The following is a 560,836-nucleotide window of genomic DNA, read 5'->3' on the forward strand; positions in this document are numbered from 1 at the left end:
TGCATGGAAGGTGTGGTTAGGCCACAATTTTCTCCAGAGCAGAAGCGTGCTGCTACACAGGGAATGGAAGATGCAGATAACGGAGAAGCCAACCCTCGACTGACAGATGTTGAAGCGACCGACCGAGGAAAGGGCAGTGAAACCGTGCATCACGTGGCAGCAGAAGAAAAGATGGACCGCATGGAACCGAAGGGCTCAGAACCCATTATGCCACCGTCTAAACCCAATGTCCCTACAGAGAACCCAAAGGAAGTCGAGAAGGTTGAAGCCCAGTCTAAGGAAGAGAGGCCTGGAAGTGAGTATGAGTACACAACGATTTCAAGTGAAAAATTCCTATTCTTGATGCAACAGGCCATCAACAGGTCCAAGAAAAGGCAGAGAGAGGAAGCACGTGCTCATTGCCGACCGCACGCAGTGATTTAAGGTGCCGTCGAAGAACACTGCGGAAGAACAGGAGAAAAGACTTGCCTGAGGCGGAGGAGCAGGGAACCCAGGGGGGACATGCCTCTGCACAACCCAGGCCCCAGAGTTAACAGGTTTTTACCAGGCTTAGGTAACCCGCCCTGAATGTAATTGTAAATGCTTTAATGTATAGATGTAAGGCAGAAATGTAGAAATGTTTTACAGTTTACAGGTAATGTTACCTTTTAATGCTTTGTTTCTAAATGAGAGACTGTACCAGGACTTTTGTTGTCTCCGACATAATGCCCGCGGACTGGCATTCTTCCAACGGGGAAGCATGTGGCATCCCAGAATTGGAGTACCACCTTTTGTGCCACAGAATCATTGGTGGCCAGGGCTGCCTAAAAATGCACAGGATTTCAGGGGGTTGCTAGGCAACCAACCTGCAGCAGCAAGGAGGACAGGAGGGACTTTAGGACCTAGCAAGGTGCTGGGAGAAGCAGGAAGTTAGAGGCCTGCCTGTTGCTGGGCAGATTGGAATGTAACAAGTGTTCTGTGTGCAGTCAGAGGAGCCAGGAAGGAGAGAGTAGTGTGCACCCAGGGAGAGTAAGGAGTAAGCAGTGCGCAGGGTGCTGCAGAGAGAGATCCCCAGCAAAGCCGCTGACGAGGAGAGACACAGTGTGGGGAGCGGCAAGCGAGAGCCGCTGAGAGCGTGCCTGGTGGTGAGCGACAGCTGGCGGAAAGGCGCCCCCACGAAAAGACAGAGAGCCCAGCAGGGGAGACGCCATCCACACAGCAGCAGTGATTGACAACAGGCAGACCGGCCTGCAGGGAGACGTGACTGACAGGAGTCAGCAACAGCACCCGGTGTGCAGGTACCATACTACCACTCCACACTGACACTGTCCTCCATTTCACGCCACAAGTTAACCCAGCACAACGCCATTTTTAGCCTGAGGCACAGTCCACCTTGCAGTGACTGCCTTTACCATTACCCTTTCAGTTATTAGAAACCTTTTGAGAAGTAACCCCAGTGTTGGCATTGTGCCAGAGCTCAGGACATAACTTGCCTTGGATTACAACTCCTTGTATTAGCTGTTACTTCAATTACGGTGCACCTAGGCCAAAAGGTACCTAGGACCAACAATAGAACTGCAGTTCAGGGACTTATTGTTTTTAGCCTGGACATTTATGGTTCTTTATGCAAGGTATGAGTGCTGCATACTATGTTCATTCATGTGAAAGCTATTGCATGTCTTGTTTGATGGTTTGAATTGTTTACACTATAATCCCATTGCAGAGTGATATTGGTGATGCAGTATATCGTGCGAACTGCGGCCTGCAGGTGTTACAGGTGGCCCCATTGCGCACGATATCTTCTGTATAGAACATCTTTATTCCTTCATCTTTACTTGAATTTATTGTAGAGACCAGGGTATTGTATTGGTTGTAGTGTATTGTGCGAAGTGCGGCCTACCAGTGCCACAGTGACCTCATTGCGCACAATATAAAAAGGGAGAATTGTCTTCATATTATCTGCCAATTATTGCATTCCAGCGTTATTGTCATTTCATTGTTAACTTCTTTCATAGCGGTGATCCGTGAATCTTTCAGCAGCTAAATAAATTATTTTGATCACCGTCCTCACGTGTGGTGACCATTCTGTGTGGTTGTGTTGGGGTATTGTCTTCCCGTGGTGCCTTTGTCCCTCCGCCCTCTGAATTGCAGGCAAGTGAAGCAGTCAGGTAGCAGTCAAGCAGTGCCGAAAGGAGAAGAGGAACACCAGGTAACGGTCACACACCTGCACGTAGTCTGACAACATCACAACTCTCTGACCTATATTATTGACTAGGATGTATTTTGATTTATGTACCTTTTAATACAGAAATCCCTACTAGAGGCGCACAGGCTGATAGTGTGAGGACAGCCTCACGTCTGTCACTGTGCAGTGGCAGAGAATCCCTCGAGTCACTAGGCAGTAACTCACGCTGGGGGTATCATAGTAAAAGTATTACTGCACCCCTCTGACATCTATTATTGGTGTGCGGGGCATTACTCCTATTGTTAACACGAGAGCATTTGAAATACCCCCCTTGCATAGCATTGGAGATATGTTCATTTATATGTGAGCCAGCCTGGACAGAGACCTTGCCAATCACGGCACATTACATTACCTGCCGCTGGAGCTCAATATTTGGTGCATATGTTATTTGTCTTGATGCCAATAAAATTAACTGTGCATTAATCACATTACTCTAATGGGGCTCGGGACAAAAAACGCCATTATTATATGTCTGCCTGCCAACTACTGCTGACACATAGTGTCGATATCATACTTACTGTATCCACCACTGACCTCCAGATTTAACCACACTCCGCAGGGATGAAATTCGGTTCATTCCCATGAGTGGTTACCACACTATTAATTATCTCCATATTATTCCCGTTTTCTTGGGTAATTAAGAGATTGAGCAAGCACCGTTGGTTTGTGGAAAATTATCAGCTATTTCTTAAGGTGTTCCGAGCAAACTGCAAATTATTATTGACAGCTCACACCTTGGTTTGTCATCTCAAACTAGGCTTATTGGTGGCAAGCGCATTTATTTAGCGCATCATAAAAACCACCAGCCTCTACATATTCATTTGAGAATCGACATTCCCAAGGTGACGGCTTCATTGTCGACACTTGTTAGGATCACAGTTTGTGATACACAGCAGCCCAGGCAGTCTTTATTCCTCATTTATTGAGACTTCCAGTACTATCTATCAGTCAACATATCCAATTTGATTGAGGATAACTACACAGTACGCCTCTATATTGGGAACGTGGCCAAACATACAGTGATATTACACTGATACTTTTTACTACATTGTAAAGATTTTGCGGCCCCCCATTCTGTATTTGTATTCATGGTTAATTAGTACCGTTTATAGGATCAGAGAGCCACCGTTTTTTAACACAGTGTGTATTTGTTGTATGTGTGTTTTTATATTTCGCTTTCTTAAATAAATCAGTAATAAAAGTTACATTTTATTCGTGTAAGTTCAAGCAGGTGCATCACACACGGACATACTTTCTCTTTTCTGTATATGCCCCCAAAAATTAGTTAACGCCACCCCACGATCAACGGGAACCCGAAGCGTGGCGAGCGCAGCGAGGCCGCGAGGGGCGGCGGTACGCGTCCTCCGATCTTTTCATACCCCCACTATCCACGTCGGCGTGGAGTATAGAACAGAATAGTGTGGCGAGCGAAGCGAGCCACCGAGCCCGAAGCGTGGCGAGCGTAGCGAGCCCCGCGAGGGGACGCGGATACCTTCACAGGTAAACGCGTCCCCTCGCGGGCTTCACAGGTGTCCGCGTCGCCACGGACACCTGTGAAGCCCGCGAGGGGACGCGTATAACTGTGAAGGTATCCGCGTCCCCTCGCGGGGCTCGCTGCGCTCGCCACACTATTCTATTCTCAACTCCACGCCGACGTGGATAGTGGGGGTATGAAAAGGTCGGAGGACGCGTACCGCTGCGCTCGCCACGCTTCGGTTCACGTTGATCGTGGGGTGGCGTTAACTAATTTTGGGGGGCCATTTCACTGTTCTGGGGTGTTTTTGGGGGTTTCTGGACCATTTAACATTGTTCCCTGTTCATTTGGATAAATTGAGCCATTTAACATTGTTCCCTATGGGAAATCGGGGGCATCGCGTCGGGACCATCGCATGCGATTTTTTAGCACGCATGCGATGCGACCGATTAGATTTTTTTACCTGCGATGCCCCCGATTAGAATCGGTGTGGCCGTGCTAGGAAACAAGTACCGAAAAATGAAATATATAAAAATCAGGGAGAAAGCAGTTCTCCATCCTAGCATTGAATACACTCTCGGCGAATCCCAGTGAAAACCCCATTGAAAAACACCAGCGAATTGCAGCGAGCATGAAACAGAGAACTGGCCGACAATCACTGTTCGCTTTCGGTGAACAGTGAACATTGAATAGGGTGAATCAGATTTTCAGTGAAAAAGATTCACTGCAAGGAGTGAAAACAGCCCGATTCACCGAAAAAAATGGTGAATCGGGAGCATTGAATACTGGCCTGTGAGTTGAACCAATAAATATGAAAATGCAGCCCATCCTATTACCCAGATCAAGTGACATGACATCATGGAGGCACGGTACAGTATGCCTCAGTGATGGTACTAATTAAAAAATATATATATTTCCTGAGATCAGGTTCATTAAAAACAACAACTGACTCCCAGATCTGCACCTAAAGCAGTGATGTGCAGTGAGTTCAGTGCATGGTGATGCACAGCAGTGCCATTTTTGAAATGGGAATGAGTCCTGCCGCCATCATCAAAGCTGGATACAATGGGGGGCATTCAATCCCACCAGGAATAGTCTGATTAGTCGAGTTTTGCATTTTTCGTTTTGCTCAACATCCAAAATGCAGCTTGACAATTTGAATTTCCACCTATTCAAAGTGGTAATCATCACTGACTCCTCCTGTCGACGTTTGACCAATGAGTTGAGCTGTAGGTATGACGATCTCACCTTCCCACCTCGACAGATACTTAATAAACCCATGTACCTCGTGGGTTCGTAGCATTTCCTTGTTTTGCCTGGGATGTTAGTAGCTTGTCAGCGGACCACGACAGGGCTTGGAAGTGTGACGCAGGGAATTATCCCACACAGACAATATTTTCAAAGGAAAGAAACAAATTTTAAAAAGCACCATTTAAGCGAGCAGCAAACGGTCATATGAACTGTTCAGTACAGTAGTTAAATAGTATATCCCCATTACAATAACGTTGCAATGTATAAGGGGTAAAAGGAATTTAATCTATTCTAGAGATACATATTTATTTATTTATTTACAGTGTCTTATACAGCGCAGCAGATTCCGTTGTGCTTTACAATAGTAGACAGTGATAAAACAAACTGGGTAACAGCAGACAGACTTGGAGGTAGGAGGGCCCTGCTGCAAGCTTACAATCTATAGGGGTATAGGAGGGAAACACAAGGACAGGCATCATTATTAGCATAGCAGTCCCACCAAGTCCAGAAGGGAAGCTATATAATACATAAGTGCTGCAGAGGGTTATGCGTGTAGAACTTAAATATGATATGCTTGCCTAAAGAGGTGAGTTTTCAGGGAACGTTTGAAAGTTTGGAGGTTAGCAGAGAGTCTTATTGTGTACTGTGCCATTTACCCTGTTTATTAGCTATGTTTCATAACATCCAGTAATCTTCAAGCATGCTTCTAGAAGGCTGCTGAAATAGATGCTGCAGCAACAAACTTTGGAAATCTGAAGTACAGTATGCATTGCAATTACACAACATTCAAATCACTTTTGTAAAGTTACATGGAATGAAAGTATTAAAAAATCTAAAAATATGACCTGAGAAGAGTTGCATAAACAAAAAATCTTGTGGTTTTGGAATGGACATGCTTTTGGGTCAGATTTGAAAATCAAAAGTAACCTATCACGACTCCTAAAAGAGGCAAGTTAAAAAAGGTGAGAAACTGAACAATAATCCACATTGATTAGGCAGAGAAAATATCCAGAGAAATCTCACCCAAATATGCTCGACAATTCGAATATTGGTCATCTCGACAAGCGAGCAAAACAAAACCACAAATCAGGCGATGCTCACCTCGAAAATCCAGAAAAAGTCAGAATGAAAAGACGAGCTCTGAAAAATGGAATTTCCAGTCGAACAAATTAAAAAGCTTGACAAAATTACATGTTGAATGCCCCCCAATGCTTCCAATGCCAGAGTGGACAGTATTCCCACTACCACCGGCGCCACTACCAACAATTCTCGTTACGGTCACTAATGCCTGATACTGCCGCCACCAATGCCCGCTACCAATTCCACCTGCTACAGCCAGTGCCCACCAGATTTGAGTGAGGTATTTTGTTTCTGTACAGGGTAAATACTGACTAATTTATTTTTACACTGCAATACAGATCTCACTTTGAAGTAAAACCCCACCCAAACCTAATTCTCTCTGCACATGTTACATCTGCCCCCCCCCCTTTGGCAAACATCAGAGATGTACGTGAGCCATCGGTATTGCGTACATCTATAAATTAGGTTCTTTGTTTTAAAGAAGTAAATTTAGTTTTTAAACAGGCAATACATTTTGTTGCAATACTGATCCAATAAATGTGCTGTAGATTCTAGGGAATCACAAGAGTAGTGTCTAGATCCCCTTCAGTTTTGTCAATTTTCCCATCATGCACTGGGTCGACGTATACCTGGAGGGGCATATCAATCGGTGGCAAGCGAATAGAGCCACTGTGCCCGAAGCGTGAAAGCGTAGCTAGCCCGCAAGGGTACAATGCAGCTAAAAGTTTAAAAAATAACCTACACCTATGTGAATTAGACATGAAATACAAAACGTTGTGAGGGCATCTAACAACTTCCGTCACATCCTGTAAACAAAACTGAAGGGGATCTAGTCTCTACTAAATCACAAGTGTTAATAATGTAGTTCTGTTCTCATAACTGTTTCCACCTCATGGCTTGAAAGCCCCTTTATTTTAGACCCACAAAAGCAAGCCCTTTAGTTTTTCTACATATTAACGTGCGTCCATTTTGTTTCTTGGCATGTGTGCTGTAATATAAAGTGCACGGCATATGCCTGCCCATAAATCCTGTTTACGAGTTCACGTATGCCTTTTGCTACTTAGTTTTTTCCTACAACAACAAAAACATTATTCTAGATAAATAATCTTTAGCCTTACAATAAATAAATGTTGCTATTAATCTTGCGGTTGATATTTTCTTCTTTTTTTCCCCTTTAATGCATTTAGCAGAAGCCTCATAAATCCACTCTGGGCAGTTTCCGAACTTCCGATAACCCATTAGGTTAGAGCTGGAAAAAACTGTTTGTTTTGCAGATATGATTTATTTTTATGTAAAATTGTTGGAAGCGGGTCTTTTATTTTCTGCATTCTAAATAATTAAATAAATGCAATTTGTGTTTAACTGAGTTGTTCGATAATGTTAAGATTACTGTTACTGCTGCATAACACCATATCTATAGTTTGATAGAACTATTCAAAAGTTAAATCAATCATTTGAATTAATAAGAGATTACATTGATCAGGTTCTAAAATGAATATATTTCTAAGAGGGATCTTTATCAGACTTGGTAAAGGAGACCAATGGAGGAGTTTCCCATATAAACCAATGAGATTCTAGCTATTATTTGTCTAGTACAGTTTATAACTTCATTACTTCATACCTACAACCTAATTAGTTGTAAGCAGGGCTGCAGTTCCTGAAGAACAGGATTATTCAGTGCAGGATGCCGGCGACCAATTAAAATGCAGCACCGGCTGTTGAGCCAATCAGAGCTGCTTTGAAGAAGCAGCTCTGATTAAAGAAGCACAGCGGAGGCAGTTGGGATGGGGGGGGGGGGGGGTTTGCGGTGAACTGCCCGGGCCCTTATTCTAACTCACGGCTGTGCAGTAACTCCCATTATCTTGTTTTTAGCTATCTGGACCAGGGTATAGGGATTTACCCTAAAGAATAATTCCAGCAGCAACAAGATTAGAACAAGAGGGGGCTGTCAACAATATTAAGCGACTACATTTTACCGACTTTCCTAAAAATATACTTATTAATGTCTGGCACCTCCTTTAGCATCCTTAATAATCATCTCTTCTGAGGGGGCCATTTTGAGAGGGACATTTTCAATGGGGCAGGCAAGACAAGTATCTGCAGGTTCAGGCAGTGGTGCAGAAAAAGTACCCACAGACCCCCAGTGCCCACAAGCCACCTAGTGCTTTTACTATGCCAGGGGTCCTCAAACTATTTTGCTCTGGGACCCTATCAGACATTTAAAAAATTACAGGACCCCAGCAAGTGACTGCAGAAGGTCATCGCGTCACATGTGTAGTCAGCAGACATCACAGCAATGGCAGCATTGTGGAGGCACAAAATGATGGGAGGAGCCTGAAGCAAGAGACAACTCAACAGATTTTTTTTGAATCTTTGAATCAATGACAGAATAGAGAATTCAACAGCCTGATGGTCCGCAATATGGAGTCGCGACACCATGCTGAGAAGGTGGGGACCCATTTTGGGGTCCGGACACACAGTTTGAGAACCGCTGTACTATGCCATTAGGGGAATGGTGATTTGATGAGGGCTGCCGCTTATCAGATGTGCTGGTGCTGTGACCTCCAGTGCAGTAAAGTGATGCCCGGCGCGGGTGTGCACATTATGATCCACTGTGCTCAGCAGTAGTGCAGCAGATTTTATTACATTGCACATACCTCCCAACTCTCCCATTTTTTGGGACTATCCCGTGTCCCACCCACGGCCGGCAGTGTCCCACGTTGGGGGGGGGCAGTGGGGAGTCCCCCTACCTGAAGGGAATAGATGCTGTGCGCCTGGGGGGCATGGACAGTATCTCACACAGCACCCATAGGGCGGGATGTATTAACATACATCGCCGCCCTTCGCATGGCAGCCGCCGCGATGCTGCCGCATATGTACTAACATATGCGGCCAGCATCGGGCTGCGGTGACGGAGACCCTCGCGATACCTGTGATGTGGGCTGCGGGGGTCTCCGTCACCTCCCGGCGGCTGCCAGCGTCCCCCTGTGTCTCCTCCTCCCCCCTGAAGCCGGATGTCCTGCCGGCTGTGACACCAGGGGAAGGAGGAGATCAAAGAAGGACGGGAGGGGGTGGGCGCGCGGACGTCGGACGGCGGGCGGCAAAAGAAGCCCATAGGCTTCTATAGGGTATCGCCACCCAGAGGGTGGCGATACCCTCCCTTGCGAAAACGGGGCGGACGGGTATTGATACATAGGAAAATGCGGTAAAACGGGTGTTTTACCGCATTTTCCCGTTAGTACATCCCGCCCATAGTGAGGAAAATGACCAGATTAAATGTTGGAAGGTATGCATTGCATATTGAATATTAATTAATAGTTTTTAACATATTAAATATGCAATGTAATAACAATCTACTGCTTAAGAGGGGGCAGGTTTGTTTCAGATTTCAGATTTCTGTTGATGGCCCTGTTCTGACTTTTTGGCTTTCAAGAAGGAGGTGTCAGACAAGCTAGCTTAATGTTATCTGTTGTCTACAGTATACTGTACAAAGGTGGTCAGTTATCATGGCATTATAATTGCCTGCTGAAATATACTGTACCAGCCTATGTTGGTAATGCTGTTGTCGGGATTCATATATCACATTTAGAAAAGTTTGATGATGAACACAGTATTAAGTTCCAGTTCAGCAAACAACCCGTTTTTCCACAAAACTGGACAATAAGTGCTGCTATGAATAGCCCTAATTAATCAAGTGCGTAATTACTTTACATTCTATCTTCCAGGGACTGAAAATAATAATTAGTTTGCAAATGTTTCAAGTTGCTTTGGGAGGCGTTGCTGTACTTTCAGCTGGCATAGCAAGGGGTTAGAGGCGCACGGCAAAGTACACTCTGTCAAATGGTAATACATTCTGGTGGTGATAAATTAACTTGGTGTTAATATATTTGTATACAGTATGTGTTATATACTGGGGGTGGTTAGGATATTGGTGTCAACGTATCTGCAGGAGGGTATGGGTCATGGGGTCAACCAACTTTAGGTCCACATGATTTGGGTTGATCACTGAAGGTTGACAGGCCTAATGACGAAACCTGAAATAGGTTGACATGGGTAAGGTCGACAGGGTCTGAAAATCGACACAAGCATTAGGTCGATAATGGGAGTTTTTCACGGGTTTTGGAACCATTCCGCCTCCAAAATGGAACTGACGGAACTCAGGTCTGCCTTGTTCTGGCTTACATTAACCCCTGCTGTTGACCTTCCCATTGTCGACCTAATGCTTGTGTCAACCTTCAGACCCTGTCGACCATACCCATGTCAACCTGTTTCTGGTGTCAACCTAAAGCCTGTCGGCCTTCAGTGGTCTACCCCAGTGGTTCCAAAACTTTTTCAGTTCAAGGCACCCTTTGGGTTAGCTGAGGAAGCCGCCGAGTGCTACCCGCAGGCGGAGAAACGCGTACTATTCACCACTGATTGGATCCCTTCAGTCCGGCCACCTCAACATAGGGAGAAGCGCTGTTGGACGCAACAGCTGCTGGCAACTCCCCTACACAAGAACTCCTTGGTGAAAGGCTACCCACATACAAAATCTAGGGTACAATGCCGGTAAAAATCATAATAAGGATTACAAATACCATCGGAGCCTTTTTTAAACAAGCCAGGAGAAGATCATCCTTCATGTTGCGGGACTGGTAATTAAAAAGCCTCTAAACTCTGACTGAGATAAAAGCCTTGGTGCATAATGAGCCTTTTATATTTCAATATATTTCGTATGATTTTTTTAGGAAGGTGCCAGCCTTTTTATGTTTTATGTTGTTTTTGTCTTGTATGGTTTGTACTAATGAAGTGTACTTTATGGATCCATTGAATATGTATCATTTTGTGAAATAAAAAAACTCCTGTTTTATTAATCTGAAATACATCATATTAATTGGTGCTGTGGACTTATGGGGTGAAATGTAATAGGATGAGAGATTCAGAAAGTGAGAGATTTGGTAAGAAATCTCCAGTTTTTTTAAAGTGGCAATCATTGACACAGCAAAATCACACTGGTTTTCTTACCAAATCTCTCACTTTCTGAATCTCTCATCCTATTACATTTCACCCATGGTGTGCTGAATATAGCTGCGCCTCTCATTGTACTGGTGTCACTTTCAGGGGCAAATTTAGGGGTCAGGCCACCCCTAGGCACAACATTTTTGTGCCCCCCCCTATTTTAATGTAATCATATATGTATATACATTGTTATTTATATATTTCATTAAATTTTAACTGTAGCCCACCTTAATATTTTTTTAAGCACTCTGGACTGCTCACTGTGCGGAGGACCCGGAGGGAGGGAGGCACTTATTAGTACAGTGATTAGCACAGTGTCTCCGTCAGTCTCTCTTACACTGTGACTGACTGAGCGCAGGGAGGATCTGCGTGCCGCTCAGCTCAGTTGCTGGATACACAGCAGCCAAAAGACTTTATGTGTGTAGAGTAGCCAATGGGCGGGAGCCGGCAGCAGTGAGCCTGAGCCATTTCCGGACGCTCAGGGGGACCCTCCACTAAGCGGTGATGTAATGTGCATGGCAGAGTGGGTGGGCAGTGGCGGGTGAGGAGCGGCACTGCCGCCGACATATGATAATTCATGTCTGCGGCGGCAGTCGTCACTCGCCGCTGCCCACCCGCTCTGCCATGCTGCTATTTAACAGAATGTCAGCCTGCCTGCCGCCCTTAATTGGTGCTGCCCTGAGGCTGGTGCCTCACGGGCCTAGGCACAAATCCGGCCCTGGTCACTTTGCCACCTCCTTGATTTTTTCAAGGCACTCTAAAGCCAAAGTAATTATTGAGAAGTCCCTTTCTTAAAAGGAATGTGTCAAAATAACCCAATTAGAATATATATATCAAGAAAAACTTGTATGCAAAAATAATACACAAAAACCCAAGAAAAAATAATATTTGTTAGGGTTAGGTGACAGGGAGAGAGGGCTAGGCACTAAGAAGGGGGGTGGGGGTTAGGCTGCTGGGAGGGGTGGAGGGTTAGGCTGTGGTGGTGGGGGCTCTGTCAGGATTCTCTCTGTCAGGTTGCCAGCATTGGTATTCTGACCACCGGAAATCCTGTCCGCTGATCTTCCATATGTTTTCCATATAGAGCGCTGGCTGTATGGAACTCAACACAAACTGACAAACTATAGCAGGAAAGGTGCTGTACTCCACAGTAATCCACATATAAAGAAAGGGCTGTTTATTTGTATTTTACATATTGTGGTCCTTATTTATGACCTCACAAAAAATCAAAGCTACTGGGCTTAGTTCAGAATGGATTGAAAAGGAAATGTGTTCTCTAATGGGCAAAACCATGCTGCACTGCAGATGGGGCCAGGGCTGCTATCAGGAATTTTGGAGCACGGGACTCATTTCCAGTCTGGGCCCGGTCCCCCCTCCTCACTTGACTTACCATAACCCGGCTCCCACTCCCCCATCTCCTCTTCCGCTGAGCTGCAGACCGAAGGTCCCGGAGCGCAGGCTTCTTCAACTCAGGTTGCCGGCGGGCAATAAAAAAGCAGCACCAGCTGGTGAGCCAATCCGAGCTTGCGTACCGGCAGGTGCTCTGATTGGCTGCCGGTATGCAAGCTCTGATTGTCTCAAAAGCCGGTGCAGCATTTTAATTGGCCGCCGGCGTCCTGGGTTGCTTTGTTCAGCGCACTGAGAGCAGTAGAGGCAGTTGGGTGGTTGCGGTGGGCAAAATGAGCTGCCCGGGCCCTTCCAGAGGCCGGGGCCTGGAACAGCTGTACCCACAGCACCCCCCTATTGGTGGCTCAAATGTATGTGCAGAGAGTTAAGGCCCATACACACTTGCCGATTTTCAGTGCAAAATCGCTCAAAACGGGAGTTTTGAGCGATTTTGCGCTGAAAATCGACCAGTGTGTATGCCTCAGTGATGAACTGCTAGCGATGATGCACGCTCCCGCATCATCGCTAGCAAACTCGCTAGTCTGCTGGTTTTACCAGCACGTCTACCGATGATGGCTGGTTTTTCAGCCATCATCGGTAAGTGTGTACGGCCGCCAGGCTGAAAGATGACAGACTTTCAGCCCGGCAGACCGCCCCACTCCCTCCCCCCGCTCCCAGAGCCTGCTCCACATGAAACATACTCACACGTTGACGCGCTGTGCCGCCCGCTCCCCCGCACAGTCACACAGCAGTGACATGAGAGGACTACGTTTCCCACAACGCCCGCTCCGCTCCCCCTCCCGGCCAGCCACACATCATTCACAGTGTCAGCGGGGCGGCACTGATTGAGAACGCCCCGCCCATCTCCCTCCCCCTGCACGGAGACCAGCAGCAAGGTCTCCTACACTGCCCACCAATGATTATTAGCCAGTAATTTATATACATTGCTGGCACAGGCCAGCAATGTATACATTACTGGCACCACCCACTTCCCACCAATAATTAATAGCCAGTAATATATACATTGCTGGCATAGGCCAGCAATATATACATTACTGGCACCACTGCCCACCAATGTATATTTTTTATGGTGGCAACGTATACATGGCTGGCGCAGGCCAGCCATATATACGTTACTGTCACCACTGCCCACCAATGTATATTTTGCTATTGAGGTAACATATACATGGCTGGCGCAGGTGAATAGATTTCTCCTACATGCACGGCTGCAAATAAAATTGTAGTAGTACATATGGGTGGGATTTTGCCCTGGCGGGGTTTACCTGATTGCTGGGCTCCGAATATATCCAGCCCAGCGATCAGTTCTGAATCAGGCCCCAAGAACAGAAAATGCACTGAATACAATGACCGCTGCTCCCTCCCAGCCTTAGAATTTAAAGGAATATTTACATAATAGGCGGCTATTATGTAAATATTCCTTTATATGAAAGATTTTCAGCAAAGTCTTTCGCTTCCTGAACATCTCTTGCTCTTTCTGGAAAATAGCTCAGTGTGTACGCACTACTTTGGGGAAAGATATATCTATCAGTGATTTTGGGAAAGTCTTTTGAAATGAAAATCTTCTAGTGTGTATGGGCCTTTAGATTTGGGTGAGTTATTTTTTTCTGTGCAGGGTAAATAGATGGTCTGAATTAATACAACTGTACAGTGAAAAACACCTCTATTTGTGCTAATGTGCCTACATTTGTAAGCAAGAGCACACACAACAATATTTGCAGAGGAGCATAAGGAGTTGGGTAGAATAAGGGCATTGCAAATTACTACCTTGGCTACCATTTGCCTCATTTTTCAGTGCAGTGCATAAACAGGATTGTGTAATGTGTTGCAAGATTATTAAAACGAGATAATGGGTGGAACGGTTGCATTTTTTAGGCTGATCTTAGCTATAAAAAAAAAGCAATAAAACCAAATGTGGTTCTAGATTGAAGCCTGTGAATATTGCGTCTTTCCTTTCTACGTTTTCTAGCATTTCTTCAATACGTTCTTAGCAACATTCCAGCAAAGGAATACAGAACTTCACCAAAAAAGTCCAATTATCCTGACATACATGAAAGAGAATAATCCAGAAGAAAATGTTGTAGTCGGTCTTCGTGCTTCATTGGCGTCATCAAAGATTCAGGGACATATTTCCAACTTGTGGCATAAAGGATAAGTCGTCACCACTATTTTATCATTTACCAACCAATTTGTAATGACAAATAAACATTTTACTTTAATAGAAATAAAAGAAAAATGGAAAGAAGGGAAGGGAATGATAAAATGGGGGAAGAGGAAAGGTATTAAGTAGTATGATATGGCAAAAGAATGAGACAAGCATGCCCAGGTTCATTGGGGGGATTCTGTAGAAGCATGTTAGTTTCCTAATGGAAGTTGAGAATAATGAACAATGTTTTACTAATGGCAAGGGTAGCTTTAATGAATTACAGTACAAGGATAGGCGTTGATATATTATCGACACTTTTGCACCTTTTAATTTCTTTTGGCATCCCTGGACATCTATGATAGGTTGATAGTAGATGCCCTCCTTGAATTGTAATGGGCAAACCATCTAGACATAACAATACAAAGCCAAATCGATTGAGAGCTACCTGAAATGCTTTAAAAAAGCAGTTTTACTGTGGCTTGAACATACTTGTTGTGACGGGCTTGTCTGGTTGTGTTCCCGGTAATGACCTGGGTGAGCCAGTGGAGGGCGCAGGGAGCCGGAAGCTAGGTGGTTTTAGGTATTTACAACTCATGCACTAGGTTGCAGTGGATATATTGTATGAGAGGCGAGACCCAAGGCAGAGGCGCGGAGTCTAACACATCAGTGGTTTTCCCAGTGACCCCCGCAAGGGGATATAGACTTAGCTGCGACTGGCGGGCAGGTCGTGGCCCTCTGCCTGTTTGTCTGTGACAGGCAGGCGTGGTTCTCAGGAGGATGCAGAGTGGTGATGATAATTGGATACTTTAACCATCGATGGTGGACTGATGGCAACGAATGCTATATAGCAACACTGGGAATACAGGGAACAGAGGGATAACTGAATCAGGGAGACAATGATGGAACAGGACTGGGTACCAATAATGCGGCCTAGAAGCCAGTCGATGGTATTTGATGGTGTGGCCTGGGAGCCAGTCAATGAGAACTTGCAGGGGAACTGACATGTTTATATCCCCCCAGCTGGTTGCTGATTGGCTGCAGCTTGCAGCAGCACACACAAAACCAGGAAGTATGCATTGAGTTTACCTGGATCATGTGACTAGGCTGGAGAGAATGGACTGGTTTTGTGACACAGAGACATGATTCCAGGGACTGCAGAGCGCACCAGTGGCTGATCTACGGCACATAATACACCAACGTGCCGGTAAGTGGTGCACATGAGCAGCACGAGAACTGGGCTTCCTGACACTTGTTTTATAAATTTAAATATATTGGGGGAAATTTACTAAAGGAAATTTGTAAAAAATAGGTGTATTTGTATCCAGAAATACACTTATTTTTGACATTTACTATCCCGAAAATACGGCAATTCGTAGTCGTATTGATGTGCAATCAATACGAATTGCCGTATTTTTGGGATAGTAAGGGGGAAATTTACTAATATGAAAAACCTAGTTTTTCATATTAGTATTTTCCCTACGACTGCATACGACTGTTTCAGTCGTATGCAAAGTCGTGTTCCGGAGGGGGATTTACAAAGCAGTCATATACGACTGCTTTGTAACCCTCCGATGTCGTAGGAATTCGTATTAGCAGCCGTATATACGGCTGCTAATACGAATTATTTGTAGGCAGTCTGCACGGATCAGTCAGATCCGTGCAGGCTGCAAGGTGTAAAAAAAAATTAAATAAAAAAAAAACGGCGTGGGGTCCCCCCCACAGCCGAAACCAGCACCAGGCTGACAGAGCCTGGAGCCGGTAATTAAAAATCAGGGAACCCGACAAATAGGGGTTCCCTGATTTTTAACAACCAGCCCCAGGCTCCTGCTCTGGGGCTGGTTCCCAAAATACGGGGGACAAAATGACTAGGGGTCCCCCGTATTTTAAGAACCAGCCCCAGGCAAAACCAGCCAGCAGGGTAATGCCACAGCCGGGGGGAGACTTTTTATGCAAGTCCCCCCGGCCAAAGCATTAACCCTACCGACCAGTCAGCCTGGCCAGGGGCCCTGGGGGAGTGGGGACCCCCCCAATAAAGGGGTCCCCCCCCTCCAGGACTTACCTGACCAGGCTGAAGCCTGGTGCTGTCCTCGATGCCCCTGGGCGGTGGGCATCGAGCTGATTGCGGTGTAAAAAATAGAACAAACGATTGTTTTTTACTGTGGCACTACAAGTGCCAGCAAGCCTCCCCAGCAAGCTGGGACTTGGAGAACCACAAGTCCCAGCCTGCTGGGCATTAAAGGGCCCGCTGGGTCTTGTAGTGCCACAGTAAAAAAAATAGTTAAATAAAACACACTGACACCCATTTTAAATAAAAGTTTAATACACACATTACACACATACTGATACTTACCTATCTTGATCCTGTTGGTAGGTCGCTGGCTCCGGTGTCGGCGGCTCCGTGTCGGCGGCTCCGTGTCGGCGGCTCCGGGGACGGCGTCCTGTCCGAGGATAATCCATGTTGGACCTGTGGAAGGAAATCCTACTCACCCAGGTCCTGCATGGATGGTCTTCTTTCTTCATCTGTCGACATCCAGGTCTTCTGACAGCTGCTGACGACTTCCAGCAGCTGTCGGCATCTTCCGCGACGCTCCCTGGCTTTCAGAGCCGGAGAGAACCTTCCTCTTCGGCGTCTGGGCTCAGAATGAATTCTGGCCAATCAGGAGCCGCCTAGCCGCCTAGCGGCCAATCAGAAAAGACCTTTCCCTTCCCTTCCCTTTTCCCTACCTACCAACGTTATCAAGATAGGTAAGTATCAGTATGTGTGTAATGTGTGTATTAAACTTTTATTTAAAATGGGTGTCAGTGTGTTTTATTTAACTATTTTTTTTACTGTGGCACTACAAGACCCAGCGGGCCCTTTAATGCCCAGCAGGCTGGGACTTGTGGTTCTCCAAGTCCCAGCTTGCTGGGGAGGCTTGCTGGCACTTGTAGTGCCACAGTAAAAAACAATCGTTTGTTCTATTTTTTACACCGCAATCAGCTCGATGCCCACCGCCCAGGGGCATTGAGGACAGCGCCAGGCTTCAGCCTGGTCAGGTAAGTCCTGGAGGGGGGGGGACCCCTTTATTGGGGGGGTCCCCACTCCCCCAGGGCCCCTGGCCAGGCTGACTGGTCGGTAGGGTTAATGCTTTGGCCGGAGGGACTTGCATAAAAAGTCTCCCCCCGGCTGTGGCATTAGGCTGGTTTTGCCTGGGGCTGGTTCTTAAAATACGGGGGACCCCTAGTCATTTTGTCCCCCGTATTTTGGGAACCAGCCCCAGAGCAGGAGCCTGGGGCTGGTTGTTAAAAATCAGGGAACCCCTATTTGTCGGGTTCCCTGATTTTTAATTACCGGCTCCAGGCTCTGTCAGCCTGGTGCTGGTTTCGGCTGTGGGGAGAACCCCACGCCGTTTTTTTTTTAATTTTTCTATTTTTTTACACTGAAGCCTGCACGGATCTGACTGATCCGTGCAGGCTAAAACGCAAATAGAACAGGAAAATGGTGTTCTATTTTCCTGTCGTATTTGCGTGGGTGTTTTACACCACTAAGCAGCCGTATTATCAGTACGGCTGCTTAGTAAATCAGAAACCACCATTCTTTTGAATGGTGATTTCTGTCGTATCCTATCGATGGTGTAGACATTCGTATTTGTAAATACAAATACGAATGTTCCATCTTTAGGACTACGAATTGTTGTATTTTTAGGATTGTAAATCCCAAAAATACAAATTCGTAAAAAAAAGGTGTATTTCTCCCTACGAATACACCTTTTTTCTACGAATCCATTTTGGTAAATGTCCCCCTAAATGTCAAAAATAAGTGTATTTCTGGATACAAATACACCTATTTTTTTACAAATTTCCTTTAGTAAGTTTCCCCCATTGTATCATTTAGAATCACTGGCTATTATTACATTCAAAACGTTCATATATAAATGTTGACTTTTTCTATTCTATTTCTATTTCACTGCTTGTTTACCCTTCTTTTTCTATTATATAATATCAGGTTTATCGTAAAGATTTGTAAGTGCTGTATATTGATGTGTGTAGGATTATGTACACGCTCTGTGGATAATGCACCAGAAAGTCTTTCAAGTGTCCGCAAAATTATGAACATATTGAAATGGTTATTTTCCCAGCTATTTGTGACTTATTTTATATTCCTGTCTGGAGAATAAAACCTTGTTTTAGCACTTCTGATATTTAATCCGAACCATTCATCTGAATGAAAAATGCACACAATAGGCAATCTTGATACGTCAAATCAAAGCTGAAGAGAAATGAGCAACAAGTACAAATACATGGATATACAAAAACATGTATAAAGAGTGGATGTCCAGAAGGGGGGACAAAGGAAGAACAAAACAGTTTTTTTGGGGCACGCTTATTACAAATAGAAAGATATAGTATGCAAAATGAATAGATTAATATATAACTTTTAATAGGTTTCACTTAAAATAGATATGCGCGTCAGATCAGCGGCGTCAAGAATATGAGAGTTGCAGACAAATTGATAGTATGTCAATTCTACAAAACAAATGATAGACAATAATATAATTATTTACTATAATAGTAAGTCACGATCACTATTGATTGGCGAAGATTTTTTACCTAGGGGACCACCCCCAAATTCAGTTGAACGTCTGAAAATAAGGTAGATAACATACAATATGGTATGATGCAAATGGGTATTACTGATAGGTGTAGGTACCTGCTACCAGTTTTGAAGGATAGCGGGAGAGTAAGGATAGAACAGTGGTCTTTCCTGAGGTACCTGATGTTGTGTGGTCACCTGTTACTGATACGACACCAAATATTCCCCATCAGTCCCCCAATGGGTACTGATCTGGCCAGATCAGTACCCATTGGGGGACTGATGGGGAATATTTGGTGTCGTATCAGTAACAGGTGACCACACAACATCAGGTACCTCAGGAAAGACCACTGTTCTATCCTTACTCTCCCGCTATCCTTCAAAACTGGTAGCAGGTACCTACACCTATCAGTAATACCCATTTGCATCATACCATATTGTATGTTATCTACCTTATTTTCAGACGTTCAACTGAATTTGGGGGTGGTCCCCTAGGTAAAAAATCTTCGCCAATCAATAGTGATCGTGACTTACTATTATAGTAAATAATTATATTATTGTCTATCATTTGTTTTGTAGAATTGACATACTATCAATTTGTCTGCAACTCTCATATTTTTGACGCCGCAGATCTGACGCGCATATCTATTTTAAGTGAAACCTATTAAAAGTTATATATTAATCTATTCATTTTGCATACTATATCTTTCTATTTGTAATAAGCGTGCCCCAAAAAACCTGTTTTGTTCTTCCTTTGCCCCCCCTTCTGGACATCCACTCTTTATACAGCTTTTGTGCTGAACTGTTTTGGGAGCACCACCAACCCAGCACCTCAGACAATCTTTGTCAACATTGGTCGCATGTTGGTACATCCGATACTTAATATATAATATCCTGTGTAAACTACATTCGTAATTTAGCTTGTGACGATCCCCCCCAACCCTCTAATAATATACAAAAACATCAAAGATGTACACAATGGGTGTCACAGCCCAATGCACATTCCAACTAATAACCCTTTTACACCGCCGCAAAAACCCGACTTTACCCTCCTGGACCCAGGTCAGCGGCGGTGTAAAAGGGGTAAACCCGTGTCCCTTTACACAGGACTTCTACCAAGGTCCTGACCAGGGTAGAGCATGGGCAGGACCTGGGTAGAGGGCAGTGTAAACTGGTACGCCGGGTCAATTGACCCGGCTCCCGTTTACATCCTTAGGGGAAGCCCAACCTCTGGACCGCAGCGTCTGCTGGTTGGACAGGGGGCACACACAGCCTCCGCACGGGGGCTGGGGGCACCCAGCAGCTTACCTTAGTGCTGGGCTTGCCCCCAGTGCGGTAGTCTGGGGTGCGGCAATTGGCGGTCCCTGCATTCGGAAATGATGTCATCTCCAAGCACTGGCTCAGGAACCCCCCGTCTGGGGGAGGTGTGCAGGGGAAATTTGCCGGTGTAAAAGGTAACAAACGCCGGTTCACACCCGGGTTGAAGCGGGGTCCAAAAACGGGTGCGACCCGGCGTTTTGGTGCAAAAGGGGTATAATTTACCTAAAGTGGCAAATGCATGACCAGACACGGGCATACAGGGGCACTGCAGCGTCTCATTGAGAACCACTGTGCCTTTGATTGGTAACAATAGTTCACAATATACTCTAATGTCCCAACATCCTTATGGTTCACCCAGGGAGGGCGGAGCCGGTGGAGCACGTGCTCCAGGCGCAGAGAGATGATATGGCGCCGGAGCCGTGCAGCCCACAGCCCCACACCACTGCTCACTCCCAGAGTCTCTGCCCTGGATGAGACAGCGCTCAGCGCAACGCAGGGAGCAGCTGGCAGAGCGGAGAGTAGCTTCCCGCCGCGCCCGCCCAAGACGCCCCCCCCCCGTGACTGGCAGAGCGGAGACCCCCTGTAGCTGTCAGAGCGGGGAGCAGCTACCCGTCCACCCACGCACTCACCCCCGCAGAATGTAACCCGGGGCCGGCTCGCTGCCACATGCTGCTGCGCTGTCATTGGCTGCTGCCCTGTGACTGGTCCGTCAGCCAGTCAGAGCTTGCGGACTGGCAGCCAATCAGGAGCCGGCCCTCGAGCTTTGATTTGCTGACGACCCAGTCATGGAAGAGAGGGGGTGGTGGAGTGAGGGGACGTGCGCAATTTGAAGGGAAGCAGCGGAGGAGGAGGAGATGCCACGGAGGATACAGACAGGAAAGGATAAACAACCAGGCCAGCCAGCAGGGGGACTCTCCTCCACCCAGCAGCAGCAGCATGAGAAACAATGGTGAGTTGTGCTGCTGCTGGCACAGAGGGGGCATATCTGTCACAGTGGGGGCATATCTGTCACAGTGGGGGCATATGTCTACCTGGCACTATTGGGGACATCTGTGTACCTGGCACTATTGGGGACATCTGTGTACCTGGCACTATTGGGGACATCTGTGTACCTGGCACTATTGGGGACATCTGTGTACCTGGCACTATTATTGCTGTAGTATCTTTATAAACTTTACACTCTTCATATTTGTAATTATGCTATTATGCTATTTAATGTTAGACTAGTTCGAATATACTTGCTGATAAATTGCAGTGACTTCAGTGTCACTTCGGGTGATCGTACTCACTCAGATGATGCAGGATTTAAAAGGGAAATATTATTAAAAGCAAAACACCTGCTGTTATATTGACCTATTATTGGCATTTTAAATCCCAGCACCAAAACCACCGACATGCTAAGTAATTATACCCCCTTGTTTAATTCTAACTTTAGTCTCCCCTGGCAATGAGCAATTTCAGTCCCCCTTGGCAACAAGCTATTTCAGTCCCCCTTGGCAACAAGCAATTTCAGTCCCCCTTGGCATCGAGCATGAAGCCCCTTGGCATCGAGCATGAAGCCCCTAGCATCGAGCATGAAGTTCCTAGCAATGAGCATGTAGGTAAGTGGCACTTATGTGTCAAATGTGTAATGGGCATTACGGTTTGTTATATAGTATGCAATGGGCATCATGTGTGGCCTTATGTTTAATTGGCATTACATCATGCGGCTTAATGTGTAATGGGTATTACAAAGTTTGCAAAAATGTGCATTACGGTGTGTGGTGCGGCCACTTTTTTCCACGAAAGAGCCCTGCTTACTACAAATTGCGATGGGGGGCGCGAAACATGGCCTTGCTCCGGGCACCGTGGCACCTAGCTACACCACTGGGTTCACCTGTCAATATGTTGGTCTGTTAATTCTATGAGACTGCATTTGTGTAGTACAAGCATTATAGAACCTACGAGACCAAATAGGTTCTTATTATATACTCAAACTCTCTAAATGGACAGATATCCTTATAAAAAAATCCCAGATAAAAATGGTAGAATAAAAAAAACAAAAACAAGCATATTAATCATTTGTAGACCACTAGCGACCTGGTACATTTTGTCTAGTAGTGGTGATCTTTGTAAATAAGATATGAGTGAGTACAGAAAGTTTTTTTTATGTAACACGTGAAAGGGCCACATACAATTGGCCATGGGAAAAACATTTCCTAATTAAGTCAACTCCACCTACATTAACCTTGTGCTTTATTTATGGTCATGGCAAAGCAAACTGTTATCGGTAACAGGACTCGTTTAAATTTAAACAGTGAAGTTGAGGGAATTATTGGGATTCTGGGTATGGAAGCAGTATCTCCAGTTCCACAGCCAGTAAGAATATTACCCCAATGAGAACGATTTTCAGTTCTGATTTCCAACCGTGTCCCATTGCATGTCCCTGCCACCCATCACACACCCCCTGCCACAGCCACCCCACTCTATGCCTCCTGCTACCCATTACACCCCCCCCCCCGAACCCAGCCACCCCACTCCACACCCCCTGCTACCCAGAGCCGGCCTTAGGCATAGACAAACTAGGCAATTGCCTAGGGCATTGGAATACCTAGGGACATCAGCAGCTTCTGCTGATTAAAATGATATGCAGCATGCCTATATTCTGTGTGTGAGTGAGGCTGTATCTGCATATGAAATAGTGTATTCATGGAAATCATTGTTACATAGCATTCCATATGCAGGTACAGCCACAGTTGCACACAGAATATAGGCATGCCGCATATCATTTTAATCATCGGAAGCTCCTTTTGTGTGCTGGTCATAACAATGCAAATAAGATGAATTTTCAGCAAAAAATGCACCCAACGTTAGCAGAACTGGCCAGGAGCTGCATGGCTTATTGAGTCAAGATGTATGAGGAAACATCTGTATCCAAGCAGAGGCAGAGGTCACAGTGTTAGCAGCTGTGCAATGCTGTCTGTGGGTGGGTTGGTTGTGTAATAGTGTTTGGCATATGTGTAAGAGGCATTATGTGTGTCATGTATAAATGCATTAATAATGTGCGACATATGTGTAACAGGCATTACAGTATGTGTGTCATGTGTATAAGGGTATTAATAATGTGCAACATATGTGTAAGGGGCATTATGTGTTTCATTATGTGTATGAAGGGCATTTATAAAGGTTGGCATAATGTGTAAGGGGCATTAATATCAGGGGTGCCGAGACAAAGGAGTAGGGGGTACAAATTACCCAGGCCAAAGTCTAATGGAAGGGTCCAGTGGGGGCCCCGGGCCCCCTCCCCTTAAGTGACAGCAGCAGCTGAAGCTCTTCTCCTCTGCCCAGCACACACTGCTTTGTGCTGGGTTGCAGTGTGGCCATGGAGGTGCTTAAAATACAATATTTTCTCAGGATTTTTTTCTAAGGGTATAATGTGAATAATGTGAGGAGTGATGTACATAAGGTAAAGTGGTACTACTGTGTGATGTAACGTGAATAAGGGACACCATTGCATGATATAATGTGAATAAAGTTGCACTACTGTCAGGGCCGGCGCCACCACTAGGCAAATCTAGGCATTTGCCTAGGGCGCCGGCCACTGGAGGGCGGCATTTTGCCCCCCCCCCCCCCCCGTGCTGCGGGTGTACCTGTCCTGCGGCGCTGTGTATTTAAAGCTGGCGGCGGAGGCAGCGAGGGGTCCCTGCAGTCAATAAATAACGAGCGCTATCCGGAAGCGCTTCTGTTGTGAAATCACTGGCCGCACGCTGATTGGCTGAGACTCAGCCAATCAGCGTGCGCCGTGCAGCCAGTGTTTTCACAACAGAAGCGCTTCCGCATAGCTCGGCGGATAGCGCTCGTTGACTGCAGGGACCCCTCTCTGCCACCGCCGCCAGCTTTAAATATACAGCGCCGCAGGACAGGTACCCCCCCCTCCCCCAGCACCGGGGCGCCCGCTCCCCGACTCGCCTGGGGCGCTCCTTGCACCGGCCCTGACTACTGTGTGGCATAATTTGAATTGGGGGTACTATTGGGGGTCCATGCCCCTTCCCAGCAAGAACACACCCCTGTTTGGGCTGCGCACCGAATGTGTGCACTGTTTCTATTTAAAATATTGCCGGTAGAAGCACCAAAATGATGACTGCTATGATGAGGGTTGATGGTGCTGGGAAAGGGGAGCAGGGTCAGAGGCGGAACTAGTGGCGGTGCTAGGGGGCACCAGCCAAAATCTTGCCTAGGGCATCATTTAGGCTAGGGCCGGCTCTGCTGCTACCCATAACCCACCCCTGCTCCCGCCAACCCGCTCCATGCCCCCTGCTCCACCTGCTCCCCATCACACAACCCAACATTCAGCCCCAGTGCCTCCTTGAGCCCCCAGAATACAATGTGCTTCTGACATGCATCCAACTCATCACACACTCCTCTGCTCTCTGTGTCAGCATGCACCCTGATTCCCCCATGCATGCACCTTCCAACACCCCTGACACTGCATCTCATTCTCCCAACCTGTTCCTTACCTCCTCATGTCAAAAACTGCTATTGCTTGCTACCGATGGCCAAGGACACTTGCAGAGTGGCATCAAACCCGGATCCAATCCCCCCCACAGTCTCCAAGGCCCCTGGGGGCCAAGTTGGTTCCCACATGCAGCTGCAAGGCTCCCGCTGGATTTCAAACTGGATCCCTCAGCGCAGCTGCCAGCCTCTGTCTGATCCCATCACGAGCTGGGAAGTGCCACCGACAGCTGTGCACAGGATCAGCATGGGCTGGAGATCCACAGCACTGAGTGGAGCCGAGGAAGGAGGAGAGAAGTGGCCCTGGAACCTGCATGATGCAACACTGTGACACGACCCGAAGCGAGGGTGTATGGCATAGGCGGATTACAGGGATTACCGTAGGGTATGTGTCGAGAACATGAATACGCTTAGAACAGCAACTGTACTGCTAGCACCAGGCTATGACTTACACCATGAGTGGGAGAACTGCACCACCTAATAGTGAAAACTGCACAAAAATTTACCCAGCGGTTTTTGCGGTTACTATTGCGTTTGGACAGACGTGCTTATTGGACTTAGCTTTATAAGGATTTATAGCCCATTCCAAATAGAACACGGATCTAGGCGTGCCAACCTTACACCCGGAGACTATTCAACATATTTTATTTACATGACTAATGCAACAAACGCACAATGCTGGGGTAGGCTGATTAGTGACGCTGGCAAAGGACAGCATTCCGATATGAGCAACCGCGCCATGCATCACTACACAGACCATGTGGAGCAGTAATGCTAGGTGAATGAGGACACATCTGTATGTGATTCTGTTTCCCTTGCAAAGATGAATAGTACATTCATCTTTGCAGTACGTATAATCCTATAAAAATAAATATAATTCCCAAACCCAGTTTTGCTCAAATATATACAGTGAACTAAATATAGAGAGCTCTAGAACATTTCTGTATTTCAGCTACCTCTTGACAGATGTGAATGCATATGGCTGAATCTGTTGGAGATACTTACACTTAGAAAGTAGCAGTAGACCCAACACAGGATTTATTTCCCACCTCATCTGCTAGACATTTCACACAGGAGCCGACCTTTGTGTCGATATGCATTAAGTCAATATCCATTAGGTCGACCACTATTCGTCGACATGCATTAAGTCAACATGGACAATAGGTTAACACAAGCAATAAGTCAGCATGCAATGGTCCACACATGAAAATTTGCCTTTTTCCCCCAATTTTTTTCATTTCCAGAACTTTTTTCTACTTTACCATCCATGTGGACTACGACTGGAAATGGTAATGTGTGCTGAGTGCACCTGGGCTGAAGCATGGTGAGTGAAGGGCCATGTGAGGTTATGTGGTACAGTATTTGGGGGTTCATGTGCTTAGATCTACAAATTGACACAATAAAACGAGAAAAACACGTCGACCATTTCATGTGTCCACCATTTCTATGTCGACCTTGTGCTTGTGTCAACATTTTTCACATGTTGAACTGAAGCATATCAACCTTTTGGGGTCAACCTAGACACTGTCAACAAAATAGCTGTTGACCTTATGATACATATGCATTTCACATTAGGGGTATATTTACAGGATGCTGTTATAATCCCAGCAGTTAGGATGCCAGATGCTGGAATCCCGTCTGCCGCCAGAACACCGGAACTTCAGGGCGGAATATGGGGGGGGTATGGTGGAAAATGTTGACTCTTGTATGGAGACCCCTATCGGGATGCTGGGATCAGTCTTTTGACTACCAGCATGCCCTCTGCAATGATATCATATCTACAGATGGAGCCGCTCTCATTGTTGCCGCCAGCACGCCAGATATCAGTATCTGATGGCTGACGCGCCGGCGAACATGGACGTGTGAGCACTTGGGTGTCCATTGCTGGCAATAGGGTGTGGGAGCGTCGGAGACTCACGCGCACCAGAGTTGCCAGCGGCCATGTCAATTGACTTGCCAGTGACGGCAACAAAAAGAGCCGCTCCATCTGTATCCTAAATTTACTGATATTTGATTTTGTATTATATTTTATGTTCAGTTTATGACTAGTAATTTGGTGTTCAGTTTAGGATATCCATTGCAATATTGAACATAAAATCACCTATATATTCAAATTTTAAATCAAATGAAATGGAGCAAAAAATGACCTACAGTATGTAAAGTATTTCATGTGGACAAATAATATCACATACAGGAAGCTGCTGTGGTTCCTCTAATTCTGGTTTAGATGCATCTCCGATGGTGGGACATCTGTGCATGCATCGTTGACCATGGTGGCCCGTCACCGTTTGGGGGTGAGGAATCCAAAGACACAGATGCGGATTGGAACGAAAATCCAGCCCGAGAAATTCCCGAAAGCGGCCCTCATGGAGACAGGGTCCATTGAGGGGGTGGGGCTTGTTGTAGCAGAGGGATCCCTCCTCATAGGGCCTGATTCTGAGTTGGACACAGTTGCAGTCGTCCTTATATCTGTTCCTGCAGTTGTGTCTGCAACTTGATGCTTATTCCACTACAATGCGTCGGCCCTCTGTGAATCTTCCCTCTGACTTTTATTGTCAATCGGCCCTCGCGCGGAGTGAAGTGCAATTTGTCTATCTCTGAATGGGGCCCATAAAATGCACTTAGCAATATGCCCCAAAAACGGCCACCACTTGCCTTTGTTTTTGCAACCACTCCTTCGTCAATGATGAGAAATAGTGTCTGACTGTCAATCACTCTGTGTAAAGTTGGGTACACACTATGCAATTTTTTTATGATATGGACGATAACAATATAGGTAACTACCTGAGGTACCCGGCATTGCTTGGGTATGGTTGTGCAATTAGCAATACTTGAACTTTATCATTTTCTTGTTTTAAGCTTGACAGCTCTTCCAAAAGACCCAGGAGGTGGCTGCCCAGTGTCATCTGACGTTCTCATCCAAATCAAAAGGCCCTGAACATGCTCCCCATGTGCCCAGCATATACCTCTCTGTGGTCGGTTCCCAGATCTGACCATTTTTTTTCTTAAACCCCATGTCCTCTCTCTTCTCTGTTATTCAACTTTTCCATAACTTGCTTCCCTGACCCACTTTGTGCAGTGCACAAACCACTTTTTCAGCCCATGGGGTCGGGATTGGAGGTTTTAGTGGCCGGGAACCTAATCTGGGCAGATGCATGCCAGACCCATGCCCATGGTGTGACTGGCATACACCTTTTTTTTGTGGTCGGCTGCCGGATCTCACCACATTTTTTCTCTACCACCTCTATTTTATGCAACTTTGCCATAACATACTTCCCTGACCCTCGTGTTGGTTTCGTCCAAAACGGTCCAACCTGTGTGCGAATGCATACCGGGCAAATAACAGACAACAAATATGTAACAGATAATATTATAGTGCAAATTGTGTAGGGCATGGGTCTTCAACCTGTGGCCCTCCAGATGTTGTGGAGGGCATTGCCACATTTTTTCCTATAAGAGCATGCCAAAACTGTTAGGGCATGTGGGACATGTAGTTCTACAACATCTGGAGGGCCACAGGTTGAAGACATGTGGTGTAGGGTGTACACACTATATCATTAATGATACATGCTCCCAATTATTGTTAACGACCCTCCCAGTCGTCTGAACATGCAGAAAAAAAGTTATTTATTATACAACGAAATGCATCAGAGGCACTCTCTGGACAAACCAGTGGACATTTTATTACTATACTCTCCAGGGCCGGCGCCACCACTAGGCAGGTCTAGGCATTTGCCTAGGGTGCCGGCCACTGGAGAGCGGCAGTTCACCCCTCGCCCCCCGTGCAAAGGGAGTACCTGCTGCGCCGTCTGGGGAGCGGGCAGGGGGGTCCATGCCGGCTTCTGACAGGAGCCTGCAGTGGTGTCCTTGCCGCGTGGGTACCTGCGGCGCTGTGTATAAAGCTGGCGGGGGGTCCCTGCAGTAAACAAGAAATAACTAGTGCTATGCGGCGGCGTGGGAAGCGCTGCCAGGTTTGAAAACACTGGCCGCACGCTGATTGGCTGAGATTCAGCCAATCAGCGTGCGGCCAGTGTTTTCAAAACAGAAGCGTTTCCCGCGCCGCCGCATAGCGCTAGTTATTTCTTATTCACTGCAGGGACCCCCCGCGGCAAGGACACCACTGCAGGCTCCTGTCAGACGCCAGCATGGACCCCCCTGCCCGCTCCCCAGACTGCGCAACAGGTACCCCCCACCCCCTGCACCGGGGCGCCCCCACCCCAACTCACCTGGGGCGCTCTGGTGCCTTGCACCGGCCCTGATACTCTCAGAACTAACTCCGGACCTACACACTGGGTAATATATTCACTTGCCAATTGTTGTTTGGGAATCCAACTGCCCGCTTTGATTCCATCTGCATACACATTGGTGCGCAAAAGCATCAGGAAATTTGCTCCCCAACCCATTTCCTTTTGGGATATCAATATCTGGACTGGATCTACTTACCCACCTACTAGTGAGGACCAACATAATTTTTCTTTACCTCCAGCGGTGACCAACAAACCACGCCAGGTTTTGGATTCCAGCTGAGAGATTTTTAGCTTGACTATCACAAAGCCACCAAATTGTGTTTTATATATTTATCGAGGACTGAGCATTCTTAATATTCTGAGAAACTATAAATATCCTCTGAGTGTGTCCATTTTATTGGTTTTAAATGTGGCATCTGTTTTACACAAGGCATGTTTTAGCATATTCAAATAAATACTTACCTTTATCTATGTACAATTGATCCAACTCATATTATTTACAGTGCTGTCTATATCTCTTATTTTGCATGCAGTCAAATCTCCCTACATTGTCAACCACTGCATGGTCAGCAGGGGGCCAGGTGACGTCACTAAACAATATGGTTCACAATATCATTAAGGAGCACCAAGGATATTCTGCTGCGTATTGCGTAGTGTGCACCCAGCTTAAAGGTAAGAGCTGGGAGCACCATCGTGATTATACTTCTAGGCAGAATCATCGGCATACTGTCCGTCATCCCTACTATTATGAACCTCATAATAAAGGTTTATTTAATAGAATGTTGTCTGGAACGTAAATCGTCTCTCTGCTTTTTGTCTGTTATTAAGCAATTTTTTGGAGGATTTGTACTTTGATTTTGTGTTTGATTTTGTTTGATTTTCAATTCAAATGTTAGTAAATCAGGGGATTCTACATTCATCGATGCAATAATGCTGATGTTTTGCCAATATTCGATTTTGAGTGGCATTTAATTTTAGATTTGACTTTACTTTCAATATTGACTTTAATAAATTTCCAGATGCGAAACTGAATACGAATCAAATGAAAAAAAAGATTAAAACAATTAAAGTTTTAAATATTTCTAATTAAAAAAGATATCTACACATTTTTTGGCTGGACTTTGGAATAGATCTCTAAGTTCATTTTAAATGAAATACGAGACAGGAGAGGAACGAGAAAGCAGGAAATGTCATTCATTATACAGAACTATAATTTCGAAGCTGAAATATCAAATAAGCATGTACAGATATAAGCAATGCACTTCTCGCGCGTAATCCCTTATATAAAGCGGATACCAATTTTATTGCAGTTTATTTGCACAGCTCATATTCTACAATTCAGTTCTTGCAGAAATCCTCTAAAATGACTTGATGCTTATACTGTGATTACAACGAATGCAGTAGGAATAAATTTCTATTCCACACAGAGTAAAGTAAATAAGCCATTGATATTACCAACTGCTGCTCAGATGGAAGCCAGCCCAATAGATGATCCTGAGCATTCTCTGAATAAGATGCAACGTCTGTACATACTGTAGGGTCTCAGGATGTGTGCATCAGCATACAGTATCTTTGCAGGAAAGCAGGAGTTGAGGTGCATACTCACTGGGCGTCTTTGCCCAGCGTGCATGCACAGCGACGAAGGGGAAAATTGCTGGGCTGAAAATCGCTCAGTGCATACACATTGAGCTATTTTCACCTGTAAAGTGGTTTTCCCTGGCGTTTGCACGTAACTGTGCTCATTGCTGGGGCATACACACTGGGCAGCTTTTGAGCTCAAACGGTAAAATTGAACTGCTTTCAGCTCAAAATATCCCAGTGTGTATAGGCCTTTAGAGATCTTTCATCCATTTTTTATTGCCTTTAAAACATTTCTGGGTTGCCTTGAAGAATAACAATAACTAGGCAAAATTTCAAATTTTGAAAGGAAGTGAGTTGGGTTAAGGTGCATAAAAGAAATCAATTGTTAAGATAATGCATTCATTTGATTTATACAATAGTTTAGTACTTTCATCTACTGGTATTCATTTCATAAATATAAGAGAAACCTGAAATGACAATGGGGTACATTTACAAAGATGGTAATATAGTAATATTTCAGATGGGATGTTGATACAAATTTACTCCTTATTCATTCAGCACCTCCTAGAAGATTATAGATAAAAGCTGATTGGTTGTATATAGTATAAGTCCCATCTCAAATCGAACTCCCATCTTAGTAAATTTGCCTCAGTGTGGTATTTAACCAAGAGTAGTATGTATGGGCTGATTCACCGGTGAACACTAAATATTGATGATTTAAGATCTGCACATATAGATATGATGTTGGCATTTGGCGATGGGCAGTGTTCCAGAAAAAGGTGGTATGAATGTCCCATTTCCTGGGTAGGTGAAGGCCCAGGGGCTGCATTCTCAGTTACAGCTTCCCTTCCAGGATTGTGATTTCACTGGAGAGCCTGAAGTCCGATGTTTATGCAGATGATCAAATTCTGCTAGCATTCATCTCTGAGCGGTATGTAAGTACAGTTGGTGATCATTCTGTGGGTCCATGAAAACACTAGTTGCTACCCCAAGAAAGTTCCAGTTAAGTAGATTTTTTTAGGTTTGACCCCACAGACATCTTCCATACAGTATGTGTAGAAGTACACAATATTTTTACATTTTAGCTGATATGCTTGTGACTCATATACAACAGCATCCAAAGTAGAGGGACGTAGTCACTGCCATTTCTGTAAAGATATATTAAGCAGCAGTGGCAGCTCCTGCTATTGGGCTGCAGGACTGCAGCCCCTCCAGTTAAAATCACAACACCAGAGACACAGACAGACAGCACCAGAGCTCTTTTGCTTCCCCCCCGTGGGCCCGGATCACTGGGGGATGTGCACGCTACTTCCATAACTCTGGTGCTGGCTGGCTGTGTCTCTGACACGCTGATAACCTTCTCTAACTAGGCTCCATGAAGCAGCAGGACAGACACAGCAACAGCCCAACCCTGTGGGGAGGAGTTCATCATGTAGTAGCTTCCTATTGGAAGCTGTTACTGCTCATCATACACAGAGCTGGAAACTCCTCCCCCTCTTGGGCTGCCAGTAAATGGAGCAATGACAGCAATAGCTTCCAACAGGAAGCCATTCTGTGCAAATCGCCAGAGCTGCAGTGCTTCTATGGGCTGCTGCTTGTGCAGCCCAGAAGCAATTCCTCTGCATTGAGCATGCCCAGACTTCAGTGAGTCACTGAGTGTGATGCAACTGAAGGAAGGTATGGATTGCACCAGAGAGGTGCATGGAAGTTTTTTTTATTTTAATACTATTTGTGTGCAGATCTTTATTAAGAGTATCATGTTGTGTACTTTATTTTATATTAAAGCTATTAAACATGTGTTTTTGCTCTGAACCTGTGTGTGTGTTCATATAAGTACATCAATTATTTACAGTACATGCATACAAACACTGGCACAGAGCAAATCAAACTAATAACCTGCAAATAATTAATGATCGTTTGCAATGAGCAGTACCCAGGAAATTGCAGCCCCCTTAAGTCTAAAGGCAGGAGCACAGAAATCCAGCACTTTAATCTGCCTGTATTATTACGGGAGGCGGTCAGTATCACAGCAATCTGGATGCCGGCATTTAATAAACCAATGCCAGCATTCTGACTGGCATAAGAAGACCGGCACCGGAACCTACAAAAGGATCAGGATGCCGGAATACCAGCATCCCGATCAGTGAGAATGCGGGGTGGGCTACCATGCCACAAAGGAAGGGAGGGTTAAGTTTAGGCACTAGTGAGTGGACTTAGGGAAGGTTAGAATTATACTACGGGGAGGGGGGTTTAGGCAGCAGGGTACAGAGGTTAGGTTTAGGCACTAGAGGGGAGGGTTAGAGTCAGCTGTAAGGAGGGAAGGATAGGCTGCGGGAATGTAGGGTTAGGATAAGGGGATAGGGGAGTGGGTTACAGTACTATGGAGCTCTTGTCAGGATTCTGGGTATCTGGTGCTGAGTCAGTCTTTTGGGTGCATGTGCCGGTACTTGTTTCCTAGCACGGCGCCCATCACATTGCATACCATTATACTAAATAATGTATACAATGGTATGCGATGCAGCGCGATATTGTACAATAAAATATCGCATTGCATCGTATACGATTTTTTAATTGTACAAGCACCCTGATGGGTCCTTACAATGTTAAATGGCCCTCCATAGTCAACGCCACCCCCAGGATCAACGCCAACCCGAAGCGTGGTGAGCGCAGCGAGCCCGCAAGGGGCGGCGGTACGCGTCCTCCGACCTTTTCATACCCCCACTATCCACGTCAATGTGGAGTTGATTTTAGATAGTGTGGAGAGCGCCCCGAGCCAGCGAGCCCGAAGCGTGGCGAGTGCAGCGTGCCCCGCGAGGGGACGTGGAATACATGTAAAGTAATACGCGTCCCCTTGCGGGGCATGCTGCGCTCGCCATGCTTCGGGCTCGGTGGCTCGCTGCGCTCGCCACACTATCTTGATTCATCTCCACGCAGACTTGGATAGTGGGGGTATGAAAAGGTCGGAGGACGCGTTCTGCCGCCCCTCGCAGGCTCACTGCGCTCGCCACGCTTCGGGTTTGCGCTTCGCCTTTGCGTTGATAGTGAGGGTGGAGTGAGGGTGCATTTAACTTTGTAAGCACCCATCAGGGTGCTTGTACAATTAAAAAAACACATCGCATTGCATGCATCGTATGCGGCTATATGGCATGCAATGCGATCAGATGCCGTAAGATGGACATTGGGGGCGCCGTGCTAGGAAACAATTACCCGTGTGCCTTCTCCACTGTTTCTAGTGGAAAAGGCACATGATTGGTATACTGAAGGAGAAGCAGCCAGCCATTACTACAGTACATCTGGGAAGTGTATTGCAAACTTGCACAGTATCCTGTGCATCATTTACTGTTTTATTCATCATCATCATTATTGTTATTTTACACACACACACACACACACACACACACACACACACACACATAATATAATAAGTATATAGAATATCTATCTATCTATCTATCTATCTATCTGTATATCTATCTATCCATCCATCTGCTTTTTTATTGTGTCTGTATATACTGTAACACAGATATACAATGTAATATACAATGTAAGTGTAACTCTTGCCTACACTAATATGATGTTAGTGTCCCCTGTGGCACCTACCTGGTGAGTGCCCTTATCAGACAACCAGCTGCTGCTGAGCCTCTCTCCCTTGCATTGAGTATATAGGTCAGTTTAGGCAGATAGAAATCCCTGCACTTACAGGTGGGTTACATAACACAGGTGAGACAAGTGCATTAGCGGAATAATGCAGCAGTCAGTGAGGGGTCCATAAGTCTAAGCTATTGCTTTTTGCTTGATTTAGTTTAGTTTAGTTCTGTGCACTCTCCTCTTGCTGCACCCTGCCATGTGTAGGTGAGCATGCTGCATTTGTCAGTTACTTTTAGGAATGATCATTTCTAGATGGTTACAACAGTAAAATAAATACTTAGGGAATTAGGAATGGATGTACAAATCTAAACATACTACTCGTGTTTTCTTATCTCCCATCACAGCAAAAAAATGCACAAGCTTGAAATATGCAATTTATATTTATAGCCAAGGGTGAGAGAATACCATACGTATGTTAGAGGTTTGCAATCCCAGATACTGAGAAACACTGTCAATAGATTTCTTACATGGGGGTCAATTATTCCATGCTGCCAGCTGCAACCACCTTTCGTTTTCCCACCCCTCTCTGTCCACTAGGGGGCCATGGTAGACTGAACACAACTGATGGGCTGAGAGGAAGAGGGGAATATGACAGCGCTGGGCTTCTGCACTCTAATAAACCCCAGCAGGATCAGCTTCCAGTGCACAGTGTACTAAAGGCAGCCTGATCCGAGGGAAAGCCTGCAACAAATACCCAGCCACACTCTCGGGGATCTGGGCTGTCCCCCAGCTGAGAAAGGGGAGCTGCGTGATCCTATTTCTGCAGGATTGTACTGAAGCTGCTGATTAACCCAACATTTCTCCACCCAAAATCTGGAACCAGTGCTCTACACCCATCCCAGAGCAGCCTTATCAACCGGGTGAGTTCCTCCAGTACTTCATCTGCTTGCTGAGCTGATTCTGTTTCAGCACCTTGGACAGTGCGCAGAGAGCGAGAGATACTGTAGCTCTTGGCCAAATTCTCAGCACAAAATCCTATTTTGCTTAACATACAGGGTTCTCTTATAGCAAAATGCAATCGCAGATACAGTTGTTCTATTAATATAGGCTGCGTGAAGTAGAGATGTCATGCTTTTACACTTGCAGCCTACAGTATTAAGGATGAAGTTGAAGAATTTGGCTTGCTGCAGTGTTGTGTCTATCTGTGTTCTCTCTTCTTACCTGATTACAACACCTACTGTATAGCATCTAATGACATATTTCATTGCATTTTCATTTTACTTCTTAAAAGCTTGAAAATGCAAGAGTCTATCACTAGAACTCCCAATAAAATATATCATATAGTATAGGATTACTATAAACCCTATCTGTACATTATTTATGGAAGTTTAGTAATTATGCACCAAGGTGGGTGCCTATCTGCAACTCCAAACATGAATACAGTGAGACACTCAGCACTTAAGTTCCTGTGAGATAACACTAGATGTGAGCAGAGATAAAACAGAGATAGAGATGGCTTGCAGCAGCAGTTGAAAGAGTGTTTAATATTGATTCCAATTTTGCACAAAATGCTATTTTGGTAAGAGAGGGTAAACAGCGGCACTTCACACGGTCCATTGTCATAGTATATGGAGTCGCTTTAGTATCTTTATACAGTGGCTTTAAATCTTTCTAAAGCACCATTGACTTGCTCCAGGGATTCACTCACAGGTCCCTTCTTGCTACATGATCCAGCATAGAATAACTTAATCACTACTCAGTTCAATCTTTGTGGGTTAAAAGGTGCAGCATAAACAACCGTACTCTCTATGGACATATAAAATGCAGGTTAGATACTAGACACTCCATTGTAAAGTTAGGACATGCCATTGCCAGAGACTTGTAATGCATTTTTTATACTGCTCTAGTGATTGCTTTTTTACCGGTTCCTAGAGCTCCAACATTCAGTGGGTCAAGCACTGCTGTTTTGGTTTAATCAATCCAGTTATTTTGAGCTATTGTCTTTTTTGGATTTTTGTTATATCCATTTGCCTTATCAAAACCCATCTGTATAATACATAGCAAATGGTGTATTTACAGCTTCACATTGTCATTGACTTACTGTAAGATTTCTACTTGATTTCTTTGCAGTGTAGATAAATATTGGTCGACATGAATTTTGAACAAACCGTCTTTCAATACAGCTGATGTTTGTGGATTAAGTGACATATCTAGACCTGGTTTAGACTGGGTTTATAATAAGAAGACATATCTGATCTTCATGTGGTTTTGAATGAAATGGTTATTAATAATAAGCAGAAATATTGCAGGAAATTGTGTAAGAATCTGTCAGACTGTATCTTATTTCCGATAAGTCCCATTTCATGGTTGAAGCATTTTATTTGTAAGCACTTCCGTGGCCAAAGACTTTTCAAGAAAACAGCAGGAAGCCACTAGGACCTCTTCTGGATAATTACATGATGCGGTTTATAGCACCCGCCAAGCTACTAGGGTTATAATTCAACTTCAAGTATTCTAAGCTTTATCAAGAACCTATATACATATATTTGTGAATGTTACAATATCTCGTTCATATGACTTAACTTATATTGGAGGGGGATCTGTTATATTGGAGGTTTCCCGGTCTTGGAGATCATCCCTGGAACTTTGAGCCTGAATCACCTTATATACTTATCCAGGCACCCAAGTATGAATGAACTTGTATTCCTTCCAGTGAATGAATATAGTTGGAGCCCAAGACACGGTCTCTAAATATTTTCATGCTTGGAGTAGTCTTCCTACAGAAGTACTATATTGGGAGTGACAGATGTTATAGCAGCAGAAGAAGCTGGAGAATCCATGGGTTCCTGATTCTATAAATATTTAGTAGCAGGAGTTACCTTATATTACTCCATTGGATCTGCAAACTATGAGCAGCTGAATTCCATATTGTTAATTCTTGGCATAATGTCACACATCAAAGCTGAACAAGTGTACACAGCACCTGATGCTACTGGCAGAGACATCACTGTAGGTTCAAGTCTATCTGAAATGTCACTGTGGTAATTACCACATGGGGCACAGAGTAACCTCTCTGTAGGGATAATAAACATTTGGTAATAGCTATCACCTTTATGTCCGGTATGAATTAATAATCTAATCATTTGGAACACAGAAGTTAGATGAAGAGCAATCTTTTTTGTCTAATGACTTAATAGCGCTGACACAGTTCATCAACGCTGTCGGTTTTGGATTGACTTTCATATGAATCCTATTTTGAAAATATGCAGTGCACCCTAATATTGTGCAATGGTTTTCTAAATCTGCTCCAAACCATTACACACACACACATACATATACACAGACACACAGACACATTCGCTTACTTAATTAAACAAGACTTCCCCAGAGGTGCCTGATGAACCTTCAGTAGCAAAACGCGTCAGCATGGTTTAGTGTAGGGGTAGCCAACTCCAGTCCTACCAACAGTTAACATTTTCCAGGTCTCCGCACAGAATCACAAGCTAAGTAATTATCTCTACCTGTGGATCTTTTGTAATTTGTCAGTGAGTAAAGAATGCACCTGTGCACCTGCGAGGTGGTCTGGAAAACACGAACTGTTGGTAGCTCTCGAAGGACTGGAGTTGTCTATCCCTGGTTTAGTGTATTACACACTCCAGTAGTACAGTAGATGTACATTTAGAACGTCCTGTTCTTAATGCAACATCAAACTTTATATATGGTGCTTGGTGTCTCTTCTTATAAGCATTGTCATTATTTTGTAAAGAACATTTTTTTTTTATTAAGCTGGTATTAAATAGTTTATGTCTATGGAGAATTTAAGTAAAAGAGACGGGAAGTCACAGACTCTCAAGTTCCTTGCATTCAGTAATCTGTTGAAGCATCTTGAAATATTCAGTTCAAAGACATCAGTTACTGGACTCCAAACTGTCATCAGGTTTAACTCACAATCTCTCTTTTATATTTCCACTACCAGAAGTGTTGTCTTGAAAACATTTACTAATGACCATATACAGTGATGGACTATGGCAGTGATGACTAACCTTGACACTCCAGCTGTTGTTGAACTACACATCCCAGCATGCCCTGCTACAGTTTTTCTATTTAGCCATGCTAAAATTACTGATGCAGGGCATGCTGTGATGTGTAGTTCAATAACAGCTGGAGTGTCAAGGTTAGCTATCACTGGACTAGGGCATAAAGGGCCCACCAAGGAATGCAATGGCCGGGGCCCATGCTTAGAGGCTGTTGGCCAGTCACTACAGAGGCTTGGCTAACCAGTACAGAGTGCTTGGGCTGGTCCTCTGTAACAAATGTATAGTTAGTGTACAGTTAGTGTACAGTAAATGTGTGTGTATATATATATATATATATATATATATATATATATATATATATATATATATATGCACAGTAAAGGAGTTATAACTTTTTCGTCTTATTTACCAACAGTGACTTGTGGTCCCTGTATTTTTGCATTTTTGCATTTCTCTGCTCATATTTCTTCTTGCAGGGGCATCTTTAGAGAGGAGGAACCTCCTCTCTGCCAGGAGTGGTGCTGGGAGCAGTAAGGTCTGAGCGCTCCAGGCTCAGACTCTACAGTGCATGTGCGAACCTCCACTGCACTGTGGAGTCTGAGCACTAGAGCACCAAGACTCCACTGCGTATGCGCAGATCACCGGGAAAATGTCCACTTCTGTATTTTTCCAACGATTTCTGCAGCATTCCTGCCACTGCAGTGGAACTTCGGAGGTTAAGTATTACCAAAATGGGACTCAGGGGCCTCTGTGCACTGTGCACCCATTATAGATACGCCTCTGTCTGCTCAGTTTATTACATGTCAACTTTACCTAGAGTTAGCATTACCTATACCTATTGGGGACCATGTATAACACTGTCAAGAAGTGCCCCACAAAGCTGGGGAAGCTGAAGCTTTGTATTGTCCCTTCTGAGTATTATTATTTTAGTATTTGTCAGTCAGAAGTAGCGTGCTGTGTTCTCGCGACCAGCATAGTCAGCGTAGGCAGTATGTAGTTAGCGTAGTGTCCCTGTCAGAATCGGCGTAGTGTTCCCGGGACTAGCGTAGTCATCGTAGTTAGTCAGAACTAGCGTCCCTGTCAGAAACAGCGTCTTGTTCTAGCATCGTAGTTAGTCAGAAGTAGCATCCCTGCCAGAAACAGCGTATTGTCATTTGATAATTTCCTTAATTCTTCTTCTTTATTATTAACTAAAAACCTAAAAAAGTTACCGGTTAACACATGTCGTCATTACCAGGGCCGGTGTAAGGCTTCTCATCACCCTAGGCAAAACTTCAACCTACTGCCACTCCCCCCCCCCCCCATAATGCCACCAATAACCATATTCCAACATCAATGCATACTTGCCTAACATTCTGGAATGGCAGGGAGCCTCCCAAAATTGAGTTGTCTTCCCAGTCCCTCAGGTAGGTGGGACAGACCCCTGCTTTCTCTGGAGGCCCCCAGCACCCTCCCCTTTGCCACCCACAACAGAGTACAGGAAGAGAAGGCAGCAAAATAGGAAAGTATGCCTCAAGAGGAAGTATGGAGGTGAGGTCGTAGAGGTTTCACAGCAACCACCTGCATTAAGTACAACAAGGATCATCACAGACATCCTTGATTTTTTGCTAGGCAGACTTGGTGGTGCCCCCCTAGATCCTGGCGCCCTAGGCAGCTGCCTAAAGCTGCATAGTGGTAGAGCCGGCACTGGTCATTACTGTCTCAGATGTATGATATGGCAGGTGTGAATGTGTTCCGGAAACACCCCCACCATCCTCTCCAGCCCGAAGCATGGCGAGCAGACGCGTTACATGTCCTCCCAACCTTTTCATACCCCCACTATCCACGTCGGCGTGGAGGTGATTTTATAAAGTGTAGTGAGCGCAGCGAGCCACCGAGCCCGAAGCATGGCGAGCACAGCGAGCCCTACGCGGGGACGCGGAATACATGTGAAGTAATCCGCGTCCCCTAGCGGGGATCGCTGCGCTCGCCGCGCTTCGGGCTCGGTGGCTCGCTGCGCTCGCAACACTTTATAAGATCAACTCCACGCCGACGTGGTTAGTGGGGGTATGAAAAGGTCAGGAGGACGCATAACGCGCCCCCTCGCGCTAGAGCATCTAAATTTAGATGCACCCTTTGTTAGCATCTAAATTAAGATGCTACAGCGTCTAAATTTTGATGATCCCTTTGTTAGCAGTTTGCCGACGCTGTACTTTTAGTGTTTGTTAGCGGTTTGCCGGGGTGTATACTTTAGACGCCCCCTTTGTTAGCTATGTACCGGGGTGTCTACTTTAGAAGCCCCCTTTGTTAGCGATGTGCAGGGGTGTCTACTTTAGATGCCCCCTTTGTTAGCGTTGTGCTGTCTATTTCTCTGTGGAACTACAAGTGCCACAATGACCTGTCACCGCAGGGCTGCCGCGGAGTCACTACACTGACAACGTAGTTCAAGCTGCCGCCATGAAACTACAGAAGTAAGGCAGCCGTTGGACTATGCTGATAATGTAGCTTCAAACAAACTTAGCGTAGTGCTGCTGCCGGGGCTACGCTGATAACGTTGGATTCAAACTTAGCGTAGTGCTGCTGCCGTGAAACTATACAAGTACCATTATTTCTCTCCAGCCCTTCACTGGCTGTTTTAGGCATAATAAATATGGTAGCAACTGCAGTAAGTATCGTATTCAGTATGCACCAATACATAATGTTGCCACTACACCATATAGTGCAGAAATAGCATAGCTCTTCTACATTAGGCAGCACCATGCTGAGAATGCCAACAGAGCCATAGAGTAATGATTAGATATGTACGGGGACCCCATTTTGGCACTAATTCATCATTGTGTTTTGGCTCAGATTCCGTTTTTGGTTTGGTTTTGGATTAGATAAGCATTGTTAAATAAAAAAACATAGATAAAAGTCGATAAAAACAGCTAAAATAATGTCATTTGGTCCCTGCTTACACCAAAACCAGAGATCACTTTTTAAATTTGAGTTCCAAACTGACATCAGACCTGAGCAGGACTGGGTTCCACTAAGAACCCCAAAGTTATTCTGAAGTGGGACTCGATTCAACGCGGAACCCTGGATGTGATTGTGCTTCATGGCAACCGCACCGCACACCTCTAGTATTGATGAATACTGGATATACATGAGTACAGTATGTTCGATAAAGAGTGTAAAGTACTGTTGGTTGATTCCCATGCTACACAATAAACCCTCTGTGTGGCAAGCGCTAGGTGTAGCCATGTGCTGGACTGATTAATAAGATGATTCTGACTTAAATGAGAAACAAGTTTCACAGCATTGATATGGATTCCCTGAGACCGAACTGTGTATTATGATCATATATGTAATAATTGAAGAACGCTAGCGAGGCAAAAACTAAATTATCATCTCTCTCTCTCTTTATGGGGCCAGTTTATCACCACCTGCATCTGAGGATGTGATGCGATAAAACTAACCCACAATCCACAATGCGATAATTGATTCCATTGCATGGATGTATCAATAATCGCATACAGACACAGAGCTTGTGAGAATGGCTTATCAGGATACTTTTCTCATGTAAAATACAGAGCATATGTTGCGCATGCGCCACCGACAACATTGTTGCCACTACTGTTGCTGCCAGGAATCTGCCCTCACCCTCCACCACCACCACCATAATCAACCCAGCGCTGCTCATACTCAACTGGGGACTGGTGATTGGTGCATTGGGAGGGCTGATGGTGATCGGATCCTCTTTAGCTGTGTGACTCCTGGTGCTGTAAAGTGAGCTGTGGTCAGTGCCATGTGGGTGTGTATACCTCCTACACAAATAGAAATAGAATTGACATATTGGAAGAGAATACTGCTTTCCTGTCTTTAGGAGACATTGGGCCAGATGTATTAAGCCTGGTGAAGAGATAACGTGGAGATAAAGTGGAAAGTGATAATGCACCAGCCAATCAACTCCCAACTGTCATTTTTAAAACACAGGTGATTGGCTGGTGTGTTTTCACCTTTTCTTCACCAGGCTTAATACATCTGCCCCTGTTACTCTTCTTTCTTCCAACAAAGGTACCGTAGTCAGCCTCAAGTGATGAAACACTGCAGGAAATAACTGATTCTGAACCCTAAACTGGAGTAGAGTCACTTAGAGCAGAGGCAAAATTATGGGTCATGCCCCAGCCTCCCCCTAAGCACCTTATTACAAGTTTCTCCCCATTATGGCATGGCCCTCTTGATCTTGGGAACTCTCTACTGCCAAAGCAGCACCAATCTTACCCCTCCACCACCACCACTATCATTTACCAACCACTGATCTCCTCCTCACCAGTTACAAAAATATATACATAAATAAAAATCACCTGGCCTCATCTGTCCATCAGCCTATCAGGGCTTATGCAAGTGAGCATGTTGTGCCCCAACCCAACAAGTGTCACTCAATAGTGGGGTGAGGTTTGTTGGAAATCCACCACTGCATAGAGAGATGAACTTTTTTTTCTAGGGACCCATCATTTACAAAATTGCTTTCCTACTTCATTAACTGTCATATCATAATCAATGGTTTTGCATAAAAACTATAAATATATCATCATCATCATCACGCTACCATGATGAAGGGCCTATTTACATGGAGGACTAGAGCTGCAGTTCATCTGCCCCATTGTTTGGCCGGACCTATGTTCACTAAGCCAAGGATAATCAAGCTAATACAGGTTGACCACTGATTTTCAGGCATTTGATGGTTCTAGACCTCTATTAATCCAGTCACATCAGGTGCTGGGGGAATTAAGACTACGGGAGGCTTTAAAGGCTGCAGGAGGGTTAAAAAGTGCAGCGGGAGGGAACCACGCTGCATGTGAGGGAGCCATGCTGCCTGCGGGGGAGCCGCAAAGGGGAAGTGATGGTCATACAGATGGAAACGGGTGCAGAGGGGGTAAGTCGCAGTTGGGGGAACTACAGTAGGAGCGTGTCCCTCCACATGCGCTCCAGGGGATACCACAGATATTCCAGCAAAGACGGTTATCTGGCACAGTGCTGGAACCCAGGGTGCCGGATTATCGGTGGCCAACCTGTATATTAAAACTTGGGAGATTTGCCAGTCTATTAAGACGAGCAAAGCTCTAGTGGGTAAATGTAATTGAGTTTTAAGGCAGCAATCCTTTACAAGATAAAACCAACCTGGTTTAACCTTGAAAAGGATTGCCGCTTTAAAAATACCGGCATTGTTGCTCGGAATCCAGCACGGGTGTTTCCTTATATTGTCATTCATCTTTTGTTTGGCATAAAGGTATTTTGAATCTCCATTCAGTAACAACTGTCTAATATGTCCAGCTGATATCTCTCCTTGATCATAGCTGTGAAAATATACATTCTCTTTCCATGATTGATACAGTATCTTTAGTTTTATGGATATGGATGGATGGGAAGGTTGGTTATTCTGTATTCTGCTTTTTAGGTCTGTAATCTGTTTATCAGTTTTTCTCGATCTGACACATCCATGATCCTTAGCCAAGGGCTGTTTAACTTTAAACATTCTGTAATAATAAATCATTTATGTATGGGAAATGACGGAGCATTGTCTAGAAATTACCCTCAGACTGTGCCTTTCTTTTTTTTTCCTCCTACCTTTTGTCCACAGTTCATTAATTTTAGAGTAGATTAAGAGCGTAAAATAATATAGTTACAAGCTCCCTTTTCTTGCCTTTGCAGATTTATTTTTGTGTTAACTACGGGCTCTTAAATGTGGAATAAATATTATGCTGTGAACTGGAACTCTAAGGACCACGTCCCTGCTAGATTTGGCGTTCATCTGCATCTTTTTCTTTGATCGGATGTGAGTCAGAGGGAATGTCCCATTGATGAGAAATGTGGGTTATTCTTTCTTGCCTTCAAAAGCGATAAACAAAAATAGATTTGTGTGTACGTGTGTGTGTGATTGTTCAGTATAATAACAGATGTACGACAAATTTCTGCAAGTCTCTGGCAGAGAACATGTTGGTTTAGATAGACTCTGCCAAGCTCGCTAGCGAGATTCATATAGCACTCAGGAAGCCTGAAATTGTTCCCTGTGATGGGGTTGCGCTCTGTGGATCAGTCATGTATTTATAAAACAATTTTAGGTGCAAATGGGGTAATGGAACAGTGACGGTACAGCCAAGTTTGATTAATATTTCCCTTCTTGACTTGATTACGAAATTGCACACAGAGATCTAAGGCAGAGATGAGGTCAATGGCTTGTGGGTGGCCTATTCACTTTTGGTGGGTGGGGGGCATCGCTAAATCAATAAAGCAGATCCAGGAATTGCCGATCTTCTTTTAAATTCTTACCAGTTTTACTTAGGATCAGTATAAGTGATAATAAGGTGTGCTGCTAACAGCGGCTTTTTAAGGGATTGTCAATCCCTAAAAATCAAAGATTTACTTAGGATCAGGGCTGCCATCAGAAATTGTGGGCCAAATAGGCAGCCCCCCCTTCCTCTTCTTGAACCCTTGGAGTGTCCGGTGAGACCACCTGTGTCCTTAGCACTGGCCACATTACTCTATCTCTACATTGCTTCAAAAAAAATGTGAACTTTGCTTATAATAAATGATATATATATACAGTGTATGTATTCCTACACTGATGCCAGCAACATACCCGCCATGCACGATGCTGCTGGGAACACACATCATTAAGTGTGAACCCAGCTTTATTGACAAGATCTGTGATTACATAGGTAATGCAAACAAATCATATGAACAAGCAAATTTAATAAGACAATTGATTATTAGCCCCTATTGGAGTGCAGGCTTGGTGCTTAACTTTACAGAGGAAAGAAGAACAGAATTCAGAACTGATGACTGATAGATTTCACCATATGTATCACCTAGCAGGGAATACGCTCACCCAAATGAGCCCTACATGTTCGCTATACTACAGGACAGAGCATCATAAAACCTATAGGTGGTAAGGTAATGATTTTTAGCTCCGCACCGTTCATTATCTTACTATTTAAGATGTCAATATTACATAGACACACAGACGTTGATTGCAGATAAGAACCACTTGGCCGCGTCATGGTTAAAATGGAGTCATCAATTAATTTCAACAGGATTTTAAAGTCTGAAATGTTGACATTGTCAGAATGCTGACATTTCCATGCCTTATGATTACCAGTAGGATTAGAGTTAGGGCTGTTAGGGCTAGGTTAGAGACGGAACTACCATTGGTGCCGCAGGTGCATTGCACCTTGCCTCCTGATGACTAAGGGAACCACTGCTGCCCAGACACAATTCGTTGTTGGAACATATTCAAACACTCCAACTAATTCCCCAAACACCCTGCCTTCTCACTAGACGTATGTCTCCTTAGTGTACATATGGGAAATTAGATGTTTCATTGCAAAACTCTATCCCAACTCAAGAATTGTCGACATTATGAGGCAGACTCTCTGTCGACAAACTTTCATCAACCCTACCACATTGATTTATTCTTCAAAATTTGCACACCTAGGAATGTAGAGACCAATCATACTTACCTTATCTTATTCCAATATGAAATCAAAACTGTCGATACAATTCCTGTCGACAAAACAAATATATAAAAAAATAAAAAAATATTAATTTTCTTAAATTTTATTTCATAAGCTGTTTTTTACAATTAAAGTAATTATACATACACTATCCACAACAATGGGGTCACTAATACCCCTGTTCCCGTTCTGCACAGTTTTATATCACGTTTTGTTTTAATTTGTTACACTTGTTGTTTGGGTTTTTTTTCACTGCCTCCCTTCCACTATATCAGTACGGATGTGGGCCATAACCTTCATCTAAATCTACCGTCACTATCAGTGATACACTTTAAACTGTTCACATCCTTATGATAGAGACTGACATAGTCAGTTATGCACTATAATACCAACCACTTAATTATGAAATATTCATGCATACCACACATCATTTTCTTTTTAAAAAATGCACGCTCTTCCATCACATTCCACTTCTATCATTGACAACAGTCAGTGGGAAATCATTACTGAGACAAACGGTTACAAAGTTTACTTTTTGTCTCGCCATATACTGTACAGTTTTATGATCAACAGTTATGTGAGGGAACTGCATAAAACCTACTTACATGCACTATTTAAGACATATGTCAGTGTCTCATTTATCACTCTTTACTCTTTAGTATTTAAGGGACATTCATATCGCTGTCACGCATACTAGCTAAGTTTATAAATGCTAACATTCTATGTGCCATTCCAGACGTTCATCACGGCTTGGAGAAGAGATCACCAAACATGTGTATAATATAATATAATATAAAATACACACATAGAGTCAACTACGTAATATATGTTAATTAGAGTTATACATCTGAATTCACCACGCCCATCGAGTTCGAATGATCCGGCCATTGGTCAAATGCTCTACAAGAATTCCCATACGCAGTGTGACTTAACCTAGCCCACTAAACGACCATACATCGCTCCGGAGAAGGAGCGAACATATGATTGGACAATCTCTAGCTACTGAATCTTGAGATACTCACGCCCGCCAATTGATTTAACCAAGCCCACTGAACGATCATACGTCGCTCCAGAGAAGGAGCGAACAGATGATTGGATACTCTCTAGCTACTGAACTCTGAGATACTCACGCCCACCAATTGATAGGGTATATAAACACCTCAGAAGGGCCTGTCGGGTTGGCCTTGAAAAAGCTAAATGCGAAGCGTACGCCGGCTAGCGGTGACGCTCTTTGACTCGCATCTGACTAGGATGTATTTTTGACTTATGTTTTAACCCACAGGAACCCTTTCATTGTTATGCACACTGTTCTATCACCGTGCAGCAGGCACCATTGGTGATATCCTGTGACCATCCAATAACAATTAGCTGGGGGCAGAAACTTGCTGCTAATTAGGGATTGACCTCAATATATCTAAGGCAATCGAACTTAGCACTATCACTGTACTCTGTACGTTTATACTGCTTATAGGAGGGCACGCTGCAACTTATTTACCATTTACAGCGATCAGTGCCCCCACCCTTTACTGAATTTTGGTAGCTGTGTTGATAACACAGGTGGATTACTATTAAGTACCTACCACCAACCTTTAGCAGCGCCCATGCTAATTGTCCAAGTGTACCACACTGACTAAAAGACTAAAAACAAACAGTGTTTGAACACAATTAACTCACAGTCACTTCAAGAGTGTATGAAAACTTTGCTTATAAATCAGTGATTGTTAAAACCATTATGTGCTGATAGGCAGCGCTCCTGCTGTTTGTCTAAAATGTATTAAAACCAATAGTGCTTGAGTACAATCGATTCACCATTGTTTCAACGGTGTATTAAAACCTTTTTCACCAATGAGCAATTGTCAAAATTATTTCATGTTGACATAGATCGTATTGTATGTCGACACAGACCGGCAATAAAAACTCTTTGTGATAAAAAAGAGCTACACATGTATTTCTCTCCTCTTTAAGAGCAATTCCAGCCTAAACAAGAGGAATAAGAGGAATTCTAACATATGTCATTACTAGTGCTGGCCGAGTAATGTGTTGACGTGTTTGCACCCCAGGAGACTCAGATAGAAACATCCTATGCTATACAAGTTTATCTCAATCGGTCTCCAATGAAGAGTTGATAAATAAAGGAGAATATCCTTAATACTGATTATCATCCTATATCAACCTATATAATCTACCTACAAAAGTAGACGGGTGTTTCTTATTCAACACTGAGGCTACCTTATATTGAGGATAATTCTAGCCTGCTCAACATATAGTCTACCTACAAAAGTAGACAGGTATACTCTATCCAACACCGAGCCTCGGTAATTGAGGGTAATTCTAGCCTGCACAATAGAGTTTTGAATAAACCAAGGTGCACTTTGAATCAGTTGACACCCGTGTAGACTGACATCTGAGTTGACTTTTCACTTGTTATAAAATTTGTTACATATTTGACAATACTTATAAGCCTATTGGATTCAGCACAATCACACAAATAGACTAACTCTAATATACTCTTGTTCACGATAGACGAATTCTCTACATAGAGGCTCACCTATAATAAGGGCAATTCTAGCCTATATATATAGATTTGAGCAAATGGTGTCCCACATGACACAAAGATAGTCTATCAAGCTGTGGTCACCAGCCAAACTGTGCAAATTTATATTGATCACCGCACTAGTGTCAGTATGTGCGCATTTACATGAAAGGGCCTTGAGCTACATTGACACTATTACACTATATTGACGTATTACTAATAAAATAAGTGTCAGCATACCAAACCTGTGGGGACACTTGTCATGATCCCCCCTCTGGGCACCCCCACCTGGATCATGAGGGGGTAGGCACCCCAAGATTCCTAAATATAGCCCAGAGACCCAGACACTCTCTTACCTGAATTAACAACATTTTTCCAATACAATTCCCTGCCTGCCATCTCATGGGGGCCGTGCCTCTCACACTAATAGAGCCTTCCACAGGACTGTATGTTCTATAGTACTAGGACAGGACTTTATTACATACCAGATGTCTGCCTGCGATGGGAAATAGTACCGCATGTTTATAAGTATTGCGCCCATCAGGGCATATACTCCTGAGCCTGATATGTCTCTATCACAGTAATGTATGGTTTATTGCATGTGTGTAATATCTTGTTGTCTAAATGCGGACAGCCGACACCCCCCTATCTCATCCCCCTCACAGGAAGCATCAGCAAGCTGAATAGGCTGAGACTTCACAACCAACAACAGGGTCTGTTTTGACTTCACACCTGGGCCGCCCCCTTATCAGCAATGGTTCCTGGCCTTTTGTTCTCCCCGGGGACTTGTTATAGACTGGCCGGCACCAGACCAGCAGGGGGCCAGAGAGTCCCAGAGAACAGCAAGTTGGCAGGGCTACAGCAGCAGCCAATCCCTACACAGGACTCAGGGGCATTTACATCTCAGGCTTCAAGCAACAACCAATCCGGTCGCAGAACTCAAGGATAAAATGGGCTAAAACAACAGCTCTGGGCTCAACTTTCTGCATCCATCCAGGATCCCTGACCCGGCGAGGCAGGATCCCAGGGGAGGAAGCTGAGTTCCCTCCAGACCCCACCAGAACATCAGCAGTGGGCAGTCGGCCCTGGCGCAGTGGACCCCATACCACAGCCAGCGGTTGCATCCAGCGTGCCAGCACCCCGACGGCACCCACAGGCCAAGCGGCGGGGATTCATCACCTGCAGGACCAGCAGTGGGCAGTCGGCCCTGGCGCAGTGGACCCCATACCACAGCCAGCGGTTGCATCCAGCGTGCCAGCACCCCGACGGCACCCACAGGCCAAGCGGCTGGGATTCATCACCTGCAGGACCGGCAGCGGGCATTGGCCCTGGCTCAGGGGAGCCCGTACCTCCGCTGGGGGTTCTGCATTCCCCCCTCACCAAGGCCCCACCAGCCTCAGCTCAGAGACTGCCCAAGGTGACTATTGTCTGTGGAAGGGAAGGGGAGGTGTTCACCTTTGTGTGGTTCTGATATAGTTAGTGTGTGCTGTGTATATTGTAGGCTACCTGTATTGTGTAGTGTTAGTGGTGTGGTTATGGTTTTCATGTACTGTTAATATGAAATAAAGGTGCGTTTTGTACCTTGCTTTTGTGGCCTTATTGTGTGATCCACGAACTGAAGTTCTCCCGGGACTGTGCAAATGCTGTAAACACTGCCTTTCTCAAGGCGGATATGAGCGCTAGGTCCCGACATGCACCCATGAGCCCGGGAGTCCTTACAATTGGTGGCAAGCAGTGGGGATCACACAGTCCTGTAGACCAGGTAGAACCAGGGGCCCGTATCGTTATACGGCCAGGTTCTGTTGGCGCAATAGCCCATAACCAGTAGTATAGAACCACACAGAGGTGAGCTCTTGTAACCCTAGCAGGGATGCCGGGGAGGAGAAAAAGGATAATTTGTGAGGGCATTAAGCGAGGGAAGAATTCCGCTTAAGTGCCGGCTTGTCCAGGGGACAATCCCTGCAAGCGAGGGAACGGCGGAGTGTGCCGTGGCCCAGAAACGGAAGCTGACGTAAGGGGGTCCAGCAAGTGACGCTGACCAAGCTCTACGAGTGCAGCCCGTGTGGAGAATGGCTCCAGGAAAAGGACAGAGACGTCCAAAGAGAGGCAAGAGGTGCCCACAGTCACCCAGAGCAGTGAGGCTCATAGATGAGGAATCGTCATGGAGTCTTCTGGCTGAGGAATGGGACTGGAGAAGCCCATCCACGCTGATGCAGCCCCTCTGGGAGGATTGGGAAGCAGCATATCGGTGGATTAATGTATGGACAGGTGCTACTACAGAGGAGAAAGCAGCTTACCTGACCGATGAATTTGAGCAGTATGTATCTGAGGCTGCTGCAGGAAACCTGCTGCATACGGTGGCGTGGAAAGCTTTTGTCACAGAAGTAAGTAACGCCACGCATCAGCTAATGCATAGAAGCCGGATCGCTGAGGCCAGCGTGCCAGCACCGGGTAAAGTGGTTCCTGGGAAGGAGCCCGCGAAGAGAACTCAAAGGGAGGAGGAGTTGATGGTGCCACCGGGGTGGATGACCGAGGGGTCCACTACCGAGATCCCAGGGGGGGAGGCAGAGGAACTGTGGCCTGCAGAATCTGGAGCTCCATTAGCGAGAATGAGTCTGGAGGACCTAACTGACGAATGGAGGCTACGATGCAGCACACCCCCTGAAGGCCGCTCACACTGCACGCTTATCCGATGGGTGTACGAGCAACAAGAGGACCCGCTACATGCATTCAGCGTGTATAGGAACTATGTCCTGTGTCCAGGAGAACTGAGAAGTGTCCAGGAGCAGTTGCAGTGTCTCCTGCACTGTTATGATAATGCAGAGAGGGTCGCCCTGGCACAGGGACAGCTGAATTCACCAGAGTGGCTGGACCAGTGTCAGAGGGTGGAGGCAGAGGAACAGCGGCTGCTGCGGCTCATGCATCCTCAGAGAGCCACAGAACTAGATCACCCACTGACACAGGGAGAAATCACAGAACTGTTCCCATTCAGTGAGTTGGGAAATGAGGAACTAGCTGTGGTGTGTCCCTGTGATATCGCACCAGGGACCCCGGACTCTAAAGGAGCCCTAACATCATGGACTGTGATTGTGGCAGATGGATATCGGGGAGGGGATATTTATTCCCCCTGCATTGTGCCAAGTAGTGTGGCGGAGCTGGGCACTGCGGCCCCACATGGGGATGATGGACTGGTGCACACGGAGCCCGTGATAGATGGAGCAGTGCCAGTATACAGTGCAGGGGCTGCCCCAGAGACTAGCCCCAGCGCAGAGCAGATCTCGGAGGCTGGGACTGTGATGGCTGAGTCCTCGCCACAGGAGGTACAAAGCAGTGGTCAGCCACTGCTCCAAGCAGCTAGCCAAAGGATGGGGGTGCACCCAAAAATGGCACCCCAGGAAGAATGGCAGTACATCTTCCCTTTTGCAGATGTGGGAGATGGAGACTTTGAAACTAGCGGCCAGGGGGTCTACAATGATTGTGCCCCAGCAGAAGGGGCAGTACTTCTCCCCTACATGACCACCAGCGGCCCAGCGAATGAGGGCATCTTGCCCCAGGAGCCCCAGCATATTCAGAAGGGGGAGATGGAAGGAAGTGTGTCTGGGGTGCGCTCTGCCACTCTACCACCCCAGGAGGATTGTCCAGGACTGTTCCCACTTAGCCATCAGAGCCAGGAGGATCTGAAGTCAAAAGGCAGGTATGTGATCGGGGTGCCAGAGCAGGGAGTAGAGGCTGGGGTGCAGCGCTTCTATGAGTCCCCTGCAAGAGTGACTGACTGTAATTATGTGCCCGGGGAGCCGCTGCAGCAAACAGGCAGCCAAGCAAGCAAACATGGAGGGGATGGTCAGAGGCATAGCTCATCACCCCCCTGGGCCTCAGAGGAAGACACCTCACCACCCAGCATGGCACGAGCAAGAGAATGTGAGTTTGCACCTGGGGCTGTGAGGGAGATGCCAGCAGTGCTGCCGTACAATGCCACGGCCCCAGTCCCTCTCATAGCCAGGCTGGGGAAGCAGTGCACCCTGGGGAAGAGGGAAGTTTGCCCAGGGGAGGCCCAGCAGTTATTGTTCAAAGGGCTGGGGGAGGTGTTCGACCCAAGGGGGGGGATTGTGGGAAAATCAGGGGGAGACTTGCGGATACCCCCTGCTTCTCTGCAGCCATTGTGTGAAGGAGAATTCCCTAGGCCACTGCCTACTGCGGAGGGCAGGTGGGGGCAGAGTGTGCTGAGGCCCTGCAAGGTGGATGAACAGACATGGATGGAAGGTTGCCCAGGGGAGGCCCAGCAGCTTCAGGGGCTGGGGGAGGTTTCAGGCCCAAGTGGGGTGACAGTGAAGGCTTCTGATGTTTTGGGAGAAGCATCGTTGTTACCCACTGCTCCCCTGCAGCCAACGTCGGCGCTGTTGTTAAGAGCAGAATCCGCAGCCAGGTTTCCGGATTGTAGCCTGTGTACACCGATCGGGCCCCTCCCAGTTGCGCCAGAGGCGGAGGGAGGAGGGCCAACCAAACAGGCAGGAGAGAAGGAAAGATTTCCACATGACAGGGGCAAACCCTGTAACTGGGGTACTGGAATGCGGGTTACACATGGTGAACTGCTGACCTCGGACCCCCCTCATCCAGAGCAGGAGGAGCGGAATCACGCCTCCAGGAGATCACTGGGCCCGGTCATCCTGACTGGCTCCGATCTGGGAGCCAGCCCCTCGGACCGGATTTAGGAAGGGGGAGGTATGTCATGATCCCCCCTCTGGGCACCCCCACCTGGATCATGAGGGGGTAGGCACCCCAAGATTCCTAAATATAGCCCAGAGACCCAGACACTCTCTTACCTGAATTAACAACATTTTTCCAATACAATTCCCTGCCTGCCATCTCATGGGGGCCGTGCCTCTCACACTAATAGAGCCTTCCACAGGACTGTATGTTCTATAGTACTAGGACAGGACTTTATTACATACCAGATGTCTGCCTGCGATGGGAAATAGTACCGCATGTTTATAAGTATTGCGCCCATCAGGGCATATACTCCTGAGCCTGATATGTCTCTATCACAGTAATGTATGGTTTATTGCATGTGTGTAATATCTTGTTGTCTAAATGCGGACAGCCGACACCCCCCTATCTCATCCCCCTCACAGGAAGCATCAGCAAGCTGAATAGGCTGAGACTTCACAACCAACAACAGGGTCTGTTTTGACTTCACACCTGGGCCGCCCCCTTATCAGCAATGGTTCCTGGCCTTTTGTTCTCCCCGGGGACTTGTTATAGACTGGCCGGCACCAGACCAGCAGGGGGCCAGAGAGTCCCAGAGAACAGCAAGTTGGCAGGGCTACAGCAGCAGCCAATCCCTACACAGGACTCAGGGGCATTTACATCTCAGGCTTCAAGCAACAACCAATCCGGTCGCAGAACTCAAGGATAAAATGGGCTAAAACAACAGCTCTGGGCTCAACTTTCTGCATCCATCCAGGATCCCTGACCCGGCGAGGCAGGATCCCAGGGGAGGAAGCTGAGTTCCCTCCAGACCCCACCAGAACATCAGCAGTGGGCAGTCGGCCCTGGCGCAGTGGACCCCATACCACAGCCAGCGGTTGCATCCAGCGTGCCAGCACCCCGACGGCACCCACAGGCCAAGCGGCGGGGATTCATCACCTGCAGGACCAGCAGTGGGCAGTCGGCCCTGGCGCAGTGGACCCCATACCACAGCCAGCGGTTGCATCCAGCGTGCCAGCACCCCGACGGCACCCACAGGCCAAGCGGCTGGGATTCATCACCTGCAGGACCGGCAGCGGGCATTGGCCCTGGCTCAGGGGAGCCCGTACCTCCGCTGGGGGTTCTGCATTCCCCCCTCACCAAGGCCCCACCAGCCTCAGCTCAGAGACTGCCCAAGGTGACTATTGTCTGTGGAAGGGAAGGGGAGGTGTTCACCTTTGTGTGGTTCTGATATAGTTAGTGTGTGCTGTGTATATTGTAGGCTACCTGTATTGTGTAGTGTTAGTGGTGTGGTTATGGTTTTCATGTACTGTTAATATGAAATAAAGGTGCGTTTTGTACCTTGCTTTTGTGGCCTTATTGTGTGATCCACGAACTGAAGTTCTCCCGGGACTGTGCAAATGCTGTAAACACTGCCTTTCTCAAGGCGGATATGAGCGCTAGGTCCCGACATGCACCCATGAGCCCGGGAGTCCTTACAACACTTACCTCTAGTCAGAACGGATGTGGAGTCAAAGAGCCGCCGTTTTTTAAACACATCCACATACATTTTGTTTTGTTTGTGTGTTTTTATATTTCGCCTTTAAGACATACCAATAAAAGCTAAATTTTAATCGTTAAATTTATTTAGGTGCACCACACCAGGACACACTTTTTTCTCTTGCTATTTGTTCATATCTATTTGTGTCCAGTGGTAGCACACCCCTTGTGAGAAACACTTATTTGTGTACACAAGCACAATAGGGGTTCACCCACTTTCCTCAACACGTTTGAGGGTCCTGTGCGAGTAGCAAACTCACTCCTGTTTTGCCCAGACCAGCAGTGACTTCTTGGGTAGCGCAGAGGAGGGTTCCCAAATTATATTTCCACACCTGGGCTAGGGTAAAGGTTACAATTAAGGTTTGGTTGCCAACATCAGTGTCAACATAATGAACAATAAAGACCATTGTGAATTTCTGACAATGATGCTGAACCCTGTCATCCTGCATCCATACCTCCACCACCATGCACAGCCTGACTGCTCATAATCCCATCCTTGTACCCGTCTAGCCTTCTTACCATGGGTCATTGATAATTAAACTGGAGACCAGTACTTGGAGGAAATAGATAATCACTTTCAACATCTGAATTTTTCCCATTCACATACCTCCATTTTGTATCAGTGATCAAAATCTCCCAATATTCAGGAGTTTTCACACCAGCAGCAGTTTACATAAAAATCTAGACGGCCATTTTGAATTAAATGACAGCATATAACCAATTAATAAAGACAATGCATTGCTTTAGGTGTAGTTACGTTATACCTCATTACTCATTTCCTATCAATTATTTATAGACAGATATACTCACAGCACACACACATTTTGCAGAGCTTAATAGAGAATATTTATATCAGTCCCTGCTCCAATTTAGCTTACGATTTACATTGGTACACATATATTATACACAAGTGTTTTTTGTCAGTTAACCCACCAGTATGTTTTTGGATGAAATCAGAACAAGGGAACAGAGGAAGGACATACAGTTTTTTTTTTACTAAGAAACAGAACAAAATATATTTGTTTACTAAAATTAGAATTCTCTATCACATAGGATGTTTCTATGGGCAACCAATCAGCATCTACGTCTTATTTATTTTGCACCTTCTAGAAGATAATAGAATTTGATTGGTTGCCCATAGCAATATTCCTTCTGAAATAGAACTCGCATCTTAGTAAATAAACTCTACAAACTCAAATCATGTATACACATTTACTGGTTAAATCTTCTCCAGTATGGCTGTTTTGCTATGCCCTATACAAGTATACAGGCTGCTTAACTTCACAGTAATAATCCACATACGGTAATGGATCACATTCTTATTAATGAAAGATAAAAGGCAAATACATTGAACAGGCAATTTGGCTAATATGAACTGTTAAAGGGGGGATGCGCTAACATCCGCGCCCCCTTACCGCCCCCTATCGCCGGCTTCCGCATTCATAATTATCGCATATGCACTAACATATGCATTAATTATGGCAAAGGACAGCTCTTGAGTTAAGAGCTGTCCTTTGCGGTGAGAGTCAGCGGGTCCCATGGGGACCCAGCTGCTCTCCCCTCCCTCATTTATCCGGTGCTGCTGCTGAGCCGGGCTCTCCTCCTCCCTGCACCCGAAAGAGGATTATAGTGCAGGGAGGAGGAGGTCACAGGCTGCCCGGACACAGGTGAGGGGGGGTTGGTGCGGGACGGCAGGGGTCGGTGCGGGGCGGTGGTAGGCTTCTATGGGGCATCGCTAGATTTTTCTGGTGATGCCCCCCGCCGCGGTAACCCGGCGGGGGGATACTTAGAGCATCCCAAAATGTATCTGGGTTTTTACCGCATTTTTAGTTTAGAGAATCTCCTCCATGGTGTGTGAAATCTTGCTGGATTACAATGGAAGATTAAGACTACAGTTAGTAATACTTTACACCAAATCCAACTTTTTTACACTTCCATTGGCTAGACTTGCCATACTAGCCCTTTAAACTGGGACAATTGTGAATTACACCGGTTCTTCAACTGAATAAAACACAGGCGCAATACAAGCTTAAATTAAGCCAGACACAGAACCTGTGTAGTTCATGAGTGCCCCAGTTTTAAGTGATAGGGCCAGATGTATCAAGATTCAAAAAGTAATAAAGTGGATGGTGATAAACAACCAGCCAATCAGCTCCTTCCTGTTATTTTTCAAACACAGCCTGTAACATGGTAGTTAGGAGTTGATTGGCTGGCTGTTCCTCACTCCTTTTTATTACCCACCATTGGCATTCTGATATACACCTTTTAATCCACTGATGTCTCATTTGATCAATCTCAATTCCCTGCAACTAAAAATAGTATTTGGCGAAAAGCGGCAAAACATTGTGTCACAGGAACAGTACATTGTGCCCTGTGTCAAATGGTTCAACTTGTGCTGTATGGCAGATTATATCATATAAAATAACCCAGTAAGATGGTCCGGGATCTGTTTTGTAACTAAATAATTGGTACCAGAGAATTTAATTGTGGATCACAGAGTTCCATCACGAACAGATTTAATAGCACACAGATCCCATATGGACAGGGACTTACAATGATAACAGAGGTTAACACATTTTAATGACCCAAGCTGTGTGGTCTGAATTCTCTATCCTAGGCGCTGACAGCTGCTGCCCCTCCCTGCCATTAACCCTGCGGCATTTGGTTCGAAATGAACAAAGCCCTGGCAAGCATGTGCATCGCTGATTGATCAGCTGATCAATGAGTCCCTCTGCTCAGTTAATTTAATCAGCAATCAATTAGTGCTGGCGCAGTAATTGTCTGAATACTGGAATGTCCAACGTAACCCTTCCAAACAGGAGCAGGGCTCTGATGCGCTGCCAAGGAGGACATGTGCCAACCTCCGCCAGTTCACTTTGGCTATGAAATTCTGTTTCCCAATGTTCTGTATGGAACAATCTAAGGGTAGAAATATCCCTACTGAGAGTGACAAAAAACAGATGCTAAAATGTGTATTAATAATAGAACTATGGGAGAATGGAAGGAATAATATCCTCTTTGATAATCCCAACTTTCCCATTATATACTCCATGTCCCATTCTTAAGTAGTTTATCAGTAAACTGCACTGGTAGAGTTAACTCGACTTGAAATAGCTCATTGATACCTCTATTACAGGCGCAAATATGACAAACCCACTTCTACCTAGTCAAAAATCATTATCGTTCTTTTAGTCCATTCTGCTTTTATATCCACAGTTCCAACAAATAAGCCTCTAGTCAACATCTACCTGTCAGAATAATTAATGTTCCTTTACATAAACAAACCCCTTTATTAAAACTACTTACTGTGCGTGTTATGTTACTGCCAATAGTTTATTTATAGTTCATCTGATTAAATTTCTTCTGCAGAATACATTTTCATCCCCAGTATAATGGTGATTCACCTCTGTAGAAGCGCGCCAATTGCGACAAGAAGTATTCTATAGTCTCATATCGATGCAGTCATTATTACTGTTACTGAGAGGAGAACCAACTCTATTTGCAGTATTTTGACCCAACTTACTATATAATGAACTCATCTCCTACTCACAGAGGAGCCTGAGTCAGCTGAACCAATATTCAGTGAGAATGCGTCATGCCAAGACATCCCACTGATGGTTTAGGTAACAAAATTGCTGCATTAAACATAGAAATTGACGGCAGATAAGAACCACTTGGCCCATATAGTCTGCCCCTTTTTTAAACATGTTACCTCAAACCATATTTGATTCTTATTTTTTGTAAGGATATCAATATGCCTATCCCATGCATGTTTAAATTGCATTTCTCCATACACTTAGCGGGGTATTCAATCTTTGGTCACGGCTGTTGAGCTGGCCGACAGCCTTGACCCTGTCCCGTTCTCGGGTCTGTTCGACCAATAATTTGCAGGCGGGATTCAATGTCCCGCCTGCAGCAGGATGAGAAGGGGGCATGGCGGCGAGCTGCGGCCAGGAAGAAGCAAGCTGCAGCCCGGAGCTCGTCACTTCCCGGCCGTTCTCGGCAGAATGAGCCCGACTGCTTATGAAGTTGGGCTTGTTCTGCTGAGATCCCCTGTTCAATGCTGTTGGGAGATGGCTCCCGATGGGAGATGGCTGCGGGAGATTGAGTGTAGCAGGAGGGAATGAGTGCTACAGACACCTTCCACTAGTACATACAACAATGAATGGATGGTTGGAGGGCAATAGATGGAGATAAATCATAGCTTAGAGCGTTTAAATAGAAGCCACAATGCCAAGGTCAGGGAAACACCCCAACCATTATGCAGACATAATGTGATGTGACCAGGACATTGGGGCTGTGCCTACTGCTGATTATCTGATCTATATCCCTGCCCAATCCCTTTCATCCACCCATTTGGTTTCATGCACTCTAGTCATATTTGTGTGCACAACATTACCCTGGATCCCCCCTCTGTCAGAGGGCCTTCCCAGCCAGAGCACACTCCCTCTTGTGCAGCAGCTGAAGGAAGAACCAGGCAACAAGAATGTGAGCAGGACAGTGCAGCCAGAGACAGAGGAGTATCAGGTGTCATGAGCTGCAGATGGAGCTTCCTAACCAAAGGAGAGAGAGGCGAGGTAGGGCTATAAGTAACTCAGGTGTCCCCTATATTTAGGGCGTGCTTGATTGATGTGTCTGGGTCCAACCAACCTGATGAATGTCTCACCTGTCCTTTCCCTTTTTTCTCCTGTTTAGTCTGGAAAGTCTGAGGCCGGTGGCTGTCAGTGGCACTGTTGTGTGACAAAGGCCGGTGGGTCAGGGACAAACGCAACAAATCTAGCCGTTTGCAGCATGAAGATGTAGCTTTTACTGGTGGGTCCTATCTCAAGGTCCAGCTGCAGCGGGTGTAGTATGCTGCAGAGCAGGCTTAGCAGTACCATTTGGGAGACATCCTGTCACCTATTGCAGATATTAGCAGGGCTTCTGGGATAGAGCCAATTATCTCTGCAGCAGCAGTGGTGGTTGCTCCACAAAGCTCCAATAGAAGAGCAGCGGTCACACTTGGGTCCCACTTTGAACCACACAGGTGCTGCTGTACATGCAGGTGCCCCTTCAGGGTTCAGAGCCCAGAGGCAGGAGACTCCATTGCCTCTGGGAGTTATGCCCCTATTTGGACAGCAGGGCCCACAAACTAGAACTGACCCCGCCCCCTTACAGTTTGGGGACTGTATGGGGGTTATACCACTGTGTATAGGCAGCATGTGCACTATTAAAAAGCTGGCCACAGCAGGAATAGTTTCAAAACATAAATTTACATATATTATAATACTAAAGTGATTTTATTCAACTATAATGTTGTGCGCAGTAGAACCATGCCTCAAAGCAAACAGTTACCTCTATTGACAAGCCGACAAGTATTTTCTCTCTAAGAATTACATTTATGCATATAATGGCCTTGTCTCATGTCTACATGTGTTTGGTTTTTTTTTGTGTTTGTTGTTTGATGGCTCAATTGAAAAGCTTAATGTCTTGTTTATTAGGTGCTGGATTTCTGCTAAATGTTCACTTATAATGGTCACTTACTATACAATTAAAGCACTGTGTGTTTCTTTGCCTCTTTTGGTTTTATGAAACAATTGGAGTTGCCCAATCTTGATATTAGAGGACATCTCATAATTGCCTAATTTGCATAATCCCTGTGCGTGTCATTTTACATTTGGGAGCCTTACACTGAGAATAGTGTGACAGGGATTTAGAGGATTAAAATTTAGGGAAACATAAGACAATGCTGTTTATTAATTAAAGTGTGTTATATTTCGGCAATTATATCTGAATGTGCAATATGTACTGTAGGTTACGATCTTCCAACATTAGAGGCGGGGATACGTTTCCGTTATGAAATGCCAGACTACATCTAACTATGTATAACTGCATGTTAAGCCTGCTTTGCGGACATCTCTTCTGAATTTGTTTTGGTTACTATAGTCATGATATGTACGACATAATTTGCGATGTACCTTGAACGATATCGTTAATGACACACTGAACGATATCGTTAATGATATCGTTTAGTGATGTCACCTGGCCTCCCCCCGTTCAGAACATACAGTCTTTAGCCCCGTACACACGGGGGAGATATATTGCTAGCAATATATTACTGAGCAATATATTGCTTAGTGTCCCCTTTTCATCAGCAACCAGAGATGGTCGCTGATGAAAGGGAACCTCTGCCGGGGGGGGGGCAGCAAGCTCCTGCGACCAGCGATCATAAGGGGGCTAAAAACGGGAGCGCGCACCTGGCGATTTATCGCTGGTGCGCATTCCAATCGCTGGCAATATGGTCGCCAGCGACCATATTTCCAGCGATTTCAGCACCTATCGCCCCCGTGTGTACACAGCTTTTGACGATATTGCCAAAATTTGACTGTATGTGCAGATAACGGAGGACATCGTTAACAACCCATGAGAGTATCCATCGTTAACTCTATAGCATGTACACACTAGTAGATATCTCATTAACAGTATCATTATCATGTATACCGCAAAATACTGTATAGTGTGTATACCTTAACACTAGTGGCGAAATCATGAGTCACACATTTCTATAAATCCATTCTATATATATAGTGTATAATGTCTTCAAGCACCACCAACAGGCCCTGTGTCCTCCACACACACAAATCCTTAAACCATGACCTGTTGGGTAATCTTGAGGGCTGAGGTTGAAAATGATAATGAATTCTACAGGATCACCTTACCACATTTAAATACATCTAACAATCTCGACAGACGTTGAAGTCCCCATAACATTACCACACCACATAAAATTAAACAACAGCCATAGAGTCGCAAAGATAATACAGGGCTCCCAGTTGCCAAAATGATGAGGGAAGATGGAAATATATAGGCTTGACTTTGCCAACTCATAACCTTTGAGAAAAACTCTTCTCAGGTGTGGAAGTATTCATAGCTACGGCGAGTTCTACAACCGTATAATAGCTTTTTGAATAACAATAATCAAGCATTTTGAGTGCTTCTATGTGACGGTTTTAAAATTACTTGTGCGAGGAGGAACATTATGTATTTCAGATATAATTATGCTTCAACTACCCAGCCACCAAACCTTGGGAAATATGCATTGTGCTAGGAAGGATTTCAGAAGAATGGTATAAACATTTGCAGGCAGAAGGCAAAGCACTAACTAGATCGCCGGCATATCTTCTTTCTCATCAGTATTCCATTATTTTAGCTAAAATGGCAAAGTGGGGTCGCAAGGAACTTAATTTCCCCAAAGGAACTTTGTAAAAGATGCTCTTAAACACCTTTGAATGGTCCATCAGGAAAGCTAGTCATGTGTGTAATAAAGTAGTTAACTAAGCTCGTTGCAGAAAATATTTCACAATCAAAGTCCTTAATCCATAGTTCCATTAAGAACATGCGGAGTAGCTGGCGCCAGGCAAGAACTCAGGTGCCACATGCATAAGGAGAACATGAAGGAACTAGATGCAGGAAGATGAGAAATATAATTATTGTGTGTTGTTAATAATAAGGCAAGTGTGTAGGTGTAAATGTGAATATATCGTGCATGATGATGGATTCAAATAGATCTGATGCAAGAACGGGGTTGTACAGGATGTAGCTGGAGAGTGTGGGAATTATGTTCTGAATACAGTTCTGTGTGTCTGTTGGATCCAGGGGTAACTCTACGCAGGGATGCCTGTTTGTCTAGAACCCGGTAAAGGAGATTGAGACTGCAGTCAGGTAAAGAGTGCAACACTTTGCGATCAACATGCTACACATTGTAAATGAGCAAATGAGCCCAGGTACAGTGCCTGGAAGATGTCTCCAGACCAGAAGGGCACAACCAAGTAGAAGCAGTTTTTAGGGACCCCAGACTGCTAATAATATAATATATATTATATTGGTTACTGCATCCATTGAGTTGCAGAACAAAGGTACATTGACACCTGGAGACCCACTTACACTCCAAGTCCCAGAAGAACAATGGTCGAACTTAAACTTGGAGATTTAAAAACATGGCCAACTGACATTTGGAACCCCACTTGCACTTGCAGCACCAGTACAATGGTACACTGGGGCAGATGTATTAAGCCTGGCGAAGAGATAAACTGGAGATAAACTGGAGAAAAAGTGGAAGGAGATAATGCACCAGCCAATCATCAGTGTTTGAAATATGACAGTTGGAAGTTGATTGGCTGGTGCGTTATCTCCTTCCACTTTTTCTCCAGTTTGTCTCCAGTTTATCTCTTCACCAGGCTTAATACATCTGCCCCACTGACACTTAGAAGGTTAATTACTGTACGAATAAATATTTGTGGGACATGCCCCCCAAACATGCATTTATAAGTGTAATATGCAGCCCCGGCTGTATCTATGGGAAATAATTGCTGCGGTCTTCCATCTTTAAACACAAAGTAGCCCCCATTGGTTTCTATCAGGGTTGTTTTATTGATGAATGTACCAAGCTCTGGAATGGAAAGCTTGACAAGGTATCCAACACCATCTACAGATAACGTTTGTCACCGAAGCCTAAGGACTACTGTACACAAAGCACATTTAATTGTTAGAGGGATCAGCTGCATGCGCATGTATAGTCAACAGATGATGATTGCGCAGTAGTGTGCCAAGGGTCTCCACGAAGAAGTCAACTGATCACAGTAGCATTCACTTAACCTATAACGCATCGCAGGAATGGGCTTCTTTCTGAGCCTTTGCCATATTTTTTGATACATCAGGATGATAAAATAGTGACATTTATTACTAGCCTCTATGATGGTGTGGCTGCAGGGAAAAGAAAGGGGGCATGGCCTTACTGGGAGGGGCATAGCCTGATTTGGAGGGGCGTGGTCTCATGTGCCGCCCCATTTTTGTCACTCTGTGGGTTCGGGAGATGCAGGGTGCCCCTGGTGACAGCGTAGGCTGCATTGTGAGCACCTACACAGTGACAGGGTCTGGCATTTTGGTGTCACCCCTTGGCAGGTGACACCGGGGTGCTGTCCGCACCCCCCTGATGACCCCATTGAAGAAAGTAAAAATTAATTGTTGGATCTAAAACTTGACAACTAATAAACATCCCCCTTGGAGTTCCATAACAATAGCACACTGGCCTTGGATCCTACGTAGACTTGGGGTTCCGGAGCATAGCTTACCAATACTTGAAGCCCCAGAATAATTGCACACTAACTATTGAGTCTCAGCCCAGCAGATTTACATACACAGTACTGCACTTTTTCTGACATTTCAAAGCTTCTGCACTCATTTTTGCATACGACTGTTATTCATACACTAATCCAGAACAGGATGCATAGGTATTTATAATACTTTGACACGATCCATAAAATACCTAAGGCTAGGAGTTGAATGATTGTTAGGAAATGTGCAGCATGGACATGAATTTAAAAAAATAATGCAGACATATCTACATCTTTGCTATGTATAAAATGCTAAACGGCAATGTTCTGTCCTACCTGGTTGCGGTACTGTATATCTTACTGTGCTCTATACCACTACATAATATAATATGTAATTTTATTTAGTCTGTCTGAAATCCCATTAGTAATATCACTGGGACATCCTATATATATATATATATATATATATATATATATATATATATATATATATATATATATAAATGGAAGATCCGGCACTCCACTCGCATTAAGGATGCAGCTTGCTCCGGTGCCTTCCCTGAACCAATAAGGCACAACAAATAGAAGACAGGCGAGGGCGTCACTCGGAGACTTGTTTCTTGCTGAAAAAGGTTTTTATTACATGGGTGAAACCGACACCAGTGTTTCGAGCGTGTAGCTCGTCCTCAGGGTACAACCCAAATGTGATACAAACATGGCTTAATAAACCCTTGAAGATTCCCGCCAAACCAACAACAGGTACAATCAATTGATGTGTTTAAAACTCACCTGCGCCAGGTCAGCCCGCTGCTCGCCCCATCCAGCGTACAGTCCAGCTGCCGTCAAGACACCGCGCACTTCCGGGTAGCGTCATCCGAACGCTGCCATCCCGGTGGAACGTTCCACCGGGATGGCAGCGTTCGGATGACGCTACCCGGAAGTGCGCGGTGTCTTGACGGCAGCTGGACTGTACGCTGGATGGGGCGAGCAGCGGGCTGACCTGGCGCAGGTGAGTTTTAAACACATCAATTGATTGTACCTGTTGTTGGTTTGGCGGGAATCTTCAAGGGTTTATTAAGCCATGTTTGTATCACATTTGGGTTGTACCCTGAGGACGAGCTACACGCTCAAAACACTGGTGTCGGTTTCACCCATGTAATAAAAACCTTTTTCAGCAAGAAACAAGTCTCCGAGTGACGCCCTCGCCTGTCTTCTATCTATCTATATATATATATATATATATATATATATATATATGTCTAGTGTCCATGTGTCTCCAAAACACTGCCAACTGTTGGCATCGAGTGAAACTACATCTTTTTCTCTCTCACACATGCACAAACACAGAAGGTAGCAGACTAGCTTTCGAAGCTTCTGCTTTGAGCGGGCTGACTAGTAAGTATTATATTTGATAATAAGGACATGATATTAATAGTTACAAAAATGGTTCCCAAACCTTTTTCAATCACAGCAACCTAGAGTATCAGAATTTTGTTCACGGCACCGCTAGGCCAAAAGTTTCTTATTGAGAATGCAAAACTCTTACATTAACCAACAGTGCCAACATCTCTGTGAGAGATGTGGGGAAAAAAATCCGCTAAAAATGACAGCATCTCTTTGGGAGATGCACAAAATATGAGTGCCATCAGCTCTGTGAGAGATATGCAAAGTATCGGCTAAAAATGCCAGCGTCTCTCACATTTGTTATATGAAGTCAAATAAAAAAATATTGTGTAAAAAAAACAAAATATTTCCTATAAAAGGTCAACATTACAGGTCATTATGATGGATAAAAATGTTTGCTTGGCAATTTTCACACCAATTTTGACAAATTCACTTGCCACTCAAAGGGTTAATTAATTTATGCCTAAATGTCATCCTTAGGGCTATTTCACACACTCCGGCTCCTGCCGGGCGGCGAAAACCCGTACGGCCAGGAAACCGTGCAGCACACAGCAGTTTAGAATGGAGGGGATGGCCACAGCCCGGCAGCCGTCCCTTTCAGTGGTGGGATCCGGCTGCAACCGGACGGCCGGGCCGTGGCCGTCCCGCGGCCGTCCCATGTGAATCGACACAATAGTGTCCATTAACAACTACAGTGTGCTTTTGGCCGTACGGGTTTTCGCCGCCCGGCAGGTGCCGGAGTGTGTGAAACAGCCCATAGGTTGAGTTATGTGATGAGGGACAGGATTCACTTATGTATGTTCACATATTTTATGATTGGCAGCCACAAGCACTGCGTTTGCCTATTACATACCATAAATAACTTGAATTGGTCCTAGACCAGATCGAGAATTACTGAGTTGCACTATTACCTCTTATAATGTGGTCGCCAATCTGGTCCTTGAGAGCTACTAACAGTTGACGTTTCCAGACCACCTAGCTGGGGCACAGGTGCAGTCATCATCATTAACTGCCACATTTCCAAACGTGTGGTGCATTTAATCAGCTGTTAATTCAGACAAACTGGTTAAATCACAGATAGTTTTTGTTTGGGAGCAAATGTTTGGTTGTCATGGTTTCGGCTTCCTATCACTAATATTTATTAACACTATAGTTTCTTCACTAGTGTGCCACTCTGGGCTTTCTAGCTTATGCTGTTTTTTTGGGGTGCCGCACCCTGCACCTAGATATAGCGATAGGGACCCCCAATATTCAGAGACGCCTTGACGATGGATTGGGGGCTTATCATACATTTATGCCAATATATGTAACCAATATCTCTGAATTCTGTTATCGTGTAGTGTCTTTTTTACATACTCAGTATTACCCCTCGCTCTTATGCACTTGAGTGTTACATAGAATTTACACCTAGTGTTAATATTGTGCTCACACAAGCTGTCTCCATATTAGAGTCAGGGAGAATGAAATCATCCATACTGATATAATGGTCATTTAGTGGGAGAGAGGACGTTAGGCAGTGATTATACAGTATGTGGGAACTGCACAAAATTCCACACTAGACAGAGATCATCAGGCAAATGTGTACATGGGGTCGCAATCGCATGGACACTTAAGACAGGGGCCCCGATGAAAGGTGTGTGTGTGTGTGTGTGTGTGTCTGTTATATTAGATTGTGCTTATCTCCAAACATGACACATTGCAGGAGGGACAAATGCTCTCTCTTATAATATGTTTAGTGTCACCTGTGTTGAACCAGTTAATCTATAAGAAAGGTTACTTTCAACGAAGGTAACTGCAATCATAACTTAAGAAGAAAGTCCAGGTAGAGAGCATATTGTTCTTCCTGGATAAGGTTATTGTATGGATTTTATATACTGTACTTTTAAACTAATACAGGTCGAGTATCCCGTATCCGAATATCCGTTATCCGAATTATTCCGAAATACGGACATTCCAGAAAGTGAAAAACATTTTTTTTTTTGCTATAAACTCACTGGGGACATTTGTAACAGCATCACTGGGGACATGATATGTAACTGGCACTATATATGTGCAAGACAATGATTGCTTGGCATTCAAATTCAGTGCTGAGATACAGTAGTACACACATTTTGTTTCACGTTTTGAAACCTTGTTTTTTGAACAATTAAAATATATTTGTGTGTATTTTATGTGGTAATAAAATATATTTGTGTGTATATTATGTGTTTATACAGCATAAATGCAAGATACTTCAAAATACATCATTGAAATATTAAAATATTCCGAAATACGGAATAATCCGTTATCCAAAATTCTCCTGGTCCCGAGCATTTTGGATAAGGGATACTCAACCTGTAGTTTAATCATGCCCAGACACTCAGACAGGGAGGAGGAAAAGCTGGGATCCCTGCGTGATTTAGAGCATACTTGCCTACTTTTGAAAACTAGTTTCAGGGAGATTATAGTTGGTAGTAGAATTGTGCACAGCACCCCATTGAGGGGGAGTGTCATGCTCCACCCAAAGGGTGTGTCTAGTTCCATATATGGAGAGGAATCTTTTTAAACGATTTATTTCCAAATGTAGATGAGCCCCAAAGCAGTTAGTAAGAGCTACTATACTTGGTAAAGTGCTGGGAAATGGTGCTGATGATTCAATGTAAATGTATCTATCTCTCATTCCTTCTTTTCCCCAAAAATGTAACAGTGTAATGTGGGCTAGGTGACATGAGGGAGATTGCTAGACTAATGAGGGAGAGAGGTTGATTGCTGCTATTTCAGGGAGTCTCCTGCAGAATGCAGAAGGGTAGGCAACTGCATACTGTCCTGCTTTCTGGCTGCCTGTTTCAGCTGCTGCATTAGAGGGACAGCTAGTAATGTCAGTGCACTCTGGCCGAGTGGCCCCCTTATTCTGGCTACGTACAAAAGGGTTTATGAAATGTTTGCCCTCCACCTCTCTCTCTCTCTCTCTCTCTCTCTCTCTCTCTCTCTCTGACATTTTTGTATCCTTGTGCATGATACAAAACAATGACATGAACTGAATAGTTCCTGTATGTATGCAACGTCACACTGAAGTGATCGCCTTCTGCTGTGCAGACAGAAGGGTACTTTTGCAAATGTGTTGCTCATTTTCTAAAAACTTTTTATATTTGCATATGCGATGATGGTACCTTTACATCTAATGTCATATAAATGCTAATGTATGCTTAGCTGCAGACAGTATAAATATATCAAATGCACCCATTATACAACAATTTCCTAGTAGTACCACTAAATAATGTTGACATTATACAGTCTATGAACTTATCTAGATCATCCATACATCATATTGCAAATCTAGCATTACAGATGTACAGGGATGTAAATATGTGCTACAAATTATGCCGCCGTGACAGTGTACTGCCACCTTAAAGGGTAACTCCACTCAAAAATCATTTTTTTCTAATTAAAGTCATTACGAAGTGTACCGTAACTAACTGGAATAACAACTGATTCTTGAAATATTGCTTATTTTAGTTTAACAACTTACCTGTTTCTGCCATTTGATTTTAAATAGCTGGCCTTCTTTCGGAGCTTCTGAGGGGGGTATTCAATCTCCCACCACGCTTCCCGATGGGAGGATTAGCGTCGGGGCAATATTCAATGCTTTCTTTCCCGACAGCATTGAACAGGGATCTCGGCAGAACAGACCCGACTTTAGAAGCAGTAGGGTCCATTCTGCTGAGAACGGCCGTGGATCGTCAAGCTCCTGGACGCAGCTCCATGATCCACGGCTGTATCTTGCGGCCACGCCCCCTTTTTGGCGTTCAGCAGGCGGGACATTGAATCCCGCCTGCCGATTCTTTGTCGAGAATGGGACAGGGTCACGGAGCAAACACCTTTGGTGGGAGGGGGGGGGGGGGGCAGTGGCGGCAGCGGGCCATGGGAGCCCCCAGCGTTTCATGAGCGTCTCCATGCAAATGCTGGGCATTCCTTTGTAAATGTGGCCATGACGAAGTGTGCCGGGGTGGTCATCTGACGTCACATGATAAAGCTTCTAAAAATGAAAAGGTGACGTTGCCCATAGCAACCAATCAGATTCTATAATTTGCTAGTATGCAATAGAGAAATGATAGAATCTGATTGGTTGCTATGGGCAACCTCACCTCTTTTCCTTTTTAGAAGCTATCAAGCTTCAAAAAGTGATACATTGGAGAGCTTTAAGCAACCAGCCAATCAGATCCTAACTGTCATTTTTTCAAATTAAAATTTGTGACATGACAGGTAGGAGCTGATTGACTGGTTGCTATCACTTTCCATTCTATCCATTTTTGAAGCTTGATCCATCTGGCTCTTAGTAAATTTACCCCTAACATGATGGCAGTTCCATGTATTGTGCGTGACTCCTAATGCCAAATGTACATTGATGCTGTTGATGTGCAGTGGCCACCACTGATTGGCTGAGTACATGGTTTGACAGCTTCTCACTGATATTTTTAATATCAGTAGTGCGGATCCCGTGATCTATTTACATTAATAGCTCGATATTTGCAATCATTCCAAACCAAGAAAACAGATTTTCTTTTAAAGGGGAAATTGATAGATGTGTGTATTGATTGGGACTTAATGACTACTTTCATTTAGGGAATCTATTCATCATGCTAATATTATGGACAGTGGGGAGGGGGGGGGGGGGTGGCGGGAGGGATATCCCTCACTCAGCACAAGACCCCCTTGTATTGCTTTGCAGGGGTCCAGCTGTAACTTAGTTATGGACATCAACTTTCAATGGCTTTACAATTATCGATAGTCTATGGCTGGTGGTAAGTGTCTTTGCCATCGATGGTGGCCAGAAATGCAGCATCATCATCATGGTGAACCAGTGTCTGCGGTCTGCAGAAGCTCTAGATCAGGGGTCTTCAACCCATGGCCCGCGGGCCACGAGTGGCCCGCGGAGCTGATCTCAGTGGCCCCCTGCCCGCCAGCCCACCATGCACAGGATTTTTTTTTTAAAGTAAAAGAAAACGCTGCCGAGGGAGGCAGCGTAATGGAGTCCCCCCGGGTGCCGCCTACCCGATTTTCATTGGCTGCAGGCAGGGCAGAGTGGATCCAGTGCGGTTGAGGGAGGAGGAGGCACGTCTGGTCACGAGCTGGGGAGTTGGGACCCGGCGAAGCTCCGGGAGGAGGAGGTACAGCTGGCGGGAGCAGGGGACCTGGCAATGCTGCAGGCATTACTGGGGGCATTGTGTGTGGGGCATTACTGAGGGCATTGTGTGTGAGGGGCACTGCTGGGGCATTGGGTGTGAGGGGCACTGCTGGGGCATTGTGTGTGAGGGGCACTGCTGGGGCATTGGGTGTGAGGGGCACTGCTGGGGCATTGTGTGTGAGGGGCACTGCTGGGGCATTGTGTGTAAGGGGCACTGCTGGGGCATCATATGTATAAGCAGGAGTACTGCTGGCATTATGGTCTGTGGCATAATGGGCATCAGTGTGGGGCATAATGTGCAATGGGCATAATTTTTGTGTGGATTAATGTGTAATGGGCATCACGGTGTGCGGCATAATGTGTAATGTGTATTATGGATAAACAGTGTAACAGTGTATATTGATTTAAGTAGCCTTTCATTGTTTGGGTTCGATCTGTGAGGCATACTAGGTCACTGTGTGGGCCTTCATGTTTATATGTCACTGTGCAGCCTTCAGTCAACTTAAGCGTGTGAGGACAACGACCATTCCTGCGGTAACCAATGTCTGGTCATGCAGGTTGCAAAAGAGGTGTCAGGTAATTGTTTTCCTGCTAGTTCACACTCGTTATAATTAGGCCACACCCCTTTTTTGGGAGCGCGCCTACGGCGCGTGCAATTTATTCAATATCAAATTATATATATGGGGGGGGGGGCACAAATTTTACTGTTTGCACTGGAACCCAAATTGGCTGCTGATAACTATTTGGGTATGTGTGTGTGTGTGTGTGTGTGTGGGGGGGGGGGGTATGTGCTGAGTATGGGCGGCTGTGCCAACTATCTATGAAGGACTGTGCTGACGTTATAGGGGAGCTGTGATTCTATGAGGCTGTCCGAAATACCGCAGTAGAGTATAGTGGCCCTCAGGCTTCACTGGATTTTTTTAGGTGGCCCACGCTGTCTTAATGGTTGAAGACCCCTGCTCTAGATGTTTCTCCCGTTTAAGATTTTCTGCTGATGGTAAAAAAAAAAAACATCAACTATCGATGGTAGAGCCATCGATGCCTATCACTACTGCAACTGAGCATGGTGAGAGGATTGAAGCATCTACCCTCTTTATTACCCTGTGTTCTTCATTATTAATTTTTCCATGCGGAAAAGTGACAGACACCCGGGTTGTGCAACAGGTTCCGCAGCAGCCGTCTCTGAGTAAACATTGTCATGTCACTAAAAACACTGCAGCAGTTGTCTCCTCTAGCACCCTGTCTCATAAGTGCAAACAGAGCTCCATAGAAATATCTTGTGCGTTGCTATAAACGTACGGAAATGCATAGAGAAAAGGCGTGAGATAAGAGGATGACGAGGAGACAAGTGGCGAGAAAATCCATAGAGGAATCACGGCTTAGAGAAAGACTCCAGTGTTCTGCCTGTCATTAGGCCAGTCAATGAGACTGCACCTGGGGGGATCTGGCGCAGTAATCAGCCAGCAGACAAATCCGTGTGAATTTCTCTGACCAAAGCAGCGGGAGGTTGATGCAGCATCTTCACAATTTTAAAATAGAGAGTGTGAAATATACTACGCAGGTGAAAGCAGGCTCGGAGCACGGAGAAAGGAGGGTGGATGAGCACTGTGTATTGTTAAATTTATTTATCACCCTTCATACATTCTCATCCTTTTAATCATGTGCCTTTTATTTCTCTCTTGCTAGGATCCACTCCATTTCTCTTCCAGTTGTCTGCTTTCAGCTCCTTGAATGTCTGACGCTCAGCTTCCATTCATGCCTCAGTATCTATGCACCCGTTTCCTCACGGATCCTCTCTCTCTCTCCTTTACTGTAAAGGTTATACATCCTAATGTCTGTGACATTCACAATATGGCACCATCTATTACACTATTCCTGTGCTGTTCCTTCTGCTCAGTATAAATGTCTCTATCGCTCCCCCATCACAGCCGCTTCAGTAGTCTAAACGGAAAGATACATAGGTAAAAGCATTCACTTTTCTGTTAAACATTTCTAATTGAGAAAATAAATTGCTAACTATGATATACTCATTTTCCAGGACTTAAATTAATTTGGTCAGCAATGTCCAGCGTAACAACGCATCACTAATTGGTAATTTAATTTTTTCTACATAATACAGCCTTAAGGTGTCAGTTAGCTATTTCAATATGGTGGACGCAGTGCAACAATTGACAGAGGAAGGGATGCATGTCTCCTGCAACACCAATTCCCCATATGCCGGCACCTTAACCTCTATACGCTCCCCCTCTCACACCCAAGTGATGGGCGGGACAGCAATGCAATTTGAGCGAAATCTTCATAAGTCATCGTAGCCCAACCCCCTCTTCAGAGTGCTGGTAGTGTGGGCATTGTATAGCAGGGAGCAGGGCTATGATGATGGTAACGTGTCTTAATGCCCCTAAACCGCCTCCTCCAAGCTCCCTCTAGTGCTTCTCTTCTGCTCCCTCTCAGAGTGAGCAGCATTACATAAGTAAGTATGGGACAACTCTTCCAGTCACAGCTGTTCTTTGCAGTGATAGGACTTCTGGCTTTATGAACTGCAGTGCTATCTGTGCAAGTGTTTGATTGGATCCTTCCCAGCTAGGAAATGATATAGAAGCCTAAGGCTTCTATTGGGCAACTCCACCTAAAGATGATGTTGCCCATCGCATTCAAGTGCATATGTGGCTAGGTACATACAGTATGTGACTGCTTGATAAAAGGGGCAGACTAGATGGGCCAAGTGGTTCTTATCTGCCGTCAAATTCTATGTTTCTATGGCTTCAGTGTGTACCCAGCCTTAGTCCTGCTCTAGAAGCCCTTAATTGTTGGAGAATTCCTATATATGTAAAGGGAGTATAATAGTTATAAATATCGTCCTAACTCATGGACTGTATACCCCCGGCTTTACCTAAAAAGCCCTCTGCACCTTACGGACAATCACTCATCAAATCCCTCATTTAAGTCTATTTTTTTTTCATTCGATTTTGCCTTCGGTAATTCTCAAAACTCAAAATCAAATGAAAATCTAATGATTATTAAACATGAAATCACTCAAATATCAAAATTGACCTTTGACAAATGTACCCCCTGGATTAGCTGCTCTTTCCTAGGTATCGGTACAGTTCTGCAAAGGAAAAGCTAGCTCACTACTCATAGGAAGAGCCGACTCAATTCCAGAAACCCCTCCCTCTGGACTGCTTCGGGATGTTAGGTCGACAGTGTCTACATAGCCAATCAAAAGGTCAACCACTTTTGGTAGACAGTCAAAAGGTCAACACATGAATAATATCGGCATGCATTAGGTCGATATGGTCAAAAGGTCTACACAAGCAAAAGGTGGATATAGAAAAAGGTGGACATGGTTTTTCGTGTGTCTGTGTTGACCTAGGTCGACATGGACACCATATAAGCAGACAGTTTTCTTGTCCCACTGTGGACCTTATTCTGGTCCATTCGCAAGGTCTTATGCGTTCGCATGGGCCGATATTTCCGATTTGCGCATGTGCTGGGTGCGTGCGTCCACGCAGCCATCCTTGTGAACGGAGGGTGGCCCATTACCATATGGATACGCCCAGCCCCTTGTGGGCCTTCCCATGAAACCGCTGGGTGTTCTCATGGTAATGGGCCGAGGATGCGGGTTTGGGGGGGGGGGGGGGGGTAGATGTCATGTGCCCGCCCACTTCCCTGCGAATGCGCGCACAGATCTAAGGTTGCTCTGAGCAACCTTAGACCTGCGTGCACGTTCTACATCATTCGATGGTCGGCGACCATCGAATGATGTGGGTGTTACCCCGCAGGCTGCGAATGGATGTCTCTGAAAAACATCCATTCGCAGCTAGTGCAAACGTACGCGAATTACGAACAGTGGGCCGGCGTACCACCATTCGCAAAGGGGGCGAATTTGCATCCTATGAACCAGAATAAGGTCCTCTGTCTAATGGGATGGTAAAGTATGAACAACTCCTGAAAAACTTGTCAACCTTTTTCCATGTCGACATTTTGCTTGTGTCAACCTTTTGACTGTCTACGTAGACACTGTCAATCTAATGACTGCCTCCCCCTCTGGACTACATCCATCCAGCAGCAAACAACACATATATACAATGTACATACTGCATAAATCTGCATTGCTAAGTTGGCGGTGACACAAGACTGTAAGTTGGCGGTGACACAAGACTGTAGGTGTGACTGCTAAAAATTACAAGACGAATATAATATATGCAATGGGAAACATTGTTCTTTCCCCAATGTGTCATCCCAACGTCATTCGGCATAGAGAAAGTATATGGTAATCATGTCACATGTAGACAGATCACTGCTGAACTCATCTGAGGGCACTGGTGGAGGAGAGGAACTCACGCTAAGGTGGCGGGCGGGGGGGGGGGGGGGGGGGTGAAATGCTTCAGTCAGATTTAACCCTTCGAGTGCCAAGGGAATCTGTCAATATATCTGGATTGCACAGTATTCACAAACAGTGTCTCAAAACGAGGTCAATATAGGAACGGGACTTTTTCACTGCTTTATGACTATGTGATATGAAAGGGAGACTGCATTTTAACGGTATTTATTTTCTACTACTACTATAATTATATTTCTTTTGAGCTCAAAGTTTTATTTATTGTGTGTTTAAAATAAAATGTTATTAATTTTATCCTTTGAATATCATTATTATGAACTCTTCCTCAAACTTTGATATTATTGTTGTCTGTTTTTTGAGGAGGATCTGTGACATCAGCAATGACCACTTCCTCCCTGTCTCAGTCGCAGGTTACTGAAAGCCTCAGACCTAATCACATTTGCACAGACCGCAAAGTCTCTTCTTGATTGGCAATTGGGAATGGATCGCGGTTGCCAATCCATTCGCAATTCATATGCAATTTTTCGTTTTTTTTTTTCTATAATTGCTACTATAGTTTCCTACAAATATTCATAGCACCACGGTATTACATCATCATGCAGGGTCTATGTGTACCTTTGAGTATGCTTTCAAGCCTCAACTTTCTTGTTTTCCGTATTTTGCTCCCAGCCTTTTTCATTGATGATTTACATCTTTATTAGGTGCTCTCAAGACTTATAAATAATCCTCCTGTTTAGATTTCTGGCACTGGAGGCAAAGGAATGAGATCTTTATGCAAAGGAAAACTCTGTTGTATAGTCGCTGTCTGCTTATTTCTTTATATATGTGTGTGTTTTGTATTACAGGTGTATGTATACTATAGTCATTATGTATTAGCTAGTTTTTAAACCCCACATCTGTCACTACAAATTTACATTTTATGTTTCAACGGTACAGAAAAACAACATATTATAGTTGCAGTTTGGTCCCGGCTTTTGTTTGTCATTTACTAGGAACAGGGAAACTTGTAGACTTTGTTGTTCACTAGTCTTAAGGCCCTGAAATTTCTCAGGCTGAGCTGCGCGGCAGGAGTGGGCTCCCCCAAGAAATTTCCGGGTATGCCACTGTACGCAGGATGTGCCAGTGGTGCCTCCAGCAGTAAACCACTGGTGCACCACCATCCCCCCTGTCATTGATCCTTAACCCCTGACCCCCACCCCTTTGCTGCTCAGGGAAGACCGGGGCTTCTTGGGGAGGACCGGGCCACTCAGGAAGGACCAGGGCTGCTCTGGGAGGTTTGTCCGTACTCGGCTGTTCGTGTGTTCGGGGGTCCAAACACAGGAATGCCCAAATGACAACTGGTTGAGCACCCCAACAAGCAACCGCTCCCGAGCCCCCCCAAGTGGCCTCCAACTTCTCCAAGTGGCTACACACAGCTGAAGCTGGCATCAGCAGCCCCAGGGGAACAGGGGCTACTGCTGTCCCTTCCGTGATGAGTATTTCTGTGGCAGGACAAACCTGCCATGTTAGGTTTGTCCTGCCCCAGGAAAACCCACCACTCAAGGGGTAAAGAGTCCACTTAAGGGAGTTTGTTTATTGTGTTCTATTCAGTTGGGTCAAGGGGAAGCAGGTACTTTTTCCCCGAGCCCAGGTCTGATGGAGGGGTCCAGGTCCTGCACCTTCCTCCCCCACTGCGGAGACATGCAGTGGGAGTAGAGAGCAGAGGCTTCCACAGCAGCACAGCCTCTCTCCTCCACTCAGCACACGCTGATCAGTGTTGTGTGCTCAGCGGGTGAGAGAGGCAACTGCAGCAAGCACACAGCCCGCACCTCCTGCAAATTTTTTTTACAGGAGCTCGGCTACACCCCCTCACATCTCTCATTGGACACACAACGCCTGTTGACCATGCTATTTTTTTACCAGGCCCGGTGGTGCTTTCATTGGCCAATGTCATAAGCTTTCCAATGACATATCAATCACAATACATGAAAATAACAGAGATAGCATGGACCCTAATGACAGCTCACTTAAGAGGTTGTCAGATTAAACCCATCTTTGAACTTAGATTGTCCCTTAAGATGATATGGTAGTGTGCAAAGTTTGAAGACAATTATTTAAAGCATTCGAGAGTTATTGTGGAACATCAATACACACACACACATACACAAACATCATTCAATTATACTTATGTAGATTTTTTTTGTAAAACAACTTGTTCGTTTGGATTGTGGACTTGGCTAATGGGACCATTTCCCTTGCCTTGTACAGTATTTTCAGCTTCTCAGCTGTAGGGTCGGCAATTGACCATCTATAACCACAAAAAATCTACAACAGATGTTTTTGCCATCAATGGCACCAATGGTTTTTCCCCATCGATGGTATAGAGTGCACTGATGTATTTTTCCCCTATTTGGAGCAGGGACACCACCAAACACAACCCATGAAATTCCACCTCTACCACTGATTGGCCCACAGTGTGGAGAGAAATGGAGCAGAAAAGTCCATTTGTGCGGGAAGCAATTGATTGTAGACCAACAAGCTTGGACCCCAGTGGTACCATTGATGGAGATCATTGATATTAACGCACAGATAGCCATCCATACTGGGTTAACTTTCAAAAGTTTCCAATGGGGAGTAGTGTGCTCTGTAAGATGCATGTGATTGGATCTGCAGTTACTGAGGAGGAGGAGCCACAGATATAAGTACAACATTTTCCCTGACTACTGTAGAAAAGCCACCAGATAAAAAAATATTTACTATACTCACTGGCTTCAATATTTTGGAGTATGCAAGGAACAGTACACTGGGCATCTTCTGCTGCCATTAAATTTACGATTATTTTAGGGAAAAGTTCCAAAAAAGTGCACCACAGTGTGTGTGTGTGTGTGTGTGTGGGGGGGGGGGGGGTTGGTCTTTTGTACAAGTGATTTTCATTTTTATGGACATCAAACATTTTGGGGGAAACTCAATAAATGCAATATTAAATAGCACCAAAAATAAGTGCTCGGAGCCAGAGGCGTAACTAGGACTTTGTGGACCCCCCACCGGTCTCAGTTATTACCATCATCCCTTTGTGGCATTGTGATAGCGTCCTGCAGGTGCGTCCACACAGGTCCAGGCACGCAGCAGGCAATAGGCAATAGGCAGCCAGTATCCCCCTTCTGGATGCGAGTCTCTTCCTAACAGCAGAGCATGCAGCAGCAGCCCAGCGTGCACGGACTCGCGAGATGACGTCATCTTGCGAGTATCTCTCCCTCACAAGCAGCCGTGCCCAGAGCTATTACCAGCAGCAGGAGCTACTTCTGCTGCAGACCCGTGAGATGATGACGCTATATCTCGCGGGTCAAAGGTCACGTCCGCGGCGTCCCCCCTGCCTGGCTTCTCCCTCGGCCAGCCCAGCACACCCCCGGCCGCTTGTCCTGCTTTTGAGGGGGAGAGAGACTCGCGAGATGATTACGTCATCTCGCAAGTCTCTCTCACCCTCACAAGCAGGACAAGCGGCCGAGCCCGGGGCTATTACCAGCAGCAGCAGCTGCTGCTGCGGCAGACCTGCAAGATGATGACACTACATATCGCGGGTCAAAGTGCACATCGGCGGCGTCCTCCCGAGCCTGGCTTCTCCCCGGACAGCCCAGCACACTGCACAACGGGGCTCTAATAGCGGACAGGCGGCTCTGGCACTGCTAATATATTGGCGGTCATGGATGGTGCAGGGGAGTGCTTGCTTGCTGTCTATGGGGCCCGGGCTCCCCCAGCCGCCGGGCCCCGTAGCAGCTGCATCCCCTGCACCCACGGTAGTTCCGCCACTGCTTGGAGCAGTGGAGTAACAATAGCTCCACAAACCCCGTAGCCAGAAGGTAAGTTTGGGTGCCGCGGGGTCTACAAAAGCTTTTGCTGCTAATGCCGTCCAGGGGCCTCCTCTTGCATCATAAATAACTGTCTGCTATAAGGTGGTGGCAATTTTGCAGGTGATATTTTAAATGTAACAGGAATAGCGCCAGGACTGCAGACCGGCGTCGGCAGATGCAGCGGTGAGGGGGGTCACAATTTTTGGTAGCAGGGGGGCTCACAAATTGTAGCCAATGGCCTGGAGCTATTAATTTAGCCGCATCACATCCAGTAGAAAATGCCATTAATTGGTGGTAAGCTTCATGGTCTTAGGTGCCATGAGTGGCTGTTAGTGTGGGCGGTCAGCACTCAATGCACATTCCAGCTCCATTCTTGTTGGATTTCTGCTCACGTCTATGGATGGTACAAAAATGTCATAGCAGGTTGTGGGTCTTTATTTACAAATCCAAATATCACTAATTTTCCTCAGCATCTCAACGGGGTGCAAGGAATAACTAATGATGTTGCTGGACTCAATGTGTCCTCATTACAGACCCCTACATAGATACCAACACGCTAATTAATTCCCCATCATTGTGTGTTCTCAACCATTAATCATCTGCTTTAACCTTTCTTTATTTTACTTTGCAGCCATTTGTTTTTTTTATTGATTTATGGATATTTTACTTGCAATTTGCTAACATATTAAAACCCACTCCATAACGTACAATGTCATTGGTTACTGACATTTCTCTCCTATATGAACCAGTCTTACATTACATATTATATAAGAATTTAGTTAAGGGCAGGAACATTTTAAAAACCCCGTAGTGTGGGGAGAAGAGATGAGAAGTGGTTATACACTATAGAGGTATTCAATTCAGGATCCCGACAGTCGGAATCTCGGGCCATTTTTAGTCATCTCGACTGTAACTCGACAGTCGGAATTTAATGTTCTGGCTGTCAGTGTCGGAGATTGGGCGCGTTGGCAAAAACAGATCTGACTTGTTTTAAAGTTGGATCTCTATAGTAGAAATCTGCCTTCAATGCTGTCGGAAACGGCAGCATTGAATAGGCGGGTGCCGCTGTTTCCCCTTTCAGAAATAGCGCCCTGGATTGAATACCACCCAAAATCTTTTTTTTTTCCCCCACATGATATTTTTCCTAAAACACCAGGACTAATTAAGCAATTGGAAGTTCCCAATAAACTTAATTAGTCCGTAATTACTCACCTTCCAAAGCGGTGTCTTCATCATCCAGAGTCAGGATCCTGGCCTGCAGTTGCTGTGAGCGTGAGTTTGAGTAAGTCCAGTATGTGGGAGTGTGTGGTCATAAGTGTGTGCGTGTGTCAAACCTCCCAACATTGTGGCGTCATGACCCGGGACTCCCGCGTGGCCCTTCAGTGCACATTCCTGAAAGGAAGTGCGGCTTGGGGAAAAGTGGGCATGGCTTCGCAGAATGTTTGCATAAGACAATGCCCCCCATTTTGCCACTGTGTGGCATGGCCAGCACTCTGTCCCATCTCTCTGCTAAGTAGAGCAGAGTGTTACAGGGGGTACTCCCAACCACCTCCCCACTTAGGGCACTTCCGGTCCCCGCTTAAATTGGGACAGTTGGGAGGCATGTTGTATGTGTGTGTGTGTGTGTGATCCCCACTGTGTGTGTGTGTGTGTGCCCCTCCCCAGAGACAGAGGAAAACTACATCTCCCAGCAGCCCCATCCCTCCTCCCCAAAGATGGAGAGGTGACCAGCGGACCAGAGCTGAAACCTCCTCATGCATTTATTTTTAAATTGGTTACCACAGGTGTTGGGAGTGCAACATTGAATGCCCCCATTACAACCTTTGCCACAGCTTATTATTATTATGTTTCATTTATATCTGACTTTGATTGAAACCTCTGTCCTCTAAAGCAACATTAGGATATTCCAGAAGCTGGTATGCCTAGACTGTCACATTGCTTTGTTCTGGAAATATATCACATATTGTACTCTAATACACAGATAGAATAAAAGTAAAAATAAATCTCAACATCCAGTCACTTGAAACTAATTTTTTTTTCTTTTCTGTGTTAAAGATGTTTTACACTGAATTCTTAAGCAGTTCTCGTTTTATCTCTGTGGCGTTGCCAGCTAAATCCTGGATGCAAAGTATCTCCATTGTTGTAATCGCAAGTCTAAAAATAGCATCCACACATGTGCAGTTGTATTTATAGCCCAGCTTCACTTGCTGCACTCATGCATACAGCTGGGATTTTCACTGTGGTCTATAGGAAACGTTTAGCAAACTTGGCACTCGTCTGCAACACTCATCCTTCTGTTTCTGTAGCGGCTGCAATGTTTGCAGCCGCTTCCAAGTCATTTCTCATCTTACACCGTGTAGAAACGAAACATTTGTAGAGTGCTGAGAACTGTAACATCAACAAGTGTTGCTTATGTATTTATTAATAGCTAATTTAATTATCTTTTAGATAAAATACATTCCTTAGTTATTATTTTGGTGCTCCTGTGGGACTCACGGGGCGGGGCCCGGGGCGCACCACTCGCTGCGCGTACTCACCTCGCGGCGCTCTGTCTCTTACCTTCGGGCCTGCGACGGTCCCGGTGCCTTCCTCTTGCTCCACTAGTTTCCGGAAGCGACTGCACCTGTAGGGGAAACAAGGGGGGGAAACCCCCTAGGGGGGGGGGGGAGGGGATGCTCATCACAGGCACTATTGGCCTCAGAATGGTTACACCCGCTTGTGGAACACGGCAGGTGTAACTGGGGTGAGGGAGCTTCTGGTCCCAACCGTTCGAGTTGGAGACTGGTCCGGCATGGGGAGTGGCGAGGGTTCCTTGGTGTGCCTTCCTGCCCTGTCCAACATGGGGGCATTTCCGCGATCCAGAAGGGAGAGGTCACGGCCATCTCCGTCACCAAGGGGTCTTGATGCCTGGGTCCCTTCCACTCCATCGATCTGGTTATTTCCCTTGTAGCCTGGCTCTGGGGGCAGTCGCTGGTAAAGTGTCCCATCTGCCGACACGTCCGGCAAGGGGTCACCAGAGCCTTCGCGAGCCTCTCCTCCCGTCGCTGGTCCTTGTCGCGCTGGATGGACCTCTGTACAATCCTCATCAGGTCCGCTCCTGTCACCGTCACCCAACCGTCTTCGTCAACACCGGGGTAAGGCGCTTCCGGAAGGTCCCTCCGGCGGGTCTCCCTGGGGGTGCCCCACATCGCAACTGTGGATTCAGATCCTGCCGACTACGCCAAATGTGGGACTCACGGGGCGGGGCCCGGGGCGCACCACTCGCTGCGCGTACTCACCTCGCGGCGCTCTGTCTCTTACCTTCGGGCCTGCGACGGTCCCGGTGCCTTCCTCTTGCTCCACTAGTTTCCGGAAGCGACTGCACCTGTAGGAAAAACAAGGGGGGGAAACCCCCTAGGGGGGGGAGGGGATGCTCATCACAGGCACTATTGGCCTCAGAATGGTTACACCCGCTTGTGGAACACGGCAGGTGTAACTGGGGTGGGGGAACGCTCCGGGGAGGGGAAGGAGCACAAACAACACGACAACAGATTCAATACAATTTCTACTCACCAGTCGTCTACTGGTCCGCCGTCACGCTTCCAGTGCGGATACCGGCATCTGAAAAGGAACTCACATAACCTCCTGCTCCCTGGGGCAGGGCAATACACCAACGCACCTGCGGCTTACCGCCCGCCCACCCTGCGGCCTGAAGCCGTCTTACGTGACTCGCGACCTAGCGCTGGATCCTTAGATGCCACAGCCTAGCGTCGCGCAACCTATGACCTAGCGCCGGATCTTCCGATGCCACGGCCTAGCGTTACGCAACCTGGCGCCTAACGCACGCGCAACCTGAAAAGAACACAATCTGCACAGGGCCACAATTGGTGAACCCAAGGACAGCATGCAGTACATGGTGTCAAGTAAAACAGTACAATGTAGAGAGACAACACTGCACCAACACCTAGCGAGGGCCTACCTCCCTCTGGCTGCTCCCAGCCTTACCCCAACAACCCTTGTGGCGATACCTGAACTCGCGGCCTGTCGATGCAGGCCTGTTACTTCTACGGAGAGACCCTAACAGGGTCTGGGCCTCGTACACAACCAGGGCCTTGCGCCCTTCAACACAGATGGGCCTGGTGCCCAGTAACCCAGGTGGGCCTGGGGCCCAATAACACAATGGGGCCCGAGGGCCTACTATGTAGGGGCCTAAAGCCCAGAGCACCACTGGGCCTAATGCCCAACAACACACAAAGGGGCCTAATGCCCAACGACACACAAAGGGGCCTAATGCCCAACACCACCCAAACCTTAAGTCCCCACGGGCCTAGAGCCCGACTACAGTCACGCAGGCCTGGTGCCTGAATTGGGCCCACGGGCCTATTGCCCGAACACCTGGTGGTCTAGGGAGGGGACCCACATGTGGACTTACCCATCCTAGGGCCTTCCGCTGGACCAAGCCTGGTCCAGCCACGAGGGTGGTCCGTCTTCGCCGGAGGTGGGATGCTTCCCAACACCTCCGGGCTTCCAGCAGTCTTCACCGGGGCAGCGGGGGCCGGGGCAAGCTCTTTTGCGTTGCACCCCGCCGCACCCAGGCTTCTTCCGTCTTCGCCGGCTGTCCCCGGCACTGTGTCCTTCGCCCGGCGGGCGGCAGCGTGTAGCAGTCCTGCGCACACAGCTGCCGCCTCCCGGGGCTTCCGGCGGCAATCCACTCTCCGTCCAACGCTCTCCTCTCGTCCTCCGTCGCCGAACTCCGCTTCCCGCCCCTGGCGCTGGTTAGTTCAAACCAGCGCCCGGGGGCGGGGCTCGTGACGTGGCGAGCCAGGATTGGTTCGCCGCCACCTCTTCCCATTGCGTGCCAGAGCGAGAGCCATGATTGGCTCTCCTTTGGCGCCGTATTCGAATTTCCTTTGTTCGTGGGGACCAGCGGCGAAGGCTCGCCGCTGCCCCCACACCCGGCGTCACTGGAGGGTCTGCTTCCGGCTCCCTGGGGTGGCGCCAGGCCACCCCAGGCCAGGAAGCAGGCGCCCACCAGCAGCAGGGCCAGTGACCGCACGAGTACACTGGTCCTGGCTGCCGGGGGTGGGGCCACCCGGCGGCGGCACTGCCCCTTTCGTCCCGGTGCTACTGCACCGGGGCGTACTTCTACACTCCCCCCAATAACTGCTGCCAAAGACAGCTGTCTCAGTTTGTATATATCAGGAACAGTATATTGAATAGTTCTGTCTTAGGGCCGGGCCACACATAGCGGCTGAGAAGGTCCCCTTCAGCGGGAGCCGCTTGGCTGCAAGGTGGAAGGGGGGAAGGGTCACACACAGGGGTGTGGCCAAATCCTGCAGAACAGTATGTGGGAATTTTAGATGACACATTTCACAGTGAAAACCATGAGGATTTGTACCACACCTCATCCACGTTGCATGTCATATATGGCTTCTTATATACCTTTAGTGGCAGGCTTGTAGTCTCCTTGCTAACGTGTTCCTTAAAGCGGTGACTTCACATACAGAAGCAGTGCCATCGCTTTATATACATAAAGGAGAATATCTGACAGGCCTTTTCATACTGCTGCGTACCGGGATTGGTGATAATGATGATTACACCAATTGACAAGGTAGTTTACATCACATTCCATAGAGAACACATGTTGAACAGATCCTCTGTCTATACTGGTCTAACTTACTGTTTGCTAAATGAATAAGTCAGTAATATCTTGATAACAGATATGTAGCGTTAATGTTGTTGCAGTCGCAGCTCACGTATCTTCAAAGATAGCTCCCCAGGCAAGCAACCAAATTGGTAGGTAAAAAATGATGTCATTAACATGGTGTCTCTGCAGAGATAGGCAAAGAACCGACTGCAGTCAGATACATGTTATTACTGCTGGCTGTACAGATAAGTGATAAGAAGATGTTTGATGGCCGGACTGTCCACTTATTGAACCGTCTGCAAACTGTTGCTTACGAGACATCTGCAAAATGAAGGTGTCTCCGTTAGAATGTAAATTAGTCTTACTCTGGAATTATTAGTACTCTGAACATGATGCAGGGGAGGGATGTATCGGAAGCAGATCTGAGGGCCCATTAGGATGGTACAACGTTAAAGGGGCAATTCATTTACCTGCAATGTGTGGTCCCAGTGTGTGTGTGTGCGCACGTCATGGATAAATGCTTGAAAGCTATTTTGCTTATCTTACTGCCCCTCCTTGCAGACCCGTAAATCGTAGCATTTTGAGGGCGGGGTCTAATGATATGTCATCTAGCCATGTCCACCGTACGAGCAATCCCGGGCCTTCTTCCCATAGGAATGACAGGGGCTTCAGGAAGAAACACATGCTGAAGGTTTGTTCTCGGGGGCATACCCTGAAAAGTTTGCTGAATGAGCCCATTACAGGTGGCAACTAGCGTTTTTGCCTGTGTAACAGGCACATAAGGGATGATAGATTATTAATTATTGAGAACTGGCTACTTTTCTAGGGCCACTGGATTGTGGCTGTTACAGTGTGATTAATACACATTTGGCATAGATGTATCTTGTAGGCAGAGGTGGAACTACCATTGGTGCAGCAAGTGCAGTGCACCAGTGCCCGTGTGGACTAAGGGTCCCACTGCTGCCCTTGTCACCCTCTACCTGTCTTTCAATGCCTCCCCCTGCCTCTCCCTATCAATCTCTGCTTCTCCCTGTCACCCACTTCCATGTTGCATATTGTGAGGAGGGGGCCCCCAAATTATAATTCTGCACCTGGGCTCCCCACCCATAAATTCAGCTACTGCTTGTAGGGTTGTATTAAGATAGGAGTGGTCCCATTTGCAGTCTCTGTGCCCATGCGGGTGACTAAGGTGAGTAGACTCTGGCAATGTGTCAGCATTTACTGCGCAAGCACAGGTCTTCGGTAACATGGAACCCAGACTGTTCCATGTTCCCTGTGATTTTTCTACTACACATGTGCAAATTGTGATTTGCACAGCATCGCTGCTGAAATAGGACATCAGGATGTTGAGTATTAATTTGAGAGTGTAGTTGCAGTGGAATTTTAAAGTGATTGACAGGAAGTCAGCGTTTGGGGGTGGTAACAAGGAGTGGTCGGTTAAATGCAGGCTTGGCATTACCGATTGTACGCCATTTTCTGGGCATGAGTAAATTTAGCAGCTACAGTCACACTTCCTACTGGAAAGGCCTGTGCGTCCTGGGAGATCAGCTCAGCCGGTGTGTCTCGTGAGGCTCTGCATGGCAACCTGATATGTGACGATGTTAGCGATGTTTCTGCAATCAAGCCACGCCGTGAGCAAATGGTTGTGATCGCAGTGGCGGTTCTTTTGCATAGGTTAGCTTCTACCCATATTAGCATATGATCGCAATTCCATACAGCAAATCATTGCAACATAAGTAGGAAGAATGGGCATGGCTCTTTCAGTCAAAATTTTCTAGGTTGAGTCAATTGGTCGACCGCAATTGGTCAACTGGCAATAGATCAACACAGCAAAATGTCGACATGCTTTATGTTGACACGATCAAAAGGTTGCTACAAGCAAAAGGTTGTGATGAAAATGGACGACACAGTAAAAGGTTGACATGATTTTTTTCATGGGTTTTTTTGGTGTCTGTATCAACATATGTCGACATGGACACTGTATAAGTGTACTGCGTCCCCACGCATGTCTCGCGCTCACCATGCTGCAGGCACAGTTTTATATTCTCCCTGGTGACGTGTAAACAATTTGTTTTTACAGAAAAAACTCATGAAAAACTCATGTCGACCTTTTTCCATGTCGGAATTTTGCTTTTACCAACCTTTTGTCCATGCTGACCTGAAGCACGTCAACCTTTTCATGTGTCGACCTATTGTGTGTTGAGTTTTGACCAATAGTGGTCAACCTATTGCATACCTCCCAACTGTCCTGCTTACAGCGGGAACGTCCCGGTATTAGGCGACGTTCCCGCTTTCTGCCTGGGGCCGCCATTGTCCCGCGGGGGTGGAGGGGGGCAGTTGCCCCCCCCTCACAGCATGAAGAGAATAGACACTCTACGCATCCTCTATTCAGCGACGCAGAGAGTCGAAAACCGGGGACGCGGCTTTAGGACACATCATCCCATGAGACCACACCCCCTTGACATAGACCACACCCCCTCTTTGCCACACACGGGTCCTGATCCAGGGGGACCCAAAGTTGGGAGGTATGCCTAATGAGCGTGGACCTAGACACTGTCAAGCTAGTGACGACATACCAGAAGAACCGCGGCATCTGCATGACCCCCTCCTTGTGCTCTGCATGGGGCTGGGAATAGTCTATTTTCTGTGCAACTTTTTCAATTATTCGCATTTATCAGCTACCTCGGCACCATCCCCCTCTTTATCCACTGGCTTTATTATTTTTGTCAAAATTGTGTTCATCATTTGATAAGATGATCAGCAGATATTATTCCTTTCCTCTATTATGGCTGAAAACAAGATTTAAAATGATCAGATTCTGTGCAGCTCCCTACGGGGTCCGAGTCTTTAGAAAAAATAAACAGGAGAAACTACTGTTCCAAGTTCTATTGTTACAATAAGGAAGGGAGGGGGGTATGAGACTGTTATATTCAGATAACTATTGTTCCAAAATAAATTGATACGCACCAGCTGAAATATCTAGATCACATATAGGCTGGAAACTACTTACCTCTGTGCTGTCATTCACACCAGAAGAGTTAGAAGCGATGAAAACCACCATATTGTTTTTACAATGATGCTCACGTTAGGGGCTTACTAGGATGGGAGGCCATTTTTATGGCTTATACCCCACTGCTTCTACGTCCCTTTTAGTAATAAGTCTAATAATAATTGTGAGCGTCTTCAATCTGCTCCTAGATTTGTGTGTAGGTGGATAATTTCCTTGTACGCTGTTCACATCTCAATAGCTGTCAGTTTCATATCACATGCTGCTTTAGCAGTGTTACCTACATCTAGGGAGTTTTCTAAGGAATGTTCCATGTCTCCTTCCCCTTCTCTCTCCAATGGTCATATTACATCATACTGTACATGCTTACCCTCCCGGAATGGTCGGGAGGCTCCTGAAAGTCGGATCCCCCTCCTGACCCCCCTGGGGAGGTGGGCAAGTCTCCCGCATGCTCCACAAAGCCCCCACAACCCCTAAAGCAGCTGAAACAAATCCCATAATTGGGTCCGCAGGGAGGCGTATCGCGTCATTTTAGCCCCGCTCCTGAATCGCAAAGTTTGTGTGGATTACATAGTTACATAGTAGGTAAGGCTGAAAAAATACTTGCGTCCATCTAGTTCAACCTGGTATAGATATCCATTGCTGATTTGGTAGGTTCTGGTATTTTACAGACAAATTATATTTCTTATTTGTACCCATGGATGTTTTTCTCCAGTAAATGTTTGTCCAACTTTGCCTTGAACGCATTTAATGAGCCAGCCGTTACCACCTCTCTGGGAAGAGAGTTCCAGAGTTTGACTGTTCTGACCGTAAAGGTCTTTGGGGCAGGGCAGGGCTTTGTGATGTCAGCCTTGTCCCTGCCTCCTGACATGTAGCATTGGGTCTCCTCTTCAGGCTTCTCCAGGAGAGGCAACTTTGTAAGTTAGAAAGTATGTCTTATATGATTATACCTGCTAATGTTATTAGGTGTGGGAGGTTAATGTCTACATTTATGTGCTTGAAATTTTTCACTACACAGGGCACCAAAAGATAGGGGGCTCTGTTCTGCAGCACCTGCTAATTTCCTGTTTTAGTCAATCCCTCTTCTTTAATCCTCGGGATCAACTAGCTGCCCCTATTTTCCCCCCTTTTCCTTGGGGCTCCGGATGGTTCTCCAAGAGTTGGGATTCGATGGTCAGTATACCGACATCGGAATCCCAACCGTTAAATGCCTGACAGTTGGGATCCCGACTGACAGGAGCTATTCTCCCTCATGTGGTCGGGAATCTGATGTTGGTATACTGACCGTCGGATGTCGGAGCATCATACCACACCCTAACTCTGGCACCTTCAGTCATGCCGAATGGGGCAAACCGAGAGGTTTCAATCTATTACCTTGCAGGGGACTCTTGTAAACGTTGGGGAAAGATGTATCAAACATACTGTAATAAGAACAATTTAGATAGTTGCCCATAAGAACCAATACATTTCTAGCTAGCATTTTATAGAATGTACTAGATACATGATAGCTAGATGCCTACTTACCAACACTGGAAAGTCAGTATCCAGGAGAGGTGGACAAGTTAGGGGTGTAGAACACCAAGTTGCCTCATTGCACCCCAACTTCCCTTGAGAATTTGCTACAATTGTTTATGCAAAACATTGGATGGGTGGCCGAGTTACATTTCATAGTTAGGGAATGCACCAACCCATCTTTAGGGAGTGCACTAATCTTTAGCAGTAAATTCCGGTACTTACCACACTGATACTAATCTCATATGTATGAACATATTTGATTAGTATCTCACAAGGGCATCTTTCCCGGGAAAAGCTGCCCTTTGCGATGAGCACCAGTCCCTGAACTTCTGGCTTTATGACTCGGGAGATCTTCTGTACATGCACAAAAGGACATGGCGGCCGTCGGGGAATGCTGGGAGGGATCCAATTAGATCCCTCTCAGTAAGCATGTGGAAAGAAGCCCACAGCCAGCAATAGCTGTCATTAACCTCCGCGCTTAAGACTAGCATTGCCTGGCTTAGTACATACAGAAAATGCTCTAAAATCCTGAAAAACTTGATATTTACCTCCTACCTTGAATCTTGTCATCAGAAAACTTTCGCCACACACATTAACCAGAAATTCTTGGGATGCGGGGGAATTGTCCACTTTCCTGAGGCCTGGCAGAGTCTAACCAAAATGCATTAGCATCCTGGAAAATCCTAGATAGGGGAATTGGGAATATGCCTGGTTGTTAGGGGCAACATCTCTATTTATCCCCTTTAGGACTGCAACACCTCACCCTTCTGTCCATTAGCCATCATGCTGTGTCAACCACAGCAGCAAAGTAAAGGCCCCCTTACATTTGTAGGAGGTATTGCATGTCTCCCTTTCATGCAATACCCCGCCTGGGCGGCAGGATGGCATACGATACATGCATACCTCCCAACTCTCTCTGCGCCGGACCCGGGACACAGCTGCTGCGCGCCGTATGCGTGGCCTAATTCCGGGGGCGTGGCCTATACTCGCGGCTCTCCCATGAGGCCACGCCCCCATTTTGCCACTATAGGGGCATGACCCAGAGGCTCTATGAGCCTTTAGCCATGCCCCCCAGCCCCCTGGGCGTTTATTCCCCTCTGCTTAGCAGCCAAAAGGGGGGACTCCCAATAGTCCCCCCTCACCGCAGGACACTGCCGGCCGCGGGAGGGACAGCGGGACAGTCCCTGATAATCTGGACTGTCCCGCTGTAATCGGGACTGTTGGGAGGTATGTACATGATATGTGCTCATTTTACATACAATGTATTGTATGGGAAGCAGTATGAAATCCCGGCGGTCGGGATCCCGGCGTTCAAAATCCCGACGCCGGAATCCCGACCGCCGAAATCCCGACAAGGGGGGGACGTGGATCGCCACGCAGCGGGCCCGCTAATTTATTCTCCCTCCAGGGGTGTCGTGGACACCCCAGGAGGGAGAAAGTGTCGGGATTTCGGCGGTCGGGATTCCGGCGTCGGGATTCTGAACGCCGGGATCCCGACCGCCGGGATTTTAACTGCATCCCATTGTATGTGCTGCCATTGACTGCCCCAGGATCCGACAAGTCCCTGTGGCAGCCATGGCGATCTGATCGCATGCACACAGGAACACGCATCGGATCGGTACCGTAAGTAAGGCACATATGCTTTTACACCTTTTACCCGATTTCTTAGCCCAATGGATTGGAATCGGGTAAAGAGGGCCCAAATCATTTACATGTATGGGCACCTTAATTTTCTACTAGCTCTTACTTCTGTATCTATTACAAGTCTTTGTAAACCAACACATGACGGAATATTCACCATATTGCCACCATAGGCGAATCTAGAAATATGGTAATGGGTGGTCCCAGAACCAAACAATGCAGTAGGATGGGCGTTTTGCGCGGCGAAGCCGCGCGGCGAAAAAGGGGGCGTGGCCTCATGGAAAGGAGGCGTGCCATCACAAAAAGGGGCGTGGTGTTACACATTAGACCACACCGTAATGCCCATTACACATTTTAGCAAACTCCATAATACCCATTACAAAAAAAGCCACACGCCGTAATGACAATTACACATGTCACACACCATAGTGACAATTAAACATAATGCCACACACTGTAATGCCCATTACACATAATGCCAACACCGTAATGCCAAGTAAACATAATTCCACACACAGTAATTCCAATTAAACATAATGCGACACACCGTAATTCCAATTACACATGTCACACACCATAATGCCCATTACACATAATGCCACAGACTGTAATGCCAATTAAACATAATGCCACAAACCATAATGTCCATTAAACATAATACAACACACCGTAATGCCCATTACATATTACACCACACACTATAATGCCTATTACATATGATATCACATAACTGCCACTTACCTACATGCTCATTGTCAGAGGTATATTGCTCGTTTCCAGGGGTTGCATGCTTCTTGCCAGGGGTTTCATTCTTGTTGCCATGGGGGATTACATTCTCGTTGCCCGGGGGGGGGGGGGGGGGATTACATGCTCATTGCTGGGGGAAAGGGGAATGGAGTTTTCTAAAGAATGGTTCATCCTGCCAACAACTTATTCTGGCATTTATAATCAAAATAGTCACTGGCCCATACACACTAGAAGATTTAAATTTTAAAAGACTTTGCCAAAATCTCTGAAAGATATATCTTTTACCAAAGTAGTGCGTACACACTGAGCTACTTTCCCCAAAGAGCAAGAGATTTTCAGAAAATACTTTGCTTAAAATCTTTCATTATAAGGCTATTTACATAATGGGCGGTGTTTGAATTCCAATGTATTTATGTATTATGCTGGTATTAACCAGCAAACCACTACCCACCAATGTATTTATGTATTATGCTGGTATTAACCAGCAAACCACTGCCCACCAATGTATTTATGTATTATGCTGGTATTAACCAGCAAACCACTGCCCACCAATGTATTTATGTATTATGCTGGTATTAACCAGCAAACCACTGCCCACCAATGTATTTATGTATTATGCTGGTATTAACCAGCAATCCACTGCCCACCAATGTAAAAAAAAAAAGTGAGCTGGTAATGTATGCATCGCTGGTACAGGCCAGCGATGTATACCCGTTACTAGTGCCACTGCCCACCAATGTAAAATAAAAACAAGCTGGTAACGTATACATCTCTGGCCTGCACCATCGATGTATATGTTGCAACTCATTTATTTACACTGGTGGGCAGTGGCACTAGTAACGTATACATCGCTGGCCTGTACCAGCGATGCATACATTACCAGCTCTTTTTTTTTTTACATTGGTGGGCAGTGGATTGCTGGTTAATACCAGCATAATACATAAATACATTGGTGGGCAGTGGTTTGCTGGTTAATACCAGCATAATACATACATACATTGGTGGGCAGTGGTTTGCTGGTTAATACCAGCATAATACATACATACATTGGTGGGCAGTGGTTTGCTGGTTAATACCAGCATAATACATAAGTACATTGGTGGGCAGTGGTTTGCTGGTTAACACCAGCAAAATACATTGGTGGCAGTGTACTCACTTTGTAGGAGCGCAGCAGCGCTTCTCAAGGAGCGGCACTGCCAGTGGACGGACGGAGCGACCAGGAGCAGGGCGGGTGAGTTATGACTGGGGGAGGCAGCGGCGCCTACTTGGACGGGAGAGCAGGTCAGATGGAGGGAGCGGGGAGAGGGTGCAATTGCCGCGGCACCTTAGAAACAGCAGGGAAGGGGACGGGGCCCTCTTCTGGCGCTATCATGCACGCCACGCACACAGCCAGCACTGTCACAGGCAGGGGGGGCCCCGTCGCTATCTTTATTCAATACTCCCGCGAGCCAGGAGCTCGCGGCCGGTAGCCAATCAGGAGCGGCATTAGTGGTATTGGTGGCCGCTCCTGATTGGCCGGTATTGACAGGGACGGAGCTGCTTGTTTTATACAGATTATACAGCCGGGCAGCGTACAGCCCTTTTCTGCCCGGCTGTCATTTCTTTAAATTGCGGCGGGCGGCGGTCTAATGGGTGGTCCGGTGCACCCCCGGACCACCCCCTAGATTCGCCTATGATTGCCACCAAATCATGTTGGAAATACTCAATGCACCAATTCTGACCCAAAACAAATTAAAACCGGCAAGTCGGGCCGGATTTTGCCAATTCCCTGGCAAATTGGTAATGTTCGGAGTCTGCAGACCAGAGGAAAGGATCGTCATCAGGACGTCAGCCTGTATATGTATTTGCTTGCATAACAATGATGCCATATTGGCAACAACAATGCATGAGACCAGCCACATAAGAAGTCATGTGACATCACAGTCCTGAGAACACATCTCTTGCTGCTTGATGACCCTCACTGTAAAGTACTTTTCACATCAGTGTGAGTTAAATTCTGTCTGAGGTGCGATATCTCACTATGGACCCTTGAGACGGTCCTACCGGCAGACAGTGACAAATGAATACAGGTGTAAAAATAGACGGAGGAAAGTGATTCAATAGGATATCAATAAACCAATAGATGTGGTGGGAGAGAGACAGGGAATCAGTAAGGGAGAATGAAGAGATAGTATTGTGTCTATTCATTACATGCCAGTGTTGCTAATGAAAAAATCTCACTTTGCGATAGCAAAAGTCGCGTTCTGCTTCCCGGTGCCTAGTACGGATCCTCCTCACTGGGGTCTTCTTGGTTCTTTTCAAGACCGCTGTGATTCCAGTCATAGATGACATTATTTTGTGTAACTAAAGTGAAATAATGAAGGGTTTGTTTATATTTGCACAGATTTTATTGGGCTCCCTTGTGTTCAGAGCTCAGCAGGCTGCAGAGTACACAGGCACATCTGCAAATGCTACCCACCAACTATAGTACAGGATGAGATGATCTGCAAATATATTTATTCATAGTTCTTCCTTAAGTCATGAGTGAAATGAAAATGTAACGAAGCTCACACACAGGGCGATTTCAGTGCATTATCTAAGCGATCCGACTAGATTGCTTACAAAATGCCCCTACGTCGCTTCGTCTGTAGGATCCATAGCAAGAGCGATGTGCGACGCTATTGGCCGGTGATCAGGGCTGCCACTATAAATTTTGCAGCCCTCCACCCCTCACCCCCCCCCCCCCGCCCTTCACTTACCGCCCAACTCCTGCTCCCTCATCCCCTCCTGCTGAAAGCTGCAGGTCCCGAAGGACAGGCTTCTTCAATGCAGGACACCTGCGGCCAATTAAATGCAGCACCGGCTGGTGAGCCAATCAGAGCTTGTGTACCGGCAGCCGCTCTGATTGGCTAACGGTACACGAGCTATGATTGGCTCAAAAACCGATGCAGCATTTTAATTGTCCGTCGGCGTCCTGCATTGAAGAGTGCAGCACAGTGGAGGCAGTTGGGGGAGGGGGGTCTGCAGTGGGCAAAACGAGCTGCCTGGGCCCTTTCAGAGGCCGGGGCCCGGAACAGCTATACCCACAGCACCCCCCTGTCGGCGGCCCTGCCGGTGATAAATATTCAGCATGCTTGATAAATCTAGTTAATGGCCGGGCAGGGCCAATGTTCTCACCGGAGAACACTGACCCTGACAGATCGCTCAGCACACATGGCCGACACATCGCTGTGTTCTGAGCGATCTTGCTGAGCATTCTAGCATCGCTCAGAACTCTCAGCAAATCCCCTTGCGTGTAGCTTAACAACAAGTCTGAATCGTTAAAAGTTGAATCTTTTTCTCGCATTAAGCTGGAAATGTTGCTGGAAAAATAAGAACTGATAGTGGTTGTGGATCTCTGCCAAGCTTTGCTGCTGTGAAAAGGGACAGGGTGTACGTATGAGATTCCACGGCTATATTTTCATACCAAAATTTTACATTTCCAGCTCACAGGTGAAGAGGTTAGGAACAATTTAAGGAGGATGTAAATCCATAATGGGCTTTTACTGGTAACCTCCCTAAATTCACTGCTAGAATGGTAGATATCAGATATCCAGAACCCATAATGTTAGTAATACTTTTTCCAATACAGATTTCTGAATTGCTGTTCATTTGACAGCTCGTGATAAATTTCCTGAAGTGCGGGTTTACAGAAATGGAGGAGTTGCTGATACTAACCAATCAAATTCTAGCTATCATTTTGCAGCATGCACCATAAAAATCATTGCTTGAATGTTATTGGTCACTATTTGCAACATCTGTTCTTTTGAAAATGCACAATTTAGTAAATTTACAGTATCCTCTTCTGTTATTACCTCAGCGAGTGCTTAATTTCAGAAGTCTGCTGCCCTCAGTTGCCCCGGCCTATTTATAACATACCTCAAACATGACCGATTCCGGGAGGGACAACATGCTCATTTACTGGACTTCCTCGCCAGTGGCAGTGTCAGCGGTAGCAGCTTTAGCACGGTACAAAATTTAAATAGTGGATTCAAACCAAGCTGCCACTCCAATACTGCCAGAAATCATAGTCCGGCAGTTGGTGCAGCACCCTAATTTGAATTTTGGACTTTGCTGCAGCCCCTCCTCTATAATATAGGTCTTATTCTACTGGAGATAAAGACAAGGGCACCAAAGAGTGGGAGCTGCTTTTCAGAAAAAAGCTGCTTCTCAATTTCAGGGGTAGTCAGTCCCTGACAAAAAAACCTAAGGACAAAAGAATACAAAGAGAGCAGCGCTTTTTACCACAATGAATAACACAAATGAAATTGAAATTGATAATATTTATATGAAGAACACATTAACAATTACACATGAAATAAAAATAAAGGTAAAAATTTATAAAAACTGATTGAATTGCTCACTCCTGGATATATATAAATAAAGTGAAGAATGTCACTGGCTCAGTGGGGTTGGTATGAGGTATGTGCACATTACCAAAAATGTAGATGGTGGGTCACTGTCCAAGGATTCTTTGGAAATAAGGAAGATGGCACAGGTCCTCTCTAGTCTTATGGTCTCCTGATATGGTGCCGCTGGAGGTATCTGTGCAAGGATTCCGGTGTTAAATCCCAAACATCCCAAAGGTCCTCTATGGTGGTGCGGCGCCCCCTGTGGCTGCTGGAGGAAACGCGGTGGGACAACAAGGAGAAGAATGGTATTCCTTGTTTGGGTAATTTATTCAATGATGGTAGGTTACATCTGTGGGGTTTATCCCAGGGGCATCCAAATGGCAATGGTAAGTCAAGGACTGCTGTAAGTCCCATAGTAAGTCTCCACGTTTGGGCAGTGATCTAGCAGACCCAGTTGGCGAAGTGGCAGTCCAATGGCCAGGAGACAAGTCCAGGAGTGAGAAAACACCAAACGCGTTTCACTACTTGCCCCTCCTCTATAACTGCCACTGACAAGGAAGTCCAGGAAAATAGCATTTTGTTCCTTTTGGAATGGGTCATGTTGGGAGCAGAAGAAATCACTGAGAAAATAGCTGCTATTTTTCCTGGCAATTTGTACATGCGCAGGGGTGAAAGGATTTTGTTTTATATAAGATGTCAACAGAAAGTGAATATCAATACACTCCAGATCATCTTGCTATAAGTATATTGGTACTTATGTAATATCTGGACTCCCGTTTTTCTTATGAGACCGCGTACACACACACACACACACACACACCCTAGGGTTGCTTTTTTTGCAGAATCTAGTTAACCTGCTAGTATGTTTTTGGATTGTGGGATGAAACCTGAGCGCCCAGGTGAAACCCATACAGACATGAGGAGAACATATAAAATCAACAGATATTGGACCATGGTGGGAATCAAACCAAAAACATCAGTGCTGTGAGTCAGCAATGCTAACCACTATGCCACTGTGCTGAGCGACGTGACATATAAGCTAAATCTGTGGACTTCCTGTTCAAGTCAATTATTTTATGTGTTTTGTATTAAAAATGTGGATGAAACAGCAGCATTCGAATCAGAACATAGAGAACGCCATGAATGCGATCCTTTAAGGAGCTTAATGGACTCTGTGAGGCATAAATATGTGATGTTCTGTCACAAAATACATTAATACAGTGATTTAATAAATGATCTTCCAAATGAGAGCTTAGGGGGAGAGAAAGAAGAAGGGCGCGGAAGAGGCAGGAAGGTGAGAGAGGGATGATACATTGCAGAACATAAGGAAGGTGTGAGAGGAGAGATAACCAGCAGGAAATTACTGGCACTTACAGGAGTGTGAGCAGAGGGATGGAAAGGAGAATAAAATATACCATAGAACAAAAGGATGAGAGATCGTTATAGGTACGAAGCGTTCAAAGAGGAATGGAACGTTTGAAGTATGAGGAGAAAAAACAAGTTAATAAGACAAGGAAACCACAAAGACATAATAAACTGAGCCAGAGAGATGAAGGACACAGGTAACACTTCCTGTAGCGACAGGTTTATAGCACTTGGTTAGTGGTTACTTATAACACTGAGAACATTAGTTAACGCTGGGTATATTCAGTATAAATGAACAGCAAGTGAGGTGTATTTTCATTTTATTTCACAAAAAAAATCTAAGATCCAATACAGTGGCGTAACAATGGTACTGTAGCCCAAGCGGTGGCTTGGGGGAGCCATCGCTGTGGGGACGCATGGTCTCTGCAAATTTCAATGGGTCCAAATGGCCACCGCCTTGGAGGAGACAGATGCTAGTGGTCCCACTAGACAAATGGATGGATGCTAGAGGTCCTACTGGGCAGCGTATATCGCTACCCGAAAGTTACAAGTAGAGATCTCATATATTTAGCCAGAACTGTCAATCAAGTGTGTGTATAATGCTGGGCGGAGTCACATATTGAATGCCCCAGTGTTATACACACAAACACCCAGCCTTATTCACATAAGATTGACAGTTCTCGCCAGCGTCCCGCTCCCCTCCCCCGGCCTCCTTCTCATAGGTGCCAATTATGTGGGTGCTTGAGGGCCCGAGCACCCACGGAAATTGATGAGCACCCACCAGCTCAGCAGCGGCCCACCCGCTTGTGTCCCACTGCACTCCCCCTCCCTCATCCCTGGCACAGGTACTGTGTGGGCCTTTATGTATTTGGCACTGTTACCATAATTTTATTATTGGAGACAACTGTGTTGCGTAATATAAATCAGTATTATTTTGTGGTCACGCCCCTTTCCCATGAAGCCACTCCCCTATATTTTTGGCTTGAGCACCCACCAGCAAAAACATAAATCGGCACCTATGCTCCTGCTCACCTGGACTCCCGGCCCTGCACACAGCCAGAGGAGCAGCAGCCGCCAGCACACGCCCGTCCCCAGCGTCATCATCCCATCCCATCATCCCGCAAACGATGCGGATCTTTTGGACGGATCCCACAGACGAGTGAGTGACCCGTCATTCTTTTACTTTTAGTTTCGTTTTACATTACAATGCATTTGCCTGAGCTCAGCACTGCCACCTGTGGCAGCTGAGATGTACTAACTCTGGAGACTGAGTACAGTGCTGCGACTGCAAGTGAAAGAAAGAATAACAAAGCTGCTGCTGCCAGGGATGGCCATCGGTGCAGACGCTATCGATGATTGCCATCGATGTCGATTCTGCACCAGCCATCGATCAGTGTTTTACTTAGTCATGTATGTTCTTATTTGTTCAGCTCACTGTTAAAAAAAAATATGTTGATTTTACAGTTTATGGCAATAAATGATTGTAAAACACATTATGCTTTGTTATCTAATTACCCCTTTTTTCACGGATGGATCACTCGATCCCATTTCTTTTAAGTGACCCATTTCGTCCATCTCTATACCCAGCAGGTCTGTCATTGCTGGGGCCTGTGTTAAATTTCCGCAAAACACTGCTCACCTTCTTCCTCCTCTCCACCTCTGCTCTGCTGCCCCACTTACACCCCCACCCCACCCCCCAGGTGCCAGGACCCGGAGCATAGCTCCACCCCCTATATACAAGAGGCAATGCCCTACATATTTTCCTTCGCCCACAGACCAATTAAACAATACGAATATATAACCATCGTCCTGTACAACCATTGATGCTCATGCACTGCTTGTTACTACACTATCGCTGCCCTGCTACCCTATTGGCATCGCTGCTTACCTTCGATAACCACGCCACCAATGACCAACCCTACCCCTGTCCCTCACAACCCCTCCCTCTCCCCCTCTCCCCCCTTACCTCTCCTTTCTTTCACATCCTCTATCCTTCTTTTTCTCCCTGACATCCCCTCTTTCTCACTCCCTGTCTCTCCCTAACAGCCATCCACAGCACGGCCACCCCCATCCTCAACCCACATTTCACGCACCAACCCTGTCTTTGGGTCAATGGGGGCGAAGCCCCTTATGACCGTGTGAAGAGCGCCCGTGAGACGCGATGAGTCACCTAATATATATTATATATTGCATGAGGATAGCACTCACATTATTTACAGTCCAGTGTACTGGGGTGCCAAAAAACTCAGGCTGGCATTAAATACAATGTGCCATATATATTCAATTGGAAACAGAGTGCACTCACCATATTCTTTCAAGGTAGAGTAAAAACAATTCTTTATTGAGTCATTCTTAAGAACGGTAACAGGGTCGACGTTTCGGGTCTCTGGGGAGCCTTTGTCAAGACAGAGTGACAGGCAACTCTAAGCACCATGGCGGGGATGTTCTAACATCCACACCCCAGCTCCGCCCCCTATCGCCGCACATCGCCTACATAATTATCGCATATGCACTAACATATGTGATAATTATGGCAAAGGACAGCTCTTGCGTTAAGAGCTGTCCTTTGCGGTGAGAGTCAGCGGGTCCCACAGGGACCCGGCGGCTCTCCCCTCCCTCCCCTCCCCTCCCTCCCCTCCCCTCCCTCCCTTGCTGCTGCGCCGGGCTCTCCTCCTCCCTGCACCTGGAAGAGGATCAGTGCAGGGAGGAGGTCACAGGTCCGGGCAGCACAGCTCTGTGCTGCCCGGACACAGGTGAGAGGGGGGGGGGGGCGCGATGCGGGGCGGCGGTGGTCCGTGCGGGGGTGGGTCAGTGCGGGGCGGCTTACAGCATCCCAAAATGCGGTAAAAACCCTGATAATGGGGTTTTTACCGCATTTTTAGCTTAAATCTCCCCCCATGCCCCTGGCAATGAGCATGTAAACCCAAGGAGATAGGAATGTAACCCATGCCAATGAGCATGTAAAACCCCAGCAACGGGCATGTAACCCCCTGACAATGAGCATGTAGGCCACCCCCCCCCCCCCCCAGCAATGGACATGTCACCCACTGATAACAAGAAAACAAGCCACTGGTAATAAATAAGAAACCCCTGGCTACAAGCATGTAAACCCTGGCTACAAGAATGTAAACCCTAGCAATGAGCGGGTAACCCCTGGCAACGAGCATGTAGCTCGTGTCAATGAGCTGAAACAACTGCAACAAATTATTATAAATGTATGGGGGAGGTGGCAGAATTTTAGTTTTGGGCATGGGGCACATTTCTAGTTATGGATAAATGGATGAGTAAATGTTTCAGAATGTCATGTTTACTTTCACCGCTACACAGCACTGGAATAATGACAGCTGGCAATCTAATTGGTAACCTATAACAGTTTTAGAAATGACCCCTCTATATCTGTTGTGTTGCAGGAGGGTAATCAGTGGTGTTATCATCCTTTATGTGATAACACACTCCGCAATTATATATAAATGCAAGGTCACAGTGTACAGCCCTCAGTGTTGCTTCTAATGCACAGGACAGGGTATGTTATGTTCCGTATGAGACATGAATGACATGTCATAGTCAGAAGTGACAGTTTTTTATTGTTATTGTATTGTAGAAAAATGATACTTAAGGTGCCCATACACGGTACAATTACTGTATGCAATTTGGACTAGATGGCATTGCATCACATACATTTTGCAGTGCAATGAGATGCAATCTAGTACAAAAAATATGTGCTGTGAGCTGTGCGATGGGATGTGCACAGGACATACTGTAGTTACCTACCCTCCTGCATTCTGCAGGAGACTCCCTGAAAAAGGCAGCAATCTCCCTCTCTCCCTCATTAGTCTAGCAATCTCCCTCATGTCACCTAGCCCACATTACACTATTAAATTTTGGGAGAAAAAAGGAATAAGAGATAGATACATTTACATTGAATCATCTGCACCATTTCCCAGCACTTTACCAAGTATAGTATCTCTTACTAACTGCTTTGGGGCTCATCTACATTTGGATACAGGTTGAGTATCCCGTATCTAAAATGCTCGGGACCAGGAGAATTTTGGAATTCCGTATTTCGGAATATTTTAATATTTCAATGATGTATTTTGAAGTATCTTGCATGTATGCTGTATAAACATATAAAATACACACAAATATCTTTTATTACCACATAAAATACACACAAATATATTTTATTTGTTCAAAAAACAAGGTTTCAAACCATGAAACAAAATGTGTGTACTATCTCAGATATTGAATTTGAATGCCAAGCAATCATTTTCTTTCACATATATAGTGCCAGTTACATATCATGTCACCAGTAGTGCTGTTACAAATGTCCCCAGTGAGTTTTTAGCAAAAAAAAATTTTTTTTTTCACTTTCTGGAATGTATGGTTTTCGGAATAATTCGGATAACGGATACTCGGATATGGGATACTCGACCTGTATAAGTAATTTTACAAGATTCCCCTCAGATGTAGCAATACACACCCACGCTTCTAGGTGCCACGTTCATAATCTCTTTTCACAATCTCTCTATATATGGAACTAGACACGCCCTTTGGTAGGAGCATGACAGGCCCCTCAATGAGGCGCTGTGCAAAATTCTACTACCAAATATAATCTCCCTGAAACCAGTTTTCAAAAGTAGGCAAATATGGCACAGGAGCACGCATCTCATGGCACCTGGCAATTGTACTGTGTATGGGCACCTTTAGGGGCATCTTTATCATGTATTTGCTTTCACTCAAGTGCGCGCACTAATCAGGCAATGCTGAAGACGGCTATTATTATTATTATTAAATTTTATTTATAAGCACTGCATAGGGCTACTGTAGATTTATTTTCTTTATGATGTCAAACTAATTTATCAAGCTTCAAAAGTCTAATGGGGGGGATGTATCAAAGCTCGGGGTAATATAAACTACCAACCAATCAGCTCCTTTCTTTGATTTTTCAAACACAGACTGTAACATGGCAGCTAGGAGCTGATTGGCTGGTTCTTTATGTTCTTCAACATTGTGCCGGTTATTCTAATTGACACGCTCCCCTGTGTGTACGCACAGGTGAGCGATGTTGAGCGTCTGCGCATTTTTGCGCATGTGCAGCATTGGGTGTGAGCAGGCACGGCAAACTGCTAGTTCGCCATCCCGTTCGCACCTAGCAGTGCAGGCAGGGAGCCTGGGGCGGTGGCAAGGGGTCACGGCCATGGGAATGCCCAGTGTTTCACGGGCATTCCCATAAAACACTGGTCATTCCCATGGAAATGCACACGTGACACGGGTGTGGGGGTCAGGCTGCCTGCCCACTTGCCGCACAGGTCGCCCACCATTGTAAGACCCCAGAGAGGTGTCTTACATCTGCGAGTGTCTTACATCTGCGACCAATGTGAAAAGCTAACGTCACCCTTTCATGTGTTGACCATGCCCTATGCATTACTTGTGTCCGTATATTGCTAATGTTGACATTTTGGTGTCGACATGCCAACCTAGAAATTGTCAGTCATCTGCATACCAAGGCAAGGGGTAATAAAAATAACATTATATTGTAATGTCCTGGTTGTTTATATAAAATAGACATATGACTACTGTTTTACATGTGGATAGCATACAGTATTTTTCTGAATGATACCCCTGTGACTGGGAATCCGTAATTCACAAAACCTGCAGTGGGGTAGTTATATTTACTGCCTCTAGATGTCACTGTTGCTAAGGCTGTCTATGGACGTCCAGCAGAGTTTCCTGTTCCTATATAAACCATACAGGGCGCAGATTACTCATTATGGCACAGATAATTGTGTTGCGTGGATTAATCTGTTGGTCTATTCTATGTGCAATCTTATTTTAAACCATTTCCAGCACAGAGTGATATTTAACTCTCATAAACAGTTAATTAGTAAAACATTTCCCTTCAGTAGAATTCTTTTTGTACAAACCATTTTCATATCTCTATTTCTCCAAATCTAAATACCAGCTGAAGACCTTTCTTAACAAAGGTTACACTGATAAAAGCCACACAGAAAGATAAGGTCACGTAAGGTGATCATTAGCGTCTAGATTTCTTCCACTCTTCAGTTTTTCCTACTGTTATAGATGAACCCTTTCATAATAATCCACTGTGTGTCATAGCAGGGCGGGCGGTGCCTGTTGATTTGGTATCATTCGCCCATTCGGACAGAGGGATTGGAGGAAATGGCAGCGCAGTAGATTTGAGAAACCGCAATAAAAAAATTCTCTAGTGGTATAAAACCAAAAGACAAATGGGTTTGTTTATATTGTTTCTTCATCTAAATTGATGCCTTTCACATCCTGATATGTATCTCCCCAGGAGATACTAAAGTAAAAAGTTGGCAGTTGGGAGGGAAAACAAAATACTGTAATGCACAAAAAACAGGCAACGGACATCAGGAGGGAAAAAAAATCTCCAGTCTCCCAGACCCTGTTTATGTTTGTTTATAACATCCGGTTAGAATGTGAGCGGAATACAGATGCAGAGGCTGATATTCAAGCTCTGTGTAAATCCTGTGTGAAGTGTGAGGTGTTTGCAGCCATACCGCTGTGCCATTAATAAATAGTTTTCTGTGATGGCAGAATATGCTACTGTAGGTGACTGTCAGTGAGAGCGGAGACTGCACAATCACCATAAATAGTGTGATGTCTTTATCTCTAAGGCACCATAGGTGTACAGAGGAGGTTATTCCTGCTGTGTGTCAGGGACGTGAATTAACACAAAATGCTCCCTAGTTGCCTCGATTTGAGTGGCTGCAGCAAGATACCTCTGCACTGGTTGATGGCGGAGAGAGGATGCAACGTATGCCCACTGGTGCGGTTTTGTATATCACATAAACCTACAGCAGGATGACACTGTTGAAATGTCCTCATGGTTGAAATGTTGACAATGGGGCAGGATAGCCCAAAACAAATATGGCCGCCGCACCGCAGGGCTCATAGCACCGGTCCTGGTAGCATGTTTGGTGTCCCAGCCAGATGGAAATCTGGACAGGCCCACCGGGAAATGGCCCAGTTTCCCTGCGGGCCAATCCGCCACTGGTCAGTGCCCTATTGACGTGAGTCACTACAATGCTTCCTGAGCTTGCTCCTGTGTGAACCTCCTTGAGGTTCTAAAAAAAATCACATTGTCCCCTCACTCTAATGAGTTTGCTTAAACAAAATATGAGGAAAAGCAGAAATCCTTTGGGACAATAATAGAACAAGCTTTATTTAAAGAAAGGGTGACTCCAGAGGCGTCATCTGCCGCCGGGCTCCTGCTCCCAAAGGGGGCAACTCTACTTCCCTGCAAGTTTGAATAAGTTAATTGAAAACCATTGACATAGCTTCCCTGGCTGACTCCCCCTCCGACCAGGACCAGAGACATCACATACATATATTTATATAAGGTTGTGTGTGTGGGGGGGGGGGGGGAGGGCACCAATATTTATCTTGCTTCCGGGCAACTGGGACAAACTTATGCCACTGGGTGACTCTAAAGTGGTAGAAGATGAATTCCTCCCACTTCCACCCTTATCCCACTGGAGTTAGACCATGATAGAATATTTTTCATGCTAATCCAACTGTACTTCAAGTTTAATGAGTTATCTCCTGAGAATGGAGAGTTGGTGCACAGCTTGAAGTTGGGCGAAGTGCACCAGTGTGCTTTGTAAATGAGGCCCTCTGTGTCATTAGGGACTATTAAATCTCTGCATTATATAAATAAGGGCCAGATGTATCAAGCAATAAACAACCAGCCAATCAGCTCCTACCTGTCATTTTTCAAACCCAGCCTGTGACATGGCAGCTAGGAACTCTCCATTTTATCACTTTTTGAAGCTTGAAACATCTGGCCCCAAGAGAGAATGCATGAAATATAAATTATGCAAACTATTGTAAAACGACAGTGTAAATCTTCCACAATATGCAGTAATGGCTTTTCTGGCATTTTGACTTCATCAACAAGCACTGTTTCAATGTATGTTTGTGTGTTATAGGAAATTATTCATGAAATATAACATATTCCGTGTGTGCTCCACATTTCTGCAGTTATTAATGGCAAATGATATGCCGGAGGAATGGGTGAGGTGCTTGTATGAAGCAATATCATATCTAGGTGAATATTGCGTTCAGTGACAGTAATGCTTTCCATTATATAGCATGTGCCAAATAACCCACATGACACAAGTGCGTGGGGGATGTGTCTTACAGTGAGTGGCGGTAGAATAGACCAAGTAACTTTTAGAGCGAGAGTTTATCATCTGCGGGGACGATGAAATATTTAAGGAGATGCAGTTATACACAGGGGTGCAAGTGGCTTTAACGGAAAAAGGATTTAAATAGAAATACAGAAACACCCATGAAATAATATTATAAAAGTGTTCTTTACTAAATAATGACCTTCAATTGGTTCCAATTACTTTCATTGTGAGGAGAACAGTGGCCCTATTCAGGAAACAGTGGGCCTGATTCAGCTTGGCTGTTTATCGAGCGATGAAACGCCGCCCCGCCGAGGTACCATGTGCTAACACTTCCCTTCGCATGCATCCACTAGCAGGATAAAGCATTCGATGGTCGCCGACCATCGAATTTTTTCTCCTGCCGTAGGACCGATGCACGCCACCGCCAGGCATCGGTCCACCCATAAAACACTGGGAGTTCCCATGGTCGAGCCTCATTACCGCCCGGCCCTCCTTCCCCACTACAAACGGCCCGGCGAGTGTGTAACTCTTACCTGAATTGGTCTCCTTCCGAATGGTGTTTAATCAGGGCCAGTGTGGGTAGAAATAGTGGTCATGTTAAACATTAAATGAAGTAAATATGTCATATGATGTGCCATATGTATATTATATATTATCCAGAAACCCTCAAATAGATTACATATGAATATCTACATGCAAGAACTTGTAGCAACCCATAATACACAGCATTGGATAAACTGTGTCAATGTTCTCTGCAAATAATATCTATGTACTGTACAGTAGAGAATCAGATGCAGAATTACACCCCAAGGGAATGCAGTTTCTGAAACCCATGTGTAGGGGTGTGTCTAGTTTCCAGAGGGGGTGTGGTCAGCCATCACATTGGTTTGCCTGACCATCAGCGGCGGCTCATACCTCTGTGGAGGAGGGGGGCTGGCGCGATTCGGCCGCCACCTCCACTGCCGTTGCTGCAGCAGGCCCCCACCCGCTGTCTGTCCCCACCACTGCTGCCAGTCCCAGACCAGACCGACTTTGCGGGACCGGCGCATGTGCAGTAGCTTCATCGGTACTGCACATGCGCTGGCCCCAGTCTCTTTGGGCTGCTTTGGTAGCGGCCCACAAACAAATATTCAGGGTCCTGATTTGGCACATGCGCGGTAACATCCTCTGTACTGCGCATGCCATGCAGCAGTCCACATAGAGGCATCCTGGAGGGAGGAAACACTTCTCAATGGGACTGCCTTGGGTGACTGGCAGGTTGGACTTCCAATAGGAAGTCACTGCCAGTCACATTGAAGCCAGTGTAGTCTCACAGACTGCATCTGGCTTCACACCGTGGCGGATTTTACCTGGGGGGGGGGGCATTTTGTGAGTCTGAATGATAAGGCATTGGTTCCCAAACTGTGTGCCTAGAAAACCTGGAGTTCTGCTAGACTCTTACAGAGGTGCCTCAGGTTGGTGGTACATGACCAAAGCAAATTATTGATAGGCAAAGCCAGTGGTAGTGGCTACCATTCATAAACCATGTGGCCTACCAGAACCACCGCTGTACCCCACCTCAAAGCTGAATGTAAGAGAGACAAGGAGGCACAATTTTTCCCAAATGTATCTATTTAAGGAGTAGATTTATGTTTTAATGAAAATCCATATAATAAGGACTAATGTATTCCCTTCTTTGAGTCATTACGGATAATAGATGTTACCTTTAGTGCTGTAACCGGTATAAAAGCTCTCAGCCTACAGCGTTCTGCTTTTATATGGCCATGAAATGCACTGTTAGCCTCTAATATACATTTTCTAGAGATTGCAGCTGATATGCAGAGATAATCCTGATTAACACGACACAAACAACAACATAGCCACGTACCTTTTGCACAACCTCTAATTCCATTCTCATTCACTCACATAATGTTATAGGGGTTCTAAAGCAAGGGCCTGATTCAGCAAGGATCACTAAGCAGCGTGCATTAACTGCCTAGCGAGCCCATAAAAGCTGTCTGCCGCCCGTCCAAATACACGCACGCGCAGACCCCCCCACCATCGGAACGGGGCCTAATTAGGCCCCATCCGATCACTAGTGAATCACCCCCTAAGTCTGACATCTTTATCCATAACATGTGAGGCTCTAGGGCAGAGATGGTGAACCTTCGGCCCTCCAGCTGTTGTTGAACTACACATCCCAGCATGCCCTGCTACAGTTTTGATATTTGGCCATGCTAAAACAGTTGCATGGCATGCTGGGATATGTAGTTCAACAACAGCTGGAGGAACGAGAGGTTCTCCATTCCTGCTCTATTTATTTATTTATTTACAGTGTCTTATATAGCGCAGCAGATGCCGTTACTGTTTCTTATATAGCGCAGCAGATTCCGTTACTGTTTCTTATACAGCGCAGCAGATTCTGTTACTGTTTCTTATATAGCGCAGCAGATTCCGTTACAGCGTCTTATATAGCGCAGAAAATTCCGTTACTGTTTCTTATATAGCGCAGCAGATTCTGTTACTGTTTCGTATATAGCGCAGCAGATTCCGTTACTGTTTCTTATATAGCGCAGCAGATTCCGTTACTGTTTCTTATATAGCGCAGCAGATTCTGTTACTGTTTCGTATATAGCGCAGCAGATTCCGTTACTGTTTCTTATATAGCGCAGCAGATTCCGTTACTGTTTCTTATATAGAGAAGCAGATTCCGTTACAGTTTCTTATATAGCGCAGCAGATTCCCTTGCGCTTTACAATAATAGACAGTGATAAAACAAACTGGGTAACAACAGACAGACTTGGAGGGTGGAGGGCCCTGCTGCAAGCTTACAATCTATAGGGATATAGGAGGGAAACACAAGGACAGGCATCAGTAATAGCATAGCAGTCCCACCAAGTTACAAGTCCAGAAGGGAAGCTATATAATACATAAGTGCCGAAGAGGGTTATGCGTGTAGAACTTAAATATGATAGGCTTGCCTGAAGAGGTGAGTTTTCAGGGAACGCTTGAAAGTTTGGAGGCTAGTGGAGAGTCTTATTGTGTATGGAAGGGCATTCCATAGGACGGGAGCAGCCCGATGAAAGTCCTGTAATAGTGAATGGGAGCTGGTGATTTTTGCAGAAGAGAGACACAGATCATGTGCAGAGCGGAATGGTCGAGATGAAAGATATTTTGTGATAAGTAGAGAGATATATGCTGGTGCAGTATGGTTAATGGTTATGGCTCTAGGGTAACCTGTGAGATGTTGGGGAGGATCTTGGATTGTGTGACCCTTTTAAAATGGGACATTTCTGGGCGTCATGCAATACATAAAATGTGGTATACACAGTATCTCTATAGAACACCACAAAAGAACTTCCAATTCCAATATTGTTATTAAGTTGTCAGTAGTAATCCAAAATAAATATCAACTTACTGTGAATAAACACATACAGAAACACTCAAACCCTTTCTCCCGATCAGTCCACTTCTATTTGCAATAAAGTCCTGTTTTTGCTGTGGACATAAAGGGCATTTCATATTGATTAGGGCATTGAGCAAATTAGAATTCGGCGTGGTACCAACAGTATGGCATTCTCTGTTACTCCAGTATAAGCTAGATTCTTGACGATATAAAGTCTGCATAAAGTGTATAAAATATTTTACAAATACTTTATTTTTACAAATACTTTGTATTGTTCTACAAAATTCTACAGCAAAAAGTCTGATAGCTGAGGCAGGGACTCCCATCTCACATCTCTGATCAAATCTCAAATTACACCCAATATACAGTATGAACCCTTTGGTTTATATTTTGGGTGTAAATCTGGTTCTGGTACTTGCTATCCCTTGCTATCCCTTCTTAGCCATTTACCTCCCCGCACATCCCTGGCAGTATTTGGCTCCCGTCATTTTGTTGACATCTCTGATCCTATAGGATGCGAGAGGGTAGGTTCATGGACTGGTTAAATATAAGGATGTTCAATAAAAAGATGACAAGGCCTCTTATTGTGTAAAAATCTATTCAACACATACATACATACATGCATATGTAGATATAATCAATAGCATAGTTTTGGTACAGATAATTTTTTTTACATTTGTCAGCAACAACACTAACTCAAATCAGGGCCGAAACTAGGGTTTCCGGCGCCCGGGGCAAGGCAGTCATTTGGTGCCCCCCCCCCCCCCCAGTGATGCTCGGGGGCGTGGCCTAATTTGGGGGCATGGCCTATAATTGCTGCTCTCCCGCGAGGCCACGCCCCCATTTTGCCGCTATGGGGGCATGACCCAGAGGCTCTGTGAGCCTCTAGCCATGCCCCCAGCCCCCTGGCTGCGGGAATAGACGCTGTGCGCATGCGCACAGCGTTTATTCCCCGCTGCTTAGTTAGCAGCTGACAGGGGGGACCGGACCAAATGACGCCTTGTCCCTGGCGCCGGAGACCCCCCCCTCCCCGCACAGTCCTCTCACCGCATCTTACTTTGACTTCGTCCGTCTCCTACTAGCGCTGCGGCGGGAAGCGCTGATGACTTCAAAAAGACTTGCCGGACGCTGATTGGCTGAATTCAGCCAATCAGCGTCCGGCAAGTCTTTTCGAAGTCATCAGCGCTTCCTGCATCCGCGCTAGTAGGAGATGGACGGAGTCAAACATGCCGCTACAGCGTCCGACCACACACCTGTCACCGGACCTCACAGCGCCCCTCACCTCCAGCGCCCGGTGCGCGTGACCCCCCAGCCCCCCCCTAGTTACGGCCCTGCTCAAATGCATCTGTCCTCTTGAATCAGACCTTCAGTGTGGCACAAATTGTCATCTGTGGTGGGCATGCTTGGTCAGCCGGATCGCTGGTCATCTTGAATGTCTGTACTGCCATTATCACCATACACCTCAACAAGGTGGCAATAAATGTTAGCTAATGAGGTGCCCTGATCGCACTACGGACCTCAATGTGTGACCATGTTTCCGCCAGATCCATCATCTTACAACTAATGTTGGGGCATTATGACTGATATGAGGTACAGTCTAATGGCCATGAGAGAAAACAGTGGTCTCCCTGCTCTGGACTCTTGGGAAATTAGACTGAAGTAGAGAAAGTTACAGACATGAAGGTCTTGTCACCTTACTTATTGTATGACTGGCAGTAGAAGGTTTTTCTCTTGATTGATGTAGTTTATGTTTTTCTCGATCATTCCTTACAGGAGTGGCAAAGCTATGTGGTAAAGCATTACTTTTAATTGGCCACAGATGGCATAAGATTTAGTTGTGGAGCAATTCTTTTTGGGTGGTGTGCGTTGTAAATGCCCACAAATAAATTGTACTATGCCAGTTAAGGTGAGGCGGACTCTCCACAACTCAGGCTGTGTCAGAGGTGTACGTCCTCTCATTTTTGTTACATAGCCGGACATGTATCAAACCTTTGACAGAGAGAAATGTAATAAGTTTCCCATGGCAACCATCAGCATCTAGCTATCACCTATCTAGCACAGATTATAAAATTACAATAGTTATTGCTATGGGCAACCTCCACTTTATCTCTTTTGAATGTTTGATACTGATCTCCCCCTCAGTATTTATGGTTGTACTGTACAGTAGCTTATATTGCGTTTTTGGCCACCCATCTTACATATACTATATAAACGGTGACCTTATATCCCCATTGGTGTCTCTCTGTCTTGTTTTAGCTGGGATAAGTTGGTGAGTAGATGTTTGGGGTTGCATACGCAAGGCCATCAATTATTTATTGAACATTCTATTACCCAAACTTCAGATGCACAATTTCCCAGATACATTGCCCCATGGCTACTGGGCTCATTTCACTTTAGGGGGCGTTGATTCTGTCACAGCATCTCTCATACACAACTCAGATTATCACGCTGTTGTGCTACTAAATTTGTCTTGTGGGGCTTTTTTTTGTTCTTTTATAATACCCAGTTCAGATTAAATTTCTTATTTTCAGATGGGAAGTCAAATGATAGACCCCATGAAGCCTAAAAGGGGCACACACACACACACACACGATGATTTAACCACATTTCTAAGCTATCTGACTAGATTGCTTAGAAATGAATCACGGATTGCTCCATGTGTATGGCTTGGAGCGATGGCGATGTGTGGTCTCACATGTCACTATCACCCACAGAGATAGACAGTGCTTGGTCTGTCTATCCTGCTAGATTGATGGGTTTTGCCTGTAAACAATAGGCAAAAACCACGCTCAGCACAGATCACTTAGGACACATCGCGGGTGCATCGCTTTCGCTTGTGTGCCGCGATCTGTGCTTAGCACATCTCTCAGCTAGTAGGTCGGCATTGCCACATGTGTACGGGCTTAAGGCCCACACACACTGGGCGATTTTGAGCTGAAAGCATCTCACTTTTGTGTTTTAAGTTGCTTTCAGCTCAAAACCGCCCAGTGTGTGTACAGCAGGCATGTCCAACGTTAGCCCTCCGGATGTTGCGAAACTACACATTCCAGCTTGCTTTGCCACAGTTTTGCTATTAGAGAATGCTAAAACTATTGCAAAGCATGTTGGGATGTGTAGTTTCACAACATCTGGAGGGCCAACGTTGGACATGCCTGGTGTACAGTATGCCCCAGCGATGAACGCTGAGTGCTGAAACACACACCCGAATCATCACCGGCCGCAGCTGTTCTTCTGCTGGTATTACCAGAGTGGACGGCTTTCCATAGAGTCTTGCTATGGAAAGCTATAACCCCACCCCGTGAAAATCACTGGGCTGGTTAAAAATGAAGTGTGTATAATGCACTGAGAGATTTTCAGCCATCGGTTTCACTACTCCACTGGCTATACACCCTGGCCAAAAACACTGTGTGTAAGGACTTTTAGGCAGATTGTTACAAGAACACACAGATTATTTATTACAGTTATGCTGGCCGCTTACCACCCAGTGGGCCCTATGGAGGTGCTTATGTGCACTAATGAATTATCAGGCTCTGGCAGTAGTCAGTCTTCCCGATTATTTCCCTACTCTCCTGTAACGTCAGAGACACTCCTGAATGGTATACCAGTCTCCTGGATCTTGTCACAGCTGGGGGTTTGATGAGGTAATTTGCAATGATCTTGGTCCATCACCCCACTGTTTAATTAAACTATTGCAGCACTGTGGGCCAGATTCTCTAAGCTTCAAAAGTGATAAAATGGAGAGTGGTAAACAACCAGCCAATCAGCTCCTACCTGCCATGTCACAGACTGTGTTTGAAAAATTTCAGACAGGAGCTGATTGGCTGGCTGTTAATCACTTTCCATTTTGTCACTTTTGAAGCTTAGAGAATCTGGCCCCACATCCTGTGCACCTCTCTCCTGGTCCTTCACTTTCAGGATCTCCCAGAAGGCAGGATTACACTTAGACAAGTGTGACAAATGATGCGTTTGTTCTATAACAGTACTCAGGTCATTATATGCAGCTTTCTTGCTTTTATTGATACAGGGTTCATCTTGTGGTGATTCTGTTCATTACATAGCTTATTTCAGGTCGCGGAACTTTTGTTCTGTGACAATATTCAGTTTACTAGATGGTACTTTTAGTCTTTTCCTGTCGGAGTTTATCTTATGGTGCTTTGTTCTCGTACAGCAGACACTAATCATAGAAATCTGCATTCCAGAATGTATAACACTTGATGCAACTGTCATTCTTTGTGCAGGAAAACTTTATTATTCTGACATATGTAAATAATGCAAATATGCAAATGCATTGTCATGATTTGTGCTTTGCCTATAAAGATTCCATGACTAGCTGTAGATGTCTGTGTGGCCCAAACTTCGCCCAGCTTATAAAAAAAACACCTTATTCTCTACTTTTATTTTTAATTGGACTACAAATATGATGTATATTAATTGGACTACAATGTGATGTGTAGATATAAATATATATCTTCTGGTGGGGTTGCCGTCGGTCAGAGAAGTATACTGTTCTTCAGTTCCACATAGCTTCAGTTAATCAGCTTTTATCCCAGGTAAAATATCTGATGCATTAGTAAACTGACAGCATCTACCATCCCACTTCAGTTAACAGAGGGGGGGGGTTGGTACATACGGAGGGTATGGGAGGGCACATGCTACATACCTTTCCCTTCCATCCCTTGGAATAAACCTACTAAGGTTAAACTCACTCTCCGCTATAGTTAATCAGTGCTGCTTAGCAACTCAGAGTTTCCCGTTACAGGAGAGTTAGGGGAGTATTCAATACCCCGACAGTTGGAATTTCGGCCCATTTTCGGTTATTCCAACTGCAACTCGACAGCCAGAATTCAATGTTCCGGTTGTCGATTGTCGGAAAGTCTGTGAATTGGCGAAAAAGTGTCCATTTCCGACAATACAGACTCACCTCCATAGGGAGGCGGGTCTGTAGCAGGTGAGTCCCGCCTGGGGTGGCGAGTCCCAGCCAGGATTGGATACCTTAACTGCCGATATTTCCACTGTCGGAAATATTGGCAGACATTGAATATCCCCTTAACCTACATACTGTTTTACAATCTAAAATGAATCTTCACAGTCATACATTATAAACCGTCTGGGCTTCTTGAAAATATGTATAGTTGCTGGTTTGTTATTAAGTTAAATACCCTCTTGAGATGTTGACTTGTCGCATTAATGTTTATGTTTATATTCAGTTTTGTTTTACTTTGTATTATTTGAGCAGCTTCTGTGATAACTTTTTATATTTAGTGTTGGTTTGGTAACTTCTTCCCTGTGGATCAAACCCACGGAGACCCTTTTTTTTGGGCTGATGTTGAGTCGTTTCTCTTAGACTGCAGTTATTTTATTTTCTTTATTGCTGTTTTCGCATTCTTTTATGTGTTTTCTGTGTATTTTTATGCATTTTTCTATGTCTTCCTATAAAAAATTTCTGCAGTAGAGTTTTGGCAGCTTCATTGCTACCTATATAACCAGTTTGATTTAAACACTACCCAGTAGATGCACCCATATACTGTAGCTGATATTTAAAATTACTGTAACACTTTTGCGAAATGCGCAAAATGTCATTTTTGATGGATTGCGATATAATTGGGGAATTAGTTACCAGGTAGCATCATCCGAGAAATGAAATGCACATACCTTGTTGTTACTAAAGAAACAAATATATGAAAATATTATATTACAAAATCAATTATTTTCATAAAAGATACCGTTACCTCCTGTAGTAATTTCAGGTTTTCATGGATCAAACTTACATTACACAGTGATTATTTAGTCAATTTCACAATATGAAAAGCTGCAATAATCCAGTTTTCATAAAGATTTTTCTAAAAATATAGAAAGGGAACATTGTATTGTAAAATGCCTTTAGTCATTAGTGTAAAAGGCTTTTTTTTATCACAACCATATAATTTTTACTGTGGCAGGGTCTGGAATGCACAGAGAATGAAACACTGAGAGATAAGGATAAAATGTTATTATACAGTATATCCATATTTTCTAAGAATTATACAATGGATCTGAGGGCCCAGAACATACTTTTGCACTCTATTTCAGAACAGCCAGGCGCCTCTCAAAAATTGCGTGGCCCCCAGGAAAGTGGGAAAGTCTCACGGAGCAGACACCCAGCGACCACTTACATAGTGGAGTGAGAGAACAGGGTGGCTGAATTGTATCATTGTAGGCAGAAGTGCAGTGTGGAGCCACACAATAGTACCCCCATTTCAAATTATGCCACACAGTAGCACAATCTTATTAACATTACACAGCACATAGTTCCCCTTATTCACATCACGCTACATAGTAGTTCCCCTTACACATAATGCCCACACTTGTAGCGCTACTTATACATGTGATGCCCACAGTTGTAATGCCCCTTGCACACATAATGCCCACAATAGCACTGCTCTTTACACACATAATGCTCACAGACATAATGCCCACATTATCAGCACCAATCATACAAATAACGTCCACAGTTGCAGGTCCACTTACACATGTGGGGCCTAATAACTCATCCCCTCGTAACCATGCGAGGGGATGAGTTATGAAAACATGCCCGCAGCAGGAGAAATCATTTGATGGTCGGCGACTATTGAATGGTTTCTCCTGGGCTTGCAAATATAAGTCAGTGGAGACTGACATATTTGTGGGCTCCAGGACACGGACAGGGTGGGCAGTTGATGTCGTCATGTGACGTCAGCTATCCGCCACCAACACACTGCATCCAGCTCGCATTCCCATGGGAACGTCCAGCATTTTCATGGTGATGCCCATGAATCACTGGGCATTCCCATTGCCCAAAGCATATTATGCCATGTCATGCCCCCTCTGTGTCTTCTATGCCAAAGTCACACCCATCAACCACCGTTGTTGCTGACTTGATTGCATCCAGTTGGCAAGAATAGTTGAGACAGACACAACCCCAGATGGCTTGAATAAGTGGCAGCGCACAGTATCTGCTCAGGGTATCTGACAGGCTGGGGGCCCCATATCTGGCCACACCCACCACAGCATTCTTTCCCAGACTTGCTTTATGCAGCCTTGGTTTTATCCCTCTATAAACCAGCTTTATAAAATGAGGGTAGTAGTTGATTAAAGTTGTGTTAGTTCATATCAGCAGTGCTCTATGTTTTCTTTAATCACAGGGTCGTCTTATCATTTTAGGATTTCCATGAGTGTGGTCTGTAGCTGTGCAGTTCCACTCAGGAAGTTTGGGACTTGGTTGGTCATAGTGGGCCATATGTACTAATCAGCCAATCAGCTCCTATCTGTCATTTTTCAAACACAGCTTGTGACATGGCAGTAAGGAGCTGATTGGCTGGTTGTTTATCACTCTCCATTTTATCGCTTTTCAAGCATAGTACATCTGGCCCATTGGGTGAGTTGAGATTTGCAAAGGAGGATCAGATTGGCATTATGAACATTATGAACATGTCAACATTTTGATTATATTGTCATTTGTGAACGTTGACGTTTTACATATCAAGGTACAGTAACATCGAAGTCAACATTCCACATTGTGATTTCATATAACAGCAGGCTCCCTGTTTCCTCCAAAATCTAAATTACTTACCCTAGCCCAGTGGTTCCCAAACTGTGCGCCTAGGCTCCCTGGGGTGCCTCGGGACCAATTCAAATTATTTATGACCAATTATTTCTGGACAAAACCAGTGCTGGTGGCTGCCAATCATAAAATGTGTACAATCAGAACCAAATCCTGCCCTTTACCACATAACTGAACCTAAGAGGCACATATAAACACAATCTACTTAATTTGATATATATTTTTTGGGGCCTAGTGGTGCCGTGGAAAAATTCTGATACTCTAGGGTGCCTTGATTAGAAAAAGATTGGGAACCCCTGCCCTAGCCTATGAAAGCCCTCAGCAAAGCAATACTGTCACACATCTCAAACCAAAATGCTCTTTATCTCTTGAATCTACTACTGACCTTCTCCTTCCTCCTTTCTGGTGACTACCTCTTACTCAACTCTACCAGACTTCTCCTGTGCTGCTACCCAGCTATGGAATTCCCTACCACTATATCAGACTCTCCCATGGACTCCAATTCTTTAAATGCTCTCTGTACCCAACTAACAACCAAAACTATACAATGTTTCCCAGGACAAAACGAGAGAAACCCCAGGACAGTGACAACCCAGGGGTGGCATAAACCCCCAGGAAAGTAACCCTGGTGCTCACGCTGCCCACCAATAGCTAGGTAGCGCAGCCGCAATTTAGAGGGCAGCGTCTTCACATCGGGTTGGTGAGCAGCTTCAGTGGTAGCTCCTACCTGAGGGAGGACATCTGCCGCTGTCCACTCACCTAGGGGGGAGATTTTACTGGGGGGGGGGGGGGGGGAGAGCTGCAGTCCCACAGCCTATAGATTAAATCTGCCTCTGATTCGTCACTATGGTGCACATCAGATAGAAACATAGAATTTGATGGCAGATAAGAACCACTTGGCCCATCTAGTCTGCTCCTTTTTAATCCTATCCTTATGTCTATCCCATCCCCGATCTTCATTGAAGGCACTGACATATCTGCTATGGCCTCCTAAATTGATGCCCATGCTGCATAATAGCAGGGGTGTGGCTGTCCCTCTCAGCAACTGAACTGGGTCCCATTGGGCGCTTCCGGTACCCACTCTGTATCCCCACTCAGCGCCACTTGCCGCACTCACTCGTCTTCTTTCAGATATGCCTTCTTCATAATAAACTCTTTCATGTCTTCTTTTCATGTCAGTATTTCCTTTTATGTTCTGTTTCCCTAGTTATCCAATGCTGCTGAGGGTACGCACAATTCCACAATAACAGTATTAAGGGGGGCAGGTTTTAGTACTTGCGCTGCAGTACCGTAGCCTAACATAAATATCCTTACTGATTCTAGATGGCTCATTAAGGCATCTGTTGCTGCTCTAACCTTTTATACTAAGAAGATAACATTTTATATTTTAGGTTTCATCGGATTTGCTACCATCAATTGGGAATTGAACATTATTGTTACTTTTGACAAGCAAGCAGTATCGCCAGTCACATAAATATTTATAAATACATATACATGGCCAGTAGACACAGTAATCGTTAACATTAACATTGGGGAGAAGAGGCCATTAGATATGGCAGTTTTACCTATGCATATATTTTCCATTTAAATTACACTTAGATGCCGAGTCACATCAACCACAGCTGTATTATTGTTGTGTGTTAGAATATACAATAATGTGAGACACAAGGGTTGTTAGGTCAACTGTGTCTAGGTTGACAGTCAAAAGGTCAACCACTATTGGTCCAGTCAAAAGGTCGACATGTGAAAAGGTTGACATGCATTAGGTAGACTTGGTCAATAGGTCGACACAAGCGAAAGGTCACTTTTTTGGGTGTCTATGTTGTGGACACAGCGCCTCGCTGCATTGGTACACTATTATATTCTTCCACTATGAACACTGGGATGGTAAAATATGAGCAATTTGATTTTAATAAACAAATCGTGAAAACTCAAACTTTTTCCATTTCGACCTTTTTCACGTCAACCTATTGCTTGTATCGACCTTTTGACCATGTCGACCTAATGCATGTTAACTTTTTTCATGTGTCAACCTAGACACTGTCCACCTAATGACCGCATCCCAAGCAATGTTCCCTCTAATTTTACGAAGGCTTTGTGCAGAAAAAGAAATTGGCTGTGCAACTTTGGAAGGAAATGTACATTTTTGTGCGACACATAACGTATACAGGCCTAGGTTTCGAGTTCTGTTGAGTTAATAAAGCAATTTGAATGTTTACAGATTTCACACACCACACATATAGACTATAGCAGTGATTTTCAACCTTATTAAACTCGTGGCACACTAAAACAAGATTTTAACCTTTGTGCGCTCAGTTGTAATGTCTGTGCGCGGGCTCGGCGAGTTGTGTGCGCGCGCACACGCGCACAGCTTAGAGGGAACACTGATCCCAAGACACAAAGGGCACAATTCAGCCTAGGTGGACATTTCTCGGCTTGCACCTACCGAAGGCGGCGGACTGAGAACTTGGCTGTTTGGGCACCAAAACAGCATTTTCCCCGTTGCGCCCATTAATTTACTTGTGGTTAGACGCTTTATTGGCTTAATTAATTATCAAAAATGATTGAATCAGTCCTAAAGAGCCTCATTTAGTAAGTATGGCCTGGAGATGATATGGCCTGGAGATAATATGTATGGGATTCATTCTCAGACACACCTCATTCTCAGACACACCTACTGTATTAGAACTTTGGCAAATCATTTGGTCAAGCTTGAGGCATGGTGTTCAGATATGTGATGATGATGTCATCGGCTATACTGTCTAACTGCATCTGATTGGCTGATTGGCTGCTGTCTATTCCAATTGTCTACTGAAATAACTTGACTTTTCTGTTTTTTACGAGATTCCCGTTAAGTGTATAAAGTAGTAAATGATGGAAGTGAGTGTGTTTATGAAATACATTAATTACATGCAACTAATTAATGCAACCTATTCTCTTATGTATATGATATGTCATTACCTTATTGTGTGTACAAATAGGCTTATGTGATTTTCAACATTTAGCAGTTAAAACCAAGAAGGCCAATGTGGTTGTGGCATGCTGGAGGTGGGCATTACCAGGGGAGCCCACAGCTCGCCAGGCCCTAGTAAAATGAGGGGGCATGGCCAATAGGAGGGGTATGGCCACGCCCTTGTAAAAAAGAAAAAACTTTGCAGAGGCGGCTGGCAGGGTGTAGATGGGACCACACGCCTGGAGAGTACAGGCCGCTGCCCCTCCCCCCAGCTCAGCAGCGTATGCTAATATGGTTTCTTTGATTGGGGGCGGGACTTCTAACATGCTGAACTATATAGTCAGGATGGGATAGACCAGAACAATAATGAATACAAAATATATATAAAAACAGCTTTGTATCTATGTTCTGCAGATAACCTACTCTCTGATTATTTAGTGACTTGTCTATCAGTTATTTCTTCGCTGCTTGTAAACTGTGCTTGTATTTCTTTGTTTTGCTTTGTATCGGATTCGACACGCTATATAAAGCAACTATTTTTCAGCTGTAATCTTTGCAAACTTTATTTCCTTTTTACACATTTTCTACATTCCTCAGATTTCCCTATTTCCATATTGAATTGTCAGCCGCATCTAGCTGGAACAATTTAAATGCTCTCTCTTTTCCCTCTTATCACTTTATTTAACCACATCGGTTGCCTTTCATGGCCAGACATTGCTTGCCAAATGATATGAACTTGCAACAGTATCTATTTCAAATGAAAAATTCCCATTTGGTCTCTGTGCTCTTATCTGGGTATACTTGCCAGGCCTACAAGCTTTAAGGCTTCTTTGAACTGATTCAATTTCGTACTTCAGAAAGTCATACTTTTTTGTAGATTCTTTATTAAATATTTTATTGAATTTCAAGACAAATAACATCATGTAGTAATCACTATTCCCTAAGTGCTCACCTCACCTGTACATAGATAAAAATCTATATTTTTTAGATTGCAACTAGTCCAACGCTCTTGTTAGTTTTGAGTTTGCTAAGGGTCAGTGTTTTATTTTAAATTAGAAAAATGTTCTCTTCTTTTTCACAAAAATCTTAAGGGGTGAATTTACTTCAGGGGCGGATTGGTAACTAAGAAAAATAAAAATCTTAAAGCAGCCTGGGGGGGGGGGGGTGGTAACGCTACTTACCCAGCTTTGGGGGGGAGGGTACCACCACTAACCCGGCTTCGGTGAGTCTGCCCAATGCCACGCTGCAGCCGCTTCCGTCCACCGCCACACTGAAGCTGGTCAGTCTCGAGTGACCAGGAGTTGGTCGCTGTGGCTGCTTACCGCTGTGTTAGCATGTTAGCACACTCCGCGGCCCAGCCAGGGGGGAGCGGCGGCCCAGCCAGGGAGGTAAGCGTCCTCCCAGTAGTTGTATTAATATTTAACAGCCCCCTCACTGTAGTATTATTAATATTTAACAGCCCCCTCACCATACCTCCCAACATGACCCTCTCCAGGAGGGACACAATGCTCTGTTTCTGGACTTTCCTCTTAATTAATGACTGCCATCACCTGTTTTAAACAGGTTAATAGACAATAAAGGCATTTCACCACAGGTGATGGTAATCATAAATTAAGAAACAGAGTAATGTATCCCACCTGGAGAGGGTCATGTTGGGAGGTATGCCTTCACTGTAGTAATATTAACAGCCCCCTGGCCTCTAATTAAAATCCCCCCCTCCCCTTATATAAGGATATAAGGCTTTGGAGGGCCTGTGGTACTTACTACAGGGGGGCCCTAAGGTAATGTGAACATCAGTTTAAATAGTCCCTCCTTCTCTGCACCTCTCCTTCTGTCTGTTACCCCTGCAGCTCTTACTTCCTCCATGACTCCCCCCTCCCCATAACAGATTTACATGACCCCCCCTCCCCAGAACACATTTACATGACACCCCTCCCCAACACATATTTACACGACACCCCCCCAGCACATATTTACACGACGCACCCACACAACCAGAACACATTTATATGACACCTCCCTCCCCAGCACATATAACATACCTGACACTGCTAGCTAGTGCCTAGCTTTAGAGCTGCTGTTGCTGCAGGCTCTGCCCAGGCCCATTGGCTCCTCCATCGTGTGTGGCTGATGGGGGAAAGGTGGGCGACGCTGTGATTGCTCTGCCTCTGTCCAGACTCCACAGGGAGGGAAGATGCTGCCATGTGACACAGAGAAGCAGCAGGGATGAGAAAGGGGAAGGCCCCCGCCTCTGACACAGGCCATGCTGCGGCACTGCTGCCGCCTGTGTTGTGTATGACAGGGGGAGAAGTGCCGCGGATCGGATCCACAACAGAGATCCCGGTCCTATTGACCTGTCGACCTAGACCCACGTCCACCTTGTCCCATGTCGACCTAGAACAATGTCGACCTAGAATCAGGTCGACCTAATGGCGTTGACCTAATGCTTGTCGACCAAATTGCTGTAGACCAAACGAGCCCAACCTGCATCAGCTACAAAGTCCTGCCACTACTAAGGCTTAGTTCATGTGCTTACGCATTTAGCAAATCCTCAGTTGCTCCTTTACATCCCAAAATAAAATCACATCCCAACGTTATCAAAGTTTCTGTAAACCACATAAATCCCTGCACAAATGTAGTGTTCTAACAACCAAGCCTGTCTGACACATGAATTATTAAATAGTTGTTAAATGGGATTTACTGTGACACAAAGTCACAAAGCCTATTGAATTTAAATAGTAGTAACAAATTGGCATATACAAATACACATGCAAAACAGTTTCTTAAAATAAGACAGAATATGGGGTAGGGGGAAGGATGGGGGCATGGTTAGAAAGGCTTAGGCCATTTCTCAGTAGCAGACCAATCACCCAAACTGATCATTTGCAACTTATGTTACTGATTTGGTTATATACTGTATGTCAGCATCTTCTATACCAGTGGGTCCCAACCCTGGTCCTCAAGTACCCCCAACAGTGCACGTTTTCCAGGTCACCTGGGAAGTGCACTCATTATTCAGACACATTTTAAAAGATCCACAGGTGGAGCTAATTATTTTGCCTGTGATTCTGTGTGGAGACTTGAAAAATGTGCACTGTTGGAGGTACTTGAGGACCAGGGTTGGGAACCACTGTTCTATACCCTCAAACCGCTCTGCTGGTATGGAAATCCTTAGTACAATCAATTTAATACCATGGGGATAGCTATAGTAGGTGTAGGGCTGCTACAGGGCCTGTGCACCCTCTGAGCCTGGACAATCCCTGTACCCAGTTACACTGTACTGCTAAGAGAGGAGAAGCCACCCCAGGACTCCAGAGATGAGTACCTGCCCTTATTCATTGCCCTCTAAAACTTCTATTAATGGATCCGCAATAATATTCCATGCTGAGTTATGGGAGAGATCTATCAGCAGGGAGTAGAGAAGTTGACCTTTTGGAGGAGTTGACCATAACAATCAATCAGCTTCTACGTATAATTTTATAGAATGCTCTTGAACATGTTACCTCAATGCTGATTGATTATTTGCTTATCAGGAGCATCTTCTCCATTTGACCGCGTATCCACTATTTTTACAGCTTAATGCATGAACTAATAATTCCATTTTATTTATTAATTATTTACAGTTTATTTTATAGCGCAGCATATTCCGTTCGTTTTTCAACTGGAAAGAACAGTGATTTGGGTAACAAACTGGGTAATAACAGGTCGACATAGAGGTAGGAGGGCCCTGCTCGCAAGGTTACAATCTGTAGGGATAATAGGAGGGATACATAAGGATAGGATTCCATAGCATGGCAGTCCCACTAGATTAAATAACAGTCCTGATGGGATGCAATTAGATATAAATGCTACTGAGGGATCTGTAATATGAGCTTGCCTGAAGAGGTGAGTTTTCAGGGAACGCTTGAAAGTTTGGAGGCTAGAGGAGAGTGTTAATGTGCGTGGAAGGGCATTCCATAAGGTGGGTGCTGCCCAATAAATGTCCTGCAATTGTGAATGGGATCTAGCAATGAGTATGATATACTTTTTTCTTTTCTTTCAAAATGTTTTTATTTATTTTTTCTGAAGCATCACAAAGATATTGCAAACAACCCAATAGCAAATTAGATGACATACTGTACTGGTACAGTCAGAAGTAAATACTATTACTGGTGGGTGGTTAAAATACCTAATACATATTAGTGATAACTGAAAATAAAAATAACTACAAAAAAATGGTGAGACATGCTGTGTGAAGTAAAATCCACTATGTAATAGGGGGATCATTCTCTACAAGCCTCGTGTACAACATGGTAAATGAGAAACACTGAGTAAGCAGTTCTTGAGTCTTTGGAAGGAGCACAAATATGTAACTCCCCTAGACCTCCAAAAAGTTGTCTACTCAAGAAAGCCTCCAGCCAGTCATGATATACTTTTTTACACATACAGTAGACGGGCCAGATTCTCTAAGCTTCCAAAGTGATCAAATAGAGAGTGATAAACAGCCAGCCAACAGCTCCTGCCTAACATTTTTCAAACACAGTCTGTGACATGGCAGGTACAGATGGAGCAGGGCTTATTATTGCTGGCGGAGCGCCAGGACCGTGTCCCTGGCGATCCGCCAGCAATCTGGCGCTCTGGCTGAATGAGACGCTCGTGCGGCGAGGCGGCGAGGCGGCGCGGCGGGTGCAGTCCTGCCCGTCTCCAGCTTCAGGGAGACGGGCAGGGCTGCGGGGGGCTGCGGGGGGGCGGTGTGGACCGGCGGGGACCCGGGGAAGCCGGCGGGGACCCGGGCAAAAGCTCCGTCGGAACGGGACGCGCGTGCACCTCGTGCACGCGCGTCCCCTTCCGACATACAGATGGCGCGGGGCGGGGGATGGCGGGTGGCGAGTCCTCCGCCATCCCCAGCAAAGACAAGCCCTGCGCTATCTGTAGGACCTGATTGGCTGGCTGTTTATCACTATCCATTTTATCACTTTTGAAGCTTAGAGAATCTGGCCCTACATATGAAACAAACAGGATTTAGTTTTTCTGATTCCTGGGAAGTATGTAATCTCTGTAGGTTCCTTATGCATTTACAGTATAATTAGTCATTAAAACCTGATATTTATTTGGTAAGTTATTCTTTTATACAGATGTCCATGTCTGCAGATTTTGACATAGACATTAAAAAAGGTTGAACTTTTTCTGTCAGACTGTGCCATTCTAATGACCCTGAAATCATTCCTCCCAACTTTTGTATTCAAGTCATTAGGATGAATGGGCACGCTGCAGGCATGTGCCCAAAATAAGGGGGCATGATCTCACCGTCAGGAGCATGGCCTATGATAGCGGTACACCCACAAGGCCACACCCCATTTTCGCTACTGAGGGGGGCAAGGTCAGCACTGTGAGAGCTGCTGGACATGTCCCCAGCCCCAATCTCTTGTGAATAGACGCTGTGTGCATAAGCACAGTGTAGGGATGGCCATCAGTGCAGTCTGCAGCCAGCCACCGATAGTTACAAACTATATGATGGACAACCATCGATAGTTTTAGCTATCAATGTTCATCTATTCTCTTTGACTGACTGGCCCATAGGCTAATCAGAATGTGGGGGTGGGGCTTCAGGGTTGTCGGGGGGTGTAGCTATGCTCCGTGTCCTGGCACTTTGAAAAAAATATATTCAATATTTCTGCTGTGCCATCGATGTAGGGGAACCATCTGGTTCTCCCACATTTATGGCAAAAGTATTCGACATTGGCCATAAACCATGAATCATCGATGGTCAATGGCCATCCCTAGCACAGCGTCTATTCCCCGATGCTCTGATAAGCAGGGCAGCAAGTAGCGGGGGGGGGGGGGGGGGATTCCAACTGCCACCCACCATGGGACTGTCCCGTGAAAATTGGGATAGCTAGGAGGTATGCTGATGGCCAAATGCAGGTGCCATAGGCCAGCAATAGTATTAGGCAATGCACCCTGGTCTGAAGCACCTTTTATATACCCTAGTTACAGACCAGCAGGTAGTCATTGAATTCCCTACGACCACCTGCCTGCACAATTCTTAATTATAGAACACTTATTATTACTGTATTTGTGGTATGCACGGCATATGCTGGCATTATATATTCCTATTATTCCTAACAATACACTGCATGTTTTATATGTACAATATACTTATGTGTAATGTGTATGCTGTAGCTATGCCACATGTGTGTGTGTGTGAAAAGGTATTTAGCTATTCTACGGTTGACAAAAGGCAAAGTGAGAATGCTTAGAGAGCTGCTATTCAATCTCAGAATTTGCCCTTGAAAAGTTTATTCAGAGGTTATTCTGTGTATGCAGACAGTTAAAAAAAACTAATAATACAAATACATTTATTACATTTCCACATGCTGTTCGCAAACAATTATCTATTCTGAGCAGGGCTTAGCTTCTAAAAAAGTAATATCAATGAGACTCAAATCAATATCCTCACGAGCAATAGCAGACCATTCTAAATATTTCCAGCCAGAGACCGCAGTGAAATGTTTAGCAGATAGAAATAAATATTAGTTGGTTGTTAAATCTCATATAGCTGGAAAATAACACCGCCAATGTTTATTCGTCCCAGAGGAGGGAACCTTCCCAGAGAGAGAATGCAATCTATCACATGATGACACCCTGAAGCGGGAGTTTTTATAAACTATGAGATATTTATCTTTAGTATATCGAAGGATCATTTTAACTCCATTTTAGCAAAGCACTGAAGTGTTGTAATAAATAAAGCGGGGATATTTGCTTAAGCTAGACTTTTGGGACAATAAGGAGACAGATACTAATGTGTTTCTCTATAAATATGACTTGTGGTGCGTAGAATGGACAGTCTGTGACTGATCAGATTACAGTTCTCACTGTATGGATTATACTAGATAAATAATAGCTAGCTTCTGATTGGGCAGCATGATTAGCATAGCGGTTAGCATTACTGCCTCACAGCTCTTAGGTCATGATGGCGATGATTCAATTCCAGAGGAAGGCACTATACTGTATGCTTATAGTTTGTATGTGCCCACACTCCACCCCATTGTTTGCATGGGTAGCTCTGATTTCCTTACACATTGCACAATTATATTGGTAGGCAGGGATGGATGGGAGTTGTGCAACAGCTCTGGCAGGGGGGAACATTCACAGCTACTGCAGCCGGAATTAAGCCTCTGTGTATAACACCAGCTCATTCACTTTGGGCTTCATTCAGGTTGGCTCGGTAGGCTGCGAACATCGCAGCTTACCGAGCACCTGGGATGCTGCCCGCCTCCTATTCGAGCGCCTCCCCCTCCGCCACCGCCAATTACCATCTGTACAGGGCCGGCGCCACCACTAGGCAAATCTAGGTATTTGCCTAGGGCGCCGGCCACTGGAAGGCGGCATTTTGCCCCCGTGCCGCGGGGTACCTGTCCTGCGGCGCTGTGTATTTAAAGCTGGCGGCGGAGGCAGCGAGGGGTCCCTGCAGTCAATAAGAAATAACAAGCGCTATCCGCCAATCAGCATGCGCCGTGCCGCCAGTGTTTTATCAACAGAAGCACTTCCGCATAGCCCGGCAGATAGCGCTCGTTGACTGCAGGGACCCCTCTCTGCCACCAGCTTTAAATACACAGCGCCGCAGGACAGGTACCCCCCCCTCCCCCGGCACCGGGGCGCCCCCACCCCGACTCGCCTGGGGCGCTCCGGTGCCTTGCACCGGCCCTGCATCTGTAACATGCGAAGGGATGTGAAATAAAAACACAGCTGCAGGAGAAATCATTCGATGGTCACGAGCATCGAATGAGCTTTCCTGCCATCGAAAATAGAAGTCCGTGAAAAATGACTTGCGGGGCGACCACGCATACCTATGGGAACGCCCAGCATTTTCATGAGCACACCAATATAACCATTCCCATAGGCGAGACCCATTCTAACACCATCCGCTACCGACCCCCCCCCCCCCCCTCCCCGCTCCCCCACACACACAACAAATGTCCCGGCGAGTGTATAAATCGCCGAGGCCATTAGATGCTGGAGCCTGCACATGCGGAAATACACAATTGCATGTGCGCACACCCCCAAACATCACAACGGGGCCGAATTCACCCCGTTCCGCATGAATATGAATTAGTCCCTTTGTGCATTTGTACACCGGTTCTTACAGTGAAATTCCGGCTTTTTCTCTCACTTCTGTTAATCTACTTCAGCAGATTATGATGCTTATCAGCCTACATAAAAATAGAGAACGGCGTCGGCATGTTCTGCAAATTAACCATAAGTGTCTTTATGTCATAATAAGTGCATGAATAGATGCGTTTCTAAAGGTGATCGTTTAGATAAAACCATAAAGAAAGAAGAATTGCGTCATTGCGAAGGAGAGAGTACATAACCACAAATGTAATACAATATAATCAAGAGTGGAAAAAACCCTTTGAAGCCTGAATAACCTTATATCAGAGAAAGGAGCAGACAATAGGAATGTAAGAAGCATGCCGACATGGTTTGCAGCTTCCAAATGCTCTAACAAAGAATCCACTGACAAAACAAAAGTATATAGGATGTGTGAAGCTGGAACAGCGCTTCAATGCATGGTCCATGGCCCTCTCAGGAGAACAAAGCAGGACTGTGCTCAAGTAGAATTGTCGGATCCCTTTCCAGTTTTTGCACCGGTACCAGGCAATGTGGTGTTCCGCTCCAGGATATCATTTATAGAAAAGACGTTAAGATGCACAGGGCCAGATTAAGGGCCACATGGGCCTGAAGCTGAAAAAGTTCAATGGCCTATACTGCAGAGAAGAAGATCTGTGCTCATAAGTACATACTTTTGTAAGCTTCCTCTCTGGGTTCCTCCAGGAGATGCAGATGAGGGTTAAAAAGGGGATGGGCCCAGAACCTTCGCTCCATTAGTCCTGCCCCCTCGCAGCAAAATTATACCAATCATTGCAGAGGTGGGGCTGCAGAATTGTCAATAATTCAAATAGGAGAGGCACTCAACTGCCACCATAAACTCTGCCCAACATCTCTGGCCAGGACTCACTGCCAGTTGGTGTGGCTCCTGAATTTAAATTTTAGATGCGTTGCTGCCACTCTGGTTCCACTGTGACCAATCACACATATATTGAATAGAGGGCGGGCCCCACATTGAAGCAATAATCATAAAATCACATCAGTAATCTTCCTCCTCACAAACTGCAGATTCCGAATATTATTCGAGCAATTCTGCCAATATCACTAGGTAGTGGCCAAGATCCGGAAGGGGGTACAGTACCTACTCTTCCGGTAGTGCAGGAGACCAGCCGAAAAAATCATGAGTCTCCCGCAGAATAGAAAAGTAAGTCTCTGATCATGTACACCCTTACAATTTCAGTCCCTCCTAAATAGTGTTTGGCCATCTAGACAGCTGCCCAGTATAATGATGTCATGATAATGGGTTATTTTTATGTGAAGGCCTTTCGCTGGAGCTCCATCTACCCCATTGTTAGGGGGTATACAATCCGACGGGGGAAATAGCGGCGGGCTCCTATTCAATGCTGTCTTGTACAACAGCACTGAAGAGGCAGATTGACAGAACAGGCCCGACTTTGAAAGCTGTTGGGCCCCTTTTGTCGATTACGGCCTTGAATTGTTGCGATCATGGCCGAATCTCAACAATCCACCACTGTTTACGTGGACACGCCCCCTCTTCACCGATCACCAAGCGGGACATTGGTTCCCATCTGGCAATATGCTGTCAAGCAAAATGAAAACGGGCCAAGGTCACGGCTGTCGGGGTGGATCGACAGTCTTTACCCGAGATTGATTACCCCTAAATCTGGTCCTGAAGATGATTTACAAACAAGCCGACCATCAAATGATTTCTCTCCCCTTCAGAAAACAAGTCAGTCTGAACTGATTTTTATTTCCTTTGCTGTCTGCCGCCCACCCCTGGCAGATATCAGCCCGTCCTTGTTCCAAAGAAAATGCCCAGCACTTTCACGGGGGTTGCCCATAAAACGCTGAGTGTGCCTCCGATCCGGCCCCCTGTCAACCCCCGACAGCACCCTTTAGAGCATAGCCATTTGCTCCTGGGGTCTGCACATGTGCAAATACGTGTAGACGCATGCGCATCCCCCCCCCCCCACCATCGGAATGGGGCCGATCGATGCAGAATTACCCCCTGATCTGCGTCTCTCTTCTGCACAGATCACTAGCTCCAATTCACTATTACAGGACTTTCATCGGGCTGCTCCCACCCTATGGAATGCCCTTCCACGCACAATCAGACTCTCCACTAGCCTCCAAACTTTCAAGCGTTCCCTGAAAACTCACCTCTTCAGGCAAGCCTATCATATTAAAGTTCTACATGCATAACCCTCTGAGGCACTTATGTATTATATAGCTTCCTTTCTGGACTTGTAACTTGGTAGGACTGCTATGCTATTACTGGTGCCTGTCCTTGTGTTTCCCTCCTATGTCACTATCGATTGTAAGCTTGCAGCAGGGCCTCCTACCTCCAAGTCTGTCTGTTGTTACCCAGTTTGTTTTATCACTGTCTGCTATTGTAAACGGAATCTGCTGCGCTATATAAGAAACTGTAAATAAATAATAGTGTGTACACATACTAAATCATTGTTTATACTTATAATTATTTCTAGACCAAAACAACCAGAGTACTGCATGTGTTTCAGCAGCAGGTTTGCAACGGCAAGTTATGACCTTTTCAGTATTTGAGGGCTGACTCTAAGTACAATAGTTACTGTGCTAATGCTGATTTAATTTAAGATATTTGTATTAGTGCCATAAGACATTTCTCAGACAGCAAGGATTGACTTTATGCAGATGACAAATGGACCATGAGTGTTGGCTCTTTAAAATGATTAATGGGTTAATAAATTACAATAATAAGCGAAAACTAGGCAACTTCAGTTTAATGGCGAGAAAAAAAGGGCAAAATAATGCACCTGGGCTACAAAAATCCACAGGCAGGTTAGAGGATTAATGACATGATAATGTAAACTACTGCAGAAGAATAGGGCCTGGGAGCCATTATTCCGAATGACTTAGAAGTAGGCAGGCAGCACAGCTAAGCAGGAGAGAGTCTGCAGGATGTCGGGTCAGGAAAGGGAGTGATAATTGAGGCAAAAGAGATAAATATTTATAGATCACTATAAGACCTCACCAGAGTGCTGTGCCCATTGCAGCAGACTATATTTTGTAGTAGAAAATAAACCAGACACAGGGAATATTACAGAACTGTTCCCAACACATTTTATAAATACGGTCACAAAATATGAACCGTGAGTGTTTTTTAAAAGAAAAGGAGCATATACATATATACATTTTAAACAATTACAACCCCCCCCCCCCCACCCCCAAATCCGGTTTAATGTATTTTTAGCAGGAATAACTTTTTTTAATATAGTTGGGTTTCAGCATAAATCTCCTGCTGGCCTTCTTTGCACTTCTAATACTGGATTCTTCCAATTCTGCAAGGGGTCAAACTATGGATTTCTTTGCAAGGACAGTGATTTGCTGTAATCTCTGTGATATGCGGTACCTGCTTAGTAGTCCCTGCTGATGACCCTCATTATACCTCTTTGTGGGAACAGGAGAGAGAGACAGCACATACAGGGTCTTTTGTGCTGGTGTGCACTCACCCATAGCCTGCTGCTGCTGCTGCTAGTGAATCTTTCTTTAATTAAATACATTTGTTTCATTAGAGTATCCGGTGTCTTGATTTGGCCAATAAATATAGATAATGTCTACAAGTTGCAGACAGTCCCTTGTTCGTATTAAAATAACATTTAATACACTGAAAACATACTCATATGCTTAGGAAAGTACTGACACAATTTCAAAATGCATTTGGAATTTATTGTATACTGTGCTGAGAGAACAAAATAAATATCATAGTGAATAAAAAGGGGATCCTACTATAATGTAGGTATAAACAATTGCTCTCATACAGAATAATGTTGTCTACAGCTGAGTGTGTGGCAGGTACAGTCAGGGGCGGAACATAAACTGAAGCATTCGGAGACTAGAACCCCCTTGCCTCCATTAATTACCTACAGAAGTAGCAGGACTGCAAAAAACTAACAATGCAAGCACTCCTCTTCCCCCCTCCCCCCCTTCAGGTGACTCAAGTGTACTGGTTTTAGCCATGAAATGTTGGAAACTCTGTGAAATTTTGGGGTGTAAATATCATTTAGCTGTCTTTGTATGCACTACATGTTCTAGCTGCTTCTGATAGGGCTACAAATACTGGTCCTCATTCTGATCTGTTAGGTAACCTGCGAAGCTCGCAGCTTACCAGGCAGTTGTTGCGTCACCCCACTGAATCACCAAAATGCCCATGAAATGCTGGGCATTCCCAAATTGGAGCACCACCACTGCCCCCCCCCCCCCCCCCCCCCCTGCGAGCATCACGCCGACAGTGCAATTCAACCGTTGGTCCCCTGTGCGAACGCTCGGGGGACTGAATGGATCAGAATGAGGGCCACTATCACCTTCATTTTTACACTTTGTCCACAGCCCTCTCACATCTATATCGCTGCACATTTTATATTTGCACCGATGGCAAGACAACATGGTTTTACCAAACGGCCTGATTCGGAGTTGCTATTACTACTGTTTGCATAGAAGTAAACTAAATTGTGGCACTACTTCAATAATAAACTGCTTAAACAGGGGCGTGTGTAGAATGTTGGTGTTGGTCACCATTTTAGAGAGAATTCAGACTCTGCTGCTGCACAGACCTTAGCACACCTGTGTGGAATGGCTGGCCGCTCATGAGGCCTACACAGGGTGAATTCAGGGCATTTCCTAAGCAATCGCGTGTTTAGGGGCCATAATGATAGCAATGTGTGGCCCACGCGTCGTTATCACCTGGCGATTAAGATCCAGCACGCTGTATAAATCTAGTTAATTGCCGGGCAGGGCCGGTCTTCTCACCGGAGAACACCGGCCCTGACAGATCGCTCAGCACACATCACTGACACACCACTGTGCAGCGCTGTGCGCCGAGCGATCTTGCTCAGCAATCCTGAGCTCAGCAACATCCCCCCGTGTGTAGGCCCCTTTAGGTTGTCTCATCTCAGTATACAGATAAAACAACTGCTCGCTATCTGGAAAGCAGACAAATGTATTTGCATATCCTGAATCCCACTTATCTATCCCTGGCGACGGATTTTACTAATCCCCATCTTTTACCTGAACTGCACTCATCTGCCTTTCACTGGTTTGACTTGCCAGCGTAAATCGCTTCCTGAGGTATTTACAAAGGTAAATCCTTCTCATCAATGTAATCTCCCTCTCATGCTTCTATAATGAAATGCATAGGTGTTTGTAGATGATGCATTATGATGGATGCTGTCTTGTCTGCATCTGTGTACCTTGTCCTGAACCATCATCTGACTACACATGTGTTGCTCATATTGTTCCACATGCTTCTATGTTCCATGTAAGTTACTGCCTATAAAGGCTCATCTGTCAGCTGCAGCAGGGAAGCCAGTTACCTGGTATTGGGAGACTCTGACAAAGTTCCTGCACCCATTGGACATCACACATCCAAGGCATTCTTGCCTACTTTGATGGTCTCCTCTCCGGGAGTAGCCCGGAGAGGAGACTTTCTGCAGCGGTTTCTAGAGGCGGGGCTTCCAACCTCACTCCAATTAAGCTCCACACCCATCTCGTTAAATGCTGCAAATCTCAGCTCTTAGGGAAGGGAGGTGGTACTAAGTGATGCGATTTGTGTCATTTTAGCCCCGCCCCCTCCCCAAAGAGCTGCAAATGCCAGCATTTGACTGGCAGAGGGAGGGGGTGCGGGGCTAATGCGGGGGGGCGCTAATTGCAGGAGTCTTGCCCACCCTCCCGGGAGGCCGGGAAGGGGAACCGATTTTACAACCCTGATCCGGGCCTGCAAATGCATACTGCTCCCTATAACAATGCCTGTATATGTGTGAGAGAGGTGTTAATGTCACAAAAGAATGACTCTTTGGGGTCTATTTATCAGAGGTTAGAAGCCTTTAATCTTGCAAAAATTGGGCGTTTATAGGATTGAAGTCTTATTATTATTTATCACACTCTGCAGCTGCGATTGTAATGGTTTTGGGTGTGAACCCACAGCTGGGACCGCTGTTTAGGATGGCCATGGCACACCCTACACTCTGACTCTGTTGACCTCCTCGGTCAGGTGACCGTAGTCTGCTGTAACTAGACTTCTCCTGTAGTCGCCGCCTTTGAAGGAGTGAGTTAGGCCCGCTCCAACCCCGATGCAACCAGGTCTTACGTGGTGACAAGACTACGGCGACCGTCAGCGGTAGTGACAAGAGGAGGTCTAACTAACGGGCACTATGCGGGAGGAACACCCTGCCTAGCAGCACCAGGCCAAGGATAGGGAGTGCGACCCAGTCGCAGACACCGGGGTGCCTCCAACCTAAAACACACCAAAGTAAATAAGGAGTACACAATAACAACACGGTACCCCAAAACAAGTGCATACCCACTACCGTGGGCCTCTACACACCTGGAAGAGCTGGACCAAGGGAAATGTAAAGCAACAAAAGAAAACTGGGCAGGACGGGACAAGACAGGACCAGGACAGGACCACTTACCTGACCTGTAACAGACACAGCAAGACCACGGGACATCCAGCAGCTCAGGATGGTAACGAGTAGGCTGGGACAGACTGGAGCAAACAGACAGGACTCTGAGACTGGGTGTGAGCAGGCTGGAACTGCCAAAGGCCAGGAAGGCTGCACTGGGCTAAGTACAGGGAGAAACGGACTAATTACCAGCAGACGGATTGTAAGCTCCAAATAGAGCAGTACTCAGACAAATGACCAGCTGTGACAGGAAATTGCAGCTACCTGTAAAGGGAACAGGAAACTATCACCGGCAGGGCAGTGCTGGGGAAAATGCCTTAAGAAGGGCTCAGGTGATCAAGACACCTGTAAAATTTTCAACCCAACTCCCAAGCTGGGATAACGAGGTCATTACCTCCCAGGCTTGTGCATAATTCAGCTCACAGAAGATTGAGCTGCAATGGCACAGACTCACCACCGGAGGCCACCAGAGAGTACAATACCAGAAACAGACTGAAACAGAACTCAGAACTGACATGACAGGACTGAGCCATAATAAATGGCTCCTGACAGCAATAGCCTTCCAATCAAAATTAAGCTACTATATTCACCACACATGAATCATGTATAGTATTAAAATTAGGCCCACATTAGGCAAGACCAGTCTTCCAGTGCAGTGTGCATGTGTGGCTCATGCATGCGCATTAGAGACCCCTGCTGGCCGTGAGGGAATAAATATCTGCTTATTGCTATTGACAGGTTAAATAGCTCAACAATGCGGCACCTTAGAATTTGATACAGAGAAGCACCCAATTGTTTTGCAGTGGAGACATCATCGTTAGTCGGGACATGTTGCTGCAATGGTTTTCTAATGGACATCACAGAGAGGTTTTATTTGCGAGTCATTTTAGGGGAGGTAGAAAGGAGTGGCAGCAAAAATGCAGGCAAGTCACAACTGTTGTGGGACGTGCTTCACATTGTGACTGTGATCTTTATGCCGTTGCACTGTCGCCTTACTTCCTGCAGCCATGCAGTGCGACAATAGGGCTACATAGATGTTTGAAAATGGACTCAAAACTTTGATAATGGACTCATCTGTGACAGCTGATGCGTCTTTGTAGGCAGCTGCTGAGACTGCACAGCCACCAGTTGATATTTCAATACAATCCAGGTGGCAGCAACATTTACATAGCTTTGCACAGCTTTTGCATACAGATTGCAGCTGCCGATGCATTTGTGTACATCTCATAATCAGGCTCTTAATGTATACCGAATTACAGATTCATATTAAAAACACCTATAGGCGTATCTATAATGGGTACAGGTGTACACACTGTAGCTATGTGTAATTATCTATATTTCTGAAGTACCACGTCGGCGCTGCAGCTGTGGCAAAAATCCCCAGCAAAATGGCTGCCGAGCGTGTGCAATAGTGATTAGTGACCAGAACATGGCCATCACCATGATTCCAGAGACCTGGGCATGTGCAGTAGACTTTGGCACAATGCCAGTCTACTACTGTAATACCACTTTCAGACCGCACTCTCGACCTGGGTTATTGCCGTGTCATTGCCTCACCAACCCGCAACTGTCAAAATTCCCATGTCAAGCAACCCAGCATTTCAACCCTGGTCTCGACCAGAGTTGAACATGGCTCTAACCTGGGTTGCAGTGTAGTCTGAAAGCTCCCTACCCATCTTATTCAACATTGCATTAATTGAAGGCATCTATTGGATGATTCCTCTGTCTCCTTTGATGAGGTCAGTAGCCAAAGTCCGGATAAAAAAGCAGCTCACGTCTGAGGCAGCATTCCGGCAGTAGCATGTCCTCAATTTAGTCAGGTGAGGGAATTGCTGAATATAAGGGGAGAGGAAGAAATCTGCAGACAAATGACAGGAACAGTAAAAGACGCTGTGGTTTACAGCATTAAAGCACAAAGACTCATGAGCTCAGAGATGTCTGCCATGGCTGCTGCTGCTGCTGCAATGCTGTGAACAGTCCCCACCCATCATGTTTGTTTCCTTTGTGACATCATGTTTGTGTACCTGAAAAAAAGTACATTTTTAATCACACCCATAGGTTTTGCAGGGCTGACCCAGGTCCAGTGTGTAAGCGACCAACCCAGGTATAACCCTGGCTGAAGTGCAGTGTGAAAGGGGTAAAAAAGTGTCTCACCCGTGTTGCAGCAAGGATGGATCCGTGTTCAAAATACCGGTTTGGGCCCAGGTGTGCGGTCTGAAAGTGGTATAAGCCATATAGAACAGGGGGTTCACGCAGTCTGCACATGGGTTTCCTTCTCTGGTAAAGCATCCCTGCTAACAACCAAATATAGGCCCTTATTCGTGTTCACTTGCAACGGCAAATTTGTTCTCAAATGGAAGAAACCATGTGCACTGCAAGGGGGGGGGGCAGATGTAACATGTGCAGAGAGATTTAAATTTGAGTTATTTTGTATCTGTGCAGGGTAAATACTGGCTGCTTTATTTTTGCACTACAATATAGATATCACTTTGCAGTACAACCCCACGCAAATCTAACTCTCTGCACATGTTGCATCTGCCGACCCCCCCCCCCCCTGCAGTGCACATGGTTTTGTTGATTTGAGAAGTGATTTTCCTTTGCGAGTGAACCAGAATAAGGGCCATAGTTCAAAAAGAGAATTCCATAAGATAAACACAAATCTTCCTTATTACTTCAGAGCTACATAAGTGAATAATAGTGGAGATTAAATAAGACCTGAGCTGCAGAGTTGAGAAAGGGCAGCCGTAATGGGCAAAGTGGCTTGTTTTATGCCCTGCAATCCCATTTTTCTGAGAAAGAACATAGATTTGTTTGAAATTGCTAGGGCACTTGAGATTTTACATAATTATGAATAATTCATCCAAACCAATTATCACAGAGTAATAAAAAATACACATCTTTTTCCTTTATCATCACTTAAAATCCCTATATTTACACAGCGCTCAGAAGTCACATGTACCAAAATCTCACTTTGTATAACTAGGCTTTACCTGTAATCAGTGTCAACCAAATATACATATAGTTAATACCTCTGTATGCATAAAAATGAGAATAATAGTGAGTCTATAGATTTCCTGGAGTTTTCTGTGAAATCGTGTTAAATATACACCTTCATTAAATGCAGGGGTGGCCCCAGATTTACTTAAACCCTTTGTGATTAATTTGGCCGTCCACCCCCTCTTAAACCAACTTTATCATATAACTAATACTTTTATTATAATTATTTTTATTTTGAACCTTTGCAGTGCAAACATTTTTTTTTTTTTAGCAATTCAGTCTGGTTTAAATGTTTAAATTAATTGTATTTTTTTAATTCAAAAATGGTCTACATTGAATGTTGAACGATGCTACTAGCACTAGCGCTGTTGAGCCTGACTAGACGTTGGACTGGAAAGGGTTAAAGGTAGTAGACAGACAAAAGTCCTTTTCAAAGAATAAGTAGAACAGTACAAAAACATTACAAAAGTTGAAAGAATAACATAGACATTACCAAAGGTGACAGAATAACACAGACGGTAGCAGAACAGAAATCTGTGTCATAATAAAATTCGTCAGACCCTACATCAACAGTGTTGACCACGAGATAGCAGGTAGCCCAATGGACACCAGTTGAAGGTTCTGACGTGAGCATAGTGTGTCCAAGCAGATGTTGACTGTTTTTCTGGACAAGACTGGTTATGTAGCTAGCGTACCACTCATACAGCAGTGCCCTGTCACTGGGGACTGGTACATCAACCAATGCCAGTTGGAAGCCATTTCCAGATGCCCTCCAAGTACTCACGTGTGGTGCCCTTCTCCATAATGACAATGCACCTGCCCACAAGCACAAGAAAGCGGTGGATTTTTTGGCCTGTGAATGCATCCAGGAGCTTGATCATCTGCTGTGGAATCCAGACCTGGCCCCATATGACTTCTTGGTGTTCCCAGAAATGAAACACAAGATGCGTGGGATTAATTTTGAGTCACTGGAAGCTGCAGTGGAGAATTTCATCCAGCACATAGAAGACATATCTTCTTCAGACTTGTCCAGCAGTAGCAGCAAATGGTTTGAGCTTATCCATAGACTCCTCTGGCTAGTACTTTGAAAAAAAATATAATGTTTACTTTGTTTGCAAATGAAACACTTTTTGTACATCCTGAAACTTACTTCACACCCCTTGTAGAGATGGCGCACTTATTGCCCAGGTCATAAGAGCTGAGGCGTACAAAGGTATTGAGACCTCTAAGTGTATGCAGCATATGGTGGGAGAGAATAAAACTAGTAGGCTGTAGATATTAAAAAATTGGATGATCCCTGTTGTAGCCCAGGGGTGCATGTACGGGCCCACACAACCCAACGGGAAGTGCGCCTGTCACATCAGGGCAGAAGATTAAAAGATTTGTTCAGTCTGTACCAACCTCCAAAGAGCCTCTAACTCAATGAACTGTTCCGAGGCTGGTCTCAAGTGTGGTTTTATTATAATTATGTTTATTATTGCAGAAAATACATAACTTCATTTCCACAGAAAAAAACATTTATACAATGTGCTCTGCATAATAAAATACACACACATTGACACTCACTGGACGACAAATACACACATTGGCCCTCACAGGAGAAAAAGAAAACAAATTGGCCCCCACAGGAAAAAAATAAGCATACATTAGTTGCTGCCGTGTCACTGTAGGTCATGGGATAGAACAAGGGCGGTATTCAATGCCACCGGCAACTGAGTTAAACGTCAGGGATCGCCGAAAACAAGTCACCCTTGCCGTTTAACCCGGCCGCTCATCCAATTCAACGTTCTGGGGCAATACTCGCTGTCAGAGGATGGCGAGGATTCCCCCAAACGTCGAGGTTCGCAGCTAATGCAGAGAGCCCACTGCATTTAGCCGCAAGACTCGCCGTTTTGGCGGCTGCGCGCATTGTTTACACCTTGCTGTAAAAACCCAGCGAGGTGGAAACGGCGGGTGCAGGGGGATCAGTGGAATACTGACCCGGGAGCTGTGACAGCGAGCAATCAGCACTGCTCGTCTTCACAGCTTGCTAAAGAGCATTGAATATCCCCCAAGAGTGAGCCACTGCTGCTTGGGTATGCAGTTAGGACTGACAGGAACAGTGATTGCTGCCAATTCCTCCAATCTTGATCAGCCCCAGGCCCCAGCATCCTCTGCACTGTTTCCTATACAGTGATCCTCTGTGCAGCCGCTCTGCTGGAACTGCTCTGATCAAAGTGTGTTAATTCACTAAACACTTTAACCCCTTCACGACATTTGACGTATATATACGTCATGGTCGGGAAGTACTTCCCGACACATGACGTATATATACGTCATGACTTCAAACTGTCACTGCGTCTAGAGACGCAGTGACAGAGGGACGATGTCTGCTGTCCCCGACAGCAGACATCCCCCCTCGCCGCCCGGGGGGGGCAGGGATGCCTCCCCCGGTCGGCGATCGCTGTGATTGGCTGTTCAAATCTGAACAGCCATTCACAGCGTTTCCTGTGTTACCGGCGGCTAAGCCGCTCGGTAACACAGGGATCGGTGGTGATCGGTGCTGTCAAGTACAGCACCGATCACCACCGATGTGCAGCCCCCCCCTCGCACCCGCCGGGCACTCACCCGGCAGCAGCAGCAGCTCCCCCGGCTCCCCCGGCAGCAGGCAGCTCAGCGCAGCAGCGCTGCCCTCCTCCCCCCTCCCCCCCGCAGCAGCAGCAGCAGCATCAAGCTGCACAAATAGTAAAATATAGTAAAATTAAATATTAGTACTGAATATATATATATATATATGTATATATATATATACACACACATATATATATATATATGTGTGTGTGTATATATATGTATATATATATATATATATACACACACATATATATATATATATATATATGTGTGTGTGTGTATATATATATATATATATATATATATATGTGTATATATATATATATATATATATATATATACACATACACACACACACACATATATATATATATATATATATATATATATATATATATATATATATATATAAAGATATTCCCGACATATGACGTATATATACGTCATGGTCGGGAGGTACTTCCCGACCGAAGACGTATATATACGTCATGGTTTTAAACTGTCACCGCGTCTATAGATGCGGTGACAGTTTGGAGATGTCTGCTGTCCCTGACAGCAGACATCCCCCTCGCGGCGATCGCTGCGATTGGCTGTTCAAATGTGAACAGCCAATTGCAGCGTTTTCTGTGTTACCGGCGGCTAAGCCGCTCGGTAACACAGTGATCGGTGGTGATCGGTGCTGTTAAGTACAGCACCGATCACCACCGATCGCCAGCCCCCCCCCCTCCCACCCGGCAGCCCCCCTCCCTCCCACCCACCCGGCTGCCGCAGCGCCAGCACCCCTCCCACCCCCCCCCGCCAGCCGCAGCGCCAGCCCCCCTCCCAAAGCTGGTGACCAAAATGGGGTCACTTGTGGGGGGGTTCCACTGTATTGGTGCTTCGGGGGTCTTGCTAATGCGACATAGCACCCACCATTCATTCCACCACCAAATATCACTCCTTCCCTTCTGAGTCCTGCCATGCACCCAACTGGTATTTTTTGGTCACATGTGAGGCATTGCCGTACTCGGGAGAAATTGGGGCACAGATTTTGGGGTGCTTTGTCTCCTTCATTCCTTGTGAAAATGAAAAATTTTGAGCCAGAACTGCATTTTTCTGTAAAAAATTAAAATTTTTTACAGAAAAATGCAGTTCTGGCTCAAAATTTTTCATTTTCACAAGGAATGAAGGAAAAAAAGCACCCCAAAATCTGTGCCCCAATTTCTCCCGAGTACGGCAATGCCTCACATGTGACCAAAAAATACCAGTTGGGTGCATGGCAGGACTCAGAAGGGAAGGAGTGATATTTGGATTTTGCAGCACAGATTCTGGTTGAATGACCCCCGAAGCACCCATACAGTGGAACCCCCCCACAAGTGACCCCATTTTGCAAACTACACCCTTCAGGGAATTCATCAAGGGGTATAGTGTACATTTCAAACCCCCAGGGGTTTCACCAATTTTGATACAACTGAGCTGTGAAAATGAAAAATTAATTTTTTTCATTTTCACTGCCCAGTTGTACCACAATTGGTGAAACCCCTGGGGGTTTGAAATGTACACTATACCCCTAGATGAATTCCCTGAAGGGTGTAGTTTGCAAAATGGGGTCACTTGTGGGGGGTTCCTAACTTTTAGCATCTTATGGTGCCTAGAAACCTACATGGTGCCTAAAAAATAATCTCATAAAAAGGAGGCTCCAAAATCAAGTAGGTGCTCCTTCTATTATGAAGCCGGTGGTTTGGTCACCGTGCACACTAGGGCCACATATAGGATATTTATGAAAACCAAAGAATTGGGGGAATCAATTTTTAGTCACATTTCTCTAGTAAAATCTACTGTGTTCCTTAGAAAAATGTATTAAAATTGCAAATCTGCAAAAAAAATGAAATTTTGAAATTTCACCTACACTTTCTTTTAATTCCTGTGAAACACCTAAAGGGTTAACAAACTTCCAAAATGCTGTTTTGAATACTGTGAGGGGTGCAGTTTTTGAAATGGCATCATTTATGGGGGTGTCTCACATACAAGTCACTCAAAGTCACATCATAACTGACCTGGTCCCTAAAAAAATCAGTGTTTGAAATTTTCTTGAAAATTTGAGAATTTGCTATTCATATTTGAAGCCTCCTAGTGTCCAAAAAAATGAAAAGGAGGTTGAAATAATGATTGCAACATAAAGTAGACATATGGTCTTTGTTAGTTATTAACTATTTTGAGTGGTATGTTTATTTGTCTCACAAGCAGAAAATGTGACATTTTGCAAATTGCTAAATTTTCCATTTTTTCACGACATTTTGGTATTTTTCACAAAAAAACACAGACTGTATCGACCAAAATTTACCACTAACTTGAAGTACAATGTGTCACGAGAAAACAATCTCAAAATCACTGGGATAAGTAAAAGCAAAAAAAAGTTATCCCCACTTAAGTGAGACATGTCAGATTTGAAAAAAAGGGCTCTGTCATGAAGGCACAAACTGGCTCTGTCATGAAGGGGTTAAGCAATCTTCCTTAGGTTGCAGGTTATCCATACAATATAAACCAGTGCAAACATTGGTTCAGGTTGCACCATACTTGCCTACTTTTGAAAACCACTTTCAGGGAGATTATATTTGGTAGTAGAATTTTGCACAGCACCCCATTAAGGGGGCGTGTCATGCTCCTCCCAAAGTGCGTATTTAGTTTCATATACTGGAGAGATTGTGAAAAGAGATTATGAACGTGGCACCTAGAAGCATGGGTGTGTACTGCTACATCTGAGAGTAATCTTGTAAAATTACTTATATTCAAATGTAGATGAGCCCCAAAGCAGTTAGTAGGAGTTACTATGCTTGGTAAAGTGCTGGGAAATGGTGCTAATGATTCAATGTAAATGTATCTATCTCTCGTTCCTTTTTCCCCAAAAATTTAACAATGTAATGTGGGCTAGGTGAAATGAGGGAGATTGCTAGACTAATGAGGGAGAGAGGGAGATTTCTGCTATTTCAGGGAGTCTCCTGCAGAATGCAGGAGGGTAGGCAACTATGGGTTGCACCTTAGTAATGACATTGGGTAAGTCAGTAGATCTACTGTATATAAAGCAATTGAGTGCAATCCCATGAAATAGGTTAAGACCACAAAATGGCGGTTGCACTCTACATCAGCAGAAGTACCATGTTTCCTTACTTTTTATATCTTGATAAAGCAGAACAGTTTACAGATTATGACACAAGAAGCAATACTGGAGGGACAGTAGGTGGCACTGTGGTTTAAGTCATCACTGGATAGCCTATCAATATTTTAATAGTATACATTCATACCTGAATCTTTTTTTTTGTTAGTCCATCGAGTTCTTGTTGTTCTGTACACTGTAAAGTTTAACATAAAGCTTTTTGCACCAAGTTATCGCAATTAACAACAAAAAATATCACCAAATTATTGTTGCAATATGCGTCATGACCCTCAACCTAAACTTTCTCCATCTCTTGTTAAAGATTTAGGGGGGTATTCAATGTCTGTCGTGCTCCCGCAGCCACCCGACGGGGGAGATGGCTGCGGGACCTATTCCATGCTGTCTTCCCCGACAGCATTGAACAGGGGTTCTCGGCAGAACGACCCTGACTTCAGAAGCTGTCGGGCTCGTTCTGCCAAGAAAAACCGGAAATAGTCCAGCTCCCGGCTGGAGCTCAACTATTTCCAGCCTCAGCTCGTGCCCACGCCCCCTTCTCGCCGCTCGGCGGCCGGGACATTGAATCCCAACTGCCGAGCTCCAGTTGAGCAAAGCGAGATTCTAGCTCTTATGTTGGTCCACCACAGGTCAACACTTGTGTAGGCATGGTCTCGCACAAACTGAGGAAAGTTCCTGGTAGGCAAGGCCTATATCCACCCCCTCTCCTTGAAAACTATTAAAAACGGGGGCTATTTACTAAGCCTCGGAGAACGATAAAGTAAAAAGTGATAACTTAACTGCCAGGTCATAAAAACAATGGCATGTAGGAGCTGATTGGTTAGACTTTATCTCTCTGCACTTTAACTCTCTCCAAGGCTTAGTAAATAGACGCAGACATTCTCTCACATTTAACCTGCCCTTCCTTGGCATGCTGTTGGTCTATATTTGTAGCTGAAATACCATGGCTAGCACGCTATCAACCTCCCAGCTGTGGCTGGCAAGCAGAGCATTCTGGCAAATGTAGTTCAAGGCAGGTTACCCATCACTGTATCAAAAGTTCTGCTTGAATATACAACAACAATCACGGCGTTCTGCTTGTTAATCGTACTCTAGTAAGATGGATTACAAGAGCTTCATTCTCGTTGATGAGTTCAGTCATTTTGTCAGCCCAAGAAAACAAATTGCTGTTTATCTGCATCCTAACACAGTGATGTTTTCACTCTTTCAATGTTATTTAGTGAATCTGTGATACTCCCACTCACGCTTAAGTGAGTATGAATAACACGTACAGAAACTAGAAAAACCCCTAAAAACATTTTCATTCATTTTGTGAGGTAAAGGATAGAGAATCATAATATGGGCAGCCATTATTGACAGAGGGCCAGTGTGTTATCCAGGCAGCACAGCAACCGTAAGCCAGGATTTGCTGGATGAGACTCACTTTGCACATCAAGGAACAACAAAGCACCTTGAAGCTTTGAAATATAGGAACGGGCATGGAAATTACAGTTGTGTAGAGGTCTGAATAGAGGTTTGGCTCAAACACCCAGTACATTTCCATTTTCCTTCCAGGATTCCTGAACAAAATAGTAATAACCTTTATTTCATGTTGCTTTCAATTGTACTTGTCACATACTTACAGAGCAGGTAGCCATTTTGTAACTTTAACCTGTATTCAGCCTTTCTATTCACTAGTATTATGTGGCATTACTGAAGCAGGAGGTAATGAGGTAATTAAGGGCATTTATGAGCCAAGGGAGGGGTGACAGGTTGTGCTTACCCAATACTTGCCTACCATTCAAGAATGGCCAGAAGGCCCCCTAAAATCCCCCCCCCTCCCCTGAGAGGTGGGCAAGTCCCCTGCTTTCCCCACCTCGGTAGCCCACAACAGTGTACAACTGGACGGTCTTAGGGGGAACCAATGAAGCGTTTCGTACTTAATCACATCATTGTAGCCCCACCCGCTACACAGTGCCTGTTTTCAGCACTGTCTAGTGAGGGGGGGGGGCACATTGATGTGATTGTGGAGCCATTCCCCTGGCCAGTCCACCTTCTCACTTGGCCATGCCCCACCCCTAGCAGCACGCAACGCATAGTATTTCTTGTGTCCAAGAAAATGTATGTGTTGGAAACACACAAAATGGGCAAGTGTAAGAGTCTGAGTGACTCTGACAAGGGCCAAATTGTGATGGCTAGATGATTGGGCCAGAACATCTCCAAAATGGCAGGATTCTGCATATGGGACAGACCAGCCACAGAACATGGGGACCTGTCCATTGCTGGGGCATGTGAGTGTCAGGCCTGGACCATGGAACAATGGAAGAAGGTGGCCTGGTGTGAGGACATGTCTTTTACATCATGTGGACGAATGAGAGCTTTTGTGTCATTTACCTGGGGATGCCCTATGAGAAGAAGGCAAGGTAGCAATGGCAGTGTGATGCGCTGGGCACTGTTCTGCTAAGGGGAAAACTTGGTTCCTCGCATTAATGCGAATGTTACTTTGACCCGCAATCACCTACCTAAATATTGTTGTAGACCAAATGCACCCCTTCATAGCAACTATATTCCCCGATGGCAGTGGTCTCTTTCAGCAGAATAATGCACCCAGCTTACTGCTGCCCCTGTCACCCTCTTACTGTTAGCCACTTTATTTCCCTGTCACCCTCTGTCTCTCCCAGTCACCCACTGCCGTGTTGCATATTGTGAACTTGGGTTGGGGTTGAGTAAGAGGCTCAAATTATATTTTTGCACCTGGGTTCAACACCCACAAGTTCCGCCACTGAGTTACAGTGATATAGCATTGTTTAAAACACAATTAGGGCATCCAAACAGGATCCTCTGTATTCCTTTCCTTAGTACACTTTAGGACCTTTGCACTAATTTCCACTGTTCAGTACTACTGGGCTATTTAACTAAAATCCTCTGATTGGAGTTTGTCCTTAGAGTTTAGCAGTAAAATGATAATACTCATCTCATTACTGTTAAAATCTGTAAGAGGGCTTTATGTCTCTGAAACTGCACATGTGCAGGACTGGAGGAGTATCAAGCCTACTGGAGAGGGATTAGAAGACTCCTCTCTAGCAATATTCCCCCACAGTGCGAAAGCTTTAAAACTTAAAAAAATCTGTATCCTGCAGTGGCAAACGCAGGATTTCAAGAGGGGGGTTTCCAAATTCAGTTTACAATCTCGCACTGTGCAACATTGGAGCAATGTGGTAGTCTGGGGAAGCGGTAGAAGAACCAAGTAATGATCCCTGGACATTAATGTTTATATTGGTCTTTTTATACACTGGATACTGTATGGAATACAGTAATAATATCTAACACTATAGATGGTCTACAGTATCAAACATTTAAATAATATAAATAAGAGGTCAATAAAGGTTAAATATACCATTACAATACACACACATATATAATGGAACTAGAGCTGGACTTTCTAAGCTCACATTCTCCCACCTCATGTTAAAGCTCCTGTCTCTTCTTCCTGGTAGCTGCTCTCTGGTCTACTGCACTGATGGAGGGCTCAAATCCACACACAGGAAACTTGTTAGAAGCTGCAACTACTGGGCATGTTCCGCAGCTCTCCTTATTCCTTTATACTGCATAATATTGCTATTGTCATAATTTTAGCCACTTGCCGAGAGGAGGGGGGTTTCCAGGCAACTAGGACCCCCCCTTGCATTTGCCTATGTCCTGGTCCCTATTGTGAATAATAAGGACTGAGGTCTGCAGCGCTAGTTTGCCTCAAAATGTATATTCTTAAATCCTGTAGATTCTGTATTTTCCACATGATTTCAGCTTTAATAAATATACCCTCTGGGTTCAATTTATGTAAGTAGCTTTTTGAAGGACAAAAAGTACTAGGTCCTTCCACTGCAGCTGTAAGGCTTGTCCCGCAACAAGACAAGAAATTATTAGCTGTTGATGGCTACCATCGTAAAGGCTTTTCTCTAGCACTTCCTTGGATAAACAGCTCCCCTGGTTCGCTCAGATCACTGGGTTCCCCTGAGCACTGGGAAAATGCGATGCATTTTTGTCCTGCATTTGGCGGCCTCCAGGGAATTGTAAAACAGCGACAAATATCTTTGTTCTCAGCTTTCCCAGTATGTTCTTAATCAAACCTGCTTCTGATTTAGCTGCTCTTTATGCAAATCAGCTCGTTTGCATTTGCTAACTTGATAACATTTCTGAATGTAATGACTTGAGTTGCTGCTTGATTGAATCAGCTCCGATTACCAGGAACCGGGTAATTAAATGATTTAACTACAAACTGTTTAATTGATTCCATCTCATAACCTGATGGACCCAGGGCTGTGAGCCTCCTCCTTCATGGTTGGCTGGGCTAAGGGGTTTGGTGTAACATTTGAGCTGCAGGGACTTCTGTTTTCTTTTGCAGCTCCGAGTACATATGTAACCTGTAGCATTGACAAGCCAGCCGTGAAATCCTGTAATACTGTACACTGAAATACACTATGACAACTTTGAATTATTTGGAACATCTGGGTTAGTCTACGTTGCACTGTAATAAGCTTCTGTGTTTCGCGGTCCGCTCACTTTTCTGCGTCTACGGATAGTTTTTTTGTTTGTCTTTTAAAAAGAAAATGCTTAAACTGGAGATTTAGAAGAAATCATCGTTAACCCTTTCAGTGCCAACATCTTTGTGAGAGATGTTCAAGATATCCGCTACTAAAAATGCCAGCGTTACATTTGTTATATAAATTCAAATAAAGAATGTTGTGTAAAAAAAAGATACAAGTTCCTACATTACAGGTCATTATGATGGACTTAAATGTTTGCTTGGCAATTTCCATAGGCAAACACAGGGGGGGGGGGGGGGTTCTGGTTGCCCGGAAACCCCCTCCTCTTGGCCTTAAATTACTTAACAATTAATAGCACTGGTATGTAATATGATCAATAGATGTGCCACAACATGGCCTAGTGTACCAGCTCTTTCTATCACACTTATTGTATGTGTGGATCTGTACCCTCAAACATCACAATGGACCAGAGAGCAGCTGCCAGGAGGAAGAGACAGGAGCCTTACCATGAAGTGGGATATTGTGAGATTAGTGCAGTACTGGTTCTATCATGTTTGTGTATTTATATATTATTTGTTTAACCTTTTTCTAAACACTTAACCTATTTAAATGTTTGAAACAGCCTATACTTTAGACCATTTACTGTTAAATATTAATACTGTATTCCATGCAGTATCCAGTTTATAAAAAGTCTAATTTTCAAGGCTGTTAACACTCCCCCAGATTCGCGTACTTACTCCAGTGTGAGATTTTGGATTACATTTGGAAACCCCCCTCTAAAAATCCTGCGTTTGCCACTGATTTCCATAATTATTTTGACAAATTCACTCGGCACTTAAAGGGTTATCTAAACTTCAGTTAATTGACTTGGCTGTATTTGTATCTGTTTATACTAATTTGCAGTGAGCGACACTGGCATTTTTTAGCAGATATTTTGAGGATCTCTCACAGCAACGTTGGCACTCAAAGGGTTAAACATGCAGGATTTACAAATCTAGGTCGCCATGTCAGCAATTTAAATCATGGACCCATTATGAAAGATTGATGAATTAAGACTCAATTCAATACTATATTCATTGCAGTCATGCAACTGTGTCATTCCATATATAACTAGTTGTAAGTGCCTGGCCTGGCCTGTCAAGCAATAGTCAGTGGTGTTGATTAATCTTCCATTCATTATATGGAACTGACCAGCTATATATAATAGGTCAGCATTTACCCAGCTACATGACCCCTAGTGGACCTCGGATTACTGCTTCTGTTATTCCGGCACACATCCCATTTGCATCTACCTAGGCTGATTTAATTGATAGATATATTAATGACTTTTTTTGGATTAATTAAAGAACAGCTTAATTGCTTACTAACCAAATCATTTAATTAACTTTCCTAATTTTTATTAGCCTGCCCTACTCCTTGCAGGAAAATCAGGATTAGCCAGGCAATTGCAGCTGACACATGATTTGCAGAGGAATGGAATGTGCTGTAAAAAACCCCATTTACAGACTCTATATTATGAACATAGCTTTAGTAGGACAAAGATATAATGCTGAATGTGGGAGCCAAGGCATAAATGTATGTAGGAGAAATATCGGTCTGGATTTGCTTTTTACATTAGATGTTTCTACAATTGCAATTACTGTACCTCTCCCTGTCACCCTCTGCCTCTCCCTGACACTCACTGCCGTGTTGCATATTGTGAACTTGGGTTGTGGTGGAGTTGGGTGTGACATATGTGTAAGGGGTATCACTGTGTGGCATTATGTGTATAAGGGCATTACTAATGTGCGGCATAATGTGTAAGGGGAATTACTGTGTGGTATTATGTGTATAAGGGCATTACGAATGGGTGGTATAATGTGTAAGGCAGTGGTTCCCAAACTTTTTTGAATCACGGCACCCTAGAGCATCAAAATATTTTCAAGGCACCCCTAGACAAAATACTTCTTATGGAGAAATTCAGAAAAAAAATATTAAATTAAGTGCATTGTATTTATATTTCACAGTTATCTGGTGAGGGACAGGATTTGCTTCTGTTTGTCCACTTATATTATGATTGGCAGCCACCAGCACTGATTTTGCCTGGTACATTGACCAAAAATAATATGAATTGATCTTGGTCCACCAACCCAAGGCACCCCTGCAAGTGTCCTTAGGCACCCCAGGGAGCCTAGGCACACAGTTTGGGAACCACTGGTGTAAGGGGTATTACCAATGTGTGGTTTAATGTGTAAGGGGCATAACTGTATTACACACATTATGTGTATAAGTTTCGCTATTACTGTGGGGCATTATGTGTATAAGGTGCACTCTGTGTGGTGCAATGGGAAAAAGGAGCAATACAGTCTGGTGTAAAGTGAATAAAGAGCAACATGGTGTTGTGTCCCTGCTGAAATGGGTCATGTTCAGGGCAGTAAAGAGATTGGCTGGGCCCAGGTACTTTTCAGGGGGCATGACCTAGTCACAGGAGGCATGGCCATGCAATCTTAGAATAAAATACAGAAAAAAACAAATATCACTTTATGCACCTCCCTGGACACACTGCAGCCAAGTAGCATTTTCTGGCTTGCAAAGAGCTGCTGGAGCTGCAATTGCCAGATAATGGGGGCCAATTGGGCCCCTCCAACCAACCTGTGCCAGAGTAATCAGTAACCAGACCCCCCCCCCCCCCCCTTCTCTCGCATCACTGGTCATATCAAGTCCTGAGCCCCACTTATGTGCGGACCTCCCCTGATGAATGCCCTGGCTGGACCCATGTTAGTTCCGTGTCTTCCCCTGCTAAAAATTAAATTGTCTCCCAGCCCTGGTGGGCTGACTCTCCATAAGCTTTTAGCGTGACACAGGTCAGCTGACCCAGGTCACACAGTTGCACCATCAGCTACGTGGGTCCTTCCAGGATAGCTACCAGAATCGGCTTCCCAGGTAACTGGACACCAAAGGTTGACATTATTTGCTGCTGGCAATAAACCAGGTTATTAAAAGGGGTATTAGAGCGCTGTAATTTAGAATAATTGGAAATTGGAAACAGTGTTGGGGGCCCCTATTGCCATACAAATCACCCCAATACCTTTTAATAATAGATATGCTGTTAACTTGCTAACTGTCAATCAGGAGCCCAGGAATGCTGCGCAAGCATGAAAATATACCATTAACCCTTTGAGTGACAACATCTCTGTGAGAGATGGGCAAACGATGCGCAAAAAATGCCAGCGTCTCTCACATTTGTCATATAACTTAAAAAGAAAAATGTGTTAAAAAAGAAAATGACATTTCCTATGTAAGGTAAACATTACAGGTCATCATGATGAATAAAAATGTTTGCTTGGCAATTTTCACACCTATTTTGACAAATTCCCCCGGCACTCAAAGGGTTAATGCTGTGCATTAATAATGGCATTATTTTATGATCCCACCCGGGCCCCTCATTGTTGTGCTGTAATTTACAACAGTAAAGAACTCTGCTTTCTGCTGAGAGTAAACATTCTAAATGCACAGTGTACGCATAATTATTCCCCTTTATAATCTTCTCCTACCGCTGCACTCCTCTAAGAATCCACAGGAAAAGATCAGCATTCATTATTATACAGTAGCCCTGGCATCTATTAATACACACTAACAGGGAAACCTACGGATCCTCAGCGGTTTACAGGGAATATAATTAATAATGAGATTGTGGGATACCTGGACATATTATACTGTAACTATAACATTCACTGAAAGAGGCTGTATATGGAAACAGGGGAGAGCAATAACATACATTACCCACAACTCTCAGTTCCGCAGAATGATTGACAGTTCTGTTGATGAGAACACGCTCTAAATTTCCGTGAGAAAGATCTTTTATTCAGCGGCCCGGCATTGTGTTTTTATCCCTTTTAATGTTTACTGATGAAAGGGAATAGTTAGAGAACAGACAATAAAAATAATTAAATGTTTAAGCAGACATGCGCTTATTATCAGGCAACACTCTCCTCGGATTTGAGTTTTATCTAGCGGAATTACTGGCACCAGAATTATTTGTAGTTTCAGTGCTTCTATTAGAATATCACTTGCCAGCATTGTGTTCTCCTGCCTTTATCGTGCTGTGTGCATCTCAGGGAGATGATGCAGGTACTGTACACTGAGGCAGTCTGCACTTCTGTGCGTGCTACAAAAGAAAGGCACAGCTAATTGTATGAAAATGGCATTGTTTTATTAAAGAGCAACATACTGTAGATATGCAGCAGCGGTAATGGTACCAGTGGCTTGATCAGAGTATGGGCATATAGTCAGACCTCTGTGGGCCCCAATAGCAACATTTTAGATAGACCACGCTCTTCAGCAGTTGTTAACCCTTTTACTGCCAGCCTTGCTGTGAGCAATCCTCAAAATAGCAGCAAAAAGTGCCAGCGTTGCCAGGGCCGTGCAAGACTTATCAGCATCCTAGGCAAAATGTCAACCTACCCCCCCCCCCCCATACTGTCACCAATACCCAATTTCCAACCCCTTAAGGCATACTTGCCTAACATTCAGGAATGGCAGGGATGCCCCCAAAAGTCAGGTGGCCCTCCCAGCTCCCCGGGAAGGTGGGCAAGTCCCCTGCTTTCCCTGGAGGCCTACCTTTGCCACCCACAACAGAGTGCAAGGAAGAGGGTGCAGCAAAGTAGGGAAGTATAGCTCAAGGGAAAGTATTGAGGTGAGGTCTTAGAAGTTCCACCGCAGCCACCTACATTAAGTACAACAAGGATCCTCATAGACATCCTTCATTTTTTGATAGGCAGACTTTATGGCGCCCCCCAGATCCTGGCGCCCTAGGCAGCTGCCTAAAGCTGCCTAATGGTAGAGCCGGCCCTGAGCGTTGCTGATAGCGACCGTTCTTTTAGAATAAATAAATAAAAATACAGGCAAGTCAATTAATTGAAGGCAGGTTTGTCCTGTCCCAGCAAAACCTACCACAGAACATAGGCTCCCTCCCACCCACTTGTCCGGCACCGCCATCACCTCCGCTCCGGCGTTTGTACGCCGGAGCTCCTCTGCCACTGCCCCAGCTGTCAGTCACAGCAGTGACAAAAGGCGGCAGGCTCGGGGATGTTCGGGGCGGCTCGGGAGGACTCGGGCACCTGATTTCCTGAGCGCTCCCGAGTCCCTCTGAGACAACCCGAACATCCCCAAGCCTGCCGCCTGCTCCCTGCAAATAATGGCGATGAGTGCAGCGGCAGGGGAGCTCCGACGGAGTAGAGAGGTGAGGGGCAGCAACGGGAGGGGAGGTGGGGGGTCATGGACAGGTGATGCGCCAATGGTGCTCAGCTGCAGGCACCACTGGTGCACACCTTGATATTAGTGGTATGGCCGGAAATTTTCGGGGACAGCCCGCTGCGGCAGCGCAGCTGAGCCCGGGCATACCACTCAAGTGGTTAATGCACCCAGTGAAAGTTGCCCCTTGAAATCAATTGCCTTGTGTGGTCGCATTGGATAATGACAGGGGGTTCCATCTAGTGGCGGAACTTGTGAGTGGTTGGTCCAGGTGCAAAAATATTTGTTGTGCCCCCTGCCCCCTCCTTGATTTCAACCCAAGTTTACAATATGCCACACAGCAATGGGTGTCATCAGTGTTCCCCTAAGTCCTCAGGGGCCCCGGTGCAATGCACCTGCTGCACCAATGGTAGATCCATCTCTGGTTCCATCCACACCAGAGCAGAAACTGTGTGTATGGTCTCCCTGGGTTGTATACGTCAATGCCATTTCCAGAGGTTTGTGCATTTATGACATATGCACCAAGGCCAGGATTCAATAGATTCCAGAGCTTGAATGCGGTGGGGCTATAATCTTCTTTTGTGGTTTCCTCTTAGAGGGATCCAGTCATATCCTTCCCAGCACCCTTGCAGTACTCCTGTCAGCCCATATAGGACTCTGGGCTAATGTATTTAGACTATAGGCTCCAATGGCACCAGGCTGTTGTGAATAATTCAATAATCTCTGTAAAGTTCTGCATAATTTGTTGGCGCTGTATAAATTTAACAATTTTTTATATGTCAGTCTGTTCTGTGCATTACTCATTCATTTATCAAATATTGACACCTTTTTAATCATTCATGAAATCACATTTTAATTACTTAATTAAATTACTTTGTTCCCTTCTTGACGGATTGTAGAGTGGAAATCTCTGCAGACAAATACATTTGTTTGTTTCAGCAAGGAATCATTAATTCCAACTTTCGTGGTGATTCACACCCACTCTGTTGAGGGCTATCAGTGGGTTTCTGTGGGGATCTCAGTGTGTGGGCTGCTCTGTGGAATTAAGATTCCAGCGTTGTGCCCACTAGATCCGGACACTTGAAGCTGCCATATTGGTACCTATCAGCTGACCGCTGATCCACCAATGTGAGTCTTACATTTGCTCAGTTGATCCCTTCCACCAATCTCTTCACAGTTTGGGGTATTTAAGTGTAAGGGCATGTAGCAGCTAGCAGCCTGAATGACAAAGCGCATTCTGCCACTTCCTTGGGGTCCTGACTAAAGCCATTCAGACTCAAAATGGGTTTCAAAATGTGTATCCTGTTATTATATGCATCTCAGTCACTACCTACATTACCGGTTCCAGCCTGGTCCCAGTACCAGTGTTACCAGTTCCAGCACGATTCCTGAACCAGCTTTCGTTCCCTGTCTGGCAAGTAGCACTATTGATCCTAGCCTGGTTTCAGTATCAGCATGACCAATACCAGCTTGGTTCCAGTACAGGTGTTACAGTTCCAGCTTGGTTCCAGTACCAGCATTATTGGTTCCAGAACCAGCAGCTCCTCCTTGTCTGAAAAGTAGAACGACCAGACCCAGCCAAGTTCCAAAATCTGCATTACTGGTCCACACCAGTTCCAGTACCAGCATTACCAGTTTCAGCACACTTCCAGAACCAGCAGCCAGTCAAGCGAGTAGCACTACGGGTCCCAGCCTGGTTCCAGTTCCAGCATTACTGAGCACTTCCCAGATTCCTGAATCAGAAGCCGATCTGGGGAATACTGTATACTGCTGGGGAATACAATGATGGAGCCTTGGCCCCCTGCGTACTGTATATACCCGGTGCCGCTCCTCAACGATGAGATGATGGAATACTGTGTTTAAAAAAAAAGGAAAAAAATTATTATTGTTTTTAAATAAAATCATGTTGGATAAGCTTAAATAGATGTTCTTAAGCTAATTCAATGAAAAATCAAAACAATGTAGGAGGAAAAATATTAGCCAGTAAGGGGTTAAGGCACGCCAAGAATGTGATGAATGAAGGAAGATATTGTTTTACAGAAAGACTGAACTGATGAAAATATAGATGCATGATATCTTTTATACTCTGTTGTTTATGTTTAATTGTGTATTCTATATTGTGTCTCAACAACCTAGATCACGCTTTCTGTATCTGCGTTGGTAAACAGTGTACAGTAGAATAACATGATGGAGATAGATTGCCTAATAACAGAGGCATTGGAGTACAGTACCGTATCACTGCTGCTCTGATCTGCATGTCATCTCTTAAGTGTAGGGAAGTCGGGAGGGAAGGGTGCTGGGGGCTGCCTCATTGCTAGGGGCACGCTGGGTATGCCCCCAAAAAGGATAAAAACGGGGGTTTCAGAGCTATTCCATGACCCTTTACCTAAGGCCACGCCCACTGACCCCCCCCCCCCCTTAGCTACGCCTCATTTTGGACTGCCCGCTCCACCGGTGCGGCGACAGGTCCGGATATAGAATTTTCAAAAGTTTGGAGGAATGTATTGTCTGGCTGTGTCTTAATCCATGTAGTATAGCAGTAAATGACAATATGTTCTCTGTAAATCACTGCATAATAAATGTGCACTACTGCATATAACACAACTGTTATTATGTACCGCTAGCTTCACTTGTTCCTGTTTTTCTACTCTGTTTCCTTCCACCTGCTCATTCTCAAAGCTCCTGTCAGTTAGTGCAAGTATTGGCTGATAGCTGTTCCATATCCCGGCCTGCACCATACGCTGACAGCTAATGATCGGTGTACAGTTTGGCTTTTTGAAAAAGGCATGTTTGGTCTACCAAGTCCTCTTGTGCAATCAATTTATCATGAGCACTGCCAATACTCATAACTAGTGCTCCAAGCTAGCTACTGAAAACAAGGCAAAACATAATTGCCATGCACAAATGTAGCAAAAAATGATTTCTGACCTCTCTGATTTAATTAACTGCACTGAATGGAATGGTAATTCTTATTCATAGATTAAGATCAGCACTATGTGCAACGCGTTTGTATAAACACCTTGATATATAGTTAATGGTTGTAAATGTTTACATAGCAATGTTCATACTGGTGCTGGGGGTAGTTACCCTTGAGACACAGGGGTATAAGTTTATACCAGGCAAAAAAGAAAGTGGTGCCCCCCAGTGGCTCTGGCTTGCACATGTGCTGATGTCCATGCGAGTGCGGTTAATAAGAGAGAGAAAAAAAGTGTGAAAGATAAAGTCCCAACCAATCAGCTTGTGACTTTAATTTTAAACCCTGTGTTTGTAAAATGACAGTTAGAAGGTTGGTTGGTACATTATTGCTCACAATTTTGTCTCTCCCCAAGCTTTGATAACCCTTACTGTGTGGTGCATTGTGAATAACAGGTAATACAGTTTGGTATAATGTGAATAACAGACACTGCTGTAGATGTGGTATACTCTTTTTAACTCATTTGTTAGTGGATAGAGATCTGTTCTAGTTTATGAGCCCTCTTCTGTCTTTCTTTCTTGGTGTCTCTCTGACAGCTGGAGCCCGTCAGCCAGTATCCAATATATCTGTGAGTTACACCACTGCATTTAGACAGTCTTCGATAGGTTTTAAAGGCACTAAATGTTCCATTACACATGCAAACACGCTATTTTCTACATATTTTATGCAATAGGCATTCATCATTAAGGATCCAATAGGATTGCATGATATTCATAAAACTCCAAAAAAATTTGTAATTTGCCTGCTCCTTCATAAGGAAAGGGGTTTCAGGGATGCTAAGAGTGATCTGAGTGTTCCTCTGCCTCCTGCTCGCCGTGTGACCAGTGCGCATGTATGATCTCTGGTTTGTATGCTCCTGCAAACGAGTTGGACATGGCTAGTTTCACACGTGCGAGTTGTTCGCAGGGAAAATGGAGCTAGATGCAACTGTATAGTCAGTGGCGTAACTACTGTAAGGCAGCCCCAGCAGCCGCTTGGGGGAGCAAGCAGCAGCAGGGTCTGTGTGGGTGCCGGCACCCGCTCGACGCACTGACATGCTGCTGCCTGCCGCTGCCCACTGACTGAGCACTGGAGGCGAGTCAGCCGCAGCGCAGGTGGGGCCATGGCAGAGATGACAAATTCCCCACTGATTCAATTGACTGTACACAAAGCCGGCTATTGGCTACTGTGTGCAGGATGGGTGTGCTGGGTGTATGCTGGTCTCTCTACTGCTTCAGCTTCTCCATTATGCATGTGACGTCATCACATCACATGCTGGGGAAACATGCTGGAAAGGAGCCTGGAGGGGGGGGGCACCACAAACTTTTTGGCAGGGGGGAGCAAAATTTATAGTTACGCCACTGTGTATTGTCCTGTTTTCTATCCCTATGTTTTACCTCCATGTCTATTCCTAGGCACCTATTATACATTTCACTTTCCATGAATAACTTTGCATCTGCTTGTTCTGTCATTGTTATTCATACAATAACTTTTACCCTCTCCCCTACCACCCATATCTCATGTTTAAGTCTGTCTCCTGTTACTGACAAAGAGTATAAAGTAACACATTCAAATGCAAAATTATTTATAAATAATTTTTGGTGATAAAAATGAAAACTCAAAATAGTAATTTACAATCGGAGGAGGTGTTTGAGTAAGTAAATAAAAATGAATGGATGAATGCATGAACGATATTTAAACAATTCCAATTTCCTTGCTTTTCTCAATTTTTCTTGAAAAAAACGGTGGCCTTAATATGTCTAATTCATTGATAGGAATACTCTTGTTCTGGTCTGACCTTGATGGCCACACAACCAGATTTGTGTCCAATTTAGCAATAAGACTTCTAATTGAACAGTCGCAGACCCAGCAGGACCCTATTGGTCTTGTTATCCGAATGTTGTAGACACAGAATGATCACCGTCACTGCCTGACTGTTCTTTCAGCCACATGTGATGATAAATCATTCTTGTCCGTCTTTGATGGTCATCGGAAGTCCACTCATTAGGCAAACCTGAGATATATTGGTCCAATTGCTTGTCAGATTCATTGTATGCGTGGGAGGCTGTTCTCTGAGTGGCATTATTATGCTTTGAAAAGTAGAATTCATTTTAAAAGAATAGGGAACCCAGTGAGATTAGCATTTAATAGAATTAATTGTACATTACACTTGCAAATGAAAACATATGTGGGGACATTACTTATTTAGGTTACCTTTTAACTGTCTCTGAAAATTAGGGACCTTTAGCATCTAGGCAGCAATTATTGGTGTGATATAAGCTATATACATACAGCTATATATGTATACTACACTTTATATTATTTTCTCTGCATAGCTGAATTGTGTTTAGTAGTTCAAAGACAGAATGGGGGAGATGTACTAAACATAATAGAATGATATAGAGAGATATGAATTACCAGACAATTAGCACATAATTGCCATGTAACACGCAGTGGGAAGATATACTAAGCCTTGGAGAGAGAAGGATGGAGGGAGATAAAGTATCATCCAATCAGCTCACAAGCTGCCCAGAAAGCCCCACCTTATTTTCGAATTCCATCCTCTCTGGCATTCGTCAGTTTGTTTTTTTCTTCCTGTGATATTGGGGCAGATGTATTTAGCCTGGTGAAGAGATAAACTGGAGATAAAGTGGAAGGAGATAACGCACCAGCCAATCAGATCCCAACTGTCATATTTCAAACACAGCTGATTGGCTGGTGCGTTAACTCTTCCAAGTATCTCCACTTTATCTCCAGTTTATATCTTCTTCAGGCTTAATACATCTGCCCCGTTGTTTGTACCTCCTGATGGATTAAGTACAGTCCACATATTGGCAGAAGAGGCCTTTTCCATGGCTTCATACAGTGATGTCACAAGGCCAAGGTCTGTAAATTGTGTGTAAGAGAAGTAAGAAATAAACACAGGAGGGAGGTGGGTATTGCTCATGGAGCTTAGAGTCTAAAGAGAAGGGGGTTCAAACAGAGAACTTAAGGAGTAAGAGAGTATAAGGGGAGGCAAAGGCAAGCAAGAGTGGGAGAAATGAAGGGTGCAAGAAGGTGAAACGTCCGCAGACTGTGATTAGCCAGAGGGCCATTCACTTAAAGAACAGTAAGGGGTTATAATTATTTAAATAAAATAATTGTAGAGAGCGCACTGAATTAAGCACAAAGTATTTATTTAAAAACAATTGATAAAAAGGCTTTTATCACAACAATAATTATTTAATAAAAAATACAGAACTAAAATTGTTGATAAACCACTAGGGCAGCCACTGATACCCCACACACTGTTATTGCTGTAAATGAATGTCCAGTGCTCTTACCCACTGAGGGAGATGTAATGTCCAATTGCGGGGAGCTGATATCCAGATGATAGGTGTATTTCCATGAAAAGAATAAAGTCCGTTTAGTGAATTTACGGGCAGTGGTAATATTGAGTTAATACGGAGGGGGAGAGGATGAATTGAATAATGGAGGTAACTTGCAAACTCACTTGTTAGCGTAGATGTCCTGCGCTACAACCGGCAGATGATTGGGATTAGCCGGGAGCACATACACTTTGAACAGCCGTGCGGCTCGGTGCTGTAGTTGGGTACTGTCTCTTCTACCGCCGTGACGCTCTTGGGGAGAGCCAACGGCGGGAGTGACGGGGTACCTGCCGCACTCTGTGGTGGAGTCTGCTGCAAGCTACACCTCTCGGGGGTCACGCTGGTGATGTTGATCGGTCTGGGTTCGCCGCAGGTCGCCCTTCCGCTTGCTGGTGACCGGCCCGAGGGAAACAGGTGAAAGGCTGGTGGTAAAAACAGGTGGTGTGTACAGGTGGGTGCCGGGTGGTCCTCCCGGTCTTAATGCGTTTCTCGATCGTGGGATCAGACGGTTTCCTCAGAAGAGGAAACCGTCCTCAGAAGCTCCCCGCCGGTCCCCACCGCTTTGCCATCGGTCCCTGCCGCCCGCTCGCACCTCCCCCCTGGCTGAGAGGCGCTCCCTCTGTATGTCAGTTTATTTATATGTGTTATAGGGCAGGACCGACCCATAGTGCTTTGTAACATAACTTTGTATGGTGGCCAGTCTGGGATTAAAAAAATATCTCATTTTTATATCATTGCCTTGGTGTCAGGTTGGGAATATTACAACACTCTTCTTTCTGGGTCTTAAACATGTTTTATCTCACTGGGCCTGTTCATTAGAAATGCTAGTAGAAGACAAAGGAATTATTAGCACATTCCAGGCTAAGGTTTATGATTTTCTGTCAATCTTCAGCTAACACATAAAAGTCTTCTTGATTGAATAAATTACAATGTGTGATTTAATCTTCCCTTGCAACATTTGAGTGGTTAGCGCATCTTAAATTGAGCTTGGATATTTCTGAGATAAAATAAGAGTCAGTGACACAATGATTTGCTTATTTGAAAAGGAAGAATCGGGTCAATGAACCAGGGTTCTGCTAACACGCGGAGCGTCAAGTCATTGATAAAGTGTTCTCTGAGCACAAGTCATCTAAATGCCACTTCATGTTCTGCCATAAATGTTTACATAAATTATGTACAATAGTACAATTTCTATTTAAAGGTAACAGATGTCACGGAACATTGAATGGTGAGGTGAGAAATTGAGCCCTTAAGAAAATGCAATAGTATTTGTTCCAATATAATGGTAAATATTAACATAGCAAAATATAGCCAAAAGTTTTATGTAATTTCAAACTTCTGTTCTGAACAAGTATATAGCAGGTAACCACAGGTGCTGTTAATTAGCATACAGTGATTCGCAATAGATATTAAGAAAACCCAGATTGGATCCTATCAGTCCTGCTGCAGCTCTAAACCCTGGATTGGATATTCCGCATTCCCTTCCACAGGTACTAAAAAAAATGCAAATAACTCATGTTAAGTGAAATAGGACTTTTGCCTGAAATTACCTGTTGAAACCATAGACACACCGTGTTGCTAACTTTTGACAGATAAACTATTGGTAGCTGGCTTTCCTTTCAAGCATCTGTAACCATGGAAGCAATGAGTACAGCCATTTGTTTCTTATCATGCTTACAGTTGTTTCTAAGGAATGTAATTTATTCATTCTTTGCCAAATGGCAGCAACCGTTTGTGTCTTAGTTTTCAACTGCAAATTTCAGGCATATGTTGTAATGTAAATTTCAGTGGTTATTCCATAATTAATGGAGTTACCCTTTAAAGACAGTTTTGAGATCATGTCCCAAATCCATAGAAAACAACATGTTCTATGTACTGTATGTACAACAGTAAAGTTTGTACAGTAGATACTGTACCATATGGTATAGTTAAAGCTTCCCTGTCCGTAAGCTTAGCATATATGAAGCAGTGGCAAGTGTTAAGGGTAGCTAAGTGGTTATCAAACTTTTTTGAATCCCGGCACGCGGCACCCTAGAGTGATTTTTTCACGCCATTAGAAGTTTGTAATTGACAATTTTTGAAAAAATATTAACTTAAGTAAATAGTGTTTATATGTCATCCTTATCATTTATGTGATGGGGGACAAGATTCCCTTCTGTTTGTCCACATTTTATGATTGGCAGCAACCAGCATTGTTTAAGCCCATACATTGAGGTATATTTAATGCCCTATGGCGAGCTATAGCGGCGAGCAGTGCCAATAGCTAGCCGTCATAGCTCGTGGGTCAGCATTCAACTAAACCCCATGCAATCACCATTTCCACCTCGCTGGGTTTTTTCAGCGAGGTAGAAGCGGCGAGTGTCAAAGCGGCGAGAGTTTTCTGCATTAGTGGCGAACCTCACCGTTCGGGGGAATCCTCGCCGTCCTCGATGGTGAGGATTTAACCAGAATATAGAATAGGGCAAGCGGCCAGCGAGGGGGTTAGATGGCGAGGATGGCTTGTTTTCGGCGATCCTCGCCGCAGAAACCCCCTCGCTGGTGCCATTCAATGCCACCCATTGAACTCACTAACCTGCAAGTTTTTAGAGGTAAACTGGGACACCACAACACACAGTTTGGGAAGCACTGAGTTAGCTGCAGCTTAGATTTCATCAGTATAAAGATTGTTAATGTTCCAGAAGACTTGGTAACTATTTTCCTTTTTACTGACATCACCATATTGTCAAGTTTACAATTTGTTACAGCTGGTAAAAAATCCATGCCATTTGGTTAATTAAAATGCAAATGCTTTGCTTGCTTACATGCCCACAGATGTATAGACAGCTGGCATATGTTACATATATTTTGCTTTATTTACAGGTTACTACATTAGTTGTTAGTCCATTTATTTACATTGGGCCTTATTCTGGTCTGTGCGGACGGAGCCGAATATGCGGCCAGGACCGTGCGTCCTAAACCCCGCCTTTCGTACGGATCGCTCACTCCATCCGAATGCGGTAAGAAGCTGTCTGAACGGACCGCAAGTATATTTCTCATGAATACACCTCCTCCATCTCAGAGAACCTACCCCATCATTCGATGGTCGCAGACCATCGAATGCAGGACCGAGTGGTCAGGCAGCTCCCGCAACCTCAGACCACACGGGCATTTCTCCGTGCAAAAGCAGGGATCTGGGCGGGCAGCTGACATCCGGCAATGTCATATGTCCGCCCCCTTACACGTGCGTCACGACCGCATTACCATACGTACGCCCAGCGTTTTCATTGGAACGCCCATGAAACGTGGGGTGTAAACATATGGTAATGAGCCCAAACAGCCCTTCATGCCCCTCTCCACCCCCTGTTCGTAGTGTACACATTTCATGCGGAATTTGGACATGCGTCCCGTTCGCACATGCGCAGACACAAAACATTGGCAGACCGACCGCACGCGGACATTACCGCACCAACCAGAATAAGGGCCATTGTTAGAGATGTTCTTGGACTCTGTTTTTTTGGTTTTAATTCTAGTTCATCATCATGTTTTGGTTTTGTTAAAACTACCATGAAGTGTTTTGATACAGATTCAGTTTTTGCTTTGATTAAAAATCAATAAAAAAATAATATCATTACTCATTGATAAAAATTTAAAACCAGCTAAAATCATGTCATTTTTGCAATCCAAAATCCAAAATTCAAATTTAAGATCTGAATTCCAAATCATGGGAAGATACAAATGCGATTCGCTTTATATTGGATCACCTCTGGAAATATGGACTGGGTTTTTGTTTGGATCCACAAAATACGTGGAACAAATCCCACGCTTACATGGCATATTTAGGGTGCAATTTGAAAAAAGTACCCTATTACATTTGCAATTTTGAACAGCGACGTAACTATGATTTGGGCAGCCCCCCCGCAACTAAAATTTGTGCACCCACCCCTCCTCCCCTTCTCACCTCTGCCTCCCCTTCTCACCTCTGCCTCCCCTTCTCACCATCGCCTGGTCCATTGCTGCCCACTGTCTGCGGTCCCGTCTCTCCTCCTGTTAGAATGACACTTGCAAAATTGTCTCCGCCTTAAATCAGACTGTTATATAGGATGCAAGAGGAAGTTGCCGCCACCTCCCCTAGCATCCTTAATAACCGTCTGCTGTGAGGGGTCGGCCATTTTGCAAGTGACAATCTAACAGGAGGAGCGCCGGGACTGCAGACAGGAGGATCTACTGGTCCAGGCGGGCAGTGATGAGGAGGGGGAGGGTGGCAGTGGTGAGGAGGGGGAAGGCAGCAGTGTTTTGGAGGGGGGTGGCGGCAGCAGTGAGGAGGGGGAGGGTGACAGATTCGGCGGTGGTGGCAGCCTCATTAACCCCAAGCAATAGCTTCTGCAGCCCCTGTGACGCCCAAAATTACCTAGCACCCCCAAGCCACCGCGGGGTCTGCGGAGCTATTGTTACGTCACTGATTTTGAACATTATTGCATGTGCAATTTGCGGTAAACGTGCAATTTTGGCCATTTTATTTACCAAAAAATCATATGTTCTTAAAAAAAATTGCACCCTATTACATCACGCCGATAGTATTCAATGACATTGCAGATCAGCACTGATTCCATTTTCAGCCTGTTTCCATTTAGGCCGTGGCCAAAAACAGGTTATTAAAAAAAAAAAAAAAAAAAGAGTTCAAGAAATCACTATTGTAATTTGTAACCCATAGCAACCAATCAAGTATTAACTTTCAATAGTCTGATTACGCTAGACCCCTAAAACCTGATTACTTGCTGTGTGTTAAAGCACTTAATTGATCTCTGCAGAGTCTGAAATGTACATTTATAACTGTCACTAGCTTACGTTATACGTCATGTCTTATAATTTAATGTGACTGGCCCATTGTGCAGTCTAGGTGTGTAGTCAGACTGATGTTGCACTAAGCCTTTATTACATATATGTATTCATATAACCGCAATACAAGGACATGGTCTTGGGTAGAGCTCTGTAATCAGGGGCTAATCCAATGGCTTTACCACTTTACATATATAATGACCTTAATAATTCAGGTAATCAGATATCTTTGTCCTTACTGAGCTACCCCATCATCAGTGAAGCAAGCTAAAGGAAGAATGTGACCATGGACTTCTACACATTCAATTACAGAAATGTGTTTTTGTTTTTTTTAAGGAGATAATCGGACCTAGGAGAGAGATACAGGGTAGCCAATCACCTCCTAATCTTACAAGCCGGCCCTGGCTGATCTGTGTAACTGCAGCCTGACCTGTTTGTATGGTCTGTGCAGTCCCACCTGTTGCATAATCAGGTCATTACCTTGTCTGGCTGCCCAGTTGTAGTAAGTCCTAGTATCAGGAGGCTTGTCCATGTGTGGCTGTCCTGATTGGATACTGAGTCCTATATAACCCAGCCTCCCCTAGACTCAATGCTATACTTTACTTGATCCTGAACATACCCTAGGTTCTCTGAACAACTCCTCACAAACCCTGACTATTCCTCTCTGTACTTGGTATCTTGTGTACTCTCAGCAAGCCCTGCGTACTCTGAACTAACTTGTTCTCTGAGCTTGCGATTTCCCTGCAGTCCTGGTGCCTTGAGCTTGCGTGCACCTTGCTTGTACCTGATACTGTGCACTTCCTGTGTACTCTAGCCAGTACTTGCTCTATGAGTGCTTCTGTTTGTATCTTGTGTTATTACCCATGTCCTGTCTGTTCGTCTGTGTCACTGTTAGTGGCTACTCCGCTACAGGAGCCTGTCTGTAATCGGAACTGCTCCACACTCCAGTCATGTTGTTTGTACATCTGTGCTGCTATTAACGGCTACTCTGCTATCGGAGCCTGTCTCCCTATTTGATACTGATATTGTGTCACTACTAGCGATTGCTTGTTTGTGCATCTGTGACCGCTGCTGTTGCACAGACCGGTACTATGTTCCTGTCCGCCTGTGCCGGCGGTGCTCTACAGTCCGGTCCTGTCCCTTGTCTGCCCGTACTGTACGCAGATGCTACATCGACTGCATCGCTAAACACCTTAACAATTGTGGTCCACTATCCTGTACTTATAACATCTACTGTACAGTGACGCTACACTGCATCATTCACTGCAGTGGTCTAGCGCCAGTCACACACTGTAGTGGGATTAAGTGTGTTGTTTGTCTTGTGTGTCGTCCTTCCTCCTGGGTCCTAGTCTGACTCCAGTCTGACTCCATTTAAAAAATAATAATATTGCAAATGATCATACAATGAAATAAATGAAAAATAAACTTTTGGTCTGCTAATTACCCAGCTAACCTGAACAACTGCTCTCCATAAAAAGGGGGTTAGACCTTTAAGTACATAAACAAGAAAATGTATGGGAGCATTGTTCAGTTCAAAAAAATGTAGTTCTAAACAATAAATATGGCGAATAAATCACCTAAACATACAAATCAGAAAGCACACAATAAAAAATAAAAAATCACCATTGGAGTATCGCAGCAGATTTCAGACTGCAAATACAGCACCGTATGTGTCTATGGGGACTACCAATGGCAGGACTTGTGAGTGGTTTGCCCAGGTGCAAAATTATCATTTGGGTCCCCCTCCTCTGCCCCATCACAATATGCCACTCAGAAGTGGGTGGCAACAGTGGGCTCCTTAGTCCTCAGAGGCCCCAGTGCAAACCTCCTGCTGCACACATGGTCATTCCGCCTCTGGAGATTACCATGCTTCAGAATCTGATGAATCTCCGAGCTTGGCCCCAATAACTACCTCCTTCTGCAGCGATGGCGTTAGCTCATAGGACAGTCGCTTATCATTCTGCTTCCAGCTCTTTGCCAGGGTGGACTCCCTTGCCCATCTCCTGGCAAGAGGCACATCGTAAATTGGCATGAAAATATTTATTTTCACAATGCAGAATAAGGCAAAATGTATTCATCACATCTACATTAACATTGTGGATTTCTATAAATATGCCATTGCAAGCGCCATTGCAAAAACATCCGCTTCAATGGATCACCCGCTTTGGATGGTAGTGCCCCACTGTGCCCCTCTCAGGTGGCAGACAGAGCTAACAACAGTTTTTATCCCCCGTGCTGAGAGCCACCCGGGATGTCTGGAGCCCTCCACATTGTCATTTATACTTAAGATTCACTGTCTCTATGCACATAAACAGAAATCCTGTTTTGTTTTTCCTGACTTAGGATAGGAGGAAATATGTTTCCAGATACGAGATCTCTTATTCAAAAACGATTTATATTGGTAGCCAGTGCTCCAAAATTTCTTCCATTCCCTTAGTGACCTATTCTTTTTAATTATCTCTTTCTTATACATATACCTGCTGTTATCTTCTGAAACCGCAGAATACAGACCTTGCTAACACATTTGTACTTGTGCTATCAATATCATTTCATGTTATACACCTTATAGACACTATGAGGGATATTCAATCCCAGACGCTATTTCCAACGGGGGATATAGCGGCAGACGCCTATTCAATGCTGTCTTGCCCAACCGCGTTGAAGAGGCAGATTGACAGAACGGGCCCGACTTTAAAAGCTGTCGGCCCATTTTGCCGATAACACCCGTGAATTCAGGGGCAGAACTCTGGGAGGCAATGGAGTCATCTGCCGCCGGGCTCCTGCTCCCAAAAGGGCACCTCTCCCTGGAAGTTTAAATCAGTTATTTAAAAGCCAACGATATTGCTTCTGTGGCTGAGTTCTGAAATATATATATACATGTTCTATCTATCTATCGATCGATCTATCTATCTATATGCTGAAAAGAATATATATATTTTATATAAGGTTATATAGGGTTGTGTGTGTGCGTATGTGTGTGTGGGGGGGGGTTGGGATCATTTGGTCTATTGCATTATGGTCGAAAGTCATTAGGTCGAATCCATTAGGTCGACATGCTAAAAGGTCGACATGACTCTAGGTCGACATGGGAAAAGGTCGACATGATTCTAGGTCGAAAGGTCATTAGTTCGACAGGTCATTAGTTCGACAGGTCATTAGTTCGACATTGTCTATGTCGACATTCACAAGGTCGACATGGGGTATTTCACTGTTTTTTTACCTGAATGTCAACACAGTCGACATGGACACAGTTTAAAGTGCACTGCATCCCCTCGCATCGCTCGCTGCGCTCGCAATGCGTCGGGCACGGTGCCTCGCTACGCTCGGCACACTATTTTATTCTCCCACCACGCCCTAGTGGATGGTAGGGCATGAAATACCGCCTGTCGGCACATGTTGGCTCAAAAAACAGTGAAAAACTCCATGTCGACCTTGTGAATGTCGACATAGACAATGTCGAACTAATGACCTTGTCGAACTAATGACCTGTCGAACTAACGACCTTTCGACCTAGAATCATGTCGACCTTTTCCCATGTCGACCTAGAGTCATGTCGACCTTTTAGCATGTCGACCTAATGGATTCGACCTAATGACTTTCGACCATAATGCAGTAGACCAAATGACCGCATCCCGTGGGGGGGGGGGGGGGGGGGACCAATATATATCTTGCCTCCGGGCAACTTGAATGAACTTACGCCACTGCGTGAATTTCTGCGATCACAGGCGAATCTTGACAACTTGATGGCGCTGGACCATGGGAACACCCAGTGTTTTATGGGTGCCCCCATGAAATCACTGGGCATTCCCATGGGTACGCAGGCGGGTCAATGCTTGCCGGTCTTCGTCATAGTGCTTGTAAACAAAAGTTTGTTTTCACCGACTTTTATTTGCAGCAGAAATCATTCAATGGTCAGCAACATGCGAGGGGATGTGTTCTCTTACACATTCCCTCGCATTGGTAAAGAGGGGATTTGGCGGCAGGGGGGCGGGGATTCGGTGGGGCGGTGCCTCAGGTGCTTTGTAAGCTGCAATGTTTTCCTGAATCAGGGCTTATGTGTATACTCTTTTATGTACAAGGATCCTAAACGTCCAATAAGCTCCATATACAAAAACATTTCTGCTATAATGTAGGATGGAAGACAGGAGAAGGCCACTGTGACTATACTCTCATGTCTTTCTCAAGGTTTTACAGGACTCTTTGTCAGATCACTATCATACTGTATAGTAAGACAACATTTTGATCTATTTTCTTTTACATTGTTCTCATGTCTTTCAACGGCTTAATTACCCATCTAATCTAGAAAGTGAAAAATGTTGGCCACCAGAAGAAGTAACGGATTTACAAAACCTCGGTGGTGAGGTCTTCAAGGCTTCTTTCCTTTACCTTTGTTTATTGAGGAAGATGCCTCTACAAATGTTACCTGTTTATATGCTCATAGGTGTGGTAGATGTCTTATTTCTCTTCTGATCAAAGATTAGTTAGTATATCTCACATAATTCCTTGAAAGACTTTTAGACTAAATGGACTAGAATAGTAATTTTACATGATCCCCATTGTGATTGTGAAGAGCTTCAATCTATGATACCAATTGTGGTAGAGGTTCGTCCATAAGAGATGAGTATCGTCCATGATCACGGTGCCTCATGGCATCACCGTCTTGTTGAAGGTACTCTCCCATCCAGCGTCAGTGGCGGGCTGGGCAGGGTGCCAGTTGCCCCCCAGGCCAGTACACTGTAATTGTTTAGGGCCGCAGGTCTGTGCTGTACTTGCATATTCCTGTAGCCGGGAGGCATTGCAGCGTCTGCTCCTCCCTACACTAATATCTCTGACAGCCGTTCAGGCAGGGCAGGTGCAGTCAAGTCAGGGACACTCACAGCGCAGCCAGGACGGAGCCTTCAGCCTTCACAACAGCAAGACTTGATTACTGGAACACTGGGGCCAGCCCCTCTCCTGGGACCAGCCGCCAATGAACTGAGCTCCTATACAGGCTGGCCCCTCCCCTCCTGTGTCACGACCTCCTACTCTTCTCTCCTCCCGGGCACTGCAGAAGCATGCATCATCCTGCTCCCTCCTTTCTCCACCCTGTACAGGAGCTGCCCCCCTGGGTGAGTGCTATTTGGAAAGAGACAGAGGTAGGGATATGTTACTGGTGTTACTGGGAACTGTTTTCTTGTTCATTAAATGTATTTGTATGTAAAAATACATGTCATTGCTTCATACAGTACATATACATGTGGGGAGGGGGCTGTTAACTTGTTTAGTGAGTGTGTGTGGACTACTGTATGTGTCTGCATGTGAGTGTAAAAGTAAATGCTTAACTGTTGCATACATGTGTGTGTGTGTGTGTGTGTGTGTGTGTGTGTGCGTGTGTGTGTGTGTGTGTGGGGGGGGGATTGCTGGTATTTTCTTTATTATATGTATGTGTGTCTTTATAAGTGGAAAAATACATCAGTGTTGCATACAGTACATGTCTGTGGTGGGGGGGGGGGGGGGCTTGTTGTTTTATTCTTTATTGTGTGTGTGTGTTTATTTAAGGGCAGTGGGGCAGGACCGTAGCCCAGACTGACAAGCCGCGGAGGGTGCCACATAACCCCATACCATCCTTCCTTAACATGGTATTGGCAGTGGCCCGCTAGCCCCAACCTCTGTCCCTCATCTCATACTGCTGCTCTTTCCCATGCCATCGTGGGCATCCGTGCTGTGGTTCTAGCTCAGAGGCCATCCTCAGGTCTCCTCCCATTCACTCTCCTAAGGGCTATTTCACAGGCACTAGCAAAAGTATTTGACATCGGCCACAAACTATAGATATTTTGAATCATCGATGGTCGATGGCCATCCCTACTTGATGGGCATTGCCATCTGTAATCTGGCATTGACTTATAGAAGCCTATGGGCTTCTTTTTGCAATATGTACTGTGAGGGATTTAAACGGTCTCCTTCCAGCGCCCCATGCGGCACGTTTATCTGATGCATGCGCAGAAGGATGCAGTGTGTTATGTTCTACTTGCTGGTTTCTGACAGGCAGCATTCTAAGCCCATTCCTTCTAAATAAGCAAACTAGGCCTCCAACATTCTGAATCACTCTTTCCATTTAATGCACTGGTAGAAAAAGTGGGGCCACTTGCTTGTGTTTGCCCCCCAGGCTAAAAGTTGCCAGCCAGCCCCTGTCCAGCGTAGACATACAGCCCTACTGCTGTTGAATCTGTGTCCTGGGTAAATTTGTGTTTTATTCAGTATTTCATGATTTATTTCCAGTAACAGAGCCAGTACTGGCCACCGCTGCTTGCCTGGGAACTTGACCTTTAACTCAATACATTAGACCTTGACCTTTAACTTAATACATTAGACTTTGGTCTATTCTGAATTCCTGTGTCACCATCTGCTGTAGGTCAGTCCTTGGGTATTCAACATTTGAGAATGAGTATATCTATAATAGGTGCAGAGATTGCAGTGCACATGGGGACCTAGGTCATACTGTGCAGCCTGCACCCATTCAAATTTACTTACTTCTCCATTGGCACAGAAGGTATCAACCGGAAACATGGCACAAGAAGATTGTTTCCAGAGATCTGGGCATGCACACTACAGAATTGCCTAGGAAAATGTTGCCCGTACAATTTTTCCTGAAAATCTGCAAATGTGCGGTGAGAGAGCTGTCTGCATGGAGGCCCACCGCTCTCTTGATGAGCTCCTTTCTTTGGGTGTCCACACCTCTACGGGGGGCATTGAAATGTTTAGTGGCAGGAGATGGTGCACGACAGAGCTGACATTACTGTTATGTTGATAACTGGTATGTAAATAATTGCTGCTGCTCATTAACGTCTTCACAAACAAATGATAACCCATCACCATCAAATACGTAATCACTCAATGTAAAGTTTCTCATATAAAGGACCAATAGCTGAGTCAAGGCAAGGAAGCACCTCACATATTGCTATAGAGTACTGTGGCCACAGACAGTCCCATTTTCCTTCACATACTGTAGGCTATGATAATATCAGCACTGAAATCTTTTCTGAATGAGAAACAAAGGAATGATTAGTTTTCCGCCAAAGGAGAATTCATATTACAACCCAGCCCTCTGCAGAGAGAATCACATTAGTGTCAGAAAGGCACTGCCCAGGGATGATCAGATATGCCCACAGTATCATATTTTACAAAGAATATGCCAACTGCCAAAGCTCTATATTCACAATACTGTACAGTAAAGGAAGGGAAAAAAGAACAAGTTGCTGCTACATAGTTTAAAACCTTCAAAGTTTTAATGTTGTTCACCAGGAAATCTATTGTAGACTACACTGATCTTTCTGAGCAGATGTCAAGAATGATAGCGGTATAACCTAATAAATGGACTGTTATCTCCTGATGATTGACTGGGATTGCATACTGTAGACCAGACATTTTCAACCTTTTTCAAGGCACACCATCGGTGCACCCTGTTCACATTATACCACATACTGTAGTGCCCCATTTCATATTATACCACCAATAGTCTGGCAAAGCGGAAAATACACCACAATGATGGAACCAAGGTTGCGGATTATCGGTATTGTAACTGTACTTGATTATGCTAACACTAAGCTGTCAATCATTGACAATCAATTCACAGCATAGTGGGCCTGTTTCCGATTTGTTTGCAATGACTATGTCTACACATCTGAGTTATTATCTGTAGACTGCAAGCACCGCATTCACTAAGGAACCATTAGCAAAGACGCTTGCATTGAGGATTTATTTGTAGTTGGATTGACAGGAAGGGATCTTTTTGGGGAGGTAATGGGGAGTGGCAGCCAAATATGTAGGCATGTCATGGTTGCTTTTGGTCCATGTTGCTGCATCCAGCTGGGATCATGCACTAGTGTCGCAATAGACGCGGACAGTCTGCACTTTGGAGTGTTGATGTCCCTCATTTCTGCATTGATGCTCCGTATGTGTATGCAGTTGGTGAGGACCTTGCAGTGGCTTAGATGGCTGCGATTCCATTTGCCTACATCTCTGAACCAAGCCCTCAGAGCAACGAGTTTTATGAAAATAGGCTTAAAAATGATGCACCCAAATGGCAAGGAGTCACCGTATGGGGCATCTCTCTTGTGCAGTCATAGGAAGCTCTGCTAAATCAAGCTAGTGATGCACAATGTAGCAGGTGATGCTCTCATTTAGCAGGGGTCTGGCTGTTGGATCGCTAACCTCTGGCCCCGGAAGGGGACGCATGCGCAAGAGACGCACGTGCCTCCCCCTGTGACGGAGCTCCCCATCGGTCCCCGCCACCTCCTTGCCGTTCCCCGACTCTCCCCCCGCCTCCCTGCACCCCCTCCAACCCGTCTCACTGTGCGTGTGAGACGCTTGTGCGTCCCAGTCAGGTGGAGCACCTCTCCGCCGGCGGGGACATTCTAGCGATCCCCGGCACTGATCGAGAGGCGCTCCATCTGTATATGATCTATGTTTTAGGAAGTCATCTATAAAGGCCCAGTTTCATTTTGCAGAACTAGCACATAAAAAAAGAGGTTCCTGGGTAATGGAACCTGGGCTTTTGGGTAAGTAGGTTATTAAAAAAATAAAATTATAAAGTGGACTTACAGCATCTTACAGAATTGCGTGTTCACATTACAATTAATACGCAGTCTGATTTATGCTTTCAACATTTAAAAGAGATTTGTTTTATTCTTCTGCATCATTTCATAACATTGCAAAGTCTGAAGCCCATTCACATCTCTTTGTTCTTTATATAGCGTTTGGGTCAGGAAGGCAGTGAGCTGAGCAGTGACTGTATGCGTGTTGCTGGTAGCGTACAACAGATCTATTTCTTCTACAATAAATCATGCTGGGCGCTAGGAGCCTTTTGCAAAACATCAACTTTTAATTCAGTGGTCCTTCAAAACACTCAGAATTAATTAGAAACCCCGGTTGCTTGGCCATAAAGAGTCAAATCTCCTTCTTTTGTCCTTACTTCTTTTCCTGAAACGTTTGGGGTGATTCACCTTTCACATCTGAAGAGGAGAACGTAGATGTGTAGCCTGTGCAGAGCAGAGTTTTATTTATTAAACTTGTGTCCCCCCCAAATAAACTCACTTTTAGAACCGTGTTTGCCATTCCACTAATACAAAGCATTAATAATATTTTAATAAAAAAAGATATTAAGGGGGAGATATATCAAACATTGGAGATAGATAAAGTGGACAGAGATAAAGGTTCTTATTGAGGCTGGCTCGTAAAGAGACGAATTCGCAATGGGGCCGATGTTGTGGGTGTGCGCATGCGTATCCGAGAAAATTAGGTTTGCGCATTGGCACACAGCAGGGAGGACAGGGGGTGTGCAGGGAGCTGGGGCATGGGCTGTGCAGGGAGCTGGGGACAGGGGGTGTGCAGGGAGCTGGGGACAGGGGGTGTGCAGGGAGCTGGGGACAGGGGGTGTGCAGGGAGCTGGGGACAGGGGGTGTGCAAGGAGCTGGGGACAGGGGGTGTGCAGGAAGCTGGGGCCTGGACACAGGGGGTGTGCAGGGAGCTGGACACAGGGGGTGTGTAGGAAGCTGGACACAGTGGGTGTGCTGGTAGCTGGACACAGGGGGTGTGCAAGGAGCTGTGGACAGGGGGTGTGCAGGGAGCTGGGGCCCTGAGGATGCCCAGTCCCAGTAAAATGGTGGGAGCGCCCAGAATAACGCTGGGCTTCCACATGTGAACGCAGGTGTGCAAAGTGCCCACCCCATTTACATCCAGGCGCTTGCAAATAAAAGCCTAGGCTGACTTTTATTTGCAAATGGGTGGCACAATCATTTGGTTAAATTGCCAACCATCGAATGATTGTTCACCCCTACCCTTGAATGCGAATGGAGGTGTAAACATACACCTCCATTCGCATGCAAATGCAGCAGTACGTTTTGTGGAGGGGCCGGCGGGGTTGGATGTTTGCAAGGCTGGCGGGTGCTGTTTACTCACTCGCTAAGCAGCGAATTTACACTGCTTAGAGCGTCGATGTGAATCAGGCCCAAAGTACCAGCCAATCAGCACGTAACTCACATTTTACAAGCTTTGTTTGAAAAATTACACATTGGTTGGCACTTTGGGGGTTATTCAGACCTGATCGCAGCAATGAGAAATTTGAAGGCTGGGCGCTGATCTGCACAATTTGTGCAAGCCATTCGCAGCATTACACAGCAATTTGCAGGCTTGCACAGGGCGGCATTTCACTCTGGCTGGGTTCAGCAAATCAGCAGTCATAAGATCAGGTGTGAATCACCCCCTTTATCTCCAGTCAGTTTCTTCTATATTGTGACTGGGGCCCATTTGCAGATGGAAGAATTTTGCGCCAAAAATCAAAGCATAAAATGTACCTGAAAGTGCGTATTGCATACAGCAGCTTGCTGAGGAGGATGTGTCTCCATGGGTCCAGCTCTGCAGGTTCGCAATAGCACACAACAGAAAACAACAGCTGCACATACACTAGGTTGGTGCCAGTAGCAAACAGCAGTATATGACCTTGTTTATGCCAAGAGAGGCACCTTATTTCAGTGGTCATATGACAATGAAATCCAAATTCCTCATAGGCACAGCTGCAAAACAATTTGTTGTGCCTATGTGCAAAACAATGTAATTTAGACAGAGAAAGTACATATATGCCCAATGCTACATGTGTCTCTCAGTACTGATTTTAGTCTACAAGGTTAATGACAAGTGTATCCTTTTTATAATATGCAAATGAGAGAAATAGATTTGTACAATGTGGGACTGGTGCATGATGGGCCCACCGGGAAAAAGCAGGGATAGGTGTCCATGTTTAGGGGTGTGGCCAGATTCTGAGAGGGCAACCACAGTGGATTGGCTAACCATTAGAGATTACAGGGGCTAGGCCCTTGATAAACATACTGAATATGGTAAATACTGTTTGAGCATGGATGATAATGTGCCAGATTTGCACTGTAGAATCTATACCATAGTCCTTTGCAGTATAAGGTAACATATATGTATAATGTATAACCCAAGGGCATAGTCTGGAACCGGATCCCTATAGGAGGCCGTGGGACCAGTCGGGGGTTCCCCTTGTATCTCTGTGTACCAGTCCAAAAAATTTAAATGATGTAACTAAGCTAAAATGAGGATGATCAAAAAGTAACCGATTGCTGAGATCCTGACCCCCATATTTAGCTGTGCTTTTAATAACTGTATAATGTCTAATCAGGAAATACTTTCAAAGTTTATGATGTCACCGGGTTGTGCCGAGTCCATTTCCTGAGTAAATGAAAAGGACACACTGTAAGCATTTTATGCATTTTATGCGCTTTGCCATTATTAATATTTTGGCTTTTACTCAAATTGGACACTGGACCTTCAGTCTTTGGGGCAGGATTTAAATATGCTGGACCATTGATCACTATTGCTATGTACTTACACCACCAGTGCACGCTCAGTTACACCATTATATACCACCACCCTATCCCCTCTGGTGCTGTAAAGAGGGATGCCGGGTTCACTTTACTGCACTGGGGGTCACAGCAGGAGCACATCGATCAGATGCCTGGCTGCCCTCACCATATTACTAGATGACTCATCCCTGGGTGCAGGTTTTATTTTTCTTAGTGATCAGCCTTCATGTCAATCAGGCACACACTGCTGATCACAGGGGCTGGATGCCAGATCAGCCTTCCCTGCCAGCAGGCAGAGATGACTGTACAGAAGTCTGGGGAACCAGAAGGAAGCTCAGATAATGCTATCTCAAGATAACATTATTATCACAGGGTTCTCTACGTCAATGGTATATATATTTTTTACAATTCAGTAAGTTATTGACAGTCTGATGCAATGCCAGTTGGGCTGGGGAGGGGGTGGCTTTCCATTGTTGTGAAGAACAGAGCCAGGGTCTCCATCTTTGTAATGCAGCAAATAGCGTGCTTGACCCCATGGTCCAACGGTATAATAGATACTGCATCCTATGATGCATGCAGGAAGCGTGACACCTTCTGCTGTATTAACATATTAGAGCTGTCTGCCACTTACATGTAAGCAGCAGCAATAGCTCCGCCGTCCACAACTGAACGTGGCCCGTGGTCAAGATGCCTTTCCGCATGAAGACATCTGGATATTCAGCATATGCAGATTACATGCACATCAGATATCCCACTGACTCCGCACTGACAGCTGTCAGCTCTTTCTGCAAGGGCTATGCTGGTGTTTAGAAGTTTATTCTCTATATCAATGTCCAATACTGCCCAAAGGTTTTTGTATTGGATTCAGCTCTTATGAATTTTATAGAGCTAGACAATACGCACTCTACATTACTCCAGCTGGAGCCATTGATGATTCTGTTAGGAAATGCTATTTTTGTATTAGATTTTCGCCATGATTACAGGAGAATTTAATCCATTTAAAGAAATGGATTAGAAAATATTGAACCAGTGCTTTCATCGATTTTATCCAGGAAACCTGGTTTTGTGTATACTATACTATAACCTAAAACCCAGAATAGCAGAGAGAGACCTAAATTGCATCTAATATGGGTACCTTATACCTTAGTAATACAACAATTGTAAGTCATTTGCTAATGGGCAATGCTATAAGGTCACTGCTGACACAAATGTACTCTAGATCTATAAAGCTGTATGCCTACTCCCATATATACGCAGGACCAGCACAGCACTGAAATTCCAATTCTACCGACGTCAATGGAATATAATATAATGTTATATAAACTTGCTTGATCTATTGCAGTTTTTTATGTCCCATCCCTGAAAGTACCTTCAGATAACATTTCATAGCTTTTGTCATTTGGCCACCCTAATCCAAGTCCTTTGTCCAAATCTGGGCAAGTTAATGTTCCCGTATATGTAAAATTCAGTAACCTCACAGCAGCTAACCAGCTCAACAGATGTGCAGGTGCCATAATCCTGGCCTCACTACTGTATGTATTTGCCTTGAGAGAGATGCATACACAGCATAAATTTAAACAAAAAAGAAACCTATAAATCATTTTGACAACAAAGAAACCTATAAATAATTTTGGAAGATAAAGATTCTCTCAGTAGCTTACAAGTGGGTGTGATAGTTAGTACTTCTATTTGACATCTTCTCATTGCACAGTAACTATGACATTCAGTCCATTACAGGACATTTCAGGATTATTCTGAAGTCTTCATTCCATTTCCAGTATTTGCTAACTCAAAAACTACACCTTATAAAGACATCCAAGGGGTTAAATTACTGTACAATATACTAATGACTATAAAGACAAAGGCTTTGCAAAGCTTGACTCCTGCAGCTGATGGCAACTTTATATGGTGTCGGGGGGGGGGGGGGTGGTGGTGGTGGCAGTGCTAGAGCGGGAAGGGTTGAGGTTAGGTTGGGGGAGGGGTGGGTTAGGGGGAAGGTAAGGGTTAGTTTAGTTGCTCAGACCCAGGTGCACTTTAAGAGAGATGGAGGCCCATGTGCGACCTCCTCTGTTCGGGCCCCCTCCTTTCTGCTGGCCGCAGTGCCCTGCCACCCAACGCTATAAAGTCTGAGCACTCACTTTATTAATCATGCGCAGACCTCCAGAAATATGGCGCAGTGGACATTTTCCAGCAATTCCGGCAGCACTACTGCCTTCATCCGCAAGGAAAGTATTCAAAATTGGGTAGTGTGTGTTGTTTGGGCCCCCTAGGACTCAGTGACCCATGTGCACCCATTATAAATACGCCACTGCTCACGCCTGTTGGCATTATGGCAGTGAGGATGCCAGTGTTGGTACTCTGATTGCTGATTGCTGGTATCCTCTACCTAACCAAAGCAGAACATGTTCTCTCAAGCCTTGTTACACCCAAGTCCGATGCTCCCTCTCTCTCTCCTCATCCTTCCCCGACCCCTCTTTAATTCCCTCTTAGACCACTGGAGCATATCCCTGTACAGAAAGCAGCGAAGCTTCATAGCTTGGTGATTAAATAAAGGTTAGAAAAAAACCCTGCTTGTTTCACAGGCTGACATTTCACGCAGAGAAGTGGGTGTTCGTGTCAGTGCTGTTGCTGTATATAGTTCCCCCCTCTATCTTTATAAGAGGAACAGTCCATCCTGCTCTGTCAGTGTAACTCTCGCCTAAGGCTCCGAATGAACAATGTTCAAGCCAGAAGAGGCTGACCACTGTGCTCAGCAGAAGACAGACCAACTGGCCTTGACAATAACAGAAAAATGACATTGTAACAGATAGGTAGCATCCTCCTTCTGTCTACTGAGCAGGGAACCAATATTTATATTCTCATTTGTTATGGAGGTTTTTTTTTTTCTATTCCATTGGAAGAAGACAGAATGTTATTTCAGGACAGCGGTGCGCTAAGAATGATGTCAGCAGATAATGAAAAAAGAACTAGGGGCCCTTTTACAAAATTAAATTGGCATCAGCCCTTAGAAATGGAAGTATTTTAATTTAATTCTTCTGGCAGAGCAATTAAATGAAGTGAAAGTGAATTATTGAACAGGTTTCTTGTGCGGTGTCAGCCGACGCCGTCTACTTATTTATTTATTTTTTATTTTGCTCATTATTTAATTAGGAATTTGGTAACTGGGAAGATGCATTGATATGCAAATCGTGTTTTTCAAGCATATCCAGGAATGTAGTACAAAGGGCCTAGAATTGCTATGTACATAATCAACAGATAGGACTGAGACTAAACGCAGGCAGTGCAAGGAAATTTCCGCAGGACGCCAGTGCCTTTGAATTAATCAATTCAATCATCCCAGTGCTGTAGAGTATGTATAGAAGAGAATATGTGTTGTCTTCAAAGGCGGTGCATAAATAATGGCTGTCTGATGAGTCTGCTTCTTAACGCATCTTCATCCACGTAGCGGGATTCAGGGATCCATTCAGTCCGGTAGTAAATTGGCTTTTTGGGCGTACTTTGAAAATGCTGTTCGCTCCGTTCTGTATCTTTGTTCCATTTTGTGTTGCTGAGATACCAAGCTTCAGGCCTGGAATAAATTGGTCACCGAGGATCGACATCATTAGAAAATAAAAATCAATTTTATTTGCCACTAGGATTTTCTTTTTTACAATAACAATTGGAATTATAAATTAAAATATAGGGACTTTAAAGGGATACCAGAGATTACTATAGATTTTCCCGCTGTCGGCACTGCAAGGCGGACAACTCACAAATAAATCTATAAAGTGAAATTTTCCATATACAGTAGATGTAATGAGGCAGTACAACCTTGTCCCTGACCTTTCTATGTAGTGTTGCTTAGAAGTAGAGTGAGGGGGGGGGGCGTGGCTTGGCGAGCGACCTGAGCAGTCACGCTTTAGAAGAGCTCCCGATACTCTAGCCCTTTAAAGCATCCCCAACAGCTTTTCACCCCATCCCAAACCTCCTCATACCCCAGGACCAGTCCCCCCTGTGCCCGGTCGACATCCGATCCTTGCCGCGGAGCCGGGGAGTGCTTTTAAGCGCTCCCGCGGGTTGCGGCCTGGTCGGAAGGCCGGAGCCGGGACCTCAATTACCTGCGTGAGGCGAAGCTCCGTCCGGAGGGGAGCCCGAACTCACTACGCCCGCCGAAAAGAAGTTGTGGATCGAGGACAGCGCGGCAGAGACGACCTACTACAAGCCTGCTGCCTCCCCAAGACTCCCGTCGGACGCCCGCCGCCGACGGCGTTCACGAGCGGCTGCCGGGACCGGAGCAGCGGACGGAGAGCGAAGGAGGCGGTGAGTGACAGCTAGCAAAGCCGGGAGAGGAGGCCAGACAGACATCAGCCCGCTGGTACCCCCACACACAGAGCCAGGCTGAAAGCTCCGTCCAGGACCCTGCTTGGAGGCCTCACCTGCCCCCTCTGTCCAGCCGGCGCCATCTTGGAAGCTGCTACGCAGCTTATAATACACACAAATAGCCCTGTCCCTAACAGATACTACCCACAGCATCCACATCTGTGGCATCTCCCTCCAGCTATTCCCCTGCCTCGGTTCACCAGGGGTGGGGGCAGCTACAACCCAGCTACACTGTCATAGTACCTAGTACTCTCTGCGGCCCAACACCTGTGCCCACTGTGCTGCGGCAGCTCCCTCACTGTACCAAGCACCATTGATTACCATTCTCAGAGGTAACAACTCCTTGACAGTCACAGATCAGGATCTGCACAAAAAGGGACCCTGTATTTAAAGAAACACACTGTATAATCTCCCAGGAGCTTTGGAATAAGTACAATTATGTGAAAACTGCACCTCCATAGCTGCCACTCACTACAGATGTAAATAGGGCTGCATAAATGCTATAACAACCCTACACTCCTTCCCCGGTACCTGAGTCAGAGCGCCCTCAACCTCCCTAACAGAGGATCCCATACATAATTATGCCGGCTAAGAAACCCAAGGATGCAGTGCCATCCAAAATCTCCCTCCCCTCCAGGAAATCCTCACAACCCCCTCCAGCCACCACGAGCCCCCTGAGACAGCTCCCCCCTGCCCTTGGAAACCAGACAGAATATACCCCCCCCATCGAGTTGGCTGGGGTGGACACTGAGTCAGAAGCGCCAGTAACGGTGAAATCCCTGTGCCAAGTCTTCACGGCATTTCAAGCCAAGATGTCTCAAGACCTAAAATCGGCTATCCGCGAAGTCAAGACAGAGTTAGTGGCTATAGGGGACAGAACCGATCATCTAGAACGCAAAATGGAGGAAATAGTTGCCTCACACAATGATCTGATATCCTCCTATGACCGCCAACAACAAGACATAGCCCAGGTCCAAGCTAAGCTAGCGGATCTCGAGGACAGGTCCAGACGCAACAATATCAAAATTAGAGGTATACCCGATTCGGTGGCTAACTCAGAGCTGGAAGACTATGCTATCAACCTGTTCAGTAAACTGCTGCCCACAACTGACCCCAAAGAGTTCCTGATTGACCGCATACACCGCCTCCCTAGACCAAGAACGGTCTCCGCAGACCTACCAAAGGATACCCTTCTGCGTGTCCATTTCTTCACGGTCAAGGAACGCATACTTAGAGCTGCCCGGGAATCCAAAAACTCGGGCACGCTAGGCGGCCTGCAAATCTTCCAGGACTTCTCTCCGGCAACCATCGCCAATAGAAGGGCTTTCGCACCTGTCACCTCTGCTCTCAGATCCCACGACATCAGGTACCGCTGGGGATTCCCGGTTAAACTAATTATCTACTACGAAGACACCTCATACTCCGTATCGACATTGGACGCAGGAGTGAAACTTCTAATGGACTGGGATATATCGGTCACAAAACCTCCAGAATCGAGACGCCCACAGGCCCTACATCAAGAATGGTCAGTTACCTGATTACTACTGTCACACCTCGTGTCAAAACCAACTAGACCTCAGTTCTCCGAGGCCCAAGTTCCTGCTCTCCCTTCCACTGGGATGGGACTCAAATGTTAAGTATTATTTATGTTTATATTTCTCACTATGCAGGACTCTTGGCACTCGACTTACCCAGTTAGCAAGTGTTGTTTGTTATAAATCCTGCGTTCCTCTCCGGTTCATATTTTCTGAACCCAGAGGTGTTATAGGTTTAGAATGTTATATGTTCAAGTTACTAGACTTGCCCTATAATAGGATAGTTTTTGTGAGTTAATAGTGAGTGGCGGCTTACGTTCCACGAGCCTCGCCAACCCCCCCAACCTCTCTTGCACTACTGCATGACCTTTTCTCCCCTGCAGTAGTCATGCGGGTCCAATATACCGGACCCTTTTGTTTTACCTCTCCCTATGCTTACCCTTCGCCCCCTACCCCTCCCTATCCTACATGTCCCCCCTCCCCAGCCGACCTCCCCACTAGGGTGACGGCAAAAGTAATAGCAGCAAAGCTATGGCACAAGGTCTATCCGGGGTTAAGACCTAAAACCCCACAGCATCCCCTTCTAACCTCACAATGCCTAAATTTCTATCCTTAAATGTTAAGGGGTTAAACTCCCCTAATAAAAGAAGACTAGCTCTCTCCTATTTTCATAAGCAGAGAGCAGATGTGGTTGCTGTTCAGGAGACCCATTTCAACTCCACTAACCCCCCGTTGTTCAAAGATGTGAACTACCCGTCCGGTTACTATGCAAGCGGCCCGTTCAAACGTAACGGAGTTGCCATTTTGTTCAATAAGCACACCTCCTTTGTCCTACAATCCCAAAACTCTGATAAAAACGGTAGATACTTGATACTGACAGGCCTATTAGAGGACAAACCCACTACCATAGTATGCCTGTATGCACCAAACACCAACCAAATCCCATTCCTACGTAAACTATTTCTCCTTATCCGGAAATCATACAGAGGCTCCCTGATACTTTTAGGAGATTTCAATTTAGTTTTAGATCCCAGGGTAGACAAATCCCAACAACCCACATCACGCCCTTCCCAGATGGCTGGCCCATCCCTAGCTTTTCGCAACCTTTTGTTAGAGTTTGATTTGTATGATATTTGGAGGACTAAAAACCCGACTGGCCGCGACTACACATTTCACTCGTCGGTACATAATTCCTATTCTAGAATAGACTATATCCTTTGCGATAAGTGGTCCCTACAGCAAACCACAGATGTTGATATTCTCCCGATCACTTGGTCTGATCATGCTCCCGTCACATGGAAATGGTGCCCCAACCCTTCAACTTCCCCCCCGAGGCCTTGGCGTCTCTTCCCCCACTTGTTAAAAGACCCTACGGCCAAAACAACAATTTTAAACGCTATTAATTCTTACCTCGCTAACAATTCCCCACAAGAAACGTCCATCACCAACCATTGGTGTGCCCTTAAGGCAGTTACGAGAGGCGCAGCTATACAGGCTGGCTCATATCTCAAACGCAGTTCCACTAAGGCCCAACAAGATCTAGAGTCCAAACTATCGAAGCTAGAATCCCAAAATAAAACAGCCCCATCTAGAACCTTGAAATTGGAAATATCAAACATCCGTAATCAACTCCAAAAAATTCTCTTGGCTCGTACACAACTAGCCCTGAACAGAATGCGCCATAAATATTACCTATCCAGTAATAGATCGGGCAGAATGCTTGCCCGCAAACTGCGAGCTCAACAAGCCAAAAACAGAATCAGACATATCATAACCCCTTCCAAAGAGAAACTCTTAAACCCCAAGGACATCGCCAATCAGTTTGCTAAGTACTACTCTCAGCTTTATAATCTTTCCTCCGATACTTCCGCACCACAACCCACCAACATTACAATATCTTCCTTCCTAGACAATATACAGCTCCCATCCTTAAAACCAGAACAACTAGAAGCCCTCAACGCCCCATGGTCAGAATCGGAGATCCAGTCCGCCATTAAATCCCTCCCCCGCAACAAAGCGCCAGGCCCAGACGGCTTCATAACCGACTTCTATATCACATTCAAAGACCAGTTAACTCCACTTTTAACAAACCTCTTTAATGAACTATCCTCCCTAGGCTCTTCTCCAAAGGAACTACTAGAGGCCCGCATAGTGACCATCCCCAAGCCAGGGAAGGACCCGGCACTCTGCCAAAATTATCGCCCTATAGCTCTGCTAAATTGTGATATTAAATTATTTGCCAAACTAATGGCCCTTCGTATTAATCAGTATTTACCGTTACTGGTGCACCCGGACCAGACGGGCTTTGTCCCAGGAAGACAGGCCTCTGACAACACAAGGAGAGTATTCAACCTGATCGACTCTCTCACTGGTAAGCAAGATCTCCTCCTCCTATCTCTCGATGCTGAAAAAGCTTTCGACAGGTTGAATTGGAAATATATGCAAGAAGTGCTCACACGCTTTGGCTTCAGAGACCGAATTCTTAATTCGATCCTGACGCTCTATAGTTATCCCACGGCCCGAGTGCTCAGCAACGGATTCTTGTCGGATCCCTTTGATATCACGAATGGCACTAGACAGGGCTGCCCCCTCTCTCCCCTGATTTTTGCCCTCTCAATAGAACCCCTAGCTATCACTATACGCAATGATCACAATTTCCCCGGTTTGCAGATAGGCACACATTGCCATAAATTAAGCCTATTCGCCGACGATGTCCTGCTCTTCGTGACCAACCCTGTTAGAACCCTCCCATACCTCCACACGATCTTAGATTCCTATAGCGCAGCATCATATTATAAGTTAAACACTACTAAGACAGACGCCCTCCCGATTAACCTCTCAAGACATCTTCCCCAACTAAAATCACTCTACAAATACAATTGGCAAACTGAAGCGATAAAGTACCTGGGCATCCACATCCCTCCGAATACTTCCAATGTCTTTAACGTCAACCTCACCCCCCTTCTTGAAACGCTGGCCACCTTAACAAAATCCTGGGTATCCTACGATATTTCCTGGATGGGACGCATGGCTGCCTTTAAAATGACACTACTCCCTAAATTAATGTACTTGTTTCGCACTATACCATACACAATTCCTAAAAAATTCTTACGATTTGGCACGTCCATACTATTAAAGTATGTGTGGTCGACAAAACCCCCAACAATAGCCCGCTCTAAAATGTCTTTACCTAGGGCATTCGGCGGCCTGGACCTCCCCGACCTAGCTAGTTACCATACAGCGTGCCTCCTAGCCCCCCTCAAATGTTACACGGACACTGTCTCCTCCACAGGGTGGGTGTCCATTGAACAAGCCAAGACTCCTCAAATACCTCTTGCAGATCTAATCAGAATTCCAAAACAAGCCAGACCTGTCCATCTACCACTACTACCATCCACCAAGGCCTCTCTGCGAGCATGGGATGGACTACTAGCTAATCTACCAGGCTCGACGAACGTCTTACCCTCCATCTCTATTACAACAGTAGCAAAACTAATCCCAAACCTCAATTTAAATTCATGGAAAACTCTGGGTATCAACTCCCTGGGAGACCTGTTAGATTCCCAATCTTTGTTACCATTCTCCACCCTACAACGTCTATACCCCATTCCCCCTTCGGAACACCATCACTACCTACAAGTGGCACATTGGTGGAAGGCCCTTTCATCTTCCTATACCCCCCCAGATGCTACTTCTCAGACACTCCTGTCCAGACCCTTCATGACAGGAACTAAAGGCGATATCTCCTTTTGGTATAGAACTTTGGTAACCCCCTCTGATTTTTCCAAAACCCACTCCCACGAGAAATGGGAATCAGACCTAGGCGTGACCTTCTCTACCCTGCAATGGCGCCAAATCTTCCACACGTCCTTTGCAATGTCCCGATGTTTAAATCACACGGAAATGCACATTAAACTAATTAATAGATTATACCTAACCCCAGACCGTCTGCACACCTTTTGGCCATCCTGCTCTAATCAGTGTTGGAGGTTATGCGGATGCATAGGCAACATTCACCACATTTTCTGGACCTGTCCAGTAATCCATCAGTATTGGTCTGAGGTCTTTGGCTTGATCTCTATAGTGTTGAAGATGACATTAACCCCGGACCCATCCCTCGCTCTATTTCACGTCTACCCACAGACTGTCCCCCCTAGGGATAGATATGTCCTAGGTCACATCCTCATAGCTGCCCGAGCCAACCTTGCCCAAAACTGGAAACAACCCACCCCTCCACTCCTCCTCCAGGTAGTTATGAAGACGAATCATCATTTCCTAATGGAAACTAACTTCGCCCCTTTTGTCTCCTCACCCACCTCCCCCCATATGCGTTGGCTCCCATGGCACACATACATAACGGAAGGCGAAGGTGCTGCATATTTCCCCCCCTCCCACCCGGCGGATCTAAGTCAGCTCAACCTAAATGAAACCCCAGAGTGTTCAGAATAACTAGGCATGCCTGGCTAAGGAACCTTACCAGTTTATATCTCCCCTACAGGAAATGATAAGACCAGAGATTAGAGACGGGTTAGCTAAATGTACTGTTTTTATTTGATAATGTTATTAGAAGAAATCTGTGCCTGCTTTTCTCTCTTCTGTTGATGTAATCTGTAGTTTTATATATACTATTCGCTCTGCGTAGCGAAATGCATTGTATAACGAATTTGCTTGTTACCCGATTTCCCCCCCCCCCCCCAAATGTCCCCTTTTTCTTTTCTGTTCCCCATATTAAAAATCTGTCACAATAAAAATTTATTGATGGAAAAAAAAAGAAGTAGAGTGAGGGGGTATTTCTTACCCTCCCATCACAAGAGGCAACGACTACATGATCTAGCAGCTGGTAACAGCTTGATCAATCGTCTCTTGAAGTGGATTCAAAAACAAAGAAATAAAACAGGATTAGTTCATCATTTTTAAATGTAACTGATCATAACGCTGCATGTGGAACCACCCTGACATTTCTGTCAGTGGACTCTAAAGGGGGTAATCTGTTTGGGATTCCGGCTGTCGCAATGTTACGACAGTCGGAAACCTAGCCTGTTTTTGCCCAGCTCAACAGACTCGACAAGCGGAATTCAATGTTCCGCCTGTCAAGTGGTGAAAAGTGGGCGTGTCAATGAAAACGGCTGATTGTCGAAAAACGGCCGTGAATTTGACAATCCGCGGGCGTTTCCAACAAAACAGATCAAACTTGTTTTAAAGTCTGTTTTGTTGAAATCCACCTTCAATGCTGTTGGAAATAGCACCGACATTGAATACCCCCCTTAGGCTTCTGCAGTGATATGCAGTGAGGATAATCAGGGGAGGCAGAGCCTCACTTGTCACATGCCAGTATATTTCAGAGTTTTGACTATAATAGTAGAATAATACAGTGATGGTACAAGTCGAGCATCCCTTATCCAAAATGCTCGGGACCAGAAGAATTTTGGAGAACGGATTATTCCGTATTTCTGAATATTTTTATATTTCAATGAGGTATCTCTCATTTATGTTGTATAACCACATCAAACACATAAAATACACACAAATATATTTTATTTGTGCATAAAACAAGGTTTCAAAACATGAAACAAAGTTTGCATTATCATTACTGCCTCACAGCATTGAGGTCATGGGTTCGATTCCCACCTATAACTGTGCGGAGTTTGTATATTCTCCCCGTACTTGCGTGGATTTCCTCCGGGTACTCCGGTTTCCTCCCACAATCCAAAAATATACCTAAAGGTGCCCACAGATGCAACGATCCCGGCGTGCGTTCTGTGCTTAACTAGCACACATCGTATGCCTTGTGCATGCGATGTGCATGCGATGCGATAGAAAGCTAGTACAAAAAGTATGTGCAGCACATATCTTTTGTACTGTGCGATGAGGTGCCGTGGGAGCGCGCACCCCATCGCATAGCATCGCACCGCCGGGATCGGTGCGTGTGTGGGCACCATTACAAAATCAACCCTGTCTGTGTGTGCATGTACATGTGGTAGGGAATACAGATTGTACGCTCCACTGGGGCAGGGACTGATGTGAATGTTCAAATATACTATGTACTAGGTGATTCATCGCGCCCTACGGGCGCTCTTCACACCGTCGTAAGGGGCTGCGCCCCCTTAATTTGTGAACATTTGTATATGAGAAAGATGGTTAGAATTGTATGAAAGATGGCCTGTATTGCAACTTGAGTTATAGGTGAAATGTGTTAAATAGAGAGCATATGATGTGGAAGGGGGTGTGCATTGTTTTGTTTAATTAAAAAGCGGTTACAGAGTAAGATGTACATTGATAGTGTGGATGGTACAGTGACATTTGTGGGTGTGGGGGGGGGGGCTGTGTGTGCATGTTGTTTAGGTGTGTGTGTGCAATAGTATAGTAGGGTGTTTCTGAGTCAGCGGCTCCCCACTGGCGGAGGTCACGACACAGGAAAACAGGAGGCTGGGTAGTGATAGGGGTGTGTGGGCATAAGGGGGACTAAAGAGGAGGGTGGGAGATACTGTGCAGCTTCTGCCAGTGGGTGAGGGTCCAGCGTGGCAGTACAGGAGTACAGGATGGTGGCCCTTAGTCAGTGTCTCCTCCTACTGGGTGGGAGTTCGGGTGCATGAGAGCAGGAGGCTGGGCTATGAGGCATGATAGGGGCATGTGGGCAAAACAGCGTCAGCGACTCCCCAGTGGTGGAAGTTACAGTTCAGGAGAGCAGGAAGCTGGGTAGTGATAGGGGTGTGTGAGTATACGGGGTACTAAAGAGGGGCTTAGGGGTGCCGTGAATTGCGGGAGGGGCGCGGGGGGTGCTGTGAATCAAGGGAGGGGGGGCGCAGGTGTCGGCGAATCGCGGGAGAGAGCGGGAGTCCGCAAAGCGTGGGAGGGGGCGTGAATTGCGCGAGGGGGGGTTGCGAATCGAGGGAGGGGGGGTGCGCGGGGGGTCCTTGAATTGCGGGAGGGGGGGGGCACGGGGCGCGATGAATCACCTAGTTGGTTATATATTCTTGTAGAAGGATGGTAGGATGTTGCTGTCATTCCGAATGCATTTACATAAACAGTAATAGTAGCAGTAAAAGGTCTGACTTAAAACACCTACAGTAAAACAGAACAGGTGTTATATATTATACAAAGAATTGGTTGATGATGTGTAGGTTGACGTGCACATAGTTCATAGTTGTCACTGGAAAAAAATTGCTCTAAGAAAAAATCAACACAGAAAGTTCAACACATGTAATTGTTGACATAAGTGTGGCACTTTATCGGTGTCCATGTCGACACATGAGAATGAATATGAAAACATTCCATAAAAGAAAAATAAATCTTCAAAAACTCATGTCAACCTTTTTCATTGTCGACCATAGCCGTGCCAGTGTTTTGCATGTGCCATTTAATCCTGGGGTTGCTGTGAATCGCGCGCGGGGGTGGGGGGGGAGGAGGTGAGGGGTGTCCGTGAACCAAGGGGTCGTGGGTAGATGCTGTGAATTGCGGGAGGGGGGGTCGCGGGGGGGGTGGGTGCTGCGAATTGTGGGAGGGGGGGGGCGCGGGGGGTTGCAGTGAATCGCGGGAGGGTGGGTCGCGGGGGCGGGGGGTTGCCGCAATGACAGGAGGGGGGTCAGGGGTGGGGAATCACAGTAGGGGGGGTCGTCGGGGGCACCGTGAACTGCGGGAGGGGGGGCCCGGGGGGTTGGCGCGAATCGTGGGAGGGGGGGTCGCGGGGTGCTGCGAATCACAGGAGGGGGGGTGTCACGGGGTGAGGCCGCGAATTGCGGGGGGTGTGCTGCAAATCGCGGGAGGGGGGTCGCGGGGGGTGCCGCGAATCGCCACAAGAAAAAATCAACACAGAAAGTTCAACACATGTAAATGTTGACATAAGTGTGGCACTTCATCGGTGTCCATGTCGACACATGAGAATGAATATGTAAACATTAAAAAAAAAAAAAAAAATCTTCAAAAACTCATGTCAACCTTTTTCATTGTCGACCATAGCCGTGCCAGTGTTTTGCATGTGCCATTTAATCCTGGGGTTGCCGTGAATCGCGCGTGGGGGTGGGGGGGGAGGGAGGAGGTGAGGGGTGTCCGCGAATCACGGGAGGAGGGGTCGTGGGTGGACGCCGTGAATTGCGGGAGGGGTGGTCGTGGGGAGGGGTGTGGGTGCCGCGAATTGTGGGAGGGGGGTTGCCGCAATGACAGGAGGGGGGGTCAGGGGTGGGGAATCGCGGTAGGGGGGGTCGTGGGGGGCACCGTGAACCGCAGGAGGGGGGCCCGGGGGGTTGGCGCGAATCGCGGGAGGGGGGTCGCGGGGGGGCCGCGAATTGCCACAAGAAAAAATCGACACAGAAAGGTCAACACATGTAAATGTTGACATAAGTTTGGCACTTCATTGGTGTCCATGTCGACACATGAGAATGAATATGAAAACATTGAAAAAGTGAAAAATAAATCTTGTCAACCTTTTTCATTGTCGACCATAGCCATGTCAGTGTTTTGCATGTGCCATTTAATCGTGGGGATGCCGTGAATGGGGGGAGGGGGGAGGTAGGGAGGTGCATACCTCCCAACATGACCCTCTCCAGGAGGGACACATTGCTCTGTTTCTGGACTTTCTTCTTAATTTATGGATTACCATCATCTGTGCTTAAACACCTTTCTTATCAATTACCCTGTTTAAAACAGGTGATGACAATCATAAATTAAGATGGAAGTCCACAACCCAGCGTTACAGCTCCAGACACACTTTGAGTGACAGATGTAGCCAAATATATAAGAGATACGATGTACAGCGCTGCGGAATATGTGTGCGCTATATAAATAACTGTTAATAAATAAATCTGCCTATGCTGTTATCTGCTGCAAATTCTCTGTTTCTATGTGTTTATTTCAGGTTACTGGTTAGAAAATTATTATTTTGTCTGTATCCTACCAATATGGATAGTAAATGCATATGTACAGTACTCAACTGTCTGAGTCATTATCTATCATTCAGAGCCATTAAGTTGAATGACTCTTAACGAGCTATAATGGTCTCGCATAAGTGACTATGTCGTTACGTTTGCTGGACCTAGAGCTGAAGAGAGCTAGGTACAGTAATTACACAGAGATCAAACATACAACCTAAAGATAAGGGTTGCACCCGATGTGCTTGTCCTTATGACAGGCTATTTTTAGGTGTTTGGGAAGAATGATTTATCCTCTCACTGCCAGAGGTTGTGATGCTAATATAAATTTGTGTCCAAATACTGTATCCTTCCTCATTGTCACATTGAGGTTTCTGCTAAACAGATTACTTCAAAGGATCTCTCCAGCCTGCCTGCAGATTTCACAACATCACACAGTCCCTCTGAAGTCCTTTCGGCAGAGTTGTATCCGTCACCTTATTTATTTACAGAAAGGAACATTTTTGAGAGACTCTTAGAAAGGACAATGGAGGGAATTGAAAAAAAAACCTGTTGGCATTTTATAAGAAGGGATATCTCAACGGTAAATTGTCGCAGAGCACAATAGCCAGAGTATGATACACATTAGTGGTACAGGACCGTGTATCCAGCTGTTACACAGGCATGGGCAATCTGCAGGAAGGTGAATTCTCTTATGCTAATTGTAGGCACTATTCTATAATACAAAGTAATTATTCAGTACATGCTGCGCTACTGGAGAGCCTCTTAGTAATTATTAGAAAACGTTATGCCGTCTGAAATACATGCACATTTTAGTATAATGTACTGTATATTTTGAGCCAATCTGAGCTTGTGTACCGTTAACCAATCAGAGCGGCTGCTGGTACATGGGCTCTGATTGGCTCACCAGCCGGTGCTGCATTTAAATTGGCTGCAGGCATCCTACATTGAGGAAGCCTGTGCTTCGGGATCAGCAGGAGGGGATAAGGGAGCAAGAGTTGGGTGGTAAGTGAAGGGAGGGGGGTTGGAGGGGCCCGACTGCTAATCAGTACCGGGCCCCAAAGTTCCTAGTGGCAGCCCTGCAGATAATTGTAGAGTGTATGCCCAGCACCAGCATTGAGCCATATACATAAGTGAGGAATAATCATAATATACTAATAATAATGTATATTATGGATCTGCCTTGGACCCAGACTGACACTGACTGTCCATAGTTCCCTGTATCTGCTGTATCTAAGTCTTCGTCCTGTGCTGCTGAACCCTGGGTAAGGCATCCAGCACATATCTGACATACAACATTACATGTACAGTATGTTGATATGTGCTGTCCGGCTCCCCCTGCAGTCTTTAGTCTGCTCTGCAGTATATCAGCAGCCGCAGCCGTTGATATAATAACTAATAATGAACACAAATGTATATTGACTTGCTGTCATCTTGATTGACATTTAAATTGTAGCAAAACCAAAGGTTCACAAGGAAATCAAAACTAATTAGTTGACCGGCTCGATGATAAGACTGTGTTCTGCGTATCTGTGTGTTGCCGTGCTCTCTCTGTGTTCTATTATGTGAACACTACTTATCGCTCCCAAATATCCTCACATGTCATTTCTACTGTAGCACCCAATCACTAAATGAAAGTGGAAACTACACATCATGGCGTTCATTTACTAAGATGGGAGTTCTATTGAAGATGAGATGTTGCCCATAGCAACCAATCAGAATCTACGTATTTATTTAGCTCCTTCTAGAAAATAATAGATATAATCTGATTTGTTGCCCATAGCAACATCCAATCTTCAAGAGAACTCCCATCTTAGTAAATAAACCCCTGTGAGGTAAATATTAATGGAACTAGCAATTATTCATTTATCAAAAACTGCTGCCTGGGTGATGTCACTGACTTACAGCTAATTGAAACATATACAATATTTCACCAGACCTACTAGGCCAATACAGATTGAGCGCCTCTCAGCCAGCGCCCGGGCTCTCCAGAATGCCCCCGCTGGTGATCGCTGGCAGAGATGCTCCATATGACTGGGATGTGTGAGCGTCCCACACGCACGTTCGTCCCAGTTTTTGGGCAGCTGGGGACGCAAACTTTGCCTGTCTCTGCTTCAGGGATACGGGCAGGGTTAGGGGGGTGCGGGGAGGCAGTGGGGACTAGCTAACAGCGACGGGGAGGTGGTGGGGACCTCCGTTGGAAGGGGACATATGAGCGTCTTGTGCGCATGCGTCCCCTTCCGGCGGCCTGCGGTTGGCGATCCGACTGCCAGACCCCCGCTGAATGATCCTGGCTGCATCTGTACTAGGTCATTTTCTAATCAGTGTCCACTTTGTGGGGCTGCTAATGAGTTGGGAGCAAAACAAAAAAGTAGGTTTGCACCTCCCCCTCGCCAAAAAGCCATGAATGCCGGTATTTGACTGGCAGAGGGAGGGGGTGCAGGGCCTGGTGGAGGGGCCCCGATAAATGCAGGACACAGGGGGCTGGGAGGGTGACCCGATTTTCTGAATACTGGCCAATCCGGAAGGGTAGGTACTGTAAGTATGACGCAGAGTCCAGGCCGCTGTAGGGAACTACTACTGTGCTCCTGGCTGCACCCTGCATGTCAGTAGAGCAAGCAATAAGGAAGGCAATGGATCCACACACTGCTTGCCACTACCTAGTTACTGGACCCTGCTCAGGTGGCAAGTCTGGAGGTCCTTGTGGATTTCTGAGACTCCAAGTGCTTTAGGATACTTATGTGTACAGTGAATGGCTAATAGTGCAGGCTGATACTCATTGTTTACTAGTTTCAGTGTAGACTACTGGCTAGCAGCCATGGCTGGGAGCCAGTAGAGGCATAGCTGCCTACCCTCCTGCATTCTGCAGGAGACTCCCTGAAATAACAGCAATCTCCCTCTCTCCCTCATTGGTCTAGCAATCTCCCTCATTTCACCTAGCCCACATTACACTGTTACATATTTGGGAAAAAAGGAACGAGAGATAGATACATTTACATTGCATCATCAGCACCATTTCCCAGCACTTTACCAAGTATAGTAACTCTTACTAACTGCTTTGGGGCTCATCTACATTAGGATATACGTCATTTTACAAGCTTCCTCTCAGATATAGCAGTACACACACCCATGTTTCTAGGTGCCACGTTCACAAACTCTCAATATATGGAACTAGCCACGCCCTTTGGGAGGAGAATGACACGCCCACTCAATGGGGCACTTTGCAAAATTCTACTACCAACTATAATCTTCCTGAAACTAGTTTTCAAAAGTAGGCAAGTATGAGCAGAGGATGTAGCTGGAAGTTAGGTGCCTGGGCACGTTCAACCTAATTCTGAGTTACTCAAAAAGAAGTCAAAAGTGCATGTCTAATTTATATATATGTTCTCTTAATAAATATGGTAATCCATCACAAAGTGCATCATTGGTGTCCCTGCCTGATAGCAAGTGCATTGATATATCCTGAACTTTTATAACAATTGGTTCAGTCAGTTAGCTTTTCGGCGGGGCGTGACCACGGCAGGACGTGAGTGAGAGCGCGCGCCTGTCCTCCTCCGGGCACATCACTCCACGTGTATGGAGACTTCTCCGTTTTAGCAGCTGAAACTACTGGATGCAAGCCCTGAAAACTACCGTGCAACCCGGCGACATCTTGCCTTACCGTTTGTGAAGGAGTGACTTTGAGCCGGGCTATAGTCGGCTGTCTCTCCCCGCTTGTCTCCTTGCCTCAGTGCCGCTGGACGGAAGGGCTGTGACGCCCGGTGAGAGCGGGCGCCCAGCGTTGTGACGCGCGGTGACGCGCGGCGTAGGAGAGGACTCTGGTCTGGGCTTCAGCGGGCTGTTCTTTCCCGCTTGTCCTCCTGCCCCTGGGCCACTGGACAGAAGGGCTGGGACGCCCGGTGAGAGCGGGCGCTCAGCGCTGCGACGCGCAGAGATACGTGGCGCAGGAGAGAACTTTGGTCCGGGGTACAGCAGCCCGAGTATCCCCGTCTGTCTTCCCGCCTCGTGGGCACTGGATGGAGGGGTTGTGACGCCCGGTGAGAGCAGGGGCCTAGCGCTGTGTTGCCCGCAAGGGAGCCTTCCGGTGATTGGAGACGGAGGGGCGTGAGTGGACCGCCAGCGGCTGCTTGCGGGTGTGAGTCGCAGCGGACGAGGGCAGCCCCCTCTGCCTGCTCAAGAGACCCCGGGAGCCTGCGGGTGAGAGGCGCAGACACCGGAGTCTATTGTCTGCAACAAGGTACCTCCGCCTCGCTGCATATTTATATTATAAAGTGCTGGGTGGCAGTTGTGAGCAAGTCATCTCCTCTTAAGAACTAACAGCGTCGGCTATAGCTGTATTTCGAGTGTCCCTGGGCTGATAATTAAGTACCAGCTTGGCCGGGAGTGGGGTTGGAGCTTTTTTTTTTTTTTTTTTTTTCCTGGACTGCCGCATGAACAGGGGGGCACGGTGGAGTGAGCCGGAGACTTTCGTGTTTTTTTTTTTTTTTTTTGGCCCCTGGCCGGAGCTGTGAGTGGGGTGACCCCGGTTCAGGCTCTCTAAAATAACATTCGGAGCAAGGGGAGGAATAATCCCAAGGGACTGTGTTAAGGGCAAAAATGGGGAAAACGGGCCAGACAGCCGCTGCTGCGAGATTGGAGAAGTATGCTCGCTCTCAGGCAGGGAACAGTTCTCAGTTGCAAGCGAGTACCCCGCTATCTACCCCTACCAAAGATAGTACAACCCCGGGGGTCCCTGAAGTCACGTTGCAACAAGTGCTTGAGGCTATCAATACATGTGAGACCCGCCTGGGTGAACAGATCAGCAAGGTCCAGTCTGATATCTCCTTGCTGAGGAGCGATGCTCAACTTTTGCGTGAGAGAGTAACTGAGGCCGAGACCAGAATCTCAGGTGTAGAAGATCTGGTTGGCCCATTACAGTCCCAGGTTAAAGCCATGAGTGGCCAAATCTCTGAAATACGGTATAAATTGTCGGACATGGAAGGCCGTCTTCGACGGAATAATATTCGTTTCCTGGGGTTTGAAGAGAGAATAGAGGGGGCATCCCCAGAGAAATTTCTGACAGACTGGTTGTTACAGATTTTTGGGGACAAGGCTTTTTCGGCTCAGTTTGCTATTGAGCGGGCCCATCGGGTCCCCGGCCGGGCCCCCCCTCCGGGAGGTCCTCATCGGACTCTTATTGCTAAATTCCTAAATTTTAAAGATCGGGATACGGTCTTAAGATTGTCCAGGGACAAGGAGGACTTTGCATATAATGGCAGTAGGATTGCTGCCTTCCCGGACTTTCCCTTAGAAATCCAGAAGGACCGGGCAAAATTTAGAGATGTCAAAATTCGCCTGCGGGAGTTGGAATTAAAATACTCCATGCTCTATCCGTCCAAATTGAGAGTATTGGCGGATGGGGCTACGAAATTTTTCTTCACTCCCGGGGAGGCGGCCAGGTGGCTAGATGTTACCTATCCTGGAAAGAAACAGGTCTTAGCAAGCTGATACCAGTTGTTCCCGTGGTCTGAAGCATGATTGTTGTATATGGGTATCGCTTTATTTTGTACTCTTAGACTTGTTTATGCTTAGACCTGTTTAGAGGGCCCTGCGGAGTGTGGGCGTGGCACTATGGCAGAGTTTGCTGGGCCCCGGGCACACTCCATAGGGGCATTATGTAGTAAGCCTTGATTAAACATGTTATTTGGTATAGTGCCTGTGAAGAGAAACAGGGCTTCGGGAGTGCGGCCGAGAGCTATTATTATGACTGTGATTTATCCTTGTTGTGTTTTGTTGTGACAAGTTATTTTCATGTGTTTTGATGCATATATACCGTTATATATTGTTTTTTCATTGACTTGTTTATGCTTAGACTGATGCCGGGGGCCCTGCGTAGTGTGTTCATGGCTACATGGTAGAGCGTGTTGGGTTTGAGCACATTCCGTAGGGGCGCTATGAATTATGTCTTGATTAAATATTTTGAAGGAGTATTTTCTGTGAAATGTAACAGGACTTTTGATCTGCGGTCGAGAGCTATTTGCATGACTGTTGTTTATATATATTTATTTATTTTCTTTGTCTTGCTGATAGCTCTCGCCCGCTGTTATATATAAATTCTGAGAGTTGTGGAGTGGTGTGGTAGGGGGGGGGGGGGCGGGCTTCTTTGGTGGTCATTAGTAAATTGCCCCAGGGGCGCATGTATTTGTGTTAGGGTAGGGGTACGCTGTGGATGGGGCATAGGGATATAGGTATACCAGGGGGGTTGGGTATACAGGGAGGGGGGGGGGGGGATGGGGTTTTTTTTTGTGTATTTGTTGTGGTGTAAGTGTTTTTGGGTTTTTTTGTATGTTTTTAGTCATGGCAGCTTGAAGAATAAAACCTCTGCTAAGTGGCTCTTACGGTACCAGGTATGGCGGGCCGACCTAAGGGGGCAAGGGGGTCTTGTTGTAGAGGAGCGGATATGGGTATAGGCAGGATTATTATGTTTGATGTATCCTAAATGGTTAAATTCTTGACCTGGAATGTCAGAGGCCTGAACTGCAAGATTAAAAGAGCTCTTGTGATGAAGCAGTGTAAGGGCCTAGAGGCTGATATAATATGTTTACAAGAGACCCACTTGACGAAGGAGCGGGCGGGATCCATAAAACGTCCATGGATTGGACATATCTTTCAGGCCCCCTTTTCCTCCTCCTCCCGAGGGGTAGCGATTCTTATCAAAAAAACTGTGGTTCTTGAAGTAGGATGTGTTAAGATTGACCAGGGGGGAAGATTTATATTTTTGGAATGTGCTATTGAGCATGTGCGGTTCTGTATTATGACTGTATACATCCCACCCCCATTCTCCTACGATGTGGTGAGACTGGCGGTGGAATTTGCGACTTCTTTCCCAGAAAATTTAGTGATTTGCTTAGGGGACTTTAACAAGGTCCTCCAACCCAGGCTGGATAGATGGAATAGGTCCGAGAAGGATATAGATAGAGAAGGTAATAGGTTTTTTGAGTTCATTGAAGAAATAGGGTGGAAAGACCCCTGGCGGATGAGGAATCCTGAGGCCCAGCAGTTTTCGTGCTATTCCCCTTCCCATAGATCGTTTTCTCGGATCGATCTGATTCTTGTATCAGACCAAGCCCTTACTAAGATTAGGCATGTTGACTATAAAGCTCGTGGGATATCGGACCACTCCCCGGTGATAATGGAATTGGATTTAGAGACCCCGTTAGGGTTCAAGTATTGGAAATTGCAGGCCTATTGGCTGGAGCAAATGGGTGACCCGGGCGGGTTCGAAACTACTATTGAGGAGTTCTTTGCGGGTAATGAAGGGTCTGCCTCTAATAATTGTGTGTGGGATGCCTTCAAGGCCTACCTGAGGGGGGTTGTGATCAAAAAGATAGCATTTTTAAAAACATCTAATCGTAAATTAGCTAAAGAATTAGAGGTCAAAATGACTCACTGTGAGAATGCATTTTTACAGGTGAAAACAGATGTTGCTAGGTCTGAGTGGCTTGTGGCCCAGAAAGAGTGGGTAGAACATTTTCAAGAGGTGACATGTCGTAGATTGGGGTTTGGGGCACATAAGTGGTATGCAAACTCTGACCGCACTGGGAAATTTCTGGCCCATTTAATGAAGCAGGAGAATCCTCATAACACTATTTCGATGATCGAATTAACAAACGGTGATAAAGTAACCAAAACCCCGGGTATTACGGAGCTCTTTTCCACACATTTGGAGGAGGTATACAGGTCCAAACTTAATCGGAATACTGGGGAAATTGAGGACTACCTGTCCCGTATAGCTCTCCCCTGCTTAGAGCCTGCTTCACGGGATTGTCTGGAGTCACCTCTGCTAATAGAAGAGGTCAAGCTGGCGGTTAACTCTTTCCCAGGGGGCAAAGCCCCCGGTCTGGATGGCCTCCCCGGGGAGTTGTATCAAAAATTCATAGATAAGCTAGGCCCGCGCCTCCTGAAAGTTTTTCAACAGATGGAACAAGAGGAGAGCATTCCTCAGTCAATGACTGAGGCCGTAATCATCATGATCCCTAAAAGTGGTAAGAACCCTAACCGGGTGGATTCATACAGGCCTATTTCTTTAATAACGGCGGATGCAAAGATATATGCCAAGATCTTGGCAACCAGACTCCAGACGGTAATACATCAAGTGGTCCACCCGGACCAGACTGGGTTTATGGTGGGTAAGTCCACCATGATTAATTTAAGAAGGGCTTATACCTATCTTCAGTGGGTGCAGATGGTGGGGACGGACGCCTTGCTCGCGTCTTTTGACGCGAACAAGGCGTTCGACTCAGTTGAATGGCCATTCTTGTGGGGGGTGTTGCGGGCTTTGGGGTTTGGCGAAAGGTTTATTAAACGGATATCACTGCTATATCAGGATCCTAAGGCCAGAGTGTCCATTAATGGACATACCTCTCCCCTTTTCTCCCTCTCCAGAGGTACGCGTCAGGGGTGTCCCCTGTCCCCTCTGCTGTTTGCAGTGGTGGTGGAGCCCCTGGCGTGCGCCCTGCGGGCGACACTGGGGGGAGGGATTCGGGGACTTGGGCCATGTAGGAACTTAGTTTCGTTATACGCGGATGATCTTCTGGTGGGGCTGGCGGACCCCGGTGATTTGCCGGGAGTGATAAAGTTAATTCAGGACTTTGGGGGATACTCTGGGCTCACTATGAATTGGGGGAAATCTAATTTTATCTGGTTAGGGGAAAATGTAGGGACTAGGCCAATGCTACATGTACAGTTAAAGCAGGTGGAGAAATTTAGATATTTGGGTATAGTGGTAGCAAGAGATTCAGCCGATTTTATCTCTGACAACCTTTTCCCTTTTATCCATGATTTAAAAACAAAATGTAGAAGCTGGGCACGACTCCAGATTTCACAAATTGGTCGGGTGAACCTGGTCAAGATGGCCATATTGCCCAAGTTTCTGTACATTGTTCAACATGCTCCTGTTTTCATAAAGGACGAACACTTTAGGAAAATCAGGAGTATTGTTTCTTCCTTTATATGGAGAGATAAACGCCCAAGAGTTAGACTAGAAATCCTGTCTCGGGATAGGGAAAGGGGTGGCTTGGCTCTCCCTGACTTTAAGCTTTATTATATGGCTGCCCAGTTGGTCCAGTTGTGCGCATGGGTCAAGGATGAGGAGGCCCCCGACGAGTTACTAAGTCTTGTAGCGGGGGTGGATCCAGATTATTCGCCTCTACAGCGTTTATTTGTGAGAGGGATTCGTCGGGATCTTCCTCCCCTGATTATCCAGGCGGTTAAGGTTTGGAGATGGTCCAGTAAATTATCAAATACAGCGGGTATGGACCCCGACACCCCTATCTTTTCTTTGCCAGGTATGAGGGAACTTAAAGAGCAGCACGGGGGGAAAGTTTGGCGGATATATGGAATTACGAGTGTGGGGCAATGGTGCCAGGATGGAACTTTAAAATCCTTTTCGCAGCTGCGGTCAGAGTTTAGCATACCCAAAGAGGTATTTTTTAGGTACTTGCAAGTAAGAAGTGCAATGTCACAGGGTGGTAGATCAGATGGTTGGGTTCTGGAGGAGGCTCCATGCAAGGTCTTTATTAAGCAAATCACTAAAGGGAAGCGAATGTCTAAGGTTTATCGGTATTTACAGTCCTTCTCTCAAGCGGAGGAGCTGGGGGCCCTCCGGGCTAAATGGGCGGAGGATATTCCCCAGCTGGATGAGACTGGGTGGAGGGAGGCGATGGCAAGTCCCCGGCATTCGACTAATCTAATGAGGACACAACAGGTCCAGTTCAATATCTTTCACAGGATTTATATTACACCGGTAAAATTGAAGAAATTTTCTGAGTCCGCATCTGATGAGTGTCCTAAATGCAGAGGTAGGCCGGCCACTTTTGATCATTTAATTTGGAGCTGTAGGGAACTGTGCAGGTTCTGGGGGGAAATTAAGGAAACCCTAGAGGTACTGGGGGTACCGAGAGTAGGGTTAAGTAAAAGAAGCTTGATTTTGGGGATTTGGAAAGATGTCGCAATAAATGGGGATCTGAAGTACCTGGCAAGAAGTATAGTGGCCCTAGCCAAAGTGATAATAGCCAGACGATGGCTATCCCCACTGGCTCCCTGCCATCGGGAATGGGTTAACTTGACAAACCTGACCAGTGAACATGAAAAATACCTGCTTGCATCTAGGGGGACGCTCGATAAGTACCTGAGAATATGGGGCCCCTGGAACAGATCAGTATTATATAGTGCTAGCTATAGTGAGGGGTTGAGTACTTAGCGGGGGGGCGAGAGTGGGTGGGGGAGGAGGTCAGCCCAGGTCGGGGCGCCCTTTCTTTTTTTTTTTTTTTTTTTTGGGAGGTAACAATAGGTAGGGAATGGGCACGGGGGGACCTCGGACCGCTACGCGGCCGGAGGTAGAGCCCCTTATATTTATATTTGATTTGCACTTATAGGCACGTTCACATACATGATACACGGGTCTCTAGTATGTGTGGGTAGAGGGGCTAGTAGGGAAACACAGGACGGAGGCACCAGTACTGGCGGATACCGTCCCTGCCAATACACAAGGGTAGAATTAGGGTATTTATGTCGATAGGGGGGGAGGATGGGAGAGGGGGAGATACCTTGCTAGGGGGTAGGGAATTATTTTACTTAACGAAGTCTAAGATTAAGGTCACAAATCCCCATGCTTGACGGGGAGGCATCAGTATTGGGGTCGTTCACCAGGCACCCTCCTGATTAGGGAATTTCAATTAGGAACTTCCTGGTTTTTTTTTTTTTTTTTTTCTCTCTTCTTTTCTTCTCTTTTGTTGGGTCCGATGGGGCGACCTATATATCCCCATCCCAATCTCTCCCCCCCCTCTTGTTATTTTTATATTCGCAGGAGGCTGGCGGGGTGTAATCGGGATCTGGTGGAAATCGAGGATTGAGAGCGTGGGTAGGAGGGGGGCGGGGGTACTAAGAGGCATACTTCTTGTACGGAAAAGCAGGGGCTGGTCTTTAAAAAAGAGGGATGGAACCATGTCTTGAGTCTGGTAGAGGTTTTCATAGGAAATATGTATCGTGTAGAGGAGCTATGACTATTTTTTATGATTGTGTTTATTTTTTACTGTACTTTTCCTTTCTGTCGTGTATATGTATATGTAAGCGGTGCTTGTATACTGCTTATATGTCCTGTTTGTTTATGAAAATGTGATCCAAAATAAAAACGCTATAAAAAAAAAAAACAATTGGTTCAGTCAACAGAACACTTGACTCCGAAGTGAGTAGGTAAATAAGAGCACTTGTGCTGAAACATTAATATTAAGAGCCATACACACATGCTATGAAATTAGATTTTCCATTCTAACATACAGTATGTAACAAGTCACAAGTGGTGATTTTTCAAATTAAACAAATGCCTGACATAATACAAGCCTGGACATTAAATGAGAAATGCACAATGCGCGTGGCTTGATTTCCGCGATCGTCTCTCCAGAACACATAAAGTTTTATGAAGATACATTTTATGCCAACATACTTTATTACTGTCTGGGTAGATGTATATGTTTATCTCTGAGAATCCAACTTTGAGCAATCCCTGCTATTACTGCACGGTACAGTCTCATGCAATATGTTTACTCAAATCATTTAAAATAAAACAAATCAAATTGAATTTGATCATATTTCACGGTGAATACAGTGGAACAGGGATTAGAATTACAGTACTTTTGTATTTTGTATATTTCGAAGGCTTCAGGATTAAAACAAAAGCAATATGTACAAGGAGAAAAATTGCTAAATTTAATATATATGAGGATAGATGCAGGGCATAGGTAACATTGGGGAGACGGTCACAATCTGACAGGTTTTTGGCTGCTGGGATATTGTACCCTTCCTGTAACATTATCCCAGTACAATACCCGATAGAGGCACAAGCTGTAGAGTAGGCAGTGTAGACTATTTTTGACAATAGCAAAAACACTGAAAACATGGGGACTTCTTACTATTGTGCAAACCAGTCCAAGTGCCAGTCGTGGGGGATAGCACAGAGAGTGCACGGGGATATGGTCATTGGGTCACCAGCATGATGGCAAGCATTAGGTCGACATGCATTTAGGTCAACATGCAGGAAGGTCGACATGACTTAAGGTCGACAGGGTTAGGTCGATAGGGTCATTGGGTCAACAGTGTCATTAGCTCGACATTGGGTTTTTTCATTTTTCTTGAGCCAAAATGTGCCGACAGGCGGTATTTTATGGCCTGCCATCCACTAGGGCAGGGATGGGCAACACCGGCCCTTCAGATGTTGATGAACTACACATCCCAGGATGCTTTGCATTAGTTTTGCTATGTGGCCATGCTGAAACTGATGCAAGGCATGCTGGGATGTGTAGTTCATTAACATCTGGAGGGCCGGTGTTGCCTAGCCCTGCACTAGGGCGTGGTGGGAGAATAAAATAGTGTGCCAAGCGTAGTGAGGCACCGTGCCTGAAGCGAGGGGACGCGGTGCTATGGTTTAGTGTTTATGTTGACTGTGTTGACATTCCAGTAAAAAAAAAGCCATGTCAACTTTTTCAATGTTGACCTTAGTCATGCACACCTAATGACCCTGTCGAGCCTACCCATGTCTACCTAATGTCCCTGTTGACCTAAAGTCACGTCGACCTTCCTGCATTTCGACCTTAACTCATGTTGACCTAAAGGTATGTTGACCTAATGGTATCGACCTAATGCTTGTCGACCACCGCGGAGAGTGGGCAGTGTAGCTTGTGGAATCACAGTTTGTGTAAACCACCTGCCGCTGGACTCGCTTGTCCAGGAGAGACAGGGCGTGGTACGAGGAAAGGCCCCCACCTCGCAGAACACCCTAAACAGCAGCTTTTGCAGCCCTGTAACGGGGCGTGCGCATTTCCAGCGTGCACATACACAAATGGCAGGGCCCAGAGCCGGCTTTTCCACAAGTCAACCTATTGTAGGGTACAATACATACCACATAGGGCACAGCAGGTCCCAAAGAATCCCATAAAGATAAACTTGTTGCCTAAAATGTTCATGACATTACAGGGACCTGCCCACACTCCCAAAGTCCCTTTGATGTACTTCGATAGGATAAAAAATGTTTGGACACAAAAATGGTTTCATCCACTGTATTTGGTGAGTTAGTTTACTTACTAGAGACCTAGAGCTTGGTTCAGATTTGTACGCAATGCTGATGTTTATGCATTGAGCATTTATCATTAGACTGTGCACGCGCCAAGGTACTTGCCATCAGCAGCAATATTATATTGCTATGGATTTTTATAGGAGGAGGGCCCCAAACTGGTATCTTACTTAGGGCCCTTTGAGGTCTAAATATGCCGGGCCAAATTGGAGCCCCAGTCCATCGCTGCCCTTCACATTCTTTTTTCCATCTCCTCCCCTTATAAATTTCACGCCTTCCCATCCCCACTCTCATCCCTTCTCTTTCTCTCGTACCGCTCTCCTTACTCATTTCCAACCCATCCCTTGTCCTCTATCCATCTCCACCCCTTATTATTCCCCCATCCTTCCCTGTCCTATGTCCACCCTAGTTGACCAAATTGTTTTTCTGCAACCTGCTTCAGAATTATTTCTATAAAATGGTCAAAATAAAGGATTGGGGTTAAGAAAATCCACCGATAACCATTATTCGGAAAAATGTGTGGAGATGTTTCTCAAGAAGGTCTTATTGCTACATCAAAAGTCTCACTCAGGGATAGGAAAATCCATTAACCTATACTGAAGCTTAATGGATCCAATAATGTGGATACCTTACAAGGGTCTCTTCAGTGTTTGTTATAAAGTAATTGCTGTCTCAGAATACTTTTCAGTGTAATGTTTTCCATTAACGTATACGTACCATTCTTACAATGCTTCTAAAAGTAAATGAAAACCAGAAGAAAGAGTGTGAAGCAAATGTATACAAAATATTGTCAAAATGTACTGATCTGCTAAAAAGACATTGTAGCTATATAAAACGGAACTACAGTTCCTGCTTAATGGCATAATTAGTAGCTGTACAGTATGTTATTGGCACAACATTGCTGCCCGAACCTAACATCATCACTAGGATCCTTAACGGACATGTTGGTTAATGCCGTCATAAGATGATTGTTTTACCCTTTGAGTGCCACTATGCAATCGCCGTGATTCTCTGTCCTCCACGATTCACCACCAGCCCGCCGGTCACCATATTCAACGCCTCAGGGGCTCGCTGCCCCTGACGCCGAAAATACCCCAATTCGGTGACCCAGCGGAGGCAGGCAGGATGGCGGAAGACAGGCAGGAGGCGGACAGGGCAGCCGCTGCACAGGGCAGGAGGGCTGCTGCACACATGTAGCAACTGCAGGGTGGGCCGGGTGACCCAGGGCAGCAGTCAGCGCTGAGCTGGTCCTGCTCCGTGCATATGCAATGAGCGGGACCCAGAGCAGTGAATATTTAATGAGTGTGTCCCCGCCCCCCTCCATAAGTAACTAAAAATTCTAAATATATCTATGGGTTGCATGTCCAGTAATAAAAATAGCATCGACTATGAAACAGTGAATTGCCTGGCATTAAATACAGCAAATATATTTTTCTAGTGAAAAAATTCACTGTTTTGCTGAAAAACAGCCCTGTTCACCGAAAAAATCGGTGAATCAAGAGCATTGAATACTGCCCAAACGGTCCACATGAATTTCTCCACTGGATAATACAGCACGTAAGGTTCCCAATAGACTTATTTGGTTATTTTTCTAATAATAAATCATAGGATTGCAATTACAGGAAAGGCAACACAACAAATCTTGGAAGGCGAGAACTACGCATTTTGCAATGTCTTTTAAGTGCTTTACCAATTTAATATATTAATATATATGGAACTGCTATTAAACCTGTTCTGATCTGGCTCTCAGCGGTGTCCATTTAAAGAGCACTTTTTTGTGAGTGTGGATAAAACTGTTGCCCTTATTATTAAGATTTGAATCAACTGATTTTATTCATCACCTAAGTAATAATAAGCCAAAGGACAGTACGAAGTGTGCGTTGAAAAATGTAGCAATCACCCAATAGTAACTGTGCTTGCCATGTGCAGTCATCATCCATACTTTATTCTTAAGATAGCAAACTGTGTTCCTTCCACTCTACCTGGTACTTTATGCTAAAATGCCTTAGAAATTATTCAAATGAGCTGTTAGCATGGTCTAATGATCCTGTGATACAGGGCTTGAGTGGGATTATAAAAAGCAGCCGCACATACACCATCCCACGTTCTGTACGTTTCTATTAACCATCACAATATTCAGCCTGATTGACTTTAAAGTGAGCAGCAGCATTCTCCAATGGGTGGTTATTCTAAAGACCTCCATCCACTAGCGCAAGATACCCCGCCAACTCACCCGGCAGCTCCTGGCCGGCAAAACCGCATATGATACCTTGTATATGATCCCAGTCATGGCTGCGGAATATGATAAATAGTCATGACAGTCATGATGCCCTGCGACTCCAATCTGAGGAACAAGGGAATATGCCTCATTCGGAGGAGGAAATGACATGCGATATGGCCACTTTTTATCCGATCCCTCTCTCCGTAAACTCAGAATCAGGTGTAAATTAGCTATATCACACTAGTGGATTGGGGCCTTCAGACTACCATGAGAGTAGACGAGTCTCCTCGATCTGCCCACTTCCCAAGCAGGTGGTCGGGGAGCTTGATGGCGTGGTTCTCACTGAATTGCATCACTCTCGCCTCAACCCTCGCTAACACAAAGTGCAGCACAGAACACTTGGTGCTGTAATGATGTACTTCATTACACTCAGTAGCAGACTGTCTCTCGGCTTCTCGGCCTTTTGGCTAAGATCAAGTGTATTATCTGTTCTTATCAGTGGGTATGGACTGGCCTCTGGCAGAGAATAGAGAAAGGTGGGACTGAGTAGCTGCTCTGATGGGCGGAGGGTGTGGGACCCCTCTGTTTTTTCCCGGGAGTAGTGAAAAGTCTCACTGAGTATCTTCACCTCTGCCTTTGGTAGGAGGTGTTGTTTCCGTAAATCCACTGGTAAGAGGGGGGGAGAAACACTGGGCTTAGTAGTTTGACTCTCTTGACGGGGTTCGTAGCCCCCGAAGGATGAGTCAGCGAAAGGCTCAGTCTAGTATCCATTCCCAGGGAGCGGAGAAAAGCTGAGACCGAGTAGATTGGTCCAGGTCGGGGGAAACAGAGCCTCCGGCCTGGGCACAGCGAAAAGCTCAGCCTAGTATCTTAACCCTGGGAGCGGAGAAACACTGGGACTGAGTAGATTGCTCTTCCGAGGGGGGTACAGCCCCTAAGGGAGTCTTTCGAAAGGCTCAGTGGAGTACCCATTCCCATGCCAGGGGCTGGAAAGTGCCTGCTGCTGAGACGGAGAAACACTTGGTTGGACGCTGACTGGCTGGCTGCTTGGAGTCCGAGGCTGCACTGTGCCCCCGGGGAAACTCGGGGGTGCTGAACATGCACGGGTGATCCCAAAATCACCATGCACTAGTAAGCACTAGCACTGCGCACTTCCCCTCTAGGTTAGCGCTTCACGTCCTTACCTCGTCCTTTTGGATGGGGTAGGACAATTTTTCACACCCCCACCCCGGCCTTCTGGCTGGGGTCCTCTTTATTATTTATTTCTCTTCTTCTTCACGTTCGTGCACTTTTCACGTTTTCTGTTTTCTGTAGTGTGTCACGTTTTTTTGGGTTGTGTGGTCGTCCCTTACGGGCCTTCCATTTCCCCAACGTGCCAAAGCTCTCTCCTTTTGGGGAGAGCTGCGGTCCCCCCGAGGACGACCCCGAGCCGCAAGGCGGAGGGAAGTCCACTGCGGGTCTCTCCAAAGCATGGGCTGCGGAGGACCCACCGTCCTAACCCTTTCGGGGGTTGAGGAATGAGGGTCTCTCTAAGCTTCGGCGAAGAGGACCCACCGTTCCCTATTTTCCCCTCGTCGGCCTTATGGCTGAGAGGGGTTAGGGGAAAAACGGGGCCCGTCTCCTTCGGGAGATAAGCCCACTCGATCGCACGGCCGCTTTTGCACGTGTTTAGGCACAGCACTGGTGGTAGGGAGCACACCTCGGGCTCCTGAGTTTCTTCAAACTCAGCAGACTGTTGCTATACTCCTGAGTCAGTATACAAGGGAGTGCTGTGAGTAAAGTTATGTACAGTAGCCTCATGACAAGCTCCCATCCAGACCGGCCCATCTTGTATTTGCCAAAATTCATCAAACCCCCCCACACACACACACACACACACACACACACACTAGTTTATTAGGTTAGTTGTCCACCATTGTCACCCACATCACCCTGCTGCCATCTTTCTGAGAATTGGGGTTCCGTACCCAACCCAGTGTGCTGTTAGCTAGTTACTGCTAATAGCAAGATAATGCTATGTTGTTAGTTACTATTAAGGAATGTGTTAAATAGTGAGTTACTGCTTTAATTGTTGTTTCATGTTTTTAGTATGGTAAATCTTTTTCACCATCTGCACTATTGCCTCTTCTTACGGGTGCCTGTCTGGATCCCAACAGATCCTGACTGTCAAAACACCAACAGCCGGGTTCCCGACGGTCGTCGGCTATTTTCCCTTGTGGGGGTCCACGACCCCCATAGAGGGAGAGTAGAATAGGTGGCTCCTGTAGCGAGCCAGCGTGGCCGCAGTGTGGCAAAAGAAGTGAGCCTGCTAGGGGCTTTGTTGCGCTCACCATGCTGTCTGGGTCCGGCCTGTCGGGATCACGACGTCGGGATAATGACTGTTGGGATCCTGACTGTTGGACCCCTATACCACACCCCTTCTTACTGCGTGTCATCATTTCTAGGGCGGTAAGTAAAATGTGGTTAATGTCTCATGGATTTTGCTGTGTTCCCGATATGTATCAAGCTATAGATGCCTATGGGAATGCCCCAAATTAGGTCTGAAGGATCCCTCTATTGCCAACTCCCCCCCCACACACACACACACACACCTTCACTAAGCAACTTGCCCATGAAAACGTCTACAGCTGTGAAACAGGGCCATCTTAACAGCAGTGTGGGCCCCTGGGCAAAGCAATACCCTGGCGCCCTTACCCATTCTCCCATCCTAGGGGTGGGGGGTGCTATCAGCAGCAGCTTTGATGTCCCACGAGAGGCAGGGGGTGCTCTATCTTCTACTCAACATGTAGGACCTGGAGCAGTAACTTCTGCTAATTACTCCTTTACTGCACAGGTGGTGGGAGAACACTCACGTGTGGAAGGGGGCACTGAGCTGAATGAAGGGTCCCTTGTAAATGACTTCCAGGGAGGAAGGTGGTGTTCTTTACGCAGGGGAGGGTTGGATAATGAAGTGGGCTTAATATTCGTCATTTTCCGGTGGAAGGGCAGCTTGTTTGACTGCAGATATCGCCATTATCTGGAAATAGATTTCTTAGCCTTCAATAGTATAAAAACCTAGAGTCCCAACTTTCAGGAGGTGCTGGGACTTGGGGATCAGAGATCAGGAGCCAGAGCAATCCATTGACAAAAATATAAAACTGTAAACCAGACGTTTGGAGCTGGAGCAGGGACCAGCTGCTGAAAGGCTGATATCTCTGGTTCTGGGCATGATAGAGACAAGCCGCTAGTGTCGGCAGAAAGGGGAGAGTCCCAGCTTTTGGAATATACTCTCAGAAAAACTCTAAGTCAGACAGAACCTGAGAAATATGACTAGGAATTGCAATTAACAGGTTGGATGTGGACTGCTGAATTGAAGTTGGATATCTCCAGTTCCCCAGGGCCGATTTTCAAAATTCTGGTTTCCCTGGAAAAGGGGGATCCTTAGCTATCAGCATAGGTCCCTTATACACCTGGGGCCCCTGGGCAAGTGCCCATTAAGCCCATACGGAAAGACGGCCCTGCTGTGCAAGCGCAATAGGACTCACCCAGGTCACTATCCGGAAGCCTTCATAACTCAAGGGATAGTTCTTATCAGTGGAGCTGTCCCGACTACACTAGATCTTTTTGGATGATTTGGCATTTTGGACAACAGCTAATGTGAATGAATACTAAAACTCATATTCCCATCTACATCTAACTTTGATTCTTTCTCAACTTTGTAAGAGAGCATAAACAAAATAAATAATATGTATAAAGGGAAAGTGAGGAAGGAATGTTCACAGTAGTTAGTAACGGTGAAAATAACTTACTTCACTTTCCCATCCCGTGATAAATTGAAGTTTTTGAGAAGTAAAAATTATTTGACCTTGAATCACATGAAATAGGACAAAGTTAAACTAGTACCAATCTGTTCTTTAGTAGCCGGCACAATTCCTAATAATTACCACTGTAAAACCAGCTCCCTGGTGACAAGCGATAGTACTTCTGCTGGGTTATGTACTTTGTGAATTACCCCAAAGCTTCCTGGCCTTGTATAGCAGCTTTAAGGTGAAATCAAAAATAATCTCCAGGCAGAATAATGCAACGTAGAATCCGGTTTGTAGAAAATGCTATTATTTTATGAATGGATTTTGTTTACAGAATCCTGCCATTATCCCCAGCTCCAGAATTGCAGATAACCTCACCGTATAGTGACACACTCATTATTTCTGAATACAAAAGCAAGCCTGCAATAATAATTGTGATTGGCCTAGCTCCAAGCCCTGTCTGCATAATGGTCACATCGGCGCTGGTTAAACTGAGAAGTACATGGAGCTTTATCATCCCATATTGCTTTTATTTAAATTCAGCACCTAGGTCATGGTCTCATTAAATATCTATTTGACCTTTAACTATCAGAACGACCTGCATCTACTCTAAACATGTAGCTTTTCTTAGAAATCTATTGCTGTGTATCCCAACCATTCCTGACCAGATTGCACACATACTGATTCATGCCCTCCAGTATTTCAGTAGGCCCGAAACGGCATTTGAAAGATTCTGTAACAGCAGGGGTGCAAGGTGGTGACAGCAGATGGGATTTGTATTTGCATAAAAAAATGAACCGTTGGAACCATTTATATAAGCATCCATTCCAGAGCATCCATGCCTACTAAAAAAAACTCCATAGCGATACAAAATCAAGGGAGCCCCAAAGCAGACGACAACTGTTGTGTGCTGGCTGTTTACCAGAGGACTGTTCCACCAACTGTAGTAAATATTGAATGGGAGTAGCTGAAAGCTAGTATCTAGCAATAGGGGTGGGGTGCAAAACAGGACTCACATGGAGGTTATCTTTACAAAATATATGTCTGAAAATTTTTGATATTTTGCTGCAATAAATGACTAACGATGGGGCATTTTTGCAATATTTGATTGGTTATAGTAGTGTTTCTGCAGTATATGGCTAGAACTGGAGATATGTAATTGAGTGTGTACTATATACTTAACAGCTATATAGGTAGATATATATACAATGCAGAGTTCGGCAGTATTCTTGCAAGTGGGTGAAGACCAACGTTTCAGTATTGCTGCTTTCATCATGAACAAATTACAGCTGAAGATGAGCACTCTCGTGTAGATAATCTTTCTTTTTGATTTTATCATTTGTAATCAACTGTTTTATTGAAGTATTGTGGTTTTTGTAAATAAATCATATAGGCTATACTATGTTAGCTGCACCTGACTATAACATGATGGTCTTAAATTCCTGTTATAGAAAACAATAGTTACTTTGGCACGTTTTTCCATTATTAGAGTCTTGAATGTATTATATGATTGTGGTTGTGGCATACTGGCCATGAATTACAGATTTTACTACACCATAGTACAGTGGTTCCCAAACATTTTGGTATCACAACGCCCTAGAGCAGTGGTTCCCAACCCTGGTCCTCAAGTACCCCCAACAGTGCAAGTTTTCCAGGTCACCCAGCAGGTGCACTCATTATTCAGACACATTTTAAAAGATCCACAGGTGGGGCTAATTATGTCAATTGTGATTCTGTGTGGAGACCTGGAAAACATGCACTGTTGGGGGTACTCGAGGACAAGGGTTGGGAATTACTGCCCTAGAGTATCAGAATTTTTTTTACGGCACCCCATGGCCAAAAGTTTCCTATTGAGTAATTTAGAATTTTTTTTTTATTAAATTAAGTAAATTGTGTTTATATGTCATCCTTCGGTTCAGTTATATGATAAGAGATAGTATTACCTTCTACTTGTCCATATATGTTGTGATTGGAAGCCACAGGCACTGGTGTTGCCTATTCCATTGGTCATAAATAATTTGCCACCAACTCAGGGCACCCCTGCCAGTTTTCCAAGGCACACAGGGTGCCACGGCACACAGTTTGGGAAACCCTGCCATAGTACTGTATATTATGGTTGTCCATTGTTCTTGAGAAAGTCCAGTACAGGACGAAACGCCTGGATCTGGGAGTTCCAGCTACTTCTGCAGCCATTCTTACTCAATGGGTGGTATTCAATGCTTCTGAAGAGGGGATTTGTGTGGCGAGGATGGCTTGTTTTCGGCAAGGATAACCCCCTTGCCGGCCACTCGCTGTATTCAATGTTCCGGGGAAATCCTCTTCCCCGGAAAGGCGAGGTTCGCCGCAAATGCAGCGAGCCGGCTGCATTTTGTGGCGAACCCCATAATTTTGACACAGTTGAATACTCTGATGGCGAGCCATCGTCACTGCTCACCATATAGCTTGCCGTTGGAGGCTCACCGGCACCATTGAATATACCCCAATGTGTAAGGAGGTTAACCTATGGCTTCCTGTATCTTTGTCAGATATGCAAATTTGTCAAGATATTTTATTATTTGTGGACTACTTGTTTTTAATATCAGAATTATACAAGGAGAAATATATTGCCTTTGAGGTCACCTTCAGCAAATACATGTAGTCATATGTCAGAGGGCATGCTGTTTCAGATAAGTTCATTTATTTCTGTTTTCAGTGGGATGCTTGATATCACAAATGTATTATTTGTAGCACACAGAGGTGTAAGTAAATAATACTGCACAGTCAGGGGCGCATCTTGTCAGATTTGTTTTGGAGACTGTGGACAAGTGGTGTCACAAAGGACTACTGTCCATCTTATGTACCTTGTACAGTATATAATTCAGAAATGATCACAGGAAATTTTGTTTTCAAAATGGACAAACCCATGTGCGCTACAGATGGAGCAGATTGGGGAGGTTGAATGGGCTGTAAATTAAGTTTATCGGATTGGACCCATTAGTGGCATATAGCGGGTGCTTTTAAGCACCCACGATGTGTTGGGTCCGATCCTAGGCATGTACCAGTGGTGAAGGACCGCTGGCACACACCTATATGCAGCAGCGGGGTCCGTGGGGCAGGGGGGGGGGCGGGCAGCGGGGTCAGAGCGGCATTTCCCAGGTGGCGGAGCAGGAAGCGGCTGGTGAATCTGAAACAATATTTTGAAAAGACTGGCCGGACGATGATTGGCTGAGAGAATTCTTTCAGCCAGCAAATGTTAAAAGCCCCCAGCTGCAGCTTCGACCCCGGAGCCTCTAACTCTAATCTAACTCTCTCTGCACATATTACACCTACAGTGCGCATGGTTTTGCCCATTTGGAGAACATGACATCACCAAGCTCCGCCCCACCCCACACAAATTCTGTGATTTGTGTGTCCTCAGACAGGGGGCAGGGCCCAAATTGGAGCAAATGAAGTGATTTGCATTATTTTAGTCCCTCCCCATAGAACCGCAAATTCCGGCATTTGAATTAGAGGCTCCAAGTATGCATATACACAAACTTATATCCAGCACACACATATGTACGGTCACACACTTGTACACATACTGTACATAAATACTATAGCACACATACATACAGATGTGCGTGACATACAGTATATACATACTATCGTGCACATGGAGCAAGATGCATCTGACTGCCATGTGAGCATCCTGCCACATACCCTATACTGTACCTATCGGCTTTCCTAACACCGTATGCATGAAGAAAATCCCGAAGGACAGCTCTTGCGATAAGACTTGTCCTCTGCGATGAGTTTAGGACCCAAAGTCTTATGTGCCCATGCGTCTAGTAATGCACATGCCGAGGGGGATGCTGTGAGGGATTCATTGGATCCCTGTAAGAGGGGCAGTGCATTTGAAGCCCATAGGCTTCTTTTGGGCAATCTGACAATGGCAACGCCCACCAAATCCAAGCCCCAGAATTGTCTTCATTCCAGGGTTTAATACATATGCATTAAGTGGCCATTCTTCTGAAAACTGTATTTTCTAAGGTTTGGCTGAACTTTTAGGCTTCCGGCATCCCTCCCTCGGTCATAAACCTATACACATACATACAGTCACATACATACATAAAGCCTCTGCTGTAAATGGCACTAACATTACCTTAGGTTCCGCCAGCGTCACACTGACGCTGCAGTAGCTGTATGATCGGGGCTGGGCTATGTAGGCTTTCTGCTGCTCCTACAATATGACAGACAATTCCGCTACAGTGGCAGAATGCCTGTACATCCCATTGGAGAATAGATGCTCAGCCGGAATTTCTGAAATGCGGAGCTGGAACAGCAGTTCTTAGATATTCAGCCCCGAAGCTTATTCCAGATGCCCCTAGACTAGCCCTTTGCCTATTCTGCCTATATCTGGGGCTGACTCTGTACTGAAGTTTACAACCCTTCTAGTTTGGTAGATGCCAGGCTGTCTATAAAAAGAAAATACCGATAGACTGGCATGCAGATGTTCCTTACCTATATACTAAGCTGACATTTTCATTTCCTTGTTGCATTCCAGAACCCTCCCCTCTTGTATGCTTTTATTTAGTATGCTGTTTTGTTGCTTTGTGCTGGTCCAGAGATATGTCAGTTATTATTGTTATAATAATAATAATCTGGTTATCCACATAAATATTATATATACCAACGTGATTTAAATCACAGTGTTGAAAAATGTGATAATAAAAAGACAATAACAAAAGACAATAATAGTACATCACTGTTGGATTGATCTGGTTCTTTTTTCCCATGTCTTGTTATTTGATAGAACGCCTGCGATACCAGCATGATAAAACTCAGGTCATTATAACACACACAGAAAAGCACAGTGTTCCCTTCAAAATAGGGATACATAGTTTTGTCATCATTTCTCCTGAATAGATGACAAAAATACGGTATTTGTCTGTGCATACTCCAGCTTGCAAACTGTCAAAAGGTCCCTCAGGCACAGCAGGGATGGTTATTAATCAGCCGCAGTACTGCGCTGTACCACAAGAGGGATGAAATCTGCTTTGCTTTTGCACTACATCAACCATTACTATTATTTATTAAGTTATTTATATGGTGCCAGCATATTCCATTGTGCTTTACAATTGGGAACAAAACAGTAATAAAACAAGACTTGCTAACAAGAGACATTCAGAGATGGGAGAGCAGGCTTATCCCTTTAAACATAACTCTCATGGATTAGACAGGTTCTGTGGCTGACTAAAACCCAGGTGAAATACAGGTTTGAAGTCAGCCAGCCACAGAACCTGTGTAACTTATATGTGTAACGGTTTAAAGGGATAGTATGGAAAGTCTATGTAAGAGGGACTTGCTCATAAGTTTACAATCTATAGGGAAATATGAATTTGGTACATGATGATAAGTGCTACATTTGCCACGGCATCTCTTCAGTGATCACCGCGGTTATCTCTGGCTCCGCCCCCTTGTGGAAGGGACAGAAGGACAGTCTCCAGTCCAAATAGCGGTACTGTTCCACTGTAATCGGGACAGTTGGGAAGTATACCATCACAACACCATCAAATGTTTACCATTTGATAGCAGCAAACATCGGAACACCGGCATCGAATGCCATTGAATGCCATCCACTGCCATTTGAACAAAAACATTGATGGTCAAGAACCATCACCAATGTTGCTCTTGGCCAGGCTGGTGTTACTGATGGTAAGTGCTGCAGTGCCTTTGTCAGTTGTTAGCCGACAAACAAGACTGTGTCATCTGCCAGAATATACTAGCTGTGCTGCTAATTGTTGCTTCCCCCTACTATGCTGCTCGAGGCTGAAATAGGTGATTGAGGGCTGAGTGGTCCCAAAAACACACAGTGGTTGGGAATGGAGTATGGCCCTTATTCTGGTTCACTCGCAAATGCAAATTCCTTCTCAAATGGGCAAAACCATGTGCACTGCAGATGGGGCAGATGTAACTTGTGCAGAGAGAATCAGATTTGGGTGGGTTACTGTATATTGTTTCTGGGCAGGGAAAATACTGGCTGCTTTATTTTTACACTGCAATATAGATCTCACTTTGAAGTGAAACCCACCCAAATCTAACTCTCTCTGCACAAGTAACATCTACCCCACCTGCTGTGCACATGGTTTTGTCCATTTTAGAAGGAATTTGCCTTTGCAAGTGAACCAGAATAAGAACCAATATGTATATGATATTATATATAGAAGGTTAGTGTGGCACCAGCACGGTGCGTAAACAGTATTATGTTGTACAGTGTTGTTCTGATTTGTATCTATAAATGATTCAATATTGACATTTGCAAGTACTTGTTTATGTCAGTGTGTTTTGCAGTGATAACACAATGTGGTAATGCTGAGCACAGGGGGGCTTCATTCACCGCACTATCCAGGTGCCGCTCACTGCTCACACATTGGTTGCCCCCTCCTCACCCACAGATTGAGTGCCAGGATCCTGCTGACTGTCTTCTACATTCACAGGTGGATAATGGAGTCTGTTAGAAGAAGAGACAGACATAGAGGCATATTTGTCATCAACTGCATTTTTGTTATGAGGCTGCAAGGTGATAATTACAACCCAACTAGCAATACAGTAATGTAAATAGCCGCTTGCATGTATCATCACTGCTGAAGCCAACGCCGCCAGAACATGGCGTCAGATGCCAGTGACAAGCTTCCCATTCCAGGTGGAAATGGACGGAACGTAATATTATTGCCTATTTAAATCCAGTAGCCAAAACCTTTGAAGACTCTGTGGCTTTAAAAAGCGCAGTAACCTTATAATATCATTGGTTTGGTACTGTAGCTATTATGTAAACATACAGCAATGTATATAATGCAATTACATGATAAAATATCTTGTTATTTAAAATGCTAGTAAAGGAAAACTTTAATTTGCATATAAGGTCTACGGCTATTAGCATACCTCCCAACTTCTGGCTGTACGAAATAGGGACACTCGCGCGCCCGAAAAGGGGGCGGGGCGTATGCAAATGAGGGTGCGGCTTATGCTAATTAGCCGCGACCTCATTTTCATACGAGAATAGACGCTGTGCGCATGCGCACAGCGTCTATTCTACTAGATTGGGGGTCTCCCAACTGTCACCCCCCCGCAGCGGGACAATGCCTGCCGCGGGTGGGACAGCGGGACAGGACCCGAAAATCGGGACTGTCCCTCCAAAATCGTGACAGTTGGGAGGTATGCTATTAGGGTGGGAATCTTTGTAATGAACAGCTCGCAGGGGGTACTGGTTATCGATGCCATGTAAATTTCTGTCTGAACTCACCCCAATCGTGGGCACTTCTAATTAGGAACTCGGGACGTTCCGACAGTCGGAATCCTGGATTGTGTACCCCCCTTAGAGTCTGAAAATATATAAGCTCTGTTTACTATATTAAGACCACTTTATATTCCTATATATATATATATAGAGGAATGGAAGAGGCTGCACTCAAATGGGATTTTTCAAAAGTGTATTGTGGCAAAAGAAAGGACCAACGTTTCGGGGTCTTAATCACCCCTTTGTCAAGGTGCAAGTGGATTTCCACTTGCACCTTGACAATGGGGTGATTAAGACCCCGAAACGTTGGTCCTTTCTTTTGCCACAATACACTTTTGAAAAATGCCATTTGAGTGCCGCCTCTTCCATTCCTCTACCTACCTGTGCTGGAAGGCACGGGGTATTCTTACCCAGCTGCGGGAGTGCCAGGCCTTCTCCATTATCTAGCTATCTATATATATATATATATATATATATATATATATATATATATACCTTATACTGACACCTACTATATTATACCTGTCACACCTGACAGTTACACCTGTCATATAACACCTGTGCCACCAGACAGTAATACCTAGTATTATGTCATATTTGCCACACATGGCAGTGACACCTATCATAACATACCTGTCACACCTGACATGACACCTACTGTATAATAATACACCTGTCCCATCAGACAGTGACACCTATTATATCACTCGTTGGGGGGGTAGGGGGGGCGCTATTGGTTTTACTATGCAAATTATGTTAGTTATAGGCTTTGAAATCAGTGCATCATGTGCTTTTAGATTGTAGATACAATCTGCAAGCACATGATGCACTGATTTCAAAGCCTATAACTAACATAATTTGCATAGTAAAACCAAACCCCCCCCCCCCTAACGAATTCTATAACTAAAAATACAGGATCTGCTTAAACTTAAAGCGCAAGACCACACAAACTTCCACCTATTATATCACGCCTGTCACACCTGACATGACACCTACTGTATAATATCACACCTGTCCCATCAGACAGTGACACCTATTATATGACGCCTGTCACACCTGACATGACACCTACTGTATAATAGCACACCTGTCCCATCAGACAGTGACACCTATCATAACATACCTGTCACACCTGACATGACACCTACTGTATAATATCACACCTGTCCCATCAGACACTGACACCTATCATAACATACCTGTCCCACTTGACATGACACCCATTGTATAACATTACTCCTGCCCCATCAGACAGTGACACCTATTATCAGGGCCGCCGAGAGGGGGGGGGGGGGCAGGTACTAATTACCCGGGCTTGCTGGAGGGTCCCGGCAGGGGCCCTGGTCCGACCCCCCCATACCTTCCCCCTCCGTCCCTCCCGGGCAGCAGCAGCACACAGCATGTGCTGTGCTGACAGCAGGCTCAGCATGAGTGTCTCACTGACAGCGTGGGATCTCATGCTGAGCCTGCTTTCAGCACAGGTAGGTAGGTAGGTGCTGTAGGTAGATGTGTGCTGCTGCTGCTGCTGAGGAGGAACAATAACACCCCGTCCTCGACTTTAAAGTGTTTTGTCACCCGCCATAAACATTTTTGGGGACGTGGCCTAATTACGGGAGGTGGCCACACCTCCCGTGATTAGGCCACACCACCGAAATTTTACCGGGGCCCAGCATACCTCTCGGTTGCCATGCCTATTATATCATGCCTGTCACACCTGATATGACACCCACTGTATAATATTACACCTGCCCCATCAGACACTGACACCTATTATATTATATCATGCCTGTCACACCTGACATGATACCTACTGTAATATCACACCTGTCCCATCAGACAGTGACTCCTATCATATCACACCTATATAAAGTGACATTGACACCTTTTACTCCATACCCACTAAACCCTGCAGATTGGCATCTCTATCCTACCACACCTGACAGCGGTGTCTATCATATTCATCCTAATAAACCATCACATTTACTAAGAGCCTGCGGTGACACTTCCAACATCTCCTGCCTGCACCCCGTGTGACATATCTGATGATTCTACTACCTCACTCATTACTTCATTCACTTCTGTCTCCTATTATCTCCTTTTTCCTCTCGGTATCTGCAAAAATCTCTTCTCATTAGCCTGGGTTTGCCCCCGGCCCCTTCCTCTGGAACTGGATACTCTAGAGATTAAAAGGAGCTAATTATTTAGAGCAGCAGAGCATCTTTCCCTCGGGCAGCCGGTAATGAGGATCTCTGCTCCCGTTTTATCCTCCGTGCCAGCTTGCACTGGCAGTTTGTAGCCAGCTTGTCGTGGCCATTTGTGTGGTGTATGTGTGCGGAAGCGAATAATCTCCACTGTCTTGTACTGCACAGCTGTTCTGTCTGTGCACGGGTTGCTGAACACGCAGCTGTATGAGTTGCAACCAGTTTGCTGCAAGCGTTACACGTGTAATTCTGGGACAAGGGGCATCAACACAAACTTCTGAACATAAATAATCTCATTCTGCTTACTTTAGCTACCAGACGGGAAGTGAAAGCACTTAGGGCCATATTTAATAAGTAATATTTTTCAACTAGGCCTTCTGGTTTTGCTAGCATTTTAAAGGCCCACAGGGATCAAGGAGGGGCAAAGAACATTTAATTCCTGCTGTTCTGCAGAAATAGTACATAGGGGGCAGGAAGAAAGTCTAATAGGCCTTGTTGAGTGAACACAAGTTCACTAAGCCACTGAATTGCCCAGTGGCTAGTTACGTGATTGGAGGGTGTTGCTGAAATAAACATGACTGATTGGTTGTTGCTGGGGCCTGCTTCGTGCAGTAACAGAACTCCCATATGCTTGAACTGTAAAGTTGGGTAACTATGAGATATATCGCTCGTAGATCCAACAAACGATATATCGCTAAGTGTATGATATTGTTCACGGACATATTAGGCTGGCCCTGATGCCGATATGTCACATGTGTATGTGTATGTATGTATGAGTGTCCGCCCGACTGATCGAATGATATATCGGCTGCAGAATCCACTAGCACCCTGAAGGAGGGAATCCTGACAGGTAAGTATACTTACCTCCCCCTTACCACTAACCCTCACTTCCCACAGCCTATCCCAAACTATCCCCCTGCTAGTTCTTTAACCTAAACAGTCAGTCAAACGCTAACACGTCCAGCAGAATTATGATTGGCATGCTGGCAGTCAGGATTACAGCATCAGCATCTCTATCGATGTCAGTATTCCAGCATCGGTCTCCAGGCTGCGAATCGGGATACCGTTGTCTATATTCTCTTTCGTCGGGACGTTAACTGCATCCCGGCTGGGGGACCAATCTGTCAATCATGACTACCCAGCCTTAGAATGCCATAACCCAGGGCCGGCGCCACCACTAGGCAGCATTAGGCACTTGCCTAGGGCGCCGGCCACTGGAGGGAGCCCACCCGGAGCCGCATCTCCAACCCCCCGCCGCATCTCCCGCCAACAACTCAGGGGCGGCCAGATCAACCCCCCCTCCCCCAGTGGAGCACAGCGGTGGCAGCCGCATAACCCATTCCCCCCCCTTTGGAGCGCAGAGGCCGCTTAACCCATTCCCCCCGTGGAGCGCAGCGGCGGCGGCCGTATCACCCCCCCCCCCCTTCCCAGAGCATGTGAGCCTCGGGGCTCCCCCGCCTGGGGTGCTCCATCCATTGCCACGCACCGGCCCTTCCATAACCAAATATCAACACTGGTTTCCCAAGACTATATCCCTCTGCAGTGTCCCCTATGGATGTGACATATCAGTAAAGACATCCGATCTCACCAGAAACTGGTACAGTTTGGGTGCATCAGGGCATGGTGTATGTTGTCCCAAATTTCCAGTTAGAGTGAGCAGATATCCATTAACTAGATGTCTTCTACAGAGGTTCCCAAACTTGTGTCGAGTTACCACCCCCCAAACACCAGCTTGCAATCAGAAAAACACTGGTTTTAACGCTAGATGGCCTCTCGCATGTGCAAAATGATCCATATGCCTGCGCAGTCATTTGATAATCCTCTGGCCTGTGAATTTGCAGCCCAGCGATCAGCTCTGAATCAGCCCCTTGGTCGTCAATGAGCTCTAACAGGCCAGGTATCCATGGCTCCGCACAGATTGTTAAATCAAACTAAAGCCCTGTATGCACGGGGCGACCCAGCTTTCTTTGCTATGCGATGTGCTGCAGCACGAACGCTCAGCACATAGCGGGACACCTGCTCAGCACACTGTGATGCTGTGTGCTGAGTGTTCGTGCTGAGCAGGGCTTTGCCTATTTTTATAATAGGCAAAGCCCTGCGATCTGGGTAAATCCAGTGCAAGCACCGTCTTACCCAGCCAGCAATACCGACGTGCGAATCCCGTCTCTAAGATGCGAGGTGATTTGTACACTAACACATCCACTCACAGGCTTCTGAAAGGAGGAAAAATCACAGGATGGTCACTCACCATCAAATAATTTTTCCTGCCTTCGTTAAGGACTGACCTTTCTAGCAGCTGCTATCCGCCAAATTCGGGGCGGGCGCTGACATCAGGTGAAACTAACATAATGTGAAGAGGGTGTGAAAACTCCCCTTTCCACATTAGTATAGTAAAAATAATGTTAATAAATAGCCCCCAAGTGAGAAATCTCCTCTGATAATATTCTAGTAAAATGAATTGCTCAGTAATAACACTTATAAATGGAAACAGCTTAGCTCAGCGGCGTAACTATAGCACAGCAGCCCCCGCCACCGCGGGGGGGGCGCTGTGCATGTGGGGGCGCCGGGGGCTGCGGTGCTATAGTTACACCCCCCCCCCAATCCCCCGCAGACTTACCTATCTCGCTGGTCCCGGCGGCTCCCTTCTTCTGCTGAGGACCACCACAAAATGGCCGCCCCCATATAGCGCAATAGTTCTCTGAAACTGTCTGCTGTATGGGGGCGGCCATTTTGTGGTGGTCCTCAGCAGAAGAAGAATGGAGCCGCCGGGACCAGCGCGATAGGTAAGGCTGCAGGGGATTGGGGGGGGTTTGCATGGGAGGCGGGGGATTGGGGGTGCTTGGCGGGGCGTCGGCAGCGGCGGGGGATTGGGGGGGCGCCCCCCCCCTAATGGCGGGGGGGCGCCCAAAACTTAGTTACGCCACTGGCTTAGCTTATTTATTAACTTCTTATATAAACAGGATAATTAATGACTATTTATTTATTTGTTTTGCTTAATCGCCGCTACATAAGAATAACCAAGACGTCTGCATTGAGCAGTGACTAATGCTGCATATTTCTTTTGTTAGTAAATAAGCACCATAGGCCAGACACAGGACCTTATTCTGGTGCAATCACTGCGCATGCCCATAAATCATCGCACACAGCACTGCGGGCATTGGGCATGAGGAGGTGGCCAGTGGTCACGGCATGGGAACACCCAGCGTTCATGGGCGTTCCCATGGAAATTCGGCAATGACGTGGGGGGTGGGCAGCTGACGACACCACAGAGGTATCTTAGGTCTGCGAGCACGGTCGGTGACCATTGAATGATTTCTTTTGAATGATTGTTTATGCAAATCATCCATTCGTATGCCTGCGGAGGATCGTGGCGTGCAAGGAAGGGGGTCGGGCGGCCGTGCTAGTGGCGTTTGGTGGAATCTCAAGGCTGCGAAATTTGCAGCCTTGCGCATCAAACAGAATAAGGTCCACAGTCCTTAAGGAACCCTAAGATTCCAGGTTATAAGGATATCCATGCCAGAGAACAGATATTTCAATCAAACAGACTGATGTACTAATGAAGTCACAGGTACCCAGCATGGTTATCCTTACATCGTGGACCATCAGTGCGCCCTGAGGATTCCGTCCATAGATAATGATACGATAGTACATTTATGGGTAATTAATATGCCAAGGCTAATTCCATGAGCTTAGTCTGTTTACACCGCCACCCCCCTAACCCATTGCAGCTGCCTTCCTAAAAACAAAAATGTCATTTAGAGGCCCCCGTCCCCAAGCAGAGATCTTCCTCCCAGGATGCCGAAGTACATTATTTTCCTGCATGACAGGAGATGATACAGATTACAGTCAGGTTACAGAGTTCAGCCAGGCAGCATTCATTCCTATTGTGTAGAAGAGCAGACTGGCATTTAGGTGTCTCTTCCAGTCAAGTGTATGAAGCATGTGAGATGCTGCATTGAGAAAATTAGGGACGACGACCTTAACACTTTCACCGCTGATCACTACTAAGAAATACGGTTTCTTAATTTTTTGGCTTTTACTAGTGATGGGGATATGGTCACTAGTTCGACACTATGAACATACCTCCCAACTTCTACTTTCCCAGAGGAGGGACAGTTGCGCACGGCTCCGAAATTAGGGGGCTTGCCGCGGGAGGGGGCTTGGCCTATAATCACGTTGTGCCGCGAGGCCACGCCCCCATTTTACGCTGTGGTGGCATGGCTCTGTGAGCCTCTAGCCAAGCCCCCAGTCCCTCTGGATGCGGGGGATAGACGCTGCGCGCATGAGCACAGCGTCTATGTTCCGCTCGCCAGCAACTAACGGGGGACTCCCAACTGTCCCCCCGCCGCCGCCGCGGGACACTGCCGATGGTGGCAGGGGCGTGGGAACGTCCCCGAAAACCGGGACATTCCCACGATTATCGGGAGGGTTGGGAGGTATGTATGAAGGTCAACATACATTTGGTCAACCACTAAAGGTTAACAGGGCTTAGGGTGACACATGCAATAGGTCGACAATGGGAAGGTTGACAGTGTGTGTCTGTGTATGTCAGAGAGCGCACTTGGGTGAAAAAGATAATCTACTGTATTTTACTCAATAAGGGAAAAACATTACGAATCATAACATTCGTATTCGCCGTATTCGCCGGCGAGAGAGACTGGGGCGCGCGTCCCAGTCTCTCGATGGTGGCGATGCGGGTCCCTGCCCGTCTCCGCTTCAGGGAGAGCGAGGGGCACAAGGGGAGGTGGCAGCGAAGGGCACCGTCGGAGGCGGCGGGGGTGGCAGCGGGCCGCGTGCGCCCCTGGCGGGAGCCGGCCGCTGGCGGGGCTAGTGACAGAAACGCCAGCCCTGCAAAGTTAAGGCCGGCTCTATCTCTATCTGGACATACAGATGGAGCCTTTTTCAACTAGCCTTCTCTGGATAACCATGGCTCACCAAGGCCTATTGTTCTCAGCTGCAATACATAGAACAATACAGTAGGGGATGGCATAGGATTAATTAATAGCTCTGGTTTACCTAATCCTATTAAAGAGCTAAATGAGGATGGCTCTATCTGTAACAACAACCACTGGATATCCATTTGCAGTACACTCCTTATAAAAGAAAAGGGGGGTGGGGTCTTCCCCACAAGAGATTGGCGGTGTCACCTGTCTGGACTGCTTGGGGTAAGAGCCAGGGGAAAGTGCATTTGAAACTCAAACACAAATTATAATTTAATTCGGGGACCTTGACCATACCACTAGGATTAAATTGGACAATGTTATTTTTTGCTTAATAAATATGAAATCAGAAAGTCATTTTGAACCATATTATTATTGCAATAATCAGTATGCATCGTTTTAATGTATGAATTAATGTTTTTCCGTTATTGATTAAAATAGATGATCTTTTTCACCTTAGTGCGCTCTCTTAATTGATTGTTGTTTATTTAGTATTTGATTCCAGTTATCCCGGGAGCAGCGGAGGATTTAGAGCGCGCTAAACAAATAATTGATATAATTTTGTTTATTCCTTATGATTAATATCGGTTGCGCCTGAGTTTATTTCAGATGATTTAAAATACTGTATAACATTTGCGCTTTGTCATCTGGTTAAACATACAATGTACAACATACCTTAAATAGAGTTATAATGCACCGCCAGTGGCCGTGGCTGAAAAGCATATAAAATCCAACGCTAACATAAGGCAGATGACAGGGGTCAAAAAGGCTAAATGGATTCTATAAAAGTCCAAATCTAATCACAATGTCTCAGCAGGAGCAGCATATGTATATATCACATTGTAGCAGCATATAATGCAATACAAATATAATAAATCATGCGTATAATAAAACAACATATAAAGGGGAACATTTTGGTTCATTCGGTCCCCCCTGCGCTTTGTTTTTTTAATCTGTGCATGCGCATAATGTTTGATGCGCATGTGCAGGGTCCCTGGGCGAACGGACTCTGCGACTTGATGCAGGCCAGGGATATGGGACGGCAGAGTCGGGTGTCACCCATGGAAATGCCCAGCTATTCTTTGGTGTCCCCATTAAAACCCTTGTCATTCCCATGGGATTGTGGGTGGGATGAGGTGTGCTGGGGGTGGCCAGCTGACGTCTCATGACATCAGCCGTCCGCCCTGTCTTTGGCCAGAAGCCCGAAAATGTAAGTCAATCTCTACTGACTTATAGTTGCGTGCCATGGAGAAATCATTCGATGGTCGGAGCCACTAAAAACTAAGCCACGCCTCTATTAGGTTATTAGTGGCTTACCCTATGAAACCATGCCCCCTTGGATGACATCAGCAGCTTCCCATGTGGCCACGCCTTCATTCCCCTGGAGCCATCCATGACATCAGAAGGGCCCCACATGAGACCACGCCTCTCTACAAGAGAACCATGCCCCTTTTCTGAAAGGGTCTCTTGGCGGCCAGCACAGCCCAGTGACCAGGGAAATCTCCCATGTAACTCACACTATCTCTCCTGCCTTCACGATAGACAGATGTATAGATTTATCCAAATCATTCTAGGAATCTCAATCACCCACATTCTCTAAACAGCCTAGGGATGTGACTTATTGCGAGACTCATACAGGTAGTGCTGCTTCCAACTGGGAAATAACATTAACTATACCCTCCTAGCACTTTAAGACAATTTATATCCTTATCTGACCCAAGGAAAATTCAACTGGAATCATCTAATGGTTAATTTGTGGCGCCAGCTCTTAATTTCTATCTTACCCATGTGCGGTCCTGTCTAGATCTATGCTATTCTGTGGTTGTTCAAATATTAAGATAAAACTTAAATCCATCATAATAAGATGAAATATTCAAATGTATCTTAAGTAGAAAAGAACATTTAGTGCGCTGGGATTTAACACAATTACAAAGCATTATGTTTAGAGGCACTTTCATGAAATTTAATTGAAACATGTTGTGGCATTGTTAAATAGATATTATTCTCCACAGACTCGTTTTTCTATACAAAATTGTCTCTTATGAAGTATGATTTCTTCTACGGGTCTTTAGATTATTTAGTGGAGCCAAGCAGAATGCTCTGGAAAAGGTTTCATGGTTTAAGGGCAGATACAGTATACTAAGCCTTACAGAGTGATAAATTAGAGAGAGATAAACTACCAACCAGTTATCACCTACCGTCACTTTTAAAGCACAGGATTGATTCAGCTTTGTTAGCAAAGCGAAAAATGACACAAGTGGGCAAAACCACGTGCACTGCAGGTGGGGCAGACGTAACAGGTGCAGAGAGAGTTTGCTTTGGGTGGAGTGTGTTCAAACTTAAATCTTTAGTGCATACCTCACAACTCTTAGAGGGACGGGGTCTAGACTCCTGCTCCTAAAACAGGCAGTGGCCCCAGGAAAAGGGGTATGGTCTTGTGGAAATGATTGCGAGGCCAACCCCCCCCCCCCCGTTTCAATGCTGTGGGGGCTGTGAGAGCTGCTCGTTGTGGCCCGTGTGCCCTCTCACTCCCTGAATGGACTATTCATTACACAGATAGTGTAGTCTATTCACTACACTGACAAGGGGGACTCCCAGCTGCCCCCTCTGTGAGACTGCACTGGCTTCACTGTGATTAGCAGTGACTTTCTATTGGAAAACTGACCTGTCAGTCACCCAAGGCAGTCCCATTGGGAGGTGTTCCCTCCCTCCCGGATGCCTCTACATGAGCTGCTGAGCGGCAGCCCATAAAAACCGGGTTCATGCGCAGTACGAGGATGATACTGCGCATGCACCGGACCCGGGACTCGGGACCCTGAATATACCTCTGGGAGCTTCTGCAAAAGCAGCCCATAGAGGCTGGGGGCCGGCGCATTCGCAGTACCGAAGAAGCTACTGCGCATGCGCCAGCTGCGTGACGGGTACCGGGACCTGCAGCCGGGGCCTAGGATGTGCGGCGGCAGGAGGAGGGGACCAGATCGAGGCGACGGCAGCCCCCCTCCTCTGCATAGATTAGAGCCACCACTGACTATATATCTCTTTAAGGCTTAGTACAGCTCCCCCTAAAGGTTCTTATATTCTTCTTGACATTTGCAAAACATCTATATATTTATTTAATTGGCTAAGCAATCTTTTTGTGAGAGCAACTACTCCACAATGACAACACCGATTTCTATGCTGCCGGTGTTATAACATAGGGTGTGTAGCATAGGTGTGCAATAATGTTGCTGAATGCAGATAAGAGGTCTGAATGCAGTGAAGCTCTTTCCAATTTTTTTATGCCTTAAATTTTGTTGCCCATAGCAACATCTCGTGTGAAGTGGAATACACATCTTAGTAAATTTCCCCCACTGAATGTTTGTAACACTTTCAGGATACAGTAAACTTTAGATGAATGCATTGTAGAACACAGAATTAGTGTTTTATGCTCAATTTGGGTAATGTGGTTTATAGTTTCTTTATATGCCTCAGACATCATGAGACTAACATAAGCAGGAGATGGAGAGAGAACATTGTATTAGACGATAACCTCATATTTTCAATACTAGAGGGCATTAAACATAAGCAACACTTTACAAAATTATTTGATTAATCATTACTACAACACGTTTCCCATGTGTGCTTAGCAATGATATCATCTTACGGCCTGAACCCCAATTTATGTCACTCCGGGGGTCTGGGATATGCGGGCTGCTCTCGGAGATCACTCTGGCTGCAGTGCCGGTTCCTACACTGTAATAGGAGCCGGGTGCTGCACGTAATGTTACTGTGCAGCATCTGGCTCCTGTCACTGAGCAGGGGCTGACATTTTGGTCAAAAGGGCAAATCAGCAGCTGAAATTCATTGTCAACTTGGCGAAGTGTACGGTAATAACGTCATGGAACAGGTTTGGTACCACTGTGGCGATGAAGGTCAGCTGCTGATGTGCACTTTACATGTAACTGATGTTGGTACAGTACAGTATGATTGCTCTGAGTCTAATGACCATGAGGGGAAGCAGTGGTCACCTGCTCTGGCCTGGTGGAAATTCGACTGTAATAGAGAACATTACATGCGGAGGCGGAACTACCATTGGTGCTGCAGGTGCATTGCACCAGGTCCTCTGAGAACTAAGGGGCCCACTTCTGCCCAGACCAGCAACTTATCGTCGACAGGGTCAAAAGGTCCACAGTCAAAAGGCCGACATGGTCAAAAGGCCGACATTCAAAAGGTCGACACATGTCCACACGAGTTTTACATGTTTTTATTGTTGTCTGTGTGGACATAAATCGGCGTAGACACCTTATAAGTGTGCCATGTACCCTCGCATGGCTCACTGCGCTCGCCATGCTTCGGGTTTGGTGCCTCGCTGCTCTCGCCACACTGTTTTAACCTCACTCTCTCCCCATGTGGATGGTACTGTGTGAACAAGTCGGTTTCTTACAAAAAAAAATCATGAAAAACTCATGTCAACATTTGTCCACCTTTTTCTTGTTGACCTTTTGACTTTTGACCATGCCGACCTGTTGATTTTTGACCTATAGTTTGGATACCATGCATGATTGACATGCTGCAGTGTTTGAGGGTCAGAGCCCAACACCGTTCGCCTATTTTTAAATTTAAATTCAAGTTCCGAACCGTGGGAAGCTCTGACCTGGGACTCTGTTCAGATGGGATCTCCTAGGGAGGGATAAGGATTTGGTTCAGTTTGGATCCACAAAATTCAGGTTGATTCGGATTTTTGGAGAACATTACTGAAAACTAGGCTTGATAGATACACCCCCTAGTATATCCCCATTACTATCAATGGCATTAATATGTTTATCTGCATATACCCTTATAAAACTGTCAATATTTCAAGATGTTTCATTTTTAACTTTATTTTTTGACAGACCCCCTGGGCCCGGGCTGAATTTCCGGACACTGGTGGGAGAAGATGGGCAGTGAAGGTGGAAGCAGTGCCCTTGGTCCCTTACAGGGTGGAGTACCCCTTATTGTGCTGATTTGTATACTGAGGCTCTCGAGGTGCCATGCGGAAGTGCCGATCAGTCAGACACCGGGGATGCGCATTCCCGCCAGAGGAGGCGTCAATATTACTGACCGTGGAACAGGCAACAAGCACCAGCCTCTGGTCTTCAATCATGTCTACAACTTTAATGTTCCACTTGGATTTCCCTGCACAGTGGAACAAGAGTCTCCTGAAGAAGCAAGCTGGGTGTCTCAGCAGACCGAGAATGCAGCAGATGCTGGGAGCGAGATCACCTTCACACATAGTATTCGGGTCCCGCAGAGGTTATGTCAGTGCTACACAGCTCCACTTGCGGTGCAGCACCTCCTCAGCAGGATTGAGGCTCTGGAAAGAGAGGTGTTGTTGCTCCAAGAGCGCTGTAATGACAGAGGATGTCAGGATGCAGAGGCCACAGGTATGAACTCCTTACTCAAGCCCATATTTCATTTTATCTTTTTCAATACATAGAGACTTATTGCAGGAAACTGTATAATTGTATCAGTAAATCCTAATTCGGCACACAACATGGCCGTCATGAATGTGTTTAGGGTATACTGGTGTTTAGTGTGACCTTTAACCACATGTTGCTGTATTCCCATTATTGACATGCTAAGATCACAGATTTAGCAACATACTGTATACAGAGGAATTGTAAGCAGTTTGTTTATTAGTAATTATTAAGGATGAGCTGGTTTGGATCTCCGAGATCCGAGCCCCCTCGAACTTCATGTTCCAAGGCGTGATCTGAGCCCAGCTCGGTTTTTCCCACCAGACTCGAATCCCAGAACGAGGCGCAACGTCATCATTCCGCTGTCGGATTCTTGCAGGTTTTGGACCCTATTTAAATCCCCGCCAATTGGCCCCATCTTCACTCCAGCATAGGAAAGGGAGCAGGATGGACCTCTGTCTGTGGGTGGTGGTGTCGGGTGGGTCTACTGTCGTACTCCAGGGTGCCCTGTCTCTATCAGTCCAGGGGTGCCCGGTCTGCCATATACCTGGGTGCTGCCTGTCTGCCCTGTCTGTCTTGTATGACCATATAGTCCAGTAGTACTGCTGTATATAAATCCAGTAGTGCTGCCCTGTGCGGCCATATATAAGTCCAGTAGCACTGACCTGTGCAGCCATATATAAGTCCAGTAGTGCTGCCTAGTGCAGCCGTATATAAGTCCAGTAGCGCTGCCTAGTGCAGCCGTATATAAGTCCAGTAGTGCTGAACTGTGCAGCCAAATATAAGTCCAGTAGTGCTGACCTGTGTAGCCGTATATAAGTCCAGTAGTGCTGACCTGTGCAGCCATAAATAAGTCCAGTAGTGCTGACCTGTGCAGCCATATTTAAGTCCAGTAGTGCTGCCTAGTGCAGCCATATATAAGTCCTGTAGTGCTGACCTGTGCAGCCATATATAAGTCCAGTAGTGCTGCCTAGTGCAGCCATATATAAGTCCTGTAGTGCTGACCTATGCAGCCATATATAAGTCCAGTAGTGCTGCCTAGTGCAGCCGTATATAAGTCCAGTAGTGCTGAACTGTGCAGCCAAATATAAGTCCAGTAGTGCTGACCTGTGCAGCCATATATAAGTCCAGTAGGGCTGCCTAGTGCAGCCATATGTAAGTCCAGTAGCGCTGCCCTGTGCGGCCATAAAGTGGAGGTGTGGCCTCACAGAAATGATCCACGCTTGTATCGCTAGGCCATGCCCTGTATCGCTAGGCCACGCACAAAAAAAAATTGTCCACGCGATGAAGGAGTCCCGCTACAGAAACAGAAAAAGTTGTGAGGCATGTGTATAGCAGAAAGGCCCTCAAAAACTATTCTAAGTAAATTTATCCTCTGCAATCCAGGTTTCTCAATAAGAAAACAAATGACCAGGTGAATTGCCCCCTATGACCCACTTGGCCTGCTTTGCCTTGTGGAAAATCTGGACCTGCGTTGGTACACTACAATTTCTCTTGTTCAGACCTGACTCCAAAAAAAGTGCTTAGTGCTCTTTTGTAGGATTACAGATACACTGTGCATCAGGGCTATTTTTCAGTAGGCTCCAGCAGGAACTGAGGCCCTTATTCTAGTTCACTCTTTCTGACAAAATATTTCTTAGATCGACAAAACCATGTGCACTGCAGGTGAGGCAGGTGTAAAACCCCACCCAAATCTAATTATCTCTGCACAAGTAACACCTGCCTCACCTGCAGTGCATATGGTTTTGTCCATCTAAGAAATATTTTGTCAGAAAGAATGAACTAGAATAAGGGCCTCAGTTCCTGCTGGAGCCTACTGAAAAATAGCCCTGCTGTGCATGTTCACAGCAAGAACATCACAGTCTATTACCATTTGTCCATTCCATTTTCTCCTAAACACGGATTACAATCGCCTCATTTGTGTCTTAAATTTGTACATTGTGTTTCATCGGAAAGTCTCAGCACATTCAGCTTCAACTAAAATGTTCAGGAAATCCAATACTTGTCCAATTCACTAAACTGATACATTGTGTTACAGTTCTGTGTAAGGCTCGGACTACACCGTCAATTTTCATTCTGTGCAATTAAATCTCATATTTTATGTGAGCGGTCTCATGAGATTATTTATTCAAAGGTAACAGTTCGCAGCGTTCCGTGTTCTCTGTACCACCTAGCATTTGTTGCCCAGAATTGCCTTTAGATGTCTTGAACGCGATTAATCTCTGAAGTTGACGTGAAGTTATTAACTTGGAGCACTTGCAATTGAAGATCATCGCACTGTTGCAAAATGAACAATCTTTGTAATGAGATTACTCTCTTGAGATCACATCCATGTAATTTAAGCCCGTACACATCAATCCAACAATGCAGTACAACCGGTGATCTGTTAGTTGCTTATCAATGGAACTGAAATCCTTTCACTAATTACTTCAGCGAGGACTTTTTTTGTTTGTTTATCTGTTTTCATTTTTCGAAGCCTTTCATTTTTTATTTTATTTTTACATACATTTTAGATTTCAAATTGTACCTACTTATGCCAACCACCTTTGCTTTCCCGAAGGTGAAATACAGGGTTTGATACGAAATCCCGGCGGTCGGAATCCCGGCATTCAAAATCCCGACGCCGGAATCCCGACCGCTGAAATTCCGTCAAGGGGGGATGTGGATCACACCTCCTTACGGGCTCGCTGCGCTCGCCACGCAGCGGGCCCGGTGCCTCGCTATGCTCGGCACACTAATTTATAACTGCATCCCGAAATACATGCCCCTTTGCTTAGCAAGATTTTGACACCTTATCTAAAGACAAGATAAGATAACTTATTATAATAGTATAAAGGGGTGCCATAAGAAATTGGTCAAAAATACCTATGGTGGGCATGCAGTTGGTTTAGGAGACCCCTTTCTTAAGGGGTCTCCTAAACCCTTAATTAAGGGCTCAATAGGGTAAGTTTGATAATTATCAGGGGCCCCATAGCAATGTGTAAGCAATGTGTGATTTGTGCCCTGTCAGACAAAAGCTTATGTCGGCATTAAATGAACAAATGACTGGCAGGAGCAACATGCGCCCACACGTCTATCAGGAGGTTACACAACACTCACAGCCTGGGGTAGGTCCAGTAACCTTATGATAGATATATTTCATGAGGAACATTGAGAGCAGGTAACACACTGGGTCAAACTCTGCATGCAAAGACATTTCGGGAAGGGTGATGGATGCAAGGAACAGGTTTGCAGCTGAATTTACATGGAGGCAGCAATAAATTGCTGAAAATGCTTAGATAACACACAGGAGAGCTCTATAAGGTAACAGAGCGAGGAAATATAGTAAAGACTAATTAATACCTATCTGACAACTAGTATTTATGAGGAATGGAGTCTCTGCAATCTCATTAGACAGCAATCTCCGCACTGTCGGAGCAGAAGGTTGCTAGGTCGATGCAGTGGTCACTAAGAAAAGTGGATTGTTAAGTGGGAGAGGAAGTTGCCGCCTGAATGTATTGATGAACACCTCGGACGGAGAGAAGGATGCGAAGCGTTGCAAACAGACGAATCAATGCGGAAGGCGGTGAAAGGGCAAACACAGGAAAATTATGGGCTGTGAAACCTTTGATTAGGATATCACAGACGCATGGAAAGCACAGACATATAGCTACCAATTATCAGAGTACCCTATGGGATATACTAGTGCTTTCTAGATTATAGTAGGGGAGTTATATCTATTGGGAGATGTGACAGTGACAATCAAGAAATACATATAATTGAAGTAATAAAGTGTTATTATTTATTATTTATATAATAAACTAGCTACCAGACTGTAAACAACATGATAGTAATGCCAGCGCATGCGCAGACCCCACAATATCGGAACAGGGATGAATTCGGTCCCATCCGATCACTAGAGATGCAGCCCTTTGGCTGCAATTCATTAAAGATTGCATATACCTAAATAAATGCATATAATTGCCCATACAGTACAGTATGTAGAGTTGTACCAATTACTGTGGCCAGACAGCATGTACCCATTCACTGGGTTCCATATACCGTATAGCCATCATCACCATTATTAGTGCTCCAGCCCTATCCTAGGCTTTCTGCTAGCCAAAAGAAAGGGTTGTGGAGTCCCTCTACCCCCTGCTCGTGGGGGCCAGTGGCCGGTGCCCCTGGTGAGGGCCATCCTGGCCAATGAGTAGATACACATCTGTATTTTCAAACAAACTACAGTGGCAAACATTTATAAATAATGGGAATAACATATACCCACTTTATACAGTTATGGGGACACTTTGAATATTTATCATCCTAATGTGGCAGATGACTCACTAGAGGAGATGTATGAAAGCTTGGAGAGAGATATCGTGTTTGTGAGATAAACTACCAACCAATCAGCTTCTGTCATTTTCAAACACAGCCTTCAACATGGCAGTTAGGAGCTGATTGGCTGAGACTTTGGGGGTAATTCGGACCTGATAGCACGGCCTGGAATTCGCACGGACAACGTTCAGTTAATCCCCCAATGCGCTAGAGCGAAATCCTGATTTGCAAATCAAAGTGTTCGCTGTGCAAATGGATGTGTAAGGCTACACATCCACGTGCAGCCGAGCGAATATGTCCAAAACCCAGCGTAACCATTGAATGATTTTTACACTGGGTACAAGTCATTGCAGGCTCCAAGTAGCCAGAGACTAAAGGCTGATGGATCGGGCCTATAAATCGGACCAAATCCCATGTTTTGACATCCCGTCCGACCCGATGCGCGGCCCCATGCGCATCAGATCAGAGTCGGGAGGTCAGATGGGCTGCACAAAAGATAAATCGGTACTTGTTTCCTAGCACGGCGCCCAGATTCCCTACATACGGCACCATAGGGAAATCGCATCGCATGGGCCATTATAGTGGCATGCGATGCGATTTTTTTTAGTTAATTTATTCACTGCTCTTATGTCCCCAGGCCATCTCATCGCATGGCATCGCACCTTCCCGCAAAATTGCATGCGTTCGCTTTATCGCATGCGATTTTCTGGGGTGCGATGCCATGCCATTAGCTAAACACTTGTATGGCATGCAATTAGGTTTGAATGACCCCTCCACTATCCACGCCAGCCCGAAGCGTGGCGAGCGCAGCGAACCCCACAAGGGGTGGCGGAACGCGTCCGCCCAACCTTTTCATTCCGCCATCATCCACGTCGACGTGGAGTTGATTTTATATTATGTGGCGAGCGCAGCAAGCCACCAAACCCAAAGCGTGGCGAGTGGACGTGGATTACTTTACATGGACTCTGCGTCCGCTCGCCATGCTTCGGGCTCGGTGGCTCGATGCGCTCGCCAGACTATATAAAATCAACTCCACGCCGACGTGGATAGTGGCGGAATGAAAAGGTCGGGCGGACGCGTTCCACTGTGCTCGCCACGCTTCGGGGTGGCGTGGATAGTGGGGGGTCATTCAAACCTAATTGCATACCATACAAGTGTTTAGCTAATGGCATCGCACCCCAGAAAATCTCATGCGATCGCATGCCATTTTGCAGGAGATGCGATGCCATGCGATGAGATGGGCCTGGGGACATAAAAGCAGTGAATAAATTAACTTTAAAAAAAAATCGCATCGCATGCCACTAAAATGGCCCATGCGATGCAATGCGATAAATCTTATGGGCAACCCGGAGACGGGTGGGGCGACGCTGGGAGGTGGCAGGGGGGATGAAAAATGACGGGCAGGGGACTCACAGAAGCGGTGAGCGGACGGCCGCCGGCGGTTTTCTCAGAGAGCCGGGCAGAGGAGCCGGGAGCTGGGAGAGAAGAGCTGCAGAAAAAAACCCCATACAAATGAATGGGAGGCCACTGATTGGCTGAGATCAGCCAATCAGCGGCCTCCCATTCATTTGTATGAATGTTTTTTTTTTTTCTGCAGCTCATCTCCCGGCTTCCCTGCCTGCCCTGGCTCCATGAGAACACTGCCGTCTGGCTTCCCCCATCAGCGTCCGCTTCTGTGAGTCCCCCACCTGCCGCTCTTCATCCCCCCTGCCGGCTCCCAGCGCCCCCCCTTCCCTAAAACGCTCAGGTACGCCTGTGTTTCCTTGTCACTGCCAAGAGCATTGTATCCGTACTCGTCCGCCACGCGAATTTCCGTCCGCCTGAGGTATGAATTAACCCAGGGCTGGGCAACACCGGCCCTCCAGTGGGTGGCAGCAGTGGGCCCCTTAATCCTCAGGGGCCCCGGTGCAATGCACCTGCTGCACCAATGGTAGTTCCGCCTCTGCTGGGATGTGTAGTTCATCAACATCTGGAGGGCCGGTGTTGCCCAGCCCTGAATTAACCCCTTTATCTCTCTCCCCACTGTATTACTGTTCAGTGTCTGATACATTTCCCTCACAAGAGAGGGTAAAGACTTCTGAATGGAAACACTGGAAGAACACAGACCACTGCATTAGCGACATTCTGATAGCCAATTAGACCTTGACCTTAAGAGCCATTAACAAATCTCCATCATTGGTGACAAAAGAAGGTGCTTTGGCGCCCAAGTAAGAGTGGGAACATTCAACCATCCCTCTCTGTCTCCATGAATACACAAGCGCCTGCTGTGCCAACTAAATTGTGCGCTTCTGTCCTGATGCCCATAAATTAAATTAACAAGGTATGCAATAGCATGCAATCTACTGTTGTCAGTGATTAAGTGCAAATCTGACACTAAAGATACAATTATCCTGTTGCTACCGTGAAAAAGGGAAAACTAAGAGGAGAGCTAAATATTTTTAGCATTTGATTCTCAGAATATAATTCTTCATGTGTGAAGAAGTAATTTGCTGAACTTGTCAGTCCTTCTTAATAAATAATCCCATCGACTTAATTAAATGACCACAAAACATAAATCACAAACCATAGTATAAAAAGTCACTGCAAAAATGTTTAGATTAAAGTTACAATGACCGTTAAATATTTAAAGATAGGTTGGTCGACCTAAAGATGGTCGACAGTCATTAGGTCGACACCACTAGGTCGACATACTGGAAGGTCGAGAGGTGTCTAGGTCGACAGATGGTTAGGTCATCACAAGCATTAGGTCGACAGTCAAAAGGTCGTCATGGGGTATTTCATGCCCTACCATCATATAGAGCGTGGTGGGAGAATAAAATAGTGTGCCGAGCGTAGCGAAGCACCATGCCCGAAGCCTGGCAAGCGTAGCGAGCCACGTAAGGGGACTGTGTCGACATTCGGGTAAAAAAAACTGTGAAAAACTCAATGTCAACCTTTTGACTGTCGACCTAGACCATGTCGACATATTGCGTGTGTCGGCCTAACCACCTGTCGACCTTTTGCCATGTCAACCTGTCAACCTTCCAGTATGTCGATCTAGTGGTGTCAACTTAATGACTGTCGACAATCTTTAGGTCGACCCAGTGATCCATACCCGTGGGGTGAAAGCACTACAGCTTAATCCCGGCAATTCAACCCAGGTTATAAAACGGGTTAAAGTTGTGTCACCCTCTGTATAATGTCTGACCCGGGTTTACAGTGAAAGCGCCGGACCCGGGTGCAATCCGGGAATTGCGATCCTGGGCAAGACTTGGCTTTGCTAAGTGAAAGGGGTTTATTTAAGTTAAATATCAACCCCATGTTATCATCTACTTTTTATTTCACTATATAAATGTATACAGTGATCTGTAATCATGTTAGTAATTAAAAGGATGCATCGGATAGGGGCAAGGATCACAGTTACATAGATACATAGTAGTTAAGGCTGAATAAAGACGGGCATCTATCGAGTTCAATCTTGGTTACTGTGTATGATCCATTTACTACATCCCTTATTATACGTTGTATAGTCTGATTTTTGGATACAGTTTATGATTTTTGTTTGTACCCCTGGATGTTTTTACCTAATAGATATTTGTCCAACCTTATTATAAATGTATTTATTGTGTCTGCCGGCAATACCTCTCCAGGAAAAGAGTTCCACAGTTTGGCTGCCCTGACCATAAAAAAGTTATTTATTCTAAGGCAGGCATGGCCAAACAATGGGCCTTATTCTAGTTCACTCTTTCTGACAAAATCCTTCCTAGATGGACAAAACCATGTGCACTGCAGGGGGGCAGATGTAAAATGTGAAGTGAAAATTAGATTTGGGTGAGTTATGGGCTCCATACATCAGCAATTAATTGTGACAATCCTCAGATATGGAGATGATTGCCACAATTAATTTTAGATGTGTGGGCTCCCCCTTTTGGCAATCCCAATCAAAAATTAATAGGGATCGACAATCGATTGCTTAATCAGATTTTTAAACATGTTTAACAATCTGGTATTATCTGCGGAACTTTTTTATATGTGTGGGCATTCCCAATTCGTCTTCTTCATCTATTTACATTATGAACAGCTGAAATGACAATCGATTGGGCAATTTCCAGATATGAAGATGCAATATTTAGATGGAAAAATCTGCCGATCACTGGAATAAATCTGTAATGTGTGGGCAAGTCAAATAGATTGTAGAATCCATTTATCTGGCCAAAAAATTCCTGGATCTGGAAATCCATTAATTGTGATTGCTGATGTATGGGGCCCATTATTTTGTTTCTGTGCAGGGTAAATACTGGCTGCTTTATTTTTACACTGCAATATAGATCTCACTTTAAAGTAAAACCCCACCCAAATCTAATTCTCTCTGCACATGTTACATCTGCCCCACCTGCATCTAAGAAGGAATTTGTCAATCTAAGAAGGAATTTGTCAGAAACAGTGAACCAAAATAACCCCCTGTGTCCCTCCAGCTGTTGTGAAACTACAAGTCCCATCATGCCGTGCTACAGTTTTGCTATTAGGGAATGCTAAAACTAGGGCAAGGCATGCTGGGATGTGTGGTTTCACAACAGCTGGAGTGCTACAGTTTGGCCATGCCTGTTCTAAGGCAAAAAAAAATCTTGTTTCCTCTAGTCTAAACTCATGTCCATGTGTACTAGAGTTCTTCCTCAAAGCAAAAAAGTTGCCTGACAGTATACTGGCCCCTGATATATCATGTCTCCATTGAAATTTCTATTTTCTAGCGTAAACAATCCCAATTTGTTCAATCTATTTTAGCTTAAATTCTCCAACCATTTTTTATTTTTTAACTTTGTTGCTCTTTTTTGGACTTTTTCCAGTTCTATCATATGATGTCCTTTTTATACTGTGGGGCCCAGAATTGTACTCCGTATTCTAGATTCGGTCTAACCAATGCTTTCTGAAGAGGTGTAATTACATTTGATTCCTTAGGCTCAATACCCTAGTACAGTGGTTCCCAAACTTTTTTTGACTCCCGGCACCCTAGAGCATCAACATTATTTCAAGGCATCCCTAGGCCAAATGTTTCTTATTGCGAAATACATAAACAAATATTAAATTAAGTAAATTGTGTTTATACAGTATGTCATCTTTTTTTGGTCAGTTATGTGGTAAGGAACAGGATTTTCTTCTATTTGTCCACATTGATGGCCACAAGCACTGGTTTTGCTTGTTACATTGAATATAAATAATTTGAATTGGTCTTGGACCATCAAACCAAGGCACCCCTGCAAGTATCTCAGGGCACCCCAGGGTGCCTAGGCACACAGTTTGGGAACCACTGCCCTAGTATCCTGGTACCGTAGTAGTATCCTCCATACCCTAGCACCACACGCTAGTATCCTGTTGGCCTTATTTGTTGCTACATGACATTGAGCACTACACCCAAGTTTGTTGTCAATTTGTACACCTAGATCCTTTACCCATTTTGATATACCCAAAGCAAACCCGCTTAGATTATAACTAGCACACTGTATATGTCTCCCAAGATGCATAACCTCACATTTATCCACACTGAACCTCATTTTCCATTTGTTTGCCCACTCTTCTAGTTTATTAAGATCGCTCTGAAGCGTGGAGACATCATCGATTGTTCTAATTACTCTGCTCAGTTTTGTGTAATCAGCAAAGATGGAAACTTTGCTGAGTATACCCACCCCAATATTGTTATCAAATATGTTAAATAAAAGGGGCCCTTGCACCGACAATGCGGGGAGGTGAGTGGTGGCAAGTAGCTGGATACAGGCTGAAAGAAGCAGGCTACCCAGCAGTACAGAGGGTATAATTAAGACCTAATCTCAGTGCAAATTTGTTCTCAAAATGGGCAGAACTGTATGCTGCAGTGCAGGTGGGGCAGATGTAACATGTGCAGACAGAGTTAGATTTGGGTGAGTTATTTTGTTTCTGTGCAGAGTAAATACCGGCTGCTTTATTTCTACACTGCAATTGAGATTTCAGTTTCAACACACGTTACCCAAATTGAACTCTATCTGCACATGTTACATCTGCCCCACCTGGCGTAGTTTTGCTTATTTTGAGAACAAATTTGCCCTGCGGTCATGTCTGAGTGACATCTGAGGTTCTCATGGGAAGAATATGGTGCCAGATGCATCTATTTGAATAAAGGTCATACTAAAAGATCCAATTTGCTAAATATATTAGAATTACACAGTCAGATGTTGAAGCAATAAAGCGTTTATTTTTGTAAGTTTATTGAGTTATACAATAAAGAGCATTAATCCCTTTGTCTTCTCCACAGGTCTCACAGAATTCGCACCTCCCTGCAGCGGACATGGTAACTTCAGTATGGACTCATGTGTATGCAGCCAGGGCTGGGGAGGAGAAAACTGTTCGGAACCCTTGTGTCCGCTGGGCTGCTCCGGGAGAGGTACCTGTATAGAGGGCATCTGTGTGTGCGAGCCAGATTACACCGGCGAGTGGTGCACAGATCTGTTGTGCCCAGAAGAGTGCAGCCCCCACGGGCAATGTCAAGATGGGCAATGCGTATGTCAAGATCCATACACTGGTATCGGCTGCACAGAACTCCGCTGTCCAGGTGACTGCTTGGGAAAAGGACGTTGTGCCAATGGGACCTGCGTATGCCAAGATGGTTATGCCGGAGAGGACTGCGGGCGTATGTGGTGTGTGAATGCCTGCAGTGGGCGAGGGCAGTGCCAGGATGGTGTCTGTGAGTGCGAGGAGGGGTACAGTGGGCAGGATTGTTCTGAAGGTAAGAAACTACCATATTTAATCTACCATTGACAAACATAGACATCATAATGACCCTACATCGCTGTGTGTGTGTTGGAGCCAGCGATAGCAGTGGTAGCATTATCATCGGTAGAATAAAGAATGAGCAGGGACCATAAATCTCATCATCAGCAGTGTTCTCTCATTGGAGAACACTGGTGCTGACAGCTCGCTCAGCACACATTGCTGTGTGTGTGTGCGCTGAGCAGCGCTGTGTGCGGAGCAATCTAGCAAGGCTCACATCGCCCAGCACACTCGCAATATGTGTAGTCCCCATAAGATTAACCATGATGAAATACTGGTGTTAATTCATGTAGCTCTTATCCATAAATAATAACACATAACGGAATTTACATTTTACATAAAAGTTACATTTTTAGGATGTGAGAAAGCAAACCCATGTTCAGCTCCGAGCCAGATGTACAGTACAAGTCGTGTACAGCGAAGCAACACTGCACATAGATTTCAGGCCAAACAATATCGTGCCAGAAAAGGCCGTTGGTGCGGAATTCCAGCAATAAAATCTTTGAATTCCATTGTTTGCCATCTACATTTTGCTGAATGACATTCGCACTGTACATTGCAGTTGTAAATTTTTATTTTGTGACATTTATAGTCTTTAGACACAGTTGGGATGACATGACAATGATCAAATCATTCTGCCCTGTGTTGCAGTTGGCATAGGATTAGGGACATTTAAGGCCAAATTCCACCAGTTAATTATACAAACATTTCAAGCCCAAATCCAGAAAAAAGTAAAACCTTTGAGTGGGCAACCAATCAGATTATGGGGGCTATTCAATGCAGGGTCACGACTGTTGGGTTGACCCGAGAGACGTGACCCTGTCCTGTTCTTGGGCAGCTGGACGCTGAATCGACAGGCCAGCTCTCCAATTCCCAGCCGTTCTCGGCAGAACGTTCCCGACAGGGAAGACGCCCGTCAGTGAAGACAGCATTGAATAGGACCCTGCCGCTATTTTCCCTCGTCGGGAATAGCGGCGGGAGATTGAAGTCCCCCCATATCTATTATCTTCAAGAAGGTGTTAAGTAAATAAGAAGTAAATTCTGATTGGTTGCCCATAGCAACATCATATCTGAAATAGAACTCCCATTTTAGTTAATAAACCCCTCTAAGATTTATTCTGTCCATAAAATCCAACCCATACTGTATTTCTATTTACTTTCTGTAGCTATAATCTGGGGCTGTTTTCCCGAACTGGGTGCCACAAGACATCTGTCGCGGTGCCGCAGACGGGTAGTTAAGTAGCAAATCAAATTATTTATGACCATTGTGATATCCAAAGCCGGTGCTCGTGTCAAAAAATGTGGACAAACAAAAGTATAACTCTGTCAATCTGCCTAGGGGTGCCGTAAATACCGATACTCTAGGGCGCCATGGTGTAACAAAGCTTGGGAACCACTGATATGAGGTAAAGTTTGATATATGGTCATATTGTTCAACTCAAAGTTTTTCATTTAGTTTTTGTTTGACTCAAGAGATCAAATCACCATTTTCATACATCAGAAAGGAGGCTCAAACTTTGAAAGAGCTCTCGTCTTCAGACATTACCTGTGGCCTGAGATCACGGATATTCTACAACCTTTTACTATTCCTGCTGCATTACGTGGAAGCTTTTTAATCCTCCTTCTATATTGATGGTGCAAACATACCTTCTGTCCCTATTTTACAGTATATTAACCCTTTGAGTGCCAACGTTGCTTGATCGAGCCTTAAATAACCGCTGAAAATGCCAGCATCGCTCACAGCGACTGTTCTTGTAGTACAAAAAAATACAAAACAGCCGAGTTAATTCATTGAAGTTTAGTTAAATATTGCTCCCAAAATAAGAACAGTCGCTGGGAGCGGCGCTGGCATTTTTAATGGATGAGTCATCATAATGATTTTACAGATTGAAATCTTACAAATTAACAAAACTCAGATCTCACACCGTTCGTTCTTTGAACCAGAAAAGTATTTTTGCAAATAAGAAAATGCATTGTTTCTGAAGTTTAAAAAAATCTATATATATATATATATATATATATATATATATAGGCCGACATGGATAGTGGGGGTATGAGCGTACTAACTATAGTGGGTGCCCAACTAACATATAAGTACCTAAATAAATATTTATATATATATATATATAGATATATTTATATATCTATATATATATATATATATATATATATATATATATATATATCTTATTTCTATATACTCCTAATGTGGTATGGTGATATGTCCATATTTTCCATTATTTAGAGAACATAACCCCTGATTAAGTCATTTATGACGAAACGCGTCGGGTATCATTTTTGGAAGAATTGGATTATGGAATCCGTGTCTATATATATATATATATATATATATATATATATATATATATATATATATATATATTCCTTTGTAAATAACATTTCCTAAGACTGCTATCCACAATATTAATTATATTCATCCAACTCTTTAAGCAAAATAGCCAAATATAAATGTTTTTGTGCCGCTCACTAGGAATATTGGACATTAACGCCACTAAGATACTAAGATACTGTAAGTAAATCTAACCGGAATGCAACAAAGTTGTTTATTTATATATTTCTTTATATTTCATTAACCCTTTGAGTGCCAACGTTGCTGTGAGAGATCTTCAAAATATCCGCAAAAAAATGCCAGCGTTGCTCACAGCGACTGTTCTTTTTTCGGGTGTCATGCTTAAATAAGCTTCAATTAACTGACTTGGATGTATTCGTATTTATTTATACTAGAAGAACAGCCGCTGGGAGCGGCGCTGGAATTTTTTGTGAATATTTTGAGGATCTCTAACAGCAATGTTGGCACTCAAAGAGTTAATGCAAACAAGCTTTTCAACTCTACGAGCCCCACTCTAAATCGTCTAGTGAAAGACGTAGAAGGGCGCTGTGCAGCTGAATAGTAGTCACCTGCAATATGAAAGCACTCTTTTAGTGTCAGAATTCTTTGAAGCAAATCCCGCTTACAGAGCATAATAACAGATGAAGACTTTTTTACACCTGTGTAGCGAATTCACGCTCGGAGCATGTTCCATGTGGTTCAGTAATTTGCAACAGGTGGATTGGGGGCAGCACTTTAAAGCTCTCATGACCAGTTGTTAAGTCTGTAGACTTGGATTCATGCCTATTTCGCCTCTTTTTCTACTTTTCTTATATTTTTAGCTTTCCATTTTACCAGTTTTTCTTTTTCAAATTACAAAATAAGAGGAACAAATTTTGTTACTGAAAAAAGTAATATATTACTGCCACATTTAAGGAACATTAAAGGTGGACTTTCTTAATAGGCAAATTGTCCTATGGTTTAAAAATTTGGGACATTCTACTTGTAATAGTTTTGTTTTGCCCTGTAAATTAAAAGTTACCCCAGCAGTAAGATCCCCTGGGCTATTTGAGAAGTCATAGTTGAACATTACGATATATTTTTCTGTCCATTCTCAGGTTAATTTGTTTTAATTGATTTTTCTTAATTGGTTCTTTTATTATATGAAAATTTCTTTTTTTTTTGTAATTTTTTTTTATAATTTGTAGAATTTTTATGATTTCTGTTAAATTAAAAAAATAAGTGAGGTAGTAGAGGCCCAAAACAAACAATGTATAAAAGCTGGATTTAGGATAAATGTAAACACATTTATATAAAATGCACCAACACACAAAATATTGTTATACAGAAAGCATTCATTATCCCGGCGGTTCATAATGCTGATGTCAGCATCTCGCCAGGAGAGCGGTGCTAGTATCCCAACAACAATGAGGATGCTGGAGTCGATATTCCGCCTGCCGGTATGCCGAAGGGTGAGCAACTGGGGAGCGCTCATTTCAGCTTGTGGAGGGGGTGGGTTAGGTTTAGACAGTAGGGGATACTTTGGGTTAGACTGGGCGGTTAGGCTGCGAGGAGGAGAGGTTAGGGTTAGAGTGCAGGGTGGGGAAGGTTAGGGTTAGATTGCAGGGAGGGTGGGTTAGGGAAAGGCACTTAGAAGGTGGAGTTATGGTTAGGATGATGGTGGGGAATAGGTTTAGGTAGTGGGGTTAGGGTTAGGCACAAGTGGGGAGCGTTAGGATTAGAACAGTGGTAGCCAACCCTAGCCCTCGAGAGCTACCAACAGTTCACATTTTCCAGACAACCTAGCTGCTGCACAGCTGCACTCATTAATCAATGACACATTTTAAAAGATACACAGATGGAGCTAATTAGCTCACTTGTGATTCTGTGAGCAGACCTGCAAAACATGCACTGTTGGTAGCTCTCGAGGACTAGGGTTGGCTACCCCAGGATTAGAATGTGGAGGAGGGGGAGGTTAAGGTCAAGCTACAGGAAGGGAGAGTTAGAGGAGGAAGCAAGGGCACAACTACCATAGGTGCAGGGGGTGCAGTTGCTATGGGGTCCAGAACTGTGAGCGGCCAGCTTCCCTCTCCATTATATTTGTTAAATACTTTTTTCATGTAGTACAAAGGGGCCCTTAAAAACTTTTGCTATGGGGCCTGCAAATATCTGGTTACGCTCCAGGGAGGGAGGGTAAGTGTACTTAGCTGACCCCTGTCAGTATTACCTCCATTGGGATGTCAGTTTCAGTATTCTGGCCGCCAGTCATCCTTGTTTATAATACTCAGGCTTGTAACAATGTGTAAAAATTGGAAAGAAAACAAGATCACGTGACTATATGACTTTTGCCATTCTCTTTTTTTCTGTTTCAACTTCAGTTATTCTTTTTTCTGTACCATCAGCGCTTAATTAGCCTGTGGTGAGCAAATTGGAGTTAATGAAGTCTGAGTTTTATAGGCTCCCAAGGGGCGGAAAAGCTTAAATCATACTTTGCACAAATGGCTATACAGTATGCATAACTAAAGCCTAAAATTAAAAAGGTTTAACTTAATATTTTGTTTGCTTTAAGGACATACTGTACTGTATGGATGTAGTCTGCACCCCGATACGATGTCGACTGTCCCAATAACAACATCGGCATCCAGTGTCATTTATCATAACACTTTTTTCCACCAAGTTGGTAACATGGAGTTGAGAAGAAATAGTGTAATGAACATAGGGTTTATGGAGGTAATTCTGGTTCATTTGCAAAGGCAAATTCCTTCTCAAATGGACAAAACCATGTGCAGTGCAGGTGTGGCAGATGTAACTTGTGCAGAGAGAGTTAGATTTGGGTGGGGTTTAACTTCAAAGTGAGATCTATATTGCAGTGTAAAAATAAAGCAGTCAGTATTTTCCCTGCACAGAAACAAAATAACTCACCCAAATCGAACTCTCTCTGCACATGTTACATCTGCCTCCCCTGCAGTGCACATGGTTTTGTACATTTGAGAAGGAATTTGCCTTTGCGAGTAAACCAGAATAAGAGCCTATGCTTCCAAGTGAAAAAAAATTAAACATCAGACGATACAGATACAGTATATATTGCATGTTTTCACTTAAAGACGTAAAGAAGAACAATACGAAATAAAAGAACACAGGAAAACTGTTTTTAGAGAGATTTTCTGTGGAAATAATGAAAAATTAACAAGTAAGGATATCTGAAGTAACTAATTTACCACAGAAACACTCATTTATCAAAGCCTCCATACAGCAGAACGCCAGCCTGAAGGTTATAAACAAAGGTACAGTAAGACACTTAACTGGCGGCCTTCTGTCATGGGACCATGGATCACAGTCTTCCGGCTGCAAGAGTACGGCTAATACCAGCAATGTTAGAGCATATCATTGTAGCACTGCATTTATTAGAAAAGAATCCTATTGATATTGATAAATGGTTATTAAACTCCAGATCCTATCTGCTGTGGTTATTTTTCCTTTTTGAAAACATTGATTAATAGACCACATTGTCTCTGGGTTACATCATTTGATAAAAGTGACTGTACGTGAACTGTGATGTATTTGTCAAAGAAGGAAATTTTATTTGTTTCCTGGACAATATATCTTTTTTTTCTGTAAAAAATACAGAAAACTACAGGGGATGGTGGAAAAGACCTCAGCAAGGTCATGGGTCGAGCAGAGGGTCCCAAATCAGAGGGTCCCAAATATATAGTTGCTTAGCACATACATTTGCTTTGTTTGTATGTATGTATGTATGTAGATGTGTTATATGTGGGGCAGTGCTACGGGTGATCAAATACTGGAGACAGACCATTTCTTGTACAAAATCAATCATTATTTACACTCATCTCCTCCAGATCAGAACTCATAATGGCTGCATAAACGCCAATATATTTATCAGAGGCGGATTGGGAACTAAAGGCGGCCCTGGAAAAATTAGAAGTGGCCTCACATTGACCAAATCAAATATAGGCAGAACCAACACCAAAATAGGCGGGATTAATACATCACTGCACCTGTGTGGAAACTGTTGGTTTAATATGATTGGCAGTCACAAACCTTCAAATTATACTCCTCCTCCCCCCACTGACACTGACCAAAGACCACAAAATCTAGGAGACAAACAATTCATTACTATAATCCCTTGAATATCACAAATATCCTCCCCCTTCCCCCAGTGGTGCCCAGAAACACCATAGAAATTTTTACACCCCAAGAAACCACCCACTCCTGTCCCTTAACAGATGTCACAATGGATATAGTTGGTTGCCTGCCTTAGATAAGCCTTTGCAGCATCAGGCAAACTTCTTTATGAACCTGCAAAGGTGGCTTGTGTGGGAGAAAGGAGGGGGTGGGACTAGAACTCTGGGTGGGGCAACATCTTTAAAAAAAAAGTCACTAGCTGACTGGTGAGTCAGCCTACCGGGTCTCTTCAATGTAAGGCCTATGGCCAATCCACCCCTGTTATTAACATTCTGTAATGCAAAATCCTGTAGCATAATCGTGGCTGTTTCATCTCTCCTCCAGGTCAATACTTAACCAGGGCCGGCTCTACCACTAGGCAGCTTTAGGCAGCTGCCTAGGGCGCCGGGATCTGGGGGGGCGCCACCAAGTCTGCAAATCAAAAAATCAAGGATGTCTATGAGTATCCTTGTTGTCCTTAATGCAGGTGGTGGCTGTGGAACTTATAAGACCTCACCTCCATACTTTCCCTTAAGTCATACTTCCTCCATTGTTGCCCCCTCCTCCTTGTACTCTGTCGTGGGTGGCAAAGCGGAGGGCGCAGAGGACCTCCAGGAAAAGCAAGGGACTTGGCCACCTTCCCAGGGGGGAGGAGGTCACGGGATTGGATGACCACATGATTTAAAAAAATGGGGGGGGGGGGAGTAGGTTGAAGTTTTGCCTAGGGTGCTGAGAAGCCTTACACCGGCCCTGTACTTAACCATACAGTATGTTCATTTACTTTTAAATACATAAGAGCATATGTGATAGGGTCCACGTTTGCTGAAGGTATGGGATGTGGGACAATTTTAGATCTTGTAAATGATTGCTGCTTTTAAAAAACGTTTGAGGTCGGTTGGCATTCCTCACCTGCTGCAAACCCAGACCCTTTTACATACAGTATGTCCCATGATCTAGTCACTGCATCGGCACAGTTTTTAAACATTGCATTGGTACTAGGTCACACATCAGTTCTTTTGAAGTCTCCCCTCAACTGTTTGTCATAATACTCTACCATCTGCAGTTTTGGTACCCTGTAGTTCTTTACAGTGTATCAGACCTTGGCTTGTCACTACTCTTCCTGATGCAGATACTTTACTATATTTCTCTTTCCTACCTGGTTGCTAAACCAAGCCTCACATCTGAGGAACACTCTTTGTGGGCTCCCTACAGAAACACCTAGACTTCCTTATGTTGGTCCCTGTTGAACGCCAATGCATCCCGTTGACTCTGTGCCTCTACACTAACAATATAAATCTTCACCAGATCCTATTTCATTTACTGAACATTAACCCTAAATATAAATAATATTACTGTAACACCATGCTTCAAGAAGTCCTGTCTCCAAACATTTGCAAGTACTGTAAATCTTATATTGCATAGTAGTTGAAAAGTACATGGTCACTTATACCCCGTTCTCACTGCAGGCAAATTCCCGGGTCTAGCATGTTGATCCGGATATTTGCCTTTTAACACAGGTTTTTTTGCAGTGTGAACGGGTCGCATACCCGGATCTCATACACGGGTAAAACCCTTCTTTTTACCCGTGTTTGAGATCCGGGTATACAGACACGGGTTGACCGGTTCTCACTGCATAAAAACCCATGTTAAAAGGCAAATTACCGGGTAGAACTTCTTCACCCAGGAATTTGCCTTGCAGTGAGAAGGAGGTCCGTCCCTGGGTAAAAGCCGTGTAGTTCTCACTCGCAGTGAGAACACATAACTGAATAATTGCCTACACTGGAAAGTCAATTGGTTCTGAAAGTCTACGTGGACATTTAAATGATAAGATATATGTCAAAATTCACAAATCTTGACATTTTTAAAATGTCTATATGTTCATAATGTTGACATTTAAGATATAAACACCAGAATGTCAACTTACAGTTATTAGTATATTTTAGCCTATTTCTAATTCTAACGCTATACTTAACCCGAAACATATAAAAAAAAAAGAAAATGGAATTCTGACCTTCTGTTGTCATTGATTGGCACGTTAAATGCTGACATTATGAACATAGCGCCAATCATGATGAGGCTTCTAGCTGGGTACAGAACTGCCATCAGGTGGGTTATATGGTTGGGGAATCAATGACAAGCGGGGTGGCAAGGGTGTGGTGTCTTAAAATGCTTATAACAAAGGTTAGGTGACTATGGTCAGCTAAGAAATGGACAAAAATAATTGCAAAAGAATATATGTATATAATAAACTGTAAAATAAACTATTCACTCCATTGTGTGAACTTCATGCAGTAAGCCTGCATCTCCATATGCTCACACAGGTGAGAACATTGTAATGTGAAACATGGTAAATAGTGTTAAATAATCCATTATATACCAGTGCGTTGATTTTAAGTGCGTAATAAAGACTTTAATGCTTACAAAATGAGCTTTGACACAGCTCATCAAGAATAATAATATAAGTAACTGGGCCTATACCAATAAACTTTGAAGTTTATTGGTATAGGCCGACTGGGCGACTTTGAGCTAACAGCTGCTCAGTTAACTCATTTGAGCGCACTGGCGTAACTAGGCCACCGCAGCCCCCGCCATGGCGGGGAGGCGCAGAGTAACTATGGGCGCCGGGGGGGCTGCGGTGCTATAGTTACCCGCTGCACTGCTGCCCGGCCGCATCTTCGGTCACTGTCCCGTCACTCGCTCCCGGCGCCGGCTCCTGCTGATAATGATAAGTGACACTTAGAAAATGGCTGCCCCCGTATTGCAGACAGTTTTGGCAGCCATTTTCTAAGAGTCTCTTTTCATTATCAGCAGGAGCCGGCGCCGGGAGCGAGTGACGGGACAGTGACCACAGATGCGGCCGGGCAGCAGCGCAGCGGAGACTGGTATGGGTTTGGGGAGGGGAGGGGGGGGCGCCGAAAAAGTTTGGCGGGGGGGCGCAAATTATATAGTTACGCCACTGTTTGAGCGGCTTTCAGCTCGAAAGCCGCCCAGTGTGTACGAGCCAGCGGTGAGCGGTGAGTGCCGATGCACACTGGCACACTGGTATTACCAGCAGGTGATCGACGGAGTGGACTGCTTTCCATAGTGTCTGGCTATGGAAAGCCCTCTACCCCAGGGAAAATCATTCAAACAGATGAAAGCTGCCCAGTGTATATGAGCCAGTTATAAGCGGTGAGTGCTGATACAAGCTACCGCATCATCGCTGGCCCAGCTGCTCATCTTCCAGGTGGAGTGGACGGCTTTCCTGCTATGGAAAGCTGTCCACCCTTGGGAAAATCGCTAAAACAGATGAAAGTCGCTCAGTGTGTATGCACTGAGCATTTTTCAGCCCAATGATTTTCCCCATCAGTGTTTTAGCTAATGCTAATGGTACATTATTCTGCAGAAAAGCTTTGGGATACTGCGCTGTTTCCCGTGTATCTGAGCTTTTAATGAAAACATAGAAAACAAATCAAACAACTGGTCATTCATTTTAGCAAGGTCACATGGTTGATTAGGATAATGAATGAATGAGGATTAAGGAGTTAAATATTTTACATTTATTGACGTGCACTTTATTACATGACATGTGTCAATGGTCAACATGTGAAAAGGTTGACATGAGTTTTTCACTATTGTTTCCTTTCATCTGACATTTTCATGCTTTACAATCCACGCAGACTAGAATTGGAAACGGTAAAGCATGGGAAGGCAGGGGCAAACGCAGGATTTTCAGAAGGGGGTTTCCAGAGAGGGGCGGAGCAAAGCACGAAGATGGAACTTAGGTGACCCAGTATATGCAGAGTCAGTTAAAGTATTATAGATAGACCAAATGTATATAAATAATAATAATAATATATATATTTACAGTAACAGCAGTGTAGACCCCTGGGCATAGCAATGTATTGGGGCCCCTACCAATCCTCCAGCGGTGGGGGTAGTAGGTGCTATGAGCGGAAGCTTTGATGTCCCGCAGGTGGTAGGGGGTATTATATCAACCGCTCAGCATGTACGGCCTGGATCAATAATTTCCACTAATTACCCCATGCAGTACAGAGTCCCGGCGCCTGCCATCATAGCCGGAAATGCTGCACCTCTGACGAGGACCACGAGAAGAGCCAGCGGCAGGGGGGTGCCTGCAATTACCCCATGCACAGATGGTGGGAGATGGGGTGGGAGAAGGGGGCATTGGGCTGAATGAAGGGGCCCTGATGCATAACTTCCAGGGTGGTAGAGAATGTTTAATATGCAGAGGAGGGGTGTATAGTGGAGTGAGCTTATTATTCAGAATTTTCTGGTGGGAGGACAGCTTGCTTGACTGCAGATGTCTCCCGTTCCTGGAACTAGAATCCTACCAACCAAATGGTACTGTGGACTAGGGGATCAGAGTTCAGGAGGCAGAGCAATCCGCCAACGAGAAAATAAAACTACATACCAGGGGTGTGGAGCTGGAGCAGTAACCAGCTGCTGGAAGGCTGATATCTCTGGTTCTGGGTACAGTAGAAACAAGCTACTAGTGTCCCTCAAAGGGGGAGAGTCCCAGCTTTTGGAATATACCCTCAAAAAAACTCTAAAGGTCCCCTTACACTTGTGAGATTTTGTGAGATTTGATCCAATTTGAGTCAATTTATCTGACAAGATCTGATGTGCCGTCTGACAAAATCTTATGTGCCTGATGTGTAGGACACAATCCACAATCCTGTGCCATTGGGTATAACCAAGAGATTGGAAGAGATTGAACCTCCTGCACATAGGATAAATCTCGAGTTAATCAGGTTCAATTTGTTGAGACAATAAGTTGAACAAGTGTAATGGGCCCTACACACATGCCGATGTGTGCAGGGCTACCTAGCTATGCTAGGTCGGGCTGTGCTGCGCCGCTATCGCATAGCACACAGAGCTGACAGCCCACACACAGAGCGAGCTGTCAGCTCTGTGTGCTAAGCGAGCAGACAGCGCCAGTGTTTTCCGGTGGGAGAACACTGCCGATGCCGAGATTGATGGACACTGTCCATCAATCTCGGCCAGCGATAAAGACGCACGGGGACGCGCACGGCTGCCGATACAGCCCCCACACATACACCGATGTGAGGGCATTTGCTAAGCGACTTTGCCAAACTATGCAAAATCGCTTAGAAAATGCCTTAATATCGGCATGTGTGTAGGCCGTATTAGGGGGCCTTAAGTCAGAACCTGAAATATCTGACTGGGAATAGCAATTAACAGGCTTGGATGGGGACCACTCCTTTGAAGTCAGATATCTCCGGTTCCCCAGGGCCGATTTTTACAATTCTTGTATCCATGGAAAGAGGGGACCCTAAGCTTTCTGACTAGGACCCTTAGATTCCTGGAGGGGTTTCTGGGTGCGCTACTGGAAGGAGAGTGCTGTACACTTATTGGATCCTTCACAAGACAAAAGCGCAATAGAAGACAATAGGCTTCATTGGTGCAATGCCAATCTGAAGATGGCATTGCCCACTGCATACAAGTCCCACAACCTATAGCATTCTGGGCTTGGTGCATATGCGAAGCTTGGCCAAACATCCAAAAAAGGGCATTTTCAGAGGTGCCGCTGCTTTTTACTCTTTGCTGCATCTCGCCCGTAATGTCTTTAAAAATAATGGTCTTTAATGAGATAACCAGGGAGATGCAGTCTCTGGGGAGATTCCGGCAAGTCTGCCTGTTTTTAAATGTCAATCATTTAAAAATCAAAACCAGGTTTCTTTTGCCTTTTAAAATCATTGGCACTTTAAAATTATGGGCAACCTTGCCAAATCCCACCAGAATCTGCATCCTGCAATCTACTAATTAAGCCCACAAGAGTTTACGGCCAGAATTAATATGATAAGGAACAAAATAGTCCAAAAAGTAATGTTAATTTGACTTATTTAAAGGAGCTACTGATAAGAACAGATGCTACTATGTCGAAAAAAAAACATTTGTATGAACTTGGATTCTGAAACAATATTTTTAGTCCTTTCCTGTATTCACTGGAGAATCTCTCATTAGAATAAGTACTTTTTAATGTATTACATGAAAGAAAATCTTATCATGTATTACCCTTGATGGACAATGTTTATTAAAGGTTCAATGCTAGAAGGTAGTTTGGGTAATTATAATAAATAATCCCATTGCTTTCAATTAAATTGCTCTCTGCTGTAAACACAATATAGTGTATTGCTGAAATGAAATAAGTATCCTTAAAATGAGTCATATATTATTTCTGTGCTGGCCGCAGAGACTTCGGCCTCTGTAACCTCTTTCGTATTGCGTATTATATTTTTACCGTACCTCTTCTAACTTTCCAATCTGTAAACCAGCCCCCACAATTCTGTTTCTTTTCCCATCTTGTTTTTTTTTAATCTTTTTTTCCCCCACTAATCACACTCGCTTCCATTGTTTTTTTTAATGACTGTAAATTAAAGGGGTGTTTTATAGTAATTACGCTAATTACATTTTCTGTTCAGAGCTAATAAACAGAGTGAGAAGCGGGGGTTAATTAGTGGAGTGCACAGTATAGAGTGCCTGCTGTACAATGTAATGTGCGGGCTCTTGTTGTTGGCAGGTCGGATAAAAGCATTGATGGCTTGTACTTTATGGCAGGAAGGGGGCCGCCGCTGGCCGCGATGCAGGCACCCCCCTGCCGCTGGCTCTTCTCGTGGTCCTCGTCAGAGGTGCAGCATTTCCGGCTATGATGGCAGGCGCCGGGACTCTGTACTGCACATGCAGCCAGCTTCTATGGGCTCCTTTGGCAACAGCCCATAGAAGGGATATCATGATCCCAGAGCCTGTATAACACAGATAACAGGTACAGGGACCGGTGCGTGCACAGTAACAACGTAGGTACTGTGCATGCAGATTTTATGGGCTCCTGCTCGGCATCCCATAGAAAGGCGTCCCAGAGGGAGGGAACACCCCCCTAATGGGATTACCTTGGTGACTGGCAGGTCGTACTTCCAATAGGAAGTCATTGCTAGTCACAGTGAAGCCAGTGCAGTCTCACAAACTGCATCTGGCTTCACTACAGTGGCGGATTTTACCTGGGGGGGCTGCAACCCTGCAGCCCAATAGGTAAAAACCGCCACTGGATAAAAAATTTGCAAGGATTGGTCATGGAAAATACAGCATCAAGTTTGCTCGTAGTACCTTAATTGTCATTCATGCACATTTCAATGTACATTCTAATTTTGTGGTTCCGTGCAGCATCCACTAGAAAATGTTTGTACAGGTCCGAATTCGTCCCCAGCCTCCGATGGTGGGGTGAGCGCATGCGCATAGTCGCTCATGCACATGTGCAAACCCCCAGAGTGAACGCCTTTTCCAGTTTTTCACTTGCTGGTGCGTCCGCAAAATGAGTGACAGGCAGGAGGCGTTTCGTGGGCGTGCCCAAAAACAGTGAGCGCATCCATGGAAATGCTGGGCAGACCCCAGCAAAAACGCAGGCGTGGCCCTGCTTGCTTGGGGGGTGGGTGGATGACGTCACATGATATACTGCGGAAAGCATCTATAGGAAAAGTCTAAAAAAATAATTCAATGGTGTGTAACCATCTAATGATTTTTCCTCTGTGTGGATGCATGCGAACAGATAAGTAAGCGTAAAACTCCACTCACAGTGCGGGGATTCGGGGGGGAAACTCACGTCAGTGGCGGAACTCCCGGAGGCAATGGAGTCATCTGCCGCCGGGCGCCAGCCTTAAAGGGGGCACTGGCTCCATTGCCTCCTGGGGTTATTCCCTTATTGTATAGCAGCAGCCATGGGGCCCTAGTATCCTTATTGTACAGCAGCCGCGGATGCGGCGCTTCGTCCTCCCACCCCTCACCAGGCTGGCTGCTCACTGCTCTGCGGAAGTCACCTGACATCCGCCAGCGACCTGAGCAAGTGAGAGCCAGCTAACAGAGACTAGGAGCTGGAAGTCGGCTGCCGAATCCTCGCTGGGCATCCACATGTGGTGCGCCCGGCTCTGTCCTGCTACCGCCGGTCTCTACCAGCTATCGGCTGTCCCCCCTGCTGCTGGATCCCCACCGGGCGTCCACATGTGGTGCGCCCGGTTCTCCCCCACTACCGCCGGGTCCCTGGCAGCTGTCGGCTCTCCCCCTGCTGCTGGATCCCCGCCGGGCGTCCACATGTGGTGCGCCCAGTTCTCCCCCGCTACCGCTGGGTCCCTGGCAGCTGTCGGCTCTCCCCCTGCTGCTGGATCTCCACTGGGCCTCTCCTCCCTTTCGCCGCTGAATCCCTACCATACATCAAGTAGGTTTTAGTTGAATATATATGTAGCTAATAGTTTAATGTCCTCGACTCTGACTCCCCTCTAAATATGGGGTTAACTATACATTGTGGCAAAATACTAATCATTGCTCTTATCTAATGACCGATCCCCCCCCCCAACACCTTCTGAGGCGAACAGACTAGGTGCGTTTATCGCTGTGAATGGGGCAAGTGTCTCACATGCACGTGCGCCTCATTCACACTGTGGTGCCCCAAGGCATTTGTCAAGAGCCACAAAAGATGACTGCAGCTCCATCTGTACTTGTTTGTGATTTTTATTGTATAGGAACATCACTGGGACCCTGCTGTCACTCTCCATGTCTCTCTGTCCCTGCAGTCAATAACTATGTCCCCGCTGTCACTCTCTGTCCCTACTGTCGCTATCCCTGTCCCTGTCTATATACTTATTTATTTAGGGGGTGCCAACATTCATCTTGCCTCCTGGCACCTGGGACGAACTTACGCCACTGGCTCACGTCATTTAACCCCCACCCCGAAGACCGGCCAATTAAGGGATTTTGCACTGTACTGGGGGGGGGGGGGGGGCTTGATGACGTCTACATCCCCCCCCCCCCGCGGAGTGCTGCTGACAGAGGAGACTTTAAAAGTAGGCAACCTTGATTCTGCCACTTTAAGATAATCGCCTTATTGGATCAAGCAGTGGCAGATTCAGGGGGGGGCACCCGGGCATGTGCCCCCCTGTCATTTAATTTGTAACTTAGCTGAGGACCAGGGCTTTCCAACGAGCCCAGCCCAGTGTCTATAGCCCCCCGGGAACCAGAGATATCGCCTGGCAAAGCTGTAACGTTTTTTTCCCATAGGATAATATGGGACCCGTCAATTCTGACCCCCACCCGGTTCCAACGGCTGCCAGTTCCTCCCCTGGCATCACAGAAGCTTGTGGATGATCTCATTCCATTCCAAATCGCTGGGCCTTCAATATGATACCATGCTGGTCCATATCAGTCCATCGATTCCAGAGATATTGCGTGTAAACCGATTTTTTTATTGTTGAAATGTAATTTCATGGCAGTTCATGTTCTTTGAGGGCAGATTACTCTGGAACCAAACGTTCCAGTTTCACTGGATCAAAATCATTCAAAGTCCACTCAAATGTTCTTCAATATGATACTTGTCTCATGTAAATGAGTCAGTTGGTTCCAAAGATATAGCCGGTTAAATTAGAGAACTGGTTAAAGGGGGGGAGGGGTGGTTTTCTCTCCCCCTCACACCAGAAAATGCAGGGACTGGGCTGGTGTAAAAGGGGCCAACCTAGGAATGCATTTTCTGGTGTGAAAGGGGTATTATTTCAAATAGCCAGGACCTGCAGTGCTCTGAATACAGCCAGGCTCTGCCACTGTCCTGGCGGCGGCTGTCCCCCATTTACCGCGAGCATGTATTCCCCTTTGGCAATGAGCATGTAATCCCACATGGCAACGAGCATGGAACCTCTGGCAATGAGCATGGAACCCTTGGCAATGAGCATGTAGATAAGCAGCACTTATATAGCATCATTTTTAATAGGCATTATGGTGTTTGGCATAATACATAATGGACATAATGGCGTGTAACTTAATGTATAATGGACATTATGGTGTAAATGCTTAATGCGCGCCTTTGGCGCACAATGTCCCTGTTTATGAAGCGTATTGTGAATTTTGGCTTAATCTGTGTGTAATTATGTGAATTCTGGCTCAATCTGTGTGGCATTATGTGAATTTTGGCTCAATCCATGTAGCATTATGTGAATTTTGTCTCAATCCGTGTGGCATTATGTGAATTTTGTCTCAATCCGTGTGGCATTATGTGAATTTTGTCTCAATCCATGTGGCATTATGTGAATTTTGGCTCAATGCATGTGGCATTATGTGAATTTTGACTCAATCCGTGTGGCATTATGTGAATTTTGGCTCAATCCGTGTGGCATTATGTGAATTTTGGCTCAATCCGTGTGGCATTATGTGAATTTTGGCTCATTCCGTGTGGCATTATGTGAATTTTGGCTCAATCCATTTGACATTATGTGAATTTTTGCTCAATCCATTTGGCATTATGTGAATTTTGGCTCAATCCGTGTGGCATTATGTGAATTTTGGCTCAATCCATTTGGCATTATGTGAATTTTGACACAATCCATGTGGCATTATTTGAATTTTGGCTCAATCCATGTGGCATTATGTGAATTTTGGCTCATTCCATTTGGCATCATGTGTAAGGGGCAAGTATAATGGGGTCTAGTCTTTTGTTGCATAATGTGTAGAAGTTTTATATGGTGTTGTACACTACACTCAAGGACACGCCCCCTGTTGAGTGGCCACGCCCCCATCCTTCACTTTTGTCGCCATGGTGGGCCTGCGTACTTTAAATGCCAGGGCCTATTTTTAATCCCATTCCCACCCTCTCTCTGCCGCTCGCTTAGCATGTACACTGGCACCACTAACACTGCCCCTCCCCCACCTAAACCCTCTTTTATCATGGTGCCCCCCTGTCATTTTATCCTGGATCTGCCCCTGGGATCAAGGTTTACATTTCCTCTGCTGATTCAGGTGAAATGGGTTTTTCAGTGCACTTACTACAAAAACCTGTTGTCTATTTGCCTGATTCAGCTTGGATCCCAAAAGAAAAATCTTTCTCAAATTTTCATGTTGCACTCCAGGTGGGGCAAATGTAACAGAGTTATATTTGGGAGAGTTATTTTGTTTAAGTGCAGGGTAAATACTGGCTGCTTTATTCTTACACTACAATATAGATTTCAGTTTGAACACACCTCACCCAAATCTAGATTAAACTCCCCATCAGGTATCCCCCAGGTCTACACCTTTCAACTCACCATAATCTTAACCTAAACCTTAATAACTAAACTTATCTAATAAAAAAGACACAGACACAAGTGCTGGCGTTTCAAAATGAATGTCAAATTTATTTGACAATTAAACTAAACTATATATATAATGGTGGCGGCACCAAAGAACGGTCACTATAGGAAAGTGGGGGTTAAAGATGTTTACCATACACACCATCGCTGGTGATCACTCTCCCCGGTCATCCACTCGTGCTAGTGGTGACCACCCCCCAGGCGGAAGCATGGCCGATGACCATAGATGTCAGGGGAGAGCGACACCCCACTATCTACACACACACCTCAAGATCTTACAAGGATGACCGTTCTTTACCGCCAAAGCTAGGCCCTAAGCCGCTGCACCGCCACCAAGTAGGAAAACGCTCAGCACTGTGTATCTAACCAACTAAAAACATCGCCCAAAAACAGAGCCACGCCCTCCGGGCTCAGATGAACACCATCGCTTCTATACAGCGCACTCCGCTGAAAGCTGATGGCGTCATGGCGAATAACACCCCCGCCATTGGTCAGCAGGTACTTCTCAACTGCAGCGTTCACCGTCTTCCGTGAACGCTCCAGGCGGGGGCAGGACACCGCATTTCTCCACACAATCCTCGATATAATGGAGGACCACACCAACTTACATGTTGGCAAATACAGCGAAATAAAATAGAGGTCCCGCACAATCACAGAGCGTAGCTCAAGAGCGGTTACCCGCCCTAAGTCATTGCCACCCAGGTGGAATATAATGACTCTCGGGACCCCAGAATTTCACAGGGCTCGAATCAGACCAGCCTGCAGTCCTTTCCATAACATGCCTCTCTCACCCAGCCACCTAACCTCCCCAGCCTGACGGAACACACATACATCCGAGGCGATGGCCGCCCTAGAAGCCCAAAAGACAAAGGAATGTCCCATCATACATACGGACTTAACGTCCTGTCGACCTGAAATATATATAGAGAGGTTAGAAGGCTGTCGACAAACTGGCATACCACACACGCACCACACTTGTTAGGAGAGAGGAATGGAAAAAACGTGGCCGACCAGCTCTTGAGGCACAAAACACACCGTCTGGAGTAAACTAACAAGTACGCCATGCCAGATTGTAATTATAGCCGAATTGTGCCCCCAGACGGATGTGAAAAAACACCTCAAGGCCCCCACTGGAAGTTGGCGAGCGCTTATGCGTCCAGTCGACCATGGTGAAAAGTGACAGATAAGGCTGGCCGAATGTACCTTCGGAAAGCTGCCGAGCGCCATCGACCCAAAGATTGAATCTCTGCGTCGGAGCGGCCCTCCGCAGCCGCCGAGGTAGCAGCCCCAATCTTAAAGGAATGAGACCCAAATTCCTTAGGATCGAGGCCCATGGCCTCCAGCGCCCGCCCCAAGACGTGACAAAATTGGTATTTGGTGAGCGGTGACCCATCCTCATGCATCAGCCATGCGCCGGGAAGGTCCGGGCGCACCTGGGCGAAGGCCGAGACCAACGTCACAGGGCACGCCCTTTCCACCGTGCATGGGAGCAAGGACAGCCACCGCCCCCTCCCAGCCTGGTCCGTCTTAGAACGTCGCAGGTGACATAGCGGTGAGGGCGTCCGTTTTGACGGGGCCACCAGCTCCCCAATCCTGAAGGCCCCGTGATATGCCATCACGTACGCCGTGCGGAACAAAAGGACCTCATAATAAGGCCAGCAAATGTCCCCCAGGGCGTCCAGCAGTGCTGGAAGTAACGACATATCAATAGGGCGCCTGCAGTCCGGGAGAGCGGGCGTAGCCCGCCGCCAACCCCGCAACGCCCTGGACACCAAAAATGACCGGGACGGGACCGCCCTACCCTGCAGCGAGGAGAAAAAGGACACCCCTGCCAAAATCCTGCGCACGGAGGCGACAGAGCGACCAGCAGAGTATGAACTCCAAACAAAGGCCGCCATGGTCAGGTGTCTTACCTGCTTGCGGGGCAGACAGTCTGAACTGCTCCCACTCCTGCCATCCCGCCTGATAGCAATGGAGCGTCCGTGGTGCGATAGCCCGCATGGCTAGCCCCTCCATTCCGGCCTGATCATCTGCCTAATATAAGAGGGACAGCGTTCACCAACAATGGATGCATCAGGAGCCAGGGCCCGGAACTTATCCCAGTCGGCCCTGGACAATGCGTCTGCCACAGAGTTCTCTACTCCGGGAACATGTTGTGCTACAAACTGTATGTTGAACAGCAGGCATCTCAGCACCAGGCGCGCAAGCAGGCGGACTACAGGCATGGAAGCTGAACCCTGCCTGTTAATCGAGTGCACAACTCCCAAGTTGTCGCACCAGAATATGATGCTCGAGTCGCGAAGCCTGTCCGCCCATAATTCCAGCGCCACTACAATGGGGAACAACTCCAGCAGCAATAGGTTTTTTGTGAGCCCTTCCGACACCCATTCCACGGGCCATGGCGCGGCGCACCATGAGCCGTGAAGGAAGGCTCCGAATCCCACCCCGCCCGCTGCATCAGTATACAATTGCAACTGTGCATTGGTGCGGGGGCTCGCAGGCCAAATAAGGACTCCGTTGAACTGTTCCAGGAAGGAAAGCCAAGTGCGTAAGTCCCTCTTAATCTCTGCGGAAAGACGTACATAATGGAGGGGGTGTCAGACGCCTGACATGGATCTCTCTAACTTCCTGCAAAAAACTCTACCCATGGGTATGACCCTGCATGCGAAATGCAGGAGCCCAAGGAGCGACTGGAGCTGGCGCAACTGTAGTTTACCCGTGGCCAATGCTAGGCTAACGGCTCCCCGTAGCCGAGACAGCTTGTCATGGGGGAGGCGGCAACAGGCCGCCACGTGTCGATTTCTATCCCCAAGAAGGACAGGCACGGTACTGGGCCTTCTGTCTTGTCCGCCGCAATGGGGACCCCAAAATCCTGGAAAAGCTCCTGCAGGTATGTCAGCAGGAGCTTGCAACGCTGGGAACCAGCAGGGCCCACGCACAAGAAGTCATCTAAGTAGTGGGCCACACCAGTTTCGCCTGAACCCGACACTACGCACCAATGCAAGAAACTGCTAAAGCGCTCGAAATAGGCGCAAGAAATCGAGCAGCCCATCGGCAAGCACCTGTCCACGTAAAAACCCGTGGGAAGGCGAAAGCCCATGAACCGGAACAATTCCGGGTGAAGTGGGAGAAGGCGAAAGGCGGACTCGATGTCCACCTTGGCCAACAAAGCCCCGTGTCCGTGGCCGCGCACTATATCTAGCGCCTGTTCGAAAGACTGATACCGCACGCGGCACAAGTCCTCGGGGATGGAGTCATTAACAGAGCTGCCCGGGGGGTGAGACAAGTGTTGGATAAGCCTAAACTTGCCGCTAGCCTTCTTGGGGATCACCCCTACGGGGGAGAGAACCAAGTTCTCAATAGGGGGTGACGGGAAGGGACCCACCATCCTACCCAGGCTCACCTCCTTGGCCACTTTCTCTAAGACTACCCCGGGCATCTGTATTGCGGATTTTAAATTACGGGGGGCATGGGCTATTACTTCCCCCCGTACTGGTAGGCGGAAACCCAGGCGGAAGCCTTTCTCTAAAAATTCAGCCTCCTCCCTACACGGGTACCGTCCCAGCCGGCCCAGCGGTCAACCCGTACAGGAGAAGGGGCCTTACTGAGGTGCGCCCCCGGCTGCTGCAGCCTGGGAGGCGCCTCCTTGCTTTCCCTTCCTGCAATCCTTAAAGGGGTGATTGCCCCAAGCATTTTGAGCATGCGTGCTTGAACTTGCATGAAGCCCCGAGGCGCAACCTGCTCCATTGAAGGCGAAGCATCGCCCCGCGGGGGTTCCCCCCGCCCTCCCGCGAAAGGGGTGCTGGTTTTTGCGAGGAGCGGGGGCGGAGACTGGCGTGGCTGCCGGAGCAGCCGCCGGCTTCGGCCCCATCCAGATCTCCATGTCCTTACACCCCAAAGCCATAACAGCCAAACCTGACTGCTTGCACCGAAAGTTCTCGTCATAGGAGCGCCAGGAGGAGTCAGCTTCAGAAAGGAACATTTCATAAATCATGTGCATGTAGCGCACCATGTTCATGTGTTCCTGCGGTCTTGTTTCTAAGTAACAAGCCGCGAACATAAACATGCCCGCCTGCCACCGGTGATAGGTGCAGTAGGCCTCCTCCCCAATACCCCCACGCCTCTTTGCTGCGCGATATTCTTTTTCAGCCTGCGCCGTCATAGCGAAGAAGCTGACGTACTTTTCGTCCCTAATGCGTTCCTGAACGCTGCGCCTGAGTCCCCTGAGCACGGCCGTGTTCTCGCACTGGACTACATTCCCCCAAGGGAACAACGGGGACCCTGAGCTACCGCTGGAACTGGAGTGCCTACGGCGCCTGTGCCTGCGCAGCCTGCGGGATTTACGGCCTCCCTCTTCCTCCGACGTTCCTGAATCGGACCCGCCAGAGGAAGAGGAGGTATGTGCAGCCCTACGCCTGCGCCGCTTGCGTTTAGCAGCTGACCCACCTGAAGTACCTTCCACTGGTACGAGGCTCATCTGCGAGGATTCCTCCACTAATCCCACCGGAGGGGTTCCGGAAGCGACGATATCCCTCGCGCTGAGAGGGGCCGTAGACCTTGCAGATGCGGCCGGGCCAACCCTACCTGAGTGGGCTGGGGTAGGAATCTCAGGGGAAGCAGAAGGGGCCGGACCACCGTCCATAGCCACCCCCCCGGGAGCCGGGGCCTGCCTCATAAAGTTTGACAGCAGGGATAGGAACTGCTGCACCCCACCATCTGCAGCCACAGGGGGCGGGGGTGCTGCTATGGGTGCTGCAGCAGGAGGAGCAGGGACCTGAGCCATGCGCTGTGGGACTAGCCTGGCCCTCCTAAGCAATTGTCGCCTAGCCAGGTGCAATGGCGACCTCATACCCACGGCCCTTATACTCCTAGGGGTTTCTGGGACCCCAGCAGGGGCAAGTGGCACCATGCTGGCCCTAGTCGGCCCTTGGAACCCACCCCTGGTCCTTCCCCGGCCCCTACCCGGTCTATCAGTGTTGGGGAGGGGAGCTCCGGAGGGGAGACCCCTTTGGGGCAACCTGAATGCCAGGATGGGGATGGATGATGTGCGCGTTTGACTGTGGGCCCTCGCTACTGTATCTGGAGGTAAATGGGTGCCCTGCGCCGCCTGGAAGCCCCCCTGGTGCCTCTGGCGCTGGACCGGGCAGGAGGCCGCGATCCAGGCCTACCGGTGTTCACATTGGGCGCCACGGGTGTGCGGGGGCCTAGCCCTCTCCCGCGGTAGTTTGTGGCGCGGGCTCTACCCCTGCCCGACCCCCCCTGCTGCCTGCGCATAGTGCCGCGGCTGCCGTGGCCTACTCCCGCATTACGCGAGGTCCGGCGCTGGGCCGCGTCATCAGCCGGCGCCGCGACCATCGCGTCGGGAGACGCAGCCAGCCTGGGAGCCGCCGGACCCCGCCGCAACCCTCTCCGGTTCCCACTAGGACCACCAGCCTCCCCGGCGTCTGCATACTCAGTAAGGCGGGCAGGCGGGCGACTCGTCATGGCCTGGAGCCCATACTTAGCAGAAGGAAAGGTATGAGGGGACAGAGCTATGGACAGAGAGAAAGAAATAAGTGTTAAAGAGGATGAAATTGTATGTTCAGAGTACAGATTGCTGCAGAGCAGCTCTTGCCTGTTCCAGCTGCAGCTTTTCCAGACAGAGGAAGGACTTCCTGTTAGCATATGCCTTTTCTTCCCTGTCTGTACCCTCCCACTGCTCTGATAGGCCTTGTGCCCATCCTATTTGCATGTCAGCTGACCTTCCAGTGTAACCTGGGGAACCCATCAGGGGTTTATGCTCTCTCATTGCTTATTCAGCATTCGTGGTTCTTTCTGGCCTACTCTAATAAGAGGTCTGCCTAGCTTAGAAATTAAGCACACACCGCCCCATGTGTACACCCCCTGCATGCAGTCAAAATGTAGTCAGATCGCCAGTGTTCTCATCAGAGAACACAGGTCCGCACTGAGCGATCTGTGCTTAAGTGTGTACGGGCCTTTACTCTCTCAGCACATTTTTCCAATCCTGCAGTGGAGACGAGTTTTTAACTTTTTTTTTTTTAAAGGTGCTTTTCATACTTTACTATACAAGTAGGCATAGAGGCCCTTATTCTGGTTCACCTTCAAAGGCAAATTCCTTCAAAGGCAGATGTAGCATGTGCAGAGAGAGTTAGATTTGGGTGGGGTTTTACTTCTTAGTGCGATCTATATTGCAGTGTAAAAATAAATCAGCCAGTATTTTCCCTGCACAGAAACAAAATAACGCACCCAAATCTAAATCTCTCTAGACAAGTTACATCTGCCCCACCTGCAGTGCACATGGTTTTGAATCGCCAGCCGCCATCCCCCACCAGCCGCCATATCTGCGAAAGGGGACACGTGCGCACGAGATGCGTGCGTGTCCCCTTCCGACAACGCTTCCCCCGGGTCCCTGCCGGCTTGTCGGCAGTCACCCGGGGTCCCCGCCGCCTCCCCGCACCCCCCCCCCCTAACCCTGATTGTCTCCCTGAAGCGGAGACGGACAGGTTCCCGTCGCCCGGAAACTGAGACGCGCGTGCGTGTGAGATGCACGTGCATCTCAGTCAGATGGAGCGCCTCAACGCTGGCAGACCGCCAGCGGAGACAGTCTGGCGATTCGCCAGCAAGAGGGAGCCCGGCTCCATCTGTAGACCTTATTCTGTTTCCACATGGTTTTGGAATGTCACATTTATTGAGTTTCCAATCTCCTGTTCATACTGTACAATAAATGATCTTGGCTCAGACATTATGCATTCCTACAGTACCTGTCGGTGGTCACCTGCCCCTAATTTCCACAATATTCCTAGATATTACCCCTGGATTTGTTTTGTTTTTTAATGTCCTTTTTTTAGTACTGCCATAAAGGCCCTCATTCTGGTTGATTCAGTACCTGGTGAATTCGCAAGGGGTACTGATTTTTGTGCGGGTGCCTTCGGCGACTTGCATAGTTGCCGTGGCGTATGCAGAGGGGGGGTGGGCGGGATGGCAGGATGGAGGCTGACAAAGGGGTGTTTGCATGCGGATGCCCTGCATCTCCTGGGCATAACCACAAAAATGGTGGGTGCACCTTTAAGGCAAATAAGCGGAATGTTATGCAATGGCCAAGTCAGTCACATGACCTGAATCCGCAGGAACTGAAGACTTTTGCATTAGCGGCCTGGCAGAGCATCCCCAGGGATGAAACCAGGCATTTCATGATGTCTATGCGTTCCAGACTCCAGGCTGTAATTGCCTGCAAAGGATTTGCAACAAAGTATTTAAAAGTGAAAGTTTGATTTAGGATTGTTTAGATTGTCCCATCACTTTTGGTCCCTTAAAAGTGGGAGTCACATACAGAAACCGTCGTAATTCCTACACCGTTCACCTGATTCGGATGTAAATACCCTCAAATTAAAGCTGAAAGTCTTCAGTTAAAGCATATCTAGTTTGGTTCATTCCAAATCCATTGTGGTGTATAGAGGCCAAAATATGAGAATTGTGTCGATGTCCCAATATTTATAGACCTGACTGTATCTCTGATTTATTTGGTTTCCCCAAGTATATAAGATCTACAATATGGGGATAAAGTACAACCAGGGAGATTGCTAAACTCTTCAGGGAGTCAGGGAGATTGCTGCGATTTCAGAGAGTCTCCCTGTCAATCAGAGAGACTTGGCAAGTACTGTATAGGCCCCCATACACTATGCGATTTTGGGACGATTTCATCCGATTTCGGCACTTTGTGCCGATAATCGGATGAAATCGGCCCAAAATCGTAGGTATGTGACATTTGATCCGATCCGATGCGCGGTCCCGTGAGCATCGGACCGGATCAGGGAGGTTGGACGGTCTGTACATACGATCACGTCCGACCTCCCTGTATGCATATGCCTGCCACCTGACAGGCATATGCATACAGACACCGGGGGAGTAGTGGGGGCGGCCAGCGGCAGCGGTGGTGGGGGCGGCCAGCGGCAGCAGTGGTGGGGGCGGGACGCGCAGTGGCGGCTATTATATTTTTAAAATACTTGTCAAATGACCGGCCGCTCTCTGATTGGCCGGAGAGCTCTCAGCCAATCAGAGAGCGGCCGGTCATTTGACAAGTATTTTAAAAATATAATAGCCGCCACTGCGCGTCCCGTCCCCGCCGCTGCTGCTATGTGTAAGTACACTGCGCTCACCGCACACGCCGCCCGTCCCCGCCGCCGCTGCCCGCCCCCACTACCGCCGCTGGCCGCCCCGACCACCGCTGCCCGTCCCCACTACTGCCGCTGCCCGCCCCCACTACTGCTCACCGCCCTGCAGCTCCCCGGGTTTTTTTTTACATGGGATAAATCGCATGCGATTTATCCCATGTAAAAATGGCACATCAAGTGCCAAATTGTATGTGAGCCTCCCGGGGAGCTGCCGGGCGGCTCGCAGGTAAATTGGGTCCGACTTGTCCCTAGGACAAGTCGGCCTAATGTATGGGGGCCTTATGTTGAAAACGGTAATTAAAAATGTAGGGAAGCAGCAGTGTCTGCTGGTCTCTCTTCCTTTCTCCTGCTTCAGCTTCTCCGTTATGCGTGTGACGTTATCACGTCACATGCCGGAGAGGAGCCCAGGGTTTGGGGGGGGGGGGGCACCACAAACTTTTTGGCAGGGGGGGAGCAAAATTTATAGTTACGTCACTGTTCCCGTGTCTAATCTGCATATATTGTGTACTTACTAGGTTTTACATTTGTTATAAATGTATTACCAGCTAAACAGGGCTGTAGGACAGTGTTTACATAGTTACATAGTAGGTAAGGCTGAAAAAAGACTTGCGTCCATCTAGTTCAACCTGGTATAGATATACATTGCTGATTTGGTAGGTTCTGGTATTTTACAGACAAATTATATTTCTTATTTGTACCCATGGATGTTTTTCTCCAGTAAATGTTTGTCCAACTTTGCCTTGAACGCATTTAATGAGCCAGCCGTTACCACCTCTCTGGGAAGAGAGTTCCAGAGTTTGACTGTTCTGACCGTAAAGAAAGAGGGTGTGTGACAGTTCCTTATATTGGCCCTTGATATACTTGTACATGTTGAGCATGTCCCCCCTTAAACGTCTCTTTTCTAATGTAAATAGTCCCAAATTGCTTAATCTCTCCCCGTAGCTTAAATTCTCCATTACCCTAATAAGCTTTGTTGCTCGCCTTTGGACTTTTTCTAATTCTATGATGTCCTTTTTATAGTGTGGGGCCCAGAACTGCACTCCATACTCAAGGTGAGGTCTCACCAATGCTTTATACAGTGGCATAATTACCCTAGTTTCCATTCCCCTCTTAATACATGCCAGAATTTTGTTGGTCTTTTTTGTAGCTACATTACAATGGGCACTACATCCTAGTTTGCTGTCTATTTGGACTCCTAGATCCTTTTCAAGTATGGAATACTTGGAATACAAGTTTAATTCAAGGCACCTTAACAGTCCACATTTTAAGGATAGCTATGTTTGAGCACAGATGACTTCATCATTACATCAGTCTTCTAGCTTTAACCATCTATGCTCAAAGACAGATTGGGAAATGAAAATACTGTAGGCCTGAATTATGTGAACGTTGCCTCTTGTAGGTAGGAACGAATGTACTGTAGGTGGGGACAACACAAAAGTAGGTGCTGCGCTCAGCTCACTTTACAGTTCCCAAATATAGTCCATGTGGATAGTACAGTATGAAAAACCTTTTGTCAATGTTGACTTTGTGCATGTTGAGCTTTTGTATGTGTCAACCTATTGCATGTCGACTTTTTGGTGTTGACCTATTGACTGTCTCTCTAACACTGTAGCCCTGTCAGCCGCTTCCTCCCTGTGAGCTAGTAGGACTGACAGCTCTATAGAGGCGGCCACTAGAAGATCGGACATTTACACCGAACACAATAATGATTATATACATCTAACACTGTAGACCTGTCAGCCGCTTCCTTCCTGTGAGCTAGTAGGACTGACAGCTCTATAGAGGCGGCCACTAGAAGATCGGACATTTACACAGAACACAATAATGATTATATACATCTAACACTGTAGGCCTGTCAGCCACTTCCTCCCTGTGAGCTAGTAGGACTGACAGCTCTATAGAGGAGGCCACTAGAAGATTGGACATTTACACCGAACACAATAATGATTATATACATCTAACACTGTAGACCTGTCAGCCACTTCCTCCCTGTGAGCTAGTAGGACTGACAGCTCTATAGAGGAGGCCACTAGAAGATTGGACATTTACACTGAACACAATGAGGATTATATACATCTGACAACTGTAGACCTATCAGCCGCTTCCTCCCTGTGAGCTAGTAGGACTGACAGCTCTATAGAGGCGGCCACTAGAAGATTGGACATTTACACCGAACACAATAATGATTATATACATCTAACACTGTAGACCTGTCAGCCGCTTCCTCCCTGTGAGCTAGTAGGACTGACAGCTCTATAGAGGAGGCCACTAGAAGATCGGACATTTACACAGAACACAATAATGATTATATACATCTAACACTGTTGTCCTGTCAGCCGCTTCCTCCCTGTGAGCTAGTAGGACCGACAGCTCTATAGAGGCGGCCACTAGAAGATTGGACATTTACACCGAACACAATAATGATTATATACATCTAACACTGTAGACCTGTCAGCCGCTTACTCCCTGTGAGCTAGTAGGACTGACAGCTCTATAGAGGCGGCCACTAGAAGATTGGACATTTACACCGAACACAATAATGATTATATACATCTAACACTGTAGGCCTGTCAGCCACTTCCTCCCTGTGAGCTAGTAGGACTGACAGCTCTATAGAGGCGGCCACTAGAAGATCGGACATTTACACCGAACACAATAATGATTATATACATCTAACACTGTAGACCTGTCAGCCGCTTACTCCCTGTGAGCTAGTAGGACTGACAGCTCTATAGAGGCGGCCACTAGAAGATCGGACATTTACACTGAACACAATAATGATTATATACATCTAACACTGTAGTCCTGTCAGCCGCTTCCTCCCTGTGAGCTAGTAGGACTTATAGCTCTATAGAGGAGGCCACTAGAAGATCGGACATTTACACTGAACACAATAATGATTATATACATCTAACACTGTAGTCCTGTCAGCCGCTTCCTCCCTGTGAGCTAGTAGGACTTATAGCTCTATAGAGGAGGCCACTAGAAGATCGGACATTTACACTGAACACAATAATGATTATATACATCTAACACTGTAGGCCTGTCAGCCACTTCCTCCCTGTGAGCTAGTAGGACTGACAGCTCTATAGAGGAGGCCACTAGAAGATCGGACATTTACACCGAACACAATGATGATTATATACATCTAACACTGTTGTCCTGTCAGCCACTTCCTTTCTGTGAGCTAGTAGGACTGATAGCTCTATAGAGGCAGCTACTAGAAGATCGGACATTTACACCGAACACAATAATGATTATATACATCTAACACTGTTGTCCTGTCAGCCGCTTACTCCCTGTGAGCTAGTAGGACTGACAGCTCTATGGAGGCGGCCACTAGAAGATCGGACATTTACACCGAACACAATAATGATTATATACATCTAACACTGTAGTCCTGTCAGCCGCTTACTCCCTGTGAGCTAGTAGGACTGACAGCTCTATGGAGGCGGCCACTAGAAGATCGGACATTTCCACAGAACACAATAATGATTATATACATCTAACACTGTAGACCTGTCAGCCGCTTCCTCCCTGTGGGCTACTAGGACTGACAGCTCTATAGAGGCGGCCACTAGAAGATCGGACATTTACACAGAACACAATAATGATTATATACATCTAACACTGTAGCCCTGTCAGCCGCTTACTCCCTGTGAGCTAGTTAGGACTGACAGCTCTATGGAGGCGGCCACTAGAAGATCGGACATTTCCACAGAACACAATAATGATTATATACATCTAACACTGTAGCCCTGTCAGCCGCTTACTCCCTGTGAGCTAGTAGGACTGACAGCTCTATGGAGGCGGCCACTAGAAGATCGGACATTTCCACAGAACACAATAATGATTATATACATCTAACACTGTAGACCTGTCAGCCGCTTCCTCCCTGTGGGCTACTAGGACTGACAGCTCTATAGAGGCGGCCACTAGAAGATTGGACATTTACACCGAACACAATAATGATTATATACATCTAACACTGTAGGCCTGTCAGCCGCTTACTCCCTGTGAGCTAGTAGGACTGACAGCTCTATAGAGGCGGCCACTAGAAGATCGGACATTTACACAGAACACAATAATGATTATATACATCTAACACTGTAGACCTGTCAGCCGCTTCCTCCCTGTGAGCTACTAGGACTGACAGCTCTATAGAGGCGGCCACTAGAAGATTGGACATTTACACCGAACACAATAATGATTATATACATCTAACACTGTAGGCCTGTCAGCCGCTTACTCCCTGTGAGCTAGTAGGACTGACAGCTCTATAGAGGCGGCCACTAGAAGATTGGACATTTACACCGAACACAATAATGATTATATACATCTAACACTGTAGGCCTGTCAGCCGCTTACTCCCTGTGAGCTAGTAGGACTGACAGCTCTATGGAGGCGGCCACTAGAAGATCGGACATTTACACCGAACACAATAATGATTATATACATCTAACACTGTAGTCCTGTCAGCCGCTTACTCCCTGTGAGCTAGTAGGACTGACAGCTCTATAGAGGAGGCCACTAGAAGATCGGACATTTACACTGAACACAATAATGATTATATACATCTAACACTGTAGACCTGTCAGCCGCTTCCTCCCTGTGAGCTAGTAGGACTGACAGCTCTATAGAGGAGGCCACTAGAAGATCGGACATTTACACTGAACACAATAATGATTATATACATCTAACACTGTAGACCTGTCAGCCGCTTCCTCCCTGTGAGCTACTAGGACTGACAGCTCTATAGAGGCGGCCACTAGAAGATTGGACATTTACACCGAACACAATAATGATTATATACATCTAACACTGTAGGCCTGTCAGCCGCTTACTCCCTGTGAGCTAGTAGGACTGACAGCTCTATAGAGGCGGCTACTAGAAGATCGGACATTTACACCGAACACAATAATGATTATATACATCTAACACTGTAGTCCTGTCAGCCGCTTCCTCCCTGTGAGCTAGTAGGACTGACAGCTCTATAGAGGAGGCCACTAGAAGATCGGACATTTACACTGAACACAATAATGATTATATACATCTAACACTGTAGACCTGTCAGCCGCTTCCTCCCTGTGGGCTAGTAGGACTGACAGCTCTATAGAGGAGGCCACTAGAAGATCGGACATTTACACCGAACACAATAATGATTATATACATCTAACACTGTAGACCTGTCAGCTGCTTCCTCCCTGTGAGCTAGTAGGACTTACAGCTCTATAGAGGAGGCCACTAGAAGATCGGACATTTACACTGAACACAATAATGATTATATACATCTAACACTGTAGACCTGTCAGCCGCTTCCTCCCTGTGAGCTAGTAGGACTTATAGCTCTATAGAGGCGGCCACTAGAAGATTGGACATTTACACTGAACACAATAATGATTATATACATCTAACACTGTAGTCCTGTCAGCCGCTTCCTCCCTGTGAGCTAGTAGGACTTACAGCTCTATAGAGGAGGCCACTAGAAGATCGGACATTTACACTGAACACAATAATGATTATATACATCTAACACTGTAGACCTGTCAGCCGCTTCCTCCCTGTGAGCTAGTAGGACTTATAGCTCTATAGAGGCGGCCACTAGAAGATTGGACATTTACACTGAACACAATAATGATTATATACATCTAACACTGTAGCCCTGTCAGCCGCTTTCTCCCTGTGAGCTAGTAGGACTGACAGCTCTATAGAGGAGGCCACTAGAAGATCGGACATTTACACTGAACACAATAATGATTATATACATCTAACACTGTAGACCTGTCAGCCGCTTCCTCCCTGTGGGCTAGTAGGACTGACAGCTCTATAGAGGAGGCCACTAGAAGATCGGACATTTACACCGAACACAATAATGATTATATACATCTAACACTGTAGACCTGTCAGCTGCTTCCTCCCTGTGAGCTAGTAGGACTTATAGCTCTATAGAGGCGGCCACTAGAAGATTGGACATTTACACCGAACACAATAATGATTATATACATCTAACACTGTAGGCCTGTCAGCCGCTTCCTCCCTGTGAGCTAGTAGGACTTACAGCTCTATAGAGGAGGCCACTAGAAGATCGGACATTTACACCGAACACAATAATGATTATATACATCTGACAACTGTAGATGAGGCCTAATAAGCTTTACTAGGGCTATATCAGACAAGGTGTTGTGGGTTTCATATTGTAATGTTCATACTTTAATTCACAATATACACAATCACAATTTGCACTGGTTGAAGTTTCGCAGCTGGAATTTTATTGGTGTTAAAGACATGGAGGTTAAAAGAAAGACAAGCTGTTCTTGGGTCTATACAGGGGAAACCTGCACAGGGCAGTCCAATATATTAAACATAAATGAATGGCCGGTTAATATTTGTTAGTATTCAGTAATGTCCATAAATGGTTAAATATAAGAATTAGGACAGTCCTTCCTTTGCAGTTAGTAGGGGTTAGTAAACAGTCACTGGTGGACTGTTTACTAACCCTTACTGATTACAAAGGGAGGACTGTCTTAAATGTTATCATTCACAATGCATGGACATTACTGAACACTAACAAATACTAACTGGCCAGTGTTTACATACATTTGTGTGTTAAATAGATGTTAATTAATTTCTTGAGTGCTCCTTGCAGGAGATGGTTTCATTGTTTTTGTTGTTGTTGGTTCCCCCAATAGCTCATTTCTGGATGGTCTTGTCGTTTCTTGTGAGGACTTCTATGACATGGAGGTTAAAAGAAAGACAAGCTGTTCTTGGGTCTATACAGGGGAAACCTGCACAGGGCAGTCCAATATATTAAACATAAATGAATGGCCGGTTAATATTTGTTAGTATTCAGTAATGTCCATAAATGGTTAAATATAAGAATTAGGACAGTCCTTCCTTTGCAGTTAGTAGGGGTTAGTAAACAGTCACTGGTGGACTGTTTACTAACCCTTACTGATTACAAAGGGAGGACTGTCTTAAATGTTATCAGTCACCATGCATGGACATTACTGAACACTAACAAATACTAACTGGCCAGTGTTTACATAAATTTGTGTGTTAAATAGATGTTAATTAATTTCTTGAGTGCTCCTTGCAGGAGATGGTTTCATTGTGTTTGTTGTTGTTGGTTCCCCCAATAGCTCATTTGTGGATGGTCTTGTCGTTTTTTGTGATGACTTCTATGACAATGATGTTTCAGGTCGATGTTTCAGGTCAATGCCTCCTCCATGTCACAAAATAATAGATCTTGGCTACAACTGCGTCTTTTAGGTGTTATTGAGCGGCGTAATTGATTATTGCTGCACTTCTGGTGGTAAAAAAATCAGGCCGGTAGCTGTATAAGAATGGAGGGAACAAAAATATAACTATTACAATGCTGTTGGTATGTATATCACTGTGCCCGCAGCAAGGGTCAGAAGCTTACATTATCACAGGTGAAGATGCTGTGAGGACCGGGCATGGGTACACACCCGGCCAATATCGGCACGAGTTGGAATGACACATTGTGCATATAAAGGCCTACCCACTGCTTACTGCCACTGTATTTGTACAGTGCTAGGCGTACCCACCCATTCACCCAGCAAGCACATTCATTCTCAAGGCGGGATTTCACTATAGCCGGATGGGATCTACCTGGACGCTGCTAATTTGCTCAGCAGCGTTCAGGTCTGAATTACCCCAATTGTTCTCTGTCGCAGGGGGACTATGAGGGTGTTTCTGAAAGTTAACATGACTACTGTGCCTAGATAGCAGTCATAGCGACTGCAGCAAATCCCTGCCCTTGCACATTGCTTAGTGGTACCCTGGCTACAGTAAATCATGGGAGTTTGTATTTAGAATGCAGGGCAGCAGGAGAGAAGAACTACATTTAGGATGGTTCTGCACAATCCCAGAGGATAGGTACCGCTAAATAGATTTGACACCAGCATTCCAGCTTTTCCTCACACACTGCTTTGCTCCCCAGCTCCCCTTACATGCCCTTAAACCCTCCAGCTTTCCTCACATGCCCCACTGCCCACCATATTTTCTACACATGCCCCAATGACCACCATATTTTCCTCACATGCCCCACAGGTATTTCTCACAGGCCCCTCATCCTACCAGCTTTCCTCAGTTGCCCACCAGCTATTGCTCACATACCACTCTGCCCACCATCTTACTGGCACACATTACAGTAATGATTATACAGACTGTTTCCCTCACCCACCAGTAGCCACACAGTACCATCTACGTAACCAATTCTTCTTCATACCTCAGAATGCAGCAGGCTTCTCCGCTCTAGTTCTTTGCTCTCTTATTGCCTGGTGAGTACAATAAAAACGTTATTCCATATTTGCTCCTACACGCATAGGGACCGATGCGGGGCTGACGTCTGTATGATGAGCATATGATCTCTGGGCTGCTACTTGCAGCCCAGCACTCAGTTTCCCACCTCTCCGCCAGAGGGAGCTCCTTCCCCTGTGCATGGCTGGGAATAGCATTGCAGCTCATCATTGAATGGATCTCCCCCGCACCTCCCCCCATTTGCAGCCGCCATGTAAGTATAGACTTGACGTCACATGACGTTAGCACCCGGCCCCTGTTCGGCCATCTCCGACTTAGATAAAAGTCAGATCAGACTGTTTACTGTTAACGGGCAAAAATACTTAGATGATTGACGACCATCAAATGATTTTTCGCCTGTATGGCCGCGTCCGTTGGTTACAGAGCCATGCTGAGTCACCCCTATGTCATATGCTGCAATCCCATTATCTGACCCATAATAGTTCTGATCTATGCAGCAAACACTTATGTGTAAGTATAGGAGATGAATACTTACAGGGCAGATCGTTTTCCTTCAGGAGGAAGGGCCCCGGGAATCGCTTCCTTTTAATCCCTGACATTGCAGAATAGAGATGGCATATTATACATTACATTACTTCATGTTATTCTTAGTACAGCTATAGAATGATATAATAGCACAGTATTCATATTATGAAAAGTTACAGATTGTTTATGAATACAGGAAATAACGATTAGTAAATTGCCGCTGTCGTAGACTAAGCCATGAGCCAGTGGTGAGTCCTCTATGGATGGGGACGGTGTCCATCTCCTGCCAGAGCCTGACACTTGTACTATATCTGGCAAACAGTCCTGCTTGTGGGGACTGTACCCTGACTGTGGGGATTGGTATAAGTAATGTCCCATGTTACACTGCTCTCACTCCTCCCCTACCTGCAGCACATACCCTGCTGTGCTACCTGTGGAAGAGTAGCATTGCAGTACACAGCATTACTGGACAGTCAGTGGGACTTTGACTCAGCAGCAGAGGTTGCAGCTGCTTTGAAGGCCACGGCTGCCCTCTACCAGTCATGTAGCTGGTAAGAACCTGGGTGGTGGGAAGGGCCTGGGTTACAGGTGATAATGGTGGAATGGGGGAGGGATATATGTGACAATGGGTAAGTGGGGAGATTATGTCACATTAATTTATTAATAGTTATATATAGCGCAGCATATTCCATTGCGCTTTACAATTGGAATCAACAGTGGTAAGACAAACTGGGTAATTACAGGCAGACATAGAGGCTGGAGGGCCCTGCTCGGAAGCTTACAATCTATAGGGCAATAGGAAGGATTCACAAGGATAAAATATATCTATTGTGTGGTAGTATAACACATCTCTATTGTTACATTGTGTCTCTGGAAGATGCTGTCTCCTTAGTACTGAGCTAATAATAAGTAGGGAACAGTATTATTACCTGTTTTAGGTGCGGCCGCCTTCGTTCTTTTGCTGCCTGGTGAGTACAAGGTAAATGTTATTCCGTATTTGCTCCTACACACATAGGGGCTGATGCAGAGCATATGTTATGTGTTATTATACTGCACAGATTCCATAACTAAGCATACACAGCTATGGGCAATGCAGAGCTGTCCCATCTCAGACACAGCGCCACTTGTGTAGAGTTGGTGTCACTAGATATTCTCCTGTCGGTTCATAGTGGGAGTTACAATGCATTGTGGGCTATGCAGAGCAGTGCGCGCACCTACGTACAGCTGTTGTCTGAGAGAGCTGTTGTTCCAGGTATAGGGCTGGTGCACCTGCAGACTGATAATGATGCCGGCTATGGACACAAGAGTATGGATAGGGGCAGTGCAGTCACAGAGCAGTGTATAGCTCTGGGTACAGGTGAATATGCGCAGGTTTCTCCATGCACACATTGCCGCTGCATTACACCATACAAGTCTGTTTCAGGATAGCAATATGCTAGTCCACCATCTGCTTGTAGACCTAGTGACCATATCCTGGAGGGATTTGGGGCTATTTACTAAGCAATCTCACTAGATCGCGTACAAAGTTAGCCTGGATCTCTCCATGTGTACAGGGTATAGCGATGACGATGCCCGTTCCCGCCACCGCCCGCAGGGATATACAGCGCATGCACTGTCTGTACTGCTAAGATCACAGTATTTTGCCTATTAGTATAGACAAACCGCAGCCCCGCACAGATCGCTCAGCACACAGGGCCGGTACATTGCGGGTGTGCAGCGATGTGTGCTGAGCGATCCATGCTGAAGCACGTCGCTCACCACCAGCTCCCCCGTCGCCCCGTGTGTATGATGCTCAACTCTCTAAGCACTTGCTGGGCCCCTGACTGGTCTCACTTGTACATTTGTTATCTCACTTGTTAATCAATGATTTATATCACATGTAGCAATCCCATTACCTGACCCATAATAGTTCTGATCTATGAAGCAAACACTTATGTGTAAGTATAGGAGATGAATACTTACAGGGCAGATCGTTTTCCTGCCGGAGGAAGGGCCCCGGGAATCGCTTCCTTTTAATCCCTGACATTGCAGAATAGAGATGGCATATTATACATTACATTACTTCATGTTATTCTTAGTACAGTTATAGAATGATATAATAGCACAGTATTCATATTATGTACAGTTACAGATTGTTGTATGAATACAGGAAATAACGATTTGTAAATTGTCGCTGTCGTAGACTAAGCCATGAGCCAGAGGTTCCTCTATGGATGGGGACGGTGTCCATCTCCCGCCAGAGCCTGACACTTGTACTATATCTGGCAAACAGTCCTGCTTGTGGGGACTGTACCCTGACTGTGGGGACTGGTATAAGTAATGTCCCATGTTACACTGCTCTCACTCCTCCCCTACCTGCAGCACATACCCTGCTGTGCTACCTGTGGAAGAGTAGCATTGCAGTACACAGCATTACTGGACAGTCAGTGGGACTTTGACTCAGCAGCAGAGGTTGCAGCTGCTTTGAAGGCCATGGCTGCCCTCTACCAGTCATGTAGCTGGTAAGAACCTGGGTGGTGGGAAGGGCCTGGGTTACAGGTGATAATGGTGGAATGGGGGAGGGATATATGTGACAATGGGTAAGTGGGGAGATTATGTCACATTAATTTATTAATAGTTATATATAGCGCAGCATATTCCATTGCGCTTTACAATTGGAATCAACAGTGGTAAGACAAACTGGGTAATTACAGGCAGTCATAGAGGCTGGAGGGCCCTGCTCGGAAGCTTACAATCTATAGGGCAATAGGAAGGATTCACAAGGATAAAATATATCTATTGTGTGGTAGTATAACACATCTCCATTGTTACATTGTGTCTCTGGAAGATGCTGTCTCCTTAGTACTGAGCTAATAATAAGTAGGGAACAGTATTATTACCTGTTTTGGGTGCGGCCGCCTTCGTTCTTTTGCTGCCTGGTGAGTACAAGGTAAATGTTATTCCGTATTTGCTCCTACACACATAGGGGCTGATGCAGAGCATATGTTATGTGTTATTATACTGCGCAGATTCCATAACTAAGCATACACAGCTATGGGCAATGCAGAGCTGTCCCATCTCAGACACAGCGCCAGTTGTGTAGAGTTGGTGTCACTAGATATTCTCCTGTCGGTTCATAGTGGGAGTTACAATGCATTGTGGGCTATGCAGAGCAGTGCGCGCACTACGTACACCTGTTGTCTGAGAGAGCTGTTGTTCCAGGTATAGGGCTGGTGCACCTGCAGACTGATAATGATGCCGGCTATGGACACAAGCGTATGGATAGGGGCAGTGCAGTCACAGAGCAGTGTATAGCTCTGGGTACAGGTGAATATGCGCAGGTTTCTCCATGCACACATTGCCGCTGCATTACACCATACAAGTCTGTATCAGGATAGCAATATGCTTGTCCACCATCTGCTTGTAGACCTAGTGACCATGGGCCTTATTCTGGTTGGAGCGGCCAAACGTGCGTACGTTCCAAAACAACGTACGCTATCCGTACGCGGCCGTTGGGGTTAAGTCCACCCACAACTTAGCCGCATACGTACGGGCAGAAACAACGTCGAAGGGGAGTGGCGTACAAATGTGCGTACGCCAACGTACACGGACGGGCCAGCCCTTACACTCCGACAACTGGCGTACAATTGAGCGTACACCACCGTTTACGGACGTCTCTCGTCCGTCTTCCCACCGACTTCTTGCGGCTATCTGAGCGTACGCCAGCTTGCACGGACGGGTCCCTATTGTTTTCAATAGAAAAGTCAGCTTATGTCACCGCTCGTGAGAGTGAGCGTACGTCTGTGTACGCTGACATACCCTTCACATATATGGACCTGCAAATCTTGCCTTTCAACTATAATTATGAAAATTAATTAATTGATTGAATTAATTAATGTGCAAAATAGTGGCCATGGGCTTAAAACATTGCTGAAACATCCTTTGTAGGTGTTAGATGTGGTTTATGTTATTGTATCCTAAATACAAAACCTATGTTTGTATTAGAGTGAACACGTTGACACATGTCGACTTGTGTAGATTGAGTGTGCTACTGTGTAAAGTCTATGAAAGCACGTAGTGAATGTGTATAACTGTTTAACAAATACCTACCTTAGCATATATAAGCAGGTCTTACAAAGATTCTTACCTTAAATTAAACAAACCTTTAAATGTAGAGAAGTTTCGAAAGATAAGCTTTCAATGTGTTTGAGTGCTGTGTGTAGGCTTGCAGGTAGTGAAATCATGGTTTGGACTTAATAGACTGCAGCATTGCTTATTACATTCAGGTGTATGTGTTTGGTAGTAATCAGCGTAAATTAGCAAATCCAGGCGCACGCTGGCATGCGGTATCTGTAGGGGTGGTTTGAGATGGCGGTTGGCGGCCGCCTGTTTTGTGTCCGAAATGAACGGTGCCTTAGTCTATCGTGCGGTAGTAGCACCGCTCATTTTTGGTGCACACCCCCGTGTACGCCCATATTTACGCCCATTTTCCCTCATTATTTCGGCCGCTCCCCTCTTCACGCCCCTATGCCGCCCCAAATGCCCGTACACTCGCGTATAGGTTTTTTCGCACGTAGAGGCCCGTCCGTAAGCGTTTTGGAGTGTTCGCGCCTGCGCATTAGCGAATGTACGCATGCGCAGATCATAAAAAATCCCGGGACGTACGCGTACGGCCCGGCCGCTCCAACCAGAATAAGGCCCCATATCCTGGGGGGATTTGGGGCTATTTACTAAGCAATCTCACTAGATCGCGTACAAAGTTAGCCTGGATCTCTCCATGTGTACAGGGTATAGCGATGACGATGCCCGTTCCCGCCACCGCCCGCTGGGATATACAGCGCATGCACTGTCTGTACTGCTAAGATCACAGTATTTTGCCTATTAGTATAGACAAACCGCAGACCCGCACAGATCGCTCAGCACACAGGGCCGGTACATTGCGGGTGTGCAGCGATGTGTGCTGAGCGATCCATGCTTAAGCACGTCGCTCACCACCAGCTCCCCCATCGCCCCGTGTGTATGATGCTCAACTCTCTAAGCACTTGCTGGGCCCCTGACTGGTCTCACTTGTACATTTGTTATCTCACTTGTTAATCAATGATTTATATCACATGTAGCAATCCCATTACCTGACCCATAATAGTTCTGATCTATGAAGCAAACACTTATGTGTAAGTATAGGAGATGAATACTTACAGGGCAGATTTGTTTCCTTCCGGAGGAAGGGCCCCGGGAATCGCTTCCTTTTAATCCCTGACATTGCAGAATAGAGATGGCATATTATACATTACATTACTTCATGTTATTCTTAGTACAGCTATAGAATGATATAATAGCATAGTATTCATATTATGAACAGTTACAGATTGTTATATGAATACAGGAAATAACGATTTGTAAATTGTCGCTGTCGTAGACTAAGCCATGAGCCAGTGGTGAGTCCTCTATGGATGGGGACGGTGTCCATCTCCTGCCAGAGCCTGACACTTGTACTATATCTGGCAAACATTCCTGCTTGTAGGGACTGTACCCTGACTGTAGGGACTGGTATAAGTAATGTCCCATGTTACACTGCTCTCACTCCTCCCCTACCTGCAGCACATACCCTGCTGTGCTACCTGTGGAAGAGTAGCATTGCAGTACACAGCATTACTGGACAGTCAGTGGGACTTTGACTCAGCAGCAGAGGTTGCAGCTGCTTTGAAGGCCACGGCTGCACTCTACCAGTCATGTAGCTGGTAAGAACCTGGGTGGTGGGAAGGGCCTGGGTTACAGGTGATAATGGTGGAATGGGGGAGGGATATATGTGACAATGGGTAAGTGGGGAGATTATGTCACATTAATTTATTAATAGTTATATATATAGCGCAGCATATTCCATTGCGCTTTACAATTGGAATCAACAGTGGTAAGACAAACTGGGTAATTACAGGCAGACATAGAGGCTGGAGGGCCCTGCTCGCAAGCTTACAATCTATAGGGCAATAGGAAGGATTCACAAGGATAAAATATATCTATTGTGTGGTAGTATAACACATCTCCATTGTTACATTGTGTCTCTGGAAGATGCTGTCTCCTTAGTACTGAGCTAATAATAAGTAGGGAACAGTATTATTACCTGTTTTGGGTGCGGCCGCCTTGATAATCTCTCCCTTGGTTCTTTTGCTGCCTGGTGAGTACAAGGTAAATGTTATTCCGTATTTGCTCCTACACACATAGGGGCTGATGCAGAGCATATGTTATGTGTTATTATACTGCGCAGATTCCATAACTAAGCATACACAGCTATGGGCAATGCAGAGCTGTCCCATCTCAGACACAGCGCCAGTTGTGTAGAGTTGGTGTCACTAGATATTCTCCTGTAGGTTCATAGTGGGAGTTACAATGCATTGTGGGCTATGCAGAGCAGTGCGCGCACCTACGTACAGCTGTTGTCTGAGAGAGCTGTTGTTCCAGGTATAGGGCTGGTGCACCTGCAGACTGATAATGATGCCGGCTATGGACACAAGCGTATGGATAGGGGCAGTGCAGTCACAGGGCAGTGTATAGCTCTGGGTACAGGTGAATATGCGCAGGTTTCTCCATGCACACATTGCCGCTGCATAACACCATACAAGTCTGTATCAGGATAGCAATATGCTTGTCCACCATCTGCTTGTAGACCTAGTGACCATATCCTGGGGGGATTTGGGGCTATTTACTAAGCAATCTCACTAGATCGCGTACAAAGTTAGCCTGGATCTCTCCATGTGTACAGGGTATAGCGATGACGATGCCCGTTCCCGCCACCGCCCGCAGGGATATACAGCGCATGCACTGTCTGTACTGCTAAGATCACAGTATTTTGCCTATTAGTATAGACAAACCGCAGCCCCGCACAGATCGCTCAGCACACAGGGCCGGTACATTGCGGGTGTGCAGCGATGTGTGCTGAGCGATCCATGCTGAAGCACGTCGCTCACCACCAGCTCCCCCATCGCCCCGTGTGTATGATGCTCAACTCTCTAAGCACTTGCTGGGCCCCTGACTGGTCTCACTTGTACATTTGTTACCTCACTTGTTAATCAATGATTTATATCACATGTAGCAATCCCATTACCTGACCCATAATAGTTCTGATCTATGAAGCAAACACTTATGTGTAAGTATAGGAGATGAATACTTACAGGGCAGATCGTTTTCCTGCCGGAGGAAGGGCCCCGGGAATCGCTTCCTTTTAATCCCTGACATTGCAGAATAGAGATGGCATATTATACATTACATTACTTCATGTTATTCTTAGTACAGCTATAGAATGATATAATAGCATAGTATTCATATTATGAACAGTTACAGATTGTTATATGAATACAGGAAATAACGATTTGTAAATTGTCGCTGTCGTAGACTAAGCCATGAGCCAGAGGTTCCTCTATGGATGGGGACGGTGTCCATCTCCCGCCAGAGCCTGACACTTGTACTATATCTGGCAAACAGTCCTGCTTGTGGGGACTGTACCCTGACTGTAGGGACTGGTATAAGTTATGTCCCATGTTACACTGCTCTCACTCCTCCCCTACCTGCAGCACATACCCTGCTGTGCTACCTGTGGAAGAGTAGCATTGCAGTACACAGCATTACTGGACAGTCAGTGGGACTTTGACTCAGCAGCAGAGGTTGCAGCTGCTTTGAAGGCCATGGCTGCCCTCTACCAGTCATGTAGCTGGTAAGAACCTGGGTGGTGGGAAGGGCCTGGGTTACAGGTGATAATGGTGGAATGGGGGAGGGATATATGTGACAATGGGTAAGTGGGGAGATTATGTCACATTAATTTATTAATAGTTATATATATAGCGCAGCATATTCCATTGCGCTTTACAATTGGAATCAACAGTGGTAAGACAAACTGGGTAATTACAGGCAGACATAGAGGCTGGAGGGCCCTGCTCGCAAGCTTACAATCTATAGGGCAATAGGAAGGATTCACAAGGATAAAATATATCTATTGTGTGGTAGTATAACACATCTCCATTGTTACATTGTGTCTCTGGAAGATGCTGTCTCCTTAGTACTGAGCTAATAATAAGTAGGGAACAGTATTATTACCTGTTTTGGGTGCGGCCGCCTTCGTTCTTTTGCTGCCTGGTGAGTACAAGGTAAATGTTATTCCGTATTTGCTCCTACACACATAGGGGCTGATGCAGAGCATATGTTATGTGATATTATACTGCGCAGATTCCATAACTAAGCATACACAGCTATGGGCAATGCAGAGCTGGCCCATCTCAGACACACCGCCAGTTGTGTAGAGTTGGTGTCACTAGATATTCTCCTGTCGGTTCATAGTGGGAGTTACAATGCATTGTGGGCTATGCAGAGCTGTGCACGCACCTACGTACAGCTGTTGTCTGAGAGAGCTGTTGTTCCAGGTATAGGGCTGGTGCACCTGCAGACTGATAATGATGCCGGCTATGGACACAAGCGTATGGATAGGGGCAGTGCAGTCACAGAGCAGTGTATAGCTCTGGGTACAGGTGAATATGCGCAGGTTTCTCCATGCACACATTGCCGCTGCATTACACCATACAAGTCTGTATCAGGATAGCAATATGCTTGTCCACCATCTGCTTGTAGACCTAGTGACCATGGGCCTTATTCTGGTTGGAGCGGCCAAACGTGCGTACGTTCCAAAACAACGTACGCTATCCGTACGCGGCCGTTGGGGTTAAGTCCACCCACAACTCAGCCGCATACGTACGGGCAGAAACAACGTCGAAGGGGAGTGGCGTACAAATGTGCGTACGCCAACGTACACGGACGGGCCAGCCCTTACACTCCGACAACTGGCGTACAATTGAGCGTACACCACCGTTTACGGACGTCTCTCGTCCGTCTTCCCACCGACTTCTTGCGGCTATCTGAGCGTACGCCAGCTTGCACGGACGGGTCCCTATTGTTTTCAATAGAAAAGTCAGCTTATGTCACCGCTCGTGAGAGTGAGCGTACGTCCGTGTACGCTGACATACCCTTCACATATATGGACCTGCAAATCTTGCCTTTCAACTATAATTATGAAAATTAATTAATTGATTGAATTAATTAATGTGCAAAATAGTGGCCATGGGCTTAAAACATTGCTGAAACATCCTTTGTAGGTGTTAGATGTGGTTTATGTTATTGTATCCTAAATACAAAACCTATGTTTGTATTAGAGTGAACACGTTGACACATGTCGACTTGTGTAGATTGAGTGTGCTACTGTGTAAAGTCTATGAAAGCACGTAGTGAATGTGTATAACTGTTTAACAAATACCTACCTTAGCATATATAAGCAGGTCTTACAAAGATTCTTACCTTAAATTAAACAAACCTTTAAATGTAGAGAAGTTTCGAAAGATAAGCTTTCAATGTGTTTGAGTGCTGTGTGTAGGCTTGCAGGTAGTGAAATCATGGTTTGGACTTAATAGACTGCAGCATTGCTTATTACATTCAGGTGTATGTGTTTGGTAGTAATCAGCGTAAATTAGCAAATCCAGGCGCACGCTGGCATGCGGTATCTGTAGGGGTGGTTTGAGATGGCGGTTGGCGGCCGCCTGTTTTGTGTCCGAAATGAACGGTGCCTTAGTCTATCGTGCGGTAGTAGCACCGCTCATTTTTGGTGCACACCCCCGTGTACGCCCATATTTACGCCCATTTTCCCTCATTATTTCGGCCGCTCCCCTCTTCACGCCCCTATGCCGCCCCCAATGCCCGTACACTCGCGTATAGGTTTTTTCGCACGTAGAGGCCCGTCCGTAAGCGTTTTGGAGTGTTCGCGCCTGCGCATTAGCGAATGTACGCATGCGCAGATCATAAAAAATCCCGGGACGTACGCGTACGGCCCGGCCGCTCCAACCAGAATAAGGCCCCATATCCTGGGGGGATTTGGGGCTATTTACTAAGCAATCTCACTAGATCGCGTACAAAGTTAGCCTGGATCTCTCCATGTGTACAGGGTATAGCGATGACGATGCCCGTTCCCGCCACCGCCCGCAGGGATATACAGCGCATGCACTGTCTATACTGCTAAGATCACAGTATTTTGCCTATTGGCACAGACAAACCGCAGCCCCGCACAGATCGCTCAGCACACAGGGCGGGTACATTGCGGGTGTGCAGCGATGTGTGCTGAGCTATCCATGCTTAAGCACGTCGCTCACCACCAGCTCCCCCATCGCCCCGTGTGTATGATGCTCAACTCTCTAAGCACTTGCTGAGCCCCTGACTGGTCTCACTTGTACATTTGTTATCTCACTTGTTAATCAATGATTTATATCACATGTAGCAATCCCATTACCTGACCCATAATAGTTCTGATCTATGAAGCAAACACTTATGTGTAAGTATAGGAGATGAATACTTACAGGGCAGATCGTTTTCCTGCCGGAGGAAGGGCCCCGGGAATCGCTTCCTTTTAATCCCTGACATTGCAGAATAGAGATGGCATATTATACATTACATTACTTCATGTTATTCTTAGTACAGCTATAGAATGATATAATAGCATAGTATTCATATTATGAACAGTTACAGATTGTTATATGAATACAGGAAATAACGATTTGTAAATTGTCGCTGTCGTAGACTAAGCCATGAGCCAGTGGTGAGTCCTCTATGGATGGGGACGGTGTCCATCTCCTGCCAGAGCCTGACACTTGTACTATATCTGGCAAACAGTCCTGCTTGTAGGGACTGTACCCTGACTGTAGGGACTGGTATAAGTAATGTCCCATGTTACACTGCTCTCACTCCTCCCCTACCTGCAGCACATACCCTGCTGTGCTACCTGTGGAAGAGTAGCATTGCAGTACACAGCATTACTGGACAGTCAGTGGGACTTTGACTCAGCAGCAGAGGTTGCAGCTGCTTTGAAGGCCACGGCTGCACTCTACCAGTCATGTAGCTGGTAAGAACCTGGGTGGTGGGAAGGGCCTGGGTTACAGGTGATAATGGTGGAATGGGGGAGGGATATATGTGACAATGGGTAAGTGGGGAGATTATGTCACATTAATTTATTAATAGTTATATATAGCGCAGCATATTCCATTGCGCTTTACAATTGGAATCAACAGTGGTAAGACAAACTGGGTAATTACAGGCAGTCATAGAGGCTGGAGGGCCCTGCTCGCAAGCTTACAATCTATAGGGCAATAGGAAGGATTCACAAGGATAAAATATATCTATTGTGTGGTAGTATAACACATCTCCATTGTTACATTGTGTCTCTGGAAGATGCTGTCTCCTTAGTACTGAGCTAATAATAAGTAGGGAACAGTATTATTACCTGTTTTAGGTGCGGCCGCCTTCGTTCTTTTGCTGCCTGGTGAGTACAAGGTAAATGTTATTCCGTATTTGCTCCTACACACATAGGGGCTGATGCAGAGCATATGTTATGTGTTATTATACTGCGCAGATTCCATAACTAAGCATACACAGCTATGGGCAATGCAGAGCTGGCCCATCTCAGACACAGCGCCAGTTGTGTAGAGTTGGTGTCACTAGATATTCTCCTGTAGGTTCATAGTGGGAGTTACAATGCATTGTGGGCTATGCAGAGCAGTGCGCGCACCTACGTACAGCTGTTGTCTGAGAGAGCTGTTGTTCCAGGTATAGGGCTGGTGCACCTGCAGACTGATAATGATGCCGGCTATGGACACAAGCGTATGGATAGGGGCAGTGCAGTCACAGAGCAGTGTATAGCTCTGGGTACAGGTGAATATGCGCAGGTTTCTCCATGCACACATTGCCGCTGCATTACACCATACAAGTCTGTATCAGGATAGCAATATGCTTGTCCACCATCTGCTTGTAGACCTAGTGACCATATCCTGGGGGGATTTGGGGCTATTTACTAAGCAATCTCACTAGATCGCGTACAAAGTTAGCCTGGATCTCTCCATGTGTACAGGGTATAGCGATGACGATGCCCGTTCCCGCCACCGCCCGCAGGGATATACATAGGGTTACCACCTTTTTGTTCAGAGATTCCCGGACATTGGCCCGCCCCTTGACACACCCACTGACCCGCCCCAGCCCCGCCCTTTGACCCGCCTTATGTTGATTTTTTTTTTTAACCTTTGCTTCAATTTCATTCTTGATTTTGCACACCATAATGCCAGTTACATGTTAGATCACACACATTAATGGCCATTACAAGTTATGCCACACACCGTGATGCCCAATACACATTATGCCAGGACTCAACAATTTTTTTTCAAACGAGGGACAACATGGACAGTGCGCGCCGAAGGAGCGCGCCAAAATTTTCAACATAATGCCGACACACCACACACCCATTACATAATATACCACATGCCATAATGGCTATTACATGTTATGCCACACACCATGATGCCCATTATATATTATGCCCATTACTCGTTATGGCAGGACTCAAATATTTTGTAAAGTTAGGGACAAAACGGACAGTGGGCGCCGAAGGCGGGCACCAAAAAGCTCACTGTAATGCCGATTACGTCACACACCCATTACATAGTATACCACATGCCATAATGCCCATTACATGTTATGCCATACACTGTGATGCCCATTACACATTATGCCCATGACTTGTTATGCCAGGACTGATATGTTTTCTAAAGTAGGGACAACAGTCAGTGCGCGCCACAAAAAAAATCACTGTAATGCCGATTAAATGTCACACACCCATTACATAGTATACCACATTCCATAATGCCCATTACGTTATACCAAACACCATAATGCCCATTACGCATTATAGCAAACACCATAATGCGTAATGGGCATTTAGTACACTATGGCAAGTATTCAATGCCGGTGCGAGGGGGTTAAACTGCGAGGATCACAGAAAACCAGTGATCCTCGCAGTTTAACCCCCGCGCCGGCCGCTCGCACTATGCAACGTTCCGGGGGAATCCTCACAGTCACAGAACGGCGAGGATTCCCCTAAACTGCGCGAGCCGAGGCTAGTGCAGCAAACTCGCTGTAATTAGCCTCGATTCTCGCAGCTTTTGGAGGCACATTCGCAAATTCCCCCTTGCTCAAAAAACGGAGCGAGGGGGAATTTGCGAATGAGGGGTGTCAGTTGAATACTGACAGGGTGAGCGGTGACTGCGAGCAAAAAGTCCTGCTCGCAGTCACCGCTCGCCCACGGCATTGAATATATGCCTAAATGTATTAACAAAACGTATTCACAAATTAGGTAAAACCAAAAAAAGGGGATATGCATGCAATAGTTTAATATATCTCCAGTGGGGCTGATGGAGAACTTAGTCCCACTTTGATGTATAAAGTACCGGGCTGTTGTGTGATAAAGCCAGGGGGTGTGTTGCAGGTAGCTGGCGTCCCTACTCCCTGCAGTGCACACACCCCTGGTTTACCTTTTGACAGGACTGTTCCCTGCATCCCACGTAGGTGATGAATGCTGTGCCCTCCTCAGTCTGGGGTGCGGGGGCTGGCAGTAAGCTTTCTCCGGAGTTACTGTATGATTGCCATGCTGTCACCGGAGCATTGCACCGACTGCCAGAAGCAACCCGGCACCAGTGGATCACACACGAGGAACACGCCTTCTAAGCGTATATAATACTGCGGCAGGTGGACTACTGGCTGCCAGGAAAGATAACTATAATTTTGATCTGGGACTGGCTCACACTGGGGTGCGCCCGCCGTCACGCAGCGCCGCAGGAGGAGAAGCCAGAAGCAGATGAAGAAAGCCGGAGCCGGAAAGCACATGATGAGTGAGAGTGACATACAGTCTCTCCCTCCTCCGTGCCACGGCAGAGTGTAAAAGTGAGTGAGACGGAGCGTCCTCATGTCAGGTGGCAGCAATTCCCGGACATTGTATAGTCCGGGACAGCCACCCGCCCGGACTCCGGACGCCGGTCTCAATTACCGGACTGTCCGGAGTAATCCCGGACGGGTGGTAACCCTAGATATACAGCGCATGCACTGTCTGTACTGCTAAGATCACAGTATTTTGCCTATTAGTATAGACAAACCGCAGCCCCGCACAGATCGCTCAGCACACAGGGCCGGTACATTGCGGGTGTGCAGCGATGTGTGCTGAGCGATCCATGCTGAAGCACGTCGCTCACCACCAGCTCCCCCGTCGCCCCGTGTGTATGATGCTCAACTCTCTAAGCACTTGCTGGGCCCCTGACTGGTCTCACTTGTACATTTGTTATCTCACTTGTTAATCAATGATTTATATCACATGTAGCAATCCCATTATCTGACCCATAATAGTTCTGATCTATGAAGCAAACACTTATGTGTAAGTATAGGAGATGAATACTTACAGGGCAGATCGTTTTCCTGCCGGAGGAAGGGCCCCTGGAATCGCTTCCTTTTAATCCCTGACATTGCAGAATAGAGATGGCATATTATACATTACATTACTTCATGTTATTCTTAGTACAGCTATAGAATGATATAATAGCACAGTATTCATATTATGAACAGTTACAGATTGTTGTATGAATACAGGAAATAACGATTTGTAAATTGCCGCTGTTGTAGACTAAGCCATGAGCCTGTCCATCTCCCGCCAGAGCCTGACACTTGTACTATATCTGGCAAACAGTCCTGCTTGTGGGGACTGTACCCTGACTGTGGGGACTGGTATAAGTAATGTCCCATGTTACACTGCTCTCACTCCTCCCCTACCTGCAGCACATACCCTGCTGTGCTACCTGTGGAAGAGTAGCATTGCAGTACACAGCATTACTGGACAGTCAGTGGGACTTTGACTCAGCAGCAGAGGTTGCAGCTGCTTTGAAGGCCATGGCTGCCCTCTACCAGTCATGTAGCTGGTAAGAACCTGGGTGGTGGGAAGGGCCTGGGTTACAGGTGATAATGGTGGAATGGGGGAGGGATATATGTGACAATGGGTAAGTGGGGAGATTATGTCACATTAATTTATTAATAGTTATATATAGCGCAGCATATTCCATTGCGCTTTACAATTGGAATCAACAGTGGTAAGACAAACTGGGTAATTACAGGCAGACATAGAGGCTGGAGGGCCCTGCTCGGAAGCTTACAATCTATAGGGCAATAGGAAGGATTCACAAGGATAAAATATATCTATTGTGTGGTAGTATAACACATCTCCATTGTTACATTGTGTCTCTGGAAGATGCTGTCTCCTTAATACTGAGCTAATAATAAGTAGGGAACAGTATTATTACCTGTTTTGGGTGCGGCCGCCTTCGTTCTTTTGCTGCCTGGTGAGTACAAGGTAAATGTTATTCCGTATTTGCTCCTACACACATAGGGGCTGATGCAGAGCATATGTTATGTGTTATTGTACTGCGCAGATTCCATAACTAAGCATACACAGCTATGGGCAATGCAGAGCTAGCCCATCTCAGACACACCGCCACTTGTGTAGAGTTGGTGTCACTAGATATTCTCCTGTCGGTTCATAGTGGGAGTTACAATGCATTGTGGGCTATGCAGAGCAGTGCGCGCACCTACGTACAGCTGTTGTCTGAGAGAGCTGTTGTTCCAGGTATAGGGCTGGTGCACCTGCAGACTGATAATGATGCCGGCTATGGACACAAGCGTATGGATAGGGGCAGTGCAGTCACAGAGCAGTATATAGCTCTGGGTACAGGTGAATATGCGCAGGTTTCTCCATGCACACATTGCCGCTGCATTACACCATACAAGTCTGTATCAGGATAGCAATATGCTTGTCCACCATCTGCTTGTAGACCTAGTGACCATATCCTGGGGGGATTTGGGGCTATTTACTAAGCAATCTCACTAGATCGCGTACAAAGTTAGCCTGGATCTCTCCATGTGTACAGGGTATAGCGATGACGATGCCCGTTCCCGCCATCGCCCGCTGGGATATACAGCGCATGCACTGTCTATACTGCTAAGATCACAGTATTTTGCCTATTGGCACAGACAAACCGCAGCCCCGCACAGATCGCTCAGCACACAGGGCCGGTACATTGCGGGTGTGCAGCGATGTGTGCTGAGCGATCCATGCTGAAGCACGTCGCTCACCACCAGCTCCCCCATCGCCCCGTGTGTATGATGCTCAACTCTCTAAGCACTTGCTGGGCCCCTGACTGGTCTCACTTGTACATTTGTTATCTCACTTGTTAATCAATGATTTATATCACATGTAGCAATCCCATTACCTGACCCATAATAGTTCTGATCTATGAAGCAAACACTTATGTGTAAGTATAGGAGATGAATACTTACAGGGCAGATCGTTTTCCTGCCGGAGGAAGGGCCCCGGGAATCGCTTCCTTTTAATCCCTGACATTGCAGAATAGAGATGGCATATTATACATTACATTACTTCATGTTATTCTTAGTACAGCTATAGAATGATATAATAGCACAGTATTCATATTATGAACAGTTACAGATTGTTGTATGAATACAGGAAATAACGATTAGTAAATTGCCGCTGTCGTAGACTAAGCCATGAGCCAGAGGTTCCTCTATGGATGGGGACGGTGTCCATCTCCTGCCAGAGCCTGACACTTGTACTATATCTGGCAAACAGTCCTGCTTGTGGGGACTGTACCCTGACTGTGGGGACTGGTATAAGTAATGTCCCATGTTACACTGCTCTCACTCCTCCCCTACCTGCAGCACATACTGTACCCTGCTGTGCTACCTGTGGAAGAGTAGCATTGCAGTACACAGCATTACTGGACAGTCAGTGGGACTTTGACTCAGCAGCAGAGGTTGCAGCTGCTTTGAAGGCCACGGCTGCCCTCTACCGGTCATGTAGCTGGTAAGAACCTGGGTGGTGGGAAGGGCCTGGGTTACAGGTGATAATGGTGGAATGGGGGAGGGATATATGTGACAAGGGGTAAGTGGGGAGATTATGTCACATTCATTTATTAATAGTTATATAAAGCGCAGCATATTCCATTGCGCTTTACAATTGGAATCAACAGTGGTAAGACAAACTGGGTAATTACAGGCAGACATAGAGGCTGGAGGGCCCTGCTCGCAAGCTTACAATCTATAGGGCAATAGGAAGGATTCACAAGGATAAAATATATCTATTGTGTGGTAGTATAACACATCTCCATTGTTACATTGTGTCTCTGGAAGATGCTGTCTCCTTAGTACTGAGCTAATAATAAGTAGGGAACAGTATTATTACCTGTTTTGGGTGCGGCCGCCTTGATAATCTCTCCCTTCGTTCTTTTGCTGCCTGATGAGTACAAGGTAAATGTTATTCCGTATTTGCTCCTACACACATAGGGGCTGATGCAGAGCATATGTTATGTGTTATTATACTGCGCAGATTCCATAACTAAGCATACACAGCTATGGGCAATGCAGAGCTAGCCCATCTCAGACACACCGCCACTTGTGTAGAGTTGGTGTCACTAGATATTCTCCTGTCGGTTCATAGTGGGAGTTACAATGCATTGTGGGCTATGCAGAGCAGTGCGCGCACCTACGTACAGCTGTTGTCTGAGAGAGCTGTTGTTCCAGGTATAGGGCTGGTGCACCTGCAGACTGATAATGATGCCGGCTATGGACACAAGCGTATGGATAGGGGCAGTGCAGTCACAGAGCAGTGTATAGCTCTGGGTACAGGTGAATATGCGCAGGTTTCTCCATGCACACATTGCCGCTGCATAACACCATACAAGTCTGTATCAGGATAGCAATATGCTTGTCCACCATCTGCTTGTAGACCTAGTGACCATATCCTGGGGGGATTTGGGGCTATTTACTAAGCAATCTCACTAGATCGCGTACAAAGTTAGCCTGGATCTCTCCATGTGTACAGGGTATAGCGATGACGATGCCCGTTCCCGCCATCGCCCGCTGGGATATACAGCGCATGCACTGTCTGTACTGCTAAGATCACAGTATTTTGCCTATTAGTATAGACAAACCGCAGCCCCGCACACAAGACGCTCAGCACACAGGGCCGGTACATTGCGGGTGTGCAGCGATGTGTGCTGAGCTATCCATGCTTAAGCACGTCGCTCACCACCAGCTCCCCCATCGCCCCGTGTGTATGATGCTCAACTCTCTAAGCACTTGCTGGGCCCCTGACTGGTCTCACTTGTACATTTGTTATCTCACTTGTTAATCAATGATTTGTATCACATGTAGCAATCCCATTACCTGACCCATAATAGTTCTGATCTATGAAGCAAACACTTATGTGTAAGTATAGGAGATGAATACTTACAGGGCAGATCGTTTTCCTGCCGGAGGAAGGGCCCCGGGAATCGCTTCCTTTTAATCCCTGACATTGCAGAATAGAGATGGCATATTATACATTACATTACTTCATGTTATTCTTAGTACAGCTATAGAATGATATAATAGCACAGTATTCATATTATGAACAGTTACAGATTGTTGTATGAATACAGGAAATAACGATTTGTAAATTGTCGCTGTCGTAGACTAAGCCATGAGCCAGTGGTGACTCCTCTATGGATGGGGACGGTGTCCATCTCCTGCCAGAGCCTGACACTTGTACTATATCTGGCAAACAGTCCTGCTTGTAGGGACTGTACCCTGACTGTAGGGACTGGTATAAGTAATGTCCCATGTTACACTGCTCTCACTCCTCCCCTACCTGCAGCACATACCCTGCTGTGCTACCTGTGGAAGAGTAGCATTGCAGTACACAGCATTACTGGACAGTCAGTGGGACTTTGACTCAGCAGCAGAGGTTGCAGCTGCTTTGAAGGCCATGGCTGCCCTCTACCAGTCATGTAGCTGGTAAGAACCTGGGTGGTGGGAAGGGCCTGGGTTACAGGTGATAATGGTGGAATGGGGGAGGGATATATGTGACAATGGGTAAGTGGGGAGATTATGTCACATTAATTTATTAATAGTTATATATATAGCGCAGCATATTCCATTGCGCTTTACAATTGGAATCAACAGTGGTAAGACAAACTGGGTAATTACAGGCAGACATAGAGGCTGGAGGGCCCTGCTCGCAAGCTTACAATCTATAGGGCAATAGGAAGGATTCACAAGGATAAAATATATCTATTGTGTGGTAGTATAACACATCTCCATTGTTACATTGTGTCTCTGGAAGATGCTGTCTCCTTAGTACTGAGCTAATAATAAGTAGGGAACAGTATTATTACCTGTTTTAGGTGCGGCCGCCTTCGTTCTTTTGCTGCCTGGTGAGTACAAGGTAAATGTTATTCCGTATTTGCTCCTACACACATATGGGCTGATGCAGAGCATATGTTATTATACTGTGCAGATTCCATAACTAAGCATACACAGCTATGGGCAATGCAGAGCTAGCCCATCTCAGACACAGCGCCACTTGTGTAGAGTTGGTGTCACTAGATATTCTCCTGTCGGTTCATAGTGGGAGTTACAATGCATTGTGGGCTATGCAGAGCAGTGCGCGCACCTACGTACAGCTGTTGTCTGAGAGAGCTGTTGTTCCAGGTATAGGGCTGGTGCACCTGCGGACTGATAATGATGCCGGCTATGGACACAAGCGTATGGATAGGGGCAGTGCAGTCACAGAGCAGTGTATAGCTCTGGGTACAGGTGAATATGCGCAGGTTTCTCCATGCACACATTGCCGCTGCATTACACCATACAAGTCTGTATCAGGATAGCAATATGCTTGTCCACCATCTGCTTGTAGACCTAGTGACCATATCCTGGGGGGATTTGGGGCTATTTACTAAGCAATCTCACTAGATCGCGTACAAAGTTAGCCTGGATCTCTCCATGTGTACAGGATATAGCGATGACGATGCCCGTTTCCGCCACCGCCCGCAGGGATATACAGTGCATGCACTGTCTGTACTGCTAAGATCACAGTATTTTGCCTATTAGTATAGACAAACCGCAGCCCCGCACAGAACGCTCAGCACACAGGGCCGGTACATTGCGGGTGTGCAGCGATGTGTGCTGAGCGATCCATGCTGAAGCACGTCGCTCACCACCAGCTCCCCCATCGCCCCGTGTGTATGATGCTCAACTCTCTAAGCACTTGCTGGGCCCCTGACTGGTCTCACTTGTACATTTGTTATCTCACTTGTTAATCAATGAGTTATATCACATGTAGCAATCCCATTACCTGACCCATAATAGTTCTAATCTATGAAGCAAACACTTATGTGTAAGTATAGGAGATGAATACTTACAGGGCAGATTTGTTTCCTTCCGGAGGAAGGGCCCCGGGAATCTCTTCCTCTTGTTACCTGACAATGCAGAATAGAGATGGCATATTATACATTACATTATTTCATGTTATTCTTAGTACAGTTATAGAATGATATAATAGCATAGTATTCATATTATGTACAGTTACAGATTGTTGTATGAATACAGGAAATAACGATTTGTAAATTGCCGCTGCCGTAGACTAAGCCATGAGCCAGTGGTGAGTCCTCTATGGATGGGGACGGTGTCCATCTCCTGCCAGAGCCTGACACTTGTACTATATCTGGCAAACAGTACTGGTTGTGGGGACTGTATCCTGACTGCAGGGACTGGTATAAGTAATGTTCCACGTTACACTGCTCTCTCCAGGGCCAGTGCAGGGCCTGGCATACCTTCTGCCCCCCCCCCCCCCCCCCCCCCCACACACACACACACACCTAACACCGCTAATTACTCACTTTCCTGGTCAGTCAGGTGAAAGTACATAGGCAGCATTTCATATGATTCCCAGACACCTGATTGCATTGAGTATAAGGATGTATCTTTCAGAGACATCCATAATTATTTGATGGGTACACTCAGTGGTACCCCTTCCCAGATCCTGGTACCCTACCCAGCTGCCTATCTCCTTCTGTCTGTCTTTTGTACATACATATCCATACAAAATAGATATATAAAATACATACATACAGGTGATTGACAGTATCCTGGTGGTAATAATACCTATGTCGGCATCACGAAGGAGGGAATTCCAAGAGGATACAGGTAAGTATACTTACCTAGTGCTCATTCTAGCACCCACTTTCTTTGAAAATCTATGCAGTACCTCTTCCACTATTTTTGAAAACCCATGTAGTTCCTCTTCCCTGCCTGGGGTGTCACTGTCTGCTGTGGTGTTTCTAGCACAGGTCTGGTTTGCATATCAGTGCTGATATACACACCACACTCTGCTAGAAGCACTACAGCAGACAGCGACACCCCAGGCAGGGAAGAGGAACTACATGGGTTTTCAAAAATAGTGGATGTTAGAATGAACACTACTTACCCTCCTCCTGCCCACCTCAACCCTCCCTTACAGCATCTTAACCTTAACCCTCCAAGTGACTTGACCCTAAGCCTCCTCACTAGTGCCTACACCTGCCTAACCCATGCACCTGCTGCCTAAACCTAACCTCCTCCCCGCAGCCTAACCCTAACCTCCCCCTTGTAGGTGCCTAAATCTAACCCAGATTCCATGCAGCCTAACCCTAACCTTCCCCTCCTCACAGCCTATTCATAAATCCCTTAACTAGTCCTTAAACCTAACCCTCTCCACATACTCACCGATTGGGATGCCAGCTGTAGGTATTTGGGCGCCGGTCTTCCAAAGGCAATCACCAGCATCTTCAAAATTATATATATATATATATATATATATATATATATATATGTTTGTATATCCACACACACTATGGTGAGTGCTGAGCCCTCTGTTTCTTTAATATATGGTTGGGAGGGGAAAGAGAGAGATGCTAGGTGGCAGGGAGTGGCAAGAGATGCCATGGAGACTCAAGGTGCTAGGGAAGGGAAAGAGATGCTACTGTAGGTGGTAGGGAGGGGAGAGGTGCTAGGTGGTAGGGAGGGGAGAGGTGCTAGGTGGTAGGGAGGGAAAGGGGTGCTAGGTGGTAGGGCAGAAGTTGCCCTCTAGTAACAAACACCCATCATGATGAAGAATATGATATATATATTATATATATATATATATATATATATATACTCCCCAAATGAACTTTGGTGGGACATGTGGAGTAATATTTTAATATAGGCGCTATACCACCATTTGGGGAGTATATTGTAGTTATCAATTCCGAGCGCTCAGGAAACTTGGTGGTTAAGCAGCGGCAACAAGAATTGCATTTATATTTGTGCATACAAGCGCGGGAGGAGTATTGGGGTTAATATTTGTTGGCAGCACTCCAACAGACTCATTTCATGTGCAAAAGCATTCCTTTGTTAGTCCTAGAGAGACATATGTGGCAAGGGGTAAGTGGGGTGATCATGTCACGTGTCTCATACCATTATCACCTTGTCGCATACAGAGTTTCTGGGGCCCAAGCACTTCTTATACACAGGAACCAAGTTAACAAAACATTCTAGCTATGAGCCTCTAGCATAGATGAGGGATAGCCATGTTGCCATTGTCTTCGATGGTTGTCATTGATGGTAATAGTGCAAGTGGGCATCGAAAGTGTAAAACTATGCAATGGATGACCATCAATGTTTTAACTATCAATGGTCATCCATTTTTTACTGATTGCCCATCGATGGCCATCCCTAGCATAGACTTGACCTAGTTCAGTGGTTCCTAGATAGTACAGATTGTCATGTTTTGTTATAATGAAACAATATATTGATATAAACAGCATACTTACCATAAGAGGTGGGCCAGGTTATAGCGCTGTTCACCTTAAAATAAAAAAATATATATTTTTAATAATATTTTGTATTTGCTCTGCAATAAATATGTAAAATGATAAATTGATGATATTTTCATTGAAGATAAATACAGTCTATGTAAAAACACAGACCCCTCATGGAGGGGAATAAGATTGTTCCAGTTGCTCATGCTCATTGTAAATGAGTGGCACGAGATGAGGAGGGAAGGTACTACTGCCATTGCAGAGGGGAAAATACTGTGCAGATAACCCTGTTAAGCTGAGGCTTGTGAACAGCACGAGCACCCTGCAAGGGAACCCGTAGGAGAGGGTATAAAATGGGGGACCCGGGAGAGACTGTTAGTCAGTAACTGTGGAAAGTTGCTGAGCCGGAGAAGTGCCCATAGTTGTCGGGTGTGCGAGGTTTGACACAGCAGTAATTATTACCAAAACAGGTGCTCTCGGTAGAACAACACAGGTCTCCGATGGTTGTGGCAGTTCCAGAGATCGTTGGCACTGAGCTGATGTAGACCATGACTCTGTGCGGCAGGAAAAACCTACATCTATGCAGAGTTGCTGCCTGAAATATCTGGTGATCCCCGGAGCAGTGCTGTTGGTAGAGTGTGGGCACTCTTGGTACCAGGCTGAATGCGGATGCTGGGTGGGCAGAACAAAGATAGAAAAAGAGAGATTAGTCTTGGTGACATTACAATCTGCATCCGAATTATTTGCAGGAGGAGTTTCCACAAAATTGAGTTACAACAAGGGAATCCACTAATGTGGTGATAGGATTTTGTTAATTAAGATAGAAAATGGATGTACTGTACTACAAGACAGAAAGGATAAAATATATATTTTACAGCTTAAAGAGTCAACCGTTTTCCTCATGTCACTTACCAGAAAAGATGTACAGATCTCTCTAATTATGTCCTGTAAAACAAGACAAGAAGGGATTGTCAAAATGAAAAGCTTGAAAGAAAATCTATTTACAGAAGCTTTAATATTTTGTTATAATTTAACAAAGACATAGACCGGAAGTAAAACTGAATGTTTGCATATAACAGTTAAGGCCCATACACACTGGGCGACTTTGAGTTGAAAGCCGCTCAAAACAGCATGTTTGAGCGGCTTTCCGCTCAAAGCCGCCCAGTATGTATGGCCCGGTGATGAGCGGTGAGCGTTGCTGCACGCTCCCGCATCATTGCCGGGAAAGCCGCTCATCTGCTGATAGATGAGCGGCTTTGAGGGTGGCTTTGCATAGCTCTGTGCTATGCAAAGCCCTCTGCCCCCCACTGGCGGTGCCGGGCAGGGGGAAAGCCGCTCATTGTGGATGCACTGATGACTCCCCAACCCCCCACCCCCAGCAATGACAGTAGTCCTCGCTGTCCATACACGCTGGATGTACCCAGTGTGGATGGACCTTTACAACAATCTAGTCAGTCTAATTTAGCCCATACACTAGGGCGATATTACATACAATCCTTTGATTTTGACCACATATGGGCAATAAGATGAAGGATTGTATGCATGAATAATGGGTCCCCCGATGCGATGTGTGGGCCCGCTGGTTGCATGTTGCATCAAAAAATATTATGTCCTGCACATGATAATTATCGAATCACATCAGCGATCACATGTGGTTCTTAACCACATGCGAACACTCGAATGCAATCAGTGGAAGGTTTAGGGAGTGGGAGCCGGATTGTGGGTGGTGGTAGAGCTGGGACCGGAGTGCTGGCAGTTGGTTGGGGTGGAGCAGGGACTGGAGCGGTGGAGCAGCAGTGCAGTGATGGAGTGCTGGTGGTGGTGGGACTCAGCAGCGGCACCAGAATCTGAAAAAAATTAGAGAGGGCTCTCTCAGCCAATCAGACGGCTGTCCAGAGTTTCAAATTCTGCTGCTGCCATTGCCGAACCCTGCCATCCGACAGCACTTCTTCATAGTGCTGCTGCTCCACTGCTCCGGTCCCCGCTCCACAGCCGCCAGTGCTCCAGGGCCCCCTGTACTGCCACCTCTCTTCCAGCACCCAATGTCTCATCGCAGATGGCATGCTGGAGAAAACACACTGGGCACCACAAGATGTGATCTGATCAGATAAGTGTGGGGACACCAGAACTCGTCATTTTCAGAAAGACAATTGCAAAATTAATGACAGATCTGTCACAGATATGCATGTATATTAGTTATATTGCACAATTTACAACACAAGGAATGTAATATATGTATTTGTGATGTGTTAATGTGATATCAAATTACGTCATTGTGAGAACATGATACAAGTGAGGTATTGTAGTAAGACAGAAAATGTATGTCCTACAAGGCAAAACAAATATATATATATATATATATATATATATATATATATATATATATATATATTACAGCTTCTATAGTCCACCTTTCCTCATGACACTTACCCGTATATGGATAGGACATAGCTGTCCAAATATTTCCTGGAAAGTAAGACAAGAAGGGATTGTCAAAATTAAAAGCTTGACTTTTAGTTGAAAAAAAAAATCGATTTACAGCAGTTTATTATTTTGATATAATTTAACGAAGAAATACACAGGAAGTAAAACTGAGAGTTTGCATATAAAGGCCCCATCCACTAGTGCGATATGGCTTGTTTTTGTAAGCTTGAGACGCATTGCTGCTATCGGACCCCTCTGTATCACACCCGATAAGCTGATTTTCCTGTCCGCAGCGCATGCGGAGTGCCGCACCTGTGTCATAGGAGCGCAATTGACGCCTCTGCCTTGGTGCGTTAACAGTGGGATTACGGCACATATGAGAAATTACAATAACTGCTTCATTACGTGAACATCAACATCGCATAGAAACATGACTTAAGCTCATTGGGGCTCATTCAGATAGCCTCGCAGTTTCCCAAAAATTGCAGATCATAAGTTCTGGTATTGAGAAATCCAGAACTTATAGCAAATGCATTAACCCTTTGAGTGCCAACATCTGTGAGAGATGTTCAAAATATCCGCTAAAGATGCCAGCGCCGCTCACATTTGTTATATAAATTCAAATAAAAATGTTTTGAAAATAAAAATAAAAGATATTTCCTATATAAGGTAAACATTACAGGTCATTGTGATGAATAAAAAGGTTTGCCTGTCAATTTTCACACCTGTTTTGATACATTTACTTGGCACTCAAAGGGTTAAAAAGCTGAAAATCATGTAAAATGCATTTAAAAAGATAGAAACATTATAAAGTGCATTGAAAGTCTATCTTATTATGAAGCAATGACAAATTGAACGTCTCCGCCGCAGTCAGCCGCCGGTACCCATCGGACTTTGAGAGGCGCAGAGATGTTTCATCTTCCGCGCCTCTCTTCCGAATGATTCTATTGGCCGCCTAGCGGCCAATCAGGAGCCGAGAAAGTCGGCTCAGTATGTATGGGCTTTGGATGTATTAAAGTTTTATTTTTAATGGGTGTCAGAGTTTTTTTTTAACAATTTCTTTTACTGTGGAGCTACAAGTGCCAGCGGGCCCTTTAATGCCCTGCATGCTGGGACTTGTGGTTCTCCAAGTCCCAGCATGCGGGAGAGGCTTGCTGGGACTCATAGTTCCACAGTATAAGAAAATAGTTTATCATCTATTTTTTTACACAAGTATCAGCTCGATGCCCACCGCCCAGGGGCATCGAGGACAGCCCCGGGCTTCAGCATGGGCAGGTAAGTTCTGGAGGGGGGGACCCCTTCTTTGGGGGGTCCCTTCTTTGGGGGGTCCCCACTTCCCCAGGACCCCTGCCCATGCTGACCGGTCAGGGGGATGAATGCTTTGGCCGGGGGGACTTGTATAAAAAGTCTCCCCCCGGCTGTGGCATTACCCTGCTGACTGGTTGGGCCCGGTGCTGGTTCTGGAAATACAGGGGACCCCTAGTCATTTTGTCCCCCGTATTTTGGGAACCAGGACTGGCCCTTGAGCCTGGTGCTGGTTTTAAAAAATCCACGGAACCCCGACTTGTTTGTTGCTGTGATTTTATGAAACCAGGAACGGCTCTTTCAGCCCGGGGCTGGATATGCTCAGGAGGGGGGACCCCACGCAGTTTTTTTCCCGTTTTTTTTTAACCCCTTTTTTTGGACAGAACCATGCACAGATCACGATGATCTGTGCAGGGTTCTGTCAAATTAGCAAGCCAGAACCTGGTCTAATCTTTTGGTGATTTTTGGTAACCTTTACCAAAAATTGGACACTATTACATGTGCATGTTAGATGCTTTCCAATGGGAAAACATCTGGATGTGAATTGAAGTGTGACTACAAATCGTTACTTCAAAATGTGCAATTTCACGGCAAAATGTGTGATTTTTTGCCGCGAATCACACCCTATAAAATATGTGATTTTCGGAAAATGGCCGAAAACTTCCGATTTTGTGAAAAAGGGCGATATTACATACAATCCTTTGATTTTGACCACATATGCATAGGATTGTATGCATGAATAATGGGTCGCCCGATGCGATGTGCGGGCCCGCTGGTTGCATGTCACATCGAAAAATATTATGTCCTGCACATGATAATTATCGAATCACATCAGCAATCACATGTGGTTCTTAACCACATGCGAACACTCGAATGCAATCAGTGGAAGGTTCAGGGAGTGGGAGCCGGATTGTGGGTGGCGGTAGAGCCGGGACCGGAGTGCTGGCAGTTGGTGGTGGTGGAGCAGGGACCGGAGCGGTGGAGCAGCAGTGCAGTGATGGAGTGCTGGCGGTGGTGGGACTCAGCAGCGGCACCAGAATCTGAAAAAAATATTTAAAACACTGGGCAGCCCTCTGATAGGCAGAGAGAGCTCTCTCAACCAATCAGACGGCTGCCCAGAGTTTCAAATTCTGCTGCTGCCCTTGCCGAACCCTGCCACCCGACAGCACTTCTTCATAGCGCTGCTGCTCCACTGCTCCGGTCCCCGCTGCACAGCCGCCAGTGATCCGGTGCCCCCTCCACTGCCACCCCTCTTCCAGCACCCAATGTCGCATCGCAGATGGCATGCTGGAGAAAACACACTGGGCACCACAAGATGTGATACGATCACATAAGTGTGGGGACACCATAACTCGTCATTTTCGGAAAGACAATTGCAAAATTAATGACAGATCTGTCACAGATATGCATGTATATTAGTTTTATTGCACAAGGAATGTAATATATGTATTTGTGATGTGTTAATGTGATATCAAATTACGTCATTGTGAGAACATGATACAAGTGAGGTATTGTAGTAAGACAGAAAATGTATGTGCTACAAGGCAAAACAAATATATATATATATATATATATATATATATTTTACAGCTTCTATAGTCCACCTTTCCTCATGACACTTACCTGTATACGGATAGGACAGAACGGTCCAAATATTTCCTGTAAAATAAGACAAGACGGGATTGTCAAAATTAAAAGCTTGACTTTTAGTTAAAAATAAATCTATTTACAGCAGTTTATTATTTTGATATAATTTAACGAAGAAATACACAGGAAGTAAAACTGAGAGTTTGCATATAAAGGCCCCATCCACTAGTGCGATATGGCTTGTTTTTGTAAGCTTGAGACGCATTGCTGCTATCGGACCCCTCTGTATCACACCCGATAAGCTGATTTTCCTGTCCGCAGCGCATGCGGAGTGCCGCACCTGTGTCATAGGAGTGCAATTGACGCCTCTGCCTTGGTGCGTTAACAGTGGGATTACGGCACATATGAGAAATTACAATAACTGCTTCATTACGTGAACATCAACATCGCATAGAAACATGACTTAACCTCATTGGGCCACATTCAGATAGCCTCGCAGTTTCCCAAATATTGCGGATCACAAGTTCTGGTATTGAGAAATCCAGAACTTATATCAAATGCATTAACCCTTTGAGTGCCAACATCTGTGAGAGATGTTCAAAATATCCACTAAAGATGCCAGCGCCACTCACATTTGTTATATAAATTCAAATAAAAATGTTTTGGAAATAAAAAAAAAGATATTTCCTATATAAGGTAAACATTACAGGTCATTGTGATGAATAAAAAGGTTTGCCTGGCAATTTTCACACCTGTTTTGATACATTTACTTGGCACTCAAAGGGTTAAAAAGCTAAAAATCATGTAAAATGCATTTAAAAAGATAGAAACATTATAAAGTGCATTGAAAGTCTATCTTATTATGAAGCAATGACAAATTGAACGTCTCCGCCGCAGTCAGCCGCCGGTACCCATCGGACTTTGAGAGGCGCAGAAATATTTCATCTTCCGCGCCTCTCATCCGAATGATTCTATTGGCCGCCTAGCGGCCAATCAGGAGCCGAGAAGGTCGGCTCAGTATATATGGGCTTTGGATGTATTAAAGTTTTATTTTTAATGGATGTCAGTGTGTTTTTTTTAACAATTTCTTTTACTGTGGAGCTACAAGTGCCAGCTGGCCCTTTAATGCCCCGCATGCTGGGACTTGTGGTTCTCCAAGTCCCAGCATGCGGGAGAGGCTTGCTGGGACTCATAGTTCCACAGTATAAGAGAATAGTTTATCATCTATTTTTTTACACAAGTATCAGCTCGATGCCGACCGCCCAGGGGCATCAAGGACAGCCCCGGGCTTCAGCATGCGCAGGTAAGTTCTGGAGGGGGGGACCCCTTCTTTGGGGGGTCCCCACTTCCCCAGGACCCCTGCCCATGCTGACCGGTCAGGGGGGATGAATGCTTTGGCCGGGGGGACGTGTATAAAAAGTCTCCCCCCGGCTGTGGCATTACCCTGCTGACTGGTTGGGCCCGGTGCTGGTTCTGGAAATACGGGGGACCCATAGTCATTTTGTCCCCCGTATTTTGGGAACCAGGACTGGCCCTTGAGCCTGGTGCTGGTTTTAAAAAATCCACGGAACCCCGACTTGTTTGTTGCTGTAATTTTATGAAACCAGGACCGGCTCTTTCAGCCCAGGGCTGGTTATGCTCAGGAGGGGGGACCCCACGCAGTTTTTTTCCCATTTTTTTTAAACCCCTTTTTTTGGACAGAACCATGCACAGATCACGATGATCTGTGCAGGGTTCTGTCAAATTAGCCAGCCAGAACCTGGTCTAATCTTTTGGCGATTTTTGGTAACCTTTACCAAAAATCGGACACTATTACATGTGCGTGTTAGATGCTTTCCAATGGGAAAACATCTGGATGTAAATTGAAGTGTGACTACAAATCCCCACTTCAAAATGTGTGATTTCGCTGCAAAAAGTGCGATTTTTTGCCGCGAATCACACCCTATAAAATATGCGATTTTCGGAAAATGGACGAAAACGTCCGATTTTGCGAAAAAGGGCGATATTACATACAATCCTTTGATTTTGACCACATATGCATAGGATTGTATGCATGAATAATGGGTCGCCCGATGCGATGTGCGGGCCCGCTGGTTGCATGTGGCATCGAAAAATATTATGTCCTGCACATAATAATTATCGAACACATCAGCGATCACATGTGGTTCTTAACCACATGCGAACACTCGAATGCAATCAGTGGAAGGTTCAGGGAGTGGGAGCCGGATTGTGGGTGGCGGTAGAGCCGGGACCGGAGTGCTGGCAGTTGGTGGCGGTGGAGCAGGGACCGAAGCGGTGGAGCAGCAGTGCAGTGATGGAGCGCTGGTGGGACTCAGCAGCGGCACCAGAATCTGAAAAAAATAATTTAAAACACTGGGCAGCCCTCTGATTGGCAGAGAGAGCTCTCTCAGCCAATCAGACGGCTGCCCAGAGTTTCAAATTCTGCTGCTGCCATTGCTGAACCCTGCCACCCGACAGCACTTCTTCATAGCGCTGCTGCTCCACTGCTCCTGTCCCCGCTCCACAGCCGCCAGTGCTCCGGTGCCCCCTCCACTGCCACCCCTCTTCCAGCACCCAATGTCGCATCGCAGATGGCATGCTGGAGAAAACACACTGGGCACCACAAGATGTGATCCGATCACATAAGTGTGGGGACACCATAACTCGTCATTTTCAGAAAGACAATTGCAAAATGAATGACAGATCTGTCACAGATATGCATGTATATTAGTTATATTGCACAAGGAATGTAATATATGTATTTGTGATGTGTTAATGTGATAGCAAATTACGTCATTGTGAGAACATGATACAAGTGAGGTATTGTAGTAAGACAGAAAATGTATGTGCTACAAGGCAAAACAAATATATATATATATATATATATATATATTACAGCTTATATAGTCCACCTTTCCTCATGACACTTACCTGTATACGGATAGGACAGAACTGTCCAAATATTTCCTGTAAAATGAGACAAGACGGGATTGTCAAAATTAAAAGCTTGACTTTTAGTTAAAAATAAATCAAATATATATCAAATGCATTAACCCTTTGAGTGCCAACATCTGTGAGAGATGTTCAAAATATCCACTAAAGATGCCAGCGCCACTCACATTTGTTATATAAATTCAAATAAAAATGTTTTGGAAATAAAAATAAAAGATATTTCCTATATAAGGTAAACATTACAGGTCATTGTGATGAATAAAAAGGTTTGCCTGTCAATTTTCACACCTGTTTTGATACATTTACTTGGCACTCAAAGGGTTAAAAAGCTGAAAATCATGTAAAATGCATTAAAAAAAGATAGAAACATTATAAAGTGTATTGAAAGTCTATCTTATAATGAAGCAATGACAAATTGAACGTCTCCGCCGCAGTCAGCCGCCGGTACCCATCGGACTTTGAGAGGCGCAGAGATGTTTCATCTTCCGCGGCTCTCATCCGAATGATTCTATTGGCCGCCTACTGGCCAATCAGGAGCCGAGAAAGTCGGCTCAGTATGTATGGGATTTCGATGTATTAAAGTTCTATTTTTAATGGGTGTCAGAGTGTTTATTTAACTATTTCTTTTACTGTGGTTCTCCAAGTCCCAGCATGTGGGGGAGGCTTGCTGGGACTCATAGTTCCACAGTATAAAAGAATAGTTTATCATCTATTTTTTTACACAAGTATCAGCTCGATGCCCACCGCCCAGGGGCATCGAGGACAGCCCCGGGCTTTAGCATGGGCAGGTAAGTTCTGGAAGGGGGAGGCCTTCTATGGGATGGTCCTCACTTCCCCAGGACCCCTGCCCATGCTGACCAGTCAGGGGGATGAATGCTTTGGCCGGGGGGACTTGTATAAAAAGTCTCCCTACGGCTGTGGCATTACCCTGCTGGCTGGTTGAGCCCGGTGCGGCAAAAAAATCACACTTTTTGCCGCGAATCGCACCCTATAAAATATGCGATTTTCGGAAAATGGCCGAAAACGGACGATTTTGAGAAAAAATCGCAAAAACAAAAACCGCCACCCATTACATTTCGCCCATGGTTATGGATGAGAGAAAATGACAGTTGACCATTTGCTTGGAAATGCTGGAAGACTGACAAAGTGTCACTCATCCATAACCATGTTTTTGTTCCAACCAGCCAGATCTAAAGATAAATCTCACTAGGTATGGGCACCTTTAGATATGGTGTAAATGAGCGAAAGCCTCATTATACCATCTATCTAGATTGGGAAATCCTTTATATGTATCCTATTTACCGCTACTAATGAGCCATCAGACATACTGTAGGTTCCTATACTAAACATTACATAGGATAACTGCCATTTACACCCCTCCATGATAAAATAACTTACTACTTGAAAGACAATTTTTTTATTACCATTTGTGTAAGTTTTCATGTACACGTATGTAGACTGTGGTAACACTAACACCAGTAAGAGAAATGACCAATGTAAAAGGTAGATATTTCTAACCAGGAAAGAATATTACATATCTGTACTCACATCCATGACTGATCTCTATCCAGGTTTTAGTGCTCTAATCGCTTGACAAGCAGCTCAGTCACAGTGACTGTGACATCGCATAATAGTGATGTCATAGAATTCCAAACACAGCAGCCAATCACAGCTCCTGTCTCAGCTCCTACTACTAAAAGGCATAGAGCAGGCCTGGCCAACCTGTGGCTCTCCAGATGTTGTGAAACTACACATCCCAGCATGCACTGCCACAGTTTTGCTCTTATGGAATGCTAAAACTGTGGCAAAGCATGCTGGGATGAGTAGTTTCACAACATCTGGAGAGCCACAGGTTGGCCATGCCTGGCATAGAGCATAAGGCCTAGTATAAGGCACATACTGTACTGTAATACCTTTAGTATACAATATATCCAGTATTAATCATTCCAATAAAACTCTCCATGACCTCTCCTTAGGGCTATCCTTACTGATACAGCTCATTGAAAACTATTTACCGGAGGTCTAAGCGAAAAAATGTCCCTTTATTTTGCTGCTTTTAAATTGTATTCATTTAGTAACAATATTGGCAGATTATGCTGTCCTGATTATATATCGTAGGGATGGCCATCATTGCCATTGCCATCGATGGTTGCCATCGATGGCAATTCTGCAACATGGCCATCGATAGTGCTAAACTATGCAATGGATGATCATCGATATTTTACATATCGATGGTCATCCATTGTGTTTGATTGATTGGCCTGTGGGCCAATCAAAACACGGGACGGGGCTTTGCGGGTGTCAGGGGGCGGAGCTATGCTCAGTGTCCCGGCACTTTGGGGAAAAAAAAGCAAAACATTGTTTTGCTGTTCCATCTGGTTCTCCCCCATCGATGGCAAAAGTATTCAACATCGGCCATGAACCATCGATGATTTAGAATCATCGATGGTCGATGACCATCCTGAATATATCGTACAAGACAATAAATCGGACACTATTACATGTGCGTGTTAGATGCTTTCCAATGGGAAAACATCTGGATGCCAATTGAAGTGTGACTACAAATCGCCACTTCAAAATGTGTGATTTCGCAGCAAAAACTGTTTTTTTTGCCACGAATCACACCCTATAAAAAATTATATTTTCGGAAAATTATCAAAAATGGCCGATTTTGCGAAAAAGTGGAAAAAATAAAAAAACGCCACCCATTACATTTCGCCCATGGTTATGGATGAGAGAAAATTACAGTTGACCATTTTCTTGGAAATGCTGGAAGACTGACAAACTATCACTCATCCATAACCATGTTTTTGTTCCAACCAACCAGAACTGAAGATAAATCTTACTAGTGTATGGGCACCTTTAGATATGGTGTAAATGAGCAAAAGCCTCATTATACCATCTATCTAGATTGGGAAATCCTTTATATGTATCCTATTTACCGCTACTAATGAGCCATCAGACATACTGTAGGTTCCTATACTAAACATTACATAGGATAACTGCCATTTACACCCCTCCATGATAAAATAACTTACTACTTGAAAGACAATTTTTTTATTACCATTTGTGTAAGTTTTCATGTGCACGTATGTACACTGTGGTAACACTAACACCAGTAAGAGAAATGACCAATGTAAAAGGTAGATATTTCTAACCAGGAAAGAATATTACATATCTGTACTCACATCCATGACTGATCTCTATCCAGGTTCTAGTGCTCTAATCGCTTGACAAGCAGCTCAGTCTCAGTGACTGTGACATCGCATAATAGTGATGTCATAGAATTCCGAGCACAGCAGCCAATCACAGCTCAAGTCTCAGCTCCTAGTACTAAAAGGCATAGAGCAGGCCTGGCCAACCTGTAGCTCTCCAGATGTTGTGAAACTACACATCCCAGCATGCACTGCCACAGTTTTGCTCTTATGGAATGCTAAAACTGTGGCAAAGCATGCTGGGATGTGTAGTTTCACAACATCTGGAGAGCCACAGGTTGGCCATGCCTGGCATAGAGCATAAGGCCTAGTATAAGGCACATACTGTACTGTAATACCTTTAGTATACAATATATCCAGTATTAATCATTCCAATAAAACTCTCCATGACCTCTCCTTAGGGCTATCCTTACTTATACAGCTCATTGAAAACTATTTACCGGAGGTCTAAGCATATAAATGTCCCTTTATTTTGCTGCTTTTAAATTGTATTCATTTAGTAACAATATTGGCAGATTATGCTGTCCTGATTATATATCGTAGGGATGGCCATCATTGCCATTGCCATCGATGGTTGCCATCGATGGCAATTCTGCAACATGGCCATCGATAGTGCTAAACTATGCAATGGATGATCATCGATATTTTTACATATCGATGGTCATCCATTGTGTTTGATTGATTGGCCTGTGGGCCAATCAAAACACGGGACGGGGCTTTGCGCGTGTCAGGGGGCGGAGCTATGCTCAGTGTCCCGGCACTTTGGGAAAAAAAAGCAAAACATTGTTTTGCTGTTCCATCTGGTTCTCCCCCATCGATGGCAAAAGTATTCAACATCGGCCATGAACCATCGATGATTTAGAATCATCGATGGTCGATGACCATCCTGAATATATCGTACAAGACAATAAATCGGACACTATTACATGTGCGTGTTAGATGCTTTCCAATGGGAAAACATCTGGATGCCAATTGAAGTGTGACTACAAATCGCCACTTCAAAATGTGTGATTTCGCAGCAAAAACTGTTTTTTTTGCCACGAATCACACCCTATAAAAAATTTTATTTTCGGAAAATTATCGAAAATGGCCGATTTTGCGAAAAAGTGGAAAAAATAAAAAAACGCCACCCATTACATTTCGCCCATGGTTATGGATGAGAGAAAATTACAGTTGACCATTTTCTTGGAAATGCTGGAAGACTGACAAACTATCACTCATCCATAACCATGTTTTTGTTCCAACCAACCAGAACTGAAGATAAATCTTACTAGTGTATGGGCACCTTTAGATATGGTGTAAATGAGCAAAAGCCTCATTATACCATCTATCTAGATTGGGAAATCCTTTATATGTATCCTATTTACCGCTACTAATGAGCCATCAGACATACTGTAGGTTCCTATACTAAACATTACATAGGATAACTGTCATTTACACCCCTCCATGATAAAATAACTTACTACTTAAAAGACAATTTTTTTATTACCATTTGTGTAAGTTTTATGTACACGTATGTACACTGTGGTAACACTAACACCAGTAAGAGAAATGACCAATGTAAAAGGTAGATATTTCTAACCAGGAAAGAATATTACATATCTGTACTCACATCCATGACTGATCTCTATCCAGGTTCTAGTGCTCTAATCGCTTGACCAGCAGCTCAGTCTCAGTGACTGTGACATCGCATAATAGTGATGTCATAGAATTCCGAGCACAGCAGCCAATCACAGCTCAAGTCTCAGCTCCTAGTACTAAAAGGCATAGAGCAGGCCTGGCCAACCTGTAGCTCTCCAGATGTTGTGAAACTACACATCCCAGCATGCACTGCCACAGTTTTGCTCTTATGGAATGCTAAAACTGTGGCAAAGCATGCTGGGATGTGTAGTTTCACAACATCTGAAGAGCCACAGGTTGGCCAGGCCTGGCATAGAGCATAAGGCCTAGTATAAGGCACATACTGTACTGTAATACCTTTAGTATACAATATATCCAGTATTAATCATTCCAATAAAACTCTCCATGACCTCTCCTTAGGGCTATCCTTACTGATACAGCTCATTGAAAACTATTTACCGGAGGTCTAAGCGTATAAATGTCCCTTTATTTTGCTGCTTTTAAATTGTATTCATTTAGTAACAATATTGGCAGATTATGCTGTCCTGATTATATATCGTAGGGATGGCCATCATTGCCATTGCCATCGATGGTTGCCATCGATGGCAATTCTGCAACATGGCCATCGATAGTGCTAAACTATGCAATGGATGATCATCGATATTTTTACATATCGATGGTCATCCATTGTGTTTGATTGATTGGCCTGTGGGCCAATCAAAACACGGGACGGGGCTTTGCGGGTGTCAGGGGGCGGAGCTATGCTCAGTGTCCCGGCACTTTGGAAAAAAAAAGGCAAAACATTGTTTTGCTGTTCTATCTGGTTCTCCCCCATCGATGGCAAAAGTATTCAACATCGGCCATGAACCATCGATGATTTAGAATCATCGATGGTCGATGACCATCCTGAATATATCGTACAAGACAATAAATCGGACACTATTACATGTGCGTGTTAGATGCTTTCCAATGGGAAAACATCTGGATGCCAATTGAAGTGTGACTACAAATCGCCACTTCAAAATGTGTGATTTCGCGGCAAAAACTGTGGTTTTTTTGCCACGAATCACACCCTATAAAAAATTTGATTTCCGAAAAAAGTTGAAAAAAAAGAAAACGCCACCAATTACATTTCGCCCATGGTTATGGATGAGAGAAAATGACAGTTGACCATTTGCTTGGAAATGCTGGAAGACTGACAAACTGTCACTCATCCATAACCATGTTTTTGTTCCAACCAGCCAGATCTAAAGATAAATCTCACTAGTGTATGGGCACCTTTAGATATGGTGTAAATGAGCAAAAGCCTCATTATACCATCTATCTAGATTGGGAAATCCTTTATATGTATCCTATTTACCGCTACTAATGAGCCATCAGACATACTGTAGGTTCCTATACTAAACATTACATAGGATAACTGCCATTTACACCCCTCCATGATAAAATAACTTACTACTTAAAAGACAATTTTTTTATTACCATTTGTGTAAGTTTTCATGTACACGTATGTAGACTGTGGTAACACTAACACCAGTAAGAGAAATGACCAATGTAAAAGGTAGATATTTCTAACCAGGAAAGAATATTACATATCTGTACTCACATCCATGACTGATCTCTATCCAGGTTCTAGTGCTCTAATCGCTTGACCAGCAGCTCAGTCTCAGTGACTGTGACATCGCATAATAGTGATGTCATAGAATTCCGAGCACAGCAGCCAATCACAGCTCAAGTCTCAGCTCCTAGTACTAAAAGGCATAGAGCAGGCCTGGCCAACCTGTAGCTCTCCAGATGTTGTGAAACTACACATCCCAGCATGCACTGCCACAGTTTTGCTCTTATGGAATGCTAAAACTGTGGCAAAGCATGCTGGGATGTGTAGTTTCACAACATCTGAAGAGCCACAGGTTGGCCATGCCTGGCATAGAGCATAAGGCCTAGTATACATAAGGCACATACTGTACTGTAATACCTTTAGTATACAATATATCCAGTATTAATCATTCCAATAAAACTCTCCATGACCTCTCCTTAGGGCTATCCTTACTGATACAGCTCATTGAAAACTATTTACCGGAGGTCTAAGCGTATAAATGTCCCTTTATTTTGCTGCTTTTAAATTGTATTCATTTAGTAACAATATTGGCAGATTATGCTGTCCTGATTATATATCGTAGGGATGGCCATCATTGCCATTGCCATCGATGGTTGCCATCGATGGCAATTCTGCAACATGGTCATCGATAGTGCTAAACTATGCAATGGATGATCATCGATATTTTTACATATCGATGGTCATCCATTGTGTTTGATTGATTGGCCTGTGGGCCAATCAAAACACGGGACGGGGCTTTGCGGGTGTCAGGGGGCGGAGCTATGCTCAGTGTCCCGGCACTTTGGAAAAAAAAAGGCAAAACATTGTTTTGCTGTTCCATCTGGTTCTCCCCCATCGATGGCAAAAGTATTCAACATCGGCCATGAACCATCGATGATTTAGAATCATCGATGGTCGATGACCATCCTGAATATATCGTACAAGACAATAAATCGGACACTATTACATGTGCGTGTTAGATGCTTTCCAGTGGGAAAACATCTGGATGCCAATTGAAGTGTGACTACAAATCGCCACTTCAAAATGTGTGATTTCGCAGCAAAAACTGTGGTTTTTTTTGCCACGAATCACACCCTATAAAAAATGTGATTTTCGGAAAATTATCGAAAATGGCCGATTTTGCGAAAAAGTGGAAAAAATAAAAAAACGCCACCCATTACATTTCGCCCATGGTTATGGATGAGAGAAAATGACAGTTGACCATTTGCTTGGAAATGCTGGAAGACTGACAAAGTGTCACTCATCCATAACCATGTTTTTGTTCCAACCAGCCAGATCTAAAGATAAATCTCACTAGGTATGGGCACCTTTAGATATGGTGTAAATGAGCGAAAGCCTCATTATACCATCTATCTAGATTGGGAAATCCTTTATATGTATCCTATTTACCGCTACTAATGAGCCATCAGACATACTGTAGGTTCCTATACTAAACATTACATAGGATAACTGCCATTTACACCCCTCCATGATAAAATAACTTACTACTTGAAAGACAATTTTTTTATTACCATTTGTGTAAGTTTTCATGTACACGTATGTAGACTGTGGTAACACTAACACCAGTAAGAGAAATGACCAATGTAAAAGGTAGATATTTCTAACCAGGAAAGAATATTACATATCTGTACTCACATCCATGACTGATCTCTATCCAGGTTTTAGTGCTCTAATCGCTTGACAAGCAGCTCAGTCACAGTGACTGTGACATCGCATAATAGTGATGTCATAGAATTCCAAACACAGCAGCCAATCACAGCTCCTGTCTCAGCTCCTACTACTAAAAGGCATAGAGCAGGCCTGGCCAACCTGTGGCTCTCCAGATGTTGTGAAACTACACATCCCAGCATGCACTGCCACAGTTTTGCTCTTATGGAATGCTAAAACTGTGGCAAAGCATGCTGGGATGAGTAGTTTCACAACATCTGGAGAGCCACAGGTTGGCCATGCCTGGCATAGAGCATAAGGCCTAGTATAAGGCACATACTGTACTGTAATACCTTTAGTATACAATATATCCAGTATTAATCATTCCAATAAAACTCTCCATGACCTCTCCTTAGGGCTATCCTTACTGATACAGCTCATTGAAAACTATTTAACGGAGGTCTAAGCGAAAAAATGTCCCTTTATTTTGCTGCTTTTAAATTGTATTCATTTAGTAACAATATTGGCAGATTATGCTGTCCTGATTATATATCGTAGGGATGGCCATCATTGCCATTGCCATCGATGGTTGCCATCGATGGCAATTCTGCAACATGGCCATCGATAGTGCTAAACTATGCAATGGATGATCATCGATATTTTACATATCGATGGTCATCCATTGTGTTTGATTGATTGGCCTGTGGGCCAATCAAAACACGGGACGGGGCTTTGCGGGTGTCAGGGGGCGGAGCTATGCTCAGTGTCCCGGCACTTTGGGGAAAAAAAAGCAAAACATTGTTTTGCTGTTCCATCTGGTTCTCCCCCATCGATGGCAAAAGTATTCAACATCGGCCATGAACCATCGATGATTTAGAATCATCGATGGTCGATGACCATCCTGAATATATCGTACAAGACAATAAATCGGACACTATTACATGTGCGTGTTAGATGCTTTCCAATGGGAAAACATCTGGATGCCAATTGAAGTGTGACTACAAATCGCCACTTCAAAATGTGTGATTTCGCAGCAAAAACTGTTTTTTTTGCCACGAATCACACCCTATAAAAAATTATATTTTCGGAAAATTATCAAAAATGGCCGATTTTGCGAAAAAGTGGAAAAAATAAAAAAACGCCACCCATTACATTTCGCCCATGGTTATGGATGAGAGAAAATTACAGTTGACCATTTTCTTGGAAATGCTGGAAGACTGACAAACTATCACTCATCCATAACCATGTTTTTGTTCCAACCAACCAGAACTGAAGATAAATCTTACTAGTGTATGGGCACCTTTAGATATGGTGTAAATGAGCAAAAGCCTCATTATACCATCTATCTAGATTGGGAAATCCTTTATATGTATCCTATTTACCGCTACTAATGAGCCATCAGACATACTGTAGGTTCCTATACTAAACATTACATAGGATAACTGCCATTTACACCCCTCCATGATAAAATAACTTACTACTTGAAAGACAATTTTTTTATTACCATTTGTGTAAGTTTTCATGTGCACGTATGTACACTGTGGTAACACTAACACCAGTAAGAGAAATGACCAATGTAAAAGGTAGATATTTCTAACCAGGAAAGAATATTACATATCTGTACTCACATCCATGACTGATCTCTATCCAGGTTCTAGTGCTCTAATCGCTTGACAAGCAGCTCAGTCTCAGTGACTGTGACATCGCATAATAGTGATGTCATAGAATTCCGAGCACAGCAGCCAATCACAGCTCAAGTCTCAGCTCCTAGTACTAAAAGGCATAGAGCAGGCCTGGCCAACCTGTAGCTCTCCAGATGTTGTGAAACTACACATCCCAGCATGCACTGCCACAGTTTTGCTCTTATGGAATGCTAAAACTGTGGCAAAGCATGCTGGGATGTGTAGTTTCACAACATCTGGAGAGCCACAGGTTGGCCATGCCTGGCATAGAGCATAAGGCCTAGTATAAGGCACATACTGTACTGTAATACCTTTAGTATACAATATATCCAGTATTAATCATTCCAATAAAACTCTCCATGACCTCTCCTTAGGGCTATCCTTACTTATACAGCTCATTGAAAACTATTTACCGGAGGTCTAAGCATATAAATGTCCCTTTATTTTGCTGCTTTTAAATTGTATTCATTTAGTAACAATATTGGCAGATTATGCTGTCCTGATTATATATCGTAGGGATGGCCATCATTGCCATTGCCATCGATGGTTGCCATCGATGGCAATTCTGCAACATGGCCATCGATAGTGCTAAACTATGCAATGGATGATCATCGATATTTTTACATATCGATGGTCATCCATTGTGTTTGATTGATTGGCCTGTGGGCCAATCAAAACACGGGACGGGGCTTTGCGCGTGTCAGGGGGCGGAGCTATGCTCAGTGTCCCGGCACTTTGGGAAAAAAAAGCAAAACATTGTTTTGCTGTTCCATCTGGTTCTCCCCCATCGATGGCAAAAGTATTCAACATCGGCCATGAACCATCGATGATTTAGAATCATCGATGGTCGATGACCATCCTGAATATATCGTACAAGACAATAAATCGGACACTATTACATGTGCGTGTTAGATGCTTTCCAATGGGAAAACATCTGGATGCCAATTGAAGTGTGACTACAAATCGCCACTTCAAAATGTGTGATTTCGCAGCAAAAACTGTTTTTTTTGCCACGAATCACACCCTATAAAAAATTTTATTTTCGGAAAATTATCGAAAATGGCCGATTTTGCGAAAAAGTGGAAAAAATAAAAAAACGCCACCCATTACATTTCGCCCATGGTTATGGATGAGAGAAAATTACAGTTGACCATTTTCTTGGAAATGCTGGAAGACTGACAAACTATCACTCATCCATAACCATGTTTTTGTTCCAACCAACCAGAACTGAAGATAAATCTTACTAGTGTATGGGCACCTTTAGATATGGTGTAAATGAGCAAAAGCCTCATTATACCATCTATCTAGATTGGGAAATCCTTTATACAGTATGTATTCTATTTACCGCTACTAATGAGCCATCAGACATACTGTAGGTTCCTATACTAAACATTACATAGGATAACTGTCATTTACACCCCTCCATGATAAAATAACTTACTACTTAAAAGACAATTTTTTTATTACCATTTGTGTAAGTTTTATGTACACGTATGTACACTGTGGTAACACTAACACCAGTAAGAGAAATGACCAATGTAAAAGGTAGATATTTCTAACCAGGAAAGAATATTACATATCTGTACTCACATCCATGACTGATCTCTATCCAGGTTCTAGTGCTCTAATCGCTTGACCAGCAGCTCAGTCTCAGTGACTGTGACATCGCATAATAGTGATGTCATAGAATTCCGAGCACAGCAGCCAATCACAGCTCAAGTCTCAGCTCCTAGTACTAAAAGGCATAGAGCAGGCCTGGCCAACCTGTAGCTCTCCAGATGTTGTGAAACTACACATCCCAGCATGCACTGCCACAGTTTTGCTCTTATGGAATGCTAAAACTGTGGCAAAGCATGCTGGGATGTGTAGTTTCACAACATCTGAAGAGCCACAGGTTGGCCAGGCCTGGCATAGAGCATAAGGCCTAGTATAAGGCACATACTGTACTGTAATACCTTTAGTATACAATATATCCAGTATTAATCATTCCAATAAAACTCTCCATGACCTCTCCTTAGGGCTATCCTTACTGATACAGCTCATTGAAAACTATTTACCGGAGGTCTAAGCGTATAAATGTCCCTTTATTTTGCTGCTTTTAAATTGTATTCATTTAGTAACAATATTGGCAGATTATGCTGTCCTGATTATATATCGTAGGGATGGCCATCATTGCCATTGCCATCGATGGTTGCCATCGATGGCAATTCTGCAACATGGCCATCGATAGTGCTAAACTATGCAATGGATGATCATCGATATTTTTACATATCGATGGTCATCCATTGTGTTTGATTGATTGGCCTGTGGGCCAATCAAAACACGGGACGGGGCTTTGCGGGTGTCAGGGGGCGGAGCTATGCTCAGTGTCCCGGCACTTTGGAAAAAAAAAGGCAAAACATTGTTTTGCTGTTCTATCTGGTTCTCCCCCATCGATGGCAAAAGTATTCAACATCGGCCATGAACCATCGATGATTTAGAATCATCGATGGTCGATGACCATCCTGAATATATCGTACAAGACAATAAATCGGACACTATTACATGTGCGTGTTAGATGCTTTCCAATGGGAAAACATCTGGATGCCAATTGAAGTGTGACTACAAATCGCCACTTCAAAATGTGTGATTTCGCGGCAAAAACTGTGGTTTTTTTGCCACGAATCACACCCTATAAAAAATTTGATTTCCGAAAAAAGTTGAAAAAAAAGAAAACGCCACCAATTACATTTCGCCCATGGTTATGGATGAGAGAAAATGACAGTTGACCATTTGCTTGGAAATGCTGGAAGACTGACAAACTGTCACTCATCCATAACCATGTTTTTGTTCCAACCAGCCAGATCTAAAGATAAATCTCACTAGTGTATGGGCACCTTTAGATATGGTGTAAATGAGCAAAAGCCTCATTATACCATCTATCTAGATTGGGAAATCCTTTATATGTATCCTATTTACCGCTACTAATGAGCCATCAGACATACTGTAGGTTCCTATACTAAACATTACATAGGATAACTGCCATTTACACCCCTCCATGATAAAATAACTTACTACTTAAAAGACAATTTTTTTATTACCATTTGTGTAAGTTTTCATGTACACGTATGTAGACTGTGGTAACACTAACACCAGTAAGAGAAATGACCAATGTAAAAGGTAGATATTTCTAACCAGGAAAGAATATTACATATCTGTACTCACATCCATGACTGATCTCTATCCAGGTTCTAGTGCTCTAATCGCTTGACCAGCAGCTCAGTCTCAGTGACTGTGACATCGCATAATAGTGATGTCATAGAATTCCGAGCACAGCAGCCAATCACAGCTCAAGTCTCAGCTCCTAGTACTAAAAGGCATAGAGCAGGCCTGGCCAACCTGTAGCTCTCCAGATGTTGTGAAACTACACATCCCAGCATGCACTGCCACAGTTTTGCTCTTATGGAATGCTAAAACTGTGGCAAAGCATGCTGGGATGTGTAGTTTCACAACATCTGAAGAGCCACAGGTTGGCCATGCCTGGCATAGAGCATAAGGCCTAGTATACATAAGGCACATACTGTACTGTAATACCTTTAGTATACAATATATCCAGTATTAATCATTCCAATAAAACTCTCCATGACCTCTCCTTAGGGCTATCCTTACTGATACAGCTCATTGAAAACTATTTACCGGAGGTCTAAGCGTATAAATGTCCCTTTATTTTGCTGCTTTTAAATTGTATTCATTTAGTAACAATATTGGCAGATTATGCTGTCCTGATTATATATCGTAGGGATGGCCATCATTGCCATTGCCATCGATGGTTGCCATCGATGGCAATTCTGCAACATGGTCATCGATAGTGCTAAACTATGCAATGGATGATCATCGATATTTTTACATATCGATGGTCATCCATTGTGTTTGATTGATTGGCCTGTGGGCCAATCAAAACACGGGACGGGGCTTTGCGGGTGTCAGGGGGCGGAGCTATGCTCAGTGTCCCGGCACTTTGGAAAAAAAAAGGCAAAACATTGTTTTGCTGTTCCATCTGGTTCTCCCCCATCGATGGCAAAAGTATTCAACATCGGCCATGAACCATCGATGATTTAGAATCATCGATGGTCGATGACCATCCTGAATATATCGTACAAGACAATAAATCGGACACTATTACATGTGCGTGTTAGATGCTTTCCAGTGGGAAAACATCTGGATGCCAATTGAAGTGTGACTACAAATCGCCACTTCAAAATGTGTGATTTCGCAGCAAAAACTGTGGGTTTTTTTGCCACGAATCACACCCTATAAAAAATGTGATTTTCGGAAAATTATCGAAAATGGCCGATTTTGCGAAAAAGTGGAAAAAATAAAAAAACGCCACCCATTACATTTCGCCCATGGTTATGGATGAGAGAAAATGACAGTTGACCATTTGCTTGGAAATGCTGGAAGACTGACAAACTGTCACTCATCCATAACCATGTTTTTGTTCCAACCAGCCAGAACTGAAGATAAATCTTACTAGTGTATGGGCACCTTTAGATATGGTGTAAATGAGCAAAAGCCTCATTATACCATCTATCTAGATTGGGAAATCCTTTATATGTATCCTATTTACTGCTTCTAATGAGCCATCAGACATAGGTTCCTATACTAAACATTACATAGGATAACTGCCATTTACACCCCTCCATGATAAAATAACTTACTACTTGAAAGACAATTTTATTTATTTCCATTTGTGTAAGTTTTCATGTACACGTATGTACACTGTGGTAACACTAACACCAGTAAGAGAAATGACCAATGTAAAAGGTAGATATTTCTAACCAGGAAAGAATATTACATATCTGTACTCACATCCATGACTGATCTCTATCCAGGTTCTAGTGCTCTAATCGCTTGACAAGCAGCTCAGTCTCAGTGACTGTGACATCACATAATAGTGATGTCATAGAATTCCGAGCACAGCAGCCAATCAGCTCCTGTCTCAGCTCCTAGTACTAAAAGGCTGTATAGAGCATAAGGCCTAGTATACATAAGGCACGTACTGTAATACCTTTAGTATACAATATATCCCAACATTAATCATTCCAATAAAACTCTCCATGACCTCTCCTTAGGGCTATCCTTACTGATACAGCTCAATGAAAACTATTTACCGGAGGCCTAAATGTATAAATGTCCCTTTATTTTGCTGCTTTTAAATTGTATTAATTTAGTAACAATATTGGCAGATTATGCTGTCCTGATTGTATATCGTACAAGACAATATTGCTGTTGTCATTATATTTATTATTGTCACTGATTTATACAATTAGCCATTAGTGCCATTTCCCTGCACATTGGGGCTGGTGTGAATGCAGTGGCCAGGCAGCATCTAACTGTTATTTTTTAAATCCAGTCTGTAATATGGCAGATAGGAGCTGAGGGATATGGTCATTGGGTCAACAGCATGATGGTCGACTTCATTAAGTCGACATGCATTTAGGTCGACATGACTTAAGGTCGACATGCAGGAAAGTCGAAATGACTTTAGGTCGACAGGGTCATTAGGTCGACATGGGTTTTTTTACTGTTTTTTGAGCCAAAATATGCCGACAGCTGGTATTTCATGCTCTACCGTCCACTAGGGTCGTGGTGGGAGAATAAAATAGTGTGCCCCAAGCATGGCGAGGCACCGCACCCGAAGCATGGCGAGTGCAGCAAGCCATGCAAGGGGACGTGGCATTACGTTTTAGTGTTTATGTTGACTGTTTTGACATTCATTTAAAAATAAAATACATGCCAAATACAGGGGGCCCCTAGATAGAGGGGGACCCAGGGGTACTGACCCTCTGTGCCCCCCCCTTAATCCAGCCCTGCCCTCCCCTCTGGAAACTTCCCAGCGAGTGAACAACTTGCAGGGAAGTGATCCAGAATGTATTTATTTGCATTTTATGTGTATTGTTAGGGTACTTGTTTCCTAGAACGGCCACAATCGTGAGTGATCGTGGCTCTTAATTAAGGGACACGATCCTCACGATGTGGCCGATTTTTGACACTTTTTTCACTTTGATTGACAGAAATCGGGTCAATCGGTCGGTCGCGACCAATTAAAATCGGCCGCGATGCGACCGACCGATTGACCCGATTTTTCCATAGACTTCAATGTTAAAAAATCTTTTAACATTGAAATCGGGAGGATCTTGTCGGTCTTGTGCCATTATAATGGCACAAGATGAGATGGACTTGATTAAGTCCATCTCACATAGGGAAAAATGTTAAAAAAGGTGAAATGGGCCAATATGACCCATTTCACATTTTTTATGTGCCCGCCATGACCCCACCTGTGAAGTTAGACGCGTCCCCTAGCGGGGCTCGCTGCGCTCGCCACGCTTCGGGCTCGGTGGCTCGCTGCGCTCGCCACACTATTCTATTCTCACTCCACGCCCTAGTGGATAGTAGGGGAATGAAAAGGTCGGAGGACGCGCACCGCCGCCCCTCGCGGGCTCGCTGCGCTCGCCACGCTTCGGGTTGACGTCTATCGTGGGGTCTAGCCCACTTAGTAACATTTGTGGGGGCAATTGAAAATAATCAGGTGAAAAAAAAAAAAAATCGGGTGAAAAATCGGTCGATCGGATCGGTCGCATCGTATGCGACCAAATCGCATGCGATGCGATCGATCCGATTTTTTATCTTACGACCACAACGATCTAAATCGTTGTGGCCGTTCTAGGAAACAAGTACCATTGTTTTTATGCTTTATTAAATGTTCTATTTGTGAAGATCATCCAATTGGTTCCTTTCAATATTTTCTACTAACACTGCATTGTGCATTTTTTACGTGTTTTTGGGTATCCAGGAGTGACTCCCTGGTTATGGCAGCAGCTTGGTGGCAGCACCTCATTTTACATCTCCCCTCGTACGCCACTCGCCGTTATTCATACCACATACGCCGTAGGAATCAATCCCTGTTCTGATAGTAGGTCAATGATAAATAAAAATAGTCCCACAAATAGGCCCTTAACTCTTTAGATTTGATGGATATTGTAAATCCTTTTTCACACATAATATCACCCCAGTGTGTGCAGGAAATCAGGATAATTCATTCCAATGTAGGAATCAATTCCAGTTGCTCCAGTCATGATTTCACCACTCAAATGCCAACATTTCTAATAGGGTTATCTAAACACACACTAATCAATATATCAGCCATTCAAGCAAATGGTGATATATCATAAGCCTGCCTGATAGGCCTATATAGTGTTAGCTGCATTCGATGCAGATTCGATACCAATGCAGGCCCCGTGGCATCAGGACCTAAAGTAGAAATAAACTTGCAGATAAGTCTATTTCTTCTTCGATCTGCTAGATCGAAGGCAGTTCCATGCTGCTCAATGCAACATCCCCTCTTTTCCCCGTGCACCATCCTTGTGCCGTCCCTTCTCCCCTCCTGGTCGATGTTGGCACCCGCCAGGTCCTGGCGGCCATCCATATAGAATCGGTATCATGGGCCGCTGGATCGAACCGTGTGTACATAGCATTAGAGTCACCAGTGGCCAGCAGTGATCCGGCGGGAAAGGGGTGGCAGTTGGGAACCCCCCTTTTACTAGCTGCTCTGTGGTGATTGCTGTAGAGCCACGCCCCCGTTTCCCGAGACCAGGCCCCTTTTCCCGGGAGGCCACAGAAGCCCTGTTCTCGGGCTTTTAAAAGTTGGGAGGTATGTACTTGCAGTCGGGGGGGGGGGGGGGGGGGGGCAGGCACTCCCTTCACCCCCAACTCTGGTACACAACAACGTAAGAGTACACTGTGTCATAGAAACCCATGTGGCTCCCTGATAACAGAATACAGCTAGCAGTTTACATTAATTCCACACTTTCTTTAATACAAACTGAGCTCAAGCTGAACTGTCTAAATGAAGCTAGCGGAAATTCTGTGGGTGGTTAGATGACAGCAGTGGGTAGAACATTTTTTCATGTTGTTATTAAAGTTTAAGCCTTCTTGACATACAGGGGAGGGGGGTAGAAACATTATTTGAAAATTGCTTAAGTTATTATTATTTACAGCTTTTTACTCTACCGGCTGTTTTGAAAGCTAGTAGCACTTGCTGGAAGAAATGTTAACATTTATCCCATTACATACTGCCAATAGATTAAAAGATTAAAATTTTATTATGAATTAATCTTTTTATTGCAAAGGCAGCTTTGTCAGATTCCAACGATGCCCCTCACCTGTGCAACTGAGACTTTGATATTAACTTAGAGAAAGGACTATTTAGACCAGCGGTTCCCAACCCGTGGTACGCGTACCACCGGGGGTACGCGTACCACCGGGGGTACGCGCTGGTCTTGCAGGGGGTACGCAAACCAGTCACCGCTAATGGCAGCTGCGTGACCCGGCACATGCACAGGACACCGGGTCACGCCGCCGCGGCTGGAAGGCAGTAAGACGGGTTGCTGGGGGTATGCGGCGCTGGCTTCTGAGCCTGAGGGGAGGAGAGTGCATTGCGCATCTCTCCTACCCCTCACCGTGCTTCCCTGTGACTGGGCCGCCCGTCAGCCAATCAAAGCTTGCAGCCCGGCAGCCAATCAGGAGCCGGCCCGCGAGCTTTAAATGGCGAGCAGCCCAGTCACAGTGAAGGGAAGGAGAGATGCGCAGTGTGCTGTACTCTCCTTCCCTGAGAGAAGAAGGCAGCGGCGGCAGCTACAGTGACTGCAGGGGGACACTGGACTGTCCTCTCCCCGGCAGCAGCATCAATGGTGAGTGTGCTGCTGCTGGGAAACACTGTGGGGGGCATTGGCACTGTGGGGGTATACTTATTGCTGGCACTGTGGGGGCATATTTATTGCTTGCACTGTGGGGGGCATTGCTGGCACTGTGGGGGCATACCTTATTGCTGGCACTATGGGGGCATACCATATTGCTGGCACTGTGGGGGCATACTTGTTGCTGGCACTGTGGGGGGCATTGCTGGCACTGTGGGGGCATACCATATTGCTGGCACTGTGGGGGCATACCATATTGCTGGCACTGTGGGGGGCATTGCTGGCACTGTGGGGGCATACCATATGGATGGCACTGTGGGGGCATACCATATGGATGGCACTGTGGGGGGCATTGCTGGCACTGTGGGGGCATACTTGTTGCTGGCACTGTGGGGCATACTTGTTGCTGGCACTATGGGGGCATACTTGTTGCTGGCACTGTAGGGGCATTGTTGGCACTGTGGGCGCATACCCAGTACCATGGGGTCATACCTGGCACCGTGGTGGCATTCCTGTTTCTGGCACTGTGGGGGCAAACGTGGCACCATTGGAGCATATGTGTATCTGGCACTTTTGGGGGCATATGTGTATCTGGCACTATTGGAAGGCTAACGTGATCCCCTGGAATGTCTGTTGCTTCAGTAATAGAGATTTGACAGTGTTTTGACATTTTATATGCTGTCCGCAGAATGGGCTGAGCTTATATTGTGGTCAAGTGGTTGCACTTTTTTTTTTTTCTTGTCATTGCCAGTATGAACGCTATGTTTTATATTTGGTACCAGAATGATTTTTGTAGTATAAACTGGGCACTAGAATCTTTTTGAATATCATACATCAGCATGTTCTTAAAATCATCTGAAGACATGGCACATACCACCACAGTGAAAATGGGGGAATGACTTGCCCCTGTTAAGCCACACCCTTCAAATGAGACCACACCCCTTTAGGCCACGCCCCCTGAATGTTTTCACGAGGGGGTACTTATAAATGAAAAGCCTAATCAAGGGGTACGGGAGAAAAAAAAGGTTGGGAACCACTGATTTAGACAATGAAGGAATTTACTAAGTTGTGGTTTAGCATTATCGGCACGACTTTGGCATTTTCCCAGATTACATTACGGCTACTTACAAGCTGAAAATCACGGTATAAAAACATAGCGAAATCACATTTTTCGTCATGGCGGCAAGTGGCACTTACCCGCACGCGAGTGTTTGCTGCCTAGCAAGTGGGTCTGAATTAGGCCCTTTGTTGATTGCACTTGGTTATGGAGCTTGTGCAATGCAAAAATGCACAAGATACTTAAATTCTGCATCAGGACCCAGGGCGGCAGCGAGACTGGGTGGGTGATAGCAGCTACCTCGGCGAATCAGGAGGTGGAGTCGGTGGGTGTGACACATATAGGAGACTGTAATGGGGTGTGGAACTTGCAAGCGCATCATTGTGGGCACACCCCTGCTGCACAATGCCTATACAGTGTACAGTGGGGATTGGGCCACAATGAGATAATTCATGCTGAATCATGTCATCTGGTCTCCCTGGACCATTTACAGAGGGAGAGGGGTTTGAGGGGTTTGCGTGGGACTTGCCCATTTTTCACGGGGGCCAGGAGGGGGACTTGATCTTCAGTAGCCTCTCCTGGCTGTTCCTGGAGGGTAAGCACATATGACATCCACCCACCTATTCACATACGCCATGGGTCTCAGCAGCTCAATTCATTTTGGCAGGCTGGTGACTATTATACTATAATGCCAGATAAAGCTATGACCATTTTAAGGGAACTTCCTGCGTCAGATAGTTACTGTGTATCCTACACCAGTAGCAGTATAACGAAGTCTTGCAGCTGACTATCAACAATGCGCAAAATTATAAGTTTGCTAAATTTTGCAAGCCAAGAAAATGTAACATTACTGTAATACAGATGTTTTTGTTATAGATATTTTCACATAAAGAGCGCGCAGGAGATAAAAATAAGATTTTTTAAACCGATAGTGATGGTGTAAATAATTGTAAATCAAATCATCAACATCATATCTTTCAAAGACAGTGTACACCAGCTTTGGGTGTTTACAGATGAATTGAAACCCAAGGAAAATCAACTAGCTGATAAAATATAAACACAAACGAGAATCAAAAGCAACCGTTCAAGAAATAAAAAAAAAGCGTTTATACAGAAATACTTCAAGATCCAAATGCAATAACCCACGGTTTGCCGGAGTAAGGGGCTCATTCAGACCGGCTCGCCGGGCTGCGAGTGTTCGGAGCCCAGCAAGCAGGTTAACCCCGCCCCGCCGAATGCACGCCCCCCCGGCCATCCGAGCCCCTGTGCAGGCCTGTGAACAGATGTGTATGGGAACCCTATGCCGTTTTTTCTTTTTTTAAATTTTCACTTTAACACATATTTTTGGACAGAACCATGCACAGATCTCAATGATCTGTGGTTGGTTCTGTCAAATTGGCCAGCCTGGACGTAGTCTATTTGTTTTGCAATCACCCTATTAAATTTGCGAATTCTGTACTTTATAAAGGGAAAACATCGGGATGCGGATGTAATGAGTGATTTTTGGCACATAACAAAACGTGCAATTTTTACTGCTAAATGTGCAAATTAAATTGCAATTCGCACACTATTACATTTGTGATTTTTGTTAAAATGTGCGAATTCAGACTTTTTTTCCCCCAAATATCGCAAAGGTCACAAAATCGCACCCTATTACATGTCACCCTAAGTATCACAGAACATGATTTTTACTTGCTCTTATTGGAAGACTCTGTAATTTGGTACAAATATGACAAATTGGAGGCTCATTGGCAACTAAACGTGTTAAGATTTTAAGGATAAAATAAAAGTGCTTGAATCATGAACATATTATGTTTAATATGTGAATAAAATATGTGCTTAGCTGCTCAAAAGTAAAGGTAAAAGTAAAAACAATGTTTACAGCCCTTTTCTGGTGGGTGGGGTTCCAGGTCCGTATTGTTGATAGGCACTATTTGTGGAGACCTGGTAGCCCTGTCTGTCCCTAAACTTACCTAGGTCTTCTGGACTTCTATCTTCATCCACGCTGTGTTCTGGACCTCTGCGAGTGTGCCGCACTTGGCCGGAAGTTCCGGTTTTGCTGACTTCCAGTATCGGCGGTGTGCGGCCTTGCGTATCCCCAGGCTTCCAACGCGTTTCAAGAGTCAAGCTCTGTTCCGGCCAAGCACGGCATACTTGCGGAGGTCCGGAACACAGCGTGGATGAAGATAGAAGGCCAGAAGACTTAAGGGCCCCATACATCAGCAATTAATTGTGACAATTTTCAGATATGGAGATGATTGCCACAATTAATTTTAGATGTGTGGGCTCCCCCTTTTGGCAATCCCAATCAAAATCGCCAATTGATTGCTTAATCAGGTTTTTAAACATGTTTAATAATCTGGCATTATCTGCAGATCTTTTTTATATGTGTGGGCATTCCCAATTCGTCTTCTTCATCTATTTACATTATGAACAGCAATCGATTGGGTAATTTCCAGATATGAAGATGCAATCTTTAGATGGAAAAATCTGCCGATCACTGAAATAAATCTGTAATGTGTGGGCAAAGTCAGATAGATTGTAAAATCCATTTATCTGGCCAAAATATCCCTGGATCTGAAAATCCATAAATTGTGATTGCTGATGTATGGGGCCCATTAGGTAAGCTTAGGGACAGACAGGGCTACTAAATCTGCCCCTGCGTATTCGAATTCTAAATGGTGGGCAAACGGTTTTGTTTGTGTGAACATGAACGATAAGTCAAAGACTTCAGGTGATTTGATAACTGGTGAGGAAAAGTATCAAGGAGGCGCTGACTGGTGAAAGAGTATCGATCCTGGATCGTTGAACAATTGCTGAAGTAATTTTTAGTCTCGAAAGTTGTTCTGTCTTAACGGCAATCAAGGAAACCAAAATGTACAATGATCTCTACATGAAACAATTTGCCCAGAGTGTGTTAAGTGTGACTGTGAAGCATTCAGTAACAGTCATTGCCTGGGGATTCTAGTCTGTTGTTACTGGTGATAGATTTCTTGTCATGGGAGGAATGATGAAAGCAGCAAAATACATCAGAACTCTTGAGATAAGAAACAAATGTTCCTGGACATAGTCTTTTAAGACGACAATGGATCCCAACGAGAAAGAGTCGTAAAGAATTTGTTTGTATCACATTACATCGGGGTTCTGAATCTTCTTGGACAGTCCATGCCAAATTTTTAGTGTGTTCTGGAACAGAACATGCTAAAACTCACATATACAGTAGTTGCTCTACATGCCGTGTTCATGATTCAGCCTATTAGGAGATGTGGGTAGGGATATCCTGCACTATACTATAGTGAAAGGTAGAAAGCTCTCCAAGCTTCATCCTCTCACACTTTTAGCTGATGTTATCTGCCCCTCCTCACTAGAGATGCAGGAAGAGAGCTCTTTGCCATTTTGGCTGCTTGTCAATAAAGCTTTGACAGAAAAAATAACGATGCAGATGCATGGGACTGCAGGTCCATGCTGCTGTCGAGTCTCCTCTCTGGGTTTCTCCCAGAGAGGAGGAGAAAAAAGTTGGCAAGTATGCTCCAGGTGGTTGAGTGTTCCGCTGCGATAAGGCAGGGGAACTATAACTTTGTGGACCCCTAAGCAAAGTCTTGAATGTCCCCCTCTCTCCCATTGTAGCTGTGTCTGCAGTAGCAGCACCGGCAGTGCGTAGCTTATGGATTGTGCATGCACAGTGCAAATCCATCAACCACTTACAGTACCATCAGCAGCGCTACTAGCTTCCAGGTTCTCTACAAGGAAAGGCTTTGCCTTCCTCCCTCTGTTTCAGTAAGTAAACTGCCGGGCCCACAACCTGGCATGATACAGCAGTAATTACAGATAAAAAAAAAAAGAAGAGGTTGCAGTGAAATTGCCTTGGGGCCCCCACAAGCCGCCGAGTACCATAGCACCTGTATCCCCTGTAACCTCTATAGTTACTTACCACATGGGGAACCCTTGCTGTGACGGAAGAACAAGTGTCGGCAAGAATGATCTTATTGTGTGGACATGTATATGTCAGGGTTGCCGACCCTCCCGGAATTCCTGGGAGTCTCCCGAAAATCAGGTCCCCCTCCCGGCCCCCCGGAAGGGTGGGCAACCCTCCCGGAATCTAGGGGGCCCCCCGAATCGCGGCATATACATCCCGCAATCCGCGGGTCTCAGAGGAGGGTGCGGAGCTAAAATGGCACAATCGTGTCATTTTAGCCCCGCCCTCTCCATGGAGATCAGTCATTTCGCCTATTTCCCGTAATGTGGGTGGGGCTTAATGACGTCACAGTCAAGCCCCGCCCCGATCGGGTAAGGAAAGTCTCCTCCCCGGCCCGGGCTTCTCCCGGAGAGGAGCATTTAAAAGTCGGCAACCCTGGTATATGTAAATATACTTTTCTTTACAAGCAGGTTTTCCTACATGGATCTGGAGTAAAATGCAGCCACCTCTAAATGAGTACCAATGTATTTCATCTGTCCTAGATGTTTGTTGGTATTTAAATCGGCTACGGCACTCCACCGCATAATCTCCAGCGGCATCACATTAAGTAAACAAAACAGTAAAATGAATAGATTGCACTAGTCCTACAAATACTACAGTGTACTGTAGCAACATAATGGCTGTAAGTGACTCAGCTTTTGGTAATACAAGCATAGAGTTTAACTCCGCATCAAACCCCTGCAGTATGTTTGTTTTATTTCTAAGAGACGGTTTTATAATGAGTGATAGTTTCCTGTAACCTCTGCTAATTTGATTCATGCATTATTCATGAAATGTACGTACAGTATAAGTGTTAATGTGTGCACAAGACCTAAGGCAATTGATATATTATTTATTCCTGGGATGGCACTAAACTCATTCCAGAAAAGTAATCCATGTGAAAAGTTTGCAGAGGCACCTAGGAAACTGGTGCAAGGAGATTGTGGTGTAACGATAAAACGAGTCCCCCCCCCCCATAAAATGAAGCCCCCACCCCCCCCCCCCCTGCCGCCGCCTCCTCTAGCATCCTCAAAAAATGTCTGCTGTAAGGGGGCGGGCAATTTTGTGTGGGTCACTAGTAGGAGCCAGCCAGGAGGAGAGCGTGGACTGCAGACAAGTAGATCTGTGAGTCCCGGCCACCAGGGCCGTTTCTAGACAATTTAGCTCCCAGGGCGAAGAAATAAAAATTCCCCCCCCCAATACATAACATGGTATGACAGTAATTGCGCGTGCCGAAATAGGGTGTGTGGCTTAATTTTAAAAGGGGTGTGGTTTAATATAAGGGCGTGGTCTAGCAGGAAAACAATTACCTTAAATCACACTTTTGCGACCTGCATGACCAGACACTGGTTACCGCAGGAATTGTCATTGTCCTCCCGCACTTAAGTTGGCGGGCTAAAGGCCACACAATGACCTAGTACGCCTCACAGATCAAGGCCAAACAATGACAGGCTACTTAAATCATTATACACTATTTATCCGTGATGCCAATTACACAGTACGCCGCACACTGTGATGACAATTACATATTACGCCGCACACCATGATGACAATTACACATTATGTCGCACACCGTGATGACAATTACACATTACGCCGCACACCATGATGCCCATTAGACCCCACACTGTGATGCCAATTACACAATATTCCCCACACCGTAATGCCCATTATACATTATGCCCCATGTGCCGCTGCCGCACAACTGATGCCGTTTACTAATATGCCCCCACAGTGCCAGATATGCCCCCACAGCACAACACATATGCCCCCACAGTGACAGAAATATATGCCCCCACAGTGACAGAAATATATGCCCCACAGCACCACACATATGCCCCCACAGCGCCACACATATGCCCCCACAGCACCACAAATATATGCCCACACAGTGCCACAAATATATGCCCCCACAGTGCCAGATGTGCCAGATATGCCCCCACAGCACCACACATATGCCCCTACAGTGACAGAAATATATGCCCCCACAGTGACAGAAATATATGCCCCCAGTGACAGAAATATATGCCCCCAGTGACAGAAATATATGCCCCCACAGTGCCAGATGTGCCAGATATGCTCCCACAGCGCCACACATATGCCCCCACAGTGACAGAAATATATGCCCCCACAGTGACACAAATATATGCCCCCACAGTGACACAAATATGTGCCCCCACAGTGCCAAACTCAATCTGTCTCTGGGTCTCCCTCTGCTGCTTCCGAGGGGAGGGGAGTGGAGCGCATCGCGCCCCTCTCCTTCCCCTTCAGTGTGTGTACCTGAGCTGAGCCGTCAGCCATTCATACCTCGCGGGCTGGCTCCTGATTGGCTGCCGGCCCGCGAGCTCTGATTGGCTGACAGCGGCAGGCCAGTGACACAGTCATTGAGCGAGGGGAAGGAGAGATGCGCGATGCGTTCCTCTCCCCTCGGAAATCTCAGCCTCTGCTTGTGTCGTGGAGTCGGGCCGGGGAGACAGAGCGGAGGAGGAGGAAGGGAGGAGACTGCTGGGCACCCGGGCTGCTGCACAGCTTGTCCGCCTCTAGAAACAGCCCTGCCGGCCACAGACCCGTTGGCGGCAAGCAGCAGGGTGAGGCAGGGCAGTGCAGCACATTGATAGCCCCACATACCCCCGGTGCCCGCACTCACTCATTGCCTCCCCGCAACAACGGGGTCTGCGGGGGCCTTTGTTACACCACTACACCCACAATTCCGGATCTGCTTTCCATTGTGAAGGTGCATTATTGTCACACCTGAAGCATCCTTGCCGATTCTATAAATAGTCTTGTACCAGCAGGAAAACGCTGGTGTTTCTTATTTGTATACTGTATTTATGGCTATGGATCATTGGGTAGATGACAAGCATTAGGACGACACCATTAGGTCAACATGCATTTAGGTCGACATGCAGGAGGGTCAAAATGACTGTAGGTCGACATGGGTTAGGTCGACAAGGTCATTAGGTTGACACAATATACTGTATATGCTGATATATGAGACTGTCAACAAAAAATGTCCTGTCTACTATTACTTTTAAAATACTCATCCCAATTAATTAAAATTGTCTTTTAAAATATTGCTCATTGGTGCCTCATTTACATCTTAAATTAGTCAGGACAGTAAAGCTATCTGTATTTTATGTGTCACATTTTACAGTTGTAATATGTCTTCATATAAAATACAGCAAAATGAGTCCCACCGAAGCTCGTCATTGGTGCCCAACCAAGAATATGTATAAAACTGTCAAACCTTTGTGTAACAATGCACAGCAGCCAACCGCTAAGCTGGGGCTGATTCCCTACACGGCACCCATTTATTTATTTTATTTATTAACAGTTTCTTATATAGCGCAGCATATTCCGTTGCGCTTTACAATAGCAGACAGTGATACACCAAAACAGGGTATTTACAGACAGTCAAAATGTAGGAGGGCCCTGCTCGCAAGCTTACAATCTATAGGGAAATAGGCATTGATACATAAGGATAGATACTGTATTCTTTATTGCATCGATTCCACCAGAACGCAAGGTTCTATGACTGTGACGTTCTCCAGGATCAATATCTGCCACTAAACAAAATCTTGCTATTGCCTTTGTTGGCGCATTTAGGCTCATTACTGCTTATAGGGCATATATTCATGTGTGTGGGTGTTTAGAGGGGTAGGTGGTACATTTGGCACTACAAAGCAGGCGGGAATGAGGGCTAGGGGAGCAATACTTACCACAGCTCCTCAGAAACACAGCTGATACTGTACGGAGTGCTGGGACCTGGAAGACACCGCTGGGACTTGGAAGACACCACTTCCTATGGGAGCAGGTAAAGCACCACTAGACTACCAGGAATGTTTTTTTCCAACAGTATATAACAGTGGTTCCCAACCTTAGTCCTCAAGAATCCCGAACATTTCATGTTTTCCAGGTCTCCATGTAGAATCACAAGTGAAATATTTAAAAAATGTGTCAGTGAATAATGAGTACACCTGTTCATCTGCCGGAAGACCTGGAAAACGTGAACTGTTTGGTGTACTTGAGGACCAAGGGTGGAAACCACTGGTCTGTCGTGTCAGACAAGCTGCATGTGGACATGCTTATTATGACCTTATGTATGTTATACAGTACTTGCCTACTTTTATTGTCTCCTTTCCCAGAGAAGCATGCTACTATAGGGTGCGGGGCCAGGCTGTGATATCATCAGGCCCCACCTCTAAAATGGGAAATGCCTGCAATTCGTGAGTCAATGAGTAAAGGCCAGGACTAAAATACACAATCACATCTTTAGTCCCGCCCCCTGACACAGCCGCTGAGTCTGAGCTAGTGATTTTGGGCCAGATGCACTAAGATGCAAAAGTGATAAAATGGAGAGTGATAAACAACCAGCCAACCAGCTCCTTCTTGTCACAGACTGTGTTTAAAAAATGTAAGGCAGGAGCTGATTGGCTGGCTGTTTTATCACTTTTAAAGCTTAAGGGCCCCATACATCAGCAATTAATTGTGACAATTTTCAGATATGGAGATGATTGCCACAATTAATTTTAGATGTGTGGGCTCCCCCTTTTGGCAATCCCAATCACAATCGCCAATCGATTGCTTAACCAGGTTTTTAAACATGTTTAATAATCTGGTATTATCTTCAGATCTTTTTTAGATGTGTGGGCATTCCCAATTCGTTTTCTTCATCTATTTACATTATGAACAGCTGAAATGACAATCGATTGGGGCAATTTCCAGATATGAAGATGCAATCTTTAGATGGAAAAATTTGCCGATCACTGAAAAAATCTGTAATGTGTGGGCAAAGTCGGATAGATCTGAAAATCCATTTATCTGGCCAAAATATCCCAATATCTGAAAATCCATAAATTGTGATTGCTGATGTATGGGGCCCATTAGTGCGTATGGCCCTTTATCCCAATCCTTCTAGCAGCTGAACTAGGAAACAGATGATATGCGGGAGAGTCACTTATGATATGTTGACATAAAAACTGTCAACCTAACATATCAGGCCTGTCCCATATCAGGCCTGGGGGGGGGGGGGGTTTGTGACAATATGCCACACAGAAGCGCTGATAATATCAGTATTTTAAACCTTTTCTAGAAGGGAGGATTTAATCTGGGTTTAGATTGCTGCCCCCTATATTCAGAGGTTTTTGTGGTCCTCTGATGGAAAGCTTTCTGATATGTTAGTGGAAGTGAAAGGGTTTATAGATGAAAGGTAAAAAGAAGTTGCGCTAAATCTATTCAACCAATCAGACACATTCATTTTCAAGCATGAAATAGATATGAATGAATTGCTTGCTGCCTGCTATGGGTTACTGCATATTTGGACCTTTGAGGGATATTAGATTTTCACCAGGTTTACATCAGAATTGATGTAATTACAATAATTTGTATTTTTATTGGTAATTTGCAGCCTTGTAAATTGCAGAAATTCATTTTCCAACTGTTCTCTTCACCATTTCAGTTTGTGTTCATCCAGCCATGGTGTCTTCCTACGGCAGTAGGCTGCGCAAATATTTTTTGTTTTATGAGGTCAAGATGTAAATGTTGTCATTGCCCTGTTCATCGACCAGCCTGTCAGGGCACAGTAGAGGGTCTGCCAGTTACGGTGCCAGGCAGCAATTGTCCAGCAGGACATAAGGTTCCGGCATAACTAAACAAACCATCACTGCTTACATTTGTTTGGAAATAAATAGACTATATAAACTCCTGACAACCAATTCAAGGGAAGTGTATGAATAATTGAGCGTACTGGCAGGACCCCTTATAATGTGTTCTTATGGCACTGCAGATGGCTTCCTATAAAGGAAAGGAACCTATTGTTGGCCTATAACTGTGGGCCTGTTTTTGATTTGTAAGCAAAGAAAAAGAAATACAAGTAACTGTGCACCTGGTCAAAACCATGTTGCACTGCAGATGGGGCCAGGGTAGCTGACAGCCCCAGTTTAAAAGGGGGCGTGGACAACGGGAGGGGGCATGGCCACATCCCTGTAAAAAAAAAGTTAGCCGGGGTGTGGGTGGCTGAATTTTGGGTGGGAAACCCACTCAGGGAGAGAGAGAGAATAGGCTGATGCAGCTGCCTCTCTCCCCCCTCTCGGCACCACTGGGTGGGGCAGCTGTAAAATGTGCAGAGAAATAAAAGCCCCGTACACACTAGCCCAGGCAAACAATACTTGACCTGATTTAACTTGGTTAGCAAAGCCAAAAAGCAGGAAACTGGGTAAAACCATGCTGTACTGCAGGCGGGGCAGATGTAACATGTGCAGAGAGTTAAGCCATGTACATGTCAAAAATGCCTAGAAGGTTAGCCAGAATCGTTCTGTGTGTACAGTGGGAGATAGCCAAAAACACTGTGCAGGCAAGATAATTTTCCCTAAGCCGTCTGTCACAGTGTATTTGGCCGTGGATGGGGGATGGCCGGATATAGTTAGTCGTATTATCTCTAACTACATCCTAAAAAGGACTCGGCTTAGTGAAAATCGCCGAGCCAAGTCCCGTGTGTACATAGGGTTACCACCCATCCGGGATTACTCCGGACAGTCCGGTAATTTAGACCGGCGTCCGGAGTCCGGACGGGTGGCTTCCCTGGACTATACATAGTCCAGGAATGAGTCCCCCTCTCTGCCCGCCCCGGCCGCCTGGCTCCCTCCGCTAGTTTTTGAGGTGGCAGATGTGCGCTGCAACGCTGTGCATCGGCGCTGGGCGGCGCTCGCTGGGAGGAGGAAGGCGGAGTCGGACGGACAGTGGAAACACACGCAGACTGTGTGTGTGTCACTGTCGACTCCACCTCCTCCATGCTCCAGCGCTCCTCCGGGCTCTTCCTCTGTATTTGGCGCGCTCAGCCTGACAGCCTTGCTCTCTGACCAAGGCAAGACGCAAGGCAGGCCAAGGCTAGCTCAGTCAGCGCAGTGCCCTCCACATCGTCAGCACCTCCTTCACCCTCAGCCTCCCTCCTTCACCATCCATCACCCGCAACCAGGTCAGGCTCAGCCTCCACCACCGACCCTTGCCTCCACGTCAGTCAGTGAGTCTCATTGTTACATGTCAGGCCTCATGGTTATGTGTCAAGCTCGTAATTGACAGCTGTACTTTTGTTTATATCAGCTTGGGTGCCAACTTTGATCTCAAAATGGGTAAAACCATGTGCATTGCAGGTAGAGTAGATGTTACATGTGCAGAGAGGCTACAAGAGGGGAGAATTTGGCTCTAGGGGGAGGGTTAGGCTACAGGTCAGGAGAGGGATAGGCATGGGGGGGGGGGGGGGTCAGGCTACGTGACTGCCTGCTTCTGAATCTGGCTGCCAGTGTCTGCAGTGCTGAGCCTGGCTGTGACTAAGTTTGTTGGGGTTGGCACACTGGCACTAGTAAGTTGAGTTGACTTATTGCACTCTCGTTGTGTTTCTGTGTGAGGGCAGAGGGCCACACTGTCACCACAGTCCAGGCAGGCAGTCCCCTGTCCCCGTCTGCGCTGCACCCAAGTCACCTGGGCGATGTTGAGTTGTGCCCACTGCAACCACCCAGCCAGGCCTGCTCCAGCCAACCTCCCAGCCAGGCCCAGCCAGCACTTAGCACAGCCACAGGAGCTACTCTCTCTCTAGATTTACAACTGTGGCTGGTCTGGGCCTGGCCCAATACAATAGTATGTTGTTGTATGATGATGATCACTATTTTTCAAGCAAGCTTTTGAAAGCAAATAATAGTGTAGTCACCAGTGTGTCAGTGAAGATTTGGGAATAATGTGTAATGGGCATTCTGGCATGTGGTATACTATGTAATGGGTGTGTGATGTGTAATCAGCATTACGGTGTCTGTGTTGTCCCTAAATTGAGTCCTGGCATAACAAGTAATAAGCATAATGTGTAATGGGCATCATGGTGTGTGGCATAACATGTAATGGGCATTATGGCATGTGTTATACTATGGTATTTTGTACACTATGTATTGGGTGTGTGACGTGTAATCGGCATTATGTTGAGAATTTGTCTGTATTGCTCCTCCTTTACAAAAAACTTTTTCAGTCCTAGCATATTGTGTAATGGGCATTGCGGTGTATGGCGTAACATGTAATGGGCATCACGCTGTGTGGCATACCGTATAATGGTCATTATGGCATGCGGTATACTATGGCATTTTGTATGCTATGTAATGGGTGTGTGACGTGTAATCGGCATTATGTTGTAAATTTTTGGCGCGCGCCTACGGCACGCACTGTCTGTGTTCCTCCTTGCCAAAAAACTTTTTCAATCCTGGCATATCGTTTAATGGGCATTGCAGTGTATGTCGTAACATGTAATGGGCATCACGGTGTGGGGCATAACGTGTAATGGGTATTAACAAAGGTTAAAAAAAATCAACATCAACATAAGGCGGGACAAAGGGCGGGGCATGGGCGGGGCAGTGGGTGTGTCAAGGGGCGGGCCACTGTCCGGGAATCTCTCAACAAAAAGGTGGTAACCCTATGTGTACACCCCTTTTAGATTTGGATGGGGTGTGTTCAAACTGAAATCTAAATTGCAGTGTACAAATAAAGCTGTCTGAAGGTGGGTATACAGTACACGATTTGCGTCAACGATAAGCACAATAACGATATAGTTAATTATATCATTGTGTATATTGTTCCGTGTGTACCAGTGTTCATTTCGTAGACGAAAATTTCGACTAAGACTATTAGTCGACCTAAGGTTTTTTCTGTGACTAAAACGTAACAATAATGAAAAAAGGATTTTGTTAATAACGAAAATGTTGACTAAATATTAGTCCATGTCGTCGTGCCGAAAATTTAATAGACAAAAATGCTGTATCATTTTCGTCTGAACAACTCTAGGTTGTATTTTTCGAGTACAACAAAGGAAATGGGGGTGTGTGGTTGCGCTAATATTTAAGTATGAATTTGTAATAAGAAAAAGAAAAGGTGTGCATTTATTAATACATATAATAAAACAATTGCATGAGAATAATATTGGTACCATTAAAAAATGGGGGGGGGGGGGGTTCTTTCCGAAAATTTAACCTGGTATTTGAAAAAGAATAAGCTGCATCCAAAGTTTGAGGATAAAAGCTATTTCAATATAAAAGGTTCTTATATCACCTTAGTTCTTGTATTGTCCCTTACTTTTGGGCCCAAATGTGCTGATCTTAATGTCTTGTGGATCCGACCCCTCTGATGCTTCCTCCAATTTATTGTGTAGGGGTGGCGTACCTCCAATCACTGGAATATCTGAAGCTCAAGGGTTCACTTCTCCCACAATAGGCTACCTTTAGAGAGGTGGCGTTCCTCCACAGTGTTGTTAAACGGTGCCTTGGGGAGTCCATGTTCCTTTCGGGACTAAGTGTTTTGCGGAAGGGTTTGGCAATATTGGTAAATAAAACAACTGGATTGCAGCCTGGGATTAGAGAGCCTGTGGCTGACGCGTTTCACTGCAGGCAGCAGCTTTTTCAACCTTTAATACAATTTTTTTATTTACATGCTTGTTGCCGAGGGTTTCTATGCTCATTGCCTTCACTTTCCACCTCATATCAATCCTCTGGTCCCTTTCAGCTTTAAGGAACCCTTGGTCCAAACATAGCATAGGATCCCAGTGCATCTGATTCCCTGGCTTATCTCCTGCAAATGTGCAGCAAACAACCAAGACACAGAGACCTCTATGGAGTCTGGGATTTGGGCTGGGCAGATACAGAGTAAATAAGTAAATAAGTAAATAAGACACTCCTGACAGAGAGGTGCTGCTGATGGTCTTGCACAAGTGAACCTAATAATAAACAATAGGAGCCCCCCCCCCCCTCCACACACACACACACATAATATTAAACAATAGGAGCCCCCCCCACACACACACACACACACACTCCCCAGAAATGTGTGCAGCAGTAAAGTTACTGTATGGGATATAGTGGTAAGTTCCATGCACTACCACCCCACCCCATATACTGTATGTAGCAGTGCCAGCAGAACACACAGACCCTCAGTACCTTGATCTGCCTTGTGTTACTGGAGGCAGCTACAGCCAGGAGTAGAAGAAGGAGATCATGGAGATGCAGCCATAGAGGACGCTGTAAAGTCCAACAGGGGTGGGGGCTGTGGTAAGCCACTGAGAGCTCCCCGGTACTGTCTTAAGCTCCAAATGGGCCAAATTTCCCTGCTCCCCGATCGCCTCTCCATCAGCTGACCACAAAGGCAGCAGCTTCCTCTGCATTCTGCCCTTCTGAACAACTGCACATGTACCCTACCAGTCTCAGACTCCAGGCAGTCATCTCCAGCAGCAGCGTGAGAGCAGAGCCAACCGGGTCTTCTGCAATACAGCACCGGGTCTCCGGGACACAGCGTCGGGTCTCTCCACATTCATCCTGCCCCAGTGCCTTCAGCTCACACGGGTCACTGCGCCCCCGTGGCACCGGCTCCCCCCGCCACCGCTAGGGCTGCGGAGCCCTAGCTACAGTACTGGCTGTGCAACAACTCTTTATCATAAGAATCACTCAGTTTATGTTGCTAGCTATTTAATAGCAATATATTATAATATGCATCCTTACAGCTTCATACTTTGAAGTAGACAAGTATTGTACTACTACTACTATTTACTTGTATCAGGCAGGTTGTATTTTTCTAGTGATTTATTGTATTCTTTAACTATTTTAATTAACAGTTTTAATTAAAAAACTATTGTATTCTTGAATTGATATTTGAAGAAAATAAATGACCCGCTGTGAAGGAAATAGCATTTGTGTTGATTCGTAGATTACTAAACACATAGTAAGTGGTATACAAAGTATTCAAGGGAATGATAGAGAAATGATCTTCAGCAAAATCCATTACAGTATCAATAAACTGTAAAGCTATGACTAAATCACTGACTAAAATGAGACTAAAATGTTAGATGAGATCTGACTAAAATGTGAAATTTATTTGTCATATTTTAAGAAAGTGACTAAGACTGAGACTTAATTGAAAATCCTTGCCATAATGAACACTGGTGTATACCCACTATAATGTTAACTATGCGCACTCCTACGGATCATTAACGTTAGTGGATCATTATCATATGAACATGCAGTCAAATCTGACAATATCTTCATTGACTTCATGTTCGGCGGGGGTCCCAGTGATGTCACTGAATTACATTGTTAATGATATGATTATTATATATTATTATAATATCCAAAATCAATATGCACAATACCACAATTTCCCAGTGCATTGTCCCGCTCATTAAGCTGCTGCTTGTTTGGTCAAAGGAGAAAGATGACAATCCAAACAGTCTCTAATTGTTTTTAATCTTTTCTATCACTTATCCACCAATCAGGGCAGAAGATACTCTGGCCAGGCCCCGAAACATTTCAAGGGCGTGGCCTAATTGTGGAGGCGTGGCCATGAACAGTTAGGGTAAAATACAGGAAAAAAATACCACTTTAACCTCCCTGGCCACACTGCAGCATGTGCTGGGTTGAGAAGAGCTGCTGCATCTGCAAGTAACTGGGAGCCCCAGTGGGCCCCTCCATCAGGCCATGGTAAATATTACCCCCTCCTCCCCTCTATTGGGAACCACTGCCGCCAATATCCATTGTTCAATTCAATTCAATGTAAAAAAGAGTGACCAGTGGGCAGAGGCAAAAAGTGCCTTGTGCCAAACTGATCTTATTAGCCATGGTTTGGCATATACAATGGCTGAATACAATATAGAATGGCTGCCTCCTCTGTGCAAAAGGTAACAGATTTACTTTTATATGACACGGTGCGATTTGCACTATAGATTTTGACTATATACTGTAGTCAAGATTGCAAAGTACATAGTGCAAACTACACCGTGCTATGCAGCACCCAATCCAGATTCGATACCAATATGCGGCCAAGCGGCATCAGAATCGAATGTAGAAATAGACTGCGCCACAAAGTCTGAATGGGCCACCTGTTTGGACTCCAGACAGTCTGGTGGATTTCTGGATTGTCTGGACTAATCCCAAACAGGAGATTCTTTGATTCCACAGGATGCAAATTTGGGAGTGCTGCATACAGTGCATGGAAAAATCTAATTACTTCCATGGGTTTATGTATTTGAACTAATACTTGTATGTCTGCAAGTGTATCAAAGTACCTTGTGATATTGCTGTACTCCTTTATAGAGTAAGTCAGCTTGGATTTTGATGGAAATAAAAAAATAAATCACTATGGATATTGGGGTTAATATTCTTACTATATTCTTACTATATATCCATATGTGATTTTGTTTGTTTTCCATTGTAACTAGTAGATCCTAAAGATCTGTAAGGGGAATGGACACTCTTCTTCACAGCAGGGTATTTGTGTACGTAGCGCCACCTTGAGGATTTGCATTTTTCTTGTTTGAATTATAATTGACCTTGAAAACAGGCCGTATCCCCAGAGCACACCAAACCCACTGCCTGCATAAGGAAGACAGTAATAAAGCTTTTTCTTTGACATAAAAAATGGATCACCTGAAGGCACAGTTCCTGTCACTGGGATATATACTACCCCCCAACGTCATGATCCTGAGTTATGACAAAACTGTTTCTAAGGAAACTGCTAAAGTTGTCTTTTCACAGCACGTAACTTCTTTAGTGCAAACCACCAACATGAACATGGACAGACATGTTGCCGAAGCAGGGCCAGATTATGGGTACCTGGGGGCTAAAAATGACCAAGGGGCAGTTGTGCGAAGTGGGGGAGCTGTGACCAGTGCATTGTGGGTGTGGCATGTTGGTGTGTGCTCCCCGTACACTATCACACTAATATATAAACTCGCCATCGGGTATCCCCAGGTCCACACTTTACAAATCACACACTAAACCTTAACTCAACCTTAATCAACTAACTTATCTAATAAAAAGACACAGACACAAAGTGATGACGTTTCAAAATGAATGTCAAATTAATTTTGACAATTAACTATAACTATAAATGGTGGCGGCACTAAAGAACGGTCACTATAGGAAAGTGGGGTTAAAGATGAATACACATACACACCATCGCTGGTGATCACTCTCCCAGGTCATCCACCCGGGCTGGTGGTGGCCATCCCCCGGACAGAAGCATGGCCCATGACAATCGATGTCAAGGGAGAGTGCACCCCACTATCTACACACACACACAGAGATCACAGAGTAAAGGATGACCATTCTTTACCGCCGCCGAACCGAAGAAGAGAGACAAATAGGGAAGGGTGGGTGGGGCTTTGCAGGACAGAGGAAGCTTCACATCTAGCATGTGATTTTTCTTACCCTGTCTACATCCCTCCCCCTGCTCTGATAGGCCTTGTGCCCATCCTGATTAACATGTCACATGACACCTTCCAAGTGTAACCTGGAGAACCCATCAGCGGTTTATGCTCTCTCTCACTGCTTACTCAGCATTCGTGATTCTTTTGTAAGAAAAATAAAAAATAAAATTTCAATACTTGCGAATTATGGCTGAATGCGTGTCTAGTTGGGTGGCTGGTTATCATCGTGATGTCATGATTATGGGCCTATATTTCTATGACTATTTAGAGCAGTATTCCCATCTACCCCATTGTTAATCTTTCTCTGTGCAGCAGAAGTGGTTAAATGTAGGGTCGTATTAAGACTTGTGCCTAGGCTTTCAGGTATTTCAGGCATGAAGGCCTATGTGCAACTTCTGTACGGCCCCCTCCTCTCTAGCCTGCAGAGTGATAGACTATGGACACTAGTGTCACTAGGAGACCCTAGCGCTGTTCCAGAGTCTAGATTGCATGTGTAGGTCTTGGTCTCCTGGAAAATGGCGTGGGGATTTTTCTACTGCACATACCTGAAACGCGAGGAAAATGTTCACTGTGCAGTGGTTGTTGCTGCCGGTGCAGGGCTCCAGTAAGTAGATATTGTGAAAATGGGTGCAGGGTATGCTGCGCACCCAACACAATGCACCTATTATAGATATGCCAGTGAGCCCTAGGGTGCAGGTAACAGTGCCACTGGATGAAATATCGTAAAGATTAAATACAGGACATTGAAAAGCTGAAGCAACATCAATATTATTTATTAACAGTTTCTTATATATCGCACACATATTCCGCAGGACTTTGCAGAGAATATTTGAACATTCACATCAGTCCCTGCCCCACGGGAGCTTACAATCTATATTCCCTACCACATGTACACAGACACACAGACATTCTAGGGATAATTTGTTGGGAGCCAATTAGCCTACCAGTATATTTTTGGATTGTGGGAGGAAACCGGAGTACCCGAAGGAAACCCACGCAAGAACAGGGAGAATATACAAACTCTACACAGTTAGGGCCATGGTGGGAATCAAACCCATGACCTCAGTGCTGTGAGGCAGTAATGCTAACCATTACACCATCCGTACTGTCAAATATGAAAGAGAAACTTTCCTGTACAAATGATTATGTATCAAAGCAAATAGGATTATACATCTAAGTGGCACATTCCCTTAAAATTAGTCATGGGACTCTCAAATGCAAAGCAGGACAAGCAATGGCGGGGGCTGTTAATGGGGAGTGGGTATAAAACATAAAAGCATAAAATTTGCGCCTGGTATTTTGCCAGTTTTACAGCTAAAAGACTTTGGTACTTGCATTTTAAAGCAATCTTAGAGTAAATTGACAGAAGCAGTCATTTCCATCTTCCCTCTGATCATCAAAGAATGGAAACACTTTGCCTCAGTTTTCCACGCGGCGCTCCATTCTTCCCTCTGAGATGTTTTAAAAGGAAAGGTTGAAATATTCAATTGTTAAAACGATCAGGGTTTTCTAACATGTGTCCTCCAGCCCTCCGCTCCACAATGTTACATTTTATATGTTCTCTTTCCTGCAGGTCACACTGAACTGGTGTTAACCAGAGTAGGAGGGCCTGTCAGTAACACACAAAGGTCCTGTCCAAAGAACCACGCATGGGTCACTGGGCAAATACCCACTTCAGGAGAGATGGGTTGTATTATAAGACCTTATATTAACAATTTGTGCTGACACTTAAATTAAAGCTTATACAGAGTGTAAAGCTTATACAGAGTCGGATTCTTGTTTGTAAGTAAAGCAAAAAAAAGAAAGGATAACATAAAAAAAAAAAATTCTGTGTAGGATAAATACTGGCTGCTTTTGCCTGTAGTGTACCAATGGTAGACAGCTTTATTTTTAAATAGCAATTTAGATTTCAGTTTGGACCCAACTCTCCCAAATCTAAAGGTGCATACCATACCTGCCTACACTCCCGGAATGGCTGGGAGGCTTTCTGAAAATTGTGTCCCCCTGCCGGCACCCTCTGGAAAGGTGGGCAATTTCCCGTCAGTCCCCTCAGACTCCTGTAATCTCACCTCCAGCTTCCTCTAGCTGGGTGCCCTAAAAGTAGGCAACCCTGGTGCTTACACAGTGGGGAATTCGTGTCACCTCCAAAATCGTTAACGGTATAGGCTAAAATACGGAATGATGATGATATTGTCAGACTAAGCTGCATGCACAGACAGTGGGGGAGGGGGGGGGGGGGGTTATTAATGACCCACGGGTCACTTGACTTTTGTTTTACTTACAAACACAAACAGGTGCACCGACAGGTCAACCAGGCCCTGGTAAAATGGAGTGGGCGTGGGCACCAGGTGGGGCGGAGCCTCTGGTAGAGGGTGTGGCCACATCACCATAAAAAAAGAGAGGAAGAGAGAGGTCAGACTGGCGCAGCAGCTGTCTCTCTCCCCAGCTCAGCACACAACCCTGAGCAGTGTGTGGTGAGCTGAGGAGAGAGGCTGTACTGAAGAGAGAGGCTGTACTGCGGCGGAAGCCTGTAATCTCTCTCCCCACTGAGCGGCTCCCTACACTAAAAAGTACCCCCCCTCTTGACGCCACTGCTTACAAAACACAAATCAGGCCCCCAGTACATACTGGGGGTCTGCCTGCGAACCATAAATCCATTGAGCAAAATCTTTTCTACAGCACTTAAATGCACATACACATGTCTGCAGCGCCCAACCTACTGATGCATTTGGTACGAGCACAAGAGAAAATCTTGTTTTATTGTGCACCAGAACCCCCTCCATATAATTTGACTGCCTGCTGAGATACTGCTGATTTGAGTTCTATTTTGCTAACACACAACCCTGAAAAGTAAAGAGATTGGGTTGGCTTTTGTATATATAAATGCCATTTTTTATTTGGAATTTTTTTCAAACCTTGGTTTATGAGTGCCTTGTATTGTACGCTGCTAAATACAGCAAAGAACGGAGATAAAACGGTTGAAAGGTAGTGGTTAATGTCACCTCCTAATTGGTGTGACAAAGCTGGCATTACCCAGCGAAATCAGGAGCACTTTAGAATCGTACAATATGATCTAGCTCATTTTAATATCTACAGTACCTGCAAAACAAAGCACAATTTTATCTAAGGGGGACACATTAAGGTTTTGAGGGCAGAGTCGCCTCTCATAGGGCGTGATGGAGAAATGGGCAGTATCGCCATGTCTACCCGTGAGTATCTCTTCTCTTCAAAAACGTGATGACGATGTCAAACGCAGTGGATAGGGCCATCTTAACGCGTGGGCTCAATGGGCCTTTGAGCTGGGACAGATTTGGTTGTGGGCATCTGTTTCCTGAACTTCTTGGGAGGCAGTAGGGACTTCTACAGACAGAGCAACCAGGCAGCATTTTTTTCCAGCTTACCAGCCTGCAGCCATACAGTGAATGGCTGTGAGCATACTGATTGATAGATGGCTGGGGCTATCTGCCAATCAGAGACCAGCATTCTCTACTTGCCTCCCAAGCTGCAGCCAAACAGTGAAGGGCTGTCAGCATAGGATTGCTCAGAGCTCTGATGGTCTAACTCAGTGGTTCCTCAAGGACCCTCAACAGTGCACATTTTCCAGGTCTCCTCACAGAGACCTGTCGAAGATCACACATCCCCTCTGTCCGCTGCAGGAGAAATCATTCGATGGTCACCAACCATCAAATGATTTCTCCTGGGCTCACAATAAAGGTCAGTGGAAACTGACTTTTATTTGCGTGTGTCGGGACAAAGACAGGGTGGTCTGCTGACATCCCGTGATGTCAGCCAGCCACACCCAGCACACATCAGCCCACCCGCATTCCCATAGGTATACCCTGCGTTTTAATGACGACTCCCATGAACTGCTGGCTGTTCCCATGGCCGACGACCGCCCCCGCCATTGCATGCCCCCGGCCCACCCTGATCCCTGCGACCATCTCGGCAACTATGCAAGTCAATGAAGCCATATGCATATGCGCAGTACAAAACCATTGGTCCCCGTTGCGAATTCGCCGGGACCGAATAATTCAGAATAACCCCCACAATCATATATGGAATTAATAGCCCCATCTGTGGATCTTTTAAATGTGTTAGTGAGTAATGAGTGCACCTGTGATCCTGCCGGGTGACCTGTAAAATTCGAACTGCCAGGCGTCCAGGAATACTCCTGATGTCTCACTCCCAATGTCTGCGCTTTAGTACGTGTTTAAAGAGAACATTGACTGCGGTAAACCAGGACTATCTCCTCCACAGTGGAACATAGAATTGGTAAGATGCTGTACGTAGCTGTAGAGTGTTAATGAATAAATATTTGTTCAGGAAACATTCGCAGTCTTTCATAGTTATCTGCTTTTGCAACTTTATAACGCAGTGAGCAGATAATACTGCCTGGAACATTTCTTCCAATCATTTCGTTAGCAGTGGGTTAATGTAACCTGTGATCATCATCATTTTAATTCCTCTCGGTTGATAAGCTCTATGGTAACTTCATACATACTATTTATGTCTACTTGTAGGGATAAATAAATCTACACAACAAAATCAATATCCTTATTAAACTGGGTCCATTAAGGATGTCTTTATACGTGTAATGATATTGTACAGCAATGTAAGGAGATTCAAGGCTAATGGAATGATTATTCTAAGTTATAGAGCCGGGGTTGCTGTGCTTGCTTCTTCCAACTTACTTCTGTATTTCAGTCTGTTATCGCGGCTCCTCATATAAGTCACATTAGAGGATTATAGCATCAGCATATTTTCTTACACGCTCTCCTGTGCTGTATACTGCTCTAGTCTGCAGGGCAACAGCAACAATATTATAATTGTAAAACTTATGCTGGGGACACAGCACACCAGAATGATCATGATCGGGAGCAGATCGTGGGATGACCATACGAAGGTCGTACGATCTGCTGAAGCACACGATCGGCTCATGATCTGCATCCAATCCGATTCCGATCCGATCCCGATCTGTACCCGGTTGACTGGGTAGTTTTCAGATCCTACCTGCAGTAGGTAGGATCTGCAAAATGACCAAACGACCAGCGGGGACGCGCATCGGATCGGAATCGGATCTAAAACAATGCCAAAACATGCCCCAATCGGTCGAGATTGTATCGAAATTGGGGGAATTGAGGCCAAATCATTCTGGTGTGTACCCTACATTAATCAGTCAGTTCTCTGCTGGGTAACTAACTACACCTGTCTCCAAATTACAGGCAAATAGGCTCAGTTCTATGTGGTTCCCAAACTTTTTGGAGTCATGGCGCCATAGGGCAGTGGTTCCCAACCTCGGTTTACAAGTACCCCCAACGGTGCACGTTTCACAAGTGACATCACACACACGGAATCACAAGTGAAATAATTAGCTCCACGGGTGGATCTTTTAACCTTTTGCAGTCCAAATTCTTTTTTTTGCTGGTTTAAAACATTTTTTGAGGCTTAAATCAATTGTAATTATTTTTTTCATTAAAAAATGGTCTACACTGAATGTTGAACGCTTTTAATGTTCTTATTTTAAAGTGGCTCACCACTGGATCTGCTACTAGCGCTAGGTCTGTTGAGCCCTACTAAACATTGTACTTCAAAGGGTTAAAATGTGTCAGTGAATAATGAGTACACCTGTGCACCTGGGGAGTGAAAAGTGAACTGTTGGGGTACTTCTACCCTAGTGAACTCCCATCTTAGTAAATTTCCCCCACAGTGTCTAGATGGACAGTCAATAGGTCTACCCCAAAAGGTCATGCAATAGGTTGACAGGGTCAAAAGGTCTACAGGGCTAAAAGGTCGACATGGGAAATGTCTACATGGGAAAGGTTAACAGTGTCAGAAAGAAGGAGGAGGTGAGTGGCACCAAGTCATTGGGGGCGGGGGAGGAAGCAGCACTTGGAGCAAATGCTGCCTCCTCCCTATAGTGTGAACGGTACCGGGTTGCTCGATCCGGGTTACCAGTTCACACTGCACAGCAACCAGGGTCCAAACCGGGATTAAAACTTTTTTCTAACCCAGGTCGGATTGACAGGTTGCTGGACCCAGGATTTTTCAAAAGGCCCTTTCACACCTCACAGTGACCCGGGTTGAACCCGACAACAACTCAGGATCGACCTGGGTTATTTTTGCAATGTGAAAGGGGTACTATGTGGGGAGGGATCAGATCTTCTGTTTGTCTACACATTTTATGCTAGCACTGGTCCTTCCTATTACATTGACGATAAATCATTTGAGCTAGTCCTGGAGCGCCAACTCGAGGGATTACTTTCTGGAATACTTGTGTATTGTGGATAATCACCTTTTTGCATAATTTGATGCCAAATGACTAAAACAACAAATTACTGTACATTTACAAAATAAACCTGTCTTTCCTAAATTGCCGATGTGCCAGCATTAGGAGACACCTGTGAGCAATTCTCTGTATATGACTCAAATAATTATCCTTCGCTATAAGTTGTTTTTTTCTACTAGATAATGAGATTTAAGATAAAAGATCCCAAACTGTATAATATTATCCTTTATTTACCCTTTATATACCACAGTGGGGACAATGCTTCCTGTGTGTTACCTACATTTGATCGCTAACCTTCATATTTTGTCATAACTGCCAGAACTAAAGATACAGCTAGAGCAGACTGACCTATTAACATCAAGCAATTCCATCTATACACCCAGATTGCATAGTAAATGTATGGCTTTAACACATATTGATGTTTACTGGAACCTCAGACTTAACATGCTGCTATTCCCCTCTAGTTGCCCCGCCGGTGGATTTTAGTGTAACAGCATTGGGCGACCACTGGATGGACCTGGCATGGGAAGGAACATCTGCAGTGACAGAGTATGTCATCTCCTACCAGCCAGCGGTGCCAGGAGAGTGGGGGACTCAGCAGCGGCTACAGCAGAGAGTACCTGGAGATTGGAGTGCAGTTACCATTAGGGAACTAGAACCTGGAACGATGTACAATATCAGCGTCTGCTCTGTCATTAGTGACATCACCAGTGAGCCGGCCAGTATCGCCATGTCTACCCGTGAGTATCTCTTCTCTGCAGACCTTTTGTGGTGCTAAAGAGACAACCAGTGCGTTTTTCAAGTAGTCTGAAAAAAGTTATAAATTGTCGATTAGGCCCATGTAGTCTGTCATATCACACTTGCACAAATACTTACACAATTGGGTTCATTTTTTGGGGGAGCCAATTAACCTACCAGTGTATATTTGTAGTGTGCGGGAGAAAATTGGAGTACCCCGAGGAAACCCACGCAAGTACGGGGAGAATATACAAACTCCACACAGGGTCCGGGTGGTAATGGAACCCAGGACCGCAGGACTATGGGAAAAAACAGACTATTCAGTGTACCCAAGTACCACCACAAACAAACTGAAGACAAATAAACATAAGCATGCAATACACATATAACAAAACTACAATACAGTTACTATATTTCTGTTGTAATATACAAAATAACTTTATTTGTAAACAGTACATTTAATATAATACACATGTACAGTCACCATTTGTCTTAGGTCATTTTTAGTATTTGTTAGTATATTTCCTTTTGTTGCCCTTTGAAATTAATAGTATGTATAAAATGTTGTTTTTTTTATATATAATGCAGTGTGTACTCTGGAACCTTTATTGTCCGTGTTATGAATAATTATGCGAAAACCGTAAATATGATACTCTATCATGATTACAATCCAGTGCAACACGATTTTCTTGATTTTTTGGCTTATTAATACTTACATCTCTGCCATTGAATCTGATTAATCATGCTCAACACTTATTCCACTTCATTCTGCTGCCAAGATCATAGTCTGCAAAGGTTCCATTGTATTTATAACAAAGTAACTCTGCTAGGAATCAATAGAGCATTTGCTCTTTAATTGTTATCACTTGATTAAGCATCATAACACAGCCATAATGCATACAATTTTCAAAAAATATATCTATATATATATATATATATATATATATATATAGTGCCAAGGAATCACATACACTGGACACAAATGCAGCCTTAGAGTTTTTATTTGTAGCAAGCAACAGCACTCCAGTATGTTCACAGTTTTACAGTACAGCAGCATACAGGTGTCAGCAGCACAGCTTCCCCACAGCTTACAATGGCCCTACCATAGCCCGCAACCCCAGCCTATCACCTGGGCAGCTATTTCACCATCCGGAGCCATTACCCTCTGCCCTGGACACAGATATAACAGAAAGCCACAGGTGCTGCAAATAAGCCAAACCTTCATCACCTCTTTGGGAAAAACTGGACTGGATCTAATCATCCTGCTGCTGATGCTGCTCCTCGAAAACCTGGTCCAGAAGTTCACATTTACAGATGGAGCTGGCCTTGTCTTTGCAGGGGCTTGCAAAACTATCGGCAGCCCCCGCCAGCTCCCACCAGGGGGCGCACGCGCACGAGACGCACGTGCGCCCAGTGGCAACGGAGCTCCCCTGGGTCCCCGCCACCAATGGTCCCCCTTGTCGCCGATCTCCAGCAGGGACATTCTGGTGATCCCCAGCGGTGAAAGAGAGGCGCTCCATCTGTACTTCATGTGAACTTATGCTGTCCCTGCCACAATATCTAATTATTTTCTCCTCGTAAAGGGACCTGCATCATCTCAGTTTGCCCCGACCCCTGCACCCCTTCTTCTGATTCACCTCCTTCCTGCTCCATTACTTCTCAATATCCCTCAGCCAGGCTCAACCCCACTCTGCCACATGGACACAAGTATGCACCAGGGTTACATACAAATTCCAGACAAAGTGGTTCTCGTATAGAATATAACTAATAACCGCAGTGCTGTAAGGCAGTACCGCTAACCAGTATGCCACACCAATGTGTGCGCTGTGCTTTTTGTCTCTCCTCTTGTAACTTTCATGTCTCTTGTTTTCAGACATCTCCCCACCGACAGGACTGCAGTTCAAAAATGTGACTCAAACCTCAGTGGAGGTGCAGTGGGAACCCCCAATTTTTCCTATTGATGGCTGGGAAATTAGTTTTACCCCAACGGTATGTTAATAGCTATCTGCTAAATACACACTCCCCGTGATGTATATATGTAAATTCACTTCAGATTCCATTCATACAGTACATACAGTGCATACAGTGCATACAGTACATACAGTGCATACAGTACATACAGTGCATACAGTGAATACAGTACATACTGTACATACAGTACATACAGTGCATACAGTACATAAAGTGCATACAGTGCATACAGTACATACAGTAAATACAGTGCATACAGTACATACAGTGCATACAGTGCATACAGTACATACAGTAGATTTTGCTGTGGAATAGGATGTAACAATCAACTTTAATAAGTACTTTATAGGGTAATGTTGGTACATACTAGGCCGACGGATTGGTTGTCCAGCCGATCCGCTGTCCTATCTGACGACTGTTATCTCCATACACACCGATTGTTGCCCGAATGCAGATCCAGAGCAGGGCTTTCTGATCAGTATGGGAGCAAATTCTTAAGATGCAAAATCTATAAAAAGATATGGGAGAAGTTCTAAAGTGACACTTTGCAAATGAGGATTGTGATTAGAGGTGAAAGGTGACAATAATGGGACTGTCATACATCCACCACTTTATTGTTTTGCTCATACATGTAACTGAAGATTTGGTGATTATGAGATGTGACAATTCATTTTTATGTATAGCCTACAGTCATATTGTACTGCACACACATTGGAGATCATTCTGGTTGACTCACAAAGCTGTGAATTTTGCAGCTTTGCGATTCAACTAAACACTGCCCGCCACCCGCACGAACACCTGCCCCCCCCTCGCACTGCGAATATCCCTGCACGCATGCAAATGAATGTTTTGCATAAACATCCACTCGCAGCCTTGCATGCAGGGCAGATGATTTTAAAGCGTTCGCAAATCTAAGTCACTCTCTTATGACTCAGATCTGCGGCGCCCTGGTAAGTGAACAGGGCGGGCAGGTGACAACTGGTGACGTCACCTGCCCGGTCCCCAGCACCAAATTACCATGGGAATGGCCAGTGTTTTCATTGGGATGCCCGTGAGACACTGGGCATTCCCATTGGTGGAACAAGTGCCCCCTGTCCCATGCCCCCTCCCGCACTGCTCTATGCCAATGGGCCAGCGACTATACAAGTCATAGAAACATAGAATTTGACGGCAGATAAGAACCATTTGGCACATCTAGTCTGCCCCTTTTTTATCCTTCAGGTAATCTCAACCCCTTTGTTCGCAAATGGAGCCTGCACATGCACATAAATGCTTATGCACAGTAGCAAAACATTGTTCCCTGTGTGAAAGCGCAGGGGTGCGTACAGACCAGAATGACCTACATCATCTGCTGTTGACTCTATACATCCACCTGCCTATGGGGTAAATGTATGAAGCCTCGAGAATGGTATCTATCCCAACAAAGAACATTATGTGCAAGGTGATAATGCTCCAGCCAATCAACCCTTGTCAATTTACATATTGGAGCTGATTGGCTGGTGCATTATAACCTTGCATTCTTTACAGTAGATACTTCTCCAAACTTCATACATTTACCCCTTCAATACTAGGCTGCATCCCATCTTTGACAGTATTTTAAATAGTCTGGTTCTCAGCTTATTTACAACGCCCTTAAACTGTTTAATCAGATGGTTGTGAATCTTGATACTGTACCTTGCTTATTACTACTGGTTTCCTCTAAAGTCTTGTTTTCAAACTCTCTCATTCATTCACATTTGCAAGCTGTGCACATTTTTGAGAGTCCTTTTGTTTCCAGTAAGAACTCGAGACTTGTTTTTACTTTCGATATTTCATTACACTAAATAAAAACTGGTGCTAATGGTCTGTCCATTGCAGGCATGGTTGTGCTGATGAATTCATGCTTAATACGACCCCAGATGTCTCTTGGCTGCGGGTCCAGGAAAGCTGTTAAACTGGGTCTAAGCCAAACGCTAGTGCAATTTTTTTCCCACCTGCCAGAGAGCTGTTCCGTTCGTCTTCTGACTACAACAGCGGACGGCGTCCTTGCCTGCTTCCCTGTGACAAGGCTTAAAGAGATCTTTCAAAGCTATGACGTGTGTGACTGAGCTTGTGTCAGTCGGCTTTTATGAGGAAAAAGAGATCTTTTTACAAGTGGTTCTCGATGGCGTTTGAAGGGGTGAGAGGAGTGTGTAGGCGAAAGAGCAACGCTCATTTAGACAAGAAGCCTCGGACAAGGATTAAATAGATTAGGGCTTTGTTTGTTACGGGGAAAAGAATTGGCACGTTCTAGTGAATGATTTGATGTCATGGGACGCTCGTAAGCTGCATGCTTCACTGACCAGCTGAATGGAGAAGCCATCAGTAATAATGGGAGATATAAGGGAGGAATGCAAGATAAGGAGCTGGGCCTGTCATCTCCCTGGGCTCTATCTAGGAGTGATCCGATTGGGGGATATTGTGCTGAGAGCGGCGTGATAGTTCTGTGTATAATCTGATGATATTCTGCTAGTAACAGGGTTACACAAGCAGTTGTATTATACACCAACTGGTCGGTTTGGATCTATACAAAGGCCTTTATTCCGATCTGATCGCAGTACAAATTTGTTCTCAAAATGGGCAAAACCATGTGCACTGCAGGTGGGGCAGATGTAACATGTGCAGAGAGAGTTACATGTGGGTGGGGTTTGTTGAAACTGAAATCTAAATTGTACTGTAATAATGCAGCCAGTATTTACCCTGCACAGAAACAAAATAACTCACACAAATCTAACGCTCTCTATACATGTTACATCTGCCCCACCTGCAGTGCACATGGTTTTGCCCATTTTGAGAACAAATTTGTACTGCGATCAGATCGGAATAAGGGCCAAAATGGAATGTTAATACTTAATGCAGTGGAGAGTGATAAACAACCAGCCAATCCGCTCCTACCTGTCATTTTTCAAACCCAGTCTGTAACATGACAGGTAGGAGCTGATTGACTGGCTGTTTATCAATCTATCACTTTTTGAAGATGCTGCAGGTCACTTTGGGGCTGGAGGGAGGGGGGTGGAGACAGGTTATCACTGCATTCTTTCCAGCACCAGTCTTCTGAAAGCAGTCGGGATGCCGGCGTTGGTACTCTGACCACCAGGATGCTGACTGCACCCCTTGTACCACGACCTCAGCCTTGCCACACTAGTACATCCCTACTTACAACCTTGTTATCTGTCGGTTATCTCCTGGAGAATTTTATAGAGCTGTGTTGAGATAGAAAGCACAACGTTTGCGCAACCTTCCTTTGTCTTTATTAGATATGTTTTCTCATATTTGTCACAAAATACTTCTTACCAGTCGGGTTTTCTGTTCTTCTTGGCCAACACACATCCTTGTGCTCTGAAACACTTCACACTTAAGGTGCGAGATTCAGCAAGCTGAAAATGCCGTAAAAACCCCGTTTTCTGAGTTTTTACCGCATTTTCATATGCAGCAAAGCCCCATTGCTGGCTATGGGCTTCCCTTCGCGTTCCCCGCCGCCCCACACGCCTCCCGCCGATCAGCGCCGCACCCCCCTCACCTGTGTCCGGGCAGCCTCCTGCTGTGCTGCCCGGACCAGTGATTTCCTCCTGCCTGCACCACTTCTGAGTGCAGGGAGGAGGAACCGGAGCCCTTACAGCTGTGTAAGGGTTCCGGCAGGGAGGGGGGGGACCCGGTGCACATCGCCGGGCATCGCTTTTGCGTTAATAATCGCATATGTTACTGCATATGCGATTATTAACTATGCGAATGCCGGCGATGTGCACCGGGGATTATTAGTGAATCCCGCCCAATGTGTGAAGTGTCGCTTCGCTTGCCACACTTCGGGCTCGGTAGCTCACTCCACTCCGCTCACCCCAACTTTACTGAAGGTAATAGATGGTGGCTTGGACACAAAAGGGAGCAGATTTGTAATTGTTCCCTTTTACGAAAATCCTTACATAGCGGTTAAGTAGAAGCTAATGTAATCGCCATAGCCGTGGCCACAAAGATGAGGAAGTACCAAGGCTTATTCTTCAATACAGCACATGCGTTACATACGTGGCCTGTACATCAGGGGTCCGGCTCCTGCTCAGCAGTTAGGTTATGACATCCTATTGTATGCCTGAATGCACTTCTGATGAAGGGGGACTAAAAGGGTGATTTTATCTGCTGGCTGAAATGGGCAATGCCTGCAGCAGTTAAACATTTCATGAATAGGCGACGGCCCTTGGAATCTGGAACATACATTATTTATTACATTTTTACATTTTTGTATAGAACTCAGGTCTCTGCTCAGGTGCCCATGACCAATCCCTTCCTCAGTGACACTTTGCTCATTTACAGACAACACTTTCTCATTTGTCTCTGTCTGTTTGGTTGACTGAGCATTTGTCATTTGTCACGTGACTCATCATCCCTGAGTCACTGCATCAATTTGATAAGCATTTTATTTTTCTGGGGGGGTAAGTGTTAAACACCAAGTCCCCTAAATATCTATAGCCTATTCAGACTCATTTGCTGTGACTGCCATTAACCTGTATTAATATTTCGCAGAATAAAACCATCATTATTACAATGATTTCTTATAGAGCAACCCCACGTCGTATCCTGACCTAGCCTGAGTCATTTTTCTATCTGCGAGAGCTGTTTCTGATCTCACCGTCTCGTTTCCTGCTCCGACTGGTTCCTTCCTGTGGTTGCATTCATCAAACCTGCCTCGACAAACTCCAAAATTAGTTCTGATTCTGGTCTAGACTCAATGGCATTAATTAAAGCTCCATATGATTTAAGAAGGCTTCGTAGGAATAAAGCATATATATGACGGTATTTAATGCCCTCCCTAATTCCGTTAAACTACTCTGAAGTTGCTAGAATTGCAATTACCGTACATGATTTTGCATTGCTGAGGCTTTTGCAGTCTCTTGCTGTATTATTTGAGTAGCGGATATAGTCAACTATTAAAATTTGATCTGTAACGAATGGCCTGATTTAGAGGAGGACGTGAAGCGGCTTGGTGCTGCGCCTTTGGTTGCAGACAATTTGAGGAGAAATGAAAATGTTGTAGGAGCCGTCTTTTGTAAAAAGACAACCATTCAGATCCGCTGTTTGCGTCCTAAGAGACAGCATCGGAAAAACAAAACCACTGGACACATGCCCAACCCTAAGGTTGTTCAACAGAGCTGCAGAGGCCAGTGAATCTGCATCCAAGGACACAGTCGCTGGCCCCAAAAAACAGCACCAACACAACTCCATTTTGAAGAGTGAACCCTGTCACCAAGCTTATCTTATCAACTAACCCTCTGCACCGTGCTAACCATAACCCTCTCCCTAGTGCCTAACCATAATCTCCTCTCCCATAGCATAACCATAACCCGCTCCATACCTCCCAACTTTCGACGTGAAGAAATAGGGACAAGCGCGAGCGCCCGAAAAGGGGGCGGGCGTATGCAAATGAGGGCGTGGCTTATGCTAATTAGCCGCAACCTCATTTTCATACGAGAATAGACGCTGTGCGCATGCGCACAGCGTCTATTCTACTAGATTGGGGGTTCTCCCAACTGCCACCCCCCGCAGCGGGACAATGCCTGCCGCGGGTGGGACGTCGGGACAGGACCCGAAAATCGGGACTGTCCCGACGGAATCGTGACAGTTGGGAGGTATGCGCTCCCTAGTGCCCAACCCTAATCTCCTCTCCCATACCATAACCATAACCCTCTCCCTGGTGCCTAATCCTAATCTCCTCTCTCATAGCCTAACCGTAACCCTCTCCCTAGTGCCCAACCTTAATCTCCTCTCCCATAGTCTAACCATAACCCTCTCCCTTGTGCCTAACCCTAATCTCCTCTCCCATAGTCTAGCCATAACCCTCTCCCTTGTGCCTAACCATAATCTCCTCTCCCATAGTCTAACCATAACCCTCTCCCCAGTGCCTAACCATAATCTCCTCTCCCATAGTCTAACCATAACCCTCTCCCTAGTGCCTAACCATAATCTCCTCTCCCATAGTCTAACCATAACCCGCTCCCTAGTGCCCAGCCCTAATCTCCTCTCCCATAGTCTAAACATAACCCTCTCCCTAGTGCCCAACCTTAATCTCCTCTCCCATAGTCTAACCATAACCCTCTCCCTTGTGCCTAACCCTAATCTCCTCTCCCATAGTCTAACCATAACTCTCTCCCTGGTGCCTAACCCTAATCTCCTCTCCCATAGTCTAACCATAACCCTCTCCCTAGTGCCTAACCATAATCTCCTCTCCCATAGTCTAACCATAACCCGCTCCCTAGTGCCCAGCCCTAATCTCCTCTCCCATAGTCTAAACATAACCCTCTCCCTAGTGCCCAACCTTAATCTCCTCTCCCGTAGTCTAACCATAACCCTCTCCCTTGTGCCTAACCCTAATCTCCTCTCCCATAGTCTAACCATAACTCTCTCCCTGGTGCCTAACCCTAATCTCCTCTCCCATAGTCTAACCCACAGGTCTTCAACCTGTGGCCCTCCAGATGTTGTGGAACTACATGTCCCAGCATGCCCTGACTGTTTTGGCATGCTCTTATAGGAAAAGATGTGGCAATGCATGATGGAACATGTAGTTTCACAACATCTGGAGGGCCATAGGTTGAAGACCCATGGTCTAACCATAACCCTCTCCCTTGTGCCTAACCCTAATCTCCTCTCCCATAGTCTAAACATAACCCTCTCCCTAGTGCTTAATCCTAATCTCTCCCATAGTCTAACCATAACCCTCTCCCTTGTGCCTAACCTTAATCTCCTCTCCCATAGTCTAACCATAACCCTCTCCCTAGTGCCCAACCCTAATCTCCTCTCCCATAGTCTAACCATAACCCTCTCCCTGATAGCATCTCCGCCATGGCTGACAATTACTGTTTTCTGATCTGCTATGCCTCACAAAAATTCCATGCTAACAGCTATCTCTCTGACGAGTTACAGAATTGGATTACTATTGTACTGCAGACTGGGTATTAACCTGTTGGAAAACTGAAGTGTGAAGTGATGTGGTGAAAGGTCGAAAATGACAATGTCAGGCTCTTTGTAAATGAGGAGATAGACACACTCTGAAAACCGTAACTCAGATCCAACTCAGTAAATGGGAGAATTACAACAGCATTTGCATGCAATGGGAAATAAGGGGCCGATTTGCATATGCAAACCCCTGCAATTTTTCATTCGCCGGAGTGCTCACTGCCTGATTGATAGGCAGGGAGAATTTTGGGGTGGGTGGATGATGACACACGTAAGCACCCACCTCCAATTCATCATCATCGTTCATCTAGTAAATTCTGTCTTACTTTTTATAGTGAACAGAGGAAAAATGGGTACTCTTTACCTAGAACGGCGCCCGTCGCGGGCATCGCGGGTACATTTATGCCTGCCCGCGACGCGACCGACGCGATGCCCGCGATTTTCCCATTGAAAACCATGTTAAACCTGAAAAATCGCGTCGGTCGCGTCGCGGCCGGCCATAAACGTACCCGCGATGCCCGCGACGCGATGCTCCCGATTTCCCATAGGAAGCAATGTTAAAAGCCGCGATGTACCCGATTTTAGTGTTAAATGCCTCAATCCACCCGATTTGGCCATAGGAATCAATGTTAAATGGGCTACAGAGCCCATTAACCCTTAAATGTCCCCCCAAATTTTTAACGCCACCCCACGATCAACGCCAACCCGAAGCGTGGCGAGCGCAGCGAGCCCGCGAGGGGCGGCGGTACGCGTCCTCCGACCTTTTCATGCCCTACTATCCACGTCGGCGTGGTGTGAGAATAGAATAGTGTGGCGAGCGCAGCGAGCCACCGAGCCCGAAGCGTGGCGAGCGCAGCGAGCCCCGCGAGGGGACGCGGATACCTTCACAGGTAAGCGCGTCCCCTCGCGGGCTTCACAGGTGTCCGTGGCCACGCGGACACCTGTGAAGCCCGCGAGGGGACGCGTATAACTGTGAAGGTATCCGCGTCCCCTCGCGGGGCTCGCTGCGCTCGCCACGCTTCGGGCTCGGTGGCTCGCTGCGCTCGCCACACTATTCTATTCTCAACTCCACGCCGACGTGGATAGTAGGGCATGAAAAGGTCGTAGGACGCGTACCGCCGCCCCTCGCGGGCTCGCTGCGCTCGCCACGCTTCGGGTTGGCGTGGATCGTGGGGTGGCGTACAAAAATTGGGGGGACATTTAAGGGTTAATTGGGGCTATTTGGGCTCTGTAGCCCATTTAACATTGATTCCTATGGGAAAATCGCGGGCATTGAGGCATTTAACGCTAAAATCGCGGTCAATCAGGCTTTTTAACATTGTTCTCTATGGGAAAATCGCGGTAATCGCGGGTACCCGATTTTGATGTACCCGCGATTTACCCGCGATTTACCCGCGATGCCGCGATTACCGCGATTTTACCCGCGATGCCCGCGATTTCAATCGTGGGCGCCGTTCTAGGTAAAGAGTACCGAAAAATGATTGGATTGTGAGTAGGGTGGCCAATCCCGGGATTGGGATTGGCGGGATCCCAGGATTTGGCCCCAAAATTGCCGGTATTTGAATATCGGGATTGGAGTTTCCAATCCTGGGATTTCGAGATTAGACTGCACATGTGCAGTCTAATGCCGGACAGCGTCTGAGCACTAGCTCAGACGCTGCCCGACTGCTCCCATTCACGGTGTACGGCTCTGCGCAGCATGACATGGTCAGAGGTCACACTGCACAGGCCGCCAATCAGCCACCGCTCCTGGAACCCCACTTCATCACCGATTGGCACCACTCATGGAACCCCGCTGCACCACTGATCCCCCACTGATCGTCCACACCCTCTCCCGGAAACCCTCTGCACCTCCTATCGTCCTCTGCTCCCGCAACCCAGCTGCACCGCCGATCATCCGCACCCCCGCTTCCAGCCACGCCATGTGAGTATATGTGGGGCGGCCAGTTTGTGGGGGGAGGGGGGCATTTTTTCAATTAGGGAGACCAATTGGGGATTGAGCTTTTTTCAATCCCGGGATTGAAAAAATGCAGCGGGATTGGCATCCCTAATGGTGAGTAACCAATGATATGATTTCAGTAAGAGTACACATCCGCTCCTAGCATAGCGATGGGATCCAGCCAGTGGGGGGGGGGGGGGGTGTTCGGCAGGGCAGCGTTAACCTGCTCACTAGGCAGCGAATCTACACAGCCTAGCGAGCAAGTCTGAATCGGGCGCTAAGTATAGAACAGACACCACAGAACGGTGAGGACACAGGAAACGGTACTTGTTTCCTAGCACGGCCACAAATCTTGGCCATCGGGGGTAATTTTAGTGGTCTGCGACGAGACCGACGCGATGCCCCCGATTTTTCCATTGAAATGCATTGAAAACAGTGAAAAATCGGGTCGGTCGCGTCGTGTGCGCCTAAAAATGCTTAAATGGTCCACCCGCGATGGCCGCGATTTCCCCATAGGGAACAATGTTAAATGCCTCAATTTACCCGCGATGACCACAATTTCCCATAGGAAACAATGTTAAATGGGTCAATTTACCCAAATCATCATAGGGAAGAATGGTAAATGGGCCAGAAACCCCAAAAAACCCCCCTGACCAGTGAAATGTACCCCCAAAAGTAGTTTACGCCACCCCACGATCAATGTGAACCCGAAGCGTGGCGAGCGCAGCGAGCCCGCGAGGGGCGGCGGTACGCGTCCTCCGACCTTTTCATACCCCCACTATCCACGTCGGCGTGGAGTTGAGAATAGAATAGTGTGGCGAGCGCAGCGAGCCACCGAGCCCGAAGCGTGGCGAGCGCAGCGAGCCCCACGAGGGGACGCGGATACCTTCACAGGTAAACGCGTCCCTTCGCGGGCTTCACAGGTGTCCGCGTCGCCATGGACACCTGGGAAGCCCGCGAGGGGACGCATATAACTGTGAAGGTATCCGCGTCCCCTCCAGGGGCTCGCTGCGCTCGCCACGCTTCGGGCTCGGTGGCTCGCTGCGCTCGCCACACTATTCTATTCTCAACTCCTTGCCGATGTGGATAGTGGGGGTATGAAAAGGTCGGAGGACGCGTACCGCCGCCCCTCGCGGGCTATCTGCGCTCGCCATGCTTCGGGTTCACGTTGATCGCGGGGTGGCGTCTAGTACTTTTGGGGGGACATTTTAATGTTCAGGGGTGCTTTTTGGCCCATTTACCATTGTTCCCTATGATAATTTGGGTAAATTGATCCATTTCACATTGTTTCCTATGGGAAATCGGGGTCATCGCGGGTAAATTGAGGCATTGAACATTGTTCTCTATGGGGAAATCGCGGGCATCGCGTCTGGCCCATCGCACCCGATTTTTTTCCGCATGCGATGCCCGCGATGGCCCCGATTTTACCCCCGATGACCGCGATTATGATCGTTTTGGCCGTGCTAGGAAACAAGTACCCAGGAAACATATAGGCCATCATACTGGCTTTCTCCTCTTATAATCTGAACAAAAGAAGTTGGTGCCAGTGTTACTAATAAGGGACAATTATTAACATTTTGGATGCAGAACAATATACTCTAATGTAAATCTAACTTTATGGATCCAAACCCACCTGGGTCATAATCTACTGCTCAGTCTTCACTATGAGCATTACCTAAATTATGTATGTGCCGCCTCCCCCCTTTCTCTGCCTGAGAGGTGCATATCCAATGAGCTCAGCCACAGCGAAAACTGCTCAGTGTGCTACTTACTGGATTTGCTGGTTACATTTCCCCTCATTAAATCATGGAATACGTGATTTCTGGCTTCACGCATTCACAGTTTTAGAATGACAATGACATACAGTAACTCGGACTTGGAAACTTTTCTTGCATTAAACTTAAAATTCCACAAAATTCCAGTTACCTAAACTGAACTCTACAAACCCATCTTATTCTGCTGATTCTGGTTCCCTGCACGGGGGTCCCAGTAATGATTTGAGAAATATGGTAAAGCCGGCAACAGGTAGTTGGAGGAAAAGAGAGGATGATGCCATGGAAACTTCAGAAAATCCCACAGCATGTGTCCTTTTAGGACAAACCTTACCCCTCCCCCTTTTCCGCATAGCGTAAACCCTCTCTTTAGTGCCTAACCCTAACTCTCCCTCCTAACTCTGCCTGCCACAGTCCCTCCTGGACTATCTCCACAAGCAGCCTAACTGGGATGCCACAATCCTACCTGGACTATATACACATTGAAACAGCCTCACTTGAATATACAGTCCGTCTAGGACTGTGTATGGGGTTGCCGACGTAGTCATCCTGTTGGATCCCCATCGCGACACGTTGTGTAGCGTGTACCCAGCTTAAGTGTTTTGGTATCATCAGGGAATATACTGATTATGCAGGAATTTATTGTAGCTTGCGTACCAATGAGTTCATCGGTGGCATTGTGGACATTCCGGACCATTCCAAAATGGCTATCTATTAGTTGGCTGCCAACTCTTGCCACATGGCTAAAGTATTTATTTCTGCAAACTGATTTACACTAATCTCTGTAACCCGGGTCAACATTAGCACGGTTGACACAACATGCATTCAGTCAACATGGTAAAAAGTTCAACATACAGTAATAATAGTCAACACCGCATATGGTCTACATGAGGGTTTTTATTTACAATTGTTTTGAACTTTTTCATACCATTCACAGAGGCTATGATTGAGAACGGTAAAGTGTGCCAAGGGGAGCGGAGTGAGCCACCTTGCCTAAAGCCCTTAAGCAAGAAAGATATATGTGGGGGATATGGTGCACTTATTGGGGTCTATGTGCTACAAGATAGAAACTCCCCCCCCCCCCCTAAATACCTCATGTCAACTTTTTCATTTGAGTTTTCTTCCAAGTCAACCTTTTTTGTTCCACCTAGACACTGTCAACCTTTTCACTGTCGACCTAATGTACCTCATCCAGCCCCAGTATTCTCTGACACATGTGTGTTTCATTTGTGAAATGTCCATCCAACTAGAACATTGGCGGAACATGTGAGTGGTTGGCCCAGGTGCAAAATTATAATTTGGGCCCCCTCCTCCACCTCAACGCAAGTTCATAATATGCCACACAGCAGTGGGCCCCTTAGTCCTCAGGGGCCCCGGTGCATTGCACCTGCTGCACCAGTGGTAGTTTCTCCTCTGAACTAGAACATCTTTTATGTTTGCAGCTCCTCATCTTGCCAAGTGTATTGTTGGATTTCAGCTGAACGCTGGTCTTACTCGCTCAGATATTCTGCAAGATGAGTTTTCTGCGGCTCCTTGCTGAAGGTCTTTTGTGCTCTGATGCATAATATTTCATAATCTGGAGGGGTGCTTTTGACTTGTTTTTGAGGCAGTGCTGCCTTTGACAGAAAATCAGCAATTTATATCTGTGATCCCTCCGTGTAGGTCACAGTAAGATTGCATTTCTGCAGACACAGCATCGCATACTGTAGACATTTGGCACTCCATGATCCAAGTAGACTTTTTACGTCTCACTGACTTGTGATCAGTCTCAGCATGAACCACTCTCTGTCCATGGAACTACTAATAAAACCGCTTGCAGAGGGGAAAAAAATGGCAAGACATTCCCAATCAATGTCAGTATACAATCATTTGGTTGGTGACAATGGGCCTGATTCAGATTTGCACTGATTTTGCCCGAATCAGACCCATTTAGAGGGCTGTGAATTTGATAAACCGTGCATGTGCACGGTACGCTGTGTGCATGTGCGGGGTACAGTATATATATATATAGCTTAGAAAATAAAGGGCGAGATTTAGTGGGTTGACCGTTTTTGAGAAAATGTGATTTTTGCTCAAATCGCCCTATATCGCCGTTTTTTAAAATCACATTTTTGCCACGAATTCACATATTTAATGAGGTGTGTATTCCGGCATGAAAAGTGCGATATAGGGCGATTTTCGGGATAATAGTGCGATTTTTTAGTCATGAAAAGGTGCGATTTTGGTAAAATGTGCGATTTTGTGGAAAAAAAAAATAATTTGGCGTGAGGTCCCCCCTCCTGTACATACCCAGCCCCGGGCTCATTGAGCCGGACCTGGTTCCAAAAATACGGGGGACAAAAAGCGTAGGGGTCCCCCGTATTTCTGAAACCAGCCCCGGACTCTTGGACCGGTCCTGGTTCCAAAAATACAGGGGACAAAAAATCTGGGGGTCCCCCGTATTTTGAAACCAGCACCGTGCTCCAACAGCCCGCAGTGTCATGCCACAGCCGGGGGACACTTTTTACACAAGTTCCTCCGGCCGTACCATGAGCACCGTGGCTGGTCAGCCTTTGACGGGGTACCTGGAGGAGAGGTGAACCCCCCAATAAAGGGGTCCCCCCCCCCAGGCTTCACCCGTCCAGGGCTGAAGCCCGGGGCTGTCACCGGCGTCCCTGGCCATTGGACGCCGGCCTGATAGTGTTAAATTCACATTCCTAACATTGCTTAATACAGGAGAACTACAAGTGCCAGCAGACCTCCCCCGCATGCTGGGACTTGGAGAACCACAAGTCCCAGCATGCGGGGCATTAATGGGCCCGCTGGGACTTATAGTCCACCTGTAAAAAGAATGTTAAAATAAAGCGCACACACAGAAAAGTACAACTTTATTACACACACACACACACCTCACTTTTACAACCACATACTTACCGATCCAGGATCCAGCGCTGGTCTCTCTGCAGCAGAGCCGGACAGCCCGCACTATCAGCGGGCTGAACCGGCTTTCTCCGATGCAGCTAACAGCTTCTGTCGCGTTGTCCCAGCGCAACAGAGGCTGAGAGCGTCTTCGGCTTATGCGTCTCCATGGAGATGCATAGCTCAGCCAATCAGGGCTGAGCTATGCGTCTCCATGGAGACGCATCGCCCAATCACGCTCTCAACCTGTCGCTCTCAGCCACAATGCTGTCTGCTGACTACACATGTGATGTGATGGCCTTCTGCAGTAACTTGCAGGGGTCCTGTCATTATTTTTCTTGTCTGATGGGGTTCCAGAGCAAAATAGTTTGAGGACCCCTGGATTTGAGTATTCACACACAGTTAGCAGTTGAGTCCTCCAGAACCCATCAGGACTGAAAGCAGCTGGTTCTTCTATCTACTAAATATCAAACATCTAAGTTTTAAGTAATAAAATGTGTTTTAAACAATGAATAAAATGTTCTGTTTTTCTCTTCCAATGTCAGAATAATGAGGGTGGTCTAACCGTCCAGCTCCCCAGCAGCGTCACTTCTTATAACCAGACTGGGTTGAAACCCGGAGAGGAGTACACCATTAGCATCATTTCACTGAAAGAGCAAGCAAGGAGTCCTCCAACATCGGGCAGCGTAACAACTGGTAAGTCCATTGGTTCAACCACACGCATATAGGGCCTTATTCAGATTGCTTCGCTCGGACGCGTGCATGGGCTGAAGTGAATGTACCAAACCCCGCCTAGCGAATATATCGCCCGCGCCGCCCGTTCGCAAGCCGGATTCGTCCTGTCAGCATGCGAACGGATGTTTTATGTGATCATCCATTCGCATGCCTGTGGGAACCTTGCCCATCATTTGATGGTCGGCGACCATCGAATGATGTGGAAAGCGTTGGCCCATGCACAAGTGGTCTACACCACTCGTACATATGAGCGAAGAAAAACAGCTGACATCTGCGGGCAGCTGACATCTGGTTAAGTCAGCTGTCCGCCCCCCTCACGCACATCACGACTGCATTTGCATACACACGCCGCGCGTTTCCATGGGATTGTCCAAGAAAAGCAGGGTGTGCGCATATGGTAATGACCCTGATCAGCCCACAATGCCCCTCTCCACCCCCTGCTCGGAAGGCCAGGAGCAAGCACTCGGCAATCAGACTTCTCGCTGAGTTCGCATGCTCCCTGGGTACAGGTCAAGGTCGACATGGTTCTAGGTCGACACAAGCATTAGGTCGTCATGGGCAAGGTCGACAGCCAAAAGGTCGACATGGGGTTTTTCACTGTTTTTTACCCGAATGTCAACACTGTCGACATGGACACAGTTTGAAGTGCACAGCTTCGTTGGACATGCTTCTGGTACGGCGCCTCCCTACGCTCGACACAATATTTTATTCTCCCACCACACCCTAGTGCAGGGCTGGGCAACACCGGCCCTCCAGATGTCAGTGAACTACACATCCCAGGATGCTTTGCAATAGTTTTGCTATGTGGCATCCTGGGATGTGTAGTTCATTAACATCTGGAGGGCCGGTGTTGCCTAGCCCTGCCCTAGTGGATGGTAGGTCATGAAATACTGCCTGTCGGCACATGTCGGCTCAAAAACAGTGAGTAAACCATGTCCACCTTGCCCATGTCCACCTAATGATTGTGTCGACCTAATGACCTGTCGACCTAATGACCTAATGACCTGTCAACCTAGACGCATGTCGACCTTGTTGCCTGTCGACCTAGTGGTGTCAACCCAATACTTGTCTACCTAGTTGCTGTAGACCTAATGACCGTATCCCACGCAGATATGGTTCTGCACATGCGTATAGCACAACATCGGTACGCTGGCCGAATTCACGTCCGAGTGAAGTGATCTGAATAAGGGCCTTATTACAGACAGCTACCCAATTACTAGATGCTGAGATCATTGCAGAGTTCAATATAAGTAACAAGTACATCGAACAACCTCTTTCAGTGACTTTAATTCATTGCAAGAATAGCCGAGAGTAAGGAAAAAGATTAATATAGCAACATGTAGCAGAAGATGCCGTCGAGATTTATGGTGACAATGCATTAGGTACATTGGTCAGCTCAAGATGTATGTAGTACGGTAGAAGTAAATGACTTACCTTTAATATAATGAATCTTTGTCCACATACAGTATACAGCAATGTCTGAAGGTCTGGACAAGGACATGGGTATATTGATAACATAAAGGCAAACACAGAGGAAACTGCTGCTGCATTCTGTTCTGTTTTCTCCCCAGCCATTGACGGCCCATCACACATCCTAGTGCGGGACGTGTCTGACACCGTCGCTTTTGTGGAGTGGACTCCGGCAAGAGCTAAACTGGACTTCATCCAACTACAGTATGGTCCAGTCAATGGAGAAGGGGAGAGAACCACCTTCCGCCTGCAGCCCCCTCTGAGTCAGTATTCCATGCAAGTCCTGCGACCAGGAGCACAGTACCAGGTGTCCGTGTGTGGCATCCGTGGGGACATTCGCAGCAATCCTGTCAGCGCCACTTTCACCACAGGTACTAAACCAGGCTCAGTAATGATCCCAACAGTCTCAGTCTAAGCCAGAGGCGGAACTACCATTGGTGTAGCATTGCACCGGGGCCCCTGACAACTAAGGGGCCTACTGCTGCCCAAACCAGCAATGGGTTATTGTGCACTTGGGTTTGGGTGGAGGAGGAGGCCTTAATTATATTTTTGCACCTGGGCCTACAACCCACAAGTTCCACCACTGGTTAATCACAGACATGATGGACAAAAGTGGGCACCATAGTGTTATGCTGTAATTGAGAAGAATGTCATATTATAGTAATTCATATATGACATTCTAAATGACTTATAGTACAGTAAGTGACCCATTTATTACTTGGAATGAGCTTCCAACTGGAATAATAAACTGTAGGCAGCTTGTGATGGGTATTTGAGACATTGGGATGAGGATGGATGAACGTCTGACTGCTGCTTCTGCAGTGTTCTGTTCTGCTTAGAATGAGGCTGGTCGGCCTTTAATTGCTCACAGTGGATAGAGAATATATTGTTGCACTGAAGTTAACACAGATAGTGACAGCGCAGGGAAATCATTTGCCAGGCTACAAGAAGACTATTTAGAAAAAAAGTACAGTATATATTCAATATTCATCTGGAAAGAGATATTTTTAAATGAAATCCAGTTTGATTTTTCCTGCTGTCTGCACACACCTCAGCAGATGAGGATTTCCAACTAGGCACATTAGGCACATGCCTATGGGTACAACCTGGTGGGGGCAGAATAACAACACCCCTCCACCCCCACAACACACACACATCAGACCAGCTGAGGATCCTTTTAGCAGCCGCAGCAGGAGAAGGGGCAATCAGAACCAGCAGTGACGGGGCTGCAGTTCTAGAGCAGCAGTAACTGCATTGAGCAAGGGGGGCATACAGGCATGTGCCATGGACTCCCGTCACACAGGGCAGGGCCACTCTCATAGTCATGGAGGGAATATTTTGGGCAACTCTGATGTCACTCACAGGGGCCATGCTAGGGATGGATATCGGATTTGTAGCTGCTAAGTTCCCCTTCACCGTAAGGACCTGGGACCACTGAAAATAACAATAATAAATGTCTGCAGCTGTCAGAGATGAGGCAGTGTGACAGGCATTATATGGGACTTCTTGCCACCAATACTCCAACCCTCCCCCCTGCTCCACACAACTACTTGTAAAGTTGGGTCTCTGAAGTCAGCGCTGGCACCGATCAGCCTGTCTCAGTTGCAGATTAGTAAATTCATACTGAATTAGGCCCTACATGAGACCTAAAGCTTCTAAAAATGAAAAAAAGGTGATGTTGAAGTGAATATAGCAACCAATCAGTTCCTGTCTATCATTTTCTAAAATGCAGTAGAGAAATGATAGACATAATTTAATTGGCTGCTATGGCCAACAGCACCTCTTCTTCATTTTTAGAAGCTGTAGTAAATGTAACTCTCTGCGTCTGTTTTGGTGTACGGTTTGTTTCTGTCACCTCAGGGTTTTGCTGTAGAAAGACGTTTTCTCTCTATTTAATTACTTGAAAAGTGCAGAGACACCACAGATCTCTCCGCCTTTTCATTTCTGCGCTCTTATCCTGCAGACTTCATCAATTTAAATGTGGGCTGTGCAGGAGCGGTATTTTCTCTAGAAAAGCATGGAAGAGGTGTCCTTAATAGCTTTCTTCACCAACGCTGCACACTGCATTCAGACATCTTCAGCAGATGCAAAAGATATAATCTCCTTGCCAGGATCGCCATTTACCACAGGGGCTGTCCTAAAGATTTAAGGTGCCCATTTATCATTCAATATTTGCGGCTAAATCCCCGAAAACACCTGTTTTGGGGGGTTAGATGCAAATATGTACGTAGGAGGGTACCGCTGCCAGAATCTCCTATCCCTGCTGCGATCCCTCCTGTACCAACGCCGGCCGCCTCCCCCATAGATTTCTATGGGGGATGCGAAGCTGCCCGATGTATCAGGCGCGGTTAGCGCTGACTCCCCCGACGCAACCGCGCTGACTTCACTGCCCCAGGCAGCAGTGCATCGCATCCCTGGGATACCGCCATACTGAGATGGCGGTAGCTTATTGTAGCCTATGGGCTACACACCGCACTGCTGCCAGGGTAGTGAGGTCAGCGGGTTTGGAGGGGGGGGGGGTCAGCGCTAACTGCGCCTGCACAGACCCCTGGCTTCCGGGCTCAGCACATCAGAGGGATGGGCTCCTTTAAGAGCCCTGTCCCTGCGTGTCAGGGATAATACATCCCTGTGATAGGATGTTCCACCCAGATCACATTGTAAATGCAATCCATGATAAATGGGCCCCTAAATACAGTAGTCATTTGAAAGCGAAAAAGCCTATGGTGCTTTTATGTTTTCATTATAAATAGACCTCTTAGCAAAGGTGGATTTTCCGCAAGGCAACCTTGCTGCCTGCCTAGGGCTCAGAAGGTCCCAAGGGCCCCCATAAAGATATCCTGGATGTTGAAAACCTTCCCAGAGGAGCATTGCGTGACTACCGAGTGATGTCATGACATCACATGGTCCTTCTCGCACTCTAAAAGACTCTTTGATGTTCTCTGATAAGATGTTTGGACACACACAATGGTTTCATCCACTATATGTGGGTAGTCAGTTCACATTAAATGTGACACAGGTAGTAAGGCTACTTCCAAAAGACCTAGAACATGATTCAGATTTGTACGCAATGATGATGTTCACGCAGCTGAGTATTTATCGGTAGACTGTGCAAGTGCCAAGGTACTCTATTAATGCCAACAGCATTCAGCAGCAAAAAATAAAGTAGTATGGATCATTGGAGGGTCCCAAACCAGTATCGTGCCAATCGGGGGCATTTTTTCAATCCCGGGAATAGGGATTTTAAAAAAAGCTCAAACCCGAGATTACCGGGATCACAGGATTGGCATCCCTAAAAGCGCAGGTCGGGAAGTCATGCTGCGCAGGCCGTATGGTGGGGTCGGGAACAGCCAGATGCTGCCTGGCATTAGACTGTGCATGAGCAGTCTAATCCCTAAATCCCGGGATCTCAGCCAATCAGTGGCTTCCCATTAATTTGTATGGGCTTTTTTTTCTGTTTGCTTACTACCCGGATTCCCCTGCCCGGCTCCCTGATCCCCTCGCCTCGCCCCCCCCACCCCTGCTCCCTCCACCGGGCTCTCTCCTCCACCCGCTGCCATCTGGCAAATCTTATGTGCAGCCAATCCAACCTCCGGACTCCAATCCGATGTGCACGGGACCGCGCATCGGGTCGGATGGGATGTCTACATGTGCGATTTTGGTCGATTTCATGGCCCAATTCATCTGAATCGGGTGAAATCGTGCCCAAATTGCATAGTGTATTAAGGGTCCTTTAGTCTCTCCTGAGCCACCTCTATCATTCCTTCATCCCTGCAAAATGTGACAGCATGTGTATTCTTATTAATAGGGGGGGGGGGGGGGGGTGGCCAATAATGTTGTGTTTAGCAGCGGCCTGACCCTTTAATCTGGCACTTCACCTCAATCCAGCTCACACTCAATGTCTGGTATTAGTGGGGATTAAATAGAAATTTATTAAAAGAGGCGCAATTCCAAAAAAGGATCATTAGTGTAAATATACATCGTGATAGGAGAGAGTCCACCTGTAAACAAGAAATTAGACAACCCAAATGTATACTCCCTTTACTACAGAGCTATCCTATCAGAAACAAATACCAGGACAGAATAAATGAAAGTAGCAAAATGCAAACAAAAATGTCAAAATCTAAACAGAACAAATATACCCAAGTACAAGACGTATTCCCTGCATATTCCCTCATTCTGTGTTCTCACCCCCACCTAGGCGTACCTGGACCCCAACACAAGCCACTCCTAACTATAAAGTCTACCTAACAATCCCTCCAACCCAATCATAGGATGAATACAGAACAAGCTGCATTTAGCCACTACACCAACCAGAAAAGGAAAGTAGTAAAATAAGTACAACTGCAAAAAGTGCAAACCAACATTAAGGAAAACTAAACCTAAACTATCACTAGCAAGGCCATATAAAGAATATGGAACAGTGTTCCCATAAACCCAGAAACATTGAGGCACATAAGAGCAATGAACGAACACATGAGTCCACCTAGCTAGACCTAGGGTAGAACAGAAAAGTTAAACCAAAAAAAGTGAGTTCACGGACACTGCCCCAGTCTCGCCTGGATTATTAAAAAAGTGAGTAGACCCTTCTGCCATCAAACAAAGATGAGACTAGAAGAGCATGGAGTATTGACGTTGTTAATCATTAAGATTGTATTTACGTGAAATAAATTTAGAATGGCATTTTAGAACACAAAATCAGGGTGACCAATACAGGGCAATTGAGGGGACTGCGCAAATCAACCAATTGCAGGACAGCGTCTATTTCCTTTTGGTATTGTATGTGGGCAATGAATCTCCTCAGTGGATCACTGGAAAGAGGGAGCCTGAAAGGAAGTCAGTTTGCCCATTTCACAGAAAGGGGAAAGAGCCTCCCTACCGAACATTTGATCTAGCCAATCTTCCAGGAACATCTCAGGAGTGGATCCTTCAGCTCACTCAGGGAGGTCCCCAAAGCGTAGATTATTTATCTGGAGCTGACCCTTCAGTTTAGTTTGATTATAATGACAAGAAGCTATGTGTGAGGTGAGATCTTGTATGACCCATCAGAGGCATAGTGAAGTCCTCCACAGTGGAGATATGGTGCTTATCCTCTCCTACTCGCTCCCTCATCTTTTAAAGAATGTGGGGAATCAAAGAAATATCCATTTGCACTTCAACAATTTTTCCCGTGAACTTCTTCTCCAAGGCAGTGATGGCTAGAATGATTGGATTCACCGAGGGCGGGGTCAAAACTAGGTAACAGCCAAGCTGCAGGGAAGCTATAAGCTGGGGGCCTGTATGTCTTACTTCCCCATATTATACAATAAATACACAGACATCATTTAGAAGAGGGGACAATGGGAGTAAAACCAGAAAAGTATGAAGGTGAGGTCAGGTGTAGTATGGTGGATAGGGTAACATACATTACACCACTGTTCAGGACAGTGGCGTAACTACGGTAAGGCAGCCCCAGCTGCATCTTGGGGGAGCAAGCAGCATCAGGGTCTGTGTGGACGCCCTCATCCGCTCGACTCACTGACATGCTGCTGCCTGCCGCTGCCCACTGGCTGAGCACCGGAGGCGAGTCAGCTGCAGCGCGGGTGGGGCCATGGCAGAGACGACAAATCCCCCCACTGATTTAATTGACTGTACACAGAGCTGGCTATTGGCTACTGTGTACAGAATGGGCGGGCGCATTGGCATACTAGGGCGGCCTGGGATGCGTCAGAGCCAAGGGAAGCAGCCGTGTCTGCTGGTCTCTCTTCATATATCCTGCTTCAGCTTCTCTATTATGCGTGTAATTTCATCACACCACAAAGCTGGGGAAGCATGCTGGAGAGGAGCCGGGGGGGGGGGGGGGGGGTTGGGGGGGGCAAAATGTATAGTTACGCCACTGGTTCAGGAGGCTAATACAGGAACACCAACCTGATGAGTATAGTATGTACCTCAGGCCAAATATTAGTTGATCAAAGAAAAGCAGGCCAGCTCAGAGGTTGAACTACAATTCCAAGATAGCATGTGTAGGTTATAGATTACAGGATTTACAAAAAAAGCATTACATATACCTCAAACATCAGCATTTTGCTGCCAGCTGCAGCCTGTAGTATTGAAATCCAAGATAGCCACCATCAGTGCAGGACACCAGGGCAGCAAGGGAGATAGCCAACCAAACAGCACAGCTGGGATATAGAGGAGCACTGACCATACAGGAGTGCACCAAAAATAAGCCCACCACAGTCAAAGGAGGATGAAGCTGGAGAGTGCCACTGCACATATGGGGAAGGTACAGTAAGTTCAGGGTTAGGTCTAGAACCTAATTGGATATAGGACCTCTGACCGCACAACAGGGGGAGAAGCAAGATCTGCAAATGGGAGCCTAATTGAACGCCCGCCACATTTCCAGCACATTGGCTCGTTTCACTCATCACCTGGTTAATAAAGGCAATAGGTGGTGGCGTGGAAAGTGGTGTTGCAAAGCCACTGACTTTTTACCTCTTCACGGTTTTGCATGTCACGCAGTTGGGTGTGAAAGGTCCTTTCTTCAACTTGGATCTAGCAACTACCGCCAGTTTAGAATCGGTGCCTCAGCCGTCAATCACAAAGTCCCAATTCCGGACCAGTGGACAGCGGGTAGGGCTGTCCCAAAGCCAAGCCACACCCCAAATCTGAACACTGCTATCATTGTGGGTTGTGTCTAGATCAGGGCTGGGCAACAGCGGCCCTCCAGATGTTGCTGAACTACACATCCCAGCATGCCTTGCATCAGTTTCAGCATGGCCACATAGCAAAACTAATACAAAGCATCCTGGGATGTGTAGTTCATTAACATCTGGAGGGCCGGTGTTGCCCAGCCCTGGTCTAGATCCACTTCTGTTTTTTGACCAGGGTGTGACGTTAGGTGAGAGTAGAAGTTGTTAGATGCATCCCCAATGTTTTTATTTTATCTGTAATTTAGGTAGGTGTAGGTTATTTACTTTTATAATAGCTGGATTGTACACTCGCAGGCTCACTTCGCTCGCCACGCTTCGGGCGCGGTGGCCCGCTTCGCTTGACATAAATTTAGATTCCCCTACAGGTATACGAGGACCCAGTGCATGATGGGAAAAGTAAAAAAAAAGTGGTTCTAGCTGCAATCATTCATTGTATTGAAAGCTAATACATTTACTAACGGCTGACAACCTCTCCATTACACGCATGCCATGATGCCATGATACATATTGTTACTAAAATAGAATGTTTCAGCTGAGATAACTTTGGAATTCACCTTCACGTACATTTTGTAAGAAAAAAAACTTTCCCATAAAGACAACAGGTTATGGTCTAAGCCTCCTGTAGCTACAGCCCCTGATTCACCTAGCCTTAATCTGTATAAGGTTATAATATGTGGTTTGGAAGCATCAATTTGTAGTTTCAAGGTGTCTAGTACAACAATATCTATTTTCAAATCTGCTCATTTTAAGCCTATTGCTCTTGGAACCAGACACTGGTCTTTGCCTTATAAAGTAACTTGCTGAGCTTTAAATTACTTAGCAGAGTTACTATAGTGTTGCTGAATGTTGTTAAATCCGCAAATGTAGTTGTTGGGTTTTTTTTTGCTTTTATTTTATAGCCAAAAGAATAAAATGTATGAGGATAATCTATATATAGGTCTAGTGTCTGCTTGTGGGGGGGATGTTCTAATATACGCACCCCAGCTCCGCCCCCTATCACCGAACATCGCATTCATAATTATCGCATATGCACTAACAAATGCGATAATTATGGTAAAGGACAGCTCTTGCGTTAAGAGCTGTCCTTTGCGGTGAGAGTCAGCGGGTCCCATGGGGACCCGGCGGCTCTCCCCTCCCTCCCTTATCCGGCGCTGCTGCTGCTGCACCGGGCTCGTCATCTCCCTGCACCCAGAAGAGGATCAGTGCAGGGAGGAGGAGGTCACAGGTCCGGGCAGCAGAGCTCTGTACTGTCCGGACACAGGTGAGAGGGGGGGGGGGGGCGATGCGGGCTGGCGGGGGTCCGTGCGGGGCGGCGGTGGGTCAGTGCGGGGCGGTGGAGGGTTGTGGTAGAAGCCCATAGGCTTCGATGGGGCATCGCCAGATTTTTCTGGCTATGCCCCCTGCCGCGGTAACCCGGCGGGGAATGCTTAGTGCATTCCAAAATGTGGTAAAAACCCAGATAACAGGGTTTTTACTGCATTTTTAGCTTAGAGAATCTCCCCCTGTGTGTCTCCGAAACACTGTCATCTGTTGGCAGCGAGTGAAACTACATCTCTTTCTCTCTAACACATGCACAAACACAGAGGCAATTACAAAGTAGCAGGCTAGCTTTTGAAGCGGGCTTACTAGTTCTTTATAGTGACTTAACCAAGGTGCAATAATAAAAGCAGAAATTCATGTTGAAAATGTTTATACGGCTATTGCCAAGGGGTCAATTCGCAAGACATGTTTTCAGTAACTGGAAAAAGCTTGTGCATTGTGTATAAATGTGTCATTATTACATGTTTCATTTGTTGTAAGTACAGGATATGAGAGCGCAGGAGCGACAAAAGGTAGATGAGACTCAAAAAAATGCCAATTACTGGGCTCACAGAGGAAATGAAGGACAAATTGTACGGTCATTTTAAACGCTGGCATCTGTTTAAGATCCCATTTAGAATCTTGCATGTTTTACAAAGGAGCTGTGCTTAGGGTAGTTTGACAATAAATACTGCTGGGTCCAGCAGTATAAAGACAATTAACTAATGTGAGTCTGAGAATTAATTTACTAAATGATAAACTGGCCTCACTTTTGACCCAAAATAATGGACCATCCAAATCCCAGATGCAATGAAAGACTTATAAGTCATGTACTAATTTAATGATTCTCTAGAGTATTCCGCTCCCTAGAGACAAGCATTTGATTGTGAACTTGTAACCAATCAAATTCCTCTTTGATGTTCTCCAAGCCAAAAGTTGACATTTATCATCCTTTTAAAGTTCAGCAGTCCTATTTAAACAGTGGAGACAATGAACTGGGATAAAGCCATAATAATGATAATTTCGTCTGCTAGTTCACCCGAAGCTATAACATACAGAAACTGCTTTATTACCTCCAGCCAAAAAAAATTTTAATTATAAAATATTTGTAAAGTTAATATTGATTGGGATGCAAGTTTTTGGGTGCAGAAAGCAACATTATATTGAGTGAAATCTAGAATGTTATTCAATAAATAGTGATTTTGTAAAGTGGTTCCAGCTGTGTGAAGAATAATATTAAGTTGGAACTTATCTTGATTATCTATAAACAACAGAGGAGGATTATAATCGTTGGAGGTCTACTCCAAATAGTATGTCTATTTATAGAAACCTATAGGTCAAAACTTCACTAATCTCCAAAATGCTTGTACTAAATCTAGATTTTTTGGTACTTATGTAATATCTGGGCTCCCGTTTTTCTTATGAGACCGCATCCCCTCGCGGGGCTCGCTGCGCTCGCCACGCTTCGGGCACGGTGGCTCGCTGCGCTCGCCACACTATATAAAATCAACTCCATGCGTAGTTGGATAGTAGGGGTATGAAAAAATGGGGTGCATTTAACATGGGAGCCCAGATAATACATAAGTACCGATTTTTTTTCTTTGCTTTCACAGAACTGGATGCCCCCAAAAATTTACGGGTGATATCCCGTGCCTCCTCCACCCTGGAACTGGAGTGGGATAATAGTGAGGCAGAGGGTAAAGGTTACCTGATTGTCTACAGCACTCTTGCCGGAGATCAGTACCATGAACTCAGGGTACCATGGAACACAGGCCAAATCACAAAAGCGACACTCACAGGTGAGCATGTCGGTTCTATCTTACAAATTCCAGGTGAACAGACAATCCAGTATGTTACAGATGCAGATATAGTGGTATATATTCAATTGATGCCGGATCCATTCCGAAAATCTTTTGCCAGAATGGATCCGGCATTCATTATTCAATGCAGCAGCCAAATCCAAATCGGATTGATGCTCACCTGCTCTCACTCGGCCTGGCGGCGGTTGGTACGGGAGTCGACGGTAGGTGCGGGAGTCGGCGGTGAGTACAGGAGTCAGCAGGTGGGTACGAGATGGTGCGGGCATCGGCGGGAGGGTGTGGGCGGCGATGGACAGGAGGGCGACACCGTGTAATCTGCTGCTGCACACCTGGCGCCATCCTCATTGCCTCAATCCGGCATCTTTTTATGTCGGAGAGAGATTGACGGAAACACAGCCAAAACCTTTCTGTTTTGGCTATGTTTCTGTCAAAGCAGGTGGATTAGCAACTATTCTGTCAATCCACCTGCTTTTCGGCAGGTCAAACATTTCAACCTGCCGGGAAAAAAAGATAGCATTGAATAGATCGGAACCCCTTCCCATCTATTCATGTCGAAAACTGCCGTCTTTTCGGCAAGGCGGCAGTTTCGACACTCATTGAATATACCCCATAGTAGGATGATATTAGGTTGCAGTGAAGTGAAATAAAAATAATTCAAATATTTTTGCTTTGTAATTGGAAGCTTAAAGCAAAGCAAATCATCTTATGCCATTTCCTAGTAGCAGATACAGCCTTGGATTGTAGCTTGTCATGCTGTAATTTATGTATTGTACTCATCTGAGAATGTAGCACATATATGTGCTATAAACAAAATGTGAAGCTATAAAGAACTCCACACTTCATTAACTGCGGCGCCCGCCTCCAGCTCTGCTGTTATCTTGGAAGAGATCCAGTACAAGCTTCCAAATACGACGGGTCAAACCCAGCATTAACACATTGCACCAGATGTATACTTTACTACTATTGCAAGGTTCACTGTCTGTGTCATGAATATTGCTTTATGCTGGCAATTGCTACATCCTAAAGTTTAGTTACTCAACTTACTCCGAGTCACACATCTCTGCAGTGCTCATTACATCCAGCACATCATTTTTTTTAGAAAGTATTCTAAATATATATATAAACTTGTAGGAGTACTCACTACATTTTCCCTGTGCAATAGACCTTTTTCCAGGGAACATACAGTACTGTAGTTTTCTATTCCCCCCCCCCCCCCATTCCTCCTTCCATCAGCTTCGTATTGTCTCTTCAGTGCTGCTTCTGATTCAGTTCTGGTACCATAGCTGTCCTAACAGAATTAGGCCCTGGGCAAAGGAAAGCCCTGGTGCCCTTACCCGCACATTTACATATCTCCCAACTTTTTGTTAAGTCTAAATTAGGACCTGGCGCACTTAAGGCACGGCCGCTCCGAAAAGGAGATAGAATTAAGGGTGTGATGAGCACAGCCTCTGGTAAAGTGGGCGTGGCCTAGCATGGTGACTCCCGGTTTCAGCATTTTCGGGGGCGTGCCCAGCGCTCCTATAGCAACTGGGCAGCCTCCCTTCTCTCCTTCCTCAATGCACTGAAGAGATGGCATGTACATGCACACACATTCACACTAGCATACCCTCCAACATGACCCATTCCATTAGGTACAAAATGCTCTGTTTCTGGACTTCCCTGCCAGTGGCAGTTGCAGAGGTTGGGCTCCAGCACAGTCCAATATTCAAACAGGGGAGCCACACCTACTGCCACCCCAAACATCGCTGTCCTGGACTCACTGGCAGTTGATGTGACCCCCCCCTCTTTGAATATTGGACTGTGCTGGAGTCCCACCTCTGTAACTGCCACTGGCAGGGAAGTCCAGGAACAGAGCATTTTGTACCTAATGGAATGGGTCATGTTGGAGGGTATGCACTAGTGTGTTGTTGCTTTTTTGTTGGGAGCCAATTAACCTACCAGTATATTATTGAATTGTGGGAGGAAACCGGAGAACCCTGAGGAAACCCACGCAAGCACAGGGAGACTATACAAACTCCACACAGTTGGGGCCATGTTGGGTATCAAACCCATGACCTCAGTGCTGTGAGGTGGCAATGCTACCCATTTCACTGCCCACAAAAAATCCTAACATGTCTTGTTTGTGGTCCAAGTGAGCAGCAGCGATGCCACCTCCAACCCTTTGCTGAATTAGGTCATAGATCATACCTCCAAACTGTCCTGCTTTTTAGTGGGACCTTCTCAGTTTTTTTGGATGTTCCTGCATCCTGGACGGGGTGGCAGTGCCCTGGGGTGGGGCAGTTGGGAGTCCCCCTGTCACCCGTGAACAGACGCTGTGTACATGTGCACAGTGTCTATTCCTGCAGCCAGAGGGGCTGAAATGGGGCGTGGCCTCGGAGCATATATATACGTGTATATGTGTATATGCCTCAGTTTGCCACGCCCCCAAAATTGCACGCAGAGTCCAGCTTCCAGACCAGGCAATGTTGGGAGGTTAGCATAGATGCTTTATGCCCATAGCATGGGAAATGTTATACTTATTGGGGCAGAAAAAAAAATCACAAGCTAAAGGAGTCATCCAGCCTGGCACTGACTGTAGTAGGTTACATTTGTGTAGCGTTGTTAAAGGCTGCTATAGTCAGTGCACTTGGTATTAGATAGTGCCTCTACATTGCCTGGTTTCCTGTTATATTCTAGCAGAGACAGTGCTGCCTGCTTTGTACACAGCAGAGATGGCCGGGTATAGGTGACTGAGACATATGGTATTACATGCATGAACTGCATGTCACTGGCTTCTGACACTGGCAACATCCCAAATTGGCTGTTTTCAAGACTTCTAAAATAGAAATGGCAATTTACCCATTTTACAGGTCACCCATAAGATAATCTACATAGCAGAGCACTGCTACCATACTGTTTAAAGGGGTTTTGAATGAGATATTTTTCAGTGCTCACTTGTGCCTATTGTAAATCACAGCAGAAGGTCACTTTCACAGATATCAGACAATTTACATTTTCTTTTTGTGTAGTATAAAAGAGATGAACTCACAGAGAAGTAATTTGTATGTTGACATTTCATATTCTCATTAAGGTAATAGCATACTTACCTACTTTTGACAAATAGTTTCAGGGAGATTATGGTTGGTTGTAGAATTGTGCACAGCGCCCCAATCTTTTAAAATGTTGCTTTTGATTAAACCCTGTATTGGAAAGTCTTCCCTCCAATGTATAGGGGACGATCAAGGCAGTAACTAACATAGGTGCGAGGGTTGAAGCTGTTATGGGGCCCAGAGCTGAAGGGGGCCCATCTTTACTGACTAAGTAATATGTTTTACATACATTTATCAACATCAGTTAGAAAATAGTGGGCCCTTACAAACATTTGCTATGGGGCCTACAAATATTTAGTTAAGCCCCTGGGGCTAATTCATTGATGCATGCAAACCCAATTCACTGTGACACCCAGTGTGGTGCAAAAGGGCCATGGTCTTGCAGGAAAGGGGTGTGGCCTTATGGGCAGCCCCTGTTTTCATCATGCCATGGGGTCCAGGAACCTGGACACTGCTGTAGCTGCACTGCCGTCTGCTACATGGTTACAGAAGCCAAGTGCCGCATGTAATTTAACAGTGCAGTGCCAAGGTCTGGTCACTGAGGCAGAGCTGGCATGTTGATGTCACCCCTCGGAGGGTGTCACCTGGTAACTACCCACACCCCTAGTGACACCACTGCTTTGCATACATCTCCAATGGTGGAGGGACTGAGTAAGCGCAGAATGGGTCCTGCGTGATAGCATGCTGTGTCCTCTTAGCCTCAGTTTGATTAACAGGCTCCCAGTATTTGGGGATGGGGAAAAGGGCAGGCACATAGAGCATTTCTAATAACAGGGGAATGTTGCCACATTTTCTGGGAGTGCCAAGACCAGTGTCTGTGTTATAGCAGCAGTTCCAACAGTAATTATTATTAAGGTTCAGTGTACACAGATGACCATTGCTGTTACCATTGCAATCGATGGTCACGATGATGATCCGATGCTGTGCTTTTGTATCCATCACTCAGATCACTTATATTGGCATGAGGCATCTTTTTCTAACAGACATCACTGCTGCTCCCAAAGACGCAAGGTGATCTGTCTCCATCTCTGAATCAGATTCTTGATTCACTATTAAATACATTGGATGAAATTTAATATGATGAGAGATTCAGAAAGTGAGAGATTTGGTAAGAAATCTACAGTTTTTTTAAAGCGGCAATCATTTACACTGCAAAACCAGTTTGATTTTGTAAATGATTGCTGCTTTAAAAAACTGGAGATTTTCTGAATCTCTCACCCTATTAAATGTCACCCATAATTTTCTTCTATAGCAATTACTAGGCATTGGGGGGTATGATACAGAGATATTGGGTCTGCAGGCTGTTGCACAGGCACAGTAGTGACATCACCGGCAGGTGACATGCACATTTGCAGTAGACTTAAGTCTATGGCAATGTAGAGGGGAGGGGGCTGTGTGCAGAGTGCACCCCTTGATTACAACAACCATAGTTATTGTAAGTTATACATAGCTTGTAGAGCGCTGTCATATGCGCCCGGTGTACACTGTGTTCTGTTCTCTATTGCTTTTTATTATAAACAAAACACTTTACTATTGAAATAATGGGTTTCGCCAAAAGGGTCACGACTCTGCTCTCACAGCTGTTACAAAGTTGCTTGCAGTGCTCAGGACGACCTAAAAAACAGCTCAGACAAACAAGCAGCGCTTCATAGAATTTTGTTACATGAGAGATTAAATAGCCTCTCTCCGAGGTGCCTGGGTCCTTTGTAGAACTTCTCATGCATCGTTTATCTTGCCACCAGGACAATTGTTCTAGAACAACGTGCACTGCCATTTTTTTCCTGCTGGTTGTGTGACAGCACTCTCTATGCAGCTGAGGTAACAATCTTTATATATCACAGCACATCGCAGTGATTCCTAATAAAACCGTACTGCTGAAATCTAGCTGGGGGAAAACACAGTATACATCCATACATAGACCCCTTAAGGAGCCTGAAGTTCACATTTCTGTTGATTAGATAGAGTGTTGTCCATAAGGTTCCATTGTCATTGTATTTTTAATACTGTAAAAATCCTTCCTGAAAATCAGTGGTGGCAGAATATTTTGTTTTGTTTGGTTTTACTTATTTGCCATGGAATTTTCAAGCACTATACCTAAAAAAAACATCAATTTTCTAATGGTAACTGCAAATATTTAGGGTGTTATCCTATTAGCCCCAATAAAACACCGGTTGAACACAATTTTTCTCGATGTATTACCCATATTTTTTATTGGCTATCCATTTAGGATCGCCAGGTAAAAAGCACAAGTCCTCCTGAAATCGGGAATCACTGCTTTCGTTAGCCGCAGCCCTGTTTTCATTGGAAAACGTGACTGACCGTCAGTCAATGGTTGTCGAGATTTTGACTGTAGGTTAACTGACTACATCCAATAAAGAAGGTGCATTTCCTTGCGGAAAAAGTGTCTCCCTTATAGCAGCCTAACCCTCCCCGCAGCCTGACCCTAATAAACCCTGCTAGTGCCTAATCATAACCCTCACACCCAACCACCTAAATCTAACCCCCACTAAGTGCCCAAACCTAACTCCTTTCCCTGCACCCTAACCTTTCCTTTCCCGCAGCCGAACCATAAGCCCCTCATATTGTGCAAAGCTAACCTCCCCATCCCAAGGTCCGCCCACATACTCACCAATCGGGATGCAGACTGACAATTTTCCGACATCGGCATCCTGACCTCTGCAACATTCTTCCGATGGCAGTCAAGATTCCGGTGTCTATATACTAAACGCCCACTTCCTGACCGCCAGAATGCTGACTGCCCTCCCCCCCCCCCCAATATATGTCCCAGTGTATCTCAAAGTACATAAAAATAGAAAAATTGCATCCCGACCTCATTGCTACTCTGACACTGCAAACACCTGTCAAACAGGCCACCTTCTACAATCAAGTAGTGCGACCTTCTCTAATCCATATTTGGCCATAGTGCAATGTGAGGGACAGAGGAGGGAATCCAGAGCATATATATACACACAAAACAACTCAAATATTTAAAGCAAAAAACCCCCATCAATTTGACATGTTGTTTTTGTAAGATTAAGTGCCATCCAAACATTAAACATAAACTATCTATTTTAATGACAATTAACCTGTAATTTTGACCTACTCTAGAAATTGGTTTTGGCTCAACCTGGTTAAATCAATGGTTTGAATGAAAATTCGGTACTTGTTTCCTAGCATGGCGCCCCCGATTTCCATCTTACACCATCGCATTGCATGCAATATAGCGGCATGCGATGCGATGTGACCCGATTTTTAATTGTACAAGCACCCTGATGGGTGCTTACAATGTGAAATGCACCCCCATTCTCAACGCCACCCCCACTATCAATGCCAACCTGAAGCGTGGCGAGCGCAGCGAGTCTGTGAGGGGCGGCGGTACGTGTCCTCCGACCTTTTCATACCCCCACTATCCAAGTTGGGGTGGAGTTGACTTTAGATAGTGTGGCGAGCGCAGCGAGCCACCGAGCCCAAAGCGTGGGAGCAGACGCGAATTACTTAACATGTAGTCCGCGTCCCCTCGCGGGGCTCGCTGTGCTCGCCACAATATCTAAAGTTAAATCCATGCCGACGTGAAGGGTTGGCGTTGATAGTGGGGGTGGTGTGGAAAATGGGGGTGCAATTACCATTGTAAGCACCCATCAGGGTTGTACAATTAAAAATCGCATGGCATGGCATTTGCTGGCATGCGATGCTATGCGATATTTAATTGTACAATCAGGGTCATTTTACCGAATATCGCATTGCATCTTATACCATCACATACCTTATGGCATGGTATGCGATGGGCACCGTGCTAGGAAACAAGTACAGAAAATTCCAATACATATCATTCAAATAATTCTGCCGAAAAAAGAGCAGCGGGTCAGAGGGAGACTGTGAGGAAAAACAGCAGTGCTTGAGCGTATTATCTTTGTCAGTGATTTCTGCTAGACAGACTTTACCAAGACATTGCTTAGGGGAATCTCGTATATGTCTTTACGCCTCAGCGACCAACAGAATATGTCTCCAGCAACAAGAATGGAAAAGACATGCACAAGTAAGAAGATAAGAAACTCTTATTATATCCACCACACATCCAAGTGGATAACATCAGTGGGTAGATTAGAAGAACCACAGACAGGTTGGGGGAAAAGTCAGTTTGGATATTGCCTGTCGTTACAGGATATTGAGAGATAGAAGGCTCACGCATGGCTCTTTTGTCTTATGAAGATTAACGGACTGTGGCTTCTTCAACAAGAATGAAGAATGGCAACAGATAATCTAGTCTGATAAAGGAAAAAAACCTTTGCTTTATCGATCTCTATAGAAGTGATCTTATGTTCAAAATGTATTACGAAAATGGTGTTTGAAGTGGGGATTTGTGTAAAAGAATAACCCTCTGTATTTTAATTAATGAAACTGTGTGTCTTGATAATTGGAAGTTACAGGATGAGTGTAAATATTGCCGGTTATTGTGTAACTATTACTTTGCAGTAGGTAGAAGCAGATCAAATATTCTCATTAGCACACAGACAGTTCATGAATTTGTGAGGCTACACAGGGCAGTAACAACGAGGGCTGTGCAACTAGTGCCCCTGCCCATGTGGTGGGGGGGGAGGGGGGCAAGGAGGTAGAATTGTCTCTGCCCTGTTGCATATATATATATATATATATATATATATATACCATATGAAGACAGACAAAGTAACTAAAGAAAATATGCGTACTGATGGCTGGATGTATTGTGATATGGCCGTGAGGATGCCGGCCCAAACTCTGAGGTTTTTTAAGAGGGGCTGTCATTTACAAGGCAAAACAATACCTTGTAAATGACTGCCCCCTTAAAAAACCTCAGAGATCAGACCGCATCCTCCACAGCCGCCGGACTCGCACCGCTTTACGGCCCTCATTCAGAATGGGGTGAAGTTTTGCATAACTTCGCAAAACTACAACCCATGGCAGTAGCAAGCCCAGCACATGGCAAGGCCGCCTTGTCTGCAAGGCCCCGCCCCTCGATGAAATCTCAAAATATTGAAATCGCTATCATGCAAGTGCTTCATTATATAGTGAAGTGCTGGCATATTATCGTTAGCCCCCTGGCTGTGAAGCTAAAGACACGACCTCCATGTTTCTGGCTGCAGCAGCTGTGTGTGATGTCATGGAACTGTTGCGGCCCACCCTGCAGGCAGTCCAGACACACCTGCATTGTCCGGACTGCACCCCCGCATTGCCGAGTCTACACCCCATTAAAGCCCCATCGACACCTAAATTCGTCCCTTAGAATGCAGTCACAATGCAACCACACTTTATGAGATTGCGCAGACAAATTTTGCAGTTTTTCTAAGCAAGCTGAATGAGGGGGCAACATCCGGCCCCATAGCTCAACAAAAAGTTTAATTGCGCGTAAAATTTTAAATATGTGATATTTTAATTGTGACAAAAATGTCTGATTTCACATCCATTTCCATTCACTTGCCTTCTGTTAGAAATGCATCGTAAATGCAGGATTTAACAATATATCTGTGTGTAATATGTGTACATTGATGCAGAGAGGACAAAAAGATAAAAATCAAATGGGTTTCTCAGGGTTGCTCACACCCCACCGTCGTGCAGCCCACAGTACTGAATCCATCCAACACAGCATTATTAAAACGTGTACCAGTGTAAGCAATGCTCCATTTCTGAGACATGTGTAATGAAAGATGACTTGGGAGATAGCAGGATGATCTGGGCCTTGCAAATTACTCTTCAAGCAGCCTCTGATCTTTCTGGGACAGGGAAGCGAGAAAGGTGATTTCTCAGAGTTTTTCCTCTATATTTTGTGCAAATATAATAATCTGGATTTTCTAGCAGGAAAAAGCTAATTATTACCACAAGGAGCACATGGGTCCCCCTTCCCCACTGCTGACTACAAATCGTCTAATATCTGCAATCATCATCAATACCCTTATAATTCCCCTACCATATATTATATACCTTTATCTTTCCCATGTTCCCTAAGATTACATTTAGCAGAGAGCTTTGATCTGACTGAATAGTATAGAAAATGCTGCTGGAAGGGCTCATCTGATTATAGGATGTATTATTGTATTAATGATGACCATGACTGCTTTTGAGAGAACAGTACTGTAAGGGTTGCTGGGACGGTGTAAATTGTCTTTATTACAGAATGCAGTAAATCAGGTACCTCCGAGAGCCCTGAGCAGAACAGGTCGCTGGCCCATTTATCAAGGCCCCGGATCAGGTGCCTTGTTACAATACACGGTACACCGCTCAGATTGTGAACATCTTCCTGTATGATTAATGACCTGGTGGTGAAAAGCTGCTCACCCAGGTTGTCAGGGAAAGATTTATCTCAAAATCTATCAGGACTTTAATTTGTTTTCAGCATTTTTTCCCACTACCCTTGATATTTCAACTTGCCCAAAAATATCTACATTTTCAATGTTGCAAAGGTCCAAAAAAAAGGGCTGCAGAATATTACTGTGTATGGTGAGGCAAGCAGGTGTTATAAATCAACGCCGTGGAGTTAATTTCATTTCTTTTTCCTGCAGTCAGAAGTGTTTTGACTAAATTGATATCATATCCATCCACATCCCTACACCTGATCTAACCAAACCTGCTAAGATGGGATACTACACCCACATGGACATGAAGGGGCTGATTCAGACAAATTTGTAATGGGGTTAATTTGGCACCGTCCCCGTTGTTCAGGGTTTACTTATGCGGATGGGAAAACCTCTGGAGCAAACCGCTTTGGAGAGTTTTGCAATCGCCAAGAAATTTGATCTGGGGGGGGGGGGGTGGGCCTGGGGGGGGGGGGGGTGGGCCTGGGGCGTTCCCCTGCAGATGCAGGCGGGGCGATGGCTGCTTGGGGTGGGCAGCTGATGTCACATGACATCTGAGCCTGCCCCGCATTCGGCAATCTGCGGGCATAATAAAAGGCAATTTTCACACCTTTTTTGGCAAATTCACTTGGTTCTCAAAGGGTTACATCTGAGTTTTTGGGTTTTAGATTGCAGAAATGACATGATTGTAGCTGTTTTATGGACCAAAACACTTAAGGGTGGCTTTGCCAAAACACAATAACAAATTAGAACCAAAACCAAAACACGTACAATGCTGATGTCAGACATAGTGGAATAATTTTCTTGCTAACGCGTGTCTTAGTTTTATTGCACATGTCCCGCTAGTGTCAGTACAGAAGTTCTAACTTCAAGCTCACACAGGGAGAAGTGTATAAAAAATGGAGCGGACAGGTATTGTCTTAGAGCACAAATTGAGATGGTCTGTCATATGGGCAGTGGTGGTTTTTACAGGGCTGCAGGTAAAATCCGCCACTGTTCTCTAACTAAGTGAAGCCAGATGCAGTCTGTGAGATTACACTGGCTTCACTTTGACTGGCAGTGACTTCCTATTGGAAGTCCGACCTGCCAGTCACCAAGGCTGCAAGGCAGTCCCATTGGGAGGTGTGATATCCTTCCCGAACGCCTCTATGGATTGCTGAGTGGCAGCCTATAAAAAACGGGTTCTGCGCATTCGCAGTACGAAGATAATGGGCGGTATTCAATGTGAATACCGGCGACGTGCAGCGAATCCTAAACAGGACCACTGCTCGCTGCGTTCCGGAGCCTCGCCGGCTCTGATATTCAACGAGTCAGGGGCTCGCTGCCCCTGACTGGCTAATTTCAGCTCCTGCGGCGGACGCCGCAGGGAGCCTGAGGACGGTGGCAGGCAGGGAGATGGAAGTCTCCCTGCCTGCCCCAGAACGTTTGTGGGGGGGAGGCCGGGTATATTCACTACACCCGATCATGCATATGTTATGATCGGGTGAAGTGAATATATGAATATCTAATGAGCGGCTCGGCTCCGGCTGGCTGGTCTGTGTAAAAAAAAAATATATATATTTTTTTAAAATTAAATATATATTCATGTGCTTACAGCACATGAATAAAAATAGCATGCCCCTCCTCAGAATAAAATTCCAGATTTTTTTACATCAATTGTAAAAAACAAAACACTTTATTTTAAAAGTTCACCTTCCACTTCACCATGAAAAGATAGCGATTGCTACTCGGTGAATCATGGCGAAAAAAACCTTGAAATGTATTCGCCATCTGGTCATTGAATAGGGTGATTCACCGTTTTAGTCAGAAATTCGCCTTACAGCACAAAATCGCCATAAAAACCTGGCGAATCAGCCTCATTGAATACCGCCCAATAAGTCTCTGGGGGCTGCTGGAGGGGACCACGAGCGTGGCAGCCCGGGGGGGGGCGTCACTGCAGTCCCCCTCTTCTGCAGAGGTAAGAGCTGCCGCTGCATATGGGTATATTATGGGAGTGTTGTGTGGGCCTGTCAGTAAGAGCAGCTGTATAATCAAATGCTTGTCTGCTTCATAGGAGGCATACTCAGAGAAACTGCTCCTGCCATAGGCCTGCTGCAAGTTAGGGGTGGCATCTAAGGATAGGTATAGGTCATAGTGTCAACTTAATAAAGGTTGACATACACTGGGTTGACCACTGAAGTTCAACAGGGCTTAGGTCAACACCTGAAGTAGGTTGACATGGTAATGGCCGACAGGGTTGAAAGTTCGACACAAGCATTAGGTCGACAATGGGAAGTTCGACATGAGTTTTTCACATTCTTTGTCCAGAATGTCGACATAACTGTACCGCATCCCCTCGCATGGGGGATGCAGCCACGAGCGGGGCAGGAGGGATCGCAGCAAATATTGGAGATTCCTGCTGCTGTCCCTCCGAAATACACTCTGGGGATACTTAATATTTGTGGCTAAGTTACCTAGTCCCAAATCTTATATGATAAATGGACCCCTTAGAGATATAGGAGTCTATGTACTAAGCCTCGGAGAGAGAGAGAAAGTGGATGGAGATAACATACCAGCCAATCAGCTCCCAACTGCCATGTTACAACTGCATTTGAAAAATAATAGTTTGCAGCTGGTTAACTTTATCTCCATCCACTTTATCACTCTTCAAGGCTTAGTAAACAGACCCACATTTCATAAAGTCCAAGTTTACAAAAGTGGAGATGTTGGTCATTATGTACAACATTTCCACTTTTGTAACCCCCCCACTTTAGTAAATATAAGCCTTATAGCTTGCCGCAGTCGCTGCATGTATCTCTGGAAGTACTAGATCAGCTGATTCCCGCTATGCACATCCAGAATGGTGCCAAGTGAAGCCAATGTTTTCCTTCATTATTAAATAAAATCATCTGACATGACATTATTATTTTTTGAGCAGGAGCTACAGTATGTAATAAGCATAAAAATGGATTGGGCTTGCAGCTGAGACGTGCTGCTTTCATTACACCAAAATACAGTCATTTCTCATGAGTCATGTAGCCATTTGTATAAGAAGGTGGCTGGTCCCATCTTTGCTTCAGGAGCCGAGTGACACGCATCTTAAAAACGAGACATATTTATATCTCTGTCTGGGGTGTCACCGCACTCCGGTTATGTGCTGGAGAGCCTATCAGCTGAGAACCGAGCTGACAAAAATTTGATTAAAACTTGATTAATATTCTTCCTGCACTTAACATGACACCGGGAGAATGATAAGAAGAATTACAGGAGTTTGAGGTGTGTAAAAGGTTCAGTTTGTGAAAGATAGATATCAGGATGAGAACATCACATGAAGGCAGATGGCGTGCGTACTCATTTGGTATGATGGACAGTTGTTACACCCTTGTCCTTCTAATCACTCTACATGTTATTCCCCTAGATTTGATCCCGGGAACAGAATATGGAATTGGAATATCTGCGATCCGAGATAATCTTCAGAGCGCTCCGGCAACAATGAACGCCCGTACTGGTGAGTAATTGCATTACACACGGCGGTCTTCTACTTCTATATAATAGCTACTGCATTATTAACATTTCAGATCTATAGAGAAAGTACCTGGTGCCTAGAGCTAGAAAACCCAATGCCACTCTAGGCAAACTAATGGTTTGGGCTCTTTTCACCTTATATATATATATATATATATATATATATATATATATATATACAGTGTATATATACAAAGTAGAGCTGAACGCACAACACTCCCCAGCATTTATAGGTGACTGTGCCCGGTCCAAATCGCATAATCAACACATCTCTGTTTGTGAAGCAGAGAAAACCAGCACCAGTCCAGTTAAATCAAGTGTACAATTTATTGTCCATGTAGGACATTTCCTTGCTAATGATAACAGCAATGTAACATAATGAGCATGTAGAAACAACACCCAGCAGGCGATACTTATCGCACGTCGTCCTCGACGGCCGTTTCGGTGCTCCCCGCACCTTTGTCAAGAGGGGTATCAACTTTACAGCACTAGGAAATGCCTTATATTGAGTCTCCCACATTAACTCACCTGTCCACAATCACGTCAAACGTCCGGTAACAGGTCCAATGTTCCGCCTCCCACCAACACATACTTGCAGCGTGGCGCCGTTCTGCCGGAAGTCACTCACGGCAGGCGGAACCAACAACAGCAGTAACATGCGGCGGGGACTAACAAAGGGTTCCTTTGTCCCGGAAGTCGACGCTGCAGTAGCGTGTATGTTACCATGGTAACCCGATATCGTAGCAGCAATGATAAACATTAATGATACACTGTCAATTGCTATGAGAGCATGATCTCTATACACGCCAATGGTGCACAAATCTTCAAAGACATGACTGTCAGCAGGAAAGAGTGATAAGCAACCACTTGCTAAAGCGAAGTGTCACGAAAACAGCACATGTATAAACACATGCTACAATGATCATGTGTAAGCTGTTGACATCACACAGGGCAGATATCAGATCAACATACTGAGTCAATATACAAATGTACATACAAACATTTAAGCATCGGAGCAGTAAAAAATAATAACAATTTCAAAACTAAATAAATAAATTTCTAAAGAATCTAGAATCTAAACCTGGCAGAACGGAGATATTAAATGAATGGGGCCATTGTGAATTCCTCATTCAGTCCCGTCGGTTGCATTGCACCCAATTCATATATCCAATAATTTTCTTTTTGTAACAAGGCCCTATGTCTGTCCCCTCCCCGTCTCATGGGTGGGACCTGATCAATGGGCATGAATGAAAAGTCTTTGATAGAGTGTCCAGACTGTACAAAATGCCGTGCCACAGGCGGAGTATTAGACTCAATAATTTTGTATGCCTTATTGATAGATGACCGGTGCATGCCAATGCGTTCTTTAAGCATGCGTATCGTTTTCCCTATATATATTCTGTTACAGGGGCACCTTATAAGGTATACAACATACTTGGATTCGCAATCCATGCGGAATTTGACAGGATATTCTTTGCCTGTTGCTGGGTGTACAAATTTATCCGACTTGATTATATGGCGGCAATTTACGCAGCCAGAGCATTTGAACGAGCCATTAGATCTTACAAGCCAGTGAGCAGGATGGTTAACCTTTGGGCTAACATCTGAGTAAGTAAGCTTCTGCTTTAAATTTTGGCTACGTCCTTGATGGACTTAGAGGCCACAGAGTATGTACTGGCAAAATAAAGCCTCTCCTCACTCTGTGGCCTCTAAGTCCATCAAGGAGTCAATTATGAGGCACTGGCATATACTCAGAACAGACCCAATTTTGGGTTCTACCTGCTGTTCTCCACCTCTCTTTTGCTACAAACATAGCCAAAATTTAAAGCAGAAGCTTACTTACTCAGATGTTAGCCCAAAGGTTAACCATCCTGCTCACTGGCTTGTAAGATCTAATGGCTCGTTCAAATGCTCTGGCTGCGTAAATTGCCGCCATATAATCAAGTCGGATAAATTTGTACACCCAGCAACAGGCAAAGAATATCCTGTCAAATTCCGCATGGATTGCGAATCCAAGTATGTTGTATACCTTATAAGGTGCCCCTGTAACAGAATATATATAGGGAAAACGATACGCATGCTTAAAGAACGCATTGGCATGCACCGGTCATCTATCAATAAGGCATACAAAATTATTGAGTCTAATACTCCGCCTGTGGCACGGCATTTTGTACAGTCTGAACACTCTATCAAAGACTTTTCATTCATGCCCATTGATCAGGTCCCACCCATGAGACGGGGAGGGGACAGACATAGGGCCTTGTTACAAAAAGAAAATTATTGGATATATGAATTGGGTGCAATGCAACCGACGGGACTGAATGAGGAATTCACAATGGCCCCATTCATTTAATATCTCCGTTCTGCCAGGTTTAGATTCTAGATTCTTTAGAAATTTATTTATTTAGTTTTGAAATTGTTATTATTTTTTACTGCTCCGATGCTTAAATGTTTGTATGTACATTTGTATATTGACTCAGTATGTTGATCTGATATCTGCCCTGTGTGATGTCAACAGCTTACACATGATCATTGTAGCATGTGTTTATACATGTGCTGTTTTCGTGACACTTCGCTTTAGCAAGTGGTTGCTTATCACTCTTTCCTGCTGACAGTCATGTCTTTGAAGATTTGTGCACCATTGGCGTGTATAGAGATCATGCTCTCATAGCAATTGACAGTGTATCATTAATGTTTATTATTGCTGCTACGATATCGGGTTACCATGGTAACATACACGCTACTGCAGCGTCGACTTTCGGGACAAAGGAACCCTTTGTTAGTCCCCGCCGCATGTTACTGCTGTTGTTGGTTCCGCCTGCCGTGAGTGACTTCCAGCAAAACGGCGCCACGCTGCAAGTATGTGTTGGTGGGAGGCGGAACATTGGACCTGTTACCGGACGTTTGACGTGATTGTGGACAGGTGAGTTAATGTGGGAGACTCAATATAAGGCATTTCCTAGTGCTGTAAAGTTGATACCCCTCTTGACAAAGGTGCGGGGAGCACCGAAACGGCCGTCGAGGACGACGTGCGATAAGTATCGCCTGCTGGGTGTTGTTTCTACATGCTGATTATGTTACATTGCTGTTATCATTAGCAAGGAAATGTCCTACATGGACAATAAATTGTACACTTGATTTAACTGGACTGGTGCTGGTTTTCTCTGCTTCACAAACAGAGATGTGTTGATTACAGTGTATATATATATATATATATATATATATATATATATATATATATATATATATATATATATTACCCCGTTCTCACTGCTAGACAAATTCCTGGGTCAATCATATCGACCCGGTTATTTGTTAACACAGGTTTACCGGGTAAAACTGCTTCACCCAGGAATTTGCCTAGCAGTGAGAACGGGGGTCCGGCACTGCAGTCCGGTAAAATCCGTGTTCTTCACACTGGCACTTCTGAGGTGAAGTACCCCCAGTGACCACTAGAGGCCACTCGACTGAACACATTACCCTTTAACCGAAAGTGAAAGCAAAATGATCTGTTTAAAACTTGCTGGATTTGGAGAGAGGGAGCTGGGAAGACAGAGATTGGAGGTATGAGCGGATCAGGACTAAGCTGTCATTTTGACGTGCTTTTGACTAGTTTATAAATAAAACTATATAATCTGGGCTCCTCAGTGCCCATGTGGCCCTAAGTAGGAGCCAAGGATGCATAATGAATGATCCTACTACGCTGGTGCCTACAGAATACATGTAACCCATTTACTTGGGTATTTTAAAGTATTCCCAACATGTAATAAGAATAACATCAGTTTTCTATTTACTGTTGCCATACTGCTCCTGCTATATTGCTCAGGGAGGAGGTATGCTATCCCCTAACCACCTCGTGCCTCAGTGAGATTGCAAGTTCCGAGTGACTTTAAAGGCTGCATGGCATAAATACAATTTCAGGGCCTTGTGCAAACCCAATTTTTTGCAGTTTTGTGATTATCGTTTGGTTTGCGCATGATTATAAGTTCTCCTGTGCATGTGCCGCAATGGTTTTGGTTATGGCGGTTGCAGAATCACCTGATCTGAGAATGATGCAGTCTCTTTATATGTAGCCATTGGAATTCGAAAAGCCGTCCGTGGGCGTTTCTATCCAAATCCTGGCAGGCTGCGGCATTTGCTGAAATTGGCACAGTCACTGCGTACACATTTGCAGCTGCAGCTCCATTAGCGTACGGCTCTGAATCAAGTCCCCAGCTTGCGTTCATATAAGGACAGACCTTGATATGTGTTATAAATCTAATGATATGAGCTGTCACTCCAATAATAGGTGTACATGTACAAAATCATATCTCACTGTTTGATTATTTTACTTTGAACCATTGTAGATAACTCCAGTTGCATTTAAATGAGTTATCTGTATTTATCGGCGGAAGTCCCTGGGTAGAACACCGGTAGCAGGCGCGGAGATGTCTTTGTACGTGATCTAGCTGAAGGCTCATTAAGTTTTAGTAAAGCTGTAGGTCTGTCTGCATCTGTCTTTGTGTACACAATTCTCATAGCAGATACAATCACAGTTATAAATGCAGGAACTATCATTCAAAGTTTCAAAGCATCAGGTTTCAGTGGAATCTTTGCTGAGCTCCTGACTGGCAGTGCTTTATAGTAACTGCCTTTTCTAAATAATTAAATTATTCAATTGAATAGAAGTCATTTATATTTTTCTCATTCACTGGCATGCCAGCTGTGACTACTGATAGTGCCAGCCTTGACTCGCGGGTTTCAAAACAACTCTGCTGCAATACACAAAATATAATATTCAGAAATGATATAAATATTGTTACATTGAACTAAATGCATATATACAGTTTTCTCCAAAAATGTATATTTCCATGGAGTAGACATGATGGGGAAAATTTAATAGAATGAGAGATTCAGAAAGGGAGAGATTTGGTAAAAAATCTCCAGGTGTTTTTTTTTAAGCGGCAATAATTTACACTGCAAAATTAAACTGGTTTTGCTGTGTAAATGATTGCCGCTTTAAAAAAACTGGAGATTTCTTTCCAAATCTCTCACTTTCGGAATCTCCCACCCCATTAAACACCCCCCCCCCCCCCCCCCCCCGATGAATCTACGTTATGCTGGGTACACACCAGGACGACTAGGGTCCGATCCAATCAATCTAGATCCAATTCCGACTGAATGGATGTCGATTGTGTGGTGATTGGGCTCTTCTCTGTCCTGGTGTGGACCGATACCGATCCGATGCGCTGTCCCGTGGGTCGGTCGTACTTCAGATCCTACCTGCTGCAGGTAGGGTCTGAAGAACGACCATACTCCCGGGTGCGGGTCGCCATCGGATCGGACCCGCTCACGGTGCACATCGTGAGCGGGTTGTGCCCCCGCGTCATCGTGAGTGGGTCGGAAGAAAACACTGACGCATCGTGAGCGGGTCGTCCTGGTGTGTACCACACATTACTCTTGTAGCATTAAACATTAGCGGTTTATTTACTAAGATGGGAGTCTACAGTACTTCTTATTTATTTAACACCTTCTAGAACATAATTGAATCTGGTTGGTTGCCCATAGCAATGTCCCATCTTCAATAGACCTCCCATCTTAGTAAATAAACCCATAGGGTACCTTGGAGACATTACACATTAGTAGATGTATTTCGAGTGAAACTTGGAAAATTGTGTGCACCAACATTACCAGCAGGTCAAAATGATGAAACAGCACGTAAGCACCAGCAGCTGTATGCGGCCAAATAGAGCAACACTTGAATTTTTCCATCAGGTGCCATCTAGTGGCCGTCAGCAAGCAAAATACTTGAATTACCCCCATAGAGTTGAGGAGCAGTGTTAGCCTTTTATTATATAGTAGCAGGGCAGTACAGATGGTGTAATGGTTAGCATTACTGCCTCACAGCGCTGAGGTCATGGGTTCAATTCCCACCATGGCTCTAACTGTGCAGAGTTTGTATATTCTCCGTGTACTTGTGTGGGTTTCCTCCGGGTACTCCGGCTTCCTCCCACAATCCAAAAATATACAGGTAGGCTAATTGGTACTGCTCATTGTGCACATAAAATGTCAAGAATAGAATTAAAGGCCTCTAGACTACAGAATAGGACCCATTGTCAATTTATTGGGTCCTTCGGTCAGTTGGAAGTAAGCTAGTTGGTCAGGGAGACATTAAGCTTGTTTTGGTGATGGTGTACCAATTTGGCAAAATCCCCACCCATATCCAATCACGTTAGTCCAGCTAAATACATCTATCTTCTTCACACCGTCATGGACTTTGGTCCTTATATAACTTACACAAGATGTCCTTTTAAGTCTTCATTGTCTTTGTGTTGTGTTCTAGACTTAGACAGCCCAAGCGATCTGATAGTCACTGGTTCCACTGACAAGACCATCTCCCTAGCCTGGACAAAAGCCCTGGGTCCTATTGACCACTACCGCATCTCTTTCACACCCTCTTCTGGCATGGCTGCTGAAATCACTGTTCCCCCTGAAAACTCACAGTACGACCTCACAGACCTTGACCCAGGAACAGAATACACCATTAATATCCTCGCAGAAAGGGGGCGGCAGCAGAGCAGAGAGATTACCGTGGATGCATTTACAGGTAAGAATTCCTAGCACAGATATACAGTAGGACTTTATTATCATTTCCCATGCATACACATCCAGCCCTGGTCCTGCAGAACAGAATTGCTATTGTTATTCTACCTAATACTCCCACATTCAACCTGGCGAGAGCATCAGAGATTTGTTTTACAGCTACTTCAGTGTAAAACAAATTAGGTCATAAATTTTACTTAAAGATCACTGCATATTTGTAGCAATAAAAAAGGTAAAGCAAATTATTTATAGGAGCCTATTTATTATGTTGAGTCAATGACCGGACTTGCATTCTCCGTATCTATTAATTAATTATTCCCTGTCTGTGTGAAAACATTGTTTTAGGCTTAAATTGTTTCTGGCGTTTCTAGACAATATGCAAAGTATATATGTAAATGAGATGAATTATTTCTCTCTCCGGAGTTTTCCTGAACTGCTCCTTTGTATACATTTTCTCCAACAGTCTCTCTTTAATGCACTATAGTGCAGCAAGTGCCCGAGTGTCCCATGTAACTACCGAAATACAATGTTTAAAGGGACAGTGACATGGAAAAAGAAAAATGGGTACTCTTTACCTAGAACGGCGCCCGCGATCAGAATCGCGGGCGTCGGGGGTAAAAAATCGCGGGCATCGCGGGTAAATCGCGGGTACATCAAAATCGGGTACCCGCGATCACCGCGATTTTCCCATAGGGAACAATGTTAAAAAGCCTGATTGACCGCGATTTTGCATTCAATGCCTCAATGCCCGCGATTTTCCCATAGGAATCAATGTTAAATGGGCTACAGAGCCCAAATAGCCCCAATTAACCCTTAAATGTCCCCCCAATTTTTGTACGCCACCCCACGATCCACGCCAACCCGAAGCGTGGCGAGCGCAGCGAGCCCGCGAGGGGCGGCGGTACGCGTCCTCCGACCTTTTCATGCCCTACTATCCACGTCGGCGTGGAGTTGAGAATAGAATAGTGTGGCGAGCGCAGCGAGCCACCGAGCCCGAAGCGTGGCGAGCGCAGCGAGCCCCGCGAGGGGACGCGGATACCTTCACAGGTAAACGCGTCCCTTCGCGGGCTTCACAGGTGTCCGCGTCGCCACGGACACCTGTGAAGTCCGCGAGGGGACGCGTATAACTGTGAAGGTATCCGCGTCCCCTCGCGGGGCTCGCTGCGCTCGCCACGCTTCGGGCTCGGTGGCTCGCTGCGCTCGCCACACTATTCTATTCTCAACTCCACGCCGACGTGGATAGTAGGGCATGAAAAGGTCGGAGGACGCGTACCGCCGCCCCTCGCGGGCTCGCTGCGCTCGCCACGCTTCGGGTTGGCGTGGATCATGGGGTGGCGTACAAAAATTGGGGGGACATTTAAGGGTTAATTGGGGCTATTTGGGCTCTGTAGCCCATTTAACATTGATTCCTATGGGAAAATCGCGGGCATTGAGGCATTGAATGCAAAATCGCGGTCAATTAGGCTTTTTAACATTGTTCCCTATGGGAAAATCGCGGGCATTGAGGCATTGAATGCAAAATCGCGGTCAATTAGGCTTTTTAACATTGTTCCCTATGGGAAAATCGCGGTGATCGCGGGCATCGCGTCGCGGGCGTTTATGTGCTGCCCGCGATGTCGCGATCACCGCGATGGGCGCCGTTCTAGGTAAAGAGTACCGAAAAATGTATACATTGTGGCAGATACAGCATGAGGATAATGTGGAAAATCCAGACCAGGTTTTAAAGCAGCATCAAGAAAATTTGATCCAGTCCAGGTTTCCTAACTGATGCGATCAGGGTTGGGCTGATTAGCAGCACCTGTGGCTTTCTGATATAAGTGTTTCCAGGGCAGGAGGTCATTGTTCCTGATGGTGAAATAGCCACCCAGGTGATAGGCTGGGGTGTTGGCTACTATAGGGTCCACTGGAACACTGTGAGGAGTTTGTTCTATGCTGTGACATCTGTATGCTAAATTGCTGTAACCATCCTTGCTTATGCTGTTTACCTGGTATACATTACTGTAACCATCCTTGCCTATGCTGTTTACCTGGTATGCTGTTTACCTGCTACAAAATAAAGACAAAAGGCCCCCATACACTGGTCCAATTTGAGCTCTCAGCCAGTCAATGTCTGGCCAGTTATTTCAAAATATTCAGCAGCCGTATCCCACTGCCTGGCAAAATGCGGCTACACTACAAGATCCCAGCCACCGCTGTTGCTTCGACTGACCCCGCTGCCCGCCACTACGAGTTGCCCGCCCCCTGCCACCAGCAGGCCGGACCCCCCTGCCCATCCCCCCCACAGCATGGGGAGGGAGGTCCCTGGTCGGGTGGTTGGACAGCCAGCAGGTCTGACCACCCAATCAGGTCCGATGTGCACAGGGCCACGCATCGGATCTAAGGGGACATCAAATTGAGCCGATTTGGGCCGATTTCACATACCAATTAGTCGGAATAAGCCCAAATCTGCCCAAATCGGCTCAGTGTATGGGCACCTTTAGACTTCATCTCATCCAGTATATGTGATTCCTTGTCACAACATTTATTGCTTTAGCAGTACATAAGGACTTACACATATGTTGTTCTACAAGAACATGGAGCATCTCATTCTGATCACATTTTCCTCTTACCCTCAGGTTTCCGGCCAATCACACAGCTTTATTTCTCCGGAATCACAGCTTACAGTGTAAACGTTTCATGGACTGACCCTTCTCCACCAGCCGACAGGTTCATACTTAGCTATACTCCAATAGGGGGCAGCGAACCCCTTGAGCTCTCTATAGATACATCAGTGCGGCAGACACATCTCACGGACCTGCTACCTAGCACCGAGTACCTGGTTACTCTGCTACCTGTCCATGGGACATTGAGAGCAGAACTGGTGGAAGGCACAGTAACCACAGGTGGGTGACCTGAGAACGTGGTCCCCAGGAATATGCACCTAGTCATGTACAGTCTCTTTTTACTTGATAGTATATTTTGCAGTATTATGCTTCTTTAATTTCTCCATATAATTATAATTATCTGCCAATAAATATGAAACTTTTTGGGGTTTAATAGTTTTGTTTTTTGTCTGCAGGGGTGGCGCCCCCTATGGATGTATCAGTGGTTAATGTCACAGAAGACTCAATGACAGTGGTTTGGAGACCTCCGCCTTCCTCATTTCACCATTACCGACTTTCTTACCAGTCGACTAAAGGTATGACGAGTAGTCATTGAGAATTCTCAGCTTGTCCGTGATAAATAAGCTACAAGACTTTTCTTAGAAGCAATAAAACAACTTCGCCCACGTACAATACCTTGGAGCCCACCAACGGGGCATTGCTTGGAGTTTATTTATCGACAAATAAACACATAATTCAGGAAGCATGCAGTCTTATACATTTACCTGTGATTCAGTGCCCCCCCTTTCCCCCACCACAGTCTCATACAGTTACTGCCTGTCAGTGCAAACCTCCCTACCCTATTTACTAAACCAAAAAATTACTAATTATTATAAAAGGATGGGGGCCAAGGAAGCAGTGGAACTTCCAGGTCTATCCATAAATACTATTAATAAATGAGGGCAGATGTACACCACTGTCAAGGCACCATCCACATTAAATACAAAGTGCCCATTTAGACAAGTCGCTCCATGAAAGGGGCGGTTCTCGCAATACCTTTTGCGCCTCAATGCCCACGGCGCATCGATGCGTGGCCACCAAGCTACTGTATACCTCCTCTGCTGCGAAAAAGATTAGAATGCAGGAATTAAGATAAACATTAACCAAAAATGACAAACAGCAGAAAAACACAACCCCAAAAACCTAATAAAGAGGGACTAGGTGGGCTGGAAGCACCTCAACTCAAACTCTTTGTTGCATCTTATCTTATAAACCCAGCCAGTAGAGAACTTGCCTCAGCAGCTGTTAATTAAATGCACATGCAATATGTACCCTTTGCAAGCTTCCCTGTTTATCATCGGCCTTCCTCATCCTCGGTACTTACAGTATGTACATAGGCAGTTATTTTTAAAGAGCAAAAACTATTGTAACTAAAGGAAGGACTTGGAAGGGGTGAGGATGAAGGCCAGCATCCACTTACTGATAATTTCAGTATTGTCATAGCCAGGTTAAGGGGAGGATGCAGGGCATACTGTACCCCGGGCCCCCCTTTGTCAAGGGACCCCCTGGCCACAGTGCACTGACATTACTAGCTGTCCCTCTTATGCAGCAGCAGAACCAGCAGCAGGACAGTATGCAGTGCAGGCAGAGACGCAGGAGTATCAGGTTTCATGAGTTACCGATGGAGCTCCCGACCAGTCATCATGCTGAACCCAGCTCCTGTCACTGTGTAGCAGCTGGCACTACAGCCACGGCACATTTCGGGGGTAGTTTGAACTCTCCAGACCCCCGCAGTGATGAAAACAGAGGGTTTGGGTCACAAAGCCAGGGCAGGCAACAGTGGGGGGGTCAAAGGGGACACTCGTACCGGGCCCCAAATTTGTGAGTGGCTCCAAGGCTGTGAGGGGCTGTAAGCATGGCTGTGGCAGTGCAGCCCTAGGTCTATAAAGGTGCTGCCTGCCCACCTGGGTTCCTGTAAGGAAACTTACATGGATCCCAATCCAATAACCCCCCCTCGGTCTGGTCACCTGTCCGGCTACCAGTACTAATGCGTTAAATGACATCACGTAACACAGCGAACCATACAACGCACAGTGCTGCACCCGCCCCTCTGTCCTGCCCTATTAATTTGCATACTGAATATTCATGATCAATTTTTAACTAATAATAAAAACACATTCAATGTAATAAACGTCTGGGTGTGCCGTTGGGCGGGCGGCGGGACCCAGAGATATCAGTGTACCGGGCTCCAATATTTTTGTTGCTGGCCCTGACCATATCTGCCGTGCTGGGTGTCCAAAGAGCTAGAGATATCGCAGATAGATAGATAAACATATATTGTATTTGTGTAGCAATGACACATGTTTAAGAAAATATCTATAAATAAAGTGTTAATACCACTAATTCTGTGTACACGCGCTACAATATGACATTCGATTTTGACTATATAGTCAAAATCAAATCGGGATCGCATAGATGTCGAATGGAGATGTTTTTAAGCTTTCTATCCCGATTTGATGCTGATGCACGCTCCTGTTCAGCTGAAATCGAAAACCCAGATAGACAGGGCAGCAATGACTACATAGTGCAGATTGGATGTAGGTAGTATGCATTGTATGTAAATAGCACATGAGTTAGCAAAGATTGCATAGCAATCAAATCTTATGCTGTCTACACACGGTAAGATATGGCTTCCGATGTTGCCGATATAGTGACCATAGGAAGCCATATCGCATGCAGATCGCATGCTTTTTTAGGGCTTGTGAGCCTGATGCGCTGCCGATGCGCGCTCCTGTGTGACCGTAAATCGGCAGCCAAATAGAGCGGGCAGGCAAGACTATATAGTGCAGATCTGCTCTATATAGTGTAAATTGTGCCCCTCCATGCATCTGTGCGATGCGAGTCCCGATGCGATCTGAACGCATCGGGACTCGCATAGCACGGCATATCGCCCCCGTGTGTACACACCATTAGACAAAGTAAAGGAATCTCACCGTGTGTACACAGCATAAGTCAGAGATTTAGCAGGAAATAACCAAATATCTATGCTGCTGCAAGAAGAATAGTATAAAAGAAAAAAGAAATAGAAATAGAAACAACTTGTTGCTTTTTAATGGGAAAGCCTTTTAGGTGGTCTGTAGATTACCAAGCGTCAGTATCACAGTGTTATAAGGAGCTGTGCTATTAAAGCCAGACCAAGCTTCCGCGCTTATGATTGTCTGTGGTTTGCCCTCTGCAGGGAGAATGGACAGTGTGGTGATTGCTAATGATCAGACTCGGTATACCCTCACCAATTTGCAGCCAACCACTGAGCACAGGATCAGCCTGAGCAGCGTCTGGGGTCGTGAGGAGAGTGAGAGAGTCAGCGTCACAGCAGTGACAGGTCAGTATGGAATAAATATAGGTAACCCGGGGCCGTACAGCTGTAGAGGAACTGCAATTACCAATATGTCCTGCCTGACTGCGTGTTCGGGGCATGCTGGCACTTACGGGTCCACAAAAGCTGGATAGCCGCAGGTAGTCCTAGCCTGCTGTATATAACCACCTCATTAATACTCTTATATGATCCACATGTATTATGTACATAGTGTATGCGCACAGACACAGAGTACAAATTACTGACATGAAAGGTGAACCATATTTAAAGATAAAGGGAACATTCTTTGCATTCATAGTATAGATGTCTCAATAAATTATGAGGGTGATTCTCTAGTGATCGGACAGGGCCAGTTCCAATGGTGGGGGATCTGCCCATTCCTCTGTGGATGCAGGTGGGACGATGTCTACTGGGGGCAGGCGGCTGATGTCACATGACTTCACTGGCATCACATGATGTCCGCGCCCGCCCTCCGTCCAGCGGACACCTAAGGAAATAAAAGCCAGTTCTGACTGTCTTTTATTTCCGAAGATGAGATAAATCTTTCGATGGTCTGTGACCATGAAATGATTTCTCTCTCCTTCGGCGTACCTCCCCTCGCATGCTACCGAGGGGATTCGGCGGCAGGCATTCAACTAAGCAGCGAATGACCGCTGCTTAGCGAGCGGTACAGAATGCTGGTATGAAAGGGGAACCATATTTAAATATAAAGGGAAGATTCTTTGTGATCATGTTATAGATGTCTCAATAAATTCTGTGTGATTAGTTTGGTGCATACAAGTTAATTGCAAAAACACAATTCCGTGCGATGAGGAGACGCTCACAGTAAGAACCCTGCTTCTTCTGTAAATATATAATGGAGGGATGGAACCAGCTGTCAGCGTGGAACCATACAGCATGGGAGTGTGTAGTAGCCGGACGGGATATATCTAGCACACAGCATGATTGCCAGGACACATATTACCCTATAATGGCCCTGTTGTGATGACCGATGGTGTCAGTGTGTCCTGACCCCGCTGTGACACTCACGCTGCAGTGACATTACTGGCTGTACCATGCTCCCCTCGCACAGCGCATCTGTCATCCCGACATGAAATCGCATCGCTGTTGTGTTTATTTACTCTCTCTCTCTGTAGCCATGGATCCTCCGTTTGGCCTGAGGGCCAGTAACATCAGTGACTCGCGAGCTGTTCTGCAATGGGAGCCACCAAGAGCAGATGTGGAGAGTTACATAATCACTCTGACACACCATACGGGTCAGTAACAGATCACACACAAGTAACATATCTCCACACATCAATTTTCTATAAGGCCAAATGTGGCCGCCTGGGGAGCAGTATAAGCAGCGCACAGATGCATGGGTGAACTGCTGGCGCCTGCAGGTGCTTGTAAATCAGCATTAACCTCTGCACACAGGTTAACGACTGACACACGGATTGCACGATTATGTGACTCAACACTGCACTCTCATAATGCCCGAGTCTCTGTTTTCTCTTGTAATTCAGTCTCAGGAGAGACCATTCTCATTGATGGGGACAGCCAGGAGTTCCAGCTGCAGAGCCTTCTCCCTCGGACCCATTATTCAGTCTCGCTGGCAGCCAGCATCGGGCCCCAAGCCAGCCGGAGCGCCAGTGTCAGCTTCACCACATGTAAGTACAAATTATGACTTGATCCTGGGCTCCTTGGATAAAGTATATTAAATGAAATGTAATATTCATATTTTTAGTATGATAAATGATGCATATTGTACCTTCCACCAGCCTTATGTAAGGAGAAGCAGTCAGTCTTCCCTTCATAATTGTCCCAGGTCTGTTTCCGATTTACCGGAAGAATCGTCCAGTGCTGTCAGTTCAGAACCACGGCATGCAGGCTGTGTGTCAGAGATCTGTGGGGTATTATTATGCTGTGTAATAAGATATTAATGGCTGGAGAAATGATTAAGCATGAATGAAGATGGCAAATACAATGCCTATACTGCTCATATGAACATATGTCTGTTGGCGGAGCGTATGTGTGAGATTTTGCTCTGCAAATGACACAAAATGCTCTGCAAATGACGCAACATAAGTAAAATTCCAATTGCATCTACACGGTTCAAGAAGTCCAAATCCCGCATTGGTGTGTTAATACACCTCTGTGCAGACCTAGACATAAGCATATGCCCACTTATACCTAACGCTGGGTACACCCTAAACAATGGGGCCATTTCTGGTTTACACAGAGTGAAACGAATTTGGCCCCTGCCCCGGCGGACTGCGAATGGCCTCAGCTATTTACAGTGTCAGGGGGTCGTTCGCAGTGGAGGGGGGGGGGAATGGGGCAGATGGGGGCGGTGGTGGCGCAGGGACATGGGAACACCCAATGTTTCATGGGCATCCCTATAAAAATGCAGGGTGTGCCCTTGGGCACGTCAGGTGCCCGCCCTGTCTTTGTCCTGGGCATCTGCAAATAAAAGTCAGTCTCCACTGACTTATACTTGCGAAGACAGGAGAAATTATTCGATGGTCGCCGACATATCGGTCGGCCGATAGGCTGTACAGCTCGGCTATACGATATGCCTGAACAACATCATTCACAGACATTACATTATTCACAGCAGACGGGCTTGCAACAAAAAGATTGAATGGCCCATATATATCGCTCGTTGTGTACCCAGTTTATAATGAGGCAAAGCACGTGCACACTGGTGATTGTGTAGAGTAGTAAATCAAGCATACACATAGGGTGCACGTGCACTACAATATACACATACCTTATCCTGGTCCACACGCAATGCTGCAGATTTCGTCACCCCCCCCTCGGACACCGCGATTCCCTGCACGGATCAGGAATAATCATCACATAATCATCTATTCACAGCCGTGGAGAAATTATTTGATGATCGGCGACCATCAAAGGATTTCTCCAGTTTTATCGAGAGCCCTGTGCGGTAAGCAGGCAGGCAGCTGATATCCGGTGATGTCAGCTGCCGCCCCCTGCACCAGCGTCACCGGGTGATTACCAGATCAGCACTATATAGTCTTTGTTTCTTTATTTTTACATTGCTCCGGCGGCCAGAGGGGCTTCTCCTGGGGCTGCAGGGCTGATGTGCACTGTGGAAGTCTGTTGGTGTGGCCTCTGATGTATGCGGCGGGGGGGAAGCTGTTGCTGTGCCGCGGCCCCAGGTGTCGCAGCACCCTGCCATCTGTGCCCCTGCCCGGCACCTGGTGACAGGTACAGTATCGGTAATGTCCTCTTCTCTCCTTCATGCCGTGCGATACGAGTCCCGATGCGATCAGATCGCATCGGGACTCGCATCGCACGGCATGCCGACCGTGTGTACACACCTTTAGATTACAATGGACATTTATATTTAGTTTTCTTTCTTTAATTAAAACAAAATCTTTGGGAAGACTGAAAAGCTTAAAGCTGAACACATCAAATATCCATTTGCTACGATGTCAGAAATAACGCTTTAGCATTTTTATTGGTTCAAACTTGCACCCTATCGGAATTCTGTACTTGTTTTATTAGATCAGTCATAACCTCCGGAGGTTCTTTGTTTGAGGTCCTGATCTTTGTGTAAGTTGTACCTATAGTCGTCATCATGCTGTTCAATGGGAATTCATGTTCTTGAAAAAGTTAAAGCTCACCTATTGGCTCTTATTCTGGTTCACTTGCAAAAGCAAATTATCTCTTATAGACAAAACCATGTGCACTGCAGATGGGGCAGATGTAACATGTGCAGACAGAGTTAGATTTGGGTGTTATTTTGCTTCTGTGCAGGGTAAATACTGGCTGCTTTATTTTTACACTGCAATATAGATATCAGTTTGAAGTACAAAACCCACCCAAATCTAACTCTCTCTGCACATGTTACATAAGCCCCCCCCCCCCCTGCAGTGCACATGGTTTTGCCCATTAAAGAGAGAATCTGCTTTTGCAGGTGAACCAGAATCAGGCCCATTGTCTGTACAATGTTTGTGGGCTGCAGGCTTCCAGTATCCTGGGAGTGCACCAGAAAACACAGAAGTCTCCCAGCTGTTTAAAGGGAGGGATGCTGGCATCATCAAGTCCCAGCTTACATGGTGCTGCACATGGGGGGGGGGGGGGTTGTTGGATGGTCAAATGACTTTCCTGCTGTTCGCACGGCTGCTTTCACATGTGCAGCTGTGCACAGGGGCGGGATTTCATTCAGGTGGGGAAGCAGCATCCTGATCACTGGGCTAGGAAGATTCCCAGCCTGTGTGAATGAGCCCCTATGTCCTCGCTCATCTGCTTTTTTTCTTTACCATATGTCTACAATAACGTTTTTCTTCCCCAGAAGTTACATCGCTGCGCTCTGTGTATTACTTTCAGAACTAACTGGGAAATTGCTGCGGTGTCAGCCAGCCTGATACACTCTTATTGTTTGATTTAGAATGATGGGCTCCTGGATACATATTGATGTCAGTGCACGAATGACCTATTAAATTATGAATAGGGCTCCAAACTCAATTTGCTATATGACTGGTAACCAGTGAAGTTCTTTAGGGCCTAGTGATCAAATCTGTGACAGATCCTGTGCCAGGTAAATTGAATTTATTCTGCACCAAAAATATGTAAATTGCATCAATTCCGCAGCAGAGTTTTCTATGATAAAGGGGAAAATGTTTCTTGATGTATTACTCGTCCTGGTATCCGTGCAATCTGTGGCCTAATCTTGGGGAATTTACGGACAGTACAATAGATCACGTGGCTACTAAAAGCTGTCGGCTACTGGCCTTATATTATGTTAAGGGGAAATGTGGAACTGAAATGAGACTGATTTTTACAACACTTTATTCACTAGAAGAAAAAAAAGGGACAAAACTGATCAAAATCAGAGTATTATTATAATCAAGTGGCAATTTAATACCAAATAACCAATACATAAAAAGCAACAATAGCTATACAACTATATGATGGCCGTCATTATAAAGCGACAACACAAATATTACAAAGACATTCACAGTACATATAATAAAAAACCTTTTGGGTATAGGTCCACAAAGCAAGTGGTAAATAGCGTTCCAATAAATATGGCAATTTTTTAATTGGAACCCCCCGATCTTATTGGCCCACAACCTTATGTGTTGTATAAGCAGGTGTGTCCATTGATGGGAGAAACCATTGATGCAGATGTTTACCAATCAATGGTTCCATCGATGCCAACCATTGATGGGTAACCCACTAATGGCCATGCATTTCCATGGGTCCAGTGGCGTAAGTTCGTTCCAGTCCCCCCCCACACACACACACACACACACAAAATCCTATATAACCTTATATAAAATATATATTTCTGTTCAGAAATATAGATAGATAGATAGATAGATAGATAGATAGATAGATAGATAGATAGATAGATAGATAGATAGATAGATAGAGATAATATTTCAGAACTCAGCCACAGAAGCGATATTGTTCGCTTTTAAATGACTAATTTAAACTTCTAGGAGGAGGAGAGGTGCCCTCTTGGAAGCAGGAGCCCGGCAGCAGATTACTCCATTGCCTCCCAGAGTTCTGCCTCTGCATAGGTCACAGCATCCTGCAGTGGGGGGGAGGAGCCAAGGTGACACTATTAGAGAAGCGGGTGGAATGCAGGAGAGTGACTCCCCAGATTAGCTTCTGGAGAGTAGGCGAGGAACAGCTAGATAAGTCTGCCGTCACCTAAGTGCCTACACTTTCCACTGCGGTGACATGATTTCACCAGGGCCTGGACTGCATCTACTGACTTATAACAATGTTCAGGGGCATGCTGGAGATGTCCTCTAATTGTGTGAGTCTGTGCACCTTTGTTGTTCTGCTGTTTGGCACCGCTGCCTACTGTATGTGACGTCTCTGTGCATTGTTCCCTGTATTCAATGTATCTTTTATAGGGAAAATTTTTTTGTGGAGCATGATTTGTAAGCCAAAGTTAAAAATAAACCTCACTTATGCAAGAGAGTTTCCCCTTTATCTTGTGCCACAGGAGGGTCTTTTGTGATTTACAGATGGTCTGTGACAATTTGTGAACCCTGGGCTTTTACAAGCTGTTGAGATATGCGTGCCTCAAAGACAATAAGGCACTGCAGGAGTCGCTCACTGTTATAAAGCTATCATCAGGCAACTGAGCAGCAGCTCAACAGCGCCATCTGCTGCCTGCCAGGCTTCTAGTCAGGTCTAATGACAAATTTTGCAGTTTTGGCAAGGGACCAGAAGACTGGGATATAACATCTGACACTATGTAAACAGCTCTTGGAATTATTAGTTGTAAAATAAATATAATTCTTCACATGTGGGCGAAGGAAGAACACTCAGTGCTCAGCACAAAAACTATGTCTCCTCAGCACTTATACAGTCCACATAGATGGGGGTGTCAGGTTGTAGGTGGGGGAGCAAGATACCTTTTTAAAAACAAAAATGGAGTGTCTGCGCTGTTTTTATATATCAATTTGCACCATGGATGAAGTCACTTCACATACACAGTTTTTATCAGTTTCTAAATATTTATTTTCATTTATTTGTATAAAAAGTATTTATCATATAAAATACAATACAATTTTATAGGCGGCCACCTACAGATATATAAAACAGTATTACAGCGATTGCATAACCGTTTTTTGTGTCATGCAATCGATATATAAACAGATATCATATACACAAATATATAAAAAACTTTGTTTCACATAGAAAATTATATATACATATGTAAAATTAATTACATATATATATAGAGAAAAATTGGTAAAAAATCTTTGGTACTTGTTTCCTATCTGGGCGCCCACTAAGTTAATTGAGCACCATGCTATTCTCCGTAGTGAAATCTGATCGCATCGCATCGTACACATACACGATATTGAACGATGCGATGCGATGCGATGCGATCCGATTCGATTTCCCATAGGAAACAATGTTAAATGGCTCAATTTAGCCAAATTATCATAGGAACAATAGTAAATGGGCCAAAAACACCCCTGAACATTGAAATGTCCCCCCAAAAGTAGTTGACGCCACCCCGCCATCAACGTGAACCCGAAGCGTGGCGAGCGCAGCGAGCCCGCGAGGGGCGGCGGTACGCGTCCTCCGACCTTTTCATGCCCTACTATCCACTAGGGCGTGGAGTGAGAATAGAATAGTGTGGCGAGCGCAGCGAGCCACCGAGCCCGAAGCGTGGCGAGCGCAGCGAGCCCCGCGAGGGGACGCGGATACCTTCACAGGTAAACGCGTCCCTTTGCGGGCTTCCCAGGTGTCCGCGTCGCCATGGACACCTGGGAAGCCCGCGAGGGGACGCGTATAACTGTGAAGGTATCCGCGTCCCCTCGCGGGGCTCGCTGCGCTCGCCACGCTTCGGGCTCGGTGGCTCGCTGCGCTCGCCACACTATTCTATTCTCACTCCACGCCCTAGTGGATAGTAGGGCATGAAAAGGTCGGAGGACGCGTACCGCCGCCCCTCGCGGGCTCGCTGCGCTCGCCACGCTTCGGGTTCACGTTGATGGCGGGGTGGCGTCAACTACTTTTGGGGGGACATTTCAATGTTCAGGGGTGTTTTTGGCCCATTTACTATTGTTCCTATGATAATTTGGCTAAATTGAGCCATTTAACATTGTTTCCTATGGGAAATCGGATCGCATCGCATCGCATCGCATCGCATCGTTCAATATCGTGTATGTGTACGATGCGATGCGATCCGATTTCAGTACGGTGCCGTACGTAGAAAACCTGGGCGCCCAGATAGGAAACAAGTACCAAATCTTTTTAAATTATAAGAATATACAGTATTATACTTTGTAATTTAAAGCCCTGAGATAGCGAAAGCTGTAGAATCAGTCCATGTATCTAGAATTCTGGACAGAGAGTATACTTTCTGAAGAGAGACTGAACTGAGCGGGTCTTACTTTTCATATAGACCCTATTAGTCTTTAGTTGTAGATACAGTCTTTTCCAATTACAGATGGATTACACGTGAAATATTTGTATGCATAATTTTGTGCCTTTAGTTGACTTAACAGTATATGCCTTTGGAAAAAGTAAATTGCACAGCGGTGCGTCTCTCACCTGCACAGGCTGTGCGTGTATACTTGTCCCGGCAGCGGAATGTCTCGCTGCACACACTGCGCTCAGATGTCTGCGCTAGTCGTGGAGTGTCCCTCCGGTGAGCGGGGTGATCGGGGAGGACACCGCGTGGATGTTGTTAGCTGGCGTCTCACTCACCCGTATAGTTGGAATCCGACAGCTGGCGCTGCTCTCACCTGCGCCGCTGTATCACCTGTTTCTCACCGGAGTTCTCCTGGCAGCTTGGAGGACGTGATGACGTATACCTTGGTCTTTGAAAAAGCCCTCTGATAGGGCGAAACGCATTAGAGGTTCACCCAGCCTACAACCTTCAATTTAGAAGACAAACTATTGCCTGGATCCTGTTATATCTCCCGTATCTACTATTACCAGCACAATTCTATTGGGAGAAAAACACAGACCAAGGTATACGTCATCACGTCCTCCAAACTGCCAGGAGAACTCCGGTGAGAAACAGGTGATACAGCGGCGCAGGTGAGAGCAGCGCCAGCTGTCGGATTCCAACTATACGGGTGAGTGAGACGCCAGCTAACAACATCCACGCGGTGTCCTCCCCGATCACCCCGCTCACCTTAGGGACACTCCACGACTAGCGCAGACATCTGAGCGCAGTGTGTGCAGCGAGACATTCCGCTGCCGGGACAAGTATACACGCACAGCCTGTGCAGGTGAGAGACGCACCGCTGTGCAATTTACTTTTTCCAAAGGCATATACTGTTAAGTCAACTAAAGGCACAAGATTATGCATACAAATATTTCACGTGTAATCCATCTGTAATTGGAAAAGACTGTATCTACAACTAAAGACTAATAGGGTCTATATGAAAAGTAAGACCCGCTCAGTTCAGTCTCTCTTCAGAAAGTATACTCTCTGTCCAGAATTCTAGATACATGGACTGATTCTACAGCTTTCGCTATCTCAGGGCTATAAATTACAAAGTATAATACTGTATATTCTTATAATTTAAAAAGATTTTTTACCAATTTGTCTCTATATATATATGTAATTAATTTTACATATGTATATATAATTTTCTATGTGAAACAAAGTTTTTTATATATTTGTGTATATGATATCTGTTTATATATCGATTGCATGACACAAAAAACGGTTATGCAATCGCTGTAATACTGTTTTATATATCTGTAGGTGGCCGCCTATAAAATTGTATTGTATTTTATATGATAAATACTTTTTATACAAATAAATGAAAATAAATATTTAGAAACTGATAAAAACTGTGTATGTGAAGTGACTTCATCCATGGTGCAAATTGATATATAAAAACAGCGCAGACACTCCATTTTTGTTTTTAAATTGTCTTTATTCGTATCTGTCTAGAACCTGTACCCTAAAAAGTCGGGCAATAGACAGACCAGGTGTATCCACACTGATACACATGGGAGAACTGCAAGCTAAAATATAGATTGACTAGATTTCAAATTACTATAAGTCAAATAATCATTTTTTCGGTAATTGATACCAACTAGCGCCCAATCTTCCACTAATTTAGTGGTCCCCCTTTTTTTTTGTGTGTTAAGATACCTTTTATGCAAGTTTTGAACCACTTTATTTTAATTATTTTCCCGCCAGATGTAATAAAAATCACATCCAGGGACAGGCTCTGTAGTGGGAGTCCACCCCTGCGATGTATAAAGTAAAGTGATCATATCAACAGTCTCTATACAGCACATAAGAAGTTAACGGGGAGGGATCTGGAGGATCCACTCACAGCTCTCACTCTGTCTAGGGATGTGCATGGAGGCCATTCACTCTTACAGGCATTGGCATGCGCAGCACATTTTATTAGAGTGTGCACTCCTGGATGGGCATGTTTAAGTGCACGTTATGCCTGGCAGAGCCCTCGTTACATGTTACGCCAGACAGAGCCCCCATTGCATGCTATGCCAGGCAGCGCTCTGGTTACATGTTATGCCAAGCAGAGGCCACTTATACACACACATTACACCAGGAAGAGCCCCATTAAACACATTACGCCAGACAAAGTCACCAATTCACCAGACGGAGCCCCGTAATACACATTACGCCAGGCAGAGCCCTTCTTATACTCATTAGTACTAATGAGATACCCACCCCCACCCTCTTATATATCCTCCTTACAGCAGCAGCCTTGGAGGAACAAGGGAGAGGCAGGAGGTGGTGGCGTACTTGATGGGGGAACGGAGCTGAGCTGTGACACTCAATGAACATTTTTTACAGTTATTATTTTGACCAGCTCTAGATTTAAAATATGGTGGATCGTTTTGTGCTAAATAATGTCAAGGGCTTCATGAATGACACAATTCTCTATAGAGCGATCTAGAACACTCAGAGAACAAAAATCTGTTTCTCTCCTGAATTATGCAGGGTTTTCGGCAAACCAGGGGAATTGTAGAACTGTCAGAATTCATAATACCTTGTAATGGGCCAAAAAAGTTCTACTGCTCCAGCAAAGGAATAGCTCATGCACATGGAAAATACACCTCTGAGAAATCAGGCCGCCACCGCTGAGATACACACTATTACAGCGGTTCTAAGACATTCAATGTACCGTAGCACATTGCTTTTCATTGCGACGGCAATAAGGCAGTTATGAGATGGGCTCCTATCAGATCATTCTATTCCAATGCGTGGGAGATAAAATGATCAATTGGGCAATTATTAAAAGCCCAATTTGATGTAGGGAATTTTTAAAGTACGCAAAATAAAATGATGACATGAATCAGGATTATTCCAGCAGCGGCGGCCGGATCCGGAACTGGACAGCGAAAAGATTGTTGCAAATGCAGAAGACAATATTTTCACTGCTCTGTGCCAACTCCTGCCAGGTTCCTGACACATAACAGAATAAATCGTCAATATATATAGATATGCTGATGGCAAGTGACATTTAATCTTCCTTGATTGACACTTAAATGACATGTGAACATACATATATCCCAACTGCTACTTGATTGTGCTATCCCAAGCGTGGCATGGCATTGGAGTTAAATGGAAGCAAATCGCTGCGGCTTTGGTTGGCAGTTACTAAAGGTGCCCATACACATTACAATTATTGTATACAATATTGTATACAATATCGCAACTCATCCGATCTCTGTTTTGCGATGACATCAGATGAGATGAGATCTAGTACAAAAAGTATGTGCAGCACGTACTTTTTGTACTAGATCTCATCTCATCTGATGTCATCGCAAAACCAAGATCGGATGAGATGCGATATTGTATACAATATTGTATACAATAATTGTAACGTGTATGGGCACCTTAACATTATTATGATATATTTTTAAATACAGATGTGTTAGTATATTGCTGCAAAGTGACTGCAGAGAAAACATCGCAAACAGTGGCTGCCATATTTTTGCCAATCATTTTTATTGCCACCCCCTTAGGTATGCATGAACAAAATTTTAATTCTGTTTCTGGTAATAATTTTTTTTTTTTAATTAAACTATTTACAGGAATATGTTTAGAGAATCAAATAAGAATGCATTAAGCCCCATACACACAGGGCAGCCGAGAGGGGGGGAGGGGGGGGGAGAGCAGGTACTAATTACCCGGTCTCGGGCTTGCTGCAGGGGCCCTGGTCCGACCCCTCCCTTCCCCCTCCATCCCTCCCAGGCAGAAGCAGCAGCACACACCTTCAGCATGTGCTGTGCTGAAAGCAGGCTCAGCATGTGTGTCTCACTGACAGCATGATAGCTCATGCTGAGCCTGCTGTCAGCACAGCACATGCTGTAGGTGTGTCCTGCTGCTGAGTTTAGAGTTTTTAGAGTTTTCTTTCACCCCTGTAAACATGTTGGGGGTGTGGCCTAAGCGAGGGAGGTGTCCACATCTCCCACACTTAGGCCACTCCCCCAAAATTTTACCGGGGCCCGGTTACTCTCGGCTGCCCTGCGTACACATGGGGTGAAGGGAGCCCCTTGATGAGCGATGTGCAGAAGCACAGCTCACTCAGCACACATCGCTGCCCACATGCGATGCACCTGCAATATTTATATGCGATCTTAGTACAAACAGTACATGCACTGCATATCTGAGTGGGTGATGGTGATGCATGGGACGATGCATCGTCAACGCGGCGGGGTGAACACACGGAGGGATCCGTGCTTACTTTCTAAGTGATCTAGACAAAGCAATTAGAAGAGAGCACTAAATCTTAACGAGTGTGCCCCTCTGATCCAATCTGTACGTACTGTATGTTATTAAGAGGTGTTTCACTGTAGAGCATATTTCAATATTTACCAGAAGTGCATGGAAAATATTCTATTGGCCTTATGGCCCCCATACATTACAGGTTTATTGGGGAATGGACTGGAGAATATTAAACATACTTAAAAATCCCGATTCCTTGATCCTAACCAAAAATCGGCAAATCGTGTCATTTGTAACATGTTCACAGTAATTTCCTGATTCCTTGACGGAATGAAGATCATAGCTGGCCGCTGATTGTGATCTGGTTGGTGGATCGGCTGTGCAGGCGGGTTGAGGAATTTGGTCAGTGATGTATGGGGGCCTTTAGAGAAGGTTTAGAACCTTCTAGTGTACAAACCATGAAAGTAAGGTACAGATGAAGCCACCTTCATCTATGCTGCCTATAACTCTTGTCCCGACAACTCGTCGCAGCGTGCCTAGACGCACAGCGATGCAATAAGTCTCACAGCATGGCGTTACCAGTGAGTGCAATACCAGCGATCATCCACCAGATGTCGCTTTTTAAAATCACCATTGCGCATGCAAGCTTTTTGGGTGGCTTGTTTTACTAGAAATGATTAAAGTGCAATTAGCTGTCAACTGCCACCACCATGGTTCGTGCATATTCTACAAGTTTAAGTTGACAGATGTAAAACACTATAGAGGCACTTTAAACCCAGCTAAGAAGAAGAGTATTGCTAGACTCAGGCAATCCTCAATATGATACACTATGTTATAATATTATACTAAAGTGTACATGTAAACACAATGGGGTTTATTTGCTAAGATGGAAGTCATATTGAAGATGGAATGTTGCTGTGGACAACCAATCAGATGCTATCTATTATCTTCTAGAAGGTGCTAAATAAATAAGTAGATTCTGATTGGTTGCTATATGCAACATCCCATCTTAAAATAGAACTCCCATTTTAGTAAATTAATGCCAAGGACTGCCTTTTCTGTAGGTGTGCCGTCAACAGAATATATACATGTATTGTACATTTAAAAGTATCCCTGAAGCTTTATTAAAATATAAAAAAAATGATATTGCATTAATATTTATATCTTTAGTTTCATTAATGTAATACTGCTTTCACATTGCAGAAATGGGTAATGACACGGTATTCTTAAATGGGACTTTAAAACGGGTCTGAGCCTTGAGACCTTTCACATTGCAGGTGAAAACCGTTTTAAAAATCATTTAATACAGTACCATTCAAACATTCAACCCGTTTAACCCCCAAGGGACACGTTTCAAGCCATTGAAATAGAGCTGTTCAAACTGCCAAAAAACCGTCTTTAAAACGTGTAGGACTCTGCTTTTTAACCGTGTTGAAATACCGGTTAACTTTAACCGGTAAATCAACTCTGGCACTTTCACATTGCAGCCTTAAACGTTTTAAAATGGAAAAAAAACGGCAATATACCGTTTTAAAAGTGCGATATGAAAGGGGTATTAAATAGACCTACTGTAATAATTGTCCCCTTTTTATTTTGCATTAGATTTGGATCCCCCCACAAACTTGACAGCCACAGAGGTGACCAGAACAAGTGCCCTGGTGTCATGGGTGCCGCCTGTTTCTGCCATTGAAAACTACATTCTTACATACAAATCTACTAACGGCACCAGAAAGGTGAGTGTCCACAGGGCCAGATGCACTAAGCTTCAAAAGTGATAAAATGGAGAGTGATAAACAGCCAGCCAATCATGTCCTACCTGCCCTGCCACAGGCTGTGTTTGAAAAATGTCAGAGCAGGAGCTGATTGGCTGGCTGTATATCACTCTCCATTTGATCACTTTTGAAGCTTAGAGTATCTGGCCCATAATGACTGCATGTAGGACATTCAGTAATCATCACTTTCTGGGAATAGGAATATAGCATCTTGATGAGTTACTCTCCTCCTGAGCTGGTGATAATAGAACAGCTATTACAAAGGTACAGATATAACTTAGCCAATAGGTTAATAAACTAAGTTGTGCAAACGGTTGTGGATTTATAAATCTACAGTGTCAGTAGGTCGACAGCAAAATGCTGACGTGGGTTTGACACATTTTTTTTAGGTGTCAATGTCGACACCTGCTAACATGGGCCCTCAATTACTTTAACGCTACTCTAGCATGGCTCGCTTTGCTTATCATGCTTCGAGTACGATGCCTCGCGTTATATTCTCCCTTTATGATGACATGGACGGTGAAGTATAAGAAAGTCTAAAATATTTTTTTAAATTTGAAAAATCATGTCGACTTTTTGATTGTCAACCTGACCCTGTCGGGCTTGTTGTCAGTCTATTGACTGTCTATCCAGACACTGTAGAGATCAGCCGGATACCGCGCATTGCCAGTGATAATCCGTGTCATGCAATATCTAACACTGTTAATTGAAAACTAAAGATGTATGAAGCAGTGGTCAAGGGAGTAAGGTGAAGTTGCCCATGGCAACCAGTCAGCCACTCCATATCATTTTATAGAATGCACTTAATAAACATACCCTTGAATATGACCCATTCCATTAGGTACAAAATGCTCTGTTCCTGGACTTCCCTGCCAGTGGTAGTTACAGAGGTTGGACTCCGGCACAGTCCAAAATTCAAAGAGGGGGGTCACATCAACTGTCAATGAGTCCAGGACAGTGATGTTTGGGGTGGCATTAGGTGTTGCTCCCCTTTTTGAATATTGGACTGTGCTTCAGCCTAACCTCTGCAACTGGGAAGTCCAGAAACAGAGCATTTTGTACCTAATGGAATGGGCCATGTTGGAGGGTATGCCTAAATGTTACTTCAAAGCTCATTAGTTGCCACGGGCAACTTCCCTACTGGATCACTACACTTTTTACTGCTTCATACATCTGTCTCAAAAATATATTAGAGATCTAGTGGAGACATTGCCTACAGCAACTAAACAGCACCTAGTTATCATTTATCACATATATCCTACCTACTGTATAACATGAGCACTACGGAAGAAGCTGATTGTTACTACGGGCAACTTGTCCTCTTTAGAAACAGTGATAGACTTTCTTTTTGAAACATTCCAACTCTCAGTCAGTCAGGACGTTCTGTCTGAGTTCCGGATGACAGAGCAGTGGGTATAGATATATTACACTGACACTGTACCATTCACCTGTCTTTTATTGTAAGGAACTGATTGTTGATGCCGAAGACTCCTGGATCCGCTTGGAGGGTCTGCTAGAGAGCACTGAATACAATGTCACCATACTGTCGGTACAGGATGGAGAGAGAAGTACCATCGCTCACACAGCGTTCACCACAGGTCAGTGTACCTCACTGGCACAAAGGCTTCATCGTCTGTTTGACGTATACACATGAGAGCCAGCCATTGGCACAGTTCTTCTTACCCCTACTCCTTCTGTATAGGTAGGCAGCAGTAGGTGGGCTGTGTTTATGAGAGGTAATGGGGGCGTCTTCTGAGCATTGCTCCCCATGGCCATGATTACATGAGTATTTCTTAGCATTTCTGAGTGCAATTCTCACTTATGTTCATGGAGGTTTGTTATGCCTTATATTATGTAATGGAACGTGTAACAGGACATTGTACAATATATCTGAAGACTTATCCCAGCCTATATCTCTGCTCAGGTGGAAGAGTGTTCTCCCACCCCCAGGACTGTGCGCAGCACTTACTGAATGGCGACACACAGAACGGAGTGTACACCCTCTACCTTAATGACGACCAGAGTCAGAATGTGCCAGTGTTCTGCGACATGACCACTGATGGAGGAGGCTGGATTGTGAGTAGACACTAGAATGACCTGCAACAGGGGTGGCCAAACCGGTCCTCGAGATCTACCAAAGGTTCACGTTTCAAAAATCACCCAGCGGGTGCACAGCTGCAGTCATTACTAACTGTCACATTTTCAAACATGCTGCATTCATTCCTACTATAGATCCACAGGTTGCCTGAGACACGAACTATTTAGCCACCCCTGACCTGTAAAATACCAGATTATCCACTGAGGCCTGGGTTCTTGCTCAATCTACACAGAAACTGGCTCTCATTATCTAAAATATGTGGTACCACTGCTTTGTTTCTATGAAAATAGGTACCGGTCCTGGGAAATATAAAACTAAATACAAGATTTGTTCCATACTACCGGTATGAGCGAATGTTCAGATTATTAGTTAATTAATTTCTTAATCATTTCAATAATTTCAGTGATTTCTGTTTCTCAAACTCCAGTAGTTATAAGATTTAAAAATATATTGTGTACCAGTGAGTACGTGCTGCACTGTGAGGTATTACTCGTCTGGAAGATACCTCACTATGGTGATCAGAAGCATCTGTTCATAATACTACTCTGTGTTGTATGTAATTATGTCACCCCTGTCCGATCTGACATCTCCTTCTTCTTGTAGGTGTTTCAGAGACGTCAAAATGGCCTGACAGATTTTTTCCGAAAGTGGGCAGACTATCGTGTTGGTTTTGGGAACCTCGAGGATGAATTTTGGCTGGGTGAGTCACATCAAAATGATAAATAAAGGCAACACTTTGGGGGGGAGCTGTATGGAACCTTCACAGAGTAATATGGAGATCACTCTTAGGGTGTGCCCAGCATTTCCAGAGACTGTTGGCTACTCCTCTGTGACAGGAGCCTGGTGCTGCAGAAGAATGATGCACTGCAGCACCCAGCTCCTGTCACTGCAGAGGAGCCATCATATTGGTGTCATTCCAGGTGTGGCCTGCACACCCTAGTGACTCCAGTGGGTTCAAGCTATGATTTATTTAGACAATTCTATTAATGAATAGTTAGGAACTGGTTGCTATGGGCCACAACTCATCTTGGGCCAGGTGCACTAAGCTTCAGAAGTGATAAAATTGATAGTGATAAACAGCCAACCAATCAGCTCCTGCCTGACATTTTTGCAAACACAGTCTGTGACATGGCAGGTAGGAGCTGATTGGCTGGTTTTTTATTACTCTCCATTTATCCCTTTTGAGGCTTAGTGCATATGGCCCCTTGTCCTCTTTAGAAAGTTTGATATTTCTCCCCCTATACTATTTTGGACTCTATTATACAATGCCCTGATGGTGAGCTATCGGCACATAGAAGTGCTGATAGCTCATCGTCAGGATATTCAACTAATCTGGTTCACTCGCCGTTTGTCTCCTCACCTGTTCACTGAGGCAAGGTGGAGACGACAAGTGTGACAATTAAAAGGGTGAGGCTCACCACAAAATGCAGAGGACTAGCTGCCTTTGCACATAGAAGTGCTGACAGCTCACCATCAGGGTATTCAACTAATCTGGTTCACTCGCCGTTTGTCTCCTCACCTGTTCCCTGAGGCAAGGTGGAGACGACAAGTGTGACAATTAAAAGGGTGAGGCTCACCACAAAATGCAGCGGACTAGCTGCCTTTGCACATAGAAGTGCTGACAGCTCACCATCAGGGTATTCAACTAATCTGGTTCACTCGCCGTTTGCCTCCTCGCCTGTTCCCCGAGGCAAGGTGTAAACGGCGAGTGTGGCCATTAAAATGGCCAGGCTTGCAACAAAATGCAGTGGACACATTGCATTTGCCATGAACCTTAACGTTTCAGGGGATCCTCACCGGCCTCTCACGGTGAGGATTCGGCCCTTACATTGAATACCTCGAGGGGGTTGGTCGGCAAGGATCTCCGTACAAACCCCCTCCCTGGCCGCATTGACTACCGCTCAGCGACTGCTTACCTAGGTAGTCTTATTGTATATGAAGATAAAATTAACAAATGTGATTAGTAAAATGAGATATTAAACCTGTACCACATGCTGATCTCCAGGAAAATGGCGCAGGCACCATTTCTCAAGTGATTTTTGTAGTGCTTATGCACAGATATCTTCAAACATGGAGCCCACACCATGAATTTTTGCAGTGCCAATGTAAAAGTAATTATAGTAAATGAAGTGTGTTGTGTGGACCCTCTGGAACCAGGGACACCAATTATAGATATGCCTATGGTTTCTACTGAAATGTACCTACAGTACTGTAGGCAGCCATTTTGGCAGCTGAGTCAACATTCATGAAAATGCAGCCAATGAACTCAACAGGACATGCCACCATAATGTATCTAGCTACCAGTTAATGCTAAGGTCCTAATGCTAAGGTCCTAATGAATAAAACATTGGTTGGCCTATAATAACCAATTAGTTTTGAGGTAGCATTTATTAAAGTCTATAATATTATAGCTAGAAGCTGCTGTGGGCAATTAATCCACTTCTCAATCTTAACACTGCTTGATACATCTACCTCAAATCTCTTTCTTGACAAATCTCTTTTGAAGTCTCTTATTATTTGCACATACACACAGTGGATTTTTTAGACTGAACCAATTTCAAGCCAATCAAATAACTAGGGGTACATTTACTAAAGCTTCTAAACATGAAAAGATAATATCAACAACTTCAGTAAATTTACGCATAGGAATTAGTGACACTGAGGTATGAAGTGGGCTCTGTGAATTACATAACATAAATGTTATAGTTAAACAAGTACTTTGGACATATAGGGGGGTCAGGGGCGTCTTTAGAAAGGAAAAGGCCCGTGTGCAGCCTCCTCAGCCAGGCCCCCTCCTCTCTGCCGGTAACAGCACCGGGAGCAGTAGCTTCTGAACGTCTGGAGGATAAGTATGGGTGCACCCATTATAGATACGCCACTGAGGGGGTTATTCAACTTTTCCCTAATTTCCGATTTTTAGAAATAAGGGTATTTGACTATTCAGTCCCGGCTGCTTTCGCCAGGGAAACAACCCAGGATTCGCGTTTGCAGATCCGGCTGTTTGAAAAGCCGAATCTCTATCCGCGGAAACGGATGCTACATTTTTGAATTAACGTCCGTTTCCGCTGAAAAAGACGTGAATTCGCTTCTACATTTTCTGATTGTCTCTAAAAATCTGGAAAAAAACTGGAAAAATGGAATGCGAAAACCATCTATTCCACCGTTTTTATGCAGAAAATGGGCATTGAATACCTCCATAGTATTAGTAATGAAGATCTCAAGTTTCTACTTCATTGTATATTATAAAGTGAATGATTTTAGAACCTTGGTTATGTAGACTCCATTATTAAAAAGTTTAATGGTGAACCTCCTTATCCTGTTACTGTACCTCCCTTTGTAGGAAGGAGGCACTATAGGAAAGTGGCAAGCCGGAGCTGTTTTGGTGGCCCCAGGGGGCTGGCACAATATTAGGTCAGCAAGGTTCCTCAGCACCAGGGACAGAATCAGCTGTAATTACTTTCTGTTTTTGGAAGCTGGCAAGAAGCATAAGATGGCTGTGATTACTATTCTGCAGGGAGATGCTCCGTCACATAAGCCTTAATAACAGTAATACCATTTTTATTATTCTTAGAGATTTATATGCTACAATTACATTTCTGCTAGTATGAGTATATGTCTGGGGTTTAGTGTTCTCCTAATCAATGCAATATACTATGGCCCTTATTCAGATCTGATCGCAGTACAAATTTGTTCTTAAATGGGCAAAACCATGTGCACTGCAGTTGGGGTAGATGTAACATGTGCAGAGAGAGTTACTGTAGATTTGTGTGATTTATTTTGGTTCTGTGCAGGGTAAATACTGGCTGCATTATTTTTACACTGCAATTTAGATTTCAGTTTCAACACACCCCACCCACATTTAACTCTCTCTGCACATGTTACATCTGCCCCACCTGCAGCGCACATGGTTTTGCCCATTTTGAGAACAAGTTTGTACTGCGATCAGATCTGAATAAGGGCCACTATGCAGGAACACACAGGTAAGGACGGTCATACGGATATGTGTACTATGGTATAAAGCATGCTTATTCGGTGTTACTACATCCACAGGGCTGGATACACTTCATCAGTTGACGTCTCAGGGCCGATACGAGCTGAGAATTGACATGCGTGATGGACAGGAGGCCGTGTATGCATATTACAACAAGTTTTATGTGGGGGACCCTCGGAGCATGTACAAACTGCGCATTGGGGACTACAACGGGACTTCAGGTATAGAATATAGATGTTTTATTGGAGCTCAGCCTGATACATGGGGTTTTCTATAAGGGCAGGGCAGTAAAGAGCCTGGCCGGGCCAGGGTACTTTTCAGGGGGTGTGGTTTTATCACAGAAGGAGTGGCCAAGCACCCTTAGAAGAGAATACAGGAAAAACAGTACTTTAGGCACCTCCCTGGCCACACTGCAGCCCAGCACACAGCAGCATGTGATGGGCTGAGAAGAGCTGCTGCAGCTGTTGGTGCTAGATAACACATAAGGGCACAGGGTCCTCTTTGGCCACTGGGCCAGACCGCCCATCTGGCACTTCTGGCAAATGCTGATGACCCAATCCGACCACTCAGAGAGATGCAGTGTACTGTACTCAAAACCTCACCTCAGGTTGGTACCAATTGCCACTTACCACTGATGGAAAAAATGTTTTCTCTTATCAGAGCCGCAGTTTTGCTAGCCATAATTGTAGCCCCATCGCCCGGTGGGGTCATCTCTTTGGCCACACAGCACAGATATGTTGGCGGGAGGTAATGCACGGCACACTACACAATGGAGGTTATTCTAGTTTAATCGGTCCCCTGTGCGTTCGCACGGTGGACTGATTTTTAGCACATGCGCTTGGTGAGATCAGGTACGGTGAACTGCATGTTCCCTGGGCAGGGGGGTGGAGTAGCGGAGGAGGCAGAGCACATGAGAACGCCCAGCATTTTATGGGCAGTACCGTGAAAATGCTGGGCATTCCAATGCAAATGACGCGGGTGTGGGGGGCGGGCAGCTGACATCAGCGGACGACAGCTGCCCACCCGCTTCCTGCACAGAGCGCTCGAAAATGTAAGACACCATAGAGGGGTCTTACATCTGCGAGCGCTGGAGAAATCATTCGAAATTCGCAGCATTGCATGTGGACCAGAATAAGGTCCAATGTGCTCGTCACTATGCAATACCTTCTGCTGATCTGATAAACGCTTCCACAGAGCAATTATCTGTTCCTGTGCACCGGTACACACTGAGCAATTTCTAAGGGATCAGGAGGTCGGGAACAAAATACAGCATGCAGCATATCAGACCCTGACCTCCTGATCTGGTTATTACAGGAGCATTTGAAACCGTATTGTGTATTGGCTAATGCTCCTACAAGCACACTATCCTGGTTAAATACTGTATGTGTGCCCAGTGGCGTAAGTTCGTTCCAGTTGCCCGGAGGCAAGATATATTTTGGTGTCCCCCCACACACACACACACACACACACACACACACAACCCTATATAACCTTATATAAAATATAGATTTCCGTTCAAAAATATAGATGATAGATACAGATGGGTCATGGCTCATCTTTGCAGAGGATGGCGATGCCAGCCGCCATCCCCCGCCAGCCGCCATCTGTATAGCGAGAAGGGGACACGCGCACACGAGAGGCGCGCGCGTCCCGCTTCCAGCGCTTCCCCCGGGTCACCGCCGGCTTGTCGGCGGTCACCCGGGGTCCCCGCCACCTGCCCTCACCCCCCATAACCCTGTCTGTCTCCCTGAAGCGGAGACGGACAGGGTTCCCGTCGCCCCGCCGACGGAGATTGAGACGCACGTGCGCGTGAGACGGATGGCGAGCCGGGTTGCTGGCAGATCGCCAGCGGTGACGTTCTGGTGATTCGCCAGCAAAGAAGAGCCCGGCCCCATCTGTAGATAGAGAACAGGTACATATTTCAGAACTCAGCCATAGAAACAATATTGTTGTCTTTTAAATAACTGATTTAAACTTCCAGGGGGAGGAGAGGTGCCCCCTAGAGAGCAGGAGCCCAGCGGCAGATGACTCCATTGCCTCCCAGAGTTCTGCCTCTGTGTGTGCCTGTTGTATGTGTCCTATGTAATACATGCATTATATACACGCACAGACACAAATCCTGCATTGGCCCCTGTAATGTGCACCCTGAATCTACAAAAAGGAACATTTGTGTGCATAGAACTACTGCTGAAATACTAAATATATGCATTAATATTGTGTTTCCTGAAGGGGATTCACTTACTTACCACCAGGGGCGCCCATTCTCTACCAAGGACAGAGACAATGATGTTGCTGTAACAAACTGCGCCTCGTCGTATAAAGGAGCCTGGTGGTATAAGAATTGTCACCGCACTAACCTGAATGGGAAATATGGAGAGTCCCGGCACAGCCAGGTAAGAAGCAGCGGGACTTGTTATTTTGCTAATAATAGAAAAATAAGTAGATTATGGGGCAGATGTATTACGCTTGGTAAAGTGATTAAGTGGAAGGTGATAATGCACCAGCTGTGTTTGAAAAATGACAATGAGGAGTTGATTGACTGGTGCGTTATCGCCTTCCACTCTATCACCACTTTTTCTAAAGCTGTGTAAACTTGCTGATGTGGTTCTAACAGTTACTTTCTTTTCCGTCAGGTACTATTATATGCATCAGGTTTACATCGCAAGAAATAAGTGTAGCATAGTAGTAAAGAGTAAATGCAAACGTCTTAGTACCCTGTTTATACGGGTTGGGATCGTTTGGTCTACAGCAAGTTGGTCGACAATCATTAGGTCGAAACCGTTAGGTCGACATGGGAAACGGTCTACATGGTTCTAGGTCGACATGGGACAAGGTCGACATGGGTCTAGGTCCACAGGCCAATAGGTTGACACAAGCATTGGGTCGATAGTAAAAAGGTCAACATGGGGTTTTTCACTGTTTTTTTACCTGAATGTCAATACTGTCGACATGGACACAGTTTACAGTGCACCACATCCCCTCGCTTCCCTCGCAATGCTTCGGGCAAAGGTGCCCCGCTACGCTCGGCACACTATTTTATTCTTCCACCACACCCTAGTGGATGGTAGGGCATGAAATACCGCCTGTTGGCACATGGCGGCTCAAAAAAACAGTGAAAAACCCCATGTCGACCTTTTGACTGTTGACATAATGCTTGTGTCGACCTAATGACCTGTCAACCTAAACACATGTCGACCTAGATCCATGTCGACCTAGACCCATGTCGACCTTGACCCATTGTCGACCAACTTGCTGTAGACCCAATGACTGTATCCCATTTATACTCTATACAATAATATAATGAAGTGCCAAATACAAAAAAGAGAATAGTGTCTTATCAGGTTCCAATAGAATCTCAATGCTTATTAATAAACGAAGAATAAAAAAATTAAACTACATTAAGAGAGATGAAATACAAAATTTCTGTTAAATGTCTTAAATATCCTTCCCTGTTGTAGTTTAAATGGGAATGCCAACAAAGTAATGCAAATAGTTGGCCACAACATTGTATAATATAGCAGCCACACTGCTAAATATTTACAGTGTCAGTATCTCCCGCACGCCCCTCTCTATCAGCGGTCAGGGGGACACATCCTAGCTGGAGCATGCTACTGCTGCACTGTGCAGGCCTCTAGTGGGGCCGGGCGATGAGGGGGGGAGTATGAATATACTCAGGGTGCCCCCTCACCAGACAGACTACTGGTAAGCATGATGCCCCGCACTGAGAATTGTGCAGAAGGCGCAGAGCAAGATGAGAACAAAAAACGATGCAGGAAAACTGGCGTGAAATGCACAGCGTAACTTTCAAGACATTTTTTCATTTGGACTTTTCACATTGAAAGACAATAACAGACACATTTTTACAATGCACTTAAGCATACCTCCCAACTGTCCCGCTTATCACGGGAACGTCACGATATTTTGGGACATTCCTGCATCCCTCCCACCGCCGGCAGTGTCCCACGGCGGGGGGGCAGTTGGGAGTCCCCCCCTGTAGTCCGTCAATAGACGCTGTGCGCATGCGCACAGCGTCTATTCTTGCAGGTAGAGGGGCTGGCCAGCAGCTCACAGAGCTGCTAGACATGCCCCCACCGTGGCGGAAAACGGGGGCGTGGCCTCGTGGGGCCTTTCCGGTAGGCCACGCCCCCTTTTGGTAGGCCACACCCACCAAAAATTCGCCGTTCCGCCTTCACAGAAGTTGGGAGGTATGACTTAAGTGAACTCATGAAATGATAAATCTAGGAAAACAGTAGGTAAGCATATCTCCCAACTGTCCCGATATTAGTGGGACAGTCCCGATTTCCAGGCCTGTTCCGGTGTCCCACCCACGGACCGCAGTGTCCCGCAGGCGGGGGAGGTTGCAGGAGGTATATCACAGTGACTGCCAGAAGGAGCTGCCATGGGCGGATGTGAGGACTATATTTACTGCAGATCAGACAGATCGCCCTCTAGCAGCTATGTTTAGCTGCTACTAGAGGGCAAAGTGAAGTGGGGATCCTGCTGCCAGTAGTTGCCGAGCGCAGGCTGCTTTGGTCACGCCCCCTTCCCGCTAGGCCACACACACACCCCCGAAATTTTGGTGTGCACTGTCCCTCTTTGAGAGGATGAAAAGTTGGGAGGTATGGGTAGGCACGTTTATTTAGGAACAATAGCCCTAGAAGTCTAATACACAATCTTATAAAAAAAATGCATAAAGTTACAGGAAGTTCATGAACGTATATGGGCCATGGCTGACGTTGGCTAGTGTACATGGGGCTTAATTCTGAGCAAAAAGACATCAGACTTTGCAATCAAATGCAAAACGATTTTGTGGAATACTTTTGAAAAACTATTTGTAATTCTGAAGTCCATAAAATGCTGTTGTGCGAGGTTACAGCAGGCAAACAGCACATGTAAGGGTCAGCAGGCATTGAATATAAACAAGTCGGAATATTTGCAGCCACATCAAGCTGGGAAAGTTTGAAAAGCTGAACCGTATGCAGGGTTCCTTGCCTGGTGGGAGCAAGACTGAAAACTGAAGACTTAAAAGCAATGATTATAATTTCAGAGCAATCTCTTGATCTTTTTTTGTTCACTTTTCTCATACATCATAGAGTAGAAATGGTATTTTCTGCAGAATCAGATTCTGTATTGTGTTATAATTTCTTACTAAGAATGTACATTCAGGATAAATTCTGGTGTTCTGAATATGTTTAATGAAGATCTGAAGCACACAGTAAAAGCAATTTGCACATCACATACAACAGTATTCTATTCTCCCCCTATGGCCACCTATTCTATTATCCCTCCATGGCCACCTACAGTATTCCATTCTCCCTCTATGGCCACCTATTCTATTCTCCCTCTATGGCCACCTATTCTATTCTCCCTCTATGGCCACCTATTCTATTCTCTCTCTATGGCCACCTATTCTATTCTCCCTCTATGGCCACCTATTCTATTCTCCCTCTATGGCCACCTATTCTATTCTCCCTCTATGGCCAATTATACTATTATCCCTCTATGGCCACCTATTCTATTCTCCCTCTATGGCCACCTATTCTATTCTCCCTCTATGGCCACCTATTCTATTCTCCCTCTTTGGCCACCTATTCTATTCTCCCTCTATGGCCACCTATTCTATTCTCCCTCTATGGCCAATTATACTATTCTCCCTCTATGGCCACCTATTCTATTCTCCCTCTATGGCCACCTATTCTATTCTCCCTCTATGGCCACCTATTCTATTCCCCCTCTATGGCCACCTATTCTTTTCTCCCTCAATGGCCACCTATTCTATTCTCCCTCTATGGCCACCTATTCTATTATCCTCTATGGCCACCTATTCTATTCTCCCTCTATGGCCACCTATTCTATTCTCCCTCTATGGCCACCTATTCTATTCTCCCTCTATGGCCACCTATTCTATTCTCTCTCTATGGCCACCTATTCTATTCTATTCTCCCTCTATGGCCACCTATTCTATTCTCTCTCTATGGCCACCTATTCTATTCTCCCTCTATGGCCACCTATTCTATTCTCCCTCTATGGCCAATTATACTATTCTCCCTCTATGGCCACCTATTCTATTCTCCCTCTATGGCCACCTATTCTATTCTCCCTCTATGGCCACCTATTCTATTCTCCCTCTATGGCCACCTATTCTATTCTCTCTCTATGGCCACCTATTCTATTCTCCCTCTATGGCCACTTATACTATTCTCCCTCTATGGCCACCTATTCTATTCTCCCTCTATGGCCACTTATACTATTCTCCCTCTATGGCCACCTATTCTATTCTCCCTCTATGGCCACCTATTCTATTCTCCCTCTATGGCCACCTATTCTATTCTCCCTCTATGGCCACTTATACTATTCTCCCTCTATGGCCACTTATACTATTCTCCCTCTATGGCCACTTATACTATTCTCCCTCTATGGCCACTTATACTATTTTCCCGCCATGAGGGTCGTGGAACCCCACGAGGGAAAATAGCCCATGTAAGTCTGGTTTCCGATGTGGGAGAAACGACCAAACCAGTTTTACATCCCATGTTCTATATTGTTGTGTATTCCGAGGTGTGTACAGAAAAGGGCATATTTACTAATGTTCAGATTTATAAAAATCAGATTCTACTTCTCATTTATCTAACACATTCTAGAAGGTACAAACTAGCATCTGATTGTTTAGCATGGACAACGTCTTCTCTTCTATAACCCACACCATAGTAAATATACCCCTAAGTCACAGTGTAATGATGTTTACCTGTAAGTTGTAGTGGTGGATTTCACATAAGGGCTGTAGGAGGCCTGGAGATTAAAAAAGTCAAAGGGCCTTTTATAGAAAATGGAGGAGGTGAGGCCAATGCCATGTAGGCATGTAGAACCCCTACTCTATAAGCCCCAATGTCTCCTTAAATATATAAAAAGTATAAAAATTGCATGAATGTGTTAAATACAAATGTCATTTTAATAGCCAACCATGTGGCCAGCTGGTGATCATGCTGTCAATATGATGGGCCTATTTTTATGTCCATCCGCCCCATTTTTAATCTAGCCCTGGCTGTAGGTTTGCATCTTCCCCCAGTAAAATTCACCACCACCGCCCATAAGCCCCCAGTCTGTGCACGTACAGTGGCTTTGTCCCATCTTGGAAGTCCTGGGACTGCTGGTCTGAACTGTTAGCCATTGTAAGCTGCTTCTGCTTCTACCACGCCAGCAATACCTGGCTTCTAGACATGTGTAGCCGACACAGTCCCCAGAAGCCATGATTTTAGGGAATTTATTCTGTTTTTTGTGTATGTACAGTAAAACGGAATCCATAGTCTCTGGCCTTCAGTTTTCCGACATCGGAATCCCAACTGCCGTTGCTCCGACAGGCGAGCACAAAATAGCCCCTTGCGGGTTTTGTTCCTCTATCGGGGAGTGGACCCCCACAAGGGAGAATAGGCCCTGTCAATCGGGATCCTGACTGTTGGGCATATAATATTCGCGATCCTTATGACCATATAGTGACTTTCGGAAACCCTGACTATCAGGAGGTCATCCGGCACCCGCCCCCAATTAAAGCAATGATTGCTTTTAATAGATAAAAGCAATCATTGCTAATAAGTATCATTTTTATTTTTTGTTTAAGAAACCCACCTGTCAAGGCCCGGACTGGCAAATGCCAGAAGGGGCGATGGCCAGATAGACTGGTCTGGCAGTATAAAAGCATGGGCACGGAATGGAGCAGTTTGGCCAGCATTTAGAGAGGCCACGTCCTTGTAATTCGCACCATGCACCTGTGAGACTTGGTCACCGCCCCAATAATTTGTGTACACGCCCCTTTTTGTGTCTGCGCACGTCTATGGCACACACTGGCATACAATGCAAATGCCTCAAATTGGCCCCAGTCTCAAAGTCAGGTAAGTATACTTACCCTCCCCCCTAACCTTAGCCATCCCCCTGCAGCCTAACCACCCCACCCTGCCACCTAAACCCCCTGCTCTGCAGCCTAACCCTACCCCCCCAGCCCGCCGTCTAAGTATCTAAACCTAGCCCCTAACCTTCCACTCCCCGCAGCCTAACCCTAAGTTATCATGCCCTGTATCCCCAGTGACGAAACCTACCCCCCCTCTTCCTCAGCCGCACGGTCCCGCACCTTGCATACTCACTGTTTAGGATGCCGCTTGTCAGAACTCCAGCATCGTTATCCTGACTACTTTGCAGTTCTGGCACACTGGTTCGGTGTGTGGAATGCAGTTGTTGGCATACTGACCGCCGGGGTGCTACTATCCCCATAGGAATAAAACAAATGTGACAATAGTCCATTGTGTGGTCTCTGTATATTCTGGCAAGAGCAGAAATAAACAGGGGACAGCGACGGCCCTATTCCTCCATAAGAGTATGTGTAATTCTCCAGACAAATGATAAATGAAGCCAGTATTCCCAGGGCAGTTTTAATCTCTTTGTGAAATATAGATATTGTATATACAGCGAACTTCAAGTGTTAATCTTATTTATAAAAACTGGGGAAAAATACTTGCTGGTTAAACTGGGCAGCTAATTAAATACTCATGAATTACCGCGGTTCAAACATTTATTGCCAGCTAGAATTATATATAAACAAGCACCGCTGTCGCTATTAATGTGGACAATCACGGGAAAAAAATCAATTTTCTTTGTAGTACAAAACTGTGATTGCATGGCCGGAAAATAAAAATCTTATTGTAAACTCAAAATACAGTATAATTACAATTACCAGTACAATTGTATGTGGGCAGCTGAAAATATCTTTAAATGTGGTAGGGGGGAATTTTAAGTAGCTCTTGTTTCCTTCTGTTTTCCATAAGCACACAGTGAACCATGTGTGCGCAGTACAGTATTTCTAACTTCTGTTTAAGCGACACAAACCATATTGCTCATCTCACCAGAGACGTGCATTAGCCAACTGTCCAAATATTTATCCCTCCAAACGCATGTATTAACATTGTTACCGACTGTCCCTAATTTCCACGGACAGGCTCATGATGTGTCACTGGAATAGTCCCATTTTCCAAACTGGCAAAACTGTACAATTCTTATTATTTAGCAATTTAGTTCTTTCAATTCCTATTGTCTTGTCTTAACTCATTTATACTTATTTATGTAGAGCATACTTGCCTACGCTCCCTGAATGGCCGGGAGGGTCCCGCAAATCGGGTCCCCCGGGAAGGTGGGCAAGTCTCCCGCATTTTTGCAGGAGCCCCGGCTCCCCCCTTCCCCGTGGTAATAAACTCCGAATTTCGTGGGTTCCGCGGGGAGGGGGCTGGGCTAAAATGACGCGAATCGCGTAATTTCGTGTCATTTTAGCCCCTTCCCCAGTCCACAGACCAGCCAATGGATGCTGCTTCCAGTCATGGGGGTGGGGCTTGGTGACATCAGCTTCGCCCCGCCCCTAAAACGTAGACTCGCCTCGCCCCCCTTTCACTCCTCTCCGGGCTTCTCCCGGAGAGGAGTTTTTCAACGTCGGCAAGTTTGATGTAGAGTATTAAAAATTAAAAAAATTATATTACAACCGAGATCATTGAACATTCCACCATGGGGCTTGTGGGCCTGATTCAGAAATGGGCTCAGTCCCAGTGGATTGATTTCCTGACACTGCACAGTCGTCACCATCCGTACTGCCCCTGTATACTGCTGTAGAATAAAAGCACAGTCACTTGCGAATAAGCATTCATCACGAATATGGACTGTACTGTACATTCCATTTAGCGACCCACTTATTACTATTGATTGGTAGCTAAAATTTGTGTCTGTAACAAAAATCAGGTATTTAAAAGATGCTTCCGTGTCCAACCGCCTCGCAATGACACTGGTGAGATAAATGAAACTATACTGTGAGCAAGAACTGTACAATTGCTACGTGCCCCTTTCCTCATGAAGAGGGCTGCTTAATTACACATTAAAACACTTACATTGGCAAGGGCATCTGTGAGTTAGTTTAATTAGTCTCTTCAGGGCCGGTGCAAGGCACCGGAGCGCCCCAGGCGAGTCGGGCTGGGGGCGCCCCGGTGCCGGGGGGGGGGGGGTGGTGGTGGTGTGTGTGAGGTGTGGGGTGGTACCTGTCCTACCGGCGCTGTCTATTTCAATCTGGCGGCGGAGGCAGCGGGGGTCCCTGCAGTCTATTAAAAATCACGAGCGCTATCCGCCGGGCTATGCGGAAGCGCTTCTAGTGTGAAAACTCTGGCAGCACGCTGATTGGCTGAGATCAGCGTGCACCGTGCTGCCAGAGTTTTCACACTAGAAGCGCTTCCGCATAGCCCGGCGGATAGCGCTCGTGATTTTTAATAGACTGCAGGGACCCCCGCTGCCTCCGCCGCCAGATTGAAATAGACAGCGCCGGTAGGACAGGTACCCGGGCGGCATTTTCCGCCCTCCAGTGGCCGGCGCCCTAGGCAAATGCCTAGGTTTGCCTAGTGGTGGCGCCGGCCCTGAGTCTCTTGAAATAGTGCTGGGAAATAATTATTCATACTTGTCCTGCAGCATATAGATGATCGCACTACAATCCAGCCGTATGTTGTGTTCTTGTTCCTGGATCTATGGGATACTGTACCCTATGCTCACAATGATAATAGTCAGAGAAACAGCCCATGGGTTCACAAGGTAGAGTGCTTATATACAAGTCACACAACTTTATAGTGGCTTGTAGTATACAGCCATGGCAAAACAATGGCACCGCTTGGGGGAGCCGGCGCTGTGGGGGCTCATGGTCTCTGCATGGGTCTGGACTTCCATATGGAATCTGCTAAAAAATGTCCCTTCAAAAATTTTCGCTGCCTTGGAGGAGACCGATGCTCCCTGGCAACAAGCATGTAACCAACTGGTAAGGTTACAAGTAAAAAACACTGGCAATGAATTAGAAACCCCTGGGAAAAAAAGCCTCAAATCCCCTGTCAATGAGCATGAAAACCCTGGCAATGAGCATGTAACTCCTATCAACGAGCATGTAATCCTAGTAGCTAGCATTTAGGTAAAAAAAAATGATAATAAATGTATGGGAGGAAGGCAGAATTTTTGGGGGCAGAGGGCGCAAATTTTTTAGTTACGCCACTGGTATACAGCAATACTTAGCTTCCTCATACTGAAATAAACAATGTAGCGATGACATCAGAACGGGCTGAATATAATGTGCACTACATACTTAAGAAACTGTTGTGCATAATAATGCGCGGGGAAGGGGGCGGAAAAAGAAAAAACACGTACACCATTGACAGGATAAAGATTTCTGACTTTAATCGATTGTGATCAGTTACCAATAACTACAGGAGTTGCTAACAATCAGGATAATATTAAGTTAAGGCCCCCATACACCGAGGCGATTTGGTCCGATTTCGGCCGATTGTGACCAATCGGCCTGGTAAATCGGACCAAATCTTCCCTCCCTGACATGCAGTAGGGTCCGATGCGTGGTCCCGTGTGCATTGGACCCGACCATGTGGTCGGACCGGCAGGTCGTCCGACCACCTGTTCCTCCTGGCGGCATCGCGGGCGGGAAGCAGGAACGCATGCAATCCATCACAACAGAACGCATGCATCCCTGCCGCCAGGAAAGGTCCTGACGGCTCGCAGGCTGTCGGGTGTCCGTACACTGCTGCGAGACATCGCAGGCAGTGTATGGGCACCTTTAGGCTGCATCTACAGCGGCACATGGTGCTTCCAGACTCTACTCAGGCACAGTGACAGGGGGGCCCCCTTGCACTTGTCATTACTGGCTGCAAACTACATGGGGGAATATTACACTATCAAAACACAGAGTAAAGGCAGCATAAACTTGGTCAATGGGTAACTTCAGGGGATATATATATATATATCCTAGAGATCCTGTGATGCTTGGCAAGATTACATTAAGAGGCTGTTGAAACTGCTAAACAGTTATTTGTGCACTTTTGGATTGACTTGAGTCTGCTGAGAACTATCTTTTCCTTAATTGGAGAAATTTTGTTTCCCAAAAAACTGAAGCCGATTTGAGTCTGCTGAGGACCACCCCTCCTTTTTTTTTTTTTTTCTAAATTGGAGAGATCCTCCCCAAAAAACTGAAACTGCATACCTCCTACAGTATTAGGAGAGACCGTGGGTTGAACCCCTGTGTGAATCCACATTTATCAAGTCTGTGAGACTAAGATCACTCTAACGTGGCGGGATACAACAGAACATCTGTAACTCCACTAAATAAATTATATTCTGGAAAAAAAAACCTTTTCCCGCCCAACTGCTGGTGGTTATTCCAAAAAACTTTGAGAGACTTTAATATCACATACAAAGGATATATATCCCTTGTTTCGATTGGTTCATCGCCCCTGATGAAGTCCCAAGGGACGAAACGCATTGGGCAGCGGATTTGAACTATATGTGGCATATATATATATATATAAAATACTGCGAAATGAAAACTGAATGCTGGATTTGTACCTTGTAATAAATGTTATTTGTTTTTACCTGACTTTAAGTTTTATCTGACTCATTGTATGTAAAGCCACAGAGTGGTATATTTAGCGCACCCCTATCTTCTCTTTCTTTACCCTATCTAAATCTGTGCCTTTATTTAACAGCAAGGTACGATAGAGGTGCTGCTCTTAAAGCGCATTATTGGGGCCACACCTTTTTTGTCATATATATATATATATATATATATATATATATATATATATATACACACACACACATACATACATACATACATACATACATACATACATACAGTACATACATACCACATGAAAAGCATGTGTTTGTCCCTCTGCACCTTACTCTGTAGGAGACCTCACAGTCCCAGTGCTGCCTCTGATTAAAAACCCTCACATGACTGGGCTGCTGCTGCTGTTATCCATGGACCTGAGAAGCATGTAATGAGCTCCACCAATTAGAGCTCAGCACAAATGTCTCAGCCTCTGCCCTCTGGTGCAAAGTGTCATGGAACTTAGTCAACTCCCAGTAATGCACTGGACACTTGTCTCCCAATGCTCAGCACCAGTAATCATTGTCACGTTGGCAGATATGTGAAGCTGCAGCACTACCACTACTACTATTTTTTTTTTTTAAATATATGCCAACCACAGGGGGCCCCTAGCTAGAGGGGGCCCCATTATAATCCGGCCCTGCTCAGGCATATTCAGGAGTCCTGTGTCCTTATCACCATTACTGTGTGTCTGTATTTTGAATTAGTCCATATAGAAAAGTGTTTTACCTGATAAAGATCAAATATGATTAGTGGTATGAAATCTAATAGAGTAACACATTATTTGTCTGGGATATTAGGACAAAACAAACATTTTAAAATCCCATATGCTGCCTGTGCATTTTAGATTAGCAGATGCAGAGATGCCAGGCTCCTGTGTGAGTATAACAGAATGAGAACATAATATCATTCCACCTGGGTGCTATCTGTAATGGGCACTGCTGTGCAGCTTTCTGTAAATACTGTTTTCTTACAACCTCATCATTATACAGATGAGGCAGACACATCCAGTGTGATTGTCCAAAGAATGAATGATTGCCGGCGATATCGCTCCCTTCCGGACATTGCATGCTGAGTGTCGTTGTATGCATTCGGGAAGAGGGGGCATCGGGACCCAGGCCTGGCTGGGTGCAACTAACAGCCCCATGTCTGAGTGAAGAGTGCGCCACCTTCCCTCTTGGAACCACTGTCCACCTTACAGCAACATTTCCTAAATCTTGTCCTGCATGTTTTCCAGATAGCCTTACTGAATTATAAGTGAAATAATTACTACTACCCGTTGCTTTAAAATGAGTCTGTCAATAATTAACCACTTCGGTGTTATTCCCCGGAAATTGCTGCAGGAGCGGGCTTTCACAGAAGATATCCGGACAGCACCAGCGTCTCCCTTCCTTTTATCTAACACCCCCCCCCCATCCTTTGGGCGCCCCAACACACAAATTTCCGAGGGCCTGTACACTCTGTTGCACCCAAGCCCGCCCCCGACCATCCCCAAACTTCATTGAGCTTCTGCTAACAGCCAAAGGGGGAGATTCTCTAAGCGAAAAATGCGGTAAAAACCCCGTTATCGGGGTTTTTACCGCATTTTGGGATGCTGTAAGCATCCCCCGCCGCGATGCTCCATAGAAGCCAATGGGCTTCTACCGCCGCCCCGCGCCGACCCCCCCGCCGCCCCGCATCGCCCCCTCACCTGTATCCGGGCAGCACAGAGCTGTGCTACCCGGACCTGTGACCTCCTCCCTGCACTGATCCTCTTCCGGGTGCAGGGAAGAGGAGAGCCCGGCGCAGCAGCAGCAGCGCCGGGTGTGGGAGGGAGGGGGGAGCCACCGGGACCTGCTGGGACCCGGCGACTCTCACCGCAAAGGACAGCTCTTAACGCAAGAGCTGTCCTTTGCCTTAATTATCGCATATGTTACAACATATGCGATAATTAAATATGCGAAGGGGGGCGGAGATTCTTAGAGAATCTCCCCCAAAGCGAGAAGCAGCCGCATCAGGGGAGCAGGGGCTGCTGCAGCTTCAGTGGTGTGGTGGTGTGTGTTCTGGTAGGTTTGTCCTTCCCCAGGAAAACTCCCCTCTAAAGGAGTTAACACATCTATCCTCCAGCAAGAGGTATGAAAACATGCAGGGCAGGACAAGTGCATAGGGGAAAACCTCAGCTGCCCGAGGGCTCCGCCCCCTCCTCTTAGTGTCAGTTTCTTGATGGAGAAGAATTATGGATGAAATTTGTTGCTTTGTTTGTTTGTTTAAAGTGCCCATACACTATTATTTGAGAGGTTACTTGTGCACCAGGGCCCACCACAAAGAAGGGGCTACAAGCTATAACTAAGAAGGCATGTGCCACAGTCCGGCCTGAGGAGAGGAGGAGGAGAAGCCCCCCAGGTTCGGCAAAATTCTTCAATGATTGTCCACATTAATAGTGGTAGCATTTATTCAGTTTTTATTGCATAGTCAAAATCGCTGAAGGCCCATACACACACAACGATGTGTCAGTAACGACCCATTGTGAACTACCATCATTCATTTTCACCCTTGAAGTGAAAATGAACGACCTCAGCATTGCAGGTGATCACTGGTGCACGACGGATGACAAACAAGCACAAAAGATGCAGGACCTTTTTCGGTACTTCTTTACTTTCACGGCGCCACTAGATAGGACAGATAGGATATCGCGGTCATCACGGGCATTGAATGCACTAAAAAATCGGGTGTGACGCGATGCCCGCGATTTCCCATAGGGACCAATGTTAAATTTCTCAATTGACCCGATTTTTCTGTTCAATGCCTCAATTGACACGATTTTTCCATAGGAATCAATGTTAAATGGCCCACAGAGGCCAAATAGACACCCTGAAGTGTGAAATGGCCCCCACAATTGTTAACGCCACCCCACGATTAACGTGAACCCGAAGCGTGGCGAGCGCAGCGAGCCCGCGAGGGGCGGCGGTACGCGTCCTACGACCTTTTCATACCCCCACTATCCACGTCGGCGTGGAGTTGAGAATAGAATAGTGTGGCGAGCGCAGCCAGCCACCGAGCCCGAAGCGTGGCGAGCGCAGCGAGCCCCGCGAGGGGACGAGGATACCTGTGAAGCCCGCGAAGGGACGCGTTTACCTGTGAAGGTATCCGCGTCCCCTCGCGGGGCTCGCTGCGCTCGCCACGCTTCGGGCTCGGTGGCGCGCTGCGCGCACCACACTATTCTATTCTCAACTCCACGCCGACGTGGATAGTGGGGGTATGAAAAGGTCGGAGGACACCTACCGCCGCCCCTCGCGGGCTCGCTGCGCTCGCCACGCTTCGGGTTGACGTTGATCGTGGGGTAGCGTTAACAATTGTGGGGGCCATTTCACACTTGAGGGTGCCTATTTGGCCTCTGTGGGCCATTTAACATTGTTTCCTATGGAAAAATCGTGTCAATTGAGGCATTGAACAGTAAAATCGGGTCAATTGAGAAATTTAACATTGTTCCCTATGGGAAATCGCGTCGGTCGCGTCGCACCCGATTTTTAGTGCATTCAATGGCCGCGATGCCCGCAATTTCTAGTGGCGCCGTGAAAGTAAAGAAGTACCCCTTTTTCTATTGAAAAAACAAACAATGTTAAGGACCATAGCCAAATTGACCTGCATGCATGGACGATGGGTATGGTCTTTACCGACCCGCGGGTACGCGCATCGTTGGTAGTCGTCCGTCATTCACAGCATAAACACTAGACAATGTTAAAAGATTCACCTCATGAATGACCCTGAACGAAGTCCTTCTGGGTTGTTCAGGAGGTGATTTATAATGGGGTCGTTCATCATCCTTAAGAAGACATCGTAGTGTGTGTATGGGCCTTTAGAATGTGTCCCTATTGCTCCGTGTTTACACAGCAGGTAGTCAAATTCTCCCTGCTACAGCTGTGTGTACGCCCCTAAAGTTTTGCTCCTCTTGGAATTCACACTACCACCACACAACAAAGAATTGTCCCATTCACTCTATTCCTAGAGAATAAATTCTGCTACATGGAAATGTACAAAGACAGAGTCCATTCCTCATCAGGGCAAAGCGGATGCAGGATCCCAAAAAAATCACCAGAACTCTGGAACAGCCACATAAAATAGAGCCCTGAGTACAGGTACTTGTACAATGATCAGCTAAATCATGAGTATATGTGTAATATCAATTTCTAAGGGGATTATGCTCCTCCCCACAAAATAACGCATTGCTTTTGCACACCAGCTGAAGGCACATTCGTACAAATATCCGTTTTAAAAATCAACACCCAATATCACCAGTATTCAGCCAAATATTTTCCCTTTGTAGAACTAGCTCACAAACAACTCTATAAACTTGCTTAAAAATAAAAGTTGTCACAGCAACAATGTAACTAAACAGCAATAACGCTTCACTTCTCGGCCTTTTGGCTAAGATCAAGTGTAGTATCTGTTCTTATCAGTGTGTAGCTCACAAGCAACCCTATAAACTCGCATAAAAATAAAATAAGGTACTTGTGTAGTTTCACGGCGCTACTTACGTAGTCAGTGTAGTGTCCCTGACGCTCGTGCATCTCAGGCCGGGACCCGCATGATCGCCTCTCCGCCGGCAACCGCCAGCGCAGGGGATCTGTCGGTTACCGGCACTGTGTGAGAGGCGCTCACTAGGCTTGCCAGGGATGCCGGGGACAGAGCTGCAGCTAGCAGGGACAGTACGGTGACTACACTGCCTGACGGGGGGCACTACACTAACTACGCAGGGCTGCCGCGGGGACTCTACGCTAGGCTGCCGTTGGCCTACGCTGACAGTGTAGCACAAGTGCCTAAAATAAAAGTAGTCACAGCAACAACGTGATAAAACAGCAATTACGCTGTGATGCCACAGGTTATAGGATCATAAATTATATCTAAAGTGTTCTCAGGATTAAGATAGTAGCCTCTGATTAGAATATATTACATCACTTCTCTATTTAATTGTAGTGGTTTATAGCACTTAGTAGTACAGCCACCTGCTTAATAAATGTATCCCTATGTGTTTGTTTTGTAAGTACAGTACTTATAAAATATATTATAATTAAAGTGTTAGTTAAGCATGCCCCTCTTTTCTCCTGTTCAGTTTATCCATGTTTCATAATGCCGGTCTGTATAATTATGTTCAAAACTATCTACAGTATTTCTCACATGACACAGGGCAGTATTCAATGAGAAAAATTTGCCGTGTTTTATGGCGAGTTTGTGCTATTTTCGCGTTGGAAGGAGCATTTTGCTCTCCAAAAGTGAACCACCCTATTCAATGTGATATTTTCGCCATCTTTTTAAGTGATTTTCGCCGTGTCTCTCCGTGTAGCAATTCTCCATCTTTTCATGGAGAACTGGAATGTGAACTTTTAAACTAAAAGTTTTTTTTTTTTAATTTTGGTGTAAAAAAATCAGGATTTTTTTTTCTGTGAAGGGGCATGTTATTTTTATTCATGTGCTTATAGCACATGAATATATATTTAATTTAAAAAAAAAAAATTTTTTTTTACACAGAGCAGCCAGCAGGGGGCCAGAGCTCTCGAGCCGCTCATTAGATATTCATATATTCACTGCACCCGATCATTACATATGCACGATCGGGTGCAGTGAATACTAGGTCCCCCGCTGGCTATAGGGGGGGGGGCAGCTTGTGCTGCCTGGGTTCCGGGGAGCCCTCCTCCCCTCCACATATGTTCTGGGGCAGCCAGGGAGACTTTAATCTCCCTGGCTGCCACCGTCCCCCGGCTCCCTGCCAGCTCCCTGCCGCGGACGCTCGTCCGCTGCAGGGGTTAAGACTCGCCGCGAGTGGCGGCGAGTCTTAACCACATTGAATAGTGGGAGCAGGAGTGGCAGCGAGCCCTCCGGAACAGGGCGAGTGCATGGCGAGAGAAAAAATCTCTCGCCATGCACAGAGAATTTTTCTCATTGAATACTGCCCACAGGCTGGGTACACATTATGCCGACAGATCCACTAACTATTTTGGGTAGCCTACATGCTCACCAATCGGCCACTCAATATGTCTGTCCAGGCATCATAACGGGGCAGACATTCAAATGAACTCACCTAATTATGACATCATTGTCGGCAATCTCTGCAGCTGACGTATGGGACAGTCGGCAGTTTTGCTGTACACACAGCCAGACCTGCAGTTATGCGAACAAAGGGGGGTATTTACCAATCGGTAAAGAGTAGGCGCCAAAGGTGGGGTGTATGTGTCGCAAGCAGCTCACACCAAGGAGTAGTCAGTTCCTTGAAACAAATATAACAAAAAGAAAAAGGGAAGTGGAGCTCTAGATATCAAATCAAATATAGTATATAAAAAAATGTGGGTGATCAATTGGTATCACAAAATAAACAAAATTTATTATACATAAATAAAACAATCTCCTAATTGCTGACCAAATAGTGCACTTAATTCGATAAAATTATTAATAAGAATATTGATAAGAATTGGACTGAGCAATATACTTAGTACAGTCTCCTGCTTGCATATGATCCCAGTGGCAAACGCAGGATTTTTAGAAGGGGGTTTCCAGAGGGGTGGAGCAAAGCACGGAGATGGACACTTAGGTGACCCAGTATATGCCGGGTCAGTTAAAGTATTATAGATAGACCAAATGTATAATAATATACATACATACAGGGGCATCAACAGCAGTGTAAGACCCCTGGGCATAGCAATGTATTGGGGCCCCTACCGATCCTCCAGCGGTAGGGGTGGGGGAAGCTTTGATGTCCTGCGGGTGGTTGGGGGTATTATATCAACCGCTCAGCATGTAGGGCCTGGGTCAGTAATTTCCACTAATTACCCCTTTACTGCACAGATGGTGGGAGATGGAGTGGGAGAAGGGGGCATTGGGCTGAATGAAGGGGCCCTGATACATAACTTCCAGGGTGGTAGAGGATGTTTAATATGCAGAGGAGGGGTGTATAGTGGAGTGGGCTCATTATTCAATTTATTCAATTTTCTGGTGTGAGGACAGCTTGCTTGACTGCCGATATCTCCAGTTCCCGGAAATAGATTTCTTAGATTTTAATGGAATTAAAAACTAGAGAATCCCACCTACCAAATGGTATTGGGTACTAGGGGATCAGAGTTCAGGAGGCAAAGCAATCTGCCCACGAGTGTATAATACTACATACCAGCTGCTCGAAGGCTGATATCTCTGGTTCTGGGAACAGTAGAGACAAGCTACTGGTGTCTCTCAAAGGGAAAGAGTCCTAGATTTTGGAATATAACCTCAGAAAAACTCTAAGTCAGAGAGAACCTGAAATATCTGACTGTGAATAACAGGCTTGGATAAGGACCACTGCTTTGAAGTCAGATATCTCCGGTTCCCAAGGGCCGATTTTTACAATTCTTCTACCCATGGAAAGAGGGGACCCTCAGCTTTCAGCTGAGGGCCCTCAGTCTCCTGGGGGGGTTTCTGGGTACTCAGAACCCCCCCTGCGTGCGCTACTGGATCCTGAGTGGAATTGTCCTCCTTATTTCTTTAGCTGGAAATCGTTGTGGTGGGTATCCATAAAACTATGCTGGGGATTTGCCGATGTGTCTCTTTGTTGGATGACAGGCACAGACTGATGAAAGGCAACCCAAGATTATGCCGGTGGGGGTGTCCCAAAGTTCTATTCCAGTAGGGAGGGAAAAACTCAAGTGGATATTCAAGTATGGCAAGCTATAATAACGGAGTATTCATCTGTTATGCTCCAAGGTCCAATGTTAATAAAAGCTCTGTATACTGACGCGTTTCGTTGTCCAAACTTTTTCAAAGGAATACTGTTCAGTGTCTGGTCAGGCTATTTATACCGCTCTGGGATGCCTCGGTAATCGCTCCCGGCACATGCTTTGCAGGTCCGGGCCAGGCTGGTGAGGAGAGTCAGGCTACAGTGTTCCTAATCCAATTGTAAGGGCTCAGAAGATATATCTGCTGGATATAGTGACATGGCAGTGCTGCATGGCTGACCTGATAGGTCTGTAAATTATGTCTTTCACAGACATATCGAGTGTGCAAATCCAATATATATATCGTTCAAGTGTGAAACAAGAGATCATTCCGTCCTTTGTTACCTCATTCTGATGTGTACCGCGTATACAGTATGTTGACCTGCTGGCAGCCATATTATCCGTGTACGTATCACTCCACTGTGTACCCAGCTTTTATCACAAATAAACTTTGGGTAGAATCGAAAATGACTTTCTTGGATAGGACTTAACTAAATTTATTTATCTTCTGATTCCAACAATCTGGTCAATTATCCACAAAGTGGCTCCGACCTCAGCATTTTGGAAAAGTATGACCAGGAGCTTACACATATCAGACCACAATCCATTTATGTACCCATAGTAAACAAGATAGCATTGACTTGGATAGCAGCTGGTATAAAATTCCCGATTAATTGATCATTTGTGGATCTATGACAATAATGTTCTATACTTAATGCAGAGAACAATCAAGTCCTTCAAATACACCACTTAGTTAACAATAACCTCAAAGAAACATCATTAAAAAAAAAAATTCTACCAATTAGAACGTACATAAAATACCTAATCATTTAGAATGAAAAGAGAGCACACATGGCACTGTGTATATATGTTTGGTATCCCTTATCTTAATATCCATCATCCAAATTATTCTGAAAACCATACATTCGAGAAAGTGAATATTTTTTTTGCTAAAAGCACTACTGGGGACATCTATAAGAGCACTACTGGGGACATCTATAACAGCACTACTGGGGACATCTATAAGAGCACTACTGGGGACATCTATAAGAGCACTACTGGGGACATCTATAAGAGCACTACCGAGGACACAGGGCCGGTGCAAGGCACCGGAGCGCCCCAGGCGAGTCGGGGTGGGGGCGCCCCGGTGCCGGGGGGGCTGTACCTGTCCTGCGGCTGTGTATATAAAGCTTGCTGCGGCGGCAGCGGGGGGTCCCTGCAGTCAATAAGAAATAACGAGCGCTATCCGCCTGGCTACGCGGAAGCGCTTCTGTTGTGAAAACACTGGCCGCACGGCGCACGCTGATTGGTCAGCGTGCGGCCAGTGTTTCCACAACAGAAGAAGCTTTATATACACAGCCGCAGGACAGGTACCACCGCGGCACGGGGGGGGGGCGAAATGCCGCCCTCCAGTGGCCGGCGCCCTAGGCAAATGCTTAGATTTGCCTAGTGGTGGCGCTGGCCCTGCGAGGACATAATATGTAACTGCCACTAAATATGTGCAAGGACATGATTGCTTGACATTTAAATTCAGTACCTGAGGTAGTATACAAATTTTGTTTCATGTTTTTAAACCTTGTTTTATGCACAAATAAAATATATTTGTGTGTATTTTATGTTTGATGTGTTTGTACAACATAACTGCAAATTATGTCAAGATACATAATTGTAATATAAAAATACAGTATTCTGAAATACGGAATAATCCATTATCCAAAATTCTTCTGGTCCCGAGCATTTTGAGTAAAGGATACTCAACTTGTATTAGCAAACATAAAGATTAATAAGAAGGCAAATAAATGCACACTGAGAAGAAAAGAACGTATCGGAAATGGTTAGTCTGTGCTAGTCACTAAAGATGGGTCACTTTATAGGAGAAACTCATTCAATATTGCAATATTAAAAGAAAATGAAAAGCGAAGAAGTGAAAACAGCCATCCCTGTAATTAGTACAAGTAAGTAATTTATGGACACAAAAGTTCACAGAAAACTGCTCATTTAAACTAAAATCACAGGTTTATCTGTAATCTCCGATTCCAGCGGGAGATATAGAGAAACGGCAGCTAACGGCGCGCAAAATGCAACGAAGCATCTGCAGAGTTCCAGATCCTCAGCGCTGTCTATTCAATAAAATATATAAGCTAAAAATAAAATAGAGATGACAGAAAATCTTTGGCATTTACAACTATTCCAGATAAGCTATTTTCTTTTGGTAACTAAGTATGCCCATTTTGGGGTTTTATATTAATCTGTACGGTTACCTTAGATTGCACCCTGAACGCTCGCTTGTCTTTTAACTTCACATTTCAAAGATGAATCCATTACGGATTTCAGATTGTGATAAAAGGCTTTTATCGACCTCTGTAACATAGAACGTGCGGGCTTTCTGTTGCATTTGTATTTTATTTCATTACTTATTGACAACGGGCCTAATTCAGACTTGATCACAGGACAAATTTGCTCTCAAAACGATCAAAGTCATGCTGCACTGCAGGTGGGGCTGATGTTACATGTGCAGAGAGTTAGATTGGGGGGGGGGGGGGCGGTATTTTATTTCCGGGCGGGGTAAATACTGGCTGTCTTAATTTCACACTGCCATTTAGATTTCAGTCTGAACACACCCCACCCAAATCTAACTCTCTCTGCACATGTTACATCTGCCGTGGCATAACTAGAAATTTTGCGCCCCCATGCCAAAAAAGTTTCTGGCGCCGCTCCCATACATTAATTCTTTTATTTTTACATGCTCCTTGCCGGGGGTTTCTATTCTTGTTGTCAGGGGGTTACATGCTTGCTGCCTTGGGTTGCAGGCACTGTAAAGACAGGGGGAGATGCTGAGCAGAGACGGGTAGATATGCTGGGCAGAAAGATGGGTAGATATGCTGGGCAGAGAGCGGGGGGAGAGATGATGGGCAGAGAAAGGGGAGAAAGATGATGGGCAGAGAAAGGGGGAAAGATGATGGGCAGGGAGAGGGGGACAGATGCTGGGCATGGAGAGAAGAGATATGCTGGGCAGAGAAAGGGGGGATATTTACTGGGCAGGGAGTGTGGGGACAGATGGTGGGCAGGGAGTGTGGGGGCAGATGGTGGGCATGGAGAGGGGGGACAGATACTGGGAAAAGAGAGGGGGGACAGATACTGGGAAAAGAGAGGGGGGCAGATACTGGCCAGGGAGAGGGGGGGAAGATGCTGAGCAGGGAGAGGGGGGCAGATACTGGGCAGGGAGAGGGAGACAGATGCTGAGAGAGAGAGATGCTGCAGGGAGAGTCAGGAGCTACAATGGAGGCAGGAGGCATATGCTGTGAGATCCTCCGTGTTCCAGGGATCAGATGAGCTCCTCCAATCAGGGGCACTTCTACTCAGCATGTGCCTGCAGAGCACCTTTAATCAGCTAGGCACTTGCTCTGCTCATGCTGGCCCTGTGCTGAGTTGATTAGGGGGGAGGGGCTGGGCACCACAGAGAGCCGCGGAAAGTGCAGGCAGGGACTTCCCCTGCTGCTTCTGCTCTCAGTACCGACAGAAGTTCTCTCTCTCTTCTGCTTCCGGCGCTGCTGCTCTACATTGACAGGTGCAGCAGCGGCCAGAGAGCAGCCACAGCCCCCAACTCACACAGGTCACTGCACCATGACCCTGCGCCCCCGTGGCGCTGGCTCTCCCCCCGCCACCGCTAGGGCTGCGGAGCCCTAGCTACGCCACTGATCTGCCCCACCTACAGTGCACATGGTTTTGCCCATTTTGAGAACAAATTTGTCCTACGATGAGGTCTGAGTTAGGCCCTTCATTTTAAAAGCCTAAGACCTTCATTTACTAAGATAAAATTGCAGAACCTAACTCATTTATTACTGCCTACTCTAAAGCCGGGTACACACTAGTACGACCGGCATTCGGTCCGCTTTTCATGACAATTTTCATTGAGCAAAGAACTAGCAATATTGAGCGTATATGCTGTACAATCTTGCAAACAACCAACCGATATATATCATATTGTTTCTTTGTATTTGATTTATCGTTGCTCCCAGGGATGGTCTGAACCTTTAAAACATCCCTAGCATTATACCTTCTTCTTGTGCACCCAATATGCACCTAAAAGGGGTGTGTCCAATTCTCACAGCATGTGTTGCCCCATTTTTCAATGCGCCCTAGAGATGTCATGGGTATGCCAGGAATCAAGGAGCTTATTCTCTCAACACCCCCCAATCTCTCTGTTGTTGGACGTCCAGCAGCTCTTCTAGAATTTTACTGTCTGGCTATAGGTGCTCCTGTACATCTTACAACAAAAATCTTTAATCACTGGCCAAATCGGAACAACGTATTATCTGGTTATCCGGTTGGCCATACACACTAGACAATGGGCCTGATTCAGCAAGGCTCGCCCTGAAACGCTGCCCTGGGAAACGTCCGCCCCCTTCCACCTAATCCCCTTGGTAACACGCAAGGGGATGTACGCAATTACATCCCCTGGCATGCGGTCGTAAGGGGAGTGACATCATTTGGATGGTCGCCAACCATCGAATGATATGTCTCCCCTTTGGAAATAAAAGTCAGTCTGAACTGACTTTTATTTTCTCCGGTGTCTGCTGAAGAGGGGACGTTCCACTGATCCAGCCCCCTGTCCGTCCCCGCCCACCCCCTCTGGAGCAATGGCTTGTCCAGTGTGAGACAAAGCCACTCGGTCCCGAGGGTGGCTCACATTCGCATGCGCAGTCCCCCCTCAATTGGATTCGGCCCCGTCCGATCCTTAAAGAATCACCCCCATATTGAGGTAGATGATTTGTTATTATGGAACACCCCAATAGGGCTTCAGTTTGTACCCGGAATTACTGTATCATTTGTAGCTGCTCTATGTGCTTACAAACCTTCCTGTAGAACCTTAAAGGGGTTCAAAAAAGATAACTACTGTATATGTTTTTAATTTTTTTTTTCTATTTTTCCCATCTTTCCATTATAGGGAATAAACTGGTATCACTGGAAAGGCCACGAGTTCTCCATTCCATTTGTGGAGATGAAGATGAGGCCCTACAACCAACGTACTATGAAGAAACGCTCCCTCCATCTCTGATCTTTATCGACCTACCAAGCACAGACGTCCAGTACTGCACCCACATTGACCTAGTGCTGCCCTCTACCACACTGCTGGTCCAGCACAAACATTTATACTCAACATCCATCTCTTATCCCAGTGGTGGGCAATATTATATTTTCAGAGACCTTGTATGGAGCCCCTTTTCTGCTACTCGGCCTGCAAGTTTTTTAACTGTGCCCTGAATTATAAAAAATACTGCATGCTTTCATACCGCCCAAGCAGGAAGTTAATCCATGGTTGGCTGGTCATGTGGTTCACTCGAAGAAGTCAACACTATCCAGTCATGGGTTACTTTGTCCTGCAGGCTGTTTGAATGTGTTGTGCTGGCAGTTCACTGTCCCAAGCTCTAGAACACAGGGCTAGGGGGGTACATTTCTCCTCATCATGGAGGAAAATTGGTGAACCTCCTGAAAGCAACACTCTGCCCACCACTGTTTAAGCCTATCCCTCTTTCACTACCACTGATACATAACTATGTACAGGAATGACGTCATCCAATGTAATTTGTCCCTGCCCTTCTTTCCTTTATTTCACCCTCCAATGTACAGTATGCTCCTTTCCCATCCTTTTCCATAAAATAAGTCATTTTATCCAACACCTGTCTACACACAGCTCCCGAGCCTTTCCCTGCACCATCCCAGGCTCCTCCTCACCTGTCCAGTACTGACGCTGTCATCCAGTCAGCTGTTTTTGTTACCATGTGCACCGTGTCCGTAGGGGCATGGTGCAGTATTATTGTCTACTTACCTTGCTCTCTGTCGATGCCAGCAGTCTCCCCCCCCCCCCCCCGACCTTTTAGTTCTCCCCAAAGAAACGTCTGCGGTCAGAAGATTAATTGTCTTGCTAACAATGTGCCAAATGTTGTCCCCTCTTTCTTGCACCTCCAAATCTTTTTGATTAATGGAAATCTCTTTATATAATGGCTGGTGTCTGCAAGAAGAGTGGAATCCCCTGTAGCACTGAGGACACAGCAGCAAACCAGGAACCTTCGATACCTTTCTCCCACCAGCATCTATGACACCACCGATCTTCTCCATACAAGATTCAGCACTTCTCATTGTGTTGGGATTTGTCCTTGCTGATTTGCGTTGGCCAGAAGAGGCGTATGAACGCCTTGTTGCCTTACAGCCTAAGGGTTCAGCTGGTTTGGCCAGTTTCCAAATTTATGAATTGGGGTATTTTGCTGTCACTGAGAATATAATTTATGTCCTGCTATACAGGAGATCCAAATACTAGTTTCCCTCTATAGACGGGTCCTGATACCGGGAGAGCTTAGTGCTACGTAGGTGGCACTTCCAGTGTGGTGAGTTGGGTAATGGAAGATTGGGAAGCAGCTCCCTAACTGCCAAATAAAAGACTACTGAGAGGTGCCTGCAACAGGGTTAATTGCCCTATTAAATCTTGTATCTCTAGTTCTGGATGCTGTTAGCTGATGTATAGATCCTTTTTTTAATGCATTTTCTATACGTTATTAAAAGATTCCGATGGGATGATATCTGTTTGTTTGCGTCTCTTTCGTGGGCAGCATGTGCTAGATCCAGTGTATTCGGGAAAGCATCTGCACCAATCTTTCAGATCTTCCAATTTCTTTCTGGCAGAAAAATAGATGACCCTGTTCTGTCTACAAAAGACCTTCGGTAAATCACAGCCCTGCACTAAAGTGATACATTGGAGGTCTGCAATGTTTTGGGGGGGGTGGGGAGCAATATTAATGATGCTGCAAATGCAGCCAATCAATTTACTGGAAATGAACAACCCACCGGATTTTAAACTGGCTACTGCCACAAGTGAAAGTGCTGAAAAAGATAAAATATGAGAATGGTACAGTATTATAATGCTATCAATCGCTTACAGAAATGATTGACTAATAAGGCACTTCTCTGTCCAGATAGAGATGTGTCCTCATAGACCAGGCATAGAACAACGATGGTCCTCCAGCTGTTGTGAAACTACCCAGTCTACTAGTTCCATCATGCCGGGATGTGTAGTTTCATAACGTCTGGAGGGCCACAGGGGGTTATTTTGGTTCACTCCTGGCAAATTCCTTCTTAAATGGACAAAACCATGGGGGGGGGGGCGGGGGGATGGAGGGTGGTAAAATAACTCACCTAATTCTAATTCTTTGCACATATTACATCTGCCCCCCCCCCCCCCTGCACTGCACATAGTTTTGTCCATTTAAGAAAAAAATTGCCAGAAGGAGTGAAACAGAATAACCCCCCACAGTTTGGGCATGCCTGACATCCCTTCTTGGAGCCCACGGTTCCGTGCACATTGGCTTGTGTTGAGCACATTGCAGAAACAAAATTGCTTTATTAGACTTGATTGATTTGAGATCCCTTTATATATATATATATATATATATATATATATATATATATAAATATTGGTGCCCCTCATTAGCGCAATCAGTACTGTGTGTGGCTTCAGTAAGAAAGGTCATGAGTTCTAATACAGGGTGTGACACTTGCAAAAATTATGTTAGGAGGGGGAGTCGGCCACAGAAGCGATATCGACGGCTTTCAATTAACTGCTTCAAACTCGCAGGGAAGGAGAGGTGCCCCCTTGGGAGCAGGAGCCCAGAGGCAGATGACTCCATTGCCTCCCAGAGTTACGCCTCTGCAAGTGAGTCTGAGTCTTCACACAGAGGGCTAAGATTCAGCGGACGCAGCTGTTCTTAATGCCAAGTTTGCTTGTTTTTTTTATGCAGATTCAAACGCAGCCGCACACAGATATACCAGCCGCAGCCGCACACAGATATACCAGCCGCAGCCGCACACAGATATACCAGTGTCACATATCAAATGAATTGCCTAATAGCAAAACTGTGGCAGGGCATGATGGGACAACAACTGGAGGGCCATACTGTAGTTTGGACATGCCTGCGCCTATGCAGCCTTTCTGGCTGCAGCAAAGCCTTCCAGCAATGCCGATTCGCACACTATATGGTTGTGTGACATAATGGAGTCATAAATGGAACATCATCGCTGGTGGGAATAATAACCTGCAATGTTCAGATAGATTTCTCTACTTCGTTTTCTCAGATATTCAAAGCTTCCATGATCACCCTGAGGACTGAAGTATAGCAGAGTTATATTGGATATTCATATAATAGTGAAGTGTCCATATTTAGTAACATCTGTCTAGCATGATGCTGTATCATCACAAGGATTCCCAGCAGCGGAGTGTGGTTCTCATAGCCTCACATGCTAGGCAGAAGATTTGGGGCTGCCCAGGACACTTTGTTGTGGCTGAATAAACAGCTGTCAGTGGGGCAGATGTATTAAGCTTTAACAAGAAATAAATGCAAGTGTGATAAGGAGAGATAAACGTCCAGCCAATCACCTGCTAACTGCCATGTTACAGGCTTTGTTTGAAACAGGCTTGCCTACCCTCCCGGAATGGCTGGGAGCCTCCCGAAAATCTGGTCCGCCTCCCGGGAAGGTGGGCAAGTCTCCCGGTTTTTGTTCACAGCCCCTGCTCCCCCCATGCCCGCTGGATTAATTAGCTCAAATCTCAGGTCCGTGGTGAGGGGGCGAAGCTTAAATGATGCGATCGCGACATTTAAGCCCTGCCCCCTCGTCGCGGCCTGTGAACCAGTGAGTTTTTGTGACATGGGGGTGGGGCAGAGTGATGTCAGCCTTGCCCCCGCCCCCCTGATGGGTTGCCTCTCCGGGCTTCTCCTGGAGAGAGGTGAACGTAAAAGTAGGCAAGTATGGTTTGAAAAAAGTCAGTAAGGAGCTGATTGGCTGGACATTTATCTCTCCTTATCACACTTGCATTTATCTCTTGTTAAGGCTTAATACATCTGCCCCAGTGGGAGATGACAGCACATGCTGTTCTTCTGCACCACATGTGGATAGGCCTAGCCAGAGACTTCTCATTAACACCAGCCTGATCACATGCACGGAACGGTACTTGTGTAGTTTCACGGCGCCAGCTTCGCTCGCCCACGCTATCTAAAATCAACTCCATGCCAACGTGGATAGTGGGGGTATGAACTATCCACGTTGGAATGGAATTAAGTTAGTTTGGCGAGCATACAACCCGGAAGTAGCACGGTGCCATGAAACTATACAAGTACCGTAACTAATCGCGTATATTCTCCCATATGCAGAACTGTGGCTGCACTGCTCCTATTGGTATATGCTTGGTTACATCTGCAAACAGGTGACATTATGCTCACAAGTCCTCAATAAACGTCCTTTTATGACCCTACACTCTTTTAGTAGCAGGCAGAGTTGTATTATGTTTCTGTCTGTATGACTCTACTTCACCCACGGCTGGTGCAAAACGTGATGTCACAAACTTACGGTAATTGGGCGGGGACACCAACACCAGGAAGCAGAGCATGGCCTGTGTCGGCATCCTAAGGACGGTGGAAGCGGCTCCAGCGTGTGTGAGCGGAGAGTCACACACAGGGGGTATGGATCATTGGATAGACACCAACTAGGTCAAGAAGCATTAGGTCGACACCCAGTGACGTAACAATAGCCCCGCAGACCCCGCGGTTGCGGGGAGGCGATGAGTATGTGTGGGCGCAGGGGTCTGCGGGGCTATTGATACGCTTCCCTAGCCCTGCATTACCACGCTGGCGCTGCTTGCTGTCGCCGCCGCCGGGTGTGTAGCCGGGACCCGCAGATCTACTTCAAGTTGTCTGCGGTCCCGGCTCTCCTTCTGGCTGGCTCCTGATAATGGCAAAAATAGCTTTCACAAAATGTCCGCCCCCTTACAGCAGACATTTTTGAGAATGCTAGAGGAGGCTCCTCTAGCATCCTCAAATAGTGCCTGCTGTAAGGGGGCAGACATTTTGTGAAAGCTATTTTTCCCATTATCAGGAGCCAGCTGGGACTGCAGACAAGTAGATCTGCTCTGCGGATCCCGGCCACACACCCGGAGGCGGGATGCAGTTAAAATCCCGGCGGTCGGGATCCCGGCGTTCAGAATCCCGACGGCCGAAATGCCGACACATTCTCCCTCCTGGGGTGTCCACGACACCCCTGGAGGGAGAATAAATTAGTGTGCCGAGCGCAGCGAGGCACCGGGCCCGCTGTGTGGCGAGCGCAGCGAGCCCGCAAGGGGGGCGATCCACATCCCCCCCTTGTCGGCATTTCGGCTGTCAGGATTCCGGCGTCGGGATTCTGAACGCCGGGATCCCGACCGCCGTGATTCAATACTGAATCCCCGGAGGCGGCGGTGGCAAACAGCGTCAGCGGGCTAAGACAAGGTTGGGGGAGGGCGGGCTTTATTTTACCTGGGGGGCGGCTTTATTTTCCCGGGGGACGGGGGATCCTTAGGTTGACACTGGCATTAGGCAGTGGGAAAGGTCAACAGTCAAAAGGTTGACATGGGGTTTTTCACTTTGTTATTGTCCTGAATATCAACAGTCGACACTGAAATGCTGCACTGGCCATGCTTTGGACACACTATTTTATTCTCCCGCCATGCCTAGGTGGTTAAAAAAAAGTGAAAAACCCCATGTCAACCTTTCGACTGTATACCTTCCCCATGTCGACCTAATGCTTGTGTCGACCTAATGACACTGTTGACCTGGACACATGTCGACCTTCCTGCATGTTGACCTAGTGATGTCGACCTAATGCTTGTAGACCTAGTGACCGTACCCCGTTCCAGGAAGCTCTGCAGCAGCTCTGCTGCCCAATGAGGCTGCTGTGGGCGTCTATTACAGACCTGTATTATGCATGGTTCTGGGTTATGGCAGAGTGGAAACATGCTACATATATTGTGCAAATGAAGTTGTATTCAGCTCCGCGGCACTCCCAGTATGTTAGCTGAATATTATATCTACCATGCAGCCACATGGCAATTTTGCCTAAGAAGAAAGCAATTAGATGACAGCTGCCATGTTTACAGGACTTCACTTTTCTGCTGTGCGGAACCTGGCTGAGCGACGCACACATTACACAAGGTGTACAGTACTTGATTGCATTATAAATAAATAAACTGACCACAAAACTCCACTCAGCATAACTACTATGGAGTCAATTACAACATGTACAAAACAGTCGGGACAATATTTTTTACCTTGCATAATGTCCCTTTAATGAACACACGCTCATTCCCAGCACCGGGACAGATACTGCAATTTCTGAAATTGCTGAAGCCAACAGCATGTAATATAAATGCATATTCCCTACAACTCTTATCTTTAATAATTGAGGAATTAAATTAATATTTAACACAAGAAACCGAGACGAGCCAGAGGGAAAAAAATGAATGTTCACTAAATAAAAAAAATTACTTCACGTTCAGTAAACAGTCAGTTCGCCGAAACCAATTGTTAAAGGTCATTTCAATGTGATACAAAATTCCTGTGGTGATATAATCACCTTCATCTCAGCCGCGCAGAAAATGAGGAACATTTGCGACTCAGGTTAACTCCATGAGAACTATCCGGAGACATTGGCCCTTATTCTGGTCCGTGCGCAGGGACCAGAATATTCACAAAGGCATATGATGGGTGCACGCACAGGGTCATTTCTGTGCATGTGCGTACGCCGGATTCGCACGTTCATGGTGAACAGATTGTTGTCCGGGCGCACGCACCCAAGTGTGAGGGCGGGAGGCGGAGTGGGGCAGTGGGCCGGTCCATTTGCATATGGAAATGCCTAGCGTTTCATGGCCATTACCATAAGAACGCTAGGCCTTCTCATGCTAATGGCCTAATGAGGCGGGTGCGGGGAGGGGGGGGGGGCAGACAGCTGAGCTGAGCTCAGCTGCCCGCCCACTTCGCTCAGAGTGCACATGAAGATCTGAGGTTGCAACCTTAGATGTGCGTGTGCCTTCCACATCATTCGATGGTCGGCGACCATCGAATGATGTGGGTGTTCGCCTGCAGGCTGCAAATGGAAGTCCGGCTACTAAACATGCGTTCCACAGTCCGGAAACGGCTCTGTATAACGGAGCACAACCAGGAAGCGCCGTGTAAGTTACACGCGTCAGGAACCTTAAACACCGCTTCCGGCTAGACGCCGACCCCCCTGACGAACTCACACAGTCAACCAATGAATAGCTGCACAACATGCGTTCCAAATACCGGAAGCTGAGCGCAGCGTGCGCTTCAGCTACCGGAAAATGAACCTTTAAGATACGAAAAGAACAATTATTTAGAGTATATGTTTATATATTGTTTATATATTATTTATGTGTTCAAATGATGACTGCCCCTGCTATTTCCACAAGCCGCATAAGCAACAATATAGCGGTTTTTATTGTATTTTTAAATGACCAATTGGGTAATTTGGGACTGAGGTCAAACGTTGTACTTCCTGTAAGACAGTATAAAACTCCATGCTGGACCTAACAGCAGCATGCCTTTTATAAAGTCATCTGTGGATGACAAAACGCGTTAGGCGCTCACCCTCTACTGGACCCTGTGGATTACAATTTACCCCATCTCACTTTGGACCAGCTCTCCTCTCTTTTTATCAAGTCAATTACTGGACTCTTTCAAATCAAGGGACACCACCACCTGCCAATTTTGTGAGGCCCTCCATTCCGTGAGACGTGTACCATCTTTCCTCACGAGGTGAGTACATCACCATCGGCTCCAAGTCAGGTTTATGGACACCTGCCAATCCAGTATATTCATTTATCCAACAGGAGAGTATCACCAGGAACAAGTGAGATATATCCACATTTCAAAACTTGTATCACTGAGGTCCCATGTAGGGGTGAATATTGTCTTATTTATAATCACATTGTATTTTAGATGTGTTCTAGTTGTATTTGTGTAATGTGTATTTTCTCGAGATAGAATATATTAAAATAATCATTGTAATACCCAATTGGTCAACTTTTTAAAATTTTTTATAATTTTTTATTTATTTAATTATATCCAAAAATAATTAGCGCTCCACCATCCATCTTTTTCCTTTTTCTAGACATAGATATATAGGGGACTTACCACCCCCAGGTGTGAGCAGCTTGGCAATTCTTACGCATCTCCTCAAACGCCCAATAGACTCTGCCATCTAGGTGGCAGGGTTTATAATTTTTCTCTTTTTTTCCTTTTGTGTACTGGTATACGGGCAGCTGAGATGAGTTGTTTTGCAAATTTTAACGAAAGGATTAACAGGAGGCAGTCATATTTATCCAAATGGGATAAACCCAATGAAAAAGTATCTCTTGAGACTAATAATTTGAAGGAGGACTTCAACACTTTGGAAGACTTAATGAAGTTAGAAACGAGACATTGGCTAGATGGGACCAATTTACAAAAATATATACAGAACAAAAAATTATCCCTAGGGGTTTAAGATTAAGTAAACCATCAGTCTTCCAAGGTGATGAAGAATTTCAGAACAAATGGAATTTATTGCTCGATAAATGCTCATTATCACTTATGGAACTTGTTGTGGAATACAGACACAAAAAAGCAAAATCGATTGAGGGGGAGATTGAAGCTATAAAGAAAAAACTGGAAAAGTTCAGTAATGATAAGTTATATAAAGAAAGGGACGATGCATTAACAGATAAATTGTTAAAATTTGAAAATTTTCTGATGGAATCCAAATGCTAACATTTTCAAAGGGACATAGAGGACTATAAGGGGGGTGACATTAGAGCATGCAGGAAAAAAGTAACACAATTCGATAAAATAAAAAATCAACCTGTTTTCAGTAATTATAGAGAAAAATCTCAGATTAGACCTTATCAGAATAGATACGACAGCCCCAATTCCCATCAAGGGAAGGAAAACAGAGACAAATACAGATCTCCAAGAAATCAATCTCATTATCAGCCACAGACAAACCCCACACCTAGACAGGAATACAATCTAGGTGCCAGACCCAAATTTAGAACAAGAGACACACAGGAAGCTAACAATTCAAAAGTTTTTTTAGGGCCCCCTCCCCCAAGACACCTTCAGAGGGAAACCAGGTGGGACAAGGAGTCAGAATACAGAAACCCCAAAAAAAGAAGGAATTCAGACCTAGAGGAGGAAGAGGAGGTAGGAAACTTCAACTTAAGAAAATAAAAACAGGAAACATGTGCAATACATGCAATACCAAAAAAATCTTTCTTCCAAAACCCTCTCGGAAGGAGAAATCAGGGTTTTACAGAAGGGCCTCAAGTTTTCCCCTTCCACCCCCCAAACATTTTCACCCTTTTTGTAGAGCTAAATAGGTTCATAAGAACCATGTGCAAGAAAAAATACTTTGCGACAAAAAAATTGTCATCACAAAATGATCAATCCTTCCCCATTTTACTAGACCAACAGGATGATCAGGCCATATGGGATCTAGAAAGCCTTTTGGAGGAAAACACACCCCAAAAGGAGAAATTAATCTTTGACCTAGACAGAGACCGTAGAATATTTCGCAAAAAATCCAAATTTTATCCTATCAAATCGAAAGGAACGGCAGTAGACACCTTTTATAGGACCACCATGGAGTAGTTCAGATCCTTGTGCCATAATACAAATAATAAAAAAATATGGTAAACAAGACAATTTGAGCAAAACCGAAAGGTTAGCCCTAAAAAATCTGCAAAAAGACAATGAAATCATTATAAAGGAAGCAGATAAGGGGGGGGGAGTGGTAGTCCAAGATGTATCAGAATACCTAAAAGAAGCGGACAGACAACTTTCCAATACCACCCACTATCTTAAATTAAAACAGGACCCCACTTTACAATATAACGAGACTTTAAAAACACTGTTGGAACAAGCATTGGAGGAAAACATTATCACTAAGGAAGAATTTAAATTTATTTTTTCAGAGCACCCCATAACTCCCACTTATTATCATTTGCCCAAAATTCACAAATCACTTACCTCACCCCCAGGATGCCCTATTATTTCTGGTATCCACTCCCTTACAGCTAATTTATCTGCATATGTTGATTCTTTTTTACAGTCACGGGTGCAATCACTGAGGTCCCACATCAAAGACACTCAACATTTTCTAAAAATAATACAGAACGTCAAGTGGAGGGATAGTTATGCTTTCCTCACACTCGACGTTTCAAGTTTATATACTAACATTCCACACAACTTAGGTCTATTAGCAATATCCAACCGGTTGAAAGAAGATAGGGACCTCAGTGATACACGCATCACATTTTTATTAAAATCTATTGAATTCATCCTACAGCACAATTATTTCTTATTTGATGACACATTTTATTTACAGGTGATGAGGACGGCCATGGGGACCAGGTTTGCCCCGAGCTACGCCAACCTCTACATGGGCATGGTCGAAGACCAGCTCATGTGGGGGGGGGGGGGGCAGGCACGGGGCCAGCCTGGTACTCTATGGCCGTTACATAGATGATTTATTTTTTATTTGGGACGGCGATGCACAATCCGCACTTTCTTTTGTCACTTTTCTCAATGCAAATTCTTTTAATTTACAGTTTACACATACTTACCATTACAGGGAGATTTATTTTCTGGACGTATCTTTAACAATACTCAATAATCAAATACACACCTCAAACTTTAATAAAGATGTCAATACGAATTCGTATTTACATAATCATAGCGCACACTATCCCCCCCTGGAAAAAGAACATCCCGCGTGGACAGTTCCTAAGACTACGTAGGAACTGTTCGGATCTTGACACATTCAATAGACAAAGTCTTCAGATGACGAGGTCATTCCTGGATCAAGGGTACCCAAAATACCTAGTTGAGAAAGCATGTAATGATGCAAAATTGACAGACAGAACAAAACTATTATCCCCTAAAAAAAGGAAAGGGGGAAACTTGGATAATGTGAATAGAGACGAGGACATTAGGGAATTTTCCTTTATTTCCACTTTCAATAGTGAATCAGTACAAATAAAAAATATCATAAATAAAAATTTCAACCTACTCACATACCCCATACTCAGAGAACATCTCCCAAAGAAACCTAATTTCATTTTCAAACGAAACAAAACATTAAAAAGCATTCTGGCACCTAGCTTCTATAAGGGATGACCCTAGAAAAAACAAATTGGCTTAAGGACCTGACCTCCTCCACTTTGGGTTGCTTTAAGTGCAACAAGACAAGATGTATCACCTGCCAACATGTTCAAAATAAAACTAAACACATAATGACAGCTGAAAACAAATTGTGTGAAATTCGTTCTTTCATCAATTGCGACACCTCATTTGTAATTTACTTGTTAACTTGTTCCTGCGACTTAAAATATGTGGGTCGTACCACCCGATCCATGAAAACCCGCTTCCTAGAACACAGAAGGAACATTATGAATAGAAAGATCAATCACAGTGTCTCGAGACACTATGCTATTCACCATAGTGGTGATCCTAAATGTTTAAAAATTGTGGGGCTGGAACACATAAAAAATACAAAAAGAGGGGGAGATCGGTTCAACACTCTCGCTCGACAAGAAATATACTGGATGCATGCCCTGAATTCCATCCACCCGGAGTGTCTTAATGACCAAGTGGAATTAAATATATGTCTATAAAATCTCACGACGCAACTATGAGAACCTATATATCACTTGGATTCATATAAGGACCTTCTTTTTCTTCTTTTTTGGGGATTTGATTTACATAAGCTATAAACCATTTCACCCATCACGCCACATCAAATAGAGATACAATCCAGATAGGGACTTATGCATATTGTATAGGATTAATTTAACTGTCTATGTGCTATAAATTTACAAATTGTCTTACATCAACATTAAAAGATAACAAGTGACCCTTTGGAATACTCATTACCTTTCTATTGATTATGATAACAACAAAATCCACCTTGTCTATTAATGAAATTTATCTGCATTACAAAATAACTTGCGATTTATTCTTTAGATAATAATCATGTTAATATGATATTCAATTAAAGTGAAACTCTAAAAGCATTAGAGAGACAGATCCCTTCCTTGTGTTGCCCCTTGTTTTTCCCTATCCTCTATTATTTTGTGCTAATTATCTTCTTATCCTGTGTCAATCATCATTCATACTAGTGAGACCGTCTCTATAGGAAAAGGGAGATATATAATGAGTACCGTATTTACCGAATATTCCCCAGTTACTCAATGTCCCAGATTACACATAGAATAAGAGTGCGTAATGTCCATAAGCTATGTAGAAATTTAAATAATGAGAAAAACAAACAGTTATACCAAAATCCCGAATGACGGGGAAGTATTTGAAGATGACACCTGGAAGTCCGGCTACTAAACATGCGTTCCACAGTCCGGAAACGGCTCTGTATAACGGAGCACAACCAGGAAGCGCCGTGTAAGTTACACGCGTCAGGAACCTGAAACACCGCTTCCGGCTAGACGCCGACCCCCCTGACGAACTCACACAGTCAACCAATGAATAGCTGCACAACATGCATTCCAAATACCGGAAGCTGAGCGCAGCGTGCGCTTCAGCTACCGGAAAATGAACCTTTAAGATATGAAAAGAACAATTATTTAGAGTATATGTTTATACTGTATATTGTTTATATATTATTTATGTGTTCAAATGATGACTGCCCCTGCTTTTTCCACAAGCCGCATAAGCAACAATATAGCGGTTTTTATTGTATTTTTAAATGACCAATTGGGTAATTTGTGACTGAGGTCAAACGTTGTACTTCCTGTAAGACAGTATAAAACTCCATGCTGGACCTAACAGCAGCATGCCTTTAAATAAAGTCATCTGTGGATGACGAAACGCGTTAGACACTCACCCTCTACTGGACCCTGTGGATTACAATTTACCCCATCTCACTTTGGACCAGCTCTCCTCTCTTTTTATCAAGTCAATTACTGGACTCTTTCAAATCAAGGGACACCACCACCTGCAAATTTTGTGAGGCCCTCCATTCCGTGAGACGTGTACCATCTTTCCTCACGAGGGGAGAACATCACCATCGGCTCCAAGTCAGGTTTATGGACACCCGCCAATCCAGTATATTCATTTATCCAACAGGAGAGTATCACCAGGAACAAGTGAGATATATCCACATTTCAAAACTTTTATCACTGAGGTCCCATGTAGGGGTGAATATTGTCTTATTTATAATCACATTGTATTTTAGATGTGTTCTAGTTGTATTTGTGTAATGTGTATTTTCTCGAGATAGAATATATTAAAATAATCATTGTAATACCCAATTGGTCAACTTTTTATAATTTTTTATAATTGAATTATATCCAAAAATAATTAGCGCTCCACCATCCATCTTTTTCCTTTTTCTAGGCTGCAAATGGATGTTTATGTAAAACATCCATGTGAACACATGCTGCGAATGGGTGGCGGCCAGGCCACCATTCGCTAGGTGGGGTTTGGAGGACGTTCAAGGATGCGGATTGGAAGCCTTGTGAATCAACCAGAATAACCCCCAGTGCTTCTGTTCATGGGTTTGGATTCCGAGTTGATCACTGATTGACGGATTCACAATTAGAGTGAATATTGAATGACTATGTCTGAATACTGTAAGCATTGCGCATGCATGAGGGGAAGTAGAGACATATAGAGCATATGGATTGTAAATGCAAAGCGACCAGAGGTTAACAGGAAGTCGGGGGTGGTAACCGGGATTTTCCTGGAGAGACAGAAAAAACACAGACATGGATTTGCGAGTGGATAGTGAATAGTGATCCATTCGCAAATGGTTGCGATGTTTAAAATAGTGGTCCTAGGCTGTGTCCTCAGATGGAACTTCCCTAATACTAACAGGAGACATCTATCTCCTCCTTTGTATCGTAATTAGACAGAATTGCACAGCAGCTTCCTTGCAGCTGAGCAATTCCATACAAGCAGGGCTGCCACTAGAAGTGGTGGTGCCCAAGACTGATTTCTAGTCTGGGTCCACCTCACTTACCCTACTGCTGTTGGGGGGGGGGGGGAGCAGGGCAAAGCACTGGTTCCCCCACTCCCCCTTCTGGGAGTGCAGGCTTCTTCACCGGCAGAGGTGAAGAAGCAGGAAGTTCAACAAGCAGGGCTTCAATCAGCACACTAGCAGGCAGCACAGTGGAGGCAGTCGGGGGGTGGTGGTGGGCAGCCTCTGTTAGAGAGGCTGGTGCCCGGGACAGCTGTACCCACAGCACCCCCCTGATGGCAGCCCTGCATACAAGCAATAATCAGGACCACAAAATGTTCAATTCCGACTGAAAGGTACATTCAAATGTTTTTAATTGTCTCATTGTTGGATGCAACAAAAGGGAAGTACAGTGTATAGACCTGATGGTTTATGTACATTTTCGATAAGGTACATTTTAAGAAAGGAGGAGGCCCGTGTGCAGCTCCCTCCACATCCCCACCTCTCTGCCAGCAGTTGTGCATCACTATAGAGTCTGACCACTAGAGGGCTCAGTGGCGTATCTAGTGTAAGGCAGCCCCCGCTGCACCCCCCCCCCTTCCCCCGGCCCACTGACAATTATTGACTCACAGCCGATGATGCTGGAGCCAAGGACGACCCTGGCTGTTGTGAGGACCCAGGAGGTGAAGGAGAGGACCCCAATGGCCGCGGAATGCCCCAGAGGAAGCCTGTCTGGAGAAAACATGCCAGATGACTGGAGACCAGGGAGGAACAACCCACGGAGAGACCAGAGAAGAATTCTTCCTCCTTCCGATTCTTCATGTCTCAAAAGAAACAGAGGGGTGCGCAGGCACCGCGATGGATGACCGCAGAGTTCTGCAAAGTAGGGATGGCCATCGGTTCCTTTGCCATTGATGGTTGCCATTGATGGCATAAGTGCACATGGCCATCGATAGTGTAAAACTATGCAATGGGTGACCATCGATAGTGAGTGATTGGCCTGTGGGGTGTCGGGGGCGGAGCTATGCTCCGTGTCCTGGCACTTTGAGAAAAAAAAAAAAAGCAAAATATCGGTTTTGCTGTGCCACCGATGTAGGGAAACCATCTGGTTCTCCCCCATCGATGGCAAAACTATTCGACATCAGCCATAAACCATCAATGATTTTGAATCATCGATGGTTGATAGCCATCCCTACTGTGAAGGACCACGGCCGCCCTGGGTCTCCAGCAGAAGGGGGCCACAGCGCCGTGCGGAGAAAGTTACCTGGAAGACCCGGGCTGCGTCTGGTCATGCAGAGACCCAGAGCCCTGTTTAAAGAGTGCATCCTGGAGCGGTGCTCTGCATCCCGGGCAGCACTGAAGATTACAGCAGCTGGAGAGCGAAGGGGGCAGATGCGTCATAACAGAGGGTGAGTCTTCGCAAGGCCCTTCTGCTGCACCACTCTGCCCATATTACCCCTTCCACTGTAATACTCTGCAATACTCTGAAATACAGTGCATATTATGGGGGCTGGGCTCCCCTCTTTATCATCCCTTCCCCCTGTTTAATAAAATAACTGGGCATACATAGGGGGTGGGCTCCCCTTTACATACTCCTTTTCTCACATAAGGCAGCTTAGGGCTCTCATAATGGTTCACTGCGCGTTCCATTTTAATGTTTCTTTGTGGGGTCCCAGTTCCTGGATGTGTCCCACTTTCAGTGCGCAGAACCGTCTAATCCAGCCTCTTTATGCTGGGTCCTAGTGTACACCTGTCTACCCTTCTGCTGCCGCATTAGGTGTAATTGGTACATTATGGAGTGTGGTATAATGTGTAATGGGCATAATGGTGTGTGGTACATAATGTGTAATAGGTATTATGGTATATGGCATAATGTGTAAGGTTCATTACTTGTGTGGCATAATGTGGCCATGTGCCTATGTATATGGACATGTGTGTGTCTGTGTATATATATATATATATATATATATATATATATATACAGTATATATATGGGGGGGGCGACAGAAACATTTTTGGCTTGGGGGAGCAAAATATATAGTTACGCCACTGCATGGCGGCCATTATTAAGTCAATTTCTGTAGCGCTACTGGACTCCGGAGCAGTAAGTATTAAAAAATGGGTATATATATATCTGAGTGATAAGAGTGTATGACACACAATGGGCCTTATTCAAGTTCACTCTTTCTGACAAAATCCTTCTTAGATGGACAAAACCAGGGGGGCAGATGTAAAATGTGCAGAGAGAATTAGATTTGGGTGAGTTATTTTGTTTCTGTGCAGGTTAAATAATGACTGCTTTATTTTTACACTGCAATATAGATCTCACTTTGCAGTAAAACCCCACCCAAATCTAATTCTCTCTGCACAAGTAACATCTGCCCCACCTGCACTGCACATGGTTTTGTCCATCTAAGAAGGATTTTGTCAGAAAGAGTGAACTAGAATAACCCCCACTAACTGTTATCTGATGGGGTAAAGAATATCTTCTGGGAATTGTAAATGACTGAGGTTAAATTGACCTGTTGCAGTGAATCAGTGTTTTCTGATTCAAGATGTTTTCTAAAGATCAAGCCCGCTACAGTCACAGACACAATTACTTTGTCCTTTCCTCCCTGTGGCTATTGTCACCATTCTGCTGCTATGAATGGGAAGCCTGTCCCAGCCGCTGTACCCAGAAGAAAGAAGTGTGAAGTGTTTATTGCAACAATTCTTTTCTGTACTTAGTGCAGAGTACCTATGGTCCCGACTGCTCGCTGATGTGACAATGCCTCGCTGATGTGACAATGCCTACGTCTGACACATGGCTAATTTTATTGCAACAATGGTGAAATATTGACAATTAAACCAGGAATAAAACAAATACAATTTTAAAGAGATAACATCTAAAAGTTGCTATACAAAAAAAAAAATTGAGAATAAGCCAACACCTGCCCCCAAAGACTGCTGCCTGGTTTCACTCACAGAGACACCACTCCCCCATTAAACCACAACAAAAAAAGTTTTCCCAGGGCGCTGTCCTCATACAAAAAGTAGCTTAGAGTTCCTGGGGCTGTAAGGTTCTATCACAGAAATGACACTCCCCTCACTGCAGAACGTTCCCATGGAGATCCTTTTTTCTATCACATCAACCATGGTGGGTGTAGTGTCTATTCTAATAGGATGACTCTCTCTGAACAGACACTCACCAAATAGTTCTGCTAACTCGCGTTTACCACAACGTTTCTTTGCCCGGACTTGTTTTCAATCCTATTCGTAAGACTAGTGGCATAAATATACCACACATATGCATACCTCCCAACTTTGGTACCTCTGCCGGCGGGACGCTGCTGCGTCGCGCAGAATTTTCGGGGGGCGGGCCTAATTTGGGGGCATGGCCTATACTCGCGGCTCCCCCGCGAGGCCACGCCCCCATTTTGCCGCTATGGGGGCATGACCCAGAGGCTCTGTGAGCCTCTAGCCATGCCCCCAGCCCCCTGGCTGCGGGAATAGACGCTGTGCGCATGCGCACAGCGTTTATTCCCCGCTGTTTAGCAGCTGACGGGGGGACTCCCAACAGCCCCCCCACACCGCGGGACACTGCCGCCCGCGGGTGGGACATCGGGACAGGCCCTGACAATCGGTACTGTCCCGATAAAATCGGGACTGTTGGGAGGTATGCATATGTACTTATTTTTATCTTTATTTAAATTAGATATATAAAAAGATATCCACCATGTTGTACCTCCTTGTTAAAGTGATGTGGAGGCTTCTGGAGCGGCTCAACACAGAACACAGGAGACGTCGGCACTTGCTTGACAAAAAGACGGCAGGCGGTTTTACTTAAACCAACGTTTCAACGGATTAACTTGAGTCTTTGTCAGGGTGCAGATACAAAATGAGTCAAAAGTAGCATTACACTCTTTTGTTTCAAAACCTGTGCAGGAAATGGGAAAGCTGACTTAGATTTAAGATGGCGCCCATGTTCCGTACATACCCTAAAAGCCCACGTCACACATACCATACTGGAGTATTCAAGTTTTCCCATTTCCTGCACAGTTTTTGAAACCAAAGGGTGTACTGCGAATTTCAAATCAGCATGTATATTTATATAGTCATACATAAATCGCAGCACTCACCTCCCCAGACCGTGGAGAGAGTAGAGGACCAGCACTAGTGAATAGAAAAGTAAGCTTTTAATCCAAAAAGTTCAACATGTTCCACAGAGAAACAGACAGCAGTTACCTGGCAGGCTTGCATACAACTGCGCGGCCATGGAAACCCATTCCATTAAGGTTCCGCCGCACAGATTTTGTGCTTATATTAATGACATTTAAATTTTGGAATTCTAAAGCTATGGAATCAGCAGATAGTAGGAGACCTTTTCACACCTATGTCTGGATCCAGATCTGCACAAATCCCCCTCCCCTCCAGTGCTTCAGCCGCTCTGCAAGTAACGGTGAGACATGTTATGGTTACCGAACCTTTTTCCTACGCACCACATCATATATTTAATGACAAGCTTTGTATCCCTTTAGACCTTATCTAATTATTATTTATACATTTCCACACTCATTGTACTGTGACGGAACATGCACAAACTCCTATAGACAATAAACCCTACAGCTGCCTAGGGAACAGGTAACACATTGCTAAACTCTATACATAATTAAGGATCATGCCACATGAGATGTTATATGAAAACAGAAGTGACAGGCACACATACAGTATAGCTCTCGCACAGACTAAAGGCCCATACACACTGGGCAACTTTCATGTGAAAGCCGCTCAGTTTTCTTGTCTGAGCGGCTTTCCGCATGTTTACAAGCGATTATGAAAGGATTGGATTGGGCAGTACGGATGGTATAATGATTAGCATTACTGGCTCACAGCGCTGAGGTCATGGGTTTGATTCCCACCATGGCCCTAATGCTGTGTACACACGGTGAGATTTCACATTAGATTTTGACTATATAGTCAAAATCGCATGCAGATCGCATACACCCGCACCTTTCCCCCCAGTCAGAGGCATGGCCAGCAGCTCTCAGAGGGGGAGGAAGAAATTTTGGGAATTATGTATAAGGACAGCTCTTTCAGTTCGCCCTCTCTTTTTTGTTAATTCACCCACTCAAAAAGCCCTTTGATCCTTCTTGCCAGGGATCCCAGAACCACCAAAGAGGGGTTTATGCAGCAGTCAATAAGGGAACATTTAAATGAAGCCCTTTTTATTCCTAATAGTTTTCCTAAATCACAGACAGTACTTTTAACACAGCAGCCAGTCCTGCCAGGTTCATAATGAACGGACTGCCTAGGAGCTACAGATGTGCCCCCTCCTACAACTTTCCCTTCAGAGGCAGCGGTAATGATCGTAGCAATGAACCAACATGCCTTAAGGTGCCCATACACGGTACAATTATTGTATGCAATTTGGACAAGATTGCATTGCATCGCATTGCAAAACGTATGTGATGTGATCCGATCTAATCCAAATTGCATACCTCCCAACAGCCGCGATTTTAGCGGGACAGTCCCGATTATCAGGACCTGTTCCGCTGTCCCTCCCGCATCCGGCAGTGTCCCGCGGTGTGGGGGGGCTGTTGGGAGTCCCCCCTGTCGGCTGCTAAACAGCGGGGAATAAACGCTGTGCGCATGCGCACAGCGTCTATTCCCGCAGCCAGGGGGCTGGGGGCATGGCTAGAGGCTCACAGTGCCTCTGGGTCATGCCCCCATAGCGGCAAAATGGGGACGTGGCCTCGCGGGACAGCTCCGAGTATAGGCCACCCCCTGAAATTAGGCCACGCCCTGAAAATTTTGGCACACCTGCGGCGCACATCGACAGTGTCCCACATCCTACTCGGGCAAAGTTGGGAGGTATGTAATTGCATACAATAATTGTACAGTTAATGGGCACCTTTAGTGCTGATAGCAAAAGTCTTCCTGTTTTATATACTCATCAGTACTGCAATGCAGCTGGTACCATGTTCCCTGAGAAAGGGGAGCCTGTGTACTATGACAGAGTGTACAGTGAGGAGATTGGGGAGTGGAGGCAGTGCAAACTGTAATGTAATGCACACAGGAGGTGATTCCGACTAACTTTCTATTACATTTTGACTATATACTGTAATCCAAATGGAATAGAAAATAAATCGAATCTTAACCTAATGGTTTTCAGCCGCATTCGATCCTAATGTGCATTCCAGTTTAGTAGAAATCGAACAAAAAAACAGACAGCGCAGGCAAGACGATATATATACTGTAGTACAGATCTATACTATATAGTCAAAATGTAATGTGTTTTTCTTGCCATACAATTCGATCCCTCGAATCACAAGACAATTGCACCGTGTGGGGGAAGCCCATATTGGGAGGTGGTGGCAATGTGATCTGTAAGGTGAGCAAGTATAGAGACAATGATCTGTGTGGGGTGCACAATGATCTGTGAGGGAGGGCAGTGGGTGTACAGTATTTGGCCTTTCAGGTTTGTTCGGATGGGCTGAAAAATCACAGCCAGTCCAATACTCTGAGGACCAGGCAGGTGCGTGCACCGTGCAGATGCATCAGCCCTCTGTGCTGTTCGGTGGGGCGAGCAGTAGCCGCGGTCCCTCCGAACACATGCCCTCCGCACTTCCCCCTGCCCCTGCGCACGGCTGCGAATTTGTATGCAGCCATGCACACAGGGGCGAGGGGGTACGGAGGGTGTCTGTTCGCATGAAACCTTGAACACAGGGGAAAAAAATCTTCCCTCTGCTTGTAGCGCTGGGCTCCGAACACCCACAGTCCAGCAAGCAGATCTGAATCGGACAAACCGAATCATTGTGTGAGGCTTTGGGGGGAGTGACGGGGGTTGTTGATGACAACAGAATTTATTTGTTCTAGTACCGGTCCTACAGTAGTTGTCATCAGTCTCTGTAGCAGACATCAGCCGACAAGTAAGTACTATTATTACTCCACTCTGTGGAAATAAATCTGAATTAAGCAGGTTGCTGTCAGTGCATGTTGTGTAAAGACTTCCATTAACACCGCTATGAACAGTGACGATGGGAGGTGTGCGAGCAGTAGCCTACTGCAGAGGGATCAGGAACAGGCCAGTGTTCTCTGGTGGTTACGTTCTCCCACTGCAGGTAATGTTACCATATTGTCAGCCTATGGTGCTATGTTTTTAACACAAGCTGCAGAGTGCTAAGAAACTGACTCTTTTGCATCCGCATAGCTATCTATGGCGATGGCGGTAAACAGCAGAATAAGTGGTACCGTAGTCATTTCTTTAAAGCAGGAGTGGGGAACCTCAGGGCCGGGGGCCCTATGTGGCCCCTGTAGCCGGTCTGAGTGGCCCACTTTGCTGGGAGTCAAGTACAGGGGAATTCTCGCGAGAGGTCGGTAGTTCTCACGACATTCCTCTTAATCAACAGCAGCCGGAGACTGTCAGTCCTGTTCAGCGGACAATTTGTAAGAGATTTTTTTTACAGGGATTTTTCCCCATACAAATGGCCCTTGGCACAAAAAAGGTTCCCCACCCCTGCTTTAAAGTATATCTGTCCTCAAATTGTACAAGGCACTGACATGAATATTCTCCAGTGTTCTTGCCTGAAATCTGGCTTATCAGCACTTGATAAATAGGCTCATAAGTCATTAAGTCCTTCATAATAACGTTAAACACTGGAGAGGAATCAGGAGTGTTTTATGTTTGTAATTTATAGGCTTGTTGGCAGTCTTGTACTTATTATTTAATTACTAATTATAGTTTTAGTGCCAAAGGAAGACTTGTACTGTCTCCCAATATTAATGTAAAATGGAAATTTTGGCAAGCAAAGCTATTGGAATACCGTATTAGCCAACATTTTCATTGATTATAACAGGAGGCAGTATAGAAAGCTTAGACAAGCTGGTAGGTAATCACACAAACACATACTGTACAAAATGAATTGATGTATGTGATGTTATCCTCCCTATCCCTAGATCCAAAGGTGAATATACCCCCAGTGTGGTATTAAGCTGTATAATGATGGTTGTGTGACACATGTGGGCTGGCCCACAGCTCTCAAATACAGGATCTACATTTCATTTAAATGTTAACACTACATTGACAAAGACATTAAAAATTTTTGCAATGTATAGAGCAGTATATAAACCTGTCAACACAAATTGTGGCCACAGATGTCACGTAACAGGCACCAGGGCACCTGTTTGGAGCGGAAATACTTGTCGATAGTCCATCCGTTTTGAGGTGTTGATGGTGAAGATGGTTGCCACGTCTGATTTGCCAAACCCATCTAAAACACACTGAATTATGAAAATACTGTCTAATATAACTGCTGGGGATTCAATCTAACAGCAGGGTAATGACAGGGGAATTAATTTGCCTTCATACACCTGTTAGGAGCCGCCTCTGGCGGGTCTGTGTAAATGCAGCCTGACTCTTGTATTTGTTCTGTGTGCAGTTTCACCTGTCACATAATTAGGAAATTAGCATTTTGCCTTGTGTGTCAGGCTGCTCACTTGTAGTGACTTTCCTCATTTAGGGGGCTTGTCCATTCCAGCTGTTCTGATTGGATATTGCTCCCTATATTACCCAGCCTGTCCTAAGCTCTGTGCTGGTTATACTGCTTGTTTCTAGCAATTGCAGCAGATCATACGCAGTCTTTCCTGACAAACCATGATCCTGATCTTATCCTCACTAGCCTGTGTTACCCTGCAATATGCTAGCTTGCTATTTCCCTGCTATGTTAAGAACTTCTGTTTATGTACTTGTGTTTTCACTCATTTGTGTGTCTGAAAACTGAGAACTGCCCCACAGTTTGGTCCTGCTGAATGTCTGTCGGAGGACAGGGTGGGCAGCTGACATCCGGTGATGTCAGCTGCCCACCCCAGGGCAGCCGCGTCACTGCCTCATTTCCATGGAAACACCCAGCATTTTCATGGGAACACCCATGAAACGCTGGGTGTTCCCATGGGCCCATCCATCCGCCCTCCCTGCACTGTTGGGTGCGAATGGGATGGGGAACTTGTGCCCATTCGCACCCAGCGTCTGCACATGCTCAGAAACCAAACATTGCTCCCCTGTGAGAACGCACGGGGGAGCGAACGGACCAGAATAAGATCCAAAGGACTCTTTATTGATACTGGTTTGATCTTGAAATGACAGTGCCGAATTTGTAAAAAATGAAAAAAAAATCTTTAAATGGGATTGCTGCTTTCTCCTGAATGCCCACAAATTGAGATAATTTTATATTATCAGAGAAATCGTTCAGCTACAGAATATTCCCTACTCTCCAAGTATTGAGAAATGATTTACAAATGCCTGTAGGGAATTTAGGATTATGAAATGTAGATTGGACTATTGCACACATAACTGCCAGGAAATGTAATTTATAGCATTCACTGAAATATTTCCCTCACTCAGGCCTCAACATTACATTATTATAATTTAAACAATTTCAAACCAGGACCTCACACATTGCATAGGAAGCTTGGTAACTAACTAATAATACACAGTAGTGATACAATGTCATCAGTATTGTGCTAACCTCAGTTCCGTGATGAAGAGCTGTCCTACTCCGGAGCTACAGTGCGGTGCATGGCACAATCACACGGAGCTGTCCTACTCCGGAGATAGTGTGCGGTGCATGGCACAATCACACGGAGCTGTCCTACTCCGGAGATAGTGTGCGGTGCATGGCACAATCACACGGAGCTGTCCTACTCCGGAGCTACTGTGCGGTGCATGGCACAATCACACGGAGCTGTCCTACTCCGGAGATAGTGTGCGGTGCATGGCACAATCACACGGAGCTGTCCTACTCCGGAGCTACTGTGCGGTGCATGGCACAATCACACGGAGCTGTCCTACTCTGGAGCTAGTGTGCGGTGCATGGCACAATCACATGGAGCTGTCCTACTCCGGAGCTAGTGTGCGGTGCATGGCACAATCACACGGAGCTGTCCTACTCCGGAGCTAGTGTGCGGTGCATGGCACAATCACACGGAGCTGTCCAACTCCGGAGCTAGTGTGCGGTGCATGGCACAATCACACGGAGCTGTCCTACTCCGGAGCTAGTGTGCGGTGCATGGCACAATCACACGGAGCTGTCCTACTCCGGAGCTAGTGTGCGGTGCATGGCACAATCACACGGAGCTGTCCAACTCCGGAGCTAGTGTGCGGTGCATGGCACAATCACACGGAGCTGTCCTACTCCGGAGCTACTGTGCGGTGCATGGCACAATCACACGGAGCTGTCCTACTCCGGAGCTAGTGTGCGGTGCATGGCACAATCACACGGAGCTGTCCTACTCCGGAGCTAGTGTGCGGTGCATGGCACAATCACACGGAGCTGTCCTACTCCGGAGCTAGTGTGCGGTGCATGGCACAATCACACGGAGCTGTCCTACTCCGGAGCTAGTGTGCGGTGCATGGCACAATCACACGGAGCTGTCCTATTCCGGAGCTAGTGTGCGGTGCATGGCACAATCACACAGAGCTGTCCTACTCCGGAGCTAGTGTGCGGTGCATGGCACAATCACATGGAGCTGTCCTACTCCGGAGCTAGTGTGCGGTGCATGGCACAATCACACGGAGCTGTCCTACTCCAGAGCTAGTGTGCGGTGCATGGCACAATCACATGGAGCTGGCCCTAGGTATAGGCAAACAAGGCATCACCATCCCTTCCCCCAAGCACAGGTTCCCCCTCCTCTCTTCCCTCAGTCCTCCAAATTCTGCTCCCCCCAATTCCCGGGGCTTCCAGCCCAGTGGTGTAACAATAAAAACAAGTAATGTGTGTTGCGCAATTAATAGCAGCTGGCACAGGGTTTTGTCAAGAACCCAATAATGCTAAATTGTATAGAAATGGTGGTGTGCCAGCGCTTGCTGTATTAATAATTATAACACGGCTCTCTTAAATAAGTTTTTATATATAAAAAATATATGAAAAATACACATACATTTATACAAATATAGAAAATAAAAAATAATTTAAAAATATATATCTCGTAGTGGTGTGAATCAATTAGCAGGTTTTTTTTGCTTTTTTAGAGGTATCAATACCAATAGTCCCAAAGTGGGGGAAGGGTGATAAAGCTGACAATTATATTACCATCCTCTTTCTCTGGTTCTTTTTCTGTTAGCCAGGTATACTGTGACAACTGTGGTTCTTGTTTGCCTTATATTTTCAAAGGCTCAAGGGTCCCAATGAAAAGTCCTCCTTTGCTTGGAAATTAAGGATGATGCTGTAACCCATAAATTGGAATTGTCCAAGTAATAACAAGGGATGAATGACGAACCAGGTCACTTCTTTGTAACAGGATGTGGTCCGCAATGTTTGTAGGCTCAACGCGTTTCCCCGGAACCTCCGGCTTCCTCAGGAGCAAATGTGATTGTGGGACAGTTTGTCCTAGGTATAAATACCTGCTTTGCTAATTGATTATCCGATTCACATGTGAGATAATACCACCAATAAAAATAAACTAACAAGAGAACCGTGTTTGTTTAGACAGTAAAATACTTTTCATTGAGGTAGGAGGCAATCCATACAATAATGATTATATTATTATTAAATATAAAGCTTTTGCAACAATAATTAGTTTGTCATACGTTTGTATCCCGGTCATGTGACCCGGAAGTGAAGTACACATATTAAATTTTCGTTATATATCAATACTGTTTTACTCTACCGTGCATCGGGGTGGATGGGGGGATCATGCTGTCAGGAGTGAGTGTGTCCAACGCTTCCACTGTCCGCCGATTGCCGGTATCGGCGGAGACAGCAGAAGACGTGTCCGTCTCCTCCGTACAGCGTCCAGTGCGTTGCTAGGCAACGTCCGGTCACGTGATGTCACGTGACACGGACGTGCCCGCAGCTCCGACAGTTCCTCTGGGCGCACGCGTCCTACCCGGATACACGTCAGGTGCCGCGCGCCTGTGCAACGCGGCCAGTACCTGTTTGCATCGGGTCCCACGTTACGTCCATCAGAAGTTGTCTGCGTCGTCATGACGACGCTCACAGGACTGGTTGCCATGGTGGCAAACCTAACTGATCCACCCACCAGCCCGAAGCCGTGCAGAGATCAATTTTAGAGGTTACAACGTACTGTCAATCATTTAATAGTAATTTTTGTTGTTATTAGGTTATACAATGGAGAAATAAGATGAGCATAGTTCAGATCTTCGGTTCACAAAAAATAGAGCATATTATATTATTATAAAACAGATATGAATAAATCAGAAGGGAACATTAGAAACAATATGAAATTAGGTCGTATATATTTTTGACATAATTGTCAGTCCACTAGTATAGATAAGGACACAAATATAACAATAAATGACATTATTACAATGCTGTATTCAATTCTATGGTCTCGTTCAGACCATCAGGGTGTAATGAATTAAATCTTAATGTCCAATATATCTCCCTTTTGCATAACATATTATATCTATCCCCACCACGGGGTGTATGAGCTATACATTCTAGGCCAATAATGCATTTAGGATCAGAGTTGTGATGTGTATAATAGTGTTTGGACACACTATGTTTTTTAAATCCTTTCAGTATATTACGACGGTGTTCCATGAACCTTGTTCTTAAGGTCCTGGTAGTTCTACCTATATAGGGAAGTTTGCAGCTACAATATAGTAAATAAATAATATATGAAGAATTGCAATTAATAAAGGATTTTGGTGTAAAAGGAGGGTCCAAAAGAAAAATTTCCGATAAAAGACTGCTATCAGATATATGTCCACACATTAAACATTTGTTTTTTCCACATTTGTGACAACCTTTGGGTTTAATTGGTAGCCAATCTAGATGGTCTTCTCTGACATTTTTTATTGTTTCTTTTTTCAAATGGCTTGGGGCAAGCAAAGTTTTTAGTGTTCTATTTTTTTTGTATATGACAGTTGGTTTTTTAGGGATTATTTCAGATAATATTTTGTCCTGATGTAGGACTCTGTAATTTCTACATACTATATCTTTAATTTTTGTAGCACAGTTGTTAAATTTACTGATATATGCAAAATCTCTATTGTCTTTCCTTTTCTTTCTTTCCCCTTCATCTAGTGTCATTTCTCTTTCTTTTTTGGGGATAAGAAGTTTATTACGGTCCATTTCTGTAACCTCTAAAAGGGCTTTTTTTATGAGGTTTTCTGGATATTCCCTTTCTAGGAAAGATTTAGACATTGTTTTTGCCTGCTCCAAAAACTGTTCTTTGTTGGTACAATTGCGACGAAGGTGCATGAATTGACCCTTTGGAATGTTTGTCTTCCAAGGTTTAAAATGGGCACTTTTATAATGTATATAGGAATTCGTATTTACTGATTTAACATAATTTGAAGAAATAATAGAATTATTTTGAACCTCGAGAGTCACATCCAAGAAATCAACAGAAACCTGACTATAGGAGTGAGTGAATGATAAATTATAAGAATTAGAATTGAGTGATTTAACAAATGAGTTAGCAGAATTTATATCCCCATCCCAAATTATAATCAAATCATCTATGTAGCGGCCATAGAAGACCAGGCTCTGCGCCCAGCTGCTTCCCCACACGTGGGTCTCCTCCACTTCACCCACGTATAGGTTTGCATAACTGGGCGCGAACCTGGTCCCCATGGTCGTCCCCATAGTCTGCAAATAAAAATCCCCGTGATATGTGAAGTAGTTGTGAGTGAGAATGAAAGTGATGCTATCCAGAATGAACTGTCTATGTTCCGGCTCTAGGTCGTCATCAAGGATTAATCTTCTTTGGATCACATCACATCCCAATCTATGTGGGATGTGTGTGTATAAAGCATTAACATCCAGTGTGAGGAACGCATAGTTCTTTTTCCATTTGATGTTCTGAATTTTGGTTAACAAATCTGATGTATCCCTGATGTAGGACCTAAGAGCCGGAACATAGGGTTGTAAGTGAAAATCAACGTATTGTAATAAATTAGCTGTGAGGGAACTAATACCAGAAACTATAGGGCGACCAGGAGGTGAAACAAGTGACTTGTGAATTTTGGGAAGAAAATAAAAAGTGGGAGTGATAGGATGTGTGGGTAATAGGAATCTGTGTTCTTCCTTGGATGTGACTCCCGAGTAATGAGCTTGTTCTAATAATTTTTTGATTTGATCAAGATATTCATGTGTGGGATCTTTTTTAAGTTGCATATAAAAATTAATATCCTGTAACTGTCTATAGGACACTTCCATATAATATTGTTTGTTCATTAGAACTACCCCCCCCCCCTTTGTCCGCCTGTTTTATAATTATTTGTTTATCTTGTTGCAGATCTTTTAACGCTTCTTTTTCTTTTTTTGTTAAGTTTGATGTATGATATGATTTGGCCTGTTCTTTTATGCAAAGTTCCTTAAAGTCTTCAAGGGTGATTTTATAGAAAGATTCAATGCTTGAACTTTTAGCATTTATAGGAAAAAATTCTGATTTTACATGAAATGGGGTAGATCTTTTTACGTCATAGCATTGTTGACTATTCTCACCTATATGGTTTTGTTTCCTAAACTCTTCTAGATTTTGTAACAAAATTGCATCATTTTTGTCTAAAACAATCGGAATGGAGTCATCCTTTTTGTTTTTCAGATCTTTTTGTGCGAAATAACGTTTCCTGCATAGTGTTCGCACAAATCTGTTTAATTCAACAAATAAGTCGAACATATTAGGTTGGCTTGTTGGGCTAAATTTTAAACCCTTCTGTAGAACTAGAAGGTGACTCTCATTTAACTGTTTATCAGACAAAATGAATATGCATGGGATTGGATCTTTATTAGCATTAATTAGGTGTATCTTTGATTTCTTTTGGAGGCGTTTGCCTCCTCGTTTTCCCCTATACAAGGAATTGGCTAGATGCTACCAATCTCGAACATTATGTCGAGAAGAAAATGATCCCTAGAGGACTACGTTTCTTTAAAAATTCAATTTTCCAAGAGTCAACTGAATATCAAACAGAATGGGATCAGATCCTTGATTCTTGTTCATTTTCTCTGATGAGACTAATAATTAAATATAGGATGAATAGGGTTAATCAATTGGAGAAAGAGATTGAAGAGGTGAAAAAATCTCTAGACAAATACAAAACAGAAACAACATTTATTGAAAAAGATAAATTGATAAATGAGAGAATATTAAAATTCGAAAAAGATCTAGCCTTCACAAAACAAAAGAAGTTCAAACGTGATCTTTACGATTACCAGAATAATAGTGTTAGAACTTTCAGAAGACAGAGGGTTAATATTAATGATAATGGGAATATAGAGAGACCCGAAAACAGGAGATTTAATCAAAGGTCTTCAGACAGACCCATAACTAGGAATCATCAGTCACCACATGTTCAATATAGACGAGATTATCAGCGTAAACCTCATAATGATATCCCTCATTATCATGAGAATAGACCCCAAAAAGAGATTAATCGTAAAATATCAGAGAATTTAACAACGTCATCTTTTTTGGGGGCACGACCAAAAACGACGAGATGGGATCTCAGTTACTCCCAATCCAATCGAGACTCACCGAAAAGACGAAGGGAAGGAAGTATAGGGGAAAACAAGGAGGCAAACGCCTCCAAAAGAAATCAAAGATACACCTAATTAATGCTAATAAAGATCCAATCCCATGCGTATTCAATTTGTCTGATAAACAGTTAAATGAGAGTCACCTTCTAGTTCTACAGAAGGGTTTAAAATTTAGCCCAACAAGCCAACCTAATATGTTCGACTTATTTGTTGAATTAAACAGATTTGTGCGAACACTATGCAGGAAACGTTATTTCGCACAAAAAGATCTGAAAAACAAAAAGGATGACTCCATTCCGATTGTTTTAGACAAAAATAATGCAATTTTGTTACAAAATCTAGAAGAGTTATGGGAACAAAACCATATAGGTGAGAATAGTCAACAAATCTATGACGTAAAAAGATCTACCCCATTTCATGTAAAATCTGAATTTTTTCCTATAAATGCTAAAAGTTCAAGCTTTGAATCTTTCTATAAAATCACCCTTGAAGACTTTAAGGAACTTTGCATAAAAGAACAGGCCAAATCATATCATACATCAAACTTAATAAAAAAAGAAAAAGAAGCGTTAAAAGATCTGCAACAAGATAAACAAATAATTATAAAACAGGCGGACAAAGGGGGGGGTAGTTCTAATGAACAAACAATATTATATGGAAGAGTCCTATAGACAGTTACAGGATATTAATTTTAATATGCAACTTAAAAAAGATCCCACACATGAATATCTTGATCAAATCAAAAAATTATTAGAACAAGCTCATCACTCGGGAGTCACATCCAAGGAAGAACACAGATTCCTATTACCCACACATCCTTTCACTCCCACTTTTTTTTTTCTTCCCAAAATTCACAAGTCACTTGTTTCACCTCCTGGTCGCCCTATAGTTTCTGGTATTAGTTCCCTCACAGCTAATTTATCACAATACGTTGATTTTCACTTACAACCCTATGTTCCGGCTCTTAGGTCCTACATCAGGGATACATCAGATTTGTTAACCAAAATTCAGAACATCAAATGGTAAAAGAACTATGCGTTCCTCACACTGGATGTTAATGCTTTATACACACACATCCCACATAGATTGGGATGTGATGTGATCCAAAGAAGATTAATCCTTGATGACGACCTAGAGCCGGAACATAGACAGTTCATTCTGGATAGCATCACTTTCATTCTCACTCACAACTACTTCACATATCACGGGGATTTTTATTTGCAGACTATGGGGACGGCCATGGGGACCAGGTTCGCGCCCAGTTATGCAAACCTATACGTGGGTGAAGTGGAGGAGACCCACGTGTGGGGAAGCAGCTGGGCGCAGAGCCTGGTCTTCTATGGCCGCTACATAGATGATTTGATTATAATTTGGGATGGGGATATAAATTCTGCTAATTCATTTGTTAATTTACTCAATTCTAATTCTTATAATTTATCATTCACTCACTCCTATAGTCAGGTTTCTGTTGATTTCTTGGATGTGACTCTCGAGGTTCAAAATAATTCTATTATTTCTTCAAATTATGTTAACTCAGTAAATACGAATTCCTATATACATTATAAAAGTGCCCATTTTAAACCTTGGAAGACAAACATTCCAAAGGGTCAATTCATGCGCCTTCGTCGCAATTGTACCAACAAAGAACAGTTTTTGGAGCAGGCAAAAACAATGTCTAAATCTTTCCTAGAAAGGGAATATCCAGAAAACCTCATAAAAAAAGCCCTTTTAGAGGTTACAGAAATGGACCGTAATAAACTTCTTATTCCCAAAAAAAGAAAGAGAAATGACACTAGATGAAGGGGAAAGAAAGAAAAGGAAAGACAATAGAGATTTTGCATATATCAGTAAATTTAACAACTGTGCTACAAAAATTAAAGCTATAGTATGTAGAAATTACAGAGTCCTACATCAGGACAAAATATTATCTGAAATAATCCCTAAAAAACCAACTGTCATATACAAAAAAAATAGAACACTAAAAACTTTGCTTGCCCCAAGCCATTTGAAAAAAGAAACAATAAAAAAATGTCAGAGAAGACCATTTAGATTGGCTACCAATTAAACCCAAAGGTTGTCACAAATGTGGAAAAAACAAATGTTTAATGTGTGGACATATATCTGATAGCAGTCTTTTATCGGAAATTTTTCTTTTGGACCCTCCTTTTACACCAAAATCCTTTATTAATTGCAATTCTTCATATATTATTTATTTACTATATTGTAGCTGCAAACTTCCCTATATAGGTAGAACTACCAGGACCTTAAGAACAAGGTTCATGGAACACCGTCATAATATACTGAAAGGATTTCAAAAACATAGTAAGACACTATTATACACATCACAACTCTGACCCTAAATGTCTGTCCATTATTGGCCTAGAATGTATAGCTCATACACCCCGTGGTGGGGATAGATATAATACAGGGTTGCCTACTTTTGAAAAACTATTTCAGGGAGAAATATAAAAGCCAGGGGTCGGGCCTTGCATCGCCAGGGGGCGGGCCTTGCATCGCCAGGGGGCGGGCCTTGCATCGCCAGGGGGCCCCTACAGTATTTGGATAAGCATGGAGCCAGATTAGTAGTGGGGACAGTGCTGGGAAACCAGGCAGAAGGGGAGGGCAAGGAATGAGTAGTGTAGTGGGGACGGTGCTGGGAGACCAGGCAGAGGGGAGTAAGGGGAGAGGGCAATGAATGAGTAGTGTAGTGGGGACGGTGCTGGGAGACCAGGCAGAGGAGAAGTCAGGGGAGGGCAAATAATGAGTAGTAGGGACAGACTAGTGCTAGAAGAGCAGGCAAAGGCATAGGCTGGCAACACAAAGAAGTAGCCCTCCGCCTCCCTTAACCACCACAACCCCCAACCCCACCCCCCCCCTCCACCCCCAGTGCAGCAAGGATTAAAAATAGCCATCTATATATAAATAAACAATACATCTAGCAGGATTTACCTGGAAAGTCCCTCACTGTGTCCTGTGCTGGGTCACGATATCCCTGGTGGGTCACTCTGTAAGGCTGCAGGCTCCTCCTCCTTTTTCTACAGTAGTGGCAGTGAGGTGGCTGCCAGGCTGGGGCTTCTTTGAGCCTGTCAAGGCTTAATGTGCCAGTGGATCCATCTGTCATGCTTCCGTCTCTGCATGTGCAGAGACTCAGGGAGCACAGGTGCGTCTGCCGCATGACATCAGCGGCACTTGCAGTGCAGCTACAAGTGGTCTCTTTCTCCCGGCTGAAAGATGTACATGACAGCCCCGGGAGCGTGACATCGCACTTGCGCGGGTGGCATGCGGTACACTGCCCCAAGCCCAGCCCGCCACTGCCTGAGAGGGTAGTCAGGAGAGAATGGCCAGGCAAGTAAGTAGTAGTTGTTGGGAGTCGGGACAGTGCCAGGAGAGCGGGGAAATGAACAGAGCTCCAGCGCATACACTTACTCCGCCCCCTACACAAACGCTGCGGCTGTTCCTCTCTCAACTCAAATCCATGATGCCGGCGGCATCACGTCGGCGACGGTGGCATCTAGCGCATGCGCAGTTCATATCGCGCAAGCGAGGACATGGATGCGGGAGAAAGGGGCCCTCTTCCGGGAGTCCGTGGGATGTCCCATGATTCCGGGAGTCTCACGGGCATTCCGGGAGAGTCGGCAACCCTGATATAATATGTTATGCAAAAGGGAGATATATTGGACATTAAGATTTAATTCATTACACCCTGATGGTCTGAACGAGACCATAGAATTGAATACAGCATTGTAATAATGTCATTTATTGTTATATTTGTGTCCTTATCTATACTAGTGGACTGACAATTATGTCAAAAATATATACGACCTAATTTCATATTGTTTCTAATGTTCCCTTCTGATTTATTCATATCTGTTTTATAATAATATAATATGCTCTATTTTTTGTGAACCAAAGATCTGAACTATGCTCATCTTATTTCTCCATTGTATAACCTAATAACAACAAAAATTACTATTAAATGATTGACAGTACGATGTAACCTCTAAAATTGATCTCTGCACGGCTTCGGGCTGGTGGGTGGATCAGTTAGGTTTGCCACCATGGCAACCAGTCCTGTGAGCGTCGTCATGACGACGCAGACAACTTCTGATGGACGTAACGTGGGACCCGATGCAAACAGGTATTGGCCGCGTTGCACAGGCGCGCGGCGCCTGACGTGTATCCGGGTAGGACGCGTGCGCCCAGAGGAACTGTCGGAGATGCGGGCACGTCCGTGTCACGTGACATCACGTGACCGGACGTTGCCTTGCAACTCACTGGACGCTGTACGGAGGAGACGGACACGTCTTCTACTGTCTCCGCCGATACCGGCAATCGGCGGACAGTGGAAGCGTTGGACACACTCACTCCTGACAGCATGATCCCCCCATCCACCCCGATGCACGGTAGAGTAAAACAGTGTTGATATATAACGAAAATTTAATATGTGTACTTCACTTCCGGGTCACATGACCGGGATACAAACGTATGACAAACTAATTATTGTTGCAAAAGCTTTATATTTAAGAATAATGAAATCATAATTGTATGGATTGCCTCCTACCTCTATGAAAAGTATTTTACTGTCTAAACAAACACGGTTCTCTTGTTAGTTTATTTTTATTGGTGGTATTATCTCACATGTGAATCGGATAATCAATTAGCAAAGCAGGTATTTATACCTAGGACAAACTGTCCCACAATCACATTTGCTCCTGAGGAAGCCGGAGGTTCCGGGGAAACGCGTTGAGCCTACAAACATTGCTGACCACATCCTGTTACAAAGAAGTGACCTGGTTCGTCATTCATCCCTTGAAATCCCCTGTTATTACTTGGACAATTCCAATTTATGGGTTACAGCATCATCCTTAATTTCCAAGCAAAGGAGGACTTTTCATTGGGACCCTTGAGCCTTTGAAAATATAAGGCAAACAAGAACCACAGTTGTCACAGTATACCTGGCTAACAGAAAAAGAACCAGAGAAAGAGGATGGTAATATAATTGTCAGCTTTATCACCCTTCCCCCACTTTGGGACTATTGGTATTGATACCTCTAAAAAAGCAAAAAAAAAACTGCTAATTGATTCACACCACTACGAGATATATATTTTTAAATTATTTTTTATTTTCTATATTTGTATAAATGTATGTGTATTTTTCATATATTTTTTATATATAAAAACTTATTTAAGAGAGCCGTGTTATAATTATTAATACAGCAAGCGCTGGCACACCACCAGTGGTGTAACAATGTCTGCAGTCCAGGCTATCCTCCTGGCTGGCTCCTGCTAATGAAAAATTGCCCACACAAAATGTCTGCCCCCTTACATCAGACAGTTTTTGAGGATGCTAGAGGAGGCGGTGGCCTTTATGTTACTGTTGGAGGGGGAGGGGGGGTTATTTTAGGGGGGTGCTGCAGAAATTTCCAGGGAGGGACGCTCATTTTATAGTTGCGCTACTGCTCCAGCCCCCTCTCCATTTCCCTAGCACATACTCCCCTCTTCTGTCTCCCCTCGCTGTACTCCGAGCTCTGTCTCCCCATTCACAGGACCCCCAAACCCCCTTTCCCAAGCACAGTCTGTAATGTAACATGAAAAAGAGACACTAATGTGTGATGTAGAATTAACAGGGGACACTACTTTACACTGTAATTTGAATTGGGGTACTTCCCAGATAGACAACTTCACTTTTTTAGGCACGCACTGTTCCTATTTCTAATATTCCAAAATGTCTAGTTGTGGCTCTGTGGATGAGGACTGCTATGTGCAAGAGATGATAGGTGTTGCTGGCTGCTACTGTGATCTGTGCTGGGTCACAGGTGGAATTGGTGCTGTGAGAGAGGGCACCAGCCAAAACCTTGCCTAGAGTACAGTAATACTGAAAAAAATCAATGGCTGCTTCATTATTGACAGATGATGATGTCAGATCAACAATTCCTGGGCTAACACACACAAAAGGTCATTAAAAATCATTAAAAAACTCATGTCCAAAATCAGGATTCAGTTGACTGGATCTTAAGGATTCATCCAAACCAAAATATTGCTACAAGCCCTTGAGGTTTGGTGGAGTTTGTCGTGGTGTCAACCTAGACATGTCGACTTTTTGTTTCAACCCTTTGACAATATGGTGTCCACCTTTTGACTGTCAACCTAGAAATGTCGACTTATCATCCGGATCCCATGATTTTGACCTACAGACTTCCAACAATAGTTATTGCACAGCTTGTATGACAAGTTCTCCTCTTAGACTATAAATGAATGTGGACAGAGCCATCCTTCTGTTTCTTGTCACTGTGCGTAATTTGTTGTCACAGTATCTTACATGTACAGCACTGTGTAATATGTCTGTGTTTTAGAAATAAAATAGTTTTGTAAATTGATTTTTTTTTTTGCTACATTTAGATCAATAGTCGGCTATTTTCTGCTGTGTGATCATTGGGACGCTCTTAGCAGCAGGAGGCGGCGAAGACAATGCTCATTTTCAAAGTTCCCCTAAAATTATTGCAATGAAAAGGGTCAAATTATTGTGGAATACTAGATGGGTTTCTCAAGTTTTCTTAAAAGTATAACCTTCAACTTTTTACCAATTACATTGTTCTGGAGAGAAACTTTCTTCTTCTGTATGTCGTACATTCTAAATCAGGTACACCAAGCCCCCTAAGCAGGGGCACAAAGCCCCACAGCATGGGCAGAGCAGGAGAACACAGTCCAAATAGCAGGGACACACAGCTCCATACCAGGGTCACACAGCCCACACAGCAAGGGTAACCATTCCCACAGCAGTGGCACACAGCCTCACCGGGGACTAAGTAATAACCGGAACCAGACAAGACCACGGAACACCGGACCGGACATCAAACCCTGCATTCCAGAGCTTGTAGTGTCCGGTCCAGTGGGTCTCCTCCTCTCCCTGGTGACAGCTGTTACAGTCAGCCCCCCTTCCCCCTTGGACAGGACACCCCCTGGATCAGACATTACAAGCTCCGGAATGCAGACTTTGGTGTCCGGTCCAGCATTCCGGGGTCTTGTCCGGGTCCGGTTTTTACCCATACCCGCCTCACAGCAGGAGCACACAGCTCTTGAACCACAAACATGGGGGTCCACAGCAGAGAAAGGAGGGCCACAGGGTGGCTGCTGTGTAGAGGGAGGCAAGGCTTCACCCACAAGCAGGAGGACAAAGCAGGGCAGGGCAGCCAGGTCTCTCCAGTGGGTGACTGTATAGTACTGATCGGTGGGTGAGCGACGAGTCAGGCTGGTAGCAGGGGGACTAAGTAAAAACCGGACCCGGACAACAACCCGGAACACCGGATGGGGGATGTCCATTCCCTGGGTTGTCTTGTCTGGGGGGATGCCTGTGATGGCTTTCACCAGGGACATGGGGAAGGGGACATTGCAGTCTCACCATGTGGTCCGGACCATTCCGTTTTTTATTACAACCCCAGACCACAGCAGGAGCACACAGCTCTTGAACCACAAACATGGGGGTCCACAGCAGAGAAAGGAGGGCCCTGGTGACAGGTATCAGAGCAGCCCCACCGGACAGGACTCCCCCGGACAGGCACCCCCAGACCATACACTACAAGCACCGGAATGAAAGATATTGATGAATGGAGCCTGTCCGGTCCAGCGTTCTGGCGTCCTGTCCGGTTTGGTTTTTACCCATACCCGGTAGCTGGGCGCATCCTTCTGGAGGGGTTGATGGCAGGTGGGTGTGGTGGTGTGTCTGCCAGGACACCCATAGTAAGACATTCTATTATTGTCTCTCTCCAGTGCATGACAGTAGTGGGAGTGGAACTGCTACTGCTGCCAGTGCTGATGTTGTTGTGTGCTCAGTCCTTACAGTGGCGCTTATTCAGATCTGATTGCAGCACAAATTTGTTCTCAAAATCGGCAAAACCACTTCAGGTGGGGCAGATGTAACAGGAATAGAGAGAGAGTTATATTTGTGTGAGTTATTTTGTTTCTGTGCAGGGTAAATACTGGCTGCATTATTTTTATGCTGCAAATTAGATTTCAGTTTCAACACACCCCACCCAAATCTAACTCTCTCTGCACATGTTACATCTGCCCCACCTGCAGTGCATATGGGTTTGCCCATTCTAAGAACAAATTTGTACTGCGATCAGATCTGAATAAGGGCCAGTGTGTGAATGGTCGCAGGTAGCGGAGCATAAGTTGATTATAGGTTCCCAGATAGACAACTTCACTTTTTTAGGCACGCACTGTTCCTATTTCTAATATTCCAAAATGTCTAGTTGTGGCTCTGTGGATGAGGACTGCTATGTGCAAGAGATGACAGGTGTTGCTGGCTGCTACTGTGATCTGTGCTGGGTCACAGCTATAATTGGTGCTGTGAGAGAGGGCACCAGCCAAAACCTTGCCTAGAGTACAATAATACTGAAAAAAATCAATGGCTGCTTCATTATTGACAGATGATGATGTCAGATCAACAATTCCTGGGCTAACACACACAAAAGGTCATTAAAAATCATTAAAAAACTCATGTCCAAAATCAGGATTCAGTTGACTGGATCTTAAGGATTCATCCAAACCAAAATATTGCTACAAGCCCTTGAGGTTTGGTGGAGTTTGTCGTGGTGTCAACCTAGACATGTCGACTTTTTGTTTCAACCCTTTGACAATATGGTGTCCACCTTTTGACTGTCAACCTAGAAATGTCGACTTATCATCCGGATCCCATGATTTTGACCTACAGACTTCCAACAATAGTTATTGCACAGCTTGTATGACAAGTTCTCCTCTTAGACTATAAATGAATGTGGACAGAGCCATCCTTCTGTTTCTTGTCACTGTGCGTAATTTGTTGTCACAGTAGCTTACATGTACAGCACTGTGTAATATGTCTGTGTTTTAGAAATAAAATGGTTTTGTAAATTGATTTTTTTTTGCTACATTTAGATCAATAGTCGGCTATTTTCTCCTGTGTGATCACTGGGACGCTCTTAGCAGCAGGAGGCGGTGAAGACAATGTTCATTTTCAAAGTTCCCCTAAAATTATTGCAATGAAAAGGGTCAAATTATTGTGGAATACTAGATGGGTTTCTCAAGTTTTCTTAAAAGTATAACCTTCAACTTTTTACCAATTACATTGTTCTGGAGAGAAACTTGCTTCTTCTGTATGTCGTACATTCTAAATCAGGTACACCAAGCCCTCTCAGCAGGGGCACAAAGCCCCACAGCATGGGCAGAGCAGGAGAACACAGTCCAAATAGCAGGGACACACAGCTTCATACCAGGGTCACACAGCCCACACAGCAAGGGTAACCATTCCCACAGCAGTGGCACACAGTCTCACCGGGGACTAAGTAATAACCGGAACCGGACAAGACCACGGAACACCGGACCGGACATCAAACACTGCATTCCAGAGCTTGTAGTGTCCGGTCCAGTGGGTGTCCTCCTCTCCCTGGTGATAGCTGTTACAGTCAGCCCCCCTTCCCCCTTGGACAGGACACCCCCTGGATCAGACATTACAAGCTCCGGAATGCAGACTTTGGTGTCCAGTCCAGCATTCCGGGGTCTTGTCCGGGTCCGGTTTTTACCCATACCCGCCTCACAGCAGGAGCACACAGCTCTTGAACCACAAACATGGGGGTCCACAGCAGAGAAAGGAGGGCCACCGGGTGGCTGCTGTGTAGAGGGAGGCAAGGCTTCACCCACAAGCAGGAGGACAAAGCAGGGCAGGGCAGCCAGGTCTCTCCAGTGGGTGACTGTATAGTACTGATCGGTGGGTGAGCGACGAGTCAGGCTGGTAGCAGGGGGACTAAGTACACCGGATGGGGGATGTCCATTCCGTGGGTTGTCTTGTCTGGGGGGATTCCTGTGATGGCTTTCACCAGGGACATGGGGAAGGGGACATTGCAGTCTCACCATGTGGTCCGGACCATTCCGTTTTTTATTACAACCCCAGACCATGCAGTAAGGCTTCTCTTCTCCCTGGTGACAGGTATCAGAGCAGCCCCACCGGACAGGACTCCCCGGACAGGCACCCCCCAGACAGGCACCCCCCAGACCATACACTACAAGCACCGTAATGAAAGATATTGATGAATGGAGCCTGTCCGGTCCAGCGTTCTGGGGTCCTGTCCGGTCTGGTTTTTACCCATACCCGGTAGCGGGGCGCATCCTTCTGGAGGGGTTGATGGCAGGTGGGTGTGGTGGTGTGTCTGCCAGGACACCCATAGTAAGACATCCTATTATTGTCTCTCTCCAGTGCATGACAGTAGTGGGAGTGGAACTGTTACAGTGGCCCTTATTCAGATCTGATCGCAGCACAAATTTGTTCTCAAAATCGGCAAAACCACTTCAGGTGGGGCAGATGTAACATGTATAGAGAGAGAGTTATATTTGTGTGAGTTATTTTGTTTCTGTGCAGGGTAAATACTGGCTGCATTATTTTTACGCTGCAAATTAGATTTCAGTTTTAACACACCCCACCCAAATCTAACTCTCTCTGCACATGTTACATCTGCCCCACCTGCAGTGCATATGGGTTTGCCCATTCTGAGAACAAATTTGTACTGCGATCAGATCTGAATAAGGGCCAGTGTGTGTGAATGGTCGGAGGTAGCGGAGCATAAGTTGATTATAGCGTTTTCTCAAGCAGACACAGCCATATAACTATGACAAACAGTTTTGTCCACAGGGTGTACCATTGCCACTACCCTAGTTACGGCCCTGGCTATGTTGTACAACTCCTGAGGAAGCCACTGAGAGGTGTTTCAGGCAGAGAAACGCGTAGAGAGGACAGAGGGGACGCTTCTGGCTACGGCTAGACACTACCTACGATTTCATCCCGGACATGACCGCACAATATGACTGCACGGTCGGAGAATATCGAGGTATCTGCAAGCCAAAATCCCACCACTGCGATAAAGCTGAGACTACTTAAGTATAAAAACCATCTTGAATGTGCACATCAAGTGGGGACTGTGACGCTTTAAATTAACCCTACTAACTAGTTACACAAAAGTAATTAATACAGCATGCATATATATATATATATATATATATATATATATATATATATATATATATATTGATAGGAGAAAACAGCACTCTCAATTTTCCTGGGCAACAGCTGGGGTGTCCATATAACTCAGACCACAATCCATGAGGCCAAATATATCCAAACAGATAAGGAGCGCACTCACCAGACTTGAGATAAAACTTCAAACTTTTATTGATCCATTTAAAATATCCAACGCAGGGATCCAGGCTTATGCAGTCTTGAAAAAGGGTCATGCGGTGACCCGAAACGTCGACCTTGCGTTGGATATTTTAAATGGATCAATAAAAGTTTGAAGTTTTATCTCAAGTCTGGTGAGTGCGCTCCTTATCTGTTTGGATATATATATATATATATATATATATATATATATATATATATATATATATATATATATACTAACTGGTTCCAAGAGATGGGGATTGATTAACATTTTATTATATGTTGTAAGTCTTGTCTGTCTATTGTTGGCCACAAGGACTGAATATGACAGCATAGTACCTGATTACCAATATGTCACCACTACTGACCTCAGTATATAGATCAATACTACAACTTTCTATATAAATGTATATAAATGTAAACTACCTGCATTAATCCCAAATGTTCCTAGTTGGATCAATTGCACCTGTATGCCTACCTTGCGTCCCTGTTGTACATAGCAGCATTAACCCTGTGGCGTAAACAAAAAATTCTGGTTTCACACCCATTTGTTATAATTTTTTTCCCTTGCCAAAGGTTTCATGCTCATTGTCAGAGGTTTCATGCTCATTGCCAGGCATGACATGCTCATTGCCAGAGGTTTCATGCTCTTTGCCAGGGGTGACATGCTCATTGCCAGGAATTACATGCTCATTGCCAGAGGCTTCATGTTCATTTTTAAGGGTTACATGCTCATAGCCAAGGGTTACCTGCTCATAGCCAAGGGTTACCTGCTCATTGCCAGTGGTGACATGCTCATAGCCAGGAGTTTCATGATCATTTCCAGGTGTTCCTAATTCATTGCCAGTGTTTTTTTGCATGTTACCTGTGGATTGCATGCTCGTTGACAGCGTTAATGTTTAGATATTTCGCTTCCCGGAATCTTTAACTTCCAGGTAGCAATATACGCTACCTAGTAGGACCGCATCTGTCTCCTCCAAGACTGCGGACATTTTTGAAGGGACATTTTCAGCAGATTCCATACGGATGAGCAGACCCATTTTAATCTTCAGAGATCATGGGCCCCCAGAGCGCCAGGTCCTCCAAGCCACCGCTTGGACTGCAGTGCCATTGTTACACCACTGCCTGCAACCTGTTCTGCCTGCAATTAAACTAAAACCTGGTTCATTTGTTCATCAAAGGGATATAGCAACAGCAGCACCCACCATTGCCTTGGACACTATCCGGACCAGCCTGGATGGACTAAAGCGCTTTTGGCCACAGCACTTTAAGCCTCAACAAACGGCCTTATTTACTTGTCCATCACGCCCATTTCATCATTTGGATTACAAACAAGGGACTTTGGGACCCCCCACATCTCCAATGAGACTTTGGTAATTCTTGGGGAGGAACCTAAGTGTCTACTACTATCGGGACATTCCAAGCCCCTAATCCAAGAAGGCGGATGGTAAATATATACCTCTTTAGTTAGTCCATAAAATTGCTCCAGGTATTCATAGGAATGGATGGTGACAAAATTGTGCTGCTCATACCTATTAATCATTTTATTGATACAGTGTGGTTCTTCATTTTCATATATATGAAACCAATTTTTTTTATTTATGTGTTTATATTTTAATTGATTAAAATTGTATTAGTATTTATGCTCTACGACTACGTATATAAGCCAATGTAAAGTCAATCCAATCACTCATTGGTTTTTTATTACTATAGGTGCTGCATTTTTATCTGTTTATTGTCATTTGTTCATCATGTGAACTTCCATCACACACCACTGGCACTTATATGAACTTCTATAAATTCTGCAAGAAATATTACATTTTATTCCTGTAATAACAGTGCTGTTTTTCCTTAGACTGTGGTCAGTTGGTGCCGCGGTCATCCCATGGTACAAAAAACGCCCAAATCCCCAGGATTGATGAGGAAAACTTTGGGTGGAGGCACTGTTCTGAAAGAAGAGCACAACACACGCCCTCAGTTACCCCTGTGGGATAGGATAGGGCATGCTCAGGGCCAGATTAACAATGGGGTGGATGGAGCTGCAGCTACCGATGGCCATCGACCATCGATGATTAGAAATCATTGATGGTTCGTGGCCAATGTTGAATAGTTTTGCCATCAATGGGGGAGAACAAGATGGTTTCCCACCATCGATATCAAGGTAAAACGAATAGTTTCATTTTTGTTTTTTCCCCAAGGGGCCTATACACGGGGCATAGCTCCACCCCAGATTTTCGTGACACTCCTAGCCATTCCAGAAAGGTAGGTACGTACAGTATGTTTATAAATTGAATATAATAAACTCAATATGCAAGGTAGACATTGCACAATACCACCAGGGGACTGTGTGCAGGATGTGTGATCTTTCTGCCAAGCAGCGCTCATGCAAATCCACTTAAGGGAATGCTACTGTGTGTGGGAAATGTGATTGGTAAATACATAAAATCATATTCTGTCTGAACATTTGGAACATCTGACTTTTGCCCAGGAGGTCTCACAGCTGTCAAATACTGGTGTGGCAGAAATGACTAAGTCCTGGCATTTTGGAACAAATCACGTCACTTTAATGGAATAAATCTGCAGGACAGTCCATTACAAACTAGGCTATTAATTATTCGGATGTGACTGTCACTACAAATAGGATCCACTAAACAAATGAGAATCCCACAAGCCTACAAACGTATTGATTCCTTCCAGTGCCTCCTGCTTAGCACAAGGAGAGGCTATTAAACCGCACTGTGTTAGGGAATAAAACAAAGATAAATTCTGCAAACACGGCGTCTGGCAGTGATGATATCAATCACTCAAATTTTTAACCTGTTTTCTGCCAGAAAAAGACACACATGGGTGACACTGAGAGATAAGTGTTATTTATAATGATATTTTAATTGAAGTGTCACAGATATGCTCATTACCATAATTAGCGTGCAATCTTCAGGCAGGAACCGGAGTGTAATGAATAGCGAAAATAATATTAGCTTGGGACACAGTCAGGCTGAGCAGTGTGCCAGCAGTAAATTGGGCAATTTGCATAACGAGATGGCAGTCTTGTTAGGAGAACCACGGGGCTGTGTGATATGACAACCACTTCTGAAAGCGCCTCGCGCTAAAAGAAAGAGAGAGAAAGTTCTTTTAACGCATATGTTACACAAGCCCAATGTTCTCTTCCATGTAGCAGGGACTCCTCATTTACCATGGTCCCATTCTGCGAGGACCTGCGCCATGTTATTCCAAAAAAATAAATTGTTCAGATTAGTCTTACCTCTAAGATTTTTGCATGTGCTGCTCAATTTCTCTGGATTCCTCTCCCCATCAGTCTCTCCGCCTCTCTACAAAATTTCAAATGGGCTCTCAAAACCCACTTCTTTCCCAAACACAGCCAGCTATCATCCTAACCCTCGGTTCTACGCTCAATGTCTACCCCACCTGTGTCACCACTGTCTGTCTGCTACTCACCTTTAGAATGTAAGCTCTCAGGAGCGGGACCCTCTTTCCTCATGTGTTTTTCCTTATCTTACATACTGTAGACTACATCATCTACTCCATACTCCCAACCGTGATACCTAACCTTTGGTTTTGGCCACCACAATGCTTATTTCAGTGTGTTCTTGTTTGGCCTATTTGTTTATGTACTAATTAAGTAATTGAGCCCTGCAGATCCATTAAGGCATCACATAAATAATAATAATAATAATAATAATAATAATAATAATAGTCAGATTATGTCGCTGCTTTGGCTCCTAAAAAAGTTTTTTTTTATTCTGGAGATTTGTTCTTACAAAAGGACTGCACTGGTAGAATTACTACTGATCCATGACCTAAGTTTATGGAGATAATATACAGTATCTTCTTTAGTTATCTTATGTTCTGTAAAGAGGTGGTTAAAAACCTGGGAAACTTGTACAGGGGTACACTGCAAACTGTTTGGGGGTACTTGAAATGGTGGAAGACAAGGTAAAGACATCTCCCGATGGTGCAAGAAGACTTCCATCGCTGTGGATATGAACCACGTTGCTGCCTCATCAGCATCTTCTCGTGCTTTTGAGCAACCAGCATCCACTGGGATCTATCCGTGTTGTCCTCCGATATTAGCGATCATCTGCCCCGTGCTTACATGGAACCCATGAGACAGTACATAGCCAGCAGCCAGACACAGAGGGAGCTGGTTCCTTATTGCACAATACTCCTCTGCTACTCCGTAATATTCTTAATATACACGCATTCCATTCACTTCCACTCCACTGTGGATATTTCAAACTGAGAGGAGGGGTACTCATAAATGAAAAGCCTAATCAAAGGTTACGGAAGATCAAAAATGTTGGGAACTACTGCTGTAGAGATTCTACAAATACCATTGGCGGACTGGACTGCTAAAATCATATGTACTGTATAACAATAACCTAATAACCATGGTTTTGTAGTTCTGATACGTAAGAAGAGAACCATGCTCATAATATGCTGAGCTCATTGTTTTAGTAATAATGCACAAAGAAAATTATAATGGTCTCATTTGCATCTAAGTTGTATTAACATACAGTACATTCACTTTTTAGATATTTAACATTTGGGCTGAGCTGGCTTCCTGTAGGGATGGACACTGCTGATTAAGCTCATGCAAAGATCACTTGTTATGTCGGGCATGTGGGCAGGGCCACCACTAGTAATTTTGGGGCCCGGGACTGACCTTCAGTCCCGTCACCCACAACACCCCCGCAACACCCCCCCCCCCGGAACTTACCTCAGTACCTCAGCTGACCTCGCTCTCGGTGAACACACAAGCCACAACACAGGCACAGTGCAGCCTGCAGAGCGCCGAGCCCCTCTGTATCCTAGGCTCGGTGCTCTGCAGGCTACACTGTGTATCGTGCATGCCTGGCTGGGTGGGATCCAGGAGGGGGAGGCGGTGTGCAGGGGTGTCACTGTGGGCAGCTGCTGGGGCCCCTCCAGAGGCCAGGGCCCAGGACAGCTGTACCCACAGCACCCCGATGTCAGCGGCCCTGCATGTGGGGATTGATCCTGGAGACAATTGGGTCTAATTCAGAGCTGGATGATCCCCAAGGTCGTTTTTCATTAAGCGGTCTCTGTGGCCATGCGTTCACCTAGTTCTGTGAGAACGGCATTAGGGAAGAGCTGGGTTATGGTGTGGGATACATTATGAGAGCAGCACCTGTAAGTTTATGGTGAATGTGTCCCATAGGATCAGACAATCATGTACTGAGCCCTGATTTTATGGAACCCAGAACATGCTCCTCTGACCTTATACTGGCATGTTCAACTTCTGATGCCCTGGCAACATGGAGAAAAAGGAGGATGTACAGTACCTCAGTCTGTATCTGTTGTCTTTATGTGATTTAGTATGTGAGTGTGTGTGCACACGCGTGTTTGTGCCTGCCTATAAACATACCTCCCAACTTTTCAGCTAAGCGAAGAGGGACAGCTGCGCACACCAAAAGAGTGTACCCAAAATTGTGAGAGACAGCAGACTCTTGTATCGCGCCATGGGAATTGAAGTAATTATGTGGGGGCTGCCTTACTCACAAGATCCCCTGTTGGATGGGGGATAAGGGGAAATATAGAATACAATTGTGGGTTGGCGCCCCTAGTGTTGATCTTCACAATTAGATCAATTAAGCCTTAGGCTAATTCACTTTAGCATACAGTAAAAAGTCCATGTAATATCAAATGTGGTACTTGTGAGTTATCCGGGCTGCCGATTTTGTCCTTAAGTTTAGTTAACTTAAGGACACCCGACCGACGCGATGCCCGCGATTTAGCCCCAAATCGGGGGCATCGCGTCGGTCGTGGCCGTTATAAGGGACCGCGATGCGATGCCCGCGATTTCCCATAGACAGTAATGTTAAAAGACGCGATGGACCCGATTTCCCATAGACAGTAATGTTAAAAGAGGCGATGGACCCGATTTCCCATAGACAGCAATGTTAAAATAAAATGACAATGTGAAATTGGCCAATATGGCCATTTCACATTGGATATGTTTTAAAAAAAAATGTTTCATGGCCCCCCACCACCGTTAACGCCACCCCGCTATTGACGCCAACCCGAAGCGTGGCGAGCGCAGCGAGCCCGCGAGGGGCGGCGGTACGTGTCCTCCGACCTTTTCATACCCCTACTATCCACTAGGGCGTGGAGTGAGAATAGAATAGTGTGGCGAGCGCAGCGAGCCACCGAGCCCGAAGCGTGGCGAGCGCAGCGCGCCCCGCGAGGGGACGCGGATACCTTCACAGGTATCCGCGTGCCCTTGCGGGCTTCACAGGTGTCCGCGTCCCCTCGCGGGGCTCGCTGCGCTCCCCACGCTTCGGGCTCGGTGGCTCGCTGCGCTCGCAACACTATTTTATTATCACTCCACGCCCTAGTGGATAGTAGGGGTATAAAAAGGATGCGTACCGCCGCCCCTCGCGGGCTCGCTGCGCTCGCCACGCTTCGGGTTGGCGTCAATAGCGGGGTGGCGTTAACGGTGGTGGGGGGCCATGAAACTTTTTTTTTAAAACATATCCAATGTGAAATGCCCATATTGGCCAATTTCACATTGTCATTTTAGTTTAACATTGTTGTCTATGGGAAATCGGGTCCATCGCGTCTTTTAACATTACTGTCTATGGGAAATCGGGTCGGAAATCGGGTCCATCGTGTCTTTTAACATTACGGTCTATGGGAAATCGCAGGCATCGCGTCGCGGCTCCTTATAACGGCCACGACCGACGCGATGCCCACGATTTCAGGCGCGATGAAAAAATCGGCAGCCCGGATAACTCACAAGTACCTCAAATGTTTATTAAAAAGAGACAAATGTTTATTAAAAAGCACAACTGAGGAAGCCGCTGACAGCTTATGCAGGCAGAGAAACGCGTCTTGTGGTTGCACTGACCCAGTACCAGTAATACCGCCTGGGGAAACACTACAAGTTACAAACACTACAAGTACAAGCTACTACGTTACAAATCGCATCTGTGGCTGTGGACACCTCCCCCATACAAACCAGCCAGAGAAGCACCTCTGGTAACAGAGAGAGGACACTGAAATCTTCACCCCATCCATAGAGGATTGATATCCCAGGGGACACTATCCTATAGCCACTAAGAATGACCCAATAAGGGGGCGTGGCCGAGATCAGCATGGAGTAGCACGCATAGTGCGGGCTCTCCTCCACCTAATCCTGCTTGAACCCATCCTGCGCTGCCCTCCCGGGGTAATATCCACATAGGCAACACGGTATTGTGCCCTGGTACCTGCAGCTCCAAGGTGCTCCCATTCGCTCAGCCCGGGACCCCTCCAGCTTGTGTCCGGTTTTGGGGCCTGGGGCGCGAGGACGCTGAGAAGCCGCACACACCGCCGGGAGCCCGCCTCCTCTCCCGCCCGGCTCCTGTTACTGGATCTGCGACGGCGGACGGCAGGGATAACAGCACGCCCTCTCCCCCGCTCCGGCGCCGACCTGGAGGACAAGCAGGGTCGCACTGCCGGAAGCCCGCCTGACTGCTCTCCCGCCCGGCCTCCGACACTGGGGTGAGTGACAGCGGAAGGCCAAACAGCCGCACGCCCTCTCCCCCGATCCGCGCTGACCCTACAGGAGCAGCTCTAATCTGCTGGGGGCGCCCAATATAGTCAGGCCGCTGGATCAGGACATTATCTGCCCCTCCCCCCCCCCATGCCCACAGCGCTGGACGAAAGTGGCAGCGGGGCTCTGGGCGATAGGGGCACTCTCCCCCCCCCCCCTGCTGATCATTGAGGGGAGTGAGGACTCCATTTCCGGCATAAACAGACGGCTCTGGTAAGGACTTACCCCCTCCCCCTGAAACCTTGCTCTGTAGCAAATAAACAGCATATTGGCACCTTGCCAGTTTTTATACCCTGCAGGACAGCCATAAATATCTAACTGAGCCGACACCACTACTGAGCCAGAAAGGTGGTGCCCTTTGTTTGATTGATTGAAGGCCAGGTTCACACCCTATACGCAGCTATATGTGCAAGTGCTGTTTTGTACTTTGTATGGACACTGCCCACCTCCGGTCCTCAGTCAAGCCCATGCACCCTAGCTTAACATCCTGAGACCTAGCAATACCTAACTGCAGACCACTACTGTTGTACCCCCGACTGCTTCCCATACCGTCTATCCGCGGCACCCACCACAAGTAGAATGGGGAAAAGCAACCCAGCTACAGCGGCGGCAAAACTGGAAAGATATGCCAGGAACCCCTCTCAGGCTAAACCCCCCGAGGCCACACAGCCCGTATCATCTCCTGGCGCTGACTCTGACCCACCTGAACAACCAGTAGACCCTTTCCAGAGATTGTTGGACGCGGTTGCGGCCACCGAGAATCGGCTGGCGGACAAAATTGCCCAGGTTCAGTCGGACTTATCCATTATACATCACGACCTGCAGAGGGTGAGGGAGAGAGTCGGAGAGGTCGAGACTAGGGTCTCCACAATGGAAGATACTGTAGCCCCTCTAGACCGGCGCACCACAGCCGTTGAATCCCAAATCCAAGGAATCAACAAAAAATTGACGGACATGGAGGGACGCCTCAGACGAAACAATGTTCGCTTTGTGGGCCTCCCTGAAAAGGAGGAGGGTGGTTCCCCGGAACAATTTCTGGAGAAATGGCTCACCGACACATTTGGCTCGGAGGAATTCTCCGCGCACTTCGCTGTTGAACGTGCTCACCGTGTGCCTATGCGACCATTACCACCAGGCGCCCCACCTCAAACCTTCATCGCCAAATTCCTGCACTATCGCGACCGAGATGTGATCCTCAGACTGGCCCGGACCAAGGGCCCTCTCAAGTGGAATGGCTCACCTGTTTCAGTTTTCCCTGATTTTGCTGTTGACGTCCAGAAGGACAGGGCCCAGTTTGTAACCATCAAAAGGAGACTGAGGGAGCTAAACATTCCGTATGCTATGCTCTTTCCGTCTAGGCTGCGTGTGGTCGCTGATGGAGAGACCAAATTCTTTACAACACCGCGTGAGGCTGCGGCATGGCTGGACAGACATCGACCACAGCGCCATGCCTTGGCGCCTGAATGACTATACTCCCCTTACTTCAAAACTGATGAGTATATGCATATATAAGTTGGCTGATGTCGCTCCTCGTTAGCAGAGGCCTATGCAACTGTTTATATATTACCGTTCTTGCTTTTTTTTTTTTTTTTTTTTTATTGCTATTACTCATATAGTGCACACCTCATCCTGTAATGGAGGAACGCACCTGAAGGTGCTCCGTATTCGTGATACAGCGGCGCACTATATGCGTGTACCCTCGCAGCCCCAGGAGGCTGCGTACATATTTGTATGACCTAGGAGGGGAGCCGCTCTGGCTCTAGGTCATTAAATTCTTTGTCCCCTTGTAGAAGTTGTGTTCAGTACAATAGGTATACCCTAAGTATACCTGTTTAAGTTACCCCCTTGGCCTGTGTTTTAGAGCCGGGGGATAGATAGATAATTGGTAGCTAGGTATCTATGTGGTGACTTACCATTAGATACAGGGTTTCTTTATGGTATTTGTTGGGGCTCCAGGTGTGCCACAGTTGGGTTATGGTATACGGGGTGGGGGGAATGGGTTCAATTGCTCTCTTGGGTGCACCTGCACCATGTGCTCTGCTTTCACTTCTCTATGTCTTTTCTGTCTTTTTCCAATTTCTTTACTGTGTTATGACCGTGTGACCTTATCAATCTTCAGTATCATTGTGCTCCCCTGGTTGTGTAGAGTGAAATGGATTGGGTGTGACAATGGGTACGCATTCATTTTCTGACGTGGAATGTGGGGGTCATTAACGACAAGATAAAAAGATCCTTGGTTATTAGACAACTGAGGCAATACAACTCTGATGTCATTTGTCTCATGGAAACCCACCTCGTGGGTAGTAAGATTTTGTCATTAAAAAAAACGTGGGTTGGATGGGCCTACCACTCTACCTACACTTCTGCATCTAGGGGTGTCTCTGTTCTCATTAAAAAAACTGTATCCTTTTCCCTAGACACCGTCCAGACGGACCCATGGGGAAGGTTTGTGTTTATAAAATGCTCCATCCAATCTATCCCAACCCTTCTCATGGCGGTATATATTCCTCCTCCATACTCCCCATTTGTGTTAAAAAAGGTGGCAGAGTTTATGGCATTGTACCCAGGGGTCCCCACGGTGTGTCTGGGCGATTTGAACAACCTGATGGACCCTGTTTTGGATAGGATCTCCATGAAAAACCCCCATGTGCGACCGAAAACAACCCCCTTTGCCAAGGTTGTTGCAGAAATGGGCCTGGTCGACATATGGAGATCCAGGCACCTAACTGATAGGCAATACTCGTGCTTCTCCCACTCCCACTCGACATTCTCGAGGATAGATTTAGCTCTTGCTACACTAGAAATCCTGCCCAGGGTCCGCTCCTCGAGGTATGAGAGTAGGGGTATTTCGGACCACTCCCCCCTCTCACTGAGTATGGACTTCGACTGTCAGAGGGGCCAGGCGGTTTGGAAGTTTAACCCATACTGGCTCACAAATATGGGGGATGGCCTGGAGCTAGAGGCTGCATGGAGGGAGTTTTTTGAACACAACTCAGAAGGGGTCCCTGCGGCACTATTATGGGATGCCTTTAAAGCATACCTTCGGGGAACGTTAATCCAAAGGATCTCTAGCTTAAAATCCTTCTTTAAAAAACGGGAGCTAGCCCTTGAGAATGATTGTGTTGCAGCAGAACTGCGATAGACTGGACTCCTCCAAGTCCTCTTGGCTGGAAGCTCAGAGGGAATGGAAAAACTGCTTGTTGGATAAGACACGATATAAATTGTTGTATACCTCCCACTCTGTGTATGCATCTGGAGATAGACCAGGTAGTTTTATGGCTCAGATAGCAAAAGATGAGCGTAGGGCTTGTACAGTTACTGAGCTACAGACTTCCCGGGGCGATACGGTCACGCGGACCCCTGATATTGCAGGTGAATTTATGTCCTACTACAGGACACTGTATGAATCTAAGGCCAATTATGCCCTGGATGACCTACGCGCTTATCTACATGCCATTCCACTACCCTCACTGACCAGTGAACAACGGGATCTCCTAGACTCCCCCTTCTCTATTACGGAGATCACTGCGGCTATACAGGCTTCCCCTTGCGGCAAGGCCCCGGGCTCTGATGGAATCCCATCTGAGCTCTATAAGAAGCACATCACCTTCTTTGCATCACATCTGCATTTAGTCTTCCAGCGAATATATGACACAGGGTCTCTCCCAGGCTCTATGTCTGAAGCTATAATAATCGTTATACCAAAACCTGACAAAAACCCTAAGCATCCTGAATCATACCGCCCCATCTCGTTACTACCTACAGATGTTAAAATTCTCGCTAAGGTCATGGCTACTAGATTGACACAGGTTATTACGCATATTATTCATCCCGACCAGACGGGCTTTATGCCCAACAAGTCCACTTCTGTCAACCTGCGACATTTATTTACGCACCTGCAGCTTCCCAGGGAGGACGCACCTGTTTCGGCCATAGCCTCATTAGATGCGGCAAAGGCCTTTGACTCTGTTGAGTGGGGATATCTCTGGGAGGTGTTAGACAGATTCGGCTTTGGCCCCAAATTCACCAGGCTTATACAAACCTTATATTCCACCCCGACAGCCAGAATTTCGGTTAATGGGTATGTGTCAGACTCCTTCCCCCTCTACAGGGGCACGAGACAAGGCTGCCCCCTCTCCCCACATTTGTTCGCTATAGCCATCGAACCCTTAGCTTGCCTAATCAGAGACTGCACTTCAATTAAAGGACTGATGGTGGGATCTAGGGAAGATAGAATAGCGTTATACGCAGATGACATTCTCCTTTTCATTCAAGACTATTCAGTCTCCCTACCTATACTATTCGATATTATTAACGTGTATGGACACTTCTTGGGTTTACTAATAAACTGGTCCAAATCTTCAATCACCCCGCTGAGAGGACAGGCCCCAGACCCTTCATCCAACCTGGCCCAGCTCCCTTGGACAGACAAATTTAAATACCTGGGCATCTGGGTTACTAATGCCCCAATTACATATGTACACCTAAACCTGCTCCCACAAATCTCTTATTTACGCTCCAAGATCCCAATATGGAGCAAACTGCCACTCACGGTTACGGGAAGGGTTAATCTAATTAAAATGGTTTGCCAACCCAAATTACTATACGTCCTCCAACAGTCCCCAGTCTACATCCCTCAAAAATATTTTACTCAAATTAACGGCCTCCTATCATCTATTATATGGGCCAATAAACGACCAAGGATCAACATACAAACGCTAACCAGATCTAAAGATAACGGAGGTCTGGCGCTCCCCAACTTCCAACATTACTATTATGCAGCACAATTACTGTACATTTGGGAATGGCTGAATGAGACGGATGATGCCTCCTTACACATGCAAATGATATTGACCGTTTCCCCTGACTTAACCCCTCTACAGATACTTTTAAGCAAAAATGCAAAGTCGGTTAAAATCCCTATAATTAAACAGGCAGTTAATGTATGGCAGCGAGTGCACAGGCTAATGGGGGGCCGGGGGTGGGACCCTAACACTCCAATATTTAACCCCGGGGGTCTACCGGAACTCTCCTCTTTGCAAATACGGGAAACATGGAATAGCTGGGGTGTTGGTACACTGGGGCACTTGTATGCGAACAACACCTTGAAATCCTTCCAGGAGCTACAACTGGAATTCCCTATCCCCAACTCACAATTTTACAGATATCTACAGATGCGACATGCTCTTAATGCTCAATTTAAAACATCCCCTCTGACTCTCCTTGACTCTCCAGTTAAAAAACTACTAAGCGACAGACCACAGGGACATTTGGTCTCCATCGCATACTCGTCTGTGCAACAGATCCATCACTCTGACCCGCTAACCCCCCTTAGACTAAAATGGGAAGCTGATTTAGGATCCCTCTCAGATGATATATGGTCCTACGCACTCGAGGCTCCAAGGCGGTCTACTACTGCTATTAGATATCAGCAGATACAAATGTTTATATTACACAGAGTCTATATGACGCCGGTGCTGTTGTGTCGGATCGGGGGCGTTCCCTCCTCATCCTGCCCAAAGTGTGGCTCCCTGGACGGCTCTTTCATACACATGGTATGGACATGTCCTAGGATCACGCAATTTTGGAACGATGTCATTTGGCGTTATAGAGCTCACAGGCATACCAAAAGTTGCCTTGTCACCAGTGTCTTGCCTTCTATCTGCTATAGATGAAGAGATGTTACCAGACCCAGATAGACGCTATGTTGTTAACTTATGCACTCTGGCCAAGGTATGTATAGCCAGATTGTGGTTGGCTGGGGAGGCCCCGAGTTTAGGCACCTGGGTGTCCCTGGTGAATGAGGTGATAAGCCACGAAAAGTTTGTATATTTAGCCAGGAAGGCAGAGAAAAAATATTACTCTATATGGTCTAGATGGTTGGAATCCACATACTCAGGGATAGTAGCTCCTGACGCCTAGATGCTACAGCCTTGCCCTCGTGTCTGTAGGGGCTACCTCAGCTCAAACTACCGACTGTAACCTAAATGAGATGTAAGGGTAGGGACATACTGTTGGGCCCATGGGACATGACCTATATGTCGACATGCCTCCCACCCTCCACACATCTTACTCGAGACCCATGATACCTACACTTCGGAATCTACACTTATAATACCAGCCAAGATACTGGGCCGGAGACACGCGGTCACTCGTGCTACTTATTTAAATGATAAACTTTACTTTATTTTATTTTATAATTGAATGGTCTATTTTCACAATGTCATAATGTCATGCCATATGGTTTCTAATGAATGATAGATGGGTGTTTCAACAGTCCTCGGATAATCCTCTTGATTCCATAAAAGCACCATATCCTCGGGAATGATGTTATACATGCTTATTGATATGTGTTAATTGTATTTTTCATTGTTGTCTTCTCTCTGCTTTGAGATGTTCATGTTTAACCTGCAAAAAATTCAATAAAAAACGTTTGAATTAAAAAAAAGAATGACCCAATAAAGTGTGCGGGACTGGTAAATATACTATATGCCTTGTGAATACAATATTCTCAGGCCTATATGATCCAAGCCTATATCCAGCCTCATACCAGCCATTTCTCTAAATAGAAGCCTCTATATGTTTTATGTTGTATGTCTTGTATGTCATATTGCTTATTGTAAATTGAAGTGTGTGACAGGCTCACTGACACGGTGTGGTGTGATGCGTACCTGGACTCTGGACTTGCCGGCTACAGATCTTCACGGCCTCTTCCTAGGAAGATCCTGTGACAGGGGGTGGCACAACCCAAGGAGAACCCACAAAAGTGACACTACTTTGGTTAGCAGCTAAAAAGGTTTATTTACCAGGGAAGAAACTACTCGCTGCTATTAAGAAAGGATTTAGGAGAATCAAAAATTCATACTAAAATACTACACTGCCAGAGGCTGGCTGGCATCTTGATGTAGGTGGCATCGTCACCTACATCACACCTATATCACACCTCTGTCACCTACATCACACCTCATGCCTCCGTCACCTACATCACACCTCATGCCTTTGTCACATATATCACTCCTCATGCCTCCATCACCTAAGCCACACTTTATGCCTCAGTTACTTACATCACACCTCTGTCACCTACATCACACCTCATGCCTCCGTCACCTACATCACACCTCATGCCTCCGTCACCTACATCACACCTCATGCCTCCGTCACCTACATCACACCTATATCACACCTCTGTCACCTACATCACACCTCATGCCTCTGTCACCTACATCACACCTCATGCCTTCGTCACCTACATCACAACTTATGCCTTTGTCACCTACATCACACCTCATGCCTCCGTCACCTACATCACACCTCATTCACATACATCACACCTTATGCCTCAGCATACCCTCCAACTGTACCGATTTTGCCGGTACAGTACCGTTTTTTAACAGTCTGTACCGGCAAAATCAGTTTGTACCGAATGTACCGCTTTTCTGTAACTTACTGTGCGCCGCAAAAAATCATTCCTCTTCCTGGCTGTCAGTTCCTGGTCACCGCTCTGTGTGCTTGCTGTCCTGGTGCTCCGGCTCTCCCATCTCCCCCTCCGTTCCCATGAGTGCATTGCGCACTCAGGGGAAGGATGTCTCTCTGCCCTCACTGTCTGCGCATGCGCAGACTGAGAACTCAGGCCATGAACTCTATGAGGGAGAGAAGGGTGCGCTGGCCACTGCCTGGCTGCGCATGAGGGGGATGATCATCTCCACTGACATCTATGCTGCGCTCGCCGTCTGGAGCCTGTCACAGCTGAACAGCACAGAGTAGGTGACTCAGCCAGGCTGCACTAAATAATCACCCCAGCATCATCTTGTCGCACCTGTTAAACTTTGCCTGCAGCTCATGTCACATAGTTGCTTGGTGGGCTGCTGCAATATTAAATAAGCATATTTAATATACTTATTTATTAAATAAGTATATTAAATATACTTATTTAATATGCCAGCAGCCCACCAAGCAACTATGTGACATGAGCTGCATGATACTTGTAGTAGTTGGTGCACAGTACACATTCGGAAAGGGGACGTGGTTACACCCCTTTTTGCCCATTGACACGCCCTTTTGTTCATGATCACGCCCCTTTTCTGAATATGTACCGATTTCTTATATTCAAATGTTGGAGGGTATGCCTCAGTCACCTACCCTTCCCATTTTAATTCACTCCCACACAATAAGAATTTAAACATAAATAGCTCCTCTTGGTTGAAATGTAAGGAGCCTCACTTTCAGAGTATAGGAAAACCAGCAGGTGCTGCAGCTATGAGTACCTAATGACAGGGATGGGGTCTACAATATACGCTCACATCAATCTCCCCATTAGAATTGTGCCTGTACTTACAAGATGTGGAAAGCCCAGCGCTGATGTGCACTGCCTGAGCGTGGCTCTCCTCCTGCTGTCTCTTCTTCTGACAGGCAGTCAGGCACAGCATGGAGGCCCGTCCCTGCAGCGCTGGGCTGGCTAGCTCTGGCTCCTCTCTCCCATCTTGTTGCGGATGGCCGCTGGCAGCATGGAATCACTGCTAGCGGCTGGTCCGCATGGTGCTCACACTCTCACAGCCCTGCAGGAGTAAAGGAGGGGGGTGCAGTGTGATCACGTGACCACGGCTACTGACAATGACAGTCAGGCCGTGGTTACAGACGCATGTAACTGAAGCCTGAACCACCGCGGCACTTCCTGCAGTTGGAGGAGGCGGCCCTGGATATTCGGCAACGGAGTGGCCCAGGGGTCACATGGCACCTGGCCCAGTCCGCCCCTGTACACTGCTATTCGGAGCTCCGAGACTATGAAAACATTTACAATACGGCATTAAACAGGAACAATTATCGCTCAGGAATCTCTGAATAATATGGATTGAGACGGCCACTACTTACTTATAACAAATAAAATAACAGGGAAAATAAGCATAGCAGAATATCAGTTCACATAAACCATATGACAGTAAATATACCACAGCTCTCAACAAAATATCCACAGGACGGTTGTGAATGTGCCACTCAGTAACAGGGCTAACCATATGCAGAGGTCAAAGTTGTGCAGGGAAGAGTCAAATTCCCACTTTCAGCAAGGAGGCCTTCTGCCCCTTATAGTGTCTTGTTTCCTTACTATAGGCAATAGTGGGGGGTATCCTGGGGAATGTACCTGCTAGGTAATATGAGGGTGTAGGTGGCTGTCATTATGAGGCCAAGTAGTACCTGCTATATTGCTGACTTCTGCCACATGAATCTCTGGCTATACTGCTGCATGCTGTCTGGCCCCTCTGCTGGTTGCTGCAGTGTGCTCTCTCTCTGGGCGGGATGTATCAACATACATCTCTGCCCTTCGCACGGCAGCCGCCGCGATGCTACCGCATATGTACTAACATATGCGGCCAGCATCGGGCTGCGGTAACGGAGACCCCCGCGATACCTGTGATGTGGGCTGCGGGGGTCTCCGTCACCTCCCGGCGGCTGCCAGCGTCTCCCTGTGTCTCCTCCTCCCCCCTGAAGCCGGATGTCCTGCCGGCTGTGACACCAGGGGGAGGAGATGATCACAGGAGGACGGGAGGGGGGGCGCGCGGATGTCGGACGGCGGGCGGCGAAAGAAGCCCATAGGCTTCTATAGGGTACCCTCCCTTGCGAAAACGGGGCGGACGGGTATTGATACATAGGAAAATGCGGTAAAACGGGTGTTTTACCGCATTTTCCCGTTAGTACATCCCGCCCTCTCTCTCTTCCTTCTCCTCACACTTGGGACAGCAGCCTTCTTCAACTTTTTTTCACATGCCTCAGTGCACTTGTTCCCTCTGTCTTTAGGCAGCACTCTCCTTTTCTCTCTGACACTGGGGTTGCTGCAGCTCTCCTTCACAAAGCTTTTTCCCTCTCTCCACACGTCCTCTCTCACACCTGCTGCTGGGATCACCTCTGACCTCCCAGCTTCCTGTCACACGTGCAGGGGAGCTGGGACACTAGCTGAGTCTGTTAACCCCTCACAGCCCTGCTGACAGGGGAAAGGACCTGTTCTGGCAGCATTGGCTGCAATGTTAACGCCCTGGGGGCACAGGAATAAAAGGGGTACCCCCCTGGAGTGGGGTGGCACAAAGTGCACTTCGTATATTTTACGTGTATGCTGCTAAAAAATGTTTAATAAATTGTGCTATTGTAGCAATTCATGCTTTATTGTCTATGTACTAAGCACAGCAGCGCCTCTTGATAAGGACATGCCATCTTGGTTGCATGGTCTTTTCTTTATACATTCTGTTTATTAAAAAGTCTCTTTTTCCACACAATGGTGACACTTGATCCAGATCTTTAGCATTGAGACATTTCAGATACTTGATAACAGCAGAAAAATATACCCATCGCGTTTCGTCCCTTAATGGGACTTCATCAGGGGTTTAACAAGATAACAAGAATTTATAAAGGCAACTTTCACAAGAGGAAACAATCCTTAATGGGACGGTAAGTGGATCCTTGGCACAATGAAGCACCTATTCCTATTCTTTCTGTTGGTAGATCAACCGGCCAGTAATCTTCCTCCCGGGAATGTTGCTATTGGTTTCGCAATCTGATGTTACGTTTAGTGAATAAAACCTCTTTAGGTGGCCATACCTATATGCGGTTATAAATAAGGATGATTTTTCCAATACATCTGGGAAGGCCCCGTGTGTGATATGAATTGACCCAGGCTCAATTCCTGCTAGATTCCAGCTGTTAAAACTTAAATTGGATTAAAATGCAGTAAATTCAGTATAGGGTCTGGGATATTCCAAGGCAATTCTCACCTTCAGTAGATGTGCTCAGGTCACAGGCTCTGTCTGAATGACATCTTATATGATGTGTGTACCCAGCGACACCGGGGGGAGGGGAGCACCATCAGCAAATGCATTTACACTGCATTTCGCAGTATAGCCCTCGCTGGAGATGTTGCCAACATGGGAGCATCCATTGTAAGCACCATATCGGGTCCACACTAAATGATGCGCCCCATAGGTCAGTGCAACATATTGGCTAGTGCACAGGTTCTGAAAGCCGGTCCTCAGGACCCCACATGGTGCATGTTTTGCAGATGAAATAATTAGCTCCACTTGTCGATCTTTTAAAATGTGTCAGTCAGTGATGAACGCACCTGTCGGGGGACCTGGAAAACGCGAACTGTGCGGGGTCCTGAGGACCGAGTTTGAAAACCAGTGGTCTAGTGTATCCAGCTTACTTCATTTATTTCAAGTAGTTTTTACTATATTTCCTTTATTGTATGTTCAGTACTGTATGTAACCAGGGCAGCCGAGAGGGGGGGGAGTGGGTACTAATTACCCGGGCCCAGGCTTGCTGGAGGGGCCCCGCAGGTGCCGACCCCTCCCTTCCCCCTCCGTCACTCCCGGGTAGCAGCACACACCACTGACAGCAGGCTCAGCATGAGTGTCTCACTGACAGCGTGAGAGGTCATGCTGAGCCTGCTGTCAGCACAGCACATGCTGTAGGTGTGTGCTGCTGCTGAGATTACAGTTTTTAGAGGTTTCTTTCACCCTCTTCTAAACATTTTGGGGGTGTGGCCTAAGTGCGGGAGGTGCTCACACCGCCACACTTAGGCCACTCCCCCAACATTCCTCCTGGCTGCCCTGCATGTATCATTTACATTGAAACTTTCAAAATTAAACACTAATCCTACATTATGGAAAACAGTCATATTTATGAATATCACATACAGAGACTGCTGGGTGTTAATCTCTGTTAGGGAAACTAATTGGGCTTCTGCTAAATCTTCCTGTTACCATGGGGAGTGATTTCTTGTAGAGTACATCATGCTGGCTGTAAGGACAGATTACTTGTAACGAGTTTACATGCACAAGACTGGAGAGCTTGGAGTGGATGTGTGATTATATCTAAACTGTGGACTCGGGGAACATTTAATCACTAAATTAACTACGTTTAATGTTTTTCTTGTCTGCAAAGCCACACAACTCACCTGAAATTGCTATGTAAGGCGTCAACAGCTTATCATGTTATATGCATCAGATTATAATGGCTTAAAATGATCTCCAGCCACGATCCTTAATGTTGCTGGAAACATGGACATTATATAATTCTGTTTATACATGGAGAAACTGAGTTCTAATGAACACATCGGAAACATGGCAACATTATGGCTTTAGGACCTTATTCATGTCCGTTTGGATCCCCCGTGCGTTCGCAGATGCAAAAAAAATAATAATTTGCACGACCCCCCCCAAAAAAAATTATACATAACTTGGCATAGAAGAAATAGCACGCGCCAAAGGCGTGCGCGCTGAAATAGGGGGCGTGGTTTATTTTAAAAAGGGTATGGCTTAATATAAGGGGTGTGGTCTAGCAGGAAAACAAATACCTTACATAGCAGCCAATCAGATTGTGGGCCTGATTCAGACTTGCATACACATTGCTCGCATGCACCCGCTCAGAGGAAATATCATTTAATGGTTGCTCTCCAGGACTTACTTTGGTACTTCCTCATCTTGCAGCCACCGCTTTTGCTACAGGACTTATGTTTGAATCTTTTCGTACCACACCACCACTCCGGGTCCACGCCACTCTCCTGTGTCCACGCCACCATCTATTACCTTTAGTAATAGAAGTGTGGCTAGCGAAGCGAGGACAATGATGCTATTCCTTATCCACCAGCGCCCAGTTTTGTTGCTCACTTTAAATAATATTCCAGAATAGAACATTTTAATTGCATCTACTATAGATTCAAGAATGCACACGATGAGAGCTTGTAACTGTGTCACAGACAGTTTGAAGGAAAAATAATCTATAAAGTGTTTAATTTAGAATGAATATGCTCTTTGAAATGACATAGATAAAAAAAAACAATTAAATAACAAAGAGAGCAGATGGTAGTACAAGTTTATTATGTAGCACAACAATAACGTTCTTAAAGTTAAGTTGATTAATTAAGAACATTATAAAAAGAAAAAACACATAAAAAGTAGTTACGTCTAAAAAAAAAAAATGATGTTAATAAAAAAGCTTCCTCCATAAAATATACAATATAGGCCAAAACGTGTAATAAAAATAGTAATACACAGTTAGAAAGGAACTGAAAAAGTTTGCACTAATGTTCCGAGTGCACGAAGCGAAACTGTGAATTATTTATATACATGTTAGCGCGCCCTCTTTCAGTTCCTCTATAACAAATGCCTGATTTTCTATTTAAAGTTTTATTAAGTTTTCTTAAAAAATATGCAGCCTGTAAATTAAGTTGAGTACTCCATCGGGACTTTCTGAAGCACTATAGTGAATTATGTTGTACCTCAATAATGACTGAGACACGTATTTCAGTAACGCACCGCTATTGCTGTTGTGCTTTTTGTACATCGCTATAACTCTCTTTTACAAGGGAGACAATTTTATGCTTGCTGTTGTAAAACGAGTCTTGCAGAGGGAATAACAAGTGATATGATAAGACTGTTATCTCAATTATACCCCTTTCACACCGCAAATGCCTGGTAGCACTGGGGTTTGGACACGGGTCCTGACCTGAGTCGCTGACACCAGACTGGGGTGGCACAGAGTGGCAGCGATGTATCATAGGGGGTAGGGGAGAAGGCAGCGCTTGGAGCTGATGCTGTCTCCAAGTGCTGCTTCCTCCATAGTGTGAACGGGACCTGGGTTACCCATTCACAATGCACAGCAGGCAACCTAAGTGCTCGTCTAGGGTCTGGCAGGGAACCAAGGGATGGGCCCTAGAAAAATCAGCCCTTACACAATGCAGAGATTCAGGGGTAGATGTATGAAGCAGTGATAAGGAAGGAGAAGTGATATAGTGCCTGGTACTTTATCACTAGCCAATAACTGTTAAGTTACAGGCTGAGTTTAATGGGACAGTCAGGAGCTGATTGGCAATTGATAAAGTACAGATGGAGCTGGCCTTATTATTGCTGGCGGAGCGCCAGGACCGTGTCCCTGGCGATCCGCCAGCAATCTGGCGCTCTGGCTGAATGAGACGCTCGTGCGTCTCCCACGCACGAGCGTCTCAATAGCCGGGCGGCGAGGCGGCGCGGCGGGTGCAGTCCTGCCCGTCTCCAGCTTCAGGGAGACGGGCAGGGCTGCGGGGGGCTGCGGGGGGGCGGTGTGGACCGGCGGGGACCCGGGGAAGCCGGCGGGGACCCGGGGAAAGGCACCGTCGGAACGGGACGCGCGTGCACCTCGTGCACGCGCGTCCCCTTCCGACATACAGATGGCGAGGGGCGGGGGATGGCGGGTGGCGAGTCCTCCGCCATCCCCAGCAACGACAAGCCCTGCGCTATCTGTACCAGGCACTTTATCATTTCTCCTTCCTTATCACTGCTTCATACATCTACCCATCATGTGTTGAGGACCACCAGAAATCTGTGTACTGCCTGCACATCACACAGGATATGCAAGTAGGGAAGGACTGCTAGAGCTGGGACAATAAGCCCCAGCCAGCCCCAGCAGTCAAACACAGCAGGGAGGGGGCCGCCGGTGCCCGGACTGAAAGTCCAAGCTAACAGCCAAACACAGCAGGGAGGGACCGCCGGCACCACACCAGAGACAGGTAGGCAGCGGCCCTACCTCCCCTAACGGTATCAGCAGCACTTCCTGCTACACGGATGTCCAAACTCCTGCTGGGACCATTTACTCCGGCCTCTAACCAGGTCCCATAACAAGAAAAAAAGTTGTAGGAGGGGAAGTGCACCCCCTTAACTGCAGCCTAATGAAGTCCTCCTGGGTTTACCAACCCCACTACAGAATATTTACAAAATGGAGAATTTCATCCGGCACTGTTTCTAATCCTCAGTGACCTTTATAAACCAATTTTCGAGTTTTGGAGAGAAGTGCTCATCAAACGATGTTTATTCAGGTCTCTCCCACAGGCACTTGGAATTGACCTTTTAATAAGGCCCTATTTTCATATAAAAGGTTTCTTTCAAAATGACGACCAACAAGGATCTCCTGACTCCTCCCACTCCAGATTCTCAATTACACCTCTTAGTTGAATACTGACATCATGTATAGGCCTATTTTCATACAAAGGTTTATTTTCTCCTCTTAGGACACAAAGATCAACCACCAGGATACTTCTAAATACCACATCAATATTTCACGGCCCCTTGGGGCAAAAACTCAGCTCTAGCAGAGGCCCTAAATACACCAAAAGGTATCTTTGTGCTTCCTTCTCATTCAGGATAACAAATTCTTAGGAGGCATCCATCCATAAAAAGCAAGTTTTAATCCATAACGTTGATAAAAAATAAAGTGTATCAGGTACAAAAATGTAAAAATCAATTTAAACAATGAAGACAATCAACAGCCAGAGTCAACCACCTCCACTCCGAATCCGGATAGGAATGGAAATGGCACCAATTGGAAAAGGTAAGACTACTAACGTGATATGGTTCCTCTCCATGAACCGGTTAGTGGAGAGGAGCCATTACACGTTAGTAATCTTACCTTTTCCAACTGGTGCCATTTCCATTCCTATCCAGAGTACCATTCAGTGGCGGTCGCGGGGGGCGCTGTGCATATGGGGGCGCCGGGGGGGCTGCGGTGCTATAGTAATCCCCCCATCCCCCGCATGCTTACCTGTCCGCTCGTCCCGGCTCCCCTCCTGGCTTCAATCAATGCTATGGAGACGGACCACAATAAAATAGCCACCCCATAAAGCAGACTGTTCTCTGAAACTGTCTGCGGTAGGGGGGCGGCCATTTTATCGTGGTCCGTCTGCATAGAATTTATTGAAGCCAGGAGGGGAGCCCGGGATGCGCGGACAGGTAAGCATGCGGCAATGGGGGGAGGGGGCACGGGGGTCCGGACGGACGGGGAGGGGGGGCGCCCCCAATTAACGGCGGGGGGGGCTCCCCAAACAAAGCTACGCCGCTGGTACCATTGATTGTCGAGTGATTGACAGTGATAGAGATATCAGGATGGTGTGCTACTACCGGCCTGTGGAAAAATTTGCGAGATGGCATCCATGATGAAATGGCAGAAAGACATTCAGTGACAAGGACCACAACAGAGAACAATATTGTTAATGACCTTCATCCTGGGGAATGTGCTTTTCCTCTCTGATCAACTTGTGGCTATAGCTAATTGTGGGAATTGAATAGTGTGTGTGTTGCAGCACTCCATTAATGTGCCTTGCATTGTTCAGTGATACATTGGTTATTGTTTGTTTACTCTTCATTTAATGCTAGTTCCCAGTGTGAGGCACATTCTTGGTGTATTATGCAGTTGGTGCTGTCATTCCTATTGTTCTCTATTGTAACCAGGAATTAATGAATACACATAGTTCTGCAAAACAAACATGAATGGGTTTCAAACAATGACGGGAAGCGAGCATAGAAAAAAATTACCCCCCCCCCCTCCAAACCATTTGTTTCCAAATTCAAATATTATAATCAAGATTCAAATATAATTAGTCAGCCATGTTTTGGGGGCGTCATGATTAAGTCAAAGTAATTATTGCAGCATTGTGACTATGACAGACTTGCTAATAACCTAGATTCTGCATTGTATGGTATTCACATACAGTGATTGCATGAGTTCATTTTCCTAATGAAAAAGTTCTATTTTATTTTGTTCTATTTTATTTGTTGTTGATATTTGTTCAATATCTTTTGTCAGCTTTATGTACCTGATAAGTGGGGACCTTCACTGTAATGGGGATGTCGTCAGGATAAGGTGCAGGGTTGGACTGGCCATCTAGTATTTCTGGCAAATGCCAGAAGGGCCTGCAGCCTGACGGGCAGTTCTGACTGCACACCGTGGCAGTGTGGTTAGCGTGGTCGTGGGGGATCAGTGCTAACCGCGCATGCGCAGTCCACCAGCTTCCGGCTCAGGACATCAAAAATCTTTTCAGAGCCCTGTCCCTGCGCCTGGCAGGTGATACATTTAGATGATATGATCACATTTTACAATGCAGTCCTGGGCGGTCATATGCCGCCCAGATCGCATTGCAAATGCGATCAATGATAAATGGGCCCCATTGTCACTGGGCTGGCCGAATGTTGCTCTGCTTGACTGCCTGGCATACAGAGGCACGGAAATGTGACGCAATGCCAGACACTTGTGACTTTGACCACACCCCAAGTCATGCACAGTACAGTGCCTGCGTTGCTTTGGAGCCTCAGTCGGTCCCTGAATAGGTATGACTCCTTTTCTAAATCCAAGAGTCTAGAGGTAGTACAACTCGAGTAATAATCAGGGCTGCCGAGAGGGGGGGCAGGTACTAATTACCCGGGCCCGGGCTTGCTGGAACGGCCCGGCAGGGGCCCTGGTCTGACTTCCCCTTCCCCCTCCGTCCCTCCTGGGCAGCAGCGGCAGCACACACCTCTACAGCATGTGCTGTGCTGACAGCAGGCTCAGCATAAGCGTCTCACTGACTGTGTGAGAGGTCATGCTGACCCTGCTGTCAGCACAGCACATGCTGTAGATGTGTGCTGCTGCTGCTGCTGAGGGGGGGGGGGAGACAATAACACACATACACACACCCTCCCTCGACTTTAGAGACTTTTTTCACCCCCTCCAAATCATGGGAGGTGCTGGCCATGCCTCCTGTGGTTAGACCACGCCCCAAATTTTACTGGGGCCTGGCATTACCTCTCGGCTGCCCTGGTAATAATAATAATTATGGGGATGCAGTAACAATCCCGGCGGTCGGGATCCCGGCGTTCAGAATCCCGACGCCGGAATCCCGACCGCCGAAATGCCGACACATTCTCCCTCCATGGGTGTCCACGACACCCCTGGAGGGAGAGTAAATGAGTGTGCCGAGCGTAGCGAGGCACCGGGCCCGCTGCGTGGCGAGCGCAGCGCGCCCGCAAGGGGGGGCGATCCACGTCCCCCCCTTTGTCGACATTTCGGCTGTCGGGATTCCGGCGTCGGGATTCTGAACGCCGGGATCCCAACCGCCGGGATTCAATACTGAATCCTAATTATGTATAAGGCAGCAAGCAAATGGGGCCTACCCAATGACAATAGCATTGCAGTAATTTATGGCTCCATAACACTAAAACTGCAGCTACGTAAGCCTATTGGTCGGTCAGTCAGTCAGACACTGTACTATGTAGAATCGTATTGAAGGTGGATCTGACAAAAATAGGAGGGTTATGCGCAGAACTGTCACTCTGTATCCAGAGGCACTATAATAGAGGAGGAGGCCCGTGCCTCCTCCGCTCGGACCACCTCCTCCCTCCCAGCCGCCGCAGCACAGCTCTAGTGCACAGAGCAGTACAGTCTGAGCACTAGGAGGCTCAGACTCTATTGCGCATGCGAGGAACTCCCAAACAATGCCATTTTATTGGTGATTTCAGCAGCGCTGCTGCCTTCATGGTGGGACGCCGGAGGGGTAAGTATTTAAAAATAGGTGCAGTGTGTGCTATGTGGGCCCCCCTGGGTGTTCGTGTGCACCGCGCACATTGCACCAATTATAAATACGCCACTGTCTGTATCTCTGAGTGTGCAGCAGCTGCATAGATGTTGGTTTAATTTTTCGGCAGTGGGAGAAACTTCATCAGGGGGAGCAGCTGCTTCCTTTGTACCCCCTGGTTATGCCAGTGCCTTCACAATGATCGCTCCTCATTACATTTTGGAACCCGAAATGCTGGCTTGCGCACTCAGCATTGTAGAGTTTACACTGTCAGCAGCCAGGGGACTTTTTAACTTTCTGCTGCTGCTGTACTCAGAGAAGAAGGAAGAGGGCAGCAGTGAGGTAGTTAAATGGTAGTTATACCGTTGACAATATGTCGACTGCACAACATTGAGTACAGAATGATGACATAGTAGTGATGTTATATAAAGCAAAACATTACCATGATGGTAAAACATCTTGTTTACAGTTTTAATGCCATTATGCTAAAAATGGTTTTATATACTGTAACATTACTCATTTGAGGGAAATTTACTAAGATGGGAGTTCTATTGTCCTGCTGTAACTCTCCCCCAAGTGCCTAATCCTACATCCAGTATTATAAGCAGGATTTTTATTTATTTTTTTAAATATAATATAAATGAAGGAAAGAGATGCTCAACTGTACCAAAGATACAAGCCAGGAACAGAGAGGGTTCGGTTACTGCTTTGTTACTCTCAGGAAATCGGTGCATTTTGTCAGCTTTTTGTTCAGTGATTTGTCAGCTCCCAACCCAAACATCATTAAACATATCCAGTTATAAACACCACTGAACAGCCACTGTCCTTCTAAAAGGGTTTTTATTTTATTCTAAGGGAGGATAAATATAATTAAACTGCAATTATGGCAATTTTACAAGTGGCTATGGACGTGACATTCTTTGCAAATAGTCACTGTGAAAGAAACAGGACTTTTAGGTGAAGTAAGAAGACATTTGCTAATAGGAACATAATGACTGACGGAATGGGGATGTCAGAAGCAGTGTGCTCAGTGCTATTTTTCAGCAGGCTCCAGCAGGAGCTGAGGCCCTTATTCTAGTTCACTCTTTCTGACATATTCCTTCTTAGATGGACAGAACCATGTGCACTGCAGGGGGGGGGGGGGGGGGGGGGCAGGTGTTACTTGTGCAGAGAGAATTAGATTTGGGTGGGTTTTACTTCAAAGTGAAATCTATATTGCAGTGTAAAAATAAAGCAGCCAGTATTTACCCTGCACAGAAACAAAATGACTCACCCAAATCTAATTCTCTCTGCACATTTTAAATCTGCCCCCCTGCAGTGCACATGGTTTGGTTTTGTCCATCTAAGAAGGATTTTGGCAGAAAGAGTGAACTCAGTTCCTGCTGGAGCCTGCTGAAAAATAGCACTGAGTGTGCTAGTGTGTCCCCCCACCCTTGTCTCACCCTTCCGCTTACCGCTGTGTCTCTGGCCGGGAACTGCGATCATGGAACTCCTCCTGCTGCTAATGAAAAATGTCCCATACAAAATGACTGACCCTAACAGTAGACCATTTTTAATGATGCTAGAGGAGGCCACCACTGTAAGGGGGTGGACATTTTGTGAGGGCCTTTCTTCATTAGCAGCAGGAGGAGCGTGGGACCGCAGACAAGTAGATTCCTCAAAAATGTTCTCTTTTGAGGGAACAAAATCTTCTTTCTTCTAATCTAAACTCATGCCCTCGTGTCCTAGATTCCTTTCTTGCAGTAAAAAGGGTGCTTGACAGTTCCTTATATTGGCCCCTGATATATTTGTACATGTTGAGCATGTCCCCCCTTAAATGTCTCTTCTCTAGTGTAAATAGTCCCAAATTGCTCAATCTCTCCTTGTAGTTTAAATTCTACATTCCCCTGATTAGCTTAGTTGCCCTTCTTTGGATTTTTTCCAATTCTATGATGTCCTTTTTATAGTGTGGCCCAGAATTGTACTCCGTATTCAAGGTGAGATCTAACCAATGCCTTGTACAGTGGCATAATTACTTTTGAGTCCCTAGTTTCCATGCCCCTTCTAATACATGCTAGAATTCTGTTGGCCTTTTTTGTTGCTATGTGACATTGAGCACTACACCCCAGTTTGTTATCTATATGAATGCCTAGATCCTTTTCAAGTACTGAAATACCCAATTCCTCCCCGCTAAGGTTATAACTAGCACACTGGTTATGTCTTCCGAGGTGCATAACCTTGCATTTATCCACATTGAACCTCATTGAATCCACTTTTTAGCCCACTCATCTAGATTGTTAAGATCATTTTGAAGTGTGAATACATCCTCTGTTGATTTAATAACTCTACTCAGTTTTGTGTCATCAGCAAAGATAGATACATTGCTGAGTAACCCGATCCCGATATCGTTAATATATATGTTAAATAAAATGGGCTCTAGTACCAAACCCTGTGGCACTCCACTTAGTATTGGTGTCATATTTGATACGGTACTGTTCACAACCACTCTTTGTTCTTATTACACAGCCAGTTCCCTACCCATCTACAGATATTTGTCACTAATCCCAGGTCCTTTATTTTATTTATCAACCTCTTGTGTGGTACTGTAGCAAAAGCTTTTGCAAAATCTAGGAAGACCACATCTACTGTGTTTCCGTTGTCAAGGTTTTTGCTGACATCCTCATAGAAGCCTAGTAAATTTGTCTGGCATGAACGATTTTTCACAAACCCTTGTTGATTAATACTAAGTAAACTATGAAGGTCTAAATAACCCAGGATACCATCCCTTAAAAATCCTTCAAATATTTTACCCACTATGGATGTTAAGCTCACAGGTCTGTAATTAGCTGGGTCATCCCTTTTTTCTTTTTTGAATATTGGCACTACCTCTGCTATTCTCCAGTCTTTTGGTACCTTACCTGATGATAGTGAATTATGAAAAATGCAATATAGAGGGGTCGCTAGTTCCTCCCTTAGTTCCATTAGTACCCTAGGATGGATCCCATCTGGCCCTGGTGATTTGTTTGTTTTGATTTTGCTGAGCCGCAATATTATCTCATCGGTCGTGAAATCAATATTGAGAACCGGCTTGCTCATCCCAATTGTGGTACCTGTGCATTCCTCTATCTGCTCTCCCCTGGTAAACACTGATGAGAAGAACCCATTTAACAGTTCTGCTTTTCCCTTATCATCTGTAAAACTTTTCCCATTGATATCGGTTAATGGGTCTATGTTCTCTTTAATTATTCGCTTTCTATTTATGTACTTGAAAAACTTATTGGGGTTAGTTTTGCTTTCGGTGGGTATGCGCTCTTCATTTTCCCATTTTGATTACCTCTTTACAAATTTTGTTTGATTCTTTGTACTTATTGAACGCCTCCTCATTTACAGGAAACTCCCTGAAATAGCAGCAATCTCCCTCTCTCCCTCATTAGCGGCGGGATGTATCAACATACGTCTCCGCCCTTCGCACGGCAGCCGCCGCGATGCTACCGCATATGTACTAACATATGCGGCCAGCATCGGGCTGCGGTAACGGAGACCCCCGCGATACCTGTGATGTTGGCTGCGGGGGTCTCCGTCACCTACCGGCGGCTGCCAGCGTCCCCCTGTGTCTCCTCCTCCCCCCTGAAGCCGGATGTCCTGCCGGCTGTGACACCAGGGGGAGGAGATGATCACAGGAGGACGGGAGGGGGTGGGCGCGCGGACGGCTTACGGCGGGCGGCGAAAGAAGCCCATAGGCTTCTATAGGGTATCGCCACCCAGAGGGTGGCGATACCCTGCAAAGCGAAAACGCTGCGGACGTTTATTGATACATACGAAAATGCCGTAAAACGGGGGTTTTACGGCATTTTCCCTTTAGTAAATCTCGCCATAGTCTAGCAATCTCCCTCATTTCACCTAGCCCCCATTACACATTTTTTGGGGGAAAAAAGGAATGAGAGACAGATACATTTACACTGAATCATCAGCACCATTTCCCAGCACTTTACCAAGTATAATAGCTCTTACTAACTGCTTGGGGCTCATCTACATTTGGAAATAAGTCATTTTAAAAGATTCCTCTCAGATGTAGCAGCACACACCCACGATTCTAGATGCCACGTTGACAATCTCTTTTCACAATCTCTCCATATATGGAACTAGACACGCCCTTTGGGTGGAGCATGACACGCCCCGGCAATGGAGCGCTATGCAAAATTCTACTACCAACTATAATCTCCCTGAAACTCGTTTTCAAAAGTAGGCATGTATGCCTTTACATACTGGGGTTACCATTTGTCAGGAGCCAATTAACCTACCAGAATGTTTTTGGAATGTGCGAGGAAACCAGAGCACCCAGAGCAAACCCACGCTAACATAGGTAGATTATACAAACCCCACACAGATAGGGCAGTGGTTGGAGAGGAAACCATGACTGCAGTGCTGTGAGGCAGTAATGCTAACCATTACAGATTACACCTTCCATGCTGCCAGTGGTGTGAAAATTAGATTGTCAGATCTGCTGGTAAATATACTTTATTAAAACAACAAAAACCACAATAATAAAAATAATAATAAATATTGCTTTGCCCAGAGCCTGCAATGCTATTAAGATGGCCGACTTCCATCCTCGTCTTCCCACAAATGCATCTGTCTCTCAATCAGGCAGAGGTATTTGCAATACAGCGATAAGATTGCAGGACCCGCCCTGCAGGGGCAATTTAACCTGAATGAGGACGACAGTGCACCATATTGACATATTTTGTAGTGAGAGTAAGTCAGTAAGAGCAACTTGTAAATATATTGTACGATTTCATGTTTATTATTCTCATTTTGATTATTTTGTGACTTGAGCCAAATTTAAAAAAAACTGTTATCTGGGATTAACTCAGTTCTAAACAGTTAAGTGTTTTATTAGCGCTACTCTTGTAGAAACATACTTGGGATTGTAGTGATTTAAATAAATATTTGCAGCAATCTTTTAAGATCTACAGTAAACAGCACTTGAGACATTACAATACATGCACTCACTGGCGTAACTACCGAGGGTGCAGGGGGTCTAGCGGCTATGAGGCCTGAGCTGTTTCTAGGGCCCGCAGATCTAAATATTTGGGAGTAGCATAGATAAGAAAGGGCTTCATTAAAAGTTTGGTATGGGCAGAAATCTCTATTTATGACCCCAACCTCTCCCTGTTCTCATATTTTTGCATTAAGTGTATATTTAGCACAAAAGGCATTTTTAATGTAGTTGTTATATTTTTTATGCCAACTTCCCCAAAAGCAGAATGATTTTTCCCAGCGAGGACGAAAAGTGACTATAACGGCCCCGATGTAAACACCTGTATGTTTTACCCCCAAGCCATAGCCGGACTAACCTTCTGGCACTTCTTTTTTAAAAGTTGTTTTTTATTTAAGGATTGAGCATCATAATAGTACAATCAACAATCTATATTGGCAGTTATTTAAACAGAAAAATTTAACAAAATTTGAATTACAATATCATACATTGTGATAAATCATCTTCTCTTTGCTCTTAAAGGTTTTTTGTGGATATGTAGATGAACGCTTAATGGGGGGTCACGCTGTGCGTAATGTTCTATTGACTTGTTGAGAGATCAATGGGAGCATCCCCCAAAAGATTCCTTGTTTCATACCACTGTGTGGACCTGAAGCATTTGTCAATTTGTGCTTTGAGATCACTTGATAAAGAGTCGATGAGCCTTCTGGCACTTCTAGCAAATGCTAGAGGGGCCGATGGCCAGGTGGGTCAATTTCTTACCCCCGGCGCACAGAGGGAGTCGCTGGACTCAAGGTAGGTCCGGCGGCTCGCTCTGTGCACCGCTGAGGTCCAGGAGAGAGGGAGGCATCACATGCAGCTATTCCCCTCTCTCCTGCAAGCCAGCATAGGCAGTGCAAGCATGCCAGATGCATGCATGTGTGCGCATGCTCAGCGTGTGCACACGCGTGACAAAGGTCACAAGCATGCACAAATGCCAGGGCCGATTCGCCGTCCCAGCCCGTCGCTGCCCCAAGCAATACTTGCAGAGTGGTAGAGTATATTTTCAGACTATTTGAGCAATAAACATCATGCATCTAAGGTGATCTGAATTCCTGCGACCGGCAGGATTGCGGCAAATGCAATTCCATTGCTCCAGGTTGAATCCAGCATCTCCAAGCTGTGCCCACTGGCAACTGCAGGGTCTGGTCCATGTTGAGTGACCATTGGAACAAGCTGACACAATTTAGGAGGTGTCTCCAAAGCTTGTCTACGTATAGTTAGTTATAGATGCTGAGTGAGGGAATCTGGTGGTGGCAGTGAGATAGCACCCAATGCGCAATGGGCCTTATTCTGATTCGCTCTTAGAGGCAAGTTCCTTCTCAAATGGACAAAACCATGTGCACTGCAGGTGGGGCAGATGTAACATGTGCAATAGGTGAGTTATTTTGTCTCTGTGCAGCGAAAATACTGACTGCTTTATTTCTACACTGCAATATAGATCTCACCTTGAAGAAAAACCCCACCCAAATCTAATTCTCTCTGCACAAGTTACATCTGCCCCACCTGCAGTGCACATGGTTTTGTCCATTTGAGAAGGAATTTGCCTCGAAGAGTGAACCAGAATAAGACCCAATGGGTAGAGTTAGTAACAGGTGGTTACTGATGGTAACAGGAAATCCCCAATAATAGTGTTTTAGTATGCTGATAGTGCTGCTATACAGTATTTGTAGGTATACAAAGATTGGGAAGTTTTCTTTTGGTTTTCCTAGCAAATATTGTACGTAAACCTATTTTCTACTTTAACCCTTTGCAATTTGAATATTTTTCGCTATTTAAATAATCTGGTTTAAATGAATTGTAATTTTTATTTTTTTTAATTTAACATTGAATGTTAAAGAACAATGTTAATGTTCTTATTTTAAAGTGACTCACCATTGGATCTGCTACTAGCGCTTGGGCTGTTGAGTCTGACTAGACGTTGGCTCTGAAAGGGTTAAGTATCTACTCTTTTCAGTATTCCTTATATCTCCATCCTGATGACTCCTTATTGAAATGTCGCATTGAATATTATTTATGAACATATGACTATAATATTATGGAGCCTTATAGAAATCTGTCGATACTTAAAATTTTGTACAATTTTACAACCGCAGTCACATTTGATTTGGATGCTTATATTAGTATCTAATTTATTGTTGTCAGTAGCTGTTCTGGGTCAGTGACTCATGTGATATAATGCTCTCGCTGAATTCACCAGTATTATCATTAACAGCTTTCAAAGCCCAAGGATATGCGCAATGGTTGTTGCTGAGAGATATCACACTAAGGTCCTTATTCTGGTTAACTCGCAAGGCTGCAAATTTCGCAGCATTGCGAGTCCCCCAGACACCGCCCACATGCCCCCCCCCCCCCCCCCCCCCCCCGAACCATCGTAGGCATGCAAATGGATAATTTGTATAATCATCCATTCGCAGCCTTGGGTGCAGCGGACAAATCATTCGATGGTTGCAGACCATCAAATGATTTCCAATCGACTGATTTAGAATAAACCCCTAAGTTCTTAACTGAGCTCCAAATTTAAAATGCCATTCAGGAACCGTTCCACGTACTTACATTAAATTAATGGAATTTGTTGAGTGTTTTTATTTTTTATTTGTTTTATGGAAAAAAAAAATCTCTTGTTCAGAAATATAATTTTAATGCAGTCAGTTTACTACTACATAAAATTGGTTGCCTGGGCAACACAACTGGGCGCTGGAAGGGGATGAGTCATGGAGCTTCAACTTAGACGGAGGGAGTGATCCCTCAAACAACACAGATACAAAATGGAAAATAAGTAGCGCTATGCAATAATATCAAATTAAAAAATATTAGTTTAATAATAAATGAAAAACACAATAAACCATAAAAAGCACAAGGCATCATTTGACACTTAGAATAAATAAATTAATGGACAATGAGTGGATCCATTGCTATAAATACCGCCAGAGAAAGTCCACATGTACAGTATAAACCCCCAATAGAAAGAGTCTCTCTTTGAAAAAGATGATATGTGTATAATGACCACAATTTGTTTCCATTTGGGGAATTAATCCATTTTGGAATGCATAGCAGCAGTATCCTCCATAATGGTAGCGTGGTGGATAAGGACGTTCTTCTGGAGTAACAATAATGTGGAATGCACTGGTTTGGATCCAATGGTGCAAGCGTAGCAAACAAATGTCAAGGTACTCTGTTCCTTCTTACGCGTTTTGCTGTAGCAAGGCCTATGGGCTTCTTATAATGACCCCTGCCACCCCATACGGACCCCCGCATCCCGCACGGACACCCGCCGTCCACCCTCATCTGTGTCTGAGCAGCCTCCTGCTCTGCTGCCCGGACAAGTGAGCCCCTCCTCCCTAGCACCTTCCAGGTGCAGGGAGGAGGAGGCGCAGCCCCGCAGCAGCAGCTGAGAACAGCAGAAAGGGGAGAGCCGATGGGCTTTGCAAAGGGCAGCACTTATTGCAAGAGCTGCCCTTTGCGATACTAAATGCATATGAGAGAGCATATGCGATTAGTATCATTGCGGTAGCTGGTGGAGGGGGCAGCAAGGGGCGGCAGATGTTAGTGCATCCCGCCCCATGTCCTTAAAACTGACAAGTTTTAACAAAATATGGCAATGCAACCCTCATCAAACATTACATCAGTTGTCGAAGTAGAAACATTATCTACTTGATTAAGCAGTGGCCATTTTTTATTGGCCTATAAACTGGCTGCCGCTGAATTGGACTGACAGTCTCCGGCTGCTGTTAATTAAGATTAATCTTGCGAGAACTACCGACCTCTCGCGATAATTCCCCTGTACTTGTCTCCCGGCAAAGTCGCTGGGCGGGTGGGAGGGCCACTCAGACCAGCTATGGCCCCCGGGCCTGAGGTTCCCCGCCCCTGGTTTATAGTATATATCAGAAAATGGATCCACTTGAGGAAAAAAATGAGAGTATTTTTTTTTGGGTGCTCCTTTGCAAAAAAGCGCTACTCAATAATAATAATTAGAGTAAATATAGGTATACAGTATAATAATAACAACATCACCAACATAAGTCTACGGCAGAAGCACCACACATTTTTTTTTTATTTCATTCTTTATTCGTCGTAGGAGTAGGAGTACAATACACTTTTTGAAATATTCGTTACAAATTGGAACAATCAAGTGTAACAACATATTTTCTTTTTCAGAGGAGTGTCCTAATCCAGGGAAGATGTGGCCATGACCCCTTCAGAAAAATAGAAAATAGAGCCATGTCTAGTTCCATATATGGAGAGGCGTTATTGCGTTCTACAATATCTGAGAGGAATCTTTTAAAATATTGCTTTTGATTAAACCCTGTATTGGAAAGTCTTCCCTCCAATGTATAGGGGACGATCGAGGGAGTAACTAACATTGGTGCGAGGGTTGAAGCCCAACCCCCCCCCCCCCAGAATTTAACAATATAGTATTATTATTATTATTATATAAGAAAATGCTCGGGACCACAAGCATGATAAAGGATTTTTCCGATTTTTGAATTTTTTTTTTAATAACATACTTACCTGTTCCCTGGTGGTGCCCGGATGGTCCCTCGGCATCCTTGGTGTCCCCAGGCATCCACGGCAGGCCTTCAGCATCGTCTCCAGCGGTCCCAGGAGTACATTGCGTGAGTTCCCAGGCGTGGGCGCGCACTCGCGCAATACACTCCTGGGACCGCTGGAGACGACGGAGACACTGCTGAAGGCCTGCCGTGGACACGGGGGGACTTGGTAAGTATAAAAAAAGGGTCGGGGGGGGGGGGGGAAATAAAAAAAAATGTGCATATGATTTGCGCATACCTTTTAAAAACACGCAAAGATTCATTGACAAATAGACCCTTTAGTAGTGGCCCCCACATGGAGCAATTATGAAATCATGGTTCCTCCATAGTGGATGACTGAAGAACAGTGTGTTTCGCTGGAACAAAAATAAGTTATACGAGGAAGAAGATGCACAGATGTGTATGAGAGTGAATCTAATTGAGTAAATTATTGGAAATGTCTAAGTAAATGGAATATAACAATAACAACCCAAGGCTGTGCTCTTATAAATAATAATTACCGCTTAGCATTTGTTATGATAATTCCCATTTAAAGTTACATTGTGCTTAATGGCAGATGATGTGATTTTTATATGCACTCAGCCTTCCTGGAACAAAATAAGTGCACCATCCATTATTCCCTGAAAAAAAGAAGCATTAAAGGTAGAAAAAAACGTAATATACAGAGAGAGAAAAAGAATGCGCAGCGATGATACACTCAGATGACGAGGGGACATGTTTAGGTCACCAAAGTTAATGATATATTATAAAGTGCGCACAGATCCCAGGGCTGGAAAATACTTTCATTTTCCTCTGCTAAACCACCCCTCAGACCTCACTTCTACCCTGCAGAACCCTTTAATATTTCCATAATATTTCTGTAATGAACCCTCCGTCTCACAGCTGTGCCACTGCATCTTAATCTTGCCCTGAAGACCTACTTCTGATTCATTTCACTCTCTTCCCTCATCCACTTCAATGTTATCCTTTAGAAGAAAAGGATGGAAGCAGACAAGTGCTATTTTTAGGATTTACTTGAAGACAGAACTAAAAAAAAATGGAGAATCTCCTGGCTACTGAGAGTGGGGAATGTAGAACGCTGTCTGAACAAGGCAGACTTTCCATGACTCAGACTGTGTGTCAGTACTGCCAGCTCCTGCAGCTGTGTAATTCCTGCCCACAGCTGGGGAAACAGAGGGTTTTGTGTCTCACTGCAAACCTTGGACAAAGTCGTACACCCTGTTCATTGAGAACCTGTACTACTGTATATGGGTGTCTCCATGACAACAGCCACATAAGCAGGCATTTCAGAGATTTAGTGCAAGCAGAACTGTGCTCAAATTAAACTCTTAAGCAGCCCATACACGCTGCGATGCGGGCTGTGCGTTCTGTGCTTTAAGGTGTGCACTCCCGCCACAGCTCATCGCACAGTACAAAAAGTATGTGCTTGCACATACTGTACTTTTTGTACTTTGTTTTCATCACATTGCATCGCATTGCATGCACAACGCATGCACAGGCAATGCAATGTGATCCGTGCTTGTTAAGCACGGAACGCACGCCCGTATCGGGGCGTGTATGGGCAGCATTATGCTGTCCATATACGTGCGTGCGTTCTGTGCTTAACAAGCACGGATCACATTGCATTGCCTGTGCATGCAATGCGATGCAATGTGATGAAAACTAAGTACAAAAAGTATGTGCAAGCACATACTTTTTGTACTGTGCGATGAGGTGCCGCAGGAGCGCGCACCCCAAAGCACATAACGCACAGCCCGCATCGCAGCGTGTATGGGCTGCTTTAGGACCGACGTTTTTGGGATCCTGAAGCGCGATCTCTCACAGCAATCCCTCCCTGTAATAATAACTTTACAGCACCCTCATGCAGGAATCACCTCACCCCCAAGTATAGTAGCTCTTACTAACTGCTTTGGGGCTCACCTACATTTGGATATAAATCATTTTACAAGATTCCTCTCAGATATAGCAGTATACACCCACCCACGCTTCTAGGTGCCATGTTCACAATCTCTCCATATATGGAACTAGACACGCCCTTTGAGTGGAGCATGACTGGCCCCCCTCAATAGGGCACTGTGCAAAATTCTACTACCAACTATAATCTCGCTGAAACTAGTTTTCAATTGTAGGCAAGTATGCCCTGCCCCCATTCAGTGATCCCTCTAACAGCAATGCAAAGAGAAGTCCATAGGGTAATACCAGCTTTTGTGGAGGATCTTTGGTGCAATCAGAAATGCAGTAAAAACCCTGAAAACTGTGTTTCACCACATTTTCACTTTAGAGAATCTCTCACCTGGTCCTATGACTAGCGGGTGTGAGATCTGTGTGCACAAGTCACAGAGAGGGTTAATCTCTGCAGCTGTTGCTCTTAGTTACATTGTTGCAGAAGCTGAGCTGGGAGCTGTAAGGCGTCTATACATTTATTTGGCTTGAACCTTAGCATACACTTTAAGCTAGCTTAACTAAAGAAATAACTCACACTGACACAATAACGACACGGACACCAAAGCAATTAGATTTAAAGGTCATAGTATATTTATTATGTGGTATGACCCTTCTTCGTAAAGGGCTGGCAATAAGGCGTCACGGCGCCCAGCTCTAGTCACATCAAAAATGGCGGCGACTTAAACGCCCCAACTGACTGATATTAACATGGGGACGACTGAGACGGCCCCATCCGACTAAGGCACAACCTAACGCTGGGAAGTCTCACCACCCCTTCTCTGGCTGGTGTGGACACTCCGCTGACGAAGTGCCCACAGCGCCCCCCCGCAAAGGCAGGACACCCCGCCGTCTTTCCCGGGGGTAGTGCCTCCCAGCGCCCTCTCATGCCACAAGTGACCGCTGGACCGTGACGCCCTACCGCCCCAGTTCTGATAATGGTAAATGTACCAATGAATTGACTATAAATTTGAAATGCCAAAGGCAAGGGAGGGTGGGTGGGGCTGAAGGACTTTTCCAAGAGGAAGCATTTCCTGTAAGGACCTGCCTATATACCCCTCTCCTAAGCTCACGCCCCTAAGCTCACCCATAGGCTAACCACTAAACTGAAACCAACTTTAGGCAACTAGCAGTCATTAACTCTTTCCTGCCAACCCAAAAAATGTAAGCCTCTTAAGTACGCTCTGGCTTAGACAGCCCTCGCTTTATCTAAGGCGTCTATACATTTATTTGGCTTGAACCTTAGCATACACTTTAAGCTAGCTTAACTGAAGAAATAACTCACACTGACACAATAACGACACGGACACCAAAGCAATTAGATTTAAAGGTCATAGTATATTTATTATGTGGTATGACCCTTCTTCGTAAAGGGCTGGCAATAAGGCGTCACGGCGCCCAGCTCTAGTCACATCAAAAATGGCGGCGACTTAAACACCCCAACTGACTGATATTAACATGGGGACGACTGAGACGGCCCCATCCGACTAAGGCACAACCTAACGCTGGGAAGTCTCACCACCCCTTCTCTGGCTGGTGTGGACACTTCGCTGACGAAGTGCCCACAGCGCCCCCCGCAAAGGCAGGACACCCCGCCGTCTTTCCCGGGGGTAGTGCCTCCCAGCGCCCTCTCATGCCACAAGTGACCGCTGGACCGTGACGCCCTACCGCCACCGCCAGGCTCTTAAGAGATTAACTAGATGAGCTCTAAGAGCTGCCGCATGCCACCCGCGAAGACCTACCTAAGTGTCCGTTATCCTAAACTAAAACTGAACTATACCTCAACAAAACCCCCTATCCTTATTGAAGGGGAGCCTGAAAGAAAAAGTTCCTAACCGTTAGAAATATACATTGCATTGATTAGTATGACAAGGTAAGTTAGTACAATGGACCCAAGTGAAGTCGAAAACTTGATAAAAACCTCTCGTGTGTCCCGGAAGGGGGAGGTGGGCCGAATTGAAATTAATAAGGACCCACGGAGGTAAAAAATGCAAGAAAGTCCTTCACACCCCTTATTCCGGAACACTAGCTGTTCCAAAACCAGCGGGTAAACAGCGTTTTTGGGTCAGCGCCACAGGCGCACTACATACAAATCTTATCTACCTTATATAAATCCTAATTGCAGCGGACTTCCATCGTCCCCATTGCCTGAACGGAAGAGTCAGGAAGCCTGCTGGCCGCTGCGCAGGTAGTTGCCCGCACAGGCAATTTCAGCACTAAATATTGCAGCCGCCGCAAGGCCTGCGGCGGCGACGCCAAAAGTGGATCAGCACCAAAAACCCAGGATTATATCCAGGGCCTTTTCGAAAAGCTGGTACTGTCTGAATACCTAGAGGAGGAATTCCGCTTCCCGTCGGCCGAAGCGTGAGGGAAGCCTGCACGGAAACCAGTTTCTCTTGACAGCACGTGGTGGGGGGGCGTCAGGACTGCATCGAACCCGGCTGACGGCAGGTATCCAGAAGACTCCACCGGATCCTGGGTAACACCTCGGAGGAAACAAAAGAAAATGTTAAACCCTGACCATCCGCTAAAGTAACGAACAAGGTCCCCACAAACGGGGGATGCGCGCGACTAATGAAGGGGGGGTGTTGCCACAGTAATGTATGCGTGGCACAGCTGGCCAACAACACTATACACTGACAACAAGGGGAGGAACCCCTTGGCCCTGAGGACCAACCCAGACTAATATTGAAAATGCAAGCGCCGGCCCCGCTACCCCCTCATGCTAAGCTAACGCACCCTCGATCTGGGCTACTTCCAGGAGAGAGGTATAGGCCGGCCGATGGGGCTGTCACCAATATTTTGGGCGTTGCCAAGGCCTGGTGGGGCCCCACATGGATGGTCTTTGAAGTTTGGAAAACATAGAAGGTTTATGGCCGATGTCAACTAGCTTGGACACGATGTGGAAGAGCCAGATGGCTTCCCCCCATCGATGTCAAGCATAAAATAATAGTTTTTTGTACCGCCCTTTGCCTTGGCTGCGGATGGAAGCTCCGAGCCGGCACCTGTGAAGCCTGCACTGTATTCTGTCTACGTGGCGATGGCCGACCATCGATATGTAACACCCATCGGCTGTCATCCACCATCGATGGTCAGTTGCCATTTCCCCAATGGTGGCAAGGGCGACGGTGGCCTACCCTGCCCTTTTATAGCGTGGTCACAGGTGGGAATTGAATGTCCATGTGGGCTGGGGACCATCGTAGGGGGGCGGGGGAGTGGAGAAGCGCGGGAAATTGGACGGGCGAAAGAGGTGTCCTGGCCACCGTGAGCGTATGCTGCTGGGAGGGGTAAGGCCGACAGGCGGACGGGCTGGATTGGGACCAGTCCCCCTGCCCGTATCCCCGGGCCGGGTAAGGCCCACGGGTGTGGCAAAATTGGCGAGCACTGGGACTGGGCGGACACCAGCCGGAGCAATCCGGGGGCCAGAGCCGCAGGGGCCCCGGCCCAGGTATCCCGCGCCAAGCCCGCTGGGGCCTGGCGTGGAGTGGGGGCTGGCACCACGGTTGCCCGGCAGGGGGCCAGGGCGCGGGGTAGGGGGCAGCGAAGTCCGCCACCCCCTGGATCCCGCGGGCAGTGGTGGAGTGGTCACCGGTGCTCGTACCCATGCCGAGGCAGGGGGAGGCACAGGTGAGATAAGCAGTCCCATTTGTGGGAAGGACGGGTGGGGACACCCGACCCCAGGCCCGGGAGGGGCCTGTACCGCAGGGAATTCGCTGCTGGGGCGAAAGGGGGTGCTGGATGGTTAACTTGGCGGCCCGGCACAGCCCCAACCAGGGCTGAATGAGGCCCCTTATTTAATGGCGGCAGGTGGGGGTGGGGGCGGGCCTGAAACGGGGGTACCTGCGGGTGACCGTGCACCCGGGAGCCGCCATCTTGCGTGGCGGCGTTAAACCCTGCGCCCCCCCTGACCTGGAACCGGGTGGGGGATGTGCGGAGTGAAGTGGGTATGGGGTTGGATCGCCCGACCCGGAGGTGCCGGGGTCGGTCATAGACCAGCGCTGACCGGCTGTACAGGGGCGCCAGCCACACGTGGCTGCCGGCGCCCGGCGTGGACGCTGTAAGGGGAACGGAAGGAAAGTGGCGGGTGGTAAGAGAGAGCCCGCGGGAGGCACAAGGGAAGGGGCGGGGGGATGGCGCCGCCGCGAGGCAGCAGTGGCTGTGCCGGATCTGGGTGCCTGGATCGGGCCCTGGTTGTATCCGGCAGGGGGGGGGGGCAGCGTGCTATAGGCTACGGAACGGGTGGGGATTTGGGGGGAGCCGGGACATGCTGTGAGGAGGTGGGGGGGGGCGGGGGGGAGAGGAGGCACACTATCCCTGGAAGGGAAGGTAGTATCCAGAAAACAGGCAGGGAGGGGGGCCTGAGTGCTGGGGATGGGACATGCTGGATAACAGCACTACTTGGCCACGGGGATAAATATCATCTGCACAAGCAGGGACTTAGCTTTGAGGAGAAGCTGCTGGGCTGTGACTGCATGCTGCTGGGCTGTGACTGCATGCTGCTGGGCTGTGACTGCATGCTGCTGGGCTGTGACTGCATGCTGCTGGCTGAAGGACTTTTCCAAGAGGAAGCTTTTTCTGTAAGGACCTGCCTATATACCCCTCTCCTAAGCTCACGCCCCTAAGCTCACCCATAGGCTAACCACTAAACTGAAACCAACTTTAGGCAACTAGCAGTCATTAACTCTTTCCTGCCAACCCAAAAAATGTAAGCCTCTTAAGTACGCTCTGGCTTAGGCAGCCCTCGCTTTATCTAACCATGGACCAGCTGCACTCATTTCTCCTGTACATAACACAGCATCAGGGCCAGACTAACAATGGGGGGATGTAGCTCCAGGCCTCCACATAAATAGGCCCATCACCATGGCAGCAAGTATTGCAATTGCATTTCTATTTTACACATTTGTGTTATTTTTGTACTTGTATATATCAGGGTTGCCCACCCTCCCACATTTAGCGGGAGTCTCACACTTTTTGAGTATTTATCCCAGAAATACACCGGATACTCCTGTTTTTTTTTTTTTAGCTGCACGTCACTAAACTGACTGCGCATGTGCAAGTCACAAAGAGCCGGGGGCAGGTTCTATAAGCGCGACATCAGCCAGCAGCCACTTGTCTCTGTGTGACGACATGGTAGTGCTGGCTGCAGCTTCACATCACGCAGTGGCAGTGCACCACGAAGAGCCGCTGCTTGATCCCACCCTCTTGAGAAGCGTATTTTTATTACATTGCTTTTGTGTTGTTGTTGTTATTATTATTATTACTACTACAAAAAACACAGATTATGAATATTAACTATGCAATATGATAAAAATGTGCTGTGCTACTGCTGTGCACAGTGTGGCATAATAGCATCTGCACTTTGATATTACATTTACATTGCATAGTGAATATTTAATTATCTGTAGATTTTTTTTATAATTAATAACTGCCTGTTCATAAATTAAACTGAGTGATTGACACACTGTCACTTTTACCAACATACCTCCCTGTTACCGCTGGCACCGCTATCCATGCTGCCTGTGTTTTTCCTGAAGTCTTGCCTCACACAATGTGGTAGGGTGCTGCATTGTGTAATGTCACTAAACTCAGTAGAGCTGGACAGGTGACCATGCCATGGGGGGGGGGGGGGGGTGTTTACCAGAGGGGGACCCAGTAAGTTATCTTCTAGTAATTCAGGCAGGCAGCACATTTATAAATGATTTATATGCTCTGCACTGCTTACTGACCCTGAATCCCTCAGAACCCTGGGGCCCCTCTTAAGGCCGGGCCCAGTACAGGTGTTCCCTTTGACCTCCTATCTGGCCCAACATTGCCACAGCAATGATCTGGCCTGACACACTCTGGGCCTAGCAGACTGCGAGCAGAAAGCCTCTGCCCAGACAGAAAAAATACACCCCTAGCAAAATTGTGAATGCATTGCAAATAGCAAAGTATTTGCAAATTCATTCACAAACTAAATAACCGACTGCACCAGTATAGGGCTTCAACTAATCTGCTCAAGAATCACATCGAAAAGGAACTGAGCATGCGGGCGTTTTCACAAACACACCCAGAAAATGCCATGTTTCCACCCCTAAATGATGGCTTCCTGTCAATCAAACTGCAGCTACTGTGTGACATCTACAGTATGGGGTTTATTCTGCTTGGTACGGTGGGACCGTATACGGGCGGATCAGGTTTTTTTTTCATCTGCGCATGCGTAGCTTTCGCAATGCGCATGTGCGGCGACCGCACACCGCTCACGGACGGGTCTCTCCGTGTGAAAAAACCTGTCCGCAAGAGCATGGTCATTGTGGGCGGCATGGGGGCGTTTTTATGGGAACAGCCGGAATAATGAGGAAAACTGGGCGTAAACATGGGCGTACACGGGGGTGTGCACACAAAATGTACGGTGCTACAACCGCTCGATCGGCGAACGCACCGTGCATTTTGGACCAAAAACAGGCGGACGCCAAAGATAGCTCCAGACCACCCCTAGAGATACCGTATGAGAGCGGACGCCTGGGTCTGCTAATTAATGCTGATTACTAGTCAAACTCATACACCTGAATGTAATAAGCAATGCTGCAGCCTATTAAGTGAAAACCATGATTTCACTACCTGCAAGCCACACACAGCCCTCAAACACTGATAAAATAAATGGTGTCATCACACTTGCGCACACTTGTACGTAATATCTAATCATCTTCATCACACTCATCATTCCCCATTTATCACCTGACTACTGACAGAGTGCCGGCGTGATGCACATTAGGCGGCTGCAGACAGGTAAAGGAGAGTGACACTTGTAACCTGCTGAATAATAGGTCACAAATACTAGTTAACCATACGCATGCAGTATTCTGATAGGCCACTGATCTCAGCCAAAAACAAGTCTGTTGGGGGTAAGAATTAATGTGAAACACAGCTGGCTTAATACAACCACAAAGAACGGAAGCCCGCTGGGATGTCGCCTTTACTGTGCAATACACGGAGAGTCAGAGATGGTTCATATGATTAGACAACTGTAGAAGAGAGAAGATTCAGCTATACAAGCTGTCTTGATTATTGCAGACAGCATTTATTGAAATAAAAGTCGATTACCATCAGGATTTTTAGTTAATTTCGATAAAACAGAAGCATTAGCAATATACCCTGAAGCTACTCAAGAATGGTCACAACCATTTCCCTTTAAATGGTCGCAAACCCATCTAACTTATTTGGGCCTACGCTTCCCAAGACGGATATCAGAACTATACTCAGTAAACTATACTCATTTTATCGCCCAAATGAAAAAGGACTTTGATAGATGGCAACACCTTCCACTATCATATCTGGGAAGATGCCAATTATACAAGATGGTCTCCTTCCCTCGTCTTCTTTACCCGGTCCAGATGTTGCCGTTCTTGTTACACAAGAAAGAGGCGGCATTGATTAACAAGGCAATAACGAATTTCATATGGGCAGGGAAGCGCCCGCGGATAGCGCTATCTAAATTACAGCAACCTATATCATTGGGAGGCATCAACCTTCCTAACATACAAGACTATGCCTTAGCCTCAAATATGCGGTATGCTATGGACTGGGTGAGGGGGACGAGCCACTATGTCAACCTAACCTTAGATAGAGCCTTCTTATCTAATATGTCACTTGTGACTCTTCTACATGAACCACCAACTTACTTAAACCAGGAGGTAAAGTCCAATCCCTTACTTTATACTACATATACGACCTGGCGAATAATACGTCGACGCTTTAACATGTCGGTCAATCACTCTTTATTTTTGCCTCTGCTAGATAATAAGGATTTCCAGGAGGGAAAGTCAGATCGTACATTTGGAGATTGGTATGCGGGAGGTCTAAAATATGCTTACCAATTTCTAGATATGAAATGCACAAGTGTACTCACACTAGCCCACCTGAAGGAAAAATTCCCAAACATTGCTTTCCCACTCTTTGCATATTTTCAGGCTAGAAGCTACATCAACAGACTGCTCTCCACCCTACCGAAAGTAGAGCTTACCAACACATTAAACAACTTGATCATAACAAGTGGGGACAGTCTAATCTCAACCTTTCTGATATACGAATTGATAAGGAAAAAACTAGATTTGTCCAAATTAAACACTGGGCTAGCCAAATGGCAAATTGATGTTCCAGAACTTAGCATTCAAGACATTATTAAACTTACCACAAAACTCAATAAAAAATTGGTCTCAGCGTCTTGTGCAGAAATGCAGTATAAAATACTGCATAGGGCCTATTATACCCCCAAGTTGAGACATATTACAGGAGTAGCGGACAATTCTAAGTGTTTTAAATGTGCTTCACCCGAAGCGGAGATCATTCATTGTTTATGGTCCTGTCCCATTGTTCAACAGTTTTGGGGGGGAGTCCAAACTTTTATTAACAACTCCCTAAACATAACTTTTAAAATAAATATGACATGGGCATTCTGGAATCATTACCCAGAATCTCTTACGCCAAAACTGACACAGGGAACACGACTACTTTTAGCAAGAGTGGCAACAGCTGCTAAGAAAACTATATTATCGCAGTGGATAGGCACTGACCAGATACTAATAATAAAATAAATATAACCAAGCGCAGGGCACTAGTGACGGTCCCAGCTTCCGTTTATGAGGGATACTCAGCCCTCACAAAATACAAAAAACATACACACCAAGTAAACGGCGCTAATGGACCACACTAATTAGTAATCAAAAAGATATAAATTTATTAAAAAATTATAAATAATATACACAACAATACAAACAATACCACCGGCCGGTAGAGCTATTAAAAATGTGCACAATAATTTCTGGCCATAAAAAAGACAAGAAAAGAAGCTTCTCTCATTAAGCTGTGGTGTGTGACTTAGAATCAATGTCCCATTGCCATTATATCTAGGGTTGCCCAATTAGGCTGCAGCATATAATGAATGTGAGGCTTGGTAACTTTAAATCCTCTCAATAATTAGACAGTCCCAGAGAACTTTTGAAACATATTGATAAGCGTAGATGTCAACTGCAAGCGTGTTAGTCAGTCACACAGTAAGGCTCAATGCAGAACAGCCTTTAGAATTGCTCCATGTAAAAAACTGCAGGTGCTCATTCATTCAAGCAAAGCAGCATATTTGAGTAAAGAATGGTATGATACTTAGGCTTTTCAGCGAGTGCAGCACTTTGTTGCCCACTAATAGGTGAGGGTTCGCTAGCCTGAAGCGGGTCCCCAGCTGCTGGTCTTCCCAATTCTGCAGCTCCTTTCTAGGACTCACAACTCCGGCAGGTATCTCCCCAGCTCACGTGGTTTTGGCTTGTTTGCGGAAGTGACGCTCGATGACGCGTTTCCCCGCCTTCTAGTCAGCGGCTTCATCAGATAATTTGTCACAGTACAGCTCCGTCTATTTGTACCTGCTTGCGCCGCCCATATGGGCGTGTGTTCAGCTGTAATTAGATTCATTGCGCGGCAGCAATACGGAGCTGCCGCGCAATGAATCTAATTACAGCTGAACACACGCCCATATGGGCGGCGCAAGCAGGTACAAATAGACGGAGCTGTACTGTGACAAATTATCTGATGAAGCCGCTGACTAGAAGGCGGGGAAACGCGTCATCGAGCGTCACTTCCGCAAACAAGCCAAAACCACGTGAGCTGGGGAGATACCTGCCGGAGTTGTGAGTCCTAGAAAGGAGCTGCAGAATTGGGAAGACCAGCAGCTGGGGACCCGCTTCAGGCTAGCGAACCCTCACCTATTAGTGGGCAACAAAGTGCTGCACTCGCTGAAAAGCCTAAGTATCATACCATTCTTTACTCAAATATGCTGCTTTGCTTGAATGAATGAGCACCTGCAGTTTTTTACATGGAGCAATTCTAAAGGCTGTTCTGCATTGAGCCTTACTGTGTGACTGACTAACACGCTTGCAGTTGACATCTACGCTTATCAATATGTTTCAAAAGTTCTCTGGGACTGTCTAATTATTGAGAGGATTTAAAGTTACCAAGCCTCACATTCATTATATGCTGCAGCCTAATTGGGCAACCCTAGATATAATGGCAATGGGACATTGATTCTAAGTCACACACCACAGCTTAATGAGAGAAGCTTCTTTTCTTGTCTTTTTTATGGCCAGAAATTATTGTGCACATTTTTAATAGCTCTACCGGCCGGTGGTATTGTTTGTATTGTTGTGTATATTATTTATAATTTTTTAATAAATTTATATCTTTTTGATTACTAATTAGTGTGGTCCATTAGCGCCACTGACCAGATACCATTGTCTTTATTTCTACCTAGGCTAATTTTTATGTATCAAATGGATTGGATAGATTGCATTTTGGATGTTGAAACAAGGGCGCCGAAGTTCTTCGATATTTGGCTGCCGTATATTCACACCTTGTCTGATGAAGAAAAAAGTAAAATCAGACAGGTTGTGAAACTGACGACATGGTACAATATGACCACACTTGAGAAGGGGACACCCCCCGTCTAAAAGAATCCTGGGGTCCAGTATTGATGTGTTTAAAGGTTTCACCCTCCTGAATTGGTTAATAAAGATTGTGTTCATGCATAACGAGAAACAAAAAATTGAGGAACATATATCAATGTATGCCTGTACCTGTTTATCCACATGCTATGTAAACATGGAAAAAGTACACTATGTCTTTCTGTAATGCATTTTCAATATGTTTGGCTTTATATCCTAATAAACATATTAAACAAAAAAAAAATTATGACGGGCATCAGTGGTAGAGCTACCTCTTTCTGTGAGGGGTGATGCCTTCAGTCCAGTCAGAGCAAGGACCAGACTGTTGTACTTACTGTACAGCCACAGCCCGGTATATTGCCTGTGTGATGTGTATAGCATCTGGCAGGTGCCGCAAATTGCATTAGCTGCAATAATTTGGAAACACATATGCAATTTGGCCTGATTTCACCATATTTTCTCGTCCTGATCCATCGGAATCAGGTGAAATCAGGCCAAATCGCACTAGTGTATAGGGGACTTTAGAGGGCCAGATCACTGGATTAAGTTCCCCCACTAAGAGTCATAAATGATGGCCAATGATGTGGGGAGAGAACATTGAGGGGGAGATTCTCTAAGGTAAAAATACGGTAAAACCCCCGTTATCAGGGTTTTTACCGCATTTCGGGATGCTCTAAGCATCAGTGTTGCAAGTAAGGGGGTACGGCGTGGTACGGAGTACCTGTAAGAAATATGTTGCAGGTACGCAGTACCACTTACCACCTGACCCGCTGTCAATTCTATTTTTATTTTAAGTCTAAATATGATGCATCCGCAGCCCGCCCACCCAGCGTTATGATTGGTGCTGTATGCAGCTACCAGCAACTGCTGATTGTCAGAGGTCACCGCCGTGCACAGCCTTCCCCGTCCTCCAGGCAACGTCTATGCTGGCTACTTCCTGCCCGGTGTCCGGGCGTCAGGGGGTTGCCTAGCAGCGACGCTGCAGCCGTCCGGGTCTCTCTGCAGGCGCCGTCATCACGGCGCGACCCGGAACGCGCCGTGCGCGCGCTTCCCCTCTTCAAATACCGGCGTCTTTCACCATTCAGACGCTGGCTATAATCCTTTGTGGGCGCCTTGCAGCTTTCTCACTCTGGCAACTCTCCGGCTTCTGACCTGCGTTCCTGCGGCAGTTTCTTCCCTGCATCATCCGCCTCCTGGTTACTTAGGAGCTGTTCCTGTCAGAATCCTGTGGTATCTTTCCATACCTTGCTTGTGCCTATTCTTGCTGTATCTCAGTTTGTTATTTTGTTGTGTACATTTAGCTCAGTATATCTTAGGGTTATTCTGGTCACCTTCCCTTTTAGGGTTCCCCCTTCCTGGGGCCCCCTGTCTCAGCTACCGGGGTATTAGTTAGTTCTCCTCTTGTCCACCTGTTACCTCCGCCGGTTGGTTGTCGCCACCACCTAAAACGCTTTGGAGGGCACCGGAGTTGCACAGGCTTAACCCGTGCTTCAAACGTGGCTGCCGTGCGAGAAGATCTAGGGCTCCTGCACCTTCCGGTGGACCTATAGGGTGGCAACAGAGTCAGCGGCTGAGACAGACTCTCCCTTTCCCCACTGACCTATCCACTCTGGTCAGTTCCCTGTCCACTCCTGTTGGCCTCATCGGGCCCTGCCCCCTCATGTCCCTTGGTCTCGGTGTTGCGCCAATCGACCGGTAATGATTACCAGCTAGGACCTATTCCAGTCTCATTGTGGGCCAGGTATCCTAGCACGTCTGAGCCGTGTCGACACAGTACTGTTGTATAGGGTGGGTGCCCAGCGCCTAACAGTATAGCCAGCCTTTAAAATTGGTCGGTATCACCCGGCTCCCTATTTTTTCCCTGCAGTTGTTGCTTCATTTTTTTTCCCGGGGTTAGCTGGGTATACGGGGATCCTTTATATCTTTGGTAAGTCCTCAGCAGCCCCTTGCTTGTATGGATCCTAATGCGGCACAAGCTCTAGCCAATCAGGTTTCTCTCCTTACTAAACAGTTACAGGACCTGTCTATTAAAGTTGACTCCAACCTTGCGACTCATTTGCCTGAGCCCAAAGTTAATTTTCCTGAAAAGTTTTCCGGCCATAGGCCTCTCTTTGTAAATTTCAGAGAGAGCTGTAGATTATACTTCCGGTTAAAACCCCACTCTTCAGGTACCGAGCAGCAGAGAGTGGGTCTGGTAATATCCCTTCTTCAAGGGGACCCGCAATCTTGGGCCTTTAGTTTGGGTTCGGATGATCCGGCTCTCCGCTCTTCTTTCAGGCGTTAGGTATTCTTTATGACGACCCTGATAAATCTGCGTCAGCTGAGGCTTATCTTAGGGCCCTCAAGCAGGGTAATCTCTCAGCCGAGGAGTACAGTGCTAAATTCAGACGTTATGCTCCTGATTCTGGGTGGAATGACCCAGCATTACGAAGTCAGTTTCGCCTAGGTCTGACGGATAGTATCAAAGATTGTTTAGTACAGTATCCCTCTCCTCCTTCTCTTGATAAATTGATCCTCTTGGCTATTCGGATCGATCGGAGAATTAAGGAGAGACGCGGTGAAAGGGGGGTTCAGGCGTTACCCAGTTCTGAGCCCTTTGAGGAGTCTCCTCCGGATTTGGGTGAACCTATGCAGCTTGGGACAACCAGATTATTTTCCAGGCTGACTCCCAAGGAGAAGGTCCGTCGACGTACACTGGGTCTGTGTATGTATTGTGGTTCTAAAGATCATATTTTAAACAGATGCCCAGTATTGTCGGGAAACGGCAAAGCCGAGAAGTAATGGGGAGTGTCTTCTCGGGCTGTTCTTTGTTCTCCTCATCTGGGCCCTTATTCTGGTTGGTGCGGCCGGAGCCGCACACGGTGCTCCGGCCGCACAAACCAAGCCCCGCCCACGAGACGGATCGCCACGGCCGTCCGTACACGGACGGCTGGCGATCCGCATAAAAATGGTGGAGGCGTACGCCTCCACCATGGTGGGAGCTGCCCCCTGCATTCGATGGTCGTCGACCATCGAAGGCAGGTCCGCACGCCCCAGCAGCTCCCGCAAGCTGAGACCACGCGGACAATCGTCCGTGTGGTAGCTTGTATGGGGGCTGAGAGCTGACATCCGGCGACGTCAGCTTTCCGCCCCCATGAGTTGCGTCATGCCCTCATTACCATGCATACGCCCCGCGTTTGCATGGGAACGCCCATGAAACGCGGGGCGTACACATAGGGAAATGAGGGTATGAAGCCCCTCACGCCCCTATACGCCCCCTTTGCGGCGGACGAAATACGTCTGCGGCGAAGGGGGCTGCACATGCGCAGATTGACCTCTGCGCATGTGCAGAGTAAAAACATCGGCGGTACGGCCGCACGCGGGCCGTACCGTCCGAATCTGAATAAGGGCCCTGATTCTTTGTTTCTTCCTGCCAGTTTTCAAGTGTCTAGTTCTTCTTGGGAGGGTCAAGCATTAGTGGATTCTGGCGCGGCAGCTAATTTTATGGATAATAAAATTGCCAAAGATCTGGGGTTACCCCTGCTACCGTTAGCTTCGCAGGTTTCTGTGTGCGGTTTAGATGGTAGTACTCTGGCCGCAGGAGCCATCACTCATTATGTCGAGTTATCGGATTTCCGGGTTGGATTCTCCCACTCGGAGACTATATGTTTTTTGGTTCTTCAGTCTCCCATCGCACCGATTGTGCTCGGCCTTCCGTGGCTTAAAAAGCACAATCCGGTTTTTGATTGGAGGTCCGGAGAATTGATACGGTGGGGTAGAGAATGCTTTGGGAATTGTATCAGGCTTCCAGCTCTTCTCACCACCCCTACTCCCTCTGGCTTACCGGCCCAGTTTGCGGAGTTCGCAGATGTTTTTTCTAAAAAAGAGGCGGACTCACTTCCTCCGCATCGTTCGTATGATTGCGCCATTAATTTGTTACCTGGTTCTAAACTACCTAAAGGTAGATTGTACTCCTTGTCTCTGCCTGAAGAGAGGGCAATGCAGGAGTACGTGGAGGAGAGCCTGAGAAAGGGTTTTATCAGGCCTTCCAAGTCTCCGGTTGGAGCGGGTTTTTTTTTTGTAAAAAAAAAAGATGGGACCCTACGTCCGTGTATTGATTTTCGTCAATTGAATGACATTACGGTAAATAACTCTTATCCGTTGCCTTTAATTTCTGTTCTTTTTGATCAGCTGCGCTCAGCTGTGGTGTTTTCAAAAATCGATTTACGCGGAGCCTATAATCTGATCCGCATAAAAGCCGGGGATGAGTGGAAGACGGCGTTCAACACTCACTCAGGCCATTATGAGTATCTAGTCATGCCGTTTGGCCTAGCCAACGCCCCGGCTGTATTTCAGGATCTGATCAATGATGTCCTTAGGGACTTTCTAGGTGTTTTTGTTGTAGTTTATCTTGATGACATTTTGATTTATTCTTCTTCTTTGGATATGCATCGTCAGCATGTCAGGGCAGTTCTCCAGAGGCTCAGAGAGAACAATCTATTTGCCAAACTCGAGAAATGCGAGTTCGAGATAGATACCATCTCATTCCTTGGTTACATAATCTCTCCCAAAGGCTTTTCTATGGACCCTGTTAAGCTCAAAGCCATTCAAGAATGGGTCCAGCCTTCTAATTTAAAGGCCGTACAAAGGTTTTTGGGCTTTGCCAATTACTATAGGAGGTTTATTTTTCACTTCTCGGATCTTGTGGCTCCTATTGTTGCTCTCACAAAAAAAGGAGGGGATCCTGGGTCTTGGTCTTGTTCTGCTGTGGACGCTTTTAAAAGACTAAAACAGGCTTTCTCTTCTGCCCAAATCCTTCGTCACCCAAATCCAGAATGCCCTTTTGTCCTTGAGGTCGACGCATCAGAGATCGGGGTGGGTGCTGTCCTCTCCCAAAGGGACAAGATTGATGGGTTGTTGCATCCTTGTGCCTTTTATTCCAGGAAGTTTTCGGATGCCGAAGCTAATTATGATGTAGGTAACCGGGAATTACTGGCCATCAAATGTGCTCTGGAGGAGTGGAGGCATTGGCTGGAGGGGGCCAAATTCCAGATCACAATTTTTACCGATCACAAAAATTTGGTTTACTTACGTTCGGCCAAAAGATTGAATTCAAGGCAAGCCAGATGGGCGTTATTCTTCGCCAGGTTCAATTTTATTATTACCTATAGACCTGGAGCTAAGAATGTTCTTGCGGACGCCTTGTCAAGAAGCTTTTCAGCCTTACAAGATCCTGTGTCTCACCCCGAGCCCATTATTCATCCTTCATGTATTCTGGCAGGCCTGACTCAAGGGCTCTTGGATTCCGTTCTTGTAGCTCAATCCTCGGCCCCAGCCACTACCCCGGATGGTAAATTATTTGTCCCTCAAGGACTTCGCGAACAAGTTTTTTCTGAATTTCATGCTTGTAAGTCCGCTGGCCATCCAGGGGTCTCTAAGACTCTTTCTTTATTATCACGTGCGGTATGGTGGCCAGGAATGAAAAGAGATGTCGAACATTTTGTCGCCAATTGTAACACGTGTGCTCAGAATAAATCATCTCGACTTTCCCCCTTGGGTCAGTTAATTCCCTTACCTGTCCCTGATAAACCCTGGACGCACATCTCCATGGATTTTGTTACGGATTTGCCACCAGCTTCAGGTTTTAATACCATTTGGGTGGTGGTAGACAGGTTTAGTAAAATGGCACATTTTGTTCCTCTGAAGGGCTTACCTTCGGCGAAGTTTTTAGCTTCTTTATTTATCACTCATATCTTTCGGGTTCACGGGTTGCCATCTGACATTGTTTCGGACAGAGGGGTCCAGTTCGTTGCTAGATTCTGGAGGATGGTGTGTTCAGCGTTACAAGTTAAGCTGAGTCCTTCATCTGCATTTCACCCCCAGTCGAATGGTCAGACTGAGCGGGTTAACCAATCTTTAGAACAGTTCCTGCGATGTTACGTCTCCAAGACTCAGCGGGATTGGGTTGAGAACTTGCCATTTGCGGAGTTTTCATATAACAATGCCTGGCATGCCGCCACCAAGAAGTCTCCATTTTTCTGCAATTACGGTTTCCACCCTAGAGCAAACTCTTTCATTCCCACTTATGCCAAAGTGGGTAATTCTAGGTGGTTGGCTTCTAAGAGAAAAATTTGGCGCATGGTTCGGGGAGCGCTCCTCTCTGCTGCTATGTCAGCCAAACACTTCTCTGACCGCCACAGGAGACCATGCCTGTTCAAGGTGGGAGACTGGGTCTGGCTTTCTACCAAGAACATCAAGCTCCGGCAGTTCTCACGCAAATTGGGTCCACGCTTCATTGGCCCTTATAAAATCATTAAGAAAGTTAACCCGGTCGCATTCAAATTGTGGCTTCCTCGTTCTCTCAGGATTAACAACACCTTTCACTGCTCACTGTTCAAACCTGCCCTCCAGCCAGTGATTCGTAGGCCGTTGCCCATCCTACGGCGGGGTCAGGAGGAGTATGTGGTCGATTCCATTTTGGACTCCAAAATTTCTAGAGGGAAACTATTTTTCCTAGTTCATTGAAGGGGCTTTGGACCTGAAAAGAGGTCCTGGGTCATGGATCAGGATCTTCACGCTCCTTACCTTAAAAGGAGATTTTTTCAGTCCTTTCCTGACAAACCCAGGTTTGGAGGTCGGTTGACCTCTCCTCGAGGGGGGGGTACTGTCAGAGGTCACCGCCGTGCACAGCCTTCCCCGTCCTCTGGGGCGCACGGCGGTCGGCTCTCTGACTCTCGTTGCCAGGCAACGTCTACGCTGGCTACTTCCTGCCCGGTGTCCGGGCGTCAGGGGGTTGCCTAGCAGCGATGCTGCAGCCGTCCGGGTCTCTCTGCAGGCGCCGTCATCACGGCGCGACCCGGAATGCGCCGTGCGCGCGCTTCCCCTCTTCAAATACCGGCGTCTTTCACCATTCAGACGCTGGCTATAATCCTTTGTGGGCGCCTTGCAGCTTTCTCACTCTGGCAACTCTCCGGCTTCTGACCTGCGCTCCTGCGGCAGTTTCTTCCCTGCATCATCCGCCTCCTGGTTACTTAGGAGCTGTTCCTGTCAGAATCCTGTGGTATCGTTCCATACCTTGCTTGTGCCTATTCTTGCTGTATCTCAGTTTGTTATTTTGTTGTGTACATTTAGCTCAGTATATCTTAGGGTTATTCTGGTCACCTTCCCTTTTAGGGTTCCCCCTTCCTGGGGCCCCCTGACTCAGCTACCGGGGTATTAGTTAGTTCTCCTCTTGTCCACCTGTTACCTCCGCCGGTTGGTTGTCGCCACCACCTAAAACGCTTTGGAGGGCACCGGAGTTGCACAGGCTTAACCCGTGCTTCAAACGTGGCTGCCGTGCGAGAAGATCTAGGGCTCCTGCACCTTCCGGTGGACCTATAGGGTGGCAACAGAGTCAGCGGCTGAGACAGACTCTCCCTTTCCCCACTGACCTATCCACTCTGGTCAGTTCCCTGTCCACTCCTGTTGGCCTCATCGGGCCCTGCCCCCTCATGTCCCTTGGTCTCGGTGTTGCGCCAATCGACCGGTAATGATTACCAGCTAGGACCTATTCCAGTCTCATTGTGGGCCAGGTATCCTAGCACATCTGAGCCGTGTCGACACAGTACTGTTGTATAGGGTGGGTGCCCAGCGCCTAACACTGATTTAGCCTGACACACTGACGGGCATCACCGGCGCCGACAGCATGAAGAGCACACTCAACAATTGTAAGCACAATTTGCCCGGCTCTTACCCAAGCAAAAGCCAACCCACCCCCAGTCATTCTCTGTTTCTCATTCCCTGTCTCCTGATGCCACGCCACTATTGTCATTTAGTCACTCCTCTAGCTTTGTGTAACCACGTCCCCTCATGACACGTGACCACGCCCATTTTTGGTGGAGGCTATCAGTACCACCAAGAAAAAAATTCTACTTGCACCACTGCTAAGCATCCCCTGCCGGGGGCATCGCCAGAAAAATCTGGTGATGCCCCATAGAAGCCAATGGGCTTCTAACGCGAACCCACCGCCGCGCCGCACGGACCCCCGCCGCCCCGCATCGCTCCCTCCCCCCTCACTTGTGTCCGGGCAGCACAGCTCTGTGCTGCCCGGACCTGTGACCTCCTCCCTGCACTGATCCTCTTCCGGGTGCAGGGAGGAGGAGAGTCCGGCGCAGCAGCAGCAGCGCCGGGTGTGGGAGGGAGGGGGGAGCTGCCGGGACCTGCTGGGACCCGGTGACTCTCACCGCAAAGGACAGCTCTTAACGCAAGAGCTGTCCTTTGCTATAATTGTCGCATATGTTACTGCATATGCGATAATTATGTATGCGAAGAGAGGCAAATGGGGGCGGAGCTGAGCGGCGAATATTAGAGAATCTCGCCCTGAATCCGGTATACAGTAGAAGATATCTGACTGCAGAATCCATTGATTAATGTACAGTATGTGTGTAAAGGTGCCCATAAACTGAGGCGATTTGGTCCGATTTCAGCCGATTGCGACCAATCAGCCCGTTAAATTGGACCAAATCGTCTCTCCCTGACATGCAGTCGGATCCGATGCGCGGTCCCGTGCACGTCGGACCCGACCAGGTGGTCGGGTCCCACCCTGTCTGGGACCTCCCTCGTGGCGGCAAAGCGGGCGGGAAGTAGGGACGCATGCGATCCATCACAAGGGATCGCATGCGTCCCTGCTGCCGGGAAGGTCCCAACGGCTCGCAGGCTGTCGGGTGTCCGTACACTGCTGCCAGACATCGCAGCAATAACAACAATAACAAGGCTTGCAGTGCTGAACTCTATGGCCTTTGGTGTCATGTGGCGGCATAAACCTGGCATTCGTCAGTGTTACACCAATACTGTGTACAATGGGGCTGATTCAGGGTCACTAATTGTGGCCCGAATTCGGCCCCGGCCCTGATGTTAGGGGTTTGCGCATGCCCTGGGAGTAAAAATCTTTGGTTCCAGAGGCGGTGGGCAGGGGTTGGCCACATGGGTATGCCCAGCGGTTCCTAGACATGCCCATGACAATGGTTGGTGCACCCAGGAAAACACTGGGCATACCCCTGCCAAAACAGGTGTAGTGATGCCCGCTCCTGACCCTTTCTCGGCAGATAGCGACTGTAATAATAGTCAGTTTAGACTGACTTTTATTACCGATGGCAGGAGAAATCATTCGATGGTGAGCAATCATCGAATGATTTCCCCATATAAGGGGAAGTGTTAGTGAACACATCCCCTCGCATGCTAGTGGAGGGATTCAGATGCCGGGGGCGGCGTTCGGCGGGGCGTCGATAAGGTATATACGCTACTTAGCGAGCCATCCTGAATCAGGCCCAATATAAACATAACCTATCCTATCCTTAGACAGATTCAGCATGTATGCCCAAGATGTGTTCCTGTAGTGACCTGAGTTGAAGGAACCGCTGAGCTTGAACCATTACCTTATATAATAACTACTTTAATCCAAACAATACTCGTAGTAACAGTGGAACATTTTAAAGAAGATCTAGAATTCATTATAATTGATTGATGGGCCCTGAAGCTCTCTCAGACTTCATTTGTGTCAAACAAAAGGTTACGTACTGTACACAGATATTTATACTCAGACCTTGTTTAGTTTGATAGTTATTTAGTTAGACCTTTAAAATCATTCCGTTTGATACGAATGGAGCCTCAAGCCGCAGAGCAACCGAGTGTGATCGGTGCGGGGCAGGAGAAGCATGATTGTCAAAACATGACACTAATCACGGTACTTCCATTCATTTTACTTACACCCTGTGCATATTTTACCACGGATGTTTATCAGCGACATTTCTCCCAATGGATAAGCACATCATTACCGCAATACAAATACAATAATAACTACACAAATAGAGCTACTGTTTACCAGCAAGTCTGATATTGCTTTCAAATATTGTTTGTTGTTTGTTTTCACAATGCAAAAATTGCTTTGCTGTTGTCCCAAGCGACAGTTACCCATCTTATTTTATGAACGTTTAGATTCAATTTTACTCTCGCAAGACACCAAACACAGCGGGGAGCTTCTGCCGTCAATCAAAGCCACAGACTTCACAGGTGGCCGCTTACCCTGGTGACCGAGAATTCTAGACTGGAAGAATAAATCAAATATGACTGTAAAGTATAATGTTATGGGGGGGGGGGGGGGGGGAATGAATGCATGGTACTTGTGAGTTATCCGGGCGTCCGATTCCGGGTCATCGCGACCATCGGATGCGATGACCCGATTTTTCCATAGGAATCAATGTTAAAATGATTCCTATGGAAAAAGGGGTCCTTTTCATACCCCTACTATCCAAGTGGGCATGGAGTTGGATACAAACCTGTGGCGAGCGTAGCGAGCCACCGTGCCCGAAGCGTGGCGAGCGAAGCGTGGCGAGCGAAGCGTGGCGAGCGAACGGTATTCCGTGTCCCCGCGCGGGGCTCGCTACGCTCGCCACGCTTCGGGCTCGGTGGCTCGCTACGCTCGCCACAGGTTTATATCCAACTCCATGCCCACTTGGATAGTAGGGGTATGAAAAGGACCCTTTTTCCCATTGAATTCCATGTTAAAATGGACTCAGTCCATTTTAACATTGATTCCTATGGAAAAATCGGGTCATCGCATCGCATCGCATCGCATCCGATGGTCGCATGCGATGCGATGCGATGTCCCGATCCGACCCGATTTAAAAATCGGACGCCCGGATAACTCACAAGTACCGAATGCATTTAAAGGCTATTTGCATATTTATTTACCTGATAGGATTAAAGCAAAATAATCGTGTTGAAATTGTAAAGAAAACTTTGATCGTCAATTAAAATTTATAATGTCCTTTTCTTTACTTTACTACACAAAAGTTACTACACAAAAGATTCCTTTTCAAGGTATTTTAATACAGTACAAGCTCCTATTGGAACCTTGTGCAGTGTGACTGTGGGGTGTATTCAATTGATAGTAGTAGGGGTGGGTGGATCCGCACAGACGATAATGAAGCATAAATCAAAATTCAAAGGCATCTAAAAGACCAATATATTGGACTACTTTAGAAAAAATTCTTGTAGTCGTAAATTGGTGGTGCGCCAAACATTCAGTGATTATGACTGAATATGAGGGGGTTTGTTTGTAAAGAAGCAAACACAAGACAAATGTGCTTTTTGGGCGCACTGTTAATGAAACAATTGAACTGAATCCCAAATAATCATTATATGTGCTCTCTTTCTTTTATATATATAGATATATATATCTCTCTAATAAAAGTTAAGTTTTAAACAAATTCATTTACCATACAACCATAATTGTTTCATAAAGAGTGCACCCAAAAAGCACATTTGTCTTGTGTTTGCTTCTTTGCAAACAAACCCCATTATATTCAATTGATGCCTGATCCATTCTGAAATTCTTTAGCCGCAATGGATCCAGCATCCATTATTCAATGCAGCGGGCAAATCCGGATGTCGGATTTGGCCGCAGATTATGCTCACATGCCTGGCGCGGGAACCGGACGAGCGCAGCGACGGGAGGCAGCAGGAGCCGGGATGGGGTGGTAGCAGGTGAGATGTGCAAAATATTTGCTAGTCAAGGAATATAAATCACTTTAGTTATTGCCAGCAAATGATCTGAAGTCAATTGATTGAAGTTTTGATAAACTGCGCCAAAAAAAAGAACAGTTGCCGAGAGCAACAATGGCATTTTTTGGCAGTTATTTTGCACATCTCCCACGGCAACTTTGGCACTCAAAGATTTAAGCAATGGGATAATTTGGTACTTGTTTCCTAGCACGGCCACACCGATTTCCATCGGGGTGGTCGTGTCGGAAAAATCGCGTCGGTCACATCACATGCGATTTGGTCGCAAGCGATGCGACCGACCCGATTTTTTTATTGAATCAAATGTGAATAGGGTCCCTGGGACCCGATTTTACATTGAATTCAATGTAAAATATTCCCTAGACCCCCAATTTTACAGCGTAAACCCCACCCCACGATTGCCGTGAACCCGAAGCGTGGCGAGCGCAGCGGTGCGCATCCTCCGACCTTTTCATTCCCCTACTATCCACGTCGGCGTGGAGTTGAGAATATAAAGTGTGGCGAGCGCAGCGAGCCACCGAGCCCGAAGCGTGGCGAGCGGACGCGTATAACTTCACAGGTATGCGCGTCCCCTCGCGGGGCACGCTGCGATCGCCACGCTTCAGGCTCGGTGGCTCGCTGCGCTCGCCACACTTTTATATTCTCAACTCCACGCCGACGTGGATAGTAGGGGAATGAAAAGGTCGGAGGACGCGCACCGCCGCCCCTCGCGGGCTCGCTGCGCGAGCCACGCTTCGGGTTCACGTCAATAGTGGGGTGACGACGGGGCCATATATAATGTGAAATGGGTCATATTGGCCCATTTCACATTTTTTACTATGTGAGATGGACTTTATCAAGTCCATCTCATCTTGTGCCATTATAATGGCACAAGACCGACGCAATGCTCCCGATTTCAATGTTAAAATTTATTTTAACATTGAAGCCTATGGGGAAATCGGGAGCATTGCGTCGCTCGCGTCGGGGCCAATGTTAATGGTCGCGACCGACGCAATGCCCCCGATTTTCCCTTGCCGGCAAAATGGACCTGATTTCAAAGAAAATCGGGTCCATCGCGGGCATCGTGTACCTTAACTTAAAGGTACACGTTGCCCGCGATTGTGGCCGTTCTAGGAAACAAGTACCGATAATTTTATATGAATGAAGATTAGGGATGGCCATTGTTGCCATTACCATCGATGGCAATAGTGTAACTGGCCATCGATAATGTTAAACTATGCAATGGATGACCATCGATGATTTTACCTATCAATGGTCATCTATATTTTTTGACTGATTAGCCTGTGGGCCAATCAAAACATGGGGGGCAGAGCTTCACAGGTGTTGGGAGTGGAGCTATGCTCAATGTCCTGACACTTTAGGGGAAAAAAACATTGGCTATCTGGTTCTCTACTATCGATGACAAAAAATATTCAATATTGGTCGTAAACCATTGATGATTTCGAATCATCAATGGTGAGTGGTCTATCTCTAATGAAGAGCAGGCCATTGCACTATACCGGTCTGGCTTTCAATGGCAAAAGGGAATTATCTCTAGGATGCAATATCTATCTCTCTATGTAAGGACCAATAGTCCAGTAGGGGTAAAACTGCGAGTGAAAGGTCCAACAAAGGTACATTATACATCTTCCAAAAACATTTCTTTAGTCCAAAATGGAGGTATTGTGAGCAGGTATCCAAATTATGACACGTTTCATGTGGTCTGGCCCTTTCTTCAGCTATGAATACTTGACTAGAATAAATAATAAATTTCACAATCTTTTTGGAATTACGGCACCCCACAGTATCAGAATTTTTCCATGGCACCCCTAGGCCCCCAGAAATATACTGTATATAAAATGAAGTATATAAAATGAAGTAGATTGTATTTATATGTGCTTCTTTGGTTCAGTTATGTGTTAAAGGACAGGATTTGCTTCTGTTTGTTCATATTTTATGATTGGCAGCCACCAGCACTGGTTTTGTTCATAAATAATTGATCATAAATAATTTGAATTGGTCCTGGAACACCAATCCGTGGCACCCCTGCAAGTGTCCGGAGGCACCCCAGGTAGCCATGGCACACAGTTTGGGAACCACTGGAATAGACACATGGACCTTACCGTCTGCCATAAATGAGCCACAAATACTTCCATATAGCTTTTAACTATTCACTGGCATAATTCATCTTCCTGTGCAATTTTTTGGGGTTCTATTTTGCTGCCCATCCAGCAACATAATGATAGTAGAAGTCTGATATTACAGTACTCTGCATCACGCCAGGGTGGGAAATACACGCTACCCCGTCACGTCTGTGTATATTTCCAGCACTTCTATCTTGCACAATGGAAAAAATCAATTGCAGCTTAAATGGAGTGTTTACATGGACATGTATTAGTATATTTAAAATGCTTTTAGTAATTGATATATTTTAAAAGGAATATTAATTAGTGTTTAACAAACAACAGATGCTATTCAGCCGGATCTCTTACCGGCTAATCCTGAATACTCAGTGCATCAATGTTGCTGGCAGACAGTGTTTACAATCACAGTATATGCGGTACAGTTCACCAGAGTTGGGATGCCATAGCAACACCACTACGAGGACTTAGCAGGGCAAAGCAAACTAATCCCATCTGCCAAATTACAGACATTCTTGGAATGCTTAAAATCTGGCGAACCAGGGGGGTGATTCCACACCATTCAGAACGGGGCGAAGTTGGCCAAGTTCAAATGGTGGTGGTGGTGGGTGGGGTCTACGCATGACTATATTTTTTATTATTATTGTTCGTTGTGAGGAGGGAGGGTTGGGGGTGGACCGCGGTGGGAAATGGGCTCGCCAATGGGAACGCCCAGCGTTTTATGGGCGCCCTCATGAAAATGCTGGCCATTCCAATGGGAACGCAGGTGGACCGATGCCTGCAGGGATGTCTTTGTCCCATCTTCTTCTTTTTGCGAAGGCAGGAGAAATCATTTCATGGTCAATTCCTCCTGCTAGTGGATGCATGCGAAGATATGTGCTAGCGAAAACATCCCCTCGCATGGTACCAAGGGAGTGCGGTGGCGGGGAGGGCAGGTGGGCGTTTTTTGGGGTGGCTTGCTTTCTGCCTCCCATTCTCCAGGTAAGCCTGACTTCTTCTATATATATTAAAAATGTAATTCTTACTTGAAGATATATATATAAGGAAAGGTGAGTGCCGATGTTTAGTGTATATATTGTTTATTAGATTAATTTTTTTTATTAGTCTTATTGTGGTCACATTCTCTCATGCACCCTGTTGTAACCTTTATTTCATAGCTAATGTTAACCACTTCCCTAGATGATTAGTGACAGGTGTGTTGGTAACTGCTCACCTATAAAAGCACAGTCTGCTGTGAGATTTAGACCAGATAGCATGCCTGGAATCAAACATTAATGTCATAGCTATGTGTATTGTAACCATTTTGAGTAATAGTGTTAGGACCTGCAGAAAAGTGGGGTCCTGTGAAGGGGGCTGCAGGCTTAAATGCATTGATCAATTAATGAACTAAATCTCCACTATTTATTCATATCAGTTAATTTAGTGTGTGCAGAGCCCCTACAATGTCTGTGTATATATATATATATATATATATATATATATATACATATATATATATATATATATATAAGAAATACAGTGCGCAGTAAATTAAGAATATTGCTGAGCCAGACAAGTGAACACTTATCCAGGTGACCAATTGTATGGGCGATCCACTTGTATACCCGCATTTATTACCCCAAAACAACTCTTACTACCAGAGGCGGGGCCATTTCGGGCCAGTTATCAACCGATTGAGACAGTAGCATAGGCTGGGTGCCCTTTTCTTTCGGCTTAGAGGAAAGAATCACACACACTTTCCACCCTGTTTGTAGTTTTACCACAACGTTATTCTATAAAGCTGATACCCCTGAGGAAGCCCCTTGTTGGGCGAAACGCGTTGGGTGAAAACAGCACGTTTTGTCTAAAAAGACTTTTAATAAAGAGAAAAACACCAAGTTATGGACATTGTTTAATATATTATGGACTGAAGTTGAGAAGTGCACCATTCCACTCTTGTTCTCATATATATATATATATATATATATATATATATATATATATATATATATATATATATATATATATATATATATATATATAGACTTCCTGGGGTAGACACAGCACTCCAGACGCGTGGAATCTCAAAAAGTACAAAGTTTTATTGAAAATGGCAACGTTTCAATGCGGGTGCATTTTCGTCAGGCTCAATATACATACAAACATAAACAGAATAAATACCTAATCCAGGTGAGTCACGTGAGGGGGCAGGTGTTTAGGCACCGCCTTTCACGTGTGTGAGTGTGCTTACAGGTACTGGGCAAGCAACAACATGCCCATCTGGACGTGTGTTGCTGTCCCCTGTAAGTGAACCATTGTCCCATGCTCAAATATGCTGGTGGTCGACATAATGCTGTAGACATTATATGTTTAACATGGATATCACATTAGTATAGTTTGGTGCAGAATATATGAATAAATAATATAAATATGACACAACAATTACAGAAAATGACAAAAAAATTCAATAACAACAAGAAAATATATATATATATATATATATATATATATATATATATATATATATAAAACAAAAAATCCACTGCACACTGATTGAAAAAGATGTGTCAGAAAAATAGGTTTTATATATAAATGGTGTCAACCGACCCTGTCTATCCAGCGTCAACTGACACGTGTATTTAATGTGTAACAAAAGTGATATCAAAAGACATGTATACGTGTATCCCTATAGGGGATGGTGGATATGAGTGTAGCTACTAATGGGTAACACCGGGGAGGACAACCGCCAGTCATGGTACTAATGTATATTATATCACAGTAATACATTAATTCCCGAGTATTCTTTCAGCCCTTTGGGGGCAACAGTGCCCAGTCTGGCAATCCAACGTGCCTCGCACTTGAGCAACTGTTGTCCCCTATTGCCGCCCCGAATAGCTGCGGGAATGTGATCTATCATACGATATTTAATCGTAGATAGATTATGTTGCGCTTGTAAGAAATGTCTGGAGACCGGCTGGTCTGAGGACCCCTTGGATAGTGCTTTGCGTATCGATGACCTATGGGCCGTCATCCGTTCCTTGAATGGTCTTTCGGTCTTTCCTATGTAGGAAAGACCACACGGACAAATTATTTGGTATACTGTATATGGCGTGTTACAGGTAAGCAAGTGTCTGATAGTTATAGGTTTTCCTGTATGTGGGTGGTTAAATGTGGATCCCGGGATCAAAAAGCTACAGGTAGTGCAGACACATCTGATGCAACCCACCCTATTGGAAGGTCTAGCAGTGGTGAACATCGATGCGTCAGATTTGACTAATATGTCCCTGATATTTTTGGACCTCTTAAAACTGGGTAATAGGGAGGTATGTGACAGACCTAATGCCGGATCAGCCTGGGCCAATGGCCAATGTTTACGTACAATCTGTGTGGCTACCGGACTATGGCTATTATACGTGGTTACCCATTCGTAACCTTGTATTAGGTGCTTCCTCTGTTTTTTGTAATAAGGCCTCCCGGTCTATGGCTAGCACTTTGACCTTAGTAGCTTCCAATTCTTTAATGGGGTAACCCCGTTGGGAAAACCGGGCTACCACCGTGTCCATCTGATCGGCGGCTTTTATGGGGTCTGACACAATCCTCTTAACTCTTAACAATTGGGAATAGGGGAGACTGCGAATAGTGGGTCTCGGGTGGCAGCTATTGTATGCAAGTAGATTATTGCGGTCCGATGGTTTTGAGTATAGGCTGGTAGAAATTATACCCTCTTCCATTTTGATCAGCACATCTAAATAATGGACCTCTTTGGGGCTGTATGTACTGTATATGTAAATTTAATGGGGTTACCACTTTTATTTACATTATCTATCAAGGTTATGAGGTCATCTGGAGGGCCTCTCCACATGACCAACAAATCGTCTATGTAGCGGTTATAATGAACGATTCTACCTGCAATCGATGGGTTGTCAAAAAAAAGTTCTTGTTCTAACTCGAACATAAAAATGTTTGCGTATGAGGGGGCTACCGCCGCCCCCATCGCTACCCCCATCAACTGCAGGTAGAATCGCTCACTATAGACAAAAAAATTCTTAGTCAGAATTAAAGACATCAGCTCCACAATAAGTCCTATATCATTTTCTTCAGGGCAAACAAATATGACATAAAACAATCACCATTTATGTGCTGTTGCTACCATCACCAGATCCATCTGCGCCAGGCGGCTATGCTGCTGTGCTGTAGCTCCGGCCCCTCTGCATGACGTCACCACATGGGCGTCCGTCACCATAAACAAAGTCAGATGTCAGATTGATACATACACATTATGACATAATACAAATAGGCCAGCATAAATATATTGCAATACATTTTATAAAACCGGACAGTATAAAAAGAATAACCCACGGTTTAAAGAAAGCAATTCAAACCTAATGATTCATTTAACCCCCGAGGGCTCATTGAATCTAATGCAAAAACCCATTTTGCCTCCTTTTGCAACAGCAATTTCGATCTGTTGCCCCCACGTACCAGAGGTGGTATGTAATCTATTATTTTGTGTTTTAAGGCAGTAGGGGAATGGCCCATGGCAGTATAATGTCTTGCCACGGGCTGTTCACTTGTCCCTTTCGGTACTGCAGCACACATGGCCAGTCTGTGCTGCGCCATCCATGTTTTGAACTGACAATCCGTTTTGCCTATGTAGAACTTGCCCCAAGGGCAGACAATCACAAATAACGAAATGAACAAGTAAGACAGTATTTGATAGGAAAGGACTTGTTATTAAAAGGATGTTTAATACTGTCTCCAACCAACACATAACTACATGTCACACATCCCATGCATTTGATATAACCTACTTTAGGAGTACTCAAAAATGTGCTGGGAAAGGATTTGTCGAACCCAGTGATGTCATTATGGACCGGATGATCACGCAAATTGCGTCCCCTGGAATAACTAACCATAAGTTTTTTTTATCAGATAACCCTGACAGATCTTTATCTGAAGCAATAATCTGCCAACATGTTTTTACCGCAGTTTTGGCCGTATGAGTGGCTGTGTTAAACCGATTGGGCCAATAAATTCTATTGGTTGCATGTTTTCGAGACCTTTTTTTAAGGGTTTTGTTGCGGGGAATAGCTAATACCCTATCTTTAGTTTGTATGAGAAGCTGACGATCGTAACCGCAAAATTTCTCTATCATATTATCAAGCTGCACCAACAGATCAACCTCAACGCCACATATCCTGCGTACCCGCAGCATTTGAGAGTACGATAACCCATTCACCACTGATGCTGGATGGAAACAACATCAAGATGTTTCGATGTGTGTATTTCACATATAGTGAAGCATTCAGTGTGCCGTTTTCAAGTGAAATGCGCACATCCAAAAAAAATCAATGGATGTCTCAGAACACGTGCAAGTGAGTTTAATAGGGCTGTCACTATTATTTTGACGGTCTATGACCTCTAATAGGGAATATTTTGATCCCCTCCACATCAGTATCATATCATCAATATACCGCGAATAATAGATAATATTAGCAATAACCGAAGGTTCTGTGAAGAACATGTTCTTTTCCACGGACATCGGTTATACAGGTTGTTACAGCTGACATGAATAAAGAGAAGACGGTACCCAGATTTTCTACGTACGGCGTAGGGAAATCGCATCACATGGGACATTTTTGTGCCATGCGATGCAATGCGATTTTTTCATGTCATTTATTCACTGCTCTGTGTGCCCCAGGGGATCGCATCGCATCGCACCTCCCACCAAATCGCATGCGATTTTATAGGGTGTGCGATGCCATTACATTAGTTATACAATTATATCATTGTATGACATACAATGATGTTTTACGCATACCACCACTATCCACGCCACCCTGAAGGCGGTTTGCGTCCTCCGACGTTTACATACCCCCACTATGAAAAAGTCAGAGGACGCATTCCGCCGCCCCTCGCGGGGCTCCCCAACTTCGGGGTGGCGTGGATAGTGGGGGGGAGGGGGGGGTGCGTGCGTAAAACCTCTTTTTATGACATACAATCATATTATTGTATACCTAATATTACATGAAAAAATCGCATCACATCGCACTTCTGCGATTTCCCTACGCAGAGTAGCTAAGCAAATAACTTAGTGGGCGCCGTTCTAGGAAACAAGTACCGGGAAGACTGCTCAATTCTTGTGAGTACTCTGTTCTTTTTTGTTACATCTTCTTCTCTGGTGAATCGAGAGTGTTTGCTGGAGCGCTCACCAGTGGCGGAACTACTGAGGGTGCAGGGGGTGCAGATGCTATGGGACCCGGCAGCTGGGGGGCCCGTGAACAGCAAGCAGTCCCCTGCACCCTCGGTAGTTTCATTATTTTATTATAGCACCGCCGTGGCCATCTGCTTCAGCATGCCTCAGCCGTGGGGAAGGAGCCAGGCAGGGGTAGAGCCGTGCAGCAGTGCCGTCGTGCAGTAGGAGCCACTGAGCCAGGCAACGTGCGTTAGCGTGCGTGCGGAAGGAGCTGGAAGGGGTTGGCGCTGTGCACTGCGGAAGGAGACGGACGGCTGACAGCTCAGTGTGCCTGGGACAGAAAGTACAGGAGAAGACCTGCTGGATGCTGCTGGTGAGATTGGCTACTGCACATGAGCATGTAGTAGCAGCACCAAATGCAATATGATTATATTGAAATAATAAGTTTAAAGTGCATTATTTACTTTTTTTATGTGTTTTTTTTTTTTAAATGTGTTTATCAGGCTGTGACTATTGGCATAGTTTGTAATGGGCATTACGGTGTGCTTCATAATGTGTATGGGGCCTTGCGGTGTGTCGCATAATGTGTAAGAGTATTAAAGTGTGTTGCATATTGTGTAAGGGACATTGCGGTGTATTGCATAATGTGTAGGGTATTACGGTGTTTGGCATAGATTGTAATGGGCCTTACGGTGGGCTGCATAATGTGTTTTTGGGCTTGCAGTGTGTCGCATAATGTGTAAGGGTATTACAGTGTGTTGCATATTGTGAAAGGGGCATTGCTGTGTGTTGCATAACGTGTATGGGGCATTGCGGTGTGTTGCATAATGTGTATGGGGCCTTGTGGTGAGTCACATAATGTGTATGGGGCCTTGCGGTGTGTCGCATAATGTGTATGGGGCCTTGCGGTGTGTCGTATAATGTGTATGGGGCCTTGCAGTGTGTCGCATAATGTGTAAGGGGCATTGGGGTGTGTCGCATAATGTTTATGGGGCCTTGTGGTTTGTCGCATATTGTGTAATGGGCATTGCCGGGGGGGGGGGGGGCATTATACATTTTGCTATGGGGCCCACAAAGTTCTAGTTACGCCTCTGGCGCTCACAGTACCCTTGTCAGTCCTACACAGAGCATACTGGAGATACTCTATACCAGAAGCGAATTGAGTTGGAAATCCAGACCGGGAAGCAGCCCCCATGGAGAAAGTCTATGGAGGGGGCGGGGTCTGTTGAAGGGACAGTATCCCTCCTCATAGGAACTGACTCTGATATGAACACAGTTGCCACCGTCCTTATGTCTTTTACTGCATTTGTGTCTGACTTTATGCTAATGCCCTTCCTTGGTGTCATGGGTAGATTAATGCCACCCTCTACCCCCTAACACACCCAAACCACGCTGTCTATCATCCTCTCCCTTGTCCTGGCCACAGGCAGCCATAGATGCGTGTCAGCCCAAGATTCCTGAGACGTCTGTTGTTAATCCGCCCTTGCTCTATACCAGCTAAGTATCTCGGTCACTCCTGGTTCCCCTTCTGCATTTTTCATTTCTGCTTTTCCATACTGGATCGTAGAGCTGTCAGCTTGCTCAGGGTGGGTCGGCGTATCACCAACATTTGCAGGAAGACACTTCTACAAAATTTTTCATGGTGCATCCTTCAAAGCACATTAGGACCTACTCATCAATGAACACCCTAATGTTCGGTATAATTCATCGGTATAATTCATGTTTCAAATGAATCAGATGAAAACACACTGGGCACTAGGGCAAGCCTAGACTGCATAATGAGTAATACGGACACTTCTCTCAATGGGCCCAATTCAGACCTGATCACTGGGCTGCAAGTATTCGGTGCCCAGCGATCAGGAAAACGCCACACCACACACATAAAACTCCGCCTTTGTGCATGGCTGTGAATATGTTCGCAACCCTGCACATAGGGGGGAAATAATGAGTGATGTGGGGTGTCATACAGCTCAGCAGCCAGTGAGTGTATCTGGGTACCTGGTAGCAGGGCTGCCATCAGGAATTTTGGGCCCCGGGCCCCCCTCTTCTCACTTGACTTACCATAACCCAGCTCCTGCTCCCCCATCTCCTCTTCCGATGAGCTGCACCTAGGAGGTCCTGGAGCGCTGGCTTCTTCAACTCAAGATGCCGGCACCGACTTTTGAGCCAATCAGAGCTCGCTTATCAGCAGCCGCTCTGATTGGCTGCCGCTACACGAGCTCTTAATGGCTCAAATGCCGGTGCAGCATTTTAATTGGCCGCCGGCGTCCTGGATTGAATAAGCCTGTGCTCTGAGACTCACTTTGTTCAGTGCACTGAGCACAGCGCAGCGGAGGCAGTCAGGGGGTTGCTGTGGGCAAAATGAGCTGCCAGGGCCCCGGGCAACATTACCCACAGCATCCACCTATCCTGCCTGGTAGCGTTGCAATATGCTGGACCAGCATCTAATAGAGCAGGTTGCTGGATGCAGGCCCGGAGCCAGGGGGGGTCTAGGGGGACAACTGTGATGGGCCTCGTCGATCTTAGGGGCCCCAGAGGCATGGATGTGGCATCAGTGACGTATATGCTGTCCCGGCCGCCTGTACAGTACTGTTCCGCGGCCGGCTGTAATATCTGTGCGCCGCAGACAGCCACCCACTCGGCCGCCTGTACAGCTGTGTGTGCCGTCACAGTGTGCGCAGCTGCTCATCTCGGCCATCTGTAAGGCGCCTGTACTGTGAATGCAGTGTGCACCCCGTCCTGACGGCTGTCCTGCACCCTGACTGCTCCTGCTCTGCCGTCTTTTGTGCACTGCAGGGCAGGCACCCGGCGATCTGGTGCTGAGTGTGGAGGTATCTTCTGGAGCTGAGTGTGGAGGGAGGTGAGATGGCATGACCATTAGAATTGGGGTCCGGACATTTATATATTTGAGCATAAAGTAGGATACTCTGTTTTATGTAGATATGTATATATGTACTATACAGTATATATATATATCACGCACACGTGTGTTTGGGGGGGGGGGGGGCACAAATCTCAGTGTACAGGGCCCCAAGAATTCTACTGCCGGCCCTGGCCGGATGTCTCATTGGAGCTAAGTGGAAGACTAATGGGCCCCATACATCAGCAATCACAATTTATGGATTTCCAGATCCAGGGATTTTTTGGCCAGATAAATGGATTTTACAATCTATCTGACTTGCCCACACATTACAGATTTATTTCAGTGATCGGCAGATTTTTCCATCTAAAGATTGCATCTTCACATGTGGAAATTGCCCAATCGATTGTCCTTTCAGCTGTTCATAATGTAAATAGATGAAGAAGACGAATTGGGAATGCCCACACATATAAAAAAGATCAGCAGATAATACCAGATTATTAAACATGTTTAAAAACCTGATTAAGCAATCGATTGGCGATTTTGATTGGGATTGCCAAAAGGGGAAGGCCACACATCTAAAATTAATTGTGGCAATCATCTCCATATCTGAAAATTGTCACAATTAATTGCTGATGTATGGGGCCCATTATGTGGAACTAACAAATTCCCAAGATGGCTCCCGCGTGCTCAATGGTAGCTTCAGTGGTCATCTTGGTATAAGGAATGACACTTCCCTGGAGGAGCAGCAACATGAATTCTTCCCAGAGGCATACTCTACTTTCAACAAAAATGAGAACATTTTCAATTTGGAGAATTGCTGCACTTTGCACACAGATTTAGAATTGTGTAGTGGGTCACCCACTCCTACCCATTGTATGGGGAATCATAATTCCAGTGTAAAAACAATTACATGCCGCGTTTATGCATTTCTATCATTTCTAACATTTTAAGGCCTGCACAGAACTAAGGGTGGGATGTACTTAACTGAAAATGCTTTAAAACCCCTGTTATCAGGGCTTTTCCCGCATTTTCAGATGCACTAAAGCCCCACCACAGGGGTTTTGCTGCGGGGGGTGATGCCAGTTATGGGCTTATTTTTATGACCACCCCGCACCCACCCACTGCCAATGCCACCCCCCTCACCGGATCTCCAGGCAGTATCCTGCTATGCTGCCTAGACTAGTGACCTCCTCCTTCCTAGCACCAGAACTTCCCCCTCCGAGTGCAGGGAGGAGAAGGCGGAGCCTGGCAGTCCCTTCAGCCATCTGAGCTGGAGACTGCCGGGCACAGGAGGAGGGGGAGAGCCACTGGGGTCCTGCTCACCCCCTGCCAGCTGCGTCGCAAAGGGAAGCTCTTATCGCAAGAGCTGGTCTTTGTGATACTAATCACATATGTTAGTACACTAGGTGATTCATCGCGCCCTACGGGCGCTCTTCACACCGTCGTAAGGGGCTGCGCCCCCTTAATTTGTGAACGTTTGTATATGAGAAATATGGTTAGAATTGTATGAAAGATGCCCTGTATTGCAACTTAGGTGTCCGCGAATCGCGGGAGGGGGGGTCGCGGAGGGTGCCGCGAATTGCAGGAGTGGGGGTCGCGGGGGGTGCCGCGAATTGCAGGAGGGGGGGTTGTGGAGGGTGGATGCTGCGAATCGCGGGAGGGGAGGGATTGCAGAGAATCGCGGAAGGGGGGTTACGGGGGCGGGGGTTGCGGCGAATCATGGTAGGGGGGGTCGCGGGGGGTGTGCCGTGAATCACGGGAGGGGGGGTCACGGGGTGGGGTGCCGAGAATCACGGGGGGGGTGTGTGTGTGCCGTGAATCGCGGGAGTGGGGGTTCCGGGGGGGTGTGACGCGAATCGCCACAAGAAAAAATCAACACAGAAAGGTCAACACATGTAAATGTTGACAAAGTGTGGCACTTCATTGGTGTCCATGTCGACACATGAGAATGAATATGAAAACATTCAAAAAATGAAAAACAAAACTTCAAAAACTCATGTCAACCTTTTTCATTGTCGACCATAGCCATGTCAGTGTTTTCCATGTGCAATTTAATTCTGGAGCTGCCGCGAATCGCGCGGGGGGGGTGCCGCGAATTGCGGGAGGGGGGGTCGCGGGGGTGGGTGCCGCGAATCGCGGGAGGGGGGGTTACGGGGCGGGGGTTGCGGCGAATCATGGGAGGGGGGGTCGCGGGGGTGTGCCGTGAATCACGGGAGGGGGGGGTCACGGGGTGGGGTGCCGAGAATCGCGGGGGAGGTGTGTGTGTGTGTGCCGTGAATCGCGGGAGTGGGGGTTGTGGGGGGGGTGTGGGGTGTGACGCAAATCGCCAAAAGAAAAAATCAACACAGAAAGGTCAACACATGTAAATGTTGACATAAGTGTGGCACTTCATTGGTATCCATGTCGACACATGACAATGAATATGAAAAAATTAAAAAAATTAAAAATAAATCTTCAAAAACTCATGTCAACCTTTTTCATTGTCGACCATAGCCATGTCAGTGTTTTGCATGTGCCATTTAATCCTGGGGCTGCTGCGAATTGCGCGGGGGGGGGGGGGGTGCCACGAATCGCGGGAGGGGGGTCGCAGGGGGGGTGCCGCCCCGAATTGCGGGAGGGGTCGTGGGGGGGGTGTGACGCAAATCGCCACAAGAAAAAATCAACACAGAAAGGTCAACACATGTAAATGTTGACATAAGTGTGGCACTTCATTGGTATCCATGTCGACACATGAGAATGAATATGAAAATATTCAAAAAATGAAAAAAAAAAACTTCAAAAACTCATGTCAACCTTTTTCATTGTCGACCATAGCCATGTCAGTGTTTTCCATGTGCAATTTAATTCTGGAGCTGCCGCGAATCACGGGGGGGGTGCCGCGAATTGCGGGAGGGGGGGTCGCGGGGGTGGGTGCCGCGAATCGCGGGAGGGCGGGGTTCACAGGGGTTCCGGTGGGGGGTTGCCGCGAATTGCGGGAGGTGTGGGGTCACGGGGGTTGCCGCGAATCGCGGGAGGGGGGGGTTGCGGGGGGGTGTGACGGGAATCGCCACAAGAAAAAATCAACACAGAAAGGTCAACAGATGTAAATGTTGACATAAGTGTGCCACTTCATTGGTGTCCATGTCGACACATGACAATGAATATGAAAAAATTAAAAAAATTAAAA

General features: G+C 45.6%; 2 protein-coding genes and 2 pseudogenes across 8 annotated transcripts; 3 read left to right on the plus strand and 1 right to left on the minus strand.

Annotated features, from left to right (window-relative positions):
- The first annotated feature begins 34,993 nt into the window (after positions 1-34,993).
- Positions 34,994-448,170, plus strand: TNR (tenascin R). 2 transcript variants are annotated; one of them, XM_083157271.1, is made up of 22 exons: positions 34,994-35,294; positions 227,551-228,081; positions 238,688-239,158; positions 348,120-348,395; positions 350,267-350,382; positions 364,479-364,629; positions 366,240-366,509; positions 375,740-375,925; positions 388,759-388,848; positions 395,188-395,451; positions 398,063-398,329; positions 398,506-398,625; positions 401,268-401,411; positions 402,542-402,661; positions 402,911-403,054; positions 415,162-415,292; positions 416,797-416,929; positions 417,256-417,407; positions 418,033-418,129; positions 421,480-421,641; positions 423,650-423,813; positions 446,541-448,170. In XM_083157271.1, the coding sequence occupies exons 2-22, from the start codon at positions 227,595-227,597 to the stop codon at positions 446,649-446,651; spliced, it is 4,056 nt and encodes a 1,351-aa protein (XP_083013397.1). In that variant the 5' UTR covers positions 34,994-35,294; positions 227,551-227,594; the 3' UTR covers positions 446,652-448,170. The 2 variants fall into 2 exon arrangements, with proteins under 2 accessions (XP_083013397.1, XP_083013398.1); XM_083157272.1 differs by having other exon boundaries at positions 238,688-238,984.
- On the plus strand, positions 204,943-205,078 carry LOC146029969 (U2 spliceosomal RNA; annotated as a pseudogene).
- Positions 271,964-306,190, minus strand: LOC146026521 (uncharacterized). 6 transcript variants are annotated; one of them, XM_083157273.1, is made up of 26 exons: positions 306,167-306,190; positions 304,598-304,633; positions 301,703-301,738; positions 298,781-298,816; positions 297,263-297,295; positions 296,813-297,022; positions 296,363-296,396; positions 293,933-293,989; positions 292,907-292,942; positions 291,985-292,041; positions 290,935-290,985; positions 290,013-290,069; positions 288,980-289,015; positions 288,089-288,145; positions 285,094-285,129; positions 284,174-284,230; positions 281,877-281,912; positions 280,958-281,014; positions 279,910-279,960; positions 278,988-279,044; positions 276,692-276,727; positions 275,775-275,831; positions 274,742-274,777; positions 273,823-273,879; positions 273,256-273,304; positions 271,964-272,337 (listed from the first exon to the last, which is right to left on the minus strand). In XM_083157273.1, the coding sequence occupies exons 1-25, from the start codon at positions 306,170-306,172 to the stop codon at positions 273,282-273,284; spliced, it is 1,245 nt and encodes a 414-aa protein (XP_083013399.1). In that variant the 5' UTR covers positions 306,173-306,190; the 3' UTR covers positions 271,964-272,337; positions 273,256-273,281. The 6 variants fall into 6 exon arrangements, with proteins under 6 accessions (XP_083013399.1, XP_083013401.1, XP_083013404.1 ...); XM_083157275.1 differs by lacking the exons at positions 292,907-292,942; positions 293,933-293,989; XM_083157278.1 differs by lacking the exons at positions 290,935-290,985; positions 291,985-292,041.
- Positions 438,262-438,429, plus strand: LOC146029950 (U2 spliceosomal RNA; annotated as a pseudogene).
- Positions 448,171-560,836: the final 112,666 nt, after the last annotated feature.

This window comes from Crinia signifera, chromosome 8 (assembly GCF_055691185.1).
Source record: "Crinia signifera chromosome 8, ASM5569118v1, whole genome shotgun sequence".
Taxonomy (NCBI): Eukaryota; Metazoa; Chordata; class Amphibia; order Anura; family Myobatrachidae; genus Crinia; species Crinia signifera.

Excerpts from the sequence above, each read along its gene's own strand:
- LOC146026521 (XM_083157273.1), bottom strand. Across the intron at positions 292,943-293,932 it reads GAAGGAAACAAATCTGCCCT|GCAGCAAAAGAACGAAGGCG; the intron begins GTAAGTATTCAT and ends TGTACTCACCAG. Across the intron at positions 284,231-285,093 it reads GGCGGCCGCACCTAAAACAG|GGATTAAAAGGAAGCGATTC; the intron begins GTAATAATACTG and ends CTGCAATGTCAG.
- TNR (XM_083157271.1), top strand. The coding sequence starts at position 227,595 with ATGGGCAGTGAAGGTGGAAGCAGTGCCCTTGGTCCCTTACAGGGTGGA. Across the intron at positions 401,412-402,541 it reads CAGCGTCACAGCAGTGACAG|CCATGGATCCTCCGTTTGGC; the intron begins GTCAGTATGGAA and ends CTCTCTCTGTAG. Across the intron at positions 417,408-418,032 it reads CTGATGGAGGAGGCTGGATT|GTGTTTCAGAGACGTCAAAA; the intron begins GTGAGTAGACAC and ends TTCTTCTTGTAG.